This window comes from Panthera onca, chromosome F2, assembly GCF_046562875.1.
Source record: "Panthera onca isolate mPanOnc1 chromosome F2, mPanOnc1 haplotype 2, whole genome shotgun sequence".
NCBI classification, from domain to species: domain Eukaryota; kingdom Metazoa; phylum Chordata; class Mammalia; order Carnivora; family Felidae; genus Panthera; species Panthera onca.
Genome location: NC_138356.1, coordinates 67,914,279 through 68,490,994, shown reverse-complemented (window position 1 = coordinate 68,490,994; position 576,716 = coordinate 67,914,279). Strand labels below are relative to the sequence as shown.

The window sequence follows — 576,716 nt, the reverse complement described above, 5'->3', positions numbered from 1 at the left end:
CCACACTGTTACGCTTTCTGCACCCTAACGCAAGCCAATAGCATCTCCTGCTTAGACTGCTTTAGATGAAGTCCAAATTCCCTATCATAGCCCACAAGGTTCTGCGTGACCTCTTTCCGGCCTGACCCACCCCTGCTCCCCACCTCCTCACCCCTGTCTTGTTCACCCACTCCTCCCTCTGCCCCTCTCTGCACCCTGACCACACAGGACTTGTCCAAGTGTCGCGCAAGCGCCTGGCTCTCTCTGCTCCTGGAGCTTCATGCTTGGAATAGTTCTTGCCATTCCTCCCACCCTTTCCTGTCCCCCAGGCTGACCTGCCCACTTATCATTTCGGGTTCAGCCTTCCCTGACCCTCCTCCTCCCACCCCTGCCTATCCCACCCTCCGTGACACGCTGGTCTTTTCCAGATGATGCTTTTTCACTTGTGATAGTTGTTCACGATCTGGCTCTGCACACGTTCATAAGTCAGACGTGCTCACTGCTCTGCTCCCCGAGGCTGAAACGGTGCCCGGCATGGAACAGGGCTCATGAAGTAGTTTTGGGTGAATGAGTGAGTCAACAAGAATAATAATGAGCAAATGAAAGTGCGCACAACCCTACCTCGTGTTTACCTTGTGCTGTACTCTTGCCTGGATCATCTCCTCTTTTCTTGCCTGCGGCCCCCCCTCGGTCCCACTGGCTTCGAGAAGGCCTCCTCTGTATCTGTAACATGAGGGGAGATGCTTCTGTCTGCTGTTGGCTTCGAGAAGGCCTCCTCTGTATGTGTAACATGAGGGGAGATGCCTCTGTCTGCTGTAGGGCATGTGGTCTGAACATCACGGTGCTTAGGTAAACCCACCACAGCTTGTGGTCACACTCAGGCATGTGTGAATCTTGCCTTCCTTGCTAGGAGATGGCTCGCCACGGCCTGACGCTGCTATATACCAAAACGGGCACCAGAAAAGGGAGGTGAGGGGTTCACATGCCTGAAAGTGAGCTCAGCCACCAGAAGGGGATGACTCATCGTAAAGGGGTTTGAACATGACATAGCATCATATAAATGTAGCCGAGCCTCCTTTCCTTTCCTGCACTGACTGAACACGCCCTGCACAAAAGGATCTGAGTTAGGTCCGTACGGCAGAGGGACAAGAAGGCTCTGATCTCTGGGTACCAAGAGTTGGTGACCTGGTTGCAATGTCAAGACGTGATCCTAAGCAATCACCATATAAGACCATCAGCTAAGTGCCCCAGAGAACCCCACCTCCAGAATTCCGTGTCTTTCTCATTGAATGATACCGAAGTCTGGCCCCGCACCCACGAGCACTTGGGTACTCAGTTCCCTTTCTCACCGGGGGGTGTTCTCTTCCACAGCAACATCCTCACCGGACCTCCTACTTGCATTTCCTGTTTCATCTGCTCTGGTGGGGAGAGAGAGCATGTGTGGGTCCGTGTGTGTTACAGTGAGCTTGCCCCAGACGAAGTGCACGTTGTCACAACCATTCCCGGGTTGTCTGCAGAACGTGCCGTCTCCTGTGCCTCGGAATGGTTTAGGAGTGCTTCCCCTCAACAGCCTGCCTCCAGCAAATTCACCCAGTTGGGTAACGTGGCCAGACGGCCACGGAGAGGGTAAATGCTAGCCCCTGGGGTCCGGAGGTTTCCATGAGTACTTGGAAGTCTGTCAGCACACTTTTAAGATCCTTCGGGGGCTCCTGGGTGGCTCCGTCGGTTGAGCGTTCGACTTCAGATCAGGTCACGATCGCACAGTTCTTGGGTTCGAGCCCCGCGTCGGGCTCTGTGCTGACAGCTCAGAGCCTGGAGCCGGGCTCTGTGCTGATTCTGTGTGTGTGTGTGTGTGTGTGTGTGTGTGTGTGTCTGCCTCTCTGCCCCTCCCCCCCACTCATGCTCTGTCTCTGAAAAATAAATAAACGTTAAAAAAAATTTTAAAAAAAAGATCCTTTAATAGTAAAGGTAAAGTGTTTTCGATATGTATATGGAGAGAGGTCCCTGAAACCACGGGACAATAGATGAGTCGGGTAAGGTGACTCTTGGCACTCTTCGGGGACTGAGACTTGGGAGTTGCCAAAGTTTGTCAAATTTTACCACCCCCACCTTGAGCTGCCTGGATGATGAAATATTCTGAAGAATTTGAATTGCTTACACCGGTGAGCTGAGCTAAAACCCAGCACCCAGCCTACCTCCTATGTGACCACAAAGGACAACTGGTAGGACTTGCTGAGCCCCCCACCAACACTTTACAGACCAGAGTGCAGCACCCCCTCCCCTCCCCGCCCCCGCCCCTCACCCTCCAATGCCGCCAGCATCGGGATGAGTTACTTCACATATTAGCTGGCAAATGAAATGCCAGGTGGAAGCAAAGTGTTGAAACAAAAATAGATGCATCCCCACCCCGAGGCGTGATGAAACACTTGGAAGGAGCCTCCACAGGCACTTGGCACCTGCAAGGGAGGGCAAGGGAGGTGGGCGCTGGGGCTGAGGACTCCCGGCCAAGGTTTGCACTTGAACTTGAGCATGCCATGTCTGGTGGCAGAGAGGCAGAGAATGGGGTGAGAAGGGGACTTTGGATTAGTGCAGCCGCATGGGGGAGAGCACAACCAAGGCAGAATTTGGCAAATAGATTCAGCCTTTGGTAGCCTTAGACAGTCTGCTTTCTGGCTAAGTATTCCGACCTGATCCTGGCAGGCCTGATAATTCCCTAAGACGTCAGTGCTAGCAGAAATCAGGAAGAGAGGTCTGGTCACGGAATGGGGAAGAGGCAGAGACAAAGGAGGTGAGGAGGGAGCGAGAAGGGGAAAGAGGGAGAGAGGGAAGGCTAGAGGAAGGGGCAAAGGGAGGAAGGAGAAAGACAAGCAGGGGGAGGGAGGGGAGCTAATGGAATGAAACTTACGGGATTGTATCTGTAATATTTCTGACCTGAAATATTCAGAGATCCCAGGAGTTTGAAAAAATGTTCCCAATGAACGGAACGGTGTGTGTGAATATACGTGCAGGTATATACATATCTGGTGTGTGCGTCCACACAACTGTGGGTATATTTGTGCGCGTGTGTGTTTGTGTGCGAGCACAAGTGCATGTGTGAGAATATGTGCGTTGGCATGGTACGTGAGTGTATTGTGTGTGAGAGGGCATGTAAGTGTGTGTGCATGTGTGTGCATATTTGAGGGTCTGTCTGTCTGTGCATCATCTCAGATTGAAAACAGCTCTGGAATAAAGCCTCCGTAAAGGAGGGATCTTATCCTGATGGGCTATGGGCCAGCCGCGTGACCTTGAGCAAGGCCTCTTCTCTCACACGTTCTAACTCCCAAAGCAATGCCTGGTACATAATAATAACTCAATGAATATTACTTAAACGAGCAACTGTTATTTAAGGATAATGCTGCCTATTTCTTTGGACTGGGGAAATGACAAAATGAGAGAACATATGCATAATCACTCTTACTCTCTCGGTGCTTGGCACATAATAGAAGCTCAATAATTGTTAGCCTTACCCCTCCCCAAATTCAGGTTTTATCCCGTTGGCAGGAGGAGGTCGAGGAAGGAAATGAGGTATAAGGTCATTTGTCTTGTGCTACCCGCTTCCGTGGGCTGAATACCACTGACCACATTCCTTTATTTTTATTTTAATTCCAGTATAGGTAAAATACATGTTTTATTAATTTCAGGTATATAATATAGTGACGTGGCAATTCTCTACACTACTCAGGGCCCATCATAATGAGTGTACTCTTAATCCCCATCACCCATTTCACCCATGCCCACCCACCTCCCCTTTGGGATGGAGCAAACATCTGTTTGTTCTCTATAGTTAAGAGTCTGTGTTTTGGTTTGTCTTTTTTTTTCTTTGTTCATTTGTTTTGTTTCTTTAATTCCACATATGAGTGTAGTCTATGGTATTTGTCTTTCTCTGACTAACTTATTTCACTCAACATTATGCTCTCTATCCATATCCCAATAGGTGCAAATGGCAAGATTTTACTCTTTTTTATGGCTGAATAATATTCCATTATCTATATACATTTTCCTTATCCACTCATCTATTGGTGGACATTTAGGCTGCTTCCATAATTTGGCTACTGTAAATAATGCTGCTGTAAACCTAGGGGTGCCTGTATCCCTTTGAATTAGTGCTTTTGTATTCTTTGGGTAAAAACGCAGTAGTATGGGAGGGGTTCTAATTGTTAACTTTTTGAAAAATCTTCATGCTGTTTTCCAGAGTGGCTTCACCAGTTTGCATTCCCGCCAACGGTAAAAGAGGGTTCCTTTTTCTCTACATCATGGCCAACACCTGTTGTTTCTTGTGTTGTTATTTTAGCCATTCAGACAGCTGTGAGGTGATATCTCACTGTAGTTTTGATTTGCAACTCCCTATCGGTAAATGACGATGAACATCTTTTCATGCGTCTGGATCTCTTCTTTGGAGAAATTTCCATTCATGTCTTCTGCCCAATTTTAAATTTGATTATTTGGGATTTTTTTGCTGTTGAGTTATATAAGTTCTCTATACATCTTGGATGCTAACGCTTTTTCGGATATGTCATTTGCAAATATCTTCTCCATTCCCTAGGTTGCCTTTTAGATGTGTTGATTATTTCCTTCACTGTGTAGGAGCTTTCTTGATGTAGTCCCGAAGTTTATATTTGTTTTTATTTCCCTTGCCTCGGGAGACATATCTAGAAAAATGTTGCTACGGCCAATGCCAGAGAAATTACTACCTGTGCTCTCTTCTAGGATTTTTGTGGTTTCAGACACTGGCCATGTTCTTGAGCCAATTTCCAGAGGCTTCTGAGTTCTCATTATGTTATATATTAGCTAGGCCTCTTCTTCCTGCTCTCAGTCAAAGATTGACAGCAATTCATTTGCAAGAATTAAACGCAAGACTGAATTTTAATGACTCAGAAATTTGAAGCCAACTTTGCTTGCAGTGACCTTTAGGGAAAGGAAGCCTAGTAAGTGACCTGGTACCTGACCTTCCATCTGGTGGTATACTTGTAGGTCATGATCTTGCAAGATAGGAATTACTATCCTCATTATGCAGTTAAAGTGACAAAAGCTTGGAGAGGTCAAGTGACTGGCCCAGGGCCACCCTACTCACTCCAGGGTACCAGAGCTGTCTCCAAGCCCCACAGATGATCTTCAGAAGCTTCTGGCAGGTAAAATCTCTTCACTCAGGCAGACAGAAATGAGGGCTCTTAGGTTCTGAACCCACAAACATCTCAAAATCTCTGACTCGTCAGCCCTGGTTGAGTATTGGCAGATAGAGCCAGGGCCATGTGGCAATCAGAAAACTAGTCAGGTGGGACTGGAACGGTGCCTCCGAGGTATTTCACAAACACGGGGAACAAACACATTGGTGTCGCAATCCTGGCCACCCGGAGCTGCCGCGTTGGCTGTTTTTTGAGCATGGACTGTGGATAAGGAGTTTGAGGGCTGAGGGCGCTAGGAGTCCTAGGTGGGCGGCCATCTTGGAGACTGCATCAGCCCTCATGGGACAGCTCTTCAGTCCCCAGACCCCTTACAGTTATAGCCAGACAGGACTGCTCCTTCTAAAGTGCCAAGAGCCACTCCAGACCCCTTAGCAAGGCACCTGAGGTCTTCCCTGGCCCAGAAGTAGTAACCTGTATTTATATCTTCTCCAACTACTCTGACAGACACGAAGACCCAGACTCAGCAGCCTTCTGACTGGGTCCCAAACATACCTTTTTCGTCACCACCTCCATGCCCAGGAAACAGACGATCCCCTGCCCTCAAAAGAGCTATTCATCTTGTAACCCTAAAAACAAAAGTTAATTAAGACCAAATCTCTTTTAACATTTCACAATGCCCTCTGGGATCATTAGGATAGCTGATACGAACTGCTCCATAAACTCAGAGCCCAAATATGGTTACATTCCACTTATTGTTCCCATTCATCTCTTAAGCACATATCTGCATTAAAAGCAGAAAGTCCGGTATCTTCCTCTGGAGATTTCCTCCCTTCCCAACGAATTGTCCCAAAGCCCTGGGGACAGGCTAAGTAAAAACAAAAATGAGTCCTCGCACATACCGGACAGAGAGGAACTGGAATCTGTTCGGTTTAGAACTTCCAGAGATTCTCTCTGTCACACATTCCTGACAGCACACAATGTCCCTGCTGAAACTCACGCCTACACAATCTCTTGGATACATACGAAGGTGGAACCAAGCCCCTGACCAGCAGCCGGGGGCTTCGTGTAGAGCTCTTAGAGGATGATTCTTCCAATTCTTTTTCTCATACTTAGTTATTTCCCAGGGCACAAGAAGACAGCAGGAACCCTCTAACAGGACTGATTCCACTTTGCACCCCAACCAAATCCCTTTTCCCTGCCTCACAAGCACTGCGGGAACACCTCTCTCTCTCTCTCTCTCTCTCTCTCTCTCTCTCTCTCTCATAAGTTTATTTATTTTGAGAGCGAGAGAGAACACAAGTGGAGGAGGAACAGAGAGGGAGAGAATCCCAGGCAGGCTCTGCACCATCAGCACAGAGCCCGATGTGGAAGTCGAACTCACGAACTGTGAGATCACCACCTGAGCCAAAATCAAGAGCCGGGTGCTTAACCGACTGAGCCACCCAGGTACCCCAACACCTGCTCTCTTTTAAATACCCAGAAAGAGAAACACCTTTTCATGCCCTTCCCTCAAGAGCATGAGGGCTACTTGCTCTGCACCTGTCCTTCTCAGGGAAGCTGGCCCTGGTGCCTTTCTTTTCCATCCTGCACCCTGATGTGACTGGCAACTTCCTCATGAAAGAGGAGGACAAAGGCCCAAGTTAAATCTCCAGCAGGGCACCTCCTGTTAGCACACCTGTGACATGTACAGTAAATTTTAGGGCATAGCCAGAGGATAGTAATTACATTTGGGAAGGGCCTACTGTCTGCCAGGCACTTTGACACATAGGATCTTTAATCCCACAACACAGAGTGCAGCGCTTTCCAGAGGAGGAAAATGAGGCAGAGTGCTGACAGACCCAAAGCTAGACAACTGTAAGGTGCTTTAGCCCTCTCTCCTTGCCTGGAGAGGCCCCTACTTGCCCCCACCCACAAGGGTTACCGCAAATGAGGCCCAACTAAAAGAAACAGCCTGAGCAGCTTGAAAGAGATAAAGGAATCCCAGAAAAGAAGCCCAAAAGGCTGTGTGAGGCCAGAGAGTGGCTGTTACCTTGGGGGAAGAGAGGTAAGGAATGGTTCATTATAGCCCTTAGAACATAGCTTGGCACATAGTAGGTGCTCTGTTGACAGATAGACAGAAGATAGTGATATCGTTTTTTAAATATATTATCATTGTAAATGATATAATGGATATCTGCTCTGAATGCTGCTTTAGCACCTGCTCTGTGCCCAGACCGGAACAGACCAGTGGAGCCCAAGAGATGATGCCAGCACAAAACCTCATCTCTGAGCTTACCGTGAAGGAGAAGACTCCTTTCTCAATTATTCTACCTCAACATTAGAGAAGAAATATGATATCAAAAAACTACAGAAAGGGTGAGAAGAAAGCCCAGGGGGAGAAAAATGTTAACTTCCATCTGGAGAGGCTCAGGAAGGCTTCCTGGAGGAGTGAGCACTTTAGCTGGGCCTCGGAATACATATAACAGAAACGATAACAGTAATCCATTACCTACTCTTGACCACTTGCTGTGTGGCAGATACTATATAAACCCTTCTCATATACGCTGTCTTATTTCATTCTTCCAATAAAATCTACGAGGCAGATACTATTGTTATACGCTGTATACCGGTGAGGACACTGAGATAATAATGACAAACCGGTAACGGTCGAAGCAAGGATCGAATCCCAAGTTTACCTGGGACTTATCTACCAGGTCAGACGCGAGGCTGGGACAGAAAGGGAGAGAGGGATACCTCCTCCAGCGGAAGGATTCTTCTGAGGTGGACTTCCCCCATGAAGGCAGGAAATGAGCACATGCAGAGGGGCAAGAGGGTGAAGTCTCTTCCTGCTTGAGAGGCAGAATCTCCTTGCCCACTAGTAAACAGCACAGTGAGGAGCAAACCGTGACAAATGAAAGAAGACACTGGTTGCTTGCACAACAATTAGAGAGAAGTTGGGATTGTTTGCTCCAAACTTCCCCAAGTATGAGCGTGGGAAGAGGGGGAATGGACCAAAGGGCTCGTGTCCCACTAATGAGAGCTATCACTTACTAGGCGTGCAACATATACAAGGCTTTTGTAAGCATTATCTCACTGTAATTTTCCTAGAAACACTCTAATAATCACAGATAATATCCATTGATTGTGAATCATGTGCCAGACGTTGTTCAAGAAGCTTCTATATGTTTAAACTAATTGGATCCTGGGGCGCCTGGGTGGCTCTGTCGGTTAAGCGCCTGACTCCAGCTCAGGTCATGATCTCGCGGCTTGTGGGTTCTGTGCTGACAGCTGGGAGCCTGGGAACTGCTTCCGATTCTGTGTGTCTCCCTCTCTCTCTGCCCATCCCCTGCTCGTGTTCTCTCTCTCTCAAAAAAATAAAAATAAACATTTTTTTTTTTTTTTTAATATATGAAATTTACTGTCAAATTGGTTTCCATACAACACCCAGTGCTCATCCCAAAAGGTGCCCTCCTCAATACCCATCACCCACCCTGCCCTCCCTCCCACCCCCCATCAACCCTCAGTTTGTTCTCAGTTTTTAACAGTCTCTAATGCTTTGGCTCTCTCCCACTCTAACCTCTTTTTTTTTTTTTTTTTTTTTTTTTTTTTCCTTCCCCTCCCCCATGGGTTTCTGTTATGTTTCTCAGGATCCACATAAGAGTGAAACCATATGGTATCTGTCTTTCTCTGTATGGCTTATTTCACTTAGCATCACACTCTCCAGTTCCATCCATGTTGCTACAAAAGGCCATATTTCATTTTTTCTCATTGCCACGTAGTATTCCATTGTGTATATAAACCACAATTTCTTTATCCATTCATCAGTTGATGGACATTTAGGCTCTTTCCATAATTTGGCTATTGTTGAGAGTGCCGCTATAAACATTGGGGTACAGGTGCCCCTATGCATCAGTACTCCTGTATCCCTTGGATAAATTCCTAGCAGTGCTATTGCTGGGTCATAGAGTAGGTCTATTTTTAATTTTCTGAGGAACCTCCACACTGCTTTCCAGAGCGGCTGCACCAATTTGCATTCCCACCAACAGTGCAAGAGGGTTCCTGTTTCTCCACATCCTCTCCAGCATCTATAGTCTCCTGATTTCTTCATTTTGGCCACTCTGACTGGCGTGAGGTGGTATCTGAGTGTGGTTTTGATTTGTATTTCCCTGATAAGGAGCGACGTTGAACATCTTTTCATGTGCCTGTTGGCCATCCGGATGTCTTCTTTAGAGAAGTGTCTATTCATGTTTTCTGCCCATTTCTTCACTGGGTTATTTGTTTTTCGGGTGTGGAGTTTGATGAGCTCTTTATAGATTTTGGATACTAGCCCTTTGTCCGATGTGTCATTTGCAAATATCTTTTCCCATTCCGTTGGTTGCCTTTTAGTTTTGTTGGTTGTTTCCTTTGCTGTGCAGAAGCTTTTTATCTTCATAAGGTCCCAGTAATTCACTTTTGCTTTTAATTCCCTTGCCTTTGGGGATGTGCCGAGTAAGAGATTGCTACGGCTGAGGTCAGAGAGGTCTTTTCCTGCTTTCTCCTCTAAGGTTTTGATGGTTTCCTGTCTCACATTCAGGTCCTTTATCCATTTTGAGTTTATTTTTGTGAATGGTGTGAGAAAGTGGTCTAGTTTCAACCTTCTGCATGTTGCTGTCCAGTTCTCCCAGCACCATTTGTTAAATAGACTGTCTTTTTTCCATTGGATGTTCTTTCCTGCTTTGTCAAAGATGAGTTGGCCATACGTTTGTGGGTCTAGTTCTGGGGTTTCTATTCTATTCCATTGGTCTATGTGTCTGTTTTTATGCCAATACCATGCTGTCTTGATGATGACAGCTTTGTAGTAGAGGCTAAAGTCTGGGATTGTGATGCCTCCTGCTTTGGTCTTCTTCTTCAAAATTACTTTGGCTATTCGGGGCCTTTTGTGGTTCCATATGAATTTTAGGATTGCTTGTTCTAGTTTCGAGAAGAATGCTGGTGCAATTTTGATAGGGATTGCATTGAATGTGTAGATAGCTTTGGGTAGTATTGACATTTTGACAATATTTATTCTTCCAATCCATGAGCAGGGAATGTCTTTCCATTTCTTTATATCTTCTTCAATTACCTGCATAAGCTTTCTATAGTTTTCAGCATACAGATCTTTTACATCTGTGGTTAGATTTATTCCTAGGTATTTTATGCTTCTTGGTGCAATTGTGAATGGGATCAGTTTCTTCATTTGTCTTTCTGTTGCTTCATTGTTAGTGTATAAGAATGCAACTGATTTCTGCACATTGATTTTGTATCCTGCAACTTTGCTGAATTCATGTATCAGTTCTAGCAGACTTTTGGTGGAGTCTATCGGATTTTCCATGTATAATATCATGTCATCTGCAAAAAGCGAAAGCTTGACTTCATCTTTGCCAATTTTGATGCCTTTGATTTCCTTTTGTTGTCTGATTGCTGATGCTAGAACTTCCAGCACTATATTAAACAGCAGCGGTGACAGTGGGCATCCCTGTCGTGTTCCTGATCTCAGGGAAAAAGCTCTCAGTTTTTCCCCGTTGAGGATGATGTTAGCTGTGGGCTTTTCGTAAATGGCCAGGCCTATCTCAAGAAACAAGAAAAATCCCAAATACAAAATCTAACAGCACACCTAAAGGAAATAGAAGCAGAACAGCAAAGGCAGCCTAAACCCAGCAGAAGAAGAGAAATAATAAAGATCAGAGCAGAAATAAACAATATAGAATCTAAAAAAACTGTAGAGCAGATCAACGAAACCAAGAGTTGGTTTTTTGAAAAAATAAACAAAATTGACAAACCTCTAGCCAGGCTTCTCAAAAAGAAAAGGGAGATGACCCAAATAGATAAAATCATGAATGAAAATGGAATGATTACAACCAATCCCTCAGAGATACAAACAATTATCAGGGAATACTATGAAAAATTATATGCCAGCAAATTGGACAACCTGGAAGAAATGGACAAATTTCTAAACACCCACACTCTTCCAAAACTCAATCAGAAGGAAATAGAAAGCTTGAACAGACCCATAACCATCGAAGAAATTGAATCGGTTATCAAAAATCTCCCAACAAATAAGAGTCCAGGACCAGATGGCTTCCCAGGGGAGTTCTACCAGACATTTAAAGCAGAGATAATACCTATCCTTCTCAAGCTATTCCAAGAAATAGAAAGGGAAGGAAAACTTCCAGACTCATTCTATGAAGCCAGTATTACTTTGATTCCTAAACCAGACAGAGACCCAGTAAAAAAAGAGAACTACAGGCCAATATCCCTGATGAATATGGATGCAAAAATTCTTAATAAGATACTAGCAAATCGAATTCAACAGCATATAAAAAGAATTATTCACCATGATCAAGTGGGATTCATTCCTGGGATGCAGGGCTGGTTCAACATTCGCAAATCGATCAACGTGATACATCACATTAACAAAAAAAAAGAGAAGAACCATATGATCCTGTCAATCGATGCAGAAAAGGCCTTTGACAAAATCCAGCACCCTTTCTTAATAAAAACCCTTGAGAAAGTCGGGATAGAAGGAACATACTTAAAATAAACATTTAAAAAATGTTAAACTACTTGGATCCTCCCAGCAATTCTATACAATGAGTAGTAGTATTATCCCCATTTTACACATGAGGAAACTGAGGCATAGTGCAATTAAAGACTTATCCCTAGGTGACACAGGTGATAAGTGGAAGAACCTGATTTGAACTCAGCTCGTCTGGCTCCAGAACTCATCCTATTCACGACTATCTATTCTGCCCTATAAAGTAGGCATTAATATCCACAACAAATAAATGAAGAGGTAGAGGTCCGGCAAGATTATAGGAACTTCCAGTCATTTTGGTGGCAGAGCCAATGTTTGAACCCGACGTCCACACTCTTAACCACCTGGCAAGAGCAGCCCTCAGCCTGCCACTGACTCGTGATATGATGTTCACACACCACTTCTTTCCATGCCTCTGTTTCATCACCTGGAAAATGGGAAGAAAAAAACCTTGATATTCTCCAAGAGCCTGATCGGCTCAGACCTCCCAGAGCAGGTGGGCAATTTGTACGTCCCAGGGGATCACCTGAGTAAGAAACCAGTTACTTTCTGCAGGCAAACCACAGCCTAACCCCCAACGGCTGGTCTTTTGCATGCATATAATTTGGGGTTCCTGTCACTAGCCCTCGTCCACCGCTGTGGCACCGTGTCCAGTCTGGCTGCCAACGGCTTCTCCCATCTCTGTACGTGCATTCTACTCCTCACAGCGAGAGGTGGAGTCTGTTTTCTCTGCCCTTGAATCTGGTCTAGCCTTGTGATTTACTTTGCACGACCCGTGTGGCGGCCATGATGCCCCAGGACACTGGAGCCTGGCCTCGAGAGTGTGCAGAGCTCCGTCTCCAGCTTCTTAGAAGCCAGCTGCCAGACCAGAAATGATGGTAAACCGTGTGGAGAAGAAATGTCCAGAGCAGAAACCACGTTGGATGTCCCAGCCCTGGCAGGCTCCCTCCCAAGTGCAGCTACTCCATTATCCCTGGCTACTTCATGTAGAACAGAAAACCGCCCAACTTTGGGGAGGAATAATAAATCCTTGTTGTTTTAAACCGCTACATTTGGAGTGGCTTGTTACACGGCAATTGAAAGAACCCCATTTCCTCTGCCTTATCTTTTTTTCACCACAAAAGATTACTCCATAACTCACAGGTGTCAATGTCCATCGACTTACGGCACTTAACATATGCTCACGTCTTCACGATTAGGTGGTGACTTCTGACATTAGGCAAAAGACAAAAATGGGGCTTCCTTCATTCAGTGTGAGCATCTATCTGCCAGAAACCTCCTTGGATCTAAAGACTCGGAGATAAATACGACACAGGCTGTGGCTTCAGAAAGCCATGTTTGGGGAAGAGCTGGGTCCCTTTCAACACAACACAGAGGGATGGGGTCAATTCAATTGTTCATCTAACATCTACTGACTACCCACCACACATCAGGAACTGCACTACCCCTTTGTGTAGTGACCAATGAACAAAACACTGAATGAAACCCTCATCCCGGTTGCATTTTAAGGGTATCTCATTCCAGTAACCACAGAGGTACACGTGAAAGCCAGCGGGAGCCCAAAGGAACTAATTGCCGGGATGAGCAAGGTAACATGTTTTATCCCCATTTTACAGATAATGATTCTGAGATCCAGGAGAGTTTAGAGTTATGCCACCATTCAGAAGCTGTGTGACCTTGAGCAAATTACTTAACATTTCTGTCTTTACTTTCCTCATCTATAAAATGGGTTTAATAATCATACTTACATCCTAGATTGTCGTAAAGATTAAATGAGTTAATGTTTGTAAAGCACATAAAATAGTTCATTACTTACTTATTTAAGTACTATATTAATCTTTGTTAAATGAATTTCAGGAAAAGATGAAAGACATAGGACTTGCCCAAGTTCACAGAACTGGGTAGATGTCGGTTGGAATTGACCCCCACCTGATCCAGCACTCCTTCCATAGCCCTCTATTCTGCTTCTGAAATAAATCTGTGTTCCTGTTTTCAGTGAGAGATTTAAATCATCTGTGCACTCCCTTCAAACATACATATAACAAGAAGACCCTGGCGTGTCCCCTCTTCAAAGGATTCAGCAGAAAGGACTCCCAAAGCTCAAATCTTAGGCTCTCATGTGCAGGGTGGAGATTGTTGACATGACTCAGGTTGGGGCCAATTTACAAACGCATGTGCCATAAATCATGCTCACGCCCCAGCTATGTTGAGTGGGATTGGAAGGGTTAACATGCACCATCCCGCAGTTAGGGAGTACCTAGGACTGCGACATCTCCACCGATATTCCCACCTTCCGTTGTCTGGCCACCCTGGGGTCTACCTCCACAACCCTCATCTGATGACAGTCAGGCCATCCGAGGCAGACTGCGCAGGCTTCCTGCAGCTGGCTTTGTCCTTCCATGGGAGTGGAAAGCACGGGCAAATAGGAAGACTGTGGTCTCATTTGCAGCCTGGCTTCCGTCCATGTACCAACAATGACACAACACCCTCCTCCAACGAGCATTTTCCAATCTCCACTGAGATCTGTTGGAGGAGGAGCCAGTTTCCATCACAGCCATGCACAGGCGGCTGTGGGTGGGGGTGTGGATGTAATTCTCTTCCACCCCAAGATCTGGGAAGACAGAGCTCATCTCCTCACCAGCCAGAAGCCCAGCCAAGCACAATAGGCTGCTGCTAGGGGCCGTGAGGAACCAAGTGGGAAATGGCCCAACAGTGGGGACCGTGAGAGCCACAGTTGTCAGAGAAGCATGTCATCTGCCCGCTGATGGAAGTGTCCCAAAAGGAAAGATTTAACTTGTTTTAGGAACTAGTCAGAGCCTGGCTTGGGCATGCTGCCCATGTATTACGAGAACAATCTCTGGAAAATGTGGAATAGTTATTGCCAAGCAGATCATAGCCCTGGAGTCTGATATTCAGTGGCCCCTGGTATTCAGCCAGCCCCCTAATTCCTCAGGACCCCCCCGACCACTACCAGTGCCAGACAGGCTGACTCGTGTTTCTCAGTCACTCGGCACATGGGGCAAGAGGGCAATGACACGGTCTCTGCCCTCAAGGACTTCTCTGCCCAGAGCCCACGGAGAATTACAGTACAGTATGATGGGGGTCACAATGGCACGGTTCCGGGTGCCCAGGGGGAGGAGTGACTGTTCTGTCTGGACAATCCCAGGAGGATTCAGAAGAGGTGAACCGTGAGCTGGGCCTTGAAAGGTAAGGCTCTGCTTCACCAGTGTTTATCAAGTGCCTTCTGGGTACCAGACAGAACACCAAAGCTGGCCAGGGACGGTGAGCCAGATGTAGGGGGATTCCAGCAGAGCTCTGTTCCCACCCTCCCTCCCAACCCTTGCTTGGCAGCCTTTAAACACTAGCGAAAATTATCTCCCTGGCAGGAATCATTTTCTGGTTTCAACCAACCCCTAACTCACCATCTCCTCTGGACCCATGAACTTAGTTCAGCCTCTTCATGAGCTAACTAGAAGACATTTATAGAGGCCCAAGAGTAGCTTTGAGGAGCTAAGAGACCACCCCCCCCCCCAGCTTATGCTAGCTCCAAGAAGAGAAGCAATGTTCTTGTCCTCCATTGGGTGCCAAACTGGTCATATTTAGAAGTTCACAGAAAATCAGAGATAGGGATGAAGAGAAAATTTATCCTCCCTGAGAATGCCAGTTGAAAAGATTCTTGGATTGCTGCAAGCGGTGAGCAGGTGTTTGAGCCCAGGGAAGCTACAAGGCCCTTGAGAAGAGAAGTTTGTGTTTTCTGAGTCCGGGTAGCCATCCGTCTCCTCCCCAACCCTCATACTTAAATTCCTAGCAGGGACATCCATAGTGCAGAATGTACTTGCTATAGCCTGAATGCTGTGTCTCCTCAAAATCCATATGTTGAAATCCTAACTCCAAGAGTTGATGGTATTGGAGGTAGACCTCTGGTTGGTGCTTAGATCATGAGGTGGAGCCCTCGTGAATGGAATTAGCGCCTTATAAAAGAGGCCCAGAGCAATCCCTAGTCCTTTCCACCGTGTGAGGACATAGCAAAAACACAACATCTATGAACCAGAAAGTGATCCCTCAATAACTACCTCATTGAATCTGCAGGCACTGTGACCTTGGACTTCCCAGCCTCCAGAACTGTGAGAAATTAATGTCTGTTTTTTATAAACTACTCAATCTGTGGTATTTTTGTATAGTAGCCCAAAAAGACTAAGACCGCACTCAAGGAAGCCATTCTGAACAGGAGAGGTAGATACCTCAACAGAGCTGAATCTCTCCTAGCCAGTCTAGAAGGTTCCCCCTAGCTGGGTCTGGGGAAACACTTAAGGGGTTAGGATCAGGAAGCTTAGATATGCTATCCATCTGTAGAAGGCAGAAAGGCAGAACAGAAAACAGGAAGGGAGCGGGGAGAAAAAATGGAAGACAGGTAGAAAGGAAGGAAAGAAGGAAGGGTGGATATTTTTCCAGGACCTACTATGTGCCTGGCACCAATCTACCTACTTTTACACGCATTATTAAATACTGCTATATTTAACTGCGGCTCCCAAACAACCCTGTGAGAAAGGTTTTGTTGACTCTACAGATAAGAAACTGAAGCTCAGAAAATTTAAGTAACTTGCTGAAGGTCAGTGCCCTAGTAAATAGGGATCCGATCCAAAATCTGAAGACTCAGAAGCCAGTGCTTTTTCGAGATGGCCTAGATAAAAATAACCGCCATTTATTAAGAACCTGTTGCTCGCCAAGTCCTAGGAAGGCTCTTTACAAACACAGTACCACACTGAGATCCTCACTGAGCAGATTCTCCCAGCAGGGCAGCTCCCTGTCCAGTGCTTGTCCTGCACAGGAGGCAAGAGCCAGGGTGACCAGCCCATTTAGCATCCAAAGCAGAGCAGGTTTATTTTATTTTATTTTTTAATGTTTATTTATTTTTGAGAGAGAGAGAGAGAGACAGAGTGTGAGCAGGGGAGGGGCAGAGGGAGACACAGAATCCAAGGCAGGCTCCAGGCTCTGAGCTGTCAGCATAGAGCCTGACGTGGGGCTCGAACTCATGAACCATAAGATCATGACCTGAGCTGAAGTCAGACACTCAACCAACTGAGCCACCCAGGTGCCCCCAAAGCAGAGGAGTTTTGAGTCTGGCCCAGAGCACTATTAATCATTGCAATGAGCATCTAGTCCAAATGACACTGTCTCTTGTGTCACCCTAGTTGAAGCCCACCTTCCAACCACCCACCAAGTCCCCGGAGCAAAAATCTTCAAAGACATTGAATCCACCTCTCCTGTATGATCCTCTAGTCCTCTTCACCTTCTCCAACAAAGGGTCACCCAGCTTCACAGACACTGATCACACAGTCCACTAAGGAATGTAAAAGAAATTAGAGCAATGTATTTCAACTATTTGGCTTTGTTGTGAAACCAGTATCGTCCCATTCAAAAAATTAGCCTGGGCCTTGAGAACGTATCTTTCTTGCCTTGTTGAGCTTTAAAAATATTCTTTCTTTGGATGGCATGATGGCTATAACCAATTGAAGTTTGATTTTTAATGCCTTCAGTGGACAAAATTAAAAAGTTGACAACTTTATGATTGTTAGTTTGCTTGGCTTATTTGGGTGTTCTTTTTGTTTTGGGGTTTGCTTTGTTTGTTTGTTAACCAACCTTTAAGTGTACAGGTCAGTGGTATTAAGTACATCCACATTGTTCTCCAACCATCACCACCAGAACGTTTCCATCATCCCAAACTGAAACTTGCCTCTGTTGAACAGTAACTGCCTCTCCTCACCTCTCCCCAGCCCCTGGCGACCACCATTCTACTTTCTGTCGTTAAGAGTTTGTCTACCGTAGATACCCCTAGAAGTGGAATCAGACAGTATTTGTTCTTTTTATTGGCTTATTTCATTTGGCGTAATTTCCTCCAGTTTCGTTCATGTTGCACCCTGGGTCAGAATTCCTTCTGTTTTTAAGGCTGAGTAATATTCTACCATATGTATATGCCACATTTTTTTTATCCATTCATCCATCGGTGGTGCTTGGTTTAATATTACACGTCGCCATAATCCAAAAACCTGGGAACCACTGATCCCACGTATGCACACACTTAAGTGCTGGGGCACTCACTCCCCACCCTACCAGGACTTCATTTCGTGCTTTATATTTAAGCCTGGATGACAAAAGGAGAGCAGACTTAACTGAGGAGGAATGTGCTGACATGATGGAGAATGGTTTTCAGGCCTAGGCAGCCTCCCTACACTTCAAGATTTGATCCTTCTCTCTGGGGGGGTCTAGAAACTCATTGTTCAACTTACCCAAGAATGACCAGACCCTAGAAAAAAGACTCCATCCACCTACATCCATGGTCACCTTCTTTGTTCATTCCCTCACTCACTGAGTTGTATCCTGAGCTCAGATACTCAGACCAAAAACTTTGGAGTTACCTCTAACTCCTCTCTTTTTCTCACACCGCATATGCAAGCATCAGCAAATCTTGTCATTAGCCACTTCAAACTATAACTCAGCCCAAGTTCTTTTTCACTGCACCACCATCTAGTCCAAGCTGTCACATCTTATGCCAGGACTATGACAATTGTGTTCTAAATGGTCTCTCAGTGTGAAATTTTCCTTCTTACAATCCTTTCTCCTCCCCACAGCCAGACTGTCCTTCTAAATTATAAATGTGGTCATGTGAGTTTCCTAGAATAGGGCAGAAACCTGCCCAGGTTAACACAAAAAAAGTAATGGATGAGATCTTTTTAAAAAGATATCCCAGGAATAAACCCACAACTGTATGGTCAACTAATCTTTGACAAAGCAAGAAAAAATATCCAATGGGAAAAAGACAGTCCCTACAACAAATGGTGTTGGGAAAACTGAACAGAAGCATGCAAAATGAAAGGAACTGAACCACTTTCTTATAACAAACACAAAAATAAATTCAAAATGGATTAAAGACCTAAATGTGAGAGGTGAAATCATAAAAGTCCTAGAGGAGAACACAGTCAGTAACTTCTTTGATATCAGCTGAAGCAACTCTTGTCTAGATATGTTTCCTGAGGCAAGGGAAACAAAAGCAAAATAAACTATTGGAACTACATCAAAATAAATGCTTCTGCGCAGTGAAGGAAATAACACAACTAAAAGGCAACCTAGGGAATAGGAGAAGATATTTGCAAATGACATATCTGACAAAGGGTTAGTATCCAAAATATATAAAAAGAACTTCTACAACTCAACACCCAAAAAAAGAGCAAATAATCCAATTTAAAAATGGGCAGAAGACATGAACAGACATTTCTCCAAAGAAGATATCCAGATAGCCAACAGACACATGAAAACATGTTCATCATCACTTACCAACAGGGAAATACAAATCAAAACTACAGTGAGATATCACCTGACAGCTGTCAGAATGGCTAAATCCACAACACAAGAAACAACAGGTGTTGGCCACGATGTGGAGAAGAAGGAACCCTCTTGCACTGTTGATGGGAATGCAAACTGGTGAAGCCACTCTGGAAAAAAAGTATGGAGGTTTTTTAAAAAGTTAAAAATAAAACCCCCGTAGAATCCAGCAATCACATTACTGGGTATTTACCTAAACAACACAAAAACATTAATTCAAAGGGATGCATGTACCCCTATGTTTATAGCAGCATTATTTACAATAGCTAAATTATGGAAACAGCCTAAATGTCCATCAGTAGATGAATGGATGAGGAATGTATATATATATATATACATATATATATATATATATATATATATATATATGAATATTACTCAGCCATAAAAAAAGAATGAAATCTTGCCATTTGCAATGACATGGATGGACCTGGAGAGTATAATGCTAAGTGAAATAAGGCAGTCAGAGAAAGACAAATACCATATGATTTCACTTGTATGTGAAATTTAGGAAACAAAATTGAGCAAAGGGAAAAAGAGAGTGAGAGACAAATCAAGAAACAGACTCATATTTACAGAGAGCAAACTAATGGTTACCAGAGGGAAGGGGGATGAGGGGATGGGTTAAAAATATATATATATATATTCCTTAATGAATGGCTGAGCTAGCAGAACCAAAAAGGAATCTCTTAAAGGCCAGAAACAACAAGAAAGCTTAAATCCATAGGGGTGAGCAAACAGTGGGGTTGACATGTGCCTGAGGTGGACATGATCCCCAGTGGCAGAAAGGAGGTCTTAATGGATCTTGTTCACAGCAGTAGTAAGCAGTAGGGTGGGGAGCAGGAGACAAGGCTTGGGGCCCTAGCAAGGTGGAAGGTTAGACTGGAGATTCTCGTAAAAAGGTACCCTCAAAAATGGCAACCTCAGCGTATGAATGAAGAAGTAAGATGCATTCCACAGAATGAATCTTGCTGGTCAAGGCTTTGGCTCTGAAGAAAACCTGCACAAAGAAAAAGAAAAAAACTACTCCCTAGAGAATTCCTGACCCCAAACCCAAATTCACAGTGTTTGGGACCATTATCTGTATCTCCTATGTAGCCCAAAGCAACCCAAATAGACCTAGTCCCTAGCAAAAATAGCACAAATACTCCCTGGAGGTGTACACTTTAAAGCTATTCCTCAAAGAATTACCACAATATTTTCCATGGAGCATACGTTCACAATCAAGAATCATAAACACACAAATAAACAAATCCTCTTAAATGAGAGGTAGCAGGATCAACAAAATATGGCACCAGCCTCATAAACACTGTAGATATTGGAACTAACAGATACAACATGTAAATCAAACGTGCTCAATGCAGGTAATGAAATAATAGAATTGAACACACAACAAAGGAAAAAGAAACCAACTAGGCATATTTGAAAAAGAACTAAATAGACCTTCTAGAAATTAGAAGGTATAATATTCAAAATTAGAAACCCAATGGATTGCTGAAACAAAATATTAACACATCTGAAGGGAAAATTAATGAAAACAAATCTAAAGAAATTATCAATAACTGCGCTGCAAAGAGAAACAAACAAACAAACATGGTGGACAGAAGGAGTCGTCTAACGTATGTCTAATTTGGTGGCCAGACGAAGCGAGAGAGATTAAGGAAATGGTTGAATTTGAACACATCAACCTCCTTCCTCAATGTCTTCAATAGTTTCCCTCATTTGGGGGGAAATTACAAAGTTCCTATCATGGCTGACAAAGCCTAACATGATCTTTATCCTGACTACTTCTCCAGGCTGGCCATCTGTTCTGGAACCTACCATACTTCCACACCAGGGCTGCTTCGGGAAGCATCCCTCCCCCAAAATTAGTTTGCTTCTTAGCACGTATCATTACCTAACATTATATTATAGTTTTGTTTATTTTGTATTATTTCCTTCACTAATATATAGACATATGGCTTGCCCTGAATAGATAGTGAATATTTTTTTGAATGAATGAAATGTATACATGCCTTAACGGTCAGTGCTGCAGGGGAAAAAGATGAGTGAGGCAGAGACTCTGGGTTGACTTCCATTACCTACCCTTCCTTTCTCCCTTAATAACAGTCCTGATTTTGTAGGGGAAACAATGGGATCCTCTGAAAACTTCTATTTTCCAGCCACCCTTGCAGAGAGAGGTGACCATTTGGCTATATTCTGCTTTGTGTAGTATAGGCATTTTCTGTTTTCTCTTGCTTCCAGGAAAACCCCTAAAGAGGATGAGTAGACTCAGCTGGGGAATCTTATATTTCTTTCTCTCTTCTCTTTCTTGCTCTCTGGACTGTGAACATAAGGGCTGGGACGGCCAAGGCCGTTTTATAACCATAAGTCAACCTTGAGGATGGAAGCCATTGCTAAGGAGGGTAAGACAGACAGATAAAAGGAAACTAGGACATCAGTGATGTCATACACCTGTCATCCCAGGCCTATCTTCTTAACACAGTGACTTTTTTCAGTCACTACCTGCTAAAGGTACTTCTCAACTGATACCATAAGTACGATTGAGCCAGTGACTTCAGGAACGTACAACCAACAGTGGGATTCAGACACACTCAGTGACCCCCAGGGCGACTGGCCGGCCAGGGTCAAGTGTTTTGCCCAGGATGGGACTTGGTGGGCAGAAGGAGAGCGCTGGTATCTCCCCAAGGAAGGATTGGGTCATCAGCTTGGCTTTCACACTCCCAAACTGTTGGGTTAGGCAAGGACTGGCAGTGTGAAGGGTCAAACCACAGCAATTTCTGCTCCTTCTGGAGTGACCCAGTAGGGGAAATGTCACATATGCTCATGAGGTGTCACCGGTCAGTCGGCAAGCACTATCTCAGCCCCATCTTTGTGCCAACATTGTGCCAGGTGCTGTGTGGGGAGGCACAGCGGGGAGAAAATGTGGCTCCTATCCTGAGAGAGCAGACACTCCCAGATTCTCACAGACTCATGTCTAGGAACAACCTTGGTTTCCTGGACTCACATTTCCCTGTGGAGGAACCTTATCCAGGGCAACACTTTCTGTTTCCCCCCTGGGTTCATTCCTCATGAGAGGTGGAGCCTCATCTGATCCATGAGTCTGAGGGAAGAAACAGATAAGCGCTTCTGGGTTCTCTCTCTTTGGGATCTGCCTTAAGATCTGCCAGCAGGATCATGTCCATGTGGGGAAATCCTGAGATGCCCAGAGTATCCATCGACGGGCCGATCAAGTCTTTCTAACGTTGGGAAGCAACATTATGAAGCTCAGTCACTGTGATCACATACCTGTGCCACATCCTTCAAGCCAAGTTTCATCAGTAAAAAAGTCAATATTTTTATCTCCATCTGTCTTTTGGTTCTGAGTTCAGAGGGCAGGAAATGAAGGAATGAGTCATTTTGGGCCTCTTGGGATAATTAATGCTGACAGCTGTTATGAACAACCCCCAAATCTCACCATCTTACCACAGTAAAAGTTGTATTTCTCAGGGCACCTGGGTGGCTCAGTTGGTTAAGCATCTGACCCTTGGTTTCGGCTCAGGTCATGATGTCACAGCTCGTGAGTTCGAGCCCCGTGTCAGGCTCAGTGCTAACAGTTCAGAGCCTGCTTGGGATTCTCTCTCTCTTTTTCTCTCTCTCCCCCCCCTTCTCTCTGCCCCTCTCATTAGCACGTGCACACACAGGCACTCTCAAAATATAAAAAAATAAACTTTTAAACGAAGTTGCATTTCTCATCTCACAAAGTGCAATGATGGTGTTTCTGGTCAAAAGACTCTGCTGTAGGAGGGTGACTCAGGGACCCAGTTTGCTTTAACGTTGTATCGCCACCATTATGTGTCTTCCAAATTAGCCGGGAATCTTCCAGCCCTGAGAGATGGGGAAAGCCTTGGAAGGAACATCAAGCTGAGGGATGTTTCTTAGTGTAAACAGCAAGGCCTGGAAATGTCACTGATCACTTCCACCTATGCTCCATTAGGCAAAGAAAGTCATATTGCACCTTTTAAATGTGAAAGAGGCTGGGAAGTATGGCTAATTCACATGCCGGAGAGGAGAGGGGAGCCGGATGGAGGTGAACTTCAGCACTCTCCACCACACTCCAACATGGTCTCACCCCGTTGCCATGAAGATAGAAATTTTTAGGATCAAAGCGTGGGACTAAGTGGCCTAAAGCACACAGCCATTTAGCAACAGAGCTGGGAAGAGAACTGGGGAGTGAGACACTGAATGGTGTGTGTGGTGGGAAGGGGGAACCTGAGGGCCTGAGCCCAGGTGAGACAGCTGCCCCGCTTCAGGGAGTAGTGAGTTCCCTGTCACTGGAAGGAGGCAAACAGAAGCCGATCACTTGGTGGAGATACGACGAGTCATTTTTCAACAGACGGCTATAGCGATTCCCACACTTTTTTATTCTCAAGGGCCCTTTCATAATTTTTCCCTTTGGACTTCATGTTTTGAAAGATTTCATCTAACAAACAAACTGCACTTATTGAGTAATAACAAATACATTTCCCCACTTCTTAATCAAGGTTGTGTGTGTGTGTGTGTGTGTGTGTGTGTGTGTGTGTGTGTTATCTATAATTGGATATGCTCACTTTGGGCACCATGACTACCATGTTTTTGGTCTGCTAAGCGTATTCCAAACATGCCTAGGATGTAAACAACGGCCAATCTAAGTACCTGACACCCTGCCTTGATGATTTAATTCCAGCCAAAGCAAAGGACCTAAGAGTTTAGCTGCCCCTGTGATGGGATAAGTTAACCACTTAAAAAGAGATGATTTAAAAGTGCTCCCAGATTCACTTGCTTCTTCACTCAGCCCCTTAATTCTCCCCCCCCAACAGAAAACATTGGGGTGCATTTTGTCCCCCCGACTGAGTAAGAAGATTCTCAAGGACAGAGACCCTGTCTCTGTGTCCCCCTTGCCTAGATGGCTGCCAAGTAGTTGCTCAATAGTTAGCCACGAAAAATAAAATCTGTGAATGAATACAGCGAACTTCATTTTTAGCTTTCGGGTCAGGCTGGCAGATCAGAAGGATACTCGATGCGTCTGAGCTTGGCAGTTGCCGTGACCAGAAAGGCAAGGTCAAAGGTCAAATATCTGGGTGGGGGTCTGCCACTCCCCAGCAAAAAGTCCTCACTGTGCATCTAAGTGGGAGTTCCTGGAGAACAGCAGCTCTGTCGATCCTCTGTAGAGACGGAGCCTCTTTGAGTGCCTGCTGTATAGTAGACCCTCCTTAGACACCAGAGGGCCTCTCTCTGGTCCCAGCTTCCTTCTCCGCCCCCCATTTCTGCCCCTGCCCCCCTCCCTTTTGCCAGCATTAACACTCCCAACTGCCTTGCTCATATCCAGGCCCGGCACAAATTCTCAGGACTGCCCTGCATTTGTAATAATTCACGACGGTCGTGCCTGAAATCATGAAATTCCTTAACTGGAGCTTAAAAATAGCTTTCTGGCCACATGTCCCTGAATGTGGACGACAGATTTATCCTAGAAGTGTATTTCTTACACCTCACCTGGCTCCAGCACCCAGACCCTGAAGAGGGAACGTTGTGAGCCGGTGGCCTTCCCCCTGCCCTTCCGCAGGCCTGGCGCTCACGTTCTTGGTGGCGGGGAGTGGTGCCCAGCCCCCGCCCCACCCCCAGCCGGACCCCCAGAATTCCTGAGCGCACAGCACCTCCCACTAGCAGGAAGAGCAGGGCGGTGGGGCCATGGCGGATGTCCTCACCCTTCGCCCTGTTCCTGTCCTTCAGAAGATTTATCCTCGTCTACGAGAACACATTTCTGCGTGTGAATAATCATTTGTTTTCTGTCTCCACACTAGACTGTGAGCAGGGATCAGGGCTGTTGCCCTGCTGCCCCCCAGGTGCCCAGCCCAGCACCTAGAGGGCAGGAGCTGTTCGATACCAGCAATAAGGGCGCGCATGAACGAATGATCACGTGAACTCCGCTCAGTTCACTAAAGGAGGCTCTGGATCCCTCTCTCCTCCTGGCTTGGCTCCACTGAGCTGTGACGCACTGGAATAAACATCCCACTGGGTGTGAGGAGAGCTGGTTTTAGATGGGCCAGCTGGGCCTTAGTTGTGGGACCCTGGGTAGGTCACCAAACTTCAACAGGCCGCTCATTCCCCGTATGTACAAGCGAAGGGGGTGAAGCTCTGTCGATCCTCTGACAGAGGATTTTAGACGTTTGCAAACTGGTCCTTCCAGAACTTCCCAGAACTTCAGGTTCCGCGGCAACCCCTCCAGGGCCACTGCCCAGAGAAGGAAGGGCAAGTAGGTGGGGACCCAGGCCCTGACTTCTTTCTACCCAGCAGTGCTGCTTTTAGCTGGGAAATCTCTGTCCTGGAGCCAGCAACAATCCTAGGATTTGCACTCAGGTCGTCTGGCTCTGGAATCCAGGCTCTTAATCACAGGCCTGGCGCCTTAACACAGAATGGAGGCGAAAATCCCAAGTGGCATAAGATGTCTCAAATAGGACTTGGAATATAGCAAGTGCTTTAAAAAAACAATACCTGTAGGTTGAATGCATAAAGTTAGGAATGAATGATTCAGTGTGAATGTACAGAAAGCTTTGTGGAGGAGGCGATATTAAAGTCTGGGGGCGCCTGGGTGGCTCAGTCGGTTGAGCATCTGACTTCGGCTCAGGTCACGACCTCACGGTTCAGGAGTTCGAGCCCCGTGTTGGGCTCTGTGCTGACAGCTCAGAGCCTGGAGGCTGCTTCGGAATCTGTGTCTCCCTCCTCGTGCTCTGTCTCTCTGTATCTCAAAAATGAATAAACGTTTAAAAAAAATTTTTTTTAATAAATTTTAAAAAATAAATAAATAAAGTAAGTAAGTCTAGAAAGATGGGTAAAAGCTTCCCCGAGTGGGAAGGGAGGGCCACCATTCCAGGCAGGGGCCATGGCAAAGGTAGGACACTGGAAGGTTCAGGAAAGTCAAAGGGTGTTGATCGCCTGCAAAAGAGGGTTTTCCTCTCCCTGAGAGTAAATCCTGGTCAGACCCCTGCCTTTACACCAGAACCTGTAGGTCCTAAACCCCAGTGTCCAACAGCAACATTGCCAGGAGGCAGGAAGGAAATATCGGCCCCTTTAGTGCTTTGCAGCACGGCCTTGCTCCTACCACATTTAGAAGGAGTGTGGACACTGGGCAGCTGAAGAGCCTTCTGCCCTCTGCAAAGGTGAAGTGAGAACTTCAAGAATGAAGCTCAGTGTCAGTCCTCTGCACAATTCCTTTTCTGTAGCCATATTTTCTATCACCTCTGTAAGAGGTCATTTTTTTAAAAAAAGTTTTAACTATTTCATTTCTAGGAATTGACCCTACAGATAAACTCAGATATAAAAGCACGTTGACATTCAAGAACATTCACCGTAACAAATCTGGTAGTAGTAAAAATTAGCCAAAAAAGCTAAAAATAAATGAAAGGCCTCAGGGGCACGTGGGTGGCTCAGTCGTTTAATCATCCGACCCTTGATTTCAGCTCAGGTCATGATCTCGAGGTTCGTGGGTTCAAGTTCTGCATCGGGCTCTGTGCCGACAGTGAGGAGCCTGCTTGGGATTCTCTCTTTCTCTCTCCCTCTCTGTCCGCCCCTCCCCCACTCATGCTCGCCCTCTCTCTCTCTCTCTCTCTCAAAATAAATGAATAAAGATAAAATGAGTGAAAGTCCCATTTATAAGAGTCCTTTAAATTCAAAACGGTATAATTTCTACAACTGAATATTATGGGGTTCCTTTTTTTTTCAAGTTTGTTTATTTACTTTGAAAGAGAGAGAGAGACTGAGGGAGGGGAAAGGAGAGAGGAGAGAGAGAATCCCAAGCAGGCTCCACACTGTCAGCGCAGAGCCCGACCTGGGGCTCCATTTCAGGAACCGTGAAATCATGACCTGAGCCGAAATCAAGGGTTAGACACTTAACTGACTGAGCCACCCGGGCGCCACATGGGGCTACTTTTAAAAACTAGACCGCTTTCACTGATATGGAAAGACATCCACCATAAACCAAGTGTGAAAAATCAAGTTGCAGAGCAATGTTATAGTACGGTATCATTTGTAGTGTTTTTGAGACTCTTTATGCAGATTTAGATTATATACGTGGAAAATCGGAGTAGTGATATGCAAAAACTCCTGAAGGTGATTACCTCTGGGAAGTAGAACTGAGGGTGTAAAGTGGGAAAAAAATATTTTTTCCTTGGCGGATCCTTTGCTTTAAAATTTTTACCATGTACATGTGTCATTTCCATAATGAAAATTAACATGCAGTTCTGTTCACCTGTAAATTAGCTTATTAATTAATTTTAATAGAACATGTGCCATGGGTACAAAGTCCATTTATAAATCCATTCAATGAACATTGAATAAGGGTTTATTATGCCCCCAAGCAAGCACTAGGGCCTGGGATTATGTATATCCGTGAAGGAAAATAGAGAGAGAGAGACACTCCGACTTCTTGTAGCTCATTGTCAAGAGGGAGGAGCCAGCCAAATAAATTTATAACAGGGAAAAATCAGTGTCGTGAGTGACAAAAGCCCTGAAAACCATGGGATGATGATACCTAGCATAGACGGTATATTGCAGCAGGCTCCCTGGAGGAGGTGCTATCTGCAGAGAGTTTTGAGAGATGAACACAATCAAATTACAAGGAATAAGGAAGGGAAAGAACTTTTCAGGCATGAAGAACAAAGCACATCCAGCATATTGGACACTATGGAAGGATGGGTGGTTAATTTTAATCACAGCAAACACACACTCTGAACACTTAGGATGTCAAAATGCTCTTGTAATGGGGGGCACCTGGGTGGCTCAGTCAGTTGAGCGACCAACTCTTGACTTCGGCTCAGGTCATGATCCCACGGTCATGGGATCAAGCCCTGCGTCAGGTTCCACGTTGAGCATGGAGCCTGCTTCAGATTCTCTCTCTTCCTGTTTCCCCCACTTGCGCGCTCTCTCTCTCTCTCTCTCTCTGAAATAAAAAAAATAATAATAACTCAAATAAAAAATGCTCTTGTAATGGAATAGTACACAACCGCTAAAAAGAAAAGGCAGCTCCACTGGAAACAAGAGCCAGTTAGGCAAAGTGGTTAGGAGTGTGGGCCTTACAGCCAGATATTAGATCTGGTTCAGATCTTGGCTCCACCCACGGCAGACTGTGTCACATTCCTTAACTTCCCTCTGCCTAATTTTTCCACATAAAAAGAAAATGACAGTATGCTCCTCACTGGAGAATCTAGATAGTAGTAGAATGAAATAACGCACGCATACAATGTCCTTATCCTAGGGCCTGTCACAAACTAGCATCGTATTCAATAAGTGACAGTTATACTCTCATGGACTAAAGTCCAGGATATAGTAAGTGGCGGGGGGGGGGGGGGGGGAATGGAGACAAATTGCCTTTCATCTTTATGATATGATCTCATTTCAGCACGGACTTTGCTATTTTGTTCACCAGTATGTGCCCTTCAGCATATAGGTGGCACCCAATAAACAGCTGTTGAATGAGCGAATTCCTGTAAAAGAAAATTGTGTGTGGCATTTGCTAGTATATACATAGAAAAAGAAACTCAAAGGATATATACCCAAACTGTTAATAGGTGTTATCTCTGGAATGGCAGGCTTATGAAGGATTCACCCTTCTTAAATCATACTTTTCTCTAACAGATATTTTTACAAGGAGCCTGATACCTTGGAAAAAGCAAGAAAAATGGTAATAATAATGACAGAAAAAATGTCATCGCTGACTATATATCTTGATCTTTTCTTAATTAAAAAGTGTGTGGTAAGGGCACCCAGGTGGCTCAGTGAGTTGAGCATCTGACTCTTGGTTTCAGCTCAGGTCGTGATCTCACAGTTTGTGGGATCAGGCCCCACGGGCCCCATGGTGGCAATACAGAGCCTGCTTTGGATTCTCTCTCTCCGTCTCTCTTTCTAAAAAAAAGAATATGGATAGATAATTTTAAAGTTTTACTTAATGTTTATTTATTTTGAGAGGGAGGGAGGGGTAGAAAGAGAGAAAGACACACAGAGTATTAAGCAGCTCCAAGCTCTGAGCTGTCAGCACAGAACCATATGCGGGGCTCGAACTCGCAAACCAAGAGATGATGACCTGAGCCGAAGTTGGCCACTTAGCCGACTAAGCCACCCAACCGCGCCTAGATACATAAATTAAAAAAAAAAAAATTATGCGGTAGACTGACTTCAGTCAATGTCCCAATTTGTTCCCCTGTCCTTGAATTCATGCTCTTTGGTAGTACGCTCCCGGCACTGCTTCTGACCGGGCCCTACGGCCGATTTTCAGCCGAGTAGCAAACGTGACCACATGAAGGGCTTGAAAGGCACTTGCACTTTTGGGGGTTGGAGCCCCGCCATCACGTGAAGAAGCCCAAGCTAGCCCACTGAATGATGAGAGACAGGAAGTCCACTCCCGCTATCAGCCAATAGCCACCAACTGCCCGACGCGTGAGTGAAGCCACCTGAGACCGAACAGCCCCTGCCGACCGCAGACATGTGAGCCACCACGGACAGCCAAGATCGTCCAAGCTCAACCTAGACTGGAGAAGCACCTGGTGGAATCGTGACCTAAATAGATAGCTATTACTTCAGGCCACGAAGTCTTGGAGCGGCTTGTGGTTTGTCACACAACAACAGATAACTGATACAAATTATCTGAGTCACGTGGCTTCCAAACAAAGTGATCAACTCTAGGTGATTTTTCAAATGGAAAAAAAAAACAAAAAACAACAAAACCCAAAACTAAAAATCCTGCAACAAAATCACCACCACGTATTTGCAAAGGACCTTTTGTTTTAATGAAACTGTGTCAAATCGAGGGCTGCCTTTTGAGAAGGACAACCAACGAAAGAATATAGGGATATTTTATACATTGTGCAATGTGATGTAATATTCTTATACATACTATTTGTATATGATGTTCTTCTGTATAATATTATTACATATTATATAATATTATAATGCAGCAAGGGCTCTAGCTTTGTTTTTTTAATGTTTATTTATTTTTGAGAGAGACAGAGTGTGAGTGGGGGAGGCGCAGAGAGAGAGAGAGGGAGACACAGAATCTGAAACAGGCTCCAGGCTCTGAGCTGTCAGCACAGAGCCCAACACGAGGCTCGAACTCACGAACGGCGAGATCATGACCTCAGCTGAAGTCGGATGCTTAACCAACTGAGCCACCTAGGCACCCCAAGGGCTCTAGCTTTCTGACCATAAGAACAGTGGAAGCTGGCATAATACATGTGTGACTTCCTTTTGAGATGATACAACATGTAGTAAAGTGATTGATTAAATTTCTGGAAAGATTTATATATCTTTACAAAGAAGTCAGTTCTTAAAAATCACCCTGAGCCCTCCTTTTTAAACATCCCTGAAACATGAAGAATCAGAATCAACCCACAACAAGGATCTACCTCTCCCAGTTGGGTTCCACAGTCACACACATCACCTGATTTGTTCCTCACAGGGTTCCCGAAGATAGGTGTGATTATTCCAGCTTAACAACTGAGGCAATGAGGCACAGAGAAGCTAAGCAACCCGCCCAAGTCCACACAGCTCCTGGGTGGCAGTGCTGGGCCCCAGGGCCAGATCTTCTGCATCCAGATCTCTCATTCACCGCATATACTCTGAGATACTTTGGTGTCGTTGGGACATTAGATGGGTTACCCTGAGCATCCAATAACTGAATGATAATATTCGTGTGGGGTTTACTGAATGCCAGATACTGCTCCGAACACTTGATGTACATGAATTCATCTTATCCTCCTGAGCCTAGAGGTAGGTATTCTGATTAGCTCCCTTTTACCGATGAAGGAAATAGCCTTAGTTAGTTAATAGACACTAAATGATGTGACCAATATCACATAGCGAGGACGTGGCCGAGCCAGGATTCAAACCTGGGAAACACAGCTCCGAAATCGATACTCCTCAACCAATAAGCTACGCTGTACCAACACCCACCTTCCTGGCTTGTCTGGGACTGAGAAATTGTCACGGATGCTGGACTTTCAGTGCTAAAGCAGGACCGTTCCGGGCAAACCAGGACAGATGAACAAATACCTTATCTCGAACAGAGGTTACAAAACCAGCAGGTCTTGGGCCACCTCTCACCCATTCTGTTTGGACCACACAGTATTTTAAAAATAAAAATGAGCCAATGTTTAAAAATCAGAAGGTGTAGGGGCGCCTGGGTGACTCAGTCGGTTAAGCGTCCAACTTTGGCTCAGATTATGATCCCACAGTTCATGGGTTCAAGCCCCACGTTGGGCCCCGTGCTGACAGCCCAGAGCCTAGAGCCTGCTTCAGAGTCTCTGTCTCCTTCTCTCTCTGCCCTTCCCCAGCTTTTGCTGTCTCTCTCTCTCTCTCAAAAATAAATAAACACTTAAAATTTTTTTTTTAAATCAGAAGGCGTTAATACTGACAGCTGTATTTGGGGGGGAGATCTGGCCCCGGGGGATGTGCATTTAGGCATGGCAACAGTCAGCTGCAGCTCAACGGCCACTGATTGGGCCCTGTTGTCCTGGCAACAGCCCTCCTCCACCCTCTGTGGCCCCCACCATACACACATGGCGTCGCCCGCCTCCTTTCTGGGCCTGACTGGACACTGTGTACATTTATTTGAGTGTGGGACCCAGCTTCACAGCATCACCCCGAGGCACTAGGCCTGGGCTTCTGCACCTTCAGGTCACCTGGGGAGCTTCGAAGGTGCCCACGACACCTCAGCCTAATAGAACCAGAAGTTCTGGGAGTGAGTCTCAGCAGAATTCTTCAACACTCCCAGGATTCCCATGTGCAGCCAAGTTCACACACTTCTCAGACTTCAACGAGCACGTGCATCATCAGGAGACCTTGTTAAAATGCAGGTTCTGATTCAGCAGGGCGGGGGCGGGCCCGAGAGTCTGCATTTCTAACAAGCTCCAAGGGGATGTGGATGCTGCATTTCCAGGGACCATACATGGAGAGGCAAGGGGCCAAAAGACAGCGCCTCCTACCATGTGTCCCTCCCAACCTCGCGGGCTGGCCTCCACAGCCCCCGAGTCCTCGGAGACACGTCAGTGCCTTCAGCAGCAAGGACCGGAGAGGGGCAGCGAGCAGCTCAAGGTCACACAGCCTGATCTCTGTTGCTTCCCATCACACAGTGCTGCCTCCCCCCGCCGGGCAACTTCACCCGCTCATCCAAAGGACAGCACGTCCTCACTCACTTTGTGAGGGGGCACTAGGCTGTGACTCCCATGGAGGAGTAGGTCTGGCCGAATCTGCTTTTGGATGTGTGTGGGCATCGGCCCGCTGGGGAGAGGGTTCCGGGCAGGTTGAATACCCGGCACGCCTGCCCCTGAGAGAGCCGAGGCTGAGGCAGGGAGGGGAGCACACTGGGGGCCGGAGCCCAGGGCGCAGGACGGCCTCCTCCCCTGGCCCAGATGAGGACACCTCACGGTGCCTGAGTCAGAGGGCCTGTGAGCTCAGCCCTGGGGCTGCTGGGCTGGGAGGGTGAGTCAGAGGGTGTGTGGTGAAGTGAACTTCTCCCTGGCCAAATATGGGGCTCTGCTGGGCTTTGTCTTGCCATTCACGCTGCCAGAGGCCAGAGGCTGGGTCTACTCTGCATGGCAGCGAGGTTCCTGAGCAAGAGGGGAGATTGTTCCACACTCGGCCGACCCCTCTCCTCCTGTCTTGTAAACCCTCCCACCGCACATCTGCTCGCCCCACATCATTATACAAAGCATAAAATAGAGAAGTGATAACACATTTTGAAACGGTGGTTTTGTCACCACAAGGTCCTGCTCTGCCATCATGTACCCGCAGGACTGTAGGCCCGGGGGCAGGTGGGCAGGAGAGAGGCCACATCTTGCTTTTCCTTGTATGCCCCTCGCGCTGCACACAAAAATTGGGATGGGGCAAGAGTGATCAACGATCGGTTAGATAAATTAATTACCATGTGCATTTTGTGTACGGGCGCGTGTCATTCTCTGCCACTGGACTTTTAATTCCTTGAGGAAATGATAATTTACGTAGACTGCCCCATCTAAAAGTCTCCTATTAGCTCATTAAGTATGAGGGTTAATTCATTTAGTCCTCATAGCAATTCTGTGAGGAAAGTACTATAATTATCCTCATTTTACAAGTGACGAGCCTCAGGCCCAGAGCAGTTAAGAAACTCACCCGAGGCCATACAGCCCTAAAATTGTAGGATTCTAACTCCAACAGTGTGGCTTCAAATTCTGTGCTTTGAATGGTATTCGATTCATTTCTGGACCTCGGATGCCCAGCACAGTGCCTGACACAGGACAGGTAGTAATAACTGTGTGTTGACTGAATGAATAGAATAATTAATTTATTAATTACCGTGTGTATGTGTTTGTGTGTGTCTCCCACCAGACATTGAATTTCTAAAGTATGGGTCTCACCAATGCCTTCCGATGCATTTAACAAACGATCAAAGAGAGAATACATAAAAGAGTGGATGTTGCTAAATGTCTACGCACTTGGTGTGCGATCCAGAGGACCCAGGCAGCCGACGGAGGTTTTCAGAGTTTATTCAGATGTCCAGGAAGAGACAGGCCAGGCCACGAGTCAGGGCCAGCTTCATGGCCATGTGACCTGTGCAGTTGCACAGGGTCCCGTGCTCAGAAAGTTCCCCCCACTTGATTCAGTGTTCTACAGACACCATCTTGAAATTCTTAGTTTTTGAACAAAAGGAGTTCCTGTTTTTAGTTTACATCGGGCCCCACAACTCACATAGTCCCTCCTGCCAAGACTGAGTAAAGCCCACGAAGATGCCTATAGAAAAGGAGAGACAAGGAGAGGGTCTCCAGGAGCCGCGTGTCCGTGGTTTCCAGGAATGGAGCCTCGGTCGTGGCGAGTCTTCTGGCCGTGGGGCCCAGGCTCAGCAATTCCAGTGCTGGGGGTGGGGGGCGGTCCCTCTGTAGGGTCACTGAATCTCATCACCCCTCCCTAAGAGCTGCTCCTGAGACACCCCTAGTCCCCAGACTGCAACGGCTTCAAACGCACAGGCCCGCTTCTCCAGCCCTAACCCATTTCAGTCCTGTGCTGCTAGTGCAGTATGTGTGGCCGTGGGCTGAACACCACGAGGAGCCCTTGTCTCGATTTGCTGCTTACAACCACCACCCTGTAGGCTGGGAGTTTTTGACCCTCCCATCGACATCCAACTTAATAAGAGACGAGATCAAGTGCAAATAAATGATTCCAAGACCCTCGTTCTTAACCAACGGCCCCTGCTGCTGCTTCACTGTTTGGGGCAGACTGTCTTTCTCTCCACCTGGAAAGCTCTCTCCCCTCTCCCCAAATGCCCCCCACCCTTACCTCTCCTCCAGTTGTGTAGCTGGGAAGCGACAGAACTAAGATTCCAATCCGGGCAGTCCACCTCAGATCGCTGCTCTTAACCATATTTGATAAATTTGCTCTCCTTTTTGGGCTTGGCTTGGATGTCTCAACTCACAGGAATGTGGGCCTGGAAGGAACTCTAGCTTCAGCTTCTTTATCTGTAAAATGGGAGCGACAAATAGACCCGACATCACAGACATGCCTGGATTAAACGTAATGTAAGAGGTCAAAGTGCTTTTTTAACAATCCACAGGCCCAAGCAGTTACTTCTATTAAGTGGTAGCTTAATAGAGCTTCACCACTTCTTTAACAGTGGTGAGGCTAAGGCTCGTTAAACATGGTGCAGAGGAAACAAAGGTCATTAGCCCCCACCCCCTTCATTCTCATCTAATCCAAGGCCAGCCACAACCTTGGCCAATCACCGGTCAGTAAAGAATTGAACAACACGCACTCCTGTGAATCACCAGGATTTCTTCCGCATTGTCCTGATATCCTGATTCCGCCACTTCTTACGCTGTGTGGCCTTGGGCAGATCACTTTACCTCTCTGAGTGATGGGTTTCTCTTCTGCAAAGTGGGGTTGATGACGATAGTTGTGCGTAGTCTGGCTGCAGGGTGCCCAGCACTGTAGTCAGGAAGTGGTGGTTGGCATTATTCTGAGAAAAACTCTCATAGACACAAGATTCCCTCTATAGTAGTAAGCATCTGGGCAGCATCCCACTCTTTGACATGGTTGATTTTATGTGTCAAGTTGAGTGGGCTAAGGGATGCCCAAGACCTGGTAGGACATTATTGCAGGCGTGTCTGTGACAGTGTTTCTCAGACTAGCCTTTGAACCGATAGACCGAGTAAAGAAGGTGGCCCTCACCAGTAGTCTGTTGAGGATTCACACAGGACAAAAAGGCAGACGAAGGGCAATTTTGCTCTCTCTGCTTGTGCTGGAACCTGCCTATTCTCCTACCTTGGACATCCATGCTCCTGGTTCTCAAGGCTTTGGACTCAGGCTGTGATTTATACCACTGGCTTCCCTGGTTCTCTCTCTCTCTCTCTCTCCTAATGGTTCTGTCTCTCTGGAGAACCCTGACTGACATACTCTTAGAACATTTTCTCTGAGTTTTGTCTTCCCACTGAAGATGTACCACACCCCCAGAGCATGGCTGGGCTCTCTACTGATGAGTCCTAAATAAGCCAATCTTCTAAATCCCTCAGCCTGTTTAGATCTAGATGAACCTGCCATATTCCCCACAGCTCTTCCAGTGTCTTCTTCTCCCTTGCCTTCCCTTCCCCTCAGCCTGGCCGGTCTGCTCCTGGTATAACTGGGAGCCTTTTGATGTCACTCCTGCCCCCACCAACTCTTCACCCCTACAACCAAGTTGGAACTTTCTCTTCCGGTTTTTTCATCTTTGCAGAAGAGGGGAAGATTTCGGGTGTAATGAGGGGCTGGGTTACAGGGTGTGGTGGAGAGTCCATTTAGAGTTGGATGTTCCCTGTTCTTCACCCTACTCTCTCCCCCAACCACATTTTTCAAAGGAAAGGAAAATTGTGCCCATCAGAAACCCACATACCAGCGCTATACCGGCTAACTCCGTGAGCTTCGGTGGGATACGTAATGTCTGTAAAGCACAGCTAACTGGGAACGGTCAAGGTGCCTATCTGCTAGGGCTGTAGTGGGGGTTAAGCGAGACAATCCATACCAGGAGTCTAGTACAATTCCCGGCACATAGTAAATACTCAGCAAATGCAACTGGTTCGTTGTTACCCCTGTTATATGGAAGCAGTTTCAAATTGTGAAATGGATGTCACAGTTTTATTTCATCCATGACAGTATTAACCTGTTTTTCGTCATCGTAGCAAAACTATGAGCAAACTGATACCAGTCAACGATGGTGACATTTCACCAAGCCTCAGCGCCGTCCTGCCTGTCGCCCACCGTTGTTTTTTGTAGCTCCTATCAGTGCTCTGCCTCTCTTGGCAGAATTTTTGCAAGTGAAAAACTTCACTCTCTATAGACTTGAGATATTTTATGGGTGACCAATTGTGGTTTCTTCCCTGATGCCTGTAATTATCAGAAGGCCCGTATAATCGTTCTTCACAAAACTTGCTTAGAGGGCAGGTCAAACGCTACAGCGGGTAATGGGAGTGTTGAATGACTGTGAGTTTCATCCCCACCCATACTGCAACGGGAGCCATCTAGGACCAGCACAGAAGCAGGATACAGCGCCATCTCAGCTTGAGATCCTGCACATGGTTTGAAATTCATAATACAAGAAACAGTGGCGCTGTATCAACCCAAATATGCCTTCTGAGTACAAAAGTTCAGGGGGAATTGCAAAGCGTGAAGACTCCAGACAACAGATTTTTGAAGGCGGGAGTTCAACAGCATCCTGTTCTTCCGACTGATTGTGCAGCCAGAAAAATTTAGCAGTGGGAAGGGGGACTTTCTAGTTCTGGTAGGGGAAAAAACTGAAAATTTTCAGAAAACATGAGGGAAATAATATTGCAATGATACTTAGTAGTGATTTATATGTAGTGAAGCCATTGGGGGAGAAGCATCACTAATTCAGCCAAAATAAGTCTCAGGAAAGAGAAAGAGATTTTTTTTTGAATTAGTAGTTTAAAACAGGGGTCAACAAATTATGACCCATAGGCCAAATCTAGCCCCCCCCCCATCTCTTTTTGTAAATAAAGTCTTATTGTCACAAGGCCACATTCATTCATTTACATATTTTCTCCGGTTGCCCTTGTGCTACAATGACAGGTAAGTCCCTGTGACAGAGAGTTTATGGCCCACAAAGCCGAAAACATTTACTCTCTGGCAGAGAGAAAACAGAAAAACTGTGCCAGCTACCATGAAGCTATGCTGTCTGGAAAGCCAAACAGTTATGTAGGAGTATGTCTGAAATCAGAATGAACCATGAAAGAAAAGAAGAACCTCATCTGTTCATTCCACCAATATTTAATTAGCACCTACCGTAAGTCTAGCTGTGCGAAGAATAAAAAGCAAAACCAAACAAATAGACAAAAGTCCCGTCCTCACAGAATTTACCTGGACTGAGGGATTTCCTAGTTAATCACTATAAAAGTGCACATATTCTTTTCATGATATCTTTAAAGGAACAATGAAGAATGACATGTTTCAGGGCCTTGAGAATGAGATCAGTGTTTCCCTGGCTTAGTCAATAATATGTGATGAACCCACTGACAGTGTAATGAAAGGAGTCTTGTCAACTTGCGCAAAAGAGACCCAAGAAGACCTCGAGGCCCGGCGTCAACAAAGAAAGGCTGTTAGGCTCATCAAGGTTGAAGGGAAAACTGGAACCGATTTGCACATGGTTGCAAAAGTGGCTTCGCAGGATGGAGTCGGCTGGAATAAAATTCTTGGCCGGCCCTATCACAGTGTTGCTAACAGGAGCAGAAAATTGAATTGGATTCACAGCAACACCATGAAAAGGTAGCTAAGCATTTCCACACACACACGGTTACGTGGAGGTTTGAGATTCAGTCATAGTAAGTTCTGATCTGTGAGTAAAGAAATAAAAGAACTCCAAAAAGCTCTCGACACTATCAAGTCACGCATCTGAGAAAAAGCTGACCATTTTTCAAAGCAATCCATGCACAGGAAGGTGCAACAGGCAGGAAGGTGTGTTATTTCTTGAAAATGCTAGGCTATCCACTATGGTATGTTGTGTTCATTCGGGTTTAACATCCTTTCAGAGATTATAAAACTGAGGAAATTGTATTAAACGATTCTTAAAAGGTCAAATGTCTGATAAATTGAGCAGGGTGTTGGGATTAACTTCCGGCTATGAATTTATCTTTTGTTTGAAATGGATCCCATATTAAGTATTTCAGGAATTCTTTCAAGGGACTGAAAATGAAGTTATCATTATACACTTTTTTGTTCTTTCTTCATTATTCATCATCCGAGGAAAGCAATAAACATCTCAAAACTATTTAGGCCAGAGTAGAATCGTGCCAAAAATAATCAGGGAAGTTTTTGGACTTAAGAAATCCTCCTTTTAAATGAGTAGCCAAAATACCATGGAAGAAAAAAGATCTTGGGAATTTAGATAGTCCTTTTTTTTTTTTTCTTCCAAAAAACAATATAGCAGTGACATTTTTTACTAAAGATCGGATCCTGACTTACTAAGTTTAAATCTACACTTTAAGAATATAAGCATTAAAATTTTTTTGAGATTTTGTACATGTACATACATGGAATAAACCATTAATGAAACACATAAACATGTTCAAGAATATAGATGTACATATGATGTAATGTGGCCCCATAACTTCATTTTCCTAGGAATGATGCAAAGTCTAATTTCCCTTACAAGCGCATCGATTGTAACCAATACCTGTTATTCCAGAACATTCTGATGTCTCAAGCCACTGCATTTTGCTTCATTTCCTCCAACTGCTAGAGCGGGTAGACATGCTTATTCGTATTCCAAAACATCTTCAAACATATTGTGAAGTGTGCTAGCCTTTACTGGTTATTAAGAATGACTCAGTAATGAAACTGATGGACCTCAAAGGAAAGAACCAGTGGTATTTGGAGAAGTTGACTGTGAAGTGTGAGAGGCAGGCAGCGTTTTACTGACGTCATTTCACCTATCAGAACCATCCACTCCGACTGGCCCCTGGCCATGGCTGACATCCAATCTGAATTCTAAGTTTTAAGGCGCGCTCCCCTGGTAACCACTGGACACTGTTTCTGGAGAGGATGCTGACATAATGGCAATAATCATGTTGTTTTTATTAGCATATTCTTGCATATTCAGAGATGTTTGAGAGCCCCATTTGAAAGCTCTCGCCTAAAATCTCCCACAGAGCACCTTGCTTGTTTCATGAAGGTACTTTGTATGGAAATCTGCTGAAAACATGGAGGAATCTGGGTCCCCCACAAACGTCCCATCAGGCTCCACCTGGGCTGAGATTATTTCAAAATCCCATCTTATAAATGATGAAACTGAAGTTCAGAAAGGCCAAGTCACTGCCTTTATGCTTTCCCAAGTCAGCCTAAAGGGATGGCCTCAGTAGGTACCTTTGTCACTGTGTGTAGCGATTTATGCAAGGCATTGTTTATCTACACTGAGGCGATCCAGCCCTCGGAGAGGCCCCGCGTATGACTAGTATGTTTACAGCCCTGGGTTCTTGGGAACCCAGGGTAACACAGGGCCAGAGGGAGCCACTTCCCGCTTCCCTCAAACATGACCCCTGCCTAATCCACCCCACCCCACCCTTCCCACCTCCCCTCCGGCCACCGCGGACTTCTCCCAGTTCCTTCAACAGTCTGTGCGCCCTTTTAAGGCCAGCAGCTCTTTCTGGTTCCAGTCCATTGCCTAAAACATTCTCCCTCCCTCCCCTCAGCCTGGGCGCCCACCACTCATCCCTCCTGCCTCCATGGAGTCTCTTCCAGGAAGTGCTTCCAGACCCCCCACCAACTGGATGGCGGATCCCTCCTGCGCATGCCTATGGCCTCCCCTGCCGCCACTGGTCATCCCACAATGAGTAAACAATTGATTGTATGAACAGGAGGTGGCGTAACACAGTGGTTAAGGGTCTGGGCTCTGGAACCAGCCTGCCTAGGTTCAAATCTTGAGCCTCTTACTAGCTCTGTCACCTTGAGCAAGTCACTTAATCTCTCTGTACCCCTGAAGTAAGAATAAGAATGTAACCCACCTGTGCTGAAGATTCCAAGAGTTAACACACACGAGGCACTTCAAACAATGCCTGACACATAGCAAGTGTCTGTTACTTTATCACCACAGTCGTCTACTGTTTTCTGCTCCATTCCTTCACTAGGCTGAGTCCTTGATTATAAAGACGGGGTCTTCATTGTTTATTTTACCACAACATCTGGCAGATAATAGGGACCCAGTAAATATTCGCAGAATGAATGAACGAGCAAGAGAGGCCACAGCCTCTGTTGAACCCTCTGCCCACAGTTGCCTTCTCCAGACTCACCTTGCTTTGCGTAGGCTCGGGGCCCCATGTGGCTAAGCCAATTTGCTCAGGGGAGATAGTGGTGAGGCAGAGGAGCCATGCCTTTGCTCTTCCCAACTCTGAGCTATCCCTCCAAACACATCCCACTGGAGTTGTGCAATTCCAGGCAAGGCAGCTTTGCGATGACTACTCTTTGTCTGCCTGGGGTGTTGACCTGTTTTCATGCAACAGGACTTCCCCCAGTGGAAGGTCCCAGGGGCTCAGACTCAGCCAACAGCCTCGCTGGCTGCTCTCTGAGTAGCTAAAGCTCCCCTTGCCATCGCCTTGGCTGTGCCCCAAGCCCTGGAGCTGGCTGTCCCTGCTCTCCACCTGCTCTGGGCTGGCTCTGCCTTCATCTCAACGGCCACCACCCCCCCCCCCCCACCCACAAAGAGATTTTCCAGACTACTCCCAAATGGAAATCATTTCTCACCACTCTGAACTCCCAAAGTCCTCTATCTACCCTTGTTTCTTCACCTCTGGGAGTCTCAGTTTCATTATCTGGAAGCGAGATAACGATGCCTACTTCAAAGGGAGGTTGTGAGGATCAGGTTGCTCAAGCAAATGTTTCCTATCGTCCACATTTGCTTGTTTACTACCTTGAAAGTTCCTTAAAGCCAGGGCCCCTCTGTTTCATTAGCATATGCTTCTTATTCTTAGCACAGCGCCTGACTCAGATTGGGCATTCATTAAGTGTTTGCTCGACGGATTAATCAATCAAAAACCAACCAAGAAATATATAAATTATAGCAAGGTAGCAATATCCTACAGTTGTAACACAGAAAGGAATCATTCTGGTGGGATCTTCTTTCTTCTTTTTCTTTCTTTTTTCCTTCTTTCTTTCTTTAAATTTTTTTTCAAGTTAGAAATGGCCAACCAAATCAACTATCCCTTTCCCAGGAAGTGAGTTCACAGTGCCCAGTGTATTCAAATTATCACTAATTAGCTAGAGAACTTGGACTCAGGAGTTAAAACACACACATATGTGCTCATAACCCGGGAATGGTTTTCAGAAAAGAGTGGGTGCTTGTGATTCTCCTCCACAGATAATGGGAGCATTGGCTACAATCAGCCAGCTCATTCATCCTCTTACCCCATCCTGGGCCCTCCCCTCCCTGCCATCCACATGCCACCACCTGTACCCGATGTCACCAAATGAAGTGATCATCCCGTTCTTCTTGGCAAACAAAATTTCCTCTCCCCACAGAACTCTCTAGAAACCAAAGGGGAAAGCCTAGAGAATTTCATTTTAGGGGAACGGGAAGCAAAGATCACTGCCTGATGTCTTATAAGCCCTGGAAACATGGAAACAGAAGGACATGCCTACTTTTGAGACTGTCCTGCTCTCTCTCAACGATGTTCAGAGAAGCCTGTCACTTTCACTGGGTACAAGTCCCCACCCTCCGTTCCCTTGCCCATGGCCCGAGCCCTGGAGGGAAAGCCTAGATTCCCTACAAGGTGGTGTCAGCCAGAAATTGCCCCATCCTCCTTATCAGACCTACTTGCCTTGCCCCATCCAGACCTGTCTCTTGTGCAGTCACGGGAGAGGCTCGGCCCAGGCAGTTGCGACCTGCTCAGGTGAAGCGAACTGACTTGCCTGAAAGCTGATGACGAGCCAAGACCAGGCCACCCAGGAAAACCCGGAGCAGGTCGGTGTGGCAGCAAGCCGCTAAGGTCGGAACACAGGAGGCGTAGACTGCCCCAGGCAATGCCCCAGGCCACAGGAAGAGTCTATATGGCCAGTTCCAGGCAAGAACATCAGTGTCTGTTTGTCCTCTTGCCACCTCTGACTCTCTGCCAACAGCACTCACTACAGTTGGCACTGGCCAGACCACACTGGCGGGCAGGTGGATATGCACAGCGCCGTAATGGATCCATTTGGATGCCGGTGATCACAAGGCGAGCCAGCATTTTATGTACCTGTAAGAAAGATAGAAATGCTACCTACTAAATTATGACACAGTCATCTTTATTACCTAGAAGGTGTATTTTATGCTTTCTGAAAGCTTTTTTAGACCTATTTGGCGTGGGTTTTTGCTGTATAGCCATCTCACGCATGCACGACAAGGAAAGTCGCGGTGAGGCAAATTGCTTACGGTAAATCCTAAAACCGTCGCATTCAGAATCCATGTCCTCCGAATCCCTTTTTGGCTCAGAGTTGTCCACATGCATGGTTTTTCCCACATCGTTGTCCTCTGCGCCATCAGGAGCACAGGGACGATCACAGGAAGGATGCAGAACTTACCCAGAGAGCACCTCACTATTGTCTGCCCGGTGGTCCTCCAACCCGTTGACCACATTGAAAACTACATCATGAATGCCTTCATCCCGAAAGTGACTTCGAAGTGCATGCCATTTTGGAGATGATACAAAGAAGAGAATGTGCATTTAAATGGATCAAAACAAGGAACAGTGATAGCTAATACAAACACCCCAGGAAATGTGCTGAGCATGTAGCTTCCTGTGTTACCTTCTGCCATCTTCCCTCTAGGTAGGCAATAACACGAGCTGACCTTATGCAGTGTTTGCTATGTGCCAGGCACTGTTCCAGTGCCTTATATATATCCACCCATTTAATCGTGCCAGCCGCCCCATGAGGTCAGTTCTATTACTATCTCTATTTTGGAGATGATGATGATGAAAATAAGTTACTTAAACAAGACTACAATGCGTGCCCATGGTAAAATTGGGATTTAAAGTCTGAAGTCCAGTTCTAGAGTCTGAACCGCTCCCCTAGATGTGGTCCTATTAAGCTGCCCATTCTACAGGTAAGGGAACTGAGGCATAGAAGAGATACCTTGCCCAAGGATACACAGTGCAAGGGCCAACATTCAAACCCACACCATCCGACACTAAAGCCATAGGGAAGACAAAAGGCCAAACGTTAAACCCAGATGTTTAGATTTCATCTTGTAATTTCAGAATCCCACGTGGTATCATTTTTGATAAAATTTAGCTTGCTGTCCTTTCTCTCAAAGAAGTGAGAACACAATTTCCTTGTAGGGATCTGAAAGAGGTCTCATTCATCTGTTTGTTTATTCACTGAATGACTCTTTCCAAAACGTCCATTATGGCCAAGGCTCCGAACTAAGTGCTCCAAGGAACTTACAGTGTAACAGGAATCACGGACTTTGTATGCGTGATCGTAAGTATGGCCAAGAGGGAGAGATGCCGGGGACAACTGGAGCCCCTCTGCCTCTGAGGAGAATGGTCCAGGAAGCAGAGATACAGAACGTGAGAGAAAGATGGTGGCCAAGCCATTTTCTGGGCAAAGAATCTGAAAGGGCAGGGGCACCTGGGTGGCTCCGTGGGTTGGGCACCTGACTCCGGCTCAGGTCATGATCTCACGCTCCATGAGTTCGAGCCCCACGTCAGGCTCTGTGCTGACAGCTCAGAGCCTGGAGCCTGCTTCAGATTCTGTGCTCCCTCTCTCTCTGCCCTTCCCCCGCTCATGCTCTGTCTCTGTGTCTCTCTCTCTCAAAAATAAACATTAAAAAAAAAAAGGAATCTGAAGGGACATAACGGTTAATTTACTCAAAACCAATACATTTGCCTTCTCATTATGTAACTCCCCCTATGCCCCTACACCTCCAGTAAAGTTTTTTGCACATAGAAAGGCCTCGTGTGATGACTTTTAGGGGGATTTGGGAAAGAAAGGTGAGTTCCCCACCTGTGTGAGTATGGGTGATGGGGAAAACATATGAGAGAAGAACCAAATGTAATTTGCAAGGGGGAGCAGGGAAGCCCGATTCAAACACTCAAACTTTCCTGGCCCACTAACCCTGAGCTCCAAGAAGGTAGCCACCTCGTCTGTCTTGTTCCTTGTTGTAAACCCCAAGCCTTGACGGATCCTGGCACCTAACAGGTGCTTAGTAAATATTATTTGATCGAATGACCAGACAAAAGACATCAGCAGCCCTCCAGAAACTCTCCCAGGTGTATTTCCCCCTTAACATTCCCTGACGTGCCCTCAGGGCCCCAGCACATTGTAAGTTTCAGTGAAGAATCCCAGACCCGCCAAAACCTTTCTCCATAGTTTCGATAACCTCTTTGCATTGTCTTCCAGAGAAATTACTGACTCAAAGACAGTGGAGACAGGTTAGACCTCAGATACATAGTAGCAAATCCTCTCCAAAAGGAGCGTACGGTCCATTCTGGTCACAGTATTGTGGCCGATCGCCTAGAACAATTTCTAATCCTCCCGTCAATACCTCCTGCCCCTGCCCCTCACAAAGAGATAAGGTAGCTAAGACCCAGCTCACCTTGAGCCTCACCCTTGATCACAGTGCCTCGCCTTAGACTGAACACCTTGCACCCACTGCTCACCCTTTAGATGCATCCTCTCCTGGCAGCCAGGTTGCTTTTTGCAAAGAGCAAAATCTCAACGGGTGTTTCTCCTGTTTAAAATTCTTCAATGGCTTTTTTCTTTCCCTCCCAAACCTCTCCTATCACTAGGCTGGGAGGTGTGTTAAGAGTCATCCTGACTTCTTCATTGATTCTTCCAGTCCATTCTCCCTTCCCACTCCCTAATCTACCCCCACATCCCACACCCAGCTCTAAATATCGCTCGGGTCTGTCTCACTCCAAAACCCGCTGGCTGCTAACCAACATAGATGAACACTTTGTGCCCCCCTAAATTAAATCATGCTAGTGATTTTACTGGATCTATTTTTATGACACTACCATGGGGCACAGAGACTCCAGAATTCAGATGCCACAAATACTTCTCCAGCATGCACCTTGTGCCAGGCATTGACATATTGGGGCACTTAACTCCCTCCACAACCCTACAAGGCTGATAAAGACAGGAGGCTGAAAGGAATAAAATACAGAGAAGAAACGGCCCCAGTGGGAATGACTGACAGAAAGGGGTTTCTGACCGAAGTCTCCACACTCCTAGGCCTGTGTTCAGTGAGCATTTACTGAACACCTGTTCATAACGAGCATTGGACCACGGGGTTCAAGGTAAAAGGCAGTTGCTGGATCTCCTTTTGACCTCACAGCATTGACGCTGGGAAGTTCTTCCAGGTGTCTAATCTAAATTCCTTTTGCGACAACCCCATCCCATTCCCACCCCCCTACCTCATCCCTACCCCCAGATAAATACAAAAACAACAGTTGCTGATAAGATCACAAGCTTCTCCTCCTCCAATTGTGGCTTCTGTCTTTAATTGCCACACAGGCCTGAGATAAGCCTCACAGAACAGGCTTCATATCTCCCTGGACGTTGCCTCCACGCTGCCAGTCCCTTCTCAGCCCTCGCCCAGAGCTGGGAAGACCAGTAGCTTCAAGGGCGCCCTCTCTGAGGGGGGCAAGGAGGGAAATCAGAGAGCTGATCACTTCCAAGGAGGTGGCCACACGTGACGCTTTGTGGGAAGATGGCTGCCTCACCCGAGAGGCTCCCCAGCTCGGGGAGAGCGATGGCGGGCTACAGTTTTTGTTTGCCCTCCACCGCTGCTTGGCGGTTCCCACTACATGGACACCACAGAGGCTTCTTCTTCTCTGGCCCATCAAAAAAGACAAGGGCGGCAACCGCCTTTCTATAGAACTTGCAGATGACCGTGTCTGGGTCCCCTGGAACACAAAAAGGCCTAACAAATGTTTGATGAGTAAATGATTGAAAAAAATGAATGAATGTGAGAGTCAGTGAATAAATGAATTAGTATATCATTAAATAGGTCAATGAAGAGAGCAAGGGAATAGAAGAATGAATCTGAATGAATAAATGAATGAATCAAAGAAAAAACTTCTAAGGGCTTGAATGAATCCATGAGGGGAAAGAGTGACAAAACGGTTAAATGAGTACATGAGTGAGCATATGAAAAAATTAAAGCATAAACATGTGAGTCAACCAAATGAATACACGGATGATGGGTGGATGGATGGATGGATGGATGGACCAGTGAGTGAATGATAAACAGTCACAAGTTCCTACAGTGAGTGAGTGATAAATAGTCACAACTTCCTAGAGGAAGACTTGGGGGCTAAATGATGAACTCTATGAACCCAAGAACAGGTCTGTTTTAGTCCCTGCACCATCCCCAACCCCTTAAAATGTCCTACACATAGTAAGAATTCTAAGTTTTTGTTGAATACATAAGCAGACGGATAATTAGATATTCTCCTTCTTATAATGCATGGTACTAAAATTTACACTTGATGGAGACCTTCAAATTTTAAGATTCTTCATGTGAAAGGAGCTTTGACTCTTGAGTTGGATGGGCCTGCTCTTAAATCCAGCTCTGCCATTTCCTAAGCTGTGCGGTTCACCAAAAGACACTTGATCTCTTGGAACTTCAGCTTCCTCTTCTATAAAGTGGAGATGATCATGCAGACATCACAGTGCTGTGGTAGAGGTGAAAGAGGAATATGTGTATCTCACACATTAGAAAACACTTGATGAATGAAAATTTCCTTTCTTTCCCTCCCGAGCATGTCTATCCACCCCTCTATCCATCCAAACGCACCAGCTCCAGTGCCCTTTGATGCTCTTTCCCCTCAGGGGGCCCCCTTTCCTAGTAGCTGTCAGGGGACCCACCTAAGCTGCACCCAGATTCTTGGCCCACACAAATGGTGAGATAACAAATGTTTGTTGTTTTAAAACACTAAGTTTTGGGGTAATTTGTTACACGGCAATAGTTAACTAATACATCTCTGTTTTACACATGGGGAAGGGGGGTGAAAACTCAGCGTCCCTGCAGCTTATGCCCTTGGTGAATGGAGGTTTCACAAAGGAACATGATATAGAATGACATCCCAGCTCTATTTGGCTAAACCTCATGTTTGACAGTTGAGTAGGGCCTTTCTCACTGTCTGTGGGGTCATACAAAGATTTCTGGTCTCTGTCCCTGGTTCCTAGCACAGAGCTCCTAAAGTACTTGGGGTTTCTTGTGTGATAGGGTGATAGGAGTCTTTTTTATTCTAATGAGGTGACTCTAGGTGGGCCCCTAGATCACTTCAGGGTGGGGACTAGTCACTAAAAAGGGCCAATCTTGATTAGAAGCTTAGAACTTTCAGTCCTACCCTCCAACCTAAGGAGAAGGGAGAGGGGCTAGAGATTAAGCCAATCACCAGTGGTCAATATTTTAATCAATTGTGCCTACCTTATGAAACACCCATAAAACTTTACCCCTAAACAACGGGGTTCAGAGAGCATCTGAGTTGGTAAACACATTCGTGTGGCAGGAGGGTGGCACACCCCAACTCCACAAAGACAGAAGCTCCTGTGCTCAGGACCTTTCCAGACCTTGCTCTGTGTACCTCTTCATCTGGATATTCATTTTGTCTCCTTTATAATAAACCAATAAAAGCAAGTAAAATATTTCCTGGGGTTTTGTGAGCCATTCTAGTAAATTATCCAACCTTAAAAGGAGAAGGTGTGGAGAACCCCCTGACTTTATGACCAAGTCCAGATGGCAGTGTGGGTAACCTAGGGACCCAACACTTGGGACCAGCCTCTGAAGTAAAGACAATCCTATGAGACTGAGCCCTGAAACTCGTGGAGTCTGGCACTAACTCTAGGTAGTTAGTGTCAGAACTGAATTGAATTTAGGACACCAGATTGCTGTCTGCAGAGTTGGAGAACTGGTTTGTGGGAGAAAAAAAAAGCCCACACGGTTGGAGTCAGAAGTGTGGTGGTAAAAATAGCTCACCACTCGGACCGATCCCTGGGCTGGGGGATACACTACCTCAAAGGCGTAAGGAAAATATTGCCTAAAATTGGCAAACTCCCAAGCCCGTGGGGACGGTGGATAATAAGGGAGGCTGAGAACCAGCTCTGGCCTTTGGCAAACTTCCCCATGAGACATCTCTAGAACCAGCCATAGGGGCCTGAGGCTGCCATGCCATCTCCCTCAGAGCTGCTTCCTGAGATGAGGAGAAATAAGTGGGCTGACCTCACAGTTTTGATCTGTTCTCCCTTTTACTCGAGCTCCACTTAACACCTTTTCATGAAGTAGCTCATTTGATTCGCCCAGCCCTGGAAGAGTTGATACCTTACTCCACTTGACAGATGAGGGTGTTCTTAGCTCCACTTGGCTTTCTGAGGCCTACAGAGGCCATGCTGGTTACTCAAGATCATACATTCGGAGGCAGTGCCAGAACTAGAAAGCGGGTCTCCTGACCCTCAGTGGCCCAATGTTCTTATAACACCAGCTGTGCTTCTAAGAGTCAAAGAACACAAGGAGTGACACTGAAAGAGAGAACCCCCAGGAAAGGACAATTAATGAAGATCCATAGTGCACCCGCCTCTCGGGCAGAGATGACTGGAAGCCATGAGGCTGCATTGTGTTACTCAAACCATGGAACCTAACACAGACTCTCTTGCCCTGTGCTTACGAATGTGCCTGACCCTTTGGAAATCAATCACATTTGGGGTCCATTTCTTTCTCCCTGCGCCTGGGGACTCAGCTATGATGGAGTCTTGGTGTAAGAGGGTACTGCAACCAGGGGCTGGGGGGAGAGGGGTGCAGCATCATGGCATCACGGGTTTATTACGGTGTTGCATAATGTGGAGTTTCAGTTGGAATGATGAGAAAATTCTGGGCGTGGATGGAGTAATGGTTGTACGATACTGTGCATGTTCTTAATGCCACTGAACTATACACTTTAAAATGGTTAAAATAGCAAATTTTATGTTATGTGTATCTTACCACAATCAAGAGACAGAGAGAGAGAGAGAGGAGAGAGCCTCCCCCCACCAAAAAAAAAAAAAAAAAAAAAAAGAGAAAACATACTCAACTCTTGGTTGAATGGGAGGCTGGAAAAAAAGATACCATGTCTTCTGTAGAGTGTAGTTTCTAAGAATCCTTCTTAGAGCCAGAGACCCCAAATGACACTAAGTCTTGGTCCCAGCATAGCTGGCCCAGTTGCTGCCATTTGGGTCCTACCTAAGGGACCTCCCAGCTCTGCAGCAAAAGAAAGACAAGGGAATGAACAGCTTCACAAAGCAAGACCTGGGCCAGAATTTCCAAGATGGTGGCCCAGGAAGTGTTAGAGCTGCGAGGACTCTCAAAGGTCATCTGGTCCAACCTCTCATTTTATAGATGTAGGAATTGAGTCCCAAGGAGGAGAAGCACAGGCCAACAGAGCTGGTCAGTCACAGCAAAGCCAGAAGCCATGCAAGTTTCCTTGGTGGACATGAGTTCCAATGTGGCTGTATCACTAGAGGGTGTGTGACTGCTGATCTGGCCTCGCCCCTTCCAAAGGGGCCCTCGCCCCTTTTTGCTGGTCAGGAAAAGGAGAACAAAGAGAGCCGGGATGACTGTCGACTTCACGTCTCAGGTAGGGTCAGTGAGATCTAGGATCTCAAGTGCCACACCCAGGGCCTGGTCCATGATGGGCACCCACTCCTCATTCGAGTCCTTTCATCTGGACTCTCAGCCACCGCTCCCCCTGCAAACTCACTCCACTCTTATCGCCAATAGTGCGAGAAGGTGGGAGGCAGATGGACCCGGGTGTCACCATACAGTGTGGACAGAGACACCTACTGAGCAGGCCCTCAGAAAAACAGAAGGTCCACTTTTTCCAGCTCCAGGGGCCTAAAGGCAGCTTCTGGTCAGAGGATATCTCATTTCCCACCTCTACATTCCCTCCCTCTCCAATGCTCCCCAGGCCGGAGGGCTGGGACTTCTGTGCTCCCCGGAAGGAAGATCTTCTAAGGGCTCCACAAGAGCCACTCACTCAACCCTTACCTCAACTGGGCCAGGGAAGATAATGACACCACCATGCAACTGAGAAAATTGAGACAGAGAGGGTGAGGAACCTGTCCGACCTCACAGGGCTGGGAAGTAGTTGAGGGACAATGTCTACCCGGAGTCCCAAGGAGGAGGGAACGAAACTGAGACAGAACTGCCTTTGCATCCCTCTCTATTCCTGGGCCAAAGGATCTTGGCCACATTACTTCAACTCTTTCTTTCCTTTTTATTTTCTAATGTTTATTTATTTTTGAGAGAGAGAGACAGACAGAGCACAAGCGGGGCAGGGGCAGAGAGAGAGGGAGACGCAGAATCCAAAGCAGGCTCCAGTCTCCGAGCTGTCAGCATGAGTCCAACGTGGGCTTCGAACCCACAAACTGTGAGATCATGACCTGAGTCGAAGTCGGGCGCTTAACCGACTGAGCCACCCGGGCGCCCCACGTTACTTCAACTCTTAAACTCGATTTCCTCACAGGGAAAAGTGACATCAGTAAAACGGGCCCTGCCTCGTGGAACTCTCCATGAGAAAGCACCTGGCGCCTTGGTAGACCTGCTCAGGAAATGACCGTTTCTCTTCCCTTCCCTGAGGGGTCACCCCAACACTTCCCCACCTCCCAGCCAGCAGCCCAGCTCCTGCCCCTGTTTGTTGACACCACATCCGGCCCCGTGTTGTCACCCTACGTTACACCACCGCACCTCACCAGTGACATAACCCCCTCCATCCCCCTCCCCACCCACCCAGGCTGGCGTAACCAAGGCTGTGCTCACATCCTCTCTGAAATCCAAAACCAGATACTGCGCGTTGGTTTGCTGCTCTACTGGAGGGCAAAGCCAAGTCCAGCCTCTTTTTCTCTTCTCTCCCCCGCACCTCTCTCCCTTGGCCTCAGAGCCCTGAGAAGGCTGCCGGGAGCCAGGAGCTGGGAGGGGGCACTCACGGCAGCAGAGCCAGGCCCAGCCCATCTGGCACGTCCCAGAAGTTCCTGAGGCTGGATGGCATGAGCCATGGGGGCAGTAACGTGGTGGTGTCAGGGAACGGGCCTGCCTGACGAAACCCATTTCTCAGAGACGAGAGCCAGAGAGAGAGAGAGAGAGAGAGAGCTTCAGCCTGAGTTCCCAGAAACGGGTCCCCACTCTCTCACCCACTCGGATGTATTCTTTGGGCGCCATGTATTAGGGTCCGTAGCTAGAGACACTGTCATGAGTGGGGCCAGACCGGAGGTCCCGGCCTCACAGAGCTGTGTGTTCCGGTGGATGGCACAGACCACAGCCAAGTAAACCCACGCGGAAAGGATACAAGAGGACCTCAGACTGTGAGCAATGCTTTCAGGGAGACCCACGAAGGCTGATGCGACAGCAGCTGAGGCCAGGGAGTGGATGCTAACTGAGTGGGCGTGATTCAGGAAAGCTTCTCTGAGGGGGTGGCAAGAAGCTGAGACCCAGAAGATGACAAGGGGGGGCCTGGGTGGCTCGGTCGGTCGAAGATCTGACTCTTGATTTCAGCTCAGGTCACGATCGCGTGATTCGTGGGTTTGAGCCACGCACTGGGCTCTGTGCTGACAGCGCGGAGTCTGCTTGGGATTCTGTCTCCCTCTCTCTCTGCCCCTTCCCTGCTCATTCTCTAAATAAATAAATAAACTTAAAAGAAGAAGAGGAGGAGGAGGAGGAGAAGGAGCCAGCCATGCAAGGAGCTGGAGCGGAGTGTTCCAGCAGACTGAACTGAAATGCAGAGGCTGTCGGATGGGAAAGGCTGGTTTGCCCCAGGACAAGGAAGGGACAGAGTAGGCGGGAGCATGTAGGATGAGAAGGGTAAGATCCGAGAGGTCTCCAGTTCCTCTACATCATGGAAGCGGGGCCTCCTGGGCCATGGCAGGAGCTACGACTGTATTCAAAGGGAGATTTTAAATATCCTGGAGGACTCCTCCCTTCCTGGGGCCCCAAAAGTCTGGGGGACAAGGGTGGCCAAGATGACTCCCACACATACGCAGTCGGATAGTGGGCCGCAAGGAAGTTCAGGATCTGTCAAGATCAGTGCCCTTGGGCCGTGTAGCTAGGGGCCAGCCCCAGGAAGGGAAGGGGTGTGCCTGCAACCACATCTGTGGCCATGGCAGAGCACAGCTAGAACCCTGGACACTGGCAGAGCAAGGGAGGGGGGCACATTTTTCACAGTCAGAGCTGTGATTTCCTGTAGCTCTTCACATCAAAGCCTTCCTTCTTCCGAGAAGAGAGGGAACGTGGTCTCCTCGGATCGCGCCATCAGAGGAGCCGGACAGCCAGGCTCCAAACCCAGGTCCTCCTGATGCCAATGCCCACACCCTTTCCAGTGGGATTTTGGTGTTTCCCGAAGGCTGCTGGAACCTCGTTTGGGAAACACTGCAGGGCCAAAGCCGGTAAAACAAATGAGCCAGGTGCCCTCACGCATTAGTCCTGACATGAATGAATGCATTTTTTGAGAATAGACCAAGGAAGCCATTTATAAATAGTTACCGCTAGGCAGACACTTCCCATAATCCTTTTCTTCATTAACGATCTGCTAGATCTTGCTCCTTGTAGGATGGTGGAACGCAACTTCCAGAGCATCAAACTAACTGAGAGGTTTTGTTAAAATACAGGCTGCTGGGGGCAAAAAAAAATACAGGCTGCTGGATCCTATACCCAGAGTTCTGAGTCAGCAGCGGGTCTGGGGTGGGGCCCAGGATCTTGCACTTCTGACAACTTCCCAGGTGATTCGGATGCTGCTTGTTTGGGGACCCACTTTGAGAACCACAGCTGTACCGCTACACTGTGGTCTCTGCCCAGATTCCCTTTAGGACCCAGGTCCTCGTTTACCCAGGGATTGTCCCTCCACAGGAATTGCTTTTTTTTTTTTTTAATTTTTAAAAAAAATTTTAACGTTTATTTTTTTAATTAATTTTTTTTTTTTTGAGAGAGAGAGAGAGAGACAGACAGACAGAGCGTGAGCAGGGGAGGGGCAGAGAGAAAGGAAGACACAGAATCCAAAGCAGCTCCAGGCCCCGAGTTGTCAGCACAGAGCCCGATGTGGGGCTCGAACTCACCAACCGTGAGATCATGACCTGAGCCAAAGTTGGACGCTTAACCGAGGAAGCCACCCAGGCGCCCCCACAGGAATTGTTCTTAACGGAAGGGCCCTGCCCTACTCAGAGTCATCTCTCCTTCCTGCGAGCAGCCTACTGGTCAATGTAGACGTTCCAAGGGCTCCGTCTGGGACGAGTCTGCAGGGCCAGCTCAGCCTCAGAGCTCCCTTTGGGATCGGCCAAGGACTCTCTCGTGACTGCGTCAGAGTTCAGTTCGCCTCCTGCCAAGTCCCACATTCTTAATTCCCTTGCAGGTGTCGTTCCCAAAGCACTTCCCATTATACACCCTGGATTCAAATTTCTGTCCCAGAATCTATCTCCCAGAGTGTCTGACTTTAGGGAGTTGGTACCAGAAGTGGGGTGGTCTAAGGAAGCAGATTAAACGGGATTTGGGGGGCTGGATCGCCCATTCGCTGGCTGGCTGGCGCAGATACTCCAGCCCCTGGGCTGTAAACATGAAGTTCACAGTAAGTAAACTTGAAGCCTTTTACTGGTGGCAAACTGGAATGGGTTATCTGTGGGAGGGAATGAACTGGGGGGTGCAGTGCCTCAGGCTTTTGAGAGGCTTGCATGAGGTTCCAATTATAATGACAATAAAATTGGATGGCTCTCACTGAATGCCATTAATGTGCTAAAGAAGAAGAATGAAAATCACCCATTTAAGGCAAAAGTGTAGAAGTCAGAAGGCCTCTTTGGCACCATCTGAAGAACTCTCATGTTGTACAGTCAGAAGACAGAAAGGACTGAGAATCAGGCCCAGGTCTTCATTGTAGGAGTAACAGATCACCAGAAAAATCTCAACCCTGGCAATCCTGTTATGCCAAGTTCGGAGCTTTAATTAGAAAGTAGTGGGGCCTGGGTGGCTCAGTCGGTTGAGCATCCGACTTCGGCTCAGGACATGAGCTCATGGTTCAGGAGTTCGAGCCCCACATCGAGCTCTGTGCTGACAGCTCAGAGCCTGGAGCCTGCTTCAGATTCTCTCTCTCTCTCTGTCTCTCTTTCTCTTTCAAAAAATGAATAAACATTACAAAAAAGAAGAAGAAAGTAGTGGAGCCTTGTTACTTGGGATAGAGACTCTGGTGTGGATGCACTCAAGAACATTGAAGCCTCAGAACATCCAGAACTCTCTAAGCCTGCAGAAGTGGCCTAGGACTCCTAGTAAATACTAGTGCTCTCCCATCCCTTAAAGATGATGCCCCCACCCCACGACCCCACCCTGGGTCACTTTAGGCACACCCCGCATACAAGCACACACATCACCTCCCAACTGCCAAACTCCTAACAGAGGCCAAGTTATTATTCAGCCAGGAAACATAGGGTCTGCCAGGCTTCTCTGATAGGAATGAGAATGATAGGATCCCAAAATAATAGATGCCAGATGGCACTTAATCATCAGAAACAAGCTAAGTGCAAATACTGTGATAAGCAGCAAAGTCATGGAGGCAGCTAGGGGCCTGACCCACAAACGGCTATGAAGATGTTAATAAAACACGACATTCCTAAAGGCATGTTAGATGAGCAGCCAGCAAGGGGATTGCTCAATGTATACAATCAGAATAAATCACAGATCAGGATCTCCTGCCAAGTTTCCAGACCTCGGCCCATTTTCAATTTTGAGGACTGTTGGATACAAGGTCTGAGTTGACACATGAAACCCAAAATACTATCCCGGCCCCTGTTAGAATAAGAATGTCTGGGGGGAGCCTGGGTGGCTCAGTTGGTTAAGTGACCGACTCTTGATTTCAGCTCAGGTCATGATCTCACGGTTCGTAAGTTGGAGCCCCGCATCGGGGTCTGCGCTGTCAGCATGGGGCCTACTTGGGAGTCGCTTTCTTGCCCACTCTCTGTCCCCCCCACCCCCCACCCCCCGTGCTCACTCTCTCTCTCAAAAAAAAAAAAATGTCTGGGAGTCAGGTAACAATTGGAGTCCCTGCTCAGACGTAGCTCATAGAAGTTCCAGGCGTTCACCCAGTAGTCATTTCCTCAGCCCCTGACTGCAGCTGGAATGGACACACTTGACAGTGGGCAGAACCTGCATGTTGTTTCCTTGGCCTGTGAGGTAAGGGCAAGCAGAAACTTCTGAAACTGCCTCCACCCACCCCCCCACCACTAGCTGAGACAGAACATCGAAATCAATATTGCATCATGACGGAGATTAATGCCACCCCGGGAGATCTAAAAGATACAGGAATAGTAGTCCGCACCATGTCTTCACTTGATGTGCCAGCCTGGCCACTAAAAGTAACCAGAAGGATCTGGAGGCTGACACTGATGTCCACACCACCAAGTAGTAGCAATAACCGTAACTGCTGTGCTGTATGTGACGTCTAGTGAGCAGGTTAACACAGCCCGGGATGGAGCGTGGCTGCTGAAGGGGTGGGCGTGTTTCTCTACATCTCTCTCGGGAAGGAGGACCAGAATCAGCTCACACTCCTGTGGAATGGATAACACTCTACATTCACAGCCTTCCCCCCACGGTCACCCTGACCCTTCTACTCCCTGGCATAACACAGTCTGAAGAGAAGCGGACATTCCACACAACGTGGCACCAGGCGACTGTAACTACAGTAATTAATGTAATTAATTGATAATTGCCAGTAGGTAATGAGCAAGAAGCAGCAAGTACCTTGGAGGTCTGGAGAAGATGCGAGCACTCCGGAGGACGGAGATGGATCCCACCAAGAGTCAGGGTCCTGCCACGTCAGATTTAATGGGGTTCTGGGAAAGGCCAGGACGTCTCCTCCGAAGCAAAGGGCAAATGATCGCGTCTCGCGCCTCACATGACTCAGATGAAAGCACACCGCCTGGAAAGCCTCTTCGGGTTCTGGATTTAACATATTCCACACAGGAGACTATTGTTCTGAGCCAGTTCCCGTGTCACACACAAGGGTGCCAGCTTTGAACGGAAGCCAGGGGAGAAAGTGCCCCGCAGCAGGTCCCGGTTATGGCACAAATGGCGGTAAGCCTCCATGGGGTTAGAGGCAAGTCTGAAGGCGAAAGAGGCTGTGTGCTGGAGTTTACGGCCAGCCTTAGGAGGAGACCCGCAGCGTCTACTCCTGTGGCAGATCCGCCCTGGCTGAAGAGGGGAGGGAGCCCTTAAGGCGCCACGGAACACATTTCGGGAACCACTGAGTGAAAAGCTCTCAGGACTCCCTCCAACCCAGATTTTCTTTCTATAGATCCTTCTTACCATGGGTTTGCTCAAGCCGGGTCTCTATGGGTCTTATTTGTCTGGGGACCAATTCTGCCCGCGTGCCTTGCCAACAGCTGCCCAGGAAAAGGCTCTCTGATGCTCTCCCGAGGAGTTTTGGCTCAGAATGGGCTGTCTGAGAGCGCCAGCCAGTCAGGGATACTGCCAACGTGTTTCTAGTCGGAGTAAGAACTGTGGGTCTTTCCTGTGACTCTGCCTTTGCTTTAGCTGAAGCCTATCTTGTGATAGTTTGGAAAACCAAGTATTGTTCCTTTTCTCATGAGGCTGTGGTACGTGTCAATCCCACACGGCAGCAGTTGACTTGCCCTGAACCTTGCTTCCCCTGGAGGTGCAGGGTGCAGGTGCACCCCCGACGGGTGAGGCTAAGGGAGAGACTCTGTCGCAGGGATTCGGCGCCGTAGAGGAAGAGCTTGTGTGAAGGCACCTTCCGTTGCCAACAACAGCCAGCGCCCCCTCTCCCACCAACAGAACCCAGCTGCAGGAGAATGACTGGTCTAAGTCCATCATGGCTTTGCTGTCTGGAAAACTCCACCCCCTCTCTGGGCCTCAGTTTTCCCCATTATAAAATTAGGGGGCTGGACACTCTGCCTGCCCTGATGTTCTGTGACCCACAACTTGAAAATGCAGGGCAAGAGCCGTCTGTCCTCCTCACTGTGGCTCCTGTTAGAATCACCTGCCCACATCCAATCGTGGATACGTGTCATTCCGTTTGTACTTCAAGAATGGAAATAAATGGAAAAAATACACCCAGGAAAGCGAGAGGCCTGGAAGATTGAGCAACCTCCCCGTTGGGGTAGGTGTGGGGATGGCGGTCCAGACGCCAAGCAGCTCAGTGATGCATATCCCTCAGATCTCACCCCTGCGGTGCTGCCCAGAGAGGGGTGGCTGTCTGTACAGGACACATTCCGGTGAGAGAGCCCTTCAGTCTCAGCCCAGTACCTTCTGCTTGGCCTCACTGGGAGACTGTTGGGGCAGCTCCCTTTTCACAGGCTGGGTGAGGGACGACCTGGGATGTCAACTCACTGGGGTGGGGAGAGAAGACAGGAGGGGCTGTCAAAGGGACTTCACTTCCACTCTGGAGAAGGAACTATTCAGTTTCAAGAGTAATTCCTGGCACACAGTAGGTGCTCAATAAAAAGTTATTTATGACTGGTGTGTTCAAGGCAATACAGCCTAGAGCAGTGGCTTTCAAATATTTTTGACCAAGAAATGCATTTTGCATTATGACACAGAACATGAACACACACACACACACACACACACACACACACACACACATCCAGTATGTGCATATGTATCTAACAATATATTTTCAGAAATTAACCTTTAAGGCTTACTACAAACAATATACCCATGTTTTCTCTTCCATCTCCTTCTTAAATGCTAATCATGATCCACTAAATTGATTTCAAACCCCACTAAGAATTAACAGTCTCCAGTTTGAAAAATATGGGCATAGAAATCAACCTGTGTCTGATTCATTTGCTGATCCCTATCTAATCCTCTGACACCTTAGTCCTCCCACCCCCAATCTGAAAGTGGCAGGGAACTCGAGACCTTACAAAGGCAGCTGTGTCAAAGTGCTGAGAGCCACGTGCTTTAGAGGAGACAGGCACACATCGGACACTAATCCTGTCCTGGAGGAGCTTACATTCCAGAGATGAGTCGTGAACCCCATTATTACCCAGAAGGGGGCATCCTACAGAAAGTAAAGGCAACAGGCCTGGAGTTCAAGGTAAGCGCTGTTTCTTCCAAATGAGGAGATCAGAGCGGCAGGGTCGATGTTTACCTCATTCAATAAGGGGAGCCTCAGATCCCAGAGCAGCACTTGGCAAATAAGAAGTGCCTTATAAATATTTATGTATGAAATCAATGAATGCATCAAAAAGAAGATGGCCTGGGGTGGGGGGATCTAGATGCACACAGAAGAAGAGAGGGAGGACATTCTAGGCAAGCAATTCCATGAGGAGTCACTTCCAGAGGGGTCTAGAGTGGTGTTTAATTAATGAAATCCAAACCCATCCCAGGGAACTGGAACCAACCTCCCTACTGCCCCATCCCCATAGCCCTAGAAAACTGAGGAAGGAAAATAGGAGTCTAAGTGTGGGAGTTTGTTTCCCAGCCCTGGGTCACTGGCATATGATCCTGGGACAAGTCACTTCCCCTAGCCTCTCCAATGAAGGGTATTGAGCAAGATACTCTCTAAAATCATTTCCAGGGGCATCTGGGTGGATCCATCAGCTGAGCAACCAACTCTTGATTTTGGCTCAGGTCATGACGTCACAGTGCTGAGATCGAGCCCTGCATCAGGCTCCACACTGAGCAGGGAGCCTGCTTGGGATTCTTTCTCTGCCTCTCTCTCTGCCTCTCCCCTGCTCACGCTCTTTCTCCCTCTATCTCTCTCTCTCTCTCTCAAAATAAATAAACTTTAAATAAAAATAAAATCATTTCCAAGTCTTTAAGTTCTTTGCTCTGGAAGCCCTTTTTCTTCCCCTCTCTCCTTTCCAATTACCCAAGGACAGCCCATTGTGTGCTGCTGTTGTCATTTTTCTGGATGTTCAGCCCATAAACACAAAGAGCTGGTTGGGTACAAGGTGTTCTGGTTACTGTTGCCATGGAATAAATTACCCAACACTTATGTGCTGTAAAACAATCACCATTTTATGTTGCTCATGATTCCTGTGAGTTGAGAATTCAGAAAGGGCTTGACTGGGAGTCCTTGCTCAGACCTCTCATGAGATTGGAGTCCATGCCGATTTGGGCTGCACTCATCTGAAGGCTCAGTTGGGCTGGACATCCGAAATTATTCAGTCACATCCAGGCCCAGTTGCAGATGGCTGCTAGTGGAGGCTGGGTTTCGGCTAGGTGCTCAGATACGCCTCTCCAGCATGCTGGTGCTAGAGTAGTTGGACTTAATACATGCCAGCCAGCTTCCTCTAGAGTGAGTGACTCCAGAGGACCAGGCAGAAGCTCCATGGGCTTTTTTATGATCTCATTTACGGAAGTCACGCAGCAGAAAGTCTACTGCGTTTTATTGCTTACAAGAGAGTCATGAGGGCCAGCTCAAGTTTCAGGGGAGGGGACATAGACCTCACCTCTCAATGGCAGATGTGTCAATGACTTCGCAGACAAGTCTCACAATTGCCACACAAGACACCAGTCTGGCCATTGATAGAACATTGATGTAGACATGTGTGGTTTTGACCTTCCTTGTTCACTCCATCTCTGTGGCCTCAGTGCCCTTCTACTATCCTGGGATATGCACACATATCCTGATGCCCCCTACTTTACCAGATCTTTTCCTATTCATTCCCCTCTTTGCAAACAAACCTTGCCTATTATTATGGATTGAATGCTGAATGTTTCTCCCTTCCCAAACTTCATACATTGAAGTCCTAATCCCAGATGAAATGGGGGGCCTTGAGAAAGTGATCAGATTTAGATGAGTTCATGAAGGTGGGGCCCCCATGATGGGGCCAGGGTCCTTATAAGAAGAGTTAGAGAGACCAGAGGTCTTTTTCTCTCCAGCATGTGAGGACACAGCAAGAAGACAGCCATCTACAAGCCAGGAAGAGAGTTCTCACCAGACACGAAATCTCCCAGCATCTCGGTCTTGGACTTTGAGTCTCCAGAACTGTGACAAAGATACATGTGTTGCTGGAGGCACCCAGTCCGTGGTGTTTTGTTATCAAACCCCAGGAAGACTAAGACACTGTCTCACATCTTATTCCCTCAAGATCTCAGTCTGTGTACAACTTTAAGAGATTCTAATACAAAATAAGTGGACACCTGATCCCTGTTAAACATGCTCGTCTCTAGAAGGCTTCTAACTGAGCAACCCAAAGAAGGCAATTTCAGACACTACGGCAGGTAAGAAAAGGAGTAAGAGAATAGATGTTGAATCCTGATGGGTTTCTGATGTCTACTGTGGCCCTATATTTGGAGTGTATCATCAAACAAAAAATCCATGAGATCAGCAGGGCTGCACGTGGGGAAATACATGTGAGGCAACCAGTTTCTATCTTCTCCCCAAACCTGCACATGGTTTTAACATGCAGTTGTCAGGCAGAACGGCTATCCAGATTTGAGCCCAAGGACACAGCACTGTCTTTACCCTCTGAATTGGCATTTGTTGTATCTCCACCTGTTACCTTACATTGGACTAGTGGCCTAGTTGGTTAAACTGACTCAAAAGAAACCAGTTGGGACTGAACATAATAAAATAGCAGAGCCCGTAAGGGATTGGGATGGGTTGGATGATAAAAGGATGAGATGTAACAGTGGAATGGAGTGAGCTGGAAGAAAATGTCCTCAGTGTGCTCACTGCTCAGGCCTCCATAATTTCTTTCCTTTTTCTGGAATGTTCTACCCCCACATAACCTTAGAGCAGCTCCTTCATGTCATTCAGGTCTCTGCTCAAATGTCACCTGCTCTGACCACCATCACTCTTCACAGCCCTTTCCCTGATTTATTTTTCTAATCTCCGTTTGTAAACATCCTCTATATATTAGCTTGTTTCTACTTCCTCTTCTAATTCCATGAGAGCAGGAATTTGTCTTTGCCTGCTTCATGCTGCTGTCTGCCCTTCCTAGATCAATACCAGGTATACAACAGGCGCTCAATAAATACTACAGGAATGACTAAATCGTTTCAACAAATCGAACTCATTGGAATGTATACAAATGGAAAGGATCACAGTAAAATGAAGCGGAGGGAGGAGAACATAAAAGGGAATCATGGAACAGAGGGAGGCAGGTAGAGTGTGGAGGGAGGGGCAGGTAGCTGAGTATGAAAGAAACAGAACAAAAGTCAATTCAGAGCAGCTGGATGGAGTGGAGTCATAGGCTTCAATCCTCAGCGCACACTGGAACAATCTAGAGAGCTTTTAAACCATACAATGCCTCATCTACCCATTCAGATTCAATTAGTCGAGGGTGGGGCCCAAGCACCATTATTTCTCAAAGCTTTCCATGTGATCCAAATTTGCAGCCAAGGGTGAGAACCACTCTATTAGGACATTCTGGTTATAGAAATTAGGTTAACCTCAAGCCCAGCTGTCAGGCTTATGCACAGAAGAGCTACAAGCCAGGATTTCAAACCCTACTAACAACACATCTATAAGGGAACATGTTCACCAGCAGCAGCGACCACAGAAAATCTCTCGAATTTTTAGCTCTTGCCCAATAGAGCATGTTGTTCTGACAAAATGTGTGAGTGGAAACTCTCATCTCAGTCAAAGCAGCCTGATTCTTCTGAGGGGCCGGGCGTTCTGCTGGGGTATCTCTAGGGGTCTTCTCTGCACCATATGGATGGGGCAATTCGAGAAGTCATTCTGTCTTTGCAGGGAGATAAACGGGGTCGCCCTGGAGTTCCAGTCTTCTCCAAAGCAGACTCTCCCCTTTATCTTTCTCCAACAGCCCAGCTAATTGCAAAGTCTCCTTCTGCTTTTGACCAAACCAAGCAGAATTATAAAAGAGGCCCAAAGTCTGACTTCCACTATCTTCCTGACTTCAGATTTTTAAAAAATTTTTTATTCAATTTATTTAAACTACACACACACACACACACACACACACACACACGTTTACCCATTTCTCCCACCTCCCACCCCCTGCCTCTTGAAACCACCAATCAATTTTCTACATTTATAAGCTTGTGTGTGTGTGTGTGTGTGTGTGTGTTTTAAGATTCCACACATAAGAAAGATCACATAATATTTGTCTTGCTCTGTCTGCCTCATTTCACTTAGCATAATGCCCTCAAGGTCCATCTATGTTGTGGTAAATGGCAAGACACTTCCTTCTTTTTATGGCTGAATAATATTCCATTATATAATTTCTTTATCTAGTCACCCATCCGTGGACACTTAGGTGATTTCCATTCCCTGGCTATTATAAATAATGCTGTAGTGAATATAGTGGTACAAATGTCTTTTCAAATTAGTGTGTTCATTTTCTTCAGATAAATACCCAGAAGTGTAATTGCTGGATCATATGATAGTTCTATTTTTAATTTTTTGAGGAAACTCCATACTGTTTTCCACAGTGGCTACACCAACTTACAGTCTCACCAACAGTGCACAAGGGCTCCCTTTTCTCCACATCCTTGCCGACACTTGTTATTTCTTTTCTTTTTGATACTAGCCATTCTACCAGGTGTGAGGTAATATCTCATTGTGGTTTTGATTTGCATGTCCCTGATGATGAGTGATGTTGAACATCTTTTCATGTGTCTGTTGGCCATCTGGATGTCTTTGGGAAAACATCTATTCAGATCCTCTGCCCATTTTTAAATCATATTGTCTTGGGTGGGGTAGGTTGTTTCTTTCTTTTCTTTTCTTTTTTTTTTGTTATTGAGTTGTATGAATGCTTTATATATTTTGGAGGTTGGCCCCTTACCAGACACACGATTTGCAATTTTTTCCCATTGAGTAAGTTACCTTTTCATTTTGTTTATGGTTTCCTTTGCTGTGCAGGAACTTTTTAGTTTGATGTAATCCCACTTGTTTATTTTTGCTCTTGCTTTTGCTTTTGGTCTGCCAGTTTCAAAAAATCATCACCAAGACCAATGTCAAGGAACTGACCACCTATATTTTTGCCCAGGAGTTTTATGGTTTCAGATCTTATATTCAAGTTTTTGATCCATTTTATCCATTTTGAGTTCATTTTTTTCTGTAGGGTATAAGATAGTGGTCCAGTTTTATTCTTTAGCATGTAACTATCCAGTTTTCCTAACACCGTGTATTGAAGAGTCCTTTCCTCCATTGTATGTTCTTGCCTCTTTTGCTGTAAATTAAGTGGCCGTATACGTTTAAGTTTATTCTGGGTTCTCTATTTGGTTTCATTGATCTATGTCTCTGTTTTTATGCCAATACCATACTGTTTTAATTACTATAGCTTGGTAGTATAATTTGAAATCAGGGAGCATGATGCCTCCAGCTTTGTTCTCTCTCAAGATTGCTTTGGCTATTTCGGGTCTTTTGAGGTTTCGTACAAATTTTAGGATTCTTTGTTTCTGACTTCAGATTTTCCTCTCCCCAGTGCCAATTCAGGCCCCAGCTTTTATCCAAACCCACTCCAGCTCTCTGGAAAAAAAAAATAGTAATGACGATAATGATGATAATGATAACTATTCCTTCTTAAGCTCTGGCTATAATAAATGTATGTATCATAACTTGCTATGATGCTCAGTTTATATAACAATTGACAGCATTTGCTGAGAGCTCATTATGGACCAGCATCCTTCTTTCAATGTTATATATATTAGTTTATTTATCAACTCTATGACATAGTTGCTATTAAATCATCCCCATTTAAAGATGAGGAAACTGGGGCACACAGCAGTTAGGTGAACTGCCTAAAGACACCCAGCTAATGAGTAGCACAGTGAGGACTTAAACCCCTGGCTGTAGAATCTGGGTTCTTAGCATATATAACCTGCTGCCCTATACACCCCTGTGTGTTCTTAATAACAGTCTCACCAGGCAGATATTATTTCCTGAGTTTACAAATGAGAATGCCGAGGTTCAGCTATGCCCCAGACTTACTCCAAAGCACCATATTGGATTTCAACCTCAACCCCAGTATTGTCTAATTCCAAAGTCAGCTCTGCCTCTCAGCTCACATGCCTGCGAGCTTGGGGAGCAGGAGCGGCCTCCTCTCTCCCTAAGAGCAGCGGTTCAGGCCTTCTCCTCATGGGCAGGAATTTCTCCCATGGGCCACCCAGTCAAGGGCAGGCTTCTGCGGCTTCTGGATTCAGAGCCTGTGTGTCACCATCAAGCAGCAACCCCAGGCCACACTTCCTCAGACTTTCTTCTGTTTTCAAGGCCCCAGTTAAGTGCAAGGGACTCTGTTCCATGACGGAGTGTCACTCGGTTCCAGGTGGTGGGCTCGAGTGGGTGAGGGAGGCCCTTTGAGTCACGGAGGAAACCGAAGAGTGGAGTCCCCACAGCCCCCGGGCCCAGGCCCCAGAAGGCCGCACCCCAATACTTTGGAAATGTGTAACTCGCACCCTCATCCTCCTCCCACGGACCTGGGGTTCGGCTGCTGCTGATTCATTTTCAGAAGCTCCTCTTTCCACAGCAGCATGAGGAAGGACTGTCCCCCGCCAGAGCCATGTGTGCTTGCTATGATTCATCACATCGTCTGCAACCGCCTCAAAAATAGCCCTTACGCAATCCAGGAGCCGCTGGGAGCCTTGCGGCACAGGGGCTTCCCCTCTTAGTCACCCTCTGGGCCTCGGTCCACTTCCACGCAGCCACGGGAACGCGGAGGGACAGGCACATGCCCAAAAGAGGAACTTGGGAAATTAGCAGGCGGGGTGAAGGCCGCCCCCCATTGCTGGCAACGGCTATGAGGCAAGATCGCAGCTGTGCAGCTCCTGTAGAAGTGAAATGTGCACCGTAAACAAAATCTCCCTGGGCCAAGGGTGGCCTCTGCCCTGTGCCCTCTGGTCCTGGGGTCTGTGCATAGGAAGAAGGGCCTGGACGCGGCTGGCCTGCTCTTTCTGCAGATTTGGGTGTTTGCTGGCGAAGCAGGCTGCTGGCCTTGGCAGAAAGTGGTCCCAGCTTTGGAAAAACAGCAGCATGGACAGAAGGATGGGGACGTGCCCATCGGGAGCTCCTGCTGCCGGTCCCCAAGACTCAGTCAGGTGTTTTTTGGTTCTAGCTGGCCACGGCCACCTGGAGGGGGTGGGGGTGTAATAATCACGGATGCTGGAGCCCCATCTCCAAAGATTCTGACTCAACTGGCTGGGACAGAGCCTGGGCCTACTTTTCAAAAGCAGATATTTTATTTTATTTATTTTATTTTATTTTATTTTATTTTATTTTATTTTATTCTATTCTATTCTATTCTATTCTATTCTATTCTACTGAGAGAAAGAGAGGCTGCACTGAGCCAGGGGCACAGAGAATCCCAGGAGGGGCGGGGCAGCAGGGAGAGAGAAAGAAGTGGGAGAGAGAGAGAGAAAGAGAAACGGGGCTTGTGTTTCCCCGAAGTGGGACTTGAGCTCACCTGATGTGAGACTCGAACTCATGAACTGCGAGATCATGACCTAAGCAGAAGTCAGACGCTTAACTGAGCCGCCTAGTGCCCTAAGTAAAGTGGGTGATGGGCATTGAGGAGGGCACCTATTGGGATGAGCACTGGGTGTTGTATGGAAACCAATTTGACAATAAATTTCATATAAATAAATAAATAAATAAATAAATAAATAAATGCAGATATTTTAGAGTTGGGACACTTCCCTAGTAAAAGCCCTCACTTTGCATTTGAGAAGACTAGGCTAAGAGAGTAACAGGGACATATTCAAGGTCGCACAGCAGCTACTGGGAAAGATTAGACTTGAACTTTACCTTGGCCTACAAAGTCCTACATGACCCCCCAGCTCCACATTGCCTTGTTACCTCTCCGAACTTTCTGACTGTCTCCTCTCTCCTATTCTCTTCCTCTCACTTTCCCTCTCTCTCCTCTCCCCTCTCTGTTCTCTCACCCACGTCAGGGACTTTAAGTGCCCATTTCCCCTGCCTTTACCCCAAACCCTTCGTGATTCTCAGCAGCCTTCTCTGCCCCTCCGTCTCCTCCCCTCGCTTTATCTTCCATCATGACACAACTTGCTCTCCTGTCTGTATTCACTTATCAGCTTCTCTCCCATTAGAATGTGGCTCCAAAAGAGCCACGGCTCCCTGCATGCCCCCCACACTCGCACCGTGACTGGCACACAGCCGTTGCTCAATAAATATATTTGTTGAATGGATGGATGACCCCAGCACAGGGTGCCCACGGGCACCCAGGCCCCCAGCCCACACCCACCAGGCCAGGGTACCGACTGCCTGCCAAGCCCTGAGGTCACATGTTTCTCCTCAAGGACTAGCTCAGGAATGCCCACGAAACAAGCTCAGAACCCAAACCATTTCTCTGTACAGTAGTGTGTCCAAGGCATGCCCATGGAGGACCAACGCTGCTTCAGAACCAGCGCACCAGGGTGATCACAACCAGAAAATAGCTGCCCCAGCCCAGAAGCCCCCCGGGGAGGCCTTTCGAATGATGCTCGCACTGATCAAATGCGTTCAGACTCCTGTGGGGTATTGCCTTCACGATTTACCGGCCCCCGGCTCTTGACTTTATAGTCGCCGTCTTGTTCTCAACCAGTCGTAACCTGTGTGTGTGCAGCTGTTTATTGACCACAAAATGATTTTGCAAATATGCTCGATCCTCACGGCAAATCAGGGAGCTGGACGCTGCTGTCCATTTTACAGATGAAGCCCATGAAAGCCCAGAAAAGCAAAGTCACCGGTCTAAGATCACACAGCAAAGGACACAACCAAACTCGGACTTGAACCCAAGTCACGGCAAGGGCCAGTCTTCTACTCTAGCCTCCACTCCAGCTGCCTTTCCACACCAAGTAGATCGGATCCCCTACCTCAGTGCCAAGCTTCACTCTGGATCACGTGCTGCCAGCAATCTCCCCCTCCTGGAAGAGGAAGGTTTGCCGTGCTCAAAGAGATATGACAGATCAGGTCTCAGCTTCTGAAGCTCAGTCCAGAAGAGGGAATACCAATGCTGTAAGTGACTCTAACTATTTGTGTCCCCCAAAAAGCAGAGCCTGAGACAAGGACTAGGCTTCACACAGATTATTTAGGAGGTGACCTCAAGAAGCAGGAATGAGAAGAATGGGGCATAAGTCAGAGAAGGAGGAAAGGCCAATAGAACTGTGTGCTTTTGAAATTGCCCTTGTAAGCACAGAAGCTAGATTCTTCTGGGACCTCTGACTTCCGGGCTACCCTGGAACAAGGCTGAGTGGGCCCTCACTACTGGGCCTGAGGCAGAAAATCAGAGTCACATGTCTGGCGTCTGAGGTGGGAGGCGGTGAGCAAGTGTCAGAACGCACACAGAAGCCTCCGCCCACCCGAAGTGCAGCTAAAAGCAGACACAGGCTGCAGGGATGAGCTCAGGTCACCAAAGCATCCCCTGCAGTGACACCTTTGGAATAAGTCCACACAGTCTCTTCTGGTGGCGACTTTGAAAGCAGTCCAAGCGTGTTTATTTAAAAGAAAAATCTGGTCACACTTCCCTTGCAGTTTTGACCATCAAAGAGTCAGAATTATATAGGTCAACAATTTCTCAGCAACTTCCTGAACTGAGCTGGACTAGGGCCCTCCACCAACCCACAGCAGCCTGGGGCTCTCTGCACCTGGCAGTCACTCTAAAGCTCTGCCAGGTTCCAGGTCTTCTGAGGCTGAACCCCAAGATCTCTCCGCATCAGGCCCCTTCTTCCTGCAAGAGGTCCTCACCAGGCCCTCGTGGCTCGGCCCCTGTGACTATGATGCTAGCCCGACTTGGCCCTTCCCCCCAGATCCCTTGTGGTGTTGATGGGGACACTGGGCTGAGGTGACTGGCTCAAGGCCCTTGACAAGTTAGAAGCATCTGGCCCTTTGGCACACAGGCCCAGGACAAGCCACGTAATTTACAGGGCCCGGTGCAAATTGAAAACGCAGGGCCCCTTGCTCACAAATTAATAAGAGTTTCAAGACAGTGAGAGCAGAGCCAACTAAACCAAGGGCAGAGTCCCTCTGAACGCAGGCCCTATACGATCGTACGGGTTGCACACTCATGCACACTGCATAGGCCACACCTCTCCCAGAGAAATTCCAAAGGGGAAGGGTGGGCTACTTCCAAAACAACAGCCTTCCAGCCAGTGAGCCTGGGATGGAATCTCAACTTTGCCTCTCACCTGTTGTGCAATTGATATGAATTGCTTATGCCCCTGGGCCTCAGTTGCCTCATCAGTAGAATGGGAACGAGATGGCAAACTGCACGTAAAGTACGTGGAACATGAAAGGCACTGAGCAAACATGTGTCCTTGGCCCTCCCTCAACACCTCCCTCCTCCATTTCAGTTTCTTCCTTTTCAGGCTAAAAGAACCAGGACACCACACACACACACACACACACACACACACACACACACACACACACACTAAAAGAACCAGGACACCCACACACACACCCCCCCCACACACACACACACACACCACGCGCGCGCGCGCGCCTGACCCCACCTTGGCCATGGCTTAGTCTCAAAATAACAGCTGGAAAAGGTTGGGGGTGGTGTCCAGTGAGGGAGGGGGCTCTGGACTCCCCGACTCTGCCAGGCTGGGGCCACCAAATCCGCCGCACCCCTCTGCTGTCTAAGGAAAGGGCAGAGGTTCCCATGGATGGCAATTCTTTCTCACCCTCCTTTTCCCGGGACGGAAGGAGAGCAGATGGAGAGAAAGGCTGCACGAGGCCTCTACTGACTCATCGTGACATTGTGGGCAGGTCACACATGAGGATCTGGGCCTCAGCTTTCCCATCGCGAAAATGGAGCCGATGATGCCTGCCTTGGCCTCAGCGACAGGATGTCTAGAGAGCATTCATTACGGCTGTTGTGCGACTGTCATTGTGCTTTCGCTAATAACACACCGCCCCAGTGAGGCCCAGAAGGCCCCGGGAGCTTTGGGAAAACACACTCTCATCCGTCTTCAAAGCGTCCCTGAGAAGTAGGTGGGCGGCAAGTGTCAGGTTATGGGGGGAGGGAAACAGAGGCAGTCCCCAGGGGCAAGCACCTGTTTGGCAGGGAGGAACGGAAGGAACCCCCGGGCACCCTCGGCAGGGACGGTGACAGTCTCCCCTCTGCTGGGAGTAAGTCTGAACGCCCCAGGCAAGGCGACCTCCCTGAGCTTCCTCCTGAAGGAGAGTCACGAGACCCACTTCTCAGAGTCGCAGTGAAGACGGACCACGGGAGTGGCACCTAGTTAAGTGTTCAGGAAACGTGCGTCCTGAAAGAAGGAGGGAAATAGGTGGGACTAGCCCGATGTCCTATCCACATTCGCCCACTTTCAAGGACAGTGGTTTGTTGAACCTTCTCCTCTCGGTAAAATTGCATTTTACGTCTGCATTAGGCCACAGGCCACACGTCTCTGGACTCAGATACTGCATGGTGACAGATGACCAGGTTCCCATCAGCTTCCGGAGGACATCTGGTCCCGGCCTCCCCGCCCAGGGGGACATGTCAGGTGGAAGGGGATGGAGGAGAGCAGGACCCCTGTTCCAAGCAAAGCCTGGTGGGAGGGACAGACGTTTATGAAGTTCCTACAGTTCTCTTGGGAAAACGGTGGCCTGAGAGGTTAAGCGGCTTGAGAGGTCCAGCGTCGCTGACAGGCAGAGTCAGGATCCAAACCCAGGCCTCGGTGTCCGTAAGCTCTTTACAACATGTGACACCTGAGGCCAGGAACCCGGCCCGATAGGCAGCAGCTCGAGAGACCATCTTGCCCAATCTCTCAGCCTGAGGCCAAAGAAATAAGTGCTCAGAGAAGTCAGGGCAACAGCCCAGAGCAACTGGAGTCAAGCTGGGGCCTGTGCCTCGGGCCTTCTCTTCTGCCTTGGCCTGGGTTGGGGCGGCTCAGGGGCACTGACCAGGCACATGCCGGCCCTGACTCAGAGACCAGGAATCCCCCTGAGTGCAAAGCAAGGGCAGGCGTGACCTCTCCAATCCTAGCTGCCCCTTTCGTAGTCGTCTGCCCAACTAAGCACCTGTTGGGTGCCAGGCCTTGGGGGCACAGACCACGACCACACAAGGCGTGCCCTGCAGGCGGGTGGGTGGCATTTTCCACACAGCCGGGGAAACAGAAGCGCAGGGAGGCCACACTGAGCTTGGTGGCAGTGCTGTACAAGAACCCAGTGTTTTGCCTCCACATCGGCTGCCATCGGCCAAAGGAAGAGAGACTCCAGCAATGAAGACAGGGAACAGAACAGACAGTGACTGTGCCATTTATTGTCCAAATCGGGACAATTCTGAGAATGAAAAAAGGGGATGCTATTAATAAATACACCAGGACACCAGGCACAAACCAGATCGTCCCAGGCCAACTAGAACATGGGGTCGGAGGAACCGTGAGCCCGTGATGTGCCAGCCTCAGTGACAGCAGCTTCCCACATCACTGAATTGTCACATCAGTTCTGAAAACTAGATGCTAGTGTTACATCCCCATTGGACAGGTTCAGAAACTAAGGCTCAGGGCGGGTGATAAAGCCTGCTCAAGATCCCAGCACCAGAGGGCAGCTGCAAAAGAGGGTAAGTGGACACGATTTGGGGCCTGAGGGAAGAAACAAGACACAGGGCATAGTCAGCGAATCTGGCCGCCTTGGGGAGGAGGCGTTATGGCCGGTGTCCATCCATTATGAATGGGCAGAACCCACAGCAAGCTGGTTATTAAACATGTCTAGTATTCCCCCTGAGATAGGAGCCCACGGGTGGCCCAGAGAGTAGAGTGTTCTGTGGGATGGGGGCTGGGGCAGGGGAGGGTCTTGGGTAGACAGGAAGGCCCCTCGTTCCTGGAGCTACGGGAGAAGGAGCCTCCTCCTGTGGCTTGGCCTCCCTGGGGTGGTGGCCTCTGTGAGAGGGAAGTCCTCTGCTTCCTTCCTTTTTCTCCTAAGCAGATTTGAAAGCAACCGGTCCGGGGTCTTAAGGGCCAGGGGGCGCTGAAAGACGTGGCCACCTCAGTCAAGCTGGACAGAGGGCCGTGCCCCAACCTGGATGGGACCAGGCAAGGGACAGGAGAGAGGTTTGCAAGACAACGTGGACAGACCCGGCCAGACTCGGCCACAGGAGATCACGCCGGCCCCTGTCGATGGGACTGTGAGGGTCCCGGCGTCTGTGGAGGCCCCTCCACAGTCCCTTTGTCTCTGGGCCCGGGTACACTGCCCCCTCAGCCCCACCTCCCAGGCCTCTGCTTTCTAACAGGAAGTGCCTTTCTCTTTCTATGTTTCCCCCCTTGGCCTGCACCCAGCTATCCCCAGCCCGGAGTCGGGGTGACTTTCAGGAAACTCATTGTGAAAAACTCAACCACTCCCAACTGACTGCCTCCAGCCACCTGGGGTGAGGTGCGAGATGTGGGCAGGCAGGGCCACCAAGCTGTCGGCATGGCCTGACTACCTGAGACCAAGGAGCTAGGGTCACGGCGGCCCCCTCCCCACCCAGCTCCTGCACACCTACACACACACACACACACACACACACACACACACACACACACACAAGCACTACTGAAGCAACCCTGGGCAGAGAGGGAAGACACGCCCCATGAAGCGAGAGACTTGGAGGAATCTTAGAAGGCTTCCTGGAGGAAGTGGCATTGGATCCAAGATGTGAAGGATGCTTGGAAGTAAAGAGATGAGAGATGTTTCAGGTGGAGGAAACAACTCCATGGGGAGGCCTAAAGGAGCAGAGAGAAGACCAGAGTGACTGGGGCAGGGTGGGGGCGGGGCGGGGGCACACAAGCTGGGGGAGAGGGAGGAGTAGTTGGGTTAAAAGTCAAACGGTTTGCAGAAACCACAGGGTCAGGAGTGTAAGGGGAAGCCTCTGAAGACTTTTAAGATGGGAGGCAAGGGGCACCTGGGTGGTTCAGTGGGATTTCAGCTCAGGTCATGACCCCAGGGTCCTGGGATCGAGCCCCACGTCGGGCTCCTTGCTGGGGGTGGAGCCTGCTCAAGATTCTCTCTTTCCCTCCCCTTCATGCCCCTGCTCACACTCTCTCTCTCTAAAAATAAAATAACATTTTTGGAGTGCCTTGGTGGCTCGGTCAGTTAAGTGCCCGACTTCAGCTCAGGTCACGATCTCATAGTTGGTGAGTTTGAGCCACACGTCTGTGCTGACAGCTTAGAGCCTGGAGCCTGCTTCAGGTTCTGTGTCTCCCTCTCTCTCTGCCCCTCCCCTGCTTGCTCTCTGTCTCTCACTCTTTCTCTCTCTCAAAAATAAATAAACGTTTAAAATTTTTTTTAATGAATAAAATAAATAAAAATAAAACAACATTTTAAAAAAGATGGGAGGCAAAGGCGTGGCTCCATCAGATTTGCCATTTGAAAGATCAATCAGCTGTGGAGGGGAAGGAACGGAACAGCAGCTCCCAGGGAGGGTGGTTTTGCCCCCAGGGAACACGTGGCCACATCCACAGACATTTCTGGTTGTCAAAACTTGGTGTGGGGGCACTACAGGCACCCATCGCCCATCCCGGGTAGAGGCCAGGCCGCTACTTACCACCCTGCGATGCCCAGGATAGCCCCCCACCACAAGGAATCATCCGACCCACAACACTGATAGCGCCCAGCTGAAGACACTGCAGGTCAGAGGAGAACAAAAATGGCGGCAGGAAGTGTGGGGAAGACGCCAGGGCAGTGAGCTTGGCAGGAGAAGCTGCACGCAAGAACTGGGGTATTGGCTGTGAAGACAGCAGACGGATCCGTGCCAACAGGACCTGGTGACGGGTCTGACGTGGAGAAAGAAGGAACCAGCTCCCAGTCCCATCACTCTACCCCCATGATGCTTCTCACTTCTGTTCTCTTTTTCATTCGCGCTGCCCTCTCATGTGGACATGAGCAGTAGCCTCCCAGCTGGCCTCTCGGCCTCCAGGGACACCTCTCCACTCCATAACGATGTCAGAATGGTCTCTCAAAAGCTCAACTCCGGTCAGGTCAGACCCTCGCTCTAGAACCTTCCATGGCTCCCCAAGCCCGAGAAAATGAACTGACAAGTCCCACTTGGCGTTCCAGTCCCTCCCCTCCTCCCTCACCCATTCCCAATTCCACAGGTCTTGTGGCACACATTTTTGGCTGCTTATCAAAAATACATCTCATCTTCCTAGCTAACAGAACCCCAGTGTTGTTTGATAATCTGTCCCCTTCCACACGCATGCTTCCCTAGGCCAGTCCTCTGGCCAGTAAGCAGGAGATAAAATTCTGGCCTTGGAAACACGCAGAGGAGCAGAGGAGTGAGAACTTCTAGGGAAGGCTTCTTTGCTGATAAATGAAAATTCCTGTGAAGAGACAGTTCCCCACCCTCTCTCTGCTAGACAGTGTCATGTCTACAAGCACCACCTGAACCAGCAGCAGCCTTCCTGGGGCCATGGCGGACAAGGCCATGGCGAATCTGTGAGATGAGGGCGGCGGAACAGAGAAGGGAAAGAACCTGGGCACCTGACGAGATAGTTGAGCCATCGTGTTGGCCAACCTGGAAGGGCCCTGCTTCGGGACTACATTCCGGGTGCAACCAACGAGCCGGAGTTTTCTGTTGCTTGTAGCCAGGTCCTGCTACGCCCCCTGCCTCCAAACCCAACTCTCTTCCCGCTTCCGCACTCATACTGTGCTTTCCCACATCTGCGCCAGCGCTCGTGCTGTTCCTTCTGCCCATCTGTGGGACCTCACCCGTCCCTTTAAAGACCCATCCAAATGCCACCTCCGATCCTCTCTTAAACCCCCTGACCGGAAGCAGCATCTCTGTCGTCTGCACATGACCTGAGCTTCGCCCTGGTGCTTATCGCTCTGCCCCTGTCATCCGAGTCATTTGCGTGAAGTCTGATTCCCACGGCTAGACAGTGAGCCCCGAGAGGCTAGAGCCCACGGCGCGATTTACACTAGGAGACCTCACAGCACCCTGACGGGTATCTTCCTGCCCTTGTACCAGCTTCTGCTGACCCCTATTCCCAACTGCATTCATTTCCTATTCCTACTATAACAAATGATCACAGATTTAGCAGCTTAAAAAAAAACACAAATGTATTATATCACAGTTCTGGAAGTCAGAAGTCCAAAATGGGTTTCACTGGGCAGGATGGGATTCCTTCCTGAAGGTTCCAGGAAAGAATCTGTTTCCTCGGCTCTTCCAGCTCAGGACCGCCCGCATTCCCTGGCTCGGGACCCTCTTCTTCCATCTTCAGTGCCATTAATGGTATCAATCCAACCTCTGCTTTCCACATCAGGCCTCCTTCTCTGACTCAGACCCTTCTGCCTCCCTCTTATAAGGACCTTTGTGATTACATCAGGCCCACGCGATAATCCAGGATAATCTCCCCATCTCAAGAGCCTTAACCTAATCACAGCTGCAAAGTCTCTTTTACCATGTGAGGTTACATACTGGTAGGTTCCAGGCATTAGGACATTGGGGGGTGGATTATTCTGCCCACCGCACCAACTAGATTCCAAAATGAAACAGCCAGAAATTCATTAGAAAGACAGTAGGTAAACAGCATCATCAGGACTAGGAGACCTCAGGCGTCATTCCAGGTTCCTAAGCATTATAATGCAAATTTTCAGTTTGGCATTTCCCAGGATTTAACGAAATTAGCTTGAGTCATAAAAGATGTGAGCCCAGAATTGAGACAAATAAGGCAAAAGGGAGCTGAGCGACAGGGAGAACAGGTGCAAGAGACTGAAAATCTGAGACCCATCCCCTCCAGTTCAGGCCATAACACCAGGGATGGGTCCAAGGGGCCCCCGGTAACCGCTTTTCAGTCCTGTAAAGCTCTGCGTACTGCCTCTGTCTCCCTCTCTTCTTCTTGGATAGAGAGGCCTTCTCAGGGTGTGGAGGAGCTGTGCCTTGCTGAGCTGACTCGGGGGGACTGGCTGCCACCGCCACCGGGCACGCAGCCCCGGGAGTGGCATTAGAGGAGTCCGAAGGCCCCGGTGAGGCTCCGGCCTCCACAGCCAAAACACAGAGGCTGGAAACTCAGTAGAGCCTGGGACATTCGAGACTTAGCTGCCCTCCATCCCACAGCCCCGAAGCCCTGCTGTCTGGTATCAAATAAATAAGACTGCCACAAGGTGCTAGTGGCTGGTGACAAGCTGTTCTGTGGTTCATCCTTTGGTAGGAGTTTTCTGGTAAACAAGGACCTCAGCCCAAGGAAGAAATGGCACGTGGTGGAAATTCAGTGCCATAACAGGCTGCCCGGGGAGGCATTTGGCCACCCCAGGGAGGCAGACACGGTGGTGAAGCCCCACCTCGGTGGCCCCGCTCAGAACTGATCTGTGGCTCCCCTCCCACCCGCCGCCCCCCGGCGGCCAGAGCCCCGCCTGGGCCTTCGGACTCCTCTAATGCCACTCCCACGGCTGCGTGCCCGGTGGCGGTGGCTGCCAGCCCCCCTTAGTGAGCTCCGCAAGGCACAGCTCCTCCACACCCTGAGAAGGCCTCTCTATCCAAGAAAAAGAGAGGGAGACGGAGACAGCAAGCCGAGTTTACAGGACTGAAAAGTGGTTACCATCGGAATAATCAAGGGCAAAGCAGGTCGCCTCCAATTCCTCTTTGAAGCGATTTCACAAACTGAATTCCTTCCCTTTGACCAACTTTCCCAATCCTCACATATTTACCTTGCGGGGGAGGCTGCTAAACCCCCCAGCCCCGTGGCAGTGCTCCACTCAACCCGTCCCCCTGAAAGCCACCCCAGCTCTCTCCCCGAGAACCAGCAACACCCCCAGCAGAACACAGGTTCCAACGAGCGAGTTGAAATTCTCACCATCACCCTCGGAGGGGGCCGTCGGGCTCCCATTTTACAGGTGAGAAAACTGAGGCTCTGAGACATTGAGGAACTTGTCCAAGGTTCACAATCAGCTAACGAAGAGCCGGGCTGGTATTGGAGCCCAGGCCAGCCAGCCTCCAGGCCCAGGGCTGTGTCCGCCACAGGAGCAGACCTCGAACTTACGACCTCGGGCGCGCTTCACACTCTTAAAACAACTGAGGTCCCAGCAAGCTTTCATTTTTGTGGGTTATATCTATCAATAGTTGCTATATTAGGAATTAAAAATAAGGAGACGTTTCTCTTTGTTAATTCACTTAATAACAACCCCATTTTATATTAGCATAAATCATATCTTTTCATGAGAAATTATCATACTTTCCAAAACAAGACAAAAATTAGTGAGAAGGGTGTCACCGTTCGACATTTGGCCAACCTTAATGTTGCACTTAAGAGAAGATAGCTGGGTGTCCGTCCCTGCCACATAGCATATTTCAGTATGCTATAACCTGCTATCTGAGTTAAAAGTACAGGAAGAAAAGCCTAGAATCTCACAAAATCCCCTAAAAGTATCCCTAAACAAGAGTCTGAGGAACGCGGCACTACATATACTGCCTCATTTTTGACGCTCCGACCCCAGGTTCCCAAAATGGGGCTTGCACAAAGTAGATGTTCATTATGTTTGTTGAGTGAATAAATGAGGAAGTGCAAGGCAAAGCTGGGCAAGGAAAAAGTTGAGTCTTAGGTCAAAAAGCAGATTTAGGCTGTACCTGGGGGCTTCCACTACCCAGGCCCCGCTTTGCCAAGGGGAGAAGGGAAAGAGAGCGAAATCTTCTAAGTCAGGGTCGCCGCGAATGGCTGTGCAGGTGGTGGACTCTCCAAGAGCATCCGAGGTGGTGAGCGGAAGCAAGAACCCAACCCGGGTTCTGCTCACCAATCCTTGTGCCTGGAACCGCCCGAGGGAGGGCTGCATTTTTTCAATTTGCACAACTCCGCTGACTGTGTCAACAGCAGTCAAGCCCTCATCTCGTAGATGTGAGCCCCCGCCCCCCAAACACATCTGGATAGAGAAGGCGCGGGTAAGTCCCAAATTCTTAGCAAGGGTGCCAGGAGATTCTGCAGTCACCCCTGGGCTGAGCCAGGCAGGTAGGACTGCAGAGAAGACAGGAGTCCTTATTTTCGCACCTCTTACGTAGCCTGGGCCTCACTCTGCACCTACTACACGCCCACACAGCCAGGGGCCCTGGCAGGCAACCGCACGCCTCGTACCCACTGGATATGCAGCCCTGAACACGGAAAAGAACATCAAAGAAACAGCACCACGGGCTGCTATTCTTTCTTGTATCGCAGTAGTTCTCAGCCCTGGGGATGAACTGCCAACGTCTGCAGACGTGTTTTGTTGTCACAGCTTGGTGGGGCAGGGGACAGTGCAGGAGGCAGCCGGTGGGTGGACCCCGAGGATGCTGTTCCGCCTCCTACGGTGCACAGCACAGCCCCACACAGCCAGGAAGATCCACCCAAAATGCGAATAGCGCTGAGGCTGAGAAAACTTACCGCAATGAAAATATGGGCTCTAAGCCCAGAGGTCCCGGGTTCAAATCCCAGCTTGGCCACTTTCTAATTCTGTAACTACGGCAGATCCCTTTGTTAAGGGATCCCTTTGTTAAGGGACAGCCTGTTGGCTGTCCTCTTCTGAGAAATGGAGGAAGAACATCTCCCCCACAAGAGGGTTGAGAGGATCACATCGGGGCAGTGCCTGCACTTGCCAGATGAAGGTACTTGGTCCCTCTACTCAACCAGGCTAATGGTAACAATCACCCTGTGCCCGGTGCCTGCCACTGGCTGGGATTCTGCCGGCTGCCTGCTGAATGACATCAGTCTCCGCTTCCTCTCAGGAAGCTCATGGCCCAGCAGCCAAGTAAAGTTCCACGATTGCAGCTATTTAAATCAGCATGCATGTGAACAGAGACTGGAATGTTCAAAAATAAGAGGGTTTATGGGTGGAAAGGTTTTTTTCTCTTTTTTCCAAAAAAAGAAATCTTTAATGTTATTTTTATGTTGTTTTCCCATCAAAAGGAGAAAGAGGGGGCAGGGAAGGAATTCAACTTGTTTTTTTAAAAAAATATATAACATGTAGGGGCGCCTGGGTGGCTCAGTCGGTTGAGTGTCCGACTTCAGCTCATGTCATGATCTCACGGTTTGTGAGTTCGAGCCCCGAGTCGGGCTCTGGGCTGACAGCTCAGAGCCTGGAGCCCGCTTCAGATTCTGTGTCTCCCTCTGTCTGCCCCTTCGCTGCTTGTACTCGGTCTCTCGCATTGTCTCAAACATAAATAAACATTAATATATATATATATATATATATATATATATATATATATACAACATTTATATATATATATATATATATATGTGTATACACACACACACACACACACACACACATATATATATAAAACATGTAGATGATTAAATATGAACAAAAGTACCCTTTTTCCTAGGCCTTAATGGTGGTCTGGGCGTAAATCTAATTTCCGCACATCAAATCATTTTCTAACACATGATTGACATTTAACAAAGGCAGGTGCTGGATCTTTTCTAAAGTTAAGAACAGTCCCCTCTATTCCCTGAGCATCTGCATTTTCATCTTGTGTGAAGCCGGCCCCTCCTGCAGAAGCCAGGTGCTCTCTAAGTGCTGATGCTGGGTAGCAGGTGTGTGTGGTGCATGGGGACAGTCAGAGAAGACTTCCTGGAGGAGGCAAGATTTGCACCATATTTGTGAAAGCGGGAATCGGCGGGCAAGAGGGAGGGTCACCTGAGGAATGGAATGTCATGTACAAAGACTCACGGACAACAGCCCGAAGGAGACCAGCCCTGGGAAGGCCCTGGGAGAACACTCCGAGCAAGGTCCTTGCGGGACTGCCAGGGCTCCGGAGCTCTCCAGTGGAAAAGCCAGGTAGAAATGAGTCACAGAAGTTTCCTCACTGCAGTGCCCTCAGTCTCTTCACGGCCTACTGCCGGGAACCGGGTGTTGTTCTTACACTCGCAGCACCGCTCGCCCACCCGCTCCAGGACGCCCAGCCCTGGGTATCCTTCACCTCCAACCCCACATGCCCTGGGCCCTCCTCTGCACCCACAGGTCCCACACACTGTGCTATCCTGGACAACTAAGCTCCCCTTTCCGAGCCTCACTCTCCTAGTGTTTAGAACGGATGATGACATTCACCTTCTAGGGACGTCTAGGGCACTTCATGGAAGGCACCACGAGGAAAGTGCTAGACATCCTGCCTGAACCCACTCCTTCTTAAGGAAGGGTGGAGTCGGCCTCCCTCCCACACCCTTCTGGCTGCCTCCTCCGTGCTCCCTTGGGCTTCTCCCCTGAGGGAGCCAAGCACACACACACACACACACACACACACACACACACACCCTACAGGCTCTTCTGAGAGATCCTGCCTGAAACACGAAAAAGAAGTGACTCGAGACTAAAAAGCTTGTACAAGAACAAGTTTGGTCAAGACAGCGATGGGGGGAGCAGACTTTGAGTACCCCTCCCCTCCGTGTTGAAGCTACCAGTCCTCATGCACACCTGCACACATCCTGACAAAGTCCCCGTGGCTAGGCACCACCTAAGTGCTGGGCCCTGTGCTGGGCACTTACACACAGCAGCTGATGCGTCCTACAAGGAAGGTGGACACACACATGGCAACCAGAGCCTAGAGAAGGTACGCAGCTCGCCAAGAACTCCACGGCCAGCAGAGCTGAACCGCATGATGTCTTTAACAAAAAGGCCGTGTTTCTCCTGCTCCCCGCCTTCCCTACCACCATCTTACCCAAGCTGCAACCCACCCCCACACATCTCCATCTCCTTCTCGGGGCAGCACTAGAGTTTGGCTGACCCACACTGACCCCAGCCTCCTTCTCCTCCTCTAGTAGAAAGGCGGGAAAGCCAAATAACCAACTTCCCCGTCTCCATGCAGTTGAGGGGTTACCATATGGCACCGTTGTGACCAGTGAAATATAAGCAGAAGTCTGCTGGGAAGGGCGGGGGGAGGCATCTGGGAAAGTTTATGACTTTCCCAAGAAAAAGTAAACAGCCCCAGCTGGTGTGATCTCTCCTTCCTTCCTCCTGCATGGCCCATGGGCGTGATGCCTGGAGGCACAGCAGCCATCTCTGAACCAGAAAGCCGGAAGTCAACACACCAAGAATGGCAGAGCGAAAGGCTGGATCTGGATAATATTGTTGAGTTTCTGCACTAGCTCTTGGCTGCCCACCTCCAGACTTCTTTCTTTATGAGAAAAAAATATTCCCCTCATTATTTAAACCGCAGCAAATTGAGTTTTCTATTACTTGTCCTGAACACACTCTTGATACACTATGCAAATTGTAATCCTACACTCCAACCAATACACACAGACAACCCCAAGTCCCACCCTAGCACTGTCCCTTAATACTGTTAACCTACCCAATCACTTTCCCACTTGGGACACCACCCCAGACCTTCCACACCATCCTGGCATCCATTAAACGCATATGCCCCTAAACCAAATGCTCTTCTCCACCTGACAGCCCAAGAGCTTACTCTCTGTCACCCAACCCCCCCCACTACACTCCCCCACCTTTCGCCCTAGAGCAATGCCCGCCCCCCTCACCCCTCCCCACTCGCTGGGCTTCATTAACTGCCTCCACCATCTCACAATCGCTTTGGGAAGACAACCAATGTCTCCCCAAGGCCAATGGGAGTCCAGTCAGGTTTCTATTTTCTGAGTTAGAACAGATTGCTTTGCCCACCTGAGATCATTCACCCCTCCACAGTGCAGAAAAACTCCGCTCTGTGTGAAAAACAAAAACAAAAAGGAAAACAACAGAACCTTTTGCCTTCTCTTTGAGAACTTTATTTCAAAACACTGGACCATGTTGATCATTTGACAAACATGGCGTTGGGCAATACGTCCAGGGGCCAAGAGAGACACTCAGGGAACATCCTTCCACACAGGGGTGAGCAATCGGAGTTACAAAGGCCTTGGAAGTGGCCAAGCCAGGGTCACTCACTTAAGTAGGTGGGGAACAGTGGAACTGGAGAAAGAGGAGGAGAAATCCAGAAGCTCAGACACAACACCTTTCGTTCTGAGCCCACCTCCCTGAGGAGAGCAGAGGTCAATAACTCACGGTGTGACGGCAGGAGGTTGGTGCCAGCCTCACCCGACCAGAGAGGCTGACCACTAGTCATCCCATCCCTTCCGATCCGGATCCTACCATCTACAGGATGATTTTGTTATCCACCCACAGCTCTGCCTGCTAATGCAGAACTGGCCTGTGGGCGCAGAACCAGGCCAGGGAGCCCCGAAGGAGACCAGGACAGAATCCCAGTGACCCCCCCTTCCAAGTTGCATGATCGTGGGCAGGTTACTCACCTCCCTGTCTCAACTGTATCTTTTGTAAAATCTGGGTAATAATAGTTAGTATGAACGCCATAGGACTATGTTGAAAATGGGATGAGATTAGATGAGACACTGAAAAGAGTACCTCGTGCATGTGGGAACACAGATGCTGCGACAGGGGACAGGCACCCAGCGGCAGGCAGAAAGATCTCACCTCCCCAGGAGACACCCGCCTTCAGCCTCCCCAGAGCTGAGGTAGGCAAATGGGGGAGTGGGGCTGAGGGGCGGGGGCTGGAGATGGCCAGGTTAAAAATTCTCGCCCAGTCATAATCTTAATCCACTGATCACAGTGAGAAAAAGTGTGGGAATTAAGAGCTGACTCCAGGATTCCTCTGAAAGAAACAACTGCCTTTGTTTAGGGTGTGGGGGAGGGGAGGAGAATTAAAAATACGCTGACAGGTGAGTGGGTGGCCGGGTGAGGCTGGGAGGGGCCATGGGAACCTCCTGATGGTTACTGTCAAACTTTGTCACACCACAGCCCGTGGTCAGACATACTTCTTACTCCGTAACCCCGTAACACGTGTACAGAGTGACCTGTGTGTGCATGCGCGTGCACACACACACACACGCACACATACACACACAGATGCACAGGAAAAAAATGGAAGAGATGGGCGGGAGTGTGGGTTTGGAGTGTCCACGGTAGTTTCACCTGGATCTCAAGGGGCAGGACAGCCCCTGTGACAACCGGGTTTTGTGTACAAGAACAGAAAGAACACACTCAGGGTCATCATCCCTACTCTCCCTCAACCAGCCTCTGGGGGCTGTGACTCTGTTTGTCTTTGTCACCGTGTGCCATGCATCTGTACCTGGGAGTCTGGGGGAACTCGTGTCCATGTGCCTGTGTATCTGTGTGTCCCTACATCCGGTGCCTGTCACTGTTCGCCCCTACAGGCCACACAGGAAGAAACGCAGTCCCCTGAGTCGGGTTTCAGGGTTCTTTCTCCACGTTTCCTGGATCCTCTGTGTCACGGGACTAAGAGAAGCCTGGGCAGAATCCTGGCTTCCTTCTGGAATCAGAGAACCTCAGCGCTGTAAGAGACCTTGGAAATTCATTGGCCCACGAACCTCCTGTTAGAAATGGAGGAAACGGAATGCATATTACGGGAGGCTGAGAAGCTGTGGGGAAGGAGAAAGAGCACAGAGTCAGAAGTTCTAGAACTATGCCATCCAGTACAGCAGCCACTAGTCCTAAGTGCCTAGTCAGTGCTAGAAACATGACAAGTCCAAACTGAGAAGTGCTGTAGCATAAAATACACCCCAGAGTTCAGAGACTCAATATGAATAAAGAATGTTAAATTACTCAATAATTTTTATATTGATTGCATGGTAAAATGATTATATTTTGGATATATTGGGTTAAAGATATATTATTAAAATTAACATTACCTGTTTATGTTTACTTTTTTTAAATGTGACTGACTACCAGAATCAGATTATGTATGGAGGTCCCATTTCTGATTCACTTTCTATTCCTATGGGACACACAGATTTAGAATCTTGTACCAGACATTTAACTTCTCTGAGCCTCAATTTTCCCAACAGTAAAATGGGTGTGATAAGGCCTATCTCTTAGAGTTGCTATATTAACTGAGAGAGCATATGAAACTACTTTTAAATACTAAAGAACTATTCAGATGAGGGGATGGATGGTGGCAGTAACTGAGATTCTGGCCAAGAGAAAGGGACAGAAAGGATAAAGCATTCGATGGTCTGACCTTCACACAAACACCCACAAGACCAGCCCCGAGAGTAGGCAGAGCATATGGCTACATACTCACCATGGTTTTGGTGCTGGAGAATGAGCCTCCCCCCTCCCCCGCATCCCAACCCCATAGACCCATCACCCAAACCAACACCTTCAAAGACTCTTTCAGCAACTGGCCTATGAGCCAGACCACATTATTCTCACCTCCACAAGTCCCAGCTACCCCTCCAGCCTCCTCTGATCTGCAGGCTGTCTCTTTCCAGGCAGCCTGAAGCTTTCCTCCCCAGGACCCATCCTGAAAAGGACCATTTCTCATCTGAGTGGGATTTCCCAACTATGCTTTTTCTCTGCTCTTTCAAGAGATTCTGAAAAGAGGGAGATGGCCTCAACCTTAGCCTGGGGGGACCAGCCCCTTCCTGGGACCATCACCCAGGGCCATCCCTGTTGCAATGGTGGTCTCGTAACAATTGCTTACAAACCCGGTTAAGCAAGCTGCTTTTGCGTGATGGGGCTATCTTGAGTAAACAGCATCCTATGTCCCCTGCCGGTCACTTGCTCAAGACATTGCTGGACATTGCATTAGAGTCACTGACACACAGAGTTTTGAAAATGAAAACAGGCCCTCTGGCTTATGATCAGATAGCATTTAACTCATTCATGATTGCGCCAGGTTTTCCAAGGCCCTGGGGCCACAGAATGGATATTGCCACAATGTAGACAGGGGATGGTGGAGACAGTTGGAGGCTCAGGCCTTCTATGGGATGAAGCTTTCAAAGGTGAACAGGCCAGATGGGGTCTACATCACCTTGGCCCCAGTGGCCCTCACGTGTGCCTCTGGGGCTGTTTAGCTCATTGGCTCAACCATTATGGGGTTGGGGGAATAAGTGTTGTTCGTTCTAGTCCATCAGTTTTGCCCCTTATTCTGAAGACCTTTCCTGCTGATGGAGCTCCTGAGTTGAAAGGAGAGCACAAGGGGCGCCTGGGTGGCTCAGTCGGTTGAATATCCGACTTCGGCTCAGGTCATGATCTTGCAGCCCGTGAGTCTGAGCCCCGTGTGGGGCTCTGTACTGACATCTCGGAGCCTGGAGCCTGCTTCGGAACTTGGGTCTCCCTCTCTCTCTCTGCCCCTCCCCTGATTGTGCTCTGTCTTTCTCTGGCTCAAAAATAAATAAACATGAAAAAAAATTTTTAAGGAAGAAAAAAGAAAGGAGAGCATAAGACGTATTTCAGGCATCTATTGCTACATAACAAACAAGCCCAAAACATAGTAGTGTGAAACAATAATGACTAATGATTCCTCACAGTTCTGCTGGTTGGCTAGACGATTTCCCTGCTGGTTGTGTCTGGGCTCCCTCACTCGTGCCATTGTGTTCAGTGGGTGGTCAGCTGGAGTGGAAGAACCAAGATAGCCGCACTTGTAAGTCTGGAAGGTGGTGCTGGCCACCAGCTGGGGCACCCCAGTTCTCTTTCACATGACCTCTCATCTTCCAGTTGGCTAAATGGCTTCCTCACGTGGTGGTCTTGGGAGAGCATTCTCAAGGGGCAAAGGTGAAAGCCACAAGGCATGTGGAGGCCTCGGCTCCATAATTCATACAGCCTCACTTCACCACCTTCTGCTGGTCAAACAGACTCACAGGACCAGCTCAGGTTCAAGGGTAGCAGAATAGACTCTGCCTCTCGACTGGAGTTGCTGCTGAATGTTTTTCAGTCTACCACAAGGTGACAAAATATAAGTATCTTCGTGGAAAACTTTCCCCACCACCAGAAAATAATTTGGCAAAGTTATGTTGTCTGAATCAAAAACCAAACTCCCAGACTGACAAAGAACTTTTGTCTGATTCATGAATGTGTATGTAAAGGTAAGTCAATGGGCTCACATCGAGTTAGCCATGGAGTTATACTCGAGTTAGAACTTCTCACATTGAGTTACTCAGGCCTGGTTGAACATTCAAGTCACTTGAGAGGCATTTCCAAATCCCAGTTGCCTGGGCCCCACCCCAGACCTCCTGGATCAGAACTGTGATTAGGGATAGGGCAGTAAGGCGGTGCCGGGTCTGGTGATCTGCATTTTCAAAAGCTCTCCCAGTGATTCTGACCCACAACCAGGATTACCTGGGTTAGCAAGCAAGCTTTATAAGATCAAGGCAGGCTATCCAGACAAATGGGACATGTGCCTATCTTTTATACACAGGCTTCTCTTCAATCCAACCTAAGAAGTTGTTAGAACTAGCAGAGTCTAACCCTGGGCTCTGGAGTGGCCAAGATGCCATCCCTGCTTTTAAATTATAGCTGACACTCACTGCCTGCCGAGCCCTGTTCTTTAGACTTTCCGTGCATCACCCCATTCAACCTCCACAGCTCCCTGAGGTGGGCACTATCATTAGCCCCATTTTATACACAGGGAAACCAAGGTTCGGAGAGATTGTGTGCTTTGTCCCAAGTCCCACAACCAGTAAAGAGAGAGAAATGGAATTCAAACCCAGGCCACCTGGCTTCAGAGTCCATGCCCTTAACCTCTAGACCACCTGCCTCACTCAGAGCACATCATCCAGGACAAAGAGGCTGACAATCTGTTACGTCAGGCCAAGAGTGCTCTGCACAAAGAAAAAAAAAAAAAAAAAAAGACCCCATCAGCTACGAGTTTGGAGTCTCTGCTTTCTCTGGTTCACTTACTGTTCTTAAAAGTGGATCTCAACTCTGTACATTAGAATCATTTGGGGAGCTCTTTTTTTTTTTAAAGTTTATTTATTTTTGAGAGAGAGAGAGAGAGAGAGTCAGGCTGCAAGTGAGGGAGGGACAGAGAGAGAGGGAGACACAGAATCCAGAAGGAGGCTTCAGGCTCTGAGCTGTCAGCACAGAGCCTGACACGACACGGGGCTCGAACCCACAAAGTGTGAGATCGTGACCTGAGCCGAAGTTAATCGCTTAACCAACTGAGCCACCCAGGCCTCCCGGGAGCTCTTTTAAAATAAGGATGCCTGATCCCCAAAGATATTATCCACCTGCTCTGGGTGGAGTCAAATCACGGGGGTTTTTTATGTTGTTAAAGTTCCCCAAGAGAATCTAGTGCACAGAATTAAGAACAAAGTTTCTGGGAATGACCCGTTCTCGGTAGGGAGGAGGGTGACCCCAGTGTGGGCAACACCTGCAATCACCATCTCTCACGAACTTCCTAAAAATCAAAAAGGGGAAAGGGGCCTCTGGATCAAGTGGACAGATGCTCCGGCCAGAGACTGTGCATTGGCAGTAAATGGGTAGCTTGGAAATGATCGGGATGTCCCGCCCCAGACATTCTCATCAAGATGGCCTGGGACAGGGTAGGGCATCTTTGTCTCTCACACACTCACCCACCAAGTTGACTCGAAAGTGTACCCAGTGTGGGAACTACTGATCCAGCCCTAGACTCTCCCTTTACAGATGAAGAAAATAAGGCTCAGAGCGAAGTGACTTGCCCAAGGTCACACAGGGTGCTTGCTCTGGAGGCAGAACTGGAGCCCAGAGCTCCTGGCCTGTGCTGTTTCCATGCTGTCACCCCTTACAGTTTGCAAAACTATTTCAACTATTTTACCTACCTGGTCTATACCCTGCTGCTCCCTGTCACATGCTCTCATTTCACCGAGGATGAAACTGGGGCTCAGAGAAGGAAAGTGACCTGCCTGAAGCCACAGCAAGAGACTAGATAAGAACTCAGGCCTCCTGGGGCACCTGGGTGGCTCAGCTGGTCAAGTGTCCGACTTCGGCTCAGGTCATGATCTCGAGGTTTGTGAGTTCGAGTCCCGCATCGGGCTCTGTGTTGACAGCTCAGAGCCTGGAGCCTGGAGCCTGCTTCAGATTCTCTCTCTCTCTCTCTCTCTCTCTCTCTCTCAGTCTCTCAAAAATAAATAAACATTAAAAAATTTAAAACCAAAAAGTACTCGGGCCTCCTGACTGCAGATCAAGGACACGGCCACGTCTCTCAACCCATGACCAGCCTCCTACCTCTCAAGTCCCACCAGCATGCAAGGTTCTCCTGAGCATCAACACGATGAACTGAAGGTTTGTACCTTCCCCAAGGACAAGCTGTGCAGAAATCTGGACAGTCGCCAGGTGGCTGGAAGCTCTACTCAGTGATAAGCGCTGTTCGGAACGCACTGAGCTTTCCTGTTTACAATGTGTTTGCACCTACTGCTTCCCAGGTGTGTTAACGACAAGCCCCATTTCACCAAAGGGCAGACTGGAGCTCAGAGAGTCTTCAGAACTTTGCCCCAGAACCAAAGCCAGACCCGGACCCAGAACTCGATTTATGGGCTCTGAGTCCAGTCCTGAGTCCACCTGAGGCCGCACCCTGGGGCCTGGACTGAGCCCGCCTCCTTTGTGCCTTATGGGAGTTTTGCCCCTGCTTGGACAGATGGGCGGGAGCGCATACGACCAGAGGTCGGGGGTGGAGGGCGGAGGGGGGCGCGGGGGTGGAGGGCAGGTGCTCCGGTGTGACCAGTTCGGGTTTCTGGTTACCTGTTGCCAAAAGACAGCTATTTCGCACAGTGCTCAGTGCAGAAAACAGACCCCACTTCTCACTTTAGGGGAAGCCCACAGGCAAGTGATTTCTCCCTTCCTCCCTCTTCCTCGAATCCTTTGAGGATGAGGGAGATGAAAGGCCTGCTTTCTCCTTGTCCACACCTCCTGACAGTGGCCAGACACAGTGAGCTGTTATCTTCAGGAAGGGTCCAGGGTGGGTGGTCGTTTGTTGCATTTAAAAGTGCCGATGGAGCGCTCCTCTGGGCGCTCGGAAACACGCACGTCACAACAGCCCTAGGAGGAGGGCCCTGCTATTATGCCCGCTTCAGAGATTAGGAAATAAGGCACAGTAGACACACGAAAAGATGCCCAACATCACTCATTAGGGAAATACAAATCAAAGCCACAGCGAGAGACCAGCTCACGCCGGTCAGAGTGGCTACAATGAACACATCAGGAGACTATAGATGCTGGAGAGGATGTGGAGAAAAGGGAACCCTCTTGCACTGCTGGTGGGAATGCAAACTGGTGCGGCCGCTCTGGAAAGCAGTGCGGAGGTTCCTCAGAAAATTAAAAATAGACCTACCCTATGACCCAGCAATAGCACTGCTGGGAATTGATCCAAGGGATACAGGAGTGCTGATGCATAGGGGCACTTGAACCCCGATGTTTACAGCAGCACTTTCAACAATAGCCAAACTATGGAAAGAGCCTAAATGCCCATCAACTGATGCATGGATAAGATGTGGTTTATACATACAATGGAATACTACTTGGCAATGAGAAAGAATAAAATCATGCCATTTGCAGCAACGTGATGGAACTGGAAGGTATTATGCTGAGTGAAATAAGTCAGTCAGAGAAAGACAGATATCATATGGTTGCACTCATATGTGGATCCTGGGAAACTTAACAGAAGACCATGGGGGAGGGGAAGGGGGAAAATAGTTACAAACAGAGAGGGAGGGAGGCAAACCACAAGAGACTCTGAAATACAGGGAACAAACCGAGGGTTGGTAGGGGTGAGGGGCCAGGGAAAATGGGTGATGGGCATTGAGGAGGGCACTTGTTGGGATGAGCACTGACTATTGTATGGAAGCAGTGAACCACAGGAATCTACCCCAAAAACCAAGAGCATGCTTTACACACTGTATGTTAGCCAATTTGACATTAAACTAGATTAAAAAAAAAAAAAAAAAGGAAATAAGGCATAGAGAGGTTAACTGATTTGCTCAACGGCACACAGCTAGGAAGAGGTAGAGCATGAATTTGAACCCAGGCACCCTGACTCCAGAACCCTTCTTATGATTACCATGGCTTACCGTGCAACATGTGTGTGGGTTTCTGGCGTCCGTCTCCCCAGGAAGGTTCTAAGCACGATGCAAAGCAGGGGCTCCGGTTTAAAGAGCAGGTGCTCTGGTCTTAAATCGAGATGGAGACAATGCAGAGTAACCGTGTTTGAGGGCTGTCGTGGTGCTTGCAGGCCCACGTGGATGCCCATTTCAGGACCTAGCTATTGCTCTCCACCTTTCTTCTCACACGCGCTGCTGTGACTGGAGTCTGCACACAGCCCATGCCAGCCCCCGCTGCTGGTATGGTGATACCCCACTGTACGGGAGGGAATCCCGAGGCTCAGAGAGAGTACATTGACTTGCTTAAAGCCATAAAGCTAATATATGGCAGAGCTCGAAATTAAACCCTCAGCTTCTGCCCCTTCATGTCTTTCCAGGAATTCTTTCCAGGAATCTCAAAGGGATTCAGCAAGAACTATGGCCACCTTCATGGTAGAACTCAGATGCAAGGTCATGTGATCGGTATGAGCGGCCAGCCTCTTAATTTCTGGGAGGGCCCTCTTCCACCTGCTGCTTCCACAAGTGCTCTGTGTCTGTTGCCATCCACTTCGGTCTCTGTTTCTGGAATGGAGAAACATGCATCAACCTGGTGGCACCTGGTCTGTGTCGAGCTCAGTAACTCCAGGTGGCCCAATGGATGCTCAGTCCCAGAGGGAAGAAGTCAAGTCTTGTCTGCCTGCTATTTTAGGGCTTGAGATGTCCAGAGAGCCAGCTCCTTTGTGTACCCCTCTCACAACATCCGGAGAGCCAACTCTGCCCTCCTGGGTGGATAGTGGGACCAGTCATCAAGGGAGGAGACAGGCTATGGACGTGGCCATGTTCTAATGGAACCCAGCAAGGCCAGGCACAGAGATCCCAGTAATAACAATAACCGGGGCACCTGAGTGGTTCAGTCAGTTAAGCATCCGACTTCGGCTCAGGTCATGATCTCGCAGTTTGTGAGTTCGAGTCCCACATCGGGCTCTGCGCTAACAGTGTTGGAGCCTGCTTGGGATTCTCTCTCCCTCTCTTTCTGCCCCTGTCCCACTCTCTCTCTCTCTCAAAATAAATAAATAAACTTAAAAATATATAACAATAGCTAACATGAGTTGTGCTCTATGTGCCAGGCATTGCTCTCAGTATTCTAACCCCAGCATCCATCTGGGCCACGGGCTTTACAGAGTGCTGATATGTTTGATGCCCTCAGAGGCAGAGGGGCCCGAGGATCACTGTCACTGAGGTTGGCAGTGCACTTGACTGTGGTCAGAGGGTCTGCTGGGGTCCAACCACGGCCCAAAATCCCGGGCCCTGCCCCCCATGCACCCTTTCCCAATATCCATTTTGCAATCAGTTAGCCTGACCCAGTAAACAACTGCAGCCTGAGCAGAACCCATTTTCCTGACCCTTTTCTATGTGTTTCCAAAAAGAGCCCAGGGTATAGGGGAGGAGAGGCCCCAGCCATCAGACAAGAAGCCAACAGAAAGCCACTGGGCATTGACCAGGCAGCCCAAGACCCAGCCATCTTGCCAAAACTTCCTGACCGGCCCCAAACTCAGGGAAGAAAAGGTCATCACTGGGGAGGAAAGCGGACAGCACTCTTATTGCCCTGGTTTATTTGGAGGAGCAGGAGGGAGGGCTGGCTCTTTTACCAAAGTTCAGAGAAATATTTCTCACTGCCTCCTGCTTGCTGTGTAACCTCAGGCAAGTCACTTAACATCTCTGAACCATTTTCCTTTCAGGAAGATAGCAAATGATCCTGGCCCTCTTTCTGCGTTGTAGGATTAGTGATTCCTTACAAGTAGTCACATGAGCCTTTTGCCTCAGCAAGAGGTCATATGTCTCATTTTATTTTCATGAGAGGTCTACGAGGTGTACAAGGAGTGCTGGTGCTTCCTCGCAGTGCAGTTGAGGAAACCGAGGAACAGAGAGTTTTGGTGTTGCATTTTTTGTTTTTAATTACCTCCACCAAACGCTTGATAAGTACCTACCGAGTATGTGCTCAAGAGACAGGAGACTTTGGGTGAGCCTTGGAAAGAGCAAACTACTTGCCTGAGGCTCCAGGTAGGAAGCCACTGGGACCAGACCCAGCTTTGAGCTCCTGCCTTCCAGCAACCGTGAGCTCCGAAGAGAAGGGAAAGAAGCCTGAGCCAAGGGGAATCCCCCCATCCTCCCGTGGGCCCCCTACACCTTCCCGATTTCTATCAAGCTCTCCAGCACTTTTACACCTGGCCCTCCATAGGTGCTTAACAAACGCTCGCTGCACGCATGCATGAACAGGGTGCAACCAGGGAAGGTGCGGGAAGGGTATTCCAGGTGAGGGAAATGAAGTCAGCAAAGGTATGGAGGTGGGAAAGCCGGGGCCCGCCCGTGTGTTCCCCACCAGCACCTCTCCATAAGGCACTCAGGCCCCTGCCCCCGAAGGGCCGTGTGCCCATCGTCTTAAGGAGAGAGGGCCACCACTAAGGAAAGGCAGGGAGGTGAGACAGCCCATGGCCTATGCAGAGTAAAGGAATTACATGGTTTGGCTGATGGCTGCCTCCTTCACCTTCTGCCAGTCTTTCTTCTTTAGCTATGAGGAGGGGGGCTGCATCTAAAGTCTCTTGATATTGATGTAGAAGTTTCTATCTATCAGGGGCTTTACATACATCTTACACTACCTTTTTTCCCAAAACTTCACTGAGGTTGGTAAGACTTTTTAAAATTATCATTGTCATTAATATAAAAGTAATACACAGGGCGCCTGGGTGCCCAGTTAAGCATCTGACTTCAGCTCAAGTCATGATCCCACAGTTTGTGGGTTCAAGCCCCGCATGGGGCTCTGTGTTGACAGCTCAGAGCCCAGAGCCTGCTACGGATTCTGCGTCTCCCCCTCTCTCTGCCCCTCCCCCACTTATTCTCTGTCTCTATCTGTCTCTCAAAAATGAATAAACATTAAAAAAAAAATTTTAAAAAAGCACTGCGTTGTCCACTTGAAAGGAGCTAAGAGAGTAAACCTTAAAAGTTCTTACCAATAAAATATATATACATAAGCATTAAACATATAAAATTATACACATATAATTGTGTGAGTAACAGATGTATGTAGCTAACCTTATTGTGGTAATCATTTCGCAACATATACATGCATCAAATCATCACGTTGTACACCCTAAACTTACACAACGTGAGATGTCAATCCATCTCAATAAAGCTGGGGGGAAACATTTTTGAAGAGAAAGAGAGAGAAGTGTATGCCGCTGGAAAGCCAGAGAAGCAAAAGTCTCCAGATGACAGATGTGGTCAGCTTCAGCAAAGGCTGCCAAGCACCTTGACCATGCCTCTTTTCCCGAGCAACGCGACCCCCATTCAAACAAGCTATGGAATCCCTTGGCTCTAGGATTCACTTTCCTTTTTCAAATGTTAACATTGCGGACATCAGGGTACTCCCTGCAATCAGCATTTTTCTCCACCACACACCCCAGCCTTGCCAACAGATAAAGAAAGGCTGTTACTAAATCAATACAACATCTTCCGATCAAGCGGGGCGGGGGGAGGGGGGCACGCTGTCATGACAACAAGGAGGGAAAGGCCCCCGGAAGAGAGGCAGTCATCAGGCATCTACTGGGATTGTGCTTGAAGTATCACCCTTTTTATCTCATCAAACATCAGGAGAGGGAAAGAATTTATAAGGGAAGGAGAAACATTTTTCCAGTTTAGCATGACAAAGGACCCGAGCCTTATACCTGAAAAGCAACGGGCTCTCCAGCCAGCTTGTTTTGCACATCCATCATCCCCACTGCCATCCCCCCAGAACATCACCGAGGAAATGACAGTCTGACCCAACTCAGTGTTTTCTCAGAACGTTGTAAAAAGCTTTTAACATATACAAACACAGCAAGTATTTTCTAGTCATTTTTTACAAAAACTAGGAGACATCTTTTTAAATAGGTAGGAAACACAGTACTTCGGTTTTCTGAGAGCTGTGCTTGACATTCTTTCCAAAGTTTTGGCTCATTTCTGCTTGACTGACTAAACCACCCTGACTTGCTGCTGAGCTGGGTTTGCTCAAATCTCAAATCTGCGATCTCTGAAGAGGAGACCCTCTGGGCTTTGAGCACCTGCAATGAGGGCAGAGATTCAGGGAAATGGACTGGGTTTGTTTGTTTGCTCATCAGTAGCTTTGTGAATGACACATTCATCTTTGGTTTTCTCTCTCTTCCTTCCTGCCTTCCTTCTTTCCATCCTTTCCTCTTTCTTTCCTTCCTTCCTTCCTTCCTTCCCTCCTTCTTTCCTTCCTTCCTTCCCTCCTTCTTTCCTTCCTTCCTTCTTTCCTTCCTTCCTTCCTTCCTTCCCTCCTTCCTTCCTTCCCTCCTTCTTTCCTTCCCTCCTTCTTTCCTTCCTTCTTTCCTTCCTTCCTTCCTTCCTTCCTTCCTTCCTTCCTTCCTTTCAACAGGTATGGACAATTCCAGCCATAGGGAACAGGAAATACAGCCTAAACCTTTACCCCCTTCAGAGCCAGAAGTATGGTGAAGCCAAGATCAAGGGTGAAACCAGACTTGCCTTGCCCTTTTCTGGGATCAAAAGCTCCTCAAGGACACGTCCCTGGCAGTTTTCCTTTCTTTTCTCTACTTCCAGGGGACTGTGTTTCCCTCCTTAACCTCAGAGCTACACCTTTTGATCATTATCAAGCCATCTGTCACCACCACTCTACCTGGCCCGGGAGCTTCCCCTCCCCGGAGGGCCCATCTCTCCCTCCACAGCCACGCCAAGATCCTCCTGGGGACGCAGACTGTCACAGGGAACAGCTGCGAGGGACCAGCCACCTCAGGAACTGGCTGGGGCTCCTCCATTTTCCCAGACAGCACACCGATGAGCACACCAAGGGCTGGGTCCCACAGCACCTTCCCACCAGGACTCCCGGAGCCTGATCCTATCTGCCATCTCCCAGTGAAGCAATCCACATAATTAGCCGTTTTAATACCCAGGCTGTCTGAGGCCGCCTTTCTCAACCCGGGACCTGGGCGCCTGCTGGCAAGAGCACTTTAATGATCATTCAACAACCTTCCACCCAGCTGAGTGTAGAAAAACGGGGTCTCACTCGGATGGCTGCCTAGCACCTGTCTGTCCAGGACAGCTTTTTCCAGAAAGTCAACCCCTATGAGACGGAAGAGCAATATTTTGACATGGCAGCCAAAATGCCAGAATAACCCCAGGGATTCTGTACCTTGCTTTGGCCCTGGACACTTTTTGTTAACCAACAACTGCTTTTTAATTTTATCCTTTATTTTTTAAATTAATTTATTTAAAGTCAAGTTAGTTAACATACAGTGTAGTATTGGTTTCAGGAGTAGAACCCAGGGATTCAACTCTTATATATGACACCCAGGGCTCATCCAAACAAGCGGCCTCCTTAATGCCCATCACCCATTAGCTTATCTCCCACCCACCCGCCTCCAGCAACCCGAGGTTTGTTCTCTATATTTAAGAGTCTCTTATGGTTTGCCTCTTTCTCTGTTTTTATCTGATTTTTTGTTTCCTTTCCCTCATGTTCATCTGTTGAGTTTCTCAAATTCTACACATGAGTGAAATCAGATGATACCTGTCCTTCTCTGACTGACTTGTTCCACTCAGCATAATACCCTCTAGTTCCATCCACATAGTTGCAAATGGCAAGATTTTATTCTATTTCATTGCTGAGAAGTACTCCATTGTATGTATACACCACATCATCTTTACCCATTCATCACTCAATGGACATTCAGGCTTTTTGCATAATTTGGCTACTGTTGGTAGTGCTGCTATAAACATTGGGGTGCGTGTGCCCCTTCAAATCAGCATTTTGGTATCCTTTGGAGAAATGCCTAGGAACGCAATTAACTGTGTCATCGGGTAGTTCCATTTTTAATTGTTTTCCAGAGTAACTGCACCATTTTGCATTCCCACCAACAGTGCAAAAGCATTCCCTTTTCTCTGCATCCTCGTCAACATCTGTTATTTCCTGAGTTGTTCATTTTAGCCATTCTGACAGGTGTGAGGTGTCTTTGATTTGTATTTCCTTGATGAGTGATGTTGAGCATCTTTTCATGTGTCTGTTGGCCATCTGGATGTCTTCTTTGGAAAACTGTCCATTCATATCTTCTGCCCATTTCTTCACTGGATTGTTTGTTTTTTGGGTGTTGAGTTTGATAAGTTCTTTATAGATTTTGGATACTAGCCCTTGACCTGATATATCGTTTGCAAATATCTTCTCCCATTCTGTCAGTTGACTTCTAGTTTTGGTGATTATTTCCTTTGAGGTGTGGAAAGAAGCTTTTTATCTTGATGAGGTCCCAGCAATTCATTTTTGCTTTTATTTCCCTTGCCTCCAGAGACATGTCTCATAAGAAGTTGCTGTAGCCCAGGTCAAAGAACTTATTGTCTGTTTTCTCCTCTAAGATTTTGATGGTTTCCTGTCTCACATTTAAGTCTTTTGTCCATTTTGAATTTATTTTTGTGCATGTAAGAAAGTTTAATCAACACCTTTTGAGAGTTTTTTACGAGCAAGGCTCTATCAGGGTTATTAAAATACTCTAAGGAAGGACCTCTGACCTCCGATTTCCTGTTTCATAAAATAAAGCACATGCATCTGAAAAGACAAAATAAGTTGGGTGGGGAGCAGGGCTGAAGTCTACACTGGCACCGCAAAAAGAGAAACGCTGCCCCTGAAAGGTCCCACAATCCCCACGTTAAAGGCTCAGATTTGTTCAGCAGAACCAGGGCAGGAATGCTCTAGTAATATTCTCTGTGGCCTGCAGAGATCTGCTTTACCTCTCTGGACCTTCAATCCTGATCAGTCCAGGACTAGTTCAGTCACTATCTTAATTATTCTGCCAGCTTCAATGCAGGTGGGTCAGCCTCCAGAGACCAGATAGCACCCAGGCTCACGTGACCCTTCCAGAATGATGTTGATAGTGGCACCCACAGCCACTGGGCACTGGGGAGGGAGGGGTGTGGCTGGCTCTGCACCGGGGACGGAGGGGGCGTCACAGGCAATGAGGGATCTTGAAGAGCAGAAAAGGAGGAGGCGGGAGGAGGCTTTATAGGCCCAGGCAACAGAAAAGACTCAGACACGGACAAACAGGCAGGGCAAGTTTAGGGAAGAATGAGAAAATGAAAGGGACCCTCAGACCTGCGGCCCTGCCTCTCCAAACTCCCAGAACCTTCATTTTCAGACTTTTCCACTTCCTACGTGATGGAGCTGCATTGCTCAGCTCTCATGCTCAGTTCCTCACAGGTGTCCCAGGCCCATTCCAGGTAGGATGCCAGACATGGGTCGTGGATGACCACACAGATTGAGTTCGAGCCAGGAAGGATGCGCCAGCTACCCCGTTGTGAGGTATCTCTCCTAGCCGTGTCCACCTCTCCTCGACCTTTTCTCTTTCAAAGCCCGTTCCCGGTGCTACCCCTGGCATTCCCTCCACCCCACACAGCAGCAAGGGGTAGTGGCTCTGCGTTGAAATCCAGGCTCTACGGTCTGGGAATTACGCACCTCAGTTTCCTCGTCTGTACGATGAGGAGTATCACGAAGGTTCATTGTGAGAATCAAGAAAGTCTAATACACGCCCTGTCTCTAGAATAGCACCTAAACCCTCGTTAAGTTCTGCATCAGTGTTAGCAAAGGCTAACGACTGGACACGGTTTTCTTTCATTCCCTCTGGGAATCTCTGTATTTCTGCATTAGCACAACGCCTTTCCGGGAGGTGACAGAAAAGATGTGTGAGGTCATTGGTGTGACTTGAATCGGAAAGCCAGAGACAGCGTCACACGGAGGTTTGCGTGTGGGGTCCGAAGTCCCACGGCCTGTGCTTGGATTCCAGACCTGCTACTTACGAAGGGTGGTTTTGGCAAGTTGCTTAACCTCAGTTTCCTCATCCGTAACATGGAGATTAAAATAGTTCCCACCCGAAAGGATTCCTGTGCAGATAAGCAAGGTAATGCCACGAAGACTTCATCAGAACACAGGGGCTGGAGCATGGCGGGGGCCGGTATTGCTCATGTTAGCACATGCAATTGCTCTCTGAGGATTCCGCATCTCAGGCTGGAGCTCTGGAGGACAAAATGGAGAAAGGCACGGGTCTTGGTGCCTTCTTCGTCCCCTCTCCCTCCCACGCCAAAGCAAAAATCTCCTTGTCTTAGTCAGTGAGGCAGCTACGGGAGAAGCAGCCTTTGTGCTCAGAGGACAGAAGTTTCGGCTCCGCCAGGTACTGTGTGTGTGGCCTCGGGCAGGTCGCCGCATATCCCCAAACCACAGTCGCTGGTAAAACACTGCTCCATTAAGTCATTCACGTAATTAGTCTACTTGGGCCTTCCCCCAAGGAAGTAGTGAGAGGAGCTCCTTAAGGGTTGGTCCCTACACAAACATTTATTGATTACTACCATGTCCTGCCCCGGGCTGGATGCTGGAGACGCTGTGCGGGGTCTTCTAGGAGATCGAATCTCCTTGCAGGAGGCAGAGACTCAGACACAAAGCTCTGCTAAAGGTGCTGAGTGGGTAATACACATCGAGTGCTTACTGCAGCAAGGTACGACGCAAAGGGTTCTAGAGATGATCTCTTTCCACCTTGCTACATCTCTGTATTGTCAGGACGACTGCCTGCCACTTTACAGCTGTGGAAACTGAGGCTCAGATAGGTTACATAATGTGCACAGGGTCACACAGCTAATCAACAGCTCCAAAAGAGGGGAGCCCGGAGGAGGACCTGAGCAGGAGCAGTGGGTGTGTCAGGAGAAACGGCCTCCTGGAGGAGGTGATGTCTGCACTTGAAACATAAGGAGGGGTCCGCAAGGGGAAGATGTATCAAAAGAAGGGACAGAAAGGGCAAGAGGCCAGGGAGCAAAGAAATCGTGAACAATACAAATGGAATATGACAACAGGGGAAGCTGGAAGATAGAAGTCAGGTGACTAGGGGCACCCGGGTGGCTCAGTCGTTTAAGCGACCGACTTTGGCTCAGGTCATGATCTCACAGTTTGTGAGTTTGAGCCCCATGCTGGGCTCTGTGCTGACAGCTCAGAGCCTGGAGCCTGCTCTGGGTTCTGTCTCCCTCTTTCTCTGCCCCTCTCCCACTGGTGCTCTCTCTCTCTGTCTGTCAGAAATAAATAAACGTTACAAAATTAAAAAAAAAAAAAAAAGAAGAAGAAGAAGTCAAGTGACTAAAGGCTTCATTGCTAAGATCTGGGGGGTTTTATCTGGAAGACAATAATGAAGGCCCTTTGAAGGACTGTAAATGAGGGGAAAATGTGGTGAGATTTACAATTTTGGAAGCTCTGCCCACCAGCCCTCCTAAACATCCAGGCTTCCTCAGGCTCCCACCTCCAAGAGGGAGTCTGCAAAAGGTGAGGGGCACCTCTCAGACAGCGAAAGGCCCCTTTCCTTTGTGCCACCAGGGCCAGCTCATTCATTTGACTCGACACTACCTACTGGCCAAGCTACTTTATCTCTCTGAACCACAATTTCTTCATCTGCATTGTAAAGTAACAGCAGTCCTGTGGTTGGACTCTTACGAGCATGAACTCGGGATTGCGTCCGTAAATACCTACTCCAGCACCCAATACGGCAAACATGCTCAAGAAAGGGGCTTCCTTCCCTGCTCCTTTTCCTGAGATGCATCCTTCTTGTTCCCAGGCTGAAAATAAACAATTCTCAGACATGTTCTTTTGATTGACCAAATGATTGGTTGATTGGACCTTTATCATTTTCCACATTCAGTAGTTTTGACTCTTCATGAGCAACCCTGGAGGCCTCTGACGCCTAGTGGTTTTGAATTCAGCAGAGGCCTGGCTTAGAATTGCAGAGGCAATAAGGTCGGTAGAAGGAGCACATCCTTTAGCCTCTCCATAGGACTTAGGTGAACACTGAGCTGCCATTACAAAGAGGCCCCAAAGTGCAATGGCTTGGACAATACGGAGGTTCTCTTTCACGAGAAATACCCGAGATGAGCCACCCAGGCCGTTGATGAAGCTCTGATCCTCATGGTCATTCAGGGACCCAGGCTCCCACATCTGGTTTCTCTACCATTTCCTAGACTAGAATACTGTTGATGTCTGCGTGGTCCGCACTGGGTCATCATCATGGCCGGGATGCAGTTGTCAGAACAAGGAAGAGGTTTGCCCAGTGACCGAAGTCAGACCTGCCAGTGGCATACCCAGCTCCCACCGGCAGGGACTCTGGCACAGGGGCACACCTAACTGTTGGGAATGATGAGAACTCAGTCTAAGTGTCCATCCACAAGTCTGGCTACAATTCTAATAATAGGAAAAATAGAAGAATGGGTTTTGGTGACCAACTCATAAACAGCAACAGCCTCACTGGCCGTCATCAACCATCCACAAGATATGATACTTTGCTGTAAGTCACCATTAGTGATTCTCAGATATGTTTTACTCACTCAACACAGGGGTTCCCAATCTGGGGGAATTGAGGAGCCATCAGGCAGAGGATGTTCTCTCCAGTTCTGCCACGAAGCTCTCCACTCCCTATTTTTGTAACACAGGCCAAATTCACATAGTTATCTCATATGCTTGGCTCCTGTAGGCGTCTGAGCCTGGGGATCTTGTTCTCTAATATCACTCATAATAATAATGGTTGAGGCTGGGAAATATTATTGAGATGTTACGCCTGAGATGCATACCAACCATCTTACCACTTACTGCCCTCTATTATGTGTCTTATCTCTATACTGCCATTTGCTTTTTATTCCCATTTCCCATCCACCAAACCCATGTTCTTCTTTTCATCCCCAGCACACAGCTAGACTACATTGCCCAGCCTCCCCTGCAGTGAGGTGTGGCCATATGACTGAGTTATCTCCAGGGCAGTATATATGGAGGTGATACTCAGGCCTGGCCCATAAAACCTCCATGCACTCTTTAACTACTGGTTGAATGGGTGGCTGAAATGAGCCCCAGGGTGACCTTGAAAGCTACATATTCAAGATGGCAAAGCCACTGGAAGTCAATGTCCCCAAATGACTACATGGAGCACAGCCATCGCCAACCTGGAACCACCTTAGACTGTGATATAACAAAAAACATCCTTCTTGACTGATGCTACATATAGGGTCTATTTACTACAGCCATTTAGCCTACCCTAACCATCACACTCCATTTTATAAATATAGCAACGGTCACAGGGAGAGGTCAAGTTATCTTTTCAGTGTCACAAAGATAATATGTGGGACTCAGGGATTCAAACCCAGTGATTCCAAAGCCCCCATTCAAAACAAATCTTATGACTTATTTTTTAGGTGGGTTTATTGAGGTATTATTTACATGCAATAAAACTGATCCTTTTGAGAACACATTTTCATGACTTTTGACAAATGCAGTCATGTACCCATCTGCACAATCAAGATATAGAACATTTCTGTCATCCCCAAAAGGTCTTTTGTGCTTTTTGGCAGTCAACGCCCTTGGATTCCCCTTCCCCCAGCCCCTGGCAACCACTGGCCTAATTTCTGTCTTTATACTTTTATTTATTTATTTTTTTTTTGAGAGAGAGAGAGAGAGAGAGGGAGGGAGAGAATCTTAAGCAGGCTCTACACCCAGTGCAGAGCCTGATGTAGGGCTTGATCTCACAACCATGCAATCATGCCCTGAGCTGAAATCAAGAGTTAGATGCTTAACTGACTGAGCCACCCAGGCACCCCGTCTCTGTAGTTTGGAATCACACAGTATCACATCTATATGTGTACACAGCCTTTCAGGTCTGGCTTCTTTCACTAAGCATAATGATTTTAAGATTCTCCCATGTTGTTGGAGATATCAGTACTTCGTTCTTTTCTGAGTACTGCTGCGATGCATGGAGGCACCACTATTTATTATCCATTCACTTGCTGAAACAACATCTGGGTTGTTTCCAGGTTGGGGCTATTACAAGTAAAGCCGCTCCAAACATTCAAATGGTTTCCCAGATTTTTATGAAGAAGGCACCGAAAGCGGGTAAGAATAGGAAAGGAATAGGTAATCCTTGTCTCGACCAAAAACCTACTCCAAAGCAAAGGCTTTGGAGACTAGGAAGACAGTGGTAAAAGGAGCCACCAAAACAATGAAGATCCACATGTCACCTACTTTCAGCAGCCCAAGATGCTGTGGCTCCAAAGGCAATACAAGTAATCTTAGAAGAGCATCACCAGGAGAAACATTGCCACCATCAAGTACTCCCACCATGAAGTTGGCCATGACGATTTAATCACACGGGTGCTCATCGTGGACGTCAAGGCCAGCAAGCACCACATCAAACAGACTGGGAAGCCAATGCTCTGGCCAGGTCTCATGGCGAGAAGGCATATATTTGATCCCTAACTACAATATTCTGCATGTCGCCAAAAAATTGGAATCATCTAAGCAGAGCCCATTTGGCTAATTCTAAATATAATAAACTCTTTTTTTTTTTTTACCGTCATAATAAAAAGCAGTTACCCCATTTTGTCTTCCCACCAGCAACATGCATGACTTCCAGTCGCTCCAAATCCTCACCAGTAATTGGCATTGTCAGTTTTTTTAATTCTGGTCATTCCAGTGGCTATGTATTGGTACTTCTCTGTGGTTTTAATCTACATTTTTGTGATCACTAATAATACCGAGCATCTTTTCACAGACTTATTGGCCATTTATATATATTCTTCAGTAAAGCAGTTCTAAAAAGTCTTTTGACCATTTTTTACTTGGATAGTTTATCTTCCAAATGTTTTCTCCTACTTTGTGTCCTGTCACCTTATTTCCTTAACAGCATCTTCTAAAAAGCGTAAGTTTTCATTTTGATAAAGTAAAATTTATCATTTTTTTCCTTTGTGGTTTGAGTTTTTTATTATTTTGTCATTTTGTCTTTTAATGATTTAAAATTGCGTTTATGCCTCATCTAGAGAGACGTCTCTTTGCAGGATGACACTGGATGATTTTAGGTTAAATTTACATACCAAAATTGCTTCTTTGGGGGCAGGTTACTGGGTTTTTGTACGGTATGTTGTGACTTTTTAAAATCTTTGTTTATGACAAGGGCCACCAAATGAGAAAGAAACAAGGCAACATGAAAAGGCAGTTCAGAAGTTTTGTAAGCCCAAGACTCTCTTGACAGAAGACCGATTCAAAAAATAACAGATGAAAGAGTCTTGCCAAATGAGTAGGAGAATGTGACAGACAGGACCCATGGGCCTGGAGCCAGCCATCTGAAACCTATGGACAGGCCAACCCCCGACCTGGGCTTGTCCAAGGCAAAAGGATTCTACTGCTCAACTGGACTCCCAGAAGGGCCCATTTATTCCCTCCAATGTTGAGCAGACTGTACTAACCAAAGCACAAGGCTTCTTGTAAATGGTCCTGCCAGAAGGATTAACTTCTTCCTTCCCTGCAGTTATAACCAGCAAGGCAATTCCAGAACAATCTGAGTGCCAGCTTACCAGGAAGGGACAAGAGTAGATAGCATATTTTCCATGGCCTTCTCAGTGTCCTGCTGGCCTTGGATCTCACTGGCGCCAGCCCAAGGTATTTCAGGGTTGACATTGCATGAGATTACGTGGCTGCGAGCACCCAAGCCTTCAACTGCTGAGCCAGTCTAATTCGAGACCGCGTCCGTGCCTGCTGCTGGGTTATGGGCCCATTCTGCAGCTCAAAGATGGCATAAAAGGTCACAGGGCCTGGATTAATTGGGTTTTAAAGGCCACCTGTCTAAATCTGGATTTTTCAGGAGATACCCAGTGTAATGGGAAGAGTGCCTGCACTTGGGTGTCAGAAGGCCTGAACTTAAAGCCCCATTGCACCACTTACTAGCTGTGTGATCGAGAGCGATTTATTCCACCTCTCTGGTCCTCAGTTTCCTCATCTATAAAACAGGGATTAATGAAACAACAAAGGGGCATTTGCGATGACACAAAGGTGCCCAGCACAGTTAGTCGCTGGCACATGGTATGCTCTCAAGAAAGCACCTTTCCTTTTCCTCCCCAATAAACAGTCTGAGAGCAAGTCCATGAAATACACAGCCGGGGTTAATGCTGACATGGACACATCTCCCAACATCTGTGCATCTCACTTCTGTATCGGGAAAGAATGCTCTGAAGAGAGAGACCTGAGCTGAAAATACCGATCTGGGCAACATCAACAAGTAGAAAGAGAAGCAACCATTCAGGTGGAGTGAGGAAAAAGACAAAGGGGGTGAGATCAGCACAGCGGGCACACCAGCATTCAAGGGTCAGCTGGAGGATGGGTTGAAGGAGACCAGAGAGAGTAGATAAAGGAGGTGACAGGGAGAATGCGGACACCACAAAGAGCACCAGGAAGAGAAGATCCAGCACATGCCCAGGGCGCATGGCTTTTGGGAGGTCATGTATTTCAGGGTAAGTGATGGGGGATGAAGGCAGTCGAAACGCTGAGGTGGGCAGATGAATGAGTTAAGAACACACAGAGGGGAAAAGGACGAGAGTTTAAAAACTAAAGCCAGTGGGGTCAAGTGATAATGTCAAGACGGGGAAGATCTTGGCACGTTAAAATGCAGCAGGAAGAAAAGGAGACTAGACAGTGACAGAAAGCCATCAGGAACCAGGAGTTCTGTTGGGTCCATGTGTGGAAGCCAATGGCCAGGCCACAGAGCTGTTCAGCACAATCCTTCACAGGGGCTGTTGGATGAGCTTGCACAACTTTGACTCATGAGTGATAGAGAGCCAGGTCAGTGAAGTAAACAGCCCTAGCAGCCCTGTGACACAGCGCTGGCCCAGGGAGTAGCAGGCAATGCACGGGATTCCACCTGAAGTCTCCAGGAGTGTGCTCACAGGAGGGGAAAGGAGAGTTGGAGAATCACTCCATTGGCCACATGACTCTCAGGATAGTGCGGATGAAGTCCAGTCAAGAGGGCGGACACCATTGCGATTCTCCCCTGGGGTCTAGGAAACCCCACGGGCTGTTGGGGACAGGAGCATTAGGAAGAGGCTCAGAGAAAGCCCAACCTCTGGGGTTCCATGGCCATAGTGGCCTTAACTAATATCTGTCTTGTCCTTTGCAAAGTGCTCTTACTGACATTATCTGAATGGGAAGAATTAGTCCCATTTTACCCAATTGAGAAACAGGCTCCATAAAGTTCAGTGGCTTGTTCAAGGTCATATAGCCAGGGATGGCAGGGCTGAAACCAAGCCCCCTATTTCTGTGAGTCATGGTCCAACTCCGTCTCCCCATCCAGGGAGCTTCTGAAATCAACCCAAGCAAACACACGTTCCTTAAGCACCCTTGTGTGTTAGGTGCCATGCTAAGGCACAAACAGAGAATTTCAGGAGTGTCGGAGGTATTAGCTGTTGGCCCAACGCCCAACCCACACTCATTTATCGCCACAGAACTCTGATTTCACTTGGGGGAACACTGTGCCTTTGGACTAAACCAGACGTGACAGTCCTGCTTCCCAGTGTCCTCACAACTTAGAGGTCATAACATGCCCCAGTTCTGGCCAATAAGGTATAAGGAGAAATCCACCAGGTGGGGCTTCTGGGAAGATTCTGCTCTATTATTTTTTTTTTTAATAATTCACGTATTTTTAAGTTTACATCCAAGTTAGTTAGCACATGGTGCAACAATGATTTCAGGAGTAGATTCCTTAATGCCCCTGACCCATTTAGCCCATTCCCCCTCTCACAGCCCCTCCAGCAACCCTCTGCTTGTTCGCTATATTTAAAAGTCTCTTATGTTTTGTCCCCCTCCCTGTTTTTATATGATTTTTGCTTCCTTTGGGAAGATTCTGCTTTCTCGATAAAAAGGAACAGACTCAGCTGTCTCTCCCAGTCTTCCTGCCTCTCTATGCTCCTTCCTCTGCCTTGCTTGTGACCTAAGACCTGAGGATTCACTTGTGACCCAAGGCCTGGGGATGGTGACCTTGCATTCTGCGATCGTGAGGACACAGCACTAGGATATGGAAGATGAAAAAGATAAAAGCTCTGAACTAACGCTCAGCTAATGCACCCACCTCCACATTTCTAAACGTGTGAGAAAAAGAAACATCTCTCTGCCCGAGCCATTGATATCAGACTCTATTATCTGCAGATAAATACATTCCTAATTGAGAAACAGGCCCAATTCAATTATGTATTTGTTTCTGTGTTTACTGGTACTTAGCGATGATGGTTAATTTTATGTGCCAACTTGATTGGGCCACAGATATTTGGTCAAACATTATCCTGATTGTTTCTGTGAAGATGGCGTCAGATGAAATTAACAGGTAAAAAAGTAAAGCAGATTGCCCTCTGAATGTGGGTGGGCCTCAACCAATCAGTTGAAGGCCTGAACAGAACAAAACCACTGATTATCCCCCACAATAAAAGGAAATTCTTCCTGCTTGACTGCCTTTGATCTGGAACATCAACTTTTTTCCCACTTTCAGACTCAAATTGAAATATCAGCTCTTTTTGGGTCTCAGGCCTGCTAGTCTTTGCACAGGCACCATACCATCAACTCTCCTGGTTCTCAAGCCTTCAGACTCAGATTGGAACTACATCATCAGCTTTCCTGGGTCTCCAGCTTGCCAACTGCAGATCTGAGAACTTATCAGCCTCCATAATCATGTGCACCAACTCCAATAAATAAATGATAGATGGATGGATAGATAGATAGATAGATAGATAGATAGATATGGATGGATAGATAGATATATGGATGGATAGACAGATAGATATGGATAGATAGATAGATAGATAGATAGATAGATAGATAGATAGATAATAGGATCTATGGTTCTGTTTCTCTGGAGAACCATGAATATAGTTAATATAGTTGTCTTTTTCTCCTACAAACTGTATATAAATGGTGAGAGTAGCTATATTCATGATAGCCAAGAAATGGAAATAAATCACATGTCCATCAACAGGGAATGAAGAAACGAATTACCATCTATCCATACAATGGAATTCTACTAAGCCATAAAAAGGAGCCACTGCTGGGATACACGAAAACATGGTGCATCTCAAAAGCGTTATGCACAGTGAACAAAGCCAGACACAAAGACCGCTTACTATATGGTTCCATTTATATAGAACTCTAGAAAAAGGCAAATCTCACACATAGTGGCTGAGAGCACATCAGTGGTAGCTGGGATCAGGTACAAGGGAACACTGGGATGACAGAAATGTGTTCCATACCATCATTATGGTGGTAATTACAGGGGTCTATACGTTTGTCAAACTCATCAAACTATATACTTAAAATGGATGCATTTTGGGGCGCCTGGGTGGCTCAGTCAGTTAAGCATCTGATTCTTGATTTCAGCTCAGGTCATGATCTCAGAATTTCTTGAGATCGAGCCCTGCTTCGGGCTCTGTGCTGACAGCGCAGAGCCTGCTTGGGATTCTCTCTCTTCCTCTCTCTCTCTCTCTCTCTCTGCCCCTCCCAGGCTTGCTCTCTCTCTCTCTCTCAAAATAAATAAATAAGCATTTTTTAAATGGATGCATTTTATTTATGTAAATTTCACCTCATTGAAATTGATAGTGCAAAAAATATATAATGTGGATATAATGCACATATATATAAAGAAATGGAGGAAAGAAAGGCTGAACATAAGATGAAGCCAGGAGAAAGTCAACTCACAAAGCACACATTAACCACTTGATTGCAGGGAACTGCAAATTAGCACTGAGCTTCCCAGGAGCCAAAGCAAAAAAAAAAAGAAAAAGAAATGTTCTCAAGCTCTCACATGTCCGTAAGAGAACATCACGGTGTTCATAAAATAAAGTTGCATCACAGAGATATGGTGACTTCAAAGTATTATGGGAACACAGAGAAGGATGTGACTAATTCTGTTTGGGAAAACCAGGAAATGCTACAGAGGTGAGCATAGGAAAAAGAAATCGCTAATACTGACTGGGGAACGTGGCTGCGGTAGGGCGGGTCTGAGCTCCTGGACGGGAAACAATCAGCTTAACTCATTTCCTAGATGCCCTTCAACTCCAAAGAGGTCGTGGTCTCAGGAAGCAGGAAGAAGGCTGGGGCCGAAGCCTGTGTCTCTGCAGGGCCCAGCGAAGGAACAGTTGCCCCACAGCCAGCACAGGAATGGCCTTTATCCACAGGCTTGCCACGGTCCCAGACCCCAGCCGGACCTTGTCTGGAAGACCTTTGCTGGGTCTCAGCGCTACCCCCTTCGCTGCTGGATTCGGGGGCGGCGGGGGTCCCCAGTGAGGGCAGCACTGCTGGGGAGGCGGAGGGGATTACTAGAGGCCACACAGAGCACCGCACTATTTTAGCCACCACTCTGGCCAGATTGCGCTTGATTATCAGGGATGGATGGTCCCTGCCCACACGGACGGCCTCTCCTCCCAGCTGCGTTCCGCAGGCCGAGTCATGCCTGATTATCACCAGCTAATGAGAATTCCTGGCCTTGGTCAACTGCCCACACTCAGGAATTTGCTATTCATGAGAAATGTCAACTTTACGAAAACGAGTCCTGTATGTCAGCTCTTTTTCCCACATTCAGGGTTTACAGCTGACAGGACTTTGTTTCACATGATTTGCTGATGCGGAAAGAGGCCGTAATCCAGGAAACTGCTCTGACAAATCATCCCTGGGCCAGCAGAGCATTCTGGAACATTCTTGTTATTTGTCCCCTCAGAAACCTTCTGGAAAGGGAAACCTTGGGATTTGAACGAGGCTGAAGTGGAAGACGTGGTGCCCGAAGGGACAGTAGAGCAGTACTGTGGGGACACAGGCCCCCCGCCCCCGGCCCTCTCTGCCAGCAGACACACAGAACAGCTCCCACACAGAGGAGAGCTGACTTCCATGGGAATCCCAGCCCCCTGGCAGACACCAGAGATGCTACTCAGGACTCGGACATTCCAAGACATGACCTTACTGCTCGTTCATTCGTAGGTTTTGAAACTATAAAGCCATCGCTGTGGAAGATGACAATATGCTTTCTGCCACTGGGAACACTTTCAACAGCAGCAGTGCCTCAAAGGGCACCCGTTCCAAGTCTGGCTATGTGACTCTCCCTTTCTCTCCTAATCTGACTTCTGGACTAACAGGAGGCTGATTTCATAAATGATGACCAGTGCCATCCTTGGACCTCCAGCAGCACCTGATGCATATTCTAGGCCACAAGACTGGGAAGGGATATTTCATAAGGCAGGGTGGGGTCGGGGGGGAACCTTCCTTAAATGCAGAGATCCTGGATTGCAGGTGTTTGACATGATGATTCTGGATGGAGCAGAGCACAGGAAATACCAGAGCTGTACAAACAGAGAGGACAGGAAGGGCTGGGCTCCCCCGACCCCTACCCCGTCCCCACCCCCATTCAGTGCAGCTCTCCCCCGGGGCCCATCCAGCCCCTGCCAAGTTCCCAAAGAACCGAGATATCATAGTCAGCTACATCCTGATGACTGTGTTTGTGTGGCACCTCGCAGTTTACAGGGGCTCCCAACCAAGCTTCCCACAGCCCGACAAGGAAGATTCAGTGGCTTTACTGAGATTGGGAAACTGAGGCCCAGAAAAAGTCCCCAAGTCACACAGTTAGTCAAGGGGAAAATAGTCTAGTGGTCAACAGTTTAGGCACGGCAGTCAGAGGAATCTCTGAAATCTTAGCCAGCTGCCTTCAGCTTGTTACCTCGCTCTCTGGAGCTGGTTCCCTCCTCTGCAGTATGGAGTGTCCCCCAGGAATAGGGTCCTAGGGCCCCCTTGCCAGGCATCACTGCCAGCTGAATGACTGTGGGCAGGTTATATAATCTCTCTGTGCCTTAGTTTCCTCACCTATAAAATGGGAATGATACTGGCACCCACTGCACACACACGGGTAACTCTAACAAGAGAGTTGGAGAGAAAGAAGTCAGACACAAATCGCTGCGTGATTCGTTTATTTGATATTCAAAAACGAGCCGACTGCTCAATGAGTATGGGGCTTTCCTGCGGGGTGCTGAAAATGTTTTGGAACTAGGAACAGGTGACGGCTGCACAACGTTGTGAATGCACGAAAAGCCACTGTGTTATTTTTAAAGGGTTAGTTTCGTGACGTGAATCTCACCTCAATAAAATTTTATTTTTTTACTTAGTTATTTATTCAATGGGCCACACTCACCTTCAGGGCTAGAAGTCAAAAGAGTGGTTAGTTGAGGCTGGGGAGAAGATAGTAATAACTGGGCAGGGGCACGAGAGAGCCTTGCGGGAAATGCTCTGTATCTTAACCTAGGTGATGGGTGGTCCCATCGGTAATAACGAATCCAGCTCCATACTTGAGATTTATGCGCTTTAGAGGGTTGTTGTGATAGTTAAATGCGGTCATCTATGCAAGCTCTTTATATCAGCCCTGACACGTAAGAAGGGCTCAATATTCTATCTGTATGAGAGACGGATGTTAGCCAAGCCTACGGCGGTAATCATCGCACAGTATATGTAAGCTAAACTATAGGGCTGTGTGCCTTAAACTTACACAGCGATATAAGTAAATCGTTTCTCAATAAAACTGGAAAAAAATAAAATAAGTAAAACAAAAGAAGCATATCATAATTATCTCAAGAAATAAATGCTCAGTAATCAGTAACAATCATCGATGTGATGATTATCACGTATCGTTTGAAGGAGCGAAAGAGACAATGCACATAAGATATTTAGCACGGGAGCTGGTTTTTCATATATGTCTCCCAAAGGGAGGCAATTCTCATTAATATTAAACTGGACCCAAGCCTTCTAGCTCAAGATTCAGAGCACTTTGCAAAGCACCATCCTGCCCACTCGAGAGGTTGGTTTGACATAAGCACTGGGGAAAAGAGCCAAGGATTTAAGGATTAGAGGTTGGTACAGCATAGCACAGCCTCTGGATAAGCTGGGTTACCTCCCACGGGCCAGCCTGGGTACAGGGCAAACCATTCACCCTCGCACAGGCAGAACTTGAAAGGGAAACGTCACCTCTGGGGAAAGACTTTCCTTGTTAAATCCTGATGACAGATGGAGCCCACCTAGCTCGTTAATGGGATTCTCTGATAGCCATCCTACATTGCCCAATTACATTTGATTGGCAAGCTTCTTACAATCCCAAACGAATGGCCTCTCCTCCACTGGGCCACACTGTCCCAGGTACATACTCCCTTTCCCAGGACCTATGAGGTATGACAGCTTTCGTTCAATTGTGTGTGACTTCTTACAAACCCCGGCTTCCTGCGGGCAGCGGCCCTGTGTCTGTCACCTTTTCAGCCCAAGCTTTGCTCCCGGAACGTAACAGAATGAATAGACGGGTGAGGATCAGTGGGAGAGAGCAGGGGGCTCCCTGATGGGGCAGATCCTTGAGAACAGAGTCATTTCCCTACCTCTGACGCTGAGAAGATTTGTTCAGGAAGGAAACACGGAAGCAGAAAGAGGCCAGGGGGAAGTGCACAAGCTTCCTGGCTCTCTCTCAGTTTAATTCCATTTAGAAAGGGCTATCAAGATACATAAACTGCAGTAATTGTTGGTTTGGGGTCAGAGGGGAGAATGAAGTTAGGTACAGAAAACATGGTTCTACGATGTCTTTTGTTTCCATCATGGGTCCGGGTCCCTCATCAGTATGGTGATTTTGCAAGTATATGATGCCAACCACAACACAATTTAATCTAGACTAACTGAATTTAGATCTTAAAAGTAAGTGCAACTCTTTACCTCCAAGGTCATCCTCCCCAAAGCCCATAACTCCAGAGTAATCCTTAGAGAAGCATCAGAAAAATCCCACCTGAGGAACATTCTACAAAATACCCACCCAGTACGCCTCAAGACTGTCAAGGTCATCCAAAATGAAGTCCTAGAAACTATCACAGCCAAGAGGAACCTAAGGAATTATGATGCAAAATGTAATGTACTATTCTAGACGGAATCCTGGAATAAGAAAAGGACATTAGACAAAAACTAAGGAAATCTAAATAAACTGTGAATTTTAGCTATTAATAATATATCAATATTGGCCCATTAATTGCAAAAAAAGAAAAAGAAAAAAATACCATTCTAATATAAGACAATACTAGACAAAACGGGGTACACAGTATATGGGAAGTCTCTGTACTATCTTTGCAATTTTTCTGCAACTCTAAAACTATTCTAAAATATAGAGTTTATTTTTTTTTACAAAAATCACTGCAGAGCGTTTTCTAAAATATCAACCGCCTTGTCCCACTCACTACCCCCTCCAAAATGTAGCTGGTCACCAAGATTTTAACACATCAAAGATTTCATCTGCCTTGTGTCTCTTCCTCCCAAAGTGTCAGACCACCATTTAAGGTTGAAGACAGTTGGGGTGGGTTGGGGAAATGATCCATTTCTGGGCCGTCCCCCATTTCATTATTTCAAAAATTAAAATGACTCTATATTTTTAGCTACAAACTAACAATTTGCCTATCCAAACTTGACCATTTATGTAGGCATGTAAAAAAAACTATTGCGATTTTATTGCAGGCCAAGCTTCCAGAACTTTCCATGAGAAAGGCAAACATCGCCCCTTCCCTCCTGGGGCTTATAGTTACATCCCAGGATGCATGGTAAACAAGTGAGCCAATAAAGGGATGAGGGTGTGACAGACCAAGAGAACTTCTGCTCAGGGTCTGCTCCAAGTGCAGTGGTGGGTGGTCAGGAGCCATCCACACCCTTTGGCCCCACCTCTCTTTGGGCCAGAAAGATGGCTAACTGAGGTTTGATATAGCGTGTGGCATTCAGGTTAGAGCTGTTTCTAGCCCAAGTGATTTGGGGTCTGAATTTTATCCTGACGGCAAGAGAAGATCTCTTATGTGGCCCCATTACTTTGAAAAATCATTAATAACCCTTCACCAGAAAATTGCACTCCTTGGGGTGCCTGGGTGGCTCAGTTGGTTAAGCATCTGACTCTTGGATTCGGCTCAGGTCATGATCTCGTGGCTTCATAGGTTTGAGCCCCAAGTCGGGCTCTGTGCTGACAGTGTAGAGCCTGCTTGGGTCTCTCTCTCTCTCCCTCTCTCTCTCTCTCTCTCTCTCTCTCTCTCCCCTCCCCACCCCACTCACGCTGTCTCTGTCTCTCTCAACTAAATAAAATAATTTTTTAAACTTAAAAAAAAAAGAATTAAAAAAAAAAAGAAAAATACACTTCTTGAGTGTCCAGGGAGTATCAGCTGCTGTGCAAGGAGACAGTGATATTGTGACAAAAGGCTCAAGTAGCTCAAAGTCTAGCGTCAGATGCAAACCAGAAAACAAACCATGAAAATACAGTGTGAGGGGTGCTGTGGTATAGAGCTGAGACCCACCAGGCATCCCAGAGCCAAATGTCCTGAGTGGAGGCTTCTTTAAAAATCAACTTTAGGGGCACCTGGATGGCTCAATCAGTCGAGCATCCAATTCTTGGTTTCGGCTCAGGTCATGATCTCACAGTTCACAAGATCAAGCCCCATGTCAGGCTCCACACTGTCATCTTGGAGCCTGCTTGGGATTCTCTCTCTGTCCCTCTCCCACTCATGTTGCTCTCTCTCTCTCTCTCTCTCTCTCTGTCTCAAAAAATAAATAAACTTTAAAAAAATAAAGCATTTTTAAAATAAATAAATAAATAAAAATCAACTTTATTAAGGAATAATTTTCATAAACAAAACACATCTGTTTTAAGTATACATTTCTATGAGTTTGACAAATGTATGTACCTGTGTAACCACCACCACAATCATGATGTAGAATATTTCTATCACCTTAAAAATTTCCTTTCTACATTGTTATACTCAATCCCTGCCCTCTGCACTCCCAAACCCTGGAAACCACTGATTGGTTTTCTGTTATTATAGTTTTGCCTTTCCTAGAACTTTCTGGAATCATACAGTGTGTAGTCTTTTGTTTCCAGCTTCTTTCATTTAGCCTAGTGCTTTTGAGATTCATCCATGTTGTTGTGTGTATCAGTGCACTCCTTTTTTGCGGCCGAGCGGTAGTCTCTCATGTGAATGTACCACAGTCGGCTTATCTATTCACCAGCTGATGGGCACTTGGATAGATTCCAATTTGGGGCTATCGTGAATAAAGCTGCTATTCACCTCAGTCTTAAAGGACAATGGAAGTTAGTCAGTTAGAGAAGAATGTTCCAGAAAGTGACATCAGCAAAGGGAGGAAGAGGAGGATGAGGCTGGAGAAAGAGACAGAAGGAACAGCAAGGGTACCAGTGCTAAGGGAAGGCAATGGTAAGACATGGAAAGACTTTCAGCAGGAGGCTCACTTGGTACAGCATGCAAATCGGAGTCTAACGACGACCTCCAGAGGGTCGGAAGTAGGTGTTCGTGATGCCTGCCAGACATCCAGGTAAGGAGATTTAATGAGAAGTGGGAAAAGACCTGTGCTAAATAAACAGTTGGTATATAATGGTTAAAGCCATGGGTGTTGCTGAGATCAACCAGGCAGAGCACATGGAGGGAGGAGTTACTGGGTGCTCGTGTGTCTCTCCATAAGCATGGAAGAGCCAGACTGAGCATCGTGCAGTGGTTAAGAACACGAACTCTGGATCTAGACTTCTGGGCTTCAAATGCCAGCTGTGTGACAGGGGGCAAGTCACTTGGTTCGTTTCCTTATCCATAAAATGGATTATACTACACCTATCTCTTTGGGCTGATATACAGGTTAACTGAGTTCTTCATGCCTAGATCTTAGAACATCATCAGATACCTGCACATAAAAAGTGCTCCATAAGTTGCAGCTATTATTAATATTAAAAATCTATAATGTAGGTACCAGAGAGACCTCAAGTTGAATGTCATCTCCATTCATGACAAGCTGAAAGACACTAAGAAATGTAACATCTCTGAGCTGAAAGTCCCTTACGTGAAAAATGAGGATAAAAATTGTTACCTCAGAAGTTATTGGAAAGAGTAAATGAGTACAAGATTAAAAATAGAAACCATCAGAAACCTTTCCCTACAGGGTTAATTTTTGTTCCCTCCCCCCTTCCTCTATGTTCCCATGGAACACTATCCATTTCCTTTCCCGCACTTTCCTCACCACTAGGATGACCTGTTGGCTGATGTATTAGTCAGGATGAGCTAGGTTATGCTGCAGTAACAAATAGCCCCAATTCTCAGTGGCCCACAACAGCACAGGTTTACTTTTCATTCACCCTATGTGTCCAGCACAGATTGGTTGCCCCTCTGCTCAGCTTCACTCTGGAACCCAACTGGACAGCCCGTTTGGGGGATATTGCCGGTTGTCATGAGAAAGAGAAAAGAAAAATAGTTTAAAAAGGTGTTGACTTTTAAGGCTTCCACCCAGAAGTAATACACATTCATTCTTTTCCCATTTCATTGTTCAAAGCACATTAAATGACCATATGGGCGCTGAACAGGACAAAGATGGGCAAGCCTCCTAAAGGAGGGACAATAATACTCTATCACAAACAGTCTGTATCGGCCACTAAACTGAGAGCTTCTGGAAAGAAGCACTGGGCACTAGTCACAGCCATGCTCCCTTGCTTGGCATCATGCCCTTGAGGTTTGGTGAATTAAACAAGACCGAGAGTTCTTTAATTGGGCCTGGAGACGTAAGTTTACTCTGCCCCAAGGTGGAAAGCCCTCCTGTAGTCGCTGCTTCTGTAGAAAAGGGAAAGAGCCTGCTGTCATCGGAAGACAAGTCCCTTTTCCAAGTCACCAGAAGGCGCTGTGTGTCTGATGACAGGTAAGGAAACTCCCACGGGTGCTGGTGGCTCCCCAGGGAATCAAGCACCTTTTTATGTGGGCACAAGAACAAGAATTCAGCAAGTGCCTTACAAGCATTGTTTCATTTGATTTTCGAAACATGCCTGTGAAAGCTATGACGCAGTCAGGCAGCAGCAACCCCAATGGGCAGATGAGGCCATCAAGACAGCGGAAAGCCCCGCGCATTGCCTATAAAAGTATAAAATGGCGTACGGGCACCCGGGTGGCTCAGTCTGTTAAGTGTCCGACTTCGGCTCAGGTCATGATCTCACAGTTCATGGGTTCGAGCCCCACATCAGGCTCTCCGCTATCAGCGTGGAGCCCGCTTCGGGCTCTCTGTCTCCCCCTGTCTCTGCCCCTCCCTTGCTTGTGCTCTCTCTCTCTCTCAGAAGTAAACAAACATTAAAAAAATTTTTTAAAAGCATAAAACAGTGTAGCCACTGTGGAAACAGTACGTCAGTTCCTCCAAAAATAAACACAGAATTACCACACAGTCCAGCAATTCCACCTCTGGGTATATACCCAAAAGAGGTGAAAGCAGGGACCCAAACTGATATCGGCCCACCCAGGTTCATAGCTGCATTATTCACAACAGTCAAAAGGTAGAAGCAACCAAGAGTTCACGGACAGATGAACGGAGAAACAAACTGTGGTTTACGCATACAATGGAATATTTATTCGGTCTTAAGATGCAAGGAAATCCTGTCATACGCTACAACGTGGATGAACTCTGAAGACATTATGCTGAGTGAAATACTGTCACAGACGGACAAATACTGCGCGATCCCACTTATATGAAGTACCCAGAAGAGTCCAGTTCCCACAGACAGGAAGTAGAATGGTGGCTCCCAGAGGCAGGGGGCGGGGGGGGGGGGGGGAGAATGGGAAGTGAGTGTTGGCACGGGAACAGAGTTTCAGTTTGGGAAGATGTAAAATATTCCGGAGATGGATGGTGGCTGTGGTTGCACAACAGTGTGAATACAGTTAATGCCACCGAAATGTACGCTTAAACATGGTTAAGATCGTAAATTTTATGTTATGTGTGTTTCACCACAGTGATAGTAATAATACAAGGACGGAGTAAAGTAACTCGCCCAAGGGCACCTGGACAGGAAGAGTAAGACTTGGGCTTAGAAAGCGGAGGCCAGGGTTTATCTTCCAATACCACGTGGCTTCTCACTGTCACTGGCTCCTTCTCTGTGCCAACCTGCATATCCTGCCTCCCTCACCCACAGTTCCCTCAGCACCTGACTGTGGGATATCTCCTTTACCCAGACCTAATCCTGGCAGCTAGAACATAGTGTCCTATGTCATTGATTCACTCATTCATTCATTCATTCATTCAACAAAGAGTATCAGAACATCCGCTATGCGTCAGGCTTTCCTTATGCTCTAGGTGTTAACCATGAATAGAGCCCAGTCCTAGCTCTCTAGGCTAGACTCTTTCAGTGCACAAAGTACTGGAAAATAGTGATGAACAGGAAGACACAGGAATGCAAAGGAGAAGGCTCTCGACTCTGCCTGGAGACATCAGGGATGGCTTTTAAGTGGAGAAGACATTTAATCTGAGCCTTGGAACATAAGCAGGAGTTTTCCAGGAGGAGAAGGAGGAATATATTCCATATGGAAGGAGCATTGGGTACAAAGTCACAGAACAAGACCGAAGTCACTGAGGCCAGGCCAGCTACTCGGGAAGTTGAGAAGTTTTCAGGACCATATCACATCATGGGGGACCTGCTATGTCAGGGTAAAGAGTCTCACTTTCTTCTTATGGGCAATGGGGAATCATCGCAGGATTAAGCAGGGGAATGGCATGATTAGCGTTGCATTTTAGAAGCATTATATAGGATAGCTTATAGAAAGTCAAGGCCAGGGGCGCCTGGGTGGCTCAGTTGGTTAAGCATCCGACTTCGGCTCAGGTCATGATCTCACAGTTTGTGAGTTCAAGCCCCGCGTCGGGCTCTGTGCTGACAGCTCAGAGCCTGGAGCCTGTTTCAGATTCTGTGTTTCCCTCTCTCTCTGCCCCTCCCCTAATCACGCTCTGTCTCTCTCTCTCTCTAAAAAATAAATAAACATTAAAAAAATTTTAAACCAAAAAAAAATGAAAGTCAAGGCCAGAGAAAGGAGGTTCAACCACACAAATGTTGTCAAAGCTCAGGCAAGACGTAAGAAAGGCCTCAACCAGGAGATGACAATGGCTATGAAAAGATGGAGCCCACCGTCTGCATAGGATGGAGATTTTTCTGTGGTTCATTGCTCTGTGCTCACTAGCTGGCATACAGCGGACTCTCATATATACTTAATAAATGACCAATAATCGTTAACACCAGGGACAACTAGGAAGCAGAGGGATAGGACTTTGAATGAGCAGGTGGACGTTGAAAGAATGTGGGATTGTGGAAAAGCAGAATCTAAAATGACTCCCAGGGTTTCGTGTTGAGCAACCAACCAGGCTGACTGATGTCTGCGTCTCATCAAGACAGGGAACTTGAAAGTGAGAGAAATGTTAGGTTGGACAATGATGCACACAGCTTTGGGCTCTCCAAGTCCGGAGATGGTTGGTCATCTGGGTGGAGATGGCAGACACCCAGGTGGAGGTGAACGGACAGATCCGGACTTAGGCAGTGAGATCTGGGCTGGAGAGAGGCATTTCCTCTGGGAACAGTAGGCTTTACCATTTGGGGCCAAATTTCCTTTTCAAGCCAGGGAAGCAGTAGGGCCTCTGCTATCCTCCTCCCCTGGGGAAATCCCAGAGAAGGTGGTACACACCAGCCCTTGTGGATTTGGCCTCCCGGCCTCTGGCCACGCTTTTCCCTCCTCAAAGCAAGCCGCCATGCTTCACTTCCTTTTTCCATCTGCTCGGCCTCCAGGAGGATCCTACCTCCCTCCTCTGCCCTGGAGCTGCCCCCCAGCCAACCCAGCAACGGGCATCTCACTTCTTCCACATCCCAGATTCTGGCGACATCTGCGTGGACACCAACACTGTGCCCTTTAATGCTACAGTGGTGTTCCTTTGGGTCTGGGCACACGTCACAGCTCATCCAACTCCCACTGAGTGCCCAAGCCTATGGCACGGCTGTCTACTTGCCCACTGACTGGACTGGTGCAGGCTTCCACCTCCAGTACCCTCCGGAGTAAGGACAGCAGCCTCCTCACCCATGACCCACCTACAATCTTGCCTCCTCTCCGGATCAATGGTCCATCTACTGAATCTCCAGCCCTTCTGCTAAAGCCATCTGCCTACACACAAGTCTGCCAACATCCCTCCCCTACCCCAAAGCTTCCTAGAGTTCAGCAAGGCCACAGGACCAAAGCCAGACTCCTCAGCCTCGCTATGAACTTTCTTTGAGCTAGCCCCAACCTACCCTTTCAGTCTGAGCCTCTGCTCTGCTGCCCCTGCCAACATGACACTCTGGCTGATTTCACTTCCCCTCCAGAGCCCGGCTCTGTCATCTACCAGCCACGTCACCATGGGCAAGTTCTGGAAGCTCTCTGGGCCTCGGTGGAATGAGGATAGTAACAGTATAGTACCCTTATAGGAATAAGGATGGTAACAGTCCTCTAGGACTGTTGCAAGGATTAAACGAGTTAATATTTGCAAAGTGTAACTGGGCCGGGCACATAATAATGCTGGGTCTGTGGTTATTATCGACACCACAGCTCCCTCCCTCCAGCACCTCCTTCCCCAGCACCCACATTCACAGAGTACAGCCCTCTGTCCTTGAAGACCCCTCTGACATGAGCTTCCTCCACGACTGCTACCCAGACCTGTCTGCATCATCTCAGGACCACAGGGATTTCCGCTCACCCATCACCAGACAGTAAGGGCCTGTGGTTAGACACTGCAGCTCGTTCCCTTCTGGAACCCCCACAGCCCTCAGCTGAGCTCTGGCCTGGTACCTATACGGCAGCATGATTCGCAAAACCGGAGTCTGACAGTCTCAAGTTCACGCTCTGGCTCGTATGCTTACTAGCTGTGCACACGTGGGTACGTTACTTAACCTTTCTGAGCCCCAATTTCTACATTAGGAATGAGGACGCCCATCTCACTCTCACCGAGTTGCTGTGGGGACAAATCCGATAACGTCTGGAGACCCTGACGTGGTTTCTGGCACAGAGGAGGCCCTCGGCCAAGGGCAGTTTCCCTTCCACTTGTAATACGTGTCGAATTCACGTCTTCCAAAGTTTGAACGTAAGCACCCAGAGCACAGGGATCATCCCTCGGTCCTATAAATGAGAAGACATGTGCGCCCATGGTAGGTGCTCAATAAATACAGGAGCCACAACAGTACTAAGCTTGAAAGAAACAGCTTCCTGTGAAGTCCCTCCTCGGTCCCTAGGTCAAAGTGGCAAGGGTGGACATCTAAGTGGCTCTGGAGGAGGGCAGGCGATGTCGATGTCGGGGCTGGAAGGCGATGAGTTTTATTTGTTGCTAACCTGCCTCTGGGCAAAACCCCTGCAACTCGCCTCCTTCTGAAAGTGGAATAAACAAGGCTGCTCCCGGGGCTCCCAGCGTCCTGTCCCTTTGCCACCGCGGAGGCTCCAGACACAGCCAGACCCAGCAGTATCTCCCTTCTGGCTACAGGAGGGAGAGGAGACGCCATCCGTGTCCTGGCTCCAGCTCTGTTTGATTGGCGAGGCGAGGCCGTCCCCGCACGTCTGCACTCCGCGGCCCACGCCGGGCTGCTGTGTGGCATGCCCCGGCCGCCCTCTCGCCGCCCTCTCGTTCCCTAACGCTTTCCTCATCTGACGTTTACGCAAGACGAGCACAGATCTCTGAGAACACCAAAAGAAACACCCCACCGGGCACCTCCCTGGCCAGCCGGCACCCCGCTTTTGGGCGGGTGGTTTCCTCATGGAGGTCCTCGATGTCATTGTCATTGCCTCGATGTCATTGCAGGCCACTTGGTGGGTCGCTCAGAGCTCCGCTCCTCAAACGAGGCTTCCTCCAATCTATGCCTTCACCCCTTCTCTGCCCTCTCTCACAACAGATTGGAAGTTCTATTCTGTATAGAATTACATCGCTCTGTCTTGCTGTGTGTATAGTAGATCTTTCGGGAAATGTTCCTGTAACAATTGGACAATCGATCGAGTGATAGATGGATACAGATAAAACTTAGTTTCTATCACATATAAAAGTTAACTTCAGGTCTCAAAATGGATCATCGACCTGAATATGAAACTTAAAATTCTAAAGCTTTTAGGAAAAAAAGTAAATGCAAGATAGATAACAATCTTTGTATCACTGGGTCAGGCAAAACTTTTCTTATAACAGAAAATATGTAAACCACAAAGGAAAAAAGTGGCAAATTGGCCTTAATAAAAATGTAAAACCCTTTTCGTTTGTTTTGTTTCTTAACTTCCGCATCTGAGCGAAATCATATGGCATTTGTCTTTCTCTGACTGACTTATTGCATTTAGCTTAATCCTCTCTAGATCCATCCATGTTGTCGCATACGGTAAGATTTCATTCTTTTTCACAGTGGAGTAATGTTCTATTATATATGTATACCACGTCGTCTTTATACAGACAAACAAACAAACAAACAAACAAACAAAAACAGACTCTTAACTGTAGAGAACAAACTGACGGTTACCAGAGGGGTGGTGGGGGGAATGGGTGAAATAGGTGAAGGGGATGAAAAGCACACTTGTCATGATGAGCACTGAGAAATACAGAGAATTGTTGAATCACGATATTCTCCACCTGAAACTAATATAACACGGTATATTAATTACGTTGGAATTTTAAAAAATAATTTTTTTTAAAGCTAAAACTTCATTTCCTCAAAAGGTACTCTTCAAGAATGTGAAAAGGCAAGTTAAAAATTTTTAAGTTTATTTATTTATTTTGAGAAAGACAGAGACACTGTGAGTGGAGGAGGGGCAGAGAGAGGGAGAGAGAGAATCTCAAGGGGGCCCTGTGCTGTCAGCACAGAGCCCAATGTGGGGCTCGAACTCACAAAACCGTGAGACCATAACCCGAGCTGAAACAAGAGTCAGACACTTAACTGACTGAGCCACCCACGCGCCCCAAAAAGACAAGTTATAGACAAGGAAGACCTATGTGCAAAACACACATGTACTGGATGAAGAGCTTGTCTCTGGAATATAAAAAAATTTCCCACAACTCAAAAAGAAAACAAACATCCTAACTGAAAAGTAGGCAAAATACTTGAGCAGAGATTTCACCAAAGAAGAGACGGAGTTGGCAGACAAGCCCAGGAAAAGACGCTGGACCTCACTAGTCATTGTGGAAATGGAATCTAGAACCACGACGAGATACGTGACACATGTACCGAATGGCTACTATATTAAATAAGTGATTTCTTAGCAAGGTAAACATACAATCCAGGAATCCCACTTCTAGGTATTTATCTGGAGAAATGAAAACATATACGCACACAAAATACGTCCATTAATGGTTATGGCAGCTTTACTCGTAACCCCAAATTGGAAACAACCCAGATGTCCTTCAACTGATGAATGGGTAAACAATATGTGGTATATCCACACAATGGAATATTACTCAGCAATTAAAAAGAAAAAAAGAACATGGGGCTCACGGGTGGTTCAGTCAGTCAGTTAAGCATCAGCTCAGGTCATGATCTCACAGATCATGAGTTTGAGCCCCAAGTCGGGCTCTGTGCTGACAGCTAAAAGCCTGGAACCTGCTTCAAGTTCTGTGTCTCCCTCTCTCTGCCCCTCCCCCACTGACACGTTTTTTCTCTCTCTCTCTCTCTCTCTCTCTCTCTCTCTCTCTCTAAAATAAATCAACATTAAAAAAAATTTTTTTAAACAAATTGGTATACATACAATAAACAGCATAGAGGAATCTCAAAAGCATTCCGTGAAGTGGAAGAACACAGACATGAAAGATTATATCCATATGGCTCCCAGATTTGCTTGACGATGGAAGCATTTGTCAAATCTCATCCTCCTATTCATTAGACAAGGGTGAATTTTACTGTAGGGAAATTATATCTTGATGAATTTGACTTTTAAATAAACAATAGACTAAAATAAATAAATACAGTAAAAGGTAAATCTGATGGTACTTTTCCTTCACATCATGAGGACAAAATGACAATAATAACAGCCAACATGCAGCAGGCACTGTCCCAATTTTGCCACACTGCCTCATGTAAGCCCCAAACAATCCTTGCAGGTCCTTAAGCACACCAAGCACTTTCCTGTCTCAGGGCCTTTGCACTTGCTATCCCCTTTATGTTCCATTAGACAACTCATCTCCCGCATATCTCTAGTCTCTATTCAAGTGTGACCTCCTCAGAAGAAGCTTTTTTTCCAAAAAAGTATCTAAATGTTCTATCTAAAATAGCTCCCCAACATATCACTCTCTGTCCCCTACCTACTTTTCTTTTTTTCACAGAGCTTAGTACTATCTGCCATGATATGGTACACTGTTTGTTTATATCTCTCCATAAGAATGTCATTCTTTCACTCACTCCTTCTTCAATTGGACCAACACCCACTGAGTGCCTACCCTGGGGCATATGTGGGCAAAGTCAAAGCTCCATGAGGCAGACAGTTGCCCCAAGGCTGAGATAGTGTTGACCAGGTTCCTGTCTCTTCCCACAACCCCTCTCATCCCGACAGAGGTCTCCACAAGAGGCTTTTCTGTTTTAGGGTCACAGAAGCCTCATCCTGGAAAGAGCACCCGTCTAGGAGTTAAGATACCTTTACATCAGCCTTTCCAACATCCCCCTGGAGACCCTGAGCCAGGTGCCTCTCTAACAGGGCCTCAGTGTCCCCACTAATAAAATGATTTAGACATGTGGTTTTCAAATGTTAACATGAGTAGGAATGCCCTAAGAAATTGATTAAAAATGCATGTTCCTTCCCCAGAAAATATGATTCAGTAGATCATGGGTGGGGTCAGAGAGTCAGCATTCTTAACCCTCACCCTGCACAATCTAAGGCAGGTGGTCTAGGAAATAAATTTGGGATATGAGTAATGTTCCAACTGTTTTTCAGCTGCAAAAATCTTCCTCCAGATAAAATTTTACCCAGAAAACCACATATATCTGAGAGGATCTGAGCAGGGGAAGGGAGCAGAACGATGCTGGTTCCTCTTCAAGTGTTTCCTCTCATACTCTCCATCCCACCATTCTGTGGCCCCAGACACCCTAGGGTTCCTTGGAACACAGTTTGAAAACCACCACTCTAGAGGTCCCGATTCAATCACTGAATAAATATTTGTGCACATTTGTCATGTGCTAGGCACCATTCCAGATACTAGGTATCCAACAGTAAACACAACAGAGAAATCCCTGCTCTAACAGATTTCACATTTATGGGGACAACTTCCATGGGATGGTATGCATGTATTAGCTCATTTCTTTCTCACCAGAACCGCACCAGACAACTACCAATATCTGCCTTATTTTACAGAAGAGGAAACTGAGGCCCAGGGAGATTAAATAACTTGCCCAATGTCATAGTCCAAGACTTGAACCCAGAGATTCTAACTCTGGCCGACACGCTCTTCTGAAACCCTGCCCAGGTCTCTACGAGCCCAGGAGGTATGTGGGAGCCCACGCAGGGAACAGGGGCCTGTCTGCCTGCCTCTCCACACGTAGGTTCAAACCAATCTCTTTAGCACTCAGGCCCTAGGGGGTTAAGACTCCAAGTCTGGGCTTCAGGTGAAACTAGATCCCACATGACTTCAAGTTGACGCAAGTGGCCTTCTCTACCTGCAGGGACGCTGAGAAGCTCATCCCTGGGGTATGGAAGAATGTTCTCTCTGGACCAGGTGCTGAGTTTATTCTGGTTGCCTCTATATCGCTTGGCCAGCTGGCGGCAAAGATATCTGTGTCCAGCAGCTCTGCTGGTATTCCTAAGTAGACGGGTGACATCGATATGTCTGAAATTAGAACATCAGCACCGAGTTAGGAAGCAGAGTGGGGACGCAGCCAAGGGAATGCTGAGTTAGAGTGGAACACACATGGACACATGAACTCTTCCAACAGGAGCTGGGGCGGCGGGGCGGCGGGGGGGGCTTAGAGGTCACTTACACCCGAGTTGCTCACTGCCAACAGGGAAACTGAGGTGCAAAGGGAGGAGGTGGCTGGTGTAGGATCGTCCCAACTGGGTTCTCAGGCTCCTGTCATTGCATCCAAGGTACAGAGGGACAGGATCGGGGACGGGTTGGAGGCAAGGAGACCCGAGGCCATATCTCGGGCCCACATTTTGCTAAGCTTTGGGACCTTGAGCGCTGAACATCTGAGTCCCATCTGTACAGTGGACATGAGAACATCCCTCAACGATGCCATGAGGATCCGAAGAGATCATTCATTCAACACACCCAATGCCAAGCAGCTACTCAAAACAGTACTTTCTCTGCACTCCCCTCCTTCCGGATTTACCCAAAGTAGACCCGTTTTCAGGAATTAGCTCATCTCAACTGAGACCTAACAGGTCTGTATTTGGAAATGGGTTTCAACCCCATGTTGCTCTGATTGTGGTTGGTAGGCTAGCGGCATTGACTTCACCTGGGAACGGGTTGGAAATGCAGATTCTCAGGCCCCGCTCCAGCCTCAGTGAATAGAATCTGCATCTTTTTTTTTTTTAATGTTTATTTATTTATTTTTCAGAGAGAGAGAAAGAGAACAGGGGACGGGCAGAGAGAGAGAGGGAGACAGAGAACCCCGAGCAGGATCCACGGAGCCCGGCACCGGTCTTGAACTCACAAACCATGAGATCGTGACCTGAGCCGAAATCCAGAGTCAAAGGCTTAACCAACTGAGCCACCCAGGTGCCCCAGAATCTGCATCTTAACAAGATCCCCCACGCCCACTCACAAGAAGCATTGTTTCGTATATTTTTCTGATGGGTTGACTTACTGCCTCTGACCATCTTTGACCCTGGTTATTGGTAACCGACATTTATTGTGCATTTTGTGTATGTCAGGGAAACGCTCTCCAGGCAGGATCTTATTTCAACGGCACAGTCTCAGGAGGTGAGAATTCTCACTAACCCCATTTCACAAATAAGGCAACTGAAGCTGAGATGGCTAAGTACTTGGGCCACACCGCGGGCCTCTGTGACTCCAGGCTCCTCTCTTGGCCACCCTACTGGCTAGAACTGAACTACCCCTGCCTCAGCAGACGCTGGCCATGTGCCAATTGTTTTGATCCCTTCTCTCCTTGTGGGATCCCAGTGAGATCTCCGTTTTGGGAATCAATGTAGTATCCACAAAATGGCAGTTTCAAGTCACCCCCCCCCACCCGTCCCCACACCAGGGTGAGTTTTCTGACACCCCGGAGGAGGTGGACAGCTGGACGAGGTCAGAGAGGCCAGACTGCTTGCTCCTGAACGACTAAGATCAAGGTCAGCAGGCCCCCAGGTGGTAGGAAGGCTGACCCCCCAGGCACTGCCCTGTTCCCTGCCATTTTACCCTCCCCTCCAAGCCGTACCCCAAAACAGCCAAAACTCTGACTTTGGCGAGCGCGCGAACCGGAAGAGAAAGAGCAGGGAAGACAAAGGAGGGAAGAGAAAATGCTTAAGAATGACAAGAGGAACACTAGTCTTGCCTACCGTCCAGACCAGGCCCTTGATGTGATTTATCACCAACCCTGCTGGAGGCCTGCAGCTCTTATGGTTATGTATCATTTTATGGATGAGGAAATTCTGGGTCAGAGAGGTTTTGCAATTTGCCGAAGGTCACAGAGCAAATAAGTAGCTAGGCTGGGATCCAAATCCGGGTTTGTCTGCCCTCCCAGCCTGGGTTCTTTCTACCGCGAAGCGATCTGCCTGACTTTCAAGCCAGCTGTGTGGCACCTTGGGGCTGGGGCTGGATACACAGCATTTTTTCACGTATTTTTCACGGCCACAGCCTCTGTTGTAGATGTTCTCGCCGCCGTTTCGGTTATGACTGCGGCCGAGGCAGGGAGCGGTCGGGCGGCTTGTCCCGGCCCTCCAGCCTATCAGCGACAGAGCCAGGGTCTGCTGCTCGGTCTTTCTAATCCCAAAGTTCAAACCTCTGCCTCTTTACCGCTAACTTCGCAAAGTGTCAAATGCCCAGCATCCTCTCTCAGGAGAGGTCGGGGCACACAGACATGGCAGGACTTGAACTGTGCGGATAAAATATAAAAAGTGACGCCCGCCAAAATGGGGCAGCAGGCCACCCGCCTGTTAAAGGCATATTCTTTAGAGTGAGCCGCTCCACGCTCGGATCCCATTCACTACCTGTGTGACCTTGAGCAAGTTACTTAACCTCTCTGGGCTTTCCCGTACTCACCTGGAAGATGGGACGAATAAGAATTCGCGCCTCCGGGGCGCCTGGGTGGCGCAGTCCGTTAAGCATCTGACTGTGGCTCACGTCGTGATCTCGCAGGTCGTGAGTTCGAGCCCCCGCGTCGGGCTCTGTGCTGACAGCTCGGAGCCTGGAGCCCGCTTTGGATTCTGTGTCTCCTCTCTCGGCCCTGCTCACGCTCTGTTTTTCTCTCTCTCTCAAAAATCAATAAACACTGAAGAAAACTTTTAAAAAAAGAACAGCTGCCTCACAGAGGGGTCTTGGGAATGAAACGAGTCTGTGCTCATCAAGTGCTGAAGCAGGGCTGGGCGAGCACCAAGCTCCGGACGTGTGGGCTCCTCTCGTGCCTCTAATGACCCCTTCTCTCTGCTCCCGGCAGGCACCGGCTGTTGAGCTGCGCGTCCGAGAAATACGGAGCGTTCGGGGGGCTGCCAGGGAAATGTCATGCGCAGGTTCGTTTCCCCAGCGAAGAAGGAAGAAGAATGCTCATCAGCAGGAGCTCCGACACCCAGCTGGAACTCCAGCGACGGAGAAAGAAAGTTCCAGATACAAAACGAGCCTCGACGGCCGACTGGCCGCTCTTTCCCGTGTCGGGCGCGGCTTCCCCGTCTCTAACACGAGGGTGACCCTGAACGAACTGCTTCCGGGCCACTGAGGGCTGCAGCAGCCCCGCCCCACCCCCACCCCACCCCCTTCCCCGGGTGCAGGGCACAGAGTGAGGAACCGTCCCCCGGGGGGAGGCAGGGAGCGGGTCTGCTGGCTCTCTGCGTCCCAGAGACCAGACACCCTCGGGCCTTGGAGCCCGGATGAGAAACGTGTCTGGAGTGTTCCGGGAGCCCCGACTCCCACGGGCCTTCCTCTTCAGACGGGGCGGGTTCATCCTTCCTTGTGCAGCAATTTCCCCTCTCACTCCCGCTGCCTTGGCGCTGGTGAGGCGGGGAACAGCCCCCAGACTGGCTCACCGGCGGTGGGTGACCAAGAGCCATGAGCAGATGAGGAACCTGCCGGAGACACTCAGTAGTCACCCATCTAAAGGCCAGACCTCGAAACTGATTTTTCAAAATGTCATGTCCTGTGTCAAGAAGAGCCTCTGACACGTTCCGTGGACACGCCTCACATTCAGCCCTTTCTGCTCTAGACACTTTCTGGAAGGTCACGCACAGCACACCAGCCAGCTCCCAGCAGGGCAGGGCCTGGGGAGGCTGGGGCCACCGTGTCCTTGCTGCTAGCTGGCTGTGGCTTCTGGGTCTCTGCCTTGATTTCCCCTCGCTGAAAGTGGGGGCAGTGTGGACTCAGTGTTTCTTATTCATGAACTCGTGATTTTGGAATAATTTTAGATTTCCAGAAAAGTCGCAAAGATAGCGTAGAGATCTTCGTGGCGTCCGCTCCAGTGTTGCCATTTTAAGTTTCCATGGTACATTTGTCACGACTAAGAAACCAACACTGACACCAAATTATCGATTAAGCTCCAGATTTTGTTTGGATTTCACTCATTTCCCCGCTAATATCCTCTTTCTGTTCCAGGATATCGCATTGCACTGAAGACTAAATAGTTTATAAAGTTTAGAAAGTCCCCTCCCAGTTCCAAAAGCAAAGGGACAATAGGCCTTCATGGTGAAGTAAGAGCTCTGGGTGTGTTCATTAGCAAATGAAGGCTGTGCTGTGCGACTTTGGGCAAATCCCTTACCTTCTCTGAACCTCAGGCTCTTCATCTGTAAAAAGGGGACAATAGCGGTACTGCTCGATAGGGCTGCTGTGAGGTGATCACTTGTTAATTTACGTGAGGCACTTCTCAAGGCTCTCAGTATGCTCTGAGCAGTCTGTTGATAAATCTCAACTGGTAGAAATCACAGCCCAAAACCAGGACTGCTCCAGCATGCTTACGCTTCCTGGCAGAAAATGCCCCAGCAAAACGGCTGCTCCAAAAAGAAGACATGTCACGGGCCTAATGTCACGGGCCTAACACGTCAGACTCGATTTGCAAAGCCCAGGATGGGAATGGACAAAGACCTACAGTTACCAGGCCTGGGTTGGAGTCTGACACACCGCTCCCGCCACAGGACCTCAGGCAGCCTGTTCAACCTCTGGAACTCAGCATCCCCATCTGTTAAATGGGAACAAATCGCCCACCTTACAGGGTTGCTGAGAGAGAGAATGAGGTGCGTGCCATAAACATCCAGGAAGATCGAGGTGTGATGTTTGGCTACATCTTTCTCTTCTGCGCCTTCTAGGAACCACCAAGTCATTGACTGCACTGGGGATCATTAGAGAAATCCACCAAAATCTGATACGGGCAGTTGTGGGGCATTGGTAAGGAGATCCCACTCCTCTATTTTTTGAGGAGAAGGAAGGGGGTGATTTACTAAGCACTCACTTTCCCTGTCCCAGCCAGAGCTCTGCTGACAAGCCAGTTCCATAATCCTCGTCCCTACAACGCCTTTCCTTGTCCAGAGTAAAGTTAGACGGGGAACCCAATCACTCTGCTGGATTGTTTTAAAAGGAAGCACGAAACTATTCCCATGGTCAGTCTGACAAGGATCCTTATAGGACCTGTTTTCACAGAATCACAGAACCGTTCTGTTTTCACAAAACAGCAGCTGAAGGGACGGAAGAAATCAAGGAGTATCACTCCCCTTTAAAGACAAGCAAATAAAGGGGCGCCCGGTGACTCAGTTGTTTGGGCTTCTGGCTCTGGATTTTGGCTCAGGTCATGATCCCAGGGTCGTGGGATCGACACTGAGCATGGAGCCTGCTTAAGATTCTCTCTCTCCCTCTGCCCCTCTCCCTCGCTCATGCTCTCTCTCTTTCTTTCAAATTAAAATATATATAGAGATGAGCAAATAAGAACCACAGTGGCAGATCTGCTTCTTCAAAGTCACACAGCAGAAGGGGTTCAGAGTTAGAACGATACCCCAGTCACAAGATTTCTGCTTCCCTGCTCATGGTTCCCTGAGCTGCCAGAAGACACCCAAGCATCCAACATCCATTCATCCACCTGTCTGTCTATGTTGACATTGGACACCTTCCTTGTGGCAAGCACTGCTCTGGGTTCTGGAGAGCCAAGGCTGAACAAGACTGTCACAGTCCCTGACCCCAGGGCGCTTCCCATTCCATGAGCTAGGAGGACTGAGGTGGGGTCATCTGTTTACCAAGGGTCTACAGTTCCTGGCACATGGTAGGTACACAGTTAAGTGTTTATTGATTTATGTATCTCCCACGTTTATGACTGATGTGCTGGGTTGTTGTGACGAGACTAGTGGGGTAAAGGCTCAGTATTTGTAACTATCTCAAACCACCTTCTCCACTCATCATTCTACCAGAAGACTTCATGGGACAGTGTGCAGACACAACAACAACAACGTTGAGCAAGGAGTCCAAAGACCCAAGTTCGAGTCCCAGCTCCGAGCTGCTTACTCCTGAGTAACTACTGAAAGGCACTCATGCCTCAGTGTTCTCGTCTACAAACTGGAGCAAATAATATTTGACTTGCCTATTTCACTCAGCTGCTGGGAATATAAAAGGGGGAAGGGAACTGGGTGGGGGAGGGAAAGAGTAACACTTCTAGAAAGTTCCACATGGAGATGTTACTTGAATGACTTGCTCGTTCATTGAGAACACAAGGGGAATTACAAACGATCAGCTTCCCAGCCAGTGCTTGCACACTCCTGTTCCAAACTTCTATAATGGGACTGGTTGAAATCGCCCCTGATTTGTTCCTACCTTTGAAGAGATTACATTCATGTATCTGCGGCATCACATGTCACCCCAGCCAATCCTGACCCATGTTTCTCTCCATTCGATGCATGTAACAACAGTACTCAGAGGTGTTGTAACCTTAATTGCTTGCAAAGTGTTTTGAAATCCTTAGATTAAAAAGCTCAGGGAAGTCCAAAGTATTACCTCTCTCTCTGTATGCCCAGGGAGCTAGGCCGAGCTTCGTCTGGATTTGTGGGAGCAAGGAGACACGACAATGCAGATTCTGAGGCTCCAGGAACTTTGGGGCTTAAGGGTCCTCTTCCTGGGATGGCCCCAGACCAACCCCCAGCTTCCTAAGTTTCTAAGCTACTCAGGCATTTGGCCATTTCCCCCCACCCCGCGCTGCCTCTGATGTGTTTTTTCCATTTCTTTTAAGTTCCTGGGTCACGAGGCCTGAGTTGCATTTACTTTGGTGTCATAGGTCTCCGTTCTTGGGTGATCTCAGCCTGAGTCCTAGAAAAAGGCAATTGTGTCATCTGTAACTTCTGTATGCCTTTCCATTTAAACCTAGAACTCATTTCTTCCATTCTAATTTTTACTGTTAAAAGAGGAGTTACAATTCTGCCCCATGGGAGTGACCCTTGGGGAGTGTGGGGGTGGGGGCGGGGCAGGGGTATCTCTTAGGAACTGAAAGGGACCGGGAGACGTTCCTGGGATCCGGGCAGTCTTTCGTGATCTGGGCCCGACCGCTGGTTCTGCCACTGTCTTCCTGTTGGGTTTGTGAAAATTCAGAGCTGAACACTTTCATGTGCATTTTTCTGCAGATTTGTTACACTTTACAACCTAAAGTTTTTTCTTTTTTAAATCACTCTCGATGCTAATTTATTTCATTTAAAATCGATTCTGATGGAACAGTGAAGGTATTAACCTAATAAAAATCCTTTCTCTCTTTGCCTTTGTTTCAAAATAATGCCTCTTTAGTTTTTCCATCCTTTATTTCCATTTTTACACTTCCAGTGGGGGGAGGAAATGTCTCAATTAGCCATTTTAACTAAGCCGAATGCCCCAGTGGGGCGGGGAGGCTAGATCCCAGCAGGAAGCTTGGGATGCCCTCAGGAACACATGGAGACCTCAAAGTTCTGGTGGATTTGCATACACATCTATACTTTTCTAAGTGTCCATAGCTTTCATCAAAAAAAGCCAGAGGGATTCTTCCAACTCAAGCCTTATTTATGTTTGCTCCTCTTTAATGTCTCTCGGCTCTGTCTCAACTCTCGGCCCTCCCCACCCTGATGTCACCAACCTGGCTTCACCCATCAAAGTGAATTTGCCCACTTCAGTGGAAAAAGTGAAAGGGTTCTCCTCTGCCAAAGGTCATACATAATAATCATCTGTTTACTTCTGTGTGTCCCCTGTGATATTCCAAACCCTGTGGCCAGAGACCTTTGCATCCCCAGCATGAAATCGCACAAGGCAAAGGCAGATTGGACTCCCAAGAAATGCACTGCGCCTATTTACGAAACCCGATTTATTAAAATTTCTCTACAAGTCAGAAACGGTCGTCTCACTGTTCACATATATACACATGTACAGGAAGGATCTAGTGTTTCGAGCTTTCCCGGCAGAAGCCCCAGCCAGCCCGGAGTCCTCAGCCGGGTAACGTATCACAGATACAACAGTCGAGCAACCACGAGCGCGTTAGTGCGACAAGAGGCCTCTGCCCTCCCTCTTCTCCGAGTCCCATGATTCTGTCAAGGTAATATTGCCAATAATCATTCACATTTCACGTGGTTTTAGACACGCAGGTTATTCAGACAGACACAGACAACAAACCAAGCCTCAGAGCCAAAACAACAACACATATCGGACAACAGGTATAAAAGGTAGAATATATATACAAAGTACACAGTACGTGAGGTATTGACAACATTCTCACAATGCAGGTTAGTTGTCTGCCTAGGCGGAGCCCTTGAAGATGGCCTGCCTGTCTCTGTGCCATTTCTCAAAGTACAGTATGTTCGGTTTACCCGTTTAACCACCTGATTTCAGTACTGAGACATTTACTGATATTTCTTGGGTTCTTGTTTTTTTTTTGTTTCATTTTTAACGCGAGTTGCAGTTTCTCTGTTAAGCAATGTCTTTCGTAGGTAGTGAGTTCCCGTCTCTGGAGGCATTCAAACAGATGCTGGATTCCCACCTGAAGGAAGGTTAAGTTGTGGGGGGCGGGGTTCTGCTTTGGGAGATGGCAGAGAGAGGAAAAAAGCTGGACTGGATACTTTGAAAGTCTCTTCCAACTTGAAAGATTTGGGGCTATTTCACTCCAGATGCTGATCATAGAGATGTATTCATAAACCACATCAAATTTAAAATATTAACAACCCATCATGCAAAACTGCAGACGTGACACACAACACCAGGGGCAGACCATATCCATGAAGGGGATGCGTGGGTCTGAGAGTCGTCTAAGACTATCCAAACTCCACTTTCGCTGAAGCACAGAGAGGTTTACCATTTGCTCTTGGGAGAGGCGAGGAGTCTCCCTATCTTTCTTCTCCTAGACAAAATGCTCCACCCTGAGATGGTCTTGGGGAAAAAGGATAAAGGCTGACCCGTTTCAGGGGAACCAACGAAGCTAACGGTTTCCAAGTGCTCAAATTAACGTTAAAAATCTGCAGTCTCTCTGAGCTTAGAGTTCCGAAATAGCCAGGAGTTCGAATCTCTTGTGATACTTCTCCACGGTTAGCTGGTAAGTGCTGATAGCAAAGAAGGGGACGTTTCAAGGTCAGATAGAAGGCATTAGTGCAAATGAGGTCTTGGCAGGAAATGGAAGAGAGTCTGGGTTCGTAGTTCAGGCAGGCTCCTCTGCTCCAAAAACAGTCTGCTCCAAAAATGGAGCAGGGTCATTGGTAACTGTGAGTGTGAAGAAAGGGTGTGTGTTAAACCAACCCACCCCCCAAAAATGAACTTTCCAATAGAGAAGCTGGGGTAGCAAACGTCTAGCTCCCAAAGACAAGTTCAAAGATGGCAGGTTCATTGGCCCAAATGATTTGTCACCCTGCTAAAATATGGTTATTGCCCAAAACGCCACTGTGCGACTCACTTCCTCTCCCTTTAAAATGCTGGAGTTCCTTTCACTTGACCACACGCCCTGTAGGATATCCATACTCTCTGCCACCTATGAAGACGCAGAACCCACCAGCCCCCACCCCTGCATCTGACAGCGGGACAGGTGCTGACGGTTCATTGAGAAGGGAAACAACTTTGCGGGGCAGCCGATCAGAGCGTGTGCCGCTCAGATCAATACAGTCACTCATCATAACAAATAAGTGGGCGGGGGGGGGCCACGTTGAGTTCAGCAGCTACGGTCTTTACGCCATCGCATGTCTGGCTGGCACCACGCCAAAAGGCCTGTCCATCTTTAGAAATGGAAATGCTATGTGTGAGAATTGAGGTTTCTGAGGTTTTGGGATTAGCAGAAGAAGGAACTAATGTCACTGTCTTCCTGGTACTCTGGAACAATCTGGTCCGAAGTTCCTATTTCTGAGTCGATGTATCCAGGTTCCAAGACAGACTCGAACCAGGGATGGAGTAAGATCTCAGGAGCAGTGAGTCTTTCGGAAGGCTCCCGTCTCAGGAGGCTGCGAATGAGGCATCTGGCTTTGGGGGAAATGTGCTCAGGAATGCAGAACTGTCCACGGCGGATTTTGGAGAAGAGGGCACTGGGGTCTGAGTCATGGAAGGGGTATCGTCCCACCAAAAGGGTGTAGAGCATCACCCCCAGGCTCCAAACGTCTGCTGCCTTTCCAGAGTAGGTCCCCGTGGTGTTCAGAATCTCGGGGCTCACATAGGCTGGGCAGCCATGTTTGTCTGACAGAGCGTCGTCTTCTCCCTTGATTATGTGTGTATCTTCTAGACTTTCCAGTCTGAGCTGGCTTCTGCAGGAGAGGAAACAAGCTATTACTTCCAGATCAGCTGCTATGAAAAACAAGGCCTTCTCTATTAACAGTGCCCACAGGCACTAAAGGCAAGGGCCCAAGGAATGCCATTTACCCCTTCATCCAGTAAGCAGTGCCCCGCAACCACCCAGGACTCGGGATTTCACAAACCAATACAGACCGCAATAAACATTTGCAAAGTATCGAGAGAGAGCCTGGGGCGGGAGGGTATGATGCAAAGCCCCAGATACTATTCATTATGCTAGAGCTTAGAAGAGATATCCTAATAGGGTTACACAATTTACAAAGTTCACATTGCAGAAGTGGGAGCCGGTCTCAGGGGAATTGCTAACATTTTCTACACACGGTATCAGGGAAGAACAGTGTATCCCACCTCTTCAGCCCCCCCCCCCCCCCCCCACCCCGCCCGGAGCATCCTACAGGCCGATCTTATTCTTATGCCATTAAACTGCCAGGGCGACATGGGCCCACACTTGGCATCACAGAACATGGGGCCCAAAGTCACTGCTATTATGCACATACGTCACGCTGACATACACACACAAAGGGAACTCTGTCCACCTGGGCCCAGGCTGCGGTAACTGTGATGAGATAGGGGCCAGGAATGTTAATTACATTTATTGGGGTGTTTAATTGCAAAGAACACTTAGCCTGGGCCGAGAGGTCATGTGAGCAAACACAAGTGGCTAATGGATTTGAAGGTTGCGGGGCCTACAGACATCCGTACATGCGGATGGTACCTCAACACCTAAGATTTACTCTACGTGGGGGGTTATCTGTCCAGGTAACAGCTGAAGTCTGAAACATCTGTAATCAGAGGCTCTTACGAAGGTGCGGGTGCCTCCTTATTCAGAACCAGCCACCCACGGTTCACAGATTCCCCCCAAACCCAGAGCCAGTGGGGGGAACCTCTATGATCTGCTGGCAGTTTATGCTCTTTCCTGCTTCTCTGAAATAGCCCTGGTATCAGTCAGTCACTTGTGAAGTCAAATGCAAACATTTGGTACTGGCTAATGGGTCAATTTCTTTTCCTCTCAAAGGTCTGGCTGTTTTTGTTTTTTTTTTTTTCCTTCCTGCCTTCCTGTTCCCTGGAGTGTAGTATACATGTGCTAACTTCGGTATGTCCTCAGCCTGACCTCCTCGTCGTTATGTAAAATACCCATTGGTTCTGTAAACGGAAAATATGACTCAACCCGCACTGTCTGCCCCTGATTGGCTGCTGTAGTACTAAAACCCTGCACCTGTGCTGGTTACACGAATAGCGTCAGCCTGCCATTGCTTAACCCTCGGGTTGCCAAACTCCGTGCACATGACATTCGCCTGTGCAATGCAGATTTCAAAAGCTGGTAAGGAGGTGTGTAAGGCATGTTTCAGAAAACACATCAACATATCAAAGGAGCATGTTCCAGGAATTGGAAACTTCTCCATTGCAAACACTTGGCTTTTCTTTGCTAATCGGTATGTTCCAATAAGTATTGCAAGGTCAGATACAAAGCCATGCTTTATGGCCACTCAACCCTGTAATCTTTCCTACGATCTGGAGGTAAGGGTAAAAGTGCACAGGTGGGGGAAAGCCCCACATGAAAAGCTACAACAAAATCATGCACACCCCTCGACAATTCTCCAAGGGTACTGCTCTTAACCTCCCCATAAGGGATGTGGCCCACCTCTTACAATCAGGTGAGGTTTATCTCCTGCGGCTTCCTGAATTCCCTGGTCTGAAACCACAAGTCTGAATCTTAGTGTCTCATTATTCTCTTATCAAGCTCATCTTGTCCTTTATGAGGTTAAGTCATGATCTATACTTAGCAACCAATTCCAGCCAACTTCCATTTATGATTCAATGTGGCTATTTTCTGAAGATGTATCCAAACAAAAGGTCTAAAAAGTCACCAGATGATGTAAAGAAAGGATTGGGGGCCAGCCTGAAAGGAAACAGGAATATGGTACAGAGGAGGAGGGCACAATTCTGCAAATACAACGGTTTAGCTCTGTGATACTTTCTAGGTACAAAAAAAAAGGCCCCACTCGGTAGAAGCAAGGACTTGAAAACTTCCTTTAGGGGTCCAGGTTGTGACGGGCAGGGTGACATCCGCACCCCAGAAGAACTGACCTTTCTGACAACAATGGGGAATAAACTTGATCCTGGAGTGGAAGTGGGGAGGGCATCCTGTCATCATATGACATCCCACAGAAAGAAGCACCAAGATGTCCCCAGGCCACATCCACGAGAGTGCAGAATAAACCATCCTTGGCCACGGCTCCTCAGGAGAGGACTTCTAAATACTAAGTCTGGGACAACTGAGCCCTTGGCTCTGATTTGAACCAACACTCTGCACCTAACTGCACCTAACTGCGCCCTGAAAGGCCACAGGAGGAGCTGCGGAGGCTGCTCACCTCTCCTCCGTGGAGAAGACAAATTTCCTAAGTTTCAGGTCCCCGAGCACGATGGCCGACTGGTGGCAGTGGGCCACCGCGGACACAATCTGCTTGAAGAGCCGTGCAGCCTCCTCTTCCCGCAGCCTCTTCCGGCTTCGCACATAGGAGTGCATGTCCCCAAAGTCCTTCTCAAAGAAGACGTAGGCCTTGGTTTCCCCAAGGATCACTTCCACGATGCCAGTGATGTTTCTGTGTGATGGCAGCTGGATGTAAGGCCTGATTTTGTCCTGGTAGTGTTTAATGGGAAACACCTGCAGAGAGAAGAGGACCCATTTAGGAGGCTAGGAAAACAGAGGCTGCCGTCTAAATCCCAGGCTGCAGCTCTCAATCATTGGGCTGTGCTCGACAGCAAGGCTCCTTTCATTCACACCTGCCCCCCCCCCCCAATCTCTGCCGCCCCACCTGCCTCTAACACCCCAGACTGGCAACATCTAGGGCTCTGGGCTAGCAAATAACCACTGGATTGCAATATGGATGGTTTAAAAGCATCCATATATGTGTCACCTCCTTTCATGAGGCCATCTGAGGCCATCCGCACAGGAGAGCTAAGCCCTAAAGCCCCAGCCCTCTGTGGCCCTCCCTTGTTTGCAGGAGCCCCCTGGGATCTCCAGGAGCGAAAAAGCAGTCCTTGAAAATGCATGACCTCCTGCAGACCCAAAGTGCTCAGCACAGAGGGCACAGCATGTGGCCAGTCTGCAACCTCCAAGTGGAAGCTTGGAGGGGCTGGGGAACATGAAGATCTGTCATTAGTCAGAAGGAACAGATGACTCGAAGAAAGGCTGTGACAACACAGCCTTAAACAACCTGCCTACAATCTGACTCAGGTATAAGCGGCCTTGAGTTAAAATTGTCACAGGAGGGGTATGGGATGTTGTCCAAGGTTTTTTCATTTGTTTATCTCCCCCCCCCCCTTCCTTGGCCCCACCTTCACCAGGAAAATGGGTAGTATCTCCTCTCAGAAGCTAGCTGGTCTCTTTAAGCGCCTTTTGTTTAGTCCGGTTACTCATATCCTAGACTCAACTGGAAACGGTGACACATGGGCTGTCACCATCTGGATTCAGCTATTATCTGCTCAGAGGAACTGGAAGGGGTTGCACAATGGCCAGACCCACCCCACCTCTGAGGCCTGGCTGCCCTAGCACCAGCTAGAAAAATCTCTCTGCCGCCCCCCTCCCTCACCCCACCCCACCCCACACACATATCTTCCCCTAACCGCTCTGAGCCCCGGGGCCAGAGAAGGAAAGATTTTCCCCCCTTTCCACTGGGCTTGAGCTGGCATTTGGAATTTCATTCAGGTCGGACAGTAGGTGGCAGCAGCAAGCCCAGGGAGGGGAACGCGGGTGGAGTTCAGGTGAGTTGCGGAAAACCCGAGAGCGACTTCAACTGAGGGGTGACCCTATCTTTCGGGGTTGAAAGGGAGCAGCCCGGACGATCCTTGGGGAGGTCCGAGACGGGAGACAGGCTCGCAAAGGCTGGGCTGCGGGAAATGTTCTGCGTCTGTGGGCGCCGGAGGAGCACGCGGGAGGACCCCGTTTCTAGGAGTTCTACCTCCTCCGGAATGGAATCTCTCATATTCAAAAGAAAATCGCTGGCCGGAAAATAAAGACATGAATGGAAGCGAGGGTTCCTAGCCGGTGTGGGCTTTCCAACATTTCCGCGCCAGACAAATCCCCCGCCCAGACTGGAAGGCCATCTCAGACCAACCTCTGGGGTCGGGGTGGGGTGGGGTGGGGTGGGGAGCGGGGATGAGGTTCTCATCCCCGGGGGTGCGGGTTCAAGCCGGAATCCCCAAGACCCGAGCCTGACACGATCCTCCCACTCCCTCACCACCCACAGCTGAGCCCGGGTGCCTTGAAACCCCAGCAAGAGAGCCGCCAGCTGCTCCAAGCTCCAAGGAGGCACCCACTGCAGGGCGTCCTTCCAGGACAAGGGGCGGGGGAAGCGAGGAGAATGAGAGAAGGGGAATGGCATGGCCCTGGAATCCATTTCAATTCCACAACTTATTTGGAACGCCGTGCGCTCAACTGGGCGCTACGGAAAGAACAGAGATAAAGCCACCGAACACCGCACTTCCTCCTGCTCGCAAAGCCCCCATTATACCACCCCGTCCGAAACACCTCAATCACCCAAAGGGTGAACCTGGCCAAATGCCGCCTACCACGCTCGAGTCACCGCAGGTGCCACCTGAGGCCCCCGGCGCCGGAGGGCGAGACCCCCAAGCACCTTTGCGGGCTACCGCGTTCCCGCACCGCCCCGGCCGGTCCCGACCCGGGGGTGCCTACCTTGCAGCGCAGCTCGCGGCCCGTGTGGATGCACAGCGCCCGGGACACATGCTCGCGCTCCGCCAGGGGCAGCAGCAGGTAGTCGGCGATGCGGCTGGGCCCCGGCGCGCTCCCGGAGCCGCCGCCAGCCCCCGGCGCGGCGGGCGGCGGCTGCGGACTGCAGGGCGAGCCGGGGGGGCTGAGGTAGTCCGGCGGGCTCGAGCACTCGGAGAGGCGCGGGCACTTGGCCGCCACGGCCGCCGCGTCGTCCGCGTCCAGCAGGCGTTTGACCGGGGCGCCCCGGGCGGCCGGGAGCAGCAAGGCCGGGCCGCGGGGCTGCGAGGCGCCGCTCATGGCAGAGCGCACCGGACCGACCCGCATCCCGTCCCGGGCCGGGCCGGCCCCGGCTTTGTATGTCCCGGGATCCGCGCGGAAAGGCGCTGAGGGCTCGGAGCCGGCGCCGCGACCTACTCCAGCCGGCGGGATGGACTTTGCAGACGGAGCTCGGCTCGGCCCCCACGGGGGTCAAGGCAGGAGCCGCTCCCGGGCGCTCGCGTTGCCCGCTGGAAGCACGCCGGCCGCGCGTCCGGGGAGCAGAGGCCGGCTCGGGTCCCGGGAGCCCCGCGGGCACCGGCTTGGGGCGCCTGGCCCCGGGCGGCTGCCGCTATTGTTGTCGAGACCGCCGACAGTCCCGGAGGCGGAGGAGGCGGCGGCTGGTGTTCCCAACGTCCCGAGCCGCGAGGGCAGGATTCCGCAGGCTCGGTGGAGCGGCGGAGCAAATGCACTTCCCAAAGCCCAAGTCCCGGAGAGAAAGCCGGAGCAACTTTTCCGCGGCGCTCGAGATCCTGCGCGCTCCTGGGCTCCCGGCGTGTGTGTGAGCGAGCGAGACGCGCTCGGAGAGAGTGACTGAGTGTGAGTGAGTGAGTGTGTGCGCCGCACGGATCCCGGCCAGTGCACTCCTCCTTCTCCTTTTCCTCCACCTCCTCCGCCTCTCGGTGACTCACGCTGTATACACACACACACTCACAGGCCGGGCTGTGTAAACAGTTGGGAAGCCGGGTTGAGCAATGAGGTGGCTGCGACGACTCGGGCCCTGCCGCCCGGCAAGCAGTCACCGAAGCGGAGGGAGGAGGCTCGGGAGGGGGGGGGGGGGAGGAGGTGGAGCTGGGTCGGCGGGGGCAATGGGGGTGGCCCGAAGGCTGGGGATGCTCCGAGCTGCGCGCGCTCGGGCGCAGGTGGTGTGTCCCGAGCCGGCTGGGACGCGCGCGCACCCCCCGCCCCGGGCTGGGCAGGAGGCGGCGCGCGCCCTCCCGCAGGCCAGCGGCCCAGCTCGAGCTGCCGGGGGAGGGGGCGGAGGAAAAGTTCCCGTGACGTCAGCGTCCCGGGGAAGTGGGCGGGAGGGGCGGGGCCGCGGGGGACGAAGCGACCGCTGATTGGTGCGCGTTCCCCATTCACACCGAGCACAATGGACTATGGGCGCGCGCACCACAGTTCCCTGCACCAGCAGCTCGCTGCAGCCGGACGGTTACGTCGTTCGCTTCAGGGAACCCCCACCGCCCCGCGCCTTGAGACCTCCGATTGGAGCCGTGGGCGCCGCCCAAGCCCCGCTGCAGCCAGAGGAAGGCAGGATAGGAGAGGTGATGAATTCCAGAATCAGTCATTCACCCCCACGCGGTAGTTCCGGGGAAGACCTGTGCGTGGTAGTGGATGTGGCTTTTTTTTTTTTTCCTTTTCCTTCCCCCTCCCAGCTCTAATCCCCAGCGTCTGTTCGCTTCCACAAATAGAACCTTCTGTTGGATGAAATAAAAGCAAACACTGGGCCTTCTGCGCTGCCTCCACCTCCACGCCCCTCCCGCGCCTGCCGCCCTCCCGGATTGCACGGAAATAGCTTCTCCAGGCTCCTGGGCCGCCCCTTCGCGGTGACTAGCAGAAAGAGCTTCCTGAGCCGGGGCCGGTGGGAAACAAAGGATGTGGGGAGCTAGCGGAAGGGGCCCACGTGGCTGCCGCCGGATTCCTGCCCCCTTCCCGGCCTCCGCACGCGGAGCGGGGTCTGGGGCCCGGTGCCAGCCCTGGTTCCGTGGTGGGCGGGTAGGGGAGTAGAAGTCATTCTGGCCACCGACTGTGATACTGCCTACACCAGGACATCCCTGCCAGGTTGTGTGCGTACATTCGTGCAACGTGATTTGGGTGAGCATGAAATGTGTGCCAGACCCTGCACCAAAAAACCTCCTTGAAAAAGGAATTTAAAATCTGTAGTTTCTCTTTCTTGAGAGATCCGGGTCAACTTGGAGTCTCTAGACGTCCGACAGAGATAACTCTTATCAGAGAGGCTCTGTACTCACTCCTGCTAAACGCTTAATTTTCTAAAACCAGCTCGAGCCCCAAGGATAAATCCTTTTAATATTAAATCTCCATACGTTCAACAAACACTAATTAAGCATCTACTAAGGGCCAGATGCCGGGGATCAGAAGATGAAAATGCAAATAATTGCTAACATTAATAAATGCTAACAATAATTGCTAACATAATGTGTCAGGGACTGTTCTTAGCACTTTATGCATAATCCCTTCGGTTTTACAGTCAGCCTGTGGGGTTATTTTTTGTCCCATTTCAGAGAGAAAGAAACCTGCAGATTTGTAAGTTCCTTGCTGGAGTCCAGTAGGTAGTAAGTGGTGATTTCAGGCTCTGAAGCACTCATGGGGACTCATGGGAGGGATTACAATGTGTTTGGGAGAAAAGAGGACTAGGGGGGAGTCCCATCTAGAGGCAGCATTTGACCTGGGGAATGTGTGGGATTTTGAGATTGTTGCTGTGGGGGGCCGGGGGGTGGGGGGGCAGCAAGCAGCGGGTATGAATGGTGAGTAGTGGGGGACTCCAGGTGGGCTCAGTGAGGCCAAGGGGCTTGCACAGGTGGTGGGAGCTGAGCCTGCAGAAGTCTTGGGGGGCTCCAGTGCCATGCTGAGGAGGTTTACTTGGTCCTGTGGCCAGGAGAGAGCCTACCTGAGGTTTTCCTTCTTTCACGTTCATTCTGTGCCAGTATTTAAGAGCCACTGAGCTGCCAGCTAGGCACCTGCATTTGGATGGCGAACACCACGTGAGCCATCAGCTTCTTCCTCCAAGGCTACTCTTCCTCATTGCACCTTCTGAGAGAAAGGCGTCCCCACCATCCACCCCACCCACCCTCCAGGGCACTCATTTCCCCTCCAATCCGCCCTTTTCCCCCATTCCCCACAGCCAGTCTCTGGGGCCACCCCAGACCTCTCAGAGCCGGCCCCTGCTCTCCCCTGTGCAGCTCTCTGGGGCTTCCCCTTGCCAACTCTTCCCAGGCTCTTGCCCACCAGCTTCCAGCCCAGTTTCCCAGTGGGAGGCCCTACCCCTGATGGGGAGGTGAGTAGCAGTTACTTCTTCCCTTTCTCTCTGCTCGGGGCACTGGCTATACTTCTGCGGCTCCAGCCCCACCTGTATGGCTGTTGGGACGTGCCACCAGATTCCGCTTCTGGACTGAAGAATTTATCCGCCCCCTCCTGCCAGGATGCCTTTTGGGACCCGTTTTTGAAAACTGCCTTGACTGAGAAGAGCTACCTTGCCTGGAGGTCTATATCCAGTGGCTGGAGTATAAAGGTCCCGCCTCCCTGCCCCAACTTGGTTGGGCTCTGAAGGGCATCCTAGCTTCAGACCTCCCATGTAGGGTCACCTGAGGCCCTCCTTGAGACTGCACTGAGCCCAGCTTTTCCCTCTGGCCAACCCTGTCCATTCCCTTCCCTTCCAAGAGCATTAGCCTCCATGTCTGAGTCTGCTCCTTGGGGACCCCAACCTTGGCACCCCTCCCTCTTCACTCCTGGCTTACTCTAGGGACTCTGGTTCCTGGGATGACACCACTTTTGTCCCTCCAGCCCTAGGGTGGCAGTAGCTTCCTGATGTTGCTGATCTCTGGGTTATCCCGCCCCCCCCCCCCACCTGTACCGTGTCGTTCTACACTTTTATAACTAATTCTCCACTGTTAACTTTCTTCATCGAACTTCCTCGCCTGTTTTGTTTCCCCGACCAGACCCTGATTCAGACAAACCCTGTACTTTGCCCACGTCCAGCCCCTCCTCTCCATTCTCACGATCTTTGTTCAGGACCTTCCCCCGGATTTCCTCAGTAAGCTGCCTGCTGGGTCACTGCTTCATCCCGTCAACAAACAGTGAGCACCCACTCTGCCAGTGCACCCATGAGGTGCCGACAGGGTGGTATGCCAAACAAAATGTGTCCCTTCCCTCCTCACTCCATTCCCTGCACACCTCTCAGAGTACTTTTTTCCTAAAATTGGAATTTGATCATATCAGGCCCAGGCCTAAGGCTTTGCAGGAACCCTCAGATGAAAGCCAGACCACAGTGTGGAAATGTAGGCCCCCTCCTTGGCCCCGCTTTCCTTCCCAGCCTCACCTTGTCTCCTTACCTCCCTTCCCCTTGTCAGCTCCTGCCAGGGTCCTAAACATGCCAGGGCAACTCGTACCTCTGCACCTTTGCCTGTGCCGTTCCTCTCAATGGAATTCCCTCCCCTTCTCCTGCCAATCTGGTGAACTCCTATTCATTCTTCAAAACACCACTCAGATTCCCCCTCCCCCCCCCCCCCCCCCACCCAGCACCACCGTCAGATTTAAATGTCCTCCTGAGTGCTGTTGAGTGTTCCACCTAGCTTTCTCTTAAGGCTCCTTCCACTCAGCAGCAGTCCCAGAGGGCAGGGACCATGTTTTATCTGGCAGTATATCTCCGGGCCCTGGCCCAGTGCCCACTGTAAAGGAGAGGCTTCGTAAATGTCAACCAAATAAATGTACTCAAGGGCAGAGCGTCACCCACGGGGTTGGTGAGGAGGGAGAACAGGCATTTGGGCAGATGTGGGGGCTAAGGAGCAGGGCCCAGATTTCAGAGTTCAATGTCCGGCCCTGGAAAGCGGCAGGATGTGGGCGAGTGGGGAAAGAAAAAAGGATTTAAGCATTTGAGGCCTCCTACCTGAATGCCTGGCGGGGGATGGACATGTACACCTGGTAGGGCTGAGATCAGGTCAGCCAACGGCACGAGTGAGCTAAAGTTGTCTTGATCTCATTGCTGGGGCTTCCCCTGCTGGCAAAGTCCGGACTTAACTTCCATCAGACCTTTTTCAGATACTAATTTGAGGAAGCTCATTACAGGGCCTCAGTTATCTTGCCTGTGAAATGGTATAATAAACACCTACTTTCCCTCCCCCAGGAGGTTCTTATGGAAACAAACAGGTACCAATATGTGAAAAGTATGTTTGAGGTATGTACCCGTACACAAATGTGATTATCAAGTATGGGTATTCCTTGACCGTTCTCGAACTATGTTCCTTTAGTTAACAAATTTTCATTCATTAAAGACTTGCCATATGCCAGAACTGAAAAAGCCCTTTACTATGAAAATCCAAATTGACAAATACAAATATTTGTAAATGAGGACATAAGGTGTTAGTTAGGAAGTAATTCTTCCCATTTTATAAAATGACACCATTTTATATGACACCATTAGCAAGCTCCTTTGGTGCATTTTTTAAATAATTTTTTTTAATTTATTTTGAGATAGAGAGCATGAACAGGGGAGGGGCAGAGAAAGAAGGAGAGAGAGGATCCCAAGCAGGCTCCCCACTGTCAGTGCAGAGCCCAATGCGGGGCTGGAACTCCTGAACAGTGAGACCATGATCTGAGCTGAAATCGAGAGTCAGATGCTTAACCTACTGAACCACCCAGGCGCCCCTCCTTTGGTGTATTTTTTATGTGGCTTGGTAAAAATGTAGGAACCTGGAAGCAAGAATCCCAAGAGCTTTCAGCACAGAGCCTGATGTGGGGCTCAAACCCATGAACTGTGAGACCATGACCTGAGCTGAAATCAAGAGTCAGAAGCTGGGCCACCTGGGTGGCTCAGTGAGGCCTCTGACTTCGGCTCAGGCCATGATCTCATGGCTCATGGGTTCGAGCCCCGGGTCGGCCTCTGTGCTGACAGCTCAGGACCTGGAACCTGCTTTGGATTCTGTGTCTCCCTCTCTCTCTGCCCCTCCCACACTCAGGCTCGCTCTCTCTCTCTCTCTCTCTCTCAGAAATAAATAAACATGTCCTAAAAAAAAGTCAGAAGCTTAACTGACTGAGCCACCCCGGCACCCCTCCTTTGGTGTATGTCTTATGTGGCTTGGTAAAAATGTCGGAAACAAGAATCATGGCCATCCATGTGTATGTGGATGTACCCATCCCTGGCCTCAGCACGATGCTGAACTGATGCTGGGTGCTCGGGACATGTTGAACTGGGGAAAAAATTGACTTACCTCCAACTTTTCAGGAACTCACATATTACATAGGATGGAGAAAAGCTGTATTGATTTTTCTAGACAAGTTTGGGCTTCTCATGAGCTCAGGCTTGGTTCGTTTTCATTCATGCCCAGGTAAGTGCTTGGCAGCTACATTTGGAAGGTGCTAAGCATTCTGCCCACTCTCGAATGCTAGGAAATTCTTGGAGCTGAGATTCCCTGCTTCATGGTACATGAGGCTTCACAGCCACATACAGGATGCAGTATGCTCCCACCCGAAATCCTCAGCAAATGAACAACAACAAAAAAATCAGGACACATCCAAGGAAGACAATAGTGCTCAAGACGAGGTCCCAAAAGCCAGGAAAAAAATACACACTTACTGAGTTTCCTCGCTATGCTAGACCTTGACCTAGTCTCTTTGTTTAACATTCAAATTAATCTCTGCCATTAACTCCCAGTATGAATTTGGGCAAGTCACTTCCCCTCTTTGGACCTCACTTTTCTCCTTTTTTGCACGAAGATATGAACTGGTGGTTTTCAAACTGGGTTCCTTGGAACCTGAGGGCTCCATGTTGGCACCTTAGGAAGACAACAGGAGGCCAGTGTGGGATTCCAGGCTTTATCAGATGTTCTGCATCGTGCTTCTTCTGTACGATCTTGTTTTGAGAACAGTTTTCCACTGCTTTAGAGAAAATAAGTTTGAAAATCACTGGTCCGATGATCTCTGAGGCCTCACCCATCTCTAACACTGATTCTTTTATTCACTGTCAGGAGTCACAGGCCAGGAGCTCCCAGGCCAGATCCAATCTGCGAGGCCACTGCAGGAGTGAGGCATGCCCTGTCTAATTCACCGTAGTCCTCGCTGCTCCTTTTTGTGGGACACCTGTCACCTCACACATTAGCAGCCCGGCCCCTGGAGGTCTTTGAGTTTGCTTCTGCAGAAATGCTCCCTTGACAGCCTCTCTTCCATGAGACACACACACACACACACACACACACACACACACAGATAGCAGAAAAGAGAGGATCAGAACCTGGAAAACAGACAACCCCAATCTAGACAGCGTGGGATGGTCTAGTTATGATGGCTGCCCTTCTCTCTTCACAGAAGACCGCTGTGGCAGTTTTAAAATTATCACTGCTGGGCGCCTGGGTGGCTCAGTCAGTTAAGCGCCCGACTTTGGCTCAGATCATGATCTCGCAGTTTGTGAGTTCAGCCCCGCGTCGGGCTCTATGCTGACAGCTCGGAGCCTGGAGCCTGCTTCAGATTCTATGTCTCCCTGTCTCTCTGCCCCTCCCCTGCTTGCGCTCTCTCTGTCTGAAAAGTAAATAAACATTAAAAAAAAAAAAATTTTTTTTTTAAATATCACTGCAACTTCTCTTCCACTTTTCCCCTTGAGAGGCAGGGAGTCTCAAATCTGGGCATGTTCATGACTGCTTTGACCAATCAAGTACAGCAAAAATGCCTCTCTGAGACTTCTACTAAAAGGGCAGATGTGGCACCTGCTTTGTTCACGGGGACACATGTTCACTGGAGCCCTGTGTGGCAGGTAAGAATTCTGTCCACCCTGAGGACACAGTGCTGGAGAGGCCACAGGTAGGCCTTCCAGAGACCCTTCAGAGGACAGACACGGTGGAACCTGTCCCACAGCCGTCCCAGCCCAGGTGCCAGACAGGTGAGTGAGGAAGCCATCTTGAGAATGATCCTTCAGCCCCAGCCATCCCTGCCTTCCCAGCTGAAGCGCCCAGAACGAACCCAGAACAAACAAGAGCCATCCCCACCGTGTCCTTTCTGAACTCTTGATCTACAGAATTGTTAACCCCCTTAGTTTCAGCGTGGTTCGTCACACAGCAATAGATAACTGAAGCAACATTCTGGAACCATTCTGGATAAATTAGGAGGTCTATCGGGCAGGGCCCCACCAGCCCATAGGACACCTTTAGACGCTAACTAGAAAAGAGTACCCTGTCCTCTGCGTGGGTACCACCCCACACTGGGGCAGAGGGCTCAGCCAGCAGAGTGCAGCCTGGATTTCCCAATCATGTGCCCCTGCTGACCAGAGACATCTTCTTCTGTTCTGCCAGGATCAGCATGAGCTATGCTGATCGGAAGGGACGCATTTTCTAAACGCGCATAATTGCCCCATAGTCCCCTTGAGTCTCTCCCAGGATTTGCGGAGGCTCCCGTGCTCACACCTTACTATCTCTGCCTCACCAGTGAATCATCTCAACACATAAAGCATTCATTTAAAATACATATTAAAATATATATACAAATATGTATATTAAAATATTCACACGCACGCATAAACACACGCATACATATCCTACAGGCTGCTTTTTCTCTTTTCTTATTAAAAAAGGTCCTACCCTGGGGCACCTGGGTGGCTCAGTCGGTTGAACATCTGACTTCAGCTCAGGTCATGATCTCACAGTCCGTGAGTTCGAGCCCCGCGTTGAGCTCTGTGCTGACGGCTCAGAGCCTGGAGCCTGTTTCAGATTCTGTGTCTCCCTCTCTCTCTGCCCCTCCCCTGCTCATACTCTGTCTCTCTCTGTCTCAAAAATAAATAAAAACATTTAAAAAAATTTTTTTAAATAAATAAATAAAATAAAATAAAAAAGGTCCTACCCTACTGTGATCTAATCTGAGGTCTGCAGGCTATTTTGAAATAATTCGTCTTGCCTCTTCGAACATACCATTTTCCCTCACTCAGCGTGAACTAGCCTGTAGTGGCAGCTGGCCAAGCTCATCTCACTTCATTCTCAAAGGAAGCCAGCTCCATGCATGGGACTGTTTGGGCTCTGGGTTTGGGTTTCCTTTTATTTTATTTTTAAAAATGTTTATTTATTTTGAGAGAGAGAATGCACACACGTGTGGAGGAGGGGCAGTGAGAGGAGGACAGAGGATCCAAAACAGGCTCTGTGCTGACAGCACAGAGCCCGATGTGGGGCTCAAACTCACAAACCCCAAGATCATGACCGGAGCTGAAGTTGGATGCTTAACCGACTGAGCCACCCAGGAGCCCCATGGGCTTTCCATTAAAAGGAAGGAAGGAAGGGGAAGGAAGGAAGAAAGAGGAAGGAAGAAAGGAAGGAAGGAAGAAGAAAGAAAAAAAAAGAAGGAAGGAAAGGAAGAAATGAAGGAAGGAAGAAAGAAAGAAAAGAAAGAAGAAAGAAAAGAAAAGAAACAAACAAACCTCTGGATGTGTGCCTCTTCTACACATTCCTGAGGATGAAGTGGGCTGGGGGCACAGCACTTCGGTCACCAATTGCTGTGTGCACACATCTCCACATGCAAGTTCATGAGCATTACAGAGGGTGTGGGAAGGCCCTGTCAGCAGGGTGGCAGGGAGGCCATGGGGGGTGCGTGGCTCCCCCTCATGGCTCTGGATCCCCCTGCTCTCAGCATGGAGGTTTCTTCCCCTCCGCAGGCTCAGCAGGGGCAGCTGACAAGGGGTTTGCACAGACACTACAACTCACTTTACACGAACCTGGCAGACCAAAGCCTGGCTTTCTGTGAAAGATTGCTGAGGGGTAGGTGTCCACATAGCCCGTGGGTTCAGGCAACCCCCTTCCTTGGGAGAATGTCGGCTCAGAGATCATTTGCTTTGTTGGCGAAGGGAACCCACCTCTGCCGATGATACCCACTCTGTCACTCACCATGCTTTGCATACATTCTCTCCATCCTCACAACAGTCCTGCAAATAGATATTATCATCTCCATTTGCCAGCTGAGGAAAGAGAGGATCAGAGAAGCTGAGTAACTTGCCCAGGGTCACACAGCTAGAAAGGTGGGAGCCAAGATTCAAACCCGTGTCCGGGCATTTGTGCTCCCCTGGTTCCTTCTCTCCACCTCCTTCCTCAGGTGCTTTCCCACTTGCTCTTTCTGTCTCTTATTCCTTCTCTTTAAGAAACTACAGAGTTACGTGCCTCTGCTAAAACTATGGGGTGAGATTACATGAGGCCTCACGTGTAGGTTTGAGGGGGGTGCCTTGCATAGCTCATGTAAAACACAATTCAATGTATCAAAACTTGTTCTGAGACCTTTGAAGAACACTCCTGTTTTGTACATTGAGACGAACTTGGACTGGGGCTCTGGAAGGGGTCTTTATGGATGGCCAGAGTCATTCCTCAGTGGGCCCACATTTACCCAGCTCCTGCCAGGTGCCCAGCATCGTGTTAGACATCCGAAGTATGGAGCCGCCCTGTCCCCAGTGAACTCCCAGCAGAATGGCGAAGGAGGCCGTGTTACACAGCCCTGAACACGAGCAGAATGAAGTGAATACTAGGAGAGGGACATGCAGGAAGGAGAGGTCAGTTCTGCAAGAAGGCCCCGCACGGGCCAGACTCTGGAAGCCGAGTTGTCCTTGTAGAGTGTGGACACATGGCAGAGGCAGATTCCCTGGAGCAGGGTTCCCGGAACTCGGTACTTGGTGAGAATGACGTTGATAAAGGCAGGCATCCAGAGACCAGGATGTGTGCATCGGCAGATCAATGAAAACATTCTCTTCGCCTAGATGAGCCGCCCACAGGAAGCCACATTATCGGAAAGCTGCGTGCACTAGCGGAATCCACAAAGGGGACTTGGCAGATATTAAGAAGTCTATTTCAGGCCCGCAGCCCGAGGCCATCTCTGACCCTAAAGGGAAAGTCTTCTGCAGGAAACGTTTGTCATCAAGTTTGCTCTGGCAAAACTCCTTCCACCCTTACGGAGCAGGGTTGCTAGTCAGGGCAAAGCTCTGCTGCTGTGACAAAGACAGCCAAAAGACAGTGGTTTAAAGAACACAGAGTCTGGGGGCGCCTGGGTGGCTCAGTCGGTTGAGTGTCCGAGTTCGGTTCAGGTCATGATCTCACAGTCCGTGAGTTCGAGCCCCGCGTCGGGCTCTGTGCTGACAGCTCAGAGCCTGGAGCCTGCTTCGGATTCTGTGTCTCCCTCTCTCTGTTCCTCCCCTGCTCACACTCTGTCTCTGTCTCTGTCTCTCTCTCTCTCAAAAAATAAACATTAAAAAAATTTTAAAAAAAACAACAACACAGAATCTGTGTCTCTCCCCTGTAACTTCTGGAGGTGACTCTTCCTGACTGACAGAATTTAGGGACACGAGTTGTCTCCATGTTGGGGTTCCTATATCTCATCCACATGGGGTTCCTGGTCTCAGCCGCATCAGTTTCCAGCTGGCTGGAAGAAGGCAAGAGCGTGAAGGGGGCACACCCACGTCAGCCTGGGAATGACGCACGTGCCCTCTGCTCGTCTGCACATTCCATTCGTGAGAATTTGGTCACACAGTCAACCCAACCTCCGGAGAAGCCGGGAAATGTGTCCCGCCACCCGCACAGGTGGATGGAAAGACGAGGTATGTAGGTGGACCCCTGACCATCTCTGCTTCAAATGGAGACCGGGATGTTTCAGGATGATTTAATTTATATCCTCTTAAACCCAAAGGACAACTTTGGGCCGATTCCAGGGTTGACTGGTTCGCCAGCACAACCACCACGGGGCTCTCCCTGTCCCTATCCTCCACATCCGCTCCACCCGCGGGCCGGCCTCCGCATGGCTGCAGCAGGTTCCCATATCACGTCCCAGTGTGACAATTTTCAAAGGGAGACAATTGTGCTATCAACCCTGTGCTATCCTTTAGGAGGAAGGAGACTTTCCTCAGAGGCCCCTACTCTACCCCTACTTCATCCTCTCTGACTATTGGCCAGACACGGGTCACATGCCCATGTCTTGACCAGTCATTGAGGTTATGGGCCGATTTGTGTTACCTCCAAAAGCATATGCTGCAATCATAACTCCCAGTACCTAAGACTGGGACTGTATTTGGAGATAGGGCCTTCAGAGGGGTACGTAAGTGAACACGAGCTCGTAGGGGTGGGCCCTAATCCAATATGGCCGGCGTCTTTTAGGAGGAGGAGATTAGGACACGGCTAACAAACATGGCAAGAGACAACCGTGTGAGGACATGGTGAGCACCTGGAGGCCAAGGAGAAGTCGCAAAAGACACCAGCCGTGCTGACACTTCCATCTTGGACTCCTGGCCTCCAGGACCATAAGAAAATGGCCCACCGGTCCACTGGTGGGGCGCCCAGCTACACGGGGGAGGGAAGTCAGGGTTCTGGGGAAGGAAGTCGGCAGGATGGGTACCCAGGCAGCGATGCGGGTGATAGACGCTATGGCTCCGTTCACCCCATCGGTGCTGCTTAAGCTTCTTCTCTGACCAGCTCCCTTTCTGCTCACTCCAGCCCCTTCCTATCGTTCTCCAAATAGACCTCAGGCCAACTATTTGCCCACCGAAGTACCTTCACTCTCCAGTTCACCTTGCTAGGAACTGGGGGGCTGCATGGTCTCTTCTCTGGTTTCCACCATTGAAGACCAATCCTGCTTTAATTCTTTCTTTTTAAACATTTTTTAAAGTTTTATTTTTTTATTTTGGGAGAGAGAGAGAAGTGGAGAGAGGGAGAGAGAGGGCGAGGGAGAGGGAGAGAATACCAAGCAGGCTCTGCACTCTCAGAGCAGAGCTCTATGAGGGGCTCAAACTCATGAACCATGAAATCACGACCTGAGCCGAAACCAAGGGTCAGATGCTTAACCCGACTGAGCCACCCAGGGGCCCCAATCCTGCTTTAATTCTGACCATACCTCATTTCCAAGTTCTTGGGGGACAGTGGGTGCTGGCCCATATTTGACCATTGGTTCTGGGCTGTAATATTTGTTGATGTCTGTGATGTAAGGACCGTTCTCAAGTACCCACAGGAGGTCACTGAGCGCGGAATGGGGAAGAGATGCCCCCACCGGCAGCCCCAGCACACTTCTGCTCGGGGACACCTCCGAGTGTCTCTTGCCTTCGGGGATGACAATCATCTGAGAGTCCACATCGCAAGTGATGTTTGTGGGAAAACGGTTCGTGGGGTAGGAAAGGGTTAAACATGTTCCGCGAGCCCCTGGATAGGAACAAACAGAGGGCATGGGAAAATCCCCAGGCTGCTGCATCCTGGAAGCATCCCTCGCCTTCGCCAGTTCCCAGGCTGTGAGAATAAACGCCACCCCAAAGAATGGAGTGCAAGTAGGGCTCAGCCGGCGCAGGAGGGCGAGGACGCTCCCCGCCGGAGCCCCCCTTCCCCCATTCACCTCCGTACAATCCTTCCTCTGTTCCCGGGCTCCTCTTCCCTCAGGGTCCCATCCAAGCCCGAGTCATAATAAAGGCCACCATTGATGGGCACTTCCTCTGCACCAGGCACCGGGCTGGGTCCTGCAGACCGATTTTCTCATTGAATTCACACCACTGCCCCCACAGACTTGGTGGGAGTAGTTCCGTCCCCAAAAAGGAGGTTCATGGAGGTCGGAGGGAACCGTTTCAAGGTCATGGTGGCAGGACCCAAGGGGCTGAAACTGTGGATTTTCCACAGTGCCTCTGGGGTCAAACAGGCCAGACAGAGTCATAGAGTAATAATAACGATGGCCATGGCTGACCCTTACCGAAGACGTAGTTCAAAAAAGTGCGGATACAAATGCACATTGACCTCCCTCCAGGGTGGGGCTGAGCTATGGCTCCCATTCTGCTCAGAAAGGGTGTGCAACTTGCCCTGTGGTAGGGCTGATCAGCGGCAGGACAGGACTGGGGCTTCTGCAGGTGGGGTGGGGGGGTGAGGTGGGGGCCGCTGCCCAATCCCTTCCTGCCCCGCACCCCACTCCCGAGCCCGGCTTTGGCTCCCCGACTCTCTATTCCCCAGAGGACTAGCACTTTGCAGGAGGTGTCGGGGAGAGACCCCAAGTCCCACGTCCTTACCACGGGCACTTGTGGGTGGCGGGAGAGGAAATACCTATCCTTCCCCCTGGGTGCCCTCCCTCCTGTCAGCCAGCGAGCCAGCACCTGGGCGGAGAAGAGGATAGAATGGGGCTATTCAGTGTTCCTGACGCAATAACCGATTGCTAAACCCTTGCATCCCCGAGCTTTTTATGGAGGGTGGTGATTTTGAGCAGGAGCAGGAAACCCCACACTTAAACCCAGCTGCCACAACAAGGCCCTGCAGGTCGAATGCTAGTCCCAAAGAACACTTTCCCTGAGGCCAGGCGTCAGAAAAACAACAGAAACACCACCAACAACCCGCAGTTGATCCAGCAGTGTCCACACCCCTAACTACATCTGACCAATGAAATCCTCTCGGCCGGCAGGGGCAAACCCCGGTCTCGATTTATAGATGACAGCACTGATTTACTGATTTGCCCAAGGTCACGGAATGAGTGAAGGGCAGAAATGAGGTGCAAATCTGACTTTCCCACTGGTGGTCTAGTGCTCACTTCGCCACAGTCCGGGGCCTGCGCTGGGGACAGCGGGTGATATTGTCAAGAGGGCCCAGAGGCCGCCAGGGGCGTCAGAGAGACAGAGAGAGAGAGAGAGAGAGAGAGAACAAAAGCAAGGTACCCATATCGAGACTGCAAACCACGGGCCTGCAACATCAGGCAAGTCACTTACCTTCTCTGAGCCTTACTTTCCTTCTCTGCAGGCGGAACAGGGGTGTGGCTAAGAGTTTGAGCTCTGGAGTCAGAATGCTAGATGTCTAATCTCGGCTGCCCAGCTTCCAGCCTGCGTGACCTTGGACAATTCTCTGGGTTCACACCTCTCTGTGTTCAGTTTCCTTGCCTGTCAAATGAGCATTTAAAAAACCCACCTACGGCTTCCTGTGAGAGTTTTCTTTGCTAATGCAAGTAAGGCTCTTAGCACAGGCCCTGGGTGATGGTAAGCAGTCAGTAAACATTAGCCATTATTGCCATCTGCAAAATGGAGAAGAAAAGGGCTTTTGGAGGTCACATTACTGGTGTTGGGGGGGGGGGGTTGTGTCTGTGTCTATCTGTGTCCAGGTGTGGGGGGGGGGGAGGGGTCTCTGTGTGTGTCTGTGTAAGGAAGTGTGGGGATTTCTCCACACACTGCACTGGTACCTTCTAGAAAGAAGGAAGGTGCAGCAGAAGGGGACCCAGGCTGGCCCTGGGATATTTCCCTCCTCTGAAACAACCACCTGGCCTTCACCTGTGTGCTCTATTGACTCTTCCCTATGAGTCAAGGGCTATGTCCTTCCAGCCACTCCTCGTTCCCAACAAGATTCCCTTGGGATAACTACCTCAAGCTGGAAACCTCCCTGGCCAGAGCAGTGAAAGGGCAACATGTAAGTACACATGGGCCTCAGAGTTTCATAACTGCCATGAGTCACCCCTCTTCACAGAAGACACGGCCAAGGGACAAGGGCTCCAAGTCTTATCGGTGAGGCTGGGCCCGAGCACCTGTCAGATATTCTGCGTCTGGGTCCTGGCCGTGCTCTCCCTCCCCAGGGAGCACGTCCCCTGAGTGCTCTGCCCGTGCCATGTCGGTCTCCGGAGAGGAAACAGAACGTGGTCAGGTGAAACGGCGTTTCCGTCTTCTTCATTCTTGGTTACTCGGGGGGGGGGGGGGGCCCTGGGTGGCTCAGTCGGTTAAGCATCTGACTTCAGCTGAGGTCATGATCTCACGGTTTGTGGGTTTGAGCCCCGCATCGGGTTCTGTGCTGATAGCTCAGAGCCTGGAGCCCGCTTCGGATTCTGCGTCTCCCTGTCTCTCTCTCTCTCTCTCTCTCTCTGCCCCTCCCCCACTCGCTTGCATGCTCTCTCTCTCAAAAATATAAACACTAAAAAAAAAAAATTAATTCTTGGCTATTCCTAATCCTTTCCCAGCTACCTCAGAGGCCTGGGAACTTGCTGTGTATTCGTTAGAAGTTATTTTTTTTTTCAAGCTTTTATTTAAACTCCAGTTAGTTAATATACAGTGTAGTGTTGCTTTCAGATGTACAATACAGTGATTCAGCACTTCCTTACCTCCCCCTCATCAGAACTTATAGTACGATAGTAATTTGAGAGGTCATAGTATTATAACAAACAGGGCTTGATTTTCTCGCGTGAAAAGAAATTCAAAACGGAACAAAACCCGTTGGTATTTAGGCGGCACACCAATGTGGAATCATATCGTGATTCTGTTTGTTTTCCCTCAAGGTTGCAAGGTGGCTGCTGCCGGTTAAGCGTTCGACCTCTTGGTTTCAGCTCAGGTCATGATCTCACGGTTCGAGCCCCACGTCTGGCTCTGCGCTGGCAGCTCAGGCTCTGCTTCGGATTCTCTCTCTCTGCCCCTCCCCTGCTTGCACCGTCTCTGTCTCGAAATAAAGAAAACAAAGAGAATTTTGAAAAAAAAGGAAAAGCAGGGAAGGGCACAAAAAAGTGGCTCTATTAACGTCTGTCCCTGTGTCAGTCAGTTGGTTACCACTGCATAAGATACCATTGCAAAACTTAGTGGCTCAAAACAACAAATATTTATTAGCGTGTGACTCAGGGTCAGAGTTGGGGCTGGGATTAGGTGACGGTTCTTCTACTGGTTTCTGGGGCTCCCTCGAGTGATGGCAGTCAGGTGATGGCTTCGTGGGGGGGCCTATTGTCCAAGATGGCCTTGCTCACAAGTCTGGCACTGGATGCTGGCAGTGGGAGATACAACGACAGAAGTAGAGGTCAGAGGATTGTCATGGCTGGGGTGGGGGTGGGGGGGACACCGCTAGCCAAGGAGTGTGGGTGGCCTCTACCAGCTCGACTAGTCAAGGAATGGACCCTTCCCTAAAACGTCCAGAAAGAACAACCCCGCTGACACCTTGATTTTACCCTTCTAAGACCCATTTTGGATCTCTGACCTCCAGAACTGTGAGATAATAAATCCGTGTTAAGCCTCCGCGTTTGTGGTATTCTAGTATGGCAGCAATAGCAAACTGTCTCCCTCAGATGCTCTCTCATTCTCTAAGGCCCCGCTGCCTGATTTTGTAAAGATATATGGGAACCTGGCCATCCATTCTCTCCCAGATGATCTATGTCTGCTTTCGTGCTACGGCAGCAGAGTCGTTGTGATGGAGACCGTATGGCCCACGGAGCCTAAACTATTTCCTCTCTGGCCCTCCTCCTGCTCAAGCAGGCTCGCCAGGCTTTCTTGCATGGTGGTTTCAGAGAAGCAAGAGAGCAAGATTTTGCTGCTAAAGTTCTTGGACGTTCAAAGGCTTGGTAGTCCCACAATGTCACCTCCTCTACATTTTGGTCAAACAAAGCAAGTCCCAAGGCCAGTCACAGAGGTGAAAAATAAACTCTACCTCTTAACGGAGGAACGGCAGGGTTGCGTTGCAAAGGCGCGTGTGTACGGGAGATCTCATCGGGGCTGCCTTTGCGGACAGTCTCGGAGCCCCCTTTGGTCTGGGGATCAAAGCCCCCCCCGCCCCGAGACTCCCCACCAGATGTCCCTTCAATCTCAGTGACCACAGCTGGGCAGCGTGGGGAGCTGGGGAAGCAGGAGCCGGCTTATTATGACTGGCTTAAGCCAATAACCGTCTACCACTCGGGAGGCATCCTCCGTTAGCCAGGAAAGGGGAGTGGATGCTGAGCTGGCTGTTAGCAGAAGTTACCTTACCTGTGCTGTCTGGGTGGTCTTGAGTGTATTGAGTTCACTCACTCAACGAACAAACATCCAGATATCAAGAACCTGCTCTCTGCCCGTTTCTGGACAGGGTTGGTGTGGAGGAAGGCTATAATCCCTGTCCTCGAGGGGGCTGCAAGCCCCTGGAGAAACTCCCCCGCATGGACAAAGAAGGCATGTACAAGGATTTTCACTGCACACCTATTTTTAGAAGTGAGTAAGTGAAAGCAATCCTCTGACGGGAGAGGATAAAGAAACTAGTTCTATGATGGGCACATTTATAGTAATTAAAATAAATGAGCCAAGTCCTCACACATCAACCTGAATAATTCATGAACACGTCGTTAAGTGAAAAACAGCAAGGTGCAAAATAATATCATTGACATAAATCACAACACATAAAACAATGGTGTACATTTCGTATGGAAAATTGCATGTGGTGAAAGGAGATAAGCATGGGAGAGGGAAGGGAGAGGAGGTGGGAACGTAGCTTGAGGCTCTAATGTTTTGTTCCTTTAAAAAAGTAGAGAGATTAGAAGGATACATTACAACTGCTATAAATGGGTTATATTATTCCTGTGTGTGAATATGTGTGTGTGTGTATATATATATACATACTATTTCATAGCAAAAAATTTTTTAAACCTACCAACTAGTTGAGGAGTTGCAACGATCAAAGGCAAAGTAAGCAGGGAACCGGTCAAGTGCAGTCTGTAGGACAGCCTGCTCTAGGTCAGGCTTACTGCTCCCAGGGGACGTCCTGTGTTAAGCTTGTGGTGAGGTCCTGGAGCGTGGAAACTTAAGTGAAGGGGAAGACCCGGTTCTTCCAGGAGTCCAGAAAAAGGGGGTCCTTGGGGGTCCAGCCTGGAGAAGGGGCTGCGGCCTGAGGCTGGCAGGATGGGTGGCGTTCCCCACACAGCTCCTTCTCCTTCCTCCGCAGACGACTCAGAAGTTTGTTCTGTGTCGTAGCAACAGGGGGTGTTGGAAGGTACAGAAGCTTGGAATCACCAGACCTGGCGTGGGGCCCTGACTTCTGCCAGTGATAAGCTGTAGGACTGTACAAGTCTTGTATTGCCTCCCTGGGGCCTCAGTTTCCTCTTCTGTAAAACGGGTATCAAAACCCTTGGCCTGTCTCCCTCACTGGGTTGCTGAGGGGGCTGTAAAAGATCGAGGGTGTAGAAGCCCCACGGGCCGCGGAGGCCTGTGTGCTCCCCGGTCTGTGCAGACTGAGGGTTTCCACGGATTTGTCTGCAGACCCAGGAGTGGAGCTGAGACGGTTCTCGTGGACTCATTCCACAAACATTCCACGTGGGCTTGGAGAACAGTGATGCTAACGGTGTCCACCTTTAAGGAGCACTCAGCATCGGGGGTGAGGGGGGTGGCTGCCAGCCCAAGGAGTTCTGAGACTTTCCACCACCTTCTCAACTGTAGGTTGGGAAAGAAAGTAGCAATTTGCTGCTGCTTCTAGAAGCTTCTTTGGGAGAGGAAAAGACACCCACCTAGGGACAATCTTGGAAGCAAAGTAGAATTCTCCTGGTTTGGGAGGGGATCCCGGGTGGAGGGGCAGCTTGGATAAAGCCCAGAAGCAGGAGAGCTTAAAATGTCCCAGGACTCTGAAGGAACAGCTCCACGGAATATGAGCTTTTGTCTCTGTTTTTGGGTTATTTTGTTTTGTCATCTCATTGAAATTTAAGCTAGAGCTGAATTTTGCCATCAATATTAGAGTAGGGAGAGCCAGAGGTCAGACTGAGTTCCTCCACTGCAAATTCGTACTAAGCCTCAGTTTCCTCTTCTATAAAACGGGCTTGTTGCAGACTTGATCAAATGATGAAATGAGAAATGGACATAACTCTCCAATGAACGAACACTTTTATTTACTTTCTAATGTTTTTTTTCTTTTTTGAAAGAGAGAGAATGTAAGCAGGGGAAGGGCAGAGAGAGGGGGGACAGGGGATTCGAAGCAGGCCCTGTGCTGACAGCAGTGAGCCCTATGCGGGGCTATGAACCGTGAGATCACGACCTGAGCCGAAGTCAGATGCTTAATCAGATGCCCAGGTGCCCGTCCAATAAGTGCTTTTAATTAAACTGCTCAGAAACGTATCTTGCCTACCTTCTTGCTGACTTTTCTTTCTTTCTCAGCGCCCTGAGCCTACCGTAAGGAGCAAACTAAGTCTTCCCCCCAAAATACACCCTCCGAGGTGGTGGTTCAGCTGTCCGTGCCCTGGGGAGAGTGTCCCCAGAACCACAAGTGACACCAGTGGGGCCAGGGAGGGTGGGTGCTCCAGGGGGAATTGGGGAAGATGGTGGAGGGGATATCTAGGCACCTTGTCTTTGGGGGCTAGAGCAGGAATTTCCCTCGAGAAGGGCCTCTTTCCCCTTTGCCTTCTGACCCGCGCACGGAGCCCATCTGCCTGGTGGTTTCACATGCCCCAAGCAGGTCCCATCCCAGACAAGGGCAGTGCCCCGGGGGCCTAAGTCACTCTCCCAGGAGTGGCCGTTAACCGTGTCCCCATGAATTTGGGCAGTAGCCAGATTTGGGGGGCGGGCAGGGGGAGACAATGAGAACATTCCCAGAGGCCCCTGGGCCGTCTGGCGACCTCCCATGTCTGCCATCATGTCTGCCACTGTCTGTGGTGCCTTCCTGGTGTGAGCCCTGCCCCCCTACCCCATGCAGCAGGTGCTCGGCAGTCATGAGGGCCCTCAGGGGCCACAGAGCCCTGCAAGGTGGCCTCACCGCTCTCTTCCTCCGGAGCCAGCTCAGAGTGATTCAGCTAAATGGCCACGGTGGCACAGCTGGTAAGTGACAGAGTTAAAGACCTGCCCTGTGGTATCTGCATCCATCTGACTACAAAGCCCTTATGGCCCCCACTGCCTCTCTTCCCCTAGAGAGGCAGGATGTGGAGTGTGAACGCACTTCCCGGAAGGGGCGGCCGGGGAGGCTGAGGGTGACTCAGAGCCGGCCCTTGGCCATGTCCTCTCAGGAAACACTAGGTTGATTGTGGTCCATTGTTGCTCTCCCTGCACATGAATAGGAGTCAGTAACTGCAGAACAGAACGGAGGCAGTTCCTGGGGAGGGGCGCACACAGAGGAGGGGCGCTCTCGGGAACACGAGGTGCCCCTTTCCGGAGCCAGGAGGCCTGAGCCCCATCCTGTCTGGGGCAGAGAGGGGACAGCCAGGAGGCCCTCTGCTTGGCACTTGGGGATGCCCCGCGAGTGCACTCTGAACACCCGCAGACACCAGGAGACGGTGCAAGAGTGGGGAACTGGGGCGCAGGCGATCCTGAAGCCTGAGGGCTGCGGGAGAAGTTGGGAATAGCTTCTGTGGGCAGGGGAGAGGAGACTTGGGGAGCTGGGGAGGCTGTGGGCAGAGTTGAGGAACAGGTGCATTGGAGACCATCGATCCGTGGGGCAAGGGAGTGCCTGGGGGACGGACCAAGCGACCGCATTGGGGGCCCCAGCTTTGCAGACGTTCTGCCGGCCTGCTCCCACAAGGCAGGGCACACGTGCGTGGCCACGGGCCAGGGGTGCGAAACGAGGTGGCCTGGGCCCCAGCACAGGTGCTGCCGTGAGCCGGCGGGAGCGGGGGTGCCTCGAGTGAGTCAGTGTACCCTCTGTGGGCACAGAGATCAGACATCAGGGCAGCACGCCTGGCCGGACCTCAATAGCTGATGGCTCGGAGTAAAGCCCGAGGGAGGGAGGGCATGGCACCATGGGGTGGCCAGAGGCGACTTCTGAGAATGTTTACCAAAACGTGTAACATCCTTATCAAGTGTGATGAAATTCAAATTCCTCCAAGGCTGCTCAGCCCTGCCCCTGCCTCCTCGAACTTCCTCTCCTCATCATATTCCAGGCACATAGTTTTCTCTATATAAAAGTGGCAGACACTTTCTGCCCCAGGGCCTTGGCACCAGCGAAATCCTCTTCTAGAAGCCTCTTCCTCACCACTCACCCCTTTTCCTCTCCCCACCAACTCCCACCCATTGTTCTCGTGTTAGCTGAAATGCCCCTTCCCCAGAGACACCTTCGCCCAACCCCTGAACTAACTTAGCTGGGTCGCTCTGTTACTCCTTCCCCCAGCATCCAACGACGCTTCCTTTGTATCACTGACCATCACAGGAAAACTCTTTGTGCAATTATTCGTTTGGCGTCTCCCCCCACCCCCACCCCGCTAGACCACAAGTGCTGGTAGGCCAGCAACCACATCTATTTCTTTTACCAGTGTGTCCTCAGGCACCCTTTATTGATAGAAAAAGGGGAAGGAAGGAAGGAGGGAAGGAAGGAAGAAAAGCAGGCCAAATGGAATGGCGGGTGATTGGAAGGAAGCGGGGAGGGAGAGGGGGGAAGAGTAGAGAGGGCTCCCTGGCCCGCGGCAGCAGAATGGGGCGAGCCACAGGCCCCCAGTGAAGGATCCTGTGTGCTGGCTTCCCTCCCTGGCACAGTCAGCCGTGGCTGGGCGCATGGGTGGCATGGCCTGTGCTCCTGGTGGAAGGATGAGCAGAGCAGAGAAAGGTAGGTCCACCTCCCCCAGAGCCCCATGCAGAGCCCCAGGCTGGGGGCAGCCCCTCCAAGAAGCTCAGTCTGCAGGGCAGGGTCCTTCACTCGTCACAGCCTCACCCGGCTCTTCTGGAGAGCGAGATCAAGCACCAGCCTTCCACCGGCGCCCAGCGCCGGGAGTCGGACTGGGGTGGCCGTGCTCAGGCACCTGGCCTCTTGCCTGGCCCAGCACAGGTGTTCAGCAACGGGGCGCCTCTCCCAGATCCCGTCTCTTCACTCTCCTCTGGGCTCCTTCTCCGTCTTTCCCAGAGTCGCGACTTCTGGCAGACCCATGTCTGCACTCGGGGAGAGCCCAGGAGGGAGAAGAGAAGGGGAGGAAAGAACGTGGGTAGCCGCAGGGAACCTCAAAGAGCACAGATGTTGGAGTCCTACCTGTGCTCAGATCATGACTCAGCCACCATCTGGCTGTGTGACTGTGGCAAGTGACTTAGCCACTCTGTGTCTCAGTTTTTCCATCCATAAAATGAGGATGACAAAAAGGCTTATCTCATGGGCTTGTAATGAGGATTGAATGACCTGATACTTACAAAGGTCTTAAAATAGTCCCTGGCACATAACCATGCTTATAAAATAATTCACATAATAATAGCTATCGTTTATTGAATTTACCTCCGGCCTGGCTCTGGATAAACATTTTCTTTTTCTTTTTTTTTTTTAAGTTTATTTATTTACGTTGAGAGACAGGGAGAGCATGAGCGAGAGAGGAACAGAGGGAGAGGGAGAGAGAGAATCCCAAGCAGGCTCCACACTGTCAGCGAAGAGCCTGACGTGGGGCTCGATCTCAGGAACTGTGAGCTAAAATCAAGAGTCACACGCTTAACCTACTGAGCCACCCAAGTGCTCCTGGATAAGCACTTTCATGCATGATTTCTGTCTCCCAAGAAATCCAGGACGTGGGAACCCATCCATAGGGGTTAAGTGACTTGTTCAAGGTCACACTGCTGGTCAGCAACAGAGCTTGGGTCTCAGATGTAAAGGGAGTCATTTAAATCTTTTTTTTTTTTATCTCAGGCTACAGCCAAGGATACCCTAACAAAGGGCTGCTCACTATCTCTCACGGAGGTGATAAGTCCCCACCGTGCGTGAGCCAAAAGAAATGCCAAGAACAAAGTCACTTAGGTGTTCAAGGTGGAGGTTACTCATATGTGCTGTGTCAGGCTTTTGTATTTACAAAGAAAACCTGCTTCTTTAACTCGGGGAGTGCTGTCTTCCTTCTTCTTTGCTTACCCCGCTGACCTTGATCTCAGCAGCTGGCTCCCTTGGAGTTACTGCTCTGCGGGCCCAGGCAGCCCTTGGCCCCATTCCTTGTTCCCTTACGGGGTAAGGGTTGGGGGAGAAGGGCTTCAGCTCGGGGCATGGAGTCCTGGGCCTCCTTCCTTTGCTGGCCCTAACTCACTTCCCTTCTCTTAACCTATTTCCCCCATTTCTGAAAGAAAGGGGTTTAAGTTCGAACCAAAGGAGCGGTTTCCCACCCAAACTACATATTAGAATCACTTGGGGGAAGATTTTTTAAAATGCTTATGCCGGCCCCCACCCGAGGTTCAGATTAAGTGGGCTATCAATACCATTAGAGCTACTTTCCAGGTGATTCTAAGGGCCAATGGATAAGACCTGTGGTTTCAGGAGCAGAGTGATATGTTCTGTTATCTGTGGCAAAACGAGAAAAATGACCAGAGTGCGTTAAGTTTTCCTTGGAGGTAAGTGTGTTCAATTTGAAGATACCCTTTATCTGAGATCATATCCCTTCTATTCTGTGGAGCAGCGAAAGTTCTTTCTCTTGGGATGTGATGACAACAGACGGTGGGACCTTTCCTTTTTTTTAACATCCGTTTTAACCAAATAAAAAATGGGCAACATTGGCCTCCAAAATTATGAGGGAAATATTTCCTGGCCAGTGAAATTCAAACATTCAGAAACACCAGCCTAGGTCTGTGCCACCCACTATGGTAGCCACGAGACATAAGAGGCTATAGAACATGTGAAATGTGGCTGGTCCAAGTCAGGTAGCATTACCAACATAAAATAGACACTGGATGATGAAGATTTAATATGATAAAAGAACGTAAAATAGCTCGTTAATATTTTTTACATTGATCAGGTGTTAAATGTTAATATCTTGGATACATGGGGTTAAATAAACTATATTACTAACTTTAATCTCTCCTGTTTCTTTGCACTGTTTTAGAAATGTATCCCCTCGGGGCACCTGGGTGGCTCAGTGGGTTGAACGTCCGACTTCAGTTCAGGTCAGGATCTTACGGTTCGTGAGTTCGAGCCTCACGTCGGGCTCTGCACTGACAGGGCAGACCCTGTTCGGGATTCTCTGTCTCCCTCTCTCTCTACCCCTCCCCAGCTCTCTCTCTCTCTCTCAGAAATAAACAAGCATATAAAAATATATAAAAAAATAAAAAGCAAGAGGCCGGAAGCTGCAAGAGCTCTGGGACCGAGGCTCGGAACTCACCCAATGTCACTTCTGCCGCGTTCGATGTCCAAAGCCAGTGTGAGAGCCTGCCTAGATTCCAGGGCCGGGTAAACAGACTCTGCTTCTCCTCTTTAGCAACAAGTCCTGCAAAGGATTGTGGGCAGTCTGCAATCCACTCACTCGAGCTCGGTGGTCCCAAACAAGGAGAGGCTATGCCTTGCTCCCTGGATGCTGCTCTTCCTCCGGGCCTCACTGGGCCTTTCGTGGGTTCTCAGCACTTTGACTCCCATGGCCCCTTCCTCCATAAGACTGACAGATAGATAGACAAATAGATATTCTATTTTATGAGGGCATCGGTGTAATGATAAACAATCGGGGCTGGGTTCGTGATTACATATTCGTTATTATATTCTTTTTTCCTTCTGGCTTCAAAAGAGATGAAAATTGAGCCATTTTCGGGGGCCCCTGTGAGTATCCTGGGCACTAGGTGTTGTGTCTTGTGGGCCACGTGGCCAAGTGGGTCCCGTTTTTGGTGGCTGATCGAGCACAGGGCACCCCAGCCCCAAGTGGTTCAGAGTCCCAGCAATTGCCCGGCAAACTGGGAGCTATGCAGGGCGACAGAGGGTGGGGCAGGCGTCCTCTGAACGGGTTACAGAGTTCCCCAATTACCTGTGTTCCGGATCCCCTATAAGGACATCTGTACTTTGCCCTTCCTTCAGTGATGGGCCATCACTCCCTTTCTAGGGAAACTCCTGGAAGCCAGGTGAAACCAGGAAGTGCATTCAGGGCTTCAGATGGTGATAATAACACCAGGACCCTTCCCTCCGGTGGATCACTTTACCGGCTGGCTGTCTGTCAGGGGCTTTCCCACGCCTCCCTGCCCTGGAGCCTCTTATCCACACTCCTGCGGTCCCACCCACCTTTTCACAGATGCGGAGACTGAGGCTTGGAGATGTGAAACCACTTGCCCGTTTAGTGGTACGTTCACCGGGGGCCCAGGTTCCCCGGGCTAGCTCCCCGACACCAGGTGAATCCTGCAGGATCTGACCCTGGCAGCGTCCTGCACACCTGGAGGAGGGCAGGCCTCGGAGGACAGGCCTGGCCCGGCTGGTGAGAGGAGGCGCCCTGACAGCCACGTCAGCCGCATGTATTTGGGGCGGGGGAGGGCTGGGTGGGCCTTTTCGATTCCTGGGGGAACATGCAGCCCTTCAAAATCAGGACCTGCTTTTGGTTTCTTCCCATATGTGGACACGGGTCTGGTTTTTATTTGGCTTGGTTTGGGTTTTGGTTTTTTAAATTGTTTTAATTAAAAAAACTTTTTGTTTTAATGTTTATTTTATTTTTGAGAGAGAGAGAGAGAGAGATACACAGTGTGAGCGGGGAAGGGGCAGAGAGAGAGAGAGAGACACACACACACACACACACACAGAATTGGAAAGAGCTTCAGGCTCTGAGCTATCAGCTCAGACGGACGAGGGGCTCAAACTCAGAAACTGTGAGATCATGACCTGAGCCAAAGTCAGCACTTAACTGACTGAGCCACCCAGGAGCCCCATGTTTTGGTTTTTTTAGAGAGAGAGGGAAAGAGGGTTTTTTTTAGAGAGAGAGAAAGAGGGCTTGAACAGGGGTGAGGAGTGGAGGGAGGCGGGGGGGGGGGAGAGAGAGAGAGAGAGAGAGAGAGAGAGAATCCCAAGCAGACTCCACACTCAGAGCAGAGCCTGACGCGGGGCTCCATCCCATGACCCTGGGATCATGAAGTGAGCTGAAATCAAGAGTGGGACCTTCAACCTACAGAGCCCCCCGGGCACCCTGCTCTGTTGTTTTTAACAAGCTTATGTTATGACCACTGTCTATTCGGAGAGCCCATCAGAAAGAACATGGTCCAAAGCCAAGCAGCCCTGTATCTTCTGCCTCCTTCTCTCACAGGAACTGATTTAGCCTCTCTGACCCAGTTTCCTGAAGCTGAAATGAGCCGAGGGTCACCCAGCTCCTAGGGACCCTTTGTGAGGATTAGCTGGGGAAAGACGCGGTGAGTTTTTAGCCCGCTGCTCAAGGGCACGCTCCAGGCTCCGAGGCGCTCATGGTGGGGACCCCTCTTGTCGATGTTTATTTGCCCAAGAAGCGCATAGAGCATCATGAGGGCCAAGCCGATCACACCACAGAGCATCTCAAAAATCCCTTCCCCTGCCCATCTTCGCATGGCCCCTGTGGATGAAACATGGGGTCCACTATTCCAGACCTAGGTGGCACAGATATTCTAAGCACCATGGACATTTTTCTGGGAGAACATGAACAATCGGGATTCTTGCCCTTCAGAGCACCTGTCTGGGAATGTGCAGACCAGCCCTGGGCCCCAGAGCTGGACCTGCATAAGCTGCGAAGCAGGGGTGCTGGGGCGGGCCAGGGGGAAGCCTGAATATTAGTCACGTTTCCTACATATTTACCCAAAGCCATTTCCACCCACTGCTAAGGATGTGAGAAGGCCCCCTCCACCCCCCGTCCCCACCCCGCCCTGGAAACCACTCTCCTCCCAGCTGGCCCCAGTGTACCTCAGCGTGGTGACAACCTGTTTCCTGCCACAGTCTTGGGGCCTTATGAAAAGTCAGCTCAATTCAAACAGTTAGTGGGTGCAGCCAACATACCAGACCCTGGGGTGCGGAGACTGACCGGTCACAGTCAGGACCCGGAAGTCATCTGCAGACGAGCTCAGCAGAGTGAGGAGAGGAGCAGGACCCAGTGCGACTTGGAGGCACAGAGCAGGACCACCTAATAAAGCTCAGCTGAGATCAGTGTAGCTGGGGTGAGATCAGGGAAGGCTTCCTGGTGGAGGTGATAGCCGAGCCGCCACTGGGAAGGGCATCTCAGGCAAAGGGCTCAGCCTGAGCAGGGGCTCTGAGGGCACCACGGGCTCTGGAATGCTGGGTAGTTTGGTGAGGGGGAAGGGAAGAGGAGGGAATGGGGAGGGGGGCAGGGGAACACTGGAGGGGACCGAGCGTCAGAGAGGCCCTGGCCGCCTTCCGGGAATGGAGCGGAAGGGGCAGGGCTCCAGGAGACAGGGAGGTCCCGTAGGAGCTGTTGTAAGAGGCCGGCAGCAGGGAGGGCGAGGGTCCCATCAAGGCACTGGCAGTCGCAGAGTGGTAGGTGGGGAGGAGGGGACCCACTTAAGACGTTCATAAGATCCAGAGAAAAGGGTGGGGTGGGTGAGTGTAGAGGAGCAGGGGGCTCAGGGGAGGACGATTCCCAGCTTGCTGGGTTGGGAGACTGGCCCCCTAAGGGGAGGGCAAGCACATTTTAAAGACCCCGTCAGGAGGCAGGGCTTAGATGGAAACCTCCTGGTGGCACCTGTGAAGGCTGTGAAGGCAGCTCCTGGGAGGCTGAGGTCAGGAGAGCCTGGGTGAAGGCAGGGTGCTGGGTGAAGGCAGGGTGCAGGGTGCTGGGGCTGTGCAGAGCCCCAACCCCCGGTACCGGGTCCACAGTGACCGCTCCCTGCAGCCTGCGAGTCAGAGACCCTGGGGACCAAACGGAGAAGGGACAGTCTGGGGAGGGGGCAGGTGGTGCCCAGAGGGGGCACACACGTCCACCGGAGCTAACACGTGATCTGAGGTGGTGCCTGAATGGAGCATTTCCACTTTAATATGTATGCGTTTGTTTTCACGAGCATTAGAAAAATACAGAGAGAACGTCGTGCCTTTTTAAAAGATGTCTTGGGGCACCTGGCTGGCTCAGTCGGTTAAGCGTCCCACACTCGGTGTTGGCTTAGGTCATGATCTCATGGTTTGTGGGTTGAAGCCCCGTGTCGGGCTCTGTGCGGCCAGTGCGGAGCCTGCTCGGGATTCTCTCTCTTTCCCTCTCTCTGCCCCTCCCCCGCTTTTTTTTTGTTATGTATTTTTTATTTGTTTATTTATTTTTAAATTTACATCCAAGTTAGCATATAGTGCAATAATGATTTCAGGGGTAGAACCCAGTGGTTCACCCCTACCTAGAACACCCAGTGCTCATCCCAACAAGTGTCCTCCTTAATGTGCCTCACCCATTTAGACCATTCCCCCCACCCAAAACCCCTCCAGCACCCCTCGGTTTGTTCTCTATATTTAAGAGTCTCCTATGTCTTGCCCCCCCACCCCGTTTTTATATTATTTTTGCTTCCCTTCCCTTATGTTCATCTGTTTTGTATCTTAAAGTCCTCATATGAGTGAAGTCATATGATGTTTGTCTTTCTCTGACTAATTTCGCTTAGCATAATACCCTCCAGTTCCATCCACGTAGTTGTGAAATGGCAAGATTTCATTCTTTTTGATGGCCGAGTAATACGTCACTGTATATACATACCACATCTTCTGTTTCTCTTTTAATTTTTTTTTAACATTTATTCATTTCTGAAAGACAGAGACAGAGTACAAGCAGGGGTGGGCGGAGAGAGAGGGGGACACAGAATCCGAAGCAGGCTCCAGGCTCTGAGCTGTCAGCACAGAGCCCGACGTGGGGCTTGAACTCACAAACCGTCAACATCATGACTTGAGCCGAAGTCAGATGCTCAACCGACTGAGCCCCCAGGCGCCCCTACAGACCACATCTTCTTTATCCATTCATCCATCGATGGCCATTGGGTGCCCCTCCCTGGCTTATGCTCCCCCTCTCTCTATCTCTCTCAAAGTAAATAAACAAACGTTTTAAAATATTAAAACGTAAAAAATAACAAAAATTAAAAGATGTCTCTTGGAATTCTTCAAGTAAAGTGAAAGGGTGGATTAGCGTCGTCAGATGCTGCTGAGGATTTGGGGCAGGTACGTGCTGATCCCGAGGTCGGCATGCAACAGACGGCAAGCACTCAGCAAAGAGCTGGTGAAGGAAGAAACCGAGGAACCTGGACAAAGGGAGGGCTTGGTCTGTGTGGGACGCAGGGTGTTCTCAGCGGCGGGAGCGCCTCCGTGGCTCGCTCGGTGGCCCTGTGGACAAGTTCTGGCTCGGATCAGCTGCTGAAAAGGGAGCCAGCTGGGCCCCTCGGGCCTGGAAAGGGCAACTAGGGGCCCAGACCGAGTGTGTGGATGACCACAGCGAGTGATGAACTCACTACATCCAAAGTGCCCTCAGGTGCCCTGGCAGTCGTCCTTGGTCATGCTTACCTGGGAGTTCCTCAAAAAATTAGAAATAGAGCTACCCTACTACCCAGCAATTGCACCCGTAGGAATTTATCCAAAGGATACAAAACTGCTGATTCAAAGGGGCACATGCACCCCCACGTTTATAGCAGCGCTATTGACAATAGCTGAATTATGGAAAGAGCCCAAATGTCCATCGACTGATGAATGGATAAAGATGATGTGGTTTATATACACAACGGAATACTACAAGCGATGAAAAAGAATGAAATCTTGCCACTGGCAACGATGTGGATGGAACTGGAGGGTATTACGCAAAGCAAAAGAAGTCCGTCAGAGAGAGACAGACGGCATGGGATGTCACTCAGAGGTGGAATTTGAGAAACTTAACAGATGAACCTAGGGGAAGGGAAGGAAAAGTAAGATAAAAACAGAGAGGGAGGCAAAGCAGAAGAGACTCTTAAAAAACGGAGAACAAACTGAGGGTTGATGGAGGGGAGGCGGGTGGGGAGGTGAGTTAAATGGGTGATGGCCATTAGAGGGCACTTTTCGGGATGAGCACTGGGTGTCATATGTAAGAGATGAATCGCTGGGTTCTACTCCTGAAGCCAAGGCTACACTGTATGTGAACTAACTTGAGAATGCCACTACCGCTAATGAAGAGTCAAGGGGGAGAAGTGGACGGCAGCCATGGCCGCCTTCCCCCTCTCTGGTTGGCATCACCACAGGGCGATGGCATGGTTTAGGGGCCGCACTAGAAGCCACTCCTCTGCTTCCTGAGGAGGAGACCACTGCCCAGAGCCCCGGGGGTCGCTGGGGGGAGCTCCGGCCACTGAGACCACACAGCATCCCTCACAAACCGAGCCCTCCCTTCGTCCGTGTGCTGTGAAGTCCCCGACGACCCACGGTGAGGTGATCACAGCCCGTGTCAAGCAGTCCCTTTCTGTGCCAAAGACCTTATGAGCCTCATCTAATTTATCCCCCAAACATCCCCGGGAGGTAGGTATTTGGGTTGTGTCCATTTTATAGATGAAAACACTGCGGTTCCAGAAAGTTAATTAATATTCCTCGAGCTCACGTGTCTGCTGAGTGGTGGAGCCAGGGTTTAAACCCAGATCTGTTTAAACCCAGAACCTAGGCGCTTGGACCCTTCTGGGGCATTGCCACCACTGGTTATTTTCAGAACGGGCTCGTGGAGGTATAATTCACACACCATAGATTTCACCCTTTAGAGCGCGTAATTCAATGGTTCGTAAGGCTGCACAAGTTTAGAACATTTTCGTCATCCCCCCAAGAAACCCCCGTGCCCTTTAGATACCACCCCTCACCCACCCCCTCCAGGCCCTCCCAGCCCCAGGCAACCACTAACCTGCTTTCTGTCTCTATAGACTTGCCTCTTCTGGACATGTCATAGAAATGGAAACATAATACGTGATTTTTCGTGGCTGGCTTCTTCTACTCAGCATCACGTTTTCCGGGTTCATCCGCGTTGTAGCACATGTCAGTACTTCATTCCGTTCCACGGCTGAGCAATATTCTGGTGTATGGATACGCTATATCTTGTTTATCTGTTCATCCACCGATGGGCGCTTGGATTGTTTCTGCCTTTTGCCGATGATGAATAACGATGCTATGACGATTCACGTACCAGTTCTTTTGTGGACACATTTCTCTGGGGCGTATACCTAGGAGCAGAATTTCTGGGCCAAGTCGTGAGTCTGTGTTTACACGACTACTGTTCTGATGGAGACAAAATCAGTGTCCGTTTTCAGATGAGGAAATAGAGACTCCAAAAAACCCAGTGACCTGCCCAAGTTGGACAGAGCGTTAGTGGCCAAGGCAGGCTTTGCTTATTTCAAGCATACTCTGCTGTGCATTGTAGGAGCTCAGTTCCCACAACTTTAAGATATGAGGGGTGGGGAAGATGCTGTCAGAGTCAAGCCAATGAGTTAAGCAGGGTCTCTGCTTCTGCGCAATTTACCATTACGAGGCCACTTACACTGTGAACCTTACGCAGCACGCGCTATGTGCCGAGCTCTTTACGAAAGTAAAGAATGTGCCATCCCGGCCCCCAAGGAGCTCCAGCTCTATTGAAGAAGACCCTGGGCATATCGGCGAACAATGCTGATAACGGACAGGTGCCGGGGCCGACGGAGGTGCTCGGGACGCGTGGCAGGACTGGGGAAGACCTCCCAGAAGTCTGGCTGCTAGACTGAGAAATGAACAAGGAGCATAAGCAAGGTGAGAGGATGCTCTGTTTAAAGGTCTTACAGTGTTGGTGGGTCTGGTGGAAGGCACCAGCAGAGGCCGGGACAAGCAGATGAGCGCCCGGTCAGGGCCTCAAACACCACACCTGGGAGTTCGGACTCGCGCTTTTAAAGTGTGTGAAGCAGGAATGATATAGGGTAATTTGGTGGTTAGAAAAATCCCTCTGGAGCAGTAAAAAGAATGAGAGATGAAAATGGAGCAGGTTAGAAGTCTACTGCACCAGTCCCAGCAATAGAAGGGAGAGTCTGAATAGGATAGTAGCTGTTGGGATGGAGAGGAAAGGACAGACGACAGAGGCATCTAGCAAGGAGGGAAGTGTCTATGCGGTTAATTGGCACTGGTGGAGGCAACTTCTGGAATGTAGGGGCTGAATGGTGGCCCCCCCCCCCAAATATTTGTCCACTGGGAACATGTGAATGTGACCTTATTTGGAAAAGGGGTCTTTACAGATGTTATTAAGCATTTTGAGATGAGATCATCTTGGATCATCTCAATAGGCCCTTGATGTTTGGCCTGGCTTCCAGGACAGTGAGAAAATAAATTTCTGTTGTTTTAAGCTACCAAGTTTATGGTAATTTATTACAGCAGCCCCAGGAGACTGACAACACACAGGGGGGGTGCAGGTTCCTGGGTGCGGGAGACCCAGCATCACGTTTCCACACCTCTGGGCTCCGTGGAAGGAGGTTCCCCGCTCCTGGCCCGTGGACCCAGACAGGGCAAGGCCGCAGAGAGAGAAGCTCCCCATAAGGCCCTGCCTCGTGCTAAGAAAACAACCTCCAGTGTGTTGCCACATGAGGATTAATGACATAATTATGAGCTCTGACCTCCCCTGCGTGATTCGGTCGGGCTGAAGGCTGAGGCCTCGGGAAGAGGGAGTGGAGTCGTCGCCTGGTCAGGGAGGAAAGGCAGCATCAGACGGCTCCCAGAAGAGGCCGGTCTCCGTGGGAACCTGCAAGAAACCCAACCGGGCTCACAGGTGACATACCCCAAACATGAGCCAGTCAGGTGAACTGGAGGCCACTGGCCAGCCACCCAGCCTGACTCATTCCTCTCTGTGCAGCGAGCCTTGCCAAGCACTTCTGTAGGCTCTGTCTCAGGGGAGTCCAACGATGAGGGGGGGAAAGGTCAGGTCAGGTCAGGTCATCCTCTCATGAGAGACTGGGGAGCCCAGTGTGGCAGCAAGCTCAGGGGCTTTGGAGTCTAATGAGCCGGGTTCAAATTCCACCACCACCCCTTTACAGCCCGTGTCTCTGGATACCTCAAGTCGTTTCACTCAGCCTCAGTGTTTTCATCTCTAAAATGGGGATGATTAGACCCACACTGAAAGAGTGTTTAGAAAATTAAATGAGTGGTCATATGTCAAGTGCCTAGCGTATAGGAGATTTTAAAAAAATTTGTTTTAATGTTTTTATTTATTTTTGAGACAGAGAGAGACAGAGTATGAGCAGGGGAGGGGCAGAGAGAGAGGGAGACACAGAATCCCAAGCAGGCTCCAGGCTCTGAGCTGTCCGCACAGAGCCTGACGTGGGGCTTGAACCCACGGACCGTGAGATTATGACCTGAGCCGAAGTCGGTCGCTTAAACGACGGAGCCACCCAGGCGCCCCATGGGAGATGTTTCTGATCAATTGGCAAACGTGTTGAACACCTACTGTGTGCCACTTGCTAGGAACACTGGTGAACAAGCGTGTGGCCACCCTCGTGGCAGAGCAAGCAAACCACAAGGCAGGCACAGCCCCGAGTGGGGAGGCTTGCGTGGGAGGGTCAGGGGTCAAGGGGAATTCCAGAGGAAGTTCAGTTGAAGTCGGAATCATATTTCTGTTGGCCCAGAAGGATTCAGGGATCAGCCTGAGGTCGTGGGGCAAGTCGTGGCCAGGTTAGCCTGCAGACCCACGCTTCAGACGGCCACCGGCTGTCACCTCTGCTCTCAGGCCCCAGCAGGCTCAGAGGGTCCCGTTGTGCAGGACCGGGCCAGCTCTCGGTCAGACAGCCCACCTGGAACCTGCCAGGCTCCGCCCTGGGCACTGGGCACTGAGCCCATGGCGCAGGGGGACCCCGGCCTTGGTCCTCTATGTGATAGAGGCACCACCGTTTGCTTATCCATTCACATGCTGGTGGAGAGTTGGGTTGTTTCCCGTTTGTGGTTGTTACAGACAACGTCGCGAAGAGTATTCGTGAACCAGTCCTTCTGTGGGCATACGTTTTCACTTCTCTTGGGCAGATTCCTAGGACAAGAATGGGTGGATCACGGTAGTCATAATTTAGGTTTGTAGAAAACCGCTAAACTGGTTTCCAAAGTGGTTGCACCGTGTATATCCTCACAGTGTATACATGTCCCGCTTTCTCCACTTTCCTGACGACACTTGGTATCATCAGTCTTCAACTTTAGCCACTGTCTTAGTCTGCTCGGGCCGCCGTAAGAAACGCCACGCACTGGGTTGTGTAAACAACAGCAATTTATTTTCTTACGCTTCTGGAGGCTGGGAGTCTGAGATCGGGGTGCCAGCCTGGTCCAGTTCTGGTAAGGACGCTCTGGTTTGCAGATTGATGCCTTCTGTGTCCTCACCTGGTTGGGGGTGGGGGAGGGGAAATGGAAAGAGAGAGAGTGAGCGATAACATCTGTTTATCTTTTGTTGACAAAGTGTCCCTTCAGATCTTCTGCCCATTTTGTAAATGTGTTGTGTGCTTTCTTGTTATTGAGTTTTGAGAGCTCTTTATATATTCTGGTTGCCAGTCCTTTATCAGATAATATGATTTGCAAATATTTTCTCCAAGTCTGTAGCTTAGCTCATCTGTCTCTTAAGAGTAGCTTTAAAAAAGCAGACGTTTTACAATTTTGATGCAACTCAATGTACCCATTTATGTGACAGGTTACACTTTTGAAGTCACACCTGAGAGTCTTTGCCTAACCCAAGGTCACCAAGTTTTCCTTCTATACTTTTTATTCTAGAGATTTCATAGATTTAGGTTTTACATTTACACTTATAATCTATTTTGACTTAAATTTTGTATCTGGGGGCATCTGGGCGGCTCAGTCAGTTAAGCATCTGACTTCAGCTCAGGTCATGATCTCACGGTTTGTGAGTTTGAGCCCGGCGTCCTGTGAGCTCGAGCCCTGCTTCAGGTGAGCCCCTCTTCTCTCCCTCTCTCTCTGCCCCTTGTGGGATTCTCTCTTTCTTTCTCTCACTCCCTCTGCCCCTCACTCACTTGCACCCCTCCACTCTTTCAAAAAAAATTTTGTATTCTGGCACGTGGTATGGCCCAAATTCACTCTTTAGCATATGGATATGCAAATGTCCCAGCATTATTTGTTGACGGGGCTATCTTTTCTCCACAGAACTGCCTCTGCACCCATGTAAAACAGAATCAGTTATCCATACACGTGCAGGTCTGTTTCTGGACTCTCCATTTGTCCGTCATCCTACCAATACCACACCGCCCTGACCACTGCAGCTTTACCATAGGACTTGGTTCTTTTCTTTTCTTTTAAATATTTAATGTTTATTTATTATTTTTTTTTTTTTTTTTGAGAGAGAGAGAGAGAGAGAGAGGCAGAGCATGAGCAGCAGAGGGGCAGAGAGGGAGAGGGAGACACAGAATCCCTGAAACAGGTTCCAGGCTCTGAGCTGTCGGCACAGAGCCCGACGCGGGGCTCGAACTCACGAACCTCGGGATCACGCCCTGAGCCGAAGTCAGGCGCTCAACCGTCTGAGCCACCCAGGCTCCCCTAGTTCTTCTCCAAAGAATGGTTCTAGGTCCTTTGCGTTTCCATATGAATTTTACTATCGGTGTGTCATTTTCTCAAGTAGAAACAACGTGGTGAGGTTCTGTCCCTGGTGGTTGCTCAGGAAACCGTCCGGGACTTCGGTGTAGCGTATTCACATCACTCCGGCGCATCGTGGTTTCCTGGGCTTTTCCACGTCCTCACATCAACTCTCAGTAGCCCTGTGACATAGGCAGGGGCAGCTGGTGTCCCCCACTGTACAAGGAAGACTGAGTCTCAAAGACAAACAGCGTTGCCCGTGGTCACCACCATGGTCACACTGCTCGCAAGTGGCAGAAACGGGTTTTGAATGCTTGATGTCAGGACTCCAAATCCAAGGGCTTTCCGTGCTACCCTGGCCTCTGAGGAGGGGTCCCCAGTGTCTCCTTAATAGTCCAGAAGTTTAATAAAGTGCACAAAAAGAGGCACTCATTGTTTTGGTTACTTAAAAAAAAAAAGCAATTTCAGATGTTGGTGCCATGCAAATGTATTTCCGTTGCCCTAATGTGAACGCTTTCCTCTATTCCGCTTAAATGTGGGCGTCCGTCTTAATAGGAAAACCATATGTCTTTGTTCCCTTTTAACTTTCTTTCTTGGCAAGAATACCGCTCCACGGAGGAAAAGGGAGAGGAAATGGGGATACATCACAGAAGGAGGGATTCCGGTTTGAAGTAAGAAAGAACTTCCAGATGGTGAAGGTTGCCAAGCCCTGGATGAAAATGCCACAAAGAAAGACCGCTTCCAACCTGGAAATCCTGAGGCCCACCTCTCCCCAAGGAATCGTGATGCAAACTCTGTCCTGGGTCTTCCCTCTGAATGCGTTCTCCCTGGGACAGTCACGGGGGCTCCGAGGCGAGCCCGCACTGCCAGTGGGACCCATGATGGAGTGGAGGTACAGTGTAGGTAGCGGTTCTGAAATACGGGTTTTCTTTGCTGTCGGGTCCCCTGAGAATAGTTTCCGAGATGGAGATTTGCATGCAGGCGTGTTGGGTGCGCTCTCGCGGGCAACATCTGGGTGGGGGTGGGGGGTGGGTGGGGAAGAAGCAGACTGAGCAGAGGAAACAGACTGGGACATCGACGTGAAATGCAGCTACGACAGAGGCCTCAGCCTGTCTGAGCCCTGGAGCTGGCCTGGCCCTGGAGAGTTTGCGAGCAGCTCACCGCCAGCCCGTTACCCTATTTGCATCTTCTACGCCTTCCTCTGGCCCTGCCGTGTCTCTCTCCTTGGCCCTCGTCACCCCCACACCCCTGCATTTGCTCCTCTGCCTTCATTGTCCACGTCCCCTCACCTTTTGTCTGTTTTGTTCACTGCCGGAACCCTAGAGCCTAGCTGGGCACATAGCACCTGTTCAACACACATCTAAAGATGAAACTGCCGAGGCGCCCGGGGGGCTCCGTCGGTTGGGCCTCCGACTTCGGCTCAGGTCACGGTCTCGCGGTTCGTGAGTTCGAGCCCCGCGTCGGGCTCTGTGCCGACAGCTCGGAGCCTGCAGCCTGCTTCGAATTCTGTGGCTCCCTCTCTCTCAGGCTCTGTCTCTCTCTCTCTCAAAAACAAACGAGCGTTAAAAAGTGTTGAAACTCAGAGGACAGAAGTGCGAATCCAAGGCGATGGCGTTGCCTACCTTGTTGGTGCGAGGCCTCCATCTCACACACGTGGGTCCCCAAGTTTGCGGGTAAGTCTGTCGGGTGGACCCCCTGGAAATGGGCGCCATTTCCCACAGCCTGCGTGGGGTGCCTCCCAGGACAGCTTCGGAAGTGGGTTGGCTCTTGCCTCCCCCACTGGGGTTCACACGCGGCCTGGTGGGGCTGGGAGTCCGGGAGACCCAGGAGAGGCTGCTTGCGAGGGGCCTCGCAGAGGAAGCATTCTTTGTCGCTAGGAGCCTGCTCTCATGGCCACTGCAGCATCCAGCTTTCTCATTCGTGCTGTGAGCAAACGGCCTGGACGGAGAGCGGTGCCCCGACTGAGCCCTGGTCTCACTTCACCCTCCCGGCCACCGCTGCAAGGTGCCAGGGGCCCCGTCCCTTCATTTCAGGGACGGGCGCCCAGGGCTGGGAGGGGTCAGGGACTCGCCCCCCAATCCCATGGCCAGTCTTGGGGCTCCTGGACGGGGCTCTAGCCCAGAACGGCAGGCTTCAGCCCCGTCTGTCCCCGGGCAGTTTGGGAGGGAGCGGCGTCCAGAGAGGGTGGGAAGCTGGTGGTCTTGAGCTCCAAGTGCATCCCCTGCCAAACTCCTCGGTCTGGGCGGGGAGAGGTCAGATCTGCCCCCTGCACAGGTGCAGCTCCCCCACTGCTTCCTCCGTCAGCCAAAGCCCACATCTGGGGTGGCTCTCAGTTGGCTCCCCTGGGCGAGAAAAGGATGGTGCAAATGACTCCGTCTTTCACTTCCCAGACCCCGCCCAGTGCACTTTTAAGATGTGGAAATTTTATTAAATCCCTGAGCACGGCTTCTGTCTACATTTTCTGTGGTTTAACTCTCCCTGGGTCTTTTTGCTTATGGTTTTGGCTCCCCCTTCCCCCTTTAAACCTGAGAGTTTTCTTTCTCCATTGTCGCTTAAATGACACAAGTGCTAACATTTCTGGTATTTGCTACAGGCCTTGCATACTCGGCCACTAAGTGCACACTGACCTAGCAACCAGTGTGTCCCTGGGTGCGCGAATCCCCAGATCTCCAGTATGAATCTGGGTTCTCTTCTCCCCTTCACTCCTTCCTCTTCGGTCTGGCCTCAGGACCTTTGCTCATGCTGGTCTCCTGGGAGAATGCCTTTGCTCCCTTCCATTTATCCAAATCGGTCTTCCTCCTCGCCACAGGCAAGGTTCCCAGTCCGTAAAATCCTTCGGACCACTGTAGCTCCTCTCCTTCCTCCTGAAGGACTGTGTCTGCCTCACAGGTCCGGCAGTGCAATTCAGTGCTGTGCAATTATCTTTGAAAAAGACTAAAATAACTGCAAAGATATGAATATGTATTCTAGGGAAATGAACTGCCCCACCCTCAAACCTGGTTCCTCCCGCCCCTGCCCCCTCCCAAGGTAGCCCATTATGAGTTTGCTTGATACTTTGTACTATCTCATTCTCCTTCATGCACATGTATGCAAACAAAATGCATTCGCCTTGAAAGCAGGAACAGGGGCTGAGGTGTCCAGCCAGGCTTCTGCTATTCCTGTTCTATTACTTCGACATGTGAGGTCCCCCTGGATCCGGACGGCCCAGGAGGCAAGCGGAGCAGAGGGCAATCCCTCCTTTTCACAGGTGAAATCACAGAGGCGCAGAGAAGTTGATGGAGTCACCTCAGGTCACAGAGCTAGTAAGAAAGAGAGTGAAATTGGAACTCACGTCTTCTGACATGCCCAGCTGTTCTGGGAAACCAACCCAAGGACGCTTGACTTCCCTAAACCTCACTCCCCGAGTGCTCGGCTCCGCAGAGCTGAGGTTAGCTGAAAACATGTCGCAATCCCTCGTCACTCTCCGAGCAGCCAAACCCGGGTTCTCATCTGTGACTTGATATGTGCCCTTGGGTGGGAGCTCCTTTCACGCCTGTGGTCCAGGATCCACATGGGTGAGTCATGAGCCGTCATCAGCCAGCTGTCGCCTCACCTTCAGCTCCGTGAGGTGTGAAGCTTGTTTTCTTTTGCTGGCATAAAGTAGTCACCTCGGACACAAGGGGGGGTGTAGGACACGCCCTCGAGGGCAGACACAGACCCACAGCAACAACGGATTTGTAGAACGCAAGCGCTCCCCGGGGCCAAGAGCTGGCTTCCCCCTAGGAAGCTCCCATGCATGACAAGGAAGTCACCTGCCTCAAGGAAACAGATGGGACATGCTGGGGAGCTCACGGCCACTGACCCAGGGGAGATGAGGGGTGCCTGGCCGAACTCTGTGGGCGTGAGCCAGGACGGGCAGCCCCGGAGGCTCAGAAATATTCCCCGGCTCACACTTCTCAAGTGAAACTCGGATAGGTGGTCAGCACGAACCAACCCCTCCCGGGCCTGCTCTTTCTGCCCATGCGTGCTGAAATCCCAACCGCAGCGGGCGGGCCTCGATGATTAATAGTCCAAGCTTCACGCTGGAGCCAACGCGCTCTCAAGGGACTTCTTTATTTCAATGCTGGCAGCGTGTGGAGGGAGGTTCTTAGGGGAACCTGGTGGGTGTGGAATGGCTTTGGGGGCTGGCCTGGACCCCTAGTAGGGCTCCATGCAGGAGTTGCCCAAAGGGCCACCCAGGATGATTGTAGGGGCCTCAAGAACATCTATTTCTTTCATTTCGGTAATTACGTATTCACTTTAATATGTTTAAAATATACTTAGCACATCCAGCCTGTAATTTCATGTAATTATGTATTTTCACATATATTATTATTTAGGAGAAGGCTAAATTTTTTTTTTTTTTTTTAGAGTGACTTGATTAAAGTAGAAAACTAAGCAAATAATAACACAGGCTACAAGTCGATACGGCAAAACCTCTGATGGGAGAGCTGGAACAACTGGAGTTTTGAGAAACACTACTTTCTTGGGGAATCCAATATCCACGCCAAAAATATCAACGGAGCCTAGATCCAGCTGAGGGGGATGGTTAGAGATCTCTTTCAGGAACCACAGTGGTCTATTTCCATGCTTTCAATGTATATGAACTTTTGGAAGGGGAAAGGTGCGTGAGAGGTTTTTTGTTCCGGTTTGTTTTAATCAAGACTTTGACATATCCGAGGCCCTGGGGATTGGAGATGAAGAGATGCTGTCAAGGGGGTAAATTAAAAACAACCCATGAGGGTCACCTGGGTGGTTCAGTCGGTTTAGTGTCCAACTTTGGCTCAGGTCATGATCTGTTTGTGGATTCGAGCCCCGCATTGGGCTCCGTGCTGACAACTCAGAGCCTGGAGCCCGCTTCGGATTCTGTACCACCCTCTCTCTCTGCCCCTCCCTCTCTGTATCTCAATAAATGAATAAATGTTTTTTTTTTAAAAAAAGAAAATCCATGAAGTGAAATCTGAAAAGGTAGGGAGTGATGAATGGAATTGAGATGAATTGCATCACAAGGCTTTCTACTCATCAGACTATTGTTTATTTTTTATTTATTTATTAAAACATTTTTTTAATGTTTTTATTTATTTTTGAGACAGAGACAGAGCGTGAGCAGGGGAGGGGCAGAGAGAGGGGGAGACGCAGAATCTGAAGCAGGCTCCAGGCTCTGAGCTGTCAGCACAGAGCCCGACGCGGGGCTCGAACTCACAAAGTGTGAGATCATGACCTGAGCTGAAGTCGGATGCTCAACCGACTGAGCTACCCAGGCGCCCCCAGACTATTGTTTCAAAAGAAAAGAAAGATTGGGGCGCCTGGGTGGCTCAGCTGTTATGTGTCTAAATTTGGCTCAGGTCACGATCTTGAGGTCTGTGGGTTTGAGTTCCGCATCAGGCTCTGTGCTGACAGCTCAGAGCCTGGAGCCTGCTTCGGATTCTGCGTCTCTGTGTCTCCCTCCCTCTGCTCCTCCCCTGCTCGTGCTATGTTTCTCTCTCTCAAAAATAAAATAAACATTAAGGAAGAAAAAGATGTAAAACTTTCTGTATTTACCTACAGTCTTTTTGGAGCTTTTGACACAAAAGTGTGGTGTTTAAGATAGCTGTAACTCTAGTGTGTGTGTGTGTGTGTGTGTGTGTGTGTGTGTGTGTGTTCTGTTTGGCTTTATCAACTCAACATTAATAACTTTGCATGCCAGGTGCATACGGTCTCCACATGGAGTGTGATTCAGAATCTGCCAAAACACTTGTTAAAATGCAGATTGCGGGGCCTGCCTCCCAGGATTCTGACTCAGTGGTCTAGAGTGGGGCCTGAGCATCTGCATTTTAGCAAGCTCTTCAGAGTGTCTGATAAAGGGGCTCCTGGACCTTACTTTGACAAACCTTGGTGCGTAGGAAATACACATGATTCAGCTGTGGACCCCACCCTCAAGAGAACACGGCCAAGGGAGGGAGATGACGTACCCATAATAAATCATAAGGTAGAAAGTACCTCATGTGGTAGGAGAACAGAAATAAAGTACAAGGGAGCTCTCACCACCATCACCCAGCCCATGGGCGCCAAAGCATCCTGTTCCTGAAGGTTCCATGCTTGTGCCGTATTGTATTTCAACCAACCTTAGTCTTTTCTTTCAATTCTTTTTTTATTTTATTTACTTATATATTTTGAGAGAGAGAGAGAGCACACAAGCAGGGGAGAGGCAGAGAGAAGGAGAGCCAGAGTCCCAAGCAGGCTCTGTACCATCAGCACACAGCCCGACGCGGGGCTCCAACTCATGAACCATGAGATCATGACCTGAGCCGAGATCGAGAGTCGGGTGCTTAACCAACAGACCTTGAATATTTACTCATAGCATTACTCCTCCATCTGGCAGAGAATCATTTCCATGATCTAGGCTCTTATCTTCCATTTTGGTGAAGGGTGTTGGGAAAAAGAATATTTTGCGGCATGTGAAAATTAGAGTCAAGTTGCAGTGTCTGTAAATACAGTTTTATGGGAACACAGCCACCGTCATTCATTCACGTCCTGTCGGTGCTATACCTCCATGCTGCCACGGCACAGTTAGGTAGTTCCAACAAGGAACAGATGTCCTGCAAAGCTGAGAATATTTAATGGCTGGCCCTTCCCATAAAAACTTGCCTACCCTTGCTTTTGAAATTTGCTTTGAAGCATCATTACATAGGAGGAGAACATCCTGTAGTCCAGGGCTAACTTTGCCCCACTCTGGCCAGTGGGAGAAGGAACATTGTCAGGCCTGTGTGAGTTCAGATGTGTGTTCTCTCTGATCTTCTGGGAGGTTCTTTCCCCACCCCAGGTAGCTTCTTCACTGGCACAAGCTGATGATGGCTTAGCTGAGGACTCCAGGGGGACCCTCTGAACATCTCCAGAGCTCCCTCTCTGGGCAGCTGTCTCCTTTCCAGTCCTCTGCTCTGCAAATCCTAGCTGCTTGCCCTCCCTGAACCTTCAGCTCTGTCTCCTCAATAAAGACTGACCACCAGGGCTCCTGCTGGATCCCCCTCTCTCTAAGGGGGCCCAGGGACTCTCTAGGCAGTAAGCAAGGGCAGTGGCCAATGTCCTGTTGTCCAACATCTGAAAAATCATAGATGTTGTCCAGATTTTTAGTTGTAAAAGATGAGAGGGCAAATCCCATGCCTGTTTGTCCATCATTGCCAGAACGGAACTTAGTAGTTCAAGAGGTGAGTGTCAATTTACCTTTATAGCAACAGCAATGCAACAGGAAAATAGTTATCATTTTTATTGGTGATAAAGTCACAGGGACTGTTAATTATACTGAAGTTTATAATTGCAGGAAATGCTAAGTTCCGATTAGAGATTAGTAAAAGTAAAGATGTAATTTTTTCCCCCGTACTGATTCATAAACCTTCTGAATTTTATCCACAGTCCCCTGGGGGCCCATGGTTTCCCGGATGAGAGCCTTGTGCTAAGATGTAACAGTACTTTTTCTTCTGAGTATTGAAGATCCTTTCACTGGCCCTCTCGTAGCACTTAGTGTCAATTGTCTTGGAGCGTATTCCTCACAAAGTCCCCTGTTTTGTACAAAACAGAAGCCTCAGTTTTTTTTTCTCTGTGGCAACAACATTCCAAATCCTTCCTGCATAACACCCATGTTTCATCATCCTTAGCCTGGTTTTTGCTGTTCTCCAATCAGAGACTAATCAGAGTCTCTGTGTTCTTTGTGAACTGTGGTGACTAAAAGTAGCCTAGAAACTCAGCTGGGGGCTCCCATGCAGAGCCTAATGGCCGGAGTGTCCCTGGACGGCGAGTGACAACCTTTCTCATACATTCCAGCAGCATACGGACTCCATCTTAATGGCCGGCACTTCTGGTTTTTATTCCGTGTACGACGAAGGATGGCCATCCTTGGGTTGCTTCCTTTCAAAATTGTATCTTGCTTTTTCTTTTTGTTTTAAAACCAGTTCTGTATTTGCTCACTAAAAAAATTCCCACTCAGGGTGCCTGGGTTAAGTGGTTGACTCCGTTGTTTAAGTGTCTGACTTTGGCCCAGGTCACGATCTCGCTGTTCATAGGTTGGAGCCCCGCGCTGGGCTCTGTGCTGACAGCTGGGAGTCTGAAGTCTGCTTCAGATTCTGTGGCTCCCAATCTTTCTCTGCTCCTCCCCTGCTCATGCTCTCTCTCTCAAAAATAAATAAACATTAAAAAATTAAAAAAAAAATCGCCACTCAATGTTCCTTTCTGTGACCAGAAATGTTTATGGCATCGTTACATTGGGTCATTCTGCCATCCGCTGAATGATTACGAGGTCATCTTTAGGGACTGAATTTTTTCCTTCCCAACAGCAGGATGAACAGAGAACAGAAATGGCCAGAACTTTTACTCCATTATACTTAAAAAACAAAAACAAAAAGAGTAGTCTGTACCTGAACCCTCTGAAATTCAAAAGCTCTCAGTAAGTAACCTTTCTTTTCATGGCAGTTAGTTATTTGCATAGATTCAATAAGAATCTGCTCTCCTTGTTAACAGGACACCATTGGAAACACTGGTTATTTTACCAAGGCTTTGACTGGAATGTCGTATTTGAGACCGACATTCATAGACTCAGATAAGACCGAACAGTTGTAAGGAATTCTAAGGTTGACTTTATGAAGCATGAAGCCAATAAGGCCCCCTGGAAATGTTGGCCGGATACGTCACTTACGGAGTTCCCAGCATCCTCTCCAGGTGAGCACAGAATGTTCCTTCCCGGCAGGTGCAGGAACCTCAGGATATCTTGGGGACCTCGTGAAGAGGAATTCGCCCAAATTGACAGGTGTTGCAGGCATGTCTGTTGGCAAGTACTTGGCCTGGCTTCTGGGCCTGGAGAGGCTACTAAAAGTTCTATCTAGATTCCTTGTAAAAAGTTCCAGCAAAACAAATTTTCAAAGATCTACATGACCAATCGCTGTTCTGGCTGAGCTTATGTAAACAATTAGGCCGAGTGTGTTAAAACTGGACTTGATCTACAAACAAATTAGTCTTGATTCGGCTATCTCTGGAAATGAAGGCTATTCGAGAGAAAAATTCTGTTTCATCAACGCACCTTTATGGATGTTAAATTCTACTTCTGGTGGTCTTTAAAGGTTTGTTGCTTGCCCAAACTACACGACTTGAGGTCAGCTTCAGAGAAATCGTCACAAAAACTCATGTAGAGAAAATGGTTGTGCCTGTTGTCCTCTGGGTCATTCAAGAGGACACAGACTTTTAAGTTACAAATCTGAAAAACCCATCTGATTCCCACTGCCTGTTCCCACTCCCATCTGAAGAGGCTTCAAGGCAGACATCTAAATATCTTCTCACTGGCAGCACTGGGTTTGTAACCTGCTCTAACCATTAACCTACAGTTTTCTTGTTTCTATAAAAGTACCTCTTGTTAATTACCTGACGGCTTACTAAGCAAAACAGAGTCTATACGATGGTTAACACCACCCACTACACAATCAAGGCCTTAAAAGACTCTCAAAATAACATTATATTATTAAACACTAACATAACTCAAATGCACGAAATAACTTTACAAAATAAAACGGCATTAGATGTTTTCACTGCTGCACAAGGTAGAACTTGTGCTCTCATAAAAACAAAATGCTGTGTATACGTTCCAGATTACCGCAAAAATCTTTCTGAGTCTCTAATTGACAAGTACTCGTATTGGTGCTTTAAATGATCCCTCTCTCCCTTTAATAATTGGTTAAACTCCTGGACTAAAGGAAGGTTTTTGTCAACTATCAAAGGGCAGATTTGGGCTTCTTCTTTTGGTTAATTTAACATGTTTTGCTGTTTTCTCCCTGGTCTCTCCACTCCTTCACTGCCACAACTTCAAGCCAACAGATGATCCTTTCTGCTCGAGAAAACTCCCATAGGTAATCAGCTCTAGATACAGCTGCCTGAGGCTTTCCTAACTCCTATTAAATTCTCGACTGACCAACCTTGACCCATAAGTAGGGACGTCTCTACGCCCGTATCTAGCAGGAAGAAGCTACGGGAGAGGAGACCTTCCGCTTTCAACAACCTTAAAGATTTAAGGATAAAAATCGTTCAGGGGGGAAAATGATGAGGGAAACAAAGGCAAGAAAAATGTAGCTTAAATTACATTCCCTTACAGCCTGCAGCCCACTGACAGATGTCAGACACCTGCAGGGTGCAACATTCCCCAAGACCTTTATGTGTGTGCCTTAATGCGTACACTTCCTTTAAAAACTAAAAGCAACCTTATCTTGTCAACAGTTAAATCTTCAGGTCCTGTGAGACCCTGCTTTCAGCATACAGAAATCCCTTAAAAACTAACTGTATCTCTAACCGCCCCTCCCCGCCAAACCTAAAAGTACATAATCAGTCGCTCCTCAGGACTCCAGTGCAGCTCTCTGCCCATGGGTCCTATCACCGTGCTTTAATAAAATCACCTTTTTGCATAAAATAAAGCCGTTAATTAGAACTATTGGTTACTATTAGTGATCAATGCATATAAGATACCTACACAATAGGGACATAAAGAAATAGAAATAGGTAAAATTAAGCTCCTTAGGGCTATCAGTCAGTAGTCTTAGCTTCTCGTTAACCCTTAACAGTTCCTTAGTAATTGCTACTTTTTTTTTTTAAGTTTATTTATTTTGAGAGAGAGGATCTAGTAGCACAGAGCCTAACTCGGGGCTCGAACTCACGAACCGTGAGATCACACAACCTGAGCAGAAGTCGGCGCTTCACTGACGAGCCTACCAGGCGCCCCTAGTAACTACGACTTTCAATCCTGTGTTTCTTGAGCCTTGATTTCCCGGTTGAATTTAGGGCACCAATAGCTTCTTATAGATGCTGGCTAGTTCCAAATGATCATGAAGAAGGTCCTCCCTGACCTGTAAAGCAATCTCCACTCAGCTGGTTTGGAACATTTATATGCCATAAAATTCACTGTTGGAAGAGTTGAATTCAGTGACTTTTAGAAAATCTTGAGGCGTGCAATCCAGTTTCAGAACACGTCCTTCACCCCAAAGCCATCCCTTGTGCAAGTTACTCTCCGTTTCCATCCCCAGCCCCAGGCCACCATGAATCTACTTTCCGTCCCTACGGATTTGTCTTTCCTGGACATTGCTTTTCTTCTTTTTTCTAAAATGTTTATTTATTTTTGAGGGAGAGTGCGCCCGCGCCTGTGCAATCAGGGGTTGGGGGTGGAGAAGACAGAGAGAGAGGGGGACAGAGGATCCAAAGGGGGCTCTGAAATGACAGCAGAGAGCCCGATGCGGGGCTCGAACTCATGAACGGTGAGATCATGACCTGAGCTGAAGTCAGATGCTCAAATGACTGAGCCACCCAGGCGCCCCTTTTCTGGTCACTTCATATAATGAAATTAATTCATACACTACATGATCTTTGTGCCTGGCTTCTTCCACGTAACGTAATGCTCAGTCCCACAGGATAGTATGAGCTCGTAAGTTCTCCACTCTGGCTATCTCCAGGTAGTATCCGACTGTGGCCATTCCTGCTTTTGTTTATCCGCTCACCAGCTGGACAGTTGGATTGTTTCCACTTTTTTCGTGATTATAAATCATATTACTTATGAACATTCACACATGAGTCTTTGTGCAAAACATGTTTTTACTTCTCTTGGGTAGATACCTAAGGGTAGATTTGCTGGGTTGTGCAGTAAATTTATGTTTAACACCTTTTTTAAAAGGTGTGTGTTTATTTTTGCGAGATAGAGAGAGGAAGAGAGAGAGAGAGAGAGAGAGAGAGAGTGGGGGAGGAGCAGAGAGAGAGGGAGACAGAGAATCCCTAGCAGGCTCCACACTGTTCAGCACAGAGCCCGACGCGGGGCTCGAACCCACGAACCGTGAGATGATGACCTGAGAGGATGATCAAGAGCCAGATGCTGAACTGACTGAGCCCCATGTTTAATACCTTTTCAAAAAGCCAGACTTTTCAAAGTGGCTGCACCGATTCCCATCTCCCCAAGCGAGGTAGGAGGCCTCCTCCTTCTGCTGTTGTAACTGCTTTCCTTTCAGAAGTGAGTCCCTTCTTCGGAGTCGGACACAAGCCGGCAGGCAGATCTCCCAAACGAAACAAGTTTCCAACAAAACCCTCACGATTCGCTCCCCATTCTCCCAAACACGTTTCACAGACTCCTTAACTTGGTCTGAGTCTTGGTACCCGATTTCCTAGTGTTTGGTTACTCAACAATTTTCCTCTATTTCCTTTCTCTGTGCCAACATCCTCTATACACGGTGCTCACATGACCTCTCATGGGATTTATTTTTCAAATATCTGTCTGCCTCGACTAGACACTAAGCCCCCTCCGGAGGGGAGATTTTTGTATCCAGAGCCTAAACACAAAACATGGCACAGAGCGGGCCTTAAAGAGTATTTGTTGAATGAGCAGTTGAAGGGGCGATGTGCACATTTGGTTCAAATATATACTAATTTCCATCTCAGCCTGTTTTCCTTCCAAAGGGCTTATACTCCCTTAGGACCTGTTCACTGAACACATGACACAGAATCTTAAGAGTTTACGGAAACCTTGGGGAGAAGCCCAAATCTTTCGGTTCACCCGCAAACTCTAAGGCCTGGAGGGACAGTGACTCACCCAAGGTCGCCTGTATGTGGCAGGCGGGAGTACCGGGGCGAGCCGCTCCCAGAGGAAACCTGCCATCAAGAGAGGAGAACCGGAGTGCTGGGGAGCCCAGGGGATACTGAGGCAACAGGGGGAGCTGGTCTGTGGCAGAATCCTGAGTGCCGGGCCTGAACTCCACTCTGTAGGAAAGGAATGAACGTTTTTGAGTAGGATGTGAGACCGTCCCATCGGTGTTCTAGCAGATTAATATGGCGAGGGGGCAGACGGGAGGTCAGAGAACGGTCTGAGCGTGAAACAGAGAGGGAGCGCCCAGACTTGGGGGGTCTGCCCGGGGATGACGGAGCCTGTGAGCCTGGGAAACGGTGGTCTCAGAACTGGGAATAAGGAAGGTGGGGCAGACGCGCAGGTCTGATCACGTATGTGTTCTCTGCAGCCCCCGGGGGCAAACGGCCTCGCGTGTCAGAGGGCTGCTTCTGCACTCACCGTTCCAGTCCAATGTGGGCTCTTCCACGCACAAGCGAGTGACTTTGGGCAAATGACCTCATAACTCTGAGCCTTGGTCTCCCCATCTGTGAAACAGGGGTGATAACAACCTCCTGGGATTGTGGGGAGGATTAACTTAGGTGATACATTTGAGGTACTTAGACCTGGGCCTGCGGTATAGCCAGAGATGAGTCCACGGTGGCCTCAGGGCTTCCTCCTCCTGTCCTCGCGTGAACTTTCAGGAGGCGACTGGTGGGCAGGAAGCCACACTCACTGGGAGCGGCCTTAAGCCGGACACCCCGTGTTTGAAGTTCTACATAAGGTAAAGGATAAACTGTCTTATCTTTTGGAGTGTGTGGAAATGTTTTAAACTTCACTGGAAGTTACTTTCAAGGAACTAGAATTTATTGTTATTTTTATTTATTTATTTATTTAAAACAAAAATTTTTTAATGTTTTTATTTATTTCTGAGACAGAGGGAGACAGAGCATGAGCAGGGGAGGGACAGAGAGAGAGGGAGACACGGATTTCGAAGCAGGCTCCAGGCTCTGAGCTGTCAGTGCAGAGCCCGACATGGGGCTCGAACTCACAGACTGTGAGATCATGACCTGAGCTGAAGTCGGACGCTCAACCGACCGAGCCACCCAGGCGCCCCTCGAGGAACTAGCATTTAAAAAAAGTCTTTTTTTAAATGGTTATTTATTTTTGAGAGAGAGAAAGAGAGAGAGCGTGTGCGAGTGGGGGAGGGGCAGAGAGAGAGGGAGACGAGACACAGAATCTGAAGCAGGCTCCAGGCTCTGAGTTGTCAGCACAGAGCCCGACACGGGGCTCGAACTCATCACTGCAAGATAATGTATGACCTGAGCCAAAGCCGGGCGCTTAATCGACTGAGCCACCCAGGTGCCCCAAGGAACTAGCATTTTTAAAAAGAGGCCATGTGCATACAGTGGTCTAAGTCTGAAATGTCACATATGGGAAAAAAATTGATTTAGCTACAATGTCTTGTAGGGTTTTCAAATGTTACCTGCAGGGCCTTGGGTGATCTCACATAGGACTCTGGGGCGGCCCTGGCAGAAGGGGATAGAAACTCCTCTCGACTAGAGCTGTTCCCCTTTTAACGAGCAATACGAGTTCGTTGAAGAAAAGGTTTCACTTTTTTGGAAAACGCTTGTGACAGAAATTTAACAAATATGTTAGGACAACCAAATGGCAAATCTTCAAAGATGAAAATAAATTCTATATAAAACTTCAAATTGTTTAATTGGCTAGACAAATTCATGAAACATAGCTTCTGAAGACTAAAAAAGAAGGAAAAAAACCTCACAAGATACGAAAGGCTGCACCTCTTCCACAGCGGAATGGTGTTATTTGGCATTTTTCGAATGGATACTGGTGTCCACACCAATATTCTGGAATTCTCTTTAGAAAGAGTCGGGGAAAACACAAATCAAATCTTGGGCAAGTATTTCATGCTTGTCGCTATCTGTTTAGGAAACAAAGTATTTCACAAAAGAACCACATTCCATGAAAAGTCTGTTTGTTCTGGCTTAAAACATAATCATTTCCTCAGGAAGTCTGATTCAGACGAAGCAGCTTAAGAAATTCAAATTGACTTGGTTTGTAGACAACCGAATGTCATCCTCCTTTCTGAATTCCATGCACGTGTTTTCAAAATTAACTCTGCCATTTAGACTAGGCATTTAAACTCAACTATGCGTTATTTTATGGCCTTCGCTGCCTAGTAGACGTTAACTCCGGTTAATGAACTTCTTTGCATAGATGCATGGATATGCTTGTTTATTTACAGAAGCTTCATGTTTTAAATGTGGGCTTTGAATAGATTTTTAGATCTAAATAAACCAATAGGGAGGAGGAGAGTACAGGATTAAGAATTCAGACTCTGGGACTAGGGCTACCTGAGGTCTTGTCCCAGCTCAGCCACTTACGAGCTCTGTGGCCTTCCACGGGCTCCTTCACCTCTCTGTGCCTCGTTGGACTTATCTGTAAAGTGGGAATAGTAAGTGTACCTCTCTCATCAGGCAGTGAAGACTACAGGAGTGAACATAGATAGGTCACCTTGGAACAGCACCTGGAACACAGTAAGTGTCCAATAAATGTTAGCAATTGTTAACGTTTCTTGGTTTCCTTGTGTAACTGGTTGATAAAAGGTTGCTACGGAAATTATTAATAGATTAGCACTCTTCACACAATTCGAGTATATCCGAAGATACTCAATTTAAAGACCTGGCCGGTCCTCCTCAGTCCACAGACTTTCAGGGCCAAAGGGACACCAGAGAACATTTCGCTTCGCATCTCCACTTCATGGTTGAAAACCCCAAGGCCCAGGGGCATGAGAGCCACGGAGCGAGGCAGAGACCGTCAGGATGTGGTTGCTTCTGACGATACTTTAGGCTCTCAGAGGGCTGTGGCGAAGTTTCCATTAAGGGCATCAACTACCATTGCCCTGATAAGCCTGTTACCGGAGCGTTCTGGGCTGGTCAGAATGACAAATAAAAGCATTTACATATTTGGAACTGTCAGTAGACAAAGTAAATTTGCTTTAGAACCTCAGGCTGTTATTTATGATGCTGATAGAAAATGCTTGCACCTGGGATGTTTCTACATGTTTCCCCGTCAATATCCTTTGAAAGACGTTGTTCAGTTAAAACTATAATAAAAAAACAGTCGGAAATATTAGGAATAGAAAGGCCTGGCCCCACCATGCCTGCACCATTGGAACAGTTTACACACCGGGGGGTGCACGGATAGGGCACGCCGCAGGTAACCAAAGGTTTATTTCAAATTATAGGACACTCAAAAATAAACAATATAATATGCTTGAAGTTTTGTTGTGACATAGAAAAATGCTTCCGATTACACTTAAAACCTTCGAGTTTTACCCCAACAAAGTATACTTTGCAGCCAGTCGAAGTGCTCTGACAAGCACCGCTCTCTCCAGATGGCTGGGGTAGGAGGTAGGCTGCAGACATCCCTGTAGGGAGGTGTGTTTGTCCTACTCGGAGTGACGAGTTTTCTTCTTGCTGTGGCTCTCGATGGCCCTTCTAAGTGCTTCATCCTGGATGAGGTCTGACATTCTCACATCTGTGTGGCTACAGCCAATTTTGGGGCAACTGGAAAGGAGAAGAAGATCACTTAACTTGAGGCCTTCAGCATGAGCTTCTCTCACATACGCGTATTTCAGTGAAGACGTTTTACCCCAAAGGAGCATGTCTGAGAAATCAGGACTGATGCAAACTCACTCATTTATTCCCCGAGTGCCTACTGGAGCCAGGCCAGGTGCTGGGGGCACAGGCCATGGCCAAGCAGGGCCCACCTTCCAGTGGGGACACAGATAACCGATAAGTCACCAAAGAGTGCTGGCTATACGTTTATTCACGTTAAGTGCTCTGAAGGAAAGGAAGCAAGGTCAAGGGGAGAGTGCGGGGTGAGGCTTCTCTAGCTGGGTCAGGGCAAGCCTCACTGAGCAGGTCTTATCGAGAACAAGTGCTGTGTGTGGCCCAGGCAGAGGCAGGAGCCTAGGAGGCAGCAGCTTGGTGGCCTGGAGTGAAAAAGCAAGGTCAATATGGCTGAAACACCCGGGGCTAGAGGGAGGGCATTTGGAGAGGAGGTCGGAGGGTCAGGGGGCCTTTGGATTTTATTTTTTATGTGTTTTTAAAAAAATGTTTACTTTTGAGAGAGAGAGAGGGGGGAGGGAGAGAGAGAGAGCGCGTACAAGTGGGGGAGGGGCAGAGAGAAGGAGACACAGACCTGGAAGCAGGTTCCAGGCTCCGAGCTGTCAGCACAGAGCCTGACGCAGGGCTCAAACCCACAAACTGTGAGATCGTGACCTGGGCCGAAGTCAGACCAGGCGCCCCTAGATTTTATGTGAAATATGAAGAGAATTTGAGAGTCTGAGATCGGGGAGGGATGCCACTTGGTTTATGTTTAGAAAGCATGGCTCTGGCTGCTTAATGTAGAAGACAAGCAGAGTGGAAACAGGAAAACAGGAGGGCCCTGGGCAGTCCGGGCGAGAGGGCGGTGTGGCCGAGGTTGGTGGCAGTGGCCAGCTTCAGGGCAGAAGCGGACACAGAACCTGTAGGACTCGCTGTTGGGTCAGAGGCAGAGCGTAAGGGAAAAGAAGGGCTGAGCTTCGTCAGAGTCTGCCCCCCTCCCCTGCCCCATGGGCAACTGGCGGTGCCCTTTATCTCTAAAGAGAACAACTGGAAAACCAGGCTGGGGATGGGGATGGATCTAGGAGACCCCGGTTGGCATATATTCCCTCCGAAATGCCCACTAGTCCCTCCCGGAGGGAGACTGCGTGGGTTGGTGGAGACTCGGGAAAAGCTGTGGCTGAAGAAATCAGCGCGTGAGTCACCCACGGAGGGGGAGGTGCTTGACGCCATGGCTGTGTTTAGATGTGGTCTCCTCTGGGGGCAGTGGGCTGCATGAAGTCACCTGGTTTCTTCTGTCTGGACTTAGGGTGACCCGGTTTTGAATTTGGCCAACACCTACTAGCATTCTGAGCCTCTATTCCCTCAGATCTGAAGTGGGGGCAGAATTCCTATTTCCCAGGGCTAAAGGCAACTCGGTGCTTAGCATCCCTGATCATCATACTTCTGATATTTTGCTTTTTTTAAAATTGATTTTAAATTTATTTTTTATTTTAGAGAGCGAGCGAGCGAGCGAGTGGGGTAGAGGGGCAGAGCCGGGGAGAGAGAGAATCCCACCCACCATCCGGGATCATGACCTGAGCCGAAATCAACAGCTGGACACACAACCAACTGAGCCATCCAGGCACCTCTCTTCCATACATTTTAAACTTGCTGATCTCTCGGTCTCTTGCGTACACCTACTGTATACCTGCTGCACATTCGTGCATGCATTTGACCTTCTGTGTGGTCCGTCCTGTGCTAGGTTCTAAGCACCCAACTGTGAAATACAAATGTAGGTTCCTGCCCACGCAGAGCTCCAGCCCAGTGGCCTGAGACAACTCTCCGAAAAGCACAGGTATATTAAGACACAAAATAACAGCTACAAGACAAGAGCGAAAATAACAAATACAAGACGAAAGACATAAACCAGAAGGGGAAGAAAGTTGATTGCGGGAACTCATTTGTCCAGTGGTAGGAAGCCCAGCTTTTCAACGTGAAGGAGAAACATCTTCTGGGCTTGTGCTTTCTGGACCAAGGCGTCTTTATATAAGAAGGGACAAAGAAGTGTAATGGACAATATGCTTGCTAACAATATTTATTTTTAAAAATACTGAAATGAGCCCCACAGGGGCAGGTCCGTGCGCTAAAACGTGACTATAAAAAGGCCCTCGCAGGACAGAGGACCGGGGTGATCTGCCCAGGGATGCCTCCTTCTGGAGACTTGGCTCTGTGTTAGAGTAAGGACTGGGGGCACTTGAGAAAGGTCTCACACTGGTTTCCCAAAGTGAACTGTTTCGTCAACCGTGACAGCCAACAGCTGAGATTATGAGGATATAGACACTTTCGTCACACACTCAGACGACATGTGCCGGGGTCACCCTCGCTTCATACTGACCAGCCTGGCGGACACGTACTGTCACGGTGGGCCTGGGTCTCTTCCCACTTCCTAGAACCGAATCTCTAGCACCTACAGCCAGATGATGAATAAGCGTGGAGGGGGAAGGGGAGGCTGAGGTGGGGAGGACTTCTGGTGACATCAGGGGCCCTGTGGGGGAGTGCGAGGACTCTGAGAACGTCTGATGGGGTCAACTGCACGCTCATTGCTGAGCCCGCAGGCACATTCTTCTCGAAGGACAATGGATGGAGCCCAGGGTGACCTATGTCAAACAGAATTCTGACGTCACTGAGGGGATCGACTCTGGGCACAGAGGCATTAACCAAAAAGCCCTCCCAAGGGGGAACTGATGGCCTCTTGATACAAATACAGGCTCAAGAGTGAAAGAGACGTGGGCTCGAGTCTCCTGGTTGTGACCCTCTGGGCAAGTGGCTTTACTTCCTGTGCCCCAGTTTCTTCTTCCATGAAGATGAGACAGAACGTAGGGTCGCCGTGAGAGGTAAGTAGGATAATGTATGATGAGGGTTATGGAACTGGCTCAGATGCCACACGGTTTCTGCCCTCGTCCATGGCTTCAGCTTCCAAGAAGCCCCTGGAGAGGAGGTAGCCCACGATGCTGGCGGGCCACGGGCGGGCCACGGTGCACGGGGTACTGTGGCAGGATGAATGAGGGCATTCCGCCCAGGATGAATGAGGGCATTCCGCCCAGCATGAATGAGGGCTCAGGGAGACTTCCTGGAGGAGAACCTTGTTTCTCACCCCATCTCGAATAAACAAACACAAGTTTTTTAGCTACAAAGGGTAAGATGAGGCCATAATGACATGATACTGAATCAGGGCACTCCTTCTCTGGAGAAATAACACTCTACAGAAGCATAAGTTCATTAATCCCCAGGACATCCTGGTGAGCAAGCCAAGTGTGGCAATACGCAATCCCAAGTTCTCGCGTCATTGCTGTGCAGAAGTCAGACCTACCGGCCTCAAAGGAGAGGCTGGGTCCTGAACTCGGGTCACTGAGGGCAGAAGACGCCACCAGAGCAGTGGGCAGACGTGCAAGTGTCTACTGAACAAACAGAGCATGGGTCTCAGGGGTCCCAGAAGGCGCCAGGGACCCCTGGCCTCAGTCTCAGCTCAAAGGTACAAGATTCTGAGTCTTGTGAACTCTTGGATCTGGGTCCCGAGAATTCCAGGGTCCAATTCAGCTCTAAAAGAGGTCTATGGATATCTCTGGAAGTCTGAGTGGGATGGATTCCCATCGTACCTAAACACGCCGAGTAGCTCTGTCCTACATCCTCTGAGTCTCAAATAATGTGTCACCGAGCAGTGAGGTAAGTAATAACACGGACGTTCTCGACCTTTATAACCTGACTGCTGTTTGTTTAGCGTTCTGTAGTTCAAAAGGAGCCTTCTCTTAAGTGGTTTGCTTCTCCACTGCCAAGAAATGTCCTGGTCCAGATCTAGACTGGAATTTCTCCACTGCTTCTTTCATCCTAAAATTCCATGAGACGTTACTGTCATTTCTACTCTGCAGGTGAGAAATTGAGGCCCTGGGAGGTGAAATGCCCCGTGGGCCAATGGAGAGAGAGAGAGAGGCCCTTCAACGACACAGTCCCAGTCAATTTGGTTTTATTCTACATGCTGTTCAGTGTGACTGTTTGTTAAACACGGTTCCTGTTCTTTCACAAAGAAGGAAAAGAAATGACTGTGGAACACTGGAAATATGTTATTAATATGAGACTCACAAGGCGGCTTTGTCAGTAAGAACACACCCAGCCCACTTATTCAGGAAACAGTTTTAACTGCTGTATTTCGTGAGGGCTACAGTCGCCACAATTTTATTCCTACTCGAGCCGGTGGAGAGGGGTCTTTCCAGAGACCGAAGCATGGGCAGGAAGCTTCAGTCGGCGCCCAGTAAGGAAATGGACTGGAAATGCAGTCTAACAAGACGTAACTAGAACCATCTAGGAGGGAGAATTGAGATGTCTCAAACTGGATGTGTCACAGGCATTTTTAAACAAAGGGGACCCAGAACTGCTCGTCACGCTCACATGCATCATGGGAAATGACATTACTTCATGCTCACTCAGGAAGCTCTGGAGTAGGTGATGAAGAGGCCCGGCAGTGGTGATCTGCTGCTCCCGTGATAAGCAGCCCCCCCATCTTCTTCCTCTCTCGCCTGGCTACGTCTCAGACGGCTTCACTGGGGTCTTCTTCCTCGGGCTGTCTTTTCATTAACGAGGGAAGCGCCTTTCTGAAGGTCCATGTGGGGGCCCCGAGGCGGGTGCTGAGGGGGGTGAGGCGGGCAGAGCAGGGCTGGCCTGGTGCTGCCCGGAGCCAGGTCACAGTCCTGTCCTTGCTCTCAGTCAGCTGTCACGTGCCCCGAGCTGCCCCTCTGGGGTTGGGGTCCTCTGTACCAATAACCTCACAACGACATCTCGAGCTCAGAGCTCTCTCCTTGGTCCAAAACGCCACGTGTTCTGCACCCCCTGGACACTTCCAAATGGCTGTGTTGCTAGGACTTCAAGGTCAGCATGACCCCCAACTGTGCCTCTCACAATCCTTCCTAGATGTGTTCCGCACTCCCGCCCTCTCTGTTGGCTAATGACCCCCAGCCCCCTCCACCGCTTCTGGACACCGGGTTTATTCATTTATTTTTTTTAATTTTTTATTTTTTAAGGTTTATTTATTTCTGAGACAGAGAGAGACAGAGCATGAGTGAGGGAGGGGCAGAGAGAGAGGGAGACACAGAATCTAAAGCGGGCTCCAGGCTCTGAGCTGTCAGCACAGAGCCCCACGAGGGGCTCGAACTCACAGACCGCCAGATCACGACCTGAGCCGAAGTCGGACGCTCAACCGACTGAGCCACCCAGGCGCCCCTGGACACCGGGTTTAGAATCGACAGTCACCCTCCACTCCTTCCTCCCTTCGACTCTCAGTTGCCAAATCCTGCCAGCTGTGCCTCCACGATGGCCCCATTCTCGTTCCCTGATACCTGTGACTCTTGCCTCAGTCAGGCTCCCATCACTGTAACTTAATCTCCTGCAAAGGCATCCTCACTGACATCGTTACCCCACGCCTTTTAAATCCATCCCTTGAACTGTACTGGAGTGACTTCCTAAACTCCAGCTTGACTCACCTTATTCCCTCAAAACCCTGCAATGTTGTCTCGTGCCTCTAGAATAATGGCAACAACGATGGCGGTTGGCGGTGATGGTGTCTTCCGAGTCTTGCCGTGGACCAGGGGCTTTCAAGTACTTCACACAGATCTTCCTCAAATTTCAAACATACCAGTGAGGCCATTACAACTATTAGCACCAGTTTATAGACGAGGAAACTAATGAAATCCCAACCTTTGACGCCTCTAAGGGAATCTTTATACCACTCTCCTCAGGGTTATTGTCCACGGGATCCTTCTATTTTTCCCTCAAACATACAGTAACTACAACCGCTCCTTCTGATCACCAAGGAGAACAGGCTCTGAACGGGGCAGGCCTCTTGGCTAGAAGGACTCTTCACCACTGTCCGACGTCCTTCTCATTTGAGGCGCTCGGGTGGCTCAGTCGGTTGAGCGTCTGACTTTGGCTCAGCTCACGACCTCAGAGTTCGAGCCCTGTGCTGGGCCTGCTTTGGATCCTCTGTCCCCACCCTCTCTCTGCCCCTCCCCTGCTCACACTCTCTCTCTCAAAAATAAATTAAAACACAAAACTGAAATCCTTCTCATTTTTTCAAGGCCCAGTCAAAACAGTACCTTCTCTGTAACTCTCCCGCATTCCTTCCACTTGGATTTAACTGTTATTATTAAGCTATGAGGATCTGCAGAATTTGCCCTAAGTTATAGAGAGGTATGACAGAAAAAAGAAACTTTTCTAAATGACAAATGTTACTCAAGTGCTCAGATAGCACGTATACCTCGAAAGAAAAAAAAAAGCCAAAGGATGCTAGAAAGTCAAATAGGTAATTAAGAAGATCTGGGTCTTGTAGTCACTATCCCAGTCCAGAGGCTCATGAGAAACGCACGTTGCTATCAGTGCCCGCCCTTCCCGCATCTGACTCGGGGCGAAGATCACAAACTTCAAGACAGACGAGCTGTGAAATGGGACTATCTGGGAATATCTGTTCTTAGCAATTGTCATTTTAACAAACTAACAGTTTGTTTTTCCGAGAACGAACACAGAAAAAAAGTCAGCAGAAAGGGAAGGCTCAGACGTTCAGAAGCAAAAGGAAATTATATTCACAGGGAATCTGGAAGGTTGACTAGGGAAATACAACGTCTCGACTGGGACTCAAAAATGTACTCGAATGCTCTCAATTTTGCAACCGGTAGGCCATTCTTCTAGAGTAAATAGGGTAAATGACTTGACTTAGTGACCATCAAGATTATGTACAGTCTCAAATACCCTATCTCTGAGTCCACACCCACAGGAGGAGTGGTGGGGAATTCCAATTCTGGGTCTGGACCAGCAAATTTCTGGGTGATGGAGAAGGGAGCTACACTTCAAAGTGACTGTTATCAAAAGTCCACTGAGACCTGGTCACACCTGCAATTCCATTCCTAGGACAAACCTGTGATAAGAGCACAAGAAATGCCAAACTGAATTATAGCTAGTTGGGCCAACTCAGGATTCCATACTGTCACAGGAACACAGCCATGGTCCTCCCAGGTTGAGCGCCAGAGGGGTAGGAATGGGCAGGTGGGGGGTAGAAATATATATATAAAACAGGTGTAAGAGGAAGATTCTCCCAACATTCCAATTAAGAAAAAAATTCTCACGGAAGTGACCCTAAAATTCACTTGAACCTTTTGGGAAGCTATTTAAGTAATTAAAGATGCGAAAGGTTTTCCCTGACAATTAAATCTTGCTCAGACCTCTGGATACAAATCTTATCTCAGAACATTTTAAACAAATTACCTGTACTGCAGGATGCAAAACAAACAAACCAACAAACACCCCCCCCCCCAAAACTGCCATTCTTTCTTGGGTGAGTATACACGGAATGGGAAAAAGAAATCTTTTAGTATCAGAGTTCTCCTTTGTTTTTTTTTTCAGGCTATAGCACCATTTCATAAAAATTCCTATTATTTAATGATGAACATTCCACCCAAGTCCTTTCTCTCCTGTTTCGAAGGTGTGGCTGAAATTTCTTTAGCTTCTTCCTGAACAGACTACTAATTTTTCCGTCATGTATTGTTTTTCCAGAAAGCCAGCTTCCATGTTTATACTCTGAGGGAGGTGAACGGGCTTTAGCGGGGGGAACATTTAAGTATCTTTTCCTCTAGCGTGAGCATACCACCTCTGACTGACCACCACTGGGAAGGCTCACTTCCCTTCCTGCATCGACTCACCAGGCCTTTTTCTTCCGCCTGTGCTTGGACTCAATCATGCGAACAATGGCTTCCTCTTCATAGGTGTGGCCACACACTTTATTTTTCACCGGTTTCTTCATTTCCACCTGCAATCAAGGAGACATTCAGCTTTTAGGAATGACAATGAGCCACTTCCAGTAACTTCTCCAAGTCACTGAATTATTTGGCACTGTTTTTTCCTCATCTTGGGGCTTCCTATGTTTAAGCTCCCCATCTCATGGCTTTAGATAATTGTTAGGGCAGATGGCCACAGAGGAAAAGGCAGGGAGACCGTGCATGGCTCTGATGTCAGTTGGCTTATGGGTCAAGAATTTCTTCCTTGATCCCTCAGGGCATGGTTGCCTGAAAAGTCTTGGACCTATCCTCTTGGACCTCATCACTCTCCTTTCGTCCCTCCTTACCCTGGATGTAAGATCAAGTTAGAAAGCAAACAGGAGTCTTTTGCCTCTTTGTCTTTCTGGGAAGGAGGAGGAGACGGTACCTGTGTAATGGGGCAGATGAAGTTGGTTTGGCTCTGGGTCACAATCATATCTTCATCAACTCCTTCTGTTCCATCAACCTCTCTGTCGGCTTGAAGACCATCTAGAGGGAAAAAGGGAAGTCGCTGAGCCTCGTTGGTCTAACAGTGTGCCAAGGACAGGAAGGAACGGAAGGAAGGAGGTTAACTGTTTCCCAGTGTCTGCTGGGAACCTTGCTGGGCACTTGGATGCACGTTAACTCTTTGGCTCTTGAAAGAATCCTGCAGGGTAGGTAGGATTCTGCCCATGTTTGATCAGGAAACAGATTGAGAGCAGTGAAATAGCTTTTTCAAAATGAGAGAATTAATTTCTGAGGGAGTACTGTCCAGTAATCAAGAGTGTGGCTTTGGAGTCAGAAGGACCTGGTTATCTCTTGCACTTCCAGCTGAGGGACCTTGGGCTGGCAAGATCTTTTTTGAAAGCCTTTACTTTATGGCTCTGGTGAAAAGGTTAAAAGAGGCGAAGAATGTAGTATGCTTTGCACAGCCCCTGGCACAAGGAGACACTCAATAATAAATGGTTACTACTGCTAGGTAGCTCAGGGGTTCTCAAACCTTTTGGTCTTAGAACACTTTTATACTTTTAGAAATTATCGAGGACCCCCCAAAATTTCTTTGGGGTTATAGTTATCAATATTTGCCATAGTAGATATTAAGACTGAGGGTTTAAAAAACATGCATTTATTAATTCATTAAAACAAAAAGCAACTCCAGGGGCGGCTGGCTGGCTCAGTCGGGGGGGAGCATGTGACTCTTGATTTTGGGGTCATAAGTTCGAGCCTCACGTTGGGTGTAGAGATTACTTAAACAAACACAACTTAAGTCATTACATTTTCCAGAACAACAAAAAAAGGGTTAGAGATAAAAGGTGGCATTGTTTTTACATTTTTGAAAATATCTTTACTGTTTGGCTTAAGACAAGATAGTTAGCCTTTGATATGTGTGTATGCATCTAGTCTGTCGTGATATCACGTTGTGCAGCCTCTGGAAAAATACACTTACGGAAAGATAGTGAAAAAGACAAGTGACATCTTAGTATTATTATGAAGACAGTTTTGACCTCATGGGTACCCAGAAAGCTCTCAGAGAACCCTAGGGGTCCCTGGCCCACACTTTGAGAACTGCTGAACACATGCCTGGTAGGGCTGCCTTTGGATAGCTTATTTGATTCTGAAATCTATGTTCTGTTCATTTCGTCACGCTTGCCCCTCACTGAGATGTTGGATGGCTTCTGAACAGGATAACGAGACTAAGTCTCTCGTGTGAAAGCTTTTCTTTCTGGAGAAGGGAGACGTCATTTTGCACAAACATCAAAGATCAATAGCTCTTTAAACACAAGTGTTGATGGTGCCTTCCTTCCTCCTCCCCTGCCCCCCATACCCCTGCTCCCTTTCCTGTCCTTACTCTCTTCTTCCTTCCCTTCCTTCTTCACTCTGGCAAAATAACACCGACATTGAAAATTGCTTTGTTTTCACGGTGTGAGGGAAACCCTTGTCTCAGGTTAGGATGGTCCTGCACGTCGTTCAGTTCCTAGAGCTGATGGCCCTAGCCTCCTACCTCTGCCAGATGGCGTGTCTGTCCAGAAAAGTACTACTGGGGGCAGGAAAAGGGCCACAGAGTGCTTGTTCAAGGTCACCCAGTGAAATAATGGCTGCCACCCAGGGATTCTGCCTCCAGTTACTGGTTGTTTTTTTTTTTTTTGTAGGGGTTTCACCTTGTTTTAGGAGACTACTGTTATTTGTATGCCAGCTTGCACTTTCCTAGAGAAATGTCCCTGAAAGCAGCTCTCATTCCTTGAGGAAGGCAAGAGTGGAGACCTCAGAGCTTAGGACTTCCCGGGCAGAGCATTTTTAACCGTACGGAGCCCGGGGCCTTCTAACTTTTCAAGGGCTGTAAAAATGTCTGAGACCTTGAAAACTATTTGTTGGCTTCACAACAGGCTAACTACAAAGCTGAATTAATAAATGATAAAGGTCTACAAAATGTAATGTTAGGTTAACTTCGTTAATTGCTGACTTGGCAATCAAAAATATTTCATTTGGAAGCAATATGCAGGCTGGATTTAGGTTTTAACTTCATAATTCCCAAGTATGCTAAAATAATTTCTGATAAATAGACAATAATAAGCCACTTGTAACCAACCTATTTCCAAAGCAAAACCATGAAAATCTTTTTTAAAAATTTTGTCAGCAATAAAATTATATTTAATGTGGAGGCTGCCCTACTTTCGTTATGTTTGCTGTGATGTGGGATGGGGCCAATGAAGGGTTTTTGGGTCTCCCAGGACCTGCTGGTATTCACGGAACAGGAGTTAGACTCCTAGAGGAGTCCTTTCTCAACCCAGTGATTGCTCACAATGGCTCAGGAAAGTTGGAGAAGTAAGAAGAAAAGTCTAGAAGCAGAGCTAAGAACATTCTGTCTCTTTAATTCACTCTCCAAAGCCTCCTCCTGTGGGCAGCTACTGCCAATTTCTGATTATGTGCTGGGTAGTCAAAATTAAGGTCCCCCTTTGTCCATTTCTTACAGGGCTCATTCCGAACTGACAACGGATTTCTGACCGTATATGTTATACTGTGGAATTCATCAGAAAATCTGTGAGATGAATAACAGAATTCAGCCAATGTGAAAGACTGTGGGTTTGTTTTCTATTTTCTATTTTTAAATTTCAAAAGGTAGAGGAAGCAAGAAAGCACAACTCAAATGCAATGCCGACCACTAAGGAAGGCTGAGTGGGGAACTCAGAAACTGTAGGTGGGCTATCAACACCCGTGATCACGAAAGAAGGTAACAAAAGTAAGACTGAGGAAGAATGCCATGCGGTGAGTAATAGCCCACGGCCTGAGAGTCTAAAAAGAGAAAGATTCTCAAGAGCTAAACTTCTCTTGAGATAGAACATTTCCTCACCCGAAATCTTTATTTATAGAAAGTGATATTAATGTCGGGATCTACAATGTGCTAACAAAAGGTCACATCTGGCAATAAATATCAGTCACACTAATTTCGGTGATCCAAAGATAAAACTTAAAAAAACCATTTTTTTAATTTTTTTTAATTTTTTATGCAGAGCCTGACATAGGGCTCAAACTCACAAACTGTGAGATCATGACCTGAGCCGAAATCAAGAGTCGGATGTTTAATCAACTGAGCTACCCAGGCGCCCCTAACACTTTTGACAGAGTACCCAGCAGGGATGTGTCCAGGTATGAGGTAGTAACTGGAATGTGACTTCTTCGGATGTCATAAAATGAACATGAAAAGGAAAGAGAAGCCGTGGAAATGCTTGAGGTAGTAATTAAGTCAACAATCGAGGAATTCCAAAAGTCTATGAATATTCCCTAGTGATGTAAAGTTAGGGGGTAGGGAGGGCACACTGTTGAACCCCTAGATGTGGGTTCATGGTTAGTTCTGACGGGGAGTGAGGAGCTAAGCAGCCCTGTCTTCGGCCTGCCCCAGTCAGCCATCATCCTTCTAGATGCTACTGGAATTATTCTTACTGACTCATTTTCCTTCGTTCCTCACATCTGAACCATTGGCAAGTTCTGTTGATTGGTTCTAAACTCCACTCCCTAAATCTAAATCTAGCCCCTTCTCTCGATTTCTACTACACCCCGGTCCAAACCACCATGGCCTCCCGCCCAGACCTCTGCCGTAGCCTCCTGCCTAGAATCTCCGCCTTGACCAGGGTCACAATGCTCCCGTGCACGCTTCTTATGAGTGGCGCTCACAGCCAACCTCCCTGACTCGTCTCCCTCTCACCCACCACGCTTGACTCACACTGGTCTTTTCTCTGTTTCTGGAACATGCCACACTCTTTCCCATCTTTGGGTCTATACACTAACCTGACTGGAATGTTCCTTCTCCTGATCTTTGCTTTTCCTACTCCTTCTTGTCATTTTAAAATGTCAATTTAAATGTTATCTCTCTGGAGAGGCCTTCTCTAATGTCCCGAGCTAAAAGAGGCCACCCAAGCGTGCTCTGTCACATGACACGGTTGTGACTATGCACTGCACGTATCCGCAAAGTACTGCTTTCTGGTATGTCCCTCCCCCCCTCCCCCGTTCTCTTCCAGGAAAGCGGGGACTTTGTTGTCTTGTTCACTGATGTTTCCTAGAGTCTAAGTGTCCTTGGCATGGAGGAGTAGGTGTTCAATAAACGTCTGATTAGTAAAGTGCTTCATCTGACAAGGCAAGAGTGGGCATATTTTTCATAAGGATGTACTTCATGTATTTAACATACATGGTAACACACACACACACACACACACACACATCCTCACACAATAATGGTTTTACAGCTTTTAAGCAAGTAACAGAGAGGACTTCACTCTGGCTCGGGGTGCGGCCTGGGACCCTGAATTACATGTCAAATGCAGGAAGTAAATATAAGTTTTACAATTATAGTAGGCCGTGTGGTAATTATAAAGGAGAGTCCAGACATGGTCTTGTGGTAAGAAAATACATTTGGTCCTGGCCACACACAGCCCTGGTATTAGTCATTTGTCTGTCTTCAGGCATCCCAAATTTGGCTACCAGTAAGACAGTTTTATGCCAGCTGGGAAAAAAAAGTTGATTACTGTGTGCTTTTTCAATTAAGCCTGAACATTTTTCTAAAAGTACTTTTCTCTTGCAAGTTAGCAGCATCTGAAGAAAATACTTCGCAAATATTTACTGTCTGCTCGAAATGATTATTGCACTGTCCAGATTTCTTTTGCTTGCTATTCCAGACAGCGTATTTGGACGGGCTGAGCTGGTACAGGGGAGATGTGGGGGCCTCCCTAATGTGTAAAAGAACACGGAGTTGCAGTCCGAAACGCTACGGCTATCTAGTTACAGAGTTTCCAACTGCATAGTTTCTGCAGTATGTGTTTATGCCAATGCCTGCCTTGTTTCTCCTACTAAGTAACCTACGGCTGGGTCTACCAGCGGCCCCACCTGTGAACATATCTTAGACTCTTAAGTAGGAAAAGAAGCAGGTCAGCGGGCTCAGTCCCTTTGGCTTGGAATTAAGGGCACGTGTATCGTTTTGAGGTCCGCTCCACTGTGCTGTTGGTTGTCCACCACTGTATCTCTTTCTTCCAGAGACTGGCGGCCCGTCCTGAATGCTGGGCCAGCCTGCCGCCGAACAAGCCGATTCCTAGTCTCCACTAGTCTCTGGCGCGGGCTCAGACTCTGCTGTGTGTTGTGCAGCTTTTGCAGAATTAAGATCATGTCCAGAGAGGGCCTACAGAATTAAAGATTCCCTAGATGTCATTAACCTTCACAGGATGGCAAAAGTCAACAAACGAATTTTCAATAGGCAGAGATTGAGCTAGTACCATTCGATCAGGGCACTGGCTAGAATGTAATAAGGATCCAATAAACGTTAATTTATCATACTTTTACTGCTATGTGCCAGCTACTATTCCTGCCATTGGCAAAAAAGTCCTTGCCCTCCGGGGGCTCAGTCACATGGGACGATAGAGACAGAGTGCAAAGCGGTCTGTGAGGATTATGCATATTTGCTGGTGCGACTCTGCTCTCCCTTAAATAGGAGCATTTCATTCACAGCCACCTCAGGTCAACAATCTGATTAGTGTTCTTCCTTTTCTCAGCTATGATCTGTCTACTCATGTAGATTCTATGTAGCCGGAGAAGCCGTCAATCCAACTGATCCCTTCTTTGAAATCCGAGAACACCTGTTGCCTGTGCCGTATCCTTAGCTTAAACTTCTTCATTATTCAGTTGTTTCCCACAGACGGAAATTCTTTTCCAGGTACACTGAAAGCTCCTTGAGGACAAGCACTGTGTGTCCCAGTCAAGCCAACTCCACACAAGTCCCGTTTATGGAACACCCGCTCTTTGCCAAAGACCACCCAGATGCCAGGCGTAGATACAAAGAGTATGAAGATTGGGCCTGCTAGGGGAGAAGGTTACAAATACTTAACCATCTGTGCAATGAACGTAATGATAACAAATGTGAAATAATAAATGTGTTCTTGCAAAGTATGCAAAGTATCTCTGAAGGTGGGGTGAGGAACCAAGATGAACCTCAAGGAGAAAGTGACGACCAGGGGCGCCTGGGTGGCTCAGTCGGTTGAGTGGCGAACTTCAGCTCAGGTCACGATCTCACAGTTCGTGAGTTTGAGCCCTGTGTCGGGCTCGCTGCTGTCAGTGCAGAGCCTGCTTTGGATCCTGTCCCCCGCCACCTCTCTGCCCGTCCCCTGCTCACTCTCTCTTTCTCAGAAGTAAATAAAACATTACAAACGTTTTTAAAATAATAATAATGAAAAGAAGTTCTGACTGAGCCAGGTTCTTTAGGGAGGTGTTTTAACAAGAGGGAACTACTATAATTAGGTACATGGGCTCTGGAGACAGCCTTCCTGGGTTCGAATCCTGGTTCCATCACTTTATCGGCTGGGTGCTCTTGGGCAAGTTACTTTATCTTTCTTTGCTTCAATCCCCTCAGCTGTCAAATGGAGCTAATAATCATATCTACTTCATGGAGCTGTATGAGGAATAAATGAGTTAATCTATGAAAGGTTCTAAGAATGGTGTCTGGCAAATAGCAGGTGATCAATAAACGCTGTTATGATTGTTCATATTGTTACTCAGAATTCCCACAGAGTTAGCATGGAGGGGGTGTGTGCCCACATATATGCTCAATTAAATATAAAAATGATGTGCTATGGAATCACCCAAAGAGAAACAAGAAGACTGTCCAACCCAGGATTCTAAATGGGACAAGCCCTTCCATGCCCCAGGGCGGAGTGAGGTCTAAATGAGCCCACTTGTTGTTAGCTGACACAGCACTATCAACATCTTCAATTTGCTGCCCGCTTTCACTTCCACGGCTCTTTCGACACACTCTCCCAAGACCCTGAAAGTAAACTGAGCGAAGAGTTTCGGATTATTTCTTCCAAACGAGCTGACATTTAAAAAAAATATTTATTTATTATTTTTTTAATGCTTATTTTTGAGAGAGAGACACACGCACAGAGTGTGAGCGGGGGAGGGGCAGAGAGAGAGGGGGACAGCATCCCAAGCAGGCTCCAGGCTCTGAGAGGTCAGCACAGAGCCTGATGTGGGGCTCGAACCCACGGACCGCGAGATCACGACCTGAGCCGAAGTCTGATGCTTAACTGACGGAGCCACCCAGGCGTCCCTATTTATTTTTTTCAATTCAAGTAATCTCTACACCCAACGTGGGGCTCAAACTCAGGACCCGAGATCAAGAGTCTCATGCTCCTCTGATGAGCCAGCCAGGCACCCCCCAATGAGCTCACGTTTAGCAAGATGGACCCTTTCACGTTACCACACGCCTGTTAATTGTCTATTGTTGTTTCAGACATACCCTTTGTCCTCAGCTGACATCATGGAGTCATTTGCCTCCATTTATTTAAGTATTGTCAAAATATGAAGGTTTTAAAATAACAGAACCCGGTGCCTTCTACGGATGGAACAAAAACCAATCAGTCAAGATCTGGTCATACAGTATCCATTCCAAGCCAATAAACACCGAAAACTTCCCCAGACTCTGTACTTGCATTTAGTACTTCTTAGAGGATGAGGTTTAACGATCTTCTCTAGGTCACCAAGTGAAATCAGAAAATCCAATGCACACATTCTATTTCTTTGTTCTGGGCAATTTAACTACACAACACATGACAGGAAAACTCTGACTAGCCGGCACTCAGAGGGTCTACAACTCTCAATTCTGTAGATCCATAGCAGAGGAAGAAGCCAGCACAGGTCAGAAGGTGAGAAATCCCATGTGGGCTCATTTATGTATTCTTATTTTAGAGGGTTGTAAGTACCCTCTTACAGGTACCCAAGACAGTACGTGAGATTTTTCATACACCCTTTCCAATCTCTGTCTTTAAACTACCTTCACGCTCTTTCCTCCTCTCTGTTCTCACTGCTGCTGTCCTAATTCAAGTCCCTAGCATTTCCTGTGTAGAATATTGCAAAAAGTTCTTTATTCATCTCTCTGCCTCAGTCTCTCCCCATTCCAGTCCTCCTACTCCAGGTACTTGTCTTTCTAAGAGCACGGCCTCCTACACATGACAAGACTTCATTAGCCGGCCCAGAGCATCTTCGGGTCCTACTGCTCCCCACCTTGGTCCCATCCGCCATATGCACCCCAAACTGGTCACCGTCCGTCCACACTTGCCATGCTGTTGTGCACCTCTGATAGCCCCTCTCCTGACCAATCCCTGACCACTCTTCAATACACGATTCAGGTACTTCCTCGGTGAAGCCCCAGAGCAGAGACTGATTTCTCCTTCAGCACCCAAAGGGTCTTTGTACATGCTGTAATCATTTGTTTACTTGTCTATCTTCCTCCCACACTGAATTCCTGAAGGAAAGGAGCTCTGCCTTATTTGTCTTGCTATTTTCAGTGAGTCAGGCAAGGTGCAAGAACTTAGTAAGTATTCACTGAATGACCAGTTGCTGAAACAAGACAGTGCTTTGACTACACTTAGACATAAATTGACAGTAAGATGAAAATGGTGAAGACTGTTTTGAAGGCAAATATTTTTTTTTAAATTTTTAACGTTTATTCATTTTTGAGAGACAGGGAGAGACAGAGCATGAGTAGGGGAGGGGCAGAGACAGAGAGAGGGAGGCACAGAATCCAAAGCAGGCTCCAGGCTCTGAGCTGTCAGCACAGAGCCCGATGTAGGGCTGAAACTCACAGACTGTGAGATCATGACCTGAGCTGAAGTCGGACGCTTACCCAACTGAGCCACCCAGAGGCCCCTAAAGGCAAATATTTTGGAAGATGACAACCTGGTCCTTGATCGAATTACTAATCGTCCAGGAGGGAGCCATGTTGCACCGCGTGTCATTCTATCATATAGTCTCTGCTCCACTTCTGCGCAAAAGCTATTTACCAAAATGCAAGATGAGAGAGGTCATATTCCAAGAAGTAAATTATTCCACAGTATGTCTTTTGATTGATTCTGATTCTGTTCTCTTGCCCCCAAACCATCTACGTTCACAGGAAAGTACAATTATCAGTCATCGAAAATGTGAAAATTGGGGCGCCTGGGTGGCTCGGTCTGTTGAGCGTCTGACTCCGGCTCAGGTCATGATCTCGCTGTCCATGAGTTCGAGCCCCGCGTCGGGCTCTGTGCTGACAGCTCAGAGCCTGGAGCCTGTTTCAGATTCCGTGTCTCCCTCTCTCTCTGCCCCTCCCCCACTCATGCTCTGTCTGTCTGTCTCTCTCTCTGTCAAAAATAAATAAACATTAAAAAAAAAAAATGTGAAAATTATCTTAAGTGTGTTGAGTTTACCCAGGTAGGGCAGGCTGTACATGCACAAGTACAGCAGTTCTCGTAAGAGAGAAACACTGGGGGGCTCTCCTTATCTGACAGACTAAGTGTAAGTGACCTACGGCATCACCACTCACAAGATCTGATAGTAATTCACAACAATCCTTACCATCGGAAAACACTGACGTTACAAGGCGGAAACAAATGAAATTAAAACTGTATGCGTAGCACGAATTAATTTTTTTTTTTTAACGTTTATTTATTTTTGAGACAGAGAGAGACAGAGCATGAACGGAGGAGGGGCAGAGAGAGGGAGACACAGAATCCGAAACAGGCTCCAGGCTCCGAGCTGTCAGCACAGAGCCCGACGTGGGGCTCGAACTCACGGACCGCGAGATCATGACCTGAGCCAAAGTCGGCCGCTTAACCGACTGAGCCACCCAGGCGCCCCACGAATTAATTTTTAAAAGGGGTACATAGAAAAAAAAGACTGAAAGAAAATCTGACAAAATATTGCAGTCCATTGGGTCCCCACGATGTAACTACTATGTATATGAACGGATGGTGCAGGAATCAATGAAGACATCTAAGATTTTTGAGGAATAATTATGTAGCTTGCACTTTCCATGTCCAGTACTCTTCATGAGACCAAGTGGTATGAATGAGGTAAGTAGGGATGACAGCAGCAGGGATGGAATGGATTTGTTTATTTGACTTGTCAAACTGAAACACATTATGAAATCGAGTCCAGAGATCATAACATTAAAAAAAGGAACTTTAAAATTTATACTTGCTCAACTTTAAAACTGCCAAGTTTCAACTTTGGGTAACACGGGCACTAAGACACCCTTTCAATTCCTGGTAGTTTCTAGGTGTAGTATCCTAACAATATATTTCAAACGAATCTGCTCCCCGCCAAGGCAAAACGTCACAAGTTCGTTCATATACTATCTTCTCCCCCCATTGATGGCCCCTCACATTCGAGCTCCAGACAGAATAATGAAATACCAGAATAGAATGAGGCCTTAATAACAGTATAAAGTTCGCCCTAATAGCATACTTTGGTAAAGCTTCTCAAAACAAATGATAATGATAAGGAGTATCAACATTTTGATACACTTAAGAATTCTTTCTGATGATGGCACAATGTCGTCATATTAAAAAAAAGAAGAAGAAAAGAAAGAAAGGGGAACAATCCCCAAAGTGCATTCGATATGGAAGACATTTAAAAAGGTCAGAGCCTGAGGGTCCCAATCTAGTGAGGCTTAACAAGACTGTCAGCGACAACGAAGTCAGCGAAGCCACCGGAACGTAGTTCAGCTCCCAGCGTGCAGTGCTCACAGCCAGTCAGGGCAGAGTTAGCCCAACTTCCAACAGTAAGGAATCCATAGACGCTCTGCTCTGGTCCTCCTGGACATCTGGTTTTGGTTTTCGGGGCCTTGTCTAAAGTTAGTCTAACAGAAAACATACAAAAAAAAAAAAAAAAGGCTGCCAAGTGGAAAGAAGAAGTAAAATGAAAGAGAGGGGGAGAGAAAGGGAGAAAGAGAAGAAGGAAGAGGAAGAGGAGGAGGAGGAGGAGGAGGAGGAGGAGGAGAGGAATGGAGTAGAGGAAGGAGGGGGCGGGGAGAGGAGAAGACAAGACAGGAAGGCAAGAACTAAGGGATGTAGGAAATCTTCAATACCACAGAGCCCAGGGAAAGGCACCAGCGCTTACATACCCCGGGACCAAGTCCTCGTCTGTAGGCCCTCCTTCCCCTCCGCACGCCCCCCTTCACTTTCCACCCTCTTTCAAGCCTTCCCCACATACAAAGGAAGACACATGACTTCAAAATCAGGATCAGCTTAGGACATGGCTCTTGTGAATGTGTACAATAGATCTGAGTCATTTGCTCATTCTGTAAACATGAAGAAATAACACTTTTAAAACTTCCTCCTTCATGACATTCATAGCACTTGACAATATGCTTAGCGTGGAACACTGACTCTTTTCCTTATCCACACCCAAAGTGTCAAGAGGGAACGACTGTCTTTCTCACTGACAGCTCACTTGTTCCAGGGTAGGTAACCAGCGGGGGCACGACAGGGAAGCAGAAGCAGGACTGACGGTGGCTGCAGGGTCTACGCATCTAGGCCGGGCCACACAGGAACGTATGGAACAGAGGAGCCCAGGAGGGCATTTCACCAGGGCCACTGCCTTCCTCTGGGAAACCTTCCACTCAGGGACTTCCCCTCCCGCAACCCCCCCCTCCCCCCCCGCCCCACTCCACCCTGGACACTTCATGTATTTATCTGTTTATGCCACTGTCTCTACCACTGATCTGTAAGTGACCAGAAACAGGGACCACTTCTATTCATCTCTGTATTCCTAGTGCATGGCACAGGGTCGGGGCTCAGGAATCCAATCTTAAGGGGTCCCTGGTGGCTTAAAACTGGTTCTGTTCATGCCCTAGCTCTTCTGTAGAGAAGGGTTTCTACAGACGACCCAGAGAAGAGTTCTGCAAGGCATGGACTTCAGGAGGGTGGGTGGAGTCCAGACGTAGGCACCGCTCGGCTCTGCGGCAGGCTGGCACCCTTCATGTCTATTTCATTATGATACAGTCAAGATGAAATCAAATGTCTTTGCCTCATTCAAAGAAAAAACCTAAGAATCCATCAGGGCAGCAACAAAAACATCTTGGGTAAGGAGAACCCTGGAGATAGTTTCCAAAAGCGCAAAGCAGGGTGACTGGTTGATCTTGGTTTTCGTTTTCAAAGCCCGTGGGGGAGGGGCGTCAAGGCTGTGCACTCCGACAGCCGTTCTGAAGCTCCAGAAGATTACACTGATGGGAGCAAAAGAAGGGAGTGGTGAGCAGGGATAAGACCAAGGAAGTAAGAAAGGAGAGTAAGAGGAGAAACAAAGCTCTCAGGACTTGCTTTACAAAACCCTCCAGGAAAATACAGAGACCTCGGACAACTCCCTTTCTGAGCTAAGGATGCTGCTGGCTTACAGCCACACTCTCCAGCCTGCAGCGGGGGTCTAAGCTAGATCGGGCTGAGTGGCGACATGGCACCAAATACCAGCTCACATCCCCCAACAACGCAGGACAAGCCTCTCCTACAGCCTCCCGTTTCTCTGACTCCAGCTCTCTTCCTTAGCTAAAAGGTCTCTCTTGCGCTCTCTCCTTTTTTTAAAGTTTATTTATTTTGAGAGAGCGAGAGTGGGGTAGCGGCACAGAGAGAGGGAGAGAAAGAGCATCCCAAGCAAGTTCCATCCTGTCAGTGCAAAGCCCAATACGGGGCTTGAACTTATGAACCGTAAGATCACAACCTGAGCCAAAATCAAGAGTCAGACGCTTGAGGCGCCTGGGTGGCTCAGTCGGTGAAATGTCTGACTTTGGCTCAGCATGATCTCGAGGTCCATGAGTTCGAGCCCCGCGTGGGGCTCTGTACGGACAGCTCAGAGCCTGGAGCCTGCTTCAGATTCTGTGTCTCCCTCTCTCTCTGCCACTCCTCAACTCATTTCTCTCTCTCTCAAAAATAAATAATGAAAACATTGTAAAAAATTTTTTTAAATGTTAAAAAAAAAAAAAAGAGTTGGATGCTTAACCAACTGAGCCACCCAGGTGCCCCTAAAAGGTCTCTTAAGACAAAAGAAAAACAGTGGGGCAACTGGTGGGGTGACTGGAGAAGGCTCTGTCTCACTGTGACACCCCTGACCATGAGCCTGTCCAGGGAAAAGGCAGCAGGGGACTGGAAAGCAAGCAGTGGAGTCAGGCTCAAAACACATGAAGGGCGAACATCAAGGAGGCAGGGAAATTATGCAGGGGAGGTAATGAGCACCCTAATTACAGGGGTCATAACGAGGAGCAATGGAATGAAATTAAGGAAAGGAAAATGTTAATTGTCAGGAAAAACTTGGTTGGGCCCACTGAGGGAGAGGTGAGTTTCCCATACTCTACACAGATGGAGGGCCATTCATCTTAACAAGGCTGGTTCAAAGTGAGCTAGAAATTATTTAGAGGGAATTTTATTTTTGTTACCAAAAGCAGACTAGGGTACTTGATGACACACAGAGGCCTCTTGTGTCTAATTTTATCACTCTGTTCTCTGTTCTAAATGAAATAGTAAAGTAGCAAATGATAAAAAAGCCTGTGACTATTTCATTCCAGAAATATGATTCAACATCTAAGGAGATCAAAGTCAGCAAAGTGAGAACAAGTAAAAGGAACAGGAGATAGTCAAACATGCTTCAATTTACAACAGATTTACAGCGGAGACTTAACCAAAAAGGGCTACTAAAAATAGGCCTGGTTTCTCCTACTTTCCACAACGAATTCAGTTACTTTACGTTTCAGAATTAATACAAAGACGGCAACTAAACCTAATCACTGTCAGTAACTGGTAAAGAGCATTCGCTTTCAAAGTTTTACCTGGTCTCGTAAAGACACCACCTAGTAGCGTTCTCACAGCAGGAAGAGAGCTGAAACCCAGAGCCCTCAACAGGGTGACGCTTCATCTACTTAAGAGACTACAGCATTGGAGGCTTAGGGCCAGGCGTAAAACGTAAAGAAAATGTATTTTCTCTTCCTCATTTAGGAGCCCAGGGTGTGATCCATGCAACTTTCATTTGCTAAATGTCCACCGACCTCGGCGATTTCCTAGGTCCCGAGGGTGCAAAGTCCTGGGGCTGAAATGGACAAGAAAACACATGCCGAGAGCCTAGAATGCTGCCCCAGAGCTCCTTGTGAGCTTGGGGGACCTCGGGAGCTCACAGGAGGTTTCTGCACGTGACTGCGGGAGGGACAGCGGCGCTGGCAGGACTCCTGAAGGAAAAGGAGGTAATGATGACCGAAGGCCAAAGTGTGAGAGAAAAAATGCCTGTCTGTCACTCTGTCACTCTCAGTGACTCTGATCACAGGGACGGATACCCTGTCATGCGTGTTAGAACAAATTTGGCAAGAAAAACATTCTATTTTTATTTATTATTTTTTTAATGTTTATTTTTGAGAGAGAGAGAGAGAGAGAGAGAGACAGGGTGTGAGCGGGGAGGGGCAGAGAGAGAGAGGGGGAGACACAGAATCTGAAGCGGGCTCCAGGCTCTGAGCTGTCAGCACAGGGCCCGATGCGGGGCTTGAACCCACAAACTGCGAGATCGAGCCTGGTGCTCAACTGACTGAGCCGCCCAGGCACCCCAGCAAGAAAAGCGTTTTAAATAATTTTTTTTTTTTTAATTTTTTTTTTTTTTTCAACGTTTATTTATTTTTGGGACAGAGAGAGACAGAGCATGAACGGGGGAGGGACAGAGAGAGGGAGACACAGAATCGGAAACAGGCTCCAGGCTCTGAGCCATCAGCCCAGAGCCTGACACGGGGCTCGAACTCACGGACCGCGAGATCGTGACCTGGCTGAAGTCGGACGCTTAACCGACTGCGCCACCCAGGCGCCCCAAGAAAAGCGTTTTAAAGTCAGGCATTCTGATATTACTTAGCATTTCCCCAGCAGCCTTTCTTATGTAAATGCCTCCAAGAAGGTAGGCTACACAGGGGCTTGTCTGCTTGCTTCCTCCTCCACCCACACACCTGCCACCACTGATTGATGCCCATCGTGCGTGGTGGGCCCTGTGGACACCGAGGTCTGTAAGACGGAACCCCCGTCCCCCACCAAGGGACTCACTGTCTAGTGTTGGCACAGAAAATGCCATTAAAATACGGCGGGTTGGGGCGCCTGGGTGGCTCAGTCGGTTAAGCGTCCGACTTCAGCTCAGGTCACGATCTCGCAATCTCGGGGTCCGTGAGTTCGAGCCCCGCGTCGGACTCTGTGCTGATGGCTCAGAGCCTGGAGCCTGCTTCCGATTCTGTGTCTTCCTCTCTCTCTGCTCCTCCCCCGTTCATGCTCTGTCTCTGTCTCTGTCTCAAAAATAAATAAACGTTAAACAAAAAATTAAAAAAAAAAATACAGCGGGCTAAGTTCTATGAACTTCAACTGTGGGTTCCAGAGGCAAAGCTAAGCAGGCAACGTGGGGGGCTCCTGCCAGGCCCGTGGGCAAGAGATCAAGGTGCCTCTGGAGAACTCAGTGTGTGGTTCAGGAGCACCGACGGAGAGGAAGCTTGGAGTGCTTCTCTCCAAGCTTCTCACTGCTAGGCAGTGACCCATCCGCGGCAGCGAGGTGTCAGGGCCCTTTTGGAAATTTATCCTCCCTGAATATGAATTACGAACATAGAACATTTTTGACAAGATGCCAGGGTAAGTCATACCTTGTGATGAGGTGCTCCGTGCCCTCCCTGGCGGGTCGGCTCATCCTTGTCCTTCATGTCAACTATAAATTCAGGGCTAGTGCTATAAATAAGTTTGCAGAGAATCCTCTAGAAACCTTTGGTCTGATTTCAGATCCTAAGATGTCTTAAGCACTGTGATGGCCCGATTCAATCCTTATCAAAAAACCTTTTCCATAAACGTTCAATTTCACCATACATACTTCATTTATTACTCCTGCAATAAATTTCATTTATTATAAGTCTGCTACTCACAACAGACACTGGATTTCGAAAGGACAGACAGCCTGCAGGCAGATTTAAAAGCAGAGTTTACAACACTCAGGATTTTATAATGCAGGCTTTCATCTTGTACAATATTAACTATATAATTGCTAACTTGATTTTTCTTTCTTTTCTGTACTGCTTCTGAGATTCTGAGATGAACTGTTTGCTGCCATTGCTAATGAAATTCAGAAAAGGACCATCGGTTTTTCACTCCACTTGGGAATTTTGATGCAATAGAGGTTTGCACATTGCTGTCAGAACAAATAAGATTCCTTATTCCTAAGTGCAAAGGGAACATGGCTTTTCAGGAGAAAAATGAAGAAAATTCAAGCAAAGGGGACTTTGGGGAAATCTGGCAGGAGGAGACTTGTGTTCTGTTGATCTGATTGTACAAGAAACATTGTCAAGAGCTTTTATGTAATAGACATTTTTTTTCCCCAATCAACATCTAGGGTAGAAAAACACAATGCCTCCAAGTCAACTGTTTGCCAATTACAAGAAAATAGTACTTTGGTGGAAAGTGCCCCGGAATGACTGGAAGTTCCCAGCTCTGCCACCGATCAGCTGTGAGACCTGGAAGGTTTTTGACCTTGTTCTCTCTACTACCTGAGAAATAATAGGATGAGAATAGGAGTGAGGGTAGACGATGGTCTCTAGACTATCATCTCAAAAACCATGGTCTTAAATCCTTTATTCGGACAATCATTATCAGAATTTTACCCAGAGAGGAATCAGACTATGTTTAAAAAAAAAAAAAAAAAAAAAAGGTTTGAGGAGCCTCAGTGGCTCGGCTGGTTGGGTGTCCAGCATCGGCTCAGGTCACGATCTCATGATTGGTGGGTTCAAACCCCACATCGGGCTCTGTGCTGACAGCTCAGAGCCTGGAGCCTGCTTGGGATTCTGTGTCTCCCTCTCTCCCTCTCTCTCTCTCTGCCCCTCCCCCACTCCCACTCTGTCTCTCTCTCTCTCTGAAAAATATATAAAAATTACAAAGGTTTTATTGACTATTTAGGTAGTCCACTCAAATGACTGCTCACCCTGATCTCAAGGCGAACTTGTTGCTTCCAAGAGTCAATCTATTTGCAAGCCAAACTTGCACAACATCCTGATTTATGTTACAGAAATAGGTGGCCATTAATAACCTAGCAAATAAAATTTGGATTTCAAGTGGTGAAAACATGTTTCACTATGGCCAATATGAAGTAGGAATTGAGCAAGAGAGATGGTCACCCAAGTATAGCAGGTAGGTGCAATGTGGTTATTACTAACATTTTGAAAATTGTATTCAGGAAACCTTATAATCACAGCATTATTTTACAAGAGTCAATGAACTACAAAGAAGAGTTATGCTCAGACCTGTCACATACTTAGAGGAGGAGGAGGGTTGCAAGTCAGCAACAGTAACAGAAATTAAATCCGTGGCTAGAATGTTTTCCCAGTGAGATGAAGCAGTCTTCTTACCGAGCCAGGGACCTTTAAAGCAAAACATTTGCCCATTCTTCTTTTTATTCCCCCTTATTGCAAAATCCTCATATAGATTAACCTCGTTTTCCCCAATTATAATTATTTTTTCAAAGGCTCCTATGAATTAGTTGCAATGCGTACAAATTCACATCATCTCACAAATTTGAAGTGGCCCATCGGTCATCGAAAAGGGCAAGAAGGTCGGAGCTGGGGATATTACTGGACGTAGATGGCCAAATCATGGCACAGTTGGGGCAGAAGATTCCCTTAGCTTTCGGGGGACTTGCTGGTGTCAATGTCTCCGTGGCCAACAGAACCGTCAGTTTAAAAATATGAAAGACCACACACGGGAACCAGGGTTTTCCTGGAACTATTATTTAAAGATGCACCAACCTGGAAGCCCAGCCTGCTTCCATGTACTAAAATGCGCCTTACAAACAATTTTCAAACAAGGAATTCACATTCCCCAGAGGAGCGGGCTGGGTGCGGCTAATGTTTAATCCTCCATGGTGCAGACGGGAACGTGTCACCGTGGTGAATGAAACTGCGCTACCGACCATGTGAACTTCCCCGGGGTCTGCTTCTCCCGTGTCTACTCCACAGCAGCTCCACTCAGCAAGACCACCAGCATCCTCATCACTGCTCCAAGGATTCCATTCTGACCCTCACCAGCCTTCCACTCACTGCTTCTGACTCTGCACAGGACCCGTCCTCCCCTCTTCCGGGTGCCCTGCTTCTGACCGAGGCAGCGTGCAGCGTGGGAGGGGCCAGGGGCTCGGGGTCACAGCCAGGGGAACCCTGCCCCCCCGCCCAGCTGTCCGACCTCAGGTAAGTCACCACCAAGATCCCAGAGCCTTAGTTTCCTCATCTGTAAAATGGGACTCTTGTAAGGACTGAGCATTTAACTGAGTGCCTCATTTCATTTAATCGAGTCATTGATTGTTTAACGTACTGGGCACATAACAAAGCACCTAACAGTTCTTTTCTCCCTTTCCTCTCTCCGTTCCCTGTATTGTGAGATACTGGATATGTATCTGCTTTTGCCTTCTGCTTCAACTCCGTCCTTCGCGTCTTCTTCAAAACCATTTCGATGACCCACTCCTATTGGCACCGGGGTGCTGCCCCGCTTCTCCCTGCGTTACCAGGTGCTGTGTGATAATACATGGCCCCGCCTAGTTAGTCACTTTCCTGGTCCTGGCTATTCACTCCCTTGCTAGAGTGTCTTAGTAAACACAGAGCCATAAATGTTTTCTGAGGACCTATCTCCCCCAGTGCCACCACATCATCCGTGGAGGTCCCACATCGAGCTACCTACCCACTGTGAACTTTCCCCTTTGGGGAAGCAATGCCTGGTTCTCAATCCTAAACACCTGAAATCATCAGTAACTCTTCTGATATAGGACACATGCTTATCCCTCTTTTCCTTCTCACTGGGTCACGTCACCACGTCAGTGGTCTGCCCAATGAGAAATCTCTGGCCGTTTTCCACTTGTCCCTTTTTCAGCAAAATTCAGACGACCGCCAGAGCCTGTGTGCCCCCTCGGCCCCCAGCCTGTGAAATCATTCCTCATTTCACTCCTTTCTTTGTGTTTAGGCAAAAAGGGTAATTTTTAGTCGCCTCAATGCCTCTCAGTATTCTCAGAGAGGCCTCATGGAGGGAGATGACACGGGCTGAAAGCCTGCCTTCCTCAGTGCCTCTGTGTCTCTGAGCAAGTTACCTAATCTTCCCGAGCGTTTCCTCATCTGCAAATGGGAAAACAATGCCTGTCTGGTAGGTAAAAATGTTTTAGGTAGCATGCTAACCATGGGGCTTGGCACATGACAGCTGTCAAGAAAGAAATGGGGGCAAAGCGTTTTCTCAATCCTCTGGAGCTACCTTCTACCAGTCACTCACTCCATCACGCCCCCTCCCTGTCCTTCCCCTGGAAGTAATTTTGGAAGGCTGGCCTTCCTTTTGGAGTCCCATCATGACCTCCCTCTGCAGAACAAAACCCGCCCAAGAACCTCATCCACTGCTCAAGACTTCCTTCGGGACTGTTTCGAGGTCCTTCATAGCCCCTCCTGGCCAACTCCTTCTCGGACGCACTCTGCCCACTACTCCCTGTGCCGCATCCTGGGCCCTCAAAGCCTCACCTCAAGACGTCCTTGAAATGTGAACTCCCAAGGAAAGCCTTTCCTGATTAAATACAATGGACACAGTTAGATTCCAAACTTTGAGCAAAAAAACCAAGTCCACTCCAGCACAGGGAGGTGGGAAGAATTCCCAGGGGTCAAGCAACCTGCTCCTGACTTGCTAAGTGACCACAGCGGAAGCACGTCAACTGCTCTAGGCCAGGGATGCAGACTGGACGTCTCCAAGCTCCTTCCAGGCTGGAAGATTAGATTCTCTGAATTCGGTATCCTCGGATCCCCTATCTTCTCCACCTATCAGTGTTGTTCTGTAGTTTCGTGAACCACCTTTACGTCCCCGGCCCTCAGAGGCTGCTCTCAAGGGCAGAGCCCATTATCTGGGTAACTCACTTAGCACAGCCTGGAGCGCCGTGCTACAGACAGTATTAACGCATGCATTTCGATGACAATGATCAAAGCACCTCCAGTGAGGCACAGACAGCTGCCACCAGATGACTCACACCTCTCTGCAAAATGGCTTAATTTAGCACCCTTTCAGTTGTCTGAAGAACAGACTCTAAGAACGAAGTGAACGGGACACCCTTTAACTAATGTAACCTCACAATGGCCCTTTAAGGTCAGAGGTTTTTATCTCTAGAATACAGATGAAAAAGTACAGACACAGACGGATTTCATCCGTTTCTCCTGAGTCAACAGTGGACCCAGGGGCCTGAGGGCGTAGTGGAAAAAACCATGGAGTGACAGCGAGGGAGATCTGAGTCCCAGGCAGGCCTCTGTCGTTAACCGTGTGCGTGATCTTGGAGGAGGCACTTCTCCTGCCGTATTTTCTTTGTCTGGAAAATGGCCTTGGGCGGTGGTTCCCAAGCCTGGCGGGGTATCAGCACCACAAGGAAAACTATATGAGAAACAATTCTGCATCCTCAGATCCAGTCTCGGAGATTCTTTTTCTGTAGGTCTGGAGCGGGACCCAGGACTCTATTTTCTGTATATGTACCCCTTTTCCGCCACCCCACCCCCAATATGGGAACAAAGGCAGCAATAAATGCCTGGCACTAGAGTCACAGTTCAGTGTTTCACTCAGAAAACTTGGTCTCTTCCCAGTTCCAAAACCCATTAGATCGTCTTATCTTCTCTCTCTCTTGAGGAGCACCCAAACTGGACGATTTCCAAGCATATTGCACGCACGGTACCTTACCACATTCATGAGAACCCAAAGAATTTTGAAATCAAAGGTTGGTTCATAAGACTCACAAGGCAATAAAGAAGTAATCTTGTCTTAACAGAAATCCAAGCTAAAGTGCGGGAACTTCTCCCTGAGCCAGCTTCTCGTAACCAAACATGGAAGAGGACAGAGGAAGGGGAGAAGGCCGTGGGCTTGCGACAGCAATATATGAAGTTCTTTTGAAAAGAAAACTTGTGATGTCTTTGACTCTGCTGGACTCAGCCTTAAAGATTCAGCTAAAATCTTATGAACAGGAGAAGAACTCACCCAAGAACCCGTTTGCTGTATAACATGAGAGCTCTTATCTGTTGAAGGCTCACCACGTGTGCCAGGCCCTACACTGAGCATTTATACACACTGTTCTATTTCACTGACACAGCTCTCTTGCAAGTACTGTTAGTCACATTTTAGTGAAAACTTAAGTGCACAGAGCTAGACAAACCCGGGTACATTTGGCCCCAGAAACCATGCGATACGACAAAGATGATCTTAGTACCAAAAGCACTGAAGGTCAAGATTTCTCGACAATCTCACACCAAACCGGAGAACTCAGCAAATCTGCCAATTCTGGACGAAATCTGTGAATTGGAGACAGAAGCATATTCTGTATGGAATTCTTAGATTTGCTTTACTGAAGGGGAATGTGGACACATGGGAAGAGGGCAATAAATATAACCCAGAAAACTGGGAATCCAATGCCACACTCTTGATGTTGGTTTGCTGTGTATGCGCTCTTGAAAAGGCAGTTTTCCTATCTGGCTGTGGGTTCCCTATCAGCAGAGTGAGGAGGATAGGAGCCACTTCCAAAGGCAGGGATGTTGTGAGGATTAAACAGATTAAGTCCACAAAGCAGCTTTGATCTCCTCAGAGAAAGGTACCAAACAAACGAATGCAGGGCTCGTGCTCCAGCTCGAAAAGCCTGTAGCCGACCGAAGCTTCTAAGAAGCATCTTGGAGACCAGACTTCCTCCACTGTTCTCTGAACTTTCCGAGTTTCGCCCCTGCAAACAAATCTGTGGCTGCAAATAGTGGGCTATGCTACCCACTGTGCCTCTTGCTGATTGGAATTCGAAGCACAGGAAGCTTGTCTCGAGTTCCTTGCGAGGCAATTTGGGCTGGCAGACAAGTGAGGTAGGTGCCTTCTCACCACACTGGTCTGATTTTGAAGGCAGTCCTCAGACTGTGCTGTTATAAAGCATCCATTAAAAAAAAAGTGTGTAATAGGACCTCGGTCGTTTTCTGTCGAAAAGTCAAGAAAATACGTTTTTGAATTTTAGAAGTAGAGAATTTACAGGGTTTGCGCGTCCCATGCCGAGCTTTCCCACTTCATCTGAGGTTACTCTTTCCTATGACACAGCACTTGACATTTACACAGTGTTTTACAATCTGTTTACTATCTAATGTTCACAAGCAGCCTCCGAGGGAGGGCCCCGGGTACTGATAAGTGGCTCACAGGTGAGGAAACAGCCAGCGAAGTCTAATGACTTGTTCAGAATTGTGAGAAACCTTCCTCCTCTTTTTTTTTTTTTTTTTTTTTGAGGATTTTATTTTATTTTTTAAAGTAATCTTTACATCCAACATAGGGATGGAACTCATGACCCCAAGACCAAATCGCAAGGCTTCACTGGCTGAGCCAGCCAGGCGCCCCCCAAATTTCTTCTTAACATAGGACATTTATCACCTCTTTCAGAGTGCCTGTACCAACACAAAACCCCTACGCGGAGAGGAAACAAGGTTTGGCTTTCGCTTTTAGTGGGCTGGGTATCGCGTTAACACTGAAAAGAGCCGGGGCGCCTGGGTCGCTCAGTTGGTTAGGCTGCCGACTTGGGCTCGGGTCATGAAGCCTCGTGTCGGGCTCTGTGCTGGAAGCTTGGAGCCTGGACCCTGCTTCTGATTCTGTGTGTCTCACTCGCTCTGCCTCTCCCCCACTCACGCTCTGTCTCTGACTCTCTCAAAAATAAACAAAACATTAAAAAATAAATAAAACTGAAAAGAGCCTGGGGTCATCCAGTGCAAACCCTGCACCTGGCAGATGGGCCCTGGGAGGAGGTGGGGACTGAAGGTGGCCGCTCGCTGGACCCAGGGTTGGGATGCCCACGGCTCATCCAAATCCGAGATGCAAAGGTTCCCACATCAGCTGCCCCTTCTTGTTGGGATGGGCAGGTCTAAAGGGCTAGATGTAAATTCTATTTTCTTTAGCATCTACTACGCACTCAAGGCTTTAAGAAATGAATCACAAGACGTGGCACTGAATCTAGAGTCTTTTGGGTGCAAGCTTACCGTTGCGTCCATGAAATCCTCAAACCTTTAGAGTGGATCTGTGTTCCCCTGAGGCTCACCTTCCTCCTTGAGGCTTGAGATGATCAAAAGGACTGTGGAGTAGATCTCCACACCTCCTCCCACAAAAGCTGGCTGTTTTCCCCTCTCTCATTATAGCAGCTTTATTTCCAGCGCTCTGAAAGCTGCACACCCTGAATACTTAAAGCTGCCCTTTCCGCCCCCCTTCCTAAGCCGTCGCCCCTCCCCCGCTTTTGGCCCTACCCCCCACCTCAGGGGCCCAGAGGGCAACAGTTCTCGGTAGTGGGGTAGTGGTGGTTCTTTGGGAAGGGCCCAAGGAGAAGGGGCGATTAACAAAAACAGTAACGACCACTCTTACTAATAATACCACCACTGGGACCACTGCTACCTCCAATTGCTTTATTAAGTGTTAGGTTTCCAGGCCCTGTGCTAAGGGAACACTCGGCGAAAATTAACCCAATTCACAACGTGTCTTGCTACAGCTCTAGGAGACAGGTTACAAATATTATCCCCATTTTACAGACAAGGAGACTGAGGCACAGAGAGGGGAGTTTACCCAACGCCACATAGCTCATAGGTATGGTGCCAGAGGCCATACTCATTACCACTCTATACTGTGAAAGGGACCACAAGATAAAGGGCCTCCAGACTCCCAAAGTGGTGGTGGTCTCCAGGCAAGCCAAAGGCGTGTGGCTGGAAAAGAAGATCATCTGGCAATGAGCTTGTCTGTAATCAAAGGCAGATGTGGATCCACATAGAAATCGACATAAACACCTAGCCCCAAATATAAGCAAAGTACAATATTGGTTCAAAAGGAAATGTTCTTATTAACTAAAAAGAAAGGAAACAGGATACCAAAAAAAAAAAAAAAAAAAAAAAAAAAAAGGGGGGGGGCAATTCAAAGGTTTTGTGGTGGCTTTGAAGGAAGAGCCAAGCTGACATCGGCCAGTCCTGTCACGGGTGGAGGCTCCTGCAGAGAAGCTGCTGCTGTCCCCAGACTGAAGGAACCAGGGGATGTGACAGCAGGGCCGCATCGGGTTTTCAAACACGCCCAAGAACACCTTAACTACTTAACCTATAACGAAAGGGTGCCCTGTTGCGGGCTGACGTCAGGCTGGTCTTGTGAATTCAGCTGAAGTTTCCTAGAGTGGGGGTGTCACCGAGAGAGGAGGGCCCCCCTGCTGTTGCTACATCGGGATTCAAGAGTGGTTTTCTCTGGATCTAAACTCACAGCCCAATCCTGGGTAGGTCTGCACAATACTCTTCACGTGTCTTTGGTCTGCAGACGGTTTGAGGGGATGGGTGTGGTGTGGGCCGTAGAGAAGGCACTGAGCGTGCGTCAGGAGATCTGACTCCGGGTCCCACTAAGGCAGTAACCAGACATTTCCTCGTCTATGAGAGGGCCTGGGATATCACTTCTAGCTATAACATTTTAACATTATAACACCCTGCCACTAAAAAGAGAAAAGAAAAACACCAGAAAATGGAAAGCCAGCTGGCTGGAATGAATGGAAAGGCTGAAACGGTTTCTGATGAAACACCAGCAGTGAATCTCCTAACCACTGATTCATGCTAGAAACCAAACAGTGAAGGTTGGGATTTTGTGCACCAGCCTCTGAATCATATGGACGATCCTCAAGACCACATTTCGAAAATCCCTGAGCTGGGCTCTCACAAGAGAACTACTCATCACCGACCTCTGGCTTGGCAGTGAATCAAGTCCCCAAACCAGCAGGGCTCAGTGTACAGGTTTTCTCCACTGAAAAACGTGTATCGAAATACTCCTTGGGCTGGCCCCAAACCCGGTCCCGCCCCAGGGACTCAAGACGGTGGGTCATTTACACATCCATAGCTCTCCACATGCTTTTAGATGAACTTCTTTTCACTAGAAGCTGATGTGACAGGCATGGAAATCGATCCTTAAATGGGGGGGGGGGGGGACATATTTAGCTCCCCTTCACCTTGCACTCATGTATGATCTCGTAACTAATTTTTAGGCATCTCTTCTAAAGACATCTGAAGGTTCCTACAACCGGGTTTAGAGTATGCTACTTGCAGACGTGATTCTGATAGTCCATTTCCAAGTGGGAACTAAAAATATGATCAAAAGGATCTGTAGAAGAGGGCCAGTGAAGTGTCTCTGGGTGAAAAAGTCACTGGCCAACTTGGAAAACTGGCTGGTGCTATTTCCTTAAAATTAGTCTGCCTAAAGCAAACAGGCTTAAGAAATGTTTTTCTTTGTGCTAGAAAAGTTCACCTGCAACTACGCTAGGTCTTAAATATGGCAATCTTTTCTCGAGGAGGAGCTCTTTAATGCATACTAATCTCCAAAGATTCAAAGGGAGTCCCCAGATTATCTATTCATCAGTGCGCTGACACACTCAGAGATACTGAGACTCTTTGTAAACCCATTTCATGACAATCCCTACGGTAATTAGTTACCTAACACCATCTTGCCTTTAAATCCTTCAACAATTATATACTTCCATTTTGTGGTTTACTCACACCCTACTGGAGAAACGGGGTCCTACACGTCACGTGCTCAAGCCTATAATAAACCCAAAGAAATCTTACTTTCAACACCTTTTATTTCCTTACATTCTGTGCCCAATACTTACATGAAAAATACTTCTAACCTCCTTCCTTCTGTGCCTGCTCTCTTGTAATATAGTGGTAGCTCTTACATACTACTAAAAACTTTAATTTTTAGCTCAATGTATAAGGCCATTTGAAAAATAATACTCTTGCTTCAATCTGATCAAGAAGTGAAGCATCGAATACTTTAGTTATTTGGGACAAAGCCATAAATTCAATTTCTTAACCCAGAATAATCTTTAAAATCTCCCCAAAAGATGACATTCTGTAAGACTCAAGAGAATGAAAAACAAACCAGACTGTATTTCAGTTCTCTTTCAATCGGCAATTATGTTTCAACTGACAATTCCCAACTTTTGCTTTTCTCTTTCCTTCCCTTCCTTTCTGTCTCTGTATCTTTTAAAATTTTAATTATTTTAGAGAGAGAGCACACACATGCAAGCGGGGGAGGGGGCAGAGAGATTGAGAGAGAGAGTGAGAGAGAGAGAGAGAATATCCTAAGCAGGCTCCATGCTCAGCACAGAGCCTGACATGGGGCTCGATCCCATGACCCCAGGATCATGACCTGAGCTGCAATTAAGAGTTGGACACTCAACTGACGGAGACACCCAAGCGCCCCTGTCTCTGTATCTTTTTAAATGAGTTTTCCTTTTTAAATTAAAAAAAAGAACTGTGCACACATGGTTAAAAAAATTTCAAAAGAAGTGAAAAACAAGAAGTAAAAGCCTTGCTCCCTTGCCCACAAACCCACAATTCCAATCCTCAGAAATTACTGTTAGGTTTTGTGTATGCTTCAAGAAATCTTTACACACACACACACACACACACACACACACACACACACACACACACGTATGTATTTGAATATACATACTATATACATATATGTATGTATATGTATATACATACTATATATATGTTAAACATTATATGTACACACATACATATATAATGCCTATTTTATACTCAAAAAGGGATATGTTAATATATACTGTCTTGCACCTTGCTTTTTGGATCTAATAATATATCGGGGGGACCATTTCATATTGGCACATACAGATTGACTTCATTTTTAAAAATAGCTTCTTAATCTGTTTTATAGGCATCCAGAATTCATTTAACTAACATTTAAGTAGCCTTCTGGCCCCCTATTTTACTGAGGTATAACTAACCTATAATGCACTAACATTTCAAGTGTATAATCTGATTAACTTCATATGTGTACGCATCCATAAGACCATCACCACCATTAAACTGGTGCGCATATCAATCTTCCCAAAAGTGTCCTTGTGCCCTGGGTAATCCTTCCCTTCCACACCTTCCTGCTCCCCTGCCCCTCCCCCAGGCCACAACTGATCTGTTTTCTGCCACTCGAGGTCAATGTGCATGTAAAGAATTTCATATAAAGATTCATGTCTTATGTGTTCTTCTTTTCTCTGTCTCCTTGCTGCAGGTATGAGTTTTGTTCCTGCTTTTGCTAAGTAGTATGACATTCTATGGATAGAGTATTTATTCGTCAGTTGATGGACATTGGATTGTTTCCAGCTTTAAACGATTATAAATAAAGCTGCTATGAATATCTGTGCAGAAGTTTTTTTAGGGACATATGCTTCCAATGCTTTTGTGTAACACTTGGGAATGGGGTGGATGGGTCATGTGGAAGTGTATTTTTTTTTTTTTGGAGAGAGAGAGGGAGACAGTGCCTGCAACAGGGGAGGGGCACAGGGAGAGAGAGGGGGTGAGAGAGATTCTTAAGCAGGCTCCCAGACCAGTGTGCCCGGTGCAGAGCCCGATGTCAGGCTTGATTTCACAACTGTGAGATCATAAGTAAGATCATGACCTGAACTGAAATCAAGAGTCAGAAGCTTAACCGACTGAGCCACCCAGGCACCATAATACATTTTTAATCTTTAAAGAAAGCATTGAACTGGCTTTCTGAAGTTGTATCCTGTTACATTCCCAACAGCTGTGAAAGAGAATGAGTTACTCCATATCCCTGCCACCACTTGGTACAGTCAATTTTGTTTTGTTTTAAATTTTAGCCATTCTAATAGGTGTGTATAGTGGGATCTCGTTGCAGTTTTAATTAGCATTTCCTTAATGACTAAAGAGGTGGAGAATCGTTACCTGTGCTTGTCACGTCTTTTCTTTAAAAAAAATTTTTTTAATGTTTATTCATTTTTGAGAGACAGAGAGAGAGAGGCAGAGCGTGGGCAGGGGAGGGGCAGAGAGAGAGGGAGACACAGAAACCCAAGCAGGCTCCAGGCTCTGAGCTGTCAGCACAGAGCCCGACGTGGGGCTCAAACTCACGGACCACGAGATCATGACCTGAGCCAAAGTCAGACACTTAACCAACTGAGCCACCCACGTGCCCCAGATCATAGTATTTTCTTGTTAAGTACTTGTTCACTTCAATATTTTTTTGTCCACTTTGGTATCTTTTCAAGACCTTTTTTTTTCTATTTTTACTGGATTATTTTCTTATTATTAACTATAAGAGTTCTTTATGCATTCTGGATACAAGTTTTTTATTAGATTTGTGATTTGTAAATAACATACCCCAGTCTGCCACTGGTCTTCTCATTCTGCTGAGTAGCTTTTAAAGAGCATAAATTTGGTGTGCCCGGTGGTTCAGTTAGTTAACATCCAACTTTGGCTCAGGTCATGATCTCACAGTTTGTGAGTTCGAGCCCCGCATCTGGCTCTCTGCTGTCAGCACAGAGCCCGCTTCAGATCCGCCTCCCCCACGGCCCCCTTCTGCCCCTCTCCACACACTCACACCCTCTCAAAAATAAATATTTTAAAAAATTTAAAAAAAGAGCCTAAGTTCTTAATTCTGATCAAGTCTAATAATTTTTACAATGGATTGTTTCTTTGTGCCATATCTTTTTTTCAGTTTATTTAATTTCAGAGAGAGAGAGAGAGAGAGAGAGAGAGAATGGCAGAGGGGCAGAGAAAGGGGGACAGAGGATCCAAAGCAGGCTCTACACTGACAGCAGTGAGCCCTTTGTTGGGTTCGAACTCACAAACCATGAGATCATGACCTGTGCTGAAGTTGGACTTTTAACAGACTGAACCACCCAACTTGCACCTCTCTGTGCTGTATCTAAGAGATCTTTGCCTTAACTAATGTCCCAGTTTCTCCTGCTTTCTTCCAGGATTTCTCCACGGTTCTAGATTTTACAGTTAGACCCAAGACCCATTTTGAGTTAATTTTTATATATGGAGTGAAATATGGTTCAAAGTTTATTTTTTAAATATGTGGATAGCCAATCACCACAGGACCATTTGTTGAAAACTCTTCTCCACTGAATTGTTTTTGCATGTTTGTGGAGAAGCACAGAACTGTCTTTTGTGCACCTTTGTGGAAAATTAATTGGCTGCCTATGTAAGGATCTATTTCTGGACTCTTTCCTGTTCCATTAACCTGTGTAACTGTGTCTATCTTACTATACTGGCTTGCTTCCTAGAGCTTCCTAAGTCTTGAACTCAGGTAGAGCAGCTCTCTAACTTTTTCCTTCTTCCAAGTTATCTGGGCTGCTCTCGGTCCTGTCCTTTGCATTTCCATATGAATTGCAGAATAAGCTTGTCAGTATCCACGTTAAAAAACAAAAACCCCAACCTGTTGGGATTTTGATTGGGGTCGCTAGCATCAACAGACTGATTTGGCGAGAAATAAGGTTTTAAGTATATCAAGTAGTCCACCTCATTAGCATGGTTCATCTCTCCATTTATTTAGGTCTTCTTTGACTTCTCTCAGCAATATTTTGTAGTGTTTAACGTCCACTTCTTGCACATCTTGTCAGACAGATTCATAGGTATTTCATATTTTTGATATTATGAATGGCATCTAAAATGTCCAATTTCTCATTGTTGGTAGTATGAAAATAGAATTGATTTTTATTGATTTTGTATCCTGCAAATTTGCTAACCTCATTTGTTAGTTCTGGTAGCACATTTTGTAAGTTCCATTGGATTTTTTTCGGCACAGATGATCATGTCCGCCACGAATAAAGACGTTTTACTGCTTTCTTTCCAATCCAGATACTTTTTTTCTCAGCCAGAGAAAGACAATTACCATATGATTCACTCATATGTGGAATTCAGGAAACAAACAAATGAGCAACGGAGAAAAAAGAAAAAGAGAGAGACAAGCCAAGAAACAGACTCTTAACTACAGAGAACAAACTGATGGTCACCAGATGGGAAGTGGGTGCAGGGTGGGTGAAATAGGTGATAGGGATTCAGGAGGGTACTTGTGGTGAGTGCCGCTGGGTGATGTATGGATGTGCAGAATCGCGTATTGTACACCTGAAACTAAAATAACACTGTATGTTAACTACACTGGAATTAAAAGTTAAAGAAACGTGGGGTGCCTGGGTGGCTCAGTCAGCTCAGTGTCTGACTCTTGATTTCGGCTCAGATCACAGTCTCACAGTTCATGAGTTCAAGCCCTGAGTTGGGTTCTGCTCTAACAGAGTGGGGCCAGCTTGGGATAGTGTTTCCCTCTCTCTCTGTCCCCCCACCTCCCTCTTTGTCCCACCTCTCAAAATAAACATTAAAAAAATTTTTTTTAATTAAGAAAAAAAAAAAGAATCGACATTGGATTTTGTCAAATACTTCTTCTGCACCTGTGAGATGATTTTTCTTTTTGGTTTGTCAATATGGTGAATTATAGTGATCGATTTTCAAATGCTAAATCAACCTTCTATGCCTGAATTAAGCCCCACTTGGTCATGATGTATTATCTTTTTTTATATATATATTTGGATTCCATTTGCTAAAAATCTGTTTACAATTTTTGCATCTATGCTTGTGAGGGGTATTGGTCCACAATTTTCTTGTATTAACTTTGTTTTTGGTATCAGGGTAATTCTGGCTGCACAGGATGCATGGGTAGTATTTTCTCGTCTTCAGTTTTCTGTAAGAGTTACTGTTGACTTGGTATGATTTCCTTCCTTAATATTTGGTAGAATTCATCTTGAAGCCATCTGGAGGTGGAGTTTTCTTTGTGGAAGTGTTTTTAAATACAGTTCAGTGTTTTTAGTAGAGAAAGCATGACTTAAGTTACTGATTTCTTAAGTGATCTTTGGTAGTTTGAGCCTTTAAAGGGATTTGTCTACCTCATCTATGTTGTTGGACTTACTGGCATAAAGCTGTTCATAATATTAATTTATGATCCTTTTAATCAGTAAAGTACCTATACTGATGTAACTTCTCTCATTTCAGATACTGGTAAGAGTGTAATCTTTCTTTCCTTGTTTTTTTCTTCTCAGTCTGACTAAAGGCTTATCAATGGTATTGATCTTCTCAAACAGCCTGCTTTCTAGCTTTTTCTGACCTTTTCTATTGATTTTCTGATTTCTATTTGACTTATTTCCAATCTGATTTTTATTTCTCCTTTCATCTCCTTAGTCTGGATTTCATTTGCTCTTCTGTTTACAGTTTTTAGCCTGGAAACTGAGGTGATTGACTTGAGACTTCCTCTTTTCTAATATGGGCAGGTGTTTAATGCTATAAATTTCTCTGTAAGTTTTGCTTTAGCTGCACTTCATACATTTTGATCTGCTGTGTTTTTCATTTTCATTTAGATTTCAAAATACTTTTAAATTTCCCCTTTGATCGCTCTTTGACCACAGGTTATTTAGAAGAATTTAGTTTGCAAATATTTAGAAAAATTTCAGGTATATTTCTGTTATTAGCTTCTTCTTTTTAAATATTTGAGGGAGGGAGGGAGGGAGGGAGGGAGAGAGAGAGGAGAGAGAGAGAGAGAGAGAGAGAGAGAAAGAGAGCACAAGCAGGAGAGGGGAGGGGCAGAAAGACAGGGAGAGAGAGAATCCCAAGCAGGGTCCACACTCAGTGCAGAGCCCAACAGGGCTCCATTGCAGGACCATGAGATCATGACCTGAGCCAAAACAAGAGTAGGACACTTAACCGACTGAGCCACCCAGGTGCCTCTGTTATTAACTTCTAACTGAAATTAGAATTCTGTGGCCAGGAAATGCTTAATATTATTTGAATCCTTTAAATGTACTGAGAAATGTTTTATTGCCCAGAAAGTGGTCTCTTTTAGTAAATGCTGCAAATGTACTTGAAAAGAATCAACATTCTGCTAGTGTTAGTTAGAAAATTCTGTAAATGCCCATTAGGTGAAGATTGGAGATAGTTTTATTGTTGAAATCTCTGTCTTGTAATTAGGGATGTTTTTTCCTTGCAGTTGTATTAGTTTTTGTTTCATGAATTTTGAAGCTTTGCTATGAGGTATATCAATGTATATCCTCTGAATGAATTGATCCTTTTATTATTGTAAAATTATCCTCTTTATTCCTGGTAATATTCTTTGCTCTGAAATCTTTGATTAACGTAGACACATCAGCTTTCTTTTCATTAATGTCATCATGGGCTCCCATTCTTTTACTGTTAGTCTCTTTGTGTCTTTATTTTTATTTATTATAAAAAAATTTTTTAATGTTTATTTATTTATTGAGAGAGAGAGAGAGAGAGAGAGAGAGAGACAGACCAAGAGCCAGGGAGGGGCAGACAGAGAAGGAGATACAGAATCCGAAGCAGGCTCTAGGCTCTGAACTGTTGGCATAGAGCCTGACGTGGGGCTCAAACCCATGAACCATGAGATCATGACCTGAGCCAAAGTCAGACGCTCAATCGACTGAGCCACCAAGGCACCCCTGTCCCATCTGTTCTTTCTTCTTCTTTTTTCTCTTTGGTTTGGTAACTTCTGGATTAACTGAGTATTTGTTTTGATTGCATTCTTTGTAGGCTTATTAACTATAATCTTTTCTTTTTTTTTTTTTTTTTAATTTTTTTTTCAACGTTTTTTATTTATTTTTGGGACAGAGAGAGACAGAGCATGAATGGGGAAGGGGCAGAGAGAGAGGGAGACACAGAATCGGAAACAGGCTCCAGGCTCCGAGCCATCAGCCCAGAGCCTGACGCGGGGCTCGAACTCACGGACCGCAAGATCGTGACCTGGCTGAAGTCGGACGCTTAACCGACTGCGCCACCCAGGCGCCCCAACTATAATCTTTTCTTGTAGTGTTTTAGTGATTACTTTAGATCACAGTGCATATGTAACTTCTCACAGTTTACTTTCAAGTGATAATATACTACTTCATGTATAAGAGATTTAAAACAGTATACTTCCATTTCTCCCCTCCTGGCTTCTGTGCTGTCATATACTTTACTTCTACATATAATATAAAGTGTTATTATTTCTGCTTTAAAAAGTCAACAATCACCTAAAGAGGTTAAAGTAATTAGAAAAAAAAACCCCTCATATATACCTATATTAGTGTATCACTTATAGGGCTCTAATTTCTTTGTGTAGACCCAGCTATACATTTTCTCTCTCTTTGAAGAACTTCCTTCCAGATTTCTTATGATGCAGGTTTGTAGGTGATAAGTTCTTTCACATTTTTTAGGTCTGAAAAACTATCTCATCTTAAAAAAAAAAAAAAAATATATATATATATATATATATATTTTTTTTTTATATATATATATATATATATATTTTTTTTTTTTCTGGGTATAGAATTCTGGATTGGTAGTTTTTCCCCTTTTAGTACTTTAATGATTTTGCTCCACTGCTTTCCAGTTTACATTATTTTTTATGAAAAATATCTGTCATCTTTATGTATTTTTTTAAATTTTGTATGGAACATGTTTTTTTTTTTTCCCTTCTGGTTGCTTTTAACATCTTTCTCTTTATCACTTGTTTTAAGCAATTTGATTACAATATGCTTTGGTGTCACTTTCCTCTTATTTCTTGTGCTTTGGGTTTGCTGAATTTGGATCTATGGGTTCATAGACTTCATCAAATTTGGGATACTTTCAGCCATTATTTCTTTAAATATTTTCACAGTCTTCCCCTTTCTCTTCTCTTCTTTGGGAACTTCAGTGACACATATATTTGACCCCTTGAAACTGTCCCATGTCACTAGTGCCTTGTTTTTGTTAAATCCTTTTTTTTCTTTGTGCTCCATTGTGGATAGTTTTTTATTGCAATGTCATCTAATTCATTAGTCTTTTCTTCTGCAGTGTCTATGCTGTTGCTAATCCCATTCAGTGTCTTTTTCTTTTCCTTTAAATCTCAGCCACTGCAGACTTCATCTTTTTAATTTAGGTCTTTAAATACATGTATCTTCCACGTCTTAACATGGGCAGTCTTTCCTCTTGCTTTCTGAACTTATGAAATGCAGTCATAACAATTCTTTTAATGATCTTGCTTATTTTTATATCTATTCAGTTCGTTTTCAAATAGATTGACCCCCCCCCCCCCCCCCCCCGCCAATTATGGCTTGCATTTTCCTGCTACTATGCTTGCCTGGTAATTTTTGATTGGATGCTAGGCATTGTGGGGGTGATATTTATTTTTGTCTTCTTATAAACATTCTTGAGTTTTGCTCTGAGATGTAGTTAAATTAATTGGAAACAGTTTGATCCTTTTAGGTCTTGCTTTTAAGATCCGTTCAGGGTGACCAGAGCTATGTTTAATCTACGATTAATTTTTCTCCACTACTACCCAGCAAGACTTAGTAATGAATACCCTTTAATTGTATATTTTTTTTCCTTTCTGGCTGTTGAGGACACCATTTTCTGTCCCTCTGTGAATTTCAGGCACTGTTCTCTCTAAACCTTTACATTGTTCTTTCTCTGGCCTTGGGTCGTTTCCTTATATGCATGACATCACTTGTATTCAGTTCAATACCCCAGGGAGACCTCAACTCTCCAGATTTCTGTCTCTATGCAGCTATTTTAATCTAGCCATCTTGGCTTTCTTAGACTCCCAGCAACATCTCTTCCAATCAGGGAGACCATAGTGTTCTGCCTACATTCCACCTCCCACTACTGTGGCCTGGGGACTCTCCAGGCAGTAGGCTAGAGCACCCATGGGGTTCATTTTGTTTTCTGTCTTCAAAGATGATTGCCTTCTGATGTGTGATGTCCAATGTCTTGAACACAACTGTTTCATTTTTTTTTTTTTAAAAGGTTTCAGGTGGAGGTTAAGTGTGGTCCCTCTTCATCTTGATCAGAAGCTGAAGTCTTGCTTCTAGTTTTTGGCTGACATAATAGATGCTGCAGTAAATGTCACTGCATATATACCTCTGGTCAATATGTGGATCTATCTGTTGAATAAATTATTTAAGGTGTCATTGTTAGATTGAAGGATAGGTGCATTTTAAACATAAATGCTTTTGCCAAACTGCCCTCCAGAAAGGTTTTACCAATCAATAATACCTCTACTAACAGTTTTTGAGAATGCTTACTTCCCCATATATTCTATAGCACTAAGTATCACCAAATGTATACATCTTCACCAATTTGATAGGTAAAAAGTTATTTTATATTTTCATTTCTTTTGTAAGATTAAACCTCCTGTTACATGCTTACTGGTGATGGGCACTGTTTTTTCTGGAACTGCCTATTTATGTCCTTTGAATGTTTAGAAAATTAGTTTTCATTTTCCTATTGCCTAAGAATTTTTGTGGGAGATTAACCCTCTATTATATGAATTACAATTCCCCTCACCTCCCCCCCACGGTTAATTTTTACTGTCCTCAGGGTGGTGTTTTTGTTGTTGTTGCCATGAATAATTTTTATATTTTTTACATGGTCTAAGTTATCAACCTTTTCCTCTGTGACTTTTGGGTTTTGCATATTTCCTGGGTACACATATGTACATGATAGTAACAAGAGTTTAGATCTTAGATTCAGAATTAATAAGTGAGACAATGTAGTTTCTTTTTATTCCTATAAAATGAAATTTGGTAATAGTGTTGCAACACTGGGTTCATGTAACTAATGCTGATCAAGATCTCTAATGGGCAAATTTCTTCACATGGATGATGTAAATTATTACCTGTAAATGCAATTTGGTAAGGAAGAATTTCAAAGCATGATGAAAAGCAGAGGCATAAGAAAAGAACTTTTGGGGAACCAACTGGCTTTAAAGCAAGGTCTGCCTTTTCCCAGCATGGACTCAACTTTAGGGTTTGCTGGGAAGGTGGAGGGATGATATGAAACCAAAAGCAAAGGTTATTCTAAGACAGGCTGGTTGGCTGTAAGCTGGTTCCTAAAGCCTGGAGCCTCCCCTGAAAACTCCAGCAAATTCTCCCTCCCCTGGATGACCAATGTACTTACTGCCAGTGTCATAAACATACACAGAATAGACTTTGTACCTTGTCATATGTACTTTCTTCATATTGTTGCCTAAGTTTTATTTTTCCCAACAAGGCAGTTAGTCACTGGAGTGTAGAGCCTTGGGCCATATGCTCCCCCACAACATTGAGCTTAGACATATATACAGTTGAACAAGCTGAGTTGTACTGAGCTTAAGGATGTGCTATTGAAGGCAGGAAAACTGGGTAAAAACTACCTCAAATTAGGAGTCAGAATTCAAGAGGAGGGTATGCTATTCATTTGCTTGCCTGGGAATGGCATTTGTCATCATCTGACATTTGACAAGACGAGGCTACTGTCCAGCAAAGGAAAATGGATGCACTGAGGCCTGAATGAAAGATTCCTTCCATGGAAAATATAACTGTTAAAAATGGTCATGTTTTCTCTTAGGTTCTCTTGGCAGTCAGTGAATAAATTAATGAGGGGCTTATAATTGCAAAGTGTCATATTTCTTTAGGAGGAAAGAGCTAATCTTCAGCGAGGGTCTATGATATGTAACGATGGAGAAGAAGAGCTAACGTTTATTGCTTAGCATGTACCCAGCACCGTCCTAATAAGCACTTTTCATGGAGGAGATAATTGAATCCTCACAAACCCATGAGCGAGACAGTATTATCCCATTTTGTAAGTGAGAAAACTGAGACTCAGAGACATGCAAAACGTGTCTAGCCGACTTAAACACAGAGAGATTTGAACACAGGTCTAGCTGACTCCAAGCCCAGCCCCTGTCTATACCACAACACACCTCATTTCCTCCTCAGAGCAACTCAGAAGCTTTCCCATGGTGGCGATGTGCAAACCTGGAGCTCTGAGGTCATGGAGCTGCCTGAGGACTGTGTCGATATTTTCTGACTCTACAGCTCGTATATTGCTGTTTCAATACATGGAGCCTCACATTCCCTACTCTATTCCACTTGTCCCTCTTGGTCCCTGTAACTCTCCTTCCATCTGTTTCCAATGCATGCGTGTGCCACACACACACACACACACACCACCACCACCACCACCACCACACACAAAAAGGAAAAGAAGGTTTAGTCACATGAGAAAAGTCACACGAGAAAAGCTGTGCACGGTCATTCTTCTGTGTGTGTCGTAGCTCATGTGATTCTCTGTGCCTAATTATATCTTCTTCCTTTAAACTGTTCAATGCGAGTCTAGTTACTCCTTTGAGGGCCTCCTTGATCCCTCTCTTGAATTGTTGCTCTCACACTTCTGCTATCACGGTGCCTCTCACCCTCTACCGTTTCCCCGTCTGGACCCCACCTCGCATCTGACTTAATTGTGGTATCACTCACAGGGGGCACGACTGTTCGGGTATGGTGCACGATGAATGAACTCAATAGCATGAATGAAGGCCTAGACGTCGCTGCACGGCACTGACTATTGAGGAAGGAAGCTAGCGCCAGATCGCGGCCCTACTCCCGGAGATGTGAACAAGATAACTGGCCGACAACCACCGCCTGGGCCTGGTTATCATCAGGGAGGGGCTGAGTGCTGAAAAATGCAAAGCTCCTTGAAAGGAAACTGCAAACCTAGAAAAGCACATTACTGATTTATGGGATCTGCATAAGCTTTTTAGTGGCAGGGAGGAATCAGCCTGCTGTTTTGATATCCACTTAAGCATTAGAGACCTTGTTTCTATTTGCTGGATTATTTCAAACACATCACCTTGTACATCCACGTAACTCAGATCTCTGCATGTTTGCTACCCTACCTGATCAACAGTCCTTTTACTTATTTATTTTTTTAAGTCTAATTTTAGAGAGCGAGCGAGCGTGCACGCAAGCAGGGGAGGGGCAGAGAGAGAATCCCAAGCAGGCTCCACACTGTCAGAGCAGAGCCTGATGCAGGGATCGAACTCTCAGACTGTGAGACCATGACCTGAGCTGAGATCAAGAGGCAGATGCTTAACCGACTGAGCCACCCAGGTGCCTGTGATTACCAGTTCTCGAATACGTCATGCCTTTGAATACCCCGTGCCCGTCTTTTTCACCTTCTACGATTCTAAATAACTATCTCGCAAATGTTGTATAGTGTGATGTAGATCCAACAGGGCTGCCCAGGAGGCCTTAGTGGCTGGGTGACCGTAAGAAAGCAAGCACAACTTTCTGCCACTATTTCAGTGTAATAGCTGGTAGACCAGATCTCGGGTCTAGCATTTGGGCTTCCTTGGATTTTTCATTTTGTCCTGCAAAACCAATTCTCTTAAACCTGTGGGGAGAAGCAAAGGGAAAGTGTGGGGTTCTTTTTTCCTCCTTTGTTACCAGACTTGCTACCAGTGTCCCACTGTCCACGAAGGAAAATGGGGCGTGAGAAGACTACTATGCTGGGGTTGAGGGTCCAGGGAGGAGGGCAGTCACAAGATAACCGATTTTGAGGATTTGTCTCAGTCTCCTTAGTTTATGTGCAAGCTGCCAACAAAAAAAGGTGTCAGCTTGGCAAATTGTGAGGTCCTGCTCTTTACCACTGAGTACTGCCTATCTGTCATCGAATACAAATCTAGAGCTGGCAGCTGGTTCAGCCTTGGCATACAGGCCCTAACTATTTCTTCAAAGTGATTTCCACATGCCATTTTTAAAGTCGGGAGAATTCTGAACCACAGTAGTAAGCTTTCATAAAATTCACCCAACTGCTAATTTTTGTCTCCTGCTAATGGACTTTTATCAGAGCTGCCTCTTTCTTCCTTTAGGGTCTTATCCCACCACTCCTGTCTTATGCTCCAGCTACGTCTGCCTGCTCACGGCTCCTGAACAGCCATTCATTCCAGCCCCAGGGCCTTTGCACATGTGGTCTCCTTTCCTGTGTATGTGAGCTCTTCCCTGCTGGTTCCTTCTGGTTCAGCTCAAAGGTCACTTCCTCTGAGAGGCTTCCCCTGACCACTCTTCTCAAACAGTACACCCCCTCTGCCACACCAACCAGCTGTCTCTTACTGGCCCTACCCCAACCTGCCACTGGGCAGAAAGCTCGTTACATAACCCTTACACCTAAACTAGACCTCTCTTGCCTTTTGCCCTGCCCAGTATATTCTACTCCCCTGGTCCACCCTCCTTGTTCTGGTGGCACTGTGAATGCAACATGAATTCAAGTGTGAATCCACGCTTTCAAACAAAATCCAATGCTTTAAAACAAAACAAAAAGGTTTCTGTTAAATCAAGAAATCAAATAAAAAAAAATTTCCAGGGGCGCCTGGGTGGCTCAGTCGGTTAAGTGTCCGACTTCAGCTCAGGTCACGATCTCGCGGTCCGTGAGTTCGAGCCCCGCGTCGGGCTCTGTGCTGACTGCTCAGAGCTTGGAGCCTGTTTCAGATTCTGTGTCTCCCTCTCTCTCACCCTCCCCCGTTCATGCTCTGTCTCTCTCTGTCTCAAAAATAAATAAACGTTAAAAAAAAAAAATTAAAAAAAAATTTCCAAGCATCTGAAGTTTTATTTTACTGTTTCTATTTCAGTTTAGCTCCTAAAATATAACAGATACATCTTCAGCAAAGCACAGAACAGAGACATGAAGGTTTATCAAATGTCTTAGACTTTATTTCTAACGTTTGCACTATTCCCTCTGGGACTCTGTCATTATCTTTTTTCAAGAAAAACAATCATTTCTTGATTCCATTTCATCATTTAGATTCACACAAACTGTTCCAAATTTCTTAATTTCCAAGCAACACATTAAATTCTTCAGATTTCTTTCAAAATCGCTATGGGGAAATCCCTGATGATTTCAGCTGACAATTCCTTAATCAGGAAAAGACTTTAAATGCTAATCATCAGAAAAGTTACAATTTACAGGAAAGAAGGGGGGAAATGCTGACATATTGCACAACATACCATGAACAAAGCATGGTTTATTAATTGAATGGCACACTCATGCTGACAATTTTAACAAGAATTTCTACTGAAATCATAAACTATGTTAGAGCAAATGAACTATTTCTATTGTCCAGGTTTCTGATAGTCCAAGGTGAAATAAGATTCCCTTCTTTGGAGATTTTACGGGAAAAAAGGAAACAATCTGTGAACTATTTTTTCCTCCAGACTTCTACAAAGATCCTAGGTTATAAATGAAGCAAAGAACTTAGCTAAAGGGAATTCTTATTTGGTGTCTAATTCCATCCAAGAATCGAAGAGAGTGCTTTTCTTTGTGGTTTCTATTATTCACTGGAGGAGAGAAATGGTCTGCTTCTGCTTCTAGCTGTGGGTACACAGATCAAAGTTCACTGCAGGTGGGTAAAGGCAAATGCTGCAATAGATCCCCAGAACAAAACACTCCACCCCCCAGCCCCCATTTACAAAAAGAAGACAGTCTGAAGGTAGGAACGACCAGGATGGGACTCTGACTCCCAGTTTATCTGATAAAGTCCATTAGGTTTCAATTGTAGGAATTATGTAACATATTAAAAATGAGATCACCATGAGTCCTGGGATTTCCCCCTTGTAGTCTATATAAATCGATAAATAAACTACAGTCTTTATTAATGCTTTATTGTAAGTGATTACAAACACAAGGCATTTCATAAACATATCTCATCAACTGTTACATTGTAATTCAGCAGTAGGTATGATGCCAAAACCATCATCTTCAGTAAACGAACAGAAAACAACAAAAGCTCCAGAAGGCTGAAACAGATCTCAAGTGACTCATTCCAGAATCAGCCTAAACCTTCAATTAGATTGGATCTCAAGCCTTTATTCATTAGAGGAGGACTAGCTTAGAGAGCAAAAATCCCTGGAAAGGTAAGGAAGGAGATACTGGTGGGCATACAGGAGACTGAGGAAAGGGGCTTAAAGTGCCTGGGGATTTAAATATAATTATGGAAAACTTAGAAATGAAACTATCTATGATATTGGTTATTATTTTGAAAACCCTATTGAATACCCAGATAACAAGTCTTTATGTATTTCCATCTAACTGGATAGCAGCTGTTGGCACATGCTAGGTACTGCTCCCAGAATTCTCCACACATTATCTCTTTTCATCCCCATGACAATTCTATAGTGTTCAGTTCCCATTTTAGGGCTTAAAAAACTGAGGAGCAAGAAGGTTAAATGACTGGCCCCAAATCTCACAGCTGGCAGGCTAGGAACCAACTCATCTGAGTTATTAACTGATATGTATCTTCTCTACTCTGGCATTTTGGAGCTGGTTTCCCCCAGGGACCCTTTGGGACCCTAGCCAAATGTTTTAAGTGTTTTCTGATTAGAGTTTCCGAAAAGAAAGATACCATCTATTGTTTCTGTTTAACCACACCTCATTCCACTTTAGCGCCTTTGCTTAAACAGGCTGATGTCCCCCCTCTCACAGGAAAAATGAAAAAGAAACCAGCTTTATTGCTTTTCTGAGGTCCTCTCAACCAGAGCTTTACATGATCCCTTCTTAAAAACCTGCTGACCGTGGCCGGGTGCTTCGTGTTTTCACAGCTCAGTCTTATTAGATCACGTTCTAGCTCAGCAGGCACCTTTGCTCAATACTCTGAAATTTCAGACCTACCAGAGCCACTAAAAACTTTTCGACGGAGGAGCCCACGACCTCATGTGAAATTGGAGTCATGGGAATGTGAACAAAGGGACAAAGCAGTTCTACAGTAAACTGAAAACTATGATAAGGGACTGAATGACTAATATTCATAGATGACTGCCTATCCAAAGCCCCCAAGTGTTTACTGGATTTCTGTGAGCTGATAATAAACTTCTGCACAGTACTGACTATACTCTGTACTGTCCAATTGCCCTCAGGTGGCTGGCAGCTGGTAAAGAGGAGTGATTGCCCCCGCCCTTCTACCTTCAGAATAAAGAAATAGGGGTGCCTGGGTGGCTCAGTCAGTTGAGCGTCTGAGTTCGGCTCAGGTCATGGTATCACGGCTCTTGAGTTCGAGCCCCGCGTCAGGCTCTGTGCTGACAGCCTGCTTCGGACTCTGTGTCTCCCTCTCTCTCTCTACCCCTTCCCTACACTCTCAAAAATAAACATTAAAAAAAAATTAAAACAAAGAAAACAAAAGAAAGAAATGATACAAAGGAGGAAGATTTAGAGTCTGGCAGATCTCACCAAGTGAGGCGTGCAGGCCTGGACGAGGGGCCTGTGGAAACTGGGGGAGAGGCTGGCCGTGTAGCTCAGAAGGAGAGAGGTGAGTGGCTTCTCAACACAAGTAACTTATGGCCACTTCTGCACACAGTACCTTTGTATCGTGTGGCCCCATGACTCAGTTTTCGGCTCTACACAATCTATTTCCCCTTTAGATCTTCTCGCTCCCTTCCCCAGATCCAGCCTATAACCTCAAATCTCTCAGCAGCCAAAAGGAGATGACTAAGGACAAGGCCAGAGGGTTCAGGTTTGGGTTGTTGCTGGCAGAAACCAGAAAAGCATAAAATGCCACCATGAAAAAGGTCAAAGGAAAAAGACTGTTCTCTGACTCAGGAAAATCATCAGGTGAGGATAATTTTCAACGGTGTGATTTTTTTTTTTTTAAATAAATGACACAAAAAATGCTTTCCTTGGGATTTTTCCTCTTAAGTCAGAGAGCAAAGGCCTGGGTACTCAGTATTTAGCATCTTAGTCAATTTAGGTCACGGAGTGTAATGAGAAGAATTTTCGCTTTTCATCTGGGATTATATCAAAAAGAAAATAGCGCCAGGCTCTAAGAGATTTATTAACTCCAGTGCACTCTGGACATGAGCAGGAGGACAGGAAGTGGGCCAGGTGGGGCTACGGCAAAGTGGAGACGCCAGAGAGGCACTGCTCCCCTACTCAGGCAGACTATTCCACATGCGGGGGAGGAAAGATCCAGAGTTGTCAGATCTTCTATTCCTATAACCAGGCGTTGGAGATGCAGATTGTTATGTGAAATCTACCAATTTTTGTATGTTGCAACTAACTGATACATGTATATACAACTACGTGGGCCAAACGAAACACATCTGTGGGCTGGATCCAGTTCACAAGACTCTGCTGTCCAACCTCTGTGATCACAGTGATGGTTTTTAACCCTTAAGCAGTTAGAAAGGAACAAGATCTGACACATCCTCTGGGGACTAACTTACACCGGTGTTTGGTCAAAAGGCCCGTTGTGATTCTACTGTGTGGGGTTCTAAAATAACTCGAAGCAGTTGATGAGTTTATTCTACTGACAATATTAAGTCTACAACTTTGCAGCTCCCTGTTGGGAGGAGGTTGGTATCAGGAGATGACCAGGACAAGTCAGGGAAGGTGCTTAGGAAGGGAGATGTTCGCTGGCACGGCAATATGAGGTGTGACCAACTGACTCCAGGGGGAGCTCAGGCCACCTCTTTAAACATCCAGGCTTTGTTCCTCTTCACTGCTGCCAGAGACAAATGAGCCCAAGAAACGTGTCAACCAACGTCTTCTGATTGGCAGTTCAAGAGGACCGATGGAGAAGTTCGGCTACAGGGAAAAGAATCCTATCCCCTTCCGATCTGACGACAGATCACAGAACACAGACAACACCATGGCTGGCTGGCTATCTTCCTTATCATACACAAGGCATGACGCCACACAGCGCACTTCTTGCTACCTTCCCGTACTGCTCCTGGAAGATTTCTAAACATAGCCACTGCACGTGCGTTGGGAAGGAAGGGGGTTTCTAAGAAGGGAAATTTCCTTGTCTCTGGCTATGGGGCTTGATCACTCACTCAGTGCTACTGCGGGCCAGTGATCCTCAGTGTTGAAAGAGGAAGAGGAGACAAATGTTGTACTCTCCCTTCCACACTAAATGAAAGGAGAGCTGACCTGGGACTCACTGACAGCAGGCTGGGGAAAGCTGTCCTCACTGGCCTGGCTGCCATCTTGACATGTTATTTCATCCACTGCATAATGAAGTACTACCACTAACACCTGACCTTTATGGATGGCTTACTATATATGTGTCAGGTGCAGTTCTAAGGGCTTACACGTATTAACTTGCTTATTCCTCACCAACCCTAAGGAGGTAGGTTCTATTACCACCACCCTTTTACACATGTGGAAACTGAAGCACAGAGAGGTTATTTTGTGCAAGGTCTCACGGTTAGTGACGGGGGGAATATGAACTCAAATGTAGACAGTCTGGCTCCAGGGCCTATGCTCTTCACCACGAAGCTAGACAACCTCTCAAAAGAAGACTGGATCTGAAGGCGAAGGCCATCATTTGAGACCCGGGCTGCTTGCCGTACAATATGAAGGCTCAGAAGTTTTCTGTTCCGAGGGTCAGTGGAAAAGAAATTTGCTACTTTCACATTTTAGGTAGGTTTTGCTGCAACTGTTCATTCAGGGCAAAAAAGAAATTTCAGAAATTTCAGTGTGTATATTGGACTCCAATATGGGGTTGAATGGAGCCACATTGTATCATGATCCATAGAGACTCAAGCATACTCACTGCGGGGAACAGAGACAGAGAAGAGAGATATGGAGACAGAATTGAAACACGCAGTGGGGGTGCATAAAGGGACGGGGTGGGAGGCAGGGAATAGCTGTTTCTCAGCTCCCTAAAGCCTCTCACTGTGCAGCACACCCTCCTACTGGGTAGAGTGCAAATCTGTGATGGAAAGATAAGGCTGTTGGTTTGTCGTTGTTGTTTTTTCTCTCATGTAACACAGCTCCTCAAGGCAAGCCAACTACTTCACCTGGTGCTCGACTGAAAAAAAGTTGCAACACTTGAGAAAAAAATGTCTGAGTGGGACCAGCTTAGAGATGGTGCCTCAGCCTCCCAAGTCATCTGTAGTGTATTTTCTTTTTGCCTTCCACACTTAGAAACTCCAGCTTCCTGCATAAACTGTAACCAAGTTAATTTCAGGATGTATGATCTCAATTTGTCTTGCAAACATTCTTAAGCATTTCTGAAAGACATGATCTACGGTGATTTTTAGGCCGGGTAATTTGTTTCTTCAATATAAACTAATTCCATATTGTGACCTGTGACCCTAATTCCCTGGCTATTGACTTTCCAGTCTGGCTTTGGAGTTGGTCTTACATAGGACCCTAACAGAGGGCACTACAATAACAACACTTAAGCCTATGCTGTAATTGATAATGGCTTGTTACTACTGTTTAATTGCCTTTTTAAAAAAATGTTTATTTTGGGGAGAAGGAGGGTCAGAGAGAGAGGGACACAGAATCCCAAGCAGGCTCTGCTCTGTCAGCACAGAGCCTGATGTGGGGCTTGATCTCAGGAGCCATGAGATCATGACCTGAGCCTAAATCAAGAGTCGGATGCTTAACCGACTGAGCCACCCAGGTGCTCCTGTTTAATTGCTTTTTAAAATTAGAGCTCACCATTCGACTAAAAGCTCTGTGAAGGCTAACAGTGACTGATAAATACTCTGCGCTCAATACCTAGCCAAAAAAAGAAATGCCATGCAAGTTTATATACCAAAGCACAATGCTGGGGTCGGGAAAAATTACACCGCATATGGGTCTATGAGTGTTTCCAAACTCCTGGACCAGGAGTTTAGAGCATTCACTTTTGAACCGTCATTTACTTAGAGTCTGTTTCTCTTTAACTCTGCATGCCTTGCTGGGTGATCTCATTTGCTCCCTGACATCAACCACAGGACAGCACCACCCACATTTTCACCTCTCTCCTCAGCCCCTCCTTTGAGCTACAGGTCTGGTGTTCCAACTGCCCTCAAGATATCTCTGCCTTACTATAAGCAGCACGAGGGTAACACTTCCAGGACTAAGGTTTATCTTCTCCCTCCCGACCTGATTCCACTTCCCCTTTTCCAGAGCGAGGGCTTATTTCCTGCCGTAGTTTAAAGCAAGGCTTCGGTGTCAGACAAATCCATGTTCAAATCATTAGGCTTCTCTTAAGTTCAGGTTTTTACAATAGTAAAATGGCCTTGATATTACTGATATCACACCAGTAAAATCTGGTATCACTCCAGAGTTGTCACGAGGACTAAATCAAGTAATATATTAACTGTATAAGCATCCAGTTTCAGTCTGCAGTAAACGAGGGCCTTTTCTGATTTGTTCTTTATACCAGTTAAATTCATTATCTCCATACACCCAAAAACCTCCTTAGCTGGAAAACTCACTGCTTCTTAAGTCAAAGTCTCTAAATTCTGTTCGTTCTACTGTTAAGACTCGCACACTGGGCTCCTCCTCTCCATACCCAGTGCATGCCTTCATTCTGGCCCTTGTCTGAACCCTTGTCACCATTTGCTAGTTCCTTTCTGTGTTTCCGGTGTCTCCACACTGCAGCCATACATCACAGTGACACCAAAGTCACCTCTGTTAAAACCAACACAATCACCCCTCGGCCTAAAAGCTTTCCGTGGCTCCCACAGGTAAAGTCCACGGCCACACTCGTTAGGAATGGGGTAGGAAGCGTCACTCATTATGACAAATAACTTGTCGGGATCTTTAGTTTACTTTTTCTGTTTCACTTAATCACTGCAGCAATGCCAATGAAATAAATTCAATTATCTTTGTCTTACAGATTTAAGATGTGAAGCTAATCCTTAGTCAAAAAATTCACCTGCATCTAAATCACTCCAAGACTAGAAGTCACAAGCCGGTTTGACTCCAGCCTGTCCATCAGTCAGTACAATGAATTCACATCTTATCCAGAGAACAAACTCTAAAGTCAAAGCATAAAATGAAAATCCCATGTAAATCAAAGACAACCTCTCAGAGGGGCTGAATGCAGCCAATATTTCTTCTAGTGGTGGAAAGGAGGCTTTTTCTTCAGCGGACACAAGACAGAGAAGTGGCTGACAGGTAACACGTCTACTATTTCATTGTAGTCTTTTTCTCTCTCGTTCTGCTCACTGTGCACAGTTCGATCCGTATCTAGCAGCTGGAATCTCTGGTTAGCAGAGCACTGAGAGTATGCCAGAAGCATCTGTAAACTACCAGCACCCCCGAACAGCTAGGGGGACAGAAACCACCCAACTTCACGTTCCTAGTATGGGGCATTGTATGCTGCGTGCAACAGGCAGCTCGTTTACACACGTGTTGAGAAGAATCAACACTCGCTCTACTTTATCTTACAGTTCAGCTCCCTCAACGATCAGGGTATATTTCAAATTAGTGGAGTATGAATTAAGATGCTCAGGTAGGTCCTCGTTTGATCCTGCAAAACAAATGAGCAGCCTGACTTTGGGGTTTGAGAACAACATCTTGCAGAGGAAGGAGTATGGCAGTTCCCACAGGCTCCTGAGTCAAAGCTGAACTGCAGGTTCACGGGCAGAGACAGCTGTTCTGAAAGCCGCCTCATTTGCTGGGGTAGTGTGGTTAGGAACAGGAAACCGAACCTTTGGTATTTTGGGCTTTGATTCTACCCTGCCCTTAACAAGCGCCTAGCGACACTGGGGTCTTTGAATGTGGCAGGGGTGTGCACATTTAACGTGCCCATTGGGAAAAGAGAAGATGTTGGAAGCCTGAGGTTAGAGCTTTGATACTACGCCCACCTGCTTAGTGCCCAGGAAGAACCATTTGTGTGGTGAGTGCTGTCCACGCAGATTCTTTGTCCCTGATTTCCGGAGGCCTTCGGAAGCACGGGAACTGAGTGTGTACCCAGGTCCCCCGAGGGTCCTGCGGTGTGGTCAAGTGGAGTCTAAAATTAGCCCTGCTACCACTGGTATGGTGCCAAACACATTTCCCATATTCACTAAATTGCAATGTGACGTCATGAAGTCACTCAGATTTGGGTTCAAGTACACAGGCAAGCTCCCTAAGCCCTCGTATTTCCTGCATGGGGACAAGTGTCATTTACTTTACATCATGATTCTAATCTGCTTTTTGGATCTGATAAAGCCAGAAAACACAGGTCAAACACTGTGCACAGTGTCTGCTATATTCTAGAAACTCAATAATCAGCAGTAGTCGTTAGAACTCCTCTCTCAACTCTCACCCCAAAGTGACCTCAAAGTCCCAACAATGGCATATGGCCTGTAAGGCCCTGCAAGATCTGTCCCTTATTACCTCTGATGTCCTCTCTTTTCTTTCCCTTATTCATTCCATATGGCCCTCCTTGTCATTCCTGGAACATGCCAGGCCCATTCTACATTAGGACCTTTGTAAGGACTGAATGCTCTAATTTTCCCCCAGTGCCCGGCATATAGAAGACATACACTAAACAGATGTTGAATGAGTCCTGAATGGATACGTTGGCTTGTGTGGTAAACCAGGATCTCTTGCAGAATTGGAGTTCTGTACTAAATACTTCCCTAATGGCAGAGGTCTTGATATGTCTGGGTCCCCTTCTAAGGGAACAAGGACTCTGGCCCCCAACACCTAATAAGAAACTTTCAAGTGCTTTCCATGAATTAGTTTAATCCTTACCCCACCTGCCACCCTGCTGTAGTGAGATATAGCGAGGGACTATTATTAGGCCTTATTTTAGAAAAAACCAACCACTGAGAAGTGATTTGCTGAAGGTCATAAAGCTAGTAAGTGATATAGGCTGGATATCACAAGCCATTGCCTACTATTATTTTTGGCCAGGGAACAACCTTCAGGGCTGATGACTACTTTGGATGCTGCTTACTATCTAGCTCTCACTGATTTTACAGTCTCCTCTGGATGTCAGCTACACAGGCTGGGGATTTTCCTCAGGGACCTGCTTTCCCACCAGCCATGCTGCTGGGGTTCTAGCATATTCCCTAGTCAATCTGCTCAATGATGGAGGAGGTCAGGCCAAATGGGTAGGACAGACTGTTCATCTCAGGGACAGAAATGCCTTAGGGGCTTTTTTTTTTTTTCCTCCTTAGAACTTATATTTCACAAAGCCAGCTAATCATTAAGACACAGACATGACTGTTTTCTTCAACAGTTAAATAATGGTAGGATTTGAAGTGAGTGGGTCAGACAGGACATTATTTGGAGCTGATGCTGCTGGTTAGGGAGAATGGCTAAGGACTGCTCAAGAGGATACAGACACCAGCTAGAATGCCCTCTATGCCTTCACCTTGCTCTCATCAATCCATTCTTTAGGACTCACGTCAGCACTCTGCCTCCCAGGAAGGCTTCCTAGACCAGCCCCACCGTCACCCTCCTGCCTCCCTCCCTGACGCTACATTAGGTGACCTCCTCTCTACTCTCAAAGCATCCTGTATCTTCTTCCACCATAACACTTGCTGAACTGTACTGAAGTCACCTGTTTACCGCCCCATGGACTGTAGACTTGAGTTCAAAGACAATGTCCACCGCATGTTTGTGTCCCCAGTGCCTAGTGAGTAAGACGTGCTCAACAAATGACTGTTGAATGGAACAGTACCACCCTACTGAGATACCACAACCCCTTAGATCTCCAAATCTGCCTTGTCATCTTTGATCTGACTCAGACAGACCTAAATGGCGCAGCCCTTAAAGTGACCAGTTCGAGAAAGCCGAAACTATGTGATCGGAGTAACAGTCTTCATGCTGCATGGCATTCTCTTGCCATACACTCAAAAGTTCTCCAACTCTTCTCAATGAAGTTAATCACCTCAAATTCTCGTGAAATAAGTGTATTAAAGGAGTCATCGCATTTTCCATCAGGCTCTTCCTTTCTCTCGAAAGACAGCACAATGATAAAGTATCTCCTCTTGATCCAGCCAACACATTTGATGATGAGAAAGCCAGCATCAACCAGAATATTTATAACCTCTCGAGTCCCACTGTGTACAGATTTAAAAATGCAAAATGTTTGTAGGTGATGCTATTAATATTCCTGAGAGTGTACTTTCTGAAGAGCTCATTGGGCTGCAGTAAAGAAATATCACATACAGGGAGAATAACAATACATTCCTTTTCACTAGCATCAGCTATTCATGAAATGTTCTGCCTTGAATATGCACGCAGATAAATATTTCAGCAATAAAAGGGGCAACAGAGTGCATTTTAAGTATCTGAGGAACAACCCTGATGGGACTTATGAAGTCAGACTCTTTAATATCACCCCAAACTTAATCCTATCAATGTTGACTAACGCTGTACTGAATTCTGTAGTTATCAAGAAGATTAATGAAAAAAAAAAAAAACAACACAAAACACCCTCCTTATTCTGAAGCAACATCGACAAGAGTCTCAAGTCGGTGACAACAAACCACATACCACAAAGTATTTACATGAATCAGAAGTTCGGGTGGGGTCTAAACTTAAAAAAAAAAAAAAAAAAAAAGCACAGATGTTGAGAACCACTGGTCATGTTCCGTGGTATTCCATTTTGATTCTTTTCACAGATGAGGAAACTATTTTCACAGAGGAGGAAACTAAAGTGCAGGCTGTTTAAGGAAATTCCCCATACCACCTGGCTAGCCGGGTGTAGTCACAGGATTTGAAGCTCTGGCTGAAAGTCGGCACAACCAAGGGGAGACAGACAGTAGGGTCTCCGCAGCCAGGCTGCGTGGTTTCAGATGCTGGCTCTGACCCTTACTGGTCAGGTGATTTTGAGCAAGTTTCTTAACTCTATGACTCAGTCTTCTCATCTGCAAAATGGAGATATTACTGGCGTATACTTCAGAGGGCTGAGGTCACGATTAAGGAGTTAACTTATAGAAAGTGCTTGGCATCCAGTCAGCATTATTTTGCTCTTATCAGACTTCAAAGCCCATGCTTTTTCTTCCACATCAAGGGTTAATGTCATGAAGCACACGTTAATATCTCCAAACGTAATTGCTTTGCATATTGCAAGCAAGTAATAAATGTCTATGAATTAAGACATCTCACTCTGGTTTTCACTGTGTCTCAGTCCTAGAAGGAAGTGTTAGTGTTAGAAGCAGGCATTAAAGGACACGCGGTCTGGCTCCACAACGGAAATCATTTCCACCACTTAGAACTCCCTGAAAACGGAAGGAGCTGCCTATCCCAGGAGGTGCCTCAGTCAAAGATGACTACTTAGTGGAGACAAAGAGCAGATTCAAGAACTGCTACCTTTGCAGGGGAGGGGAAGAAGCGTGGGGGATAAACCCCAGGGATCTGGGTTTTCACTGGAGCACATTACTAGCTTAAAGTGCTGCCTTTGAGGCATTTTTATAAGAAGAGAACTGTAGTTACATTATTCTCATACTTACTTTGACAAAAGGCATGAAAGGTATGCTACAGAGGCTGTTAAAGATGAGCACGTAGGCACAAAGTGTGTGTGTGTGTGTGTGTGTGCGTGTGCGTGCGTGTGTGTATGTGTTAGAGAGAGAGAGAGAGGGAGGGAGGGAGGGAGGGAGGGAGGGAGAGGTGTTAATTTCAATCATTGATTTTGGGATATCTCATAGTAAAATGGCCAGGGAAGCAATTATAGCAGCCTAGTTGAACAAGTGACTATCAATAACTTTATGCTTGCAATGAGAAAGCAACTACTTCCTGGATTTCTAAATATATTCCATTTTCTATGCAAAATAAGTAATCACAGGTGTTTGGTTTTCTGAAGGAGACCTGGTATAAGCAACGTTCCTTTTTGTTCTAATTTCTGAACGGAAAACAACAAGCAGAATCTCTGATTATTTTTGGTCTGTGGAAGACACATCTTGGCCATTTTCCTACAGGAATATTCGGCCTGGGGTCTGCCTCTCCTTAGCAGTTTTTGTGCAAGAACACAAAGGAGGAGAAGCTTTAACAAAATCATGACAAAAATGAAAATGCAAAACTCTACCACAGCAAAACTTAATTTGCTTCCCTTCTTGAAGAGTGCTACCTCTCACTCATTCATTCCCTCATCCATACACTCTGTCTCACCACTTTGCCACTTCTAGTGTGTGATATGATGCAGGAAAGGTGGTTTCTCATGATTAGATATGCCATGTACATAGGGGAGGTTGTTTGCTGTGGGGTCAAGGGTGCAAGCCCCGGTTAAGGCAAGCGCTAGATGTCATTAAACCTCGGGTTGTAAAATGGGGTTAGTAACAGGACCTATTCCGGAGGGCTATGGAAAGAGTTAAATGAGATCATCATAAAGCTGGGAGTAAAATGCCTAGCACATAGTCAATGCTCAGTAAGTGCTAATTATTTTTTAACTATTCCTCAAGAGCTAATCATTTTGCAAAAATAAGAATCTGAACTCAAATTCCTACTAATACTTTAAGGAATACTATTTAGTTCCTTGATAATTCTGAAGGCACATGGGTCACGGTTGTGCAGTTCAGGATCCTCATTAGAGGCAACAATTATCATTGGGCCACAACGGGCTTAAGTTTTAGCCAAAATAGTATTTCAGTTAATAGAAGGCTCAAAACAGAATTTCCTAAAGGTTAAAAAAAACTAATCAAAGCCAGCTCCATAAATGTATAAAGTTATTACTTGCCTGTACTTTGGAGAGACAAAGTTCAAGCTCTTCCCATAAATCTAATTGATTCTCCCAAGAATACTACCCCCGTCTCTGCCAAACACAAATGTGCTTGCTATACAAATGCGTATTAAAAGTTAAGGACCAAATAAGGCAGAACATATAATGATGTATTACAAAGGGATTAATTATCCACTCTTCGTTTTCTCCTTCCTTACTCTGCCCCTCCTAGACCTTCTCAGAGCTGTGCTAACTGGAGACAGACATGTAGAGCCCAACAGGGAAACTCTAGACCTGGGTGGGCATTCTCTCTATGGGTCAGGAAGGATGATCAGTCTACCAGTAGGGTCTCCTTTTGGGGGACACCCTCTGGGAGAGCTTGAGACCCTCTCTCAAGCATACATCCCCCGAATTTTGATTAACTTTTTGTTTCTTTTCTCCCCAGATGACTTTCGTGCAGGCCCTTTTCAGACATCTGCTAGCTGGTGCAAGCAAGATGGTGAAACTCTCACACACCTTCTGAGCCCTGAATCTTTTTCTTCCATTGACAGAAACACAAAGACAATCACACCAGGAGCCTATGCAAGGGAAAGACACGGAAGGTACACCCATAAATTGTAGGTATTTAAGCAAAGGAGCTAAAGATCACAATGCTTGCACTGGAAACAAGGGATCTGGAGGCAAACAAAAGTCATGAAAAGGTGCTTTCCCTCGTTCTGGAGCCAGAACCTGATGTCATCCCAGCAACACGGCATTTAAGAAAGTCCAACCTATTTTAAGTAGTTTCAGGTGACAGATTATTGGCCCACGACGAGAGACAGACTGACGGATCACAGAGGAGAAAAAGCTCGCTGTGCTGTGAACCACCGCTAATCTCAACTGATAGAACCAGAACAGACACACATCTCCACTTTCAAGTGTTTACTGGGTGACATCACTCTGTCGATTTAACCCCAGTGCTGTCTGGATTATCCAGTAAATGTCACATAATGGTACTTGAGTAGCTTAGATAAAGGCCTCAGAAGCACTGTGAATGAATTCATACTGCAAAACAAATTTCCCAGATAAGTGCATAATCTTAACTCCGCGCCATTTTCCTTGGTGCTCTTTTAGGTACAGCCCTAAGCTCGTAAGTGACATGTGTCTCGTACAGAACTATGGTTTTGTTTTAGAAAGTCAACCCAGGAACGTAAGACATTATGTGCTTAAGAAAGTATAAGACTGAAGCCGTTGCCTTAGGTTGGCAAAATAAACATTACAATATTGATCCATCAGGGAAATGCGTATCAAAACAATGAGATACCACTTCACATCCACGAGGACGGCTACAATCAAAGAGACAGATAATAACAAGTGTCGGCGAGGGCGTGGAGCGATTGGAACCCTCACACACTGCTGGTGGGAATGTAAAATGGTGCAGTCGCTTTGGAAAACAGTCTGGCAGTTCCTAAAAAGGATAAACATAGAGTTACCACATGACCCAGCAACTGCACCCTCAGACAAATACCGCGAGAAATGAAAATGAAAATATACGCCCACTTGTCCACGAATGTTTGTAGCAGCGTTATTCGCAACAGCCAAAACACAGACACGATCCAAATGAAACGTGGTATATACAGCCGTACGATGGCATGTTATTCAGCACTAAAAAGAATGAAGTTCTGGTACATGCTGCAACACGGGTGAACCTTGAAAACATGCTACGTGAAAGAAGCCAATTACAAGACCACGTATGCATATTTACATGAAATGTCCAGAACAGGCAAATCCACAGAGACAGAAAGTAGGTTAGTGGTTGCTGGAAGGGGAGGGGTTGGAGGAAAATAGTTAGGGAATGCTAATGGACACAGGGTTTCTTTTTGAAAATACCCTAAAATTGACCGTGGTGATGGTTACACAACGCTATGAATATATTAAAAACCATTTATTGTGTACTTTAAATGGGTGAACTCTATGGTATGTGAACTGTACCTCAATAAAGCAGCTAATATTAACACATGAGATAGAAGGAAACCTGATCAGATCATCTAACTAGAGTAAGGACCGCTTCTTTGGGGACCCTAATGTCAACCTCCTTCACAACATTCAGTGTGTAACCTATCAGCTAAAGGCTCAAGAACTAAAGAATAGCCTTCTAGAGTTTCGGCGACCTCACTAATGTTCAATATAATCCTGCTGCTCCTACTTATCAGTACACTGACGATTAAGCTTTCCTCCTGTCTGTATTCCCTACAGTAAGTAGCATGGAGCTTTCCACATAGTAGATGCTCACATATTTATTGAATCCCATTTACATACAGGTCCAAAAATAACCAACTGGGGTCAGTAAATAAAAAATCAAACCAAGGGCACTTTGCCCCGAGGAGAGCTGATCAGCACCATTAACAGCTACTCGCCAAACTAAACCTGGGGCATGTGAAATGCAATCATGTCCCTCAAATTTTAGTCAGTCCTGGTGACAACAATAAGATTGCTGCTCTTCAACTGCCCGGTGTGTCTGTCCCTTGATAAAGTCAGAAGCTTCCTGGGCAGGAGTTACTTCTCATGTGGATTAACTGACAGGATCCCGGAGAGTACAAGGAAGGCGGCATTCTGTTTCTCTGATATTTAATGCCAGGAAGTCCCCAGGAGGTCCTCTGCTTTGTGATACTACAGCTTAGTGTCGAGGAGGATGACTTCTAGAGCTAGTGTGCCTGGGTTTAAATTAGACCTCTGCCATGTATTCCTAGCTGTTTAACCTTGGTGCACATTATTCGACAGGTCAGTACTGCAGTCCCACCATCTGTAAAGTGAGGACAATACTAACACACACCACACGAAGATTTCTGTGAGGGCAGAGAGCACGTAGAAGGATGCCCGGAATACAGTAAGTGCTCAATAATGTAAGCTATTATTGTAGTAAAGCTTATTTTGCAGAGCCCCTGACACGGGCCTCGGGCACAGACAGCCATTGTTCTAAGAGAGGACCATACGTTATCGGATATAAGCCAGGTCCACTGGACGGATCGAAGTAAAGCTACAGAATCACACTCTTTCCTCCATTCTTGGTTGGGAAGTGCTACTCCAGACTGAAGGAGGTGTGCAACAAATACAACCTACCAACGTTTACATTCTAGTTTTCGCACTGCAGAGCCCTCCTGGAGGAGAGGAAGATATCCTTTGATGCGTATGTCCTGACCACAGCTGTACTCTGGACAAGAGGATCAGAACTACCACCACCGTGATCAGATACCAACAATCTTCAGAATCTGTATGCTCTTAATTTTCTTGTGGACTTTCCATCACTGATAGGGAATCACAAGCGGTTTGTAGAGGTGAACAACATTACCAGTGGTAAGAGGTTTCTGAGAGACATTTCCTAAATTCTTTAACTTTCTTTCTCTGTCTTTTTTTCTTTCTTTCTTTCTTTCTTTCTTTCTTTCTTTCTTTCTTTCTCTTTCTTTTTCTTTCTTTTCTTTCTTTCTGTCGAAAAATAACTTGCTTGGAGTCATTTCGAATTTTATCAACAAAATTCTTTTGAAACTACAAAGGCCTTTTCCACAATATTTCCCTTTCCACATGTTTCCCACAGCGTCTCGAATCTACACATTGCTAGCATGGCAGGCACTGAGAATACTCACCAATATCGACTTTGTCTTCTTCCCCCTAGGTCCCTAAATATACATTTCTTCCAGCCTTCCCTGTAGGTAGGTGTGGTACATGTCCCGGCCACCGAAATGTGAGTGGAAGTAATGTGTGTTTCCTTGTGTAGGCCTGGCCCAAACTCATTCTTTCCCCATGGACCAGCTTGAATGGAGGGACCTCAGGAGGAGGAGGGAGCCCCAAGACAGAAGGAGCCTGGGCCCGTGAATAACTTTATAGAGCAGATGCCACCCTTCCCCATCTGCACTGAACTCTGCATAGGAAAATATACACAGTAATAAGCCACTGGAGTTTTGGAGTTGTTTATACAGAAGCTCATGTTAGTTACTCTAATTAATATAGCTAGGTCAAAACTTTGGTAATTATTGCTTAGGAGACCTGGTTTGCTTCTATCTAGAGTAATTCTATCTCTGCTAGATATTGGCAACAAGTACACCCAAAAAGCACATTTCTTAAATCCCTTTGCCTTTAGTCTTTTTTTTTTTTTTTTTTTTTTTTTAAACTATCACCAAGATCACTGGATACACCCTTTCCATCATATTGACGAAACACATCCTGGTGGACCATCTGATCTTGCCACATTCCCCATTCGAGAACATGTCCTTTGCATCATGTTATTTGTAATTTCAGTCCAGGTCTCTCTGCAGAGCTGGGCAAAGCATAGCTGCTACTGTGCACTTAATCAATCATTCACTATCTTAGAGAATTACTTTATAATTACACTAAGTCCTGGGCTAGGAGTTGGCCAATTGAAAACCGTCAGATAAAAATTAAAAGTCATCAGCAAATTTGAATTATATTTATTTATACATTTCAGGTGGCTCTTTATAGCAATCTTTTAGTAGCCCATGCATTTAATACAAACCACAATTTTTTTGTATTAAATTTATAAATGGAATAAAACATAAATGGAATCCGTTACGATTACTGTCTCCAGCCTCTTGGGATGAATAAGCAAAGTCAATATGGCCACCATACTTTGTATTCTTGCTTAGTAACTCCTTTCTCTCATCTTTTAAAAAAGTTCTTAGCATTCACTACAGTTATAGCTAAAAACTATTTGCTTGTTTATTGACTGTTTTTATTATCAGACTGTAATGCCCAGGACAGCCGATCTTATCTGTTTCTGTTCATCCAATACATACTTACTGAATGCCTATTGTCGGACGCTGTTGCAGGTACTGGGGAATTAGACATAAATAAGGTATTGCACCCGGCTTCCACGTGCCTGTAGTTTGGTGGAGGAAACAGGCAATAAGCCTATAAATAACGTATACTGGGATAAATCCTATGTTGTACTTTTCACTTCACGCATCCTTGGCTTGGTGGTAGTGGGGCTGGATGTCTGTCTGTCTGTCTGATGGCCCAGCCTGCTTGAGAACTGCCTCTTTTGCATTCATATGGTTACGAACGTGACTGTATTTGTATCACAGGACTCTGCGCAACTGCTCGGACCACAGAGGACTACTGACCTACGTTGCAGCAACCAACTTCTCTCTTCTGAGAGGCTGGAATTGGAACTGAGAGATTCTAATGCAGTCTGAGCTCTTCAGCTGAATTGAAAGAGGGTCTGTAACCTATAGAGTCTGTGTGGTGGCCATCTTCTGCCAGACAGCTGGGCAAACTGAGAACGCTAGTCTAAAGAGAGAAGAAAGGAGCAAGGCATGGAAAGAGGTAAAGATGAGAGATTTTATGGTCGGAGAGAGACCTGAAAGCCCATTTCATATGCTGGTTCTAGTCCTTTCTCCCATGAGACATCTGTACTTTATGGCCCTTTTCTCTCTCTCTCTCTCTTTTTTTTGCGAAAGCTATTTCATTAGTGTCTTCTGTTTTCAATCACGTCTGGACGGAGACATTTCTATTTAATATGAAATATGCATAATTCTACTTAATTTCACTCACTTTCATAGTGTAAGACACATGTACTATCACCAAAAAATGTAGCTCTTTTTTCCGTGTGACAAACATCACATCTGTTGGATTTGAACACTTAGGAATTCTAGCAGCGTTTCTCAGGTGTTCGCCCAGAAGTTTCCCTGTTTCCTCACTGGTGATTTTATACTGCAGACTCATTTCTTTTCAAGGGCAGAACATCAAAGGCCAACATTCTTTAAACTCCGTGAAAAACACTATCACATGTGTGCACCATCTTTTGTGGCTAGTTAACATTCAGGGGAGAAAATAATTCTTCTTATAAACATCAATGGTGTGTTTGTACTCATAAACAAAAAGGCTTTGATAATGAACGCTTTGATTTGAGCTCAGTAAGTTGATCAGCTAGTCTGATTAACAACTGTTAACTGGAGACCCCAGAATCTGAGCACACCCAAAATTCATTGCTTGAAGGTCCGACTCAAGAAAAGGAACTTAAACTTTTATGTAACTACAGCTTTACATGTATATTCACGTTACATTTATACTTAAATTTTATATTATACACTAGAGACTTCTGTAACAGCACACCTATAAACATCTGCTACTTCCAAAGCCCATTTCTTCTTTGTTCCGCACAGACATGTCAGGCGCTGTGAATGTAAGGGGAGTAAGACTTGGTCTCTGTCCTAAATGAGCTCAGTCTACTGGAAAAGGCAGACAGGAAACTGGACACCATCACGCCGTGCTCTCATAAGCGCCTTGCCAGAGATACCAATGCGGATGAGAGGCATCTAATCTGTCCTGAGGTAAGCCTTTGGGCTGAGTCCTACAGAATCAGCCGGAGTTAGGCAGAGTCAGAGTAGAGGCAGAGACAGATTTGCTGAGAAAAAGGAGCTCGTGTACTGGCAACAATGTGAGGCGGAAGAGGGTCTACATGCTAAGATCCAGGGTAACAGCTGCACCAACAAGTCACTCTGGATAGTTGCCTGTATTTTCCCCCAAAGCTCCTGTTTCCAATGCTTTTCATGTGTTCTGATTGCTCTAGAAATTCTGATTCAGCTCAACAAATATTTATTGAGAACTTAGTAAGTTTTAGGTACTTTTTAGTCCCTGGGAGTACACAGATTGAGTAAGACGAGGGAATAGCACTTGTCCTAAGGACGCCCAGCCCTAGTGTCCCGGGAAGGCAGACACACAGCACCTGGAGACGGCTCAGAAGGACACATGCGTATCAGCCAAGGGACAACACAGCCTCAGGTGAGCCTTTAAGGATGAATAAGAACACACTAGCCATGGGGACAACAACAAAGTGAGAGAAGCATTTCAGAACGGGGAGGGACACGAGCAACAACTGGCAGGGACAAGGACCAGGGCACAGGGAGAGAACACATCTGACAAGTAGCTAGGAAGCAATACAACTGAGATGGGACGGCTCAGGGCGAAAGAGGGGGTTAGTCGATTTGACTCCAGGTTTATGACCGACTGGACGATCCATTAACTGAGGCAGGGACCGCAGAAGGAATTTGGGAAGGAATAAAGGTCACGTGGAAGCTGCGGCGTGGCCACATCCAAGTGGAGAGAGAAGGAGAAAAATGGGATTATGGCTAAGGAAGTTTTCTCAGGAACACAAACGGCAGGTGAGCTGAAATCACGATGGCGGACACGAAGCGAGGAAAGCCAGTGTCAAGGAGCACAACTGAAGCAGAATCCTTGAAAAATAGCAGGCGCAGCTCAGGAAGGAGCTCACAAAGGAGGTGAAGTCGGGGGCAGTGCGTCTCTAGGAGGATTCAGGAGTCAAGACTCAGTAAGATACTGAGTCAAAAAGTTTACACTCTGCCGAAGGCTGGAGAGATCTTCGAGAGAGGCTCTGCAGAGTGGCACAAATGTCAGGCCGCCGTGATGGGGGAGTGAATGGAAGGGAGGAAGTGGTCCCTGGGTGTTCAGATCACTCTTGTAAGAAGGCTGCCAGAGAAGGGGAGGTGAGAGAAGGGCAGTCCCGATCTCTATTATCTATCATACTTTATTTATTTTTTAAAAACGTTTATTTATTTTTGAGGGAGAGAGTGACAGAGTGCAAAGGACGGGCAGAGAGAGAGAGAGAGAGAGAGAGAGGATCCCAAGCAGGTTCCATGCTGTCTGCGCAGAGCCCAACACGGGGCTCGAACTCACGAACCCTGAGATCATGACCTGAGCCGGAATCAAGAGTTGGACGCTCAACCAAGCCACCCACGCGCCTCTCTATCAATACTTTTAAAGGAAAAGACTAAAAGACTTAAGTGGGTTTCCAGGCTGAGAGGAAATCCGGCAGAGACAGAGAGACTAAAGGTATTGGCAAGAGGACGTGACTCAAGGAAACAGTCCTAGAGGAGAAAATTGTCCTAACGAGGTCATCTACTTTAACAAATTTTAGCTTCTAATGGTGTCTAGCCAGGAGAGTTGTCGAGCATCTGTGGAAAGCAGGAGCAGCAGCAGGCAGGCAACTGGTGCTGGGCTTGGAGCAACCCCAGAGAATAGGAGACAGGCTCCCTCCCTTACTAATCCTGGAGGCTTCTGACTTGCGCGGTAAAACCCCGTAAGAGAAGGCACGTGTAGTGAGATTAGAAAGTTCACCCCCCTCGTCTGCATCTCCTGAAATTCTGTAACAAACGACGGAACACAGCCCCCAGTCCAAGGGATTGTAATCGCTGCACAAACAGCACTTTCTTGGGCTGCAAAGGAGTCAGATTTGAGTTTGAGTCTCAGCTTTGCTAGAGATTAGCTACCAGCTTTGGGCAATTTCTTTGCTCTAGGCCTCAGTTTCTTGACTTACAAAATGGAGCCAAGCGATTGATGCCGCAAGCCTAGATGGTGAGGCTTAAGCAAGTTCACAGGCCTGAAAGTGCTCTGTAAAAAATCACGCTCTCTGCAAATAGACGGTGTATGATGCACACGTAAAGATGGGATTTGAAGTCTCAGAAAATTGGGCAAAGCCCACGCACAGTTTTTGTTGTTGTTACCCCTGTAAAAAGACATATCAATTACAAAGGAGAGTGTTAAAGCCAAGACCTTCAGCTTTCACTGAAGACCAATTCCTTGCAATCCTGAGGAGCCAGAAGGTCAGGTGTTGAGGGTAGAATACAAATGCGTTCTCCCAGGGACTGGAGCCTGGGGAAACGGGGCCACAGGGGCACGCACTGTCCCTGGAGGCAGGGGGCACCAGTGCACAACGGAGACTGTACCCACAGGACTCCAGGCTGTATCCTCACAGTGAAGGGCTCAAGTTTGAGTCAAGACAAACCCGGGTTCGAAATCTGACTCCGTCACGTATCAGCCGTGTAACCTCAGACAATCCAAATGCACTGAGCTTCCATTTCCTCATCTGTAAATTGGGATGACAACCTCTACCCTGAGAATGCTGTAATGATTAAATACAACGTGTCTGTATCTGTGTAATAATGCATGCATGCATTTGTGTGTGTGTGTGTGTGTGTGTGTGTGTGTGTGTGTTCAATTGTAAGTGCTCAATTAATGGTAGCTATTATGTTGGGTCTGTTGTTGTAGGCTTCACAGAAGCTTGTTTTCACACACAGCTGTTATTTACTGATACTTACTAAGAGCTTTACAGGTATAGTGTTAGCTAAACATAATGTTTAAAGTACAGGATCGAGGGGCGCCTCAGTGGCTCAGCTGGTTGGGCGACTGACTCTTGATTTCAGCTCATGTCATGATCTCACGGTTTGTGAGATCGAGCCCCATGATGGGCTCTGCACTGACAGTGTGGAGCCTGCTTGGGATTGTCTCTCTCCCTCCCTCTCTGCCCCTCCCTGGCTCGTGCACACATGAGGACTCTCTCTCTCTCTCTCTCTCTCTCAATAAATAAACTTTAAAAAAAAATCTTAAAAAAAAAGTATAAAATGTATTATGTCAGTTGAACTTAAAAAAATTTTTTTTAATGTTTATTTATTTTTGACAGAGAGAGAGGGAGAGAGAGAGAGAGAGAGACAGAGCATGAGCAAGGGAGGGTCAGAGAGAGAGGGAGACACAGAATCTGAAGCAGGCTCCAGGCTCTGAGCTGTCAGCACAGAGCCCGACGCGGGGCTCGAACTCACAGACCACGAGATCATGACCTGAGCCGAAATCGGATGCTCAACTGACTGAGCCACCCAGGCGCCCCAGTCACTTGAACTTTTAAAACTGAGAGCAAAAACTACTTCTATTCTATTTTTTTCTCCATCCTTGGGTATAATAAAGTCTCTAGCACAGAGCAGGGATTTAAGAAATGTTTGCTGAAAGAAGGAAGAAAGGAAGAGAGGGAGGGAAGAAGGACAGGAAAAGCAGAGGGGAAAAGAGAAGGAAGGAGATGGATAGTGAGAATACTGACACAGGTGTTATGAAATTCAAGGACTGACAAAAACAGAGACAAAGCATTTCCGAGCTACTGAATGAATAAAGACTTCTTATAAAAAAGTCACTTTCTCGTGCTGATGTGATTTATTTTTACTCCTCTAAGCTCTGGTATAATCTTTCCCTCCATCTGGCAAGTGGGAACGGACCAGCTATATTTCAAGTTTGCTAACAAAGATTGCTTAAGGTAAATATTTGTGGCTTGCCAGAGCAAACCATACCATTTCAGTTTTAGGTTGTTTTAATGATAAGCTCCTTCAGATCTAGCTCCATTGATACTTTGTAGCACAGCATGGAAGTACATTGGACTCAAATTCCAACTATATTTAGAATCCCTTTCACACCGCATCATTCGAGCAGATGTGGGGCCAGCTGCTGTGAATTCTTTCCTAGAATCTTACTGAGACGTAGATTTTGGTACGATTTTCAAAAATAAGTTACACAGGTGTCATCTCTGAGTCAATTAGCACTCTAGCTATAAAAAGAATATGTACAAATTGGGCTCTCTTCCTACGAGTTCCGAGACAGGAACAGGGTTTTCGCTGTTTCGATCAATCTGTTTTCATTTGATTGTATTAAGCGATTTTTTTGCCCGCAAAACAAAAATAAAGTTCTCCCTGGGCTGTGCACTGCAATTTTGTTCCCTTCTTGCTGTTAGCACTTATTCTAATATTATCATGGAATGAGGTGATTGAATAAAATCCTTTCTTTGGATTCAGATTCAAGTAATATTGATGGAGCACAAAACTCTGGGAGTGCCTCCATCTCCGCTACGTTATTTTCCTGCTTAGGAAAAGCGGTTTAAAGATATCGAAACAAGCCTGAATGACCTGTCTCCAACACCATGGTAAGTCCGGAAAACAGCTGAAAATCCTGAAAGCACTCGAACCTAAGTATCTTGGGGGCAGGGCCAAGGTCACTGGTTCAGCAGTCCTGGACAAGGCAGGAACGTTCGTAGACCAGTTTCCTCACTTCTCAAACAAGGACTCATGGACTGGTTGGTCTCAGATCCCAGGCGGCTTGCTAGAACCTCCTGTGCCCTGCAGGAGACCACAGTCATGGGCCTGCCTCAGTGTGCCATTGAGTGGTAGCCACAGTGAGGACCTTTTCAAAAGCAAATCAAATAATGAAGTTCTGAGAGTTGAGAAAACTCTTCTCTCTTCAGGGGGGTATTTTTTCTTTAAAAAAGTGGGAGTACCCAAAAGTCAAATTTACATTCTGTAAATTTTTGTTTTAGTCATTCTAAAGCCAATAATATTCTTTTATCTCATTTTCTTTCTTTCTCTTTTCTTTCTTTCTTTCTTTTTCTTTCTTTCTTTCTTTCTTTCTTTCTTTCTTTCTTTCTTTCTTTCTCTTTCTTTCTTTCTCTCTCTCTCTCTTTTTTTTTTTTTGAGAGAGAATCCCAAGAAGGCTCAATCTCACAGCTCTGGGATCATGACCCGAGCTGAAATCAAGAACGGAACACTCAACAACAGACTGATCTGCCCAGGCAACCCAACCCCCCCACCCCGCCTAAAGCCAATAATATCCTAAGGCTGTGTTGTGGACCAGTGTGCCTGAGCGGAAACCGAGGGATGGGCAAAATTGGCCTTGGGTTCCTCCACCATTGCCACGTCGACGGTGCTGTGTCACGAGGGCCGTGCGCCTTCCCCATGCGGTTACGCTCACAGTTCTCCCCTGCCATCAGACAGCAATTTTCATCTCTGCATCTCTTCATGTGTTATAATACTTAATTACACTTCATCTTCATATTATCCTAATCTTACTGATGCTCAGAGAGGTTAAGTGGCTTCCAGTAGGTCCCAGCTACAAAGAGAGGCAGAACGGGTGCCTAAGCCCAATTCCTTTGATTCTCAGTTCAGTGCTTTCTGAGTTAAACACAACAGTAGCAGCAGTGGTGAAGAAGTATTCTGCATTTACTGCACATCAGGCGTCGAGCTAAGAGCTCCACATACAAGGCCATCTTATTTCATCATGGTAGGAACTCTGTGATGTAGGTATTATTATAATCCCCACTCACAGATGCGGAAAGTGAGACCACAGAGAGGTTACGTGATACGCCCAAGGTCTCACAAGTATCAAGACGTACAATCGAGAATCGCTTTCTCACTTGCTCGTTCGACAGTTACGCTAGATTTGCCTTCTTACAATAGATCGCTGCTGCCATCATGGTTTCCATCCATAATTCAGGTGAAAATATATGCAAGAAGAGTCCAGGGCTGCCTAATATGGCCTCCGCTGGAGCTCTGAGTCACGTATAACACAGACCATTGGTATTGGGATATCCTGCTCTTGCGCAGCTCACAGATTCTCTGAGGGCACCGACTACATGGCTTTATTCTCAGTGTCCAAACACAACTGTATTACATACAGACAATTCATAGCAACCGTGTGCTGAGTGGAACCCAATGGAAATTACCAAGTCTTCGTCAACACAGACGGAAGTACAGACTGTCTCCCGGTTATAACTGCAGTTTAAAATTAAGCGACATAAGCCTGAAACCAAAAGGCTAAGTTTCGACTTTTAATTCAAGGGAATCAGCAGAGCAGAAGTAAGTATGTGACCCACCAACTACGTGTATCCTGCAGACAGGTGTACGTTGCCTTTAAATTTCGAATCAATGGCCAGTATTTAAAAATTGAGAGATTTCATAAGAAAAATCCCAATGTCCAGTTTCTCTAGAAAAACTGAAACACACAACACTAGATGGGGTATCGGCTGGCTAGCTCACCAACCGCAATGGGACCAATTTCATCTATTTATATTCCGGGGCTGCTCTGGGATTCTGAGGTTGTGAACCTCAGAAGCTACAAAGAGGGCAGAAGCAGCTTTGGAAGTACACAGGAGTCTCCTAAGGTTCCTGAATCACTGCTTCAACCCAACAGTTGACTCTACGAGTCTTGCCATACAGTAACTTGAAATTTCAGCCATTTTGAGCTGTCATCTTTGCCTCAGAGGACAAAATAAACTGACTGCTCACTCTCAACCTGGTTTACTTGTCACCAAATCTAGAATGTGTCCAGCTTTAAGCTCTACCACAAAAACGATCAGGTCAGCGTCCCTTCAATGGCTGCGGGTCCGATGCTCCATGCTGATGCTTTACAGGTGGGGCAAAGAGCGAACTATATCGCACCGATACGTTTTAAGGAAGAAAGGCGGTCATTGGCAAAAACACTGAATCTTTTGAAAAAGCCACCTTTAATCAGCTTATTAGTTGTCACAAGGGTGTAGGCAAAAAGTTGACATTCGCACTCGCTGACCCCCTTCTGGGTAGGTGAGCAGGGTTTTCGTCCTGAAAATTCTGTGGTCTCTGCAGCTGTGCTACTATTCAGGAAGACCAGAGGTCTGCAGAGCCGCAAGCAGGGAACTAAACATGCATTTGAGAAAGTCTTTAATCACTAAATCAGACAGGTTTATGCAATGCAAACACAGCCACCGATGAACTACACTGGTATAAAAGGAGACTGCCCTTACTGAAATTTTGGATTATAATGTAAGAAAAACATTTCCTCCATTAGTCAGCGGCTTGCTATTGAATCCTATGCCTTAAATAATCTACAGACACTTAAGGGCTTTCTCTTGTCTGGGTAGCAAACAAAACACTAAAAACCTAGAAGGGGTCAACAGTATTGCTAGAATTACACATTCAGTATCATTTTATGTTACAATCAGCTAGACTTCAAAGAGAGACTTTAAAAATGTAGTTAATGGGATCATTTCTGAAGAGGATTTTTTTAAACTATGTATGATTGGAAATACGCAGTTTCTTTCACTGTTAAAAAAAAATAATGCCTGCTTGTTAGAAAGTCTGCAATCAACTCAGCTTTATTGCTTCAAATAAGCAGTTTGCACACAGAACAATAAAATTGTTTAATAAAAGAACATAATAGGCTTAGCAGATGTTGCAATCATAGAACATTTTAGGTAAATGGTTTTAAAAGGACATTTCCTCAGTTTAGAAACACACTTTGGAAAATGAAATTCAGTTGCTGATTTTATACAGCTTCTCTCTGAGGTAGTATTTGGGCTTTTTTTTTTTTTTTTTCTAGCAGACACACAAGACTGAGTTTACCATGAGCCAGCTTCCAGCAAAAGCGGGCCGGAGGGAATGTAACTCCTTTAAGCAGCTCACATACCCACGTTCCTACTAATAAAGACATCTTGGTGGTTTCTTCCAAGACATCTTTACCATTTGTTCGCTGACAGCTTTGGGGTCTGAAAGAATATTGTCGCTTTCTCAGCAATGAATCCTTCAACATTTATTCAACACTCTTCAGAGGACATAAAGATGTGCCTCATTTCCTGCCTGCAAGGAACTTACGTTCCACCAGAAACACAGAAAATGACCAGATACAAGCTCGTGGTTACACAGTTCCGGACGGCTGGGTGTACTAAGTCGTTCCTCTAATAAACAATGCCACCTGCATAAGGACAAACTTCTGAAGGCTGATGAAAGACAGGGCTTCAGCTCAAAGGAGGAAAAAGTGTTACAACGTTTAAACGTCACTTAATGTAACCTATCTCCCAAGAAGATGTGCAAGCATGGCAGGCAGCCAACATTTCCAATTGCGTGCCTATTTCCTACCAGCAAAACTGGACGAGGTACTTGATCACTTTAATAAATTATAAGTTATGTTTTAAGTCTGTATAGTGTCTCAGCACTTAGCTTCCAAAAAAGAAAAATCAAAGTAGTAATCTTCCCATCTTAATGCATCTTTTTCTGCCTTATGACCAATAAATGCCCCAACCCTAAATGCTCACGTTGTATCTGCTACAAGTCCAAGCGGACTTTACAGCAACTTAGTGACTTGATTCTAATTAGTTCCCTTACTTAACAAAATGCTTGTATCACATACCACACACCACAATAAATCTATGTGTGAGAGAAGTCAGCACGGTCCTTATCATTTTTAAGTAATGAGACCATTTGTCACAAGGAACTTATTCGGACAGTGGCTCAGAAAATGTTAACGTTTCTGCTGCCACAATCAACCATTTACAATATATATGGGGGGAGAAACAACCCTTAATATATCTCAGTGCTCCATCTGTGCTAACTGCCTCGGGCTCAACCATGTCTCAGCTCCCAGGTGCACTGAACCACATCTATCAAAATATTTACCCCTAGAATAGCTTTGTAATAAGAGTGGAATGTCCTTTTTGATGATTTCCTTTGAAAAATCCATATACTGGCATTTCTAAACTTTTGGAGATGATAGATTGCATGAATCTACTCATTTAAAAAAAAACCCCCAAGGTGATTAATGTATTATAATATTATAATACCTATACAAACACATAATATATTTAACATGCTTTATATTTTCACCTATGACTATGGCTCTAACTTACAGCTGAGTGCGCCTCATTTCTTTTTTTTTTTTAATTTTTATTAGTATGTTTATTTATTTTGAGAGAGAGACAGAGAGAGAGATTTGAGAGAGAGAGAGAGAGAGAGAGAGAGAGAGAGAAAGAGAGAGAGAGAGAGTGCGAGTGGGGGAGAGGCAGAGAGAGAGGGAGACAGAGAATCCGAAGCAAGGCTCCAGGCTCTGAGATGTCAGCACAGAGCCCGACGTGGGGCTTGAACCCATGAGTGTGAAATCATGACCTGAGCCGAAGTCAGACTCTCAAACGACTGAGCCGACCAGGCGCCCCTGAGCGCGCCTCATTTCTAATGCCATCCTGGTTCTCACTGTGAGTTGAATCCCTGCTAGATGGTTAGGAGGGAGACAATACTAGGTATGAACCTTCAGCGGCAACGGCATACCAACATGATACATGGCTAGTGAAAGCTATGAAAGTCTAGAGTGGTTGTTGAACAGGTTAAAGCAAATCAGCTTCTGGGACTGCAATTTATGTTGCAGAACGAAAAAGAAAAGAGCACCCAAAATCTTAAATACAGAGAACAAACAGAGGTTTGGGGGGGGGGAGGGGCACTGAGGAGGGCACTTGTTGGGATGAGCACTGGGTGTTGTATGTAAGCGATGAATCATGGGACTCTACCCCCAAAACCAGGAGCACACTGTATACACTGTCTGCTAGCCAACTCGACAATAAATTATAGTTAAAAAAAAAAAAAAGAAAACTGGGTAGGGGAATTCCTCCTGATGCAGCAAAAACATACCAAAAATCTACCGAACTTTTAAATATTCGGTGCTCATTGCAGAGGAAATACCTCGACCATCCCGTCCACATGGTCACGGCATGATCAGTACTTAAAACAGTGGTTCAGCACTCTGAGTCTCCCCAGATGTGAAGGGCAAGTGGAAAGTCAGTCCCGGCATGCCTCGCACAAGCAAACAATGGAAACACCGCAGGTCCCTCCGCTCCCGCACGGTTCCCAGGTCCTGGCTGTGGTGTCCCTTTGCTTCATCGGCTCTAGCAAAGTTTTGCCCTCGGGGCTTCTGTGCCGCCCCCAACTTCCTATCCTCGAAAGGAACCAGACAGGGTGGCAAGTACACTGAACAGGGCCAGGCAGAACATTCAAGAGGCTCTTACTGGTACCACCCAAGGGCCCCAAAATTGCTCAACGTCTCCATAGGAATGTGGCACGCATTCTGCGTAAGTGGGGGGAAATTCCCTTCAGTTTCTTTTTTCTTTTTGTCAATAAAATAAAATGAACGTAAGTAGAATAACAAAATATCCTTACTTCCTTCCCTTCATAACAATGATGACCATTGTTACTTTACTACAATCAATTAATATCCAGCATTAATTGGATATTAATCCAACTGTCTGGGTCTGAGAACCCAGGCATTTGGAAGATATCAAATATACTTAACTTTTAGAGTCCCAGCGTCAACATCACATCAAACATACTAAAAGTTGTATTCATAAGCCACATTTAAAAAATAACTTTATGGGGCGCCTCGGTGGCTTAGTCGGTTAAGCATCTGACTCTTGATTTCAGGTCAGGTCATGATCTCACACTTTGTGAGATCAAGCCCCATGTTGTGCTCTGTGCTGACAGCGCTGAGCCTGTTTGGGATTCTCTCTCTCCCTCTCTGCCCTTTCCTTGCTCTCTTGCTCTCAAAATAAATAAATAAATAAACCTAAAAGAATTTAAAAAATAATTTTAAGGCCAGGGCGCCTGCCTGGCTCAATCAGAAGAGCATGCAACTCTTGATCTCGGGGTCGTCTGAGCCCCATGCTGGGTGTACAGATTACTAAAAAAAAAATTAAATTAAAAAAAAAAAACTGATGGCCAAGGCATTTTTGAAAGAATTTTTGCCTTTGTTTTTGAAACTATTTGGCTACTACTCATTTATTCCATAGTTGGCTATGATTTCTCAGTAATCATGGATACATTTAACATCTACTGAAGACAAAAAAATCTGATTCTGTATTTGTTTGCTTAAACATTTATTGTTGATCCCGTACTATTTTTGAGCCAATGTTTTTTCTTTGGCGATTTCCGACACTTTGAGTGTTCTAAAAACGATATTATTTAGTCATTGCGCCCCTCGTGCCTAATGATTACCACGATGGCCTTGACTGTAATAGCCAGAGAGGCAATGTGAGGGGGAGACACCTCCATCGGGACTGCAGGAAAGACACAGGGGGAGCACGGAGGGAGGGAAACGTAGGTGAAGGAGACGATGGCCGATGGAAGCTTGTTGTGGGGGCTGCAACCCAGTGAAACAGCAGACAGGGTATCGGACGGTTCGACAGTCACTCTGCCTATGTCTCACACAAGACACAGATGAAGAAAGCACGTTCTCTCCTCTCGAGGAATTCATTACTTAGTGGGGGAAAGAGGGCTTTCAGACAGCATGTGAGGCAGGGTGGGTATGCTGCTGTCAAAGGCTTTCCAGAAGAGATGGCATTTCGGCAGGTTCATTTACTGGCAGAGTAACCATGAGCTTCATTTGCTCATCTGTAATTGGGACAATAACACTGACTTCACTGGGTCAGGAATCACAAAGAGACATACGTGTACGGTACACTACCTGTGTCAAATGTACCTTCCTTTCTTCTTTACTTAAATGAGCTTTTACCATGTGTCAGAGGCTCTGCCAGGCACTGTATATACAATGGACAATACACATCAGGTTGCCTTCATGAAGCTTGTAACAGAGACTACTCTAGGATACGAGGAAGGTGGGCCAGGCAGAAGAATCAGTGTGAGCAAAAGCAAAAAGCAAAAGTGTGTTGAGAGACCAATCAGTCACCCAGTTTTTGGAAGTGAGGAAGGAGGAAGGAGTGAGGAAGAGGGTTTGAGGATGTTTGTTACTGTCAGTGGTTAAGACCAACAAAGAGTAGGAAAACCACTCAGCCGCGGTAAGTTAGGGGGTAGAACAGAATGGCAAATGGGTTCTATCTACTGTATCAGTTCTCATCGGTTGGTAATGGCTTCCTGGAAGGCCATATTGAAAATGAACTCATGACTGCCAATGTCCATCACGGGCACTGTAGGGGCTAGGTGTAATATGTGAGTGGCAGATAGGGCATTCTTTGTCTACACGAAATTGAGCACTGTCTTTGTAAAGAGTCACATCCAGAAGAATGTGTGTCATTTCCTTAGCAGAGACCTAGAAACTAGAGCAGGACAGAAGACCCAGTGGGGGAGGTAGATCTCTGACGAATGGCCCAGCGGAAGGCCAAGAGATCAAAGGAATATAGGGTAGTGGTGACTGCTTTAATGAATTGGCTTAGTGTGGAATTCATGTCAGGCTGAGTCACGAAAATGGAGCCAACAAATTGGGAAACGTGAAAAAGGTTGGGTTATGGAGACAGAGTTCCGTGTTCAAGTTACAGCTCTTCCAATTATTAGCTGCTTATGCCACTCAATCTTTCTAAACCTTAGTCTCTCAGGATAAAACATGTGGATATTCGTACCTCACAGGTTTGTGGAAATGACTAAAACATACTGGACAGTACCTAAAACGCACTGGGCGCTCAATAAATAGTACTTCTCTTCCTCTTTTCTTGAAGTGACTGAAGGTCCATAAATAGAAAATTGTGTAGGTCTACAGAAAAGGAAGGAGTTAGACGGTAAATATCCAGTGTGGCTGGGCTGGGCAGTAGATGAAAATTACAAATGCCTAGAATTAAGAAGTCAGGGAGTGGCGAGATTGGAAGCCACTGGTTTGGCTGGCTGTCCATGGGCATGGTCTCGGAGGTCACATAGAAAGTTATAGTGAAGGGGGCGCCTGGGTGGCGCAGTCGGTTAAGCGTCCGACTTCAGCCAGGTCACGATCTCGCGGTCCGTGAGTCCGAGCCCCGCATCAGGCTCTGGGCTGATGGCTCGGAGCCTGGAGCCTGCTTCCGATTCTGTGTCTCCCTCTCTCTCTGCCCCTCCCCCGTTCATGCTTTGTCTCTCTCTGTCCCAAAAATAAATTAAAAACGTTGAAAAAAAAAAAAAAAAAAGAAAGTTACAGTGAGGAATATGGAATGGAACCCTGCTGGTGGAGCTCACAGCTCATTGTGAAGATCATTTTAACCACAGGTTATAATAAGTGTGCCCCAGAATTAGGCAAAAAGGACACGAGAGGGTTAGGGGACAGGGGACAAGGTGAGAGAGAAACTGGGGAAATTTTCACAAAACGGCAATGAGAGTTGCATCAAAGGTCATCAAATTTTTTCCCAAATGCAGCGAAAGAAAACCACTCTTCTACGAAAAGGGAAGAGTATGTGGAACAGAAATTAAGTGAAGAGTTTTAGGGGCCTTTTCAGCAAAGATGTCAAAATCACACAGGACAAAGGCAGGAATGAGGAAGACAGGGGAAAAGAATGAGTCAGGGGCTGAGGTCACCTAGGATAACCTACTATTCTCTTGTTATTGTTTTTATTCTCTTCAAATTGGCCAAAACAAACCTTAAGACCAATCAAGAATAGATTCTTATCGTTAGATTCTAACCCTGATCACTGAAACTCAACATGCATTTACCATACACAGAAAACAACCTAATTAGGCAAATAAATATGCATGAAACTGGAAATGTTATAGCCCATATGCAAAAACACTTGCCCAGCTGAAAACTGGTAGGTGACATCCAGTTAACTGAGCTTAGAAGACCTTGACTGACAAATCAGAAAGCAACTCGTTTTTAAAAGCCAGTATCGGGGCGCCTGGGTGGCGCAGTCGGTTAAGCGTCCGACTTCAGCCAGGTCACGATCTCGCGGTCCGTGAGTTCGAGCCCCACGTCGGGCTCTGGGCTGATGGCTCGGAGCCTGGAGCCTGTTTCCGATTCTGTGTCTCCCTCTCTCTGCCCCTCCCCCGTTCATGCTCTGTTTGTCTCTCTCTGTCCCAAAAATAAATAAAAAACGTTGAAAAAAAATTTAAAAGCCAGTATCATCTTCAAAAAAATTAAATGAGCTTAAAATAAAATCATTAAGTTGGTAGGAATTAAAAATAAATTCATGCAAAAATCTTGCCCTGAAGTTTTAAAAATCCTGTTTTGCTAACTTTAGAACCTCCTCATTTTCAGTAAATTAGTTGGAACATTTTTGTTTGTTTGTTTCATTTTCTGTTTTGAAATCTTGGATGCTTGAAGCCTTCCCTTGCGGTTGGGACCTCCAACCTGCCAGAGAGTGTGTATGGCTTAAGCTTCACTTGTATATTGGGGTGAATGAGGATGGGGTATACAGCAGTTATGTCTTTCTTAAACACAGTTTGAGATGCCCTTGTCTCAAGAGCTCTGGGAAGTCCTCTGAGAATGACATCATCACCAACGTGAATCATCTACAATATGTTCCACCTCGCGGAAGGAGAGGGACCTGAACACAGCACGAGTTAAGCTACACGGGGCAGGAGAGGCACCTGGCGCGGGGTGCTTTAGAAAACGTGGGCACCTACTGGCTCCAGGCTGTCCCATCAGGAGACAGGCAGGTTGTCAAGAAACACCCACATTGGTGAGATCTCAGGATTCTAAGATTTATAGTCCAGCAACCCCACTTCATAGGGATAGAAACACAGTCACGGGAAAGGATATCAGGTGACCCTCACCTGTAATCTGAGCCAGGAATGGAGCCAGAATTAAGAAACTGGTCTCCCAACTTTACCGGTCGTTCCTAAGCCCCCTTTACTAAACTGAAAGACACACACTTCAGGGGATGATCTGAAGAATCGCCAGCTGTGGTCTAAATAAAGAATGAAATAAACACCAGTTGCAACCTCAAATACGTCCATAAGCTGTAAGTCGGAAAGGTAGTTTTAAAATAATACTTTCTAATTCTTTTGAACTAAAATCAAATTTGGGACGCCGTAGGAAGGCAGTTCAAACAAAAGCTAATTTTGTTTAATGAACTAACCAGGAAGGCATTGTGAAAGTATTGTGCAACTGAATGCTTAGCTAATTACTGTGAGATCAAATAACTGTTACCATGGTTACTGCACACTGTTTTCCATAATAACTTTTATCACTTCAATAAATCTTTGTGACGCAACAAATATAAAAAGTTTACTGTAACATGACTATAATGTTTTGGAAGGCACACACTGATGACTGACCTACTGAAATTACCTTCCCATATTTGTCAGTGAACAAGGGGTGATGCCCTATCTAGTTGACTCAGTGTCAAAATGTTTCAATGGCTCCTTGAAGAAAAGTCTGTAATTCATCAAAAGTTGAATTTACCTGGTCCTGTCATCCGACAGAAAAAAATCAGAGGGCTCTCTCAGCATCACATCTCGTCTTTGGGAATAAAAATAACAGCAACCGTTTATGAAGCAGTAATTGTCAGGTTGCACGCTGGGCAGCTGACCGACGTCACCCTGTAATCTTTCCCACTCTGCTGCGGGAAAAGGATCCGGCTAGTGTCATCCAGCTCCCTCTTGGAAGACATTTCAACCCAGGTCAGTCTAGCTCCAAAGTCACTTTTCTTTCCAGCACACCACACAGCCTTATGTATATAAAGACAGACAGACAATTTCTATAATAACTGTTTTCTTGCTGCTGAGTACTGGTAAATTTGCACCGAAGTGCCATCGGAGGCTCCCTGACATAATGACTGGTTGGTCTGTTAGCTGGAATGATGTCATTGCTCCACTGGAAAATGTGCCTTCTTTCCCCGGATATACTGGAGTTAAGACTTGCTTATATTCCTATTCCTGGCCCCTCCCCGCCTCCACATAGGCAGGGCTGAGTCATCTGGTCACTTTCACTTTTTGCTGTATCTTGCTTGCCCTTTTCTGTATCTAAATGCTGAGATTTCTAAGTGAAATAGTAAACATGATCTAATAAGTTAAGACTGACAATGAACATGAGTATTGAGTGCGATAAGATAAAGGAAACTGCAGATGTAGAATTCAGTTCTGCCGAGGTGAGGCTGTAGAGCCTCGGGCAGGTCGGTCACTGAGTATCTCTCTGGGTTTTCCCATCTGGAAAATGGGGCAGTAATCACCTACTAACTCACAGGGATATTATGCAGATTAATTATTTAATGTTGTTGCATTTTTTTTTGAAGATACACAGTGCTAAGTCATAATAATCATCATCAAGGTGAAATGTAAAACATACATATGATTAGAGTTATTAAAAAGCACAACCGGAAACCACTGTTGAAAGGGTATCCTACTGCAATAAAAGCAAGGATGCATCTTCCAGAACCCTGAAGCAGAAACCCTAATTCATGAACCCTGATTCATACCTATTCAGCACTGTTCCAAAGGTCTCAGTTTCAGAGAGGCCAAAAGCCATTTATTTCATGGTTGGTTTCAGAGATGAACAGGTAGGATTCATGTCCGGGACTGAATCAGCCTTGGATGACTCAGCTGCTGTAATCTCTCTCACGTTTAGAGATAGCCAAAGGCTGACCCTTCTGTCTTTTGTCCCCCACCGCCCCGGCATTTAAGCTGCAAACCTGTCCTTGACTCTCTATCCGGTCTCTTACCACCTCCTATCTTTTCCATTCAACCCGTTACTGCTACTTCCCAAATACCTCTCGAATTCAGTTCCTTCTTTCCGTGCCCACCTTAACAGTACCTGCAGGAAGACTTGTCTCCTTCCTGCCTTCCTGTCTCCAGTTTCCCCTCCTCCTTAAATCTATTTGTCATAAGGATTTGCATAATCGCATATACTGTTTCCAGTTCATTTTTTACTTCTTTCCTTATCCTACTCTCCTCACACTTGCTCTTTCTTACAGTTCCCGATGCTTACTGCTACTGTAACATCTACTACTCCACGGGATTAAAATTTGTGTGCTTTGTACCAGATGCTGGTTCTGAAGAACCCCAAGGTCAGTGACTGGCCTTTACTTCAGCCTGGCATGAAGTGTGTATGTGCTCGATAAATGTTAAATGAATGACGGAGTGCATGAGCAAAAGCTTCCAGTGGACAGGTTAACCAGGTACACTGGTTAATAACTCTGTTGTGCCCTCAGCTTGGTAAAAGGCTCTTGACCGATTATTTTTAACTGCAGGTGATGACACTAACTGATTCAGGATGTCTTGTTATTACGACTCAGTGAATTAAGTTGTCCTTTGTGATACAGAGCTACACAATTCAAGTTTGCCTGCAAGCTTTTCGATTCAGTCCGATTCCATGAACTACTGCCAAGAGGCAAACACAAAGCATAAAACAAGAGTGTTAATGATTTTGTAGAAAGCTGTGATCACGGAATGTTCACATCTATCAGAACTCCTACTATTAAAAAAAAAAAAACCCTCCTCTTCCAAAGTTATGTCAAGGGACAGGAAAGCAATTAATCAAGCAGTAAGTGGAATACAGAGGAAGGCCATTTTAGGGTGGTATGGTTTTGTTTGCGCCACAGATTGAAGAGAAAAAAATGAAAGAAAATCAGTATTTTACTTCCTTGCTCTGGAATGCTACTAGACACATAAAACCAAGTCGGCCACATGTTTAAACCGGCTTCTCTTACTCAAAGTAAAAGAGCCAAATTTATCTTCATCTATTCTGGGGAATGAGCAAAAGCAGCCGTTAAGAAGCTCATATTCGGTGCGAATACAAAAGATCTCTCCCCAAATATCTGCTGATTAAAAGGATAATTCTCTGTTGGGGCGCCTGGGTGGCTCAGTCGGTTGAGCGTCCGACTTCGGCTCAGGTATGATCTCGCGGTCTGTGAGTTCGAGCCCCGTGTCGGGCTCTGTGCTGACAGCTCGGAGCCTGGAGCCTGCTTTGGATTCTGTGTCTCCCTCTCTCTCTGACCCTCCCCCGCCCATGCTCTGTCTCTCTCTCTGTCAAAAATAAATAAACATTTTTTTTTTACAAAAAAGAATTGGACTACATATTGAAATATTTTTTAAAAAAGATAAGTCTTTGAGATTGATAAACACAAGAGATTTAAATGTCACCTATCGATGGCAGTCTAAGGATTAAATTTCATTTGAAGTTCACACAATGGTCTTCCAACAGAATCACCTCTGATTTTAGCTTCTAACTTCCTGACACTCTCCCTCTTCTTGGATTTCGATTTTTGTTTTCTAAGCCCAAGACTGCTCCTGCGATTACTCATTAGTTTTGGTCTCCAAGCTCCGGCACTGCGGGGCAACACCAGCCCTCCTGAAATCATTCCCTCCCTTGGCTCTGCTGCTCCTCTGGGGTCCAGCAGTCCTCCATCACAGACCGTTCAGCCTCGAGTTCCCTCCTGTTTCTAGCCAATGGATGTGTGTGTCCATCTCAGCCCTCTGTGTTGTGTCTGCTAAAACGTCAACGCTATATTGGAGTGTGCGACTTCTAAATAATTACTTTCAGCCTTCTTCTTTCTCCCAGTCCCAGGGCTGCACCTGCAACCACCTAAAGGATATTTTAATTGCTCATCACATCACTGCTTCAAAGAAAACATGTGTGAAATGGAACACACCATCTTTTCCTTCACTCGCAAACAGTTCCTTCTGCATTTGTGGGTAAGGATTGGCCATTCTCTAGGGCATTCATGATAAAACCTGGGGGTCCCCCTCCTTTCTTTTTTTAAAATAATATTTATTTGTTTTGGGGAGAGCACAAGTGGGAGAGGGGAGGGGAGCACAGAGGATCTGAAGGGGGCTCTGTGCCGACAGGCAGACGGCAGTGAGCCCGACATGGGGCTCAAACTCAGAACCACGAGATTATGACCTGAGCTGAAGTCTGACGCGCGACTGACTGAGCCACCCACCTGCCCCTCTCCTTCCTTCCAACAACCAGTCTATATGCTGGTGACGAATGCCAATGGCCTCTGACACATGGCTTGCAGTCTACCTTTTGAATTTACCCAACCAAAATCAGAGTTCAAAATACTTACTGCTTTAACACACAAACTAGTATCGTCCCTGTCTCCAGTTTCTACTCTTTCCTTCATCATGCCACCAGATTAAACCGTTTGTATATATCAACCTTTTTTTGGCATAGACTTTTGTTTATACCAAAAGTCTCCCGTAGGTTCAGTATCACCTGTAAGATATCCACTTCCTAGCACAGCATTCGGCTCCCTCAGCAATTTGGTCCTGACCTTGTAGTCTCACTTCTCACAATCTCCCATAAAAATACCACATGGATGGAAGCCTACAGACATGTTTGTGCTCACTAAAGGAAAGCAATAAAGAGAACAGATGTTCTGTCTGGTCCTCAAACCAAATGTTCATGGCCTTTGTTTATAAAGCAGAGTTCTTATCTGGTGAAATTCTCAGGGCCACCATAACTGCTAACATCACTCCTCCTCCTTCTCAACAGACACCGCAGCATAAATAATTCTAAGGTCTGTTTCCTTGCCCTCAACTCCCTTCATCTCTGGTAAGACTTAGTTGCAAAAAACAAACAAACAAACAAACAAAAACCCCCAAACTCTACCACTGCTGTCTTTTATTTTCCCTTCTGTTTCTTTTTTAAAAATGTATTTATTTATTTTGAGAGACAGAGAGAGAGAGAGAGAGAAAACTGATGGAACCACCCAGGTGCCTGTCCCTTCTATTTCTAATCTCAAAACTGCCAGTACTTTCTTTTCTTGTTCACCACCAACCCCACCCCGACCCCTCCACCAACAGATATACTAGACCTGAAATTCTCAAGGATGCTTGTAAATTATTCCGAAGTAAGGCATGTATAAGGAAAATGATCTGTCCTTCCCAACAATATAGCAGGACCAATTGACAAGTACTTTAGAAAAACATAATCTTCAGAGAAAGAGATCATTTATACCTCCCTGTAGTCCCATGCGCCCTCCCGCCATAGAAGGTGAACACGGACAGTGCTGTTTGCTCATTACCATGGACTGTTTTCATTATCCAAGAAACTCACTAAAGAGCAAAGTCGGTAGGAATTTTGATTTCAGGGACATGCTGCTGAATTCCTTGTTGTTATTCTAATCACTAAATCATTCTATAATTTGAGGGTTTAAAAAAAAAAAAGACCTTGTCTCCCTCAGCTCATGCAGAATTAGCTATACTCATACATTCTTAATTTGACTCACAGAATCTAGTTCTAAGCAAGGCAGGGATTTCATAGTGTGCCCCTGAGAGAAGATTCATCCAGAAATGTTTAGAAGTCAAATAACTTAAAACCATAGAGGGTACATAATTACATACTTACAGAAAAAAATATGCGGAAAGACCATGAGGGGGTAATAAAGAGACTCACATAACAGGGTTTAAAAGCAGAAGAAAAAATAAACGACGACAACAAAAGACCAACAGAGGCTCAGAGGCAAGGAAGATTAGGTATTTTAGGTAGCTGTGTGGTGTGACAGAAAGAGGCCAGAAGCCTTGCTCCAAAAGTAGGCTCTGCTATGGACAGGCTTATGATCAAGGGCATCTATCTGTGAGGCGGGCTGCATCCTGGGGGAGGTGAGGGAGGCAGCGGCCTGGGGGCCAAAGTGAAGAGAGTACACAGAAACTCACTAGATCAGAACAAGTCCTATTTTAACGTGATATTCGAGCCACCAAAATGAATGCCCAAAAGAAATGCATGATGAACAAAGTAAAATTTTATGTTAGGACAGAACCCAATCCTGCCCTTAACTGCACGACTCACCTTAATCCTGGCCCTGTCAGATCCTGCGAATTTTAATTTTTTAAAGACTGCATACAAAATGTTATTTGTCTTGCCTATTGACTTTTTGGCAGCCTCTTAAACTCTGCGCCCCAGGCAAGTGCCTCACTCACTTCTCCCCAGCTCTAGCCCTGCTGCTGGTCTGCGATTTCTCATCTGTGCAACAGGAACACTGAAAGCACGGAACCATCACTTTCTCAGGGTTGCTGCAAAGAGTAAAGGAGATACTTGCATGGGGGCGAGGGACTGGAAGAGGTGAGGACATTTAAAAAATATTATTATTACTTTAGGAAGAATGGAGTCATGAGGCAGAAAGATGGCCCAATAAAACTCCCAGGAGGTAACTGTGGCCAGCTGTCCCGCTCCCCTCTCCTCTCCTGTGCCAGTGCTCTCTGGGCCTTTCGGTCTCTTCCATGGTTCTCGAGTGGCTTCAAAGAACAGCCTGCCCCATCCTGTGCCAGGCCGCATGGGCAGGTAGGTGCCACTGCGTGTAACAGACACAGAGAGGACTCAGCAGAGGGTATACTCGAGGTAGCTTCTTGGAATACTGATTGTATCCGTTCTTCGGAGAATTATTTTTTGAAAGGGACATGAATAGAGTAGAAAATCTAAAACGAAACAGCAAAGATTAGAACAGAAACTCCAGGCCAAGAGACACGTGAAAAGATGTTGGGGGAGCCTGGGTGGCTCTGTCAGTTAAGCGTGGGACTCGACGCTGGATTTCGGCTCAGGTCATGATGTCACGGTTCGGGAGCTCGAGCCCCGTGCTGGGCTCCACGCTGACAGCGCAGAGCCTGCTTGGGATTCTCTGTCTCTCCCTCTTTCTCTGTCCCTCCCCTGCTCGTGCCCTCTGTCTCTCAAAATGAACAAATAACTAAACATTTAAAACAGAAAAGGTGCTCAACACCACTAATCATGAGGGAAATGCAAAGCCAAACCATGAGATACTGCCTTATACCCGTCAGAACAGGTGCCTTCGAACAGGAATAAGACGTGTTGGTGAGGATGTGGTGAAAAAGGAACCCTCATGCACTGTTGGTGGGAACGCAAACTGGTGCAGCCATGGTGGAAAACAGTATGGAGGCTCCTCAAGAAATTAAAAACAGAGATACCACAGGATCCAGTTATTCCACTACTGGGTATCTGCCCAAAGAAAACAAAAACACTAATTTGAAAACATAGGTGTGGGGCGCCTGGGTGGCTCAGTCGGTTAGGCGTGGGCTTTGAGCCCCGCATCGGGCTCTGGGCTGACAGCTCGGAGCCTGGAGCCTACTTCGGATTCTGGGTCTCCCTCTCTGCCTCTCCCCCACTTGCACTCTTGTCTCTCTCTGTATCTGAAAAATAAGTAAATGTTAAACAAAATTGAAAAACGAAAAGATATATGCACCTCTTTGTTTACTGCAGCATGATTTACAATAACCAAGATACTGAAGAAGCCCACGTGTCCACTGATAGATGAACTGATAAAGAAGACACGGTGTATATATATTCGACAGAGTGTTACTCCAGTGGGGTGTTACTCAGCAATAAAAAAGAATGGGATCTTGCCATTTGTGACCACATGGGTGCCTAGAGCATATTATCCTAAGTGAAGTAAGTCAGATAAGGACAAACACCGTATGATTTTATTTGCATATGGACTCTAAAACACAAAACGAAACAAACGAAAAAGCTGAAACAGACCCACAAATACAGAACAAATTGATGGTTGCCAGAGGGGAAGGGAGTGGACAAAATGGGTGAAGGGGCGGTGGGCTGGGGGGGGGGGGGGGTGGCGATCCGGGCTTCCAGTTACCGAATGCGTAAGTCACGAGGATAAAAGGTACAGCACAGGGAACACTGTCAGTGGCAGTGTAACAGCGCTGCATGGGGACAGATGGCGCCTACACCTGAGATGAGCATACAGCATAATGCAGAGCTGCTCAATCACTGCTGTCTATCTGGGACTAACGTGACACTGTGGGTGAACTATACTATAATAAAATAAAACAAATCAAAAAGCTTAGGAAAAACCGAAACGAAGACAAGAAACTTCAGTGAAACTTCCCATTTGTTGCGGGCCACTTTGGACCATGCCTCCGACTTCCTGGGAGCAAGTCCTTCTCTGTCTTTTAGGGCTTCTCTAGAGAGAGATCAGGCACTCCTGTGGGGCATCCGTCACAGTCCTGGTTATTCTGGTCCATGTGTTCATCTGACAAACACCTAGAACACCCAGTTATGTGCCACACACTGGAAATCTGGAGATGGATAAAGTATAGCTTCTATCTTCAAGAAGCCATCTGGGGGCACCTGGGTACCTCAGTAGGTTAAGTGTCTGACTTTGGCTCAGGTCATGATCTCACAGTTCATGGGATCAAGCCCCACGATGGGCTCTGTACTGTCAGCACAGAGCCTGCTTCGGTTCCTCTGTCCTCCTCTCTCTCTCTCTGCTCCTCCCCTGCTCATGCTCTCTCTCTCGTTCTCTCTCAAAAATAAACATTTTTTATATATATAAAAAAAGCCATCTGGGATTATCAGAGTATCAGAAGAGCTCTATATGGCAGGCTGAAGCTTCTATTTATTCAAAACATTTTTAGTGAGTCTGTCATCAGGCACTGCTCTAGGCCATGGGAAATAGCAGTGAGTGTAACCCAATAATCTCTCTGTAATGTAGGACTGGTATTTCAGAGCAATTCTTGAGTTAGTCCAAAACTGGGTTTGCTCTAGGGAAGGTTTCACCTCTCGTCTCATCCCAGAGCATCAGTGCGATAGACCTAACACTTAGCAGTGTATCAAACGTGAAGCTAGAAGTGATTTTTTAGTTTCCTCACAAGATGATCTCTTCCATGATCCAAAAGGGATACAAGGGATGTCTAAGAGACAGGGCCCCTGGAAACATCATAGGGCCAACTGGACACCTCTGTACAAGTCCTTAGGAAGCTGCAATTAAGGTAATGATTTATATTTGGCCACTTTGAAGACAGATGCCATCTTATCCCTTATGGCTCTCTCGGCCCACTTAGTCTGAGCACTTAACCAATACTTGTTGATTTAATGCAGTGTAATACTTGCAAATATGTTTTAGCAGCTATAGGCATCACTCCCACAGTGACATCTCTAGAAACTCTATGCCCCATGGATGGGAGATAAGGTGGTGGTACATGTGGAAGAAATGGTTTAAGGCTGTCCATCATCTACATACAGATCTGGTTCAGGAGAACAATAAAAACGTACTCATCCTTAATCCTGTCCAAAGCGGCAAGAAGATGGTCCAAACCACCATCACAGTCACGAGATTACCACGTCTTTACGCAAGGCCTGACAACTTTCAGATCTCTCTCAAAATCGCTATTTCATTTCATTATTTTATTATTACTATCTTATTTCATCTCATCACTATTTCACTATCACATCAAAGCTATGAAGTAAAGAGGGTGAGCAAGATGATTTCAGTGATGAGGAAACAGTCACGGAATCAGTCTCACCTGAAGTCCCACAGATTACCAGGGAGTTTAAGAAAGCACCTGGACCCCCACTGTAGCATTCGCACCATCACAACCAGCCTGTGCAGCTATTATAAGCATTGACTGCTCAAGTTTCAAAGCGCCTGGCAAAGAACAGGCACAAATACGGGCTTCCATATATACCTCTGTCACCCCCGTGTCTACAGCAGTATTCAGTGAATTAATACACGAACAATGAGTGGATGAATAATAACAAACAGATGCATGAGGGGCCGGCAAAACTGAAGGAAGGTCTGATTCGTACTTGAGCTATACAGATAGCAGCTTTCACAGAATTACAAAAGACTGATTTCACAGATGGTTTTCCAAAGCTTCTGAGTTGTTTTTATAAGTTGCCTTACCTGACTGGCTGTGAAGCTAAGTAGGTGAATTTCCCTGACCTATTTTCAAAGCTAATCTTTAAACCCCATGCTTACAAAATCATAAGGACCAAATATTTGTTCTGAGAAAACATATAATGGCTCGGGCAAGGAGAAATTTAAAGAGTAAGTACCGATTAAATTCCCAGCATTGAAGATACTAACAAAAGGGCTGTATCAAAAGGCTTCATGTGTGATGAATCTCCAATGAGAGCTTTAGCTGCTATTTCTCAAAAGCTACTCAAGTCACAAGCCCAAATGCATAAGAACAGTAAGAGCAGAGCATAGAAGCTAAATTAAAAAAGCAAAAAAAAAAAAAAAAAAAAGATGTTTCCATAAACAGTAAAAGCCTAGGATACTGGATCCAGACTACACATGAATATTAAGTGCCGTTTTCTGGTAGAAAAGAAAAAAAGTCTAGCATTTCCAACCTTCCGAACTTGACCACCTTCACACTCTCTCCCTAGATGAATGAAGCTGGGGTTCAGCCTGCATCAACTCGCTCTCGCACACTATCCAGCCCAAAAGTGTCCACATAAATGTTACACAACAAACTAGGTAAGTCCACAGAAAACTGCAGGTAAGGACAGGAACTCTGTGATAACTACGGAGTACTTTGGTTGATTCACAAAACAGTGATTTTTCTCCCCTTCGTTACTGCAATGTTAAGTACCAGGGGTTTCTTTACCAGGGCTATTGCATGCTTTTCTCTGTAGGCTCCGTTCAACACATGGTGCTCCTCTGCACACACACAAGATCATTCACCTGTGGGATGCGGTGGCCACGTTTTGTCTTAAAGTATCTGTGCTGTAGGGTATATTGGGAAATAAACATTTAAACCATGATAGTAGATAAAGGGGCTCACCTAGATCTAAATCCTCATTTTGGAAAGGAAATTCAAGCCCAGAGAGTGAATTATCCCTGGTTCATTACCGGACATGTGAAGGAACCAAAAGGACTCGAATCCAAATCTGCCGAGGGAAGCAGGCAGAACGGGTGGGATGCACACAAGTGCAGTCGTATGTTATATACATGTGCAGTCATATACATACAATATACACTTAGCCCAGTGCATCAAAGCAACCTGTCCCAAACTGTAATCATCTTTTTGCTACAGTGCTGTTTTGATGGAGTCCTGCTACTCAGATGACTTCGTCTTTGATTTTAACTCTCCTGGTTCTATTCTGAAACATGCATTTTCACACTGGGCTGACACCACTGACTTAACCCGAGGAGTCAGACTCTCTCAAAATCACATTCAGGGGCCCACTCCCTTCCACCCCACTCCGACTTCCACAGAGAAATCTCCTTCCATATTCCTTGACTTGAAACCCCAAACCGAGAGTAGTGTTGTAGGATGCATTCTAGCTCTGGCTTTGACATTGACATTGGCCTCCGGAAAGTCACTGACACGTTCTGGAACATTTTTAATGAATTATTTATTGAGCAACTTTCATGGTAAATATTATGTATCTGGCACTGAACCAGATACTTTATATATAGTATAGTAATAACGCATTTCTTTTAATTTTTAAAAAATGTTTATTTATTTTGAGAGAGAGAGAGAGAGAGGCAGAGAGAGAGGGAGACACAGAATCCAAAGCAGGCTCCAGGCTCTAAGCTGTCAGCACACAGCCCGATGCGGGACTCGAACCCACAAGCTGAGAGATCATGACCTGAGCTGAAGTCAGATGCTCAACTGACTGAACCACCCAGGCGCCGCTTTCAAAAAAATTTTTAATGTTTTTTTTATTTTGACAGAGAGAACAATAAATTTTCTAGAAGCGATGGGTACTCTGGGATATGATCTCACCAGATCCTCTTACCCTTCCCCTAAGGATGGTACAAGTATTCTTTCTATTTCACAAATAAGGAAGCCAAGGCTTAGTTCTCACTTGATTCTTCCTATTTGAAAGTAGAGGATCCTGAGGCTTAAAGAATCCTTACCCAGAACCTGCCTAACATAACTAGCTTACTAGTGACTAGCCACTGAGTGGCTAGGAGGTGGCAGGGCCAGGATTTGAGCCCATATCTAGACAACCTGAGTCCACCATGGTGGACATTGTGAGGCGCCTTCCAGATGCTCCTCAGGAATGAAAACAGCCGGAGGGCTGTGGCCAGCAAGTCCTCTGCATCCAGCCCCCTTTGGAGACCACTTTAGTTAAAAGAGAATTCCTTGGGGCGCCTGGGTGGCTCATTCGGTTGAGCGGCCGACTTCGGCTCAGGTCATGATCTCAAGGTCCGTGAGTTCGAGCCCCGCATCGGGCTCTGTGCTGATAGCTCGGGGCCTGGAGCCTGTTTCAGATTCTGTGTCTCCCTCTCTCTGACCCTCCCCCGTTCATGCTCTGTCTCTCTCTGTCTCAAAAATAAATAAATGTTAAAAAAAAAAAATAAAAAGAGAGAGAGTTGCTTGGGATGTCTGGGTGGCTCAGTTGGTTGAGCATCCGACTCTTGATTTCGGCTCAGGTCATATCTCACAGGTTGTGGGGTCGAGCCCCGCAACTGGCTCTGTGCTGAAGGTGTGGGGCCTGCTTGGGATTCTCTCCTTTGCCCTCTGTCCCTCCCCTGCTAGCGCGCTCTCTCAAAATAAACAAACATCAAACACACACACACACACACACACACACACACACACACACAGTCACCTTACTCAAGACCATGCCCCTTCCGAGAGTTGACTGGCTTCTGACGGCTGCTCAGAGGTTATAAGGGCCTGGCTTTATTTTCCCAACTCAGGAACAGCTCTGAAGGGTCATCCACCTTTAGAACTCCCTGCAGGGTCTGCTGACGCTTCTGCTGAGATTGTATCATCAGCTTGACTTCTCTCTCTGCCCAATCCTCCTCCCTTCCCTTCCCTTCCCCAGGTGTTGATCCCAAGATCACTCCCTAGCAAACTTCTGCATGTCAACCTCCACCTCAGAATCGGCTTCCCAGAACACCCAACCTGTGGTATCTGGGTTCTTTCCACTTTACCAGGCTGCTGCCTCAGCTGCTTCATCTGTAAAAGGGGAGGTTGGTTTAGATGAGCCCCGTTTAGCTTCGGCTCCCAGACTACAGTGTGGCGTAGCTGAAAACAGTGAAAAGTTACAAGATCTGATTTCTATTTTTATTTCAGCCGCTTACTAGCAGTATGACCTTAACCCCAGAGATTCACTAACATTATCTACCCTGTCTTTCTCTCAGGGTTGTTGAAAGCATCAATTTATAAACTATAAAGCCTGTATTAAGATAAGCCCTATTTTCATGAGGATTATTACTGTTAAATTTGTGGGAGGAGGAGAGCAACAAGGGATGAAAATATGGCTGTTCTATAATTCTGGGGAGACCCAAACAAGGTCCTTGGTACCCCGCTGCAAGGCCAGTGGCTGCCCTTGCCCAGAGGGAGCCCCCAACTCAACCAGGGTCCACATCGTTGCTCTGAACATCAGGAATCCGTCCCGACTGGTGCAGGACTCTCACTTCCTCTTTACTAAGCTCTGTGAGAAAGCCAGAAGCCGCTGGGGGCCATTGGTCAGGCGTATCCCCACAATGCCTTGTACAAAAGATACGTCAGGAATTCTCTTCCAAATAATTCCCTTCCGTGTGTCACCTCTGGCCACCGAATAAAAGGAAGTCCCATCACCACCCCACGCCCCCAACCTCTCTCCTTTGCCCCAACGTCTTACTCTTTGGCATTTTCTCATTTGTGGCTTTTCGCATTCTTGATTCCTTTCCAGATCTTTTCTATTTTGCCTTTGGGAATCCTGATGTCATTATTAAAAAAAAAACAAAACAAAACAAAAACAAAGCAAATCATTCCCCAGCTTTACCCAGAGTGCTCTATCGCCCTGCTGTAAACAAAACGTCGTTCTTCCCGGAGGCTCTGCTTCCTTCTCTGTGGAAACTGAAGATCATGGTCGAGACTGCACATTTTCCCCACTTCTGCAGCCAAAGGGGCCAGTTAAGGGGGGGGAGGAGTGGGTTGGAGATGAGGGCATTCCCTTGGATAAAATCAACCATGCAGACGGTTACTAGTACAAAACTATCATTGCCAACATCGTGGGGGCCTTCAGGGTCTCCTGCCATCCCGCTCGCCTACTGCTAGCCAGCCCTTGCTTGCACTTCTTTAAAACGTTACTCTAAAACAAGTCCCTCTCTTCCATGCAGCTATTAATCCCGCTTTGCTCCCTTCTCTCGGTGCACAAACTTGTCTATTTCACAGAGAAAAATAAAGTCCATCAACTCTGATCTTCAGTTTCCCGTCCTCCTCCTATAAAGTCACATCCATCTATACCCACCCTTCCTGTATTCCTCCAATCTCAAAGGACTGCCCTCGATCCTATGCCCTTCTGTCTCCAGGCAGATGTTACTGCATGAATCACATCTTCTTACTCTTCTCTCTCCAACCACTTCCTTTTACTGGCCTCAATTCCTCGGCTCATAAAAGCATTTACATTTTCCATCCCGCCGTCCCCAAGCGACCACCATCACTACCACACCTTCTCATGCCCTGTGTTCTTCTCCAGTTGGTCTCCAATCCCTTGGCTACATGATCGGCGTCTACTTTCCAACTTCCCATTCACTCACCCATTTGTCCAGCCTGGCGGAAGTCAGAAATGTGTTCTCATCTATCCCTAGCTTACTGGACTGGTTGCTTACATTTGACACAAAAGATTTACTGCCTGCCTGAAACGACTTATTTGGTTACTGTGACAACTCCTTCGTTCTCCTGGAACTTCTCGTATCGTTCTTTTCCAAATCTTTTATGAGTTCCTTTGACCACCTTTTATTTATTTATTTATTATTTGTAATATTTATGTATTTTGAGAGAGAGGCAGAGAGATAGAGGGAGAGGGAGACAGAATCCCAAGCAGGCTCCACATTGTCGGTGCAGAGCCCGACGTGGGGCTCGAACTCACAAACCACGAGATCGTGACCTGAGCTGGACGCTCAACCGAATGAGCCACCCAAGCACCCCCCCACCCACCCCGTGCCTTTGACCACCTTTTAAATGTCAGGGTACTACTCTCAGGGTTTTATCTTCCATTCTCTTTCTCATTCTTCTCCTGAGTGAGCTCATTCAACAATAATTCCAACTGTCAACTCTATGACAATGTCTGTCCCAAATCTTTCTTTGTAGCTTAAATCTCCTCTAATTTTTGACTTTGCTTTAAATTTTCCGTTGCCCCCTTCTAGTGGCACCTGCATCCAGCCGGTCACCCAACTTAGAAACCGGAAAGTCTGCCTTCACTTTGTCCTTTCTCCCCCAGTTAGTTACTAAACATTATCTTCTTACCTCACACTTTCTTTCTGAACCCCCTAAATATTTTTTTAATGTGTTTTCTTTCGCTCCTCCCCATCACTGCACTGTTAACGCAGGCCCTCATTGTCCTTGCCTGAACTACTGCAGCGGTCACCTAACCCTAGGAAGGGTTCGTACCCTCCAAGTCCACTTGGCCTACAGTTCCACAGAAGGATCCATCTAAAACACCAATGTGACCAGACGGCTCCCTCCAACACTACCTGAGGCAATAACACCACCACCAGACTGACTGAACGCGACATGCCTGCACTTAGCGTACAAGGACCTCCAGGACTCAGACTCTGCTAATCTCTCAGGCTACAACAATCAAGGCTTCCCATCTCCGACGTTATGCTCCAGCAACCCCTAAGGGCCCCTAATTCCTCATGTCCATCATGCCACTTCCCGCCTCTGCTCCTGATCACACGGTTGTCCCTTCAGCCCAGAGCACCTCACCGTCTGTCCCCCCCAGCCCCCCACCTGGCTAACTCTTCCTCAGGACTCCGTTCACTTGTGCTCTCATTGAGGAGGTCTTCCTTAATGCAGAAGGATTACCCGTCTCTCGGCGGTGTTCTGGGGATGCCCCGTACGTACTGCTGCCGTTGTAGCTCTACGCTGCTTCAAACTTGCTTGTTTATGTGACTACCTCCTTGCTCCACCAACAAAACCTGGGGACCCGACACAACAGTCGCTTATTCTGTTCAGGAGTCTGCAATTTGGGCAGGGCTCCGTGCGCATGGCTTGTCTCTGCTCCACACAGTGTCAGCTGGTGCAGCTCTCCCAGGGCTGGAAAATCTACTTCCAAGATGACTCACTCACTGTGCTGACGAGCAGGTGCTGGCTGCTAGTTCCTCTCTGCCAAGGTCTTTCCACAGGGCAGTTTAGGCTTCTTCACGCCATGGCAGCAAAGTTCCAAGAGTGAGTGTCCCAAGAGACAGGAAGTGGAAGCTGATAGTTGCTTAAGGCCTAGGCCCAGAAACTGAACAAACCTTCTGCCACCGTCTCCTGTTGGGCAGGCACAGAGCCCAGATTCAAGGGGAGAGGGCACAGCCCCATCAACCGACGGGAGGACCGGCCAAGAGCTTTGGGAGCCATGTTTTAAAAGCATCACATTCCCCTACTGGACTGCGTGAGTCATGGAGTCACAGACATGGCATGGACCGGCTCAGCGAATGGGTTCATTCCTGGACCAAACTGCCTACACAGAACTTCACAGTCTCAGCCAGTCGTCTGCACCACGGAGATTCTATTCCAGACAAGTCGGCCCCATCAACTAGCAAAAGGATGAAGGCCCAAAGGAAATGAGACTTAAAGTCTTATAGTAGTTTAAGAATGGGAGGGTTTTATGAGCTAATCAAATTATAGTCCTTCATTTTGCCAAACAAAACACAAAAACAAACTCAGAACTTGAGGCACACAGAGAAAAAAACAGAGCAAAGAATCTTTGTGGGTCAGTTATACAAAAAAATAGCAATGATTCAGAATTTGTGACATATGGGAAGTGCATCCTATTTACTTGCTCAGCTTTTTTGTTTTCTTTTAGCAAGCCAGAGCTAATTAAACCCAAGAACCTGAATGATGAGTATCGTTAAATTTTCTTTCTTTTAAAGGGCACACTATTTACTTTTGCAAATTGGGTCCTGTTTACAGCTATAGTTGTAATTTGATTACTTGATGATGCACCGTATGTCGGGGTAATATATTTTGTGGCACAGTGATGACTCAAATACTACGCACTGACATGCATCTAGCCATTAAACAGAATATGAAAGAATGCATAAGACCTCAGTTATTCAGTTATTAGACATCTTTAAACATGACTGAATCACACAAACAACAGAGGTATCTGACTTTGAATCTTTAAATGTAATTATTAAAGTCAAAGGAAATGAAATAATGTGACATCAGTGAGGATCAGACTGCAAGCCTAATTCCAAAAGTAAATCTTGACTAAATAAAAAACTAATAATAAATTAGTTTGCTGAATTCAGAGAGACACCTCATTATAGCTTTAGAAGCACACACTTAAACAGACCTGAAAATAGTCAATCTCTTCTAGGCTTTCTGAGGAGCTTCCAAAACACTAGATAATCTATTTAAAAAAAAAAAAAAAAAAATTGGTGGGATTTATCAATTAACTGAATACATCATAGCATTTTACCAAGAAAGTAAAATGAGTTTTCCCCAAAAGAATGAACTTTTTTTTCTCGGAATTCTTCTTGTGTGGCAGAACATTTAGGAAATGTAATTTCCTACATGCAATTACCTTGTAAATTAGACTGCCTATATGACTTCATTTTAAGCAATCTGGAGGAAGGGGCACATTAATTTGGCAATTCCACAATAAAGATAAGTCAGACGGAATGCTGCTTTTATAAGACAAACTAAAAGGTATATCTATAACATAATCTGCACTACCTACCCAATGTTTATGCAGTTACCCTTGTCCAGTATAACATCTGAGAAATTGAAAAATCTCCTAGAACAGATTAAAGTGGAAAGTAAAACAAGTGAATAAAAATCTCTTAAAACAGCCAGACTCTTATCCTAACCCTAAGCCTGCTTCTCCTTCTGGGGTCTTTGTCTCGTAGTGAAGGTGTAGTATAGTATTCTATAGGGGGAAAAAAAAACCAAACCACTTTAGACTCATGGGTCCGAGTTCAAATCTCAGCTCTGACACTTTACCCCTGTGAGATCTCAGGCAACTGACTCATCGTTGCTAAAAAAACGCCAGTTTCTTTACTTAAAAAGTGGGGTTAATAAGAATAACTTTCAGATGGTGAAGCTGTAATCAGCTAATTTATGAAAATAACTGTTATAGTGTCTAATACAAACAGGTTCTCAATAAATGGTTCTTTTATTGCTGTTATTAGTGAGATCCTCTTCTGTCCAAGAGCTTAAGTTGGGAATTTGGAATCACTGTCCCTTAGTACCTCCTTGAGCTCCACATCTACGCAGGCACCAAATGTTACCGATTCTTCTTAAAGAACTATCATTCTTTCCATCGTGTGAAAAATTGAATTTTCTTCTCTTTGCATGGGCATTTAAACACATTCAAGCCTCTCCCATTTAAAAATTGTGGTCTTCCCACTGGAGCCCATGACAGAATTTTCCACTGTGTCAAGTACCTCAGAAAGATTCGTTTTCTTTTTGAAAAGATGTACATATTTCTTAAATTCATTTATGGGCATTTTATGTATTATGTTACTAAAGAGGATAATATTATGTGCTTATTTATTTTGTCCTTCCCCCCATCACACTTTCTAAGGGTATGGCTGGTGTGTAAGATACCTATTGACATTTGTCTATTCTGTCCTGTAGCTATCTTACTCCACTGTTAATTATTTGCACTTTTAAATTATGGAAATAACACATTTTTGCTACCAAAACTTTGAATATACATACAAATAAATATTTAAATCACTGGTAATCCCACCATCAATAGTTGTGTATATTTCCTTTTAGCTTCTTTTCCAGATGGCTTATCATACATTTATCCTATTTTATAAAAATGAGATGTTGCACATGCTGTTTTATTGTAATATATATAGACATTTAGGCTATGTATGTATGCTAACATTAATGTTATCATCAACATTATTATCAGCTGTGAGCGTAAATCTCATTTAAAGATCAGGATTCAGATAAATTTAAAATATGAAAACTAATAAATGGCTGGAAGAGACCTGACAAAAATAAATGAGAATTATAAGAAATTATAGCTATAACAACTTCAGACAAACCTGAATTTGAGAGAATACGAGTGAAAAAAGTAAAAGTGGGTTACTTTTCATTAGTAAGTGTTTACACTTATTACAATAAGGAAATCACGGACTTTTTACGCTATAAGCATTTCCACATTTCTTATTAATAGAGATACACTAAACTTACTTTGAAAAATGGAAGGATACACTGAAATTCACTGGTATCATGAGATGGCAACAGCATTTCAGGCCTTTTCAGAAAAGTAACAGGGCTAGAAAAATCTGGGAGGATATAGAAAGGCAAGCTGTTTTTGAAAAACACCTTGTGAACACCTTAACACTTCCATACCAATAAGCAAACCTATAAAACAGTGTTTCTCAATGCTTTTAAAGTCCATGCCACCTTTAAATAAGCTTACAAATCCTAAGCTTAAAATATTAAAATAATGGCAGATTTGGGGGGAAACATTTGCTTAAAAAGAATGTAAGCCTTGACTGTTCTTGCTTGCTGGAATCTTCTGCCTCCCAGCCTCAGTGGCATGGAAAAGAGAACTAAATGCGGGCCATGCTAAGCACACTGCTATTGCTTTCATAGTCACAAATGGAAAAAAAACAAAACAAAACAAAAAACAGCCTTGCAAATGTATTTTGATGAAAGGAGTGACATTCAAAGTCCACTCCTTTGTTTTGGGGTAAACAGGGGAAATCTTTTACGCAAAAGTTCTTCAGAGTGATTTTTCTGGAAGTTATTTTGGCAACTGAAACTTGAATTCCAAACACTCGCCAGAGATCTTCTGGCAAAGATTGGATGCAGGTGACAAAAGGATCCCTCAAAGGCTCCCAGAGGATCTTTAGCTGCAAACTGGGAAGCTCTCACCCAAATTTACTCTTCAGACGGATTAAATTTTTCCCCTACCTGGATTCATCATCAAAAATCTGTTTTTTGAGAACTTTAGTAAGTCAGAAAATTAAGAGACATGTTTGGTACAGCATAAGGGATATCAGGAAAGCAGACTCTGGCACCAGATTGGGTTTGAATCCCGGCTCTTCCAGTGATTAGCTGGGTGCCCTAGGGCAAGCCTGAGACCTTTCTGTGCCTCTGAGCTTTACCTGGAAAATATGTAAAGTACTACATGTAACTACTTCAGATGACTGTTTTGGGTACTACGTGAGGTAATACATGTAAAGCATCAGAACAATGCCTGGCAAGTACCAAGCACTTGAGAAAGTTAGTCTTATTGGTACAGCTGGACTTACGGATCAAGTAATGATGTTGCGTTTACCCCCTGGATATTTCGGTTCTTTTCAGATAAAAACCTCCAAATAAAGCTTGCAAACATGTTATGCTTTGTTGAATGTTTGCAAGTTGAAAGTAGCTGTTTTTGCCCTTATTGTCTCAGAAGCAATGCAACATTATCCTTCAGGTTATAAGTCTTCCTAAGCGCTTTTACTTCTGACATGACTAAAAAGGTCTAACAGGACATAACGTGGCATAAATAATCACTGTTTATTTCTTTCCACAGTTTGGTTTCAATTTTTAACATTAAACTCTTCAATTCATCTGGAATGTATTTTAATGTAAAGTATAAACTTGGGATTTAAAACAGGGTTATTGAAACATTAGCCAATGGTTCCAAAGATTTTTCGTGGGTAAGCCAACGTTCCCCCACTGACTTGAAATCAATCACACAGCCAAATCTTACGTGTGCTTATTACAACAATGTCTATTTATTGTTGTTCTCCTACTGGAACTAAGTTTCACAAAGAAAGGGAGCTGGTTACTTGGGTTCATCTTTGGATCACCAGAGTACTGCTTGGATGAGAGGAAGACAAAAGGCTTTCATCCCGTTTTAATTTTATTATTATTATTATTATTATTATTGTTTTTAGGGAGAAAGAGAGCGTGCAAGCAGGGGAGAAGGGCAGAGGGCGAGAGCAAGAGAATCTGAAGCAGGCTCCACCCCCAGGTGGGGCTCACTCTATCGACCCTGAGATCATGATGTGAGCCAAAATCAAGAGTCACATGCTCAACGGACTGAACCATTCAGGCGCCCCAAGGCTCTCCTCTTTTGACCCCTCAGTGTGATTACCACCTTACTGATTTCTAAGGACAAGCAAATGCTACATTATCGAAACAAATCTGAACTGATCACTGGTACTATTTCTTTCAGTGAGCTGGTGGTTTTCATTTGCTAATATCAGACCGAAGACTTCAAACATTTGGTTTTAAGTGACGGTGTTCGTAATTCTGGAGAAAAAAAGAAAAAAAAAAACCACAGAATTTGGTCATAGCCATTCTAGTTTCATAAAACAAACAGGGAAGTTTTCCATATTTTTCTGTGCTTTGAAGTAGCATTAGAAAGCACAGGAAATACCTGCTCTTTTCAGATCTGACAGAAATGACTGATAAATAGGTCTAGAACTTGCATTTTTGAGGAGGAATCTTTCTTTTAGTCTGATTTTTGCCCCTTTTAGCCATTTAGAGTCAATTTTTGAAGAATTTATTTTTGGTCATTCATTTTACAGATTGAATTTATGGTCATAGGGTTAAAAATATTATTCTTTTCAAATATTGTTTTTTAAAAAAATTCCCTCTGCATCTGAGGTTATATACCTTTTTTTTTTTTTTTAAACTTGTGACTCTGGATCACATTATGGTTGGATTTTTAAAAAAATCAATTTGAATACTTGTCTTTTAACAGAGTAGGGTAGTTATATTGCGTGGTAATGAATATGTTCAGTTTCAATTTAAACTATACTCTGCTTTTTAATGCCTCCAAATTGTTTTCTCCTTACCACTCTCCCCGTCCCTTAACCATATTAAAAGGTCTCCCCCAACTCTTGGCCAATCAAGAAACTTTCCATCCCATTTCTACGCTAGCCCTGCTTCACTCACAGCTTTCTTCATTTCTCTCATTTCTTATTTCTTTACAGAAGCCAACAGTAAGATAGCATGGAGTCTCCTGGCACTCCTATATCTTCCTTCTGCCTGCCAAGTTATTTATGAATAACTGTTATTCATAGTTAATTCCATACCGCTTAAGAAAAATTCTATTATGATTCTTCCCTTCATTGAGTTTAATTTATTCTAATTACTTGTTTGGCTCTAGCATGGCTCTGCATTTTTGTTTGTTTTTCAGGACAAGTACACAAGTGGGATTTTTCGCAAGTCGTTCAATGTCAAAGATGATCTTTTTGTGCCCTTTCAATGAAAGCAATGACGCCCAGCTGGCTGTAGAATTGGAATAACAGCACTCTCCCCCTAACGTCTAATGTGATGCTCCATTGCTTTCCTCACACAAAGTCGGTAGGTGACTGGGTACAAATTTATTCTCCTTTTGTGGACATCTTCTCGTTCACCCCACCCTATCCCATCACCACACATCGGGATGCTTACAGTTTATTCCTTTTTTAAGTATAACAATTATGTCAGAATACATTTAAAAGAGGATTTTTCATCATTATTCTTTTTGTTAATAACTGCTTTACTGAGATGTAATTCACATAGCATAAAATGTCTTCATTATTTTTTGCCAGCCACCTCTGAGCCCTTTGATGTGAAGATTCACGATTCCCTTCAGTCAAAGTGGAGTCTGAACGTGTGAAGTTTAATATGGAAGCTCAGGCTACCACCACCTTGAACCAGAAGCCTACCCGCTACCGTCCTGAAGCTGACTGTTGCTGCCACACTGCCACTCCTCCCTCCTGTTCCCCAGGCTCCACCTTGGAACAGGCATTATGTTCTTTATACTCTTTGGCTTTCTCATCAGATTCCTCCTCTTTCTCCATGGCTTTGCCTGGTCCAATCCTCAGCCCTCCTCTCCTCTCATTCTACATACTCCTCCTGGCTCCAACTATCGTCTCTATCAGTGACTCTCAAGCCCCACCCTGAATACTTTTATGTAGAAACTTTCTCCCATCAGCAACATGTCATTAAACATGCTGACTCTCAACTACAGGGATATCCTGAAATCTCAGGAGCGGCATTTATAGCCTGAAGAAACACTTCTCCTGCCCAGCACCTGAGACACATCTGTTCCATCTCTGGTGACCAGCACCATCATCGGCTGAGCTGTCCACTCCAGAAGCCTGCACGTCATTGCCGCTGGACATGAGGACGGAAATGGTGTCTCATCTAGTTTGCTACCATTCATCAGGATGCACCAGATAGACTTCTGGTTCAAGATGGTAACCTGAGCTTATATATTAAACTTCACACATTCCCCACCACCTTAGCTAAAGGGAATCATGAATTCTCACATCAAAGGGCTCAGGAGTGGCCAGCAAAAAAATAACAACAACAACAACAACAACAATAAAGAGTGCCTAATACATAGCACAACAAGTATTTGTTGAAGCAATGAATTCAATCAATCGCTAAGTTCTATGGTTTCCAATTCATTTTCTTCCCACTCATCCCCTTCTTTTCATCCATAGTCAGCACTTTAGTTAAAATCACTATTACTGTCTGCTTGGTTTACTGCTGAGTCTGCCAGCCTCCCGTCCTGCTTGTCCCAACCCATTTTCCATGCCACAGTCTCTTATCTTCCTCACAGGTCAGTTCTTATCATCCCTCCACCAAGTCCTTTTAAAATCAAATCTGAATTTCTCAACATGACCCACAAGTCTCTAATGCCCTTGACTTTGTACATAGCATTCCTACTACTTGGGAGAATAACTCCAGTGTCATTGTAAGGAGAACTTCTTGAGGAACCAAAGCTGAATTAAACACCTGTCTGATGTGCTCCCCCAAATAGTCTATATTTGCCCTACAACTGCATCAGTTCTGTGTTGTAATTGTCTGTTTCTTGTCTATCTCGTCAATTACGGTGGAAATTTTGATGGGTGGGCCACTGCCCTTTACACTGTATTTCAGTGCCCTGCATGGTTCCCGGCAGAGAGTAGGCATTTGATGGGCATCTGGTGAATGAATACATCTTCATATACCACAAGTGACCATGCAAGCAGACAACTTTGGAATTCTATCATTGGCAGAGGGGTTCTGAATCAGTGGAGATCCGTAAACAGGCAGTAACAGTGCATGAACATCACAGAATTGTACCCAACATTTTATGTGTATATACATTTGTTGAGGGTAATTTTTAGACTGTCTAAACAGTCAATAATCCTAAAAATTTAAGAAATGCTTGATTAGAAAGGACTCTTCTGAAGTGTATTACAAACTAGCAAAACCAAAATGTAGATACATACATACAACACACATATACACACAGGGATTGCCCTGACGCTACCCAGCCTTAAGGTAAACCTCTTAGTGAAAAGAGACAAGGTCAGAGAGTCGAGGGCTGCAATCCCTGAAGAAAAACAGATGCCACCAAAGAACTGAGGCAGAACAGAGAGAAAAAAGGAACTTCTGTCTCCGTGACAATTTTACATGGGGTCCTCATGCGGTCAGTGTGTGAAAGGGTGGTTTCCATGCAAAGGGTATCAAAGTCTGAAGAGATCTGTATAATTTTGAAAATTGAAAACTTCAGCTTGCCATAATGCTGCTCAACTTCAGGGAAGTTGGTCTTTTCAGTTCTGGCCGGTGACTTCCCTATCTAGACTCTGACCTTCAACAAAAGGCAAGAGAAAAGGAAGAGGAAGGCAGTGGGCTAGGCTTATGACAAGGGAGGCGCAGGAAGGGGGGAGGTCAAACCCTCATCACATCTCAGGTGACCCTCTTTCCCTAGCTCACTCTACTCCTCCACTCATAGTACAGTTTACATACTTCCCGAATTGCAGGAATCTTGACAACGTATCAGGCACTTTGGTCAAACGATAAAATGTACGTAAGTTCTGAAAAACACAGGCAGTTTTGAAAGTTTTAGGGTTTCCTTTTTTCTTAATAAATGCTGACCATGTGCATCCTCCCCTAAAGTAATTAAACATTTAACAAAGATAGGGAATATGATCTTTTTTTCGTAAGTTTTCATATCAGCATACTGCCTGGTTTGCTTTAGAAAATGTTAACTTCGGTCCGAGATGTTACTAATCCACAAAGGTAGGACAGGTAGTTCAGAGTGGTGACAGGCTTGATTACTTGGTGTTTCAATGCCAGCTGGCCTAACTTCCATCACTGCAGAGTCCGCAGGGTAGTTACTGATCTTGCATCTAAGATGTCTCTAGGTGTGAAACAAACGTCACTTACAACAGATGGAACTGGACCCTGTCCTCATTAGCAGCATCTTTCATCCAAAGGAAATGAAAGCCCGTTTGGTGAATTGGGTCCAAAGGCCTGGTGAATTCTCTTGACCAGTTAATTAGCATCTAGGTAATCAGGAATGGTCCACCCTACCTGTCTAGCAATTCAGCCCCGGGATCACTTAACAACACACAAGAACAGCTCTCGTGATGGCACACAGATGGGAGCCCCATGAATTTATTATACATACTATTAATCCACTAGTGCCTAATTCTGCTGCAGAACTCCATTTGTGTAAATGGACAGAATCGTGAATGCTACAAAAATAGTTTTTAAAAACCAAGTTTGTCAAACATCCCTTTAAGATCCTATATTCAACTATTCTATCTGGACTTTTTGTGAGGTTTTAATCTACTCCCAAAAATGTATTACTTTAAATAATAGTGACAAGTGAGGACTGCTCTGGGTAAATTCCTGATGCATTTATGGGGAAACTTGGTGATCAGTTATTCTGGCTGGAAGCCGGGGTGAAAGGGGAAGTAGAGAAGAAAGGGGAAAAGTTATAATTTAGTAAAGTCCCACCCGACAGCGTAATATTTGACGCCATATTCACTTAAAAAAACAAACCTCCGGGACTCGCTTAAGAGTTGTAATGGGTTTTGCCCTGATATCCTTCTTAGCAGGAAATGGCGGGTAACGATTTAGTGAAATCTGGTCTAAGTTCCGTTATATTCATAGATGAGCTGAACATGTCACTGAGAACTGGGCTGTACTGTTTCCGTAGCAGTGTGTGGGACCTGAAACCTTTTCCGATGCTACTGGGACTGTTCTGAGCAAAGAGAGAAAGATGAGAACGGAAGAAAAAAATTCGATAACCTCGTCCATTGCCTGCTCTACTTGCATCCTTATCCTTAATCTTGTCGACCTCATTGTGTCTTCCATCTTCTTTAGGTTTCGCTGCTGCAAGAGAGACCCAGGTTAGGAAGTGTGACTTGAGAATGATGCCAGGATCAATGCTGACAATGAGATGAGAGCCGGAGTGAAGCCAGAAGAGGCCGAGAAGCCAGAACTGGAAATGAGTTGTCAGAGATGCTCATGATGAGGCATCTACAGTATACATTCCACCCCTCCGTACAGGGGTGAAATTTGCCAAACTGAACAAGTAATACTCACCCAGAAGAAAAGGGTCTACTCTCGCTGAGATCATTTAATTTGGTACTAAGTGAGATGTGCACGTGATGAAGATGTTCTTAATACACTACTTCTGGGAGGAATCATTCTTGTGAAGTGTGGAATGGGAAGGAAGCATGAGGCATGGCGACATGGATGCGCATCACCTGGGACATCCAGCAGTCTGCTCCCACAGATGCCCTCAAGGTAGTATTCACCTTGAGGGGCCTCACAGACTCTGACACCCGATCTCATGGACTGGACCCAGGAATGCAGACTCATGCTAACAAAACTCACAAGACACAGATGTATTAAAAAAAAAAAAAAAGAAGAAGAAGAAGGCGACTTTATTATTTACAGTGAACAACAGAAGAATCAGGTGTACTGAATGTCCATCAGCCTGATAGTGAATTATCTCCTTGGGAAGGAAAATTTACCGCAGGGAAGCGTGGTGGGCATGGACGCAGAGCAAGTGGAGTTAATTACACAGGATTCCAGCACCAAACGGCATAAGGCTCTGCAGCTCTCTACAAGAGGGTTACCCACATGCCAGGCAGGCTGGATGCTTGCCTCAGCCTGGCAGGTGCTACTGCTCAGAAGGTGCTTTGCTGGGTATCACCACAATTAAATCGATTGGTTTTCTTTTTCTCTGAGAGACAGAGAAAATGCTCATCTGATGAAGATTTTATATGTTTGGGTAGTTTTAAGATGTCAATACCCTCAATTAGGGTATAGTCAAATTTTACTGTCCAAGGAGTCTTTATGTCTCTTAAGATCACAATGGCTCTCTTGGCTTTAATCTCTTCGATGTTCATTTCTTCGATGAATTTTCAGAGTATTTTCGTTTCCCTGCTTTCTGAGATCAAGAGGGGCACCACCGCAAGGTGGACTCCACATTTGCCTACAGGTTCCACAAAGTGTCAGTTAAATTCAAATCAACCTGTACTCTCTGTGCCAACTTTATGCCCACTGCTGTGCCAGGTACAAAATAACATTCAAAACAGCCTCTAAGGAAATGTTGTATCTACTGGATGCCTACAGCCTTTCTCTCTTTTTAAGGTACAAGAAATATAAAGATAAACACAACATTGTCTTGTTCCCTTTAAGTCTTGCAAAGGAACAAGATACGTGTGTTTAAAAAAAAAAAAAGAAAAAGAAGGTGCTGTGCCAAGTGGTATAAAGCATGGCAGAGGGAGTCCTTTTATATTTATGGGCAGAGACAGAAGCCACATCTTTCTGTAAGTCTGATTAAAAAAAAAAAAACCAAATAACACTGATGATTACTTTAAAAATTTAACAACAGTGAAGCATGAAATAGAAGTTCCTTCCTTTCTACTTCTCCACCCCTGTTCTACCTCTCAAGGTTGCCCCCAGTAGTTCGGTGAATACTCTTCCAGATCTTTTTCTACGTATATGAAACACACACACACACACACACACACACACACACACACACACACACACACGCTTCAGCAGCCCCAAACACACATATTTACATACATAAGCATAAATTTATATATTATATCAACATGCAAAATTTATATATTACACATCCCATTTATGTAATATATACACATGTGAGATTGTAATATATATATTGTTTTATAACTTCTTCTACATTTAATTTTTTGTTGTCAGTTATAACATGTATTTTAAAAAGTACAAAAAATAAATATGCTGTTTAGAAACCAAACTACTCTGGTTGCTCCCACCAAGTCAATAAACAGAAAATTCTCAGTGCCCCAGAAACCCCCTGCATCCACCCCCCCCCATATCATCATGCTGAATCTTATGTTAATCATTTCCTAGCTTTCTGTATAGTCTCACTACCTATGAGGCAGGCAAAGCTCAAATTAGCCTGCATCAAATGCCCTCAGGGCAACAGCAGCTTCTGTTCTCTAAATCTCCATGGATTCTGTTTCTTAGATTTCCTTTGATTTTCAGTCCTTTGCTGCTCTGAGGATGTTTTCTTATACATATTCAATAGTTGGGGTTGTTTTCAGCAAGAGGATTGTTCAAGTAATGTGATGGGCTGTATTTCCAGTAATAGAAATCTGTGTCACTTGTCAACTTCTTTCTGTGTTACAGTTATATGTATAAATGTAGAGTCTTACCTACTAGATCCTGACTCCTTGGGGGTTATGGGAGGCAAACGTTCTTAATCTGCCACGGCACACAACAGTGAAATATGCAGTCAACGCACAAAGAGTAAAGAGCAAAGGAACGGACATGAGAACGAATATGGAATTACACCTGTTCCGGAGGGGTTGCCATTTCCTTGTTTCGAAGGGAGAGGAGATGTGGATGCATAAAACGATCTGACATGAAACAATTTGAGGCAACAAGGCAATGTTTTCAACGAAATCACCTCCACTCACCAACGTGGGAAGTTTTCCAAGATACATTGTCAAGTGAAAAAAGAAAGTTGTAAGATGGTGTCTGTGTATAAGACAGATCTATCTCTATCTCCCACGTGTGTAAACAGGCATGTGTGTGACTGTGTGCCCACACACATTCTTGTTTATGCCCAGAAACAATGGCTGTAAGAGCACGTAGCAGTGGTTACTTCTATGAACTGGGCCTGGGAAGCCAGGAGTTAACCTTTTCATTTTCAAGTATCCTATACAATCTTTTTACATGAAGCAATACATTATTTTTATAGTTAGGGGAGAAACTTTTAAATTACATTCAAGGGGAAACATATCTGATGAGAGAAATCAAGAAGAAAAAACAGACAGGAAGACATAAATTATTGGGGGAAGGCTCCTTCAAAAAGGCAGGACCTGAAATGAGTCCCAGGCCCTGGTAGAGTTCACACTGGGAGGACAGAGGTGAGGGAAAAGCAGGGCGACGTGGACAAGAGCTGTGTGTGAGCAGATGTTAGGAAGAGACGAGAACGACACCTGAAGAGGACCCCGAGGAAGCTCACCTAGCTCAGGTTAACTCAGTTTACACCGAGAGGCGTGATGTTTAATCAGACACAACGGCATCAAACAGCATCAAACGGGCAACGTCATCAATATTAAGAGCTTATCACTGGTTTCATGGGAAACAGAAGTCATTACAGGGTACTTGACAAGGTAGTAACAGAATACTAACCTCATGGAGGACTTCGTGCAGAATGAAATCAAACGTGAAAACTCCCTAGTAATTTGTAAAGTGCTGCATCAGCAATGATAGGTTTTATTACGCAAGAGTTACATTTTGGGGAGACTATCGTGGTATTTTGGCACAGAACGTACCAAACAGGGGCAGAAAAACTCAGGGCCAGGAGACTCCTCAGCAACAGAATACACCTGTAAGAGCTCGTCCAGTTTTCACAACCTGAGACGTGCGCATAACGGCCCTGCCTCTCAGGTTTGTTGAAGATTAAGTGTACATAAAATGGCACGGTCACAATGTATTAGTTCGTTTCTTCTCAACGCTATCAGAGTCCAGATGTATGCCGATAAAAAGAAAAACTGATGCCCTGGCCAAGGGAATGAAAAAGATAAAGCCTGAGACTTTTCTAAATAAATAATCAGTAAGGATCTATTTCTGGGATGCCGGGAATGACCGAGGAAAAGATGATTTCGAGCTATCCAGCAGGGGAGACTGGGGAAATGGTCATGTCCCTGAAAGAAATCTACCCAGATGTGTGATCCACAACATCTCTGGAGTCAGGACACTCCTATCACATGACTTTCACCTCCACTGTCTGGTACTCCCGACCCATAACCCTCCCCACTGGGTTTGGGGCAACCTCCTTATGTTAGTATAAATAGATCGTGAAATATTTTAACATAAAAGTGTACTCATATCTATTTTATTTGGGGAAAAAATGTCCAGGATATATTAAAAACCTCAAGACAATGGAGACATGCAAAAGTCACGGACGACTCATTTATCGCAATGGGCAAAATTTAGCAGTACCTTATGACAAATCAAAATGAGCTCCATGTTTGACTTCAAGGAAGAAAGATTCTAGATAAATAAAATATGTGACAGAATTAAACATCTTTGTTTTAAAATTATTTGTATCATCTGAAGACCTGAATCACAAAATTATGAAACCAGAAAAAGTTCAATAAAAATTAATAAAGTAAGTGATTCTTATTTACTGTGTTTTATGAAACCAAAAAAAGTTCAATAAAAATTAATAAAGTAAGTGATTCTTATTTACTGTGTTTTAAAAATTCCCTGCTTCTAAGGGGACTCTTGACTTCTGAGTTCCATGTTACAACCCTGCGCTGTGGTCTTGAAGTAGAGTTTATTACTGCTTTCCAGTATTCCAGAGGTCTCGGTTGGATACACTTTGTTGCCCAGCTCAAGGTCAAAAGCTCGAGGAATATTATATGACAGAAAATAAAAATTCCAAAAGCTTAAAAGTGCTCCTCTATCATGCTTCAGACTACTTTTCTGTAAGACCACATCGCTGCAGAAGAGGACAGAGTTGGCAATTGTGTAACTAAGCCTCCAGAACTAGTTACAACTCTGGAATGTGATCTGTGTTTTGCAATATACTTGTTCACCATCATATGAAAATCTTGGGAAATAATGTATCTTGTTTACCTGCTAGTTCCTGTCAGAGAATAACTCATTTAAAAGAATGTTAAGACAATTTCTACATACTTGACAAACTAAAGAGGGGGGGAGGAAGAGGGGAGGAAGAAGAAGAGGAGGAGGAGGAGGAGGAGGAGGAGGAGGAGGAGGAGGAGGAGGAGGAGGAGAGGGAGGAGAGGGAGGAGGGGAAAAGAAATCTATTCTTGTTTCATAGTAAGATGAGAAGGGGAGGTAGGAGAGGATGCATACGAAACAAAACTGGCTCTGAGCAGCCGGCTGTTGAAGATGGGGGTGAGAACACAGAAGTCCACCCTCTAACTGTGCCTTCAGAATGAGCCTCCCCGAAATGCACCGCTGTGGCCTGTGCATTCTTTTGAGCTGAAGACAATCAGGGCCCGCAAGAGTCAGGAAGAGCTTCTCACCTCCCGCTGAACTGCCTCTAACAATTTAAGTAGAGGGCTTGGTCCTGGAAGAGAATCACCACCAGAGATAACTACAGAGACCGGGAGCTAGGTGTGGTGAGCTGAGGGGAGCTGGCAAAGCCTGCTGGTTCGAAGTCCTCTCTGTGGTCCACTGGCTCCGGATGGCATGACGAACATTTGTTTACCAAATATCGGCTCTTCCCATCTCCCTGCGAAGTGTCTTCCTTCCCTCTGAAGCGTCAGACTCCTGCCACCTTCTGTTTAGCTCGGGGTGGCATAGAAACCTCAGCTGCCTCTCATATCTTTGTGGGGCTCCTGGACCTAGGCAATTAGGTTTGTCTTTCTCCTTTTAATCCTTTTAATCTCCTGTTAATCTTAAATCGATTTCATTAATAGACCAGTCTAAAGAACCCAGAAGGGTAGAGGCAAAAATTTTCCTCCCTGTACCTGCTTTGTATGTGGAAAGGCTTCATAATAAAAAGTTTAAAAAAGGCACCCACCCAGTTTTTCAAGACTGTCTCCTAGCTCGGTGTCTACGAAGGACTATCACAGTTTTACGAACAGAACTACAAAAAAATACATCATCCTGAGAACGCTGAGTTAAGATTTCTACAACTCCTGAGGCTTATATGCCCAACGACAAAATTACTGCAGACAATAATCCTGATTATGCTCATAACTCTTCTGTAAAGAAGTTTCACATACATGATCTCAACTGATCTTTAGAATAACACTGTGAGATACGGTGGGTAACATTCCAACTTATGAGAAAGAAATACGAGGCTCAGAGAAATTAAGTGACATTCGTGCATGCATGCATGCATTCCACAAACATTTACTGAACACCTCGTATCTGTCAGGCAGATCTGTCCTGGTATTAGGAATTAAGAGACAAAGAAAACGTGAAAATGTGATTCCGTCTTTCTAGAGGTGCCTGGTCTAGTAGAGGGGAGAGATTTATAGACAGAATTACATGACGATGTGATGCATGGTACAATGCAGTGTTTTTCAAAAACTTTAAACATGATCTGCACTAAGAGATGACATTTTATGTCACAACTCAAGTGTATATGAACATAGGTTGAACCGGACAAAAGTTTTATGAAATCACATGATGCACGTGGCATTTTCTAACCTACCCTGTTCAGCATCTTTTATAATAAAATGCTGGTCAAGACCTTTTACAATGATGTCATTACTCACTAGCGGGGTGTGACCTACAGTGCAGAGAAGAGCTATGATCAGAGTTCTGAGGTAATAATGCACAAGGAAACGCAAACTCTCTTCCAGGGAATGAGAACGAGCTTTCAAGAGGTTGGTGTCTGAGCACGTATCAATATTAAAGTGGCAGAACTAGAACAAAAGTCTTGAGATGCTTTAATCACTTTGCTTTTGCAGTAACTGCTGTTTTATGCTAGACACATACGAAGCAGCAACCAACTGAATCCAGATAAGCTACAGAAACAAGCTCTTTTCTTGAAGACATGTCAGCGACCATCCATTCACATTTACCAAGTCCTCGCTGCAGCATAGCACTTCCTGTAGCTTGGCTCATCCTGCTTCCTTCCATCTGTAAAACCATTACGAACATTCTGAGACTATCAGGTTTATTTTATGACTAACAGTCCTAAATATCTGTCCTCTCAAAAATTCTCTAGAATCGGGGTGCCGGGGTGGCTCAGTTGGTTGGGCGACTGACTTCGGCTCAGGTCACAATCTCACAGTTTGTGACTTCGAGCCCCGCGTTGGACTCTGTGCTGACAGCTCGGAGCCTGAAGCCTGCTTCGGATTCTGTGTCTCCCCCTCTCTCTACCCTTCCCCTGCTCACACTCTGTGTCTCTCTGTCTCTCAATAATAAATAAACGTTTAAAGAAATTTAAAAAAAAAAAGGTGTAAAATCAGATACTCTCATTTTTATTAACTACCGGTCTATACCATGATTTTGTTCAGTGCTTTAATCATCTATCTCAAGAGTCTCAAACTATTTGCTGTCAATGCAGGGCAGCTGTATCTGGTGTGTACAGACACTCAGTGAAGGAAAAAGGTAGCGAGCGAGAGCTGATGGCTCCAGGAGAACGAGTGTCTCCTGCTGCTGCCCTCTGCTGTCTAACAAAGACAGGGGCAAGATCAGGGAGACCCATCAACTTGACTTTGCTTTGCCATTTCTTCCAATAGGAATGTTTCCTTTTTACGTAGGTGTTTTGAGGCTCTATTTGCCCAAGTGAACCAAAGATTCTTTTTGTGAACTTGACCTAGTCTCCTAAGTTCTTTGTGCCTTTTATCCATTAAGCAACAAAGAAAGAAAAGGTGCATTCCCACATCAGCATGTGATCAACTTACAATGGTACCTCTATTCACTGCGTATTCAATAAATATTCATCACAGACACTGATATTGATGCTGAATAGAAAATAAACAAAAGGAAGTAAGTGAACCGAGCTTCATGAGATGGAGGAACTACAGCTGTTTTTCATCCCTACTTCCCCAAGGGGGGAGATGCTTTGAATATCAAGGGTAAAAGATTTTGTTGGCTGAAGGTTGAAAAAACAGTATTCTTAATTAAAATCAAACCAAACTGAACCACCCCCAAAACACCAACCAGCATTTGTGCCTTTAATCATAGAATTGTAGGGTCTTAATAAATGGAAAGTATTCTGGGCTATGCTTTATAGGTATTAACTCAGTAACAGAGGACTAGCCAGAAGGAAATGAGAATTCTACTTTTGAGAAAGTTACTGAAAAGCATAAGCCATTTATAAAGACATCCTGATCTTTGGATGAATCTCTTTGTTTAGAAGAGACACTTAGGCTTGATACCTTTGAATATTTTAAGGAAGTCTGAATAGGTCAATGAATTACAGTCTACAAGGTCTTAAAAAAAAGATTTTCATGTTTTAGACTACACAAAAGAGTTATTTCAAGAATACTCACTCTTTAATTTAGAGCACCAGGGATAGCATTTTCAAAAATCTGTAAATATTTAGTTGAGAATCAAATGATAAAATACTAAAACAATCAACTAAAGATTACGTAGCTAAAAATAATATAAAACAGACTCCTGACTTTTTCATCTGTAATTATTCTTTTACAGAAAGTAGAACTAGGGAATAAAAAAAACTGGGCTCTATTTTGAGGATAAAGCTGAATTTCACCTAGAACAGAGGCTTGGTATGATTTTACTTCCTAAAATCTTTACTGCTCACTTCCAACTCTGAATGAAGCATCTCCAAATGACTGTGCTCCTCTAGGTGCCTCAAACTCCGTATGTCCAAAACGAAACTCTAATTTGCTACCTTTTCCTCCTGACAACCTTCCCAAACAACCATTCTTCTTAATTCCAGTGACCTCTAAAATGGATATACACAGGAAAATCTGCTGGAAAGGAGAGTAATATAAAATAGTAGTATTTCTGTCCTGGATACATACTCAAAAGTATTTAACTATCGGGCTACCTGGGTGGCTCAGTCAGTTAAGCTTCCTTCCGACTCTTGATTTCAGCTCAGGTCATGATCTCATGGTTTGTGAGTTCGAGCCCCGCACTGGGCTGTGCATCGACAGTGTGGAGCCTGCTTGGGATTCTCTCTCTTTCTGCCCCTCCCCAGCTCACGCACACACTCTCTCTCCCAAAATAAATAAATAAACTTAAAAAAAAAAGAAAAGAAAGAAAAAGAGTAACCATTAAGGAGTATGTGATTAAAAAAAAAAAAGTTGAGACCACGAACCTAATCCAGACCTCCTCGCTGCCTTGAGACCATCTGTCATCTGTCTTCCCAGTGTGTGAATTCTCCATCCAAATCTCTTCTCCCCGTGTTTGTATTTCCAACAGTACTTAGACCATTGACGCATTTTGCTTGGATTTCTGTGGCAGTTGTCAATCTTGTCTCGCTCCTTGCAATATCTTTTCCCAACTCACCCTTCACTCTGTCACTACGATTATCTTCACTAGTCAGATAATATCACTCATCGAAAAACCAGCAATGCCTACAAACACCTAACATAGTTTTCAGGGCTTTCTATTCTCTTATCTCCACCTAGGAAAGTAGTGTGCAAAAAAAAAAAAAAAAAAAAGCATGAATCTCAGGACTACATTTGAGTTTTGGTCCTGCCTTTTACAAGCTTTGTGAGTTTGGGGGAAATCACTTAGGTTTGCTGAGCTTTTATTTCCATCTTTGAGTAGTGCTAAAAATAGCTCACAAAACTGTCATGTAAATCAAATGAGATTATATATGGGCAGGAACTTATTAGCAGAGAGCCAGGCACACACTAACTGAGCACCGACTGTCTGACCCCCTACGAGCTCTGGGTTCATTAGCTGCTACTGCCCTCTGCCTCATTTTCATTACTCTTGCCCCCATGGTCCTGGCACGCGACACACCAGCCCCTCTGGAACATTTGCTTTCTCCAACATGCCATGCACTCCCAGCCGCCGGTGGGTCGGATTATACTATACTCACAGCCTCACATGCCCTTTGCCGCTTTCTCCAAGCGAAATTCTACCCAAGCCTCAAGGCCCAGCTCAGATGTCAACTCTTCCAGGAAGTCTTCCCTTTATTCCACCGATCAGAATTAACCACTTTTCCTTTGTGTTCTCCCTGCACACTGCTTGCAGCTTTACTTTAGTATTTATTTCGCTGATTCATACTAAACCATTATAATTACATTAAAAGCAAAATTACGTTTACATATATGTTACCTGCATAAATTGTAAGCTTCTTGAAGACAGAAAGCATGCTTTTCTTCTTTTTATTCTCAGCAATTAACACCTTGTACAGGAACGATTTCATAAATGTCTGCTGACTGAATAAATAGATGTATCAAAGCATTTGCAAAAGGAGTAAATTTTTACCAGAACAAAACACCAACCACTTGGCCCAACTTTTGAAGTAATTTTTAAAAAACAACTTCTCCCTGAAAAATACACCATTCTTTAATCTTTACAATACATAAAATGTAAAATAACAAAGAGGTGACCTAAAAATGGTGCATTTTGATAGTGCGGACTCAATGCAAAAAACATTATTTTTAAACTACCAAGCTGACTTTACAAAATGATAATATCCATTATTATCCACTGACTACCAGTGAATATAACAGAGGACAGTGCTTCAATGAGGAAAATCCTGGTGCATTAATAAAATGGAATATTAGGCATCATTTTAAAATCATGTTTTCAAGTATTTAATCAGCTCACGTTATAATGAGTGAAATAATCAGGACACAAGGCTGATCTCAATTTTGCAAGCGTGTATTTTATAGGAAAAAAGACTAAGGAAATACAGAAGATGTTAGTATGTGGCTATCTCTAAGTGGTGGGATTATAGGTGATCTTTATTTTTTGACCCTTATATTACCTGAATTTTCTACAACATACACGATTGTTAGCAAAGTAATTTTGAAAAGACTGAATATAAAGAAATTCTAATTAATGCTGAATCAGATTTTCAAATACATAGGAGTCTTACTGGCCCAATAAGAGACCTCCTGATTTTTAGTATTAATCTCAATTATGCAGGCATAATTAAAAACCAAAAGCTAATGCCAGAGCTTAGAAAAAGAGACTAATAAAAGTCTTCCTCGATTGCACACGGAAAGAGTAAGTGAGCACCGGACTAGCCAGCTGGTAGGCAGCAAAGCCCCAACTCTGGACGGGGAAAGACTCAGCTGGCGTTTCAGCTCGGCCACTTGTCAGCTGTGTGACTTGCTGTCTCTGAGCCGTGGTCACCCCACCCACAAATCAGGGGGTACCTCCCCCCACCTTCTCCCTGTTACCCAGGTGCAGACACCATTTACGAAATCTCTACTACGATGCCTAGAACACGGCAGGTGCTCCTCTGCCTCGTGTCCCGTGGATCTGGGGACTGTCCACCTGACTGAAGACGGAGGAGAAGGAGTACAGGGGGGCTCACTCTCACTTAAAGAGAACGCAAGGGGCCTGGGTGGCTCAGTCGGTCAAGTGTCCGACTTTGGCTCGGGTCGTGATCTCACGGTCCGTGAGGTCGAGTCCCGCATCGGGCTCTGTGCTGACAGCTTGGGCCCTGGAGCCTGCTTTGGATTCTGTGTCTCCCCCCAGCCTCTGAAAAATAAATAAACATTAACAACAACAACAACAACAAAAACTAAAGAGACTAGAAGGTCTGGCTAAGCTTGCTGGGCAGCAAAGGCTGATTCTGAAGCAGGTGCTGAGTGGCCACCAGCACTTCAGACTGAAGCAGCCATCCCGCTGGCAGATACCTCTGTGAGGGGGACGGGTCCACAACGAAGCTGCTGAGGGTGGGGATTAAGAAGGACACAGAAAGATGGCGGGGGGGGGGGGAGGGGGGAGAGCAAGTTCTAAAAGGCAGTGCCGTCTAAAGGGCACAGAGAAGAGGAAGCCGAGGGAGAAAGCAGAAACAACCAGGCTGTCAAACAGGGAGGAGTAAGGGGGAGAGGGAAAGTTGTCTCTTCCTCTTCTTTATCTTGCCCACAAATATTCTCTCCCGACCCCAACAGCTGCATCTCCAAAACGACATCTGTATTCTCAGGAGTGACCCCCACTCCCTCTGACAGGTGGCATGGCTTCCTCCGGAGTCAGGAAGTGAAAATCTCGGGAAACACTCACGTAGCGTAGCGTGGCCGGCAAAGCCCAAGCTGGCATCCCAAGCCCTCAAGGCGCCGAGGTGTCGAGGATGCCATCTAGAACCGATCCCGGCTACAGACGGGAGGGGGCACAGTGCCAGGAAAGTGGCCGTCCACCCGTCTCCTTTCTGTTCCTGAGCATCCCATGTCCTCCCTTGCACTTCAACTACAAAGGACGCACTGTCTTCAATTACAGGCGACCCACGCGAACGCCCCGTGATTAGAGTTCACCATCTGATAACTGTATGGTCACCTTCCCTTTCCGGTGAATTTATAAAGTGTTATTTTAGAATGTCAGGATGAGACAAGTTGAAAAGAAAGCTCACACAAAGACTGGGGCGCAAGAAATATTTAGTCAGAAGCCGCCATGCCCTCAGGGAACAAATGCATCTCTTTCCACAGCGCCATCATCTTGATCACTCACGTTAGTTTAATATGCAGAGAAAAAAGCCCGGGACAAAATGTTTGATTCTGGGTTTCTTGAAGAAAACTGTATGTGCTTTTTTTTTTTTAACAACATAAAGTGTGTACTGAATCAAAAGCGTAAATTATTGCTAAGTGTTACATATGTGGGTGCTAAGTGAGGGCAACTTCGGTGACTTCCATTAAGCTGTAACAAGCCTATTAAAAATCCAGCTTTTGGAAATCATTACTGGAAAATAAAAAATAAAAAAAAAAAGAAAAAAGAACCGCGGATACTATACCCGGAAATGCATTTATACCCACCAAGCCGAATCATAATTTGCCTACAATGGACCAAAGCTGGGCTGCATGAGGTGAAAACCACAGGGTCCTTGCAGACAACTCTGTTCAGCAAATAAGGACAGTGGGCCATGTTAAGAGAAAACCCTTTCTTATAAAATAGGCCAAGACATTAAAAAATACCCTACCAAAGAAAACAAATGTCCCCCAAAGCACTGAAACTAACACAAAATGCCAGGGGGCCTCCCTGGAGAGAAGCTTCTTTGCTCCCTGTCCCTGGACGCCCTGCTTCTCAGGAGGTGCTTCACCTACAGGACGCGGGCGCAGGGCCAGCTGATGGTTTTCACTTCTTCCACTTCAGCTGCAGCCATCGGGAACGTGGACAGAGCCAAGGAAGAAACAAGAGCTGCAGGGTCTGAATAACTGTTTGGTAGTGGTGACTATAAAAAAAAAAAATCATTGGGCTGGAGGTGAATGGAGTTGACAGGACAGAATGAGGTTGTCAGAGAACTTAGTTAGAAGAGCCACGACACGAGGGAAGGAACACGGCCTTCGGACGATGGAAAACTTTACTTGGAGCTGAGCTGTTTCCAGGCACTGCTCTCTGAATGGCAGAACCCCGCACTGGTTTAAGAGTTGATTTTAGTCTCTGAGGTCATGTGAAAGAACACTGAGTCCTCAGACTCAGCTCATTTCAGGGACTGGCACATATAGCCTAAGAAAGATATGCTGGGTACGTGGTAAATCGCTCTCAGAATTAGCCTACTTATGAAGGCACTTTGTTTTAGCAACACAGATTTTAGCAAAAGTACTCCGAAATCATCACTCATTTTTTTAAAAAAAATCTAATACTCCACAAAAGAGATCCCGTTATTCCTGGTGTACCGACCCCCCACTTTCTCCTGCTTATTCTAAGTGTCCTTTCTTTTTCCTCAGCAAAGCCAATCAACAAGAGGCAGTTTATGCAATGGTTAAAGGCATGGACTCTGCAGCCAGATTTCCTGGGTATGAATCATGAATATGAAGTTGGGCCAACTGCTCAGCTCTCTGAGTCTCAACACCTTCCTTTGTAAAATGGGAATGATACCACCATCTCCACCTCACAGCACCCTGAGCACAGCTGGTACACAGTAAGTGCTCATACAATGTCAACAGTTGCTATTGGCTGAAAAAAAAAAAGTTACTACCACAAGGTCATGACATCTTTGTACCTAGACTTTAAAAAAAAAAAAAAAAAAAAGCAGATGATGAGTGTATTTAATAATTTGCCTAACTGCCTCTCCAAGTGAAGACTGCACTTCTTGAAGGCTTATTAATTTTTTTTTATCTCAAATATCTCACACATTTCTGGCGTATAAGAGCTCAATAAACGTTTGAGTACAGAAATGAAGGAAAGGAACGGAACAAAACTTGGCTGACTAAATATGGTGAGCAGTTGTACTACTGGTCATATAAGTACATTCATATTCAGTGAGCTTTTATTGAACACCTACTGTGTGCTGGGCCCCGCACGAAGACTTTAGGTTATCTTCGTACATTTCTATGGACGAGACCCACCTACACAACTGTAATAAACACAGAGTGGCTACTGGGCTATGCTGAGATTTATCTGGATTAGCCCTTTCAGCTTACAACCTGAGAAGCGTTGGTTAACTAGACCTTGAGTTAATTTTCCAGCCACACAAATAACTCGTTTATATACCTCCCAAACGTAGCAGCAGAGGGTCAGTGTGACCACGACACCGGAGAATGCTACGGCACGACCTGGCAGCCTTCGCACCTTAACCTAGATCCTCTAGATCTAAGTAAGGCAGGATGATGGAATCCCTTTGGGATACAAAAAGCACCTTGGTGATATTTTTAGCACCCACAGGGTCCAAGCCAGAAAGCCCGGCTTTAAAGGTTCTCTTTAACCACAGAATAAGGAACTACATTTCACATTCAAGGTTTGGCAGCAACCCAGTTTTCAAATGTTAGGTTTTCATGAAATCACCATATGTCATAGGGAAAATTCATATTGATCTCAGCTCTTTTACTCTTTCCTTTATCGGGAAGAAAATTCTAAGGCGATGTAAATGGGTAAGTGAATTTCAGTCTTCTGAAAGGGCTTTTCGGGTGTGGCTGAGATAGCTAACTTTGAAAACTTAGCAACACAGGATACATTATGAGTAAGTTCTTTACTTTTTTTTTTTTAAATAATGATGCTAACTCACCAGATCCTTCTGAAAGAGTCCTTTTATTAATTTCAATGAAGTCAAGTAGAGAACAAGTTGTAATATGAAACACAATTTATGCAACTATGTTGAAATTCTCTGCCAGAGTTGCATCTCCCAGTGTAAGAATTTTATGGTAAAACAGTTTCAAAATAATATCAAGCATTAGGTTAGGCTCATTTTGGTTTTAGGCTATCATAGGAAAACTCTCTTTATAAATCATTGAAATCCTAAGGCAAAATGATAGTGCCTTTAAATAGAAAAAAACAAAACAAAACAAAACAAACAAAAAACAACCCATGTTCCCACAGATTATAATAAAAGAGTTGAAACTAAGCCTCAGTTGAAATTATACTGTTAGGCAACTCCAAAAACTAAACACAAAAACATGTTAAAATAAAAGATTGCAACACCATGGGAAAATCAATCTCATATATATAGTTTTAGATTCTCAGCCATCCTGACCCCAGCTCAGATGAGACCAACTGACGATCCTTAATAGTTTTCCTACAGTTGGCCAACAAGCTGTTCACTCCCTCCTCAGCCACACAGTTACTCGGGGGAAGGCATGCGATACGTGTATTTAAAGGGCCAATAGAAATCCCGTGGGTGGGTTTGGTCTGCCTTTCAAAACCAATGAACTTCCCATTATATAATCTCTAATAACAAGAGAGAACTTTACAGGTCATACACCCAGCTTAACTACAAGGCAGGCTATGTTACATGCCTCACCACATTAAAAAAAAGAAGAAAAAGAAGAAGAAGAAGAAAGAGGAGGAGGAGGAAAGGGGGGAGGAGGAGGAGGAGGAGGAGGAGGAGGAGGAGGAGGAGGAGGAGGAGGAGGGGGAGGAGGAGGAGGAGGAGGAGGAGGAGGAGGGGGAGGAGGAGGAGGAGGAGGAGGAGGAGGAGGAGGAGGAGAAAAGAAGCTTTCAGGATGGCACATTTTCATCTCATCAGCTAATGTCAGAAAATTAATGACTCCTACTTGGTAGTACTACTAAGCTCGTTTTTTATAATGATTTTCAGGAAGTATGATGTTTTTGATCAGAAAAGCCCAAGCATCTAAAACAAAACCTCCATGACATTTTATTAATTCTTTAAAAGATAAAGTAAGTCTTTTAACCACAGGAGAATTCTGAGAATCTAGCTTTTCCAGAAAGCCCAAGAAAAATACTTCAGTTTCACCATTCTCAAATTCATTTGACTTTGAAACAAAATAAACATATTACTCTATTTAATATCGTTGCACAAGCGAATTCACAAGAATGAAATCTGTTCAGAGTTCCTAGAAAAAATGTAGCAATACAGGCTGCCAACTTGTTCAATGTCAAGCTCTAGGCAATATAGCAGCACTAGCAGTAAATGACTCAGAGTGAGTCACGCTTAAGCTATTTTTGCTTTTAAAGTACTGCCAGGCACTGTGTTAATATTCAACCCAGAGTAAATTTAGCCCAACAAGAAAACAAGTGTTTCCATGGCTGCTTCTTCACAGTGTTTATGGTATATATGCAGCCATTAGGCACAGGAATCCAGCCAGATAAATTAAGGAGAAATGCTCATCTTTCATTTACATCCAGGCTTCGGAACACTGGAAACACTAAATGCAACTCAGGCTATTCTTCCATCTGCTTCTATCTGCTCTTCCAGAGACCAAACAGCCAATATGTAGAGAGTACAGCATTAATCATTCATATAAAAGTCTGTGTCATTAAAGTACCTTCAGTGGATTGTTGTTCATGGATTTCATTTGGCTCTGTATTAGGAGGCATAACCGGTCACATGTCTCTGATAGTACAGCCACAGGAGAAAACAACACTTACAAAGTATCTAGCAGAAACAGTAGAAAACGTGGTCTACGGATGTCAACTGGAATCATTATATGGTATCATGTACAGTGAATGATCAGAGTCTGGTAACGTAGTAATGTGAACACTCAGAAGGTGTGCAAAAAACTTTGTGGGAGATGAATGGCTAGCATCTGATCTGAAACTATCTCAATTTTTCAGAACATGCTAATTTCTATTACAAATGCACATGGAGTTAAACTTGAGTAGCACAATGAATTAGAAATAGATGCTAGGATGGGGCACCTGGGTGGCTCAGTCGGTTAAGCGTCTGACTTCAGCTCAGGTCATGATCTCGTGGTCCGTGAGTTCGAGCCCCGCATCGGGCTCTGTGCTGACAGCTTGGAGCCTGGAGCCTGCTTTGGATTCTGTGTCTCCCTCTCTCTCTGTTCCTCCCCTGCTCGCACTCTCTCTCTCCTTCTCTCAAAAATAAAGATTAAAAAAAATTAAAAAAAAGAAATAGATGCTAGGACTTTTCCCTAATGAAACACACCTGTCTGTTTATAGCTGTTAGACTCCTTGGCATTACCGACAGACTCTATGCTACAGTTCAACAGAGTGGTGAGGTATTTGGCTCAGTAAAAAATATGAAAGCTAGCCATCTCAGCACCGGTTTTCGAAGTAAGATACATGCATGCACTGTGGTATGCAAAATCTTAGAATTTCTATTTAAAACTAACTTTTACCTAAAAAATGGAAAAAAAAAATATTAGGTTCCGCTAATAATGTACAGACTGTATGCAGAACATGTATAAATATACAAAATATCAGGAAGCGGACGCTCCCTCTGATAGGGGAGGTCAATGAAAAATGCACAGAGACCCCTGCTTTAAGGAACACAGCCTCCTGAAGGAAGGAGCCTTCTCTTCCCTTCATGTTCTATTCCGGTATAGTTTTTTACGTGTACATGGTCACTGGCATAACGGAAGTACAGGGGAAAAGGCTAGGTCAGCAAGCAACTGGAGAAGACAGAGAAATGGGAATGTGAGCAAGCCAAGTCCAGAAGACAGCCGCACAAAGTACCTTGGTGCAGCTGTAATGACAGGACAGAGCAGACAGTCACACAGCCTCATCACGCTCTTATCAAGACACCGAGAACCACAAAGACTCTCTGAAAATGATCACGGAGGTTCAAAAGCTATTTTCAGTGAAGAGCTGGGAAAGCCTAGCACAAGTGTAGTCACATAACAGACATCTTTCAAAACAAAACATGTGTTTCTTGGAGAACAAGTGCAAAAAGGGTTCCTTGGTGCAAAAGGTGGAAGCTCTTACGATAGTCTCTAACTTGCCTGAATGGCAGCTTGAATTCCCACGGAAAGTATCTAGTGCAGGGGTCGGCATATAATAGGTGCTTAATAAAGCTTTGCAGAACAAACAGATGGAATACAAAACTGCATACCCACAAACATCGAACTTAAAACCCACGCGGTGTAAAGCTCTGTATCTGTTACCTAGATGTTTATTGCATAGGTAACTTTTCGAATCTAAAAGCCCAGGGGACCACAACTTATCAGAATTTTCTGCCTCCTGAGTCCCTGGATCTCTGGTTTAATTAGCTCTAATAGCTCTGGGATCCTACTCATCTTTACCCGAAAGCTTACCTGAGTGCAATATAAACAAGTAGTGAAATGTCCACAGAAGGAATATAGTAAAATCTGAGCAGAAGCAAAGACGGCGGGGGATGAATAGTTGAAGCTTGAGATTTTCAGGGCAGCGAAACTATTCTATGTGTTGTAATAGTGATTGCATGACATCACGCATTGGTCAAAAACCCACAGGCCATCTGATCCAGTAATTCCAATTCTGGGCATAAAAAAATTGAAAGCAGCGACTCAAGCAGGTATGTTTATACCAATCTTCATTAGCAGCATTATAGCCATGAAGCAGAAACAACCCAAGTGTCTACTGACAGATGAATGGATAAACAGAATGTGGTTGATGCGTACAATGGAATGTTATTCAGCCTTAAAAAGGAACGAAATTCTGATACACCCTACAACACGGGTGAACCTCGAAGACACTGCTGTCCTAAGTGAAATAAGCCAGACATACTTATATGAACGAGGTACATAAAAGAGTCAAATACACAGAGACAGCTGAACGGTGGTTACCAGGGGTGATGCACAGTTACGGTTCCATGGGTACAGAGTTTTGGCGCAGGATCGTGAAAAAGTGCTAGAGCCAGAGACGCATGGTGGTGATGACTGCATAACAATGTGAATGTAGTAAACACCGCTGAACCGAACGTGGAAAAACAGTCGAAATGGTAAGTAAATGTTAGAAATATTTTACCATCAAAATCCCGTCACAGAACCGTGTAATACAGTGACCTCTAATGTAAATGATGGACTTTAGTTAATACTACTGTATTAATATTGGCTCCTCAATTATAACAAATACACCACACTAATCTGTAAGATGCTAAAAATAGGGAAATGGGGAGGAGGGGAAAGCGTATCAAAAATCTCTCTACTATCTGCTCGATTTTTCCGTAAACCTAAAACTGCTCTAAAAAAGAAAGTGTGTTAAATAAACAAGAAAGAGCTAACCAAAGGAGGCTTTTCTGTAGCAAAGTCCTTTTTTTTTTTTTTTTTTCCCCCCACCTAGTGCCCTCTACCGTCTCCCCAGAGACCTTCTTCCTCATCTGGGACCCAGAGCCTCCACCGCTTAGCCTCCTTGCCTATTCTGATCTCATCTCATACTCGTGCGTGTGCACATTAGTCCCAGAGGCCTGGACTCTGCATTCTCTTGCCCCACGGCCAAGGATGCTATTACTATTCCCCAGTCTGTCTAACTCACTACGACCTATGACTTGTCTTGACCTCACTGTCTGTGTATATTCTGGCTGCAAGTGGCCAGCCTACTACTGACCCTTGGTACTCTAAACCTTGATACAGTTCCCTAATTCTGTCTACTAAGCCAGTGTTTACCTTACTGTAAGGCCCAACCCATCCCAATGGTAATTAAATCTGAGGAGTGCTGGGGGGAAGGATACTGGTATGAAATGGTACTAACATTCAAAAACATTTCTTAAAACAGAAATAAGAGTTCTTTTTTTCCCCCTTTTTTTAAGAGTTCTTTATTCGATGTGAAATGCTTCTCTACAAAGCTCTGAGGGGCAGGACTTTAGCTTACCTTCCAATCTCCTGCATTAATTCTATGTTCACAGGGTGGCCTAAACATAAAGTGAGAACTACAAACTTGACTGCCTACCAGGGAAAGACACTGAAAGTGAACCAGCAGAGGACAAACACGAATGGTCAGAGCAGTGACTCAATGAGAAGCACAATTCTTACCTAAATGCATTTTAAAAACAACAAATCTCAACACTATGCGAGCCAAAGAAAACTTACATCTCAGGCTAATGTGGCCTACAGACTTCCAGACCTCTGTGTGCTTTGCCAAATGGTGCGGGGCGGAGAGGGGGCGGAGAGGGGGCGGAGAGGGGGGGAGGGGGAGGGGGAGGGGGAGGGGGAGAGGGAGAGGGAGAGGGAGAGGGAGAGGGAGACGGAGAGGGAGAGGGAGACGGAGAGGGAGAGGGAGAGGGAGAGGGAGAGGGAGAGGGAGAGGGAGAGGGAGAGGGAGAGGGAGAGGGAGAGGGAGAGGGAGAAAGAAACAAGAAAGGGGAAGTATGAGTGCCTTATGTAGACTCTACTATTTAGGACAATAAATTTGAGCTGAATCACTCAATAAAAATGTTTATTTATTAAAAGACCAGAGACAAGCTTAGGCCTATGAAAGATATGGGCGTTCAAATCACATTTCAGAACAGCTAACCCTCTGGCCAAGTGAGAACACAATTAATAACATGACTGGTCTCATGCACACTGTTGAGACGCAGACAGCCCCGTGAAAGGACATTCTTCTATGGGCTTCATTTTACTTCCAGTCTCCTCGAAGGGAAAATCGTGTGGCAGAGAATAAAAGCTTAAAAAGAAAAAAAAAAGCACAAATCTCCAAGATTCCTTTCTCATAAAGGGGCATACTCGTACAAGTAAGTAAGTTCTTCTCTTCCCTATTCTCGTTTTCTACAAGAGAACTTAACTATGACCAGCTATTATTTATGACTAAATGCAATTTTTGGATTAGAAATATTGTTACACATTGATCCTAAGATTAATTTTTTTTTAACAGATTACATGAGGTAAATGGAACAAAGCCTCTGCATGCCTACCTTGCGCATCTGACTTAGCAGATGAATCAGGACAAGGCACACGGGGTACAGGCCTTGGAGGTCAGAAAACAGGCCAGCATTTCATCAAGCCTTGCCTCCTCAGCCAGGTGTTTTGTGCAGCACATAATATACAACTGTAACCCAACAGCTAGAAATGCTACTTTAATAAAGGAAGTATTCGGATTCTGTGAATCAGTACTTTCTAGCCTACCGTGTCTCTCTCTTCACCTGATGGACCACCCGAAATTTACAAACTATCTAACATGTCAAAATACTTGAAACTCTCGCAATGACCTTCAGTGGTCGCGTATGGAACCTCTGACCTGAATCCTCCCTCCCGTCAAATACTTCAGGCTGGCTAACAACCGCCCTGCCCACCCCGTTCTTCTCATTTTGCTGTCTGGAGAGGTGGTATCGTAGCCTGGTTATGAACTAGGCCTCCCGGCACAGCTCCCACCTGGCTCTCAGTGCCTCAGCTCTGCAGGGACAGTCTGTTAACCCAGCCAAGTCCCCGTACTTCTTCATTACCCCAAAAGGGCATCTTTTGAGAGATTCTTCCTCCCACGTTCTCAGCCAGAGTGGATCCAGAAAGGTTTTATCTAGGCCTTAGTAGGAAACAGACCATAAAATCTTATTGGTACCTTTAAGTGAATTTGTGTTAGCATCTCTAACAAGGTAAAAGTCAAAAGCAAACAGGCTGGGTTTGAGCCCTGAAAATGATTGGTATATAGAGTAACAGATGCTAATAATGTTACTTAAAATATTCAACACAAAGGCAGGAACTAGTGTAAAATATTTAGAAAGCCATAACCCTCTCTTCTTCAAAGTGACATGGATACATTCTGCCCACTTAGGATCATCGATCTATAAACACTCCCAGAGCACTGGGTGTAACTGAGGGGAAACAACACAAAGATGCAGAACAGCATGACTCTATTTGTCACACCCAAACCTGGAAGTGACAGGTACATGCTCATGGGAAAGAACGTCAGAAACAAGAATTCTCCTGAAAGTTAAGAAATACAGAGTCAATGCAAATATCAGATGATCTGATCAGATGATCAGCAAAGCACTGATAGTGCGAGGGAAATACACGGAAATGTTCGAAAGGATAACAAACATTAGAAACAGAATAAGAACAGTTTATCTGGGACACATAAGTGGCAAAGGCCCAAAAGGTGTAATTAAACTTGAAGTGGCCAGTATGTAGTAGACGGGCTCTCCCACACATTGTTGATAGAAATTTAAATGAATATAATCTTCATGGAGGGCAATTTGTCCTCCACAGGACAATCAAAAAATTCACATATGCTTTGACCCAGCAACTTCACCAGCATTTTTCTTACAGATATAGACCTACTTGTGTGGAATTTTGTCTGTGGAGTGTAAGACTATTGCAGCAATGTGGGTAATTGTCAATTATCCTCATCATCAGGGAACTGGTTAAAAATTACGAGCTACCGTGTAGCCATTAAGAAGAATAAAGAAGCCCTATTTGTACTGATATGAAAAGAGATCCAAAATATTTAAGTGATAAAAGCCAAGGAGAAGTATGGCCGACACGATACCATCGAGAGACATACACACACACAGAGATAGTTCTACAGGGATACAAAAGGAACAGGCAACAGTACCTGCCTCCAGGGAGGCAAAGACCCTACTTTTCACCACATAGTCTTGTGTACTTAGTAAATTTTATACTATACGCATATATTACCCAATCAAAAAGATAAAAACTTTAGAGAAGGGCAGGGAATATATGTGTGTATTTAATTAAAAAAAATTTTTTTTAATGTTTACCTTTATTTTTGAGACAGAGAGAGACAGAGCATGAGCAGGGGAGAGGCAGAGAGAGAGGGAGACATAGAATCGGAAACAGGCTCCAGGCTCCGAGCTGTCAGCACAGAGCCCGACGCGGGGCTCGAACTTGTCAACTGCGAGATCATGACCTGAGCCGAAGTCGGATGCTCAACTGACAGAGGCACCCAGGCGCCCCTTTAATTTTTTTTAATGTTTACTTATTTCTGAGAGACAGCAAGAGCAGGGGAGGGGAAGAGAGAGAAGGGGAGACACAGAATCTGAAGCAGGCTCCAGGCTCTGAGCTGTCAGCACAGAGTTCGATGCGGGGCTTGAACTCACAAACCGTGAGATCATGACCTGAGTCGAAGTTGGACGCTTAACCGACTGAGTCACCCAGGCGCCTCTGTGTGTGCATATTTATATGGAAGAAGTGCTACAGAAAGGAGCAGGCTATCTTGAGCTGAAGTGGGTAGCAAAGGTTTCCCACAGAAGGCACTCTGAGTGAGATGTGCCCCGAGGAGGGGGGAGATGGAGGTGGCCAGGGAAGGCTGCGACTTGCCCCAGAGGCCAGACTGCAGAGGGAGAAAGCAATAAGAAGCCAGTTTTTGTCTGCAAAGTGGCTCAAAAAAAGAGAGATGAACATTACACAGACGCTGAAAAGCTACTCCCTTCCCCACACTTCTCTTCTAGTACTTTCCTCTTAACGGGGCATGTGTATGAATGTACAATATAATCCAGCCACTTACTGAATGTCTGTTATGAGCCAGGAATTCTGCAAGATACTGAGGACATAAAACTTAGTAAGGCCCAGTTCTTGTCCTCAATGAGCTCTCTATCTGAGGAAAATGCAAAACTTAAGAGAGGAAGGATTCCAGAGAGAAAGGCCTGACTTCCAAAGGAAAAGCAGTGATAGACTAGCTAATGATGTTTGTGTCCTGTAAAGGCCACTTAAACAGTGAAATACTGCCTTTGATTTACCAAAATAAAAATTACGATTCTTGTATTCTATTATTAATTACACAGGTAAGTTTAGCACTTTGGCAACCGGTGTATACCTAAGTATTGTACTATTCAGTTGGCAGTAAGTAAAATGGATTATAATCAATCCTTCTCCTTCTCAAAATAGTTTAAATTGTTTAAACAGGACAAAGGAGAACAGAAAGACTGAAAAGCAAATTTACCTGTCAAAGTTAGGAAAGGAATCTCCTCAATTTCTTTCTACCAGCTCAGCTCTTATGTCTATCTGGACACACGTGCAGAAAGTACCAGCCAACATTACTTAATGGGGGTTTCCTTACTTTGGTTAATTTTGGATTTCCTGATCAACAAGAACACACAATACTTGTTTCTAGTTTTTAAACCAATATATGACTACAGAGCGCTGTTCAATGAAAATGAAAATGTTCAGTGCCCTTATGAAGTAAAATAAGTATTCCCTACTCAATTTTCCAACCAAACGACACAAATATCTGATAAAAAGATTAAGCCCTGGCACCATCAAAGGGAAAAAAATTTGCCAGCCATCTTCCCAGCATAATGTTTTCTATAGTCTTCCTACTGTATTATCTCATGCTCTTTAATATTTGCCACTTTAAAAGGCTCTCTCTTTAATTAAATAATTATCTTCTTGGGAAAACACAACTCAGTCCTAAATTGAGTAGGATTTTCGCCTCTCCACTTATTCAAATTCTCCCTCTTCTTCAAAGTCTCGTTCAAAACTCATTTTCTCTATGAAGCCATCACCTGTGGTTTCAAAGCACTCTCCTACTCAGGTGTTAATTATATGAATCACACATCCCGGCAGTTGGTCATGTGCCTCCTATTCTTTTCCTAACTCAATAGCGCTCAGTTCATATTTCTCTCATGGAACTTATTATTTCGCTTTGAATTACAGTGGTTTTAAGTATCTGTTCCTCTGCTCCACTAAAAAGACTAAGCCATGTCCATCTGTGTACGATCTTTGATTAAAGCCCAGTCCTTGACACATTAATAATATATGCTTCTGGGATTGAACGGGCATACATTTTGCTCATCCTATAAGAATACAAATTTGTTGAAAGATTATGCCATGTTTCTTTTTTCTGTGTTCATAAATACCTATCCCAGTGCCAGGCACCAAGGAGGCACTCAAAGCTATTCAATAAATATTGTGCAAGTAAACCAGTTGTAGTCTAGTTTTACTTATGTTAAATTATCTCTTCAGTTGCTTTGGTATCTGAATAAACATGTCCCTGATCAAACGGATGACTCACAAAAGTGAGGTTACTTCAAATACCCTTCGCTTCTGAGAGCTGCATATTGAGAAGAGACGGTTAGTAACACACACACACACACACACACACACACACACACACACACACACTGTTCCAGTAGTTAAAATCTGGTATTTGAGTATTCGAAATAAACAAATATGAATTGGTGTGGTAGGCTGAAAATCTGGCCACAGTACTTCTGTCTCCTCCCATGGAGAGGAGAGTCTGTTCCCCCACCCCATCAATCTGGGCCACCTTGAGATTGCTTTGACCAAATGTCTGGCAAAGGTTATGCTGTGCAATTTCCAAGCTGGGGCCTCCAGACACTTTCTGCTTTTGCCTTGAGGCTCCTCTCTCCTTTCTGCCTCTATGTGAACCTGAACTAGCGTGCTGGAGGATGAGACCAGAGAGAGCAGGGAAAACCGTCCTACCTGAGGGTGCCCGAGACCAAGAAGCTCCGGGACACTCAGGCAGCTGACTGCAGACGTGGCAGTGAGCCTAGATGGACCAGCAGAAGAACCACCCAGCTAAATCCAGCCCAAATGTCCAATCCACAGAATCACAAGCCAAATAAATGGTTATTTTAAGGCACTAAGTTTTGGGGCAGTGTGTTCCACAATATTAATTTCTATCCCAGAGCAGCTTCAGCTTTACAGCCAATGCAAACCATTCCTAGATGTGTCATGTTTATTTTTAAATATTCTTAAGATTCTAATTGTTAAATAAAATATTCTAGTTGTGATTACAGCACAACTTCTAAATAAAAAGTAACTGCTATTACCAGCTTTTTGATGGATTTTTAAAAACCTGTTCTCCATTATAAATTATTACACCTCATTTCCATCCCCCTACCCACTGTGAGAATTATTTAAAACTACACAGTGCATTTCTTGTTTACAAAACCGAATAGTGGAAGTCAGGTGTGAGCTCCACTCTTCATTGCTTTAAACACCCGTATCTGGAAAGGCCAAAAGTATTTGTTAATACTTCCAACAGAAAGTAGAAACACGGAAAATAGACAATGGCCAATTCCACACCCCCAATCTCATTAGATTATAAAATTTAGTTTATGAATTTTGAGACATGAAAAATAGGAATAATTTTCCATTCTGGACTGAGAAGTTTGTGCATCCTTGGTAACTGGAAATTCAACTAAAAGAAGCAAATGATGTCAGGAAGACAAACTCTTTCTCCCTTTAATGCTTTTGGCCCATTGCCCCTCGGTCCTCCTTCTAGCCACCTGAAGGTTCCTTGCTGGCTCCTCCTTTTCTTCCTCTCCTTGCTCTTGGACTCTTCTCCTTGTGCGGCTCATCTACTCCGCCCTCCAACTATCACCTGGGAGCATGTGGAGAGCCTTTCTCTCCCTCTCTCTAGCCGTGGTTGGACATCAAAACTTTCCTAATTTCTAACCATTTGTCAAAAATCTATGCCAAAAGCCAGCACCTTAAACACAGTATACTCAACAAAATCATTCTCCCACCAAAAGACCAGCAACTCATGAGACATCTTGCTACTTTTAATGGTATCACCTTTTCCCCCAGTTACTCAAACTAAAATCCTTAAAGCCACCTTCAACTCCTGATTCCCCTATGCTTGTTATTATTTTAAATAAGTTGACAAGTCCTCCAGATCTTACCTCTGCAACACCTCTTGCATTAATTCTCTTTCCCTATTCCCCTGCAGTAATTCAGGATATGGTTAGCACTTGACTGGATCATTATAACAAGACCTCTTCCTTTCCCAATTTATCCTATATACCACAACGAGATCTACCTTCTTAAAGTCAGAATCTAATCAGATGGCTCACCTAATGAAAAACTTAACACTCCCCATGACTTATTAATTAAACTGTCTTATTCAAGGCAACAAATAACTTTATAAATGAGCCCAGTTACCCTGGTAATCTTATCTCCCATGTACTTACAGTCTAACTGGATTACCTGCTGGTCTTCATGCCCTGTGCCTCTTTCTACTTCATTTCATGGCTTACAGTATTTCCTTGCCTGGTAATGGTGATCAAACTACATATACAGTATCTCTATTCCTCTAAAATTTAACATGATGAAACATTTTCTAAACATTTAAGTTTTTTGATTAATGATTTCACAAATCTCAATTGCTTCCAAATTCCAAATATCACTGAGAAATATCTTTGCATATGAAATGCATTTACATTTTGGATTATTTTATTAGAATCGAGTCCCAAAAGAACAATTACCAGCAAAACATTATAAAATCTTGACACACATTCTGTGCCTTTAATACTCAGTTGACATAGTTGTCTTAAATTACCATTGTGTTATCAAAGCTTAGCCTGATCCTCAGATGTAGTTGGTGTGTTTTATTAACTACAATGTTGGCATGTATAACCTAGAATTCTAAAACGGTCCTCTCAACCTTCTGCTCCTTGAGGACCTCCTCTTCTCCAACTCTGACCTCCAGCCTATGCAATTATCAGAATTCAGCCGTAGGCCATTGGCCCTCAGAGCAAAGCCAAAGAATAGTTAACTGCTTCTTAAAGCTTGGAATTCTGAAAACATAATAATAAACTTTCTATTTTCAGAGGTGGGGCTATGGCAGGACTTGCTAGTCAAGTCAACTGAGTCAGCCAAGATGAGAAAGTTAATGTATTTCAGTCAAGTATGTCTGTGCTGGCATGTACTATCACCCAAAGCACTGCATAGAGATATTTTATTTAGGGGCGCCTGGGTGGCTCAGTCGTTTAAGCATCTGATTTTGGCTCAGGTCACGATCTCATGGTCTGTGGGTTTCAGCCCCGCGTCGGGATCTCTGCTGACAGCTCAGACCCTGGAGCCTGCTTTGGATTCTGTGTCTCCCTCTCTCTCTGCCCCTCCCCTGCTCATGCTCGGTCTCTCTCTCAAAAATGAATAAACATTAAAAAAAATTTTTGAAAACCCAATATTTTATTTAAAAAATTTTTTTAATGTTTATTATTCTTCAGAGAGAGACAGAGCACAAGCGGGGAGGAGCAGAGAGAGAGGGAGACACAGAATCTGAAGCAGGCTCCAGGCTCTGAGCTGTCAGCACAGAGCCCGACGCGGGGCTCGAATTCACAGACCACGAGATCATGAACTGAGCCGAAGTCAGATGCTTAACCGACTGAGCGACCCAGGTGCCTAGAATATTTTATTCTAAAGGATTGTTTTAATACCTCTTCAAATATCAAATAATAAATCGGGTCTTTTAGTATTGGCTTCCACTCTGCACACTATTCAAACAAACAATGAGCATATTTCAAAGCCACCATAAGCTGCTTCAAATTCTTCTTGTAAACAACTGCATGTTCGAATCCTCCTAATTTTTGATATCCAGTATCACTGTCCAGATTAAAACTTCTTTCAAGATCCCATGTTATAGATGTGCACTTATCCTACCTTGGGGAAGACCCCCCCCCCCCCCCGAAGTCAGTGATATCTGCATTTAAGGTAGAAAGATGGATTTGTCCTAAGCAAGTGACAAGAGACAGAGACGGGGGGGGGGGGGGGGGTGCAGGGGGAGAGAGAGGGAGAGAGAGCAGAGAAAGCAGTACCCTCCACAAAGCGATCAGTGAGCATGAAAGTCCGCAGGTAAAAGAGAACGCAATACCCTCTGGCGATGGCAAGTGTCTGGATCAAAGCGGTGAGCAGAGTGGTGAGACAATGAACAGAAACCTGGTGCCACAAGGGTCTTTTTATTCTGGAAGGCTCGGGGAGTCTCCAGAAGACCACGTGGCAAACAACCATGACCCTATCTTAGGATGATCCATCACTCTGGCAGAAACTGGCAGAAGGCAAGTCTGCTGCAGGGAGGACGTAGGAGGCTGAGAGTCAAACTGGAAAGAGGGCAGCAGTAGCAGTGGGAGAAGAAATGCAGAGAAGACTGGTAGAGGCTTTTGCGAAGGGGACTAGACAGCACATCTGTCTAGGAATAATTCCTATTCCTCTCTTTGTGGAAATAATCTTTTGCTTTAGGTAAATGTAAAATAAAACCACTGTGCTCTGAAGCAGAAAAAAATATATACCTAAATAAACTACCACTGTATTTTCTTGGCTCCACATCAACAAATGTAAAAAGCATCGTTAACTTAATAATGTGTGAGGAGGGAAGTCAACGCTACCACATAACAGGAGAGAGGGCTGTGAAGGCTGATGGTCAGGGAAGGAATTAAAAGCTCTAGAGTCTAACTTGGAAATTTCCTGCTTTACGCAACTAGAATGAAGTCAAAGAATAGCCCCCACTTCCCCGTCCCCCGGCCTCCTACCCCGGGGGTGGGGGTGAAGAGAAAGAAAGTACTTCTCATCAGTGAGCACCCAGTGGTGAACACAGCCTCCTACCCCGGAGGTAGGGGGGGGAAGAGAAAGAAAGTACTTCTCATCGGTGAGCACCCAGTGGTGAAAGTGGGTGAGAAGAGTTGCCAGGAAGTCTGGGAATACCCCCTGCCAATTGGCAGCCACACTTTGACCCAGACTGCGGTCATCAGCCAGGTGTGCTAAAGCAATCTGGGTGAAAAGGGACACCGCACCTTGCCCCATCCTCCCATTCCCAGGACCAGTGTGGGTCACAGTGTCTGCTGTGGAATATTTGTTACCTGGAGAACATTCACTCAATGCCCCGAGTATATATGAAGCGCTGGGCCCACGCTGGGTGCTATTCTAGGCACCAGAGATGATACCAATCAAGGCAGACAAGGACCTGCTCTCACTGAATTGACATTCTAATCAAACTGCACGATAAACACTAAGAATTACATAGTAAAGAAAACTGATTAATGCATCTGACCCTGGGATCTTTATTATCATTATCTCTTTTTGAGAGAGAGAGACAGAGGGAGTGTGGGCAGGGAAGGGGCAGAGGAAGCAGGAGGGGAGAGAGGAAGGGGGGGGGGAGAGAGAGAGAGAGAGAGAGAGAGAGAGAGAGAGAGTGAGTGGGAGGGGGAGGGGGAGAGAGAATCTTAAGCAGGCTCCACACCCAGCATGAGCCCGAAGTGGGGCTTGACCTCAGGATAAGATCATGACCTGAGCTGAAATCAAGAGTCAGACGCTTAATCAACTGAGCCACCCGGGTGCCCCAGATCCTTATTATTTTACCTAAATAAATAAACAGACCACATTTATGCTGAAAAACTCTACTCAACATTTTTCATCAACCCTCTAGCTCACTCTCTTGTTTCTTCTCCAAAGTTTGCATGTCAAGCTCTAGGCCCTGCAATCACAGGTGACCGGTTTCCTTTTTCTCTCACTCCCAAGACATTAATTATTTCCCTATGTTCCTCGAACCTACCACAGTGCTCTGCATATAGGAGGTAACTGTTTACTAAAAAAACAGAATTTAAAATAAGTCACTGGGTGATCTATTAAAAAAAAAAAAAAAAAGCTAAGTAAATAGGTTGGCTCAAATAGCAGAGCCAATTTTCTCCAGTTAAATCTCATGTGTATACATAAAAGAATCCCTAACACAGTAAAGGCACATGCAGCAGTTAGGGAAACTTGCAGCTCTGTAACATATGCTCCATTATATTTGTTCATAATGAATGTATTTCACCAGACACAGGGTGGTTCGCTACGTGAATAGCGTCGTTCCTTACACTTCACTCCCTGCTTCACTATCAAGAGATGGTTGCCAAAACCAATATTGTACTGAAAAGTGATTTGTTACCTTTTCAACATGTTTTTTGTTCACACCCTTGTCAATGACAGAATACTACTTAACTACTAAATAGTCTAACAATATTTTATCTTTCATTTAGTCTTTTAACACTTTAACAAAGTGACTAAAACACTCTCAGCTTGCTTCCTTGCATTTCAGAATTTATGCCAATTGCTAATAACATAAAACGTATATCCTTTAAAGTAAAAATTATTGAAGTAAAATGCCATTAAGCAAGTTTAAAAAGATCAGGTTAACTAAAATATGGGGAGTATTTTACAGTTTATAAAACACTTCCACTTTTCATTTTTAAATATGATTTAATCCTCACACAGCTCTGTGAGCTAGGAAGCATTATTATTATTATTATATTACTCATACTTTACAGAAAAGTAAAATTCCATTGATCTGATTAAAAAAACACAAACTATCACTTGGTTGAGCAAGAATCTGAATTTCTATTTTCAGATTCCAAATTCTAGATCTTTCCATGGGTTGGACAGTTTCTACCCTTAACACTGTTCTCAACATATCTAGGTGACTAAATACATGAGTTTAAGAGTTAGCAAGAGAATACGATTTCCTAACATAAACTTTAACGAATGTAAGGACAGTACTTAAAATACACAAAAATGATCATTATTAAGGCTATCAATTATGCACATGAATAGATACCTTTCAGAACTACTAAGAATACAAGGAGATGCTAGCAAGGTGCCAAAGATTAGACTGTAAACCCCATGAGCACCAGGACTTGTATTTCTTGTTCACTGCCCTATTCCCAGCGTACTCAACAAACACTTGCCGAATGAATGAAGAAGTATTAACATGGAATACAAAAGGGAGGCTTTCAGATATAGAAGAATGAATGAAGTTAATTTATATTCAAATCCAGGAGACCAGGTGCCATCTAAGTCGTTAGGTTATTCCTGAGTAATCTGTAGGTAGGTGTCTATAACTATGCTGTGCACATACGGCTCCTGCCCTGTAGGTAATAAACTGTGTGAGATCTAGAATTAGAAGTCAGATATTGAATCCTCTTGAGTGCCTGATTAACCAACCTTTACTAGATGAGTTATTTTCAACCCTGTCTGTACATTAGCATGCTACCTGGAGAACTTAAAAAGAAATGCCTGGAGAGCCCTATTAGATACCAACTAAATCTCTGAGGGTGGGGACAGGCTGATTTTATTTTTTTTTTTTTTTATTTAAAAAAATTTTTTTTTTCAACGTTTTTTATTTATTTTTGGGACAGAGAGAGACAGAGCATGAACGGGGGAGGGGCAGAGAGAGAGGGAGACACAGAATCGGAAACAGGCTCCAGGCTCCGAGCCATCAGCCCAGAGCCTGACGCGGGGCTCGAACTCACAGACCGCGAGATCGTGACCTGGCTGAAGTCGGACACTTAACCGACTGCGCCACCCAGGCGCCTCTGATTTTATTTTTAACGTTCACATTTGCTATGATACCCAGTGACAGGTAAGTGCCATTACTATAAACCAATGGTTCTCAAACTCTGGTGTACAGGAGACCCGGAGGGCTTGCTAAGATTAACCCCACCCCCAGAGATGCAGATTCACGAGGTCTGGGGTGGTGCCTGAAAATGTGCATTTTTAATAAATTTCCAGGTGACCTTGATGCAGGGCTGAGAAGCACACCCTGAGGTTGACTGCTGTGCACACCATCTACAAGGTCTCTGGAATTAAAGAATAAATGTAAGGGACAGGTGAACAGAAAGACATGAAAAAATATACAAAATTTACATATTAAAAGAAGAACTTCATGCTCAATACCACTGATCATTAGAAAAACATAAATTAAATCCATGATGAGATACCCCTACATACTTATGAGAATGACTAAAATTAAAAACAAAACCCAAATAACCCCAGTGCTGGTGAGGATGCACAGCAAACACACCTCTCCTGTGCGGCTCAAGGGGACACAGGGGGGGTTCACCATATTGGAAAGCAGTCGGTCAGGTTCTCAGAAGTTGAACATGCACTTCCCATACCAGCCCAGAGCCCCATGCCTGGGTATTCATCCAGGAGAAATTAAAACTGATATTCCCGTAAAAACCTGTACACGAATGTTGTGTAACACCTTGATTTATAACGTCCCCAAGCTGGAAACAAGTGAAACGCCCTTCAGCTGGTGACTGGATAAATAAACTATGATACATGCACACAGTGGAGCACCAGTCACAGTACACAATGCAACCAGCCACGGATATTAACAACACTGTGGCTGACTCTCAAATGCAGTCTGCATTTGAATGAAAGAAGCCACTTAGATGGCTGCATATTGTACGATTCCATGTATGCAACATTCTGGAGAAGTTAGAACCATACAGAGAAAAGAAAGAAAAAGAAACAAAAACAGTTACTGCCAGGGGCTAAAAATGGGGCGAGGCTTCGACTACAGAGGGCCGCCCATTGTATCATTATACACGTCTAAACCACCATAAAATGGAAATGACTCCAACCTCAGGAAATAATAACTTGACAAGACAACTCTTTTCTTAAGTATGATGTACGTTGTCCCCAGGACACATGATTTGGTCCTTCCCATTCTAGGTTCAGGTTGCTTTCTGAGCACGGACGGCATCCCACACTCTCAAAGTAAGCCACCAGGAGGAAAAAACACCCAGGGCTCACAGTTTGTGTTTAAACTTGCCGCTGACTCATTTCACCCTTGATAACTGAACCTTTCTCTCCTAATAACTTTAATTATAGCCATGTCTCATCCTAAAGCTTCCCTTTTCCTCAGGAATGTATTTGTTAGCCTTGTGACCTCCTGACTGTGAGACACTGGGTAAACATGTCACCTCCAGGATTCAGTCTGCTAAAAACAGAGCCTGCGTTTTTCGTGCATTCCTCCCTCGCATGTGGATGTCGTGAAGACTAGGAGAAATGATGTACGGGCACGGGGTTACTGTTGTGATGCTTGAAATAAACTTCATGGAATTTGTTCTAAACTTGTAAGTACAATAAATACCCTATTCCTCTCTGCCGTAACACAGCAACTATTCACACCGGAAACGGTATCCTTAGGCACTATTTCCTGAGTGTATTGCCAAAACCACAGGATCTGGAAAAGGAGGACCCAGGTCTGAATCTCACTACGTAACGTATTTTGTGACCTTGAGTCAACTGCTCACCTTCTGTGAGCCCCACTTCAAGTACCTGTTTCTCTAGGGCATACTTTGAAGACAGTATGAAACACATAAATAAGCTACTATAGAATGTCTGGTATGATTCCCACTCTGTGACCTCTGCTTGGTAGACGTGACCAAGCAAGAGATTCACTCTCAGCTGGATGAGGCAGATTCCCCCAGTGTCCTCAGAGTACAGCAATGCAGATCTAGGACCTGGGAGATTCAAACAAATTGTTCACTACCCAAGAGTCTTACGACAAATCAAATCTTCAAGAGATAAATGAAACGCTTGAAGGGAGAGGAAAACCAAACAGGCACGTGTCTTAAAGAGTTAGTGTGGTATGCAGGGAAAAGAACACGGGTTTTGATGTCACCCAAACCTGAGTCTGAATTTCAGCATTTATGATCTGAGGGAAGTTATATTACTTTTCTTTGCACATTTTCTAATCTGTAAAATGGGTATAGTTATCTTGTAGAGTCGTGAGAAATAAATGGTAAGGTAGACAAAGTATGCAGGTGCCATACCCTATGCACGGGTAGGCACTCAAACAATGCTTCCGGTTATGCATTAACTCAACAAGGAATCATGAAGTATCATATACATCAAGCTCTGTATGAAGCGTGGCTATCACTTCGACTATTCCTATTTTCCAAAAGGACTAGGGCAAATCTAAGGTGAAGGCAAAGCAGATGGTGTCTTTACTGCTCCATAAAAAGGGCATTTCTCACTGCCAAAGAGCTCCCTGACAGCTTAGTGCCCTGATTAAAACACCACAACAGAATCAATCCAATTTGAATGAACCTTTTTTCCTCACTTACTCAGTTATTTCTTTGGTACTGAAAAATCCTGCCTTAATGTAAAACTTCCTGGAAAGTAACAACTCTATGAAACAGGAGGAGGAGGAGGAGGTCGGCTACACCTGGCCCTAATGCTCTCTTTTTATCCCTGGCGTCTCTTGTCTTCCGGTTCCACTGTTTACTAGCTTTGTAACCCTGGGCATATCACTTACCCTCTCTGAAGCTGCTTCATCATGAAGATGGGAATGGTACCGCTTAGCTTCACTGATGCAAGTAAGGATGTATGGGAAAGAGAAACTACATGGGTGGGAAACACAAAGCAGAAGGGAAGAGAGACACAGAAGGGAGTCAGACAGACACTGACTCAGAGAAGAGGAAGAGGGAGAGAGGCAAACACACAGGAATAAAAAATTTGCATAGGACAGAAATCTCACTCAATGAGCATAAACCCTTAGTCAGGGATGTAATCCAGCCTGAAAAAGTCAGTCTCTGTTGTGAAACTTATGATTTTTAGCATTTCCCACCAACTAATGGTCATCCAGCAAGTAAATGCTAATGGCTTGATCAATATCATCAAGGAAAACATGAAGACCAAGTGAGGGCCACAGAGATGATAAAACTGTCTAAGGAAGAGCCAGCAACTTAAGTTTTCATTAAATGCTTAAATGTTCTAAGCAGTCACACTTAAACTGAGCCATACTTAATTCCTAAGCATGGTGCTATCTGACACTGAAAACTGTGTATTAGCATATACACCATACGTTTGCACCAGTAGGTAAACGGATATGCACACAAAAATCATTTATGTTGAATTTTTGAGCAATTTAAAGGATTTTCCAAGACAATATAAATTGCTAACCTTTGCTCATTTTAGATCCCAACCTTCTGAACGCTAGCTGTCTTCTTATTCTCTTCTTTACTGATGAGGTTATTATTGAAGAGAAAAGGTGTGTTATCATCACAATGCCTTCACTAGGGTCTGGCCCTCTTTTTCTAGTTGAATAATTCAGTTTTATAAATATTAACCAAACTCTGAGTATGTGAGGAGCAAAAGGAATATAGGGAGGATTAAGCAATTCCTGCCTTGAAGGGTCCTGGGCTCTTGGTTAATGGCAGGCCAGCAATGCACACTGTTTGGATAGGTGGTTATATTCTATCATATGACAAAGAGATTTGTGCGCTGAAGACTATCAGGACTGAGTCAGGCTGGTCAAAACTTTGCCCAGTTGAAAAGCACCCAACATATTTCTAGGCACAGCCAAACCTTTTGCCTCTTGGCACCACCTTTGTTCTTGTCTCTTTCCTTTCAGGTTTCAACACTCACACATGGCCTCCCAGCTTTCGAAATTGCTAATCTTCTCTTTAACCCCACTGTTCACCTGCACCTGTTTAAGAGCTCCCAGATCCGGCCCCTCCATCCACAAAAATCTCCATTTGCTTTTCAATAGAACCCACCAGGCTTCTATACACTCCCAAATGATGTGAAATGCACAACCTGGCCTTGACAACAAAACCACCCCCTTCTCTGAAGAAATCATAGTCTACTGTTAATTGGCCAAATTAATGCTGATGTTGCTCGTCAAGGGCCTAACAAAGCACTGAAAAATGGTAGTATGAGAAGGTAAAACCAATGGTCACAAACTGACAGTTTTGTTTGCACAGTGTTTTAACAACTGGTAATGGAAAAATAGTCAGTTGAATTTCCGGGTTTCCCCAGATAACCTCAGGATCTGAGCACAGTGGGTCCTCACCTATTATTCCCAGCAACAACAGACAGGCATGCGTGGCAGGTGTCTCCTTCAGATAGGGCATAAGCTCTCAAGTATTTGACGGTTCTCCTGAAGATTCTTGTGACCGTCAAGGACCTGTGCTGTAGGCACCATGTGCCCAGACATCAAGCTGGAGTTCAAGGACTAAAGCAGTAAGCAAAACATCAAAGTCCCTACCTTGTGGAACTGCATTGTGGTTTTGACAAGATATAGAAGGAAAAGGAAAGCAACCCACTAGGAATAGCGAAGTGAAGGTATTCTAATGTTCCTGAGGAGCTCCCCATTCATGGCAGCCCAGGTAAATCCTTCTGTGACGTGAATGGTCACTCACTATTCTATCAGCTTTGATAACTAAATTAAGTGTGTTAAAGTGAGGGTACAGAGGTGATTTGTGAGTCCATGTAATTACAAGATTACAGTATAAAATGTCCCCATCACTGAAACAATTTCTAAGTTCACTCGTGGATTCCATTATCTCCACACCTTATATCCTACATCCTCTGTGTAGGATATACAATTTAGAAATACGTCTAAATTTCTGGTGAAGGTCTTCAGATTAGTAAATGTTCGCCTTTCCTCTAAGCATTTCAATGTACCAATAAAATTACATTTCAGATTAGATTTTTTAATACTAAAGACCACAGATTCAGTCCATTCTACTTTTGATCACAAAGTGAAGACCTTGTATTTCAAAGGTTTCTAAATATCAAATTATTGTCTAATGTCCTCAAGTTCTGCCTGGCTGAGCTGCACTACAAATTCTCATGCCTGCTAATTCTATAGCTGGTGAGTGAATAAAGGATGGCAGGAAGATTGCTTGATGACTTGAGGAAGTGTCCTACAGGGGTACTGCACATTCTAACTAAGTTCTCCTGATGCCAAAGTGCAGGAAACCAGGAGTTGGAACAGTGAAGACAGTTTAAGCATCAAGGAAGAGAAAAATCGCCTGAACATATTGTTTAGATAAATGAAAATCACTTTACTCAAGAAAGTACAGTCACGTCTTCCCTAAACCAAGTCATATTGCTGGGTTTCACAACCTGGGTTAATTAACAACATGATTCTCGTTTAGGGAAATGGAATCTTTTTTCTTTGAACTGTTCCCTAACTCAGTTATCATCGCCACTACCAAAGGTAAAAATGATCTCCGATCAATCTTGATTTATGTGCCTCCAAGAATTACAACTAAGAAAAATGGGTGGCACCAGCAGGGAGGCCAGGCTACGCATTAAGTGACTCAAACCCAGGTCTTCTAGCTGCGAAGCTCATATTCTTTCCACCATGTTCTACTGGCCCTTTCTCAATATCAACAATAAGTGAAATCTAAAGCAAGCTTTCAGTTTGCCAAGATCCATTATCGCATTAGTTCTTGGTAATAATCTTGGGAAGCTGGGACAGACACAGTATCTCTAATATACAACACAATGGGTCCCCAGGTATGGTATTCATAGGAAAATCTGAAGTTTAAAAAAAAAAATCCAAACCAAAAACCTACCCTTGTTTCTGACTGTGGTTTAAATGTTTATTTGTTTTGGGGGGGGGAGAGAGAGAGAGAGAGAGAGAGAGAGAGAGTGAGTGAGTGTTGGGACACTTGAGAGTGTTGGGACAGGTGAGGGACAGAGAGAAAGCAGGAGACAGAAGTTCTGTACTCATAGTGTACAGCCTGACATGGGACTCGATCACACAGATCATGAGAGTATGACCTGAGCTGAAAGCAAGAGTCGGACACTTAACCGACGGAGCCACCCAGGTGCCCCTGATTGCAGTTAGACCAGGGGTCTGTAAACTGTCCAAAGAAGTTGTATCCAATGCCTTGTAATATCCTTAAGACATAAATAACTACTAATAAAAGAATTACTGTGTGCAGTGTAAATATGTTACCTTTTGAGTAATCGTATCTTGAAATGAGTATGGCGTACCTGTTATGTTTACATTCTCGGGACGGCAAATACCAGATTTTTGTACTATCTCTACTCTTCCCCACCGTAATCCTGGGCCTGAACTCAGCCTCTGAATCTTTCTGAACATACAGCTCCATGTAGCCCCTATCAAATGACTGGCAGTGTTGTATCAGCCATACAAATAAAAGCTGCATTTTCCTAGTCTCACTCTCTCCTATATTGTACAGCTGTGGTTTCTTGCATTTTTCTTTGCTTTTGATTTGTTATTAATAGTTCTCACATTGTTCCATGTTTGCATATATTGTCTTCTCTGCCTTTTATTTATCTCGGAGCACCGAATGCAATCACTTATATACAGCAGTCCCTCGAAGTGTTTTGAACGCACCTAAGACAAATGTGTGGTATTTATTGGAAAAATCTAAAGCTAAAACAAAACAAAACAAAAAGAAAACAAACACCCCCGCCCCAAAACTGTCCTTGTTTCTGATTATGGTTTAGACCACCAGGTCAGTAAACTTTTTCTGTAAGGTGCCAGGTAGCAAACACTAAAAGCTGTTTGCCAGATGGTCTCCGATGTAACTACTCAACTCTGCCATCATAGTGCAAAGCACACACAATGTGGAAACGAGTAAGTGTGTCTACATTCCAATAACACTTTATTTTGGATGCTAAAACCTGAATTTTATGTAATTTTCACATGTCACAAAATATTATTCTTCTCTTAAATTCTCCCCCAGCAACTTAAATGTGTTGGCAAAAAACAAGCATTCTTGGCTTTCAGGACCTAGAGAAACAGGCAGGCTGGGCTTGACTCACAGGCTGTAGTTCACTGACCTCTGGCCCAAATTTGTGGTTCTCAAAATGAGAACTTCGGGTGGTCTGCACGATCCTTTCAGCAAGTCCGAGTACCGATGTGTGAGGCCAGATTTTCTTTATAGGCTTCAACCCAAACAATGTGTACCACAGCGGACTGAAGGCGGAAGCAAATGCGAGGGTCCAGCTGCCTCCTATTAAAGCCACAAACTGAAGAGATTTGCAAAAATGGAAAACAATTTCACACCTCTCACTCATTTTTCGTCATGTTTGGAAAATACATGGTTATATTTCATAATCCTCCTTACGGTAACACATTAGGGACTTATCACTGATTTTTAAAACGGATTAATATTTTTAAGAAGGTCTCAGTTTTGATTTCTAACGTGATAAATGTCAATAGCTACCACCCATGTAATAAACAAATGCTCTCCGGAGGCCCTCGGTAGATTTTTTAAATGTAAAGGGATCTTGAGAGCAGACGGTTTGAGAACCTGCTGCCGAGCCACAGCGGGGTTAACTTACTGGCCGCGGGTTGCGGGGAGGTGGCTTGCACGTCACTTCCTCAGACCCCCTGATTTCAATCTCCATCTTGACTTGTCCCCACCAAAGGGCTTCCTGGCGTTGCTGTGATCGGGTCCCCACTCGGCAAAACTGAATCCCACGCAATTTAGGTTTGTGTAAATAAAGGTGGTGAGAGCGTGGTGGTGATTTTCATGAAAGGACCCTTGAGCTCTGTGCAGACCAATAAAACTGTTTCGGCCTTTACTTTGCCAGACTAGGCAACTTGAAGCAAGACTCTCTCCCTGGCTTGTAGTTTCCAGTCTTTATAAAAAAAGAAAAAAAATTATTATTATCATTCCTTCCCTTCAGAACATCTCTCAAAACAAATATTCACTGGCTCCTGTATAAAGCCTGGTCCCTCCGACTTGGCTCCGCAAAAACTGTGGGCTCCCGATGCTAATGAGCGTCCTCACAGCAGCATTAAATCTAAAGAAACAGAATTCATCGCCCACGGTGCTACTTTGCCAGCACTAATAACGCACCGAAAATCGCATTTGCAAGTCGTGTGCGCACATCTTAGAGAACACTTGAAGAGGGTATTAGTATTTTGCTTGCTCTGTCATTTGAGATTTAAAAACTTCTGAAAAGAGTATTTTAGGAGAAACAAAAAGGGAAAGTTGTCTTAATTCCAGTGTTACATATATAGGGGAAGCCGATACAAGGAAGCATTTCTTTCAGTATAAGTCTACTTTGTCTCAAAGTTTAACTGTCTGTCCAAATGATGTGAAGTAGTGCCGGCCTTGGGAAACCACCCCCAACACCACCCCCTGACCATCTGAGAGAGAATTAAAGACATAATAACCACGATTCCGACACGTATCATTTTGCTGAACTGCACACTCTTCATTAGAAAGTGCGTCACCGTGAGCGTACGATTCTACAAAGCTTTACAGCTATCTCTTAGGGAATAATACTTTTGTAAACAATAACAAAGGAGGAAGAAATTTGTATTTTTGGCTATTTATCCTTCACTACGTATCATAAGATATCTTTTTAAAAAATCAAGAATTTTTGATCTTGATTATGATCGGGTAATTTGTCATTATTGGCTCCAAGCAGAAAAACGAAATACATGTGGCTACTTTGACCAACACCAAAAACTGAAATTCACTAGCATCTTTAAGATCGGAAAGACACTAGCAAATCATTATATTACCTGTTTGGGGGATTATTACCCATTTGGGGGAACCACGCAATTTATATTAGAAGGATTTTGGTAGCTGAAGAAGAAAAAAATAGACTAAAATGTGGAGAAAATGCTTACTGTTTAAATCCACATTAAAGCAAAAGTCTCATCAGGATTGCAAAACATTCCAAATTGTGAAACTTAAGTTACTTGTAAGATAGACAAAAGTAAAGCTGCTTCCTCAGTCATTTTTTGAGATCTCAGCATCAATTTAAAGAAAATGCTTATATTTAAAAGAAAGCTTATTTCAAAATAGGAATCCCTCAGTACAAATAAGGACATGAAATAAATTTACATGCCCTACCACAGTGCTCCAGCCGTATGCAAATGAAGGTGACGGGAAATTAAAGTTTACAAAAAAGTTATTTGCTTCCCTATCCGATTCTGTAAGGAATAAAAGAGTCATGAGCCGAAAGCAATGACAAACAATGCAAATGCAAAAACGATCAAATTACATAAAGTTGTTAAGTGGATTAAGCGGACAAAGAGGAAAAGAAAAGGACGGATGTACTTCACTGTACAGAAAAGACAGATTTCTGTCAAATACCGTCTACAAAATTTTGGGATAATGAATCACTTCTTTTCCCAATCTCGTTTTTAAATCAAAATTATGTTGGAATCCAAATCGCGATCGTGTGGCATTAATGCTACTACGAAGACAGAAGGGATCAAGAAGATTCTGGTCCACAACTGAAAAGAAAAAACTAGTCTGAGAAAACGGTGCTACTCCTCCAAAGCGGCAAAACCAGAATCAAACTGGTTATTGTGAAGCGTGGCACAGCAGTTTGAAATTTGAAAAACACCATTGCTATTTTAATAAGACAGTTCCGTTTTAATTTCCCAATTCCTCTCCCCAGCAGTGGGACAATACAGTGTAACCATGTCTGGCTGCTGGGGAATTTTCTTAGCACTTTGTGGAAACTGTTGGCTTTCAGAAATGGACAGGCTGATTTGAACCAAAAGTCAGACAAAATACAGAATAGCAACAACAATAAAAAGCAATTTAGAAAGAGGATCAAGCCAAGCAGATAGGCAGACTTTATAAAGTCAGTTTTCTGGGGCGGTGTATCAGGTCAGTTCCCTCCATTCAAAAAGCCAAACCAAAGCAAAGCATGCGGACTTACATTGCTTCTTCAGTTCCTTCAGCTGTTGTTTAAACTGTACAAATTTTGCATTATTTTGAAAGTCTGTGTCACAATTCTTATTCTGTAAAGCCAAAAATTTCTTCTCCACTAATAATTTTAGATCTGGTATCTTCTCTGGACGTTCTTCTTTTACCTGAGGAAGACAAACAACACAATTGCCTTAGTTTAAGGTTAACAATGACACCGTTTTGTGAACATTATTTTTATCTCATTTCATTCAAATAAAAATACAGTGAGGTAGAAAACACAATCCCAACAGAACCAGAGAGCTTGGGACTTGTTCCAGAACAGATGGCCGGTAAACGGTTGGGGAGCCATTCATCCCATCTCCTCATCACTTTCTTAAACCCTCCCTCCAATGCCCGACTAACCTCCTGTCTCCTGACAACTACTAGGGAAAAATCTCACACCAGAGCAACTCTGTGCCCTCCAACGTCAAGGGAACCTGGGCCTCATGGCTTCCTCCTTTTTGTCAGGTCTGCTCAGTCCCCTCTCCTCCTCTTCTCTGGCTCTCTGTCCCAGCAGCAGAGAGAGGCTCCTACTTCACAAAGAAGTTGAGGCTTTAATCTTGAACTTTGCCATCTGCAGCCACAAGGAATAAGTGTCCCCTGTTCTGTTCAAAGCTAAACTGTCAATCTATCTTTTTGTTCCCCCCCCCCCCCAATATTTTACTGTCAAACTTCTAAACATGTGGCCAGGTTGAAAGCATTGTGTTTTACCACTCATCTACCTCCTAGATGCCACAACTGACATTTTGCTATGTTCACTTTATCACCATAGCGATCCATCTATCTGTTCTTTCCATCCTTAATCTTGCTTCAAGTTCATTCCTAATTTATCCTCACGTCTGTCAGGCCACACCTTCTTTCCCCCAAAACCTCTGAATTGGCTCCTTACTCCCCAGTTTAACAGCCAAACTCCTCTAACCCCTGCCCGCTCCGCTCAGGTACTTTCTCTTCGTAGTCTAGCTCCTTGGAAAAATCATCTGTACCCACTGTTTCTAGTTCCTTGACCTCAACCTTTAGCCACTGCCATCAAGCTGCTGCCCCCGCCCCCGCTCCCCACCCCCTTCACTGTGACTGCTCTTCTTTAGGCCTTCATATTTGGCTTCCTGATGCCCCTGCACCAAGCAAAATTCACCAAACTCTCCCTTGCAGCCCAACTCTCCCTTAAGCCCAACATGCTTTAGACTTTTACCATAGCCCCCTTAATATTCGACTGCATTGATTTTTACATGTCTACTTCCCCTAGCAAAATGCAGACTCTTTGAAAAATGTGTGATTTATCACTGCGTTTGCCAGCACGTGGCATGTAGTAGATAGTATTCAATATATGTACTCGACAGATTTCAAACAAATTAATCTTACATGCCCCAAATATACTTCCCCACTAAAACCCACAAATGATCGACTTAACTGACATTAGGAGAGCATACAGGACAATTTCTAAGCTGGAAGACAACTCAGAGGTCATCTAACCTTGATGTCTACCTTCCTCAGTTTCATAAATAAATAAAATTATATAGAAAGAAGTTAAATGACTTGTTTACTATAATCCAGTTGGTTGGAGGCAATGTTAAGGCTGCAAATAGATACAGAAAATTCTTGCTTTTGGTTCCAGTCCGTGGAATATATTCATCTCTCTGAATCTGAGTATCAACTAGTGTGAAGTCAAAAGATTACCTGTAATTTATCTGTTTCAATTACGCTTTGTCATGGAAAAAAGAATTGTATAATCTTCTTTTGTTTAACTGCTATGCACTTTAATTAGCTAAAATCAAAAAATGAAAATTAACCATGAAACCAAAATGCCTAAATGTAATTTATGGTACAGAGTGTAGAAACTGTTTTCTCATTGCATGGGTGATATTCAACCAGTGCTGGATCCATCATCAAAGAGAGCTGTGAGAAGTATGGAGAGGCTTTAATGACACATCTTATACATAATTAAAAATTTTAAATAAGTCCTGTACGGCTAAAGAACCAATAAAGCTCAGTTTGGAAAAGAGAAGGTAGAGAGGCAGTTTAACAATGCCTCATGTCTCAAGAATAGGAGATGTTAGACATGTAACTAGCTATCCTCTACCTCTATAATGGACAGGACAGGATGAAACAAGTTCAAGACTGTAGCATGAAAAGTTCAGAGTAGATACAGAAAATAAATGACAAGTTCTCAGAAAAGAATTATAGTCTTTCTCTCTGGATTTATAAAATAAAATGGACTCACATCCACCTGAGACGTGAATAGTGCTATTATAACCAGGTATAAAAGACCTTCTCAAGGTCTTTTCTGGGCTGCAATTGTTATTTAATCTGGGGCAATCAGAGCAGAGCTGAGCAGATGATCAGTAAAGGCAAAAGTTCTTTTCCAGTAAAGTCTCTAGCCCGCTCAACAAATTTAATGTCCGTAGCCCCATTACCACCCAAGCAGAAGAGCTGGCTGGAAGATGGGGGCGGAGAAGATGGAGAAAGGATAGGCATTTTGAGACTGACAACATGGCGACCTGAAATAGGACTAGGAAAACCTGAATAAGCCAAATTTCGTGATTCAAAATACTCATTTTCCCCAAGGCCAGAACCTCAATGGAACTGCCGGAAAGCACATAAATTCACTGCAGCAAGTATCTTCTCTGGAAATGGGATGCTGCGGTTGGCACAGCTATGTGTGGTAGAGAGAACTTACTAGGCTCTGGCTATCAAAACGAGAGCCTGGAAAATACCGAACTCCTTATCTGTTGAAATCAATGCGGTGAATGGGAACTAAGGATATTTTTCATGGACTCTTGCTTTGTTTGTATCTTCGAGAAATAAGTTGTACAGTCCCAAAATGAGAAGGAAAAGAAGCCATTCTTTGGGTAGCTGATCGTTAAGTGTAATCTAGTCCGAAAAAGGTAAGGATGGCCCTCTTTCCCCAGGACAAATCCCAAATACTTCAAAGAAATGTGACATGGCAGGAGATTTTACTGGATCCTTAGTCCATTTCTTTCCCAAAGATCAAGTCCCTTGATGCAGGACTTAAAACCTAAGTGAATTAAAAGACACTGGGTGTATTAGTTTGCTAAGGCTGCCACAACAACATACCACAGACTAGGTGGCTTCTAGGTAGAAATTCTTTTCTCACAGATCTGGAGGTGGCAAGTCTTTGGCTTGTAGATGGCCATCTTCTCCCTGTGTCATCTGTCACATGGTCTTCCTTCTAGCTGTCCGTGTCCAAATTCCCCTTTTTTATAAGGGTACCAGTCATACTGGATCAAAGCCCATGCCAATGACTTCATTTTAACTTAACTCCCTCTTTAAAAACCCATCTCCAAAACTGTCATATTCTAAGGTACTGGGGTTTAGGACTTCAGCATATGAATTCGAGGGGAACGCAATTCAGCACATACACTGGGTTAATAAATTTTTGAAGCAGAATTTTTTTTAAACACCTCAGAGATTATTAATCTTTATGCCATTATAATTTAAAAACGATAGGAACTACCGAGAGGTAAACTTAACAGATACCATACTTACATAATGGGAATTTGATTCTGCCCTCGGGAGAGAAAAAGTCAGGTTTTTATTCACTCACTACCCACTTCCCTCTCCAGTATTCAGTGAGTGCCTTCCATGTGCTAAGAACTGTAGCTACACTGGAGAGAAACCAGAAAAGTCGATCAGGAGCACGTGGTGAACAGCTCTGAAAGTGAGACCTGGCCTGATGGCAGCAGGAACGACAATTTTAGGAGGTTTTAGGGAGTAAAGTAAGAATACCATAAGAAACTTTTTTTAATCACTGCTGTAGTTCAAGTATATAAGATGCACTTCAGACAGGGACGGGGGAGGAAGTTACTGCTGTAGGTTGACTAATGGCAGAGGGGCTGACAACCGGACCGCATCACGATGCCATTTTTAAAGCACAATGGCCAAGTCTTTTTGTGAGAGCGGTGACTCCAAGATCTGTAACAGTTAATATGGGCAACCAAGGAAAGGACATTTTCTTGAGGAAAGAAGGGGCAATCCTGAACGTCTGTCTGAGTGGAGAGATCTGGTACACAGCGGGAGAGACATTTTAAATGAGATGGGAACAGAAAGAAAAGAGACGCAAAAGGAACTCTAAAAGAAGCAAAGAAGAAAACCAGGGGTGAGGAATGCCACAGAAGAAAGAAAAGGGAAAGTTTCCTTGACAGAGATGCTCGTCCTTGGGGGAAAATGACGCCAGAGAGCTCAGGTAAGATAAGGTCTAAACAGAGACTGGACTTCATTACAAGGGATTTTGTACCCTGGAGCGGAACGATTTACCCATCTTAGCCTATCAGCTTGTGAAGCTTCTCTCAGGCAAGGGCTGTTTGCCTGGGGTCTAGCGCACTTCCTGTTGTATAGTAGGTGCTTGAAAGATGTTGAGGAACAAGTGAACTATGGGGCAGCCAAATGATACTGTCTTGAGAGGAGAAAAGAGATTAAGGGAGTTCGGCGTTAACAGATGAACTAAAGTTCGGCAGTAAAGGAAGAGAGAGATGGGAGTCGATCATGGGACAGATGGGAGAGACTCCTTTATGTGCACGGAGGTTAAGAGTAGCTTGAAATCAAAATGACAAAACGGAGGAAAAAGAACATGTAACCCGGGATCAGACAGATCTGAAACAACCCTATGTATGGATCTTGGGACAATCCTTCCAGGCCTCAGATTTCTCTTACCTCTGAATTAGGAATCAGGAACACCGACTTCAGTGCTGTGAGGATTAATTAAATCATGCTTGTGTTTAACTGTGGCACATTGTGGATGTTAAAAAACTTTTGTTCTTTTCCTTTTACCTCTGGCATACAGCCTTGAACATGTTTGTGGGCTAAGGGGGAGGAGCCAGTGGGGAAACATAAATCACAAGTGCTAAGAGAAAGCAGGTAACAGATTTAAGAAAATCATTCCAGTACAAGGGCAAAAACTAGAGAGGAAGCAAGACCAGCTGGGAAAGCAAAACCACAGCCTTTACCAGGTGTCATAAATGCCTACAGGGCTGGTCAAGCAAAGATCTGAGGAAACCCCCAATAAAGGACAACAGGAAGTGGTGAGGACCCTGGTAAGCAGACAGTACAAGCCCCAGGTGAGAGGAAGTTGCTACACAGCTCCAGATGTCTGTGGCCCGGCGACAGAGCAAGTCCGAGTTTTTAAAGAAAAATCAGAAATCTAGATTTCTGTGACACATTTTCTAGTTTTCAAAACAATGCATAGTCCAGACAATACATCAGCCTAAAGCCCACGAGTTTGAAACCTCTATTTAATGCAGAGGAGATATTTTAGCCATAAAAATAAAAGTACTTCTGTGATCCACAATATTTACGGATCCAGTGTAACTCCCAGATTTCTACCTGAGGGATGAAATACGATCCTTTCAAGCAGGACAGAGAATAACGGGAAAAATCATGAAGAAGAGAGGGGAAGTAAAGGATTCCATTTTGATATGCTCACCCAAAGGATTTATGATGAAAAATGTGGGCTCCAGACTTGAGATTAAACGTGACGCTCTGCTACTAACTGAATGACTTTGGAAAAGTTACGAAGTGCATCTAGCCTTAGTTTCCTCACGTCTAAAGAGAAAAGAATCACAGTATTTGCCTCACAGTGTTTTGAGAAAAATAGATGGAAGGAAGCAATGAAGCAGTGAGCTGTCAACCACAGAGAATACTCAATAACACATACTCAATACTCAATACTCAATAACACTCATTACACATCTATCTTTGGGGTGCCTGGATGTACAGGTCAGCAGCTCAGCAGCCTGACATGGAAACACCACACGGAAGAATCACTGTATAGATTTTAATAGAAACCATGGAAACAAATAGGGTTACCAAGAAGACGAATAAATAGAAACAAAAAAGGACCAAGGATAAAACTAAGAGAATACCACATTTATGGGGCAGCTAAAGGAACCTAAAAAGAAGAAGGACAAGAGCTAAGATGACAAACAAAAGAAAATCCCCCTGAAGTCCAGGAAGGAATTTCAAGATCTGTCAAATGCTACAGAAAAGTCAAGCTACATAAGGATTGAGACTTGCCCACTAGACCTGGTGACTTGGTCCCCGGAGACTTTAGCAAAAGCAGAGACATGCACAAAGTACAGACTCTGAAATATGCAGACTTTTGTTCAATTAACTGTTTCAAAAAGATGGAGCCAGAACAGGAAAAAACACACAAATACCCAAAAGTTCCATAGGCTCTCCAACTAACTGCTCAGTTTCTGCTCAAGATCACTCGTGAATGTTTAGCTACATTTAACTGGCACCCAACACTCCTGTGACTGTAATATTTCTCTATGTCAGCAAGGAGAAGGCAGTCAATGAGCTGGTAACAACCAAGTCAGGTCTCTGGTGACTCTGTCCCTCATGAAGAGGCTGATTGTTTCAGGAAAAGTGATTACGGTAGGAACAAACGGCAGGATTTCATCCTTACCTGTATCATTTCCAACATGCTTTAACATAAAATTTTAAATATTTATAATATACCTCATTTCTTTCAAACAGTATTATATACATATGCAATTACTCTAAGTATGCCATTTTATTGCCCTAGGGCAAAGTCAAGGTTTCCTCCTCCTCCAATTATCATTATTGCCTTATAGCTATCATTTCACTGGGAGGGGAGATCACAGGAGCTAAGGATATTAATGCGCTGAGTCATTCACACACTTTTGAATCATGTGAGAATCTAGTACAAAATCAGTCATTCTTGTAACTAAACCAAGACTCAGATGGATTTACTCTCCAAAACAGCCACTGTTAGATGTTTGGCTCCCAAAATAACACATACCTGATGGTTTTACATTTTGGAGATCACACAGCCCTTAGAAGTTTATTATGTGTACCCGGTCATGATAAGCAATTTGTTTTGTGTTCTGCTAGGTGCACTAAGTACTCCAAGCTCTAATTCATAGTCCGCTTGATCTAAGGCTACAAGACCTGCTTTCATGCTGGGAATCCAGAGGGAATTGTCTCACTTGGTCCTCAAACATTCATTCAACAAATATTTACTAAATCCCAATTGGGTACCAGGCATTACGCTCAGCACTGAGACATTTATGGAAGTTGGCCCACACTTATGACACATCACCAACCTAACTGGTCATGCACAAGGTAAATTTATATAGGCCAATACTGTCTCCATCTTTATATTAGCAAAAAAAGCTTGGTAAAGTTTTTATTGAAAAGCATGTCCAGGCCAGGAAACATTATGCTTTCACTGGGTATAACCTAATTGCACGTACATATGGAGATACACTATATTTTTCTACAGAGTTTACTATACTGTCTTTGCTCTGTTTGAAAATACATATTTATCATAGACACTAATGATGACCAGCATGGATTACAGCCTTCATCTCATGCCAGTTTCTGTTGTCAATTGCACAATCTGCAGTGAACTCTGTTGGACCCAATTATTTGTAGTTGAGTGAGTTTCCTAGTGCCATTATTCAGTTTGACTTCTGACAAAACGCTTGAGAGAAAATACTTCCTTGTTGAGCATTATGACACATCGAATGGACTCCATGGTTCGCCAAGGTGTTGTAATACACCATTACTGAGCAGCTGCCTACCAGACATGGGAACATCTTTCCTCCTTCAAGGCTTTCAGAAGAAGTTTCAAAATGGAACTTAAACATGTGTGAGAGAGCTGTTGGTCTCATTCTAATGGACCAGTCCTGCTAGGATAGTTGTCTAACAGATGGCAGTTGAATGAGGCAACTTGCCATGTGTGTGCATCTGTTACTAAACATTTATGCTGTTGAAAATTACTCCAATAAATTTCTCATGGCATCTTTCCCACCATAAGATTATGACCAACGGGAATCACTTATTTATTTATATGGGATGCAGCATTAGATTCCCATATGGGGGGCAGAGGGAAACCACCCTCCTAATTTTGCCTCTCGAGTATTTTTTACTTTTTGCTTTATTTTTTGGCAGAATTCATGTGAACATGCATTATTTATTTATTCATTTATTCACCCATTCAATAAATATTTACTGAACATCTAACCACATGCAGGCACTGAGCTGGGCACTGGAGATGTGACAGTGAGCAGACTAACCTGCACCCTGCTGTTCTCATACGGTTTGGGATTTAATGGAGGAAACAAGCATTATTCAAACAGTCAAATACACCATCACCAACTGTGATAAGTGCTGTGAAGGAAACGTATCAGATGCTGGGAGAGCATGTACAACATGAATTTTGAGGACATCGTTTTCACGGGCAATGTTTTTAAGCACCGTGCAATTTAAACACAGGTCACGTGGAGGGGAGGGGAGAGGAGGGGGAGACTCGTCTCAGACACTGCCCTGCACAGCACCTTTCACCAGAGGGGTTCAAAGCTTTCCATACACAAGTGTCATGATCCCAGTTTCACAGATGTGAGGAATGGACAGCTACCAGCAGTTAAGCATCTTGCCCAAGGTCATGCTGAGTCAGTGACCAATGGTTTGCATTCATTCAAATCTCCTTTCAATTTAATTTTGCTTTGCTTGTACCTCCAAGTAACAATTAAGAATGAACTTTTACACCCCATCTTAATTTTATGAAGACATAGTTGATTTCAAGCATATATTCCCAACCTTCAGTGGCCATTTGTCAGTTCTTGTATGAAAGACACTTATTCTGAATTTGAAATTGCCTTTCTTGTCCGCCACGCCTCTGTCATCCACAGAATTACTCAATGCCTTATTTACCTTTATGGTATTTCACTCAGGATTTTGTAGTGAAATAAGTACAGCAATGGCTTGACGCTAATGGGATGTTTCTGGTCGTACCAAGTACCCCATGATCCAGAAAGACGATCTTTCAGCATGCTAAAGCATTTACTGGAAATTCAGTTCCCGTGCTACCTGGGAGACAACACCTCATCAGGTCAGAGTAATGTCCCACAGGATGCTTGTAACCAGTGAATAATATGTGACATTCGTTCTCTAATAGCCAGAATATGTGGGCTAGGAAGCAGGGAACAAGTACACATCTTCTCCCCGTCACCATACCTAATAACCAACTTGCAGCCCCCCCACCTCCCATGGCTGCAGCTCTAGTTCTGCTGGCTTAACAGTCTCGGTACCCAAGAGAAGAATGATTTCACCAAGGGACTCAACAAAGCCTCCAATGATTTGGAAGCCTAAACTGCAACCTAGCAATTCTGAGCTCCTTGTGACACTGAAAAGACAGACAGACAGATGAGGTTACAGAACTGGTTGCAGCAATGAATCTTGATTTTCAAGGGTAAAGAGGATAGCTGCTCCAGAGTGAGAAAAGAGAGGTGTGTGTCTGGGACCTGAGATAACTTCTGGTTTTGCCATTTCTAATGGTAAAAGATAACGGAAGTCGTAACTAACTCCATACAGGCAGGAACACAGATACCCCAGGAGTGAAAGTTGACGTGTTCTAGTCAGATAAAAACCTACAGTCAGCTGTGAGCTGGCTGAGAACAAAGGGAACATGGAATGGGTCGTGGAGAAAAGGAGTTAATACCAAGAAGTTATGGGTTCAGGACTAATGGTGAAAGCTAAGACAGAAGTGTCCCTTCATATTTCTTCCTTAGTTTGACAAATACATACTTATATTTTAAACTAATTTCTCCCTTTCCCCTTTTCCTAATATTTTAGAAAATGTAAGTTGGTGGTGAGGTGCCTGGGTGGCTCAGTCAGTTAAACATCTGCCTCTTGAGATCGAACCCCATGTCGAGGGTAGAGCCTGCTTGGGGTTCTCTCTACCCTCTCTCTCTCTGCTCTTTCCCCACTTATGTGTTCATGCGTGCTTTTCTCTCTCTCTCTCTCTCTTCAAATAAATAGATAGATAAACATTAAAAATGAAAAGTTGGTGGCTCACTAGTTACAGAGTTCCACAGCACAACAATAACACACAAAAAAATAAGTGTGGCCCAAATATCCTGGACTTGCAAACAGTAACTAATAAGATGTTTGAATGGTCCACCTTTGGGGGAAAGAGAGAGCATATGAAGAGAGATAGGTGCAGCATATTTTGTTATTGTTCCTGCTGTTTGCAAATTTAAGTCTGGGAGAAAAGTATATACAGAGGTTGAGCAGCTAAGCTCACTGGTCTAGAACCTTTCAAATACTTTTCCTATGTTTGGGGAATGTCCTACCTTATGAGAGATACCTCACTGGGGCCGGAACCCCAAATTTGCTTTCCTGGCCTCCCCTGCAGTAAGAACCCAGATGTCATGATGGCCCTTGGCCTGTGGAAACTCAATTCTTGAGAATGACATGAGGGAGTTGTATAGAAGGTGCCAGCCTAGCCCCTGGAACCAGATTTACCTAGAGACAGAACCTTCCAACCTCAGCTCTGCCTCCCACTAGCCATGTGGTCTCGGGCAAGTTACTTAACCACTCAAAAACCCGATTTCTTCATGTATACTCTAATCAAGTCAGAGGCTATCATGAATATTGAATGAATTAATATGTTTAAGGAATTTGGAGCTCTGAAATCCAAAGACAGTAGCCACTGGCCGCAGGTGATTATTTAAATCTGAATTAAAATTACACAAAATTTAGGGGCGCCTGGGTGGCTCAGTCGGTTGAGCGGCCGATTTCGGCTCAGGTCATGATCTCGCGGTCCATGAGTTCGAGCCCCGCGTCGGGCTCTGTGCTTACAGCGCAGAGCCTGGAGCCTGTTTCGGATTCTGTGTCTCCCTCTCTCTGACCCTCCCCTGTTCATGCTCTGTCTCTCTCGATCTCAAAAATAAATAAACCTTGAAAAAAAAAATTTTTTTTTTAATAAATAAATAAATAAATAAAATTACACAAAATTTAAAATTTAGTTCCTCGGTCACACTGTCACGTTTCAAATGCCAGTGGCTGGCGGCTACTTTCCTGGACAGCACAGATCCGGAACATTTCTACTTTCTATAGGAAGTTCTACCAGCACACGATGACGTACAGAATACGTCCGGCACTCGGCACGCGCTCACTCGAGATTGCTACCGTTGTTATCACCAGTATTGTTATCACCACATTGTCGTCGCTGTTCTTGTTGTTACTTCGCATCACACCTCCAGAACTTACTCACCTTCTATCTTCAGGTTTGCACCTCTGACCACCATCAACTAATCCCCCACCCTCCATCCCTTTCCCTCGCCTCTGACAACAGCCATGTTATCATTATTATTACAAAATCAAGTTTAATATTCAGTGGGACTTAAAACCTGGGTGGGGAGGGGAGACAGACGAGTAAAAAGCAACTTGAATGTAGCTGGTAAGAATTAGCAGCAATCAGCAGCAGCAACCGCTCTTGATTTATAGTTTATTATGGGCAAGGTACTGAGCGAAGCACTTCACGTGGCTTCTTTAATCCCCTCTCCAAACAAACAAACAAACAACCTGAGAGGTAAGAACTAATGCCCCTATGTTACAGATTAGGAAACTGAGGCTAAGGAGTAGTCTGACGGCAAGTGGTCCAACAGCTCACCTGACCTCATGGAGTTTACACTCTAGCTGGCAAGAACAGTATTAGCCAGATGATAACGAGTGCCTCGGACAACAATCAGGCAGGGTGGGGTAGGTGCCCTCATCTATGACGGGCAGTCAGGGAAGGCTTCACTGAGAAAATGACATGAACAGAGACCTGAGGCAGAGTAAAAGGAGGTGAGGTGACAAGTAACACGGAGGGAGGGTGGGACAGGTCAAAGAGGCCAGTGTGTGTGGCCTCTCACCCCTCCCCTGAGAGATGGGAAGGCTCGGGCAGGAGTGAGGAGATCTGATTGCCTGTTTAAAGGATCACGCCGGCTGTTGTGATAAGAAACAATTTGGGGGAGGAAGGGCAGAAACGGGCCGCTGTAGTCATCTACGCAAGGGTGACGATGGCCGGATGAGGGTGACGGCAGCAGAAGGAGCCAAGAGGTGGTCACATTCTAAATACATTCTGAAGATAGAAACAACAGAGTTTACTGATGGGCTGAGTACGGGCTGAGAAACAAGGAAGTTGGGACAACTTTGGTTTTACCCTGACTGAATGAAAGAGTATAGCTGTCATCTTCTGGGGTGGAGAAGTCTGGAGGGACAGCTGATGTGGGAGGAAACACATGAAGAGTTTAGGTTTGGAAGGTTGAATGTGAAACGCCAGCGGGAAGGAAATGAAGTGGAAACGAGAAGACAGCTGCATACGTGAGACACGGTTTTGGAGAGAAGGCGGAGTATAGGTACAAACGCTACAAACAATGATCAAGTACATGGCGTTACAAGAGCACAGGAGAGAAATCCACTTGACAGACAGAACTCAGGCCCTCCAGGGAGGGCTTCCAAAGCGAGAGAAGAACACTCCCAGTAGAAGGAATGATGTGTACTGAGGCCAGAGGCATGAGAACATTCTAAGAGCTAGCATAAAAGAATGGTAAAAAAATGAGACTAAGCAGGGGAAGATGCCAGGGAAAGACGTCTGTATTCAATCCTGATGGCAGTTAAGGAATAACTGAAGACGGTAAAGCTGTGAAAAGGGCAGGCAGAATAATGAAAATGTCCAGTTTAGAAAGACTGCTTGGGCTGCTAGACAGAAAACACTGGAAGACGGCACAGCTTTGTGCAGCAAACGCTCCAGGGAAAACTGAAGACCGAACATGGGGAGGAGGCCGGTGAGCTATCTGACAGTCGGTCAAGTCTGGAGGCGGGCGGCATGCTGGAAGGAGCTCGGAGGAGGAAGGACGAAGAGACGCTTCGTGGTGTGCGAAGCTGGGCGGACGCCATCGCCATTCACCAAGCTACAGCGGCTCAGAAGAAGATCAGGGGCCAAGTTCTCCCCAACGCAGGCTGAATTTAAGGAGCCCGTGTAAAGCGGGGATGGCAGAGAGAAGAGCGAATCTGTCTGTGTGATTCTCAGACGAGTGCCCGGCGCGGAAATGAGGATTTGGGCCTCAGCAGCAGGCAGACGACGATTCAAGTTACAAGCACGGATGTTCTCTCTCTCGGGAAGAGAGTGTAGTGTGAGAAAAAGGGCCCAAGAACAGGCAGAATACAAAGATTTAGTGGGCGGGGACACATTCAGGAGGGTTCACTGAGGAGACCATGGAGAAGTGGCCAAGGAGCTAGACGGGAAGAAAAACAGCCGTGCATGGTCATAAATGGAACACAGCAATTCAGCAGGGAGAGGGTGTCAATAGCAGAGAAGTCACGCGAGGAACTGACTGAACAATACCCACCGGATTTTGCACAAGGTGTGGAAAACCTCGGGCATGTCACTAACTGTCAGCCTCAGCTTCCGTCTCTACCCAAAAACATTACACCGTCCACTGCACAGGCTGTCGTGAGGATACGCGGTAACGTGTAAGAAGTACCAGCAGCATCAGACACACGCAGCACTAAAAAACTGCTCTGTTTTGATCGCCACGTAGGTCAGACGGGTCACGGCAACAAAGAGAACAGAGGTAGGAAGCACGGAACGATGGCCGTGAAGTGAGAATGCGCGGTTGGACAAAGAGCAGGTGGCAGAAAAGAGCGACAGTCCTTTTCCTTTTCTTCCGCCCTTCTGCGGATGTTTCCTTTCTCCCTCCTTCTAGATGCAGCTTAGAATGCAGCCATTCCCATGAGCCTGTCAAAGGGGCCCTGTTAAGTTTCTCTCAGAGTTTACACAAAGAACCGTGTTTTCACAGCCTTTTAAGACAATCATGAGTCTGTGAGACGGGATGCTATGTTCTTTAGAAGAGCAGCTTAAATTCATGAGCAGTCCCACAGAAGTTAAACCTATCGATTAGTGATTTCAAAAATTCTCCTAACAGTTTTTGAAATGATAAGCCAGGTAAGGTTTATCAAATGAAACATTCTAACTACATGATTAAGGAGACCTTTGAACAACCAAATGGACTTTCAGGTTAGTTTCGACACCGACCAAATGAGAGTCACAGAGAAGTTTCCCAGATTGCACGTGCTTTCTTATCAAGGACTGAGGCACTGCCTTTCGGGGGGCAGAGAAGACAGACCGAGAACACGGTCTCTGCCACTTGCATTTCTAACGTAAGACACACTGAGTTTTACATAAAAGAGTTCCGCTGATTTTTTTTCATATTATAACCATGCCCATCCTATTTCTTCCACGGCCTCTTTGCTGCGGAATTGACTTTGTAATTCTTTCAATGCAACTCTCAGTACATGAAGCCCATAGTATATGCCCTTCCCTACCTGCTTATTCTGTTACACCCATCAAATTCAAGGTTCCTAGAAAAGCCCCAATTCCTGAGGATCGCGATTTTCTTATACACATTTACATAAACTTCCCTTTTCCATACGAGTCCGCAGTCACTGGTGATACTGAGGCTCTCTGGTGGTAAAGAGGCGCCCTGCTCTCGAATCTCAACAATGAAGGACGTATTCCTTGCTCTAGTCTTCGTGTGAGTGTGTGCAGGGGAGACAGCAGGAGAAGGGATGTACATACTCGGGGTTCTCTCTCCTGAAGAAAGCAGACTTGAGAGGAGATTGGGGAAGGCTACGTTTCACAGAAGTGCTTCCTTTCTGAGCATTCGGAAGCAGGAAGACCAGCCTTTAACACCTGGAACCACTGGGGAGCAAGAGCGTCTCCACCATGTTCCATTGCTTCCCTGGGTCTTCCAGTCACTGGAGGATCTCAATAACTGAAAGAAGGAATTCAGCATTTCCGTTACCATCTAAAAGAAAGGGAAACGCAAGTGGTTTTCTTCCTTCTGTTCTTGCTAAGTGTCCATCAGAAAACCTATTTAGTATGACTGTAGGAGCCAGGAAGAAGGCAAAATACCGATTTCGGAAATACTACATTTTCCCCTCTCGGTCCGTAACTTCCAAGGTTCTTAAGTGCCACAAAGATTCTAGTAAATAGACCTCTGATTTCAAATCGCCTGCCTTTATATCACATACACATCTACAGCATGGAGTGAGGGCAATCCATAGATAAGACGCTGGATCTTTCCCTCAGTTACCACATCTCACCCAACACGATAAAGACTCTGGAATTACTAATGCTCCAGTAGTTCATTAATGCTCCTTTATCCTTAACCTGTTCCATTCACTCCAGCCTAACAGCCTATCAAATTCTCAGATGCTGCCTTCTCTATAATTAATATGGCTTCCTGATATTTGAAATTACTTCCCACTACTAAAGCTATCAAATTGCCTTTTCCCTTCCAATTCATCTCTTGTGAGAAAGGTTTCCTGACTAAATGAAAAGGAATTCTATCCATCACAAACCTAATCAAAAAGCTACTATGCCCAGGAAAATTAAAACAATGACCAAGACAAAACCGGTCAGATGCTTCCTAGTCTGTATACAGCACTTTTTAGAATAATTTACATAATCTGATTCTCGGCGCCCAGAGAGATTAAGTAACTTCCTTGAACCAAACACCTAATAGGGGACAGAGCCGAGGCTACAGGGTAGCCACCAAGTCTGAAAACACAGATAATACTATTTCATAATGCAGTGTAATATTATATAATTAAGCCACGTATTGTGTGTTCACCTACATTTCCAGACTTGGTGGCCGCCCTGTAAACCCAGATCTTCTGGCCCCAACCTACTTCCCTTGATTCTCCCACACGTTTTGCCCTGGAAGTACTAAAAAAAAGGGGGCAGTCAATGGAAAATACCGCCTTCCACGGCGATGATAGGTAAACATTTATAAACCAGCTTTCCTATTCTGTTTGCCAATTTAATTTCACAGCCTTGTGCCTGGAGATTAAAAGAGGCAACTAGTATCTTCTGAATGCCTACTGCGTGAAGCCTCACTTCCTATGAGGCATGAAGTATTTTACCTACATTATCTCATCTAGTCCTGGTAGCAGCCCTACGAGGCGTCGCCCTCTTTTTACAGATAAGGAAACTGAGGATTTCAACAAGACAAGTCACTAGCCCAACGTCATACAGTCAGGCACTGGAGGAGCAAGGATGAGTCTGGGTCTTCTGATTTCAACTGCAGTGTTCCTTCCACTAACCCAGTGAACATTCCTTACATGTTCCATAACATGCCACACACTGACCATGGAGAGACTTCTCCCTCAGTGCTTCTAAAAATCAATCATGAACAAATCTACAGGCTAACCCGGCAAGAAGAAAACGGTTACTCAACCCGAGTTAACTAAACACAACTTAAAACACCGGGAGGCACAGAGCAAGCAAGAGAGCAATGTTGGCAAGGTTTACTTTTGTTATGGAAAGGACAGAATGTTTTAATAATACAAATATAAAGCATCTGTAAAAACTAGGAAAAATATAAAAACGATAAAATCTAGACCAAAAAATTTACTCCATTTTTATCTCAATTCACACCACTGCCACTTTTATTTTTTTTTTTTTTTTTTTTTTTTTTTTTTTTATTTTTGGGACAGAGAGAGACATAGCATGAACGGGGGAGGGGCAGAGAGAGAGGGAGACACAGAATCGGAAACAGGCTCCAGGCTCCGAGCCATCAGCCCAGAGCCCGACGCGGGGCTCGAACTCACGGACCGCGAGATCGTGACCTGGCTGAAGTCGGACGCCCAACCGACTGCGCCACCCAGGCGCCCCACCACTGCCACTTTTAAAATATAACAGACACAAAGTTTCAGAAAGATCAATACTGGTTGCTCTAAAGTCTTTTCTAATAGAATGTTAGAATATGAAGTCTTTTCTAACCTAATTATTTTCTACTATAACAGTTCCATATAGCAATATTCTTTTCCTCAAGTAGTTCTTTACTACTAACAAAATCCCTCCCTTATCCATGTCAGATCAGTGTGAAACCTCACTTTCTGTTTAAGCTAAATGCTCCAAAACTTTACCTTTGGGAAATTGGTAATAAGACAGGTGCAAGATCAGAAGTTTACTTTATAAATGGCACTAGACAAAAGCATTCTTACTCCCTAATGAAATCTACAACTCAAAGTAAACTCAGTGAACTCTGTCTTGAAGCATGACAATAACCTTGAATTACAGGTCAAAACACAGAGGTTCAGGGACACCTGGTTGGCTCAGTTGGAGAAGCATGCGGCTCTTGATGTCGGTGGTCATGAGTTCAAACCCCATGTGGGGTGTAGAGATTATGTAAACATACAGAACTTAAAAACAAAAAATATCAAGGTTCAGAATAACCTCTTAAGAATAACCATGTGACCTCAGCATGTCCCTTAACCTCCCTGAGGCTCAGGGTCCATCACATCTACTTTTCCTAACCTGGAGGGTTGCTGTGATCATTAAAGAGGTCTAGGGGCCCAGAGGGCTTCTCACCCTGCACCCACGGCAAAGGAAACTGGTTTCAGACTTTTAGTCCAGGGGCCAGGGGACTGACCAGGGGACACTTCCAAATCTGGTTTAATCAAACTATCAATAGCCCTAGGCAAATATCAAATAATATGGGAAGCCACAAGAGTAGTAAATTCATTATCGTCCAGACTTAGGCTAAATCTTCCAGGACGTTAATTTTTTTTTTTTTTTTTTTTTTACATTTATTCATTTTTGATAGAGAGAGAAAGAGCACAAATGGGGTAGGGGCGGAGACAGAGGGAGACACAGAATCCGAAGAAGGCTCCAGGCTCCGAACTGTCAACACAAAGCCCGACGCGGGGCTTGAACTCACAAATCCCGAGATCAGGACCTGAGCCGATGTTGAACGTGCCCCCAGGACATTTTAATCATAAAATGATACCCATACTACAATTGGGCTTTGTTACGGTTTTATAGACTTTGGATCACAATGAACTACTGATGATTAAATCCTTCTTAAAAATTTGTCTAGACTGGAACAGTAACTTGTATAGGAGATGGTGTTCCATGATTCAATTCAGAAATCCAAACACTGGGAATGATCTTCCTCTTCCCAGCTCTAAGAGCTAACAACAGAGACTCCCTTCCCATTCTTTTTGGCAGAATCAGGAAGTCTCTGTCACTCTAGTCCTGTGGCCATTCAGACATGAAATGTCAGACGGGGACTGTCAGGATGTAGTTAAAACTATAGAATAATCACCTTTCATCTTTTTGGGGGAGGGGTCCACCCCACATTACTGTTTATAATTTCATTTTATCTACCACTAGCCAGTGAGGTGTGCAGGACAAATACTACTATCATTCTGATTTAGAAATGAGGAAGCTAAAGTATAGAACTAGCACGACTTTTCCAAGGTTACAGCGCGGCAGAGTATTAGAAGCCAGATCTCTATTTCCCAACCCAACACGCTTATCAATCAAACACCAACTGCTCAGGGAAGGGGGGAGAAGGAAGTAAAGGTGACTGTGACTTATTTAGACTAATTACTTAGACTAATTTTGCCTGGCTTTGTGAATTTTCATTAATTTCCTTCTCCATTGTTGCCTGATGAGTTAGTCACTGAAACTATCAGATCAGACATTATAAATTGTTTAAAATTATTTCCTCATTGTTATATATAGATACTCAACTTCAAGTGTTTCATAATAAAGTGACTCAGGGACTAAGCGAGCCCCATCTACATGAGTCACTTGTTGAACTGTTACAAGAGATTTATGCAAAACTCTTGGGAGGTGGGCGGGGAGGGGAGACAGAAATAAACATTTACCCAAAAAGATGACTAAATTAAGGACAAAAAGTGAAATGTAAAACTTCCACAGTTTAAACTGTGGGATGGGAAAATAATTGTGAGGAAATAAGTCACCCATCACCACTAATACCCAGTTCAGGTAGTTCAGAAGAGTTCGCCGATTTCAATCACCATGTAGTGGACATTTTTGTGGAAAGAGAAAGAAATTAAAAGGTAACAGGACAATGCTAAGACCATGCCTTTATACAGCACTTTGCCCTCACCAGGGCTTTCACATATGTTATATCTCAGTGTGTAATCAAAGAATTACTCTAAGATAGGAATGGACAGATACTATCAAGTTCATTTTGCAAACTTGTTGAAGGTCACGCAGCTCTTCAGTAGACAGGCGTCGAAGGAAACTCAGTCATTAAATTCAATTAAATTAACACCGAACAGTTTACCACGGTTAATGGGGTCATACACATTTTTACGCCACAAAGACAAAACACTTGAATTTCATATTCTGGTAGAGCAATTTCACTACTATTACAGAAAATGTGGTAGGACATATCCTAATTTCATCTGTATTATTTATAGGTGCTTTAAGTAATGTCTTAAGAACTTCTTCTAAGAAAACACTAAGCATGCAATGTTTCTGCTGGGGCTTTTTAAAACACGGTGTAACCACACTGCACAGCAAATTTAATTTCTGATTTTGCAAGAGGGACGCTCTAAGCACGCCTAGGGTTTAGTCCATTTAAAGTTCCTATTTTGTATTTCATGTGACATTTTTGGCTTCTGTTACAATGTTGGGGGCTAAAATAAACCTCAGGATGACAGAGTGTAGTGTGATGGGTGGAGAGGGTTTGCTCCTTGGTACCAGTAACATTCCAAGGACCACGAATAGCTGTGGCATTGAGAAGGCAGGCACTGAAGCGTGTGAGACCCTGGGTGTCAGCAGAGGGAAAGGTAAAAAGTAAGCCCAAGTCAAGGACGTGGAGATTAATCATGTGATGCAATCAGATTAAACTATTTCTGGTCACTGTGTCCAATTTTAAGTAATAGTGATTCGCTCTTCCTGCATTTCACTTTCTACTGGAAGATAACTAAATGATTATTTTAAGATGAAATACAGGATAGAAGAAATAATTAGAAACTGTTCATAACAACTGATTGCATTACTCTAGCCCATGAGAAATGAACACAAGGATTTTCACTATTTTAAAGAATGCTGTATTACGGGACATAATTTTTCCTTCAAAAAAAAAAAAAAGGAGGGGGGAGAGGGTGACACCTGGGTGACTCAGTCAGTTAAGCCATCATCAGCTCTTGATCTCAGCTCAGGTTATAACCTCACAGTTCATGGGACCCAGTCCCACGTCAGGCTCTGCACTGACCATGCAGAGCCTGCTTGGGATTCTCTCTCTCCCTCTCTCTCTGCCCCTCCCCCGCTTGCATGTATGCTCTCTCTCAAAAGAAATAAACTAAAAAAGAAAAAAAAAAAAAAAAAGGCAGAAAGAAATGAAATTCAAAAAGCTCCAGTGGTTGAAGTATCAGGTTGGCCATGTCACAAAAGAATGAAAGATAAAGTGATACTACTGCGAGAAGCTGGAGGCTTTCAGAGAGGAACAGAGTTAAAAAGACCGTTGACTCTCAATGACAGTTCACTGGGCACTGGCTCCACTTCTAAAAGAAAGCTTTTCCTTACCCATGCACCTGCAAACTCACATAGAGCTTGAGAAAATGAAACCCATTTATATTCTCCCCACTTACACTCTTTCTATTCTCTCACTTGTCAACAATTCATGGGGATCACACATTTGAAATAAAGCTGACGACTTGCAGAGAATACATCAGAGCAATAAATCCAATGCATTTTTCTCTCCCGGTATTTTTTCAAATGGGTGCTACTAATAAAGTAAACACAAATGACTTCAAGATGGAAATGTAGCTCGAGGACTTCCTCTGTGCACACGGGTATATAGTCATGCTATTTATTGAACTATCTTGCTTACATCTTCAAGTAATTTTTGGCTATCTAAGAAGACACCTCAAGTTGGTCCTGAATTACCAGAGTGTTTACTCAGTTGTCTGGTTCTTACCTCTAGTGTGACCCCCGCTTCAACCACCACTAACTAGGGTATAATCTCTTGTAGCTTGTTGCTACAGACATTAAGTAGACTTCGTGATCAGAGAACTTCGAACTCAACCGCCAATGCCAGGCTGCTTGCTGGCCTCCTCAAGGGCCCCGCCCCCTAAATCTGCCCACCCCTTCCTGGTCACACCACCATGGGGACTAACGTCCCTCCAACCCCAGGCTCTGTTCCCACCACCACCAGATGCCTTCTAAGGAGAGAGGCCCTGCCTTCAACCTCCGAAGGAACATCATCTCTGGCCTTTCCCCAGTGGTTTTCTACTGCCCCATCTCCTCTCTGAATTTTAACTCAAAATTCCCTTTCAGATGCTATTTAAATCTGATCACAGGAAATGACTTCTCCTTTACACAACGCTCTGGGCAAGGTTATAAATTAGTATGACAGAACTATTCCAGGTGCTTTCGTGCTATCATTTTCCATCGTTACCGGAACTCTAGGACTAATGAATACTAGCACCCCTACTTAAAAAAGGAACTGAGGCTTGGGGCTCAAATGTAGAAAAGCCAGGGGAAAGAAAAAAGAAAAAAAAAAAAAAAAAAAGCAAAGGCTCTTTTCCATTACTCTGAATTTCTGAAGTAGGTTGTGATGGTCTCTGTCACACGATTTCACTATTTTTAGCAATTCTGTATATACAGGTCAAGAGGCTTTCGGATCTTCATTAGTCCAAGCATACTGGCAGGAACTGAACCACTGAATTATAAGACTGATAAACAACCGCTTTCAGCTCCATGCTAAGAAAATGCTTTCATTTTGCAGTGAACCTTAACATTTGGTGACCCAGTCCCCATTCGACCTATTTCCCCACCTCTCTTCCACTGCTCCTGTCCGTTCACTGCCCATTAGCACAGGCCCCTGCCCGTGCCCTTTCCCGGCCCACCAGCACCACTGCCAGAGAATGGGAAGGCCTCAATCTCAAGCTCTTTAATACTTACCAATTGTGTTGAAAAGTCTGATATGTGTGGAAGGAGCTAAACTATCTAAAATAAGGGTTTGACACTACAGATGGGCTGTGCTCGAAGTCAGAAACAAAACGAGAGGTGGCTATATCACAGAACATTCATGTCATTTAAATGACACAAGTAATTAGCTGCCAGGACTGCGTGGGGGCCACTGCGGCCTAGATGCTCAGCGTCTAACTGGGGTGGGGTGGTGAACCAGGTCTTTCAAAGTCCTGCTTGCTTTCCCTGCACACATCGCTGCTATGTTCCTTCTGCCTCCCCTGTAGCATCCTGTCTTCCTCTCCTCGAAAACATTCCCTTCCCTCCGCTCTCCTGAATCGATGCTCCACACGGGGGTCTTGTTTCGTTCACAGACCGATAGCCAAGCAATTGCTGCGTATATAAAAAATACTTTTTCTTCCTCCATTTTGCTGTTGGAATAATTTGCGTGGTCTTTTCAGAGGCCTGGCTCTTTCCTGATCTGACACACTAACACCTCCCAGGCCCGTTTCAGAATTTCAGATAGGGAATTTGATCCCCGGTTCCCTGGATGCCACAGATTACCACAATCTGCTGGGCCGACCTCTTAGCCTCCTCTGTAATACAAGCAGGCGGACACTATAGAAGCAGTTCCCAAAGTGGGTTCTGTAGATTATCACTTCTTCCTCCAATGAGATTTTCTAGTTAAAGAAGTTTAAGAAGTTACTAAATGTACTTCCTTTGGAGAATCACAATACATAAAAGCATATTAAAGGCTTTGGAGTCTTTAAGGAAATTCTTTTAATCAAGCATTCCCCAAAATTATTTGACCACAGAATCCTTTTTTCCTATTATATTTATTCACATCCTGATTAATTAGTATTATGGAGCAAACTTTAAAAAAATGCTGCACTAGAGGGGTGCCTGGGTGGCTCAGTCGGTCAAGCGTCTGACTTCGGCTCAGGTCATGATCTCACAGTTCGTGGGTTCGAGCACTGCCTCGGGCTTTGTGCTGACAGCTTAGAGCCTGGAGCCTCCTTCAAATTCTATGTCTCCCTCTCTGCTCTTCCCCCGCTCATGCTTTTCTGTCTCTCTCTCCCTCAAAAATAAATAAAAACATTAAAAAAAAATTTTTTTAAATGCTGCACTAGAGACTTACATTAACGCCAAGTAGAGTGTAAACATTTGATAATTTTGAATAAAACCCAGCACTTAATACCTACAAAACACTCAGGTGGACTTCTATAAACCACCCATAAAAAGCATCTACAACACCTGGTGACCTAGAAGATTTAGATCTAGATTCTTTCCTACAGAAGCAACTCAATTAGTGAAATACTGTAGCCAGATCTAACCACTCTCTCTGTGTATTAGACAAAATGCTACCAAACACCATCATAATTTGGGAATAACTGCACAGGGAGTTCTAAAGCACTAGAACAGAAATTAATTACCAGTAATCAAAGAAACAGACATATTCTGGGCCAAGTAGCTGCAGAGTGAATACCTAAAACCAACTTTTTTTTTCTCCTGCTTAACTCCCACACCTGGGCAATATTCCTATAGACAAAAGGCTCTATATGAAGCATTAGGAAACTTTTTACAAGAAAAATGGTAAAAGATCACACACCATTTTGTTGTGTCAAGTATAGCGGGCAGGGAATGGAAGACAGGGTCTTCTCCAGTACTTTCCCAAATGGTTCCAAGAGATTTTCACTAATTCCACGGTCATCTCTCACCTTCCTGCTATTGTGCTGACAACAGAAATTTCTCTCATGCTCAGGAATCTTCTGTCTTCAAATTTTGTAACCCCCAAACTAACTTCCCCTTCTTTTTTTGTCAGACTCACAATGTGGAGTACATTTTTATGTTTGGTCGGTAGATGATCAGAGCTAATAAATTACATCCTCTGGCTCGAAACTTCCTTCAGGTGCTATGAAACATTCACTTTGCAAGTGGGGAATGCTCCCCAAATCTGGTTAAACTGAAACGGCAACTCTCAAGTTGTAAGATACCTCATAAGATTTCACGTCAAAGTGAAAATAAGATTTACAAAAGGCAAAGCTTACCAACTGATGAAAGGTGAAGGGTGAGAAGGCATAGGGAAGTGATATGTCAAAAAACATTCTAAATCATGTAGTTGCATAATAACAAGGCTGAGGTAAGCTATACCTTTGACCCACCTTGTTCTTTTATTATATCTAAGATTGTGTTAGTTTCAACAGCTTACATGAGGTGTATTTCTACCCTTTTGACTCTCACCATATTAGTTTAAAACATGTGGAAGCAGCACACTAAAAGAACAACATACAGGTAAAATCAGACAAAGAGTGAAAGTCTGTTAAAGTAACATTACACAATGAAGCATCATGACAAAAACATAAACACCAAAGTGTAATGTGCATGTCCGCTAAGCTTCTAGGACTGGATTGCTCATTGAAAAGAACAGTGGATGTGTATTTTAATCTGTGACTGCTAATAATGTGAGTAACTCATCTGAGCCTGTTAGGATGTTTATCATTCAGCTTCGTGATGCCCATCCTTTTTCTCCAGAAGAGTTAAGGTTACAAAGTTGCCAGGATCACCCCCACGACAGTGGCTGGACTCTAGCATCTTATTTGAAAAAACACACACCTGAAAAATGGACCTGAAGATTTCTTGAACTAAACTGGTTCCCACCCTCTAGAATCTGAATCCCCAAGATGGGACTACAGGTTTAATTTAAAACAATCACATAAGCACTGAAATACACAGTACAGAGATGCACAGTATTACCAGCATTTGTTCAAAACCAATTCACCGTTTCTCTTTGGGAGGGATGACCCCTGCTCGACTAGTCAAATGGCTGGAGAAGCAGAAGAGCGGTAACAAAATTATTCTTAAATCAACTGCTGCCATGACTTGAATGACTACTCACAGTTCCTGGCTCATAGTAGGCACCCCTATCTGTGGATGAATCAATCACTGGCCAGCCTTACGTATGCTATACAACTACTCTACATACTTTAAACTTTCTATATAAAGCAGTAGGCTTTCTCTGGCCTCATTTCTCAAATTGGCTGAAACTCTTGACATTGACACAGCCAGTAAAAAGATGCTTCCATTTCATGTAGAAGTCGCAAAGACAGAGAAGCTATATATCCCGATCCCCATGCTGAGGCTCGCTTGACCTTCATCTTACATTAAATACCACTTCCCGAGGAAGGAGTTCTCCAACCACTCAGCAGTATTATGCCCCCTGAGTTATGAACTCTCCTTGGACACTTTATTTTCCCTTGGTTGTATACAGCACCAGTCACTAATAAGATTTGTGTTGCTCTTTGTCAAACATGTGTCCCTCTCTCTAGACTTCAGACATCCTGAAGGTGGTGGGCATGTGGGCTTTGGCGACTGACCTACTTCTTGCACCTAGAACTGCCTGGCACATGGGTGCTCGGTAAGTATTTATTCAACGAATGTTTGAAAACAAGAAGCCCGTTTCTGAGAACAATGAGAATAATATACTTCAATATACTCAAATAATAAAAGCTTAGAAATCAAGGGAAGAAACATGAGGTCATCAAAAGCATAACGTTCAGAACATCACTGTCCTCGACATGAAACCGAGGGAAGTTGTCCCCTGGCCGTCACAGTGGAAAAAGCAGTTAACGGTGCCATGAGTGTCTATGTCCCGTTTTACAGGTTTCAAAGAGCTTTCATCACGTGTGTGGTTCATGACTGAAAGTCTCCCAAAAGTTCATACACAACTTTCTGTGGTTTGACATGAATGTTTGAAAGAGCTGTGACAGCTATACGATAGACCCATTTATCCCAAAAGTTTTAATAAATGACTTACAGACTGCGAAATTTTTTTTTAGGGATCACTGCATAATATTCCCTCTATAAACCAGCTGGGACAAAGTCTTTTTTTTTTTTTTTAAGTTTCAGAGCTCTGAAATAAATACTGATTCTAAATAACATCTTCAGGCATTGTAGATCATAGGAGCTCTATTTTCTCCAAGGACAAAGAAATGCAATCTGAGAGCTTCTGCTGTATGCCAAAGGGACTTCCCAGAGACTGTTGGCAAATGGATCCACACCTGAAAGGTTCCAAAGTAAACTTTCTAACACCTTTTCAGAGGTGTATGACCTTCAGAATCCTGTGAAGGTGAGAGTAGGAGAGAGACATCTATTTAAACAATAAACTCTAATACTCTGTGATGATGTAAAGACATTTTTTTAACTTTCTAGAACTGTATGAAAATTCACAAACAGAAAGACCAGCGGGTGCATCGCAATTTTAGCAAATGTTGTAGCGATGGAAACACGACTTGCCTTTAAGATCTTGTTCCACCTTTTAAACGAACGTTTGGACATCTGAGTTTGCAAAAACCCAGTATCTTACGTCTCCATCAAATTTTATGAATGTCAAAGGTTTGACACATAGTCTCTAATCTGATTCACACAATAATCTCATGAAATAGGCAGGCCAAGAATTATATAGATGAAGAGCATGAGGTTCCTAAAGGTTAACTTTCTTGACTCAGGATCTAACTTAGCAAATGGAAGAACTATGGATGGAAGAGTCTCTGATCCCTAGGCCACTGCTATTCCCAAAGAGCTACACCACTCTGGCCCCTCTCAAAGTGCTGCTCATTCTTTACTCCTTGCCAAAATAAGCAGTAAGAGAGCAATGTCCATAACTTCAAGTATGTAAGGAGTACACAGCATATATATAAAGTGTAAAGTATGTCCCTCAAAATAATAATGGTCATATCCCCCGCTATGGCCCCACATGGTTTCAGGTCAGAGAAACCTCATAAATATGATTTGCGATTCTTGGTCTTGTATCACACTGATGTGGAGGGCACCACTTTGCATCAGAAAAAGACAAAAAACATGTTTTCTCCTCTTATGAAAGACCAGAATCACTAAATCCAAGTTGCTCCAAAATCTAGTGTAAGGTTAGGGCTGGAAAGTAGGGTAAAACTCAAAGTATAATCTTTCCTGTTTAGTAGGGTGGGGATAATAGGGTAGCATCTCAAGAAAAAAAGAAATGCTGTTAACTACTGAATGAATATTGGTGAAGGTTTCTTTTCTTTTTTTCGTGCTTCTTGTCTTTTTTTTTTTTTTTTTTTTTTAATGGGTGACTTGGCTTTATGAAGGAGGAAGAGGTCAATTCTTTACATAAAACACCTTAAACATCTGTGAATCCTAGAGTTTAACAGAGAAGAAAATCACATTAAGTTCTTTAACTGCCAAAATCTATTTTCTTATCTATACTGTACCCTGTGCTATTACATTTGCACAACAGCCAAGTTAAAGATAGAAAGGCCGATCAAATAACCTCCACTGAATGTAAGGGTCAAAGCAGAATTGATCCATATAATAGGCCTAACCCTGATCTTGGTTGAAAATATATTTAGTCTATAAAGTCAGCCTTGTTCTTTTAAGTCAGTGTTCTCCAACGCTGAACACGTATTAGAATGAGTTTTTTTTTTTAAATATACTGGTGCCCCAATCCTGCTCCAGAAATGAAATCAGAATCTCATTAGAATTTGGAACGGGCTGGTTCTGAGGGTCAGCTAGAGTTGAAAACCTCTGGTCTAATAAGCGCTTTTTGTTATCCAGTTTCAAATGCCCCAACGTGATGTCACTTTCATATTTTCCTATGGAAGGAATACTCCCAGTCCCAGTACTCATAGTGACAATGGTAAGAAACATCATACTTTTACAAGATGAATGAGTTTACTACTTCTTGGCTACAAAGCAGATATTCTTAAGTCACAAATACTACACTTAAACACTAACCATTAAAATTTTTTTTTAAATTTTTTTCAAAACTTCATAGAACTATGAACATATAACTATGCAATCCTCATTTAATTATAGCTTAAGTAATAAACTATTTTCAAAAACGTATCTTCCACTGAATAGTAGCCAGTCTTATAAGATATTTGATTTTTGGAATTTTCCCATAGATAGAAGTAAGAAAAGGCAAATAAAGAAACCAGAAGTACCAGATACCCTATTACACAGGTATCTGAAATCAGTTCAAAGGGGAGTTTCCACTGCTCAGAGGACAAAGGACTTCTCAGAAATATTACTGCAATCATATTGCTCATTTCTTACTCAACCCGGTACTGCTGAAACGGATGTTGCCATGTTCCCACCTTAACTGCCTTATGTGTTGTTCCTGTGACAGCTGGAGTCAACAAAGATAAGTTTGGCTCCTGGAAAAACCAAAATGTCAGCCTTCTTTATTTTTAAAGTTGCTCTAGAATTCTCCTATATTATCTGATCCTATGAATTTGACAATAGCTGCATATTAGGTCAAGCTAGAGAAGGAGTAACTCAGCCTGGTCTAAACCGTGTACGGAAATAAACATAACAATAAAAACACATTCTATGCAGTTTTTAGATTTTATAAAAATCTACTCGCGTTCAAAGTAGGCTTACACTAAAGATTTCAAGACCAAAAAAATGCATAATATTCTAATGTTTTGAAAAAAATGTTTTAATGTTTAATTTTTTTTTTTTTTTTTGAGAGAGAGAGACAGAACATGAGTGGGGAAAGGGTAGAAAGAGAGAGGGAGACACAGAATCTGAAGCAGGCTCAGGGTCTGAGCTGTCAGCACAGACCCCAACGTGGGGCTCGAACTCACAAACTGAGATCATGACCTGAGCAGACTGAGCCACCCAGGCGCCCAAGGCATAATATTCTAATTAAACCTAGGTGGCCTAGCTGGGAAAACACTTCCGATTCCTTTTCTATAAACTTCTTAATTAAAAAGAAATTAAGAGCTGCTACAGTAATGCTAAGGACATATGAAAGGATAGAGGAAATTTTGATTTAGTGTTTCTGTTTTCAGGTCAGTGAATTGTAACCAAGTATTACCAGGTGAATAGTATAAACTTACATGATTTATCGCAGACTGAACAGCCTTTACGTAATGGCTTAGTTCCCGATCCATCATGGCCAATTCAACCATTGCCTTGTCCATACTGTATTCACTACTCACTTCAGCTGAAAGAAAAAGAAAGCAATTATTGTTTTCAATTTAAAATGTCATCTCTGAAAAAGTTGCTCCAATCTAATTATTATCAATCAAGGATCTAAGCAATTTTGTAAAAGGTAGTACATGTTGTCTGAAGACCTCCTTAACATATGTCTGTTTCACTCAAAATTCTAAGAATATACTTGGTAGAAGAAGGCTCAAAAGTTGGAGTGGAAAAAAAAGCAGACTCAGACCTAGGAGTTCCTAAGATTGTGCCACTTAGTTGTATGATCTTAAACCAACCACGACACTTCGCTCAGCCTCAGTTTCCTTTTTGGTTAAAGCAGCCCCAGTCGTGTATCTGCAATTGAACCTCACGGGATTATTAAAGATCAAATAAGAAAGATTTTCATTTCTAGTAGGTTAGGTTATGTGGACCAATTCTACTGAAAACCATGAAAACAATCAGATAAAACAGGAAGGAAGGAGGGTGCAAGGAAGGAAGGAAGGAAGGAAGAAAGGAATAGGAGGGGGGGAGGGAGGGAGAATTCTTAAAAACAAGAGTCACAAGATAGAAACAATCAGGCAAAATCTAAAGAAAACGGAAAAAGAAAAGCAGAGCACAGAACACCAAAGTTGCATAGCCTGCCCCCAGGCAGCTGGGTCTCTACTCCTCGGAATAGAAGAAGGAACCAGAGGTAATGCCACCCTGTTCTGCCGGGCTGTGGCAAGGTTGGCCTTGGCCACTGAGCAGGACAGAGGTAAGAGGGAGAGACAACAAACCTGTTTCTTAAAAAGTGTGACCACAAGCCAGTTCTCCTGGTTCTGCAGCCTAGGCTACCCTGGGGAACCTAAGCTCTGATCTTGGCGTGAGGTGGTCTCACCCCGAAAGCACCCACAGGTACTGCCCTCTGGAGGAGACATTTTAATCCTTGGTCTCAAATAATCCCTGCAAGTAATTACGAAGGAGAATGAGCAGATCACAGAGGGAAAAGGTAAAAACCTTACAAACACAAGAAAACAAGACACCAAGAGTAAGAATCAGCAGAAACAGATCCACAAATGTTTCAGAGACTGGACTATTCTACCAGTTACTGGAATTCTACTAGTTAGAATATGAAACAACCATGCTTACTCTGTTGATAAAATACCTGATGCCACAAGAGACTATGAAGAGTGACTGGAACAGCGGAAAAGCGGGGTAATGTTCTTAAGTGCTTTTAAATGTATGTTTCCTGCCAACCTCTAAACATACAATTTAATAGATCAGGAAAAGATCAAGAGCGTGAAATAATGCAAATGTTAACATTAAAAGAGCTGAACAAAAAGAAAGTAAAACTAACTTACGCAATCACATTTGGGAATGCACATAGTCCATTCACATACCTTAGCTCACACAAACGTCAGTATTTCTTGTCTACTCTGAAGAACAATGTGACAGATCACCCCAAAGTCATGAAATAACGGAAAACGCACTTACATTTTGGCTTTTGGAAGTGATTTTCCTAGACTTTAAAGTGGTATTTTAATCTTACAGTAGTCAGTGACGAGCACATTTTAGAAAGAGTCTCCTGGATGAACCTGCTTCTGGTAGAATGCCTCCTAGCTTGTTAACACCCAGAATCCACACTGTATCTGTACGCGTATCTCATTACAGGGGTTTTCGTTTGTTTTTGAGGAAGGGGAAGGGGCAATGTTTATGTAAGAAAAACCTGTATTTACATTCCCCAAATTAAATACATTTTTAACAAAATGGTGTATGAGAAAGGACTCAAGTCACATTCCAAATAAAACCGTTAGACTGTCACTCACAGGTCAGTGTTGTGAAATGTCCACATGTTAACAAGGGAGACAAGCTGTTGAGGTGTTGCTGATACCAACATGGATCCGGTGCTATGCAGACAACAACTGTTTGGTTTGTGACTTATATAAGGCAGGCATTTTACTGCGTCTGGTTAATCAGTGGAATTCAATATACTGTTAGCAATCTCCCTCTGGGATTAAATGACTTTATTTTAGAAAGCAAGTAAAAATGTGCCTTTGACATTAAAAATGCTATGAAAGAGTTGGCAAAATAAAATAAATGGGATCACAGTTTTCATTATCAAGGTCCCACAGATGCTAGTCAGACTTGAACCAGATGGCAATCTCAGATATAAGGCCAAGGAAACCTTCCCCACAAAGGAGAAAACGAGTGATAGCTGCTGGGTCGGGGTTGGAGGGCATGAAGCCTGAGGGAAGAATCTTTGGAGGCCATCTGTGGCTTCCTGCAGCCTCACCTAAGGCTCCAGGGCTCAAAGAATGTTGGGACAAGCAGAAGAACCTAAGTGATGAATCGTGCAGCCTGAGGCAAGAGAGGGAAAACACCAGAAAAGATCAGGAAGCCAGTCCGAGAGGAACTGAGAATCCCACTCCACCTGAAGGTGACGCCCAGTGCCCAGTCCGCTAACTAGACCAGAGACCTAAGAACTAGAAGGAGGCCCCTTGGCAAAAGAAATCTGGAAGAAAGGCCAGGAGGACATCCCCGTCAAGTAGCAATCTTTAGGATTCTTTCGTGTTCTTCTTGTTAACCTTTCTTTCCCAACTGTGATAATAATCTCTTTTAACACTGTGATGTGTATTCACGTTTCAAAAACGGCACAGGGAACCTGTGTCCTGCCCTACGAAAGAATCAACGTGAGGAAAGAGCATAGTGTTGCATGAAAAAGGCAAACAGGCCAAAATAAATCCCCCAAAGGATTCAAGAGGAACTGGGAATGACCAAGGACACATGGGGCTGGCTGTTGTCTAAAGAGTGGGCGTGGGCTGGGGTGGGTATGTGGACAGCCTGCTCCTTTACTACACAATATATCATCCCACTATCAAAATTTCCCCAGCCTACAGGAAAGTCCTAAAAATCTACACCAAACTAAATCCTACACATCCTTCAAGGGATGAACTCAAGCCCTACCTGTTTTTCTTTTAATTTCTAGCATTTATTCATTTTTGAAAGGCAGAGAGAGACAGAGCGCTAATGGGGGAGGGGCAGAGAGAGAGGGAGACACTGAAACAGAAGCAGGCTCTGAGCTGTCAGCACAGAGCCCGACGTGGGGCTCGAACTCATGGACTGCGAGACCATGACCTGAGCTGAAGTTGGCCCCTTAACTGACTGAGCCACCCAGGCGACCCCCCCCTTTTTTTTTTAATGTTTGTTTATTTTTTTGAGAGAAAGAGAGACAGAAAACTAGTGGGGGAGAGGCAGAGAGAGAGGGAGACACAGAATCCGAAGCAGGCTCCAGGCTCCGAGCTGTCAGCACAGAGCCTGACTTGGGGCTCGAACTCACAAGCTGTGAGATCATGACCTGTGAGATCATGACCAGTTGGGCGCATAACTGACTGAACCATCCAGGCGCCCCTGCCCTACCTGCTTCTAAACCATACCAGCCTAGGAGGATCTCCTCCTTCACTTAATTTCTCTTAACCACTATACTTGATACTTTGGTACTTTTAATCACAAACAATCTTGTTTTCTTACATGCATTTGTCTCTCCAAACACAGTTGAACCCATCTGACCGCAAGAACGATGCCTTAATGATCCTGGGATCCAATAAAGAATTACAGCGCCTCTTCCAGCAATGTTCTCACATGCCGTTAATAAATTTGAAAATTAAAATTTCGCCAAACTGTGAATTGTCCTGCCTCAGATATTGTATTGAATTAAAATGTAAGAAAGAGGGACATCTGGGTGGCTCAGTCAGTTAAGTGTTGACTCTTGATTTCGGCTCAGGTCACCATCTCATGGTTTGTGAGACTGAGCCCTGCGTAGGGCTCTACGCCGACAGCTCGGAGCCTGCGTGGGGTTCTCTGTCTCCCTCTCTCTCTGCCCCTCCTCCCACACACACATTCTCTCTCTCAAAAGAAATATTCAAAAAATAAAATGTAAAGAAGACACATGATATAAACTGCTTTGCCTATTATATTTTCATTGTGACTTCCATCGGAAAAAGGCTGGCACCAACACGTGGAGGCAAGGTAGGCGGGCGAGGGGGGGGGAGAAGCACACAGATCATGTTAAAATGTACAGAATGACAATCTCGGAGAGGAAATTATTACTGTACCACAAAAGCCTGGCATTAGAAGAGATCGGTGAGGATGATAAAGCAGTAACAAACGATGAAAAAAATACGTAATAATAATAGCTGTAGCTAACAATTAGTAAGCACTTTATTATGTGCCAAGACTATACTGAGCACACCATTTACAGTAAACCTCACGACAACTTTTTTATATGTACCTCACACATGAGAAAAGCGAAAAACTGAGCAGCGGAAGGAGCTTGCTCAGCACCATAAAGGTAGTGAGCGCACAGCTAGGCGGCCAACTCAGGCTTCCCGGTGGCGAAGTCTGTGCGCTTGCCCATCTGTGCTAACAGGTGCTTAAACAGGAGGAGAAGGAAGCACCTCCAAGTCCTCCTCCGTGACTATCCAGGGAACAAGCCCTCGGTGGGGACGAAGTCCTGGCCCCAAGCTTCATCTCAGCCCCTGATCCATTCTAAGTAAGGTACTGGCTATGCCACTCACATGCTATTGGAGTTCCTTAACATAGACGAAACCGGTAACAGAAAGAAAATGATTGTTCCCTTTCAGAAGATTACTAGCTTTTCATGTTGGTGAAGAGAGTGACCTTGCACATCAGCAAGGCCAGTTGGAGAGGCTGGAAGCACAACCAAGTCACCCGCCAAATGCTAGGAGATAAGGAAATGGACTCCAGCTGCTAAGAAATCAAACCTGCATGAGGTCAAAAGCAGCAGCAGCAGCAGCAGCAGCAGCAGCAGCAGCAGCAGCAAGAGACATGGAAGCAGCAGCCAGGCAAGCACAGCAGTGAAGCAATGCTCAAGGGGAAGGGGAAAGTCCTGGAGTCTTTGTGTTGCAGAGATACTTCTGAGCGGAGCCTGTGGCAAACCATTTCTATCACCCGCGCCTCTGACTGCCTTCCCCCGCCAAACGGGGTCTGGGGAGTCTAGGAATATTTACATTTCTTCGATGTGCCATTCAGTAAGCATTTATTTATTATAATCAAGCCTTGCTTGTATTAATGAAATGAACATATATAGGTGATACACTTGAACATTCATTTATAAGCCAATAAATACATAGGGAAGTCTCATGGAGAGAGCTTGGTGAGTCCACGAATCCCGAATAACAAACACATCTGGCACGCTAATTAGGGAACTGTTCCAAGAAGTTAGCACAATAACTAGCTGAAATATATCCCCCCACCCCACCCGGGCAAATCAAGTCCAGAGGGCACAGATAATCTTTGATTTACATTATAAAGTGATAACTGTTTCTGTACGTATGCCAGTCCTGGGGATGTCCTCCTACAGATCTGCGTGTCTACACCCCGAGATCCTGGTCAGCACCATCCCAAACACTCGAAGAACTTTTAAAAGGTTATTTAGACCAGAGAGAGCCACAGAATTAAACCCGTTTTAAAAAGATGGGTTTTCTTTGATTTTTCTTTTTCCTGTTCAGTGGCAAACCTTAGAAAAATCAAAAATGATAGTCACTGAAGGAGGGCTTCTTTTACACTGAAGCACTCTGATATTTTTACAGTACAAAAAGTCTCTGAATGGATGCAGTTGGCCTGCATATGATTTTCCTAAAGTCAAACAAACCTATAATTATGCAATCTAAGCAGCCGCGCTTTTCATTAGACACGTCATCTGTTACTCAATGTCAAAATGCACTAACAGCAATATTATAACTATTACTATTCCCTGTTTGAAGTGTTGAATAGGCATTAAAGTTACACGATCTGTAGAACACACTAAGCAGAAGTGGGTGATTTCGTGTTGCAATCGCTTCAACTTAAAACAAAATTCATGAGGCTTCAATGAGAGGAAGGTGATGGCAGGAACAAGTTATAAAAGCAAAACAGTTAACGGTCAATGCCAGTTGCTTGACTGTGAAAGACCAGGGCAAAATGAGAAGAAACAGATCTGAGAAAAGGAATGGAAGGGAGGTGACAAACTAGCTATTTTTACAAATGTAGATTCATGTAAGACAAATGCCAAGTCCCCTGTTTAGGACCAAAAGATGCAGGTAATAAGCCTGCAGCAATACGGGAATTGTTACGTAGCACAGTGTGGACTCCTAAGAGTTTATTATCCAGGGTGAGTTCCAAGATTGGTGAGGGTCTGTTCACACCTTATTTGCTCAATATAGTGCCATTTTAGGCAAATGGCTAGAAATGGGGAAGCAGAAGATTCTTTACCTTGGCTTCCCCAAGTCCAGTGGGCATGGACCTCAAGCTCTCATTCCAGACCGGTGACCATTTTGGCAAGAATGGAAGGTATCACCTCTGACCAACTATTCTAAATAAGGCCCTTCCCTAGCCACGCTGCCTGTAACTGCAGCCTAAGGCATGTATGTACGGAGAGAAATAAACTCTCTTCCCCTAGGCCCAAGCCCTGAGGTTTGGGAAACAGCTGAAACGGCTGAGCACACAGCACCTAGAGCCAAGTTCTCTTACCACCCTCCCGGTCCTCAGGAGAACCGCCTTCAGTGAAACAGACATGAAAAAGAGGACATTTTCCCTCCTCTTTCCCCTAGCATGTCCATACACATCTTTGTATTACCTCTCTACACTACCAGATGTCTCTTTGCTTTGCTCTGCTGTTCTCTATGATCTCAGCCACAGATCCCTTTCCAGAATCCTCCCTAATCTCCAGAATAGGACTAAATGCTTCATGTCTTATAGGTCCATAAAACTTCTCTACTTTTACAACTAGGACACATGTGAATGTGTGTGTGTTAGGGGGCACGCCCAAGACAAATTTCACCTACTTAACCTTTCCAACTTTTTGTTCCTGATTCAAATGTATAGTTTTGCCCCTGGCCAAGTTGTTTCCTGAAATTTTGTCCTAAATAAATAAAAATTGCAGAATCGGGTGTTCTTCCCCCCCTACAAAGTCATGTGCAAGCATTTCTGAACAGGAACCATACCAATTACATAGAGTTGATTAAATTCAACTCCATGCATTTTATCAATAAAATGCCAGACTAAGACAAAGCAGCCATTTAGTGTTCTTATGGGGTTGCTGACTCCAATTCAACATGAATCACACACTCAGAAGGATCTGATAAATATTCAATGCCATCGAGTACATATGTCCATTTTGGCAAGGAGAAGGAAAGAAAATGGGGCAGGGGAATTGCCTGATTGTCCTTTAAGTTTCCTAGAACAGATGGGCCAAGGAATAGAAAGAGTTTACTTTCTGAAACAGAGATATATCTTCCTAATCTCTTCAGTGATTCGTCTATATTTTATAAACAAGAAATTTCTTCTTTCTGGGTGAACTCAAATAAATGATGATATAAACCATACCTTTCCCTCTCTCTACACACACACACACACCCCTTCCTCCCTTAAAATATAGCTCCAACCATATCTAGCAACATATATCTACATACACACCTACCTCTATGAGTGGGTGTGTGTGTGTGTTTTTCCTGGCAGCCTAGTATTAAGCAATCATTTATATATTCATCAGGAGTCAAATTTAATGACTTACTCACTGCTTGAGCAATATTTAATAGAAACTTGTTACTTCTCACTACACTGTACTTTAGCCATAATTATTCCTCCCCACAGATATTAGTGTGGAGGAAAAGTTAAAACCGAATCCACATTCTGTAACTGCCTCCCACCAGAAGTAATAGTGAAGAACGTAACAGTGTGTGGCATGAAGTGGTCTGCCAACTAGAAACACAGTGAATATGGGGGAAATCTTTAAGAAATACTGACCTTCATAATCCTCTTTACTTATCTATACAATTTTCTTGTCAATAATACAGAAGAGGGATTAACAATACAGTGCCAATATTGAGTTACAATAATATGGTAAACTCAAAAAGCCAGCTCTGGAGTCAGCTTACATTCAAATCTAGGCTATATTACTTGCTAGCTATGTGGTCTTTGGTTAGTCACCAGATCAGTTTCCTCTTCTGTATAATGGGTACAATACCATATCTAAATCATAAAGCTGATACGAAGACTAAAGGAGAAAACAGACAAAACGATCAGCACGGGGCCTGGCTCACAGTAAACGCAAACAAAATATCTGCCGTTGAAATTACTGCAGAATGGAAACTACTCTGCAAATGTAATCAGTCTAAATGCTGAAAGCATTCTACCCTTAGAACTGTAAGTTGTCAAGTGAAGGTCACCTCCTTAAACTCTCTTGGCTGCTTTTACCAACTTGACACCAAGGCACTAAGCTGAACCCACAAAACTATGATGCTCAATGAGAGAAGCTCTGTAAACCTCCCCATGCCAACTAATGTCCAGAAACTCATTTGCCTAATAATTTATGCTTCAGTACTTACTATATGCCAAGTGAGGGGGCGGGGGTGGTTTCAAGCAAGGAGCACCTAACCCTGCCCACAGAAGGTAGGAAAAGGTTCAACAGGTGAGGGGATAAACGTGTCATATCTTGAGAGGCGAGTGAAGTGTGCACCAGAGGTTCACAGACTGAAGTAGCGCCTAAACACGCCTCTCACCCCTTTCCACAGAGGCTGACTTCAAGTTTAAATTCTCAGACAAGAAGAGGAGCATGACAGAGATTAAAAGAGGGAACAAATAAATCTTCGCTGAGCACCGACAATGTGCCAGGCCCTTTGAACATACTACTCATTCTATCCTTTGTTGCAACAATGAATTAGGTGTCATTAAATGTAATTTGATAAGGAAACTGATACCCCTAGAGGTTAACTCATTTGCCTTGGGTCACACAGTTAACAAATGGCGGAGTTAGGAACTGACCTCAGGTCCAAGTTAAAGTTAGCATAGAAGGCACACGCGACAAGGGTCTGAACTACCACACAGAAATAAATAATACGCTCATGCAAAAGTCATGGAGTAATAAATAATTGGTTCTCTAGCTAAAGGAATTCTCCTAAACATTACTTTCTTGTGTGTGTGTGTGTGTGTGTGTGTGTGTGTGTGTGTGTGAGAGAGAGAGAGAGAGAGAGAGAGAAAGTGAAATTAACTTAAATAGTTCTACCTCAGAGGAATGGAGACCATGCTTCATTATACAGACAGGTATTTCCTTAGAACACATAGTTAATATTAAACCACCATGGTAAAGGTATAACTCAAAATATGGCTTCAAATAAATTCTATGAAGGATTAAGTTCACAAAATCATAGAAATTGGTCTCTGGATACAATCTGGTCTCTACCAGTCATCAAAAGCACTACGAATGTCAGGTGATGAGTATCTACCATTTTAAAATATGCCCACTGGCCTTTTTTGGCTACCTATTACAAGGCCCTTGAGCCTTCAAGGTCAAATCTGTCTTTTCTATGACTTAAACCCTTTTTCTATACCCTTCTTGCCCATTTCTTCCTATCTAATCTCCTCACAGACTGGAAAGAAATAGTCAATTCAAGGCAGCAAGCAATAGTTACAGCAGCATTTCCAACCAACATAATTTCAATGACTGCCATCTCTCTCTGGTCTTCAAGTCCTCGGCTGTGTCCAAATTCTAGCTAAAATGTGACGATCCCAGGAGGCTTAAGGAACAGATCCTGGCTTTAACCTGGTTCAACACCAAAGTGAAGGCATGAACTCGTGGCAGCAAAGACAAAAGGAAGTGGGCTTAAACCTCATGTGACTATTGAGGAAATTAAATAAGAACATAGATAAAGCACCCAACAGGCTGTCTTAAACACTGTAGACTCTTAATAAATGCAGTCTACTGTGCTGTTAACTGAGTGTACTTTGCAATGCCCCAATACAAATCTTCTATTTCACTTAAGCAAGTACCGACTGCTATTTATTTTATTTTATTTTTTTGCCAAGTACCGATTAAATCATGGAGTCATCTCATCCACTTTTTAAAATTAATAAAGCATACGGTTGAGAAATTAATTAAGCACACAGCTCAAAAATTCCAATAGTATAATGATGTGGTGTCTCCAATCCCCAAACTCCCTCCCCAGAAGCAACCACCATAATGAGGAAGTATTTCCACTCCGTGTTAATGTTCTATGTATAAGGTACCTTCTTTTAAAAAGGACAACGGAAACTAAGGCAAACAAATTTATCTGGGAAACATCATGAACATATTAAAAACAAGAAAGGAGAGATGCTAAAGGAAGAATACAATTTGGGTGTTAGAGGGGAACTTCCATTCACTCATCGGACAAATATTTACCAAGCACAGACCATGTGCCCGGCACTGTGTTAGGTGCCCTGGACAGAGCAGCAAACAAGGTAAACACTGTAACTTTTCTCAAACAGCTTATACAAACTTCCACTCCATGCAAAAATTCCTAAAAAGCCCTGATATGACTATTATGCCTTTGTTTGGCTCTAGGTGTGGTGGGAAAGCTTGCTCTCTGCCAAACTCCTCTAATTATTAGAGCCCTTCCAAAGAGAGAGCTGATTAATCATCGCCCTAAAACAATTCTAGGCAATGACAACAATAAATGTGAATTACTCTTTCACACACATTAACTTATTCACACCTCATAACCTCCATCCATACAGAGTGATTTTACTCTCGGTGTTATATGGTTGAGGAAATTGAGGCTCGGGGAGGTTAAGAGATTCCACCCAAATCATGCTTCAGTAGCAGAAGTAGGACTTGAACCCTGGTCCTCAACTGCGGAGCTGCAGAAGAGCTATGTAGTGAGCCACACAGAAACAGTCAACTCTTTCAGATCACAGTGTTTCAAAGATCTGAAGATGGCTATGAAATATTTCCTACCTGTGAGCCTTTGCTTCTCCAGAATAAATAATGATCATCAAGTTGGCCGGCCTTTATCTCAACATGCTTTATTTGCTCGTGTCCCTTTTATAGATGTACTCCAGAATTAAAAACAAGTACAGCCATGGATGAACAAATGAAGGCTGTAACAATACTCATTACATGTGTACCACTGTGATCATGGGTGGATTATCAGTTCTTTCAAGAAATTAAATCATAGCTAACATTTATTGAGCACTATGTGCCAGACACCATGCTAAGCAATTTCATTCAAACTTTGTAAGTCTGTGAAGAAGACACTATCATTATCCCCATTTGATGGAACAACAAAAATGGGCTCAGAGAGGGTAAGTACCCTGAACCAAGGTTATATAGCCAATGAGCTGTAGAGGGGACATTCAAACTGGGGTCTATTAAACAACTGAATCCATTCTCCTATCTCAAGAATCATCACCCTTTGGGCATAACCCATTTCTACACGTTGTAAGACTCTGTGTCAAATGTCTTCCTAAGATCTACGCTTGTTAGATTAAAAAGCATCCCTACTTTAGCAGGGAAGTCACCATAATTTAAAAAAAGTGTGGGGGGGTATGAAAAGGAACTAGAGTAATCAAGAACAAAAATATCAAATAAGCTCATAAATGTGAGATTGCGACTCAAAAAAAGGTTAATGATCTTTTTGCTTACACATGGATAGCAACTGCCTTACACCAGCCTATCTCTGTACTCATTTTAAATAAATTTATACCAGGAAAAAAAAAATTACAAATGGGGAGTCTACTTTAAAATAGAAAGTTGCTAAAAACACTTTAATTAAATAGAAATTAAGTCTCCCAAAAATATAAAAATAAGTTGGAGGAGACTTGTTGATAAGTTTATTAGATTATAAACCTATGATAGGAACTGCATATCTTCATAATTTACCTCTCAAATGTTGATCTAAGACATCCGAGAAACAGATTTAAGGAAAGCATAAGATCTGAGAAACATCTGAGGAAAGCATAAGAGCCACAATCACAAAAGAAGAGAACAACTATATGTCATAATCCTGTCTGCTGGAGGATAATTTCTATGCTTGTGTTTTTGGGAAAGTAAAATAAATTTGAACTGTAGTGAATATGGCATAATGTAAAACTTGCCAAGTCACTCTGCTGTATACTTTAGACTAACACTGTGTCAAACTACAGTCAAATAAAAAAATAAGTAAGTTTGATTTCATGAAAACAATGGCAAATCAATCTGTTAAAACTTAAATTACTGACAGCTCCAGAAAATAAATCTATCATAATTTACCACAAGTATTATAATAACTATTCCATATGTATAGTTGTACATACACATAGAGCAGGTTCTTAGGAGGAATTTGTAAGTTACAGAGTAATTCTTTTTCCCATTGTGCACCTTATTATTTCTAAGATGTTTTATTTATTTTAACTGACTTAAATTGGTAGTGACTCCCAATAATGTTTCTGTCTTGTCTTCTTTTTAAAATTTTTTTCGCATCTATGTGTTTTTGAGACAGAGACAGAGTGCAAGTGGGGTAGGGGCAGAGAAGGAGACACAGAATCCGAAGCAGGCTCCAGGCTCTGAGCTGTCAGCACAGAGCCCGATGCCAGGCTCGGACTCACGAACCCCAAAATCATGACCCGAGCCTAAGTCAGATACTTAACCGACTGAGCCATCCAGGCGCCCCTCTGTCTTGCCATCTTTAAAAACCTCTTTCCTCTATATTGAAGAAATATTGGTCCGTAAACACTTAAATCTACTAGAAACGGCTCAGAGAACTCTGTTGGGGACAGTAAACTACTTCTGTAATGGGAATTATCAGCTACCAATATCTTTTCCTGGATGACAATTACAGTGAACTGCGAAGTAAGAAATAAAGAACTATTAATATTCAATGAGTAACTAACTGGTTCTGTAACAGTACGCTACTATTTCTAAAATGGGAGGCTCTAGTCAATCACATTCCACAACCAGGCACCAGTCTCGGCAACCGCAGTGAACTGAACCACATGCAAAACCCAAACCCTGAAGTTACCATAGATCCCTCCCCTCCTAGCATCCTCCACACCTAACTACTCCCCAGGTTCTACCAATTCAGCCCACTAAAGTCAACTATTCTCTCCTTTCCTCCCTTCCCAACTCCAGCTGTGTTAATTTCAATCCTTATTATTTCTTCCTCAGATTATTGATTTGCTTCTTTAGTGACTTCCTTTTTCAATCTCTTCTCCCTCCAATCCTTCTTCCATGTTGTTCCCAATGCTCAGCAACAAATCTGAGGTTACTCTCTTGTTTACCAAAAACCTACCACAGTACTTCCATTTCTGGCCAAGATTGAGTAACAGGGACCAAATTTATTCTCCTCCCTGAAACAACCAAAACGTTCCAACTAAAAATAAAGAAATAATGGCTTGCAAGATACTAGACATCACAGAAGGAAGAAGGAGCAGAGTGATAGGAAACATGAGGTGAAACCTGTTAACTGTCCCATCACTTTACAACCTTCAAGTAGTTTTTAGGCTGCAGGGCATACAGTACCAATTAAAATCTCTGCTGGCTTTTTTTTTTTTTCTGTAGAAATTGACAAACAAGATTCTAAAATTCATATGGAAAATGCAAATGACCTAGAACAGCCAAAACAACTTGAAAAAGACAAAGTTGGAGGCCCAACCCTATCCAATTTCAAGACTTACTGTAAAACTCCAGTAATCCAAATAGGGTAGTAGTCCAAACAGATCAATAGAACAAAATAGAGTCCAGAAATACAGACGTATATGGACAACTGATTTGGCAAAGGAGCTGAGGCAATCCAGTGAAGGATAATCTTTTCAACAAGCTGCTGATACAACTGGCTATCCTATGCAAAACAAAACATCTTTGAGCCATATCTCACACCTTGAACCAGATACAGAAATTTAGTCAGAACGGGTCACAGATCTAAATGTAAAACCCAAACCATAAAACTTCTAGAAAAAAATTATGAAGCCAAACCTTGAGATCTTGGGTTAGGAATAGAGGTCTTAAATACACCAAAGCACAATCTGTAAATTGTGAGAATAAATTGATAAATTGGACATCACAAAAATTTAAAACTTCTGCTTTTCCAAATAATCTGTTAAGAGCACAGACTGGGAGAAAATAATCACAAATCATATATCCCATAAAAAAAAAAACCCATTCAGAATACATATATGTATTCTCAATATCAGATAATAATAATAATAATAAGCCATAACAAATGGGAACAATATTCGGATAGACACTTCACCAAAGAGGTACATGGCAGATAAGCTCATGAAAAAGTATTCAGCATGAATGGTCAGTAGAGAAGTGCAAACTGAAACACCATAAGATACCAGTGCGTATTTATTAGAATAGCTGAAATTAGGAAGACAGACTGCCCACATCAAGTGTTGATGAGGACACGAGAACTACCCTAATGTATCCCCCACACAGATTCCTAATTTTCAGACAACTATATTACTAAAAGATCACATTCTACCATATAATATAGACCCACATTTAATATAATTTCATCTTATCACAATGACTCAGAAGGGACTTCAAATATCATAATGTCTCTCAGTGTCTTCATTATGGTTTTACTATTCCTATAAAAGTATGAAGACATGAGTCAACAGAAATTTTTTACGTAGCAGGTATCAAAGAAACCAGCTTTTAGTCTATAATTACCTCACAAAATTATGATTGCTTTTTATTATAATTTGTTTTCTCCAATGCAGTAGTTCTCAAAGTGTGGCCGCCCGACCAGGTGCATGAGCCCCGCCTGGGAACTTGTTAGAAATGCGGGCTCTCAGGCCGTCCACCAGACAACTGGATCTGGTGGGAAACAGCGATCTGATTCCAAAGTGTGGTAAAATTTGAGAGCCACCATTTTAATGTATGTTTTAAAGTTAAAATCATGAATTTGCCTCTTCTCTGAGACTCTTTTTGAATTCACAGAATTTTAAGACAAAGAGGAACTGTTACTTCAAATCCACATTTTCAACAAATCTAGAACTCAACCAGCTGTTTTCCTATTTTTATACTCCTGAATTATTTCAGGCCTTTTAAAATGCTAGAAAACCAAAACCGAACGTAAGGTCCCATAAATAATGCATTCTACAAAAGCCTTTGTTTTAAAACAAACTTTTCTACTTAAATATCCTAAGTCATTTTACTCACATCTATTTTTGCACCCAACATTCCTTCCAAATTTACCAAAATAGATTTGCTTCTAATTTCAGCTACAAATTGTCAACCTCCAGTGAATATCAGTGCAACTTTTAATTAGGTTCATCTAAATGGAATGGATTTTTAAAATAATTCTAGTTATAAATTTTAATTGTTTCATAAAGAAACGTAAGATAGAAACAAAATGAAAGCGGAAATGGGGACGTCTGGGGCTAATGATAATTTGCTGAGAGATTTTGAGTTTTCTGGGGCTCAGTTCACTTATTTTTAAGAGGGAGCTGGAGGAGATGACCTGAATAGGCCATTTCAGGTCTAAAGGTCTATAAATCCGGTCTTTCACCCTTATGCTCTATGGTACTATAGTTTTACATTAATGTGGGACTGAAATTATTTTCTTTAAAGGTGTATCTGTTTTTAGCTATTTTTGACATTGTTTTAAGAGACGTGCCTCTCCTTAGGACTCAAGAACATCACTCACTACACCATTACTCCCTAGAAAGCTGAATACAGTAAAATGTGAACACACACAAACTTTTAGCTGCAGAAGCACTGAAATGGTAGTGTGATTTTAAGCTTCTTACTCTTCCTTAGATTGGTGTGTCTCTGAAACTATGGGGATGCATAGCACGAACCCCCAAAGCCAAAGATTTCACAGTGTCATAAATAACACGGACTCTAGAGGCAGAATGCCTGAGTTTGAATTCCGGACCTACCACTTAAGAACTTTTTGTGATTTGGGGCAAGTTATCTAAACTTTCTGAACCTTATTTTTATCAGTCTTCTGTTAAGAGGATAACAACAGTATCTTCTTCATACAAATTAAATGAGCTAATCGTCAAAGAGCACTTAGTACAGAATAAACGCTTAGTAAGCATTAGGTGTTTTTATTAGTATTGCTTGCTAAGTCAGCCCTCTACTCAGAACTATTATCAGAACGTTATCAGAGCTAATGTGCAATTCAATTTAATAAACACATAGAGTGCACCTACTTGGTGCAAGGCACCTCACCGTTTACTACAGAACGATTCTCCTTCTCGAACTTCAGGATGTACCAGAATTACTTGGGTTGTTTGTTTAAAATGCTGATTCTTGGGCTCTGCTCCCAGAAACTCTGATTTTGCAATTTTTCAATAAGCCTCCCAGATGTTTCTGAGGCAGGCTGGTTGAGGACCGCAGTTTAAGAAATATTTCTGCAGGATTTCAAAGAAGGAATCCCTTCCTTCAAGTACCTACAATCTCCAGGCATTTTTTCCATTTCAGAACCCGCTGTAGTTACCAGTGTTGCACCTGTTGGCTGTGTAACAGGTACAGCTAATATGGTCCTTCCACAAAGACTCTGTTTGCCATCACTTAAGTTCCAGTATCTATGCCCTGATTCAACTCTTTACCTGATATCTGAGCTCTGCCTAATCCTCTAAACCCCACCAAGCATGTGACTAATGCAAGTTCCTGATATAAGGGCTATTCCTGACCTCTAAAAACAGAAGATTCATTAACCCTGATTCATTAATCCTGACCTATAAACCTGACCATGGCCTCATTCAGAGTCCTGCTTTCAGCCTTACACTTCCAACAGTGCTGCCAGCAGATATCACGGTATGTCCTTGGTTAGCACACATTTTCAAAAAGAGACTGCAAAGCATCAAAATCCATACAAATTTAACTCCCTAAGAACTTTAATGTATACAAGACAATGAGAACATATTGCTACTTAACAAAGCAGCCATCAGTTATCAGGGGAAGGAGGACAGAATGCAGACTATGACAAAGAAATTTAACTCTATTACAAATGTTTGACTTAACCTCACTGAAGGGCGAGGGGGAACTGACGGAGGTAGCCTTACACAGTGTTTTGAGTGAAAACTGTAAGACCAAAGACAAAAAGACCTGTGCCTAAGCACTGTAAGTGAAGCTGTTTGTCATGGAGGTACAGGCTAATAATTCTGAAACTGTTTTACATGCATCTCTAGGGTCAAAAGAGTAAAGTAAATTGATAGTGGGAGCCTCTATGAATATGATTATGCTAAAGACAGAAATGTGAATAACCACTGTTGACTTCTTCCTTTCTCTCAATTTTCACATTCAGTAAATCATCGAGTTTCATCAATTATTCCTCCTTTAAGAATCTGACTTCTCGTCACCCGTGTCACCTTCCTAGTCCAAGTCACCATCATCTAATGCCAGGGGACTAACTGCAACACCCCGCCAACTGGGTGGCCTTCCTCCACACTCATTCCTAGGAAACCATTCCCCGTATCACGGCCAGAGAATTAATGCAAAATATCAACTATCTTATTCCTGTTTTTAAAACTTTTTAACAGCTTCTCACTGCCCTAAAACCCCAACTTCTTAACTTGACCTGTGAGAGCCTACCACCACATTCTTTTTTTTTTTTTTTTAATTTTTTTTTCAACGTTTTTTATTTATTTTTGGGACAGAGAGAGACAGAGCATGAACGGGGGAGGGGCAGAGAGAGAGGGAGACACAGAATCAGAAACAGGCTCCAGGCTCCGAGCCATCAGCCCAGAGCCTGACGCGGGGCTCGAACTCACAGACTGCGAGATCGTGACCTGGCTGAAGTCGGACGCTTAACCGACTGCGCCACCCAGGCGCCCCTACCACCACATTCTGACCCTTTCCTAATTCTCTCCAGGCTCTGTTCAGTACCCAGTGGCCAGGTCTATTTTAGTCACTTGTATTTGCAATACCTAGTACATGTAGTATTAAGCCTTTGATCCCTATATGAATGCTACCTTCACAGTGATAGACAGACTTTATTTTCTTTTTGCATGAACTGAGGCTAGCCCTGTGATGGATTTGATGTATTCAGTTACACTGGAGGTGATGCTCTGGAACTTCTGAGCCCAGGTTTTAACAGGTCTGGCAACTTCTACTTCCTTCCTCTTAAAAAAGCTACCATGCCGGGAAAAACCCAAACCACGTGGAGAGGCTATATGAAATAGAATCCTCAAACTCTGATCAATAATTCCATCTGAGTATCCAGTCAACAGGCAGGATCAACTGCCAACCGTGTAAGTGAGTCACCTTGCAAGTTGCAACCCAGGTGAGCCCCCCCACCCTCCCCCAATGTCCACCATCTTAATTGACATCACATGGAGTTAAAGAGCCTCCCAGCCCAGTTCAGTCAACCCACTGAATCATGGGACATTAAAAAAAGAAGAAGAAAAGTCTGTGGTTTTAAAACATTAAGTTTTAGGTAGTTTGTTTCACAGCAATACGGGCATGTGTCAACATGTGTTGAAATCTCGTTCCTGGTACCAATTTCATCTATTGCTACTTAACAAATTACCCCCAGTAAGCTCCTTATCTTGATGTGAGGAAGACCATGCAAGTACAATGATGGGAAGATTTGCTGGGGGCCACCACTGGTGAATAATTACTGAAGGACATGGTAAATATGCAATACCTCTAATAAATGTATGTGCACCTGTCCTGTATTTTAAATTTCTTTGCTTTACCAGATCTAGATTTCTTCAGGAAAAGGCAAAGTTAAATCAGTCACCTGTTAAACTCTAATAGATGAAATCAAATCTCAGCAAATATATTTTCTCAAGGTTCTTTTGAGAAATCTATTTCCATGGTACTCAACTGGGACCAACCAAAATCATTAAATAAATACAGAACGAAAGTATGTTAAAATCTCTGTTCACATAGCAGTCACTTGCTCTCCTTGTGCCGTAACTATCTGAAAATGTGAAAAGCAGATTATGTAAGGAATTTTGTTTATATTTTGACCGGTTCCCCCACTTGGGAACCTCCTATGGCCAAGAATGCTAAGGATGAAAAGCAAAACCAGTGTCCTTGCAGTGAATATGCAAATATTTGTTAAATATCTGTGTGAAAAGTAAACTACTGGAACATATGATCAGTTAACCAAAAACTGAAAGAGGAAAAGGAAAGAAACTGCTTCACAGGTGAGCATCTGGGATACCTCGTAGAACTTTCCCGGTCATCTCTCACATGATTTGGGTCTAATACGTTTCTGGGTATTTGGAATGTGAAACTGGCGGGGGGGGGGGGGGGGGTCCCTATAGGAACAACTACCACTCGCATCCTGCTTCCCAATTAGTATCTAAACACAGGTACACAGTGCACTCTGGAAATGATAAAATTGATAAAAATGATAAAAACAAGTTGCTGCTAACACTACCCATTTCAATATTATTAAGTTCCAGTCAAGATCCAGACGCTCTCATAAGTTTAGCACTAAGAGAACAAAGAAAAGGCAGGTATGAGGGAATTCTTTCAAACTGAAGAAATTCCAAAACTACCAAAAACTCTGGAAGGCTCTATTTCAAGAGAACAGAGAACACTAACAAAAAACTGCATCTTCTGTGCAACACATTACATTACCTTTCTTTGTTAACTGGTTTAATTGTCTATTTTAGACTGTCCCACAGGAGCTCTGATCCTTTTTGCTTGAAATTAAATCCTGTACTAATTTTCTAAAACGAGAACACGTTTCTGCTTCTTAAACCCCATCATAAATGTCACTCCTTTTCCTATGAAGGAGATAATGTCCACCTTCCCCTCCCCCTGTCTCCCGCACACTTGGCCTTTACTCCACACACATTCTTGGTGCTGTTCCTTATTTGAACTATAAAGTATACGCTTTAAATGTTTTTCTGCTAATTCTCTTTATGACCAAAGCCAGTGTTTACAGACTGACCAGCCAAGGTAGGAGGTAAAACACTGTATTCAAAGCATATAAACTGTTTCAAACTAGGAACGACCATGAAAAGAAGACACTGTCTATATTTTGCATGCAATGAAAAGGAAGCTCAAAGCAGTGAAGTAACTGGTTCAACGTCACACAGTAGACGGCCGAACTTGCATTTTAACCAGGGCTAACTGTACAACACTAATTTTGTACAATACTAACTAACTCTGCACCAAGAGCTCTTAAGGATCCAGCTCTCTCACCTGCAAAAGGCCCACGTAATTATTAACGAAAACAAAATAATTGACCAATAAAATGTGAGTACTGTGGGCTAAGCATAGTGGAGAGCATTTTATACACGTAATTTAATTCTCGTGTCAACCCTAAATAAGGTAGGAGGGTGCAAGGGAGCTGTGTGTGGGCACACAGTTAAATACTCATTAGATATTAGTGGCTCTTTTACAATATTATCCCCTTTTCACAAATGAAGAAACCAAAGCTTACCTAAAGTCACAATGCTAATAACTGGCAGAGCTGAGCTTGAACCCAGGTTCTTGGATTCCAGAACCGGTTCTCAAAGTCCTAAGTTGCTCTGCCTAGCCAACCAAAGCACTGTGCGGCCCTAACTGGCCAAAAGGGAAATGGCGATGCTACGTGGAGAGATGTACTACATCTTGATGGAGGTTAAGTGCTGGCCCTGCAAGATGTGGTGGTAAGAATATCAGAAAGGCCCAAATCAAAGCTCCCTGAATCTGTCAGGTGTTGGGAATCAGTTCTTGAGGGGTCCCACGCATCTCTGTACATCTTGAAGCAGAGGCACTAACTGCCCTTTTGTTCCGGACTATCTTTCCAAGGATGTCTGTATCAGGAATAAAGCTTTAGAAAACTGAGAGAGCGTGTTCCTCCAGAGCAGAGGGATGTGTAAGAAACATACTGTCTCTTCCTCCAGGTCCAAACGGTGGGGAGGTGTCTTCTCCGTTATAAAAATCTGGGCACCCCGAGCTGGAGGGTCCTCAGCTGTGACACAGACAGGCTGCAGTACCACCCTGGGCCCTTCCAGATCACCCCCGGGAGGACTTGGGGTGGCGGTCAGCAAGGCGACCCTATGGACAAGTGATATTCCCACTACTTAACGTGCAACAAGAAAGACAGACCTTTGTCTCTGCCCCGGGAGTCTCCCGTCTTCTGCCAGCACCCAGGAAACTGTGGCAGGCTAACTTGTTGGCTCGCAAGGGGGGTAAAGCCTCAGACGCGTCACAGATCTCCACAGCAGGCTACCCATGCCTCTTCTCACCTTTGCTGCCCTCAGAAATAGCCTTTCCCACTCCGTGAGAAACACTTACTCATCTTTTTGTCAACATCTCCTCTACGAAATTTCTCCCCACGGTCCTCAGCGAGAATGAACTACTAACCCCAGGGCGCCCCCCATTGTTTCCGGAAACATGGCTTCTTTCACAGCACCTTGAAAGCTTTCTTCCACTGGCTGATGTGTGTGCTGTGCCAGTTAATCATTGCATTGGCTTCCGGCTCAAAATTCGCTTTTTAATACACACTCCGTGATAATGGATGAAACTGCTGTAAGTATTTCTCCTTGCAGTGAGCATTATGCTAAGCTTTCTCAGTCGAGGGTGCAGGAAGGACACTGCAGGAGGAAGGCAGTGCTCTTGCAAACATTATGCTTGATGAAAAGATTGGATGCTTCTGCCTTAAGATCGGGAACAAGATAAGGATGTCCATTCTTGCCACTTGTATTTAACATCATACTGCAGGTTCTAGCCAGGGAAATTAGGCAAGAAAAATAAATAAAAGGCAAACGAATTGGAAAGAAATAAAACTATGTCTATCCGCAGATGACATGATCTTGTATATAGGAAATCCTAACGTATACACTAAAAAAAATTGTTAGAACTACTAAACGAGTTCAGCAAGGTTGCAAGACAGAAGATCAACATAAAAATCAAGTGTATTTAACTGCAATAAACAATCTGAGAAGTAATTAAGAAAATTACATTTACAATAGAATCAAAAAAATGAAATGTTTTGAAATAAATTAACAAAAGAAGTGTAAGACCAATACTCTGAAAACACCGCTGAAAGAGATTAAAGATCTAAATAAATGTGGAAAAAAATCCCATGGTCATGTATCAAAAGACTTAATATTTTTAAGATGGTAATAACTCCTCAAATTGATCTACAATTCCATGCCACCCTATCAAAACCCCAGCTGGCTTCTTTGTAGAAAAAAACTGATGCACTGATCCTAAAATTCATACAGAGGTACAAGAGACTCCAAATATCCCAAACAATCTTTAAAAAGAAGAACAAAATTTGAGGACTATACTTCCTGATTTCAAAACTTCCTACAAAGCAACAGCTAAGAAAGGGTGGTATTGGCATAAAGATAAGCAAACAGAATTCCATCCATGGAACAGAACTGAGAATCCAAAAATAAACCCTTGTGTGTCTATGGTCTGCTGATGTGCAGCAAGGTACCACCAAGATCCCTCAGCAGGGGAAAGAATGGTGCTGGGACAACTGAATAGCCACATGCAGAAGACTGAAACTAGACTCTTAATTCAAACTACAGATGAACTCGAAATGGATCTAACTGTAAGGGCTAAAACTATAAACTCTTAGAAAAGAAAACGGATAAATTCACAAGGCAGCAGATTGAGAAATGGGTCCTTAGGTTTGATACCAAAAGCACAGCAACCAAAGAAAAAGCAGATCATCGGACTTCATCAAAATTAAAAACTTCGCTTCAACGAACACTATCACGAAAACTTAAAAACCCAAAGAATGGAGAAAAAATTTGCAAATCATAGATCTGTTAATAAACTCATACATAGAATATATAAAGAACACTTACAACTCAAAAATATAAACAGAAATGACTCAGTTTGAAAATGAGCACCGGATCTGAATAGACAGTTCTCCAAAGAAGATACACAAGTCACCAGTAAGTTCATGAAAAGATATTTCACATCACTAATCATCAGGGAAATGCAAATCAAACCCACAAGGAGATACCAACTCACACACAAATGTTCACAGCAGCATTTCTTAATAATATCCTAATAATAGGATATTTCTTAATAATATTAATAATAATAACCCAATGTTCATCAACTGATGAATGCATATGTAAAATGTGTTTTAACCATACAGTAGAATATTATTTGGTCATAAAAAGGAATGAAGTAGTTAAATACACGCTATAACACAGATGAACCTTGAAAACATCATGTTAAGCGACCAAAGTCAGTCACAAAGGCCACATGTTACGTGATTACATTTACATCCAATGTCCAGAATGGGTAAATCTATGGAGGAAGAGAGTAGATTAGTGGCTCCTTAGGGCTGATGAGAATGGGGAGGGATAGAAAGGCACCGCCAGGTAAAGGGGACAGGATTTCTTTTTTGGAGGTGATGAAAATGTTCTAAAATTGAGTAAATAAAGTATCTGTGAATATATTAGACACAACTAAATTAGACATTTTACATACTTGAATGATAAAGTATGTGAATTATATCTCAATAAAGCGGTTACTTTTAAAAAGTCACCAAACAAAAGAATAATGGAGCTAATGGAGATTAGAAGAGTGATTGGGAGGGATTAAAAAGAAAACTAGGTTAGCATGAGTAAAATGCCATGAAGGTGAATTAAGGTGATAAACTGTAAGTTGCTGAAATAAATTTCATGGGCTCGCTTCAGCAGCACATATACTAAAATTGAAATAAGTTTCATTACAGCAAAACTGTATCCCATAATGAGGGATTCTTTATTCATGGCACCAGACCTAATACCTATAGATACAAAGGCAATTAGGACTGGCAGAGGACATGATGACATACACAAGAATGAGTGTGTGTGTGCGTGTGTGTGCGTGCACGCATAAGCACACGCGCGCATACACGGAGCAGAAGCTATCTTGGATGTAAGTACCATCCAGTCAAACGAAACTTTGTGATTCAGACACATCACTCAACCCCTCTGAGCTTCGCCCCTCTCCTCTATCAAATGTCTACTTCATTTTCATGGGATTATTAAGAAAGAAAGTATCTGTAGCAAGATCTAGAAAGTTGTTGAGGGTATCTTCCTATCTCTATATTTCTAGCATAGTGTTTGTCACTTAGGTACTCAGTAAATAATTTGTGGAACTTTATTTTTTTTATTTTTATTTTTTTTAACGTTTATTTATTTTTGAGACAGAGAGAGACAGAGCATGAATGGGGGAGGGGCAGAGAGAGAGAGGGAGACACAGAATCAGAAGTAGGCTCCAGGCTCTGAGCCATCAGCCCAGAGCCTGACGCGGGGCTCGAAATCACGGACCGCGAGATCGTGACCTGAGCCGAAGTCGGACGTTTAACCGACTGAGCCACCCAGGCGTCCCATGGAACTAACTTTAAAAAACATAAATGGCTCTTGGAAAGGAGAAAATTAAAATATAATTAAGCACATCCACTTCGATGGGGATCTACATGACTAGAAAACCTTCACAAGTAGGATTTTTCACATGATACAGAAGCTTGACATAGAAGCTCTTAAAGCTCACATTATACTCTTATGTGAAATCAGAAGTTATTTTCTACCAGTAATTTAATGAGTTAGACAGGGAAAAGTTATTTGTAAGAACATTTCTGCTATCCTCTCCACAATCCCTTTTCAGATATCACTTTGTGTTTTGATTGTGCAAAATTTAACCCATTCTTCACCTTATATACATATATGAATAGAGACTATCACAGAAGGACTTTTGTCTAGACCAGGGGTCAGCATAGACTTTACACATTATATTCAACCCATTCTTTGCCATGTATATGTGTGTATGTATATATATGAACAGGAAGACTTTGGTCTAGACCGGGGGTCAGTCAAGTATAGCCTTTATAGATTATTTACAGCAGAACTGGACAGCTGCAACACAGACAGAAAGCCAAAACCTGGTTGGGAAACAGGATGTTATTAACTGACTTTTTCAAACTCCTGTATCTAGTGGTAGGAATATAGATTTTATAAACAATTAAGTGCAAAGAAGTACTCTATTGTTGTGATGGATGAAGGCATGGCCAACTCAGAGGAAACTCAGTATGGTCTAGGTGGGAGAAGAATTATCTGTAGAAAAAAAGATAATACTTAAGCTTGGCCTTGAAAGAGAATGGGTGCCCTTCAATCAGTCAATAGGGAGAGAGAGCATTCTAGGGAGAGGAAGTCATGTGAACACAGGCAAGGAGGCCTGACAGCACACCCTGGTAGAACTAAATCCAGTCTCTCTGACAGGGTGTACAGAGGGGTGTAGCCGGTGACATCATGAACATTCTTGTACACTATGCTCTCTGGTTTAAAACGGGCATAGAAATTAATAGCTACTATTTGCAGAGAGTAAATGCCAGATGCTTTGGTCATGGCTAGAGACACGATCAAACAAGGATGATCTACAACATGGTAATTGAGATTTATAAATATAGTCCTAGGGAAAACTTTTTTTTGTAAGTTCAGCAAGGGAACCTTCTAAGTCAAAAATTGGCACAGAATGGACTCTCCAAACTGTTTTAATGAGAAGCTCTCATCTTCAGGTACAATGGTGATAGAGGCCAGCAAACGGGCTGGCTCTATAATAAGCACAGGCATAAGCAATACTTGACTAGATAAGGGGACTTATCTCAAAGCTTGCTGCAATTGAGAAGGGGAAAGTGACACTTACAAGGACAACAGATTGAGAATATGCAAAGAGTAAATAAGTAAAATGTGTTATTTCCAATCTGAAATAGGTTATTGTGAGAGAATGGTACCCAGTCCTTCCTCAACCTCAAGGCTCAGTGTACTCCTATGTTAAAGTGACTATGTTACCTACCTACCCGAGAGCACGGCTGTGAAGATTAAACGAATACCTATGAGGCATTTAGAGCATGGCTGCCACACAAAAAGCACTGTGTTCACTATTGTTAAATTGCCCAATATGCACAGTCTGAAAACACGTGTGCCTACTGGATATAAAATCAGGCTGCTAGGTCAGAACGTAAAAAGTCATGAAGAGGAGAGAAAGACTCATAATCTCATTTAGAACAGACATTTACTACTATGAAGTTTTCCTGTATCTTCAGACGTACTTGTCTTATCCGCTAACTCAATTATTAGCTTCTTGAGGGCATGGGCCAATAAACAATTGGTGACCGATCAACATAAAGTGCTAACAATTATCTAGGAAGAGTGAAAAGTAAGCTCAAACAAATGTTCTGAACCAGTATTGTACAGTAAAGAGGGAAAATTACTTCGCCTGAGCACTGCCCCAAAGAAAAGGAAACCTACATCTTTGTCTTAAAGTAAAAGCCACCACTGCTGCCACCACCAGTTTAGAGACAGAAACTCTGGATTTCATAAATTTTCTCTCTCCTCTATCTACCAAATACTGCCTATAACTTCTCAGTGGGTGTAACTTTTCCAACTAACATTTCTTTCTACTTTCTTTTTTTAGCTACCTTCTTCTGGATCTGACGCTACAACAGCACTGATTAAATACTAAATCGAAGGGATAAAAGATGGCTTCCATGTCCTTTTTCAATAAATTTAAGAAATATAATGAAATAGTGATGAAATCCTTATAATCAACCATCACTAAGGCGAATGGTGCTAGGAAGAAGGGCAGATCCAAAGGTAAATAAATTTGCTCTCAAAGTCCATTAAAACATAACTCCACGAGGCCTTCAAAGAAATTCCTGCAAGGAATACTCCTCTTTTAACTCGGTCCCAATGCAAAAATGAGCACAAAGCAGGTGTGTGAGGAGCTGACCCCAAGTGCCTTAGAACTTCCCCAAACAAGGTTTTAACTCCCATCCTGGGAGGGAAAAGGAAAGCCCGCTTTTGCAGCACCTAGGGACAAACAAATTAGCATTTCCAAGGTCAACTGCTGACTGGCCTAATTATTTACAGCGACTAGAGTATTCTGGTTGCAGAAGTTAAGAGGCTAGAGCCTTCTGGGTTGCCCAATATCCTAAGAAACTAATTTATTTACCACATTAGCTACAAAATATCAAAGTACTGTAGGTGTGGAGTCAAATCAGCATATGACATTTCAAACGGAACCAAATATTAATAAGATCCCCAGAAGTAATTTTAAGCTGGCTAAACAATTTGGGGAAAAACTTAAAATGACAATCCCACCAGTGGTAGAGGAGTAACAACTACACACACACACACACACACACACACACACACGCACATCAGTAAATAGTATGGTCTCATCTTGCCAACTGGTTTGATTTGAATAGTCACCAAAACTGCTAAAAAGCTGCAAAACTAGTTGATGTAACTACCCTTACACATTCTTGCCGTCCTCTGATAGCCACTGAAAAATGAAATAACTTATATAACCGCTACTGTCCATCATCGTAGCCACCTGCCACGTGTGGCTATTAAGCAGCATATGAAACGTGGCTGGTCCAGATGGAGATGGACTGAAGGAGTTTGAACCTGGTACCAAAAAAAATGTAAAAATAACTCCACTTTTATATTAATTACATATTGAAATAATATTTTATACACATGGGATTAAATAAAATATTACTAAAATTCGTTTCTCCTCTTACCTTTTATGATGAGGATAATAGAAAAGCTTAAATTGCACATGTGGCTCACACTGTATTTTTATTGGACGGTGCTGTAATATACAGATAATGCTTCACACTTATGCACAAGAACATATAACCTCAGTTTCAAAGTACAGACCGAAGGAGAAATAGGCCTGAATGATACCAATCTTCTCTAAAATGATCAAATTGGTTTCAACTGTTAATCACCAACCTAATAAAAGCTCCTTTCTGCTTACCACCAGACAAAATTTTATTTTCTAAAAAGGAAACTGCTGTTTCAAAATCGATCCTGAAGTCTGTTCTTCTGTCTGGAGTTGTCATCTTTGCCTAACATGAAACTAGTCTTAATTCTTTCCAACGATCAAAGATAACATGATAAAGTGCTAGTCTAATTTTTAAATCTGATCAAGTGATTCCAACTCCGTTTTTTCTGCATTAGTCATTTTCATACCCTATTAGGTCACCGAAACCTAACTCATGCCTTTGCTCCAAATATAAATAACTAGAATCAACGGAAAGATTATTAAGAGTCTAGAAGAACCCAGGCGGTATTCAGATACTATACATATTCTGTTTCAAAAACTAAAATATGACTCATTTACTATTTCAGAAAGTGACATCCCATTGTAAACAGGAGAGCTTAGCAAACAGGAGAGCACAGAAGCAGTGATTTCCACACATTCCATCGTGCGGAGAAACCATGCAAACCTTCAAGTCGTTACAGCCAGTGGAAGAAAGAAAACCTGGAGGTGTTGGGATGGTTGGAAGTTTATGTGGTGGGAATACACAGCGACAAGAGGTGAGGTGAGGCAAACTGCTCAAACCTTCCTCTCCCCAGCTCAAAAAGGAAACTACTCAACTTTCTGACTGAGGAAGCCAGTTGGGAAAGGAAAGCACACTTCACACTTTTTAACCTCCTAAAACCGCCCAAACACTACTGGCCCTCTAGTAGAAGGACAAAATGACATATTTTTGTGAACGGAACATGTAAACCTTTTTAAGAGTGGTTTTTAAATGAAATCAACAACAAAAATCAAGATCTGATAACTCAGAGTAATAAATAACAAAGCGGCAGTGTATGTTTCTGTCTTATGACAGGGTCAACATCTATCACTGGCAAATGAATAGCCTGCGTAATTGAAAACGAAGCTAGTGGAAATGTGCGGTTATTCCTCCTTCCTGGAAGAGTTCATCTTAAAATGTAACCTTAATAGCCCTATAGTTTCTCTGGTCTGATACAGGCAGCATGTTTGTTTTCTCAGATAGATGGAATAACTCAGGCTCTAAGCTACAAAATGCCAACAATTCAGCGATTTTACCTTTTGCACAATCTTGAACTCTGCGGTCAACAAACCCATCGTTAAGGCCAAAGGCTACCTCATCAGAAGTATTCTGGTGCCACCTAGTGGTGGAAGTTTCCTGCCAACTGGGAAATGATGATTACACCTGGTTCTCAAAGTAAGGTCCATGGACCAGCAGCGTCAACATCAGCATCACCTGGTAACTTGTTAGAAATGCAAATTGTTGGGCTCATCCAGACCTACTGAAACTCTGATGGTGGGGCTGAGCAATCTGTGCTTTAACAAGCTCTCTAAGTGGTTCTGACGCACTGAATTAGTTCTTACACAAAAATTAAATGCAAAGCCTTAAAAAACTAGGTTTACAAATTAAAACGCACAATTTCTAATTTTTGAAAACAACTTAATTTTCTACATAGTGGATTCAAATAACTGTATTTGGAGAACAGTCTTCAAAGATACTTATTATGTAATTCATACACACTCAACACCTGACAAACATCAAATTAAGTCCCAACCTCTGAAAACGTCCGATGAGCACCCTGGGGTCTCTGCCCCAAGGAGACCAGGTTCAAAGGGAAGATCAGACATATTAACACAGCAAAATACAATATAAATACGAAAAACAACAACAACCATGAGACAAAGAGAAAACATTAACTGGTTTCAGGATGTCGGGATATGACATGTTACTGCATTTTAAGTGGGGGCGGAGCTTACCTGGGAACACATGAAAAGCCAAGGAGGTAGACTACTGCCGATTTTTAAATTAAGAGTCAGCTACCCTAATGAGAATAGATGCCACAGAAAAGCTCACTGCATACATCTGCTTTGTGCAATTATGTTATAAAGTAATCAGGAGAAAAGCAGATCTAATGAAGCCTTGCTAAATTGTTTATTTTCTATTTAGATCTCAGAGAACTTATTTAATTTCTCATACAGCAACTTAAAACACCTAGGATTCAGTAAAAGCAGTCCAAAAATTTATTTACAAGTATGCATTTCTTTAAATTCAGCTTTATATTATGCCCTCCTTTGGAAAAAAAAGAACCCTGAATTTTAATATCTATTTACTCAAAATTAAAGAATTATATATTTGAAGTAAAAAAAAAAAAATGGATCAGTATGACTGTGGTCCACACAGTCACAATTAAGTGCCATCCCTTACTCTGTGGGTAACTGCAAAACTATCACTTAGGAGGAAAAAAATCAACTCTGAAAAGCAAGTCTTGCAAACCCAGGCCTCTCATGTGACAGGTGACATCAAAGACGTTAACAGAGGCAGCATAAGCACATAAAGGAATTTCAAAGACTTGCTCTACTGATTAGTTTTGATTTTGCACTTTTAAAATATTAATTTAGATATGTACAGAGACCAACTATTTAATTCTCACATTTTAAGAGCAACTGCCTGTAACAGTATGAGTTTCTGACAAAACTCTTTTTTCCTTCTTTTCAAACCCTTCCTTTCCTGGCAGAGAGGAGAGAGGACACAACCTGAGGTACATTAACGTTTTCGAAGGGCCATTCCTAGGGGCACCTGAGTGGCTCAGTCGGTTGAGTGTCTGACTCTTGATATCGGCTCAGGTCATGATCTCGTGGTTCCTAAGATCGAGCCCAGTGTGTGGCTCTGCACGGATAGCACGGAGCCTGCCTACGGTCCTCTCTTCTCTCTGTCCCTCCCCACACTGGTCACAAGCTTGAGTGCACGTGCATGCACTCTCTCATTCTCTCTCAAAATAAATAAACTTAAAAAAAAAAAAAAAGAACAGGGCCATTCCTCAATTTTATTTAACTAAACTTAAAGGGCTTATGAGAATTCAACTGCTCAAAGATGATATTAACAACAACACTTTTGATAAATTAAGTTAGTACTTCTGCCTAAGAAAGCAGAAGAGTACACAATAAATTTAAAAATCCGAAAAATAAGCCCCAGCTACCTGAAAAATCTCCTAATGTAAGAAATTTCATTTCCCAACTAAGAAAGAAAGTATTCCCAGGGGCACCTGGGTGGCTCAGTCAGTTGAGCATCAACTCTCGGTTTCGGCTCAGGTCATGGTCTCACGATTTCAGGGGTTCAAGGCCCATGTCGGGCTCTGCGTCGACAGTGATGTCTGCTTGGGATTCTCTGTCTCCCTCTCTCTCTGTCCCTCTCAAAATAAATAAACTTAAACATTTTTTTTTAATTAAAAAAAAAGAAAAAGAAAGTATTCCCAGAATAACCAACACACTTGGAGAAAAAAGGAGTAGACATGGCAACAGTAAAAGTCAATTGCCTAGATACACATCCTATAACATAGCACAGGGAAAGGTGATCACTTCAAATGAGCTAGAAGTTGAACAGGGTCAACCACCTGGTATAGGAAAATGCAACCAACAGGAAACAAAACAATACACATCAGTTCCCTCCAAGTTCTTGGGAACAAGAATCCCCCTTACCAACAAGAGAATTGCAGTGCGGAGTGAGAAAATGGTACCTCAGTGATCACTAACATCTCTTTTAACAAAGTTCATTCTAATTTGTGAGGAAATTGGGCAACCCAGAAGGGAAACAGAAAGGGTGCTAATCTTAGAGGCGAAGAAAGGGAGCATTTCTGTTACAAAGATAATTCATGGACTTTCCCACATGCTCTTCTGTACTTCAATTTGTTCCAATCCAGTCACTGCTCTCCAACATAGTCAACTGCTCTTCTCTCTTATGGCTGAAGATTTTATTATGACTTTTATCCAAGTTAGACTTCAAGTCAAGGTTAAGAACTTTAGAAGGCTACCCACTAAAAATTATGGGTGATTTCTGCTGCTGGCCATGAATGAACTGGTGTGGAGTTGGCCCCCCTGCAGTGAACGACTAGAGAGCTGGATGAAATAAAAACTGACAGCTGCTCTCAGACAGTGGGGCAATAGGCAGGGCAGAACTGAGTCCTGCAGAAAGCGAAAAACAAGTTAGGTAAGTCACGCAATTGCCCTCCTCCCTGCACAAGAGAGGAGGAATCCAAGCAGGGAATGCAAATCTTCAAGGACTAAGGACAGACAGAGACTAGAGTTCAGGGAGGCTAAGACAACAGGGGTTTTCAAGACAGCACTGGGAGAGAGCTATGCACAGAAAGCGCTCGAGGAATCTGCAGAGATCCCCTCAATCCTAAACTACTAAGAAAAAAGTGCTGGGAGCTATACAGTGATCAATTCCCAGAATTCACACAGGATGGGAAGAGCTTCAAATTGCATCCAGTGGAGTGGAGTTATCTCACTGAACCCTCCGGGCAATCAATAGAGACTCAGGAAGGCCAAGCTTTGTAACAAGGCAAAATTGGCCCTAAGATAAATCTACACCAACTTGACCTGCACTGACAAAGTTTAGTTAACCTGGAAAGGATTAGCCTACCCCACAAATTACTTTGATGCCTGCCAAAACAAATGCCATAATTCTTTACTGGAAGACAACAAAATCCAAACACTTAGCAACATAGCGCACACAATGTCCACGTGAAGAAGAAGCAATAGACAAGAGAAGACAGAATTAGCAGATAAGGATGTTAAATCAGGTATTATAAATATGTTCAGTATATTCAAGAATATAGAGAAAAATATGAACATAATGAAGAGAGATAGAAGACAGAAATAAGATTCCATTTAATTCTTTTTTATGTCCAGAGATGAAAAATCCGGTATCTGAAATTTAAAATTCACTGTGCAGAATTAACAAGAGTAGACACTGCAGAAGACAAAACCAATGAACTTGAAGACACAGCAACAGGCACTATGAGCTGAAGCCAGACAGAAAAAGACCTGAAAAGAATCAACTAGCCTCAGTGACTTACGGGACACTATCAAGCTGTCCAATACACGTGTAATTAGAGTTCCAGAAGGGGAAGGGAGGGGAGGGACACAAAAACTATTTGAAGAGATGGTGGCAAAATTTTTTCTTAATTTAATCAAAACTATAAGCCCACGAATCCATAAAGCTTCAAGAACACTAGACACAATAAACAAAGAAAATCATGCAAAGGCACATCACAATCAAATCGCTAAAAACTAGCGATATTGAAAACAAACAAAAATCTGTTGCTCCCCTGCTCTGTATATAACATAAAATAAAAACAACCCTAATTCAAAGAAAGCAAATAACATCTTTCTAAATCTTCTGATTGAAAAATGTTCATCCAAGCTGAACTCTCCTATTTTGGTAGAGGCCTTCCTAGCTGGTACCCCTAGCATAAGCTTAGTCTATCAAGCACGAAGACTTAAACTCCTGCAAAATAACTTTATTATAATGCATTTGCGTCCCTTACAGTTCACAAATGTCACATACTTTAGATTGAATGATCTTTGAGGACAGGAACCTTCCTGTTTTCACCTGTAAATTTCTAGTGCAGTTTCTTCTAGCATAGAACTATTTGCAGAAACATGAATAAGTCAGTCTCATTTAATTCTCAGTACACTGTCATGCGGTACTTAGAACACAATGAGAAAACAGATGCCCAGAGGGATTAAGTGATTGCCCCAAGAACACTCAAAAGGTGAGCAGTATCTCATATCCCTAGAATGCCTCCACACCAGGTTATCTCAAAGTAAACACAAAAGAGATAAGTTTTAATTGTTACTTACTCTGAGTTTCCACAAGATCCAAGGCAACACTAGAAGCTGTGTCCATTCCAGAGCTGATACAGGATTGGAAGTTTTTCAAAGTGGAGAGAGCAGATTCTATACCACTGAAGGATATAAAACCAGTTGAGCCTGAACTTGAACTCGAACGTCCGGGCATCTTGAAATTATTGCCTAAGTTTTCAAACACAATAAGATTTAGGGGTCAGAATAATAACTGCATAAGAAAATAAAACTGCTATAAACATCCATATGAATGTATCTAATATCCCACAAGTGCCACACTATTGCGAACATTCTCCATCCCTGGAGGGGACACTAAAGCACTGTGCTGTCATCTGGGCCACCAAACACAGATACACTCAGTACAAGGGGAAAGGGTCTTCGTTTTTCAAAGGAGGGAGAATACCCTCTTTTAAAACATTCCTTGCTTCTCTGAAGAATTCAACAACAGCATAGTTTTATGAAACCTAAAACATAAAGGGGTTAGACAAAGTAGACTATTCATCTGATGCATTTTTCTAAAAACTGATAGTAGTAAAAGTAAAATAGTTTAATACAGAGAACTCCAAAATCTGTAGTTGTTAACTTATCTGACATATATGCATATTGAATTCTGAAAACCATAATATACTAAATATAAATTTAAAAATGTATATATATAGATACCGTATAAATTCCTGACAGTCCTCTGGTTCTAACAGATTTATAGACTTGGTAAGATCCCAGACTCTGTCAGTAAAAGCAGAATTTTTCTACATTATAGAGCAAAATATGGCGGCCATATGGAGTAGTGGTCAAGCATGTAGCCTCTAGAACCAGACTACCTCAGTTAAGAGCCGGATTCTGCCATTTGAGTAACTGAATGACTTCAGGCGAATTACTTAACCTCTCAGTGTTTCATTTTTCCCCCTCCTAAAATAGGAATCATCCAGGGCCTAGCTCAAGGATTCCTGTGAGAACTGAATGAGTTAAGGTATATAATAAAACACTGAAAATAATGCCCACCAGATAAATCTTTAAAAGTGGAAGCAAATATTACCATCAACTTCATCATTATGACACTGTAAGCGACAGTACAGAGTAGTGCTTACAAGAATGGACAATGGGCAGAGATGCCTGAAAATTCTGTCCCATCCATGCTACTTAAAACTTTACAACCCTGGTTTAGTTGCTTACCTTCTCTATCTTCAGTCTGAAGGAAATTATCTATCTATCCCACAGCATTATTGAAATCAAATGTTGTAGTTTTCTAAAACTTGTCTGATCTTAAGAATCAGTTGACGTGGTTCTCAAAAACATAGATTTGGGACACCTGGGTGGTTCAGTCAGTTGAGCATCCGACTCCAGCTCAGGTCATGATCTCGTGGTTCATGAGTTCCAGCCCCATGTCGGGCTCTGTGCTGACAGCTCAGAGCCTGGAGCCTGCTTCGGATTCTGTGTCTCCCTCTCTCTCTGCCCCTCCCCCACTCACACTCTTTCTCTCTCTCTCAAAAATAAATAAACAAAAAAATTTAAAAAGAAATATAGATTTATATACAGGTACTCTCTCAGACCTACTAAATCAGAGTCCCTAGTGGATACTCTAGGAAACCAGTATTTTTATGAATAACCCCAGATAATTCTTAGAATCAAACAAGTACGGAGAACACTGAAATAACTGCATCTCGACCCCCGCCAAACTTGTACGTTGAGAGCCTAACCCCCATGGTGATGGTATTTTGAGATGAGGCCTTTGGGAGGTAATTAGGTTTAGACACCCTGAGGGTAGAGCCCTCAAGAAGGGATCAGTGTCCTTATTAGAAGAAGAGGAGACACCAGAGTTCTCTCTCTCTCTCTCTCTCTTCACCTTGTAAGGATATAACAAGAAGGTGGCCTACTGTGAACTAGGAGGGTCCTTACCAGTATCCAACCATGCCAGCGCCCCAATCTCCAGCTTCTAGTCTCCAAAACTGTGAGAAATGAATTTCTATTGTTTAAGCCACCAGTCTATGCTATTTTTCAATAGCAGCGGGAGCTGACAAAAACACACAGTGTATACAGGGAATAATATAATCCAGGATAAATGGGAAGTATCTAGCACATGGTAGCTATCCTTATGATGTGCGTGCAAAATTCACATTACGCGAATAAAACTTTACACTTGCACAGAGCTGGGGAAAACTTCCTTCTGTAATGCTGGAGTATTTCCAGGGAAAAGATTCAGACTGAGAAGCAAAGAGAATGGATGGAGAGGACAGATGGCGTAGATGCACTTTTCCCTACTTCTACCACTATGTACAGCTAAGCACATTAACTCACAGGACGGCAACCCGCCTCCACCTGCGAGACCCCAAAGAATCATCAGGACCAAAATGTCAATCACGCAGTGGTTGAGAAACCCAGGTTTAAACCAACCTCCACTTGGGAGTCTTCCCCAGTAAGAATAATCTCTTTGTTCCCTGAACGTATGGTTACCAAGGAAGTTTAAAACGAGGTTTCTTGAGTTCTTTCCAAGCATGTTATTTTGCCTCCCCTAACAGACCTTGTCTTAGGCCATTCGGGCTGCTGTAATAAGACACCAGACTGGGTGGCTTATAAACCACAGCAATTTATCTCTCAGTTCCGGAGGCTGGCAAGTCCAAGATCAAGGTGCCAGCTGGGTTGCATTCTGAAGGCCCTCTTCCTGGTTCATAGCCCCCAGGCCTTCTCAGTCTTCCTCTTCACAGGTCGAAGATGCAAGGGAGCTTGAAGAGCCTCTTTTACCAAAGGCACTAATCCCATTCATGAGGGCTCTACCCTCAAGACCTAAGCACCTCTCAAAGGCCCCACTTCCTAATACCACCACACGGGCATCAGTATTTCAACACATGAATGGGGGAAGGAGAAAGACAAAAACATTCAGCAGGTCTAAGATTCGCTTCAGGCAGGACTAGTTATTAGCTAACTTAAAAATACTGTTTCCGGGGCACCTGGGTGGCTCAGTCGGTAGAGCGTTGGGACTCTGGCTCAGGTCAGGATCTCACAGTTGGGGAGTTCAAGCTCCACATCCGGCTCTGTGCTGTTGGCCTGTCAGTGCAGAGCCTACTTCAGATCCTCTCTCCTCCTCTCTCTCTGCCCGTCCCCCACCTGTGCTCTCCCAAAATAAATATTTGTTAAAAAATACTGTTTCCCCAATCAACAAAACTAAAAGGCAACCAACAGAATGGGAAAAGATATTTGCAAATGACATATCGCATAAAGGGTTAGTATCCAAAATCTATAAAGAACTCACTAAACTCCACACCCAAGAAACAAATAATACAGTGAAGAAATGGGCATAAGACATGAATAGACACTTTTCCAAAGATGACATCCAGATGGCCAACAGACACATGAAAAGATGCTCAACATCACTCATCATCAGGGAAATACAAATCAAAGCCACACTGAGACACCAGCTCACGCCGGTCAGAGTGGCTAAAATGAACACATCAGGAGACTATAGATACTGGAGAGGATGTGGAGAAAAGGGAACCCTCTTGCACCGTTGGTGGGAATGCAAACTGGTGCAGCCACTCTGGAAAACAGTGTGGAGGTTCCTCAAAAAATTAAAAATAGAACTACCCTATGACCCAGCAATAGCACTGCTGGGAATTTACCCAAGGGATACAGGAGTGCTGATGCATAGGAGCACATGTACTCCAATGTTCATAGGAGCACTTTCAACAATAGCCAAATTATGGAAGGAGCCTAAATGTCCACCAACTGAGGAATGGATAAAGAAGATGTGGTTTATATATACAATGGAATACTACTTGGCAATGAGAAAGAATGAAATCATGCCATTTGCAGCAACGTGGATGGAACTGGAAGGTATTACGCTAAGCGAAATGTCAATCAGAGAAAGACAAGTATCATATGTTTTCACTCATATGTGGATCTTGAGAAACTTAACAGAAGACCATGGGGGAGGGAAGGGGGAAAAATAGTTACAGAGAGGGAGGGAGACAAACCATAAGAGACTCTTAAATACAGAGAACAAACTGAGGGTTGATGGGGGGGTGGGGGAGAGGAGAAAGTGGTTGGGGGGCATTGAGGAGGGCACTTGTTGGGATGAGCACTGGCTGTTGTATGAAACCAATTTGACAATAAATTATACTAAAAAAAAAAAAAGTTTCCCCGGAGGGCCCCTGTGTGTTTCAGTCAATTAAGTGTTGGACTTCAACTCAGGTCATGATCGCTCAGCTTGTGGGTTTGGGCCCCGCATCGGCCTCTGTGCCAACAGCTTGGAGCCTAGCCTGCTTGGGATTCTGTGTCTCCCTCTTTCTCTGCCCCTCCCCACCACCCCCCCCCCCCCACCCCGCCCCGGGGGCTCTCTGTGTCTCTCAAAAATTAAAAAAATTAAAAAAAAATTTTTAAATACTGTTTCCCTCTCTCATCTTTCTGTACAGCACAGTGGTAAGCACAAAGCAAACAATTTACAGACACTATATTGACCTTTAAGTCCATGGGGACCTGTAGGAGTCCAGCCAGAGCTGTATCTCCCTTTACAAGATGCAAGGATACTTCTTTCTTCATGAAGCCTTCTCCTATCCATACAAGCAATTGCCTGCCCCACCCCCGCCATGCTACCACTATCCCTCCCTCTCTTTCTCCATCACACACACACACACACACACACACACACACACACACACACACACACGATTATAAAACTCATCACAACTATTCGTTCACGTGGCTACCACTCCCTCACTCTGGGAGCAGCTTAAACTAGAACTCTGACACGTTCTACAGCATGTAAAACAGCTCCTCTCACAAAACCGGCGATCAATAAAGAACTGAGACTGACAACAATAACAGCAACCACCATTTCCCCATAAACGGGTGCTCCGGCGCTTCACTCTCATTATCCTAATCCTCACAACCATTTATAGGAGAGAAAAGGAAACGGACACAAGAGCTTATTTAAACGACCTGCCCGAGGCCCTGCTTCTAAAGACAGCTCCAACTGGATTAATCTGCACCAAGAATTCGTGATCAGTTCCCTACCAGGGCAGAAGGACGGAGAGATGGCGTCTCGGGAAGGGGGGGCAGCCTGCCCAAGCCTCACTGCTTAACGTGCAGAGCCAGGACCGTATCCCAGGTGGACGGACCCCAGCTCAGGGCACCCGCGGAGGGCCCGAGAGGGAGGCGACACCTCCCGCCACCCTCGCCATCGCCACCCCTCGCTTCTGCCTTACCTGGATGTCCGACCCAGCTCTCTCCGGCTGCACCCGGACTGCCCCCACCCGGACCCCAACTCCTTCCTCAACTCCCTTCTCTAGTCGCTGAAACCGCGAGCGCGGGCTCTCGCGTCATCAGCCGGCGCCGGCGAACGGTCACATGACGCCCCGCCCTGCTCTCCGCCCCTCTGATCATGTGACCGCCAGGGGAGCCAGAGGCGGAAGCGGGGGTCCCGCAGGCTGGCGATCCAGGGCTGCGTCTAGAAGGGGACGCGTGCGGAGAGGGCGGCGTGGGGACCCAGGTGCCAACCCAGTCCGCGATCGCCGGCCCTGCACGTGCGCCCTGGCGTGGCCCGGGTGACAGGTGAGTTGGGGCGGGACGCGCCCTCGATTCGGTCCCCCGGCCCCTCCCCAGCCCCTGGCCGGGCCGCGCTGGCCGAAGGGGCGTCTGCGGCGTGCGGTGCGGTCTCGATGCGGAGCCCGGCTTGGAGGACTGAGGGGCCTCCTGGGGCGGGGCCGCAGTCCAGGCTCTTCATCTCCACTTAGGTGGACAGATTTTTCCACGCCGCCTGGGCGCTTTAGGAAGTGATGTTCAACTGCTTGGCCCGCATCTGTACCTTCCAAGTTTCCAGGAGCCGTGCTGGGTAGACAGTGTTATCCCTCCGTTTGCCCTCGAGAAAATTGAGTGGTTCGCGAAGTCTCGTCGAGTCTGATGGACCCGGGTTTGAATTCTGGTAATGCCGTGGGCTGCGAGTTGGAGCAAGTCATTCTTGCTTTCTGCACCTTAATTCCCTCACCTGTGTCATGCCGGTGCCAAAGTTCTCTGCATTTCTCAAAACAGTTCCAAGGGTCCTGACTGGTTTATGGTCGCACGGTCGAAAACATAAGTCACAGAGCCGGTAATGGAGCCGGGTGTCCCGATTCCAAGTGCGCGAAGCTTACTCCAACATAGGTGATGGAGTCAGGGGAAGGAACGGAGAGGTCTTACTGGCCCACGACCAGGAGCACCTCCCGTTTCTCTTTCTCCTGTCCCTTCCAGGATTTATGAATGGGACTAGAGTGATCAGACTCATTTTAGAACTCTTCTGGAAGGGATTTGTCGGTCACTTTTATCTTGGTCAACAACCATTATATTTTGTTTCTGATAATGGATAGGTGGAGACCAATGCTTCCTTTTTTATGGAACTGAGATCTTATGAAAGGATAAAAATAGACCTATGTTCTTTTGTCCTCTGAGTAGGGCAAACAGCGGTTTGTCCCCGGACAATTTTATTTCCTTCAGAATTCAGTTCTGTACTTACTCGGTAATTGGTATAATGATGCCATGCTGCATTCTTGAAACATGTTGTCTGTTGTCTAGGATTACTTTCCCAACCGTAAACCACAGTTCCATACTAAATTCTATTTTTTTAACATTTAAAAAAATGTCATTTATGAGTATATCTAGTACATATTATTCATTCTAAACACTCACTTTCAATCCTTCATGTGTTTATACACACAAATTTACCAAATATACACACATATTTACCATTACTAGTAGTTTCAGGATGGTTACTTTTGCATAAAGCTAAACATGATGTAAATTTCAAATAATTTTTTAATTTTATTTTTTAATATAATTTATTGTCAAATTGACTTACATATAACACCCTGTGCTCATCCCAACAAGTGCCCTCCTCAGTGCCCATCACCTATTTTCCCCTCTCCCCCAACCTCCCCCCCTACACTAAATTCTTAAAAATAAAGTTACAGCTACTTTTTGGGTGCTTTATAAAAGAAAAGTAGGAAATTGAGTGGGATCTCTGGTTTCATTTCATGCCAAATAGTAATGCAGCATATATTGAGAAAAACTGGTCTTTATGAATTTTCTTCATCTCTAGCAGCAAAAGAACCACTGAATAGAAGATTCAATATGGGTTTTTCTGCAGTGTTCATTTGCACCTCATTCTAGAGTGATTTTTTTAAAAATCTCAACCAAGTCTTAGCACCTTCTATAAAGCCACATAATTCTGAAATCACTGCAACATGATTAGGCATCTTTAATGTTGGTTCTTAGATTCTGTTCTTTAGGGCAAGTTTTTCAGCCAACCTTGGGGTATTTACCAAATAATGTAACCAAATAATATCTTGAATGTTGCCAGCAGTGTAAGGATTTAAGGATTACAATAAGAAGTAGATACACAAAAGTCTTGACATGTCATTATCCCAGGCCTAAGCTAACCTGACCATGTGCATGCAGGTGCTGAGTGTATCTGTTCATCCTTTTTTTTTTTTTTTTTTTTTTTTTTTTGCTTGGGGAGGGAAGGGAAGAAGGCAGGTAATGGTGTTTTGCTTTAAAGATGTTTTCTCCATGGTCCCATTGTCTGGCCTGTGTTGGTATCCAGAATCTGGTTGCAGTTACAGCAGTGAAACATAGCTTGTCCACCTTGCAGTTGTGTCTGGAGTTTCTTCCTGCTTAGACCTGGTGTCCTTAGACCTTAGATCCTTCTGGGTTAGTTTGGTGGTCTTCAGAGGACTTCAGTGACTTTTTCTTTCTCCCCCCCCCCCCATTTGCCATTATTTCCCCCTTTTTCTTGTCTCATTTTCCCAGCCACACCCATTCAGTGCAAAAAAAATGGAGTGAAATTGGGCCGCCTGGCTGGCTCAGTCAGTAGAGCATGTGACTGTTGATCTTGGGGTGAGTTGGAGCCCCACGCTAAGGGTAGAGTTTACTTTAAAAGAGGTGGAATGTGGGGCGCCTGGGTGGCTCAGTCGGTTGAGTGGCCGACTTCGGCTCAGGTCATGATCTCGTGGTCCGTGAGTTTGAGCCCCGCGTCGGGCTCTGTGCTGACAGCTCAGAGCCTGGAGCCTGTTTCGGATTCTGTGTCTCTCTCTCTCTGACCCTCCCCTGCTCATGCTCTGTCTCTCTCTGTCTCAAAAATAAATAAACGTTAAAAAAAATTAAAAAAAAAAAGAGGTGGAATGAAATTATCTGAAATTCAGCCTATGAGAGATCAACGTGCCTTCACAAGTAAACATCATGAGAAAATGAAAGGGCTTGTTAATAATTTATGCCTTAATGTATATTAAAGGATACCCTCGTTGGAGAGAGTTCTAGACAACTGTAATGGCTTCTTAGCAGTCCCTGCTCTTGGAGCAACCCCATCCACTTCCTCTGATCTGTGCTTCTATCCTGTGCTCACTCTGCACCAGCCACATCAGCCACTTTGCTGTTCCTGGAACACATCTAGTGCATTGCTGACCTGGGGCCTCTGCATTTACTTGTAAATCCTGCCTGGAATGCCCTTCTCCCAGATCATCACTTACTGTAAAATAACAAACTACCCCAACACCTAGTGGCTAAGACAAAAGACATTTATTGTCTTACATTTTCTGTGGTCAGGAGTCAGTTGGTGTGGCTTAGCTGGGTGCGTTCGGCTGAGGGGCTCTTGGGAGGTTGCAGCCTAGCTGTGAATAGATGCTGTCGTCTGAAGGCTCAGCTCGGTTTGTGGGGGGGAGTCCCTTTTCAAGCTCATTCAGGCGGTTGTTGGGAGGCCTCTCACTCCCTCATCACAGGGCTCTCTTACAACATGACAGGTTGCTTTCTCCCAGAGCAAACAAGCTAGGGAACGCGCCCCAGCCAGAAGTCACAGGTTTTTTGCAATCTAATCTCAGAAGTGATATCTTTTACATCTACCATATTCTGTTCTTTAAGAGATAGGAAGCCACACTCAAGGAGAGGGGCCTCCACAGGGCATGAATAAGGGGAAGGAGGGCATCGGGGACTGTCTTAGGGGCTTCTGACAACACCCGGATACCCTTACTGCTTGCTGCCTCACTTGCTTCTGGTCCCTGCTCAAATATCTTATCAGAGAGGCTTTCACAAACTAAAACAGCACACACTCCGTCTCTTTATCATGCTTTTTCCTTCCCAGCAATGATCACAGGCTGATACCTAATGTATTTATTTGTTTATTGTCTCTTCCCCACTCCCAATAGTATGCAGGCTTTATGAGAGAGAGCAGGAACTTAGTTTTGTTCACTGAAGCAGCCTCAGGTCCTAAAACAGTGCTTGGCACATAGTAGGCACTAGATGCCTATTTACTGAATGAATGAATCTGTAGCATTAGGAATGCTTCCACCTACAAATAATCCCAAAGCCAACTAGCAGTAAATAAAGCATAAAAACAGTTCATTTTACAAGGATTACAGAGATAGGTGGTGCTACAGTTGAATCAATGAGTCAGTCACCTCAACAAGAATTTAGAGCCTTTCTTTCCTTCCAAAGCACAATCTGCAGGTTTGGGGCCCTTTTTCTCTTAGGCTCATCACCTCATGGTCTCAAGGTGGCTATTGAAACTTCAGACAAGACACGTTCATTGGGCCGCATTCAAAGACAAGAAGAAGAGGGATAGAGGAAAGAGAGAAATTTCATGTGCTTTTCTCCTTATCGCAGGAGGGAAAAAACATTTCCTATCAGATCTGCCGTAGACTACCTCTTACGTCTATTTGGTCGAAACTGAGTCACATGTGTAGCCTAGATTCGGGGGCAATGAGAAAATAAGGATCCACCTGTTCTGTCCTCTATAGGAAAAAAGGGAAAGGAGGGAGGGAATTATTGTTGGAGAATCAACAGCATCCTAGGAAATGAAGACATTTCTAAATACTGAATCAATAAGAAGAGACTTATAAGAGGAAAAAAGAAAACCTTTAAGGGTTACACAAAAGATAACTACACAAGGTAGCTCAGCGCGAGTGAACTTTGAAAATATGTGACAAGGGTTGGGGAATGTTTTGCTGGGGCTGCAGAGGAAGCCCTCTCCTGTCCAAAGTCTTCCCACATTCTGGTTTCACGTACAGTGAAGTCCTCACTATTTTCCTGTTTACTTTTTGAGTCCCTGCAGCCAGAAGATTACATATGAACGTAAAAATTGGCATGGATATAAAAATTGTAATGATCACTTGTAAGATGAGTTCCCTTGCAGATATTCATGTGCTAAAGAGTCTCTTGGGCTGAATTCTTATTTTTGGTGGTCACTCTTCTTAATGCTAATGTCGTGTCGATAGGACACAGTGCCAGTGCAAATGTTAGGAAGTACACAGGCCTTCACGAAGTTGAAAAATAATTCAGGCCTGCATGAAGCTGACCCAACGATGACCTAGCTAAATTAACAAGTAGAGGAGAGCAATACAGCGAAGATGATGACAAAATTAACACTTTCAAAGATAATGATTTGAAAAAAGAGTTGGAAGAGGCCTTTGGGAAAATGAATGCTGCCTTGAAACATCTTTTTTTTGTTGCAAAAATTACCTTTTTCTAAGATCATGCTATGAAAGTCAACTATGAAGTACAAGATATGTATTATCAAAATCACAATTTGGTGAGATCAACTTTCAGCACATTCTTTGTGTGTCCCTTGAGTTAGTATGTCCTTGTTGCAACTTTACTCTGAATTGTGGGTAAGTACGGAACTTACTTTCATACGTTTTAATTACATCATTCCGAGATACCTTGCTAATCAAAACTTTTCCACCGCTCAGTATGAAACATTTGTCTCTACTTTAGCGTCCCTCAGGAGTATTTCTCAGGTATGTCTTACCCTTGATAACAAGGGCCTCCGATGTTTTCCGTATGAGAAACACTTTTTTCAAGGTGGCTCCCTCACCTAATTCGAGTGGATTTGAGACACAGTTATCTTTTCCAGAGGTAAAACAACTCCCGTAAGGACAATTTAATAATCAGTGCCCAACATAGGGCCCGTTGGAACCGCGATGCTCACTGGCTCCTCCCAGCTGCATCAGGTCCTTTCTCACGGGGAGAAGTGAATAAAGGATTGAAAACAGGCCAAGAGTGTTCACTTAGCAAAGTCCATCCACATGGAACACCGGGAGGAGTGGACAATAAAGGCCCTTCCCTCATGTCGAAACTCATTACTTGTTTTAACTTTTTTTTTTTTAAGTGAGTTTGGGAGAAGAATAAATATTATGCATGTGTTACATATGCCCCCTTTAAAAATGGAGATTTTTTTTTTTTTTTTTATACTTTCCTTTTGGGATACAGGTCCTTTAATGGAGCAGCCAATCTGTCAGCAGACCTGGTTTCATCTAATGATTTACAGACCTCAGCTCTGAAGCCAGTGAAACATTCCTCCCGGCCAGGCACTCATCCGCACGATGTTGGACTTCCTAGCTGAGAACAACCTGTGTGGCCAGGCAATCCTAAGGATTGTTTCCTGCGGTAATGCCATCATTGCTGAACTTCTGAGGCTCTCGGAGTTTATCCCTGCTGTGTTCAGGTTTAAAGACCGAGCCGATCTACAGAAATATGGAGATATCATCTTTGATTTCAGCTATTTTAAGGTAACCTTCCTCCACAGCATTTTCAACACTGTCTTTCCTACAAAAGCATGCTTTCTCTGGGAAGCGTGGGACCCTGAGAGGCTAAGTAATTATGGAGAAAGAGTTAAAGAGGAAAGCTTTTATACCACATTTAGCGTCAGCTAATTTGAAAATAATATAAAGGTGTTGTGGGGAAGCCCTAACATAACATAATCACACTTTTAAAAAGATAACTTTGGTGAAACGTATTTTACAGTGAAGGTCCCCACACTTAAAAGCTTGCCGATCATGGTTACAATCCAACTTTGTTTCTTTCAAGGGGATTCTGTATCTAGGCGTCTGTTCTCTCTGTTACTTTCTGTTGCTCCTCTTTCAATTTCTGATCCCCTTTTTCAAGCATAGGAACACATTTTTAAAAGACCGTTTAGAAAATGTTACCTACAAGTATGCTTTTATTGACGTTTCACATGAATGTGTTTTTCTTCTTAGGGTCCAGAGTTATGGGAAAGCAAGCTGGAAGCTAAGCCAGAGCTGCAGGATTTAGATGAAGAGTTTCGTGAAAACCACATAGAAATTGTGACCAGATTTTATTTAGCCTTTCAAAGTGTGCATAAATATATTGTAGACCTAAACAGGTATTAATTCAGTAATAGCTTATTCTGGGGGTAACTAGTGGAAAAGGAACGGGCAAGAGCGTGCACGCCTTCCTGAGTTCCTCTCCTACTGTGCGTAATTGTCTTTTCCTTCCAGTGGCACTTGTCAACCTTTAGTATTTTAGAGTGTTGTTATGCTTTCCTGCTCTTGTGAAGCGGTACGATAACCTCGGCTTGTACTGAGTCATGGCTTGCTTTCTTTTCTTTTTTTTTTCTCATTGAGGCGTAGTCCACGCATAATGTTTACATTCCTTTCAGGTGTGCAGCAGAGTGATCTGGTAGCTCCGTAAGTTCTGCTGTGCCCACAAGTAGCTACCGTCTGTCGCCGTGCAGCACCCCCTTCACCCCTGGGACTCCATAACTGGAAGCCTGTACCTCCCTCGCCCCTTCCCCCATTTTGCCCACCCAGCCCCCACCCCATCCCACTCCTTCTGGCAGCCGTCAGTTTGTTCTCTGTATTAAGCCATCTGGCTTTCCATCCTGTAGTTTATGATCATATTTTAGCATCTTCTTTAGGAGAAGTGGAGAAAAAGCTTATTTTTGTAGCATTAGTAACCGTAGCCTGCCTTCTCATCCCTAGCTGCACAGTGTTTTCTTCCTTTCAGCCCTTAAGAATTCATTACTCAGCAGTTTTTAAACTATTCCATGTCTTTATAACGTTACTTCTAAGATACTTATGATTCATAAATCGGGACTAGAGACGGTTCTTTCCGCTTAGAGTAGCCAGTGTTAGCAAACCTGTGGCCCTAACCACTGGGAGTTCCATTTCACGAGTCCCTTCGTAAAGAGCATGAAGGGCCACAAACGTGTGAAGGCCAGAATGTCTGGTGTCTTGTCTTATCTTTTAAAAATCTTTATATTCCTTCTTCAAAAGTGGTCATGTTTTCATTAGAATGAATAACTTGCCCTGGGGTTTCATTTCTAGATATCTAGATGATCTCAATGAAGGTGTGTATATTCAGCAAACCTTAGAAACTGTGCTCCTCAATGAAGATGGAAAACAGCTTCTAGTAAGTAATAGTAGCCACTTAAAATAGAAAGTCAAGAATGTCAACTTTTTTCCCATACGTCCCAAAGACATACAAAGTACCCTTCTTTAAAGGGAAGCAAATAAACTGACAGTTCTCTTCCAATCAACAATATCTGAATTTAGAACATAGTAGACTCTGAACGGAATTACAAGTGAGTGGAAATCATGGGGTGGTGGTGAACTTCCTCAGCGCAGTCCTATCTTCTTTATCTTCTGCATCCCAGACCTCCAGCCTTGGAAACTAGTACGTGATGGTCACTTAAGAAAAGTTCGTTAATCAGGTAAAGGGTTTCGAAGTATTCATAATGTTGGGACTCCATTTGGGGCCCCAAGCGAAATACCAAAAATAGGCCAATTGAAAGGTAATCACTGCAAATTAAAATTTATTTCCCATAAATTTTCCAAAGCCCATTCTGTACAGAAGGTGAGAGCCTTTGGGAAAATCTGCAGTCTCCTTGTAATATGAAGCCTTTGGGAGGAATAGGAACGAAGTGATTCTTTTTAACCCTCGTCAACTTCATTCCATAAGAACGTAGACTCCTGTGAGTTGGGCCGTTGTCTTTCTCTCTCCATAGTGTGAAGCACTGTACTTGTATGGAGTCATGCTGCTGGTTATCGACCAAAAGATCGAAGGAGAGGTCCGAGAGAGAATGCTGGTCTCCTACTATCGATACAGGTATCCCAGGGCTGGGACCGCACCCCCCAAAAGCACCGCTGTTGGTAAAACGCAGTAGTTTCTGTACTACTCGTCGTGAATGGCAGCGGTACGATCTAGAATGAAAGGCGTGAGGTTCTTATTTCTTCTGAACGTAATGGAGAAATGTAACAATTACTCTATATTTGTATCATTACCATAATAATATATTATTAATAATATGTAATTATATTTCTATAATAATATATATTATAATTAATAATTATAATTATATTATTAATAATATTATAATAATATAAGAATAGATTATATGTCATGTAATCTATATATTACACATAAAGGAGCCTATGTGTTTTAGATTATTAGAGACACATAGATCATCATGTCCACAATAGTACCTCAGTTTTTTTGTTTTTTTTTTTTTAAAGGAATCTGAATTTTCTTTATCTTAAAGGTAAATTTGGAAATGTTGGAAGTCTAATGAATGTTCTTTTTTTTTTTTTTTTAAAGTCTTTAAATATTACACCTTGGCAGATGTAGGGACGTGAATAAATTTTCTGTTGTCATTTTTGGTTTGATGACTTTGGAAAGCCATTTCTCAGAGTTAGGTGGGAAGTGAATTCTCACCTGAATATATGTGGAAACAAAACAACAGCACATATCACAATCACGTGTTTCGTATGTCTGTCCAGAACTATGACTTTAAGGGGTAGGGTCTTTAAATCAGAAGCCACTGTAAAGTTCTATAATTCCAGTATCTACCACACAGATTTCAACGTGCTGAGTTAATGAGTCAAAACCTGGATGTAAGGTCAATATTAGAAAAAGTCAAGGGGTGCCTGGGTGGCTTAGTCAGTTAAGCGACTAACTCAGAGATTTCAGCTCAGGTCATGATCTCATGGTCTGTGAGTTCGAGCCCAACATCAGGCAGAGCCTGCTTCAGATTCTCTCTCTCTCTCTCTCTCTCTCTCTCTCTCTGCCTCTTCAACACGTGCATGCTCTCTCTGTCTCTCAAAATAAATATATAAACTTTAAAAAAAATAAGAGAAAAAGTCAAGATTTTGGAAGAAACAAATGATAGGCAGGAATCAGTTAGCAATGTGAGCTGAAGATGTGCAGACTGGAATTAACATTCTTTTTTTAGACATTTATTTATTTATTTTTGAAAGAGAGCACGCTCAGGGGAGGGGCAGAGAGAGAATCTCAAGCAGGCTCCACAGTGTCAATGCAGAGCTTGATATGGGTCTCAAACTCATGAACCATGAGCTCATGTCCTGAGCCAAAACCAAGAGTCGGACACTTTACCGACTGAGCCACCCAGGTGCCCCTAGAATTCACATTCTTAAACTTACAAATTGGGACAAAATAGATAGGACAAAGGGGCAGATCCTCAGCAGAAAGGGATTGTTGGGGACATCATCTTTTCAGCGACACCTGCTACTGCTGCCCCTTCATCACAGGCTGCTCAACTAGCCCATGTACTTCAGCTTCATCAGTATGTGAGGAGAGTGTCCACAGCAGACATAATTCATTCACATCAGTTTGACCATGAGGTGTTTTATCATCCATGTTTTTAAAAATGGACTTGAAATTTTTTTTAATGCTTACTATTTTTGAGAGAGAGACAGCATGAGCAGGGGGAGGGGCAGAGAAAGAGAGAGGGAGACACAGAATCTGGTACAGGCTCCGGGCTCTGAGCTGTCAGCAGAGAGCCTGACGCAGGGCTCAAACCCGTGAACCGTGAGATCGTGACCTGAGCCGAAGTCACACTCTTAAGTGACTGAGCCACCCAGGCGCCCTTTAAAAATGAACCTTGAATGCCCTTGTGTATATTTCCAAAAGTACCTGGAAAACCAAAAATAATAAATGACATAAAGAAGGAGAAAAAAGGGTTTGCTCATCAAGGCCAGCTTTGACAATTCTGCTTTGTCCTTTTGGGTACAACAGTGAATTCATTAGAATGTGAGGACCCATTACTGAAGTCCTGAACAATCGCCAAGTCAGAGTTGTGGGACAGGAGATTCTTGTATCAAATAGGAGGTCATCCTCAAGTCTAAGATTCTTTGAGTCTGAGGGATTACCACTCCACACCACCCTGAAAATCACAAATATTTTGATTCAATCTCTGTAGAAGGTACACCTTGCCAAGGGAAAAAAAAAACAATGATTATATATCCCACTTTATGTTGACATAATCTTTTAAAATTATTTTTTAACCGGGGCGCTTTCATTCGGTTAAGCATCTGACTTCGGCCCAGGTCATGATCTCACGGTTCATGGGTTTGAGCCCCATGTTGGACTCTGTGCTGACAGCTCAAAGCCTGGAGCCTGCTTCAGATTCTGTGTTTCCCTTTCTCTCTCTCTCTCTCTCTCTCTCTCTCTCTCAAAAATAAAAAAAATTACAAAAATTTTTTAAATTATTTTTTAACTTATGAAATGTTGGTACTGGATCACATTCTTTATCTGCAACTCTGAAATCCAAAGAGCTCTCAAAGAAAATATATGCATGTGTACACACACACGCGTGCACATAGTAACTCCTCTGGCAGCAAACTCTGATCTCACCTGAAGCCATGTGGAGTCAAAACCTGATCAGACCAGATCGGAGGCTATAGATGGTCCTTATTTATCTCATTTGCATGACAATTCATAAATTTTGCTGCAGAAATATTAACGTGTGCTGAGCATGTAATGCTAATTGAGACCCTACTAAAGTGTTGTATACGATCTACACGCCATGTTAATTTCTTACATTTGAAAAACGCAGTATTCTGAAACAAATCCAGCCCTAAAGATTTTAGACAAGGGATTGTGGACCTCAACTTAGAACTAACTATACATACATGTAAGAATCCGTCTGGTAAGTTTGCTATAATAGGCTTTTTGAAAATGCAATTGTGACTCTCCGGGGACATAGATTGACCAGGAGTCTTATGTAAAACTACATAAAGTCAAGTTATGATGAAATTCTGCTCTTTTGGACTTTTGAGTTTCTAAGCTGTGTGGTTTGTGTGGTTTGTTTGGCCCTATGTTTCCCATTGTGAACGTGGTTCAGCGCTGCTCGATCTGCTGATTCAAACATGGATGATATTTGTAAGCTGCTACGAAGTACAGGTTATTCCAGCCAACCAGGAGCCAAAAGACCACCCAACTATCCTGAGAGTTATTTCCGGAGAGTGCCTATCAATGAAGCCTTCATCAGTATGGTCATTGGTCGACTGAGATCTGATGATATTTACAACCAGGTGGGCATCAAATCTACCAACATCTTCGTCGTTTGAAAGATTGATTTCACTTTCCTCCTCAATTACTCCTTCCCTTCCTTATTCCTCAGAAGAACAAAAGCACCCAAAAAAGTCCAAACTTTTTGAGGTCTACTATAGTTGGGTAGAGGAAAAAGGGATAATAATTTGGGAAGAATTTGAGATTTCAGGGAGAGGATGGGATTTGAACTCTATTTGGAAAAAAGATCATTCTCTCAGCCATTCATTCAACATAGAGTTACTGAGCGTGTGTTACATGCCTGTCCACAAGCTGGGTGCTGGGAGGCCATCGCCGACAAAGACAGGTCATGGTCCCAGCCCATAATGAGCTTGTAGCTGAGGAAAGAAGACAGACAACTAAAGGAATTACTGTAAAGCAAGGTGAGTGATAGCTTAGGGGAAACACAGGGTGCCACGGAGCGTACAACAGGGGCAACAGATTGCAGCAGGTGGCGAAGGGGACGTAAGGACACTCTAGCGAGAAGGCAGCTTGAGCAGGGCCGTGAAGACCCTGTAACATTTAGAAGTTACCTCCCTTTCCTCTCCAGTATGTGTATCGCTCATGTAAGAGGGCACCAAGGAAAAGTACCACGTGACTTCAATTTCCTGAAGAAAACATAATTTTAGGGGCACCTGACTGGCTCAGTCAATAGAGCATGTGATGCTTGACCTCAGGGTTGTGAGTTCAAGCCCCCACATTGCATGTGGAGATTACCTCAAAATAAAATCTTAAAACAAAACAAAAGATACATAATTTTATGTATTGGGTATTTTTCTTACCAAAGAATTGGCCCGTAACAGCCGACTATCATTTATCACAGGGCACAGCTGCCCTACCCAGTTCTGCAAGTAGCCAGTTAGTTTTCTTTAGGAATATTATAAGTATCAATAAAAGAGGTTTGTGTGTGTGTTTTAAAAACAGCTCAAAATAAGCCACCTGCAGATACTCGGTCTTCATAATTTGTTGCCATTTATTGAGAATTCGGTACCAACCAGAATCATAGTTGATTTTCTTCATGAACTGTTACTCTCTCTCCTCAGAACAGTCCGGCAGAGTGGACAACATTATCCTCATGTTGCTGTTGAGAAAAATAAGGCTTAGGGAGCTTCATAATTTTTCACAAGGTCATGTAACTAAGTATCAGAGCCCAAATTTGAACTTGGGTCTATATGACTTCAGGGGCCATGCTACTCCTCACTGCCTGTCTTTACCCCTTCTGCCAAGTATGGGGTCCATCTTGTCTGTGTGTCTGTGTCTCGAGGCAGTGAGTTTCAGTTTCCTCTTGCCCCGTGACCGTACTAACACAGGGCCGTGGCTGTGGTGTGCTGTGTACCCACCCCACTCGCTGCCCGGCACCTGCCCCGTCCCTGGTCATGGTGGGTTGGACAGGGGCAGTCACTTGACCCGGGACGGATCGGATTCCCTGTTAGGTGATTTGGAATGGGGCTCCAGAAACATCATCTGCACGTGGGTTTACTCATCACACGCAAAATTTGGAATTTGGGGGCAGCCCAATTCTCCCACGTGTAAGATGAGAGGAGCAAGAGCGAAGGGGCAAACACATCAAGGGGTGGAAACGGTGAAGGCCTTGTGGCCCACAGCTCCAGACCCTTCCTGTAGCCCGGCCACACTCCTGCCTGTGGGTTCCCTGCCACGTCGCTGTGTCCAACCTCGTAGCAACTTCCTCCCTTTCTGTTTGTGGTCCTCGAGGTGACGTGTACTGTGTGCAGCCAGGTCACCGACCCACGTGGTGACGGAGCCCTGGGATATGCACCAGCACCTGAAAGGCAGGCAGTGGAACACCCAGCAAAGCAGGGCAACAGGAGTGGCGTCTGTGAACCTTGAGAGAACTGAAGCGAGAGTGTGAAACAGGCTGTCGGACCAGCGTGATTGTGAGGTGACGAGTGCCTGGAGAGATCATAGGTGATGGTGCAAGGCACGTTTCAGGGAGCTGTGGACTGAACAGGAAGTGAGAAAATGGGGACAGGGCGTGGGGTCTGTCAGTTCTGAAAGACTGTGATAGAAAGACCCAGAGGGGCGCCTGGGTGGCTCGGTTAGTTGAGCATCCAACTTCGGCTCAGGTCATGATCGCGTGGTTCGTGGGTTCAAGCCCCGTGTCGGGTCCTGTGCTGACAGCTCAGAGCCTGGAGCCTGCTTTGGATTCTGGGTCTCCCTCTGCCTCTGCCCCTCCCCAGCTTGTGCTCTCTCTGTGTCTCAAAAATAAATAAACGTTAAAAAAAATTTTTTTTTAAGAGAGACCCAGAAACGGACAACTAGCAGGAGACATGGGGGTAAAACATTTTTCTCCTCCTTGAGGCAAAGACTTCAAGTTGCAGTTGAGTCAGGGGCTGGAGGGAAGAGAATGCTGTGTGGTTAGCAAGAAGAACGGCCCTGGTTGTATTGTCCTCTAACAAGGCCACGGTCTGAGGATCGCACGCGGGGTCCAATTCCCAGAGGGGATGGACTCTTGAGGGACTGGGACGTCCTGGAACCACATCATTTACTGGGCACGTGTATCGGTTCACAAGTCACCAACAGCTGCCTCTTCAGGGTGTTGTCTCTGTGTTGCAGGTCTCCGCATATCCTTTGCCAGAACACCGCAGCACGGCCCTGGCCACTCAGGCCGCCATGCTGTACGTGACCCTCTACTTTGAACCTGCCATTCTTCACACCCATCAAGCGAAAATGAGAGAGATTGTGGACAAGTACTTTCCAGACAACTGGGCAAGTATCACCATTAGTCTCTTTGTCCTCTGGAATAATCCTGTTAGGGAACCAACTCTGCGTTCTTTTGGCCTTTAGCCCAGAGATCATAATGTTGTAAACGAGACATTAAGTCACATTGGTGAAACTCCTCTAAGTGCGTGTAGAATCTTCTGAATCATGACATGAGGGAATAAGTCACTAAAACTTGGTGAAGAGCCCATGGGTTTGTTTTTTCTCTCTTAAATGGATACTCTCAAGGTAAAACCCTATATTGAAATGTTCTCGCTTTAGCTGCTGAATTGTAACTGTTTCACATGCAGTGAAACATACTTTCTTCCTTTCTATTTTATGAATCTAAGCTTGCAAAATTAATCTGTTACCGAAGAAGAGTGTTACTTTAATAATAAGTTTTATCTATCTGTAAGCTAACGTTGATGGGGCTGCAGCTAACGTTGATGGGGCTGTTAAAGTTTATATTGCAGAGATGTGCTTGTGACTTTTTAACATTGTGTCACTCAAAACTCAATTCTTTTTAAAAAAATGTTTTTTAATGTTCATGTATTTTTGAGAGAGAGACATAGAGTGTGAGCAGGGGAGGGTCAGAAAGAGAGGGAGACACAGAATCAGAAACAGGGTCCAGGCTCTGAGCTGTCAGCACAGAGCCCGATGCGGGGCTCGAACTCACGAACCGCCAGATCATGACCTGAGCTGAAGTGAGACGCTTAACCTACCGAGCCACCCAGGTGCCCCAAAACTCAAATCTTAAAAACATAAGGCTGACTTAACGTACTCAGTGTAGATGAGATGTTCTCCTTGTACGTAGAGGTTTTGATAAAGTACAGTGAATTGGATCCTGGTCTCAGGGAACAGATTCTGTTTCACTTCTTATCAGTCATTGAATCACAGACTGTCTGTGATTAGGGAGCCTGCAGTGAGACGTGATGCTTCCTACCCACGAACGCATCATGCTTATAAGCTAGGAGCTGAGCAACCAGAAGGAAAACTCTGATAATCTGGTTTCATTTGCTAAGCGTAATAAAGAGTTTCGACCATAGTGCTACAATGAGAAACAGTAACACGTTTAGTGTTAAGGAAGGTCAAAACCCACTTATGTGAAGAGACCCTCCTGAAAAACACCCCTGACATGCTAAAAATGAAAGAATTTAAAAAGCGAGTGAGATGCCAGGCAAATGCCACCCAGTAAAAATCCAGTAAGAAAATACTTACATCACACCATAGAGACCTTTAAAGAAAAACCTGCGTAGGGATAAAGAGGGATCACGTATGATATTAAAAAGAATAATCCAGGGTGCTTGGGTGGCTCACTTGGTTAAGCGTCTGAGTCTTCAGTTTCGGCTCAGGTCATGATCTCACGGTTTCATGAGTTCAAGCCCCACATCAGGCTCTGTGCTGGTGGTACAGAGCCTGCTTGGGATTCTCTCTCTCTCCCCTTCTCTCTCTACTCCTCTGCTTCCCATGCTGTCTCTCTCTCTCTCAAAATTAATACATAAACTTAAAAAAAATTTTAGGAAAGAATAATGCAAGGTAAATTCATACCCAGTGACATACTCAAAATACATAAAGCAAAAACTCAAAATAACCTATAAAAGTTGAGAAAACCATAATCATGATGGGAAATTTTAATATACCTCTTTCTGTACATAATCCTGCTCTCCCAAAAATACACGATAGATGTTCCGTGTGTATTTGAAAGGATACATATACAAGTTGGGTAACATTAGATCACAAAGTTAAGAAAGCTTTAAAAAACGATGTTAGTCTACAGACTGTATTCTCTTACTGTAACTCAATTAAATTAGAAATCAACACTTAAAAGATATTTTTAAATGTTTAGAAAAAACTAACTTTTGTGTTCAGGAGGAAATCACAATATAAATGAAGAAATATCAAAACACTACAAAGCGAAGCTTACGAGAATGACTAAAAACTGTTCTTAGAGGTAAATGTTGGCGCGCCTGGGTGGCTCAGTCTGTTAAGCGTACGACTTGAGCTCAGGTCATGACCTCATGGTTTGTGGGTTTGAGCCCCACATCAGGCTCTGTGCTGACAGCTCAGAACCTGGAGCCCGCTTCAGATTCTGCGTCTCCCTCTCTCTCTGCCCCTTCTCCCACTTGCACTCTGTCTCTCTCTCTCTCTCTCTCTCAAAAATAAATGTTTAACAAAAAACTAAAAGATCAATACCACAAAGGCTGGTTTTTTGAAGAGTAATAAAGAGTCTATGGCCATACCACCCTGAACGCGCCCGATCTCGTCTGAAGAGTAATAAAGAGATATTTTGCAACGCTGATCAGAGAGAGGGAGAGAGAAGGCAAGTTTAAATATGTGAAGATTGAAAAAGCAGACCCGAGATACAATAAAAGAAGTTTTGAAGTTATCAGAAGACCTATGAACAACTTTATGCCGATATATTGGAAGACTCTGAAAAATGGAAAATTCTCTCAAAAATACAACGACTAGATCTGATTCGAGAAGAAAAGGGAAGCATGACAAGCCCAGTGATTGTTGAAGAAATGGAGCTGGGGATCCGCCTCCCTGCTCAGCCACTCCCACCAAAAAGAGCACCCCCGGGACCGCAGGATTTCACAGGCAACCCTGAGCAAAGCTTCAAGGGACAAATAATCGCAATTTTATACAGACTCAAGTGGATGGGTGAGGAACCCCAAAAGGAACGCTTTGTTTCCTTTACTTGAAGGATTCTCAAGTGAACTGGGGAGCCCTAGGGGTCCCCAAGTCTCATTCAAGGGGTCCGTGAGGTAGAAACAGAGTGAAGTGCTCTGTGCCTTGCCCTGTCCCCCTTTGCCAAGTCCACACGGCATTCCCAGGGGCCCCGAGGCAGGCGGCGCGGGAGACCCACTGCGGAATCCGGATCCAAGCCCAGCTGTCTTCGGTCAGGCCAGACGCTGCAGAGACTCGAAGAAACCCAAAGGCGATGCCACGCGTCTCACAAAACTTTTTGGGAAAGACTTTAGTCTGATTTTTTTTTTTTTAATTAAAAACAGTTTTCTGTTAGCATGTAATGGGTGTACTATTACGTGAAGTGAATAAGTATTTTTTGAAATGTCTCGATTGTGATGTGTAATAGGATAAGTATCAATAGATAGAACCCCATTTGAAAAAAACACAAAAAGTCCTTGGGAGTTTTCAGTAACTTTGAGTTGCGTAAAAGCTGAGGTGAAAATGTTTGAGAACGCCACTGTTCAGTCAGTCTGCTTTTCTGTCAACCCTGATTTAGTCATTTTCCCATAAATGGCTTTTGTAGCCCTTGTTCCAAAGTGCTCCTAAGAAAGAATGCTTACCTATATCTTTGGCAAATCGGGGTTTTTCGTTGCAGTGGAATTTGAACCAGAGGGAGTGGGCAGTGTCTTCTGTAATTCTGCCTCCAGATGAGTAGGTATTTAACACACTGGATGAATGTGTCCTCTTTCAGGTAATTAGTATTTACATGGGGATCACAGTTAATCTAGCAGATGCTTGGGATCCTTACAAAGCTGCAAAAACTGCTTTAAACAATACTCTGGACCTTTCGAACGTCAGAGAACAGGTAGGTGCCGGCCAATGGAGAAGGATTCTGTCACAGCTACAAGCCTGCTTTACGGCGTGGGAAATGAGTAGAGTTTCCAAGGAATTTGGAAAATGTCCACATAGACATTTTAGTGCAGTGACGAATGAAAGGTGAATTTTGCGCATCCTAATAAGATAGGTAATGATAGATTTTGTAACTTATGTGGTATATGTAAATGGGAGGCTTGGGTCTTAAGATTCAGCATCCTAAGACAAGTCGGTATGTCACATGACCCCAGCTGACTTTGTTTATTCTTGTCGATGTGGATGGAATGGCTTTCACGGGTAGCTGGAATTTTAATGTTTTCATTGGTAGGATGCATGTTCAGGATCGTAACTGAGCATACGCAATATGTCCTGTCACTGTAATTTCTATTTATGTTTTAAATTTATTTATTTTAATTTTTTTGGTGCAAGAAGGTGTTTTTATTAAAACACGGGGACAGGACCTGTAAGCAGAAAGAGCTGCCCCGTCACTGTAATTTAAATTTATCATTTCTGATGTATGAAACCAGCAAGAAGACTGAAGACCTTCCTCTCCTTAAAGTTCAAATGCTTACAGTCTATCTCTTTGATAAGAGCACAAGGCAGGAGGAAATTCCTAAGTAAACAGAGCCATAAAAATCTTTTTTGGGGCAGTATCCTTGACATTTCTAAGTTATCTTCCTCAGCCTGGCTGGCTGAGTTCTTGAGTTTCCGGGGCAGATAGAACGACATTGAGTCCAAGAACTTCAGCATGTTTTATTCAAGTAAATTACATTCCATAAATAATGCATAAAATAATTTCAACTTCATGTCTCCTGGAAATATATTAGAGAAAGTGACGCTTCTGATGCTTACTGGCATCAGAGCATTAATTTTTTCATTACTATAATTAGTTTCCAAAATTGCCTTTTCTCTCTGGTGCCATTTTAAGAAGATTTCAGAATTGTCTGATGAAACACCTTGTGGTAGTTTTAAACTAACCTGATGAGGTTAATGATGTTTAACATGTAACTCTTACTTCAGAGAAAGTAGAATGACCCAAATCCCCAAAGGCTGGTTTGAAAGTTCACTGGATTGAAAAATACACAGAGGTATATTTTTGTTGTGCTCTAGCCTCTTCTCCTGGATATTTCTGCCCTGCCTCCTTTGTCAAGAATCATGGGAAGAATAGACAGTTGAGCCTATGTTTCTGTTCTATCCAAGTTGAGAACAGAAGGGGCCCTGGGAACCACTGGATACAGTTCTTTAGTTGACATTTGAAGACACCAGGAGGGAGAGGTGAACCCCAAAGTCAAACCAATATCTAACCATAGCTAGAGGTAGGAGGTAGGATTCTCTTGGTTCTGAGTCCAATGCTCTTTTCAAAAGTGTCCAACGGGGCGTCTGGGTGGCTCAGTTAAGTGTCCGACTTCGGCTCAGGTCATGATCTCACAGTTTGTGAGTTCGAGCCCCGCGTCGGGCTCTGTGCTGATGGCTCAGAGCCTGGAGTCTGCCTCGGATTCTGTGTCTCCCTCTCTCTCTGCCCCTCCCCCCTCACGCTCTCTCTCTCTCCTAAAAAATAAACATTAAGAAAAAAATGTCCAACAAACCACTTGCCTCTGAGTCTTACCAACTATGGTCCACATGTTATTCACCTCCTGTAGAAATGTTATTACTTGTCAATGGGCCCATCTGTATGGGATTCATTTTCTAGGGAAGTAATTTTCTCTGTTTGAAAATGTAATTCAGGCTTTTTCTTTTTCAAAGTCAAGCAGATACGCTACCGTCAGTGAAAGAGTGCACAGCCAAGTGCAACAATTTCTGAAAGAAGGGTATTTAAGGGAAGAGATGGTTCTGGACAATATCCCAAGGCTCCTGAACTGCCTGAGAGACTGTAACGTGGCCATCCGGTGGCTGATGCTTCACACAGCAGACTCAGGTAACGGGCGAAAGCTGTGCCCATCTGCATGGCTCCACTTAAAGGCTTTCAGAGCTAAGATATGCCCCGTGGTGCAAAAATTGTTTAGCCTTTGGATGAGAATCAAGTGGCTTTTTAAGTTAGTCGTTTTTGTGTCTACTTGGACAAGTCAACGGCCCACCTGAATAGGCCCCTTTGTCAGGTTTGATTATCCGGGATTACCCCAGTAGGTCCAGTATAATCACGAGGGTCCTTAAATCGGGAAGAGGGAGGCAGAAGAGTCAAAACTAGAGAGGTGGTATCATGAAAAAGCCTCAACAGACCATTCCTGGCTTTAAAGATGGAAGGGGCTACAAGCCATGGAATATGGTGGCCTCTAGATGCTGAAAAAGATAAGGAAACAGGATTTCCCCAGAGCCTCCAGAAGGAGCCTGCAGAAGGAGCATGGGCCTGCTGCCTCCTTGATTTTAGCCCAGTGACACCCATTTCAGATTTCTCCTCTCTGGAGCTGTAAGAGAATACATTTGTGTCCTTTTAAGCCGTTACATTTGTGGTAATTTGTTACAGCAGGAAACTAATTGAAGACCCAAGCCCGTAAATAAGAGTCAGATGTGTAAAACAGACACTTAGTGGGATTTCATCCAGAGCAGGAGAGAAGTGTTGCTTGGGGTAGTGGGTGAAGGTGGCTGGGGAAGGCTCCATACAGGAGGCAGGAAGGATTCTGAAGTAAAAAGAAGTTCTAGACTGGAGAAATGATGGGGAATGGGGGGGAGGGGGGGGAAGGTATGATTTTGGAAGTACAGGAAACCATGGGCCCACAGAGTTGATAAACAGGCTGAACCTGAGTGCCTCATAAAGGTAGATCACAGTTTTCTGGCCCACAGTCCTCTTGGAGACGCTATTGGCCATCAAGTTCAGTTGCTTCACAGGTTGTATGAAATGCCTTCACAGGGTCTGTGAGCCTATGACTTAAGAAGCTCCTGATTTAATGAAAAAACAAGTAGGTTGGACTAACCTGAGCTTGTTCAGAGCTGACACAGTTCCTCGTACTCAGTGACGGCTGGATCGGTGTTAGTTAACCAATGGCTTCCCCCACCCAGAGCTGCGTGCCCTTCCCGCTGAGCGTGGCTGTCATCCAGCGGCCCCGTGAAGCCTCCTGCTTTTTGTTTTTCATCAACAAACTTTGCTTGAGAGCCACCCTGAGACAGGTACTGCCTTCAGCACGTGTTCTTTCAGATAAGGCAGTATCTCAAAGTAAACTGTCCACTCCAGATTATTCTGCAGCCTCCCCTGGTAACACAGAGCCCGTCTCACAGCTCTTCCAGGCAAGATGTTCTTTCCTCTAGCTTCCGTCTGGTCCCACTTCCTGTGGGTGCTAGGCAGCGAAAACAGCAGGTGGACGTCTTCATCCTTTGTATCTTTGGAAATATGTGGAGTTTCTCCTCAGCTTTCTCTCTTCATCCTGGAAGTCTCTTTCCCAAAAAATGCTGCTTTCCAGTTTTTGGTTTTGTTTTGTTTTTTTTTTCATTTGCCTTCTTTGCCTCAATCCCTCTCCAGTTTACGTTCGCTCACAGCATGAGCACCGTGGCCAAGGTTTGATCGTCCAATGGATCTGGTGTTGGTTAGTCGCGTTTAGTCAGTCCATAAACTCCAGTTCTAATTTGAGGATTTTACCACACTGACTCAGTTTATAATCTTTTTTTTTTCATTTTTATTTTTATTTGTTTTCAATATATGAAATTTATTGTCAAATTGGTTTCCATACAACACCCAGAGCTCATCCCAAAAGGTGCCCTCCTCAATACCCATCCCCCACCCTCCCATCAGTTTATAATCTTTACCAAAGTCTTCCATTCTCAAGCACATGAACAACTCAGGCCTTCGCTTTATCGTATCATAAAACCAACTGTGGTTTTCCAGTGACTCAGCCTCCTCCTCACCTTCCCTGTGAGCCAGGAGTCTCCTGGATTTGGACCCTTCCAGGGGCAACCTCGTCTTGCAGTGGTCTGTGCACTTACCTTCAGCCACGTCTGTTTCCCATTTTTGTGCCTGGCAATTGTCTGACCTGATTGCACAAGGTCACGATTTACCAGAAACAAGTGATTTACCTGATTGTGAGTCATGCGTGGGAAAGATAAGTGGTTATGTAGTTTCTGTGGTGTTCGGGTCATGATGTGCAGGAAGGAGTGCATATATTCTTTACATTCCCTCCCTCCAAAGCACTTCCCCCAGGCTTTGGAACCCTGTTCTGCAGCTTGCTTTTTCTCATTCAACGGCATATCATGGATGACATTCCACGTCAGAGCCAACTGTCGTGTTCAAAAGTTCGGTTGTACTTAACTTCATGGCATAGATCTACTGTAATTGATTTTATCGCGCGTTATTGATTCTCATCTTGCTTATTACTTTTTTAAATGCTCCAAATGAGTGAAAATGGAGGCACGTTTTTAATAATTCATCTTAGATTTCATATTTTCTGCACAGTGAATAAACTGGGAACTCTTTTCTTCCTGTTTCTAGCTTATGACCCGAACAACAAACGCCTTCGTCAAATCAAGGACCAGATTCTAACAGACTCTAGATACAATCCCAAGATCCTCTTTCAATTGCTGTTGGACACTGCACAATTTGAGTTTATACTCAAAGAGGTAAAGATCTTTAATGAATAATCACCAACATCTTAGTTTTTCTGTGCTTAAAAATATTTTTAAAGGGTTGAGATTCAATAATGAGTCATAGTCTTTGATTCAGGCTACAGATTCTAGCTGTCTGAGATCGTTCTTATACTAAAAGGACAGGATTAAACATTTAACAGGCATTTAGTGCCTACTGCCACTGGGGATACAGTGATGGGGAAAATTGAACAGGACCATGGAGGTGACAGTCTAGTGAGGAATGTGGACATTAATCAGAGAATCGCACTAATGAAAACGTAAATACAAACTGAGATACGTGCTCTAAGGGAAAGGAACGTTGTTCTCTGAGTACCTAAAATCCCTGAGAAGAGAAGCAGGAGCTTCTGAAGGGACCTGAAAAAGGAACCTGTCGGAGTTAGCTAAGACAAAGGTCGGGAGCATTCTGGAGACCATTGCAGAGAGAGGACAGAATATGCCCGAGTCCTCTTGGGTAGGGAACAGCATGACCAGTTCAAGGACCAGAAAGAACAGTTGGCTAGAGGGGAGAGAATGAGATAAAAGTGATATGAGATGAGGTCGAAAGGTGGGCATGTAGGCCTTGTAGGATTTCAGTCTTCATCTGCAAAACCATGAGAACCTGTTAGAAAGGGCTTTTAAGTAGGGTGGATGATTTGTGTTTAAACAATGTCCACTCAAGGATTTTAAGGATTTTGAGCTCCCTGAAGGGAATTCTAAGGTTGATTAGTCTTATGCCTAAAAGAGCCTCTGTGGGCATGATAAAAATGGTTGATACCCAGGAGTGCCTAGGTTCTATAACCAGTAGCCTTGGCGGTTCGGATCAGGTGGGCCAGGAGCTAGCCATGGACGTTAAGGCCCATTCCAAACTGATATTCTCCTTGCCTCAGTCTGGTTAGCGGTCTGCCGGTTTTTTCTTTATCTTCTAGGTGTGCGAGGACACTGTGTTCCCCCGTTCAGTAGCTAAGGAAACGTACATGCTGATTATTAACATCACGCACATGCATGTGTTGAGTGTTATTCAGTAACCTGTCTGGGTATAATTTTGTAAGATCAGAGAAACGCTACCCCTTTTTGATCTCTTTAAGAATGTTCATGTTTTCCCTCTCAATAGCAAGTCATTATTGAATACCTGCTCTGTTCCCAGCTAGGTGCTAGGAATTCAAAAATGAACAAGGCATGTCCCTCCCATCCAGGAGCTCTCAGTACAGTGGGGAAGAGAGACAGATTAAGCCAAAATGAGAGACCAAGAAAGATCCAAGAGCAGGAACCAGGCATCTTATTTGTTGGTCAAAGCAAACTTCAGAGGCAAGTGAGAGTCACCCCAAGGAATCAGTGCACTCCGTCCAGTTAGGATCCTGAAGCAGGACGCCAGTCACCCAAGAGTTCTGTAGCTCAATATTGTTGTGTGGGAATCAGGACAGATCTGGGTCATCTGCCCGACCACGCCTGCGTTTCTAATCGTTAATCTTTTTCTGGAATCTGTTGGAATAGAATGGGCAGCTTCCTTCTGTCTGTTCTATTGGAGAGAATAGAAGACCAACTCATTAAAGATCTTCAAAAGAGAAGGATCTGGTAGAAAGATAAAAATAACTACCCAATACAAACTGAGCAAAACAAAGATATATTTAATGTCTGACATTTCAGCTCGGTTCTTTAACCTTTATCTCTATCTCTCCCACCTCCCATCCCAACCCTTTTTCGAGAATCACCTTCTGATTCTCTTAGAAACACACTAATTAGACCTGTGTTTCTTCTAATCTTTTGATGAAGGCGCATCTCTTAACTTGAGAACCGTCCCCTATCCCAAATTCCACCTTACCAGATGTGAAACCTGTGAGGTCAACCTGGGAATGAGTGTCTGAAGGGCTTCAAGCTATTAGGTCTGTAACGAAGGCCTCACAGTGTTATTTTTGTCACTGCTGCTTTGTGAAATGGCATTGATCAGTCCTAGGCATTCAAAAAGACAGGAGGGACTCTATAAATAATTCCTACTGTTCCTCACCCTGCCTGATCACTAAGATTCCTCTTTCTCTGGCCCCACAAAATGCCACCAGTCCTTATCCTTTCATCTACAATGAAGTCTTCATCTTTTAACATTCAGTTCGATGCTGAGGAATGAAGAATTTCTTAAGAGAAAAATCAGTATATTCTCATATTTACCTCTTAGGATCCCAGTGAAATAAATCCCTGTAGTTTTGCGACACACTTTAAATAGGTTTTTAAAATTTGTTTCAAGGCGGGGGAAAAGCAAAACCTTGAGTTATACCATTTCCTCCTCTGCTCAACTCTTCACAGGGCTTTAATTTTATGAAGGAGTGAATTAATAAACAGACTTACTGTGTGATCCAAAAGAAAAAAATTTTGTGGGTGATTTAGTTCATTCTCCACTCATCAGACAAAGATCATGCTCAGCCTTCCCTGACCTATTTTAAATAGATGCAACCACAGAAATTATTACTTGCAAAGGACCTTCGAGCAGTGGCCACCAAATTTAATTTCACATTAAAAATGCTGGCTCCTGGGTCTACCCAAGGCCTTTTGAACCAGAATCTTCATGGGGGAGCTTGAGAATCCCAACACTTGAAAGCCATCCAGATGATGAGATGATGCTTATGTGCAGTTGGTCTGAAAACCAATGCAGTGGTCTAGCTTTGCCCCTCAATTTGTACAAAGTAGTGCAGCTTAAGAGATGACGTCAGGGGTAATGTTACTTTTAGATACATATTTTTACAATAAATTGGGTTTCACTCAGGGCTTTCTTTGTAAACTGCCTTATTTGGATTTCCTCTTAAGTAAGTAAATCTCTTCTGTCCCTTTCAACAGATGTTCAAGCAAATGCTTTCAGAAAAGCAAGCCAAATGGGAGCATTACAAGAAGGAGGGCTCAGAGCGGATGACGGAGCTTGCTGATGTCTTTTCGGGAGTGAAACCCCTAACCCGTGTGGAGAAAAATGGTAATTGCTAAAGAGGAAATATCATTGTGTTTGAAATGTACACACGAATTCTTGGAAACACACAAAGTAAAAACTCAACCACGTTGTCACCATTGTATGCTAGGACATTGCTGAGGAATGTCTAAAGCCTAGTCTTAGCTGCCTCTAGCTTTGGGCTCCTTTTGGCAATGTTCATATCTTCTCTGGACTTGGGGCTTCTTATTTTTGAAGTATGAGGTTAGGCTACAGGGGTTGTTATACTCTGGTTCATAGTCCGTAGGTCCATAATTCATCCCCCAGCCTCACCATAGTGTGTCAGCTTATGTGCATTTGCAGGGAGGAAGAGAAGGACCTGTAACTGTCCTGATCATCTCAGGATACTTCACTCAAGAATAGTACTAACTACTGGGGCACCCGGGTGCCTCAGTTGGTTAAGCGTCCAACTCTTGATTTTAGCTCAGGTCGTGATCTCACGGTTCGTGAGTTTGAGCCCCTCATTGGGCTCCATGCTGGTGGTGTGGAGCCCGTTTGAGATTCCCTCTTTCCCTCTCTGCCCCTCCCCGGCTCGTGCTTTCTCTCTGTCTCTCTCTCCAAAATAAAATAAATGAACATTAAGAATATTACTAACTACTAACATAGGGGTGCCCGAGTAACTCAGTCAGTTGAGTGTCCGACTCTTGATTTCAGCTCAAGTCATGGTCATGATTCATGAGATCGGAGCCCTGCATCAGGCTGTGCACTGACAGCACGAAGCCTGCCTGAGATTCTCTTTCTCCCTCTCTCTCTTCCCCTCCTGCATGTGCACACATATTCTCTCTCTCTCAAAAATAAATAAACATTGAAATAAACGAATAAAATCTTTAATAAAAGAATATTAGTAACCGCTAACATAGATGGTATCCAGGAGTCTTGTCTTCTCATGTTTTCTGGGTTTTTTCTCCTTGTGCGCCTGCCATCTAGTGGCAGAAGAGGGGACATGCAGACTTTTCGAAACAACATAGCTCAAGCCTTCACGTTAATCATACTAATCCTGCTGCTTTTAGGAAATTTTATCTGTGGGAAAATCGTGGTATCACTTAAAATTTTTATATAGATAGAAACCCTTCAAAGTGCCCCTGAATGACCATTCTGAATTTTAAGATGAGAAGCTATTTTTTTAATGCTTAATGTTTTAACTATGAAATTCATTTCTGATAAAAGTTAATTACACAGTAGAATTTCTCAAAGGTATAGCTTTTTGTTTGAAAAAATTACTCTTTTAATCAGTATGATCTTGTGATTACTATATTTGGCTTTTGTTGATGTATTTGATGCCAAATGGTTAGCCTAAAATATATTTCCGAATTACTTTATTATTCCTAGTAGGAAAAGTTGGTGTGTTTTTAATAATGTGATATAAATTAGCAACATGTTTTGCAGGTCACTACATTTTGTCCGAAAAACAAGGAACCACCTATAACAGTCTAACCAGATTAATTTTTGAGAATCAGGCACATTCGTCTCTGTTCTAGTCTCTTTTAGGTTCTTATAAATCCCAACATCAAAAAAAAAAGAAAAAAGAAAAGAAAACCCCACCATCACTTTAAAGGTCATTCAAAACAGCATCTGGTACTTTTTTTTGGCTATATAGCATATTTTAGCTTGGGAAATGCTTCCACAAATATTTCTCGTTTGAGCCTTACAGCCTTATGAGCTAGACATCTTTATTCTTGTTCCACATGTAAAGAAATCAAAGCTATAAAATGTAATCACTTGCTGATGGTAACAACGGTTCAGAGCCTGGATTGAACTCGTCACCTCAGACTCTGAATGCTGTGCTTGTTCTGGTACTCTCTAACTGTCCCTCAGTCCTACCAAAAAAAAAAAAAAAAAAAAAAAAATCTTTAAAATTACCACCAGTGTTCTTCATGCCAATTCGTGAAATAACTTAGATTATAAGTCCGTAAGTGCTTTTGTTAAAGTGAAGTCATCCCATTGATAAACAAACAAACAAAAATGTTAGGGAATCCGCTTGATGAGATAAAATGAGGACAGCCTTTGAATCTGGCCAGACAGTTGAGAAAAGCCTGGTGCTGCTGTTTAGTGACTGTGTGACCCTGCCTGGGCTCCTTTATGTCTCTGGGCATCAGCTTCCTTAATCTGAGAAATGCCTTCCAATTCCTGCCCCCGTAGATTGTTGTAAAGATTCAGTGAGAAAAGCTCAGACCTTTGCCGGCCACCTTGAGGGTCCTCAGGGCATATTAATGACCCTTTCTCTGCTGTGTGAACCTGGTCTGTGAGTGCAAATGGCACCCCTCAGCCGTTCAGACGTCCCCTCAACTCACCACACATACTTCACACTCCTGACATGTTGCCCCTTGTTCTCCCAAGGCGTGCCATTTTTATTTTTGTCCTGAAGCTTCTGCCCACATCTGTCCCTTCACCTCATGACAAACTATCCCTCTGCCCCTCTCTACCTTTTTCAGATCTTTTACCCACCCTCGATTCTCCAGGAAACTGTTCCCGGTAACTTCCTGTCACAATCTTTCAGTTCCTTCCCCACTCCTTCCCACTCCAGTGACCGCCTTTGCACACTGGGGTTCACACCACAGACTCAGGCCTTTACACCTTTTCTGCTGGGTGTAAGACTGAGCTACTTAAGTAGAAAGTTTCCTCTCCCCTAGGTCACATACCCAAGGCGTTTTGGTGGTTCCTGTTTGGAGAATCCCAAGGGCAATGTCAGGTACTGAGGGAAAGGTCTGTGAATAAGGGCTAGATTTGTGAAGGATTGTGCAATAAAATTCAAAGCCACGGCTACCACAGTTCTGGGATTTCAGCAGTCTCTCCTTGTTTCTGTGTTAATAGAAAACCTTCAAGCTTGGTTCAGGGAGATCTCGAAACAAATACTGTCTTTAAATTATGATGATTCAACGGCTGCGGGCAGAAAAACTGTGCAACTAATACAAGCTTTGGAGGAGGTAAGAAAACTCTTTGTAAGCGACAGTTCATGGGGCACCTGGCTGGAGGAGCGTGGGACTCCTGATCTCAGAGTCATGAGTTCTCACCCCCCATGGGGGGAAGAGATTACTTACATAACTAAAACTAATAAATAAATAAATACATACATAAATAAATAACAATTCTTGGATCACGAATCATACTTGTGGCTTCACCCAGAAGATCTGGTCCTGGAAATACAGCTAAGAGAATATTTCATCAGAGCAAAAAAAAAAAAAAAAAAAGCAAAATACACTCATTGTGGTATTTTATCCAGTGTCCTAAAATTGGGAAAATAATGCAGTGACCAGTGTGAAAAGAATGCTAGCAAAAATGATATCTCAACTTGCAGAAACATAATTATATTTAATAATTATGAAGACAACATGGAAACATAGGGAGATTGTGGAAAGGCAGTAAAAGCAAAATCTGTATTTTTTTGTGTGTGTTTTGTTTTGTTGTTAATATAATTTACTGTCAAACTGTCTAACATATGATGTGTAAAGTGTGCTCTTGGTTTTTGGGGTAGATTCCCGTGGCTCATCGCTTACGTACAACACCCAGTGCTCATCCCAACAAGTAGGCACCATTTTTAGACTGGGAGAGAGTTTGGGGAGAGAAAAACTACAAAGGAATGCGCAACAATGACCACAGTTGTATAATGATCATATGCTTATATGTGATGTTTTCTCTTCTGGAAAAAAAATAGTTTGTTTTTTATCTACTCAGATATTATCTACTCAGATTCAAAGAAGGATTATACTTCCCGACTCTTAAAATTTTAATTGTATGCTTAAGTAGGTTTAAACTAGCTTTAAACTAGGTTTTTAAACTAGGTTTAAAATGGAAAATAAACGCATGAGAACAATAACCATAAACTATTTAAAACATTGTCCATACTTATCTGGAACCCTGTCCAGATGGGATAATTTTATATCTTTAGAAATATAATTAATAGTTTCTTTGGCATCCTTTCTTTTATTTTTAAGTAATATCTACACCCAAACATGGGACTAGAACCCACAACCCCAAGATCAAGAGTCTAATGCTCTCTGGCCCGAGCCAGCCAGGTAGCCCCGGCATACTTTCTTATAGGCTTTTATTACTTTTGAGAGGTTTTATGATCCCTATGAATGGCAATACAAAACAGTACTCCACTATGAACTTGTCGGTTTCCTTAGACATTCCAAACAGTGGCCCACTGGTGCGATTCCTATTTTGGTTGCTTTCTGGATCTTCTAGTCTACATTACAACTACAAACAACTTTGTGAACCTCAGATGCTTTTTATCATTTGTGCCATTTATTTTGACCATGGCCCAGGCACCTTGAATTACATACATTAAAATTTCAGGATGAGGTGCCTGGGTGGTTCGGTCAGTTAAGCGTCCAACTTTGGCTCAGGTCACGATCTCATAGTCTGTGAGTTCGAGCCCCGCATTGGGCTCTGTGCTGACAGGTCGGAGCCTGGAGCCTGCTTCGGATTCTGTGTCTCCCTCTCTCTCTGTGCCTCCCCTGCTCATGCTCTGTCTCTCTCTCTCTCTCAAAAATAAATTTAAAAAATGTTAAAGAAAGAAAACAGAAAAAACACTTCAGGACACAGGGGAGTCGTTCTTTTGTTTTAAGGAGTACAACAAAAGAACTTAATGTACACGTGCCAACACCCTGGTATAATGTGACTTACTCTGTGTTTTAGCAATCCTGCAAATCTTCAAAATTAAGAGGATTTTCTAATATGCCTTTGTCAGTAGTCACATGGAAGATAGAAGCACCCACTCATTATGTCATCTATGTACAGAAAAAAAAAGAGCAGAACATTTTCTAATCCTAGAAACCTGTGCATTACGTTATGACTTGGCTTATACATTTCTAGGGTTATCGTTTGAAATAGAAATTTTGCCAAGGAATTCTTAGTACATAACATGCCTTTTTGAAATGTTTTCAGGGAAAAATGAACACCACAGAAGCCATTCGGAATTTTTTAATTAAATGTATTTATGTAACACAGGTTCAAGAATTTCACCAGTTGGAATCAAATCTGCAAGTATGTCAGTTTCTTGCTGACACTCGCAAGTTTCTTCACCAAATGATCCGAACCATTAACATTAAAGAGGAGGTCCTGATCACAATGCAGATCGTTGGGGACCTTTCTTTTGCTTGGCAATTAATTGACAGGTAATGTGGCCAGCCTACCATTTCCCCTGGATGAAGGCCACTGCGGATGTCTCCTTACCATTTCTCTCTCTTCACAGTTTCACATCTATCATGCAAGAAAGCATAAGGGTAAGCCCGTCCATGGTCACTAAACTCAGAGCTACATTCTTGAAGGTAAGCAGAGAACAGTTAGGTCATGTTCTTAGTCACTAGGGAAGAATTGGTCTCCGTTACTACCTCATGCCTAAATTCAGCCCGAGATTTCATTCTTTTAGAAAGTTAGGTAATTTGGGACACCTGGGTGGCTCAGTCGGTTGGGCGTCCGACTTTGGCTCAGGTCATGATCTCGCGGTTCGTGGGTTCGAGCCCCGCATCGGGCTCTGTGCTGACAACTCAGAGCCTGGAGCCTGCTTCGGATTCTATGTCTCCCTCTCTGTCTCTCTGTCCCTCCCCCACTCGTGCTCTGCCTCTGTCTGTCAAAAATAAGTAAACATTAAAAAAAGGTAATTTAAGTATTTTTATAAGCTGAAAATTGTTAGCAGTTTTTCCATGAGAGCAAAGTTTGAAAAGATGCTACGCATATTGGAAGTTTCAATTAATACAAGTTGGGTGTCTTACAGAAGGTAGTGTTTACATTAAAAAATACGTTTTTTCAAGTTTTACCAGTATACTAAAAATGTGGGTCCTTTTTTCCCTAGATGTGAAGTAAGTCCTTTTACTTACTCATTTAAAAAAAACTCTTGTTGAGCCTCTGCTACAAGCTAGGATCCCCTCCAAAGGTTAGGGAACAGTGGTGGACAACACAAGGGTAGCTGTGCTCCCAAGATAATTCCAGATCGAGAGAAATGAACAAAAATTTACTCAGCGTCTTCTGACAGAGTTGCCTCATGTATCAGTTCTGAGATGCACTTTCTTTCGTATTTAAACATCTCTCTAATTGGGGATGGGTTTTATGACTGACGGCACATCGTAGTTCACCGTCAGCGTGTTCGCTTCTTTCCGAGTGGTACAGAAAATAATGGTACTTCTTCCATGCTGTGACCTCTCAGTTTGGAATGAGTACAGTCAGCCATCAGTCACAGTGTCTGATTTCCGTGGAAGAGTAGCTGCCTTCTGGAACACAGTGGCTCTCAAACTTGAGGGGCATCAGAATCACCTGGGGGGGGAGGGGCACCTGAGGGGCTCAGTCAGTTAAGTGTCTGACTTCCGCTCAGGTCATGATCTCGCTGTTCAGGACTTCGAGCCCCGCGTCGGGCTCTGTGCCGACATCTCAGAGCCTGGATCCTGCTTCAGATTCTGTGTCTCCCTCTCTCTCTGCCCCTTCCCTGCTTGTGCTTGCGCGCGCTCTCTCTCTCTCTCTCTCTCTCTCTCTCTCTCTCAAAAGTAAATAAGCATAAAAAAAAAAAAAAATTGGCATCTGTAACAAGTCCTGGCCGATGCTGATGCTGATGCTGCTGCTGGTCCGGGGACCACAATTTGAGAACCACTACCAAAGCAGATGACTGTCGTTTTTTTAGAAAGTGTATCATCGTCAGAAACTATTAATGACTTTGATGAGTCAGTGGTTGTTGCATTACCTTGGGTAAAGCCCCAGAGCTTTGTTGTATGTTACTATTTCTGGAAAGAGATTTCTAGGACTTCTGGAAATGGAGAAACACATGTACCTACTTTTCTTGCAGCTTGCCTCTGCCCTCGATCTTCCCCTTCTTCGTATTAATCAAGCAAATAGTCCTGACCTTCTCAGTGTGTCCCAATATTACTCTGGTGAATTGGTGTCCTATGTGAGAAAGGTAAGAAATGCATCAAGGTGACATTTATTTTATGGGCAAACTGACTGCTCTTCTAAATACAAAGAGGATGCTTGGGGCCCCATGAAAAGTATACCCGTGTTCCTTTCCCTTATTCTTAACTTGATTCCAGAAACTTGCAATACCTGAAAATAAACTTACTCTTACTGGTATTGTGGATATGCAGATGTGTTTTTACTTTCAGAGAACTTTTACACCTGTTTTTAAGTGCTGGTGGTATTAACTCCCATTCTGCGCTTAACAGAAACTGAGGAATAGAGATCATATTGGCTTCTTTAAAGTCACAGAGCTAGTTGGTAAAAGAACCAGATCTAGATCCAGCACATCCTAGTCGGAGCTGTAAGTTTTCCCGGGAACTTTGGTCCTCGTTTCAGTAACTTACGGTACAGCGTGGAGCCAGACAGACCTGGCTGCAAAATTTCGCTGTGTCACCTGCTGACTGCACCACGGCCACGTTACTTAACATCTCCGAACCTCAGTCTTTTACAAGTTTATAACGTGGAAAAGATACATCTTTTTGCTGCACGTGTATGGGGATTAGCTGTGTATCTTGTGAGCAATTAACGTTTGAAAGAATGTAGCCGTGGGCCTGAGAGCAGATATTAAAGTACCTCCTTAAGTCCCTTCCCGTCCCTTTCTGTAGACAAATGCCTGTGTGTACAAGGTGGTGCTGTCTTAACTGCCATCCTGGCATTTATCAGCTAAGAAAAATAAAAGACATGTCCAACTGTTTTCCTTCTTTTCTCTTTCACTAAAGGTTTTGCAGATCATTCCAGAAAGCATGTTTACTTCTCTTCTAAAGATCATAAAGCTTCAGACCCACGATATCATTGAAGTGCCAACCCGCCTGGACAAAGACAAACTGAGGGACTATGCTCAGCTTGGCCCACGATACGAGGTGGCGTGTCCCTTTAACTTCTGCCTTTTGATGATTTAAAACCCAAACCACGATGTGTCACGGGTCTGTGTCGCCTGCCATATCCCTAGGAGCACCAGACCAATTATGATTTGTCTTTTCCTACTCTCCTGTGATAGCTTCATTTGTTACCGCGTCCTGGGTTATTTCAGGCCTTGCCTGCCTGAGTGTTCTCAGAGGACGGGGAGCTCAGCTGGCCTCTTTTCTCCGTGAACAGCCCTGATGAACCAGCCCTTCTCTTTGGGTTAGATTGCCTAGACCTTTTGCATTCGGGTTCCTGCTTTGTACATCAGATCAATGGCTCAAAGTAATCTGGATTCCATTAAACCATTTCCTACAGCCAGACTGTGAAGCCACTCAATAAGTAAGCAGCCTCAGAGGTGGTTCCTCCCAAATACCTCTGCTTTTCTTTCTCCTGAACTTAAAATTAAAGATGTGAAAAAAAGTGAAATCAAGTGGAAATTGACATTATGAAGTCCACTGTCATCACCTTTCATCCCAGCATCAATTTCTGCCACCTCTGACACAGCTCCAAAAATTGTATCAGGAATTTCAGTCTTCAAGCTTGAAATTTACATACTTATTCTAACTCAGAAACACAGCACCTGTCTACCATATCAGTGCCTCCTGGTGTGGCTTGAAAAAACTCGTAGAAAGTGGTAAAGATTAACTTTTTAGACTCTTGGTGAGCCTTTTCTACTTGGAAAGGACCATCCATCTCATTGAATCCTGCCTGCCTTTTATGTATGAGAAACTGAGGCCCAAAGAAGGGGAGATGATTGGTCAGCGTTTAAGAACTGTTTCATGTCTGCTGACCCTGCCCAGCATGTCCAATGGCAGTGCCTTGCTTACACCACAGCACCTCATTTCTGACCGGGGCCCATCACTCCCGCTGTCTTTGTTCATTTCAGGCTGTCAGCCAGTTATTTTCACTTCCCTTAGAAAGGATGGGTCTTTTATCTGAAGTACTTCATTAACTTTTTTTTCTTTGTTAAAGGTTGCCAAGCTTACTCACGCTATTTCCATTTTTACTGAAGGCATCTTAATGATGAAGACAACTTTGGTTGGCATCATCAAGGTAACGGCTTTGATACTCATCCACGTGGCCTTGTAGTAATAAGACTCTTAGTTTGGATCACCAGGGTGTTTCTCCCATGGGGAACAGGGAAGGCGATTGTCATCTTGGGTCCCTTACTATTTCACATACAGCTCTCCATCTTCATTTTACTCATTTGTTGATGGAGGAAGGGAGAGCATTATAATCCTGATTTTTCATCATGCCCAAGAGTTACTTAAATCTAAGAAAAATCCATTTTATTGAATTTTTTTATTAAAAAAAAATTTTTATCATTTATTTTGAGACCGAGAGAGTGGGGAAGGGGCAGAGAGAGAGGGTGAGAGAGAGAATCCCAAACAGGCTCCGCACTGTCAGTGCAGAGCCCCATTCGGGGCTTGAACTCACAAACCATGAGATCATAACCTGAGCCAAAGTTGGATGCTTAACCTGCTGAACCACCCAGGCGCCACTTACTGAATTTTTGTAATAATGAAACAAAATAGTTCGTTTCCCTTTGGCCAAACAGCTGGCTCACTCTCTCCCACCCTTCTTTCCTTTTAGTATTTTTATATTGCATCTCAGGTGCAGAGAGCTGAGCTGATCCTAACCCATCATCATTGTCTGGCCATTGTCCTCACTGATGCGTGCACGTTCCTCTCTTCATCCTTTCTTTCTCATCTGGACACCCATTCCCATTTCCATCCCCAAAAGCACCCGCTCTATATGTTTGATTTCTGCCCCTAAAGAGGCAAGTAATCCCGTATTTTAAACATGAGGTGTTACTTTATGTGTGCATGTGTTTGATTTGTCTACATCATATTGTACTCTAAGGCTCATTCTTTTTTCCAACTCTTCTCGCTAGTTACTGCTTTTGAAATTTGTTTGTATTGCTGTGGGTTGGGCCATTGGTTACTTCTTACTGCTGTGTAGAATTGTACATTTTACTTAACCATTCCCCAAGACCCAGACACCTATGTTATTGTCATTTTCACTCCAACGCTCCCCATTATCATGAGCATCTCTGAACATGTCCCTGCTGTAGGGCCTGTGTCTGAAATCTGCCTCCCCAGGTCTGGGTCACTAGGTCTTAGGGTGTATTTATACTTAATTTCTCTCAGTACTGCCAGATTGCCTTCTGAAATGACTGTTTCTCTGGTGTCTGTCCACATTTTTGACAATATGTGCTACTATCTATGTTTTAGTTTTTGCTCCCCAAAGAGTATAAAGTGTTATCTCCATACTATTTTAATTTGTAATCCTATGATGACTAGAGATGTGCCCATTCACAGAGTTCATGGTGCTTGTATTTCTTTTTCATTTATCAGACATCAGTGGAATCTATATATTTCTGATTTTTTTTTTAAAATGTGTATCTATTGAATTGCCAGATTAACATTTATGTTAATAAAATCCAAGAAAACCTAAATAGAAATGAAACTTTAGTGTATGGTTTCTGGATGTGTGCTGAAATACCATTGTACTCCTAGAATATTCACAGAATCCACTGAACATCCTTTAGACCTGATGCCAGTTTAGTTCAGTTGATATGCAAAGAATATACATGGAGGTAGTCACTTCTTACTAATCCATAAAGTGGTGATAAATCCTGGGACCAGATTAAACATCTTACATGCAAAATGACCAGTACAGAAAGGATATAATAAAACCTCATAATTAACAATAATTATCAAAAGAAAGCCTGCTTATGAAAAAGGCAGATCTTTTGCTACAGTCTTTCAGATGAGAGCCAGGGAGAATATCATCTTGACCATATTCAACACAGTAGACTTTCTCTGCCAGTCTAACAGTTCGGCTTTCGGTAACAGATCCGGTGGCCCTCACAAGTCTTCAGCCCGCTAATGTTAAGCATCTATTTCAGACATTTATAAAAAGTGTAAGTGTCCTTTAATCCATATGACGTAAAACAAGTGAGATATACACAGAGATGTATGTATAGATGTTCATTGTCAGAGGTAGCCATACAAAAAAAGAATAGGAATAATCTAAGCATTTATCAGTGAGAGAATGGCTGAATATATCATGGTGTGTTCCTACTGGAGATTGTTTGGCTGCTGTTCAAAAAGCTTTTACCACTCGGGGCGCCTGGGTGGTTAGCCTCTGACTTTGGCTCAGGCCATGATCTCACAGTTCGTGGGTTTGAGCCCCGCATCAAGCTCTGTGCTGACAGCTCAGAGCCTGGAGCCTGCTTCGGATTCTGGGTCTCCCTCTCTCTCTGCCCCTCCCCCACTCGCACTCTGTCTCTGTCTCTCAAAAAGAAATAAAAGTTAAAAAAAGCTTTTACCACCAAAAGATTTCTAAAATTTAAAGTGGAAAAAGCAAATTGCAGAACAGTGTGTGTGTGTGTGTGTGTGTGTGTGTGTGTGTGTGTGTACATACGTATTATGGTCCCATTTAGACTTTTTAAATTAACTATGTATTGAGGACAATATTTATGTGTAGAAGTTAATAGAGAAAGGTCTGGAGGATCCATGTGAAAAGGGTTAACTGTTATTAACTTCAGAGGAGGGGATAGAAATGTGAGGGAAGGGGCTGTGTGCAAGGGGCATTCTCTAAGCTGCAAGCACTCTATAGATTGGTGCAAGGTTTAGAAAAATTGGAAGGACCATTTAAGACCTTTGTTTTCTTGAAAACAGTTAACTCTTTTTCACTAAATCTTTTTTTTTTTAATAAAGAATCTGTTTTTTTAACGTTTATTTATTTTGAGAGAGAGAGCATGCACAGGTGTGTGCATGTATGCGAGTGGCAGGAGGGGCAGAGACACAGAGAGAGAGAGAGAGAGAGAGAGAGAGAGAGAGAGAGAATATGTCAAGCAGGCTTGGCACCATCAATGCAGAGCTGATCTCAGAGCCTGAACTCACGAACCATGAGATTGTGACCTGAGCTGAAATCAACACTTGGATGCTCAACCGACTGAGCCACCCAGGTGCCCCTCACTAAATCTGTTCTTTATAAGGAGTATTTCTTTGAGAATGTCATGTTACTTCTTTGATTTCTTTTTCCTCGCTGATTATATCTAGTTATAATTTACCTTTGTATTGTGAAATAGGGCACAAGTACTGAAAGCTGTAGATCCATTTACATAGTTTAATGGGTTATTACAACCACCACCCAAGTCAAGAAATATAATTTCCCAGCTCCTACCCCAGGATCCTCCTCATGTGCCCTGACCTAGTCCTAGTCTCTCCATTTAGAGTTTTATTATCTAAAGTCAATCTGTTGACAATACATTTAAAAAAAAATACATTCTATCTTTTAAGTCTTCAGGTTTCTCCTCCATTCTTTTCCTTTCTCACAGTTTATCTGGTCAGGAACCCACAGCCTCTGACTTGTTGTTTGTCCGAAGTCTGGCTTTTGCTGATTGTATAGTCATGGTGTAGCTCAGCATGTTTCCCTGGCTCTTGTATTTTGTGTAACTTTCATTGCAATTGCCATTCTTAAAGTTTAAATATAATCAAACCCAGATGGAACCCATCCGTTTGTCTTTATGACTTTTAAAAGTAATGGTACTTTGCAAATTAAAAATATAAGAAACAAGTTGCAGGGAATTTCAAGGGATTATGTTAAAACTATTTGATGTTTTCTGGATTTGACAGGAGACTGTCTTTTAGGGAATAATGGATGCTTTCTCATTACAGAAAAAAGAACCAGCAAAATCAGCTTATAGAGGTAGATAGCAGATTTGCCTTCCTGTTTTATCTCCCTAATTACAAACAGCATTCCAAGAATGCTGGAAGAAAAGAGAATTGTTAAGTCTGTCCAAGCCCAAGTTTGAGCTTGCTCATGCGCATGTAGATGGCGTCTGGAAGAAAGGCAAGGCCAGGCCGTTCATTCCCCTCTGCTCCTGGTGAGAAGAAAAGGCACTTTTTACTTTTAATGAAATGATTAAAATGAGAGAGGCACTTTAAAATTCTTCATACCCACCATCTTTGGGATGTCATGTTGTGAAATTACCATCATGAATTTTACGGAGGCCAGCCGAGTCCTAAGGAGGTGACAGGTTCAACAATTCTGTCCAAGCTGCGCAAGATCAAAGAGACAGGAAAGGAGAAAAGTCCCAATCGCTGGGAAATGGGGTGGGAAAGTGCTTCCCTGCAGATTGCAGAAACTGTCTTTCCTTTGGGTTTCGTCATGGCTGAACTTTTCCTCATGGCCATTTTTTGCTTTTTGCTTTGCACGTAGGTGGATCCAAAACAGTTGCTGGAAGATGGAATAAGAAAGGAGCTAGTTAAACGTGTTGCTTTTGCTCTTCATAAGGGACTGATCTTCAACCCCCGAGCCAAGGTACCAGATGACCACGTGGGTCTGTCCTTTCTCTCTGCCCAGCTTGCAGAACTGTCGTGAACAACACCTTTCCTCCTAACACATACCTGATATATGATGGGCAGCGCAATACACTGATGTGTTTTTTGATCCTATGTTTTAATCCTTTCTTATGATAAGAAAATCCTTACCAAAACCAGTCCTTTCCTTGTTGATCCCCCAATTTAAGAATTGAACGGATGTCTGTGATTCAGGGTCACTTCTTAAAAGAATTTCTTAACCCTAAAGCAGATCGGGACTATAAAGCCTGTAATTTTTTTTTTTTTATTTTTTGAATGTTTATTATTAGAGAGACAGAGACAGAGAGCAAGCAGGGGAGGGGCAGAGAGAGAGGGAGACACAGAATCCGAAGCAGGCTCCAGGCCCTGAGCTGTCAGCACAGAGCCTGATGCGGGGCTCGAACCCACAGACCACGAGATCATGACCTGAGCTGAAGTCAGCACCCAACCGAATGAGCCACTAAGGTGCCCCTGGCCTGTAATTTTTTATTTGCCTTGACCTAACAGATCATTTTTCTCAGGAGGAAAACAAAAATGGGCCTAGAACTTGTATCTAGGGTTCTTTTCACTCCAGTAAATTCAATTTAAAATATTTTAAGTATTTGAAGGTTGGATGTATTCATCAAATGACATGAGAGAAATCATCAACGTTCATTTTCCATATTCTTTTGTGTGAGACTCCCCTCCCAAATGAATGAAACCTCTTCTTTGCTGAATGTCTGAGCACTCATGCTGGGTGAGGTAGGAAATGGGTATTTCCCCAAAGCTCTCTTAAACTCTCACTGTGTTTTAGAGAGGGGTCTTATTTAAAGTCTAATGTAGATATTAGTGGTTGACAGTCTACCCTACTGTAATAGATTTGTGTTTCCTCTTTTGCACAGCCAAGTGAGTTGATGCCCAAGCTGAAAGAGTTGGGGGCTACCATGGATGGATTCCATCGCTCTTTTGAGTACATACAGGACTATGTCAACATTTATGGTCTGAAGATTTGGCAGGAAGAAGTTTCTCGTATTATAAATTATAATGTGGAACAAGAGTGTAATAACTTCTTAAGAACAAAGGTATCTAAGTAAATTTTAAAATTCTGGACCGTATTTGTTATTCAGACATTTAAAATACATGCCCTGAACCTCAGAAATAGCAATAAGAAAATTTATTTAAATAGTTACTAAAAATCGGTTAGCATTAGATAGTCACAGATCCCTTCAGAGTACATTCAGGAGCCGTGAGGGTTCCAGAAAAGTTTATAGGACACCTGACCTCCAAGAGCTGTCCTAAGGAGGAGGGAGATGTAATTAAATGGCCACAGAATGAAGCTGTTGTAAATGTCATAACTCCCGTGATCGAGTTCAGAAGGCTTAATCAAGGAGTTCAGTTGGCCTGATCGGAGTAGGCACATAACAGCAGAATTGCTGGGTCATGTGGTAGTTCTATGTTTAACTTACGGATGAACCACCAGACCATTTTCCACAGCACCTGCAGCATTTTTCATTCTTTCCAGCAGCATCTGAGGGTTCTCATTTCTCCATATCCTTGCCAACGCTTCTTGTTTTGCTTTTTTAAAAAAATTCTAGACATCCCCGTAGGGGTGAAAGGGTATCTCATTGTGGTTTTGGTTTGCATTTCCCTGGTGACTAATGATGTTGGGCATCTTTTCATGTGCTCATTCACCATTTGGATGTCTTCTTTGGGGAAATGTCTGCTTAAGTCCTTTGCCTATTTTTTAATTGGGTTGTTTGAACACCAGATTCTTAAGTGTCATGGCTGAGAAGTTTGATTTTTAGTCAGTAGTTGACAAGGAGTAAGTTTGTGATTAGGGAACTGACGTGATTCAGGTGACATTTTTGAAGGATTAAGCATCTTCCAGCCTTGTGATATTTTGGAATCTTATTATCATGTCGATGCATGTTAACCTAGAAGACAAAAAGCCAGAAATTCCCATCTCTCTTCTAACTTCTCCTCAGTCACTTCACTTTTCACAAATATTTCTTCTTTTATAAATGTTACATGTAGCATTTCTCGGGGGCTATTACCCCAGTTTTAAGTTTTTTTCTTCCAAACCAAGGAGCATTTATTGTCACTGTTTATGCAACATCATATTTGTAAAACTAGGTAGAAAAAGAATAACTGGTTATCTTATCAAAGACGTACGGTTGACCCTGGAGTAGCACGGATTTAAGCTGCATGGGTTCATTTTGAGCTGCAGGGGTCCACTTATACACTGGTTTTTCCCAATAGATACAGTACAGTACTGTAAAATGTATTTTCTCTTCCTTATGATTTTCTTAACATTTTTCTCTAGCTTATGTTGTACAAATACAATGTATAATCCATTTAACATACAAAATATATGGTAATGGACTATGTTATTGATAAGGCTTTTCTGGTCAACTGTAGGCTATTAGTAGTTAAGTGTTAGGTGACTCAAAAGTTGTATGTGGATTTTCAACCGTGTGTGGGTCAGCGCCCTAGCCCCTGTGTTGTTCAAGGGCCCACTGTACTAAGTGTTCATGGTTTGGTTTGGTTTTGTTTTGTTTTGTTTCTAGATTCAGGACTGGCAGAGTATGTACCAGTCTACTCATATCCCAATACCAAAGTTTACCCCTGTGGACGAGTCTGTAACATTTATTGGTCGACTCTGCAGAGAAATCTTGAGGATCACAGACCCAAAGTAGGTGTATCTAAATTCCACTGGGCCTTGAACACTGTGGACAATAGAAGTCTCTGAACATCTTCCTCAAATCACACTCTTGTTCCTACCACACTTGGATCCATTCTAGTGGGTTTATTAGAGTCACTTTTTTTGAGACTGGGTATTTTCTGCAGTGGGACTAAGGAGACCCCAGTCCAAGGAAATGGAGATCAAAATAACTTTCAGGTCTGTTCAGCCACCTTTTAGTTTTATGTTCTTCTCACTTTCCAACTAACATTTTACTCACTTGGGCCTGCAGACTCCCTAGTACGTTAAAACTTTTTTTATTACGGATTTGCTCATCTGTACCTGTAACTGTGGCACACTCCTCCATTCCAGCCACCAGGTCTTACATTTATCAGACCCTAACCTTTGGAGATTACCCCCACACCCACGCACTTGTGTAACATTTACCTTGTACACACTTTTCAGCACATTGTACGCATCCCTGATACTCATTACAGCCATCTCTGACATAGGCGTTGTTATTCTTCCCATGTTAAAGGGAAGTAACTGAGGCTTAGTAAAGCTAAGTCACTTGCCCAAGATCTGGGTCTAAATGGTGGATCCAGAATACACACCAGCCCTCTGACTCCAGGGCCCAGCTCTTAAGTGCCGTGCTGTTAAGGGCAGGCTGCGTAGCTTTGCATACAGTGGGTCACAGTTTATATACACAGTCACATGAGTGAACATCTCCTGTGGTCAAAACCACCCTTAAGAATAGTTTAGGTGGGCACCACAGGAGACCCTCGCACACTCCTTCCCTCATTACGTCTCATTTTCCTTCTCCTTCTCAGTTGAGCTTCTGATGAGGTAGTCGGTACGAAGCCCAGCTGAAGGAAGGGCAGGCTCGCGTTTTCTGTGTCCTGTCTACCCCTGTGCACATGCTCACTGAGTAGAATGGTTGGTGGGATTACCCAGGAAAAGAGGACTTCTCTTCTTTCTCTGTCCAGCTGTGCGTGCATAGTTGAATTTGTGTAAGCTAAATGGCCTTATGACATGTCTCCTTTGTACAGCCTTCAAATTCTGGCTTATTTTATCTCTTCAAAAGTTATGCAACTTGGTACACTATGTGTAAACTTCTTCCAAAAGTTACAGCGTAAATGAACTTTGTCTGTGACTCATGGGCCAAAAGGAGTAAATGATCCAAAACATTTTGTAACACCTGCTTTCTGGGTACCCATGGGTGGGTCACCGAAGCCCTTCTAGAAGACTATCCACCTAATGCCATGTTAAGACTTGTAGGAAGGATTAAGCATGCTTGGGATTTCCATGTCATGTTATTGGCTTACTCATCGACATGGGGAGCCTCTCAAGTGACACATTCAGAGTGCCAGCCCTGGGTGATCGAATCAGGACTCTTCGAAGCCTTAAAGTAGGATGCAGTTCTGGAAATCTTGTTCTTCCCATTTACTTCCAGATGTAAGCTTCCTTCGCTCCCATGCCTCATTTCTTAAAGATATGTCCTTAAAGATGTGTCTTAGAACTGGGGGCGTGTCGTCTGTGGAGTTCACTGGAATTTCAGAGGCTGGGCTTCCACCCCAGACCTGCTGAGTCAAACCCCAGGAATGGGATCTGGGCACATGTTTTTAAGTGATTTAAGGTCCCCGTGCCAGCACTTGAGAACAGGAAGATGGTGGTTAAGGATATGGTGTTAGAATCAGGCCTCGCTCTGTTGTGTCATCTGTAAAACAAGGGTCACACAGCTTATGTATTGCAGAGCCATGACGACAATGACCCCGAAGAGCACAGAACCTGACACCGAAGAAGTGCTCAGTAAATACCATTGGTTGTTAGCATTGCCGTCCACGCACTCCTGAGTCTAAAAGGAATCATTGGTTTGGTGACCAGAACTGGGAGGAGAGACGAAATGTCTTTGTTGCCATAGCCACAGATGTTTGATAGGGCAGCAGGATTCAAAGTTCTTTTCTTATCAAAGTGGAAATGGCACGAGCCTCTTACATCCCGATCTTTGGGAATTTAAGGAAAGACGCCGTGGAGCGAAAACTGGGCGCTAATGCCTTCCAGCCTGACAGCCAAATCCGACCTTGGCCTCTCCGCTCAGCTCCAAACAACAGTCCAACTCAGTGGAAATGAATTAGTCCAAGCGGTGACCTGGCATAGGGCAGGAAACGGTGATTTCACTGAATTTTGCCTTCCTGGCCCATTGGGCATTCACCGTGAGATACACTGGGTGCCTGGACGCAGACGTTATTAAACGAATCACGTCATGTCATCCCTTATATCCGGTGCCCAAATCCTGTTACGTCCCCCATCTCCTCAGGATGACCTCTGAGCTGCTTTTGGGTTTTGAGTTTTTTGTCTTTCCTTTAGAATGACATGTCACATTGACCAGCTGAACACTTGGTATGATATGAAGACTCACCAAGAAGTGACCAGCAGCCGGCTCTTCTCAGAAATCCAGACCACCTTGGGGACTTTCGGTCTGAACGGGTTAGACAGGCTTCTGTGCTTTATGATTGTCAAAGAGCTACAGGTAAGCCTTTCGGCCTTCATGCATGGTTCCTGCTACCCTGGGAGAGATTTAACTTTTCTTTCATGCTTTCCTATCCTGACACGAGGCACACACATACATGCTTCTTGTCAGGTAGATAAGGATTGAGAATACATTAGAATTTCCTTGGCCAACACGGTAGTTTTTTGGGTGGACCGGTTTTGGGAGTTTCGTGTGAGGAAGTTGAGACTCTCTTTGAAACCAACAACTCCTCCGAGCAAGGGGTATTTCTAACAGGACCTAGAAGTTGCCGTTTCCCTGTCATCCTTTATAACATTTTATGACTTAGCCCAGGCTGTGTTCCATACACATTTGAGTTCATTGGAGTGTTGTTCATTTTGTTCATTATGTTTGGTTCTTCTGTTGTGTCTTCGTGTTTTAGAATTTCCTCAGTATGTTTCAGAAAATTATCCTGAGAGACAGAACTGTGCAGGATACCTTGAAAACCCTTATGAATGCTGTCAGCCCCCTAAAAAGCATAGTGGGTAAGTGTTCTGAAACCAGTCTGAGATGGAGGTAACACTAGCTTTTCCAGATTTACTAAATAGAAAATTTTATTTTCACCTTTCAGCAAATTCGAATAAAATTTATCTTTCCGCCATTGCCAAAACACAGAAGATTTGGACAGCTTATCTCGAGGCTATAATGAAGGTATGTTATGGGAGAGAGGGTGATCATCAGTACTGTATTTTTTCAACTATTATCTTCTTGTAACTTTGTCACCCAAAGAAAGCTACTCTTCCTTCTTGCGTCATCAAAGCAAAAATACAACACTTCAGTTTATCATTATTTCTAAGTTCATTTGTCCTTTATCTTCCTTTCTGGGCTGTTCTCGAGTATGTTTTCATTTATGTGGCCCATCGTTTTGCTTAACCTGAAGAAAGCAGTTTCTTTTTGGAACGATCTAGAGCAAGAAGTGCTTTCACACTAGGAGATGGAAACCTTCCTCCCTCAGGGGTGCTCCGTCCTGAGGTGTGACAGGTTTATTTACTGAGCGGCTCTGTCAGTGTCCAGCCCTGGTCCTCTCCAAGTAGGTGCTAGAACAGGACATTTGCCTCTCTCCCCTCTTGTGTCCGCACAGATGTTACAAAGCCAAGTTCTCTAGGACCCAAGTTATCCTTACACCCTGCAGAGAACACCGGGTCTTTGGAAACGAGTAAGAAAGTGAGGTGAAGAGATTAACATGGCGGATGGAAATCCAAGTCGCTTTAGGAGTCGCTCATCTGTGCTCCTGCCTTCACGCTGTGGCACTGGCTTTGTGTGTTCCGCATGTCTTTCTCTCATCACATGATGACCCAAGACCTTCAGCAACGCTTTGTCGAACACTCATGTGCAAATCATTGTCACGTGCTACGAGACAGAGTTGAAGGAAACACTAGCTGCCCCCCTCAGAAAGCCTACGTACTGTCTCGTGGGAAAGAGGAGGTTTCCTGGTGGAAAACTAATCCATGGTTACAGACATCACCTACCACAGGAAAAGCGTAGGCTGCTGTGGGAATTTGCGGAAGTTCCATTCTCTTGTTCCCAATTCTGTTAGTTGTTCGTTGAGACAGTACTCGTGGTGCCTCAGCCAAATTCACAATATATTTCCCATAATTGCAGTGAAAAAAAATTTGTTTTAATTTGGAAACTTAGATTAAGTAACACACAGAGCCTCTGGCTCTGCTGGATGTCCTCTTGTTCCGTGTCTGGACGTCCCTTAGCCACGTGATTTCCAGGTATCGAGAGCTTCTCAGGCTAAGTTTCTAACTGCTGGAAAGCTTTCAGGAGGAATGGAGAATTACCTGAGGTCAGACAGGCCTGAGTCTCACCTCTGTGGGAGGCTGAGGGAGGTTGCAGGGATGCGTCAGAGAGGTTCCCTAGTGGCTCTTACAGACCTCTGTGAGTCGTAATTGCTGGTACTTCAGTCATCACCCAAATATTTCGGCAAGTCAGTGCTCTTTACATAAAGCCCTCAAAGGACCAATTTGTCCTTTTGTCTTTTGCTGATCTGGAACAGTGATGGAGATATTCTGCACTGTTTGCTGGTAGCCGTTGGCCCCATGTAGGTACTGAGCGCTTAAGACATGGTTTGTGGGAGTAAGGAACTGAATTTTAAATTTTATTCATTTAAATCCGTTTAAATTTAAATAGCCGTATGCGGTTGTGGCTGCCCTATCCGTGCAACTCTAGAGAAACGCAGAAAGATGACAACCCAAAGATCTCTCTAGATAGGTAGATAGCATCACCTCCCAGGCTCCTTAGTCTCTCCAGAGTCTTCTTAAAGGCTTGTAGTAGGTGAGCACTGAAGAGAAAATGTTGGTCACTGAGATTCAATATTTAAATGAGAGCAAGTTAGGTTAAACTGCCTTTACTTCTGTTTCCATTTCTAGATTGGTATTTTCTAAGGGAATCCTGGACATAGAGTAGAATTAAGAGGGAATTACGTGGCAGAGCAGGGGTGGGGGGGCACCTGGGTGGCTCAGTCGGTTAAACATCCAACTTCGGCTCAGGTCATGATTTCATGGTTCGTGAGTTCGAGCCTCATTTCAGACTTTGTGCTGACAGCTCAGAGCCTGGAGCCTGCTTTAGATTCTGTGTTCCCATCTCTCTCTGCACCGCCCCTGCTCACATTCTCTCGTTCTCTCTGTCAACAATAAACATTAAAAAGAAGGAATTACATGGGGCAGATCAAAGTTGAAAGGACATTTTTGAGTGGCCTGATGAGAACCCACTGTCTTCTTGGCCTTGCCCTATTCTAATTTTTAAATAATAGTATTTTTCTATTTCTAAAGGTTTCTTATAAAAACATTTTTTGGATTTTATTTTTTTCATGTAAGTAGAATAATAATCTAGTAAGAATAGTGGCCAAAAGTAATACATCTGAGGCCATTTAACGCTTTTAACTGTTACGAGCTCCATTTATCTAAATATCTTTTCTTTGCTCTTCGGGAAGGCCCCTCTTTTTTTCTTAACCTTTCTCTGCTGCCAACCACTCAGAGGAAATGTGTCTATTCCTCCCTCACCGTTGCTAACATTATAAAACACCTTCCCCCTGTTCCTCCTCCTCTCTCTCTGTCTTGCTAATCTTTTGGGGATAGCTTCCCTAGAACATACAAGAAGGAATTCACTGGCACAGAAAGTTACAGTCTACTTTTGACTTCCTGATGCCAACAACTGGGACTTTGTTGGAATGATGTGAACTCCGCCCCAGACCTGACCAGAGGTACTTTCCCGTCACCTGGCAGGGGTCCTAGATGTCTCCGCGTATCGCTTATGCTCATCACTACTCGGAAATTACATGCTTGATCCACCACGCTAACATAATTCTGTGTCACAGATCTCTTCTTTGAATAGTTTGAGAATTACACTTGGTTACAACTGGCTGCCATTGTTATCCTTCATGTTTTATTTTGCACATTTAAAAGAATTATTCTGGGGCGCCTGGGTGGCTCAGTCACCTCAGCGTCTGACTTCGGTTCAGGTCATGATCTTAAAGGTTTGTGGGTTTGAGCCCCACGTCGGGCTCTGTGCTGACAGCTTGGAGCCTGGAGCCTGCTTCGGATTCTGTGTCTCCCTCTCTCTGCCATCCCCTGCTCATGCTCTGTCTCTGTCTCTTAAAAAATAAATAATAAACATTAAAAAGAAAAAAAAAGAATTATTCTTGGACTGTGTCAGTAGGCTTCCCCAGATTCCCAGAGAGGTCCAGGATACCAAAAAAAAAAATGGTTAGGAACCCATGGATGAGGGCTTATCATTGTTAGAAGGGCCTTTTTGGAAAATTTATGTAAGTTATTTTATAACCCAGAAGATTATGTGAACTGTAATCCTAGGTGACACAGATAGGTTTATATTCACCAAATTTTAGGATAACGGAGTACAATGGCATCCTTAGGACTCCAGAAAGTTCAGTTTAGGACAAATAAAGGAAGGAGGGCTTCTCATTCGCAGCTACTAAGCTTGGAGAACTTATTGCAAAAGGTCGTAAATAGAGCTTCAATACAGACACCTTTTTGATACGTGAACAACGGAACGTTAATGGGTCACTTTGTAAAATATCAGACTTTGGGGATATTTGAGGTTGGCGTATAGGCGTCTGTCCACACATCCCTTGCAGGGTTCCTTATGCTCCGTCAAGGATGACGCTGGTCTTCACCGGGGAGCCAGTCCAGTCCTGTGGAATGTTGTCATCCTTCCAGTCAAAACTTGTCGTCTTTGTGTTGCCTCCTTGCCGTCCCTTTGCAGCGTGGCGTGTTCCACCTGTTCTTCCTCTTCCTCGTTCACAGGTGGGGCAGATGCAGATTCTGAGACAGCAGATTGCCAACGAGTTAAATTATTCTTGTCGGTTTGACTCCAAACATCTGGCAGCTGCTCTGGAGAATCTCAATAAGTAAGTGCCGGCGTTGGAAACAGCCATCCGTGGGCCCGGATTGTTCGTTATCGGTTAGCGCCCCAGTTTCTTCAGTACGTACTCTTTTACGTTCTTTTGGGGTAAGGAGGCTGTCTGCACCTATGGCCTTCCTTCCCAGGGAAGACGGAATCGAACCCGTCTTTGTAAGCCTCCTCCCTCAGTCTTGTCTCTTGGTCTCAGTCTCTTTCTCTCTCTCTCTCTCTCTCACTCGCTATTGATGGATTTCATTTATTCAGCCAACGTTTACTGATCACTTAGTACACATCAGACCTTGTGCTAAATACTTGCACAGTTTGAGAAAGCAGTTATTACCAAATGCACAGCTGGATCTCCACAGGACTAGGTCACTGATCATCCGGAGGGCAGTTAGAAGTGTGTTAGTTACCAACAGTGGCCGTGGGCACACATCCCGGAGTGCGGTCACATCCTCCACCTCACCAGCAACCTGCTCTCATTTCCAGCCTCTACTTAAAAATAAACATCTGGGGGAGCCTGGATGGCTCAGTTGAGTCGGTTGAGCATCTGACTTGATTTCGGCTCAGGTCATGATCCCAGAGTCGTGGGATAGAGCCCTATGTCAGTCTCTGCACTAAGCGTGGAGCCTGCTTGGGATTCTATCTTGGGCTCCCTCTGCCCCTCTCCCCCACTCATGCGTGTGTGCTCTCCATAAAATTAAAACAAACGTTTTTTTTAATAATAAATAAGTAACTCAGTGCTTTTGACAAAGCAGGTATTGAAAACAGTTCAGTCAGTTCAGAAAAATTGGAACAGCGAGGGTCACCTGGGAGGCTCAGTCAGTTGAGTGGGCCAACTTCGGCTTAGGTCGTGATCTCACAGTTTGTGGGTTCGAGCCCCACATCGTGCTTGCCGCCATCAGCCTGTCAGCACGGAGCCTGCTTCAGATCTTCTGCCCTCCTCTCTCTCTGCCCCTCCCCTGCTCACGCTCTGTCAAACATTAAATGATAAGAAACAAAATTCTTTCTAATCAAAAAAGTTGGAACAGTAAAAGCATTTGATTTGGGTTAACTCCAAAAGATAAAACAATACTAGGTCAAATTTTCCACTTATAACCAGTCACAGGTACAGAAATTGAGAACTAGAAGGAACAAGCCTTCGTTTTACAGATCAGAAAACTGAGGCCCCGAAAGATGACGTCATAGCCCGTACTGACTGCTACATGAATTGCGTTCATCGCTAACATTTATCCCTGCTTCGTGTTGTTTTGTGTCTCTCCTCTAGGGCTCTCCTAGCAGATATCGAAGCCCACTATCAAGACCCTTCACTTCCTTACCCCAAAGAAGACAACACACTCTTGTATGAGATCACAGCCTACCTGGAGGCAGCCGGCATCCACAACCCACTGAATAAGGTCAACGATTAAAATAAGGAACAGAGTGGTGGGAGGCGCATGGTACCGAGGGGGATCCGGCCCGGATAGCAGGTCACTTGCTAAAATATTGGGAGAACCTGGGTTCCGATCCCGGAACCTCCCTTCTCTTAAGCCCTCACTCTCCCTGAGTTTCAATCTCCCACGAGTAACAGGAGAATCACACCTTCCCTGCCTGATAGGGGCCACGGGAATCGAGAGACACGGTGTTTGCCGCAGTTCCTTAAAAAGCGAGAAGTACTCTGTCTGTGGGAGATCAGTTTTAGGTTTGTCCGGGGTTGGGGATTTGAATTGCTGCTAAATGATGGCATTGATCCTTGATGCCCAAACACGCTTCCCTCCGTGGCTGATAGTAATCACAGCCATCATCTGGGGGCCGCGGACGCTTTTTTGTACTTGTAGTTTCCAGAAACCTCTGAGAGCTGAAAGTCTTTTCACAAGTTGGTGCCAGATCTCATTTGGTGGCAAAACTTGTCCCGAACTAACATGAGGCCGTTTATGCTTCTGTGAATATTCATGTTTTGATGCAGAAATACTGATGACTTCGGTGGTAAGGTGTTACCTACACCCCTTATTACTTCTCTAAAATCTGTAAAATCTATATGATCCCCCCGGGTTTGGATGAAAGATCATGAGCCTGAATAGCAGCTGACATTTTTTTTTTTGAGGGCTCACCACGTGCCAAGCACTGTGAACCCCGACCTTGGGTCATGTCACTCCATCTCAGCAGCTCCACGAAACGTGCGTTGTTGGGTGAGGAACTTGAGGCCGAGAGGCTGATGACCTCACCGGGGCTCCGCCGTAGCATATGCGGCAGAGCCAGCCAGTTGGAGCAGAGCTGGGGCTGCTGGCCAGAGTGCCACGCTGCCTCCCAGGGCGGTGAGGGAAGCAGGGAGACAGCGGGATCTGCCCTGACTGTACAGGCCGCACAAGACCTGGTGGGGGGCGGGGGGGGGGGGGGAGGGGCGGAGACTGCTCTGTGACATTGCACAAGGGAAAGCGAATGACACAGGAGACATTTGCTTGCTTTCTACTTACTTAATACCACTCGCTGGCTGGGTGGATCTTCTTTCCTTCTTTCCTTCTTTCCTTCTGCCCAACCCTTTCCCTCCCTCCCCCCTCCCTCCCTCTGTCCTTCCCTACAGCTCGGTTGAGTTTGTGTATTTTGCTTTCATCACACTTTCCCCTCTCCGGTTGTTTCTTTTGCTGCTTCTTCTTCTTTATTTTCATTTTATTTTTTTTATCTTAACTTGTTTTATTTTTTATTTTTTTTAAATTTACATCCAAATTAGCATCTAGATGATTTCAGGAGTAGATTCCTTAGTGCTGCTCACCCATTTAGCCCATCCCCCCTCTCCCGTTGTTCACGACATTAAGAGGATTCCCGGGGAGAGTAACTGCTATTCTCTAGGCAAAATTGTTCCCTTCCCAGAAGGGCTGATTTTTATATAGGGATTTATGTTTGCAGGGGTCAGTGGCGTTAAATGAAACTCTGAAGGCGGCAAATTAACGGAACCCTCCTAGTTTTAGGTAGTCTGCAGAGCAAAATGAAATAACGTGGAAGCTTCCCGTTTGAAAATGTGCTCTGTGGTATCGCGCACGGTGAAGAGACCATCAATTTTGCTTCCCTTTCTCTTTCCAGATATACATAACAACCAAGCGCCTACCCTATTTTCCAATTGTCAACTTCCTATTTTTGATCGCGCAGTTGCCAAAACTTCAGTACAACAAGAACCTAGGTACCGTATGACATTTTTTGCCATAAGTAACAGTAACAGTGGATTCATACCTAACCAAACAGCTCTTTGTACAGAGAATGCTGCGTCACCTACGAGCCCTTTCCTTAGTTCGATGCGTGTTTGTTTTTATTTTTTAATTTTTTTTCAATGTTTAGTTTTGAGGGAGAGAGAGACAAGAGTGTGAGCAGGGGAGGGGCAGAGAGAGAGGGAGACACAGAATCCGAAGCAGGCTCCAGGCTCCGAGCTGTCAGCACAGAGCCTGATGCAGGGCTCGAACCCATAAGCTGTGAGATCATGACCTGATCAGTCGGACACTTAACCGACTGAGCCACCCAGGCGCCCCTTCATTGTGTGTTTATAAAGTGCATGTCTTTGGGCCTGTGAAATATGATGCTCCTTCGTGATGTGGAAAGTGGATTTGCCTTTTTTTTTTTTAAGTTTATTTTAAAGTTTATTTATTTTGAGAGAGACAGAGACAGAGCATGAGTTGGGGAGGGGCAGAGAGAGAGGGAGGCAGAGAATCCCAAGCAGGCTCCACTGTCAGCATGGAGCCCGACACGGGCCTCCAGCCCACAAAGCCGTGAGATCGTGACCTGAGCTGAAAGCAAGAGTCGGATGCTTAATGGACTGAGCCACCCAGGCGCCCCTAAGTTTATTTATTTATTTTCAGAGAGAGTGAGGAAGGGACAGAGAATCCCAAGCAGGCTCCGCACTGTCAGTGCAGAGCCAGATGTGGGGTTCGAACTCACAAACCATGAGATCGTGACCTGAGCCGAAATCAAGAGTCAGACACTTAATTGACTGATCCACCCGGGTCCCCCTACAGTGGATTTACCACGAACTAAGTACGGTCCGCCTTTAATTTCCAAACATTATCCAACCTGTAAAATGTGTGGGATCTTTGCTTCTCTCCTTTCCTTAATGTTGAGGCAGCTGATCATGGTGTGAGAGAAACTTGGTTAATGTTTCCTTCTCACAACAAGTGTCCTGAGCCTCCCGTGTGTATCGGGAGCTGCGGTATGAAAAGTAACGAGACGGTGAAGGAGAGAAGACCGACACCAGAATATCGAAACTTTAAGACGTGTATATGATGCCATATGAAAATACTCGGTACGAGCAACAGCTACCAGGACCTTCCAGTGTGTGTGTCCTGTCCAGGAACATAGCCCGAATTTTTTTGCCATTGGGCACTTTCCCTTGAGTATTTTTTATCATCTCTTACTTTTCTAATAGATTCCCAGGTACTTCCTCTGCCTCCAGACTTTGTATCAAAGTGGAGCTTTGTAAAGTCTGCTATAGAGTTCAATTTACTTTAGAAGTATTTTAAGAGCTTTTCTATAAATCTAACTCTATTATTTTTTAACCAGAAGTTCTGAAATGAATTTCTTGCTTGAAGTATTTCTCTTCCTAATTCATAAGCTCTTTTAGGAAGATGTGGAGTCTCTTTAGGATTTTTACTCTCTGATTCAAAAATACTCCTTGATCCCAGGCACAGCTCCCGTAACAGTACCTGTCCCTGGCACAGACTTGCAGGGCACGGTGGCCCCATAAATACTGCTGCAAGAATGAGGAACAGACATGTGTCCGGTTTCTGGCTCTCCCACTGCTCACTTCCCAGGGCTCACCTTGTGCCTTTGGCCAAGTTACTTAACCTCTCAGGGCCAACCAGAAACAGTACCTGGCCCGGAGCAAGTGCTCCACTGATGCTAACCCCTTTTCTGTGTATCGGTCAAAATCAGGGTAAAGAACCACCCCAAGGTGGATTTAAGAGTTCATCTCAAGACTCCGAGCCACGTTCTCCTTCTGTGGTCCCTGTTACAACTAAACAAGGATATATGATACTTCTGGGGCACCTGGGTGACTCAGTCGGTTGAGCATCTGACTTTGGCTCAGGTCACCATCTTATGGTTCGTGAGTTTGAGCCCTGCATCCCCCGCCCCCCCCCCCCCCGCTGCCTCTCTCTCTCTGCCCCTCCCCTGCTCATTCTCTCTCTCAAAATAAATAAAAACTTTAAAAAAAAAAGAATATATGATCCTTTATAGTGATGGATTGTCAGTGCGTAAAGATAATCTTGTTTTTATTAAAGACTGTTCACTGGTCTCATTCTTAGGTAGTATTTCTTTCATTGTACAGCTGCTTATAGGAAGTATTCCCTTGAATTCCCAGATCTCTCAACAAAACAAAACAAATGAAACCTTTAGTGTCCTGGAGATGTATCTCTGTCTGACTGCAGTTATTTTCATGAATTAAACTGACCTGTTAATCTGGGGACCAAAATAATGAAAAAGAGGGCTAGTAAGGAACATCCGGGTGTTTGGACCGCAAGAAAACATTTATTTCACCTTGCGAGTGTTGCTCTCGAGAATGATCTAAGAAACCCCTGCCTACCTTGGTCTGTCCTTTAAGGAAGCATCTCCACGGTGCTGCATTCAGAGCGGAAGTTCCTTTTGTGAAGCATCGTGGTCACTGTGTGCCTGGAAAGGGTTAATTCTCCATGTTCTGACTGCCTTTATTGTCTTGTATGGTAGATCCTTGAGCAAATTCAGAGTTGCCAAGGCCCAGGTTAGGGAAGTCAGGATAACTTGTTTTGGCATCTCTGGGTTAAGTAAGAGAGTTTCCGGTCTTCACAAGAGCCCAGAGATGGGATCTGAAGGTCTGGCCAGTTTAACGCCTTTCTCCAAAGCACTGGACCATTTTACATCCCACCAGCGTTTGGCAACGTAAGTCATCTTACTTTTAACTGATCTGTTGGGTGTGTATGGTATCTTGTGGTTTTTAATTTGCCTTCCCCTAATGACTAACGATGCTGCGTGCTTTTTGGCCATTCTTTATATCTTTCTTTGTTAAGCGTTAATGTCTTTTGCCTGTTTTTAAATTAGGTTGATTGCTTTTTTATCACTAGGTTGTAGGAGTTATTTATATTTTTGGATACTCTTTTTTTTTTTAATCTAAATGGTACACACTACTCACATGGCTCCATTTCTTTTTCTTTTTTAATGTTTATTTTTGAGAGAGAGAGAGAGAGAGAGAGAGAGAGAGAGAGAGAATCCAAAGCAGGCTCTGCATGCAGGGCTCCATCCCATGAACCGTGAGATCATGACCTGAGCCAAAGTCAGATGCTTAAGTGACTGAACCCCCCCTGGCGTACCCCACCTATTTATTTTCTTACTGGTGACCTTAATGAGCAGAAAATTTTAATACTAATAATGTCCAGTTTATCCATTTGTCCTTTATAATTGTCCTTTTCTGTGTCCGGTCTAAGAAATCTTTGACTAACCCTAAGGTTACGAAGATATTCTCCTATGGTTTTTTTCTAGAAGCTTTGTGGTTTTAGCCCTTACATTGAGGTTTGTGGTCCATTTAAAATTACTTTCTATGTACAGTGTGAGGATATCCAGTGTCAGCACCATTTATTGAAAAGATTTCTTGTTCTCCATTGAATTGTTTGGATATGTGTGGAAATCCAATTGTTCCTATAAGGGTGGGACTGTGTCTGGATTTTCTATTCCGTTCCATTGATCTATTTATCCTCATGCCCGTACTGCCTTGATTACTATAACTTTATAAGAAGTCTTGAAATCAGGCCATGTAAGTCTTCCAACTTTGTTCTTTTTCAACATTGTGTTTCTTTCCCCTCAAAGACCCTAAGCTCTAGCTCCTGTTCCCCAAGCAGCCATCCGGGCAGAAGGCCAAGGCCTCCAGATTTGGGCAGAAGTCCTTAGTGAAAAAGCCAGTTTTGGCACTCACCCATTCCACGAATTTCCTTCTTCCACCGTGCAGGCTTCTGCAGATTCCTTAATCACATAACGTTCCACGTTGTGTTTAAAGATACGTCTTAGAAATGTTATCCGGGATTCAGACTGTTTTCGTTTAAGAGACTGGCTCAGCGTGGATAACATGCCATGCTGCCATGAACAGAAGTTGCTTGTAGCTAATTTTTACTTTCTCGTTTCCCTTTAAAGATACAGATCTTTAAACTTGTCTGCAACGGCGTGTGTTATTGTATTATCCAAAAGAGACAGTGACGATGGTTATAAAAATCAGTAACCGTTTGACTCTGTTGGATCAGACCACCGGAAGCCCCCAGCAATCCCGGGCCGAATTCAAACAGTAGTCCAGAGTTGTTGTTCCCCAGTTCATCTGCCAGTGCAGGCGCGGCCCCCAAACATGTTGACATTCACAAGCATTCGTGCTGAATGAACACCGCCAAAGGCAAGCCCTTGGCTTTGGCGGCATAATTTGTGATTTGTCGCTCCTTTTGCAGGAATGGTCTGCCGGAAACCCGCGGACCCCGTGGACTGGCCGCCGCTCGTCCTGGGATTGCTCACCCTGCTGAAGCAGTTTCATTCCCGGTACACCGAGCAGTTCCTGGCGCTGATCGGCCAGTTTATCCGCTCCACAGTGGAGCAGTGCACAAGGTACCGAAAGCCGGTCTGGAAAGAACAGAATCAATGTTACAGAATGGGCTATAAACCTTGCGTGCGAAGTTCCTCCTGTTGTCTCCCTCGTAGAGATGGGACTTGCTGTCACCCTGCTGTGTAAAGCAAGTCAGGGCCCACCTTGTTCAGAGCAACTAAAGACAACCCATCCGTAGTCACTCTGCTGGGGGAGCCCCCTCGGTGAGCTCCACAGTGATTTTACAAGGACGAGTCATGACCAGGATTCGCGACCCCCGCGGGGAAGAGAGTGCAGGCCTGTTCCTCTGCTGTCCTGGGTGCTGTGCTCAGAGCTCAGGGAGCCCGGCCCTCCGGCCAGGCCACTGGCGTAGGATGGCCCCACAGCCTTCAGCGGGAGTCAGGGAGCACGTCCGTGTCAGCCTGGGCACGGCCTGGGTTCCCGGTGTATGAGGAAACAGAAGTCACATCAAAGCCCCAATGGGATACAAGGCTCGTAAACCCTTTCTTCTTCCCGCCCCCCGAAAATGTGGCTTCTCTGGGATAGAAAAAAACAGTTATTTGCAGGAGATGCTGCGTCCTGAGCCTCCTCTGTTACCCTGAAGGGTCAGGCCACCTGACTAAATTTCTCTGGCGTGTTGCACATCCAACGTCTGGAAGAGTACCGTACGCCTGGTCGCTTGGGTCAGTGTAACTTAAAGACTGATGGGAATGACCTTACAGGTCCTCACAGTGCACCCCTGACCGGACATGATTTCAGAGGCCGTTTAGTTTACCTCAGCCAGGATGTGAATCAGCGCTCAGATGCCCCTGGCAGGAACCATCCCGATCTGCTCGGACACCCCCCTGGGTGAGGTACTCATCACCTCTCAAGGCCACACAGCCCTGGTCACTGGAAAGTGGCTGACTGTGATGAATGGAAAATTCCATCCTGTCTCTCTGAGATTTCGCTCTCTGGGCCTCTCTCCACGCTCTGCAATTAGAAGAAATACAGTCTCCTTCCTTTGTGAATGTCAGCTGTTGCCTTAGGTCTTTTCCTTTAGATAAGCTGACTTCCGCCTGTTCCTGTGCACCACGCTGTGGCCACTCACCGCATCCGTGACCTCTTCTGGGGGTTCCAGTTGGTAATCCCACCACTTAATATGTGGTTTCCCAAACCCACACCGGGATTCCAAAAACAGCTGACCCCTTAAAGCGGAGGGGTCATAAGCTCCTTCATTCCAGGTCCCGTGTGGAGTGCAGCGCGGCTAGAATTGCAAGACCGGGTTCTTGACCTCTTGCAACCTTCTCAACCCCTGACCTCTTTTCCCCGAGAGCATCAGTCAGGCTAATTCTGCCCCATCTTAGTTAGCGGACCCAACGACAGACGGACGCTGGGTGTCTTTCTAGGACGTATGCTGAGACTTGCTTCCAACAGCCGACTTTTAAACAATTAAAAAACAGAAGGTAGCTCAGAAGGATGGGGAAGTCTTGGAAATGGAATTGCAGCAATTGCAAAACGAGGTCAGTTGCAAAGGGCAGCAGTGAGCACCCAAAAACCTAGTGCATCTGGCTCCGGACCATGAAGAGGAAGCCAGGGCTGCAGTCAGCTTGGTCCAAGGCGATTGGGAAGTGACCTCCACACGGGCCACCCCAACCCCAGTCCCCCATCTGTCAGGAGCTGGCAGATCCTTCCTGATTCTTCCTCACCAGTGACTACAAAGCGTGGCTGTAGCACAGCCTGTTACCGGTGACCCTGACAGAGGTCACCAGGAGACGGGCATCAGGCCGCGGCTCGGTTTCTGGTTTGTTCAAGTGCAGTGACATCAGGAGCGTGGGATGCACGGAGGCTCTCCCTTTCCCTCGCCGCCCTGGTCCTGCACTGAAAGATCGAGAGCAGCGGCAGCTTTTTTCCAGGTGTAACCACCCTTCAACCTGCTTTTCCAAAGCAAAACATCATCCGGGAAACTAATCAGTAATCCAATTCCATGAAATCCTTCATTAATCAGAAAATGCCGTTCTGTACGTAAATTAGAAATCGTTTTAAGAGCTGAAGATTCCTTCCGCTGTAAAGAAAGGGTGTAGGCTCCGTGAGAAGCCTGTCACGTCCTCTGCTGCATCCACAGCTCTGGAACGGTTTGGGCAGCGTGGCGGTCGTGTGAGTGAACGCGTAGGATCCGTATGGGAAGTTACTGGACGCTGTACTGGACCCCTTCAAATGTACGGTAGGGGGCAGGTGCCGTCCCAGATGCTGAGGAGAGAAGGCTAAAGACAGGACCCAGGCCCTCGAGGAAACCAACACACAAACAACTGAAAACCTCCGAGACTTGGGGGAGAATACTGAGTATGCTCAAAGCGTACGAAAAGGCCATCTGCCCAGAGGAGTGAGGGAGGCCTTTCAAAGGAGGAAGAAGCTAAGCTAGAACTGGCAAGATGCCTAGAAATTTACTCGTAAAGTAGGCGTGCAGAGCAAACGGAGCCGCAGCGACCGGGGGCTGGGGAAGCGCGGCCTGTTCAGGGACCTGCCAGTTCTTGAATCACGAGGTGCAGGGTGGTGAGCAGTGAGTCTAGACGGACGGTGGGGGCCGTGTGGTGGAGGCCCACGTAAGCCATTCAGCGCAGTCTGCCTCCTCTGGGTTATGTTCTGAGAATACACCCACAGGATAATGATATGAATCGAGAGGATGTTCTAGAGATTTTCTCCTTTGACTTTAGTGGTCTGTCGTTTCTCTAGTCTCGGTATTTTGACTGAGGGCCCACCACGTACAAAGCGGTGCATTGACCCAGACTGTTCTCTGTTGCAGCCAGAAGATTCCCGAAATGCCTGCGGACGTTGTGGGTGCCCTCCTGTTTCTGGAGGATTATGTTCGGTACACAAAGCTACCTAGGAGGGTAAGCAGTAGACAAAGGACGCTATTAAAACCCTTTTTGTAAAAAGGGGCCATTAAGAGTGGCCCTGGAGGGGCGCCCGGGTGGCTCAGTCGGTTAGGCGTCCAACTTCGGCTCAGGTCATGATCTCACAGTTCATGGGTTGGTGCCCCACATTGGGCTCAGTGCTGACAGCCCAGAACCTGCTTCAGATTCTGTGTCTCCCTCCCTCCCTGCCCCTCCCCTGCTCATGCTCTGTCTCTCTCTCTCTCAAAAATAAAATAAACATTAAAAAAAATTTTTTTAATTAAAAATAAGAGCGGCCCTGGACTCACTAGGGGTACAGTCCAGGAGCTTATCCCAGTGGATGCTCTGAGCCCCCCTGGCCTCCTTCTGCCCGCGGCTGTGAGCGCTCCTTTCACTGCGTTTGGTGTTTCACAAGCCCGACTCTCACCGCACCTACCCCCCTCCTCCCTCCCTACCACGCCCCCCTCCCAAGCAGCTTACCCAGCCCTGCTTCTGGTTCCAGAGGAATAGATGGGCAGTCCAGGACGGAATCCTGGAGGCAATAATTGTGTGGGTGGTTTTTCCCCCGCTTCCCACAGCAAGTTCAGTTCAGTTCACACCACAACTAACATATTTACCCAGGGTTTCCAAAAATGGCTTCATTTTTTACTCCCCAAGATAGTCTTTCCTGTTCCTTTCTCACTAATAATTCCACTTTGGTAAGTTTCAGCTCAAAGTGCAGAGCTTCGTACCAAAATACAAAAGACTTTTGATAGATTCCGAAAAGCCATTCTGATTTTTTTTAATTAGTAGGTTACTTTTTCATAACAACAGCCAAAGACGACGTTTTAAAAATTAACTGGCGACATCTTCCGCAATAGTGAAACGCTGGCGGCGTCCCCACTGAAGTCGGCGCCGTAACAGTGATCTAGCAGTACTGACTCTCGCCGCGGCTTTGGCCGTACAGGTTCAAGGCAATAAACCAAGTGACAATTAAAAAATGCACAAAGGAAGACAAATTTGTATTGTTCACAGAGGATGTAATTGTCTTCCTTGAATACCCGCTGGAATCATGTGGAAAACTGTTCCAATTTAAGACTACAGAAAAGCCGATTGGAGAATGTACAGGGTAAATGCACGAATAACTAACGCAACACATGGTGTGAAAAAGATCCCATTCGCAGAATTAAGGAAATAGCGTAGCCAGGAGTAGTAACCTCTACAGGAGGGGCGCCTGGGGGGCTCAGTCGGTTAAGCATCAACCTCTTCAGTTCAGCTCAGGTCATGATCTCGTGGTTCATAGGATCAAGCCCCACATTGGGCTCCGTGCTGACAGCGCGGAGCCTGCTTGGGATTCTCTCTCCATCTCTCTGCCCCTCTCCCACTCACGAGCTCACTGTCTCGCAAACTTTAAAAAAAAAAAGCTAAAACGCTGCAAGAAACACGGTTTAGAAAAAATAAGTTATTTTTGATATTTTAATAACAGTTTAGAACAAAGTATAAAAATTCAGAGTCCATCATTCTGAATAAGGAAACTCAAAGAGTAGTTTTTATTCGTGTATAGGTTTATTGCAGCTATGATCAAAATCCCAGATAATTTTTGTAACGTTGGGGGGGAGGGGGATTTTTAAACATTTTATAGAACTCAGACCAAAAGTAGATTGTTTTTAAAGAAGACATTTAAAACATACCAAATACTTAAAACTATTGTAAAACTACAAAAATCACAATAGTGTGGCAGTGGTATGAAACTCAGTAGATGAATCAATCGATCAGAATACGTAGCTTCCTTGGGGCACCTGGGCGGCTCAGTCAGTGAAGCGCCCGACTTTGGCTCAGGTCATGACCTCACGGTTTGTGAGTTCGAGCCCCGTGTTGAGCTCTGTGCTGACAGCCCAGGGCCTGGAACCTGCTTGGGATTCTGTGTCTCCTTCTCTCTCTGCCTCTCTCTCTCTCTCTCTCTCAAAAATAAACATACATTTAAAAAAAATTTTAAACAAAAAAGAATATGTAGCCTCCTTACATACAGCTGCATGTAAGGGAAAGTAGCATCATAAATTAGGGGAGTAAGGAAATATTTTAGTCAATAGTGCTAGCACAGTTAGTTCATTATGTGATAGTCAAAAAATAGCCACTTAGTGTCTTCACATCTTTTTTATATCCATACAGCTAGTATGGAAAATAGAACCAGTAAACACAAAAATTTTATACAACTATGTATGAGCTCTCAGAACTTTCTGTATAAACACCAAAGGAAGAAACCATAAAGGAAACGATTTAGAGATTTGATCTCATGAATGCTGAATGTAATGAAACAATTCTGTCAAGTGTCTCTTAATTTAAAAAAAAAAAATGGGGAAAATATCAACAGAGGATCAGTTTTCTTGATGTGTGGCATGTTCTTTTACATCAGTAAGAAAAAGATAACCAATCCAATAGGAGGGGGGAAAAAAGACAAGGGATATTAATAGGCAGTTTTCAGGAAAAGAAATACAAATGGCCAATAAACATTTGTAAAAATGTTCAACCTTAATTCAGGTGTCACACATCAAAATAACAGTAAAACTTACCGTTTCCACCCATCATATTGATAAAAAGTAAAATGTTGGGCGCCCGCTGCGTGGAAATCTTTAGAGAACTAGGACTTCTTAACTTCTCAGTACTGTTGATGGCAGTGTAAATTGTTTATTCTATGGGAGGGCCATTTGGCTTAATTCAAAAATAACTCGTAATATTCTCACCTGGTCCGTGCAGTTCAACTGCTTGGAATGTATCTGCTGGGTATATGTGCAAAAGTTCACCAAGATGCGTGTGCAGGGATGTTCATTACAGAAGATTTAGCAGAGGCAGGGGCACCTGGGTGGCTCAGTTAGTTGAGCGTCCCGACTCTTGATTTCAGCTCAGGTTCACGATCTCACAGTTCGTGGGATCGAGCCCTACCTCAGCGCAGAGCCTGCTTAGGATTCTCTCTCCCACAAAATAAATGAATAAACAACAACAAAAGATTTAGCAGAGGCAAAGGACACAAGGTTATGTGATCCTAATTTTGAGTATGTGTTATGTGTAAATTGGAGGGATTCGTACAAAATAATTGCCAGTTTGAGTTTTCTCTTTAAGGGTTTAAGATTAAAGATTATTTATTTCCATTTTACACTTCTCTGCATTTGCTAAATTTCCTCCGAGTAGCAGATGATCCCTTTATAATCAGGAAAAAAAATTAAACGCTGCTTTTAAAAAATAACCAATTTTGGAGCACATGGGTGGGTGGCCCAGCCAGCTGAGCAACTGAGTCTCGATTTTGGTTCAGATCATGATGTCGTGGTTTGGGAGTTCAAGCCCCACGTTGGGCTTTGCACTGACAGTGCAGACCCTGCTTGGGATTCTCTTCCTGTCTCGCTCTCTGCCCCTCTCCACCTCATGCTCTCTCAAAATAAACTTACAAAAAAAAAAATTCTTTCTCTCTCCCTGTGCCCCTCTCCCCTGCTCATGCTCTTGCCGTCTATGAAAATAAAAAAATTTCCAATTTCTAGCAGTTGGAGATCACCTAGCCCTACATCCCACCCATTCACCCTACCCACCCCTCCTCGGGCTTCCCCCAAGAACAGTTCAGGACTAAGTGCTGAGGCCCTTACCCCCCCCCCCCCCCCCACCGACCTGTCCCTTGGGACACGCTGTTCTTCCCAGGTGGGTCATAGATCAGTTGTGAGGTGACCTGAGATCACCTGTCAGCACTTCCCAGAGGCGTGCGCATTCCTAGCACCTCAAGTGCCCCGGGGAGCCGGAGAGCCTGAGAGCTGAGCCGAGCGGAGGAGCTCACACCTGGCGCGTTTGGAGGCGGGAGCACCGTAGAACGTTCCCTCGGATGCCAGCAGGGCCGAGGAGCTAGGCACCAGTGTGAGGAAGGACAGCAACGCGAGGCAGCGGTTTCAGGGAGTGCTCCTCCCCTGCGAGTCCACTTGCCTGAGACCCACCTTGCTGCCAAGGGGGTTTTTGTTTTCCTTGCATGTGGAAAATTCTGACCTTGTTCTGAATCAGAACACTAGGAAAAAAGTAACTCTTCTGTTTACTCTTTTTAGGTTGCTGAAGCACACGTGCCTAATTTCATCTTTGATGAATTCAGAACAGTCCTGTAACTTTTTTGACATCTGCATCTTCGGGCAGAGGCTTGTCCTTCAATCTTCCCATGACTAAAATGAATTTAGAAATGAAGCAACTCAGCTGCTCGTAGAACTGCATCGCTCCCCTTAACTGTGGGAAACGTCAGGTATTAAGATGTATCTCACGGCACTCGTTCATATAATTAATATTGTTTAAATCATGGTATTATATGCAATTTGTATCATGTAGGAGCAGAATGCATTTTTGTACTGCCTCTTATAAATGCGGAATGTAATTGTTACATATAAATCCATTTAGTTTTATGTTCTAAAGAACTATTTGTGCAATTCGGGATTTTCAGTAAAATAGTAATTGCCAGTACCTAAAGGGGTCCTTCTGCCTATGATTCCAAAACTGTGTATTCATCGTTTAAAAAAACAACAAACAAAAAAACCTCTGGAAGGTAAGCGAGGAATCTGGTAGGTCCCATGGATACCCCCACAACAGGCTGGCAGGCACAGGTGATGGCCAGACCGGGACCAAACAGAGACCACACGCTCCACGGACTAGGTACTGTGGAAGTTTCTTGGTGTCTGAGGTTCACTGTTCTCTTCCAGCCATAGAACCCCGGCGGGGGGTGGGGAGGGGGCAGTTCCCAGCATGCCTTCTTGGTGTCCCTCCAACTTCAGCTGCTCCTTCCGTCCTTCCCCCTCCGCCCCCTTCCCCAGCCACCTGAGCCCCACCCCAGCAGCCCGGCCTAGTCAAGGCCCAGCACAGAATTTTAAAAGTGAACGGTCACCCAGCGTGCCTGTGGCTCAGTCGGTTGAGCGTCCGACTTTGGCTCAGGTCATGATCTTGCCATTCGTGAGTTCGAGCCCCGTGTCAGGCTCTGTGCTGACAGCTCGGAGCCTGGAGCCTGCTTCAGATTCTGTCTCCCTCTCTCTCCGCCCCTTCCCCGCTCACAATCTCTCTCTCTCTCAAACAAAATAAACATTAAAAAAAAATTGTTTTTACAGCAAATTGTTGCCCAATACATAAGGAGTGTGGAAGTGCCCCCCCGTGGGAGGCTGGCATGGCACATGAGAACTCAGTCCATGGCCATCCAGCATCATCTCAAAAATACCTTGCGGTTTTCCATCTGTAATCAGGTAACATTAACTGCACGAAGTGAGATCTTTAGTTCTCTGTGAAAATGGCCCCCAAAGAAAGCCAGCTGCTAAAAAGGCCAGACTAAGAAAGTGAGATTTAAACCAGAAAACGGAAGTGTGGAATACCCTAGAGGGACTTTGACAAAACCAAGGGAATGAGTCCACCACACGTGCTAAAATGAGGCAAATGAGGTATGCAAGCAACACCACCTGTGATGTGGCAAATGTCCTCGATGGAGAGAAAAAGTGAGAAAGAGAAATTTTTGTTATAAAAGCCTTTTTTAGGGGCACCTGGGGTGGTTCAGTCAGTTAAGCGTCTGACTTTGGCTCAGGTCATGATCTCACGGTTCGTGGGTTCGAGCCCCGCATCGGGCTCTGTGCTGGCAATGCGGAGCCTGCTTGGGAGCCTCTGTGCCCCTCCCCTGCTCATCCTCTCTCTAAACATTAAAAAAAAATTTAATAAAAGCTTTTTAAGTCCTTTTAGCCCTTATCATTATAATCTGAAGTAGTTACTTAATATTCCAAGTCATGTTTTACTGCTCTTTCAGGAGCAGTTTACTTTAGTGATATCTGGGGGTTTACTGAAATTCCATGACACCTTTCTGATGTCCACGATCTCCCCAAATATACTAAAACTCCGTCAATTCGGATCTTTCAGCATTCTGCCAGACATCACAAGTGCTTGTTTCTTCACTCACCGTTTCTTCACATAATCCCAGCCTGGCTAATTCGTGTTATACGATGGAACGTCTAAAGCCCTTGATTGTTCTGTGTGAACGTGTTTTCACAGAACCCAGAAGAGAACCTTATCTGACTGGTTGGGTACGTGAGGAAAGCAGAGTACAGAGGTATTAAGGCCACTTCCCCGGCATCGGTTATTTAACAGAACAGGCAGAACAGGCTTCCCTCTGCGCTTTCAGTCTGGCTTTGGTTTTCCTTCGGAAACATGATCCTGAAGCTACATAGAGTCCACAACAGAGTCGAAGACATTCGAGCTCATTCTCCACTTTATTTGCATGTCCCGCATGACTCTGCCCAAATCCCCAAAGTCAAAAGAAAAACTGCAGAGCCTCAGTGTTAGCACTAATTTATGATCACGATCATTTCTCTCAAAGGTCTATTTTACCCTTCGTTTTAAATTGCAAAGTATATATTTACATGTTTATATACACATAACCTCAAAAACAAATTAACCCCAATCTTGGTCCAAGAGTTTCCACTTTAGAAGTGGTTTCCTTCTCTGCCATGTACATCCTCTTGCAAGAGTCTCTTAGGACTTGCTGAGTTCCAAATATTCGTTCACAAATGGTTCCCTTTTTAGCTTAATGAACCAAGTACTTAATTTCCGAGTAAATCAGAGGAAATATTACAGAGCATGCTTTGTACAGGACAGCACCACTACTGAAAATGGCTCGGGGTTTTGTAATCCAAGGTTCTGACTTGAAGCAAAAATACGTGGCGTAGATCACAACAGCAAAGAAATGTCCAATTAAAACTAGAGGGTTAGGAGACAGTCTGTAACAGAAAAAAACAAACAAACAAAAATATATATATATTAGTAAGACCCGGCAATTAGAATTTACTCATAAAAAGGTTCTCATTATGTATCATCTACAAAGCTGAACACACGCTCTACACTTGAGAGGACTGCAAGCTTGTGTGGCCCGCTGTATGATGACAGGGACAGATACGTGTTCTTACAAGAAACTCCTTAGACTACCCCCTGTCAGAGAAGCCAACAACTCTTAGTCTAGTTCACATAAACTGTAGGTTTTGAGCTGTTCCACTGATCTTGAGATCTCAGTCCGAAGTACCTGGATGGCCTGACCTGTGGGAGTCTTAGGTTTTCCAAAGACAACAGTATTGACATTCAGATCATAGATGAATGAGAAGAGACTTGAAGAATTTTACCCTGCAGACTTTTCAAGAATTCTATGTATGCCTGTACTGTCAAAACCATTACTGAGTTTCACAAATCCCTGCACGTCAACTGAATTAAGTTTTAAATACAAATTCCTCTGTTACCTGTGGCTCCCAACAATCAGATCATGTGGTTAAACCCACCAGCAAAAACTAAGTTTCTATTTTAATCAGGGCTTTAGCCCCCTCTACCACCAACTTCTGCTCACCACTTTTCCCAGAAGTAAAACACAGGACTAAGTGTTGCTTTTTTCCTTTCTCTGAGCTACCTTCTGATTGAGATTCTAATGGATAGTAAAGTGACAAAATGTATAAGGAAGAAAGACTTGCAGTAATTGATAAACTGAGCAGTCCCAAAGAAGATCTGAAATACCCAGTTCCTGTGTCATCGGAACAACCCAGGGTGCCTGGGTGGTTCAGTAGGTTAAGCGTCCGAATCTTGATTTCAGTTCAGATCATGATCTCACAGTGTGGGAGTTCAAGCCCCACATTGGGCTCTGCACTCACAGCACGGAGCTTGCTTGGGATTTCTCTCTCTCTCTCTCTTTCTCTCTCTCTCTCTGTCTCTCTGTCTCTCTCTCCCTTTGCTCCTCCCCTGCCTGCACTCTTTCTCAAAATAAATAAACATTAAATATATTGAAATAAATAAATACAACTTACACAGAAAGCAGCCCAACAGGACCAGCAATACATTCTCCACCAAGTTTGAAATAAAGAAAACAGGCTTTTCTTAGTTGATGTACGGAATCTAAAATAAAATTTTAAAATCGCTCTGAATCAAAATATTCACACATTTATTTTAGGGTGCTAATGATCTGTCAGAAAAAAAGGTAACATAGACCAAACCTTATAATTTTTTTAAAAATCTAGTCCTGGAATTTCAACAACTCAAAATTTCTTTTAAATTCCATAATTAGCATTATGGGCAATAGCTTAAGTGTGAACAAACTTTTCTGTTAGTAAATAATCACTGTAAAAAACATGCAGGTCTCAGAAGTTAAAGTTGTTTAATTGTTATTTCCTTGACTGTGTTGTAAATTCATTAAATGATGCAAATATGTTGTAAATTCTTTTGGTCATAAAAACACAATTCTAGAAACCAAACTCCCAATCTCTAAGATACCCAACCTGTATTTCTGAGCATATTATCAAGTAAAAATAGCTGTGAATATTAAATATTAATAATGCCTTATATTTGTATACTTTTTCATAGTTTTCAAAGTAACCTGTTAAACCTTCACAACAGAGTGTTATCAACCAATAATCTTTCTATTTAGAATCAATGTTCTTTTCAGGTATACTTAAGATTTTTCTTTAGAACAGATAAAAAAGGATATAATAGGTAATCTCACTCCAATAAAACTCTTTCCTCTTCTTGTTTGTTGGCAGATTGAAATTCATAATGTAAGACTCTCAAGAGCTTAGGAAAGCTTAAAAAGAAGTGCTTAGAAAAACTCAAAACTTTTCTTTTTACTTGCCCACCCCGCCAGTTTAGCTTCTGTGCCAGTTAGCAAGAGAGGGTAGATTGGCGAACCACTATCAATGAGTTGGTTTTTGTCTTTTAGCAAGGATAACGTGTATGGAGGCTATAGAAGGCACTTGTGCTGTATCAGGTCACCGAAGAACTGGATTGCCAGTTCATGGAAGTAGGCTTCTTGTAAATATCTGAGGTAATAGGATTGGAGTCACATTTATTCCTGAAGACGTAAACGTCCGATTTCATCGTGGCACAGTCGCCTCCTCTCCATTTCTACTGCTTCTGCTGCGTCACGTTTTCCTCAATGTACAGACTGACCATCGCCACTTTACGATGTGGAAGCAAATACAAAAGCATGGGAACGTTTCAAGTGAGTAAAAGGGGGATGCGTTCTGCTATTTGTGCATCGTAGCAGGAGACAAAAATCTAACCTTGTTACGAAGCTCATTACTTATTTTACAAAATACAACGAACAGCAATCGAAACTGGTGTTCAAGGAAGAAAAGGCTTAACAACTATGTTTCGTTTTCATTCACGGCCAGAAGACCCTCCATCACGACTTGGTGCATCTGTGGCTCTGCGTGAGCTGATTTGGGCCAGAGGAATGAATAGACACGTTATTGAAGTATTGTTGTTAATACTTCCCCACAAAGTGGTGGATACGTGATAACTAGAAGCTAAAAGTCTTGCGCAAGGATGGAGTTAAGGGCCACCAGTTGGGAGTCAGCAGACTTGGTAAATATTTCTATTTGTGGCCTAACGACTAACTTTTTTATAATTCAGTTCCCTTCCTGTGATAAAAATCAATTTTTTAATTTTAAAAATCAGTAATTTCCATTAAAAATTATCTATACTTAGGGGCACCTGGGTGGCTCTATTGGTTAAGAGTCCGACTTTGGCTGAGGTCATGATCTCATGGTTCATGAGTTTGAGCTCCGCACTGGGCTCTGTACTGTCAGTGAGGAGCCTGCTTGGGATTCTCCCTCTCTGCCCCTCTCCCTGTCTCAAAATAAATTAAAAAAAAAAAAACAAAAACAAAAAACTGAAGAAAGTAAGATATACTTACCATCCGTGGCAGAAAATAATTCATAAAGAGCCTGAGCAAGGATATTCACAACAAAGGAATGAGATGTTTTTCTTGCCCAGTAGAATGATTTTTTGGCCTAAAAAAGAAAGAGATCACTTGTTATATGGTAAAGCTGGGGGGCAGCACAAATGAGTGCTTATAATCCCCTCAAGCTGATGTTTATCCTGAGGACTACCTACAAGTAATGCAGCCTTATATTCATCATTTACACACACACACACACACACACACGCACACACAAGAACACATCTCCAGAGCAATGAGCTCCATGACTCTGAAGCTAAATGTACAATCACTACGGGCGAAGTGGCCCGTGCCAACCAATGCTACGTAATACTCATACAAAAATGGAGAAACTGCGGCACCTGGGAGGGTCAGTCGATTAAGCATCTGACTTGATTTCGGCTTGGGTCATGATCTCCCAGTTCACGGGTTCAAGCCCTGTGTTGGGATCTGTGCTGGCAGCACAAAGCCCGCTTGGGATTTTCTCTCTCTCTGCCCCTCCCCTGCTCGCGCTTTCTCTTTCTCTCAAATAAATAAACATTTTTAAAAAACAAAAAAACAGAAATTCGGTAAGATTCATGGGGTGCACAGGCTCCCAGATTCTTTACACGGGAACAAGGCCGCCTGAGAACCATGACTTAGGATCAGGCTCCTCCCAGGTACAGATCCCCCCAAGGAGGTCCCATTCCTCTTAGGCCTAGAAAGAAATCTGTCTTGAGGCACCTCTGTCAAAGAATGATTGAATATCCTACCTGGAAAACAGCTGCATCATCATAAAGGTCAGGGATACCTTTTAGCAATTTTCTCCATATCTTTATATCTTTAAAAACAACAGTCATTCCTCCTCCAGTAAGAGGATGCCGCATATTATACGCATCTCCCAGAAGAAGAACGCCTACAATGAGAGAATTTAGATTACGACATCATCCCTTAAGACGCATAAAAAAATAGTCTGTTACTTTCTAAACGTGAGTGTGAGCCAGAAAATCAAGATGTGAAAATACAAGGGAACAAATCATGCCTAAAATTTGCTGATGCAAAAATTCAGTTAGTCCATATTGGGCACCTAGTAGGTCACAGACACTGGGGATACAGTGAGAACGAGAACATGGTCCCTGCCCTCGGGAAAGTCACATGTGAATCAAAGGTGAAGTCAAACTGTCACATACGCATAAGGCCTCTTTCATGAAAACACCAAAAGAATCTTGGCACAAAAAGCAAGTCTTTGACAAGGGAAAAATGAAGAGGTCTGACATTTCACGGCAACACTGGCTGCCAGCACACTCTAGAGAAATGTCCGTAAAGTTTGAAGTTAAAGAAAGTGGGCCCTTGGGGCGCCTGGGTGGCTCAGTTGGTTGAGCGACCGACTTCGGCTCAGGTCATGATCTCGGGTTTGTGAGTTCGAGCCCCGCGTTGGGCTCTGTGCTGGCAGCTTGGAGCCTGGAGCCCGCTTTGGATTCTGTGTCTCCCTCTCTCTCTGCCCCTCCCCCACTCATGCTCTGTCTCTCTCTCTCAGAAATAAACATTAAAAAAAATTTTTTTTTAAATAAAGAAAGCGGGCCCTGGGAAGATGATACCCAGCCATGCTGCAGTCTGAATTAACGAGCAGGAACAAGCAGATATTCCAAACCTATCTGAAGTTAATTTGGACAAACAAGCCCTGACTGAATCTTATCTGAAAATCAGCTCCTTGATTCAAAACTGCAGAGGCAGGAGGCGCCACCCTTTGACTGCAGGTGCGCCTGCCTGAGCGGCCTGACTGCATTCCCCGGGCCCCCGTCAGCCCGCTTGATGACCTAAGACTTGAGTACATTTCAACAAAGCGTTTATTTAATTGTATTTGTAAGAGACACAGACAACCATAATAGTAATGTTAAGGTGGCAAGATTATGGGTAACTATTTTCTGTAACGTCACAGTTACATTTGTGACTAATTGTAGAATACACATAAATATTAGCTTCTAAAAAGGTAGCTTCTAAATATTAATTCACAGTTCTTATGTATTTCTCTAATATCTTCACTAAAAACACCACAAACTATATGGGGTGCGTGGGTGGCTCAGTGAGTTAAGGATCTGACTTCGGCTTAGCTCATGATCTCACGGGCCATGAGTTCAAGCCCCTCGTCGGGCTCTGTGCTGGCAGCTCAGGCCTGGAGCCTGCTTTGGATTCTGTGTCTCCCTCTCTCTCTCTCTCTCTCTCTCTGCCCCTCCCCAGCTCACATTGTGTTCTGTCTCTCAAAAAGGAATAAACGTTAAAAAAACAAAAACAAAAAACCCACAAACTATAAACAGCTTTTATTCCTCCTTCTCCAAGGAACATTTCTAATTCCACCAATTGTTGCTGGCATGCTATTTCTATCAGTTTGGCATTGGCCTCTTCATTCTGCTTCGCATTAGTTTCTTTATACGATCAGTAGTTTATTATGCATGTTTTCCCATAGCAAATCCCATCTGTCTACGTTCAGGAGCCACGGCGTAGCGACAGCTCCCGCCCACACCTGTCTCTGGGGACCTGCTCTCAGGCTGTCTGGGGTGTTCCGCACCTCTCCTCCAACGCCCTGCCAGCACTTCATACACAATATGCCCGAGAGCGGACTCACCACCCCTTCCCACACTTCCTAAACTTACATTCTTTTCCCTGTATTTCCAATATTAGCAAACAGCTGGCAAAATCATCTAAGCCTGAAACGTAGAATCCATCAAGAGACCTCTCTCTCCCTTACTACAACAGCCAACGGGTCACCAACTTTCATGCGTTCTACATCCCAGACACACACGTTTCCACTCCCTACCTTCCATTCTCACTGCCACGGCCCGGCGTTCCAACCTCTCACCACCACCCTCGTGGAACAATGGCCTTACTGTAAGCTTTTGCCTGACCCTTCTTCCAAACCACCCTTGACAGCACAGAGTATTACCTCTAAGATAAAAATCTAATCGTGCCACCATCTCATTTAAAACTTTCCAAGTAACTATTAGAAATAAATGAGTTCAGCAAGGTTTCAAGATATAAGATACACATGCAAAAATCAATTGTATTTCTGTATACTAGCAATGAAGAATCTTAAAATGAAGTTAAGAAAACAAGTCTATTTACAATTGCATGAAAAGGAATAAAATACTTGGAAATAAGTTTAACAAAAGAGACGTAATAAAACACTCTGAAAGCTACAAAATATTGTTGAAAGAGAAAACTCATACTACATTTACAGTCTAATTTGACAAGAGTGCCAAGACACTTCAATGGGGAAAGACTACTCTTCATCAAATAGTACTGGGACAACCAGGTATCTACACAGAAACGAAGCTGAACCCCTTCCTCACACCATACCCAAAATTTAACTCAAAATGGATCAAACACCCAAATGTAGTAGCTAAAACTATAAATCTCTTAGAACATATAGGATTACATCTTCACAATCTTGAATAGGGCAAAGGCTTTTTAATTACTTATTTATTTTAAATGCTGCTATTTCCCATGCTAGTATTTTTAAGTTTATTTATTTATTTTGAGAGAGAGTGCACTGCACAAGCAGGGGAGGGGCAGAAAGAGAGGGAGAGGCAATCACAAGCAGGATCCGCCCTCTCAGTGTAGAGAGGGACTCAATCTCACAAACCATGAGATCATGACCTGAGCCGAATCAAGAGTTGGACACTTAACCCACTAAGCCACCCAGGCGCTCCTAGGGCAAAGTCTTTTTAGATATGACATCAAAAGCACAAAGTGGCAAAAGAAAAACACAGATAAACTGGACTTCATGAAAATTAAAAACTTCAATGGACATCATCAAGAAGTGAAAAGACGATCCATGGAATGAGAAAAGTTTTTGCAAATCATTTATCTGATAAGGGACTTATATCTAGAATATATAAAGAACTCCTAGAACTCAACAAAAGTTTTTTTTATTAATTTAACCAATTAAAAAATGTGCAGGCTGAATGGACATTTCACCAAAGAAGATACACAAATATCCAATATGCATATGAAAAGATTTTCAGCATCATTATCCATCACAGAAATACAAATCAAAACCACAATGAGATATCCCTTCACACCTACTAGAATGGTTATGGGCAAGAAGACAGATAATAACAAACGTTGAGGATGTGGAGAAACTGGAACATTCATACATTGTTAATGGGAATGTAAAATGGGGCAGCCACTTTGGAAAAGTTTGGCAGTTCCTCAAAGAGTTAAACAGAGTTACCAAACCCAAGAAAAATGAAAATTACGTCTGTACATAGACTCAGATACAGACGTTCACAGCAGCACCGTTCATAATAACCAAAAATGAAAACAAGCCAAATGTCTATCAACTGATGAATAGCTAGTTAAAATGTAGTATATCCACACACGGAGTATCATTTTGCCATGAAAACAAATGAAGGACTCACACATACTGCCATGTGGATGAACCTCAAAGAAGCCAGTTACAAAGGATCCACTGATTTCATTTATAGAAAATGTCCAGAATAGGCAAACCCACAGAGACAAAAAGTAGACTGACTAATGGATGCCTGGGGCTGGGAGTCGGGAGAAAATGAGTAGCGACTGGTAATGGATATAGGGTTTCTTTTTGGGGTAATAAAAAGGCTCTTTAGAGCCCGTTTTAACTGACCGTGGTGATGGTTGCATTGATCTATGAATATACTAAAAACAAATGAATTGTAAACTTCAGTGGATGAGCCATATGATTTATGAATGACATCTCAAAAAAGCTATTATTAAAAAAAAAAGTTGCAATGACTTTCCACTGTCTACAGGATTAAAACTAAACTTTAAATAAATACCTTACCTTCCTACCACTCTGACACCTAGCCTACGCTCCAGTCACAGGAAACCACTTGAGTTCACTGAAAGTGCCACCATTTCTCAGCCTTCCTGGCCTTTGCAGATGCTTTTCCATCTACTTAGAAGTCCCTCATTTCACTGTCCACCTAATGAACTCCCGCTAACCCTTCTCGCCCCAACCCCCGTTTTCTTGCCTGAGACGTGTCTTCCCAAATCACCCTTCCTAGTTCACAAGCTCCCCTCCCTGCCACAATGCATCTTGTGGTACCACGAGTGGGCTTTGACTACAGCATTTATCAACAGTGTTCTGAAATTACCAGTTGATACCCCTGACCAGAAAACTGCCTTTTCTAGATTTAGGACTATATTTAACTGTTGTATCCCAAATAATGACTTAAATGCACTCAACATTAAATAATAAAGATATCATAAAACTAATTTTGGTGTTAGTAATGTGTTCATCCACAGGAACCACTTCTCTGTCCCACATATCATTCCCAGCAGCATAAATTTAATCACATATTATATTTGGAATATTTGGAATTTACATATCTGGAATATACTTTATAAATCACTCCAATCAAATGGTACCTCGTTTGTTTACTGGGGAAGAAGGAAGAAAGCTTGCTGGCATAGATCTCAAACGAGAATTCTGAATGGCTTCTAGGAACGGTTCTTTGAGGTGATCTGCAATAAATCCCAATGGTTTATAAAATTCAATTTTCAATTATCGCATGTTCTTAATCAAGTATAAACAAATACCTTCTATACTTCTGTTATGGTTGCTACATATATCCTGGTGGCAAATCAAGAACTAATTATTTTATTAACACAATTGTTGATTAAGCACCTAGTTATTCGTGCTGAGGAATGACTAAGAAATCTGAGAAAATTAATATAAATAGATACACACAGCTGAATGAACAAAAACGCTAAGAGAGTGAAGCAAATTCAGAGGAGAGGAGACGGAGAAAAACCACCCACCTCTCTTCCAAATGTTCACTGACAGGGATCAGATTTAACAGTTAGGTTACCATCACCACCATAACCTGGTAATGACAGATGAAATGTACTACCAATTCACAAACAGCAGGAATATATGTACGGTAGAAAAAGGGTAAGATGCAGAGAGCTCTACTTTTCTGAGCTTCCGTTTCTTCATCTATAAAATGAAATGCTTTGGTTATTAGCTCATCTCTCAGATACTCCCAAGTTTTAAAGTTTTATGCTTCTACTTGTATCGGAAATGAACTGTCTTTTCATACAGTTCTCACTGTAATCTGGGAATTTCAATAACCTAACTAATATTAATATAAATCTACAAATGGTTTCCCACCATGATCTCTGGGAAGTCTGTTCTGAACCTCTGTACTGGAAAAGGCAATCTACAGTAAAAGAAAAAAAAAATGCCAAAAATATCACATTATTGGGGCGCCTGGCTGGTTCAGTCGGTAGAGCATGCACCTTTTTTTTTTTCTGTAATTTTATTTTTGTTTAGTAACCTCTATACCCAACATGGGGCCAGAACTCATGACCCTGAGATCAAGAGTCACACGCTGCTCTGACCAAGCCAGGCAGGCCCCCAAAGTGTGCGACTCTTGATCTCAGGGTTGTGAGTTCGAGCCCCACATTGGGTATAGAGATTCCTTAAAAATAAAATCATAAACAAATAAAAAAATAAAATAAAAAATAAAAATATCACATTATTGACTATCTTTTTCCTAAATGTGAATAATTCCTTTTTCCTAAAAGCTTCAAAAATGGCTTAAGTGAAAATATATTGAAATGTTGAAAATGTCTTTTTTTTTAATTTGGGAGAGAGAGCGAGCACGAGGTGGGGAGAGGGGCAAAGGGAGAGGGAGAAAGAGAGAGACAGAGAGAGAGAGAGAGAGGCAGAGAGAGAGAGAGAGGCAGAGAGAGAGAGAGAGACACAGAGAGAATCTTAAGCAAGCTGCACGCTCAGGGTGGAGCCCCATGCAAGGCTCGATCCCACAACCCTGGGATCATGACCTGTGCCAAAATCAAGAGTCAGACGCTCAACCGACTGAGCCAGCCAGGCATCCTGAAAATGTCATTATTAAAAATCTAAGTCCATCTTAGTCCTCTTCAGATGTTTATATTCTTATTAAACAGAGTGCTTTCACATAGATTAAAAAATAACCGGAGGGCACCTGGCTGGCCCGGTCAGTAGAGCATGTGACTCTTGATCTGGGGGTCATGAGTTTAAACACCACACTGGACACAGCGCTTATTTAAAAACAAAACAGGACAAAAAAAACTTGAAAAAGAAACAGAATTTTTAAATAAAATATACACCTACCACAGATAGTTTCCTATTACTATAATCATATCATCTAATCATATTAAAGGGTTTCTCTTCAATTTTATCAATATTATTTTAATATTTTAATTAATAATATTAATTTTTTAGATTTTTTTTTTTACTGACATCTTCCAAGTCTCAAAAAAACATGTCAGAAAGTAATTTTTTAGGAGTGTTTTGCAAAGATGCCTGAACTCTCATGAAGCCTTTCTGTATTCAACTCAAAACTAAAAATGACCTTGAAGGTTGCTGACAGCTCTAACATTCTGAAAGGGGGCTGTATGAGCCACACACAACTGGCCTCACACTGGCTCTGTCACTTAGTGATCGTTTATCTTTGGAGGACCTTTTGCTGATTCTTAGTTCCCTCATTAATAAAATGGGGACCATGATAATGCCCTACCTCACAGGGTGATCGTGTAGATTAAGTTATGTTTATAAAGCACTTTATAGTAGATATTCAATAAATGGTAGCTACTATTGCTACAAAAACCAAGCACAAAAGTAATTAAGTATAAGAGAGATTTCTAGAATTCGGAGACCTTAGATTGCTATTTGGACCACCTTAAAAAGTACCATATATGCCAATATTAATAATTATCCTGAAAGCAATGATTTAATTATTAATATGAAAAAATATATTGAAAAAAACTTTTTTAATTTGAAGGTTGTTTTTTTCAACGTGCTAAAACAGCTCAACTCCAGTGTATCTGACTGACTAGATGCATTTTTTTTTTTACCTGCCATGTTTATCTTTGGCCTAATTTAGAAACAGCTTTAGTGAGAACCGGAGATGGACAGCATTTTGTGATATTTTAGACTACAGATTACCATGTGGATGAAATCTCTTTCTTACCGGGTAATTGTGGGTAAATTTTTTCAGCCATGTATTCTCTTAAATTCCTGGGCATTTCCCCCCGAATGTCAACAAGTACTCGAGTTTCATCAGATGAAATCTGATAGATGAGAACTGGACTCGGATTAGCCAAAATAAGTTCAGCATGATTTGCTTTAAACTGTGGTGCATGCTAGGGGGGAAAAAAAGAATTAATAATTTTCAAATTTCAAGTTGTGTTTATTTTTCTATAATTATATTCCTATAGTACCTTCATAATAAAGCCAACAAAATGAGATGAAACAGAAACTTTATTGGAGATCAGGTTTTTCCTAAACTTGGAAAAAAGTCCATCGGCAACAACAGTCAACGGAGCGTGGAGTTCCTACAACAAAGATAAACAATACTCAGCTAAATGGTTAGAAATACAAAGTAAAAGGACCACATTTAAAGTATTTACATATCTTATTGGACAACATTATGGAGGGTAATGAAGATAATGCTACTAAAGAAGCTGTTATGGAACTTAAGTTAATGCATAAGACATTAATACTTCCTCTCCTGAGGGACTGCCTTCCTTCCAAGTACTACCACCCAAATCATCTGGGAGTTAAGTTACACTTTGATAGACAACAGAGGAATCAACTACAAAGCAAGCGTGGACCACAGAAGACTGAATCTCATCATCACTAAGTCCAAGGACGAGTCCAATGTTTATTCTAGAATTTTCTTTACTTTTCTTTTTTTACTTTAAATTCATGTTAGTTAACATATAGGGTAGTTGGTTTGGGGAGTAGAATTTAGTGATTCATCACTTACATGTAACACCTAGTGTTCATCCTAACAAGTACCCTCTTTGATGCCCATCACACATTTAGTCCATTCCCCTACCCACCTCCCCTATTCTAGAATTTTCTAACTTCATATAATGCTTTCAACCAGTGGCTAGGGCTTAGAAGAATTTTTGTAAATGTGGATATATGTATTTATAATTACCTTGCAGTCACCCCCATTAGAGTACAGTTTCTAGGTGGTGGTGACCCATCCACAAAAACCAACAGATTAGCCTTTCACTCTTTCTCTTCTTTTGCTAAACCAAAATGGGCAAATACTGGAAACTATTTTACTCTGCTATCTCCCCAGACATTCTGGTACTTTTCCCTTTTCAGATCTAAACAATTTGAAACAATTTGTTTACTTTGTTCTAATCATTTCTTTTGTATCGAATCCTTTGTTTTTTTTGCCTTCCAGGCTCCTCTGCTTTTCTGTTTTTCTCACTTCGGTCTTTAATACAGCTAATCCAGTGGTGTGTCTGCAAAGCCGTGTGTATAGCGTTGTGAGGCGCTCTAATGGGCAATGTGTTGCAATTTGAAACCCATCCTGCTGCAGAGGGCTGAGGGAGAACTCAAGCAGTAAATTGGTGGGCCTACCTTTTTAAAGGAATAGGAGAAAAAGAAGGAAGACAAAATCTCTTAGGAAGAGCTAACATTTGGTATCTCTCACCTTGATGTCCCCGGTTTCTTTATCCCTGTACTGAACGCCCATTACAGCATCATCTTCTTCTAATAACTGTAGCACGATGCCTTCGATGAACTTTGTACTAAAGGATAAATACACAGACATAAATCACAACAGAGTAGCTCAAACAACTTACATAAGAAAAGATAAATTCCTTATCTCCAGTTTACCCACATAAACTGGACACACGTGTGCACACATGTACACAGAAAAGGTCTGGAATGATAAGCAAAAACATCATTAATGGGTTTCAGAATTGTGTGGTTTTTATTTTCTAATTTTTTAAAATTGAATACATAGGTACTAATCTAATGATCTTTAAAAGTAGTTTTAGGGGCGCCTGGGTGGCTCAGTCGGTTGAGCGTCCGACTTCAGCTCAGGTCACGATCTCACGGTCTGTGAGTTCGAGCCCCGCGTCGGGCTCTGGGCTGACGGCTCAGAGCCTGGAGCCTGCTTCGGATTCTGTGTCTCCCTCTCTCTCTGCCCCTGCCCCGTTCGTGCTCTGTCTCACTCTGTCTCAAAAATAAATAAATGTTAAAAAAAATTTTTAAATAAATAAAGTAGTTTGAAAAGTAACATTAGATTTTTACCTCAATTCATTAAAAAAAGTACATGCAGAAAAACTTTACACACCCACACAAATTCATACACAGATGGGAAAACAGAATTGGGACTTTATCCACCAAATCATTCACAGTAGTTACTTCTAGTCAGAAGAGTCATGGATAATTTTTACAAACCTCTGTACATTTCTGTGGATTTTTCCATTTTTCTACAATGAACATATTCTACTTCCACAGACATCAAATTCTTTCAGTCCTAAGGGTAAGTCCACTTACTTCTTCACTAGCTTACTCAACACTTAAGCCTTTGCCAATGATATGAGGGTTCTCATGCTTGAAACTTCCTCAATTACAAGTGCCTAAAGGCTAGGGGCAAATAGAAGTTAATAATTAAGAGAAGAAGCCAGTCCTACCAGACTAGGTCGTTCCTTTGTAAGAATGGAAAAGGGATTTTCCCTTGAAGTCCTCTGTTCTGACTTTTAACAGAAAATACCATAAGCACAAACCCCAACTCCCAAATAGGCAGACAGGGACTTAAACCTTAATTACAAGGGTATCCTTTAGGAGCCCCTGGGTGGCTCGATGAAGTGTCGGACTTTTTTTTTTTTTTTTTTTTAATTTTTTTTTAATGTTTATTTATTTGAGACAGGGAGAGACAGCATGAATGGGGGAGGGTCAGAGAGAGAGGGAGACACAGAATTTGAAACAGGCTCCAGGCTCTGAGCTGTCAGCACGGAGCCCGACGCGGGGCTTGAACTCACAGACCGCGAGATCATGACCTGAGCCGAAGTCGGATGCTTAACCGACTGAGCCACCCAGGCGCCCCAAGTGTCGGACTTCTGATCTCACGGTTTGTGAGTTCAAGTCCTGCGTCTGGCTCTCTAGAGGCTGACACCTCAGAGCCTGGAGCCTGCTTCAGATTCTATGTTGCCCTCTCTCTCTGCCGCTTCCCCTGCTCACACTCTGTTTCTCTCACCCTCTCAAAAATAAATAAATATTAAAACGAATTTTTAAAAAGTTTATCCTCTAAATCCAACAACATAGAAAGGTTATTTACTCAAAGGAAAAATCTCAATAGTTCTGTGTCACTCACATGGAAATTCTTCACATGATATTCTTGACAAAGGCATTGAAGATCTAACATTCTTCTAACTTGCAGTCTACTTTAGTAATACCTATGTTCCAGCCCATACCCAAACACTTATGACAATTTATGATATGGTATTTGTGCAAAGGCCAAGTTTAAATGTGTTTCTTTAACATCATACGTTTGAGTCGTCTTACTTGGGCTCTGCCATCGCTGCTTTCCGGAGACCCATTATGAATCTTCCATGATGGAAAGCTCTTCCACTCTGCACCTGACTGTTTTCTGACAGAGGGTAAGGAATGTGAACCTCTGATTTGCTTTCCTGATCATGAATTACGTAGCCATGTACGACCTGAGCATCGATACCTTCCACTGCATCTGCAAAACAATTCAGTTCAAAAAAAATCAATTTTGTTAACATGCCCAGAGTTATATGAGGCACCAAAGGACATGGAGGCATTGAAAATGAGTCTCTTTCTTCATAAAGCGATTGAAACCATCTGGACAAATGGACATGAATATAAGTAACTATTTCAAAAGTCTTAATGCATCTGAAAGACAACCCTCTGAGCAAATCTGTAACATCACAAAAGATTAATATTTATATAGAAAATCTATTGATTAAATTCTATAGGAAAAATATTAAGGTCCTAGTGTCAATGGGTGAAAAGTTTAAGGATGATTCACATTAAGCAATATGGAAACATTGAACAGATCGGGAAAATGTTCAAAACCTGATTAAAAAAACCCAAATCGATGAAATAAACTGAAACATTAAGATACCAAATCTATGAAAACTGCTGGTGAGATCATAAAACTGATAAATTTATATATTACTGGTCATACTGTAAATTAATAACATTTTAGAAAGTAATGGTGGCAATAATTATCAGGAACCACAAAGAAGTTAGCATCCTTCGATTTAATCATCTTAGTCTTGGAAATTCATCTATGTTCATCCTAAAAGTATAATTTTTAATTTTTAATTTTTAAGAACTTAAAAAAAATATTTTAATGTTTGTTCATTTTTGAGAGCAAGAGACAGAGTGCGAGCGGTGGGAGGAGCAGAGAGAGAGGGAGACACAGAATTGGAAGCAGGCTCCAGACTCAGCTGTCAGCACAGAGCCCCATGCGAGTCTTGAACTCAGGAACCATGAGATCATGACCTGAGCTGAAGTCAGACACTTAACTGACTGAGCCACCCAGGTGCCCCAAGTTTTAAGAATTTTTAAAGTTATATATAAGAATAAGTTTACTATAGTGTTATCACTAATAAAGAAGAAATGAAAACAAACCAAATATTAATCTTAGGTAGAGTACATTATGAAGTATCAACTGAGAAAATACTATGCATAGGCCTAAAATCATAATGATAAACAAGGTTAATATATTAAGATGAAATGCATTAGAATAATTTCTAATTATTCTCATGATGAAAGAAAATCTTCACAAAGAATTCTATCACACATCTAAGCTAATATCAAAATAAATTAGCTTTCTGATATGCTTTTTAATTGCCCTTAAGGTCAAGTCAGGGACAAACTGGCTGAATTTTGTTAGACTTCTGACCTAGAATCAAAATTACTTAGTTTTTTAGTATCGTTCTTAAGTTATTACAGTTAAAATTCAGTCAGAGAAAAGTGCACAGACATCCTAAGAGCTGCCAAGTAGCAGTGTATTCAGTTTGGGTCTCAGCAAATTGCCAATCTTTTCTGACCTAAATATCTGAAACCCATTTAATATTTCTATAATGCTTTGTCCAGCCACTGAGACAGCTTGTTTTTCTTAACCCATAACTCTATTATGGAAGTACTTGAAATGTTTACACTGGCCACTTTAGAACATACCAGAAAATGTTAAAAGCATAATAGCACAGTAAAATTTTTCCTTGGGTAAACTATCTTAAGACAAGTATATAAATAAGGTCTTATTTAAGATTTTTTAAATCTGTCTCTGTCTCAACTTTAGTGATAAAATCAAATATGACAGACTTTGCACACTTTTACTTTCTTAAGTAGGCAAAAAGACTACCCTACACTTCAATGACGTTCGTGCTTCATGAACACTAGACATCAATAACTTTGAAGCCAGTGACATAACAGAGCTATCACCATCTATTAATCATAAGGCTCCACACTTACAATATTAGACTACTGGTCAGTATATCACATGAACTGACATGGAAAACACTCCTCCACGTTAAAAAATGCGGAACTGCTTGCTATAAAAAGGCAAATTAAAAAATAAAACCAACAATGAAAAAAACAAAACACGAAAACCTGCCTATGCTAAAAATGAAAAGCAACTTCAAAGTCAAACCAGTGAACAAGTTTTAAAGGCAACAGCATAAGGGCATCAGAACCACAAGTGTAAGAGTGGAGTTTTAAGGGCCACTCCTGAATAGGAGATAGGAGCCCCCATGACCAGGGACAATGAAACTTAGCACCATACATAAATGTCTTGTCAATAACACAGAAACCACAAAAAATTCAATACCAAGAGACATGGCATATGGAAGTAAGCCATTCACCATAGGCTAGGGGTGGAGTCATCCATAAAAAATCCAAACATACCTTTATGCCATGACCTCATATAACTTCTGAACCTCAAACCAAGTATACAGTATATAATAAATTAGGTATCATTTTTGAAAGCCCAAATATAAACCAGAATCAAGGAATAAATATAACAAAGAACATACAAGATTTATGAATCTTTACTTAAATGCATTAAAGACCTAACTGAATGGAGTATACCACATTCGTGGACAGGAAGTCTAAGCCAATTATTCCAAAACTGAGCTACAGATTCAGTGCTATTTCAGTCATAATCTTGACAGAGATTTTTTGAAAATTTATTTCTAAATTACATAGAGAAAAGCAAAAGGGCCAAGAAAAGCCAAAATAATCCTAAAGAAAATAAGAGGTTCCCCACCAGATATTAAGAATTATTAGAAAGATATAGCATTTATATTAATTTTAGGAGTTCTTGGGGCAGGCATTTGAGTGGCTCAGTCGGTTAAGTGTCCGACTCTTGATTTCGGCTCAGGTCGTGATCTCACAGTTTGTGAGTTTGAGCCCCATGTGGGCCTCCACACTGACAGTGCAGAGCCTGCTTGGGATTCTCTCTTTCCCTCCCTCTCTGCCCTTCTTCTGCTCAGGCTCTCTCAAAATACATAAACAAAAACTTTTTTAAAACAAAAAGAGTTCCAGATATTAAACTTAACCCATAGGGCAATCACTTATTAAAAACTCATACTCAGGGGACACCTGGGTGGCTCAGTCGGTTAAGCATCCGACTTCGGTTTAGGTCATGCATGATCTCACAGTGCATGGGTTCCAGTCGGGCACTGGGCTCTGTACTGACAGCTCAGAGCCTGAAGCCTGCTTCGGATTCTGTGTCTCCGTCTCTCTCTGCCCCTCCCCTGCTTGTGCTTTCTCTCTCAAAAATCAACATTAAAAAAAACATAACTCAGGATGGATCAGTCCATATTATGTTAAAAATCCACGCTCTAAAAATTAACTATTCCAAGTGTTTCTATCATCCACATCTCATCACAACTCAGGGGAAATTAAAAGCATAATGAATGTTAATAAAAATTCGTGTTTGTAATATTAAAGGTATTCATGGTATGTGGACTCGATAAAATACTTTAGAGGCTCTCCTTACTTTGCCTTGAACTACATATCAAAATCTACTACGTGGCAATGAGAAAGAACGAAATCTGGCCCTTTGTAGCAACGTGGATGGAACTGGAGAGTGTGATGCTAAGTGAAATAAGCCATACAGAGAAAGACAGATACCATATGTTTTCACTCTTACGTGGATCCTGAGAAACTTAACAGAAACCCATGGGGGAAGGGAAGGAAAAAAAAAAAAAAAGAGGTTAGAGTGGGAGAGAGCCAAAGCATAAGAGACTCTTAAAAACTGAGAACAAACTGAGGGTTGATGGGGGGTAGGAGGGAGGCGAGGGTGGGTGATGGGTATTGAGGAGGGCACCTGTTGGGATGAACACTGGGTGTTGTATTGAAACCAATTTGACAATAAATTTCATATATTGAAAAAAAAAAATCCACTGAGGCTTGTTACCACAGCCTTGGAAGTATCTCCTGAAGCTAGATCTCTAAATCATTCTATGTACAGTCATCAGTTTTGAGAGCATTTACGGTGCCTAATGTTCAACTATAAAAGCAACAAAATCCTGTCTCACGATACTGTTACATCTGCTTCAGGTGAACCTTTCCAGTAAGATGGTGGTTAGGGAACCCAAAAGGACAGAGACAGAACTTCCCTTCTTCATAAAGCACTCTCTCCACTTGGGTCCTGGGCCCTGCAGGCTTTTGCTTTTCCTCCTTACTAACTGCTCTTCTTCAGTCCCCCTTTATCACTTCCACTTGCCTCACTGATCGCCATACATCAGAGTTCCCCAGGGTTCGGTCCTGGACCTCTTCCTGGTAATGTCTTCTAGTCTTGTTTAAGTACTGACCCCTCTCTTTCTCTCATACCTAATATGTGACTTACCAGCAAGTCCTACTGACTCTTCCTTCAAAAGGCGTTTCCAGAGTGGGACCACTTGCCACTCTATGCTGTGATCCTAGGATGTTCCAAGCCATCAACTCTCACCGATTCTGCAATAGTCTCCTAACAGGTCCCCCTGCTTCTGACTTTGCCACTCTTTTCCTACAGAATAACATGAATACTTCTAAATAATATTTTTAAACACACTTCTAAAGCACGAGATTGAATAACTCCTTAAACTTCTCCAATGGCTTCCTTTTGGAATATGAGCCAAATCCACATAGTAGGCTATAAAATCCTATGGTCTCAGCCCCCACGATCCGCCCATTCTTTACCTCTCCCCTTCCCTCACACCACTCCATTCAACATTATTTTCCCTTCTCACTCTTCAAACAGTTTGTGTCTGTTTTGGTCACCACTGCAGCCTCAGCATCTAGAACAGCAGCTACAATATGGTGCATGCTAAATGAATATTTATTAAATGAATGAATGGACATCACTCCTTTAGTCATTTCTCTCTCTTGCGTCATCAGTTTCTTCCTCTCTACTTGATCATCTCCGTCACCAAACGTGCTCTAGTATCAAAATACACCTTCTTTATCTTCACATCTACATCTCATTACTGCCCTACCTCTGTTTTCTTTTACAGAAAAACTCAAGAGTGCTTTCGTAGTCTAAATTTTTTAAACTCCCATCCACTTCAGTCTAAGCTTTGTCTCCACAACTCTGCTGAAACCTCTTGTCAACATCACAAGCAACCTTCAAAATTGCAAAATCCCACGGTCGTTTTTCTGTACTCCTCTTACTGACCCTTCGTTAGCAAACCGTGAGATAGTGCCCTTCCCCTTCGTGACACATACCCGTCCCCTCCTACCCAAAACCTTCTCCTCTCTTGGATGAAGTGGCACCAAACGCTCTGGCTTTCTCTGCCATTCTACCAGCTCCTTCTCAGACTCCTTTTCAGGCTTCTCTCTTCTACCAGATCTTCAAATACCAGTTTCCCAGGACTTAGTTTATTCTGTCTTCTCTTTTCTCCCTACATGCCCTCAATCATTGTTGTGGCTTTTCAGTACTACAGATAGGCTGACACCTCTGAAATTGCTAACTCCAGCCAGCCCAAACCACTCCCCTGCACCCGAGATTCATGTATTCAGCTTAACTTCTCCACTTGGATAGCTCAACATGGCCTACAAATTCCTCCCCAATGCCTGTTCCTATCAGCAAATGATACCAGCTACCAGCTGTTTAAACCAAAACCCAGGAATCCTTTTTAATATTTCCTTCTTCCCCATATCTCACACCAATGCCTTAGTAAGTCATGCCATTTTTAACATCAGTTGGGCCACTTCTCGTTATATCCTCTGCTACCATGCTAGCCCAAAGCACCATCATCTATCATTTGGACTTAGCAAGGAGTTCGCACTGGACTCTGCATTGACTGTCACTACCCCACTGCCACCATCTTACGGTGTATGGACCACACCATCTCCACATATTCTTTTAAAACAGCATTCTCCCAACTTCAGGGTGGGACTCAATGATAAATTATGAAATGAATTTCAAGTTGTGAATTATATACTTGGGTAGAATCATGACAAGTATTTAAAAAGAAAAATGAAACAAATTTCAGCCAGATTTATATATGTACGTACGCGGTGGGTCAGGATAGAAAATGTGTTTGTAATTGTGAGTAGCTGTCAAAGGTCTGAAACCACTTTAGACGTACAGCACGAACAAGATCACGCCACACTCCTGCTCCACTGACTGCAAAGCCCTCCACGATGTGGCTGCTGCCTGTCTTTCCAACCTTGATCTCAAGTCATTCTCCTTTCCCCATCACCCAACACTTTCTAGCGACACGGCCCTGCTTTTCAGCTCCTTGAATGAAACAGCATTTACATAATGCTTACTACATACCAGGCACTGTTCTGAGTGCTTTGTGTATATGAATTATCTCAACCTCATAGTAACCTATGAGGCAAGGACTCACATACAATGTCCATTTTATAGATTAAGAAACGGGTACACAGAGCAGGAGCCCGAAGCCTGCTTCGGATTCTGTGTCTCCCTCTCCCTACGCCCTGCTCGCTCTCTGTCTCTCTCTCAAAAATAAATAAACATTAAAAAAATTTAAAAAAAAAAGAAACTGGTGCTGTGGAGGTTAAATAACTTAGCCAAGGTCATACAGCTCTTTCAGTGCCTGAGCTGGTAATCAAAGCCAGGCAATCTAGTTCCAGAATCAATTCACATAATTATTACACTATCCTCCCTACCACATGAGCCAAGCAAGCTCTTCCTTAACTCAGAGCCCGGACATATTTTGTACTCTGATCCTTAAGAGTGGCCAATGAATCTGTCTTATTCACCGGTATATCCTCGGCACCAAGTACAGCACCTCACTCAGAGTAGACACTGAGTAAGTATTTCCTAAATGAACAGCTAGTGTTTAAAAATCATTTAGGGGTGACCAGGGGGCTCAGTCAGTTTAACGCCCAATTTTGGCTCAGGTCATAATCTCATGGCTCATGGGTTCAAGCCCCGCATCGGGCTCTGCGCTGACAGCTTGGAGCCTGCTTAGGATTCTCTGTCTCCCTCTCTCTCTCTGCCCCTCCCCTGCTCACACACTCTCTCTCTCAAAAATAAACATTAAAAAAAAAACTTTCTAAAATTATTGCTTTAATAGATGATACTTAAATAAAAGATTCCATAACAAGCACATAATATGTACTCCACCAATGACAGCTCCCTTCACTTTTCACTAAATTTCAGGCCCTCGTTCTAGTTTTCCAATCTTTAATTTTGACCATTTCTATTTTTTAGCCACTTCACTGTATCTCACTAAGTCTCCTTTATATCTCCTCACCCACTAAACTCTTATCTTCTCCTTTGCTCTCATTTTCATGCAAATTGGTTGGTAAAGAGTATAGTGACTTTTAGAAATGTAAATAAATTGAAATATCTTTTTACCAGTTATAGGACAGTCTAAAGTGAAGAGGGTTCGCTTACACCACATTAACTCCTAAAAATTAACATGGACCTACCTTCAAGACCAAGGTCTTTAAGGACACGACAACCACCTGGCTGCAGAAATTCTCCAACTATCCTGTCAGGCTCTTTTAAATCTCTCTCGATTACTGTCACCTTTCTTCCATCTCTGGAAAGCATGGCTGCCAAAGCAGAGCCAACCACACCGGATCCCACAATGATAACTTCTGGATCATTCTGAGAAGATATTGATGAAGAGGCAGCTGCTCCTATTAAGGTAGTTTCTGAAATACTGGTTCCTTTTTTGGGCTGTGTTAAAAAAAAAAAAAAAAGTTAATTATGTATCTACATTTGCTATCCGTAAATCATGCTACTACTACATAGACACTCAGGACTTTTCTATCTTGGGCAAAACCTTCATCTCAAATATTATCAAACCAAATGTAGTGCTATGTTTTTAAATCCAGATCATATATAAAAACCAGTGATACTGGGGTGCCTGGGTGGCTCTGTCAGTTGGGCATCAGACTTCGGCTCAGGTCATGATCTTGCGGTCTGTGAGTTCGAGCCCCGCGTCGGGCTCTGTGCTGACAGCTCAGAGCCTGGAGCCTGTTTCAGATTCTGTGTCTCCCTCTCTCTGCCCCTCCCCCGTTCATGCTCTGTCTCTCTCTGTCTCAAAAATAAATAAACATTAAAAAAAAGGTTTTTTAAAAACCCAATAATACCAAAGTATTAAATAAAAATGTATAATAATACCCCAATAAAGTGAAATACATACTACATTTTCCATATATATTTAGAAAATGCTGTTATACAGATATATTTAGAAATCCACACCAGGCCGAATATAAACAATGTTTGCGAGGGGCTCCAAAGACTGATTATAGGGAAAAGTCTATCATTAATTACTCAGTTCTTCAAGTACATACTAAGCATCTACCAAATGCAAATCACATAAGACTTCTATTTTGACTTCATGTTGCAAACTATACAGCTATTCATTTTTATTTCCACTATTCATTTTTCTTTTCTTTTGGATTTTCATCTGAAAAATCTATCTTAACCTAAAATTACTTTTATATAACAAAAAGACTGTCACATCCTAGCTATTAATCTATTAATTGAGAATTATTTAACTCAAGAAAATTCTGAAAGTTCAAAATAACTCATCCTATCCCGTGGGATGCAACCCCGTCACACTTAAGCCCTTAACATATAAGGACACATTTAATTTGCCCCATCCTGACAGTCTAAGAGAGCCTAGTCAAACAGATGGTCCATTTAGGAATAAATATCAAACCTATCACTAATTGGGCTGACAATAAAAACTTTATTCATAGGATGAAAAAGTCCAGTTTTGAGATTTATGCCCACTGAGAATAACAGTGCCTCTTGGGTTTTTTAAAATGAATAATTCAGGGTCGAAATAAGTATTTTTTCCCGGTATGTGGGTTGACAAATATAAATGTGTTTCAGATACAGAATTGCAAGGAACCATCTTTCTTGAGTTCTCTGGCCTTAATGATTAAGATAAGCCCAAATGCCATTTTGAAGGGATTTTGATAAAAGACCTCAGGCAAAAAGGAAGGAGACAAAACGAAAAATCTTAGAATTTTGATTCTCTGTGATTTTAATATTCATCCAGTCTTCCTTTAACTCTGCATGGACTGGGGTGGGTCCATTCCACTTTTTATCGTCTCTCTTACAGAAATTACCTTTTTGCCCTTTACCAAGAGGAAAAGACAAGAGTCTTCTCTTCCCAGAAGTATTTCTTAGTGACCAGAATGACTACTATATTTAAATTACAGTTCTGAGAGCAAGATAAACCCTTTTTGTCATCTTAGCCATTTCTTACCAGTTTTTCTTCCTAACTTTTCCCTGTTAAACCATTGACACACACACAGACACACACACACACACACACACACACACACAATCCTGGAAGGGGAACCTGAGTTGGTTAAGTCATTCAAAGAAGGGTCAACAGACGAAGCACTAATGGGAACTTTGTACTCCCTGCACCAACTCCCTGGTGTTTAAGAAGCAGCAGAAAGCCTGAGGCATTCACATATAGAACCAGTTATTGATGGCTGGTAATCAAATTTTCTCTTCCCCAAAATGTCTCAACATCACATGACGTAATGGCATTCCAGCCACCTACACGAGCAGCCGGTGACCCTGGCAGAAGTTGCCTCAGACGCCCCTGAAGATTTCAAACTGAGATTAAAGACTGCCTCTCCCTCCTCTCCCATTGCTGGCACCCACACCCACCACATCGCTGCACGCGGCACTAGTCAAAAGGTTCCTAACAGATGAGCGCTTCTACACCAATCTTAATAGCTACCATTTATTCATTATGAGCCACAGTCAATCATTTAACTCCCTAACTGGCAGCAAGACCAGCGCCACCCCCATCTAATAGAAGCGGTAACTCGTTCTTGCAGAAACGAAGCCATTTGCCAAAGGTCCCAGAGACAGAAGTGGTGGAACCAAAATTCTAAACGAAGTCCTCCCTTCTGTAAGCCTTGTACTGTGGATCCAGTAAAATAATGTCAATCCGGAGCCTCAAAGAGTAAACCACTTTTTGAGGCCACTCGCCCTAACTCCAAGTCACCATCATGCCTCACTTGGCTTACGACTGCCATCTTTCACCTGAGAGCCTGCTTCCATTCTCGTGCCCTGCAAGCCACTCTCCACACACCAACTGGAATGTTCTTTCTAAAAAGTAAAAATCAGTATCGTTACGCCCGTGCTTAAAACCCTCCAGGGAGGGGCACCTGGGTGACTCAGTTAAGCATCCGACTTCAGCTCAGGTCATGATCTCACAGTTTCGCGAGTTCGAGCCCCGCGTCGGGCTCTGTGCTGACAGCTGGGAGCCTGGAGCCTGCTTTGGATTCTGTGTGTGTCTCTCTCTCCCTCTTTCTCAGTCTCTCTCTGCCCCTCCCCTGCTCGTGCTCTCTCTCAAAAATAAATAAATGTTAAAAAAAAATATTAGAAAGTCCCCCAGTACTCTTGGGAAAAAATCCAAACACCCATGGCCAACAGGCTCTAAACGTTCCGGCCTCAATGACCACTGCTCCCTCATCTACCACTGTCTTTGCGGGAGGCATAACCTCAAACATGACTGACGACTAGCTTCTGAATTAGGAACATGGCTGAACTGAGGACCTTAATTACTCACATGACTTAGGACACTACTCCACTGATTTACTCAAGGCTCCACCGACATGGGGAGAGGAAGGTGTTTTGCCCAAGACTTCGAAATGCTGAACTAATTTTTATTCCACTAACTTTTCGAATTGTTCTGTTACTTTCCCCACCCAGCTGTCATTTAGAAGCAGTGGACTTAACCTGCAGCAGGTTTCTTTCTTCTCAGGTACAAACACAATCCTTACCTAAGGTTTTAAATAAAATGTCGTTTTTTCCCCCAATCACAGAAAGTGATTCTGTCCTCCTTCAAAATGAGATTCTAATATTTCACATCCCCTTTCACAAGCAAAGCTATATTCATAATCAAATCAGTGTCATTACAGCACTGGCTCTATGGACACTAAATGGAACAAATCTTTTCCATCACCCCTAAGAGTGTCAAGGATGTAGCCAAGGAACAGTCAAGGGCTTCTTAAAAACAAAACCAAAAAAAAAAAAAAAAGAACCCACGAAAATCAAATGAGAATTCATACCAGAATATCTAAACTGCTGCCTCTGTCCTTTAGAAAAGATGAAAATTTACATTTGAGCGACCCCAATCCTCATCTGTTAAAAAAAGAGACTCCTTCATTTGCCCACTTAAAATTCAACCTACCCTCCTAGACCCAAGCTGTTCTTTATTTTCTGATGCCGGGGGCGACTTGGCCCAGAAGAAGCCAATGAAAGGCAGGGCCGACAGAATATCCGAGAAGACCGCGAACTGGGAGCCGCTCTGCTGGCGCCCGAGCAGGGCCCCGCTCCGGTAGCGACAGCGGTAGGACAGCACCAGGCCCAGGGACAGGAACACCAGCACGCACAGCAAGAGCTCCTTGTTGGCAAAAGAGACGAAGTCTCCGCATTTCTTGTAAAAATACGTGAAAGTCGCAATGCCCAGGAAAGTCCACATGGTTCAAAGGCTCTTTCGGTGACCCCGGGTCAGCGTTGAGATCTTTTTCCTTGCGGGGTTTTGGTGCTGTGGGGTTCTCCCCAAAACGTGTCACCAGACGGAGCGCGAGGAAGCGGCCGAGCTCCCGCCAACACCGTCACAGGATTACAATTCAAGCCAGACGAGTTTCCAAAATCCTACCACGGTGGAATAAAACAGTTCGCGAAGAGGGGAAAGTTGGCCAGACTTAGAAAGCAGTATTAAAACATCGCCCGCTGCAACCGCTTCCGAGCAGACTCTAATCTTTCCGGCAACCCATTCATTTCCTTCCCCAGGATGGGCTTCTCCTGCGTTGCTGCAGGTGATGTCCGTCAAAGGTGACGCGGGCCCGCTCACCTGCAGCAGGTGCCCTTCCAGGAGGCGTGGGGAGACGAAAGAAACGTCCCGGCGCGGCGGCAGGGGCGGCCTGGCCAGGGGCGGGAGCGCCCACGCTCGGGCGGCGCCGGGGCTGCCTCTTCCCACGGAGGACGGCCTCGGACTCGAGACTGCGGCCCCAGCCCAGGCAAGCGCGGCCGCTCTGCAGACGCTCCGGGTCACCAGCCCCACGAACCCTCCAGGCCGTGCCTCCGTTTCCCCGCGGGTGAGCGGCGGTCTCCAAGGAGCTTCCTCAGACGGCGGCGGCTCCCGACGGCCTCCTCGACAGCATCCCTCGCCGGCGGCCGCTGCCCTCCCCAACTCGGCGCTTCGGCAGTAACCAGAGTAACCGCCGCCCGCCCTTCGCTCGCCGCCGGCCCGGCGTGCCCGGGGCGGCCGAGGGGCTCCGCCCAGGCGAGGACCAGGAGGCGGGGCGCAAGACCAGAGCCCGCCCCGCCCTGCGCGCCCAATGCGCCCGCCCCGCCCTCCGCCGCCGTTGGCCAATGAGGGGGCGCACCGCGCGGTAGGCCGAGATGGCGCTATGCGGCGTTTGGCCAATCGCGGGCGGCGCGGCCGGCGCGGCGTCGCCGGGTGAGGCGCTAGGGCGATGTTGCGTGGTGTGAGGCGGGGGCGTGAGCTGGGGGCCTGCCGCCCGGTGGGCGGAGGGTGAGGCAGCCGCTGGCTCCACAGGGGCGGAGGGGCGGAGGCGGTCGAGCCCTGGGTTCCGCGGTCAGTTTGCCCGCCGCCCCGCCCCGGCAGCTGGGGTCCTACCGGAGAAGAGGTGGAGTTTGTTCCGGGGAAGCCGCTGCCTGGAGTTCCGCCATTCGTCCCCCGATCGTGTACTGAGCGCTTACTATGTGTCAGGCCCGGGGGTCCTTTCTCTCCCACGCCTAGTGTGTGTAGAGGGCGGTGGAAACCGGTGCGTGGAGAACGTGACGTTCAAGCCGAACTTCTGGAAGAACGAGTTAGGCAGATGTTTGCCCGAAGAAGGAAGGAGAAGAGGACGTGCCAGGTGTTTCTTCCTTCACCCAAAATTGTCAGGCACTGCGTAGTAGTCACTGCGCTCAGCCTAAAGATGCTCTGGTGTTCGTAGCCCCTGTTCTCTGGAGATCAGAAACGCGGAGGGGGGAGGTCCTCGGGCAAAGAAGTAAAGTACAGGTGTGTCGTAAGTGCTCCGAGAGTGGGGGTGCAACAAGAAACCCCAGAACCCGAGGCAGTCCTTCCCTTCGCCTCCGCCTCGGCCTGGAGGGGGCTAGGCAAGGCCTCGGGAGTTACATGAATCGTGTCCAGGACAAGCATTACAGGGGAAACAAAAACATGTGCAAGAGTTGCAGTGTGAGAGATGGCCTTTGTTCCGAAACGTTGGACCTCCCTGGAATTCATTCAGGGCTGAGACCATTGCGTTGGCTCGCCCTGTACCTTAAACCCCACAGTTAATGTACAAATCCTTTCTGTTTCTGCCCCTTGGAGCACGGCTGTATTGTCATCTGTCTCCTAAATTGCTTATATTTTTATTGACCCAATCTCTGATGCCGTGGTTGAGCCTTACCCACTAGTCCCTATAAGGGAAGGATCTCCCTCTGATAAATCAGAATCAGCGACACCTAGCACAACGTTTTAAGCTCCGTTTTTATCTTCCATAAAAATGTATTTAGTGAATGAATGGGTGATGAACGATAATGGCACAGCAGGAAGACCAAGTGACCGGAATGTGGAGACCTCGGTTCTCGCTGTCACCACCTTTGTGACCTTGGACAAGACAAAAGTCAGTCAACCTCTAGAGATTTCATATCTTCATGAAATCTAATCTTTGCAATCCTGTAACACTTTGCTGAGTTTAAGAAAGTATGGCAACTGTCCCCATTTTCCACCCCAAATATATGTTTTATGTGCTAATAAAAGTAATTACGTGTCAAAATACTTTCATTATTTAACCCTCAAATAACAAAAATGAAACTAAGAGGTTAAGTGGCTTGGTCAGATCACAGCAGATAACTGATGAAACCAAGAGTTAAACTCCTGGCCTCCAAATCTTGTGCTCCTCAATAATCACTCTTAATTATCAGTTACTGCTTTAACAATCCTCCATTATAAAACCAAGACTTTAATTCTTTCCCTGACAACAACCCTCACTGGTATCAACAAATTTGGCTGTTTGAAATATACAAAGACTCAAGAAAAAGACTCAAGAAAATCAATTTAATGTGTGGGAAATCGTTTTCCTAAAGACAATTCTTCAATAAACTGCTTGTGGTTCCTATATTGCTAACATGATAGAATGCTCTAGCAGCTCTTACAAATGAGAATTCAGTATCATCAGGATGTTACTTGATTACCCTCTACTTGAAATTAGCATAAGTGGATTTTTTTTCTTATCAAGTAGCCAACCATCATTTAACTATGTTTGAATCTTGGCATGGCTCTGCTTATTCAAAAACTAAAAACTGGGGCACCTAGGTGCCTCAGTCGAGTGCCCAACTCAATTTCGGCACAGGTCATGATCCCAAGGTCTTGACATTGAGCCATGTCTCCAAGCTAAGCCTGGAGCCTGCTTAAGATACTCTCTTTTGGGACACCTAGGTGGCTCAGTTAGGCATCAGACTTCGGGTCAGGTCATGATCTCATGGTTCCTGGGCTGGAACCCCACATCAGCCTCTGCACTGGTGGCATGGAACCTGCTTGGGATTCCCTCTCTCCTTCTCTCTCTGTTCCTCCCCCCTGCCAAATAAATAAACTTAAAAAAAAAAAAAAAAAAAAAAGATTCTCCCTCTGCCCCTCTCCCCCACTTGCGTGTGCTCAAAAAATAATTATTTTTTTTAAAAATCTGTTACTCAGGCCTGAAGCTAAGGCAATGAAATATGACACAAAATCAGCCACTTACTAGGAGAAAGTAATAAACTAGAATAAACTCCATGAAAAATACTCTGCAATCAGGAAGAGGCGGTGTTACTACACCTTGGGGACCAGGGTAACCCCAAAGAAACTGAAAGCATGGGGGACCTGTCTGGTGCAGAAGTCATGGAGGAGGCTTAGCTGTGGCCAGAGAGGCTGTAGGAGGCTGAGAGGAAATGGGAGAAATACCTTGTTTCCCCTCGCTTGGCCCAGTCACCCACCAGTGGTCTCTCACCTGTTGGGTTTAGCTGGCCACCAGTTGAAAAGAAAGTTTGGGAAACGCAGCCCACAGGGACTGGCCTACCTATGATGCACAGCAAAGCATGAGGTATTTCAGGAGCAGATTTGAGCACAGGTAGGCCTAGGATTGGCTCACTTTCTAATATGTATGCCTCCTGATTCTTTTTCTCATTTTCTTGACTTCAGTGGGATTATTTCTATTGTTTCAGTCTTCAATAGGATGTTTGCAATTGCTTATAACTTCTCCATTAAAGTTTTAACAATCAAATCTTTTTAGCATATACTGGTATGTATATATTACTCTGTTCATGTAGTGAATTTAGTGTAGTGAAATCTTACATTAACAAAGTTGATGATGGTGAATCAGCCTTCCATTCTTCAGAAAAACTTCATCAGAGTGTATCATTCTTTTTAATAAAGTGCCATGTTAGATTTGTGTAAAAAAAATACTTCGTAGTCATGACAAGAGCTGATACTTATAGTCAGCGTTCTAAATGCTTTTTTCATATATTAGCTCATTTTGTCCTCACAACCATACTATGAGGAAGGTACTGTTTTTAGCCCCATGCTACAGATAAGGAACGATGTACAGAAAAGTGGTCACACAGCTAGTAAGCAGCAGAGCCTGAATCCAAGCCCAGAAAATCTGGTTCAGGAATCTGGGATTGTTTGACTAGAATGCATTTTTTTCTCGCCCTACAAAGATCTAGTTATTAAAACAAAGAGCACATTTGTTCTTGCCACCTCTTCTTGTTGGCCTAAGTTTGGCATGTCAGGACTAGACTTGTGCCTTTTCAAGTGTCATTCTCAATTCAAGAAAAAGCCTTGCCCTTCTTTCTTCAATTATCCATTCTGGAAAGATTTTTTCTGTGTATTTATTGATTTTAAGAGAGAGAGCAGGGGAGGGGCAGAGGGAGGGAGGGAGAATCCCAAGCATGATCCACACTGCTTAGCACAGAGCCTGACTTGGGGCTCAGACTCACGAACCTTGAGATCATGACCTGAGCCAAAATCGAGAGTCGACGCTTAACCAAATGAGCCACTCAGGCACCCCAAGACCCACATTAATCATCATGTCTTTTTATAACTCCACCTCTTTGCCTTAGCAGTCACCGATTCGTAATTGTCAATTTACATATAACTTTTTCAAGAGATTCAACTCCTTAAGGCCAGGACCTTGTCTTATTTATAGTTGTATACTCAGCACTTGGTATACAGTAAGCATTTTCTCAACGTATTAAGTACAATCTTTCCTTTCTTCATTTTATATCCCCTCTTTTTTGGGGTACCAAACTGAGCAATTTCTTTTTCATTTATGTTTTTGTTTGTAACACATTAGGTCAAAACCCTCTAAAGCTACTTGCTCACCATCCAACCTGTCCATAAAGACTTTATTTTTTTTTACTTTAGAGAGAGAATGCAAGTGAAGGAGAGGGGCAGAGGGATAGAGGGAGAAAATCTTTTTTAAGTTTATTTACTTTGAGAGAGGCAGAGACAGAGGGAGAGAGAGACTCCCAGGCAGGAGCTACACTGTCAGCTCAGAGCCTGACTCGGCGCTCGATCTCACAAACCATGAGATCATGACCTGAGCTGAGATCAAGAGTTGGACACTTAACCGTCTGAGCCACCCAGCGCCCCCATAAAGACTTTTTAAAAATCTTTTTAAATAATTTTTTTAATATTTATTTATTTTGACAGAGAGAATGCAGGCCCATGTGTTGGGAAGGGGCAGAAAGAATCCCAAGCAGGCTCTGCACTGTCAGGGCAGATCCCCATAAAGGGCTCAATCTCACAAACCGAGCGATCATGACCTGAGCCGAAATCAAGAGTCGGACCCTTCACTAACTGAGCCACCCAGGCGCCCCCCAAAAGACTTTTAATGTCAGTCATTTACTTGTTCTGCATCCCCTCAGTGCTTATGTAATCTTTTGCAAATTCTAGTTGGAATTTGGAACTTTGTTTTTTTCATTTTCTTTTTATTCTTAGTACTGCTCATAAAGCCATGATTAAGAATATACATCAATATTCTGAGCATCTGGGTGGCTCAATTGGTTAAGCGTCTGACTCTTGATCTCATGATCATGACCTCATGTTCACGAGATCAAGCCCCACGCAGGGCTCTGTGCGGACAATGAAGAGCCTGCTTGGGATTCTCTCTCTCTCACTCTTTCTGCCCTTCCCCTGCTTGCACTCTCTCTCTCTCAAAATAAACTTAAAAGGAGTATACATCAATGTAATTCAATGTAATACATGGGGATCAAGTGTCTACTTTGTGTCAGGCACTGTGCTTGGTGTTGGGAGTAAAGCAGTGAACAGACACAGTACTTGTCATTTGGGAGTTCAGAGTTTAACAGAGAAGACAGCAGCATATAGGTAATTAAGGATGTGATACGTGTCCAAAAACGAGCAAGTACATGTTGCACTGGAGGGTAACAAGATATAAACTGGCCTAGGGGTCAAGGAGTGCCTACTAGAGGAGGTTACGTTTAAGCTGAGGTCTGAAGAATTAGGAGTAACCAGGTATAACCTCTGGTAATGGCAATGACCACACCTTACATCCCCCAACCCCCGCAGTATGGCTGTTTTTTCCCTTAGTAAAACATCAATCCCTGCAGCTGACAAGTTTTTCACTGAATTAGTGATGACAGCAGGATGGGAAAGATGAGGATTCTAGTCTTCTGAGCAGTATAACTTGGTATCTTCCTAAGTTTCCAATGTGCTTTTTCCTCAGCATCAATTTTACAAACACAAAGATACTTCTCCATTTACCAAACCTGAATTTACCTTCGTCTCCTAGATTTGGGGTGCACTTCATTGTCTGAACCAGGTGACAGGAGACACTGAGCTAAGTAGCCAGCCGTTTCATCAACCAGTTTTCCTCTGGGTTCTCCCAGGCTCTGGGCCTCAGGCCACATCCCTGGGTCTCCGAGCAGCTTCCAGCGCCCCCTACTGGAATCGGGCCTGAGGCCGCGTGAGGAAAAATCCAAATAGTTCTTAGAATCACTCATCCCAAAGTGACTCTCAGCTGATCCGAACCCAAGAGAGGCAAAGAGGGGTTTAAAAAAAAAAAGAAAGAAAAGAAAAAAGAAAAAGGAAAACAAACTACCTTAAAAGAGGTTTCCAACATTTAAATATACTGGCCTTGAACTGAATTACATGGTTTCCTTCCCCCCCACCCCCAAAAGGTGTTTAACAAAATTATTTCACTGCGCAATTGAAATTGATAGATAGTTCTGGAAAGGGATTAGTAATATGCCTTTAAAAACTTTTATGCCAGTTAAGCATCCAACTTCAGCTCAAGTCATGATCTTGCAGTTCATGGGTTTGAGCCCTACGTTGGGCTCTGTGCTGACAGCTTGGAGCCTGGAGCCTGCTTCAGATTCAATGTCTCCCTCTCTCTCTGCCCTTCCAAGGCTCAGCTCAACTCACTCACTCACTCTCTCTCTCTCTCTCTCTCTCTCTCAAAAATAAATAAATAATAAAAATAAAAACTTCTATGTCCTTTGACTCAATAATGTCACTGCTAGGAATTCACTCTGAGGAAATAATTTGAGATGTAAAGTAAAATTTGTGTACCAACAAAAAGCAAAACAATCATAACTACAATACCAAAACAACAACCAAAAAAACCTTGTTCACAACAGTGTTCTTTTTAATAGCAAACAGCTAGAAATACTATAAACATCCACCAATATCCAACAATTCAGAACTGAATTGTTATTGTTAATAATTATTCAGTCTATTTTTATGAAGTCATTAAAAACATCATAATCATTAAAACAAGTAAACTGACAATAAGATTAGGAAATCAAGGCACAATACTATACACACACACACACACACACACACTCCCCACATGATCCAATTTTTTTTAACATTTATTCAGATATATGCTTAGAAAACAAGTTATTGGGAAAGATCTCAGAACTTTTGTGGTGAGTGATCTCTGGAAAAAATGATTACGGGCCATTTTTCTTTTGGTCTTCATACTTTTACATCATTTCCTACTTTATACTTCTCTGTATATTTTACAATCAGCAATAAGTATTACTTTAATAATTAGAGAGTATGCTATTATTTTAAGGGGGAAATCTTACACCTGTGTTTGTCAGTCTAATCAACTAGTATTTTCTTTAATCTGACTATTTATCCACATGACTTAACAGGACTCGAAATTAATCATGATCCTTTTTCAACCAAAGCTTACACATCATCCCTCCCAGTGTCAGATCCTAGGATATCTACTGTTTCACCAGCCATGCAATGTTAGATCACAAACCTCACCAACTTAGCACTTTCAAGCTACCTCTGCTTGTAAGTGGCTACATCCCATGAAGTCATGATTGCCAAGCATCATGTTTCCATCTGGATCTTTATAACCAAGTGTCTGGACCATCTTTAGCTTTGACCTCATTCCTACTTCACTGGGAGGGGAAGAGAGGAGACGGAAGAAAGGGAAATGAAATAAAGGGTAGAAAAAGCCTAAGTTTGGGTTAGAATATGTAAGGAAAGGGACGTCTGGGTGGCTCAGTCGGTTAAGCGTCCGACTTCAGCTCAGGTCATGATCTCAGAGTTTGTGGGTTCAAGCCCTGCAGCAGGCTCTCTGCTGTCAGCGCCTACTTGGAATCCTGCCCCTCTCTCTCTGTCCCTCCCCCGCTTGCACTCTCTCTCTCTCAAAAATAAATCAACATGTGGGGCGAAAAAAAAATATGCAAGGACAAGGCAGAAGAGGTTAGGGCCAAAGAGAAGTAAAAGAGAATAAAAATGAAATAAAAGAGATGGGGAATGAAAGGAAAGGCAATTTTTAAATAGAAAAAGGCAGTAGTTGCCCACAGAGCTGCCATAAAATAATGATGTGCTACATTGTTAGCCTACACACTCAGCTTGCTACACACTCCTAGTGTGTAGTCATACCCCTTCGTGTCCATGGGGTAGACAACAAAAGGACTGCACCATTTTTGTGGCCCCAGGGGACACCCATGTCTCTGGGGCTACCTTCAAAGATGATTCAAAGACCCACGGTTGTATACAGCCACTTTATCACAGATCAGCTAACACTGAGGTATTAGCAATGCTAATAAGCACATTACATACAGTATCTCACTGATCCTCCCCACAAACCCATGAGCTAAATGTTATTAATATCTTTATTTTAGAAACCTAGAAATAACCAATTCAAGCAGTGATTAATTTCTGTGCATTTGCCTATCCTTAGCAAAATTATGAGAAAATGAGGGTGGGCAGGGAAGAACGACAGTATTTTCTTAACACCTAGAATATGCCAGGCACCTCACCTCACTCACTGCTTACTAAATCTTACAAGCTAAGAACAGAGTACAAAGTGATTGAAACATGAATGTGAAACAGACTCTGAATCTGTCCTGGACAGTGTGAATTTAAAAGCCCAGGTCTTCCCTCCATAGGCTTCGGAACAATTGGGACAATTGAGGGTCCTCTAGGGGTTAGCGTGAAGGATAGACCCAGCTTCCCAGGCCTGTCACTTTCACTTGCGAGCTAGCCCAGACTCCGTGGATTGGACAAGTAATGATGTCAAAGGGACCTGGGGCACGCTGAGACTGTACAGCCTATTCCAGTAAACTTCACCACTGGCGAATGCCTTTCATCCAAAACCACTAAACACTTCACATGCCAGGCTTTGTGTCGGGCACTGGGATTACAGAAATGAAATCTGTTCTCTGCACTCAGGGAGTGGACAGTCTAATGGGAAGGCATATCCTGGAAGGGCATATTCCTGGGCATTAGCATAAAACATATAAGCATATGATACCCACTCAGAACTACTGAGCGCCACTCTGTACAAAGCACTTGTGCTTTCACAGAGCAAACCTAGCCCATTTTACTATATAGTTATTTCTAGCTCCTTCGATTATCAAATTATTAGATTTGAAGATGGAGGGTTCAGCGTAAGTTGTGGTTCAAGAGTTGGCAAGGAGAAAGTAGTCACCTGAAAAGCTGCACATTTTCCTATCAGTCTATCCATACGTTTGCCCCTCCCGCCGTCATTTCAACTCCTGCTGCACACATATTGGGCATCAGGCAAATTTTTGCTGAGTGAATGATCATACCGCTCGAAAGGAATTACATAAACTCAAATACAGAATAAAGAAGCAATGACGGTTTTGTCACGACCATGATTTCAGAAAGTGAGAGACTGGCAGAGATGGAATATATTGGACCAGTGCATGAGGGGCAACCGTCACAAGCCATATTCCACTACCTCTCACCATCAATGAGGAAACAAACATGTAGAGCACTAAGGACAAGGCTCATTTGGCAGATCCAGCTTGGATGGCCTGGAATGATGGGAGCAAACCTTCAGCTCGGGCACTATGGTAAGACACTTATTGCTTGTATGCCTTCTGGCAGACTCTACAGCAGCTAGGGACTGAATTCCCCACGACACTTGTGAGCCTATGTGTTGACATAGGGAAAAAAATATAAGGCCTTTCTCTGAGTAGGAAAATGAATAGAAGAGTCTTCTCTTTAGTTAAAAAGGAACTATGAAACAAATCACTTAAATAAGAACGCTTTATTTACTCAGGTGCAGAATTCTTTTTGCTGGCAAAACAAATAAGGAATACAGAATATTTACTTCTTGGGGAGCTAAATAAAAAACCCATTTGCTGATTAATGAAATTGAGATACAGGCATCAAATATGATTAAATTTACTATTATGTTCTCATAAGTAACAAATCTCTCCTCTGTGTTCCTAGTTTTCAATCGAAAGAGATAAGGATTCTTGCTAAATTGTTTTCTTCATGGAGCAGACCCCATCTTAATTCATCTAAAATGTGAACATCTATGTTTCTATAGACACTGAGGTTTGTGAAATAGGTTTTATGTAATTGTGGGCACTCATAAAAGAGAGTCAATGATGCTAATAGGACATAAACTATACCTGTTAATGTCTTCAGACACAAATTAACTTACATTGAACTTGCTATATTGTTCTTTCCTGACTTACGTGAATCCTTTGTTTCAAGAACAACAAAAATATTCAGTAAGTCGAATCACATAAAAGCGTTCTTCAAAAGTCTGCAAAATTGAAACACTCTACAGTCTTGTGCTTTTACAAAACCTGATTCGTCAGGGTTCCTGAGGTTGGTCATTAAGAATTCACAAGGAGGATGGGTACGGCTTCCATTGCTACTTCTGAAAATGTGTGGAGGACATTTTTCTATTTATTTCAATTAATAATAACTAATTACCATGTATTTAGACCTCGTTAATATTTTAAGCACTGTGCTAGCTGCTTTGCAAACATTTACTTAATCCTTACAGAAACCCTGCAAGGCAGGCATTACCTCTGCTTTACAGATGAGGACGCAGGTTAGGAGCGGTTACTGGCCACACACAATGTAATGGATGACTGGGTACCGCTCCGACAGCTACTGCCTTGCAACCGGATTTCGGCCTCAACAGCAAATGCCCAAATTTCATTCTCAAACATTAATCAAACTTTGAGTCGTCTGTGGTAAAATACTGTAAACACTTGCCCTCAGATATTAGAGTTTAAGACAATTTGGACAATACCACCTAACATACAAAGGTGAAAAGATGCTTAGAGGAGGATCATATAAAAGCCAACGATACTTAATGTTCTCCCCCTTCTTGAAAGCAGAAAAATCACCCCAAATGCTTCTTAAGTCTTTCGTTGACTTTTGCTGTATTTTTTAATCTTGTAACAACGCGAAAAGACTTAACGGACTCCCCAGTGTCAGGCATACGACCACAATCATGAAAGAAGAAAGAATCCCCGTGCAATTCCGTGACCTACCAGCTACAGCCTTCTGCATCTGCAGCAGCCCTAACTGGCCTCTTCTGGCTCCGCATTCCTAATCTGGATCTCTACAGACAGCCTTCATAAAATATATTTTGAATCTAAAAATGAGACCAGAAATCCTGACCAACTTAGGAGTCCCGACTTTCTACTCCTTGAACTGGCAGTAAAAAAAAAAAAAAAAAAAATAGGGGTTAGGAGCATAAAAAATAACTTATTACTTTACAAAATATCATTTCCATTGGACAGGCGAACAGGGAGGATCCATACATCCCATAAGTCAAGAGGCAAAAGAAAACTGTCAAGACTGGAAGTAAGGAATCTCGGTCTCCAATGGCACACTGTCCCTGCACATTGGCTCAGATTCAGGGGGTTAAATATTAGAAAAAGAACCCAGTTTCTGATCTAACCAGGAATTACATAATGAGAAAACTGAAGGGAAAAGACTTTGTCAAAAATCTTTTTTCATATTTGTTTAAAGTTCATTATTTCTGCAAGAGACAGAGACATCACAAGTGGGGATGGGGGCAGAGAGAGAGGGAGAGAGAGAGAATTCCAAGCAGGCTCCACGTGGTAAGCGCAGAAGCTCAGTGTGGGGCTCGAACTCACCAAACTGTGAGATCATGACCTGAGCCAAAACCAAGAGTTGGATGCTTCACCAACTCAGCCACCCAGGTGTCCCTATTTGCCCAAAGTTTATTAACAAAATTCAAGAATTCTACCTCTTAATCTGGTTTTGGCCAAGACAACACGATCGTATCACTGGATTACCAAGATGGCTGAACAGAAGACATACAAGCATTAGAATGGCCAATCTCTAGACGGAGTGCCTTAAAAACTCTATCCCATTTCTAGTCTATGTTGCAATTCCTTTGGAGCAGAAACCTCATAGCACATTTCCTACAGTCTCTTAGGAAATCTTCACGAGTCTGTGAAGAATGATAATCTTGAAAGAACAAACTCTATATGACATTCAATACAGCAGCCACCAGTCACATGTGGCTACTGAGTGCTTGGCACGTAGTTAGTGCCACTAAGGAACCAGATTTTAAATGTCATTTAATCTTACTATAAATTTATTTAAGTAGCCACAGGTGACTAGTGGCTACGGGATTAGCCAGTGTAGTTCTAAATACTATGAAAGTTCATTTTCAGCAAATAAAAATGTGTTTAGAAAACTGAGTCTTTTCTTAAGACCCACCAAAACAGCCAGAGAATCACATTATTTGTTCAAAACGAATCTTTCTGTGGATAACTCCCTGAGGCCAATAATGAATTACTGCCACCCACTCAGGCGAGAGGAAATAGGGAAATTCAAGGGCTAGCTTGGCTTCAAGCTCTCGGGTGTCCTTATTCCCGGAATTTCTCTTTATGTTTTCTTTTGAAGCTATTCCAATCTTACCTTAAATCAAAAAACATTTCTTCTCCATCGTTGGAAGCATCTCCCACTGGGCAGATACGATGAGCTGGTGATCAGGGCCTTCCCATCCTCCAACCTGGGAGCTTGACTTTTTCCAGACATTATGGCAAACAAACCAAAGAAACTCTGTAGCAACACCTTAACTGTAATGATCCAGCAAGAAAAGAAATAATAATAATAATAATAAACGGGCTTTGGGACTCAAGAGGAAGATGGACGTGGGACTGAAAAGGAAGAGATGAGGGCCATTTCCCCTGGACAGTTTTTCCAAGTCCACCCAGGAGGAAAACCATTGACTTCGGGAGACTCGAAAGACTTTTCTAGGTGCATCTTCCGATGCTGAGTGAGATAGGCACTTCTGCTGAAGCACTTGTCACAGTCGGTGCATTTGTAAGGTTTCTCTCCCACGTGAGTCCTCCGGTGCCTGATGAGATTAAAGCTCTGGCTGAAGCCTTCGCCACAGTCGGGACACTTATAAGGTCTCTCTCCCGTGTGCGTCCTCTGGTGAATCACCAGGGTGGAACTCTGGCTGAAAGTTTTCCAACACTCCGAGCACCTGTACGGCTTCTCTCCTGTGTGTGTTCTCTGGTGTCTAATGAGATGGGAGCTGAGACCGAAACGCTTTCCGCACTCACAACACTTGTAGGGTTTCTCCCCAGGCTGGAGTCCACACTCTTCTATCGCACTGCAGTTCCGATTCAAACTTTCTTCATATTCGGGACTTTCACAGGGCTTCTCTCCTGCGTGTGTTTTCCGGTGTGCGATTAGGTTCGAGCTTCGACTGAAGCTCTTGCCGCATTCTGTACACTGATACGGTTTTTCTCCTGTGTGAATCCTCTGGTGCTTTATGAGAGTCGAATTGCAACCGAAGCTTTTCCCGCACTCGAGACACTTGTAGGGCTTCTCTCCCGTGTGCGTCCGCTGGTGGCGAATCAGGCTAGAACTCTGACTAAAACTCTTTCCACAGTCAGGACACGTATAAGGTTTTTCTCCCGTGTGAATCCTCTGATGTTCTATGAGGACATAGCTGTGGCTGAAGCATTTCCCACACACGGGACATTCGTAGGGCTTCTCGCCGGTATGCGACCTGTGGTGCTGAATAAGGTGGGAGCTGCTACTAAAGCTCTTCCCACACTCGGGACATTTATAGGGTTTCTCTCCCGTGTGAGTCCTCTCGTGAATGATTAGATGGGAGGTATTGCTGAAGCTTTTCCCACACTCGCCACACTGGTAGGGCTTCTCTCCTGTGTGTGTCCTCAGGTGCTGAATCAGGTGAGAGCTGTTACTGAAGCATTTCCCACACTCAGAGCATTTATAAGGTTTTTCTCCTGAGTGCGTCCTCTGGTGAATACGTAAATGAGAGCTGTTACTGAAGCTTTTCCAACATTCAGCACACTTGTACGGTTTGTCCCTGGAGGTCGAATTCTGCTGGACAGAGGCACTGCGGCGTTCCCCGGGAGCCCATCCCCAGTGACTGGGTTTTTCTTCTTCTTCTCCTGCAGAATTTCCCTGATTCTCTGACTTGCCATCCTTCTCACAGGAATCACTGCACCAGATCTCATTGCCTTGGGACCACATCAATGGACTTTCTTCTATATCCTCATGCTTACAATTTTGTGGGCCATCTCTCTTAGACCGTTTTGAGGCGCTCTCTTTATCTGCCTTGGCGTTATTGTGTCGTACAGTTTCCAAATGATTCTTACTTGCATCTCCTGTAAGAATAAACAAATATTCTAAACATATTCCCTAATCTCTACCAGAGGAAGGAAATTCTGAAATGCAATGGAAGAGAGAGAATAACAAAGTAAAATCTCATAAATTCTTTTACTTTAAAAAATAAGTTTTGTTTTGTTTTGTTTTTTTTTAAAAAAAAAGTTTTTAAAGCTAGTTTTAAAGCTAGTTCTTTAAGTGCTCATTAGAAGCAGGTGAATTTTCTGTGCTCAGTAACAACACTAATGAAGTATTTAAATAGTTGTCAGTAATTGCCAAGGGGGGATAGTCATCTTAAAAAAAAAACACCTCATTAAGCTTCATTCTGGAAGACTTACAAGAAAAAAGGGGATCTGAATAGGGGAGAAACTGAATAAGACACATTCTAAGGTGAAAACAATACTTTAGTTAAAATATGAGAAAATACAGAAAGAACAATGGTACCTGCTATTTATTAAGAACAATAGTGTGCCATATAGTATCTCATTAATCCCAAGAAACCATGAGAAAAGACATTATGCATTTTTCTTCAAGATGAGAAAAGAGAGGCTGTAAAGGTTAATTAACATAGCTTGTAAGCAACAGAGCAGGAATCAAACTAAAGTCTGTCCCATGCAAATGCCCTGTTCTCTCTACACACTCTATGGCACAACTTCTCTGACTTTCCAATGGATTCGGATGATCTTCTCAATCCCTCACCTGGAAAAGGGCTTTTCAAACTCTCCCTCTCCGTGAAGCCACTAGAATCTGAGATCAACAGTCTTTGCTCTTGCTCCATCAGTGGTGGGCACAGCCAAGTTTGGGGTCAGAAATCCTGTGGAAGGGAAACAGGTTATGTTTGCAGGCCTTCGCTGTGACGTATTCTTCTTCCTTGCTTCCCAACCATTGCAATATACCAATTGCGGTTACAGACTGTTCTGTGGACCAGACTGAAAAAAACAACATGGTCTTTAGAAGTCCTTTTAGAAAAATTTCACCTCAGATGCAAGTGTTTAGAATTAAGGGTTAGCCCAATTTACTTTTTCCGAGGAAATTAAAAAAAAAAAAGTTAAATCACATTAAAGTCTAAGTCCGAGCATCAAGCTCCAAAACTAGAATGAATACTAATACTCATTGTCCACTCAGGGTTTAGAAACACTTTTAATTGAAAACACAAAGTAGTTTTGTTGGAAAAGGTAACAAGACTTCAAAAAATCAATATGCAGGTATAAGGAGCAGTTAAAGAGAAAGTACTCTGTTTAGAAAGAAGCTGGCCCTTGACAGAAGGATGAAACCTTTGAAGTTCAAAAGAATGAATTTCTATAACCGGTAAAAATAAGTAAATAAAATCAAATAAGTTGGGACAAAGGAGGCTAGAAAAATTATAGCCAATAACCCCTAAATATAAAAGGGAAGCTAATGAATTCTTCCGTGACTCACTTTCTCAGTCTATCATAATCGCAATATCCCTTTTAGCGTAAACTTTATCTCCTGGAGCCAACTACAATTCTTGACCTACTTTAAGAGACTGGAAAAATGTGATCTATCACTGGAAGACAGGTTTAGATGGGCTTGGAATCCATTTCAGGATATAAACAACAGCACAATTCAGGAAAAACAAGAGCCTAGAATTGGGATGCACAAAGGCACACATACGGAAAACAAAAAAATGGTATTAATTTTCACCTTGCCACTGCCTATTATGTGCCAGGCACCGAGCTAAATACTTTACACATAATATCTCTCATGTAATTTCCACAATAGCCCTTGGAGGTGTATGAACAATTACCAGCATGTTATTATAGGTGAACAAAAAAGACATTAAGAGACTTTCCCAAGGTCACACAACGAGTAGGTGGTAGAGTAGGATTCAGCCCCAAGCCTGTTTGGATAAGTTCACACTCGTTTACCTATTACAATAAAACTACAGCAGGAAGCAGAGCTAGGTGTGATCCCAAACTACAATCTCAAAGAGGACCTTTATTTTGGAAAACACTGTGTTTGTTTTTTTTTTAGATTTGTATCTCTAGACATGATACCAAACAGAGGAGCATTCTCTAAGCGTCCTCAGCAACCAGGGATTTGTTACAGGAAGAGGTGAAACTGGTCTAAATTACAAATAGCCCTAGCGTTTGAGTAGGGGAGGGGGGCACCCCATACACCTAAAAGGAAAAATTGTTCAAATGGAGTAGTATGTTTTGCTGTCTGAGTTACAGATTTCCACCAAGGTCTTTACAAACGAGGTAAGAGGCTGGGGAACAGAAACCCGTGCACCATTTTCCCTGCTAAGAAACTATTAACTCTGGTAGTAGGGGCCCCCAGCACTGGCTCAGCAACACGGTAGCAAATGGTATACAGGGAAGGGCACCTGGGTGGCTCAGTCGGCTAAGCAAACGGTATACAGGCCAGAAATGGTATTACAAGGCTGTCCCTTAGATGTCACGCCACAGAGAAGGGCTGTTTGCACTGTCCTAGAAGCAGACGGGCTTAGGATGGGGCCATGCTTTAGATTAGAAAATCTTCCAAAGAAAACGCACTGCCTGCAGCTTAGCTTTAAGAACCGTTGGCAAGGGGCAGACGCTGGGTGCGCTGTGGGATGAAGTTCCAGGAGGCCAGATCAACAAGCTCCTTTAAGGGACCCGGCAGGCGAGGGAGGCGAGGGCGGCGCGGTGGCCGGTGCGGCGGGGAGACGCTGGGCCTCGGCCCCTCGCAGCCGCGGGATCCCTCTCCGGGCGTACACTGCAGCCTGGGTGCCGCAGTGGCCACTCCTCCTGCCCGCAGCCCTCGGCTCCCTACCCCCGGGGAGGAACTCACTGTTCTGGGGGCCACACACAAGGCGCCCAGCACCCCAGCAGGCCCAGCTGTCCCGGAGCAAGTAGCCCCCGGCTCCTCCTGACCCCACCAACCCAGGGTCCTAAACTCTCGAGCCCGGAAGACAGAAACAGGAAGTTACCCTAGCCCCCTCCCCCCGGCCGGCTTTGCGGGAGCCTCTCTAGGAACTAGGGATGACCAGCTCTCGTTGGTCTTAACGCTTAAGGTCCCGGCCCAGAAGGGGCGTGCTGGTGGATTTCCTTCCCTCAAGCTGTCCTTTGTTTGCTTGATTCTCAAACCTCACACTTGTCAGGCGCCTTATAATAGGGGGTCCCATCGGAACGAATTCTTTCCCTTCAGGGCATCACTGGGTTTATCATCATCAGAAGAAAAATGAATGGAGCATTTATTAAGCTCCTGTTGTTTTTGTTGGCACAGGGATATATATATATATATATATATATATATATATATATATATATATATAGGTGGCTATATATATAGCCACCTGTGAAACACTTGGACAGCTGGGGCATCCACCCACATATAAAACAATTAGTTTACAAGGCACCACTATTAATAACCCTCAGAGAAGCACCTAGACCCTAGCATTCCATTACAGAGAAAATGGAAGGCAATCCCTGCATCTCCCCCATTCAAGCCTACAAATCTACTTATGTCTGCGCCGCAGGCCACTCTCTTTCTTCCCTCCTGTTACAACAGTGGATTCGTCCTTCACATTTAAAACGAGCCCTTTACTGCTACTCACTTTCCTTCCTGCCTTCTTGAAGTCCTTACACTATCAACTAACCTCTCAATTCTACCACTTCCATCCCAAAATAGTTCTTCGGCTTTTTTTTTTTCCTTTGTACTGGCAATGTTGCCATTTTATGGCTTCCCACTGACGTTTTAACCCAGTTTAAAAATGAGTGAATTTGCTCACCATATTGTCTTATTGTAGTAGGCTGGGTAGATATCTAACCCCCAGGTCAGCAGGTGAGCTGAGACAGAATCCTGTCTCACTCTTACATTCTGAGCACAGAGCACATAGTAGGAGCCTTTGAGTATTGAAGGCGTAAATAAACTGCTGGGATACAAGGCCTGGAAGGCAATGGGGATATACCCTATTGTGAAGCTGGGAAAATCCATCAAGTCCTTTGATTTCTCCTTCCATTTCCCTTGTTTCCTTTGCTTTTTCACTCATTTATTCAACAAATAGTTAATGTCGTCTGCTGTTGACTTCCTGAGAGAGTCACCCTGAACAGGAGTTGGTATAGATTGCCCGCTCACCCCCCCCCCCCGCCCCCGCTGGCTGACTTGGGGCACTAGAAGGGGCTTCTGCCCTCCCCCAGCCATGGATGTCTCCAGGCATCAGTATCAATAAGAATAACAGTTGCAACTGGGAGTGTTTACTGTCTCACATTACAGCGCTCCCTACTCACAGTTGTTTAAACCATAGGGCTTTAGTATTCACTTAAGAAATGTCTGAAGCGGGCAGTACTGGAATAGACTAAGCAGCCCCAAGTCCTCCTGTGTCTGAGAGAGGGGCTTGGTACTTGCTGTCTACTGAATTGTGTCCCCTCAAAATTCGTATGTTGAAGCCCTAACCTTCAAAGTCACGGTATTCGGCAACGGAGCCCTTGGGAGGTATTTACATTTAGAGGCGGTCATGAGACTGGGGCCCTCATGATAAGATTAGTACCCTTATAAGAAGAGACAACAGAGGCACCTCGGTGGCTCAGTCAGTTAAGCGTCCGACTCTTGATTTCGGCGCAGGACACAGTCTCATGATTATGAGATCAAGCTCGCATTGGGCTCTGCACTGGGCACAGAGCCTGCGTGGGATTCTCTCTCTCTCTCTCTCTCTCTCTCTCTCTCTCTGCCCCTCCCAACCTCTAAAAAAAGAAAGAGGAGACACAAAGATCTCACTCTCTCTCACTGTCTCCCCCATGTGAGGACACAGTAGCAGCTGTCACAAGCCAGGCAGAGAGCTCTCACCAGAAGCCGAGCATTCTGGTGCCCTGATCTCAAACTTCCAGGCTCCAGAACTACGGGGAACTAAATGTCTGTTGTTTAAGCCACCCAGTCGATGGCACTTTGTTACGGTATTCCGTTACTTGAGCTGACTAATACAGTACTGAGCTGGTGATGTGATCCTAACAGCTTGCACTAAATTGTCCAATGTCAGGTTTTATTCTTTGCAGGTTATTTGCATTTCAAAAGAGAAGGTGGTTAAAATGGTGGAATCGCTAAGTGGTAGGTAGTGCAAAGCTATGTGGTGAGGGGCAGTGTGATGGCCTAATCAGCAAATTCTTTGCCTCACATACAAGATGTGACCCTTTACCAAGAAATTGAATTTCCCTAAGCCTCAGTAACATACTGAAGTACAGTGATACCCATCTTCCCCAGCGTTCTAGGAGGATTATTTTGATTGCTTTCAGTGGTGGGCTTTCTGATGATCTCAGCAGATCCTTTTCTTCTCTTCATCATCCCCCTTTCCAATTCCCCCTGCATTACTTGGCCTGGAAGTATATATATATACTTTGCAGTATATATATATATACTTTGCAGAATTGTTACTGCAACCATCACTGTTCCACGTACCTTTACACCTGACTCAACGCCTCCAGGATGGAGCCAAACAGAGTAGAAACTTGGCTTAGGGAGAGAGTATGGACTGGCACAGAGCACCACAAGTATCAGATGTCCAAGAGCCATCCATGACCGACACAGAGGATTGCCTGTGTTGAGCCTGATACCAAGGAGATTGCAGCATCTTTTCTGAAGGTGGGCGGGAAAGTGGGTGTGGAGGTTGGGAGGGGAAAGAAACGTCCAGGATGATTGGATTCTGGTGCTACAGCAAGTTTAGGGGATCAACAGAGCAGAGGCCAGATTGTGCCTCTCTCATAATAGATCAGGATGGCTCTTTCCTTCATCACATTAAATGCTCAAGATTCTAAAGTGTGTCAGCAGGTGGCCCTAGAGGCAGCTGTTTGGTGAGACTGTTGCAAAACGTAAGTGACTGCAGAGCAACCAAATCCTGTATCATCTCAAAGGGTCTTCGTGCAAACATAAAGTGATATTTGTACCAATTAGGTTTAACAAGAATAAACCTGGGCATAATAGAGGATTATGAGGATTACGGATTCTCTCTCTAACGTGAACCATTTGGAATTAATTACCAAAGAGGAAGAGAGACTGTATTGTCCTGAGTGCCAGATATCACTCTCTAGAATTTTAGGGTCACTTCTCCTCCTCGGCCACAGATTTTCCCTAAGGTTAGTTGTCTTCAAATGTCCTCATCTTGGCACCCACCTTGTTGAAAGCCAGTCTTCCTCCAGAAGGCAAAAGCCAAGACGAGGCAGGCCTCATTCCTGGCTACAGAGGAGAATTCCAGTTCTTGGGGATAGCTCCTGGAGTCACAGAGCCGTCAAAACCTACAAAACTGGTCTCACATGACACAGGAGTCTAGAAGAGGAGGACACCATTTGGAAATTTGAGGTTCAGTAAGGGTGTTGAGGAAGAATGAAGAGCTACAGAAAGATCTACATATTTCAATTGCCTTTTAACAATATTCAATGAAATGATAGCATATATGGACTGTTCACATTACTGTGCCTGGCACTATAACTACTCAGTACGTGGGGCTGGTGTTCATATGGAAATCAAATGCAAAAAGTCTTCCTGGTTAGTGTGTTTAATATCATACCTGCAGCTTGGCAGGAGGGTCATGCTTTATTTTCTCCTTTTATCTAGAATTCACCTGTTAGCTTCCCTGAGACTCTTCTTCCCTCTAACTTTCTCATTAAATCCTTTCTACATTAGATCTCAGAACAGAATGTTATTGATTTTTATGATATTCATTTGTGAGAAATGTATTCAGTCTAGGCAGGCAATATATAAATAACAGCTTTGGGTCCACCTGCCTGTACCCGATGGCGTATTGCTTTGGGCCAGCACGCTCTGAAAGAGAGCGGGCATCACCAGCTTAACCTAATAACGTAAGTAATGTTCTGGGTTTCCACTGGAGTCAGTTAAGAAGGCACTCTCTCAGAGAAACATCTTACCTGTCATCAAAAAATGATAGCCAATGGGTGACGGGGTGGCTCAGTCGGTTAAGTGTCCGACTTCAGCTGCGATCATGATCTCACAGTTCGTGGGTTTGAGTCCCGCACCAGGCTCTGTGCTGATGGCTCAGAGCCTGGAGCCTGCTTCAGATTCTGTGTCTCCCTCTCTCTCTGTCCCTCCCTGCTGCTGTCCTCCTGCTCACTCTCTCTCTCTCTCTCTCAAAATAAAATAAAACAAAATAAAACATTAAAAAAGTTTTTTTAAATTATCCTCTCTCAAGACAAGAGCTTGGCAGACAATGCCATATTGTCTTGCAGCAAAATCTTATTTTTGAGGGTCAACAGCTAAGTATTATCCCAGTCTGTCTCTTTTTACAGTCCCTCAGGAACAAGTGACATTCCCCCAAGCAGAGGAATGGCTCAGGTGAACTGAGACAAAAGGTAAAATGCACGTAAGCACGTCAATAATTTAGAAGGCATCACGCCTCACCATTACTAAGCTCCTACTGAGTGCCAGATGCAATGCTAGCTCTTTACAGGACCAAGCTAAGTAAGATATGGTACCACCCCCTGTAGCCAAGACTACACTGTATGTTAACTAACTTGAATTAAAACAAACAAACAAACAAACAAACAAACAGGGGCACCTGGGTGGCTCATTTGGTTAAGCGTCGGACTTAGGCTCAGGTCACGACCTCACGGTTCGTGGGTTCAAGTCCCACGTGTGGCTCTGTGCGGACAGCTCAGAACCCGGAGACTGCTTTGGATCTTGTGTCTCCCTCTCTCTCCGTTCCTCCCCCACTCATGCTCTGTCTCTGTCCCTCAAAAATAAATAAATGTTAAAAAATATTGTTTTAAATGATAGCCAAAAGTGACAGACAAGCGGTCCTTTGTAAGTCTTTCAAGTAAATGTGGAAATTCTCCATGTTGTAGAGCAGTAGGACGGGAAGTCCTCTTAGAGTTCTAGGACACATTTGAGAATATGTGGGGGTTTTGGGTTATCTTTGGTTCTCATTGGTTAATGCTACCAGTAAATGGGTGCTGGGGTGGCTCAGTCAGTTAAGCATCCGACTTCAGCTCAGGTCATGATCTCGAGGTTCATGAGTTCAAGCCCCGCATCAGGCTCTGTGCTGACAGCTCAGAGCCTGGAGCCTGTTTCAGATTCTCTCTCTCTCTCTCTCTCTCTCTCTCTCTCTCTCTGCCCCTCCCCTGCTCATGCTCTGTCTATCTCTCTCTCGATCTCTCTCAAAATAAATAAACATTAAAATAAATAAATAAAACAACTACCAGTAGTTAGTGGGCAAGTACTGTGACCTGAATGTGTCCTCCCAAATTTCATATGCTGAAGTCCTCACCCCACAATGTGACTGTATTTGGAAATTTGGAAAAATATTTCCTTTAAGGGGCTTTACGGGCCCCGAAGGAGGTAACTCAGGTTACACGAGGTCACACGAATGTAATCCAATAGGACTGGTCACACTAATCCAATAGGACTGATCTCCCGATGAGAAGAGGAGGAGATACCGAGGATATGCAGGCACAGAGAAAAGGCCATGGTGAGGACACGGCAAAGAGACAGCCATCCGCAAGCCCAGAAGAGAGGCCTCCGGAGAAACCAGACCTGGTGACACCTTGGTCTTGGGCTTCCAGCCTCCAGAACGGTGAGACAGAACCGTCTGATGTTTGAGTCACCCAGCCTGTGCTACTTATTTGTAGAAGCCCTGGCAAACTAGGACAGCAAGGAACAGAAGTGCTCAATGCCCTACAAAGTGTAGGATTGCAGATTCCGCACACTAAGAAGTTGCCCTGTCCCAAATGCTAGTAGGGTCCTCTAGAGAAACACCAACGTAGTCCCAGCCCTTCATATTATAGCTGACTCTGTCAGATCTGTTTTTGAGGGAAAGTATCATATCTTGGTTTTGTTTGTCAGTTTTCGGAATGTATTTAATCTTATTTCTAGTTGTTTTTGTTTGGGTTTTTTTAAATGTTTATTTATATTTGAGAGACCGAGAGAGAGAGAGAGAGAGAGAGAGAGAGAGAATCCGAAGCAGGCTCCAGGCTCTGAGCTGTCAGCACAGAGCCCAACGCGGGGCTTGAACGCACAAATTGAGATCATGACCTGAGCCAAAGTCAGACACTTAACTGATTGAGCCACTCTTGCATCTATCCCAAGAGAGAGGATAATTTAAAGTCCTTTAGCATAGGAAGGGGCTGCTTTGGGTTTCAAAGAGTTCTTCCTATGGAGGTTCCAGAAAGAAGACTGAGACGAAGCTTTTTGGCCAAAGGTGGACAGCTTTAGATTTAGAAAAGTTAACACTGGGAGCGGGAAAACTGGCACCCTCTCCTTCTTCCCCAGCTACCCTGTCTTGAGATTGCACTCCAGTCATTCATGGTTACCTGACATTCCGTTGTATACTTGTTAGTTTCTTTGTTTATTGTCTTCATCTCCGACTAGCAGGTCAACTCTGAGGCAGTTGTCTATGCAATCACTGTTATATTCCACGCATTGAAAATGGTACCTCACAGTTCAGTAAATATTTACTGAGTGAATGAGTGAGTTTTCTTTTTTCTTCATCTCCCTTCCACATCTAAAGACAAAGAAGAAGAAGAAATTATTTAACGTGAGAGGATATCTTTAAAGCTTTTGAACTCATTCACTGGATTTCCTCTACTTGCAGAGGAAATCCTAAGAACTAGCTTCATAAACTCTCATCCTGAAAGATCTAAGGACAGGCACATCTCTGACTCAGTGCTCATTGTTTTGTACTCCACGTTTGCTTCCTTTGAATTCCTTTGCAGAGTTTACGGTGTGACAAATGATATCTCTAATGGCATGGGGCCACTGATTGTTCAGAAAGCGCCTGTATAAAATAGAGCTGATGTCCTGGATGCCTGCCTGTTTCTGGCGAGCAAGCCTGGGAATGTATTACGTGGATGGTGGCGACTCCCTCTCGGTCATGGATTTAGTGGGCACTAGGTCTCAGTGGAGCTGCCCAGAGAAGCGTGTCATGTCACTGAACGAAGTCATACCTCCTTATCCATCATCTCTGTGGAAAGTGGATATGGGTGAAAAGGGGAAGGCAGGATTCTGCATTAGAAGACAATTGTAGCAGGAAATCCAGGGCCCTCGGGTCACTGAGATTTAGCAATCAGCGTTGGGACTTTTCTTTTCCACAAAAGAATAAATGTCCAAGGAAACACCCGGCTGAGTGACCAAGAATGTGCATCTTCACAAAGGATTGGGACCATCCAGTTCTTTGTTTACCAGTATCCGGAAAGATCAACCACATTCCTTTGGGATAAATTACCTGGTGACTCTTTATGAGGGTGGGAAAGGAAAGGAGGGAGAGAAAATCCACAGTGTGGCACTTTACAATATGATATCTGCATTATGTCAAGTTTAAGTGCAGAGCAAGTCATTTGTTACCCATGACAGTCTTTATTCTTTTCTTTTTTTATTTATTTTTGAGAGAGAGACAGAGAGAGACAGAGTGTGAGCGAGGAAGGGGCAGAGTGAGAGGGAGACACAGAATCCGAAGCAGGTTCCAGGCTCTGAGCTGTCAGCACAGGAGCCCGAGCAGGGCCCAAACTCGTGAACCGTGAGATCGTGACCTGAGCCGAGTCGCGCACTTAACCGACTAAGCCACCCAGGCGCCCCAACAGTCTTTATTCTAAAATGGAGTCTCTTTATTCACATAAAGAAAAAACCCCTTAGTAGCTCTTGGACAATAGTACGAAATAATGGGCTCCTGATCTATGTTGTCATCATAAAAAGAGCTTTCATCTTCTTAGTGGTGCAAAACTGACCAAGTGCTTCCCGACCAATATGCCACTTACTCCTCACCACGTGTCTGTGAAGAGAACAGAGCAGGAGCCATGACCATTTGGCAGACAGAAAAACTGAGGATCTGAGAGAGGAAGTGAGTTCCCTAAGCTCATTGAACCAGTGGTGGAGTTGGGTTTAAAGCCCTGGTCTTCCAGCCCCCACTCCCACTGTGTCTGGCTCTACAGTGTCTTTAGATGCAGCACTCCACGGTGGGCCACCAATAGAGTGACCATGTGATTTATCACCCAAACCAGGACACCTTGGAGAGTGAAAAGAGGCTCTATGAAAAATTGTTCTGAGACAATAACTGGAAACCAGGACTGTCTCAGGAATAATTGGATAAACAGTCTCCTTAATCATAGGGCAGAAGCAGAGGAGACAGATGCCCATACACTGCTCTGCTCCTTTCTCTTTGGCAGGAGATACAAATGTTCATCTCTTTTTTTGAAAGCGAGTGACTTTTCAGTCCTAAGCAACATGGTTCGATCAACGGACCTGGTTGGGTCAAATAATGAGGAGCCAGTTTCCTACCTTTGATTGGCCTGGACCCCAAAGCTCGGGAAATATGGCCAGTACTTGGCAGATGCAATTAGAATAAAGGAGGGAGGGGTGCCTGGCTGGCTCAGTTGGTGGAGCATGCGACTCAGGGTGGTGAGTTCGAGCCCCATATTGGGTGTAGAGACTACTTAAGAATAAGATCTTAAAAAAAAAAAAAAAGAAAGAAGGAAGGAAGGAAGGGAGGAAGGAAGGAAGGAAGGAAAAATGAAGTGGCTTCAGTAGGATGGCGAGTAGGAGGCTGATGAGAATAGTCAGGAAGGACAACTTGAGTAAATCATGACCTGACAGCTAGGCAGCAAGCGGCTCGAGTGTTATTATCAGTGTCTGTGTGTTTCTGCTGGGAAAGGCAGATTCTGTCACGTGGATAAGGCCTGGAGGCTTCCTAGAAGGGTAGAGACTGCCCCATCTGGATGTCTAGATGATTTGTTTCCTGGTCACCGTTAATATCTAATATCTCCGTGGTCCCTGTGGTATCTATTATGGCAGGAACTTGCTTCTGGATATAGCTACTCATGCAAAAATGCGTGATTACAATGAATAGTAATTATATTTCTAATGATAGCACATTACCTTTGCAGAATGCCTTTATCACCTTTAATATTTTTACCCATAAGTTCATACAGGTAAAGTTCTTAAATCAGTACCCGTCGTGTAAGAAGTGCTGTGTAAGAGGTTTCTATTGCTGTCATTTTTATTTCATTTGATTCTCACAAACACTTTACAAAATACATTATGTGGATAGGATGGAAGAAAACTAAGCCCATTTGGCTGAATTTCTTTTCTGTTGTCAACCAGCCTATCTGTTTCAACAGCATGACCTGGTCAGAAACCTTTTGAGTTCTGCTAAGAACAACATCTTCAAACCTATGATGCCTCACTTTCAGTCTGTAGGTCGAGACTCTCCCCTGGTCCACATCACCTGGATATTTGGTAGCATGTGGGTATTTTGGAAACTTGAAGCAAGTTTGCCTGTCCCTAAAAGCTCATTAGCATCCTAAGGCTACAATGTGGCCGGGTTATTGGCTGTGTCAATGTGTACTGTGTCCTGTCTAACTCACTCTCCATCACCAGGGCAGTAAAGCAATGTCCCATGACAGGAGCCACCTTTTTGAGCCCACTCTGCATAGCTGTGTTTGCAAAGGCACCACAGGAGCCAAAGGCATCTGTCACAATTCATTGTTGCTGCATTTCCAAAAAAAACCCCTCAATGAACAAGGAAAGAATTGTCCTCTTTCAGCCAGAGCAGGGCATTGCTGATTTCTATCAGCTTCCTGCAGTAAGGGTGGAGAAGTGAAATCAATACAAAAGCCAATTAAAGTTGTTTCTAGGGTACATGTAGACACTTTGCCAAAATCATGTCTTTAGAATAAACGAAGAATCAACGGGAAAGTTTACTGTGGGTTTGCACCTTGAGAAAGGTCCGATCTGAGTAAGGGTAGCAGCATGGTGCCAGGCCAACATCAAAGCCTTGTGAGAATTAGATGTGGAAAGCAAAGTAGTGGGTGCTTGTGTTTGATTCTGACGAACTTACACAGTTGGTGACATCTTGTTGGGGACTTCTCTGGAAAGGCCCCGTCCTTGGGACTGGAGGTGAATTTTTGCTGGTATATTAGTCAGGGTTCTCCAGAGGAACAGAACCAGTAAGAGATGGAAGGGGGAGGAGAGGGAGGTAAAAAGATTCATTCTAAGGAATTTGTTCATGCAGTTATAAAGGCTGACAAGTCCCCTGATCTGCAGAGGGATTAGGCCAGCTGGACACCCAGAAGAGACAACGGTTTAGTTCCAGTCCGAGTCCAAAAGCCTGAAACCTAACAGCCAATGCTGCAGTTTGAGTCCAAGACAGGAGAAACACCAGTGTTCTAGTTCAAGGCTGTTAGGCAGGAAACTTCTGTCTTGTAGCAGGGGAAGTCAGCCTTTTTTTTTTTTTTTTTTTTTAACGTTTATTTATTTTTGAGACAGAGAGAGACAGAGCATGAACGGGGGAGGGTCAGAGAGAGGGAGACACAGAATCTGAAGTAGGCTCCAGGCTCTGAGCTGTCAGCACAGAGCCCGATGCGGGGCTCGAACTCACGGACCGCGAGATCATGACCTGAGCCGAAGTCGGCCGCTTAACCGACTGAGCCACCCAGGCGCCCCAGCCTTTTTGTTCCATTCAGGCCTTCAAATGATTGGATGAAGCACCCCCACCGTATGCAAGGCAATCTGCTTAGTCAATCTACTGGATTTAAATGTTAAGCTCCTCCAGAAGCACCCAGAACAGTGTTTGATCAAATATCGAGGCACCAGGTGGCCCAGTCAAGGTGACACAACATTAATCATCACGCTGGTATCAGAGGTGCACCAGAAATGATGAAGGGTCATCTGGGAACTGCTGTAAGCAGAAGTCCATCATCTTAGTGGACATATAAAGAAATGTGCAGCTAGCCAAGGCATCTGGTGGAGTGCTAGAACTCAGGAGAGATGGAAAGGAAATTAAGATGACTCATCAGCCCACCAGGGGAACTGACACAGCCAGAGAGCATTGCTGATATGCTTGAATTGAAAACTCTTCCTACATCTGGCTGTTTAGAAAGCACGTCTTTTTTTGTTTGTTTGTTTGTTTGTTTATTTATTTTGAGGGGGGTAAGGGTAGAGAGAGGGAGAGAGAGAATCCCAAGCAGCCTCTGTACCATCAGCACAGAGTCTGACGCAGGGCTAGATCCCACGAAAGGTGAGATCACGACCTGAGCCGAAATCAAGAGTCGGATGCTGAACCTACCAAACCACCCAGGCGCCCCTAGAAAGCACATCTTAAACATGGGCTGTGTTTACTGCTAAAACAATTCGAAAATCTCAGAAAAGAAATTACGACCAGAATTCCACCGATAATCATAGCAAGTATTGTTTCTTCATCGTTCTTCCCATTTTTATTTGTTTACATACAGGTTTTTACATAGTTGTGTTATATGTTGAATATGTGTTGCACTTGACCAAAGGCAAGTTTTCCCCCCAGTGGATATTTGGCAGTGTGTGGAGACATTTTTGGTCAAAACTAAGCAGAGAGGTTCACTAGAGGCCCACTGGGAGGAGCCAGGGTGCTGCTAAATAAACATCCCCCAACAAAGAATTATCTGATGCAAACAATAAGGTTGAGAAACCTTGGTCCACTTTTTACAACTAACTTTACTTCATATACAGTAATCCAATATTACTATGCATCTTCCAGTTGATTTAGTCTATGTATCAGGTTGTTGGTAACCGAATTATGGGTACTGAATGAAATTTATTAGTGAATGCATAATATTCCATTGAGTTAATGTGAAGAAATTTCCAAAACTGTCCCCCTATTGTTGGACGTTAAGGACCAAAGTTTTGCTACTAAAAATAGCACTACAATGAGCATTGTGGAAATACCTTAATTTCAAATATTTCCTTTGGATTAAGTCCCACTTGTGAGATAGAAAATCTGCTGCAGAAAAGGAAACTGGTAATGTTTTGTGATTAATAGGACATGATCTAGGTTCTTGAGAGCAGGGACTTGCCTTATTTAATGTTTTAACCCCTAAAACTTAAACCAGTGACTTGCCTATGCTGAATCTCAATAAGTGTTCACTCGGTAAAAATTTTTATTGTATTAAAGAAGTAAGTATTCCTCAAGATCCAGTTTGCTAAGAATTTTTTTAAAAACTGGGATGATTATATTTTTTCTCCTTTGATTTGTGATACTTTATTAATATTAACAACTGGGTGGCTCAGTTGGTTAAGCATTTGACTGGCTCAAGTCATGATCTCACAGCTCAGAGCCTGTTTCGGTTTCTGTGTCTCCTTCTGTCTCTGCCCCTCCCCTGCTTGTATTCTGTCTCTTTCTCTCTCAAAAATAAACAAACATTAAAAAAATTAACAAATTTTTTAATGTTTTATTATCTTTTGTGTTCTTGAAATTAATCCTACCTGATCACGAGTGTCATTCTTTGTATATATTGATGAATTTGGGCTATTAGTATGTCATTTAAGGTTTTTTTTTTAACATTTATTTATTTTTGAGACAGAGAGAGACAGAGCATGAACGGGGGGGGGGGGGGGCAGAGAGAGAGGGAGACACAGAATCTGAAACAGACTCCAGGCTCTGAGCTGTCAGCACAGAGCCTGACGCGGGGCTCGAACTCACCGACTGCGAGATCATGACCTGAGCCGAAGTCGGACGCTCAACCGACCAAGCCACCCAGGCGCCCCAGTATGTCATTTAAGTTTTATTCCCCCAAAAGATTAATTTATGATTCTAGTTTTCATGCTACTTATGCCTAGACATGTACTAAGGGAGGAGGATGGTGGCAAAATGCCCACGTAGTTAGAATAGGAAGTCACAGAGAGAAGCAGAGGGAAGATCACGTGGAGAGATAAACGTATAGGGGGAAAAAATAATACATCATAGCTTCAACACATGGCCTCACTTTTTTGTATTTTTATTATTTCTTTTTAATGTTTATTTAATCATTTTGAGGAAAGGGGTGAAAGGGCAGAGAGAGAGAGAGAGAGAGAGAATCCGAAGTAGGCTCTGCACTGTCAGCACAGAGCCTGACACGGGGCTTGATCTCATGAACCATAAGATCATGACCTGAGAGGAAATCAAGAAAGAGTCAGAGTCTTAACTGACTGAGCTACACAGGCACCCCTTTTGGGTATCTTTAAAGAGAGTATAGAACTAGTTGGAAAAAAGTATGATTTGAAACTAACATAAATCTCTTTAAGTAATAAATGAATGAATAAGTAAATAGCCTTCCATCCTTGGAGAATTTATTCAGTGCTTTTTCATTCATCAATTATTCAATAAATACTTACAAAGCCCCCATTGCAACGAGCCATTGTGTTGGATGCTATAGACATCATGGTGAATAATTTATTCTGTCTAGTGGAAATAACCATATCTTGGAAGATACAATTTAGACAATGCTACTCTTAACTCAAAGTACTGGGGAAAAAGAAGTGATTTATTTATTTTTTTTCTTTTAAATAGGCTTCATGCCCAGTGCAGAGCCCAACATGAGGCATGAACTCACTCACGACCCTGAGATCAAGACCTGAGCTGAGATCAAGAGTCAGATGCTTACCTGACTGAGCCACCCAGGTGACCCAAGAAGTGATTTCTTTAATTATGAGCTTAACATATGCTTCATGCAAAAAAAGAAAGAGAAAACCACCAAGAAGTTTATACAAATAAATCCATTACCATTCAAATATAGCTACTGTCTCATTGTATATAAATGTGTAACAACCCCAAACATAGTGGTTAACATAATTTATTATTGTATTTCAGAGTTCTGGGCCCGATATGCTCAGTGGGGCAATTCTTTTTTTTTTTTTTTTTCCTTTGACTAAGATTTTTTATTTTTTTATTTTTTTTATTTTTTATTATTATTTTTTTTTAATATATGAAATTTACTGTCAAATTGGTTTCCATACAACACCCAGTGCTCATCCCAAAAGGTGCCCTCCTCAATACCCATCACCCACCCTGCCCTCCCTCCCACCCCCCATCAACCCTCAGTTTGTTCTCAGTTTTTAACAGTCTCTTATGCTTTGGCTCTCTCTCAGTGGGGCAATTCTTACTAGAATTGGCTTGGGCTTCCTCAGGCACGGTCGTTTCCAGGCACTTAGACTTTTTAGGTAGAGGTTGGCTTCTAAGAGACACTGGCAGAAGCTATAAGGCCTCTTAGGACCTAGCCTCAGAAGTCACATAGCATGACTTCAGTAGCATTCTGTTGCTTAGAGCAGTCATAAGTTCGGCCACATTCCAGGGAGCACAGGAACAGACCGTACTTCTGTCTGTGTGCACAGGGGAGAAGAAATACTTGGTGGTTGGTCACATTGGAGACAAGCTACCACAATTGCTTATCTTCATCAGCATGGCTTTCAGGAATTATTCTGCATACCCCGAATATAAGCATTAAAGTCAGGAAATTGACATTGATAGTTAGGACTATCTAATCCTCAGAACTCACTCAAGCTTTGTCAGTGATTCCCACAGAAGAATCCGGTTCAGAACCACATGCTGCATTTAGTTATCGAGGCCCTCTAGTCTCCTTTAGCTTGGAACAGTTCTACCTTTGACGTCCACGAACTTGACACCCTTGAAGATCACAGGCAAGTTAGCATGCAGGATGTACATAATCCTCCATCTTATAAATGGAGCTAGATGGAAGCAGGCAGCCCCAGACCTCTGCTTCACGCACTTGGAATGTAGCCTGTGCAACAGGTATTTGGGAGGGACAAAAAAATGCTGGTGGCCTGATCCTTCAGAGAAAATACCGAAGCCCTTAACTAGGAGCATCATCAAGAGCCTATTGATTCTCCACAGTGTCTCCTTCCATTCCATTCCAGTCCTGACCTCACCTTCTCCTTGACCATTACAAGAGCCTTCTACCTGTGTTCCTGCTGATTCTCCACCAACAATTCAGTCAACTCACTTCCTTAAAAAACTCACTCAAGGGTCTTCCAGGAGGTGCATAGTCTCAGTCTTCATGGATCACTCTTCAACCTTGTTCTTAACATTTCATCTCTATCGTTGCGCATTCCAATGTCCAGCAGCATGGAAGATGCAATTATTATCGAGGTCAGACTGTGTGTGAGGCCCTATGCTAAATGCCTCGCATATTCTAACCCATTCGTTCCTCACAACAACCCTGTAAGTTTGGTACTTTCCTCACTTTACAGATCTTGAAATAGAAGCTTAGAAAAGTAAAAGAACTAGGCCACTGTTTTATAGCTAGAAAGTGGGAGACTGGATCAAATAGAATTAGAACACAGGGCATGTAAATGGCACAACAAGACCAGTACACGGGAACAATTAGCAAAAGATGTAAGATGCGTTAAACTGCTTCGTTTTCCTAATTTTATTATGGTTTATTTTCTCCCTCTCCAAACTGTGACTGCATTCCAGAGCAAAGACTGCATTTGCCATTAATTTTATTTTTTAGAACACTTAGTGCTCTGCTGGGCATAAAGTGAGCCCCCAGTAAATTGGTGTTAGGGGACAGTGACTATAGAGACTGAATACGTACGGAATGAATAGAAGGTCTAGAATGTTCAGACAAGTTCAGTTTTCGCTAAATGCCAGCCAGAGAGAGAATCTGAAACTCAGAGGGGAGGGGACCCACTCACAGTCACACGGCTCGTTAGAAACAGACTAGGCAGAAACAAGTTCCCCAGACTCCCTGCCTAGCACACCTTCCCCAGAGCCCACTGCCTGCTTAGGTCAGCCCAGCAACACATGGTGTCTGCACCATGGTTTTCTAGCCCATGGGACTCGCTCACCCCAAAATATACTGCTGTTCTCTTTCTAGCTCTTACATGAAGAAACTTAGCTCAAGAGTCGTTTCTTAGAAGCCTGGCCAGAACCCTCTAGTCTGATTGAGATGCCCCTCTTGTCTATCTTTTGGCACTCGGTATTCTCCTACCAGATCATCCTGCAGGGATCGCCCTCACTAACTTACTTGTCTGCCTTTCCGTTAGATTAGAAACTTTTTGAAGGCAGGACCTACCGCTCCTTTGACTTGGTGAAATTATTGCCTAACACAGCCTCTGGCACATGGCCTTCTAACATGGATGCTTAGTAAATGAATGACCGCAGTCCAGGTAACCCAGTGTGTGATGTAAAGGTCATAGTCAACAATGGCTTCTCGGACATGAAATGAAGGGTGACTCCGGTTAACCAGATGGTGGCGGGTGAAATAAGACAATATACTCCTTTAGGGCCCCCATGTGCACGATTTGCTTCTGGGGAGACAACAGTGAGTGTGACAGACATGGTCTTTGCCTTCATATGGAGTTTCCAGCTTAGTGGTGGATGTGGACACTCAAGAGACAAACACATGAATAAGCAAGATAATTTCTGGTAGCGGTTAAGTGCTTTGAAGAAAATAAAAGAGGGAAATATGATAAAGAATGGAATGGCTGGAATGAGGGAGGCCTCCTTTAGATAAAGTAATCCAGGAAGGCCTCTCTGAAGAGGTGACATTTCAGCTGAGACCCACAAGATGAGAAGGAGCCAGCTTGTAGTTAGGGTGTTCTAGGGAAAAGGGCTAGTCAGTGCAAAGCCCCTGAGGTGGAAAGACTCGGAGCTGTTCAAAGCACAGCAAGAGGACTAGACTGGGCTGGAGCACAGGATGAGTGGGAAAGTGGTAGAGGTGAGGCTCGGGAAGCAGAGCACAGAACACGGAGGCCCGGGAGGCCCAGGTAAAGAGCCTGGAGGTACTCTCATCAGTATGGGAAGACGTTCTGTTTTGTATGTTGAAAAGATGGTCCAGGGTGGGAGTCAGGTCAGGAGAGTTAACAGTGGGTTAGCACCCTCATCAGGGTTGAGTCCTATAGTACCCAGTGGGAAGTACCCAGAGAGGAAGCTAGGAGCTAAAAACAAAAGGCCATGTCTGTAAGAAATTTGTAGGCTTAAAAAAAAAAAATTAACTTTATTTGGAGAGACAGAGATAGCGAGCAGGGGAGGAGCAGAGAGAGGGGGAGAGAGAGAATCCCAAGGAGGCTCTGTGCTGACAGAGGGCTCAAACCCACGAAGTGAGAGATCATGACCTGAGCCAAAACCAAGAGTTGGATGCTTAACCCATTGAGCCACCCAGGCACCCTGAAATGTGTAGACTTTTTAATTTCCCTATATTTGTTCTTTTTGTAACCCCATGTTCTGTGAAACTCTTAAGCCTCATGAATTTGTTTCTGGAGAATGGGGCCATCAGGTGGAGTTGATGATAAGTAACCTCCAAACAGTAGACAGAGTAGGAGGCCTGTGGCTAAGGGGAAGAAAACCAGCCAAGTCCCCAGGGAATGTTGACGAAGAAAGAAAAAAAAAAAAAAAGGAAGGAAGGAAACATTAGAACTAGCAGGTTTGGGCTTGAGGAGCACAAAGGGGGAGAAGGAGAGCTTTTACACGTAATTATATCCATTTACTTGTATAGACAGCCCCTTAATCACAGCATTTTATGGCTCAGCCCTTTCAAAAGTATAGAATTACGTTGCCTAATTAACACTTCTAAGTCTCTCACCAACATTTAACTCACGCTCCTTTATTTCAGCCCCCGGACCCTACGTGGACAGTGGATTTTATTGGCAATAGGGAACCAGCGTGAGGTAGTTAAGATCCATTGCTAAAAGCAGGATCAAGAAAGACTTTATCCTAATAGGCTGTAGAAATTTCTGTATGCCCTGGTCGAGCAATCCAGGCCCCAACTGCCTGTGATTTAGGGCAGCTGTTGTAAAAAGGAAACCAACCTGAAAGGGCAGGTTTGAGACTCTTCTTAATTTCCCTTCTGGTGAAAAGAAAAAACAAACAAACAAAAAAAAAAAAAAACCAAAAACCCTTCCTGGTCTTTCTACCCGGATGGCAAATATCGGTCCACACATATGAAGGAACGTTGGGTTGGTTTCATCTCCAAGTTCACGAATGCCATGTGCTCAGCCTGTCATAGTTACTTGGCAAATGTTATGAAATAATTCTTCGGGAAGAAATAGGCCACAGAGCTAAACTGGGTGAGCCAAACTAGGTCATGGGCACAAAGATGGGAGTGTTGCTGGCCAAGGCTCTGGAGCCAGAAGGCGGCCATCTGTGGGGACCCAGGGCAGTCCTCATGCTCACCACACAGGCTCATTACCACTTCCTGCCATGAAAAGCTGGAAAGCCTCAGGAAAGGAATATCTTGCTCTTGCTGAGCCGCCTTAAAAGGTAGACTTCCAGCTCAGCATTCAAATCCTGGCTTGCTAGCTCTGTGACACTGCGAAGTCACTGAATTGTTGTGAGTCGCGGTTCTCTCATCTGTAGAATAGGAGGTGATGATACTTATCTAGGGTCTTTGAGAGTTCCAGTTAGAGACCTAGAGAACCGAGCGCCTAGGGGACTCCAAGTTTCTTTCCGTGTAGCCGAAGTGTTGGTATCACGTGAAACCCAGCTTCGCCCCTTTGCAGCCACCCGACAAAACTGCCACTGGGGCAAGCTCTGTGATGCCCGTGCACCTCAGTTTCCTCATCAGCAAAGTGGGGCCGAGCCTAACAGAGCCTGTGTCCTAGGTTGTGAGGAGGAGCGTTGTGAATACGTGAAAGGTGCTGAGAACAGGGTCTGGAGCACAGGAAATGTACTCAGTTGTCTTCTTCCTGTCCCCACGGCGCCAGGCACCCAGCATGCATGTTGGGACTTCTCCACGTTTCTAAGAACTAAGACCCTTGAAAAGATTCGGTAGAAATGTGTCACGGAATCCCTCTTCATGGAACTGCCCTTTGCATTTGTTTCTGTTTCCTCAGAGAAACACTGTCATGAGCCAAAATTTCCAACGAAGTCTCTGGAACTTTAAGTTGAACAAGATTTATAAGAACAGACTTGTGTTAGGCCCCTGGCCATACCTTTTACATCCTCTCACATGTCACCATCCCACGCCCCCTTGCCACTCCCCAGTCTATGGCCTGACTCCTCACAGCTTCTGTGCAGGGGCAAGTTCCCTGGTATGACATGAGCTCCCTACCCCGTTGCTAGTCAAAGAACGTCTGCGGTGGATGTGGCCTGGGAGAGTCAGGACAGGGCGAGAGAAGAGGCTGGCGCCAGGAGGGGGCAGCCTCTGAGGGCCCTTGCCGGAAGAGCTTCCTCTCGCATGGGCAAGTTGGTGGGACCACCTTAGAAAAGTGGCAGAGTCTAAGGACCTTAATGCAAACTTGAGGTCATGCTGTCAAAACGTGGAGAGCGCCTGGCATTGCGCTGTTTGGGCGCAGTGTTTTGTATAGTCTGTCAACAGCGCTCCTCAGAGAAAAGGAGTGGTCGAGTCTGTAGATGACAGGTCCCACGTGGAACAAAGATCCAGAGGAGAAAGGGGTGCTGGAAGTCAGTCATTAAGGACAGGAAAAGAAAAGAACGGGGAAGCGCCTGGGTGGCTCAGTTGGTTGAGCGTCTGACTTCGGCTCAGGTCATGATCTCACGGTCCGTGAGTTCGAGCCCCGCGTCGGGCTCTGTGCTGACAGCTCAGAGCCTGGAGCCTGTTTCAGATTCTGTGTCTCCCTCTCTCTGACCCTCCCCCGTTCATGCTCTGTCTCTCTCTGTCTCAAAAATAAATAAACGTTAAAAAAAAAATTAAAAAAATAAAATAAAATAAAAAATAAACGTTAAAAAATTTTTTTTAAGAAAAGAATGGGATGTAGGCTACCTCTATTGCCCCTGGAAGCAGCAGAGTCATTTGGGTTGTGGTTTAGGAGGAAGCAGGTGGCAGGAAGGAAAAGTTCCTGATGACTGCGAGGACTTTATGATATAGCAGGTGACGAGTGACCTGTCCTCCGACAGCTTCAGATCAGGTTTTTCGGGGCACAATCTGGTGAAATGCCTCAGTCTATTGTCAGAAGTAGAGGAGGAGCAAGGAGAAAAGTATTTTTGTTTTCGTTTTGTTTTTTTAGAAGTGTATTTATTTATTTTGAGAGAGAGAGAGACAGAGAGAGAATGAGCAGGGGAGGGGCAGAGAGAGGAGGGGGGACACAGGGTTTGAAGCAGCTCCAGGCTCTGAGCTGTCAGCACAGAGCCCGAGGCGGGGCTCGAACTCATGAACTGTGAGACGATGACCTGAGCCGAAGTTGGACGCTTCGCCAACTAAGCCACCCAAGTGCCCCAAGAAGAAAAGTTTTCAAATAGGTCCTTCCGATTTGCATATTCCTGCTCCCAAGCCATGGTCCCGCCAGTTTCCTGAGTTGAGTCACAGCAAACAGGCTGCACTGCAGAAAGGCTGTGGATGTAACTGGGGGCTTAGGGAGCGAAAAGGGGGTTCAAGAAATGGACCTTCCTGCTCTCGCCTACATCCAATGACTGCTTGTTGTGGGAATGTGGAGGCCAGCTTCTCTCCGCTACACTTGGGATAACCCGAAAGGGCCCTTCTAGTTCCAGAGTTCTACATCGCCTTTGTGCCATGCAAATAGTGCAATCGAGATTTGATCAAGGGCTTTCTCGCTCTGTCGAGACTGTACCCAAAATACTATGCTTTTCTGCTGCCATGGAACCGTGCAGAAAACAGCAGGGGGTGAATGAAGAAAGAAGCATCACAGTGTCTTCTTGGTGAACTCGGGCCCAGCACTGTTGCCTTTTCTAGTACATAAGGTCATGGCGGGTGGGAGGGACAGCCTGTATGTAAGGGGCTGAGACAGGGCAGATAGTACGTATGTCATGTTTCCTGCTGGGTTTTACTGGCAAGTCAACAGACCTTGCTGACTCATGGAGACGGGGATAGCAAGGTCCAGAGGTGATGTTTTAGGGAGTGCAGGTTTGGATGATAGAAGGTGGGATATTAAGGTATGAGGTAATCAGCAACTCCTTATATGATTACTTGGATAGCAGTGGGATTGGTGAAATCAGAGCAGAGTGGTATCCACGTGATCTTTACTAGGGCAGGGTTCTATCTATATCCTGAGGCATCTGTGCTCCATTTTGAACTCATAGTATCATTCTCATATCGTACCGGTCATCCAGCCTCCTTTGACGCAGCGGGTCAGTCATAAAAGATTCACTTGTGACCTATTGTATGCTGGGCCCTTGGCTATAGGTTCTGGGATCGAAAGATACTAAGTACTCAATGCTTGGGGCGCCTGGGTGGCTCAGTGCGTTAAGCATCTGACTTTGACTCAGGTCGTGATCTCACCGTCTGTGACTTTGAGCCGCATGTCAGGCTCTGTGCTGACAGCTCGAAGCCTGGAGCCTGCTTCGGATTCTGTGCCTCCCTCTCTTTCTGCCCCTCCCCTGCTCATGCTCTGTCTCCCTCTCAAAAATAAATAAACATTAAACAAGGTATTTACTCAATTCTTAAACAATAATACCTGCTCAAGGAGCCTCCTGACACTTGACAGATATTTCCAATACAATGGCATCATTGCTTGACTCTGTCAGTTTAGGGGAAATCATTTGCTGCAGTAACAAATGATCCCCCAAATTTTAGTGGCTTACAACAAGGTTTACTTCTCCCTCGCCTGACTTGATCTTCACAGAGTGGCTGAAATTCTGCTCCATGTCCTTTTCGTTATGGGACCAAGCTAGTGGGAGCAGCCTCCATCTAGAATACTCCAATCTCGTGATATAGGGAAGAGAGAGAGTGGAAATACACAATAGCTCTTCAAAGCTTCTGTTGGTACGTGGGGCAGGTCCCCTGCGCTCCCATTTCATTGGCCAAAGCGAGTCACATGGCCAGGCGTGACATCATCAGCAAGGCAACCCTGGGCAGTTAGCAGTTAGCAGTTGGCAGTTAACAGTTGAGAGGGAAGAAACACACTCCTCCCTAGCGCCCTAGCGGAGTTGGGCACTAGGGCCAGACAGCTGGCAGAAGGGCACTGACGTTTTAGAGCTCCTCTTCATTCTCTTTATTGACACATTTTAATTAAGCCCACGGTTGTTTCTCTTTTTTTAAATTTTTTCTGCCCCGTCTTTAGAGACCTTTTGCCAGAGCTGATATAGTGGAAGTGTTGCTGTTCTATACAATTGGAGGCCTACATGAAACGTTCAAGCAACGTGGAAGGCTGTTTCCTGGCAACCCTACGTGGTCCATAGCTGTTGCTATAAATTGGGGATACGTTTCTAGAAAAGCCACTGGGCTGAAGCCTGGGTTTCAGTCCTGACCTGCTACTGATGAGCTGTGTGATTTTGAGGAGTCAACCTGGCCTCTTGGAGCTTTAGTTTGTCTGCAAAACAAGGGTGGTTGTGAGAAAAGGAAATTGTAAACCGGGAAACACTTTCCAAAGGCTCAGCCTTTGTGAAACTGTGATGGAGATGTCATAAGAATCGGGCAGTTTTGTGTGTGTGTGGGAGGGGGGGGTTTGTTTTTGTTTTTGTTTTTGTTTTCCATTGTGGTGGGAAGCTGGTGCACAGAATAAGAAAGGGTTCTACAGCAGCTGAGATGCGCTGAAGCTGGTAATTATCTGCTAGACGGGCTGAGTTTTGATTGTAAGTGTGCCTGGCAAACCTATCAATGAGCCATGTGCCTTGATGAAATGCTGACAGTCTATTTACACAGAGGCAGCTGGGATATTATAAAAGAATGAAGGCATGCTGGAAGTCTAAGTCATTATGAAGGGTAGGACTTCATTTATCTGTGCGGCTGATGGCTCCAGGATGGTAAAAATGTGGTATCAACGTAAACAAAACAGCTCTTGAATTTTAATAATAATCCAGTGTCTTAGAGATGAAGGCTTAGCAATGATTGAATCCAACCCGTTGTCTGTAGAGATGAGGAAACAGAGACTCCCAGAAGTTAATAAACGAGCTTTTATCACACTTATGCTTGGCTAGGCATGGCATTACTTTCCAAGTGCTGTTAATACCGAGAGAAAAACTTACCTGTCTTTTATGTAACAAATGTGCCAACTCCTTAATCTCTAAAACAACACTCCCTTTGATATCTGGCATTCACGTTTCTAAATATTTATTCGCTACTTACACACAATCAACCAAAGCATAAAAACTTAACTTTAAATTCCCCCGGACGTTTAAACATTGATTACAAATTTGCAATCAAGCTCTTACATAAACAAATCATTAAAACGATGAATCTAATAAATGAGATTCTTCTACGTGCTCTCAACACCTTACCGAGCAGACAACGCGTGCACAAAATGTCACACTGATTACAGAAAACATTACACCGTGGAAGAACGGTTTTCTGAGACACTGGAAAGCCAGAGTGGAGATGAGCTGTGTTTTCCTCTTCTCTCCTATGTGGTGGAGTCTTGCTCAGTCTGTGTGGCTCAGAACCTAGGAGGTGGCCCGTGAGCTTATTTCAATTGTGGGCATGGATCGTTGGTGCTGATTTTTCCAGAATGACAATACTTAATCCTGTAGCAAAGCACTCACATACAGGGGCTGTGGTGCACTGGAAGTGAACCTAAGTCTGTCAGTCCCCCAACCCTGAGGATAGTATTTCCGGTATTCCTCTCGGGAGTTCTGGGGGCCACGGGCTGCACTATGGGTGTGTTTTAGCCACTTCTGCTCTTTATAACGCCAGACTTCTGAGAACATTCTGCATCCTTAGCTAATTCTATCAGGCGCTTTACAGACAGAGGGAGAGCAAGGGTGAGAATGAGAACGGTCTCCCCTGACTAATACGTAGCCCACCCGAAAAGTCGTCTAATACCCTTGTGCCGCTAACACCAGAAATAAAAGGGCTAGTTCCATGCAGTTACATTTGTTTATTTTCTTTGTTTTAATCTTCTTAATTTACAGCTTCCCAGGGCTATTGCTTTTTTATCTTTCTGGCATTAGAGTAACTTTTATAGGATATGATTTCTACCCTTTCTTAGAGTTGCTGAATTTAGAGAAGCCCCCAGAGGAAAAGTTTGTGGGTTTGGGAGTTCTGACCCAGCCCTTCCTCGGATCCTCCTTGACTACACGGTCCAAAGTGGTGTGACAGCACATCTGAATTCCAGCAGCGGGCGTTGGGGGGGGTGGAGCTTAACCCAAGGTTGTTTATATCACTTCTGCTCTTTTTCTGCTCATTTTCATTTGAGCACTTGGCCACACTAGCAGCAAGGGAGGCTGGAAATAGCCCGGCCAGGTGCCCAGACAAAAATCTGAGTGTCTTATTAGTCTAAAAGCAGGGAAGAACTAGGGGTGATGTCTGACAGTGCCTGCCGCTTTCCATGCTTCTGGCCACCAAGTGTTTATGGGTCCTTGTCTTCTCACACATAGACACATTTACCCCTTCTCCAAGGGGGATGAGCCCCAAAGCCCAGATGCTTTGATTAGCTCGACCAGGAGCTCCCGAGTGGTAAGCAATCAGGGGCAGTGTGGTTCCTACTGGTATCACAGACTTGAAGAAACAACTCCCCCAACTTTTCTGCACCAATGGGCAACGAATGCCGGATAGGAACAGGGAAAGTGCAGTAAAAAGTCCCATTCGGAAGAGGGATAAAAGAAAACACACGTAAGTCTTTGTGTCAGAGCAATGATCAAATCCCTTTGGGTAGGAACAGAAAAGACTCTTCTCTGCCAGCAAGTGAGTCATGTGAGGGGCGCCTCTGGCAACCCTGGTTCTGCCCCCAGGGGAACCTCTCTTGGCTGACATGCCCTGTGGCTATTGACTTTTCCCCTTGGGAGGGTCTGCCTTGTCCTCCTGGGATGGCAGTTAAGGTTTACGCCCCTGCCCCTCGTGGGGGCTACAGTGCCTTCACTGTCCCTTCCTGCAGGGGTGGGGGTGGAGCCTAGACCTGCGTCTGGGTCAAGGGCTTTGTCAGGTCAGCCCTGTAGTTTCTGGGGCAATAAAATTCCCTAAGAAGGCCCACGTAGGCTTTAAGTCTATCTGCTCAAATAAGGAAGGACAGCCGAGATCTAGTTTGGCCTAGGTTTAGTCTAAAAACCTTATTTACTGACCTCTGTGCTCCGCCCAGCCCCCATGTCTCCATGTAAGTTGCCCCAAGTCCGTCTGAATAAATAGCTTGAGTAGGAAGGCAACATCCTTAGTTCTGTCTTTCCTGCTGCCACGTGGCAGACAACTCTGGATAGTGGTGCTTGAGAAAAGCTTGGGGACAAAGTCTTATTTTTTGCTAAAGCTCCTTAGACCCCTCACCCCACCCCCCAAGGGACTCAGATGGTGTCATCAGATCTCTCTCACTCTCCATCTGCCGGCTGTGTTGTGTTCCAGGTTTATTCCCAGGCCAGCCCCGCCAGCATTGCTAAGCCTGCGGAGTCCTGATTTTAGAGGAGGACGCACATGATCGCTTCCAGCACCCATGCGTAAAATCTTAGAGACGTTCCTGATTGGCCCGGTTTATGTCACCTGCCTACCCTGAATCAGTCATTATCCCCAGGAGATGGAGATCTTTGGTTAGGCTGAGTCATTTGTCCACCATAGTGTTGAGCATCATGATAGGGGACCTGGTCAGGACCACATAAAGGGCAGAAGAGTCAGCGTCCCCTCACCCCCCACCCAAAATGAGGGAGGTGCTATTAGACCAAAGGGGAAAGTGTGTTTGGCAAGAAGAAATGAAAGAGACCCAGGACATTTGGCCATCAGCAGGGACAATAGTGCTCTTTACTTGGTAAAGATGGAACTACTAAGTAACATTTACTTCTAGTTTCATTTAATAAGATTTTTGGGGATGTCTGGGTGGCTCAGTTGGTTAAGCGTCCAACTTTGGCTCAGGTCATGATCTCACGGTTCGTGGGTTTGAGCCCTGCGTTGGGCTCTGTGCTGACAGTTCGGGGCCTGGAGCCTGCTTCGGATTCTGTGTCTCCCTCTCTCTCTACCCCTCCCCTGCTCACACTCTGTCTCTCTGTCTTTAAAAAAAAAAAAAAAAAAAAAAAAAGATTTGTTAAAACCCAGGCCATGTCTCTTGAACGGCCCCCTTACCAGGAGTTCACTGTTACTTTGGACGATCAGAGTGGACCAGGATAGAAACCGAACAGAGACAAGGAAGCATTATTTCCTCTTCGACACTGATGGTAGCCCCCACCTGAGTGTGGTCTGCTCCTGCCACAGCCCTCTCCCTGGTCTCACCCACAGGAAGCTGAGGACAAACTTCTTCTCTCCTCTCCTGCCCTGATGGGGCAGCTGACAGCCTCTGAGTGTGGAGTTAGGCCCCCAGCTGAAAGAGGGGAAATGAACAGGCTCCCAGGAAAACCCTTGACCCCTGGAGGGAGGTGGGAGAGGGCAGAGGCCACCATCCTCCACACCACCCCAATTCTTATGCACAGTCCCCCACCCCCCCACCTGACCCCACTATCTCTAACTGGCTCTTCCCTTCACACACATAATCATTTCTAGAGTTTTCTGAGCATGGATGAGCACCGTGCCCACAAAGCTGCAGGTCTCCCCATGTTTGGAGAAGCTGTCAGGATGAGAAAGCCCTTGGATGACATCTGTTCCTTTGCAACTGGGCCCCTCCAACTTCCTATGCTTCCTGTGCCCATCTGCCCAGAGTTCCTGGAGGGACCTCCTGCCTCCAGCTTTCCCAGGTTTTGGTGCAGGAAGGCGAGAGGCAGATGTGGGCCAGAAGGTGGAGCAGAGCAGCGCAGGCACTCAGTGCTGCTGAGAGAAGTTTTCCTGGCCCTGCCGCTTCTCTCTCAGTGGCAGCCTGGCTGTGAGGACCCGGATCAGGAGAAGCAGCAGGTGGATGGGGGTTTCCAAGCCTAAGCCCCTTCAAATACAGAGGCAGCTGTGGGCTTCCTCTCCCAGGTAACTGGCCTCGACTCGCTTGCCCCAGGGAGAAATGCAGGTGTGTCTGGAAATCAGGAATAACCCAGAGAGTTCGGGAAGACTCTCGATGAATCTTAAAGGGTTAGTCAGTAGGCTAACGGCGGGTGGAAGGAAAGCGGGCTGGGAATTTGCCGAGCCCCGAGGTTCCTCGGGTCAGAAGCCCTGTTTGTAGCCACCGGTGGGGAAGCCGGCCCCGCTCTGTCCCCACCCACCGCCTCGCTGTGGCCGATGGCGTTTTCTGAAGCTGGCAACACGGTACCTATCATCCTGAATGCTCTTCTGCGCTGTGACCTGGCCACTTCTGCACGGAGAGATAGAGTCTGTCTCACCACCTTCTTGAAGCCAGGCAGGCCACGGGACTGCCGCGAACGATGGAACTTGGCACGAGTGATGGCGTGCGACCTTGGGCATGGCCCTTCCTGGCCTGGGTTTTGCTGGCCACCCCTGGGAAGCCAGTGCTCTGTCACAAGTCGGTCTGACCTCTGAGACCACTATGCAGCGAGCGGCCTGAGAAGTCCCTGCAGAGGCCCTGATGGCCAGACATCCCGGAGAGAGAGAGAAAGGTTGAGGCGCCCCGAGGCGCCAGACAGGGGAGCAGTCACGATGGCAGAATTTTCACGTGATTTCTCTGCACTTGTATTCTTGCGTCTCTTTCTCCTGTACGCCAACTCTTGAATCCTGATGACGTCAACGTAATCACTTGCTCACTTTACCTTACAGTGTGCCTCTAAACATTTCAAATAACAAGAGGGATGCCGATGTTGTTAGAAGTATATGGAGACTGTGATCTTGAAAAGATAACGTTCTGTTCTTTTTGCCTTTGCAATATATCCCTTTAGGGCAGGATTTCCCGACCTCGGCACTACATTTTTGGGCTGGATAAGTCTTTATTGTGGGAACACACCTGTGCCTGGCAGTCTCTACCCTCTGCTCATTTCTGGGCCAGCAGCAACCCTCCAGTTGTGACAAGCAAAAATAGCCCCTGAACACTGCCAAATGCCCAATGAGGGGGCAAAAATGCTTCAATTTAAAGACTTCTAGGGATATACAGTCAAAATACTGAGTTTAAAGGCCTTTGAGGTTATTTTTTTTTTTCTGTGTGGCTATGCCTCCAACTTGATGTACAGTTAGGTTTGCTTCAGTGGTTCGGGGGGTTTATTTTATTTTTTTTAATGTTTATTTTTGAGAGAAAGAGAGAGAGAAACAGAGCATGAGTGGGGGAGGGGCAGAGAGAGGGAGACACAGAATCTGAAGCAGGCTCCAGGCTCCGCGTGGAGGGCCTGAGGTGGGGCTCGAACCCATGGACTGAGAGAACATGACCTGAGCCCAAGTCAGATGCTTAACCGACTGAGCCACCCAGACGCCCAGGTTTTCAGGTTTTAGAGATTGCTTTTTACTCGTTTTATATTTGTTTAACTTGTGTAAAACATTTCTATTGATCCAAAGTCAAAATACATGGCCAGGTAGTTTCTTTTTTTAGTCTGATTTTTTTAAATCACGTAAAATGTAATATTTAATATCAATACCGTTAGAGAAGCTTCAGTTTCATCTCCCCACCCTGTTCCCTCCCTTCCTCTCTGTGATAACCATTTTCATTACTTTTGGGGTTCTCCTTCCATTGTTTCTTTTGGGAAATACAAATATGTCTTTATATGTATTTTATATGCATCCTGACATCTATCTGTTACACCCTTTCTGGTACCATACTAAGTCACCATACTAAGCACTGCTGTATATTGCTACAAGCAAGAATTTTTATTTATCCCTGTAGAGAATGTTGCTTGACTTGCCTGGGATGTGTTCTTAAAGACGCCTCAGGTGAGGCTGACACGGTGTACAAATGAGTGGAGGTGGGGGCTCCGCCCGGATCCCTGCCTCTATATGCTGCTGGACTCCATTACATGAGACATCAAGAAATCTGAGGGTCAAGGTTAGCCATCTAACCTCTGTAGTTCTTACTTGGCAAAATACCTATGGGTAAAAGTCACATGTGGATAAATTTGTTATTTTTTATTGTAAAAATTTCCAAACATAATAAAAAGATAGAAGACACAATAAACAATGGTGTCATCACCCAGTTTCGCCACACCTGTTTCATCTAGCTCAACCTATTTTTGCTGAAGTTGTAACCCAAACCCCACGTAATAAGTCATTTCACTCTTACGTCCATCTTTTTTAAAAAGGTGGGGGGCGGGGGCCGGGGGCAGAGCACTTTCTTGCTAAACTACAGGGCCACAATCACACCTATTAAAAATAACATGAATTTGTTGATTTCACTGACTATCAAGTCCAAATTTATATTTCTCTTGTTATCTAAAACAAAAAGAAAACCCCACCAACTGCTTTTGCCGTTCGTTCAAATCAGCGTCTAAACAAAGTCCACTCACTGTCCGGGGAGCCTGCTCTGGGACAGGAACTGAGAAAACATGAGCCCAAAGCCCTCTGGGTGGCTGAAAACAAACTGCGAAGCCTCGTGAGATACCGACTCCAGATCCTCAGGGTCGTTGAAAACACCTGTGTTCCCCCTGGAACTTCCCCCAGTTGAACATTTTCAATTCCTTCCATTGTTTCTCTGTGATATGGTTTCTTTCCTCCTTCCCTGTCTTCTCCTCTCTGTATGCTCTGGGTGGTTACTGTCCCTAGTGGACACATTATAAGCAGATGGTCTCCTCAGTCATCAATCCTCAGATCAGCCCTGGTGTCCCCACTTTAGAGATAAGGAAAGCTAATAACTTCTTGGGGGGGTGGGGTGACTTGGTCTTGAGCTCAGTTATTAGTTGTAAATTCCAGAGCTAGGCCAACAACTCATAGCTTTGCCTGATTCTTCTTTTTGGAACACAAACAAGCCTTTCTGGTTCTAACGATCCTTTGGTTCCTACCCAAACCCTGTTTCACCACTCTGTCATCTGTGAATATCTAGGTACCCATCCAGCAGTGTGTGGTTAAGAGCTGAGGTCCTAGAGTCTGGGAAGCATGGCTTAGTGATTAGATGCACTAACTCTGCAGCTAGGCTTTCCAAGTTCAAATTCCAAGTCTACCGACTCTGAGCTGAAGGACTTGGACAATTTATGTAAACTGTGTCTCCATTTGTTTCTCTGTGGTGGTGACAAAACCAACCTCATTAGGCTGTTGTGAAGGTTAAGTAAATTAATGCTTGTAAGGCTCAGGATATGGCACCTGATGCAGTGTTGTACTTGTTTGCTGTTGTTATTCTGCGTTCACCACTCAGGTGTGCGAGACCTTGAGTGCGTCATCCAGTTGGACTATGTCTCCGAATGCCTTATCTCTTAACTTGGCAGTCACAAGGGAGCTTACTATAGAGGAATAATGTGAAAATTAGGAGACAACTCACCACAAGCTAAGAGGAGAGCGTCTGGTACATAATAGGCACTCAACAATTATTAGTTATTATTAATTTGGCACTTTATACTTATCGTGGCACAGATCCGAGGCCAGAAAGTCAGGTGTGCCAGAAATAATGGCGTCTCTCTATTTTCAATAAGTCACCTAGATTTCGTCTCCCGGCTCAGTTATTCTTGGTTTTTCTTCCCCGAGTCCTCCATAGTTTGTACCAGGGATCTTATGAAATGCTTAGGTTTCCAGAGGGTCCTGCTGGTCATCAGCCCCCCATCCACTCGGATGGCCATTGTCTTTGACTAGGAGTCTCTGCCATTTCTCTGCCACAGTTGGGGCCCAAGGTCTTAGCCAAGCCCGTGGGCCCCTGCCCAGGGCCAAGTCTCCTGGTGCATCATTTCCAGCCACAGCCTTGTAAGACTCCTGGGACCCACTGACCTGTCTCTTACCTCCTGCCTAAATCCCTGGAGATCTCTTCTTAACCCAGAGGAAAGTCTTTTGTTCTCAAACCCTGTTCACCTCAATGGACTTTAGAAACAAAAGTCTAGGCACAAGTCTCTCCAGAAACAGAAACGCAGGACCAGCCCCATGTCTGAGTGGGAGGAGGGAAGGGCAACAATCGGGGGAAACATCCTACCTCACCATCTCACAAAGCCCTCTCCTCCCCACATCTGTCAGTGGGAGCCACTGCACGGACAGGGGCTCACCTCACGGTCACCAAGAGAGCGCCTCCCAAGTGCCAGGCACTGGGACAAGCTCTGGAAGAAAATAAAGAGCCAACCTACTTATGAACACAGCCCTCCAGCTCTTTCCCTAGAGGACTCATTCTCAAGCAGGGGTGATGTGGGCCCCCAGGGGGCATCTGGCCATATCTGGAGACATTTTTGATTGTCACAACTGGAGGGGGTACAGATACTGGCATCTAGTGGGTAGAGGCTGGAGGTGCTGCTAACACCCTCCAATGCACAGGACAGTGCCCTGCAGCAAAGAATGACATGGCACCAACTGTCAATAGTGACGAGGATGGGACAGGACAACTGTCACGCAAGGTAGAAGAGAATAATGAGACGATTGTCCCAGAGGCTTATCCAACAGAAATCACTGAAGGGACACTCTCTAACCAGAAGGAATATTCCAGGGAGTCTTTTTTTTTTTAATCACAGAGGGCTGGCTGGGATAAGAAGGAGCTGAAACTTTAGCTCAGAGTCCTTTCCACACAACTTGAGACATCAGTGGTCTAGAAGAGATGTGGAGAGCTAACCCTAGCCAACTCCCTCAGGCCTGGCAAACCAAGCTAGAGCAGGCTCCCGTCATAAGGTCGGGCCAGAGGAGCGCCTTCATTGAGCCTTCATGGGACAGCGGGTGACAGCCCTTCCCCAACTCAGGTCTGTGATGGTGTCATCCCCTCAGTGACCAGCGCCCAGGACACTCAGATGAGGAAACCATTCCCGAAGGTTCTTGATCCTGGCCTCTCAGCAAGTTTCCCATGAGATTCTGAGAGCTTTAAGGAAGGGCCTGTGTAGGGGTGTTGTTTTTTTTTTTTTTTTTTTTTTTTTACTCTACAGGTAATTCTAATGTGTAGGCAGGTTGGGAGATTTGTTTTGCCAAAAAAATCATGTCTCATTTCTTTTGCTGTGGAACATAATTCAGAACAATTTCCATGACGGCTGCCTTGGGTAGGAGAGGAAGAGTGGGTAGAGGACGGAGCATTTACGTTGTGTCTAGAAAGGCCAGTGGGACCTGGCTCAGCAGAGTGGGGAAATTCTTCTCTGATGACCTTGACCACAGAGGCGATGGGGTTAAAACCATGGGATGGGGTAATGCCTTGTTTCAAATTTCAACCATTAAAGGGATCCTGTTACCCAAGGTATGAAAATCTGTGTTTAGAAAATAGATCACGTCAAGAGGTGATTATCCACTCTTATTTTTAACCTCTTCGAAGACATGGAAAATAATGTTCAATTTCCAGAAAAACAGCATTCTTAATGACAGATCAGTCAAGAACTTCAAGGGTCTCTCTACTTCCTGCTTTGGTTGTGGGTGATGGGAGGCCTCACCCCACCGTCTCAAACGTTCTGGGAGGCTTCTCTCTGAGGCTACCCCCAGCCCCTGAGCCATCTGAAGCCACTGTCTTCTCTGATGGCGTCAGCTGCCGGCTCTGTGCTGCTGACTCTCACTGTTCCCCGGATGACCTTTGTCCAGCCTAGCTACCCTGCTCCCTCCTGGGTAGAGAACATTCTCAAACGCGACATGTCAACAAACACTGAATCATTCCCCTGTCCGGTCTCCCAAGTGGTATTTTCTATCTCCATGACTAGCAGGCAAATCCACATTCCTCCCTCTCCCTCACCACCCCCACTTGCCAAGAGCCACTCATTCCAGAGGGTTCTCTGTCCTTAACATTCCCTGTTCCAGTCCTGTGCCATCCTTCTCCAATGCCTCCATGCTGGCTCAGGCCACGATCACTTCACTCACACCTCGACTGTGGCCATAGTCTCTTATGTGGCCCTCTGGGTCCACTCCCATTCCCTTCTGCCTTATTCTCTACCTAGAAACTAGGGTGATCTTTCTAAAACACCAATGATGAGCTTATGATGTGTGGAACATTTACTATGTGTGAGTCACTGTGCTGAGCTCTTTACAAGCATAATCTCTTTAAAAATCTCCCTAAAAACTGTATAAAAAAGATATCTTTTTCCCCCATAATGATATCCCCAAAAGATATCATTATCCCCATTCCACAGATATGGAAACTGGGACACAGAGAGGTTAAGTATCTTGTCTGGGGTCACACAGCCATTAAAAGGGAAAGTCTGCTCCAATGCTACTCTCTGGTTCAGAATCCTTCAGTGGCTCCCCACGTATTGACCTTCAGGGCAGGATGCACACTTTGAGTTTGGTCTCAGAGTTCTCTGTGACCTAGGCTGTGCCTCTCTGTCTGGATTTATCACTCACCGGGCTTCCCCCTGACCCCCTGGGTCTCCAGCCTTGTGGAGCTGCCTACTCACCGTGCCCATGCCACGTGCTGCTCTGTCTTCGTTCAAGTTGTTTTTTCCCCAAGATGCCTTCCCCATCCGGTCTGTGTGACAGACACAGTTCTCAGGGTTCAGCTTAAAGGATGCCTCCTCCATGAAACCTTTCCAGAATGTGTCCTGCCCCCACTGCTCGGAGAACTGACCTCTTACTCCCTTGGGCTTGGCTGTAACCAGGCTATGCGTTATGACTTTGTCACCAGCAGTGACCAGCACCACGTGCTAGTGATCTATGGATATCACTATGGGTGCTGGGGCCTCATTAATTCATGCTGCCTGGAGACGGTGTTTCTCACTGTCTCAGTGGCGTGGGTGATAATGATCAGGTGTGAAGTTAATGTCCCTTAACGTAAAGAGGAGTGCATTGGTGGCCGACGGATGCTCTGGGGTTGTGTAGCATGGTTCGGGGAGTAGGGGAACCCTCACGAGCCTGGAGGGGGTCTCCCCTGGGACAATAGAGAGGTCAGGAAAGGTGGGGAGAGCTGGCCAATGTCCTTTGGGTTCTAGATTCCTTAAGTTCCCAGAGGGGTCTTGTGAGGCCAGAGACAGTCCATGATGCAGTAGAAAGTACCAGATGGAGATTCTTGGCCCAGGCTCTGGTATAGCTCTCTTCTAGTGTCAGGTGGCTTCGGCCAGTCCCTTTTCTGAGGGGGAGGGGAGGAGGGAGCCCCTCCCACAGGTGCCTTCCCAGGCGTCTCCTGTCCCATTCCTGTGAGACTCTCCCCAGGCCACCTCTGAAGGCCTTTCGTCCCCCTGTCGTCGGTGCTCAGAAGCCCTGCCTCACCCTCAACTGGCTGCTTGGGCAAGTCTGCCACCATCCCTGGTTTCAAGGTCCTTCGTTTTAAAAGGGGGGGATTATTTGTTCCTCCATGCAGTGCACTTGGCAGTGGGTGCCAGGGGAGAACATGGAAGAAGTATTTTCATTTCCTCAGGTCTGAGGATGCAGAAGAAGCTCCATGGAGAGCCAATATTAAGTAATAATTCAAGCCCAAGCGGTCAGGATCCAGGGTGTGGGGAGTGTGGCCGCCTGCTGTCCCCGTTTTCCTTCTCGCATGTCTCCGGCCCATCCGCTGAGGCCTGACACCGTTGAAGGAGACCAGCAGGCCGGGGCAGGGGGGGAGCGGGGGGAGTGTCCAAAACACCCCACAACTCCCCCTGCCACAGCCACCCCCAGGTCATCTCTCCCCGGGCTTGCAGGCAGGCAGGGTGGGATGCGCCTCTCGCTGGTTCATGAAGGCATGCAGGAAGGGTGTTTAAAAAGCGCTGAATCGGGGCGCCTGGGTGGCTCAGTGGGTTAAGCGTCCAACTTTAGCTCAGGTGATGATCTCACGGTTCGTGAGTTCGAGCCCCGCATCGGGCTCCGTGCTGACAGCTCGGAGCCTGGAGCCCACTTCGGATTCTGTGTCTCTCTCCCTCTCTGCCCCTTCCCCATTCACTCTCCTTCTCTCCTGTCTCTCAAGAATAAATACACATTAGAAAAAAAAAAAAGCACTGAATCAATCTGTACAAAGAGCTGGATCTTTGTTGACAATGGATCAAGTTGGTCTCTTAAATATTCTTAGTTCTTCCTCCCAATGGCTGCAACAGTGCCCTCCTCCAGCCCTCTGAGCCCTTGCCACGTGCCTCGAGGAACTTGTATTACTCTGGTTTTTGTCACGGTATTTGTGTACGTGCCTTTGCCCCTCTTCCTCTAATCCCTAGCTGCCTACATAGGCCGTATGTGTTATTTATCTTCATATTGTCAGCATCTAACTTGGAGCCTGGCACCCGGGGGGTACTGGGTACCCAGTTGAGTAGATACCACTTTGAGATAATAGACTTCAGCAACACATCATCTCAACGTGTTCTCAATTCTCCCCTCAGTCTTTTATTATTATGTGGTTTATTATTATTATATTTCTACTATGATATATTACTATCTATAATACTATATATTATTACTACTATATTATTCATAATATATTACTAATATTCTATATTGTTGCCATAGGCAAAGGTACTGATAGAAGTCTGATGTATATAAAAAGGAAATAAACATGACTCGGATGATACCTATTGCTCTCTCCTTTTCATCCTCTCTCTGCTCCTGTCTCCCTTTCTTCCACTGGACCTTTGCATGTGCTGTCCTGCTTCCTTTTACTACTCCTCCTTCAACTTACCCTTCAGAGCCCAGCCCACATGTCACCCACTTCCCTGATCTCCAGGAGACTGAACACATCTCCCTGGAATTTTTAGATCATCTGCTACAGGACACAGAATTATGTCTCTTTCTGTGTCTGTCTCTTCCACTGAAGGCAGGGCCCGAGTTCCTTCCTATGACCGGCATCTATACACGTGCATTCATTCACACATTCAGCAAATGCTCTTTGAGTGCCGACCATGTGCCAGGCATGGGCGTTACATTAATAAATAAACTATCCTTGTGGTAGCCAACCTTCAAGATGGTCCTAACAATACTCTTCTCCTGGTATTCATGCCCTTACATGGTTTCCTCCCACCCAAATGGATATTGGACTATGTGACCCACGGATTATGGCAATAGGAAGGGTATGTGACGTCAGTGTTCTATGAGATTCGATCATAAAGGCATTGTCAGCTCCCCCAATGGTCTCTTGGATTGCTTGCTCTAGGGGACAGCCAGCTGTCATATCAGGAAGACAGTCAAGGTAGTCCCAACAAATGTCCAAGAAGATAGGAACCAAGTAGGCAACAACTGTCAGCCATGTGAGTGAGCCACCTTGGCAACGGATCCCCCAGGCTCTCTCAAGCCTTCAGATAATGACAGCCCCACTGGCATCTGGGGCTCAAGCCTCGTGGGGGAACCTGAGCCAAAACCGCCCTACTGAACCACTCTCAAACTCCTGACACACAGACACCAGGACTCTTGTTGTGTTAAAACACTAAGTTTGGAGGTGATTTGTTACGCAGCACTAGATAACTGATGCACTCGTATTGTCATGGAGTTTACATTCTAGTGGAAGAATTAAAGGAATAGAACCTATTTCTGCATTTACTCAGTACCACTAGATACAGCCAGGAGATGAGATTACAGTGGCAAGGAAGACACTAAACAAGGAAGACTCCTTTTCTCGTGAGGTTTCTGTTTTAGTGTGGGAGATAGAAAAGAAAACAAGGAAGTACCTTTTATAAAATATTAGGTCATAGGTGCTAAGCATAAAAGAAAACCCAGCAAGTTGGATAAAAGGGTTCGGGGAATTGCCATTTAGATTGTCTCTCTTGCACTAAACATTTCTCATCTTTCATTTAATACCTCAAAAGATTTTGAAGTAAGTAGTTTATCCCCATTTTACAGATGAGAAAATTGAAGGCCAGAAAAGTTACACGGCACAGCCGATGTCACACAGCTGGTCTTTGGCTCACCTAGCGTGGAATCCAGGCTACCCAGACTCCAAAGGCAGTGCTCTCTGCAGGACGTCAGGCTGCCCATTTTGGATTTCCCTTTTAGTCCTCACCCCGGGGGCTCAGCCTTCAGCACAGCCAGGACTCAGCATTGGCTCAGAATACATTGCTGGAAGGAGGGTAGGGAAGTGATCCGTAGACAGGATTGCCAAAGGCTGGCAGGGGGCCTTGACCATCTCTTTCTCTAACTCTGGAAAATATCTCAGCGGCTACAGATCTACCCAACGGCTGGGAATAGCCTCCCAGTCCCCTAACCCTTAGTTGCTCTAGTTGTCTATAGACAGTGACATCCACGCTCACAAGCTCCTTCCCATCCACGTCCCTGTCCGCCTTTCTATGGCCACTTCATCTGCTCTGCATGGACGGAGGAATTTTCTGCCAAGTTCATACCGTCTGTTCTCCCGCATCCATCCTAACACCCCGGTGCCTCTTGCCCCTTGTCATTTTCTATTTATTTGTTTGTTTTCTTCCTTTCCTTGTGCCAAGACCACTAGATGGAGGTATACTAAAACTTACTGGACACTTACGTGCCGAGCACCATTCTATGTGCTTTTCCCGCACGGTCTTATTGAACGCTTGTGACGGCCCTGTGTAGACGTCCCATTATTTTCCTTGTGGAGGTTAAGGCTCAAGGTCCTTCAGCTACTAGATGGAGATGGCAGAGCTGGGATTCAAACCCACATCTCTTTGAATCCAGACTTCATTGTTTAGCCAAGATCACACACTGAACTGGAAGAAGTCTGAAGAGGGTGATTTCAGAGGTCATCTTGTTCATTTCTTCACCCCTGGGCAGGGTGAAATCCAGCTTATCTCCAGAAGGTGGTAACTAACTATCTTAAATTGGTGCTAGGGAAAAGAAAAACATCTCTTAACAGCTCATTACAGCTTATGCAAAGATTTACAGGTTTCACATTCTTTTTCAAAAAAAATTTTTTTAATGTTTGATTTTGTATGTAAGAGAGAGAGAGAGACAGAGCACAAGTAGGGGAGAGGGAGGGGCAGAGAGAGAGAGACAGAGTCCGAAGCAGGCTCCAGGCTCCCAGCTGTCAGCACAGAGCCCAATGCGGGGCTCGAACTCATGAGCAGTGAGATCATGACCTGAGCTGAAGTTGGATGCTCAACCGACTGAGCTACCCAGGCGCCCCATGCATTCTGATTAATGTCTAACCTAAATCATTCATTTGATAAACATTCGTTAGGTGCCTCTCATGTGTTGAGTTCAGTGCTGTGATAGGGCTAGGCATACATCTACATTATCATGGAAGTATAGGGGGGGCTCTGAACAGACCAACAAGTCAGGGATGCCCCCCCAGGTGATGCTAAGTGAACCCTGACAGTCTTGTAGGGGTCAGGCAGCATAGAGAGGCATCCAGACAGATGGAACAACACGTCAAAGCCAGGCAAAGGTGACTGAGAATGGCTTGTGTCAGCATATGGCTCGAGTTTACAGGCAAGTGCTGGGGAGGGATGGGCAGGGGGATTAAGAGCTGAGCAGGGGCCAGTTCAGTGCCAAGGTAAGGGATTTGTTCTTTATCTGGAAAGCAATGGGAACGATTTCAGGATTTTAGGTAAGATACTGATATGATCAGATTTGCCTTGTAGAAAAATTTCTCCATCAGTGGAATGGATGAGGAATGGGAAAGATGAATTAGGGAGGATATTGCAATGGTTTGACCAAGAGACGATGAGTAGCCAAGAGAGAGAGAAAGGTGGAAGAGACATGGGGGAGAGATTTACAAGTATACTGGTTAAGACTTGGCGACTGATGGGGTTGGGGAGCAGTGAAGAAGGAAGGCACAGAGACTGATTCACCCAGCTTCCTGGCTCGGGCACGTGGGTGGGTGGTGGTGCCATGTGCTGAGACGCCAATCAGGAGGAGGCCCGGGTTTGGGGCAGAGATACTGAGGTCCGATCATGCCTAGGCTCCTTAGGGCAATCCTACTTCAGATGAGGCAACTGAGACTCAAAAGGCTGATGTGATTTACTCAAATTCACATGGCCAGTACAGTGTCAGAGGTGGGACTTAGACCTAGGTCTTTCTTTTTTAGGAATGATTTCCCAGGGCCTCAGCAGATTTACTGTGCAGGAAAATAAAGAAAACTCAGTATGAAGTAATGGGTGGCAAAGCAAACATTTATGCACACCGACTTGCCATTTTTATATTCATTTATTCATCCCACAAGGTTTATTGAGCACCTACCTGTGCCATGCATGTGACGATGCAGTGGTGAACATGACCGGCAAGGACCCCACCCACATCGAGCCTGTAGTCTCACCTCGTGGAGATAGGCAATATGCAAACAAGCAAGCGCAGGCAAAATACACCATCAGAGTGCAGGGAGAGTGGCAGGAATGACGGTGTGGATGCTATTTTGGAGATTTATTCTAAGTGTGATAAGCAACTCTTGGGGTTTCAGAACAGGGCTGTGACATCATCTATTTATTTGTTTTTAAACACTACTTTTTATTTCAAAGTACTTGTGGATTCACATGCAGTTATAAGAAATAATACGGACGAATCCTGTGTATCCTTGTCCCATTCCCCCCCCACCCCCGGCTGCAACATCTTTGCTAAACTAAGTGTAATCATCACCCCCCATGGGTGCTCGCTGTGGTTGTAATTGCGTTTTCCTAATGGTAATGTTGCAGAACAGTTTTCATGTTCTTATTTACCATCCGTATATCCTCTTCAGTGAATTTTTTGTCTTTCGCTCATTTTCTATTTTTTACACAAGTCCTTTGTCAGATAAGTGACTTGCAAATATTTTCTCCTGGGGTGCAGCTTGTCTTTTCATCCTAACAGAGCCTTTTGCGGAGCAACAGGGTTTAATTTTGATGAGGTCCAGCTCACCAATGTTTCCTTTTACTGATTGTGCTTTGGGTGGACATGTAAGAACCCTGCACGTAGTCCTAGCGCCCTTAGTTTGCCTGCTATGGTTGTCTTGGGAAGTGGAAGCATAAACTGACGACAGAAACGTAGGGTTTGCTGGGCAGAACCGAGGGCCCACCTGAGATTCAGGGGTGGGTGGCAAAGGGATGGGCAAGGGAATAGGCTTCAAGGCACTTTCTACTCACTGGAAGGGACTCTTTGGGGTAGAAGCTCCTTCCCTCCTAGCTCGAGTCACATGGACACAGGAGATGGTCATCTTGGCATTATGACAACAAGCTTAGGCCTCTCCCTTCCTCAAGAATACTCAGAGACCCTGAAAAAAATTAGTCTTTTCATTCCCCCCAGAGCTTTATCCACAGCCACATGCTTTCGCTGCATCATCATGACTGAATTCTCACAATTCTGTAAGGAAGATCATTGTATTATTATCCCCTTTTACAGAAGATACAACTGAGGCCCAGAGAAAGGCTGGGACCAAACACAAATCTCCTGATATCAAGAGTAATGATTACTTTTCTCTTCCAGCTGACTCTGAATTTCCACCACTAATTATTGCTTGAGGTCAATTGTTCTCAAGGGCTGGTCTATGGGACCCCCAGGGTTCCCCCAGACCTTTTCAGAGGGTGGTCAAGGTCAAAGCTATTTCCCTAAGAATACTAAGACCTTCTTTGCCTTTTCACTGTGTTGATATTTTCACTAATGGTGCAAAAGCAAAAGTGGGTAGAAATGCTGACACCTTAATGTAAACCGAGGTAGTGGTCCCAACCTATACTGGCTGTCATTGTATTCTTCACCCCTGTCCACTCACAGGGGGAAAATAATAGCCAGTTTCACACTGGATTGTGATTAAATGGGAACTATACAAAAAGCATTTCTGCTGCACACCGAAGCAAGACTGTTATCATGAGGAAAAGTGCTTTTGTAGTTATTTGAGTTGCAAGCTAAACTGTCCTCTTTTCTCTCCTGGAATACAATTTGTACTTGAGAGAATGACTGATGACGATAGGCGTCCAGCCTTGGATACCTGGCTTGTTAACAAATGAACAAAGTGAGGCTGTCACATAAACAATATTTTTAGCTAATGATAAAATTCGAGCTTTTGAGTGAAAATCAAAATTGTGGGAAAAAAACCTCATTTGCTCCTTTGAGCTTGACAGATTTCCAATACTTAAGACTTTTCTGATAATAGTAGTGGTAATAACAAAACATGTGACTTTTTGAGATTGCACAACGAGACATGCTTATACTTAGAGGAGCTGCATAACTCAGTAAACTGAGAGTTTCCAAGTGGCCAGTACATGGCAATGCAAATCCGCACGAGTCAAAGATCCACTTGAAACGTAAGATCCGTCAATGGGTTTTAATACAATGGAGTATGAAACTTTCATTGCTACGGTTTTGGATTCCGCAATGCAACTAATCTTTGGGAAACTTCCACTTGTCAAGTTTTGTGGAGCATCAAGGAAGAATATCCACAAGTGAAAAGGCTATCAAATCACTCCTTGCTTTCCCTGCTACCCGGCTGCAAGAGGCTGGACTTTCTTACAGGTACTTCAACTGAAAAAACACGTCAGGGGAGACGGAATGCAGACACAGAGTGGAGACTCCAGCTGTGTTCCATGAAGCCAGACAATCTGACACACAGCTGAGCCCCAACCAGCCCCGGCCCCCCTGTAATTTACAGCTCTTGTCTTTGGGGCTCAGAACATTTCTACTAGCTCTTAACCATTCCCTCCCAAACCTAGGGTCCCTGTCCCCCTAACCCTGGCAAATTTCCAAAATCCCCTAGGGATGAGGACCAACCTCCCCTAATCTACAACTGCTACTGGAGGGTCAGGAGTGTTTCAAACTTCTAACTGTCCCAGGACAAGGGTCCCAGCATCCGCCCACACTCTCTGCTGCCCCCAGGAGCCTGTGGCCAAGTAGACACTATCTAACCTACCCTGGGTGGGTGGGGGGGGGGGTGTGGGCCCTCCAAATACAACTGGCACCCAGTTCAGGGGGTGGGGGGTCTGCGCCTGAAGACCTCCCAAGTCCCTGCCTCCAACTCCCAAAGTGGGAGCTGAGCCCCTTTACTTGGGAGACACTGCCCATACAGGGATGGGCAAATGATGTTCATTGCAGACAAATTCCACCACCGCCAAGCATCTTTCATGTTAAAGACGTAAAACTGTAAAATGATCTTTACTCTATTTAAAAAATTTTTTTAATGTTTATGCTTGAGAGACAGAGACTGAGACAGAGTGTGAGCGGTAGAGAGGGGTAGTGAGGGGTAGAGAGAGAGGGAGACACAGAATCTGAAGCAGGTTCAGGCTCCGAGCTGTCAGCACAGAACCCAACACAGGGCTTGAACTCACGAACCGGGAGATTGTCACCTGAGCCGAAGTCAGACCCTCAACCGACTGAGCCACCCAGGCGCCCCTATCCTCTTTATTTTTAAACTAATAAATAAATATTTTAAAAATTCCTCAGTTTTAATTTCAGTTATTGCAAATGCCAGTAGACACAACCCATATAAACAAAAGCTCTTTTAGGTCCTCAATAATTTTTTTTTTTAATTTTTTTTTTTTTTAACGTTTATTCATTTTTGAGACAGAGAGAGACAGAGCATGAACAGGGGAGGGGCAGAGAGAGAGGGAGACACAGAATCTGAAACAGGCTTCAGGCTCTGAGCTGTCAGCACAGAGCCCGACGCGGGGCTCGAACTCACGGACCGCGAGATCGTGACCTGAGCCGAAGTCGGCCGCCTAACCGACTGAGCCACCCAGGCGCCCCACGTCCTCAATAATTTTTAATAACATCAAGGGGACTGAAAAGTTGAACTGCTTTATGTTAAAGCGGTAAGGGCTCCTATTAGCCACTGTGATCAAGTGATGCATTGTCCAGGGGGCCCAGTGCCCACCTCCTACCCCTGCCCCGCCCACAGCCTGTGGCCAAGTAGCCACAGTCTAACCTACCCTGACTGACATTAACATCCTGTCCAAATTATTCCCAAACTCCAGGCTTCCATATGGCCCCAAAATAAGAGGCTTTACTTCAAAAGACAGCCAAGCATGCTAACAGGGGACCCAGGGTTCTGATAATGGCACGGCCCCTTTCTCTCTCCCTCCCAACAGGCAGAACATGGACCTTGAGGCAAGCTGACTTTGGCCTCTGCCTCAGCCCTGCTTTTAGCCAACCAGGGGCTACCCCAGGCAAGCCTCTCAATTCTCTGGTTTCTGTAAAGCAATAATAGTGCCTGTCTTTCCTTACCGACACTGTTTTGAGGGTTAAACAAAGGGATGGAGACAAATCTTTGTAAAGGCCCTACAAATGTAAGTTATGAACATTTTCCAACAAAGAATTCTCCTGCACATTTGTGGCTATTCACTTCATAAATATTTACCAGAAATGGGGCCCAAATGCAGGCCTTGAATGCAAAAACAATAACATACAGTGCCAGTGTGCAAGAAGCTCTCCGCCTAACACGGGAGACGAGCATCAACAACCACAAGACAATGTGATGTCTTTGAAAGATCTTGAAAGATCTTTGAAACCTTAACCGGTTTTTCCCCCAATCACCCACTCATGCTTCTTGTTGCCTTGACCCCCTTTCCCTGCAGACAACCGGATGGTCCTACATCTGTGCCTTGGCGAGCAGAGGATGCAGAAGAATTAGAGAAAAAGGCTTTGGATGTTTTGTCAAAAGCCTGGCCTTGTGGAGTCCTGAGGTTTACAAATCACAACGTGAGGCAGGATAAAGCTTCCCCTTCCCCTCCAAGACTAGAAGCCAGTCTTTGAGGACAATCTGGAGGGGAGAGGTCAGTGGGGCCCATGGCGCTCAAGATGAAAGGTGCCACCCGGCCAAGAGGAACCCCGTGGAGCAGGGTGGTACAGAGTTCATTCCAGAAAACACCGTCCAGTGTCAGAAGCAAGGGGGGTCCTGGAAACTTGATTAGGATCTATAGCCTGTGCCTTTTGTATGCCTCTGGGCAGCGCAGATCGCCAGCACTGGGGAGCTCCGCTCTTTGTCCTCCATGGCGTTCGATCTCATCAGCAACCAGTGTGTTGTCTGTTAATCAGCAAAAATGGCGCCCATGTGTGCCCTCAAGATTTTGCTCCACCACATTCTGACTATTCTTGTACAGATAACGTGTCTGTTTGATGGTCTAAGGCTCTGAATAGTTAAGGGGTAGAAGGGAAAGCCTCATGGGGTTGTGCTTGGATGATACCAAATGGAGCCAGCCTGAGACCTCCCCCTGTTCCCAGAGAGATAAAAGCCTGAATCGCAATGGGCAGGGAGCAGCAAGAGTCCGGGGGAAGTGAGTCATTCTTCCAGGCCTTTCTGAGCAGGAAGCGGATGGGAGGAAAAGGGTCAGGGAAGGCTTCACAGAAGAGGTGACATTTGAACTGGGTGTGGGTGTCGGGCCACCAGTCATCTCCACAGAAGTCAGCCTGCCCAGCTGAGGACAAAGAGTCTGTTTCCTGGGAAACTGGAACACACTGAGAAGGCACCACTGTAAACCAGAAGTCAGGTAGAGATCCAGAATACACCAGCTCTTCTCTAGAAATTGGTGTGTGTGTGTGTGTGTGTGTGTGTGTTGTCCACTGACAAATAGTGATCGATACTCCCTGTGCCCGCTTTAGGCCGGGTAAGTGGTTACATAGCAGTGTCAGAACCACAGTTGATTTATCGACCGCTCTGCATGTACATTCATTAGTCCCTTTCCTCCCACGAGGAGTATTTTAATCCTGAATTTACAGATAAGAAAATGGGCTAAAGTGCCTGCAGCTGGTTAGATGGTAGAAGTCAGAATTGAACCCATATTTACATTCTGCTGGGACTTCAGCTTGGACAGTTTAGGATGGAGCTGGATGGCTAAGGAATAAATGCTTGAAAGGGTTGATGATAACACAAGAGGTAAACTCACATTTGGGTGAAGTGCCCTTCTGCGGTTCCCACAGATGCCGGCGCTTATCCCTACTCGAAAGCCCTGTTGGTCCTCCCCGTCACTTGTAACCCAAACCTGTCCATGTCTCCAAATCCCCACTCTGCTATCTATTCCGTCTCTCGCCTAGACCAAGCATTAGGCTTGACACTGAGTACAAGGTCTTGACAGACAGAAAGTTGGTCCCTGCAACCAGGTTAACCCCATAGTCAGAAAGGGTAGTGGGTAGAGTCTGCTAATTGTCTCCCAACATCCACTCGTCCTTCCCCTAGAGCAACAGTATCCCTAAATTTTAGCTGGGTAAATAGATGCCCAGAATAAAGACTGCATTTCTTAGCCTACTTTGTAGTTGCATATGGTCATGTGACCAGGCTGTGACCAATGGGATGTGATTGGGTATGACAGGGGCACCTTTTGGCTCCCACCCTTCCCCTTCCAGCCCTATCACTGGCAGGAATGAGGATATTGTTTGAGCTATTTTGGACCCTATAGATGAGGTGACATCTAGGGACGGCAAAACAAGTGACTCTGTGGAGTAGAGCTGCCCTTCCGACCCCGAGTTTTACATGAGAGGGAAATAAACTTCTGTTAAGTCATTCGGAGATTATATAAATAGCCAAATAAATACAGGGGAAGAAAAGATTGAAAAACACCATCACTCAAGTACATGATTTGTAGAAGTACAAATTATAATAAATGCAATGAAAAAAACCACATAGAATTTTTCCTGAGAGAATAGAATCTGGGAGGGAGCCCTAACTTACAATTGTCAGTTAAGGAAGTTTCTGGTTTTAGTCAGTTCAGGCTACTCTAGCAAATACTACACACTGGACCCACTGGCATTCATGAATGCCTTGAAAATTATAAAGTTTAGCATAAAAGAGGGGACAGAGTGCAGGCAGGATCACCGAGGAGAAAGACAGCAAGCCCCTCTGTTAACCCAGGTGTTAGCAGATTCTGTGTCTGGTGAGAGAATCCAGCCGTCTTCCTGGCTTGTAGATGGCTGCCTTCTCTTTGTGTCTTTACGTGGCCGAGGGAGAGAGGGCTCTCTGGTCTCTTCCTCGGGTGCTAACCCCATCACGAGGGCCCCACTCTCATGACCTCATCTAAACCTGATTGCCTCCCAAAGGCCCCACCTGCAAATACCATCACTTTGGGAGTCAGCACTTCGAGACACAAAGCTGAGAGCCCATAAACCTTCACTCATAACAGCTTCTCTGAGAAAGGGATACTTATGCTGAGACTGAGCCCATGGGTAGGATTTGGTCAGGGAAAAGTAGAGAAGCAAGGAAGGAGAATCTGTGAAGATTCTGAGGCCATAGAGAATTTAGCCACTGCTGGAATCCCAAGAAGGGCCATGGAAGCCGAGCCCCTCTGTCCCAAATCTTCAGTGGGTTCTCAGAACCTCCATCCTATACCTACTATGGGTGATGCCGCCTGGACCCCTTAAAACCTAGACATGAGGCTGCACCATGCGTTCTGTCCAAACACCGCTTGAGGGAATGGCCCTGTGCCTCTAGAAAGATCTGGAGGACAGATGCAAACCCTCTCCCACAAAGGAGCGAAGGGGCCCCCAGGGTCAAGCCAGAGAAACCAGATCTGCAGCAGGGGCCCAGGAGGATCGTGGGCCTGGGAGGCAGGACCCGGGGTTGGAGTGAATCAGGAGGTGAGGAACCCAGACAGGTGTGTGAGCTGAGGCTCCAAGGTGTTAGGCGGGATGCAGCTGTATGTCCAGAGATGCTGTGTATCTGGGGCTTGATGTGGGAGCATGTGTGATCGTGGGTTTGCTGCTACTTCTAAACCGTGGCAAATGTTCAGAATCTCTGAATCCTCGCACAGAGTTTATGAAGAAGGCATTATCTCCATTTTACAAATGAAGAGGTTGAGGCTCGTAGAGGGGAAGGTCATTGTCTAAAGTCACCAAGTGGGTAGTGCTGGCCTGGGGTAGGGGCTTGTGCAGGGCTTATCTGACCTCCCAGCCAAGTCCATATGGGCCAGCACAACCCATTCAACCTGTCCAGGAGACCACTTGGGCAGGGTGTGGAAAACTCTTGGCCTAGCAACTAAAGATGTCCACAGCCGTGTTTGCTTTGGAGGGTCTGTGATTTAAACAAACAAACAACTGAATTTGATGCCTGAAGGCAGGGAATGGACTTTGTCCTTTGTCATAATCTCCCCACTTATGCTCATTTACTCCCTGCCTGGCCCCAAGGCATTTCAGTGTTAATGCGGCCTTCACTCTGGAAGAACCTTTCTTTAGCACCAGAAGCCAGATGAGGAAGCTTTTCTGAGCCCCTTTTCCAGTCACTCTGGGAATGCATCAGAGACCTGGGAGCCCGGATATTTATCTAATACATTACATATCGAATATCTACTGTCTAAAACACAGATCTTTCTCCTGTCAGCACATGCTGGCAAGGACCCTGCTTTATGAACTTCGCATCCTGTGCAAAGCGTGAGCAAATTAAGAAAGGCCGAACAGGCTGAGTCCTTGCCTAAAGTTCTTTAGGAACAGGGGGCCTCTGTGTTCTCCAGAGCTGGAACACAGCGGGTAGGCAACTGGGGCACACTGAGGTAGAAGGTTCGAGGGAGTAGAATGTTCTGAGAATTTCTGTGTTTTTTTCCTGCCTTTTGCCAAGCTTGCTAGCTCTGTGGCAGCCAAGCGTTTGAACATTACCCCTCGGTGTCCCGTTGTCTACCCTATGTGTCCAGGTCTGGAGTTGAACCAGACATCACCATCAGGCCCAGAGTTTTCTTTGCAAAGCAGTGGCCTCTGAATCCCTGCAGTGTTTGGGAGAGCAATTTGTAGACCCCATCTTGCCATTTAGAGTAGCAACCAGTTAGTTTAAGGGATAGTTAAAGGACTTTGAGTTCCTTTGGTTGCAAGTTGCCTTGGGCAAGGGAAGTCATTTTCCTGAACTCAAAATAGCCATCTGTGTGTTAAACTACTTTTTTTTTTTTTAGATGAAAGCAACTACATTTTTTTTTGAAAAACCAAAATAAACTCAAGTTGTCCATAGTATGTCTAGTGAAAAGCTATAATCGAGAGGTTTATGTTTCATGAAAGCCTTGAAAATTGAAGTTTAGCATGAAAGAGGGGACAGAGTGCAGGCAGCATCCCCAAGGAGAAAGACAGCAACCCCCTCTGTTAACCGGGGCTGACAGTGAAGGGGAAAGTACTCATCTTGAACCCAAACCTCACCCCCTGAAAAATAAGTTATGCTCCAATGAAACAGGCAGGAAGGGGTGGGGCTCCCGGGCTTATGAAATTTCATCACATTCAAACAGCAAAGTGAAACACGCTTTGCCTGGGGTCATAGTCTGATTGCCCCTGAGTAAGCAGGTTCTGAACACGCTATTCTTCAAAATCTCGAAACTGCTTCCCTGTGCCTGTTTTGAATTTCCTCTTCTCTAACATATATTTATATCCTGCCTGTTACAAGCCGACAAGAACAATCACTCACATTATCTGTTTCCTTTCAGATCCTGATGTCATTCGCTTACCTTCTTCCCATGATTTGTTTGGTTTTTTTTTTTTTCCTTGAAATAAACCAAACTGCCTTATAAAGATGAAGGGAGAAGAAAGGTTGCACTTTTGGACTTTATTAAAAAACAAACAACAACAACAAAACCAGGACTATCTGGTGCTGAGTCCATGAAGGACTGGTAGTAAATTCATGTGCTAGTTCATTTATTCCCTCAGGAATATTCTATGTATCGGCCACATGTCAGGCAGTAGGAACAAAATGGGAAAACATGCTACAGTCCCTTTTCCTCAAGAAACTTACAGTCTAGGGGCGCCTGGGTGGCTCAGTTGGATAAGCATCCGACTTCGGCTCAGGTCATGATCTCACAGGTCGTGAGTCTGAGCCCCACGTAGCCCCAAGTAGAGCCCACGTTGGGCTCTGAGCTCCAGAGCCTGGATCCTGCTTCCAATTCTGTGTATCCCTCTCTCTCTCTGCCCCTCTCCTGCTCATACTGTCTGTCTCTCTCAAAGTTAAGTAAACATTAAAAAAAATTTAAAAAAAGAAAAGAAACTCACAGTCTCGTGGAACGTGCAGACAAAACAGACACCCCAGCTATTTACAAGAGACGGCAGTGGGAATACGCTTGACTGTTATTGTTGAAAAGTGCATTTACAGGTTGTAGGCTAAAGAAGGAGGAAGGATGGTTTCTGTTGATTTGATTAAAGATGTCAAGCGTTCTCGTTACTAACAATAATGTATTAGGGACTCCCTAAAGGCAAAGCAAGGCTTTCTATGGACAATCACCATCTGTCCAAGATCACCAGTGCCTTCAGCTTTAGCTCAAGGGATGTGAACTTTGACTCATTTTCCTAATCCTAGGAGGGATACAAAGCACGGTACAGCTAGAAAGTGAGTGCGGGGGGTGGGGGTGGGGGGAAGCTTGTCAACCTCTCAGCTTTTAGGGAGGTCCTCTCTCTCCTGTGTTCTGTGCACACTACCGCAGAGGTCTTAGAATTAATTGCCTCCATGGGAGATATTCAAGGAGAGGGGCTGGCCTGTGATGATGATGATGCCCCAGATCCTGAAGGCAGGGAATCAGGGACGGCAAAGTCACAGCACCCACACTATCAGTCCCCTGCCCGGCCCCCCGTGACAATTGTCGGCACTTGATGTCAGACCTCCTGATCTCAACCGGAGTTCCTCATCAGAATCAGAGACAGAAATGATCATTTTCTCGATCGCCCTAAGAATTTACACAACTCATCACACTGTAGATGCACAAGGGAGAAGTTAATGCATTATAACCAGTACGTTGGGGCCTTGGGGCTTGCTTCTCTGGGGAACCCCACGTGCAATCTGACAGTCCTTCTCGACAGGTAACACTGGGCAGTGACTAGCTATCCCAGCAGGTTGGTGAACGAGCTGAAGTTTATTTGCCACCCTGGCCATTTGGTGACCCAAGGGAAATGACAGGCTACAGAAAAAGTACAGATTAATCTTTCCACTGGGGGCTTCTGAGAGCTACAGCCAGGAGGTGCAGCAGGAAGACACAAAAGGAAACTGGGAGTCGTAATCAATTTTCCTTATAACAGTGTCATGTTTGTTGTATTTGTAGATACCGTGGCATGCAGATTTCTAAGATGGCTCCCAGATTCCTGCCCCAGGGGTCTCACACCATATAATCCCCTCCCCAGGACAGTGGGTGGAGTGGGTGGGACATGAGAGCATGGTGGCATTTCTGTCCTCTGTTTGGGTTACACTGTGTGACAAAGGTGAAGGGACTTCTCAGACGTGCCTAAGTAGTTGACTCTGTGTTCATCAAAAGGAAGGGTATCATCAGGTAAACACTTTAAAAGAGGATTTAGGGGCACCTGGGTGTCTCGGTCAGCTAAGTGTCCGACTTCAGTGCTGGTCATGATCGCATGGTTCGTGAGTTCGAGCCCCACATCGGGGTCTTTGCCGTCAGCACACAACCTGCTTTGGATCCTCTGTCCCCCCTCTCTCTCAAAAATAAAAAGTAACTTGGGGCGCCTGGGTGGCTCAGTCGGTTGAGCGTCCGACTTCAGCTCAGGTCACGATCTCGCGGTCCGTGCGTTCGAGCCCCGCGTCGGGCTCTGGGCTGATGGCTCAGAGCCTGGAGCCTGCTTCCATTCTGTGTCTCCCCCTCTCTCTGCCCCTCCCCTGTTCATGCTCTGTCTCTCTCTGTCTCAAAAATAAATAAAACATTTAAAAAAATTAAAAAAAAATAAAAAGTAACCTTAAAGAAACTAACTGCCATATTTGGAGAGGATCACATAGCAAAGAAATATGTGTAGCCTCTAGGTGCTGAGGGCCTCAGTCTTACAGTTGCAAAGAACTGAATTCTGCCAACAATTGGCAAGCTTGGAAAAGGACCCGGACCCTCAGGTGTAACAGCACTCTTGGCCACCAGCACTTGGATTTCAGCATTGTGAGACTCCGAGCTGAGAAAGCCAGGTGAGCCCACAAAACTGTGAGATAATAAACGGGCATTGCTTTAACTGCTAAATTATGGTCCACAGAGATAGAAAGCAAATGCAGATTTTATTTACTTGTAAGATCTGCCACCTATGGTAAGACATACCACAGACTTTCTAACATTTAGGGCAACAATAAAAACTACAACATTAAATGTTATAAGGCATAACTTGTAAGATGTCTGATTTTAAAATCCAATAAAATGAGAAATGTGTATCTTGGTATTAAAGAAGCATGTCAGCATTATTGCATTTGTGAATCCCTAGAAATTTTCCAAGCCTTTTCACCCAAGATTTTTTAAATTCCATTTAGTTAACATACAGTGTAATAGGAGTTTCAGGTGTATAATATAGTGATTCTACACTTCCTTACAACACCCAGTGCTCATCAGAACAGGTGCCCTCCTTAGTCCCCATTGCCTATTTCACCTCTCCCCCCAACCACTTTCCCTCTGGTAACCATCAGTTTGTTCTCTATAGTTAAGAGTCTGTTTTTTGGTTTGTCTCTTTTTTTTTTCTTTAGATCTTTTTTAACGTTTATTTATTTTTGAGACAGAGAGAGACAGAGCATGAACAGGGGAGGAGCAGAGAGAGAGGGAGACACAGAATCTGAAACAGGCTCCAGGCTCCGAGCTGTCAGCACAGAGCCCGACGCAGGGCTCGAACTCACGGACCGAGAGATCATGACCTGAGCCGAAGTCGGACGCTTAACCGACCAAGCCACCCAGGCGCCCCTCTTTAGATCTTTTTAATGTTTGTTTATTTTTGAGAGAGGGAGGGAGACAGAGCGCAAGCAGGGGACGGGCAGAGAGAAAGGGAGACACAGGATCTGAAGCAGGCTCCAGGCTCTGAGCTGTCAGCACAGAGCCCCACGCGTGGCTCGAACTCACGGACCGTGAGATCATGAGCCGAAGTCAGACGCTAAACCGACTAAGCCACCCAGGCGACCCTGTCTCTTTTTTTTATTTGTTCATTTGTTTTGTTTCTTAAATTCCACATATGAGTGAAATCATAAGGTATTTGTCTTTCTCCAACTTATTTCACTTAGCATTATACTCTCTAGGTTCATCCATGTCATGACAAATGGCAAGATTTCATTCTTTTTATGACTAAGCAGTATCCCACTGTATGTCTATACCACATCTTTATCCATTCATCAATCAATGGACACTTGAACTGCTTCATAAATTGGCCATTGTAAGTAATGCGGCAATAAACATAGGGGTGCATATATGCTTTTGAATTAGCTTTTCACATAAGACTATTTTTTTGAGAGAAAGAGAGCAGGGGAGGGGGCAGAGGGAGAGGGAGAATCTTAAGTAGGCTCTACACCCAGCAAGGAGCCAACGTGGGGCTCGATCTCACAACCGTGAGATCGTGACCTGAGCTGAAATCAAGAGTCAGATGCTTAACCAACTGAGCCACCCAGGCACCGCTCCCCGCCTTTTGTGAGACTTTTCGCATAAGATTTGATTTAGTCTTCCTTCATAACCCTGTGATAGTTGAGAGGCGAGGGGTCATAATGAGAGAGCTGAGGTGCAGAGAAGTGAAATGACTTACTCAAGGTCACAACACTGACGGAGCCACGACCAGATACTGGGCCTGTGCTTTCCACACTACCAGGACCAGACCATTGGACCTCGTTTTGCCAACACCCAACACCCCTACAAAGTGAAAGTATGCTACTAACAGCCCTGCTCACGGGAAAGCCACAGAGGTGAGCCCGTCACTTCTGAGCCACTCTGAGGGGATTAGAAGTGTGTCCCAGGCCAAGGCAGCCAGTCCATAGTCTGAGCAGTCACTAATGACGGGGGCCAACTAAAAAAGATGAGTTGGGCTAATCAGATTTGCTCTTCCAGGAATTATGAGGCACTAGTTCAGTAGTGGAGCAGGAAGGTCGTGGGAGCCACAGGTGATCAGAAGGTTATGTGGGAACAGACACCATGTGCAATGATGGGAGGCTATCCAATGGCGTGAGGGAATGGGGCAATGGAGAAAGCAGACGTTCCGGCCGATAGAGCCCATGGAGCCCACGAGAAGATCGAGGAGATCACCCCCTGGGCCCGTTTCTGTTTCAGACATGCCCCAATTCCAATTCAAACCCTTCTGTATCCTTAAAATCCCCTCCCCAAGTTTTCTCAGAAATGTGGTTGAGTCTCTGTCCATTGCAGCTGTACCATTCATAAAGTCATGATCTATGCGGTCCGGTTTTGAAGCTGAGTTATGGCTAAAGAAACATAATTCACGCAAAAAAGTGATGTCAGAAAAGCTCGTGTTTACCAAACACTATGAACCTTTTTCTCCCCTAACCCCCACTGTCCTCGTGTACTACAACTGCACTTGGCCTTGACAATCCCCCTAGGACGACTCTCTAGCCCTCCCTCCCACGTGCATCTTGTGGTCTTTCTCCCTTCTTCAGTCTTATAATCACCCATCACAAAAGCCCAAGAACTGGCCGAGCCAGACAAGGTCCTCCTTGGAGGGTGGGGGGAGGATAAGAATCCAAGTAGTACAAGTCAGAATCCTCTTTAATGAGCAGAGGCTGGGAAAACACATGACAACACTCACATTTCAATCATTATTTACCCTGACCTCACGCCGCCGAGAAAAAACCCCACAGCTGAAACAGAATCTGCTTTTGAAATGATGGTCGCTGCATGGCTATGCCATGAATATTAAGAACTGTGTTTATGTGTTGCAGCCACACTGATTCTGAGTTTTCTGGGTGCGATACCTGTCAAGTGATGTGGTCAAGTGAACCAGATGGGCTAAACGATGGTTATCCAAACTGAAATCGCTAGTGGAGATGCAGCCGGACTGGGGTGGGTGGGAGGGGATGTGGCTGGGTGTGAGTTCCTGCTTTGTTTTGGGAGGCTCAGCCGGAAGTGGCCTGTAGACCTTGCAGAGGGAGCTCAGAGAACCAAGTGAGGAGGCGGGAGGTGAGCCTTTGGGAAGGAAGGATGTGGTAGCCAGCCATCTTTGAGCTGGGCGGGGGCCTAGCCCTCCCCAGCAGGCCCTGCAACGTTAGCTCTGGGGTTCTTCAGGGAAGTTCAGAGGGGGTAATGGAGCCTCAAAGGGCACTTTGACTTTACCCAGCTCGAGACGACCCCCAAATGGACCAGGGCCAAAGGAGGCTGCAGAAGATGACGGGCCTAGAGTTGAGGTAATTCCATGCCAGAAACTCCCTCCCAGAATGGATGGCAGGGACCGTCCTGCAACAAAGAGGCTCTTCCTCAAGGCAGGGCATCCTGGGAACTGTGTCTGCGAATTTGCAAAATCCTTCACGGAACCCCAACCAACAAACAGTCCCAGCTCACTAAGCCAAGGCTGCCTAGCCCAGCATCTCATCAATACCGAGCACAGCTAAGAATTTGGAATATTTCCAAATCACAGCAGAGTTGCCAAAATAGACTGCATAGTGTCTATCCACTAATGCTCACAGAACTTGGTAGTTCAAGGCACTGCTATCATTTACAGTATGATAGCTGGGGTATGCCTGACACCTTGCCTGTGTTTCCTTTTGTTTCTTCCTCCATCCCCACTCTGAAGTATTATTGTGCTCATTTCATAGATGAGGAAACCAAGCCATGGGAAGATTAAATGACTTGCTCAAACTCATTTGGCTATTAAATCACAGAGCAAGGATTTGAACACAGGTCTCTCTCTCAACCTGAGCTTCTTTGTAAGTCTTGGTTAAGAGTTCTCTGCATTCGAGATTTGACCAGTGGGCAAAAGCTGTACTATAGTAAATTTCATCCCTGTTAAAGTCCTATGGCCTGGCCACCTTGACCCTATATCTGAATAAAGCTGGACACCGACCTCCCACCTCCCCTCGTCCAATGACCAACATGGACAAGCTGTGAACTCCCATTGACTACAGTGCCTCCAAGTCTTCAATTATCTACTGACCATCCTGACCCCCCAATCCAGGCCAGATTTTCTACTCTGATTTTTTTTTTTTTTTTAATTTTTTTCTTTTAATGTTTATTTTTGAGACAGAGAGAGACAGAGCATGAATGGGGGAGGGTCAGAGAGAGAGGGAGACACAGAATCCGAAACAGGCTCCAGGCTCCGAGCTGTCAGCACAGAGCCTGACGCGGGGCTTGAACTCACGGACTGCGAGATCACGACCTGAGCCAAAGTTGGATGCTTAACCGACTGAGCCACCCAGGCGCCCCTCTACTCTGATTTTTAACCCCATTTTCAGCCCTATCCATTTTTTTTGGAGTTCCCCCAGCTCACCCCGGGGTAAACATTCATTTAGATTTGAACACACACATGGCTGCCTTGGGAAGAAGCCCCGTGGTCCAGATCTGACCTCTGTGCTATAAGCCCCAGTGTTGCTCGTTGCCTTGTGGCCCTTCCACCCCACTGCCTCCTTAATAGAGAGTGCAGTCAGAACATGCTACACAATCTTTTGGTGGCCTACCCTTTCCTTGCCACCAACCTCTGACCTTGGGCTGTCCCTATAGCTCCGGTTTGAGTAGGCATTTCCTACTGGTGACTAGGTTCCTGCCCACCCCTTCCCACTCCCAGTCCTCATTCTTGCACAGTTTTAACTGTAGCCACCGCACCCTCCTGTTGGGTGCCTGACCTTGACTCTTCCAAGTTCTCAGTTTCAAAAGTAAAAATGAGGTGCTACAGAAGGAAAGTTCCTCAAGCACTCCTTCAGAGCCTATTTCTTCTTTATTTTTAATGCTTTTATTTTTTTGTTGAAGTATAACATGCATACAGAAAGTGCATAAAGCATAAGGGCTCAGTGAATTATCCCAAAGTGAATACACCTCTGTGTACATCTCTCTGGTTAAGAAGCACTGGGTATCAAAAAGACAAGAAATAACAAGTGTTGGTGAGGATGTGGAGAAAAGAGAACGCTGTGCACTATCGGTGGGAATGCAAATTGGTGCAGCCACTGTGGAAAATTGTAGGGAGATTCCTCAAAGGATTAAAAGCAGAATTACCGTATGATCCAGGAATTGCACTACTAGGTATTTGCCCAAAGAAAAAGAAAACACGAATTTGAAAAGATATATGCATCCCTATGGGTATTGCAGCGTTATTTACAATAACCAAGATATGGAAGCAACCTAAGTGTCCATGAATAGATGGCTGGATAAAGAAGATGTGGTGTATATATACAATGCAGTATTACTCACCTCTAAAAAAGAATGAGATCTTGTCATTTGCAACAACATGAATGGACCCAAAGGGAATTATGCAAAGTGATCAAAAGATGTATACCATACAACTTCTCTTATATGTAGAATCGAAAACACAACAACAACAAATGAACAAATAAAAGCAGAAATAGGCCTATAAATACAGAGAAAAGACCATGATTGCCAGAAAGGAGGTGTGTGTGTGGGGGGGGGGGAGGCAAAATAGGTGAAGGGGATTAAGAGGTAAACTTCCAGTTATGAAATAAGTTACGGAGATCAAAAGAACAGTATAGGGAATAGTCAATAATATTGTCATAATGTTATACAGTGGTAGAAGGTGACTGCATTTGTCATGGTGACCACTGGATATCGTATACAATTGTTGAATCAGTACGTGGTACACCTGAAGCTAATATAACGTTGTATGTCAACTATACTTCGAAAATAAAAATGAAAAATAGAAAAAATAGAGTATTAGTGATACCTCATAACACCCCTCATTTCCCTCTCAATCATATCTTTGTCCTCCCTCTGAAAGGTAGCCCCGTCCTAATTTATAACACCTTAGGTTAGTTTTTGAATGTTTTTGGCTTGTATATGAATGGAAACACACAACGTGTATTCTGTTGCATCTGGTTTCTTTTATTCAAATTATATTCATGAGATTCATGAGTATGTTTTCATGAAGCTATCCTTGGTTCATTTTCATTGCTATGTAGTATTCCATTGCATGAATATGCCTTAATTCATTTACTCATTCTATTGTTGATAGTATTTGGGTTATTTCTACTTTGGGATTATTAAAAATAATTTTGACATATTTATACACATATACAAACACATCAGTTTGTATGCATATACAAGTGCATATAAGTGTGTATGCATATACTTTTTATTGTGAACATTTATAATTATATATAAAAATGGAATATTATGAACCTAATATGCCCACCAATCAGCTTCAAAAACTATCAATATGTGATCAATATTATTTTATCTTTACTCTCCTACCAGTGTTCCCTCACTTTGATTATTTTGAAACAAATACTAACCTCACATAATTTTATTTCTAAATACTTCAGTATACATCTTCAAAAGGTATATGCTCTTTAAAAAAGACACAAAACCATTATCCCATATAAAAAATAAATGTAATTTTTTTTAATATAATTTATTGTCAAATTGGTTTACATACAACAGCCAGTGCTCATCCCAACAAGTGCCCACCTCAATGCCCATCACCCACTTTCCCCTCTCCCTCACTCCCCATCCACCCTCAGTTTGTTCTCTGTATTTCAGGGCCTTTTATGGTTTGCCTCCCTCCCTCTGTTTATAACTATTTTTCCCCCTTTCGCTCCTCCATGGCCTTCTGTTAAGTTTCTCAAGATCCACATATGAGTGAAAGCATATGATGTCTTTCTCTGACTTATTTCATTCAGCATAATACCCTCCAGTTCCATCCATGTTGCTGCAAATGGAAGGATTTCATTCTTTCTCGTTGCCAAGTAGTATTCCACTGTGTATATAAACCACATCTTCTTTATCTGTTCATCAGTTGATGGACATTTAGGCTCTTTCCATACTTTGGCTATTGTCGAAAGTGCTGCTATAAACATTGGGGTACATGTGCCCCTATACATCAGCACTCCTGTATCCCTTGGGTAAATTCCTAGTAGTTCTATTGCTGGGCCATAGGGTAGATCTATTTTTAATTTTTTGAGGAACCTCCACGCTGTTTCCCAGAGCAGCTGCACCTGTTTGCATTCCCACCAACAAGGCAAGAGGGTTCCCATTTCTCCATATCCTCGCCAGCATCTATAGTCTCCTGATGTGTTCATTTTAGCCACTCTGACCGGCATGAGGTGGTATCTCAATGTGGCTTTGATTTGTATTTCCCTGATGATGAGTGACGCTGAGCATCATTTCATGTGTCTGTTGGCCATCTGGATGTCTTCTTTGGAAAAGTGTCTATTCATGTATTCTGCCTATTTCTTCACTGGATTATTTGTTTTTTGGGTGTGGAGTTTGGTGAGTTCTTTATAGATTCTGGGTTCCAACCCTTTAGCCAATATGTCATTTGCAAATATCTTTTCCCATTCTGTCGGTTGCCTTTTAGTTTTGTTGATTGTTTCCTTTGCAGTGCAGAAGCTTTTTATTTTGATGAAATTCCAATAGTACATTTTTGCTTTTAATTCCCTTGCCTTTGGAGATGTGTTGAGTAAGAAATTGCTGCAGCTGAGGTCAAAGAGGTTGTTGCCTGCTTTCTCCTCTAGGGTTTTGATGGTTTCCTGTCTCACATTTAGGTCTTTTATCCATTTTGATTTTTTTTGTATGTATGATGTAAGAAAGAAAGTGGTCTAGTTTCATTCTTCTGCATATTGATGTCCAGTTCTCCCAGCACCATTTGCTAAAGACACTGTCTTTTTTTCATTGGATACTCTTTCCTGCTCTGTCAAAGATTAGTTGGCCATACATTTGTGGGTCCAATTTTGGGTTCTCTATTCTATTCCATTGGTCTATGTATGTGTCTGTTTTTGTGCTGAACTTATTTTTTTTTTACTTTCTTCAGATTCTGTTTTATCTAACCATCTTGGAACAATTTCTTAAGTTAAGGAACCTGCTCAAGGAAATAGAGGTGTTAACTAACAGAATCAGGATGAAGGCTAGCTCTTCAAGGACTTCCATTTTTTTAGCAAAGCCATGATTTGTTATTTCTCCAATTACAAAAGAAGCATATTAGAGTTTCCATGCTTTTTGTAACCAATAGAACAACATTGAGATGTATTAAGAAAAAAAACTATCTTTCTCCTGGCCCATCTCTTACTCCATCCCCTGGGGGAACTAGCATTAATGGCCGGGTACATGTCTACCCATATTTATCTCCTTGTTCATCCATTTAAACACACAGACATCTATTAGTAGAGTTTTTACGTTGTTTATTTGCTATTAATGAAATTGAATGACATCACAGTATTTTCCTGGACAATTATATGTCTGTTGTCACGCCTATATGTTAGTAAATGTGGATATAAACTTTCTCTCTAGTTTCCCATCTTCCATATAAACACATGTGGGATATTGAGCAATTGAGGTCAAATCAGGTATACAGGATTCTTTTTAGCCAGATTTTACTTTTTCTTTTCATACCTATAATCCCTTTTACAACCTGCATCACCACTTCCTCCAATGCACACATACAGAAATCCAAGCTAACAATCAGTGTGATTTCTTCCACCCTTTTCTCCATTTTCAAATGCATCCTATATAAATATGTCAAAAATACACATACACATGTAGGTTTTTGTCATTGTCTATTTTGTAGAAATGAGATGAATTATACACATTTCTGTACATATGGCTTTTCTCAAGACAATCTCATGGAAATCTCCCCAAGTCCACTGATACGGCTCTTATTTATTTCCTTAAGTGGTTGTATAATATGGTGCAGCTATGCCAAAATTTATTCAACCATTCCCATAGTGATGGGCCCATTGGTTTTTATTTTTGTCATTGTAAACCACTAATAGCAATCAACTGCTGCACTTAATTGTACTTATGAGCTTATATATTTGTGCTTCTCCAGGTTGAAAGTAATTTCTGCATAAAAAGATCTAAAAACTTCAGGGATCCAAGAAAACTTCTGCAATCTGCATTACTGTCAATAAAATACAAATTACATGAAAAACTCGCAATACCCATTGCTTTTGCTGAAATGAAGGCAAGAAAAATGAATAGTGTAGGCTAGATGTATATAATTTATGAATTATATTTGTCTTTATTTTGTTATTTATCTCCAAATCATCAGCCCCTCGATAGAGCACCTCAACATCTGCAATATTAATTAGATTTGAACATCTTTGATATTTTGCCTATTTTTAGTCACCCATAACACATAACTTTTCATGTATCTGTCCCCTTTTGGTTATAAAGATGTATTTGTCAAGATAGGAAGAGAGAACATTTTATTCAACACGTTTGTCAGTTAGCTTGTTTTGTAACTTGTTTATTTAGATATATAGTAAGTGAGCCTCAATGTGTTCTCTTGCCCAAGGCCCTGCACATGTTCATGAGGGACTGATCGATCTACTAACTCAGCTATTAATTTTTTCCTTCTTCATTCACTCAGCACACATCTACTTAATGTTTTCTATGAGCCAGGCATTGAAATAATTTCATTCTTTCAACAAACATTGCCTGTCACTAAAGTGCCGGAGACTGGACTCCCAATTGGTATTAAGGATGCTCTGATTAACATGATGGGATTCTGGGGCACCTGGGTGGCCCAGTTAAATGTCTGACTCTTGATTTTGGCTCAGGTCATGATCTCATGGTTTATGAGTTCGAGCTCCATGTCAGGCTCTGCGCTGACAGTGTGGAGTCTGCTTGGGACTCTCTCTCCCTCTCTCTCTGCCCCTCCCCCACTCACACTCTCATCCCTTCTCTCTCTCTCTCAAAATAAATAAATAAACATTGAAAAAATTATGATCCGAGGGGAGCCTGGGTAGCTTAGTCGGTTGGGTGTCTGGTTTTGGCTCCGGTCATGATCACATGGTCTGTGCGTTCGAGCCCAGCGTCGGGCTCTGTGCTGACAGCTCAGAGCTTGGAGCCTGCTTGTCTCCATCTCTCTGCCCCTCTCTTGATTGTGCTCTTTCTCTCTCTCTCTCTCTCTCTCTGTCTCTCTTTCAAATAAAAAATAAATAAAACATAAAAAAAAATATGATCCGATTGTAATCAGAAAGAGCCCAATCCCATGAAAAAAAGAGAAAAAACTTAAAAACAATTCAAGTGTTGTGCTAAGTGTCCAATGAAGGTGCAGTCCAGGCCACAATGAGCACACACAGAAGAGATTACCTCAGTCCAGGGAAGTTGGCGGCATCTTTATAGAGGAGGAAGTGATATTTGGGTTGGGACTTAATGGGTGAGTTGGGCTGAGTTGCTGGCACTGGGTCTCTAATATATACATAATGTGTATTATATAAGCAAAATACATGTTTATTTTTATAATACACTATGTGTATAATATATTTGTACTATAATTAGTAACATAAAATATACTTTATGTATTTATAATTATGAGCTAATATGATAAAATAAATAAGTATATTTAAATATATAATTCATTCTACAAATATGTGATAAATATATATAATATATGTCATACATATAAATTTTGTGGTTTTTTAATATATAGCGACACTTCTTTATTTGTTTAATTTTTTTTTAATGTTTATTCTTGAGATAGAGAGAGAGAGACAGAATGTGAGCAGGGGAGGGACAGAGAGAGGGAGACACAGAATCTGAAATAGGCTCCAGGCTCTGAGCTGTTAGCACAGAGCCTGACACGGGGCTTGAACCCACGAGCTGTGAGATCATGAGCTGAGCTGAAGTCGGTCGCCCAACCGACTGAGCCACCCAGGCACCCCATATCATACATATACATTTAGGACCCTGGAGAAATATAAGTAGAAGATAAGGGCTAACCTGAGGAAGCATTTGCTGTTAGAGTCTTACCACTCTATTAAAATGTTGATGAAATCTGTGGAAAGAGACAGGAATTTGGGAGGGAAGGGTGAACAGGGTGAAGAGATCAACATTTTGAAGAAAGGGACAGTTGCTTGTGGGATTTCAGACTTGTTGATTTATTATTGAATCTCTTAGGCAAAAAGCCAAGGTTCTGTCCACACTGGTGAAATGCAGATGAGGACCAAGCAATTAGCTGGTGAACTTGGCTTAAGTTGCTTGTTCTAGCCATTGAGATGATTCACCCCCAAGCAAACCTCAGCAGCAGGTTGATGAGACCAACATCACGTTATTGCACTGGCCTCTTGCTTTGTTGGCTGAGGTTTTCCAAAGTTCCATCCGACCACCCAGACCCTTCCCAGGTGCTGCCCGCACATGTGTGAAAGAGCTTTTGCCTGAAGGTGTTTTTCTGACCCACTACCTCAATCCAGAATATTCGCTAAAGCTATTATTGCCCACAGAACCTAACTCTCTCACACCCCCACTGCTCAATGATCTCACCTCCCCAAGATGGCAGCCAAGATTACTGGGAAAACTGCTGGTGACATGCACACAACAAAGGGGGAAGCAGAGAAGCTTCTGGACCATCCTCCTAATCAGAGGAGGGATTCCAGCTCCCCTCCTGGCAAAAATTATACTATCCCCACCTGAATGGTCAGAGTGGAACAAATTTTGAAAATCATAACAGGCTGAACACTTTCATCCACGAATCCAGTAGATTTTCCAACTGTGAGTAAAATGATAGAAAACAACTTCAAATGGATCTATTAGGAAATCCAAATTAAGTCAATTGTGAGAATCCAAATAGAAAATCTAAGCCAGGGGCACCTAAGTGGCTCAGTCGGTTAAGCATCAAACTTCAGGTTTGATCACGGTTTGTGATCAAGTCTCACATTAGGCTCTGCGCTAACAGCTCAGAGCCTGCTTTGGATCCTCTGTCTCCCTCTTTCTCTGCCCCTCCCCAGCTTGTGTTCTCTCTCACTCTCTCTCTCAATAAAATAAATAAAATAAAATAAACATTTTTAAAAAAAGAAAATCTAAGCCAATAGTTGGGTTTTTCTCAATTGCAGGGAGGAATCCTCCACATTCTGGCTTTAATTCTTTTCCTCTGTTTGTGTGGGTGGTCAAGGAGGATATTGTTTAATCTATAAACAAAAGAAATCAAGGATGGGTGATCAGGAGGCTAAGGGCTGCTTCTCCAATAAGGATTCATGATCCCTTGCTCAGTTTTTACACCTGAGCCCATTTTCAAGCTCAGAACACATGGCCCGAGGAAGAGGTAAATTCCCAGGTCAAGTTCCTGCAACACAAGGCAACCACATACAGTAACGACTTCCCCAGCCCCTTCCTATGGCCACTTACTACCCTGGGTAATCCCGCCCTGGGGAAAGGCAGACATCCAAATGTTTCAAATATTTCAAGGACTGTTGGACACAGAGTCCAAGTCATCATTAGTATCTGGGACCTGAAGTGCCAACATGGTCCCTCAGTAGATTAGGGGCTTATGGGAAGAGGTTAATAAATTGAATGTGGCTCAGTGTGAGTCCACTGGGTCCATGGACAAGCATGGTACTTATTTCTTCAGTCTCCAAATGTGTAATTTTAATGCATATACTTGGCAGCTGAACAGCCCCATCAGTTCCTTTGTTTGTGGGGCAGGAGCTATCGTAGCAGGAAAGTTAAGTGGAAGCTTTTGAAATTGCCTCTTCCCCACAGCCAATGTGGTCAAT

General features: G+C 45.0%; 5 protein-coding genes and 4 long non-coding RNA genes across 16 annotated transcripts in view; 2 read left to right on the top strand and 7 right to left on the bottom strand.

Moving 5' to 3' along the window:
- LOC132664507 (uncharacterized) overlaps positions 1 to 8,464 on the bottom strand; it is a 17,221-nt gene extending 8,757 nt beyond the window's left edge. The window contains exons 1-2 of the long non-coding RNA XR_013553341.1: positions 5,694 to 8,464; positions 612 to 702 (exon numbers count right to left, since the gene is read on the bottom strand). This is a non-coding gene — a long non-coding RNA (uncharacterized LOC132664507). The remainder of the gene's footprint in view (positions 1 to 611; positions 703 to 5,693) is intronic.
- Positions 8,465 to 131,332: 122,868 nt separating this feature from the next.
- Positions 131,333 to 138,291, bottom strand: TRIB1 (tribbles pseudokinase 1). Its single transcript, XM_060611311.3, has 3 exons — positions 137,932 to 138,291; positions 135,608 to 135,900; positions 131,333 to 133,189 (listed from the first exon to the last, which is right to left on the bottom strand). The coding sequence occupies exons 1-3, from the start codon at positions 138,289 to 138,291 to the stop codon at positions 132,724 to 132,726; spliced, it is 1,119 nt and encodes a 372-aa protein (XP_060467294.1). The 3' UTR covers positions 131,333 to 132,723.
- A 15,674-nt stretch (positions 138,292 to 153,965) lies between these two features.
- On the bottom strand, positions 153,966 to 164,002 carry LOC132664503 (uncharacterized). The gene is made up of 3 exons (XR_013553344.2): positions 163,575 to 164,002; positions 162,694 to 162,798; positions 153,966 to 154,700 (listed from the first exon to the last, which is right to left on the bottom strand). It is a non-coding gene; the product is annotated as an uncharacterized LOC132664503 (long non-coding RNA).
- Positions 164,003 to 187,859: 23,857 nt separating this feature from the next.
- Positions 187,860 to 405,635, bottom strand: NSMCE2 (NSE2 SUMO ligase component of SMC5/6 complex). Of its 4 annotated transcripts, XM_060611305.3 has the most exons (8): positions 405,515 to 405,635; positions 400,314 to 400,484; positions 367,108 to 367,214; positions 338,651 to 338,804; positions 296,835 to 296,918; positions 198,243 to 198,343; positions 197,741 to 197,847; positions 187,860 to 189,980 (listed from the first exon to the last, which is right to left on the bottom strand). In XM_060611305.3, the coding sequence occupies exons 2-8, from the start codon at positions 400,468 to 400,470 to the stop codon at positions 189,863 to 189,865; spliced, it is 828 nt and encodes a 275-aa protein (XP_060467288.1). In that variant the 5' UTR covers positions 400,471 to 400,484; positions 405,515 to 405,635; the 3' UTR covers positions 187,860 to 189,862. The 4 variants fall into 4 exon arrangements, with proteins under 4 accessions (XP_060467288.1, XP_060467289.1, XP_060467291.1 ...); XM_060611306.3 differs by lacking the exon at positions 296,835 to 296,918; XM_060611308.3 differs by lacking the exons at positions 400,314 to 400,484; positions 405,515 to 405,635 and adding an exon at positions 368,666 to 368,741.
- LOC144615019 (uncharacterized) lies at positions 315,433 to 317,773 on the top strand. The gene is made up of 4 exons (XR_013553342.1): positions 315,433 to 315,732; positions 316,636 to 316,874; positions 317,356 to 317,460; positions 317,601 to 317,773. It is a non-coding gene; the product is annotated as an uncharacterized LOC144615019 (long non-coding RNA).
- Positions 405,636 to 405,682: 47 nt separating the features above from the next.
- WASHC5 (WASH complex subunit 5) lies at positions 405,683 to 468,874 on the top strand. The gene is made up of 29 exons (XM_078441478.2): positions 405,683 to 405,860; positions 411,540 to 411,838; positions 412,307 to 412,452; positions 413,396 to 413,480; positions 414,076 to 414,176; positions 417,211 to 417,400; positions 419,991 to 420,143; positions 423,574 to 423,687; positions 425,439 to 425,610; positions 428,110 to 428,237; positions 431,067 to 431,196; positions 434,020 to 434,132; positions 436,159 to 436,325; positions 436,403 to 436,478; positions 437,984 to 438,094; positions 438,870 to 439,010; positions 440,026 to 440,106; positions 444,286 to 444,387; positions 445,307 to 445,486; positions 446,972 to 447,096; positions 449,452 to 449,614; positions 450,015 to 450,117; positions 450,204 to 450,283; positions 453,898 to 454,001; positions 455,262 to 455,391; positions 457,052 to 457,148; positions 461,413 to 461,566; positions 464,326 to 464,413; positions 468,472 to 468,874. Exons 2-29 carry the CDS (start codon positions 411,653 to 411,655, stop codon positions 468,526 to 468,528), a joined length of 3,477 nt encoding a protein of 1,158 aa, XP_078297604.2. The 5' UTR covers positions 405,683 to 405,860; positions 411,540 to 411,652; the 3' UTR covers positions 468,529 to 468,874.
- A 1,756-nt stretch (positions 468,875 to 470,630) lies between these two features.
- On the bottom strand, positions 470,631 to 497,610 carry SQLE (squalene epoxidase). The gene is made up of 11 exons (XM_060611299.3): positions 496,557 to 497,610; positions 492,808 to 493,060; positions 485,446 to 485,626; positions 483,584 to 483,680; positions 482,352 to 482,465; positions 482,102 to 482,273; positions 479,514 to 479,609; positions 474,881 to 475,023; positions 474,105 to 474,201; positions 472,222 to 472,309; positions 470,631 to 471,156 (listed from the first exon to the last, which is right to left on the bottom strand). Exons 1-11 carry the CDS (start codon positions 496,845 to 496,847, stop codon positions 470,964 to 470,966), a joined length of 1,725 nt encoding a protein of 574 aa, XP_060467282.3. The 5' UTR covers positions 496,848 to 497,610; the 3' UTR covers positions 470,631 to 470,963.
- Positions 497,611 to 499,036: 1,426 nt separating this feature from the next.
- On the bottom strand, positions 499,037 to 520,695 carry ZNF572 (zinc finger protein 572). Of its 5 annotated transcripts, XR_013553389.2 has the most exons (4): positions 513,194 to 514,209; positions 512,004 to 512,118; positions 509,577 to 511,306; positions 499,037 to 503,397 (listed from the first exon to the last, which is right to left on the bottom strand). XR_013553389.2 is itself a non-coding variant. In XM_060611304.3 (3 exons), the coding sequence occupies exons 2-3, from the start codon at positions 512,080 to 512,082 to the stop codon at positions 509,796 to 509,798; spliced, it is 1,590 nt and encodes a 529-aa protein (XP_060467287.2). In that variant the 5' UTR covers positions 512,083 to 512,118; positions 520,559 to 520,695; the 3' UTR covers positions 506,910 to 509,795. The 5 variants fall into 5 exon arrangements, 4 of the variants coding, with proteins under 4 accessions (XP_060467287.2, XP_060467283.2, XP_060467285.2 ...); XM_060611304.3 differs by lacking the exons at positions 499,037 to 503,397; positions 513,194 to 514,209 and adding an exon at positions 520,559 to 520,695 and having other exon boundaries at positions 506,910 to 511,306; XM_060611300.3 differs by lacking the exon at positions 499,037 to 503,397 and having other exon boundaries at positions 506,910 to 511,306.
- Positions 520,696 to 528,117: 7,422 nt separating this feature from the next.
- On the bottom strand, positions 528,118 to 535,693 carry LOC132664497 (uncharacterized). The gene is made up of 3 exons (XR_009603717.3): positions 535,359 to 535,693; positions 533,711 to 533,890; positions 528,118 to 532,864 (listed from the first exon to the last, which is right to left on the bottom strand). It is a non-coding gene; the product is annotated as an uncharacterized LOC132664497 (long non-coding RNA).
- Between the last annotated feature and the right edge of the window lie 41,023 nt (positions 535,694 to 576,716).

Excerpts from the sequence above, each read along its gene's own strand:
- TRIB1 (XM_060611311.3), bottom strand. The coding sequence starts at position 138,291 with ATGCGGGTCGGTCCGGTGCGCTCTGCCATGAGCGGCGCCTCGCAGCCC. Across the intron at positions 135,901-137,931 it reads GCCGCGAGCTGCGCTGCAAG|GTGTTTCCCATTAAACACTA; the intron begins GTAGGCACCCCC and ends TTCTCTCTGCAG. Across the intron at positions 133,190-135,607 it reads GTCTTCTCCACGGAGGAGAG|AAGCCAGCTCAGACTGGAAA; the intron begins GTGAGCAGCCTC and ends CCTCTCCTGCAG.
- NSMCE2 (XM_060611305.3), bottom strand. The coding sequence starts at position 400,470 with ATGCCCGGACGTTCGAGTTCAAGTTCAGGCTCAACTGGTTTTATATCC. Across the intron at positions 338,805-367,107 it reads TTCAGTCTGCGATAAATCAT|GTAAAAGAAGAACGTCCAGA; the intron begins GTAAGTTTATAC and ends TGTCTTCCTCAG. Across the intron at positions 198,344-296,834 it reads TAGAGCAGGCAATGGACGAG|ATGGTCTTCAAGCCGACAGA; the intron begins GTTATCGAATTT and ends TTTTCCCTCTAG.
- WASHC5 (XM_078441478.2), top strand. The coding sequence starts at position 411,653 with ATGTTGGACTTCCTAGCTGAGAACAACCTGTGTGGCCAGGCAATCCTA. Across the intron at positions 428,238-431,066 it reads TTGAGTTTATACTCAAAGAG|ATGTTCAAGCAAATGCTTTC; the intron begins GTAAAGATCTTT and ends CCCTTTCAACAG. Across the intron at positions 440,107-444,285 it reads CTTTGGTTGGCATCATCAAG|GTGGATCCAAAACAGTTGCT; the intron begins GTAACGGCTTTG and ends CTTTGCACGTAG.
- SQLE (XM_060611299.3), bottom strand. The coding sequence starts at position 496,847 with ATGTGGACTTTCCTGGGCATTGCGACTTTCACGTATTTTTACAAGAAA. Across the intron at positions 493,061-496,556 it reads AACAGCTTGGGTCTAGGAGG|CCCAAAAAAGGAACCAGTAT; the intron begins GTAGGTTGAATT and ends TTTTTAACACAG. Across the intron at positions 482,274-482,351 it reads TTGTTGGCTTTATTATGAAG|CATGCACCACAGTTTAAAGC; the intron begins GTACTATAGGAA and ends TTTCCCCCCTAG.
- ZNF572 (XM_060611304.3), bottom strand. The coding sequence starts at position 512,082 with ATGGAGCAAGAGCAAAGACTGTTGATCTCAGATTCTAGTGGCTTCACG. Across the intron at positions 511,307-512,003 it reads TTTGAAAAGCCCTTTTCCAG|GAGATGCAAGTAAGAATCAT; the intron begins GTGAGGGATTGA and ends TTATTCTTACAG.